We start from the raw sequence: 506,832 nt of genomic DNA, 5'->3' as shown, positions 1-506,832 counted from the left end.
CTGGTTTTGAAAATGTTATTTACACATGCTGTTCTACCTTCAACACGCAATGGAACCCTGCAACATAATTTCTAGCACCTCTGATGTATCATTATTTATCTCAGAGTCTTTGGATATATTCCATCAGATACTGGTACTTTGTCCTTAAACTAAACTTTTTGAACACTTTCCAAAACTGATTTACTGTTTATCACCCCCAATATTGTTTCTTGTAAACACTGAATCAAAGTACTTTTAATCTCATCATCAATTTCCGTAAATTCATGATTTATTCATTGACATTTATTTCCAATCACAATGTTATATTATTGTTAATATGGTTCCTGATCTCATCATATGCAAACTTGGCTTGACTTCCTGAAGCACTTCCCACTCCAAGGCCAAATTCCCTATCACTACAGGATTTTTCATGACTCTACTTTCATCCTTAGCTCATACAATAATTTATTTAGATAGCACCTTTAGCATAGTGAAACACAGAACAGTACAGGCCCTTCGGCCCTTGATGTTGTGCCGATCTTTTATCCTACTCTAAGATCAAACTAACCTATATACCCTTCATTTTGCTATCATCCATGTGCCTATCCAAGAGTTGCTTAAATGTCCCTCATGTATCTGACTCTACTACCACTGCTGGCAGTGCATTCCATGCACCCACCAGTGTCTGTGTAAAGAAACTACCTCTGATATATCCCCAAACCTTCCTCCAATCACTTTAAAATTACATCCCCTTGTGATTGCCATTTCCACCCTGGGGAAAGGTCTTTAGCTATCCACTCTATCTATGCCTCATTATCTTGTACGCCTTTCTCATGTCACCTCTCATCCTTCCTAGCTACAATGAGAAAAGCTTCAGCTCCCGCAACCTTACTTCATAAGACATGCCCTCCAATCCAGGCAGCATCCTGGTAAATCTCCTCTGCACCCTCTCTGAAGCTTTCATATTCTTGCTATAATAAGGCAAACAGAACTGAACACAATATTCCAAGTGTGGAATAACGAGGGCTTTATAGAACTGCAGCATAACCTTGTAGCTCTTAAACTAAATTCCCCTGCTAATGAAAGCCAACACATCATACGCCTTCTTAACAATGCTATCAACTTGGCAGCAACCGTTATAACATGGCAGTGAACCCCTCTGTTAATTAAACCAACAACCAGAACAGCTTGCCTCATAATATGTTCAAATATGAGTGACAGAAAATTCCCAAATTGCACAATTTAAAGAAAATAACATCAATTTTTTAACTCTAAAAGTGAACATTAAACAACTATTCACAACTCTTAAGCCCCCCCTTCTCCTAATTGCTTATTACCTGCCTCTAACTCTATAGCAATATGCTGTTCCAATAAGACACTTATTAAAATTACATCAACTTATTTCCAAAACACACAGCCGCTATCACCTTCTTTGACTTCACCCACCAGTCTTCCGGCTGCTGAATTCCCTGGATCATCTTTTTTTGTTTTACTGTGAGTATGTTTTATATGAAAAGATACCTTTGATAAAGAGTGTTTCCTAATTTCTTGGATCTATCTCTATGACAGTTGCACTCTCTCCAATTTTCAAAATGTCCGCATTTTTGTATCCCCAGCATCGGGCCATCTCATTAGTTTGACTTTGGCAAAGCAATAAATTCAAACTCGATTGGCTTTTAATATCCTGAGCATAATTTAAAATGACTCATTAAATTCAAATTGTTATCAAAACAGCAATCAAAACTCAGGTATCCATTTCACAGCCAAATGTCACATATTTTCAATTTTCCAGTACACTCAGACAGCTGTCTAGTCATATACTCAGGTGTTTATAAGCTCTCAGTTCAGAACAGCATTCACTCTCTCTTAAAGGTACAGTACATGCTTTCAACTTCATAACATCTCACTCCTTAGAAAAAAAATGAAGCCATCTTTCCATTATGATGGTTAATTTTTTTCTTAATTCTTAATCCCATTACAATGAAACACACAGGTCATTAATCTTAGTTATATTTTCATATTCATTTCTGCACACATATACATAACATTGGAAACTGTCCAATCTTATCCAGAATTTTTCCTTTAAATCCACCATAATGCATCTGTTATCACATTTTAATGACCCGCAACATGTACAATTTGTAAAGTTAAAGTCTGTAACATAAGATTCCAATGAAATAGTCTCGTATTTTTGTATTTAAATCTTTCCAAGACTGTAAGAGGATTGTGGTCAGTGTACACAACTGTCTCCAACATTGTTTGTAACATAAACATTAAAATGTTGTAAGACTAGTACTGAACTCAATATAGAGAAACCTCAATTATCCGAACAACATGGGCGGGGAGTATTTTGTTGGATAATGGAATGTTCAGATGATTGAATGCCAGATAACACAGTTTAGCCAAGCATCGGGACCGTACGATCTTGCTGGATAATCCGAAATTCGGATAATCGAATACCAGATAGTCATGGTTCCTCTGTAATTCTTTGTCGATGATAGAGTATTTTCGCTGGTGGTTGTTGAGTTTCTTTGAAAAGTAGCCAATTGGCAGCTCATTTCCATCATCATCTTCCTGTAGCAGTACAGCTCCAACTCCTATATCGCTAGCATCGATTGCAGCTTTGAAGTGTTTCAATTAATTTGGTGTAGCTAAAACTGGCTTGATAGTTAATACTGCTATTAAGTTCTCAAATGCCTCCTGGCATTGTTCTCTCCACCAAAATCTTGTGTTCTTCTTTAGTAAATCTATTAGTGGTGCCACTACACTGCTGAGGTTTGGAACAAACTTCTGATAGAATCTGTTTAGTCCCAAAAATCAAAGCACCTCTTTCTTCGAGGATGGTTGTGGAAGATCCTCAATGGCCTTCATTGTCACATTCCTTGGGGGTCACGATGGCTCAGTAGTTAGCATTGCTGCCTCACGGCACTAGGGTACCAGGTTTGATTCCAACCTTGGCCAACTGTCTGTGTGGAGTCTGCATGTTCTCCCCGTGTCTGCATGGGTTTCCTCCAGGTGCTTCGGTTTCCTCCCACATTCCAAAGATGTGCAGGTCAGGTGAATCGGCCATACTAAATTGCTGAATGTTAGGTGCCTTAGTCAGAGGGAAATGGGTCTAGGTGGGTTATTCTTCGAAGGGTCGGTGTGGACTTGTTGGGCCAAAGGGCCTGTTTCCACATTGCAGAGAATCAAGTCTAATCAACCTTCCATGACCGATGTTATGTCCCAAGAATGTCACCTCTGCCTTAGTGAATTCTGTTTTCTTTAAGTTTATTACCAGTTTTGCTTCTTGTGACTGTACAAAGAGCTCTGCCAGCTGTACCATGTGATTTTTCCTTGACTCACTAAAGATCACTACATCATCCAGATAAACTGCACAATTTATTAATCTGCCACAACTCTGTTCACGAGCTTTTGGAATGCGGCTGGTGTGCTCTTCATTCCAAAGGACATCACTTTGAATTGATATAGCCCATTTGGGGTAACAAACGCAGAAACTTCTTTCATTTTCTCTGACAAAGGTACCTGCCAATAACCACGCAGTAAGTCCAACTTTGTGATGTAATTGGCTAAAACAACTTTCTCTATACAGTCCTCCAATTTTGATATTAGATAGGAGTCTGATTTTGTTACGACGTTGACCTTCCAATAGTCCACACAAAATCATTGAGCCCCATCAGGTTTGGGAACTAACATGATCAGCAAACTCCACTCATCCTGACTCGGTTTGATGATATCTTTGTTGAGCATCGCATCCACTTCCCTTCTGGACCTTTGTGGCTTTGAGAGGATTAAGTCACGCACAATAGCATTTCTCCCCATCTTATCCCTGCATATATCCTCACTCTGTTGCAACAAACCTTTCAACTGGATTATTTGCTCCTAAAACAGATAGTTCACTAACTTATCGCATGCCTCAAGGACTTCCTCATTATTTAACTTATTTTGAGGCACATCAAACTCAACAACATCTAGCTTTGATTCCTTACTTGTGGAGTAGTAACTAACACCTGTTTTTCCAGTTCCCTGTCTCTATTATAGTAAGTTTTGAACATTTTCACGTGACATACCTTATACGGTTTTGTCTATCCAGCATCTTTACCATATAGTTTACCTGACTCAACTTTTTCTCAATTTGCTAGGGATCACTAAACCTGAATTTGAAGGGGTCATCTACCTCTGGTAATAATACTAATATGTCACCCCAACTGGAAAACGTCCAAATTTTAGAGTTTTTAATCTGCCACCTGTTCTTCTGTATTAACTCAAAGGGTGTAAATCGAGCCAATTTGTTTGGGACATCTCTAATGGCAAACAATATGAATGGGATACCTTTATCCCAATCATTTGGATAATCTTGACAGTACATTCTTAACATGGTCTTCAGGGTCTGATGCCATCTTTCCAAAACATCCCAGAATTCAGGATGGTACGCTCTTGATTTAAAGTGCTATATGTCTAATCTATCCATGACTTCCTTAAACAGCCTAGCAGTAAAATTAGATCCTTGGTCTGAGAATCTCTCTGGGTAGTCCATACAGGGTAAAGAAAGACACGAATTCCTTCACTAGCCTTTTTGCCTTAATTCTCCATGATGGAATTGCCTCCGTAAATCTGGTAGACATATCCATTATGGTTAGCAAGCACAGGTTCCCACTTTTAGTTTTTGGGAGGAGACCTACACATTCAATCATAAACTGAGTGAAAGGTTCTTCAAATGCAGGAATTGGCAACAAAGATGCTGGTTTTATTACTGCCTGTGGCTTATCTACCATTTGGCACATATGACATGTACCTCAAAATTTAACCACATCCTTGTGCAATCCTGGCCAATAGAAGTGCTTTGATACCTTAGTCTAAGTCTTCCTCAGACCTCAATGACCTCCTACTGGCAACTCATGTGCTACCTGTAACACTTCTTGTCTGTATGCTACCGGCAACACAATCTGGTGCACTTCCACCCATTTCTCCTCTGCACTAACCTGCCATGGCCTCTATTTTCATCTTAGTATTCTATCTTTAAGATAATAGTCATCAGGAACACACTTTGATTCATTTTCTGAGTAATATATATCCTTTATTATCTTGTCTTCCTGTTGTAAGTCCATTAGCCTTTCAGGACTAAACACTTCTGCCTGAACCTATGCCTGTTCAGGTTTTTCCTGCACCATTACATCAAACAGGGTGTCAGCTAACTGAACCTCAACTCCTTTGTCTTTCTCTTTACCCTTTGCTTCTTGCTGTAACTTATGACAGTGGGATCTTGTTACTACACAGTCTGGAAAAAATCCACAGTATTTTTCTTTTAACTCCTCAGTTCCCTGGTCTTCCTTTGGCTTCTCCACAACAAGGCGTGTCACTCTCACCTTGAATCCTGCTAAATTGTTCCTAAGAACAAATTGAGTTCTGTGAATCACTCTCTGTTACTTCCCCAAAGTTGACTTGGCTCTCCAACCTGATCTTACATAGGGGAACGCTGAAGTTCTGTCCATCTATTCCACAAATTAGCACTCTCTTTGCTAACATGTCAGAAAGAGTGCAAATACGTTCATCTCTTACTATTAGAGACTGATTAGTTCCCATATCTCTCAAAATTGTAAAATCTTTCCCTTCTCCCTTGTTCTTCCTGAGTAAACTTTACCCACAGAGATGAAGTCTTTATAGAGATCAGGCACTAACTCAACACCCAGCCCCTGCCTAGGCTGTGTACTCTCCTGCAGCTCCCTGACTTTTCTTGGGGTTTCCTTTACTATTTTCATGAATTCCACTGGTTTAGTCTCTCTTCCACATCTTTTCCCAAAGTGCCTTTCTTCAACAACCAACACTGTGATTTTGTGCGTCCTACCTTAGCACGGTGAAAACATCTGAGGCCTTTCACCTCCTTTTCACCCTCAAGGGCTTCTTCTTTCACCTGTGGAAATTTTTTACCAATGTGCTCTATTCTTTGTAGTGTAGGATCTCCCCTTCTCCCAATTTCCACCCCTCACAAGATGAAATTCCTGCTGAAAGCTAAATTTTGCCTTATGCTCCATAAATATTCATCTGCCATCTCTGCCGCTCTTCCCACTTCTTGAACTTTCTGTTCATCTGTATGAATTCTTATCATCTCTGGAAATAAATTTTTAAACTCCTCCAGCAGAATAATCTCTCTTAGAGCCTCATGGGTCTTATCTATTTTTAAGGCTTGCACCCATCCATCAAAATTACTATGTTTAATTCTTGCGAACTCAACATTCTTGCGAACTGACCTGGTTCCTTCTTTATGTTCCTGAACCACTGTATGTGTGCTTCTAGTACCAATAAACATTCAAAATAGCCTGTTTAACATCTGCATAATCTCTTGACCCCCCATCTGACAGCGCTGCAAATACATCACTACCTCTGCCTACCAGCTTAATCTAAACTAGCATTACCCACAAGCTCTCTGGGCACTCCATCTGTCTAGTCAGCATTTAAAATTAAATAAAGAAGGCTTTGACATCTTTCTCATCAAAATGTGGTAAATATTTTAACATATTTGTATACATCACTATCTTCTCTCTTCATCTCTAGCCTGTCAACTTGACTTTCCTGATTAATTCGCAACTTCTGAAGTTCAAATTCTGTCTTCCTTCTTGCTCAGCTAAGAACCTCCTCTCCCTTTCTTTTTCCTCTTTCTCTTTCTTCTCTCTCTCTTTCTCTTTCTTCTTGCTCAGCTAATAACCTTCTATCCATTTCTTTTTCCTCTCTCCCTCTTTCTTTTTCTCCTCTCTCTCTCTCTCTCTCTTTTCTCTAACGTGGCTCTTCTTTCCCTTTCTTTATTTTCTAACTCCATTTGCCTCAATTGTAATTTAAATTTTCCTAACTCTGCTGCATGGTTTCTCTGACACACCAAAGTGCTTGACTAACTTCATTACAATTTCAGCTTTCCTTTTGCCCCTGGTTAAACCCAATTCCAACCTATTTGCTAATTCTAAAAGTGCATCCTTCCTCTGTCTTTCTTGGCAAATTTGGGAATCAGCTTCAAACCCCAGAACCTCTTTAGCAATCTTAAGAACCAGTTCTCTCACTTTTGAATTAACCAACAACAAGTAACCGAAATTGAACAAATATTTTCACCTGTGCTTTATTTAAAGATGTAGGACACTGACCGGCAATTGTTTAAATCTGCTGGGATCTTTCATACCCCAAATCTGTTCACATCTGTCCAAATCTCAGACTGGATCTATCTTAACCTGTCCAAATCTATCCAAATCCCAGATAAGCCCCCAAACAGCTATCACATGGTGGTGAACCCCTCTGCTATTAAACCAACCACCCAGAAAAGCTCACCTTGCCTCATCATCTGATAAAATACGAGTGATTGACAACTCCCAAATTCCACTGTTTAAATAAAATAACATTTTTTTTTACTCTAAACGTGAATATTAAACAACTATTCACAATTCTAAGTCTCCCTTTCTCTTAACTGCTTATGACCTGCTTCTAACTGTATAGCAATAAGACACTTATTAAAATTACATCAACTTAATTTCAAAACCATACGGCTGCTGTTGTCTTCTGTGACTGCACTCTTCCCGCTGCTGAATTTCCCTGGGTCGTCTTCTTTACTTTTACTACGACTATGTTTCATATGAAAAGATACCTTTGATAGAGAGTGTTTCCTAATTTTGTTGATTTATCTCGATGACAGCTGCTCTCCCTCCAATTTTCAAATGTTTGCATTTTTGTATCCCCAACATCAGATCGTCTCATTGGTTCAACGTTGACAAAGCAATAAATTCAAACTCGATTGGGTTTTAGTCTCCTGGTGCATAATTTAACCTGATTGGTTAAATTCGAATTGTTGTCAAAACTGCACGCAAAACTCAGGTATCCATTTCACAGCCAAATGTCTCATATTTTCAATTTTCCAGTACACTCTAGGACAGCCATCTAGTCACATACACAGGTGCTGGTCAGCTCTCAGTTCTTTCTTAAAGATATAGTATACATCCTCAACTTCATAACACAACTTTGGGGGATCTATGGATGTGTACCCCAAGGTCCTTCTGTTCCTCCACAGTGTCAAGAATCCTGCTTTTAACCCTGTAATCTGCATTCAAATTCAACCATCCATAATGAATTACTTCACGTTTTTCCAAGTTGAACTTCACCTGCCACTTCTCAGCTCAGCTCTGCATCCTGTCAATGTCCTGTTGTAACCTACAGCAACCCTCCAGACTATCCACAACTCCACCAGCCTTCGTGTCATTGGCAAACTTATTAACCCATCATTCCACTTCCTCATCCAAGTCATTTATAAAAATACAAAGAGCAGAAGTTCCAGAACTGATCGCAAAACTGGTTATCGAGCTCCATGCTAAATATTTTCCATTTACGACCACCCTTTGTCTCCTACAGCCATCCAATTCTGTATCCAGCCAACCAACTTTCCCTCTATCCCATGCCTCCTTACTTTCTGAACGAGGCCACCATGGGGAACTTCATCAAATGCTTTGCTAAAATACATTTACACCACATCCACTACTCTACTTTCAACAATATGTTTTGTCACATCCTCAAAGAATTCAATAAAGTTTGTGAGGAATGAGCTGCCTGTCACAAAGTCATGCTGACTATCTCTAATCAAACTATGCTTTTCCAAATTATCATAAATCCTGTCTCTCCAATAATTTGCCCACAACCAACATAAAACTGACTGGTCTATAGTTTCCAGGGTAAGTCTTATTCTGTTTCTTGAACAAGGGAATAACATTTGCCACTGTCCAATCATCTGGTACTACTCCAATGGACAGTGAGGATGCAAAGATCATTGCCAAAGGTGCAGCAATCTCCTCCCTTGCTTCCTGTAGTAACCTTGGGTATATTCCATTTGGCCCAGGGGTTTTATCTATCCTCATGTTTTTCAAAATTTCCAGCATATCCTCCTTCTTAGCATCAACCTGTTCAAGCATATCAGCCTGTTTCACGTTGTCCTCACCACTAACAAGGTCCCTCTCACTAGTGAATATGAAAGCAAAGTATTCATTAAAGACCTCCCCATCTGCTCTGACTCCAGGCACGTTCCCTCCACTATCACTGAATTGGCCCGACCCTCACTCTGGCCATCTCCTTGTTCCTCACGTAAGTGTAGAATGCCTTGGGGTTTTCTTTAATCCTACCCACCAAGGCTTTTTCATGCCCCCTTCTAGCTCTCCTAAGTTAATTCTTCTGTTCCTTCCTGTCTACCTTGTAACTTTCTAGAGCCATAATTGATTCAATCTTCCTCAGCCTGAAGTAAGCTTCCTTCTTCCTCTTGACTAGATGTTCTACGTCTCTTGTCATCTAAGGTTTCTTCACCCTACCTTCCTTTCCTTGCCTCAGAGGGACAAACCTATCTAGCACTCGCAGCAAGTGCTTCCTAAACAACCTCCACATTTCTCTTGTGCATTTCCTTGACAACATTTGTTCCCAGTTTATGCTGCACAGTTCCTGCCTAATAGCATTGTAATTCCCCCACCCACAATTAAATACTGTCTACTACTATCCTCTCCATGAAAATAGTAAAGGTCAGGGAATTGTGATAACTATCACCAAAATGCACTCCCACTGAGAGATCTGACACGTGACCTGGTTCGTTGCCAAACACCAAATTCAATATGGCGTCCCCTTTAGTCGGCCTATCAACATATTGAGTCAGGAATCCTTCCTGGACACACCTGACAAAATCTGCTCCATCCAAACTATTTACACTAAGGAGGTTCCAATCAATATTAGGGAAGTTGAAGTTACCCATGACACCTGTTACTCCTGCACCTTTCCAAAATTGGCCTCCCAATCTGCTCTTCCATGTCTCTATTGCTATTGGCAGCGGGGGGGGGGGGGGGGGGGGGGGCAGGGGGGTTGTATATAGAAAACTCCTAATAAAGTGGCTGCTCTTTTCTAAACCTTCCAAGACACTAGCTTCTGGGCAAGTATTGATCAGCAATCCTGCTAGTTTAGTCAGCTCTGCCTACGTCCCATTAACTAAAAGAAGCAATTAAGGTTTTGAATCTGATATGAATCTTCTTTGGCCTTGGCAGAATCCAAACTGAACATTGGTGAGCAGGGTTACTGCTGTGTAAGTGCAACTTGATAGCAGTATCAATCACACCTTATTTTGTTGATGATTGGAGGTAGATTAACATGGCAGAGATTGGTCTGATCAGATTTGACCTCCTCTTGCAGAACGGACATACCTGCTTAACTTTCTGGGTTATTGGGTAGATATGAATTTTATAGCTTTACTGTAACAGTTTGGCTAGGGGAATGGCTAGTTCTACCTACCCTAACCCTGTGGCATCTCTCACATCTCAGTCTACCCCCATTTTACAATGTACCATTCTCAGAACAACTCATCACTCAGTGGATATCTCCGAAACACTGGCATCCCTGGCATCTGCTTCATTTTCAAGAGATTGCTGTGCACCTTACCAAAGATTGGTAATCAGTATTGCCTCTCCTGGCAGTGTATTGGCATAGCAGCCAGGCAGCTGTGTTGCTTTCACTTTGGCTGACACTACCTTGTACATGCAACCCCATTCTCTCACCCTAGTCATCGTTTAACAACAAGGCCATGCAGTTTACCTGTTCTTACTTTAATTCCATTAAAACACCCTCTCCGAGTCCCTGTTACTGTTTCCTCATTCCCAGTGGTCACCCACATGTTGCTCAGTTTTTTTTATTGACAGGGAACAATAATGAAACAACTCAGACCACAGTTCACACCCAAGAGAACGGAACACGGCCATTTTGACCTTGACAATTCATGACAGTCTGCTAAACCCAGCTCACATCAACTGGAAGCAGGTGTCAGTTGGGACTTTTCTGCTTGTAGTGCCTGATACACCTGAAGTCTGTCACCCACAGGTAGAGCTCGCCTCAACTCAGTGTCCCCATCCTCCTCTTCAGATGCCTGTTGCCATTTCTCTCAGTTTCTTGGCATCAATCACATGTTCTAATTGTGCAAATCACAGCATGCCAGGATGGTGTGGCACAGTCTGTCCAGACTAAACTGGAGGACCCCTCTGAGACCATTGAGACCTATGGAATCACATGTTGTCCATTCCATCATGGTCATGGTCACAGCATGCCAGATGGTTTTCTAACTGTGAAGGTGGAATGTGTGGTGTTCACCCAACAGCATTATCATGGACAGATGCATTTGCCTGAAATTCCATTCCATTCGAGTCAATAGAAAAGAATCCCAGGTGGGTGTATAAACCTTCTAATTTTAATAAACTGCATGTCCGATTGGAAGAGCACAATGAGTGGAGGCCTGCAGGAATCATGCTGAGGCCGCAATCTTTTACAATTGACGTTAATTATTTAGATGATAGGAATTAAGCTAAATTCGCAGAGGACACCAAGATGGTTAGAAAAGTATAAACCAAGTATTATTTAAATGGAGAAAGCTTGAAGAATTCTAAGGTGCAGGTGGCTTTAGGTGTTTTAGTAAATGAGTCACAAAAGCTTAGTACATAGATACAGCACATAATCAAGAAGGTTAATGGGGTGAAATATTTATTAAGAAATGAAGGTAAATTTAAGAATGTTGTACGAGGCTTTTTGGAGACACCACATCTCAAATATTGCAATTTTGGTTTCCTTATTTTTTGAAACTACAGATACATTATATTGGGAGCAGGACACATACCCAGTCACCACTCATTTAGTTCCCCTATCACCATCATCATCTGTATGACTGAATGGGCATTGCAGATACCCTGGAATATCTGTATATAACCCCAAGAGGTCTGTAGATCACACTTGAGAATTACTGTGCTACGTTTGATTTTAAAAAAAGCACTTTGAATGGTACATACAAGACTGTCTCCCTCTCAGCCAATTCAGGAATATAGGTTAGTTAGAGATCCCGAGTGAGAGTATCAACGTCCAGTTTTTATGTTACACTAACATCTGTGCTGTTTTTGATAATCTAAGGAGGAAAGGAAAGTTCATTTAGATTTTTTTTAGATTACTAACAGTGTGGAAACAGGCCCTTCGGCCCAACAAGTCCACACCGATCCGCCGAAGCGCAACCCACCCAGACCCATTCCCCTACATTTACCCCTTCACCCAACATTATGAGCAATTTAGTAAGGCCAATTCACCTAACCTGCACATTTTTTTGGACTGTGGGAGGAAACCGGAGCACCTGGAGGAAACCTATGCAGACACGGGGAGAATGTACAAACTCCACACAGAGAATCGCCTGGGGCGGGATTTGAATCCGGGTCTCTAGCGCTGGGAGGCAGTAGTGCTAACCACTGTGCCACCGTGCCGCATTTAGTAAATGTAAAGCCATTATTTATAATAATGATTTTTCCTTTCAAAGTTTGATTAAACTGATTAGTCATTTATGGCCTGAACTACTGGCAGCTCAGGAGACTTGCTTTGAAGCTAGCAAGACTGAGATTATTATCATCATGTGAGCCTTACATGTCATATTTTACCATCCCAGTAGATGGCACTGTTGCAGAGTCTATTGTCTTGTGCATCCTTCAAAGTAAAGATGGCCATGTTTGTCTGGGTGTTTGGTAAAGTTTCAGTTGGTACATAGGTGATGGAAAAGGCCAATCCGCAACCAGAAGGTTCTACTACAACTAAGAGGTGATTAAGTCTTTTCTGCTACAGCATTTCCCATGTTTAGATTTTCTCTCAGCCTTGGATGAGTTTGTATTTGTAGGAAACCAAACCATTTTTTATTTGTTTATGCCAGGTGCAGGGATCCTCGGCATGCTTCTGCCTGGACTCCTAAAGTTCCAAAGTGACGTGTATTTTTGTAATACTTCCATTAATTACAATGAAAGTGTGCTCCAGACTTGAGCTCTCCGAGGTAAGTTTGTTTTAATAAGTAAGTGGCAGGCATTCTGTTTACATGGCCAGCCAAACTCAGTCTCAATATGAATGCTTAATGTGTGTGAAAATGTTTCAGTACTTGGAGTTACTGCACTTGGATGGTTGCGGCCAGTTTACTATTGACAATTATCAATACTACAGGAAAATGAGCAGCAGCTTCTTATTTTTTATTCTTTCACAGAGAAGTGGAACTTCTCCTACCAGTATTTATTGCCATCTGTAAATGTCCAGAGGGTAGTTAAGAGTCAACCACATTGTTGTGGGTCTGCAATTACATGTAGGCCAGACCAGATAAGGACAGCAGATTTCTTTCCCTAAAGTTCATTAGGGAACCAGATAGGATCCCTCCTCTCCCAGTGCCTGACAATTGACGCAGGTTTCATGGCCATTTGTAAGACTCTTAGTTCTTGACTAAGAGACTAACTCTAATTTAATCCAAATTACCCAATTTGTTGTGGCAGGTCTCTGGATTAATAGCCTCGCGAGTAAGACCACTAGGCCATTGCCTTTCCATTGCCTCATGTTTCACTTGAAATACTGACTTGTCTGCTACCATGATGAAGAAAAGAGAACTAGTTCAAAAGTGACAAATAAAATCTTGTATAAGCATATTTGTAAAAAGAGGATAAACATTTTATTCAATGTACAAAGTTTTCTTTATTTTTTCTGTGGGAGGGTTGTTTGGATGGCTGGTTTGCGATGCAGAGCGACACCAGTAGTGTAGGTTTGATTGCTGCACTGACTGAGGTTAACATGGAAAACTCTCCTTCTCAATCTCTCCCCTCACCTGAAGCATTGGGACCCATAAGTTAAACCACCACCAGGCATCTTGCTCTAATGAGTGGGCTGCCAGTGGGTTATGGCGACTTTAGCTTTTATGGATTCATAGAAATCAAAGAATTTTATGGTACAGAAGGAGGCCATTCAACCCATCCGAATTCACTCCTATGTTCCATGGAGTAAAGGTAAAAGTAGATTAAGAAGTGGCTTTATTGAGATGTTCAAATTTATTAATAATTTTGAAAGGGTATGGTATGCTAGAAGTTGAGAGTGTGTTGCTGGAAAAGCACAGCAGGTCAGGCAACATCCGAGGAGCAGGAAAATTGGCGTTCTGGGCTGATGAAGAGTCCTAATGAAGAGCTCCGGCCTGAAACGTTTATTCTCCTGCTCCTTGGATGCTGCCTGACCTGCTGTGCTTTTCCAGTACCACCCTCTCAACTCTGATCTCCAGCATCTGCAGATCTCACTATATCCTATGGTATGCTGGAAGGCTGCTATGTAAAAATGAGAGAGTGGGATTACATCAAAAATGTGATTAGTGAACCAGCTGGATTTTTCCAATAATTGACAACAATTTCATTAGACTTAGATTTTTATTGAATTAACATTCCACTATTTGCCATGGCAAAATTCAAACTTGGGTCCCTAGATTAATACCACTATCACAGGGCAGCTAGACTCAATCATATTTGCTATGGGTCTGAACTTACAGATAGGCTTCTAAGAACATGGTATTTTCATGGCATCAATACTAATTCTGGATGTTTCACCAATCTGTTGAACCTTGTTTCATTAATTAATTGAATTTATATTCTATGGTCTGTACATGGATAAGATTTGAACCCACTACTAGCCTGAGCTTCTGGAGTATTTGGGCCAGTCACAATACCACTACACCAGATTACTGGAACACAGACAGTGGATGCTGGTCAATGGTGGTTTCTGGCAGCTGAAGTTTGGAGGGGCCTGGCTACAAGCTGTAGCGCCTCTGGGGCAGCCAAGTTTTTATCCAATTCTCCTTTTAGAAAGTTACTACAAAATCTGCTTCCATCCTTTCAGGTAATACACTCAGCTCACTCATCAGCAACTTGCAGTAAAATTCAAATGTGATTGCTTGCAAATATCGCTCAGTGTTTTGCAACGCATCCATGATCATAACAATATAAGAAATGCTTAAAATTGGCTAGAACTGACATGCAATATTTTGATAAGCTTGACCTCAAAAGCTACAGCTCTGCCTCTCTCCCTGCCTTTCCCTTTTTCCATCTCTTTCTGTCTCTCTCTTTCTCTCTCTCTTTCTCTGTGCCTGTTTCTCCTAATACTGATGGCAATAAGTAGGCACCATGTGTTCTTCACTATATTTCCAGTTGCGACCATGCCTGATTACATCACCTGGGCTGGTTCATTCATTTTAAATGGAAAACCCTAGTAGGACAGCTGGACTAAATTTCACTGTTGTATTAGCTGCGGGGGTTGCCTCACACCCGCCTGGTCATATCTGAATGAACACAGAACCAGTAAGTCGAAATTTCTGGTCTTGTGTGTTTATAGCATTTAGCCAACTAAGCAGCTGGAACAAATAGCCAATACAGGGAAAGATAATTAACTACTGAAAAACAGTTTGGCAACTGATAAGAAACAAAGAGGTACCATGCAGAAGCATATGGACACTTTTGAAAAAGGTGGTGTGCTTCCCATTTTAGAAATCTCGTGTGTTCTGAATAGCTGAACAAGAAGAGCTTTCAATTTTGATGGTGAATATAGAACTGAGTTGTCAAATTTCAAGACCATATAACAATAAAGTGTGATATTGTGAAATTTTTGTAAGCCATCGAATTTGAAGCTTAATGCAAATTGCTGTTGGATGCATTGTGTGAATAGCAGCAGCACAGAGTGTGACTGATTTGTTGAAAGCAACATGATATTGTTAAGCAGCTCCATGTTTAACAATATTAAAAATTTGATATATCCTCAGTTATGAGTTTCTGTTAAGCTCTGAAATTTGAATATGAACAATCCAGATTCTGGTTCCAGGATTATTGTATTTGAAATCATCTCTTTGTGATAGCATCTTTGCTTGGTTGAAATTTTAGGCAGTGTGTGGAAATTAATGTACCATTAAATACAATTCCTGTGTCTGCTAGTTTAATAAAGGTGTTAATCTGTTTAAAGGAAACAGGTCAATGTTTTGCTAAGACAAGTAGACAAAAGAAGGTACTGCAAGTTAGCTACTAACATTGAACATGTAAGTGCTCTATTATATTGCTTCTCAAGGGCAATTAGGGATATGCACCAAATGCTAACCTTGTTGGCAAAGCCTACATTTTATGAAAGAATAATTGAAAAGTTACAGCGCGATTGCTTCACCTTTTAAGCTGCAGAGTCTATATTTGATTTTTCTGAGCTATCAGCTTATAGATGCTATGAGTCCTAGTAAGGTAAGACAAAATTCAACAACTTGAGGCTGTATCAGCCTGATCCCAGTAGTGATGAGCAATTTGGCACAGACTGCGAGGCAGTTGCCAACTGTAATTGAAAAGTCCATAAGATTGTTAATGGAGGAATTGGAAAATATTATATTGCTACAAGAGAGTGTGTTCCATTATGATTGGCAGATAGGCATCTTGTTGGGTTTACCTTGGAAAATGTTTAATTTTAATACTTGGTAACAATTCCAAACACCAGCAAATTGACATCTATCATTTAGCAAATCTTTTACAACAATGAAGGTAGAAAAAATGTGACAAATCTAAAACTTCTATTGAGCAATGTAGGAAGATGCATACTCAGGAAATTTGATATGCGAAATAAGATGGATTATAATGAGTCAGCATCATAACTGTATCCGTTGATGTTATGGAAATTTTGCGGCATTGAGCTTTGGGTTCAAGTCCCATCCCAGAACATTACAAAACTGTTACAGTATGGAAGGAGGTTATCAGCTGTTGTTTGTTGGTGTTGGCTCTCCAAATAAACAGTTAATTAATGCCATTTTCCTGCCTTCTCCCTGCAACACTGCACATTGTTTCTTTTCAAATAACCTGTCAATTCATTTTGAATGCTTCAATTGAACCTACCTCCCCATAGTCTCTGGCAGTACATTTCAGACCCTAACCATTCATTGTGTAAAAGGCATTTCCTCCTTTTGTTTTGCTTCTTTCTCTAATTAGTTTGAATCTGTGCTCTCTTATTCTTGATCCCTACCCAGGCTGGAACATTTTCTTCTCCATTAATTCTGTTATTTTGAATACTTATGGCAATTATGTTGCAATTAGGCAAGATTTAGGATGCATAGGATGGGGGAGGAAACTGCAGGGGATCGGTACAATTAAAATGTGGAGCTTGTTCAAGGAACAGTTACTGCATGTCATTGGTAAATATGTACCTGTCAGGCAGGGAGGAAGTGGTTGTGCGAGGGATCCGTGGTTTAGTAAAGAATTTGAATCTGTTGTCAAGAGGAAGAAGGAGGCTTAGGGTAAAAATAAGACATGAAGGCTTAGTTAGGGTGCTTGAGTGTTACAAGTTGGCTAGAAAGGACTGAAAGGGAGAGCTGAGAAGAGCCAGGAGGGAACATGAAAAGTCGTAGGCGGATAAGGTCAAGTAAAACACTAAAGCTTTCTATAGGTATGTCAGGAATTAAAGAATGACTAGAGTAAGAGTAGGGCCTGTCAAGGACAGTTGTGGGAAGTGTGAGTGGAGTCCGAAGAGATAGGAGAGGCACAAAAAGAATATTTTTCATCAATATTCACACAGGAAAAAGACAATATTGTTGAGGAAAATACTGAGATACAGGCTATTAGACTAGACAGGATAAACGTTCATAAGGAGGAGGTGTTAGCAATTCTGGAAAGTGTGAAAATAGATGTCCCCTGTGCCGGATGGGATTTATCCTAGGATTCTCTGGGAAGCTATGGAGGAGATTGAAGAGCTTTTGGCTTTGGTCTTTATGTCTTCATTGTCTACAGGAAAAGTGCCAGAAGACTGGAGGATAATAAATGTTGTCCCCTTGTTCAAGAAGAGGAGTAAAGACAACCCTGGTAACTATATACCAATGAGCCTTACTTCGGTTGTGGGTAAAGTGTTGGAAAATGTTATAAGAGATTTATGATCATCTAGAAAGGAATAATTTGATTAGGGATAGTCAACACGGTTTTGTGAAGGTAGGTCGTGTCTTAAAAACCTTATTGAGTTCTATGAGAAGGTGACCAAACAGGTGGATGAGGGTAAAGTGTATATGGATTTCAGTAAGGCCCTAAGATAGGCTATTGCAGAAAATACAGAGATTGAGGGAGATATAACGGTTTGCGATTGAGGGTGATATAACGGTGTGGATCAGAAATTGGCTAGCTGAAAGAAGGGTGGTGACTGATGGGAAATGATCATCCTGGAGTTCAGTTACTAGTGGTGTACCGCAAGAATCTGTTTTGGGGCCACTGGATAAATGACCTGGATGAGGGCATAGAAGGATGGGTTAGTAAATTTGTGGATGAAACTAAAATCAGTGGAGTTATGGACAGTTGAAAGGATGTTGCAGGTTACAGAGGAGCATAGATAAGCTGCAGAGCTGGGCTGAGAGTTGGTAAATGGAGTTTAATGTAGAAAAGTGTGAGGTGATTCACTTTGGAAGGAATAATAGGAATACAGAGTACTGGGCTAATGGTAACATTCTCGGTAGTGTGGATGAGTAGAGAGATCTCTGTGTCCATGTACATAGATCCCTGAAAGTTGCTACCCAGATTGATAGGGTTGTTAAGAAGGCATATGGTGTGTTAGCTTTTATTTGTAGGCAGATTGAGTTTCGGAGTCATGAGGTCATGTTGCAGCTATACAAAACTCTGGTGCGGTCGCACTTGGAGTATTGCGTACAGTCCTGGTCGTTACATTACATGAAGGATGTGGAAGCATTAGAAAGGGTGCAGAGGATATTTATCAGGATGTTACCTGGTAAGGGAGAAGGTATTGTGAGGAAAGGCTGTTTTCGTTAGAGAGAAGAAGGTTAAGAGGTGACTTAGTAGAGACATACAAGACAGCACAGGATTAGATAGAGTGGACAGTGAGAGCCTTTTTCCTCAGATGGCGATGGCTAGCATGAGGGGACATAGCTTTAAATTGAGGGGTGATAGATATAGGACAAATCTTAGACATAGGTTCTTTACTCAGAGATTAGTAAGGCCGTGGAATGTCCTGCCTGCAACAGTAGTAGACTCGCCAACTTTAAGGGCATTTAAATGGACATTGGATAAGTATATGGACGAGAATGGAATAGTGTAAGTTAGATGGGCTTCAGATTGGTTCCACAGTTCGGTGCAACATTGAAGGCCAAAGGGCTTCTACTGCACTGTAATGTTCTATGTTTAATGTCCTTCTATCAGATCTCCTTTCGGCTTAATTTTCTCCAAGGAAAGCAAACTTAACTTCTACAATCTATCTTCATAACTGAAATGTCTTATCCTTGGAACCATTCCTGTAAAACTCTTTTGCACCCTCTCCAATGCCATGACACCACCGCACCCCCCCCCCGACCCCATAAAGTGAGGCACCCAGAACTGGATCCAATTCTCCAACTGAGGTCAAACTAGTATCTGATAGAAAGTCATAATCCTACCTTTGGTCTTATTTTCTATGTGCCTATTATTAAAGCCCAGCATACAGAATGCTTTATTACGTAATCTCTTCACCTGTTCTGCCACCTTCAATAGCATGTGCACATATCCGACCAGCTCCCTCGGCTATTACATACCTGATTTTTATCCTTTGTCTCCTTTTGAAGTTCGTCACTATACTCCCCTCAGAGTTTAGAGTACTTCCAACTTTTGTATCATCTGCAAAGTTTAAAATAATGCCTGTGATCTAAGGTGTAGATCATTAATAAATTTCAGGAGAAACAAAGGCCCCAACACCAACTCCTGGGCAACTCCATGACAAAGCTTCCCACAGCTTGAAAAACCTGCATGAACTATTATTCTTTATTTTCTGGCACTTCGCCAATTTTGGGTCCATGTTGATACTATTGATACTCAAATACGCTCATAGTTCCGTATGAAATGTCTTCTGGAAGCCCACACAACATCTCAAATCCATGATGCGTCACTGTGGCTGAGTTTGTGCGTTCAGAGACAGAATATGTGAACAACATCATCAACTCTCTCGAATACCATTTCAAAAAAAGTTAACTACTACAGGTGTACTGTGTTCAACTCTGGTCTTCCTGCTGTAGGGAAGGTGTTGTGAAACTTGAAAGGGTTCAGAAAAGATTTACAAGGACATTGCCAGGGTTGGAGTGTTGGAGCTATAGGACAAGGCTGAATAGGTCGGGGCTAGTTTCCCTGGAACATCAGAGGTTATGGGGTGACCTTATTGAAATAAATACCATCATAAGGGCCATGGATAGAGTGGACAGCCAAGAGTATTCTTTTCCCCAGAGTTGAGGAGTCCAAAATTAGAGGGCATAGATTTAAAGTAAGAAGGGAAAGATTTAAAAGGGACCTAAGGGGCAACTTTTTCACGCAGAGGGTGATACATGTATGGAATGAACTGCCAGAGGAAGTGGTGGAAGCTAGTATAATTACAAATTTTAAAAGACATCTGGATGGGTATATGAATAGGAATGGTTTAGAGGAATATGGGCCAAATGCTGGTAAATGGGACTAAGTTAATTTAGGATATTTTGATTAGCCCGCATTTATTCATGTGAAACATAATTATTCTGAACTTGGCCCATTAAGTCGGCTCCAGCCACCTATTCAAATTTCTTGTATGTCTTGACATTACAAGTGCACATCTAAATACTTCCTAAATGTTACGAAGGTTTCTGCATTGAAAGTTTAACATTAATTGAAATATGAAGGTTATATGCATAAGCAGAAGTGGGATCATTAATTAAAATTTAATTTTGAAAAATTAGTTAATTAAAACACAATTAGGATGGCAGAGTTGGTGATAAACAGCTGTATTATGTGAGGACTGTTGGACCCACATCCATGGTCAGTCTTGGCGGCTTGACATATTCTGTCTCTGAACACACAACCTCAGCCACAGTGACGCATCATGGAGAGAGATGTCAACTGGACATTTTGTTCCAGTAAATAGTCACATTTCTAGTCTTTTAAGTTGGACTGTCCTCAGTTTCATCAGTGCATGACTATGAGTGAGGCAGATATGGCGATCGCAATGGTGGGAGAATCAGCCTTTACTTTTGGTTGAAGTCTGCGCAGTGGTCTGACTGAGTGCAGAGATTGTTGGTTTGATAAGCAAATTGACTTCTGCACCATACTGCAGGGGGAGACACTCAAGATGGAGGAGTAAGTAGAAATATAGTAGCAATAGGGAGAATATAGGCATATAGACAAAGTTCTCTATAGCTGAGACTGAATGTCCAGAAGGCTATGTTTCCTGCTTGGTGCCAGAGTTCAGGACATCTGCTTAGGGATGGACAGGTACTTGCAGTGGAAAGGGGAGTGAGCATCCAGTTGTCATGGTCCATGTGTGCTAACAAGATAACAACATGGGTGGACCAAGAAAGAGATTTTGCTTGGTGATTGTGAGCAGCTATGGAGTTAAGTTAAAATTTAAAACAAAAAACTAATAATCTCTGAATTACTACCTGAGCCACCAGTGAATTGGTTTAGGGTAAATAAAATTAGAAAGTTAAAAGCGTAACTCAAAGATTGGTGTGGGAGAAATAGCTTTTGATTCATGGAGCACTTACACCTGTACTGGAAAAGTCGAAACTCTACAGTTGCAATGGTCAGAAAGCAGGAAACTATAGCCCAGTAAGTGTAATGTCTACATTGGGAAAATGCTAGAATTCATTATTAAGAAGCCAGTAACAGGATATTTAGAAAATGATTATAAGATCAGGCACAGTCAACAGGGTTTTGTGAAAGGGAAATTGTGTTTAGCTAATTAGGGTTCCTTGAGGAAGTAACAAGCAAAGTCAATAAAGAGCAACCATATGAAGTAAGAATTTGAATTTCTAAAATGCATTTGACAGGCCATCAGATCAAAGGATACAATGAAAGAGCTCAAGTTGTAAAGGGTAACGTGTTAGCATAAATAGAAGATTAGTTAATATGGAGCAGAGAATAGGAATAAGTGGGGTATTGTTTGGGTTGGAAACCTGTTACTGATGGAATGCCACAGGAATCAGTACTGGGGCCTCAAATGTGTACAATGCCTTGGATGAAGGGATCATGTGTATGAAAGTTACATTTGCTGATGACACAAAAGTAGGTATGAAAGTAAATTGTCAAGAAGGCATAAAAAGTTTACAGAGGGATTTAGATAGATTAAGCAAGTAAAGAGAAAATTATCATATGGAGTGCAACTTGGGAAAATGTAAACCTGTCCACTTTGGCAAGATGAGTATAAAAGCAGTATATTATTTGAATGGAGAGGGACTATAGAACTCTACAGTACAGAGGGACCTGCATATTCTTATACATGAACATGACAAGAGATTTATATTCAAATTCAGCAGTGCTGAAGACAGCAAATGGAATGTTTACATTTATTGTAAGAGGAAGTAAGCATAAAAGTAGTGTTGTTACAGCTGTACAGGGCTTAAGCGGCACTGTATCTGGAGTACTGCATACAATTTTGTTTTACTTACTTAAAAAGGGTCTAACTGATGCAGGTTAGAGAGATTCACTTAATTGATTACAGGGATGACAGGGTTAGTTTATGAGTAAAGGTTGAGGAGGTTGAGATTGGAGTGCAGAAGAATGAGAGATGATCTTATTGAAACTCATAAGGTTTAAGGGAACTTGGCAGGTTGGATACTGGGAGGATATTATGTTTGTGGGCTAGATAGGGGACTCTAGAACAAGAGACACAGTTTAAGAATCAGGGGTCTTCCATTTAAGAACAAAGTAATCCTACAGTATGGAAGCAGACCCCAGAAAACCTCCACTTCCCATTGCTAACCCATCTAATATGCACACCCTGCACACTATGGGCAATATAGCCTGGCCAATCCACCTGACCTGTGCATCTTTGGACTGTGGGAGGAAACCAGAGCAAGCCCACACAGTCACAAGGAGAATGTACAAACTCACAACAGACAGTCACCCAAGGCTAAAATTGAACTCAGGTCCCTGGCACTGTGAGGCAGCAGTGCTAACCACGGACAGACTGTGCTAAAAAAGATTGTTAGAAGGAGAAACTTTTTTTTATCTTAAGACAATTGCCAATCTGTGTAATTCAATTCCCAGAACACAGCGGAAGCAGTGTTATTGAATGTAATCAAGGCTGAGTAAGATAGATTTTTAATCGACAAGAAAGTTAAGGTTTATGTGTACAGACAGAAAGTAGAATTGAGACACTATCAGGTTAGCAGTGATCTTCCAACAGCAGAACAGGTTTGAGAGGCCGAATGTCTATACCTGCTCCTAATTCTTGTGTTGAACTAAAATGCTTAAGGTTTTTGAATGTTTGCAAGACTTTGATGAAGAACAGACTTCATGAGGGGCAAATAACATGTTTTGTTCATAGGCATTACTATCCTGGGCTTTTAAAAAAAAATTTAAAGCGATTTAAATTGCTTTTCTGTTTCAAAAGTGTTCAAATACATGCTGGTGTTTTTCATACCTGAACATTTTAAAGCAGTGACGTAAGTTTTTTTAGATTCCCTACAGTGCAGAAACAGGCCCTTCAGCCCAACAAGTCCTCACCAACCCTCCGAAGAGTAACTCACCCAGACCCATTCACCTACTCCCTACTAATGCACCTATCACTATTGGCAATTTAGCATGACCAATTCGCCTAACCTGCACATCTTTGGTTCGTGGGAGGAAACCCATGCAGACACAGGGAGAATGTGCAAACTCTACACAGACAGTCGCACAAGGCTGGAATTGAACCCAGGTCCCTGGCGCTGCAAGGCAACAGTGCTAACCACTATGCTGCCCCTGCTTTAATGTTCAGCTTTATATAACCAGACAATTTATCACAAACTTTTCACTTAGATGACCAGCAGATAACATTCAGACAGGGATGGTTGTTGTCTCTGAAGTAAACACTACTAGATCATGACACTGTCATATAACAGGATTCTTCCAAAATCTGCAATGTCATCTGCTACATCACATGATATACAGCACACAGCACACATCATACAGATGATGGGCACAACATTTGAAAAAATCAATACCTTAACACTGGAAAGAAGCATTGGCTGGACAGATTAGGACTTTTCAGGCAAAGAAGGCAGCAATCAAGACTCTTCATATTAATCATACTGCTGACATATGCAGCAAGAATTCACACTATATTAATTTGTTAGTTTGTTATCTGATTGCAACCAAAAGTCACTGTTCATTGTCAAAGTTCATTCATTATCAAGTAAACACCATTACACTTTCTTCAAGCTTACTGTTCCAAACATGTTGTCTGAACTTAACAGTAGAAATTTAACAGTATAGGAAGGATTTGTTGTTCTAATTTTGACATCTCCATCAAAATAAATATGATGTGTGCGTAAAAGAAAAATGCTTCCTTTTGTTGTTTCTTTTGCCAATCATTTTAAATCTGTTAGCTCTGGTTCTGGATCTTTCTAAGGAAAACAGTTTCTCCCTATCTACTCTGTCCAGATCCAAACTGATTTTGAACACCTCTACAACATCTCTTAATCTTTTCTTTCTAAAGAGAGTGGCACAGCTTCTCAAATTTATCCACATATCTGAAGTTCCTCATCCCTGGAAACATTCTTGTGAATCTTTGCTGCATCCTCTCTAATATCTTCACATCCTTCCTGAACTGGACACAATATTCCAGTTGAGGCCAAACCAGTATTTATACAGCACAATTTTCTTGCTTTTATACTTTATGCCCTGATTTGTAAAGCCGGAGTTTTATTAACTGCCTTCCATCCTGTCCTGCCACCTTCAATCATATGTGTACATACACCTACAGGTCCCTCTGTTCTTACACACAATATGAAATTCTACCATTTATTTTATATTGTCTCTCCTTGGTCTACCTACCAAAATGAATCACTTTACACTTCATTGCATTAAATTCCATCTGTCACCTGTTTGTCTATTCCACAACCTGTGTCCTGTTCCAGCCTAAAATATTTGAAGAGACATACAGTACTTTACTTTCAAGTTGAACAAAGTTAAATTGCTCAATTTATGGGAGGGACTTTACCTTCTATTCCAACCCACACAAGTGCCACACAAGAATTGACGTGTTCTTTGTTCTGTTGATTTGCTTGGACTGGGTGTTAGCCTGCAGAATTGGGAATATAACAATATCGGATCACGTGGCAGTATATTTAGATGTTAAGACCAAAGATAGTGGAGTTGGACTCAGCAATGATGCACGGATCCATTTGTTTTGAAGGATGACAACTTTGTACAGTATATCACAAAAGGAGTTCAGGGTTTTTTGGGACATCAATCGGGGTATGGCCAGTACTCCGTCAGTGCTCTGGGAGACCACCAAAGCGTTCTTAAGGGATGTGATTATTTCAAACTTGGCAATGAGAAGGAAATGGAGAGGGGAAAGCAGCAACGGATGCTTGAGGCCCAGTTGAAGGCAGCTGAATTACACCGTCCGTGGTTAAATTGTAGTGGGTCATGGCTTTCCAGGCTACTCTTGACTCAGTGCTCACGCAAGTGGTGAAGAGAGGGATCTCCTTTGGAAAGCAAAGGCTGTTTGAATATGGGGATAAACCAGGTAGATACCTGGCTCACCTGGCTAGGAAGAAAAATGCCCCATAGTCCATTGTATCTGTCAGGGAGAGAGTGGCAATGTTACTCGTGAACTGAGGAAGATCAATGCCAGATTTCGGGAGTTCTATACCAGTTGGAGGGATATGGGGATGGAAGTCCAGGAATGGAATCCTTTTTGGAAAACTTGGATCTCCCTGATATAAATGCAGATCAAGCCTCCCTTTTAAATGCACCCCTAGGAGGTGCAGGAGGTGGTAAGGCTCCAAGGTGGTAAGGCACCCGGTCCAGACAGATTCCCAAGTGAATTTTACAAACAGTTTGTACACATGTTGGTTGAACCGCTGCTGGGGATGTGTAATCAATCATACAGCTATGACTGTCTTCCACCCTCCCTGAGGGAGACTAATATCTCCCTCATTGTAAAAAAGTGAAAGACCCTGAAGATTGCACATTGTATAGGTCCATCTTGTTGCTGAAGATGGATTCTAAAATCTTATCAAAGGTGTTGGCTTTGAGACTGGAGAAGGTGTTGCCTGTTATTATAAAAGAGGATCAGACAGATTTTATCAAGGGCCGCGGCTCCTCTAATAATATCAGGCAGGTATTGAATATGGGGTAAATATGTCAACAGAGGGCGATTCCAGGTTTAGTGGTCTCCCTAAATGCGGAGAAGGCTTTTGATCATGTGGAATGGCCATATCTCTTTGCTATTTTAGATCATTCCGGTCTAGGAGGATCCTTCTTCAGGTGGGTGGCAGTGTTATATAAAGACCCTAAGGCAGTGGTTATTACAAATGCGGTTAAATCAAGTAATTTTGATGTGGAGAGGGGTTACCGACAGGGATGTCCCTTTGTCGCCGCTACTGTCCACATTGGGTACTTGAACCACTGGCAGAGGGTATTCAAAAAGACCCTGAAATAAGGGCACCAAAGGTGGGAGTTAGAGAACACAAAATCACTCTCTATGCAGATGATATCCTTCGGTTTCTAGCTAACCCAGAAAAGTCCATACGCTGGTTAATACAAACAATTATTCGGTAGCTTTTTGGGATATAGGATAAATTTCACAAAATTGGAAGTGATGCCCATTGTGTGTGTGTGGGTGTGTGTGTGTGTGTGTGTGTGGGTGGGTTGGTGGGGTGGGGAGAAGTTTTGTTGGTGGAGGGCGGAATGGAATTTCGCTTTAGATGGTCACAGAAAGGTTTTCTCTATCTAAGATTTTTTATTACTCCTCGCTTTCAGCAGTTATACGGAGCTAACTTTGTACAGCGGTTTAAGAGGATAAAGCAGGATTTGCAGTGATGGGAGGGACTGCCCATATCATGACTTGGCTGTATAGCCTTGATTAAGGTGAATATTCTCTCTCAGTTTCCTACCTCCTATGAGGATGCTCCCGTTTATTACCCAAACGTGTGCTGTGGAGGTTTGCGGGATGGCTTAGATCATTTAGTTGGTGCGGTAGGTGCCTCTTAATTAAATGTACCAAGTCAAGTTGCAGCTTCCACAGGATATGGGTGGGGTGGATCTCCCAGATCTGAAGAAATATCAAATAGACGCTCTGCTGTCATATGTAGGCGAATGGGTGTACAATGATTCGAAATTGATATGGAGGCCTGGCAGGCAAAGTGACCCCTCATAAACCTGCTGTTCATGGATAAGATGAGAGCGGTAATTGAGCACTGTGTAAGTCCGATTATTATAAATACATTAAAAGCATGGAGGATAATGTGGCAGGGTGAGGGCAATTCACTCGAGACTTCACCGTTTACCCCACTGGGGGGAGTTCCAGGATTCAAGCTGGTGTCAATGGACTCCGGCTTTAGAGCATGAGAAGGAAAAGGAATCTCCTGTCTGGGAGATCTGTTTGAGGGAGAGGTCTTGATGTCTTTTAGCCAATTAGGTCAGAAATACGGGATCCCTAATAGGGACCTTTTCCAATATTTCCAAGTTAGGGATTATTTACAGAAGAAAACCACGCTCTTAACCCAGCCCTACAAGTCGGATATAGAACGTGGAGTGCTCTGATCTGGGGGCGCTCTCTCAGTTAGTACCATGTATCATCTGCAAAGAGGGAATGCCTGGGGGGATATGGAGAGACTCCATGAGATTTGGAGTCAGGAGTTCGGGAAAGAAATCTCGTCAGAAAAGTGGGAGGATATATGGGGAATGTAAAGAAGATGCAATAGGGCACAAGCGATGCATTTGAAGAACCTCCATAGGGCCCATATGACACCAGAGAGACTAGCAAAGTTTAAAAAAGGATCTTCCCCAAAATGCACCCAATGTAAAAACAGTATTGGCACCCTTACACATTGCCTCTGGTCCTGTCACAAGATCTGTGGATATTTGGGGGCCATACTGAATGAACTGGAGGAGATCTTGGGAATGGAAGTTTGGGGGATCCAGTGTCTCTCTTCTTCAAATTATTGGATCTTCCTTCTTTGGATGAGCATGGGAGGAGATTATTCAACATTCTGATGCACTGTGCGAGGAAGAATATCCCAATGAATTGGATATCAGAAAAGTTGCCAGGTCTTGTTGAGTGGTGCAGATTTGGGATGGAGCACGTCCCTCAAGATTATCTGACAAGTGTGGTGCGCCACAGAACAGAGAAACTTGATCAGACATGGCGGCCCTTTTTAAATTATAGAGACATGGATTTGTCGACGATATTGATAAGGGCTCTTGTATAGCCATGAGGGAAATATATGGCAGTCCGTGTCGGAGGCCTAGTAAATACGGATATAATCACTTTTGCCCCCATGGATGGCAGCCTTAATGGAAGTGCAGCAAGTGGAGTAATATAATATAGTACGATAATTTAGGTAGATTGTAATTTAATTTAATTTATCTTATTTAATTTTAGTTTGTGCTAGTTTGGATTTAGTAAATAAGAGTCGACTACAATCTGGAGAATAGAAGGCACTTTATTGTTAACGTTATTGTAATAAAACATAATAGTGCAATATTATTCCTACTTTTCTGTACTTCTGTACTTTTATAACTGTTTTTCTTTTTATCTTTTGATTTGTATTTTTTGTACACGTAAAAAGAAAATTTCTCAACTTGGGAAACGATCGGAGGTTTAACTGGATAATTTGAGATGTTGGATTGGTTCTCTTTGCTGTCAGTAATGAAGGCCCCTTTCCAATGTGAAGTGCACTACGTACATCATATATTTTAGGAAGCAGGTCCTTTCAGAGGGATAAGTAAAAGTAAAATACTGCATATGCTTGAGATTTGAATTTTTAAAAAAACAGAGAATGCTTGAGAAACTTAGCAGATCTGGCAGCATCAATGGAGAGAGAAACAGAGTTAACGTTTTGAGTCCAAAGACTCCAATAAGAGTCATTGATCTCGAAACATTAACTGTTTTCCTCTCTCTACAGTTGACACCAAACATGCTGAGATATCACAGCACTTTCTACTTCCCTTTCAGAAGGAGGATCTTCTGGGCATACTGGGTGCTGTGCTGAGCAAAGTCTCAAAGTAGCCAGGAAACATCATCAGTCACCATTCCAAAGGCTTCTGCCAGACACAGGAGGAACAAGTAGAACTCTTACTCACTCACTGTCCCCTAAAGGTACTCAGAAAATGAGCACATAAGAGATTTTTAAAAAAGATTATTTCAGCATCTTCAATTTCTTCATCCCCTTCTGGATTTTCCATTTGAGGTTCAACTTTGTCACCAGAAACAAAAATCAGATTCAGAGATTTGAAAATAAACTCTTTATTTTAATGATACTTCATAAACTAGAATAGCACACATCACTTAACGATAAAAAGGACAAACTTTACTGCCAGATTTTAAAAAAACATTTATTCTTTTGAGAATCACCTAATGCTTTGATGAAAGAGAAAGGATGAATTTTAGATTTATCCATTGGTTGCTGAAATCAGCAATGCAGGTGCAGTTGTGCACAAGTTCCACAGCAGTTACAATTAATTGTTGGAGAGTGGTTCAGATTTCTAATTAGTGCTTTAAGTGGTTGAAGCCTCCCACTGAGAGCATGAAGTCAGAAAATTGAATAAAACAAATCAAGCTTAAAGACAAAGGGAGGGTGACCAAAGCCAGAGTTTTCTAAATCATAAAAGCTTTACAGAGTAGGATGAACAGAAATGAGGAGACATTTCTTTAGCCAGAGAGTGGTGGGCCTGTGGAATTCATTGCCGCAGAGTGCAGTGGAGGCTGGGACGCTAAATGTCTTCAAGGCAGAAATTGATAAATTCTTGATGTCACAAGGAATTAAGGGCTACGGGGAGAATGCGGGTAAGTGGAGTTGAAATGCCCAAAGGCCATGATTGAATGGCGGAGTGGACTCGATGGGCCGAATGGCCTTACTTCCGCTCCTATGTCTTATGGTCTTATGGTCTTAAAAGAAACAGGTTTTCGGCAAATGTTAAGTTGATATAGAAAGGAGAATCAAACAGAATATGGAGAGTACAGAGAAGAAGTATAAAAGAGAGGCAGAGATAATAGAATCTCTATAGTGTGGAAGCAGACCATTCAGTCCATCGAGTCCACACTGACCCTCCAAAGAATATCCCACCCAGACCCACCACATCTGTGTAACCCTGCGTTTCCCTTGCTCATCCACCTAGCCTACACATCCCTGGATATTATGGCAAATTAGGAGACAGTGAGGTCTGCAGAAGTTGCAGATCAGGGTTGAGAGTGTGTTGCTGGAAAAGCACAGCAGGTCAGGGAGCATTCGAGGAGCAGGAAAGTCAACATTTCAGGCTGGATCCTTTCATCAGGAATGAGGCTGATGACCATCTTCCGGAGTCACACCGGCACCGCTCCCCACCTCTTCCTCCACTACATTGATGACTGCATCGGCGCCACCTCATGCTCCCACGAGGAGGTCTAACAGTTCATCAACTTCACTAGCACATTCCACCCTGATCTTAAATTCACCTGGACCATCTCTGACATGTCCCTTCCCTTCCTAGACCAATCGATCTCCATCCATGAGGACCGACTCAACACTGACATTTTTTACAAACCCACCGGCTCCCACAGCTACTTGGATTACACCTCTTCCCACCCTACCTCCTGCAAAAATGCTATCCCATATTCCCAATTCCTCTGTCTCTGCTACATGTGCTCCCAGGAGGACCAGTTCCACCACAGAACACACCAGATGGCCTCCTCCTTTAAAGAACAAAATTTCCTTTCCCATGTGGTTGAAGATGCCCTCCAATGCATCTCATCCACGTCCTGCACCTCCGCCCTCGAACACCACCCCTCCAACCACAACAAGGACAGAAACCCCCTGGTCCTCACCTTCCACCCCACCAAACTTTGCATAAATCGCATCATCCACCAACGTTTCCGCCACCTACAAATGGACCCCACCACCAGGAATATATTTCCCAACCCACTCTTATCCGCTTTCTGTGAAGACTGTTCCCTCTGCGACTACCTGGTCAGGTCCCGCCCCCTAACAACCCACCCTCCCCTCCTGCCACTTTCCCCTTCTACCGCAGGAATTGCAAAACCTGCACCCACACCTCCCCTCTTACCTCCCTCCAAGGCCCCAAAGGAGCCTTCCACATTATTCAAAGTTTCACCTGCACTTCCACTCTTGTCATTTATTGTATCTGTTGCTCCCAATGCAGTCTCCTCCACATTGGGGAGACTGGAAGCCTTCTCACAGTGTGCATTAGAGAGCATCTCCAGGACACCCGCACCAATCAACCCCACCGCCCTGTGGCCGAACATTTCAACTTGCCCTCCCACTCTGCCAAGAACATGCAGGTCCTGGGCCTCCTCCATCGCCATTCCCTTACCACCCTACGCCTGGAGGAAGAACACTTTATCTTCCGCCTTGGGACCCTTCAACCCCAGGACATCAATGCGGACTTCACCAGTTTCCTCATTTCCCCTCCGCCCACCTTACCCCAGTTCCAACCCTCCAGCTCCGCACCGACCTCATGACCTGTCACACCTGTCAATCTTCCTTCCCATCCATCTGCTCTACCCTCCTCTCCGGCCTATCACCTTTACCCCCACCTCCATCCACATATTGCACTCTCAGCTACCTTCTTGCCAGCCCTAAGCCCCCTCCCATTTATCTTTCCACCCGTGACGCTCCCAGCCACATTCCTGATGAAGGACTCCGGTCCGAAACGTTGATTTGCCTGCTCCTCGGAAGGTAACTGACTTTCTGTGCTTTTCAAGCAACACACTCTATTATCGCAAATTAGTATGGCCAATCCAACTAAGCTGCACATCTTTGGACTGTGGGTGGAAACCAGAGCACCCAGAGGAAACTATGCAGACACGGGGAGAATGTGCAAGTTCCACAAAGTCACACAAGGCTGAAATTAAACCTAGGTCCCTGGTGCTGTGAGGCAGCAGTGCTACTAAGCTACCAACACTCTGACAGATTGTTTGCTAACATAAGAATCCATGTATGTCTATTAAAGGTGTATTAGTAGGAAATGGGTTGTTGGAGAAACTGTTTGGCTGATCAAAAACCAAAACATGGATATCTGTTGTGGAAGTAGGAAACATGGCTGAGATACTATTGAGTACTTTACATCAATATTTTACCATGGAAGAGGACTTTTCTAAAACCATGATAAAAGAAGAGGGTATCAGGATATTGGATGAAATAAAAAATAAAGAAGGATAGTGGAAAGGTAAATTGCACTTAAGGTAATGAATCACTTGAGTTTACAGGAGATGCATCCATGGTCACTGAAAGGGAAATGACAGTGGTTGCGGCTGCAATTTTCCAATCTCATATAACCAAAAGATGATTTAAGTTGTGGATTCAGCGATTGTCTGGATAGAGACACCCTGGAATGACACACTTGATGAGTTGACAAGTAGGGGTGGACTCAAACTAAACTGTAATCTCCAGATAGCTATCTCAGACTGTGAACACGATGGAAGAAAAGACAGTGGTCTGGGTAAGGAACTTGTTTTCTATCTTTAAGAATAAATAAGAATAGCAGTTAAAAGGTAGCCCAACCCTGATCTGTGTGTGCAAGTGGGCGAAGGTGTGCTAGTGAACTGAGTTGCCTGTGTGTGCCAATGGGATGAGATACACGTGAAATAGCCTGGGTTTGAGTGTGAGTATGCTGTGAAGGGCAAGTTAGAGAATCAATCATCCATGCATTGAAGGGAAAGGACTCTTTCACTCTGAATGCTGTCAACCACTGTCAAGAGAATACAGGGCAAAAAAATTTCAAATTACCTGTAAAGTCAAAAATCTAAAAATTGACTGCCTAACAGTCAATGTTCCACTAACTACTCTTCATGAATAATCCAGAAACTGAACTGTATTCTTTTAATGTTAATAATACTTGGACTTATTTCATTTTGTTAATTTGTGCATTTGTTTGTTGCATTTTATTTCTCATGTTTAATAACGAATAAAGTCATTCACTGGTTAACTCAAGAAAGTCTGGTTTAATTGGCTTCTTTTAAAACACAAATTCGTTTGGTCTGGGAGAAAAACATCCACAAGGGAGGGATTAAAAACAAATCAACCTGGGTCAATAATGCAGGGAAGCCATTCATCCCTCCTCAACCGAGTGTTTAACAATTCCAGGTATCCATAATAACTCTGAGAACCTCACCTCGGATCTGGTTTTTAAAGTATTAAGCAGTGATTAAAGTGCAAGTAGACTTCAGGAAGATGTAGAAAGGCCGGTTGAATGGACAGTCAAATGGCAAATGTAACCCTAGGTAGAAAAGTGAGAGATAATACATTTTGACAGGAAGGCTGTGCAAGTACAACATCAGGTAAATGGTACAATTTCGAGCAGGTGCAAGAACATTGACATCTGGGGTGTCTGTGTATAAACCGTTGAAGCTGATAAGCAAAACCATTTAGAAAACACATGGTATCCTGGGCTAATTAAATAGAGGCAGAGTGTAAAATCCAAGGAATAAAATCAGAAATTACTGGAAAAACTCAGCAGGTCTGGCAGCATACTGAGTTTGCAGCAATTTCTGATTTTATTTCTTTTTTCCAGCATCTGTAGTTCTTTGTTTTTTTTTGTAAAATCCAAGAAATTATTCTGAACCTAGGAGAAAGCGAAGACTGCAGATGCTGGAGATCAGAATCAAGAGTGTGGTACTGGAAAAGCACAGCAGGTCAGGCTGTATCCGAGGAGCAGGAGAATCAACATTTCAGGCATAAGCCCTTCATCAAGAATTATTCTGAACCTGTCTAAATCCTTAGTTCGCTCCCAGGTGCAGTGTTACGGCCAAATCGGAGCACCTCACTTTAGGAAGGATCTGATAGTGTTGGGAAGGATACAGAAGAGATTGACTAGATTTATTCCAGGGATGAGGGAGCACATTTATGTGGATAAATTGGAGAACATAAGGTTGTCCTCCTTGGAATAGAGAAAAATAGGAGAGAACTGATAGAGTGTTTGACATTGGGAAGAATTCAGACAGAATTTTTTTTAATTGAATCTCAGGTTGCAGATTTCATTGACAAGATCAACGTTTATTGCCTATTCATAATTGCCCTTCTATTAAACATTGTAGCACTTTGGCATTATGAATAGGTACAACTGAATACCTTTCTTAGTTATTTCAGAAGCCAGTTAAGAGTCAATTATATTTTTAATCGATCTGGAGTCACATAGGCCAGATTAGGCAAGGACAACAGATTTCCTTTCTTAAGGAGATGAATGAGCCAGATGGAATTTTCAAATTATTCAGTAATTTTAAAGTCAATATTACTGATATAGTCATACATGTAAGTAATGTTTAATACATATATTTAATGACAGATTTATTTAACAGACTGCATTTAAGTTCCCCAGCTACATGATGAGATTTGAACTTGTGTCTCTGAATCATTAGTGCAAGCCTCTGGATTACTCACCTATTTAATAATCTGGCATGTATTTAAAGTACAATGCTAAAATTACCTGGACAACTGTTAGTTTGAATTTTGCCTCTTAAAATTTTACACACTTTTCACTTCCTTGTTTTAGAGTAGAACAATGTTTGAAATAATGTTGCCTGTTCCTCACGATTATTGTTGTGTAAAAGATGGTACTGCTTATATTTTAAATGTACCAGTACATAACAATTACTCATCTTAGAATTACTGAATGCTAATATTGAATCCCTACTAGAGAAGGTGCAAAACTTGACTTACTCTTGGGAAATGAAGCAGGGCAGGTAACTGAGGTGTCAGTGGGGGAACACTTTGGGACTAGCGACCATAATTATATTAGATTTTAAAAAATGATGAAAAAGGATAGACCAGATCTAAAAGTTGAAGTTCTAAATTGGAGAAAGGCCAATTTTGATGGCATTAGGCAATAACTTTTGAAAGTTGATTGGGGGCAGATGTTTGCAGGTAAAGGGACGGCTGGAAAATGGGAAGCCTTCAGAAATGAGATAACGAGAATCCGGAGAAAGTATATTCCTGTCAGGGTAAAAGGGAAAGTTGGTAGGTGTAGGGAATGCTGGATGACTAAAGAAATTGAGGATTTGGTTAAGAAAAAGAAGGAAGCATATGTAAGGTGTAGACCGAGTGAATCTTTAGAAGAGTACAAAGGAAGTAGGAGTATACTTAAGAGGGAAATCAGGAGGACAAAAAGGGAAGATAAAATAGCTCTGGCAAATAGAATTAAGGAGAATCCAAAGAGTTTTTACAAATACGTTAAGGACAAAAGGGTAACTAGTGAGAGAATAGGGCCCCTCAAAGATCAGCAAGGCGGCCTTTGTGAGGAGCTGCAGAAAATGGGGGTGATACTAAATGAGTATTTTGAATCAGTATTTACTGTGAAAAAGGATATGGAAGATATAGACTGGAGGGAAATAGATGGTGACATCTTGCAAAATGTCCATGTTACAGAGGAGGAAGTGCTGGATGTCTTGAAATGCATAAAAGTGGATAACTCCCCAGGACCTGATCAGGTGTACCCTAGAACTCTGTGGGAAGCTAGAGAAGTGATTGCTGGGCCTCTTGCTGAGATATTTGTATCATCGATACTCACAGCTGAGGTGCCGGAAGACTGGAGGTTGGCTAACATGGTGCCACTGTTTAAGAACGGTGGTAAGGACAAGCCAGGGAACTATAGACCAGTGAGCTTGTTGGTGGTGGGCAAATTGTTGGAGGGAATCCTGAGGGACAGGATGTACATGTATTTGGAAAGGCAAGGACTGATTAGGGATAGTCAACATAGCTTTGTGCTTGGGAAATCATGTCTCACAAACTTGATTGAGGTTTTTGAAAAAGTAACAAAGAAGATTGATGAGGGCAGAGCGGTAGATGTGATTTATATGGACTTCAGTAAGATGTTCGACAAGGTTCCCCATGGGAGACTGATTAGCAAGGTTAGATCTCAGAGAATACAGAGAGAACTAGCCAATTGGATACAGAACTGGCTCAAAGGTAGAAGACAGAGGGTGGTGGTGGAGGGTTGTTTTTCAGACTGGAGGCCTGTGACCAGTGGAGTGCCACAAGGATCGGTGCTGGGTCCTCTAGTTTTTGTCATTTACATAAATTATTTGGAGCATAAGAGGTACAATTAGTAAGTTTGCAGATGACACCAAAATTGGAGGTGTAGTCGACAGCGAAGAGGGTTACCACAGATTACAACAGGATCTTGACCAGATCGGTCAATGGGCTGAGGAGTGGCAGATGGAGTTTAACTCGGATAAATGTGAGATGCTGCATTTTGGGAAAGTAAATCTTAGCAGGATTTATACATTTACTGGTAAGGTCCTGGGGAGTGTTGCTGAACAAAGAGACCTTGGAGTGCAAGTTCATAGCTCATTGAAAGTGGAGTCACAGGTAGATAGGATAGTGAAGAAGGCGTTTTGTATGCTTTCCTTTATTGGTCAGAGTATTGAGTACAGGAGTTGGGAAGTCATGTTGTGGCTGTACAGGACATTGCTTAGGCCACTATTGGAACATTGCATGCAATTCTGTTCTCCTTACTATTGGAAAGATGTTGTGAAACTTGAAAGGGTTCAGAAGAGATTTACAAGGATGTTGCCAGGCTTGGAGGATCTGCCACTTCTCAGCCCATTGGCCCATCTGGTCAAGATCGTGTTGTAATCTGTGGTAACCCTCTTTGCTTGTTGTTGATGACCACTCCCAGGATCTTGACACTCTCCACTCATTCCATCTCTGTGCTGTTAATGTGTAGGATGAGTGCACCATTTTTCCAGGTCTTCCACCCCCTGTTTGTAGTCTGTTTCGTTACCATCTGAGATTCGACTGACTATAGTGGTGTCATCAGCGAACTTGATCCCTGTCTGTCTCCCTCTCCACCCTGGAGGCACCCTGCCTTCATTCCTGATGAAGGCTTTTGCCTGAAACGTCAATTTTCCTGCTCCTCGGATGCTGCCTGACCTGCTGTGCTTTTCCAGCATCACTTTAATCTAGACTGTGATTTCCAGCATCTGTAGTCCTCACATTTGCCTGTCTGCTTGACCTGCCTACATGCTTACCACCTTGCGGAAAAAAACCCTGGTGGACCAAGTTCAGCAAGCGTGTTAAAGAGAGTGTCCTGTGAATGAATATAAATAGTTACGCATAAGATTGACCATCTAAAAATGGTCAGTGTAATTCTTCAATGAGTATCTCTTTTTACCAGCTTTTTAAAAATGTTTTCTTACCTGAAAAAAAGATCATGAGTACCTTTAACATAAGTGATCCTAAGCCTTCCAAAAAGGATGCTGTGACAAGGTGTAATATTACAAAGCTGAATACAGAATTTTGCAAGTCTGTGTCTTGTAGTCATAAAATCCTACATCATGGAAACAGACCCTTTGGCCCAAAGGGGTCCATGCCAACCAAAATGTCTGTCCACGTTAACCCCATTTCCCTGCACTTGGCCTTCTAATCCTTTCCTATCCATGTATTTGTCAAAATGCCTTTTAAATGTTGTTAATATACCCACTTCAATCACTTCCGTTGGCAGCTCCTGGTCCTGCCACGCAGTTTTATTCCCTCATCTTCCGTCTACTTCCTTTAATTAATTTCCTAAATCTTTTTTGCCTCATCTTCAAACCACCATCTTGTTCCACCTTCCCAGGCCAACCCATGTCTCAGCCTGTCACTTTTTATCTTAATGTGAACTGAAACTTATTGCACCTTCTAACTGAAGATTAATATTTACCATTCCGTAATGTGATGAAATTCCAGTCCAAAAACCAACACTTTTGCCTCTGTCCTTCCCAAACCCCCTTAAGATCCGTCCATTCAAACTGTACCCTCCGACATCTTTAAATATGTGTCCCCATTCCCCAACTTTCAAGATACTTCGAAATGTTGCTTTTTTTTTTGAGGAACATCGTCAAATTAGGTTACTTTGTTAAACGTGCTGTAAAACTGTGTTACATTATATCGACGCTGCTTCGCGGTAACTTCAAAAGAAAATAACTGATATTGTATCCGTTGTAAAATAATGGAGTATACAACAATACCAGGGTTTGATGTTATGATTTTAAAAAAGGACATTGCCCAACTCGTACTGACCAAATGCGCATTTAACTTAACTATTGCGAATATGCTTTTCTGAACAATGGCTGTGCCTGGTAACTTTGGCCAACCGACAAATGCTGATTGATCCTGTACCGTTTCTAGCAGCTGTTGTTGCTGCTGGCAGATTGCAGGATGTTTGTTTTTGAATTCAAAATAACCAAACAGGCAACTGGGTTTTCGCCCTGACGGTTTTGATTGGACCTACACATACAATTGCTTCCCCCGGGCACTGCATTGTAGGTTTAAATAATACTGCCCAAAGCATTTAGGGAGTGTTTTCTTTCGAACGCGGTGCTGAGCCCCCTCCACTCCAAGGCAAACACATTGCAGCAATTTCAACCAAACCCCAGCGCCCACTGATACTGACAAGCGGGGGAGCCAGTCACTGAAGCGATCCTCCTGCAGCGAACCTGGCGCCTGGACCCTCCTCCCCCCCTAATCGATTGTCCTGGGACCAATAGAAATTAGAGTCACGGGGCGTGTGGGCGGGGCTGTCGCTCGGTCTCCGCCACACAGCGACCAGGAGGGGTTGCGGGGGGCAGGGCATGACTGGCATCTCATTATCATCTGATTAGCAAGGTGTTTAGAAATTGAACTGGCGCTTGGCTGTGAGTTGAAACTTGCACCAGGGTTTGCAGTGTTCTGTTTCGAAGTGTGTTTCACTTCCCCCTCCCCACCCCCTGCAAGTCGCCTCGATCCACCCTTTTGCAATCATGCCTCCCAAAAGGACGGTAGGTTTGGGCAGCCGGGTTAATTTCGCTATTTTTTTTTGGTCCTGGTAACTCAGCGTATGCTGTATCCTGTTTGGAAATAGAAAATATGTCGCACGATTCTATGTACTGTAATTTTTTTTTTAAAATGCCTTTGTGAAAAGAGTTTTTTAATTTAGGAAATGTTTTTATTCTCACAAGAAAGGCAAAATAGCTAAGCTGAAAGTGTAACGCGGTAATTACTACACGATTTCCAGTTATTTGGTGTCCTTGTACCCTCCATGATGGTTGCAACAAATGGACCTTTCTTCACTTCTGTATAGAAATGTACCCGTTTTCGATGCTTTGGGGTGGCTGTAATTTTTTTTAATATGTGTATGCAATCAAAATCTAAAGGGACATAGATTTGTGTGGATGCTTCAAGTGTATATGAAGTGCAGATTTTTAAAATATAGATGTTTCTCCTCTTCGAAGGCCAAAGCCATATTTGAAACTAATCTTCGCCTGTGGGGTTTTAGTGGAGCCCGTATGTACCTGTCACTCATTCAGTCCCTACTGCCTGTGCGTGCTCGCCCCCTGCCCATCTGCGTGCTCGTCACTTCGGGCACGTGCACGAGGTGAGCCGGGATGGGCATGAGTGTTAAAGCAAGTGGACGAGGTGTGAGAGGTGATCGTGGAGGCTGGCAAAGGAGTAAACATGAAAGACAGTGATGAAGTTTAAAATAATTCAGTCATTTTGGGGAGCTATTTAAAGGAGAGACGGTGCTTAAAGTGTTTAAAAAAGAGACGGGGGATCTAATGGAGAAGTGGATGTAAGTGGGCTTTGGGAAAGTGGTGAAGGAGGGATAGGTTAAGGAGGTAAACTAACTGGGATAGAGTGGTTGTTAGACAGGCTTGTCAACTTGGAGGGTGGGCTCTTTGCCACAGAGTGCTTTGGGAACTGAGACTTTGTATATTCAAGGCTGAGAGACCAGTAAATAAATGTTAGGGGCAAAATGTAGGGAAGTTTAGGTTAAGAATGTTAAAAATCACACCACCTGATTATAATCCAACTAGTTTATTTGGAAGCACTAGCCTTTGGAGCGCTGCTCCTTCACAACCTCCTGACGAAGGAGCAGTGGTCCAACATCTAGTGCTTCTAAATAAACCTGTTGGACTATAACCTGGTGTTGTATGATTTTTAACTTTGTACACCCAGTCGAACACCAGCATTTCCAAATCAAGAGATAAAGAACGTCAGCCATAAATCTACTGAGTGGCACAGCATAGAATCCCTACAGGCAGAAGTGGGTACCGCAGATGCTGGAGATTAGAGTCAAGATTAGAGTGGTGCTGGAAAAGCACAGCAGGTCAGGCAGCCTCCGAGGAGCAGGAAAATCGACATTTCGGGCAAAAGCCCTTCATCAGCAATATTCGATTTTCCTGCTGCTCGTATGCTGCCTGACCTGCTGTGCTTTTCCAGCACCACTCTAATCATAGAATCCCTGCAGTGAATGTAGAGGCCATTTGGCCCATCAAGTCTGCCTTGAACCTCCAAAGAGGATCCCAACGAGATCCATCTTATCCCTGTAATTACCATGACTAAACCGTCTAGCCTGCACATCCCTAGACTATGGAACAGTTTAACATGATAAATTCACCTAACCTGCACATCTTTGGACTGTGGGAGGAAATCTGTGTAGACACAGGGAGGATGTGTAGACTTCACACAGTTATCCAAGGTTAGAACCAAACCTCTGATTAGGATTAAACCTCGGCACAACATCGTGGGCCAAAGGGCCTGTTCTGTGCTGTACTTCATGTTCTGTGTAAATTTAAGTCCCTAGTGCTGTGAGGTGCTAACCACAAAGCTGCCATACTGCCCTTGCAGGCTTATTCCTGTTTCCATTTCTTTCGTGTAATAAATATGAAATGGAGTAACTAGAAAGTAGTGGTAAATATTGCATGAGGGAAAGACTAAGAGAAAGCATTAAAGTGAATTCTCAACTGGAATGGGAGACAGTTGAGGATTCATGAAACAGAATTCATCCAAAATAAAAGCATAAATTGCTGAAGAAACTCAGCTAGTCTAGCAGCATGTATAGATAGAAAATAGTTGAGGTTTTGAATCTGGAGACCCTTCTTAAGAACTGTTCTGAAAAATTTCTTCTCTCTCCTGAAAGGGTGACCCTTAATTTAAAATCGTAACGCTTAGTTTTAGACTTGGATAAGGCCTCCTATGTCATCTAAGGGAAAATTTATTTTAATGAAAAACAAACTGTAGCATTCATCTTAAAACCAGCAAGTGAGAGCTAAATCTATAGCTTTTGAAAAAGGAGTGTACTGCAGCTCAGTTACGTGGCATGGTATTGAGGTCCACTGTGTGATCAAATATAGTGGTATCATCTCTACCTATTGCAAATCTGAGGTTTTTTGTGTATGAACAATACATCTTTGTAGTTTAAATTGGATGTAGTTTTCTTTTAGAATAAAAATATCGAAATGGCAAAGAAAATCTGTCATCAGTTTGTGTAAACTGTTTCAAACAATCATGAGCCAGACAGAGCAGAAAGAAACATGCCCAGCAACCTAAAACACGAGTAATTTACCTCATGCAGTTAGTCAGGTTTCAGATTATTAATGTTTGCAATATTGTTCTTTCAGGCACCAAGTGAGGGTGAGCAAAAGCATGAAGCAAAAGTGGTTAAACAGGTGCGAATTCTTGGGTTTTCCTTTCAGTATCTAGCTTTCAATGAAATAATCACAGTTGGTTCTTTTTTCACATATTTACTTGTTATATGACCCCTATGGCCCTCCAAAAAATATGAAATGTCAGTAGTGCTTATTTTGTTAACCTTTTATCAAATGTATTTTAAAAACAAAAATGTCCATCTTTTGCAGCTCAGAAGATCCAGTAGATTGGAAAAAGTAAGTAGATTTACAATCCAACTTTGTATATAAATGAGAGGATAATTCCTGAGGCTTATTTCAGTACCAATACAGGTAGCTATCACAAATATGTTTTGTCTCCATTTACTGGCACATCATTCCTCATTTAGCTATCTGATCATGCCTCAATTCTCATGTTTCTTATAATAGCCTCTAGAATTGCTGGGAATGGAGGGTTGAGATATAAAAATATACTGAAGGACTCACATTTTTTTCACTGGGGTATAGGAAGTTGAGATTTATAAAATCATGAGGGGCATGTTTTTAAGCTGAATGGAGAAAGATTTAAAAGGGACATGAAAGCTACTTGTTTACATGGAGTGGTTCATATGTAGGATGAGCTCAGAGAAAGTGGTGGACGCACATATTGTTATAATGTTTAAGAGACATTTCGATGAGTACATTAACAAAGGTTTGGAGGCTTTGGGGCTAAGGGCAAGCAAGTGGCACTAATTTACTTTGGGAACGTTTTCAGTGTGGACTTGTTGGACTGAGTGGTCTGTCTCCATGCTCAGTGACTTTAAATGTACTGTTTTCCAACATCTGCAGGCTAACTTTACCCATGAAGCTGCCTGGTTTTAATTTTGAGAACATTGTTTTGACTATCTTAGTTAAAAGACTAATTTAATATAAAAGCATAGAAAATAAGAGTTGGAGTAGGCCATTTTAGCCTTTTGATCCTCCTCCACCAATTGTTATGATCATTTTAAGTGATCATCCAAATCCATAACCTGTTCTTATGTCCCCTACGTGCTTTGATCCCTTCAGCCCCAAGTGCTATATCTAAATCCTTCTTGAAATCATAAAGGTTTGGCCTTGACTGCTGTCTGTAGTAGCGAATTACACAGGCTCCCCACTCTCTCTGGATTAAAAGTTTTTTTTTCTTTGTCAGTTCTAAATGGTCTACCCCTCAACCAGTCAAATCTATCCTCCTGTTTGTTCTGCTATCCTAGCAGTCAGTCTGTCTGGTAAACCTTAATTGTGCTCCCTCTATAACATAAACATCCTTCCTCCGATAAGGCAACCAAACTGCACATAACATTCTAGGCATGGCCTCACTAAGGCCCTATATAACTTCAGGAAGACGTTCCTGCTCTGTATTTGAATCGTCTTGCTCTGAAGGTTGATGTATGTTTGCTGCCTTGACCTACGTGTTTCAATAAAAACCAAACGGATTGCAGATGGTGTAAATGGGAAACAAAAACACAAGTTGTTGGGAAAGCTCAGCAAACCTGGCAGCATCTGTGAAGAGTTAACATTTCTGGTCTGTGATCCTTTTTGTTGCTTACCTTCAGGTGACTTAGTTTACAAGGGCATCCAGGTTTTATCTGCTGAATCACTGACTGGATATGTAATTTTTAAATGTTCTACTGCCTGGAACATTGTTGCATTTGTAGAAAATAAAACCAGTCTTTGGGTGTTTAGATATATACGTTGAGGGGGTTTAACATAAACATATTGAAGGAAAGAAAACCTTAGTCTGTCTGTCACTCTGGCTCTGGTGCTCCCTGTCTGAACTGTTCTCAAGTTCTGAGTTGAGCACTCACTGGAAGGAGAAGTGTGTGAACCTACACTACTGTCTCCAGAAATAGAATTCAACCAGACAATGATTCAAACAAATCCTAGTGTTAACATCTTGTGGGGGCAAATGAACTTTGTCTGCAGACCAGCATTTGGACAGTCTGAATTAATTTGGTTTCTTTCTTCTGAATGTAACTAATCCTTTGCTGAAGTACTTTTGTAATAGTGTGCAGGGTTTTGTTTGTTTCTGCAGGCTTGGCTAAGTGAATTTTACGTGTTATTTACCAGGAATGGTACTTGGACATAGTTGCATATTTTAAAAGCTTTTGTTCTTAATATTAAGCTTTCTGGAAAATAAATATAATAGTTCCCTTTGTTAACTAAAGAAATCTGCTGATATATTACCAGCAATGAGCAATAGAATCTAATATTGACAATATCACCTTCCTTTAAATTTAAACGTTGTGGCCAGTGGAGGGGTGGGTCCACAAAGGAGTTAGATTACCCCTCCTACTGGGTTATAACAGCACGTTGATGGTGAGCTACTTCATCTAGCACCAGTATTTTTGGCTAACATTAGAAGCAACACTTCAATTTATTTTTTATCACGTGCCTGCTGGTAGGTGAGAATCTGTAGTGTGTTCCTGGAAAATGATCTACCTGCGGGTTATTGCTTGCAAATCACAGTTGTGGCGTCCTGGTGTTTTCATGGATTGACTTTCAGTTTGAGGATCGCTTTTATGCATGGTTGCAAGTTTCTGCCATGTGTCTTTGTGCTTTAGGCAGTCTCATTATTGAGCCACAGACCTTTAGGCATGTGAGACACGGTATCCTATATGGTAGTGGGATCCAGAGAGCAGAATATGCTTCCTGTTCAGTCTGTATCTTGATCATTTTTAAAATATCGTGACTCGACTCCTGAACCAGGTGTTCACCATTTTTAATGAGCAGGCTCCTCCAGTCATTATTTTAATTGCTGTTTCAAGGAGAGCTTCAGAGTATCTGAGACATTTGCCTGGCTCTCTTATGGACAATTGGCCACTTAGGAGTTAAGAAAACAACAGGAGTTAAAAGGGAGAGATGGATTTTGGCCACTTGGATATAATCCGTTGTCCATTCTAATTGACTTTGCATGAGTGTTGGCTGAATATGTGAGGCTAATTTCAAGAAGGACAATAACATTTAGTTACTTGATAGACTAAAATTGTGTGTTAGTGCAATACCACATATGCAGCCTGTACATCTCAGTGACTAGCAGATTGTATCAAACAGAGTGTACCTTCACTACGCAATGGGCAGCAAATGGACTGAATGTTCAATTAACCCCTGCTTGCAAAACATTTAACGTAAAGCTGAATTTTACATGAAATTGACGATGTGTCAAAGTTGGCAACTTGGACGGAGGGTTCCTCTCCATGAGGACTAATGTTTTTAAAAAAAAATTTAGCTATCTTTCTGCATTCATCTGAATACCTATTCACTGCACCCCGATGGTCCCTGACCTGTCCTGTTCTCCCATTCAGTGGAGGTGGTAATACTCAGCGCTGCTGAAACATCCAGGATTCTTGATGCCATAGCCATAATTAAAACGCTGTTACCTACTTGATCACCTGTGTGTCAGTCTGGAGCTGCTGTGCACAGTTTGCCATTTGTCCCAGGCAAATGGGGGAACATTGACATCTCACTTTGTGCCCATGGACCTGGAGATCATGATGGTTGGGGTGCTGCAGAGGAACACTATCCTTTCTCTCTCCAGTGTCGATGGAGAGTGAATGGTACCAGAACCTGCAAGCCTGGTCCGAGGTTGGTGTTACTGTGGAGAAGTGTGCAACGGTAAAGGATGAGGTGGCTTGGTCTTCCACCTTCATCCTGCCTGCCACCTTAACCCTGGGAAGTTCAAACCTAAGAGGGTGCACCTACCTCTCGGCAGCACATACCCAGCATGTGTGGGCTGGCGCTTGCTGGCACTTTAGTCGTCATCACTGATGAAGGGCTTTTGCCTGAAATGTCAATTTTTCTGCTCCTGACACTGCCTGACCTGCTGTGCTTTTCCAGCACCACACTCTTGGCACTTGCTGGCTGCCTAACAGTATCCAAGCTGCTGGACTAATATCCGAAACAGCTCTTGACATACTGTGCTGGGAACTCCTGACTGAAAGGTGTCCCCCTTTAATAAAATTAATAACTGCATATGTTGAAGTTCTGAAACAAAAACAGATTGCTGGAGAAACTCAGCAGGTCTGGCAGCATCTGTGGAGAGAAAGCAGAGTTAGACTCTCTTGATCCTTCAAAACTGAACTCTTTCAAGACTCCATGTTAACTCTGCTTTCTGTCCACAGATGCTGCCAGACCTGCTGAGTTTTTCCAACTATGTTTCACCTCTCGTGATCACGCCCTCTTTCTCTCCCGCTCTCTTGCTCGCAGGGCTACTTCTCTTGGACTTGGACTTGGAGACACGCAGTGTGTTCTGTATTTATAGATACTGTGCAACTGAAAGATTGATGTACAACAACATGTCCACCTGCTTGACTGATCATTGGTGACAGCCATTACAAGCTGCCTGCTTCCTCTCTGCAAGCTGAGGCAAGACATGAAAGTACCTATAAGCTTTGGCTGAAGGGCCAAAATGCACAAAGACAAGGCAAGAATGCTGGGCGGGTCAAAATGATAAATTGAGGGAGAGTGTTATGGGAGCAGATGAGGAGCTCCAAGCTGCACATCCATGAGATACACACCTGTCCCTACATTCCATTGAAAGATGTTTGTGTGCTTTAAAGTGCAGCCCTGTACATAAACAAAGTTCTATGTGCCTTGATTATCAAATGCATGTTGCTGTATGTAGTTTGCAAAAAGCTGGTTCATAGTAGATCTCCTCATCAATGGTGGTCATGGGAAGGGCTTAACGTACTCCAAAGTTGCTCCTTCAACATATGGAGGTAGAATATTTGGCTGACAGAGTTGTGGGTTGTGATAAGTTGTTGTTTAAATAAAATATTTTGGCAAGTTGAGTTTCTTGTGGGCAACCACACTCCAGACATTGATTTGTGGATTTAAATAGAATGCAATGAGGTAATTTTATCGAGCGATTTCTCCACATCCATTTTCTTGTACATTTTGAAAGACAACTGTCAATCATTTTTATTTGTAACTGATTTGATTGTCTGCTTTGTTGTTCTCTTTTGTGTTTTGCCCTTCGTTCCCGTTGCTGACAATTTTGTGTTTTCCCACCCAAAAATCTTGTGCCGCAGTTCACTTGATATTTGAATAATGCATTAAAGTGGACAACTGTATCTCTGTATCCATGTCCACTTTGTTTTCTGCAACCCCTTCCCCCATCCACTTTGCAAAGCCCTCTGCAACTGTCCTGGAAAAAATGATAATATCTCTTTATTGTTCCTGGTTATATTTATAAATTGCCAAATTCTGTTAGCTTTTCTGGGTTGCTTCAGTCTATCTACACAACTTTTTTAAAGGAATCATGTTGCTCAAGCTTGAGTGCTCTCAGCTCATCTCTTTTTTTTTCAACATTTTGTCATTCACATACAAATCATTTCCTATTTTAACTAATTTTCTATGTATCATTCCAAATTTTGTCCTGTTACTTGTCTAGTAGGTTTGCTTTTAGTAATATGACTGTCCAATTCCAGCAACTAGGATAAAACAAATGTGGTGATAAAGGCTTAACCTTTTTTTGAGTCCTGTCCAATTGAGTGAATAAAATCATTTTAGCGGTTTACTTGAAAACTGCTGTTTTAACATAGATGATCAAACAACTTTTTGTTTTAGATTATATTAGATTATCTACAGTATGGAAGCAGGTCATTTGGCCCAACAAGCCCATACCACCCCTCCGAAATGTAACCCACCCAGACCCATTCCCCTACCCTATACTTACCTCCTGACTAATGCACCTAACACCATGGGCAATTTAGCATGACTAATTCACCTGACCTGCACATCTTTGGATTGTGGGAGGAAACTGGAGCACCCGGAGGAAACCCACATAGACACAGCGAGAATGTGCAAACTCCACACAGACAATTGCCCAAGGTGGGAATGGAACACTGGTCTCTGGTGCTGTGACGCAGAAGTGCTAACCACTGAGCCACTGTGCTGCGCCAAACTTTTTATTTCAGCACCAACTTCTCTTTAATCACCGCTTGGAGCAAAAACTACAGGTAGAATCTTAATTCACGATAAACATAGACATGTGCAGATATAAAATATTTACAACATAATTTCTACCATTTCCATTGAAAAATCTGACCAACTACTTCTGGAGCAAATACTTTATTTGCAAACCCTATTTAAATTAACGACGTATCTGTACAATGTCAGTATAAACATAAAGTACGGATAGTCACAGAATTCCAAATACATACCAACACCAGATTCCTTTTTGTCACGCCTGGGCGCAAACAGGTCAGATAGAAAACAAATAACTGTACTTAATGGATTATGGCGTCCTAAAGATGTACAGCATAGAAGCAGACCCTTCGGTCCAAGGATTTGAGCTATAGGGAGAGGTTGAATAGGCTGGGGCTGTTTTCCCTAGAATGTTGGAGGCTGAGGGGGTGACCTTATAGAGGTTTATAAAATCACGAGGGGCATGGATCGTAAAAATAGACAAAGTCTTTTCCCTGGGCTGGGGGAGTCCAGAACTTGATGAGTAGAGCTCTTTTGGTAAAGTGACAGCCCAACTTTAAACATTCATCCTAAATTTACTGAAGTGTATCAAGCTATTAAATGTATGTTTTTGGTTTACATTAAAAATTATTCAACTTCTGTTGCAGGTCGCAGCTGCGGCGGCGGCTGCTGCTGCTGCTAAAGAAGAGTCCAAACCACAAAAACGTGCCAGGGTAAGAATCTATATTATTCTGTAATTTTATGTAAGGCTTATTTCAGCCAAGGAGGATGTTACACAGGATGATTCTGTCATTACCTTCAATCTCCTTTTTAAACATGCTTTCCAACACAGCCTGTTGGATGATGGGCCAAGATTGAAAATCCACCTGTTTTGTAAGCCTAACTTCCCAACTATGATGAACATATCCAACGTGTATTGGCTTTAAAATTTCACCTTTTTTCTGGTTTGTATGATCAAGAGCCACTCACTGGAAGTGCATTTATCTCCAAAACCCCAAAGGAACTGTCAATGCTAGATATTTGGCATTATGATTTGCCTCTTATTCTGAGTGCCTTATGAAGGCGTACCTCTACAAATGTACCCTAATAACAACAGAATTGTTGAGATTTGTAACTTTGTGCATACTTCACCAGTATTTCTTGAAATAGTTGCTCTGTACAAAAATTATTTTTATGAACAGTGTAGTATTTCTATGACATTTTAATTAAAATGGAGTCTTTCAGGAACATTGATCATTCTCCTTTCTAAAGCTTTCACCAAAACCCAAGAAACAGCCCAAAGGGAAGGAAAAGAAAATAACCAAGGAAGAGGTTGCACCTGCTCAAAATGGTGAAACAAAACCTGATGAGGTACGACTTGAATCTGATGTGTGCTTAAAGCCAAGCACGTATATTTTTTAAAAAATTATTTTAGAGCAAACTGTTTTGACTAATCTAATTTTTTTCTTTCAATGAGGTAGCTGAGAAGGTTGATGCACTTCATCATGCTCAATGGACTTTTAGTCATTTTAGTCAAGTGCCATATAAGAGGCTTGTCAGCAAATTTGAAACCCAGGGAATAAAAGGCACTGGCAACATGACTACAAACACTGGTTCTGTGGTAGAGAATGCAGTGGTGGTGAACAGTTTGCATACGACCTCCAGCCCAATAAACAATGGGATTTTCCCAGGGGTCAGTATTAGGACTGCTGCTTTTCTTGACCCAAGCTTGGTTGTATTGCATAGTTTCGGACTTTCCAGAGGAGCCAAAACATGAAAGTGTTGTGAACTGTGAGGAGAATAGTAATAGTCATAGATTTTTGAAGTCTGCCACTTCTCTGTCCATTCCTAGGCAATGATTCACTTTGGTACAAAGAATGTGGCAAGGTGAGAATAATATGCACAATTCTAAAAAGGGTGCAGGTGCAGAGGAGCATGGGAATATATAGAATTATTGGAAGTGACAGGTGGGTTGAGAATTGAGTTAATCTGGCCTACAGAATCTTTGGACTTTATAAGAAGGCACAATGTGTACAAAAGTGAGGTTATGGTGTATCTACATAAATAAACACCAGCTCCATTTCAACTAGTGTTGTCCAATTTCTGGCATCACACAAGGATGTAAAAATATTGGAGGGAGTGCAGGTAAGACTTAAGTATAATTCTGAAGGCTATCCTTGTCATAGATGAATTAACAAGGCAGGGAACTCTTCTCCTTGGTAAATATTATCAGGAGATTTGACAGTTCAAATTTGTGAATCTGGATAGTAAAAATAACAAAACACCTGTTCCTAGTAGCAGAAAGGTTGAGAACCAGAGAACAGTAATTTGAGGTGGAAAGTGGAAGAACCAGCAGTGACATGAAAAACATGTTAATTCAGTTAATGGTTAGAATCTGGAAAGTGCTCCTGAATACGTAGTGATTGAATGCTTGATTCAGTTTTGAAAATAAGTTTCATGATTATCTGAAGCAAGAAGAGCTGTGGGGTTCTGAGGGAAGGATGGAAGAGTAGTCTCTTGAATTGCTCAGGTGCTACCAAAGGATTGTGAATCACTATTTCATGAAACTTGCATTGATTTGATTTGTCCGTTTTTATTTTGCTAACACTTATTTCAGATCCGGGTCTCTCGCCCCTCTGTTAATGTCACTTCGGCTAGAGATACCCCAACCCACTCAGTGTCTGTGAAGGGCCAGGTTGAGACTGTGGCAGTTAAGGGTATGATAATGTGTATGGTGTATATGCTGTGGTTGACATTTTTTTAAAATATGATTTTCCTTCAGGCTGGTTAGAGTGTTGAGTGCAGTGAAATACTCTGGATGCTGAAAATCTGAAATGAAAACCATACTGGAGAAATTCAGCAGATCTGCAGCTCCTCAATAATGAGAGCAAGAGTTTTTATTTTGTTTTAAGTTCAATATGACTGAAGAATGAAATGGAAATTTGGGGGTGGGGGGGCAACATTTAAACTGTTGGAAAAAGTCTGGAGCAAAGTAGAACGGAAAAGGGGGGCCAAGGGAAATTACAGATGTCACAGGACAAAAGGGGAAGATAATGATTTCGAGATGGGGCAAGAGGTCTGGAGTAGGTGTTCATAGCAGATTAAAGGTCAGCTCTGAAAACAAAACAAAGAAAATCAAACACTTTGGCAGAGTGAAACAAAATGAAGAGCAGAGTTTGTAATTTAAAGTTGTTGAACTGCCATGTTGAGTCAAAAGGGCCTAAAGAGAAAATGAGGTGTGAAATGGTTCATCCAGTTTACATTGGGCTTCACTGAAACATTGCAGCAAACCTAAGACAGAAATGTGAACTCGAGTATAAGCAGACTGAGTTGTACTCTGCTATTAGCACCTATTCTGGATCTCTTTGTTTGCTAAAACCGTGACCTTTCCCTTCTGTTCAGCACTGTATTTGGGTTTGCCTTCAATAGAATGGTTTCTATCTTGTTTATTAATCGTTACCAATCACTTTGCTTTTTGTTCTGTGATGCTACTGATCTCTCCTCTTGCTTGCCTCTGATCTTTCCCTTGCCTTCTGTTTTAGTTGCTCCTCACATTTTCCTAGAGTATGAACTCATCAATTTTCCATATCTTGACAAAGTTACTGGACCTGAAATGTTAACTTTGTCTTCTCTCAGCAGTTGCTGCCAGATCTGCTGAGTTTCTGCCACATTTAGTTTTTATTTGGGTGTGGTATTTCTACTATTTTCATGTGAAGTAATTAATGGGTGTGTGCCTGGATGTACATTATAACAATTCTGTATTGAATGAGGAACATCATCATGAAGATAGAAGGACAATGAGCTAGTATTGCAGCTAGAAACTCAACTCATCTGATTTTCTTTTGTCTCTTTGGAATGGATGCTTTAATTTATAACATTATAGGTAATGCTGAAAGATCCAAGTGACTTGTATGTTGCATGCCACTACTAAAGCTAAATTGTTAGTATCTATATTTCTAGTATTTGTGTATACTAACCTGTCAGTTCAACTGCTTAAGTTCCTGCTTCAGGCTATTCATTTAAAGCAATTTTAGAACCTGAGCAAATATAAAATTTATCAAATCAATTCAATTTGGTGAGGGTGGGGGGGGGGTCAGGTTTGGTGAAGTCAGAAGGTCCCATTGTTTGCAATAACCACCCAGTGTCTGTCTGAACAATTGTGGATGGCCTCACTATGCCTGTGCACTGTAGTTAGTGTAGAATAATGTGATCTAATGTATGCATCTTTTTTTGACTGGATTATGAATTTTTGAAAATTTTAGTAAACTTTCTTCAACAGATTTTTGGACTGGTAAGTTATCCATGACGTATGGGACAATAAACACGTGACTGTATGAGTATGCAGTTGTTCTGTGGAGTAGGAATTTTTAAATGCTATTGCATTAATTGCCCAAATCAAGCTGATTATATGGTTTATTATGAAAGAGGTGGCCTGTGCATGTCTGGCACTTGCTGATGGCTTTTAAGAATCAGTAAGTGTCACTCAATATATTGCATTTAAAGCTGAATAGCAATCTTGATTGGCAATTGACAGCAAAAATATATTCAGACTTTCTATCACTGTTGAATTTTTACCATGTGATTGTCTACTTTAATTCTTTGTTACCAGGAACAGAAAACTGAATCTGCAAGCGATCAGAATGACGACTGAAGGATCTACCATTGTCTTCGGTTGATTTTTATGTAACACTTGTAGAATTGAAAATATTTTTATCAAGTTATTTTGTAAATGCAAATATTTTTAGGGTTAGTACATTTTTGTGTGTTTGAAAGACATTGATAAAATCGAAACACCCTTTAAGCAATTGGGATATTTGTAACCTTTTATTGTGCAAAAAAATCAATTTTACAATTGGAAAGATTTTACATTGGTTTTCTTTTGACTAACTTGGATATGTGTTCCATGGGCTTTTAATTTAGAAATGATGCCTTTAGTACTTTAAGGTAATTGAAATATATAATCACAAACTTAGTTTCACTTTTGAATGTTTGTCGTAAAGCAATAAATCGTGAAATGTTCTAAGAGTTGATGGATGAGTGATGATGTGATCACCTGCTTGGTTTGTGAAATCTGTTTTGTAATAATAAATGGGGGTTTTTCCGCATTTATTACAGAATGTCTTGTCTATTTTAACAAAAGTTTTTGTCTGGATACCTTTTTATTTCTTTTCACCTTCAAAAGCTAACTTCACCTGCAAATATAAGGCAATGAATATATACTTTCTATTCAGGTACTTAATTGGTAATTATACATTCTCCTCAAGACAAGTTTACAACTTAAATATTTTGGTGGGCTTCTCATGAGTAAATCATTCATATCTACAGATGTGTATGTTCAGTCAATCAATTGTCAATCTAATACTACCAAAAAGAAGTTTTGTCAGCCATCCCAGTAATCAAAGTAGAAATCTAATTACGACAGCATTGAAATAATTGATGTAACTAGACTTTACTGCAAGCTAGGCTGAGAAGGAGTTTGCAAACTCTGATCATGTCACCGCATAGGATCAGTTCATTCCAAAAGGGAAAAAAGATCCTAGGAAGAGGCATGGGTGGCCATGGCTGAGAGCAGTTTAAGAAACAACATTTAAAGTTGAAAGACGAAAAAGTATAACATAGCAAAGATAAGTGGGAAAATGGAGGACTGGGAAGATTTTAAAGAACAACAGAGGATTACTAAGAAGGAAATACGCAGAGAAAAAATGAGGTATGAAGGTAAACTGGGCAAAAATAGAGGAGGATAACAAAAGCTTTTTTAGGTATGTGAAAGGCAAAAAAAAATGGTTAAGACTAAAACTGGGCCCTTGAAGACAAACAGGGGAATATATTACGGGGAACAAAGAAATGGCAGAAGAATTGAATTGGTACTTCAGATCTGTGTTCACTGGGGAAGACACTAGCAATCTCCCTGAGGTAACAGTGGCTGAAGGACCTGAACTGAAGGGAATTTATATTTGCCAGGAATTGGTGTTGGAGAGACTGTTAGGTCTGAAGGTCGATAAGTCTCCGGGACCTGATGGCCTGCATCCCAGGGTACTGAAGGAGGTGGCTCGGGAAATCGTGGATGCGCTGGTGATTATTTTCCAGAGTTTGATAGATTCGGGATCAGTTCCTGTGGATTGGAGGGTGGCTAATGTTGTACCACTCTTTAAGAAAGGTGGGAGAGAGAAAGCAAGAAACTATAGACCAGTTAGTCTGACCTCAGTGATGGGAAAGATGCTGGAGTCTATTATAAAAGATGAAATTACGACACATCTGGATAGTAGTAACAGGATAGGTCAGAGTCTGCATGGATTTATGAAGGGGAGATCATGCTTGATTAATCTTCTGGAATTTTTGAGGATGTAACTCTGAAGATAGACGAGGGAGATCCAGTAGATGTAGTGTATCTGGACTCGCAAAGCTTTTGATAAAGTCCCACACAGGAGGTTAGTGAGCAAAATTAGGGTGCATGGTATTGGGGGCAAAGTACTAAGTTGGTTGGCTGACAGGAAACAAAGTAGTGATAAATGGCTCCATTTTGGAATGGTAGGCAGTGATTAGTGGGGTACCGCAGGGAGCAGTGCTGGGACCGCAGCTTTTTACAATATATTTTAATGATATAGAAGATGGTATTAGTAATAACATTAGCAAATTTGCTGATGATACTAAGCTGGGTGGTAGGGTGAAATGTGAGGAGGATGTTAGGAGATTACAGGGTGACCTGGACAGGTTAGGTGAGTGGTCAGATGCAGTTTAATGTGGATAAATGTATGGTTATCCATTTTGGTGGCAAGAACAGGAAGGCAGATTACTACCTAAATGGAATCAATTTAGGTCAAGGGGCAGTGCAGAGAGATCTGGGTGTTCTTGTACACCAATCAATGAAGGTAAGCATGCAGGTACAGCAGGTAGTGAAGAAGGCTAATAGCATGCTGACCTTCATAACAAGAGGGATTGAGTATAGAAGCAAAAAGCTTCTTCTGAAGCTGTACAGGGCCCTGGTGAGACCACACCTGGAGTATTGTGTGCAGTTCTGGTCTCCAAATTTGAGAAAAGACATTCTGGCTATTGAGGGAGTGCAGCGTAGGTTCACGAGGTCAATGCCTGGAATGGCGGGACTACCTTACACTGAAAGACTGGAGCGACTGGGCTTGTATACCCTTGAGTTGAGAAGACTGAGGGGATCTGATTGAGACATATAAGACTATTAAAGGACTGGACACTCTGGAGGCAGAAAACATGTTTCTGCTGATGGGTGAGTGCCAAACCAGAGGACACAGCTTAAAAATACAGGGTAGACCATTTAGGGCAGAGATGAGGAGAAACTTCTTCACCCAGAGGGTGGTGGCTGTGTGGAATGCTCTGCCCTAGAGGGCAGTGGAGGCCCAGTCTCTGGATTCATTTAAGAAAGTTGGATAGAGCTCTCAAGGATCGTGGAATCAAGTGTTATGGAGATAAGGCAGGAACAGGATACTGATTAAGGATGATCAGCCATGATCATATTGAATGGTGGTGCAGGCTCAAAGGGCAGAATGGCCTACTCCTGCACCTATTGTCTTTGTCTATTTTAACCAATTAAACACCAGAGCAGTAATATTACTGTCCAGGAATAATACTTCAAATCTATATCCAATTAACAACAAAATGTGGATGTTATATAGCCAGAAAAATTTATGAATATAGATCTTCACATTAGAATATCTATTGTTTTTGCTGAATGGAACAGCATAGGATCAGTTCATTCCAAAATGTTCTCAATCACGCCATTAGAATTTAAGCCAATCCTGATCAGTCAAGGTGAGCAGAATGTGTTGTTGCTAAGTGTTCGGAGGTGGACATAGCAACACATATGACTTGTTGCTTTCTAATGGATTTTAAGAAGCCGGACTGTCATTTTACTTCTGATTGTATTTTAGACAAAGTTGGGGTTACTTGTGCTTCATCGTGCCTTAATGTTGGGGCATTACTAGCAAGTACATAGATCCATGTCTAGATATAATTAGAGTTGGGTCGTAACTAGTGGCACCTGAATTAAGTGGTAAGTAGATGCAGTATTTTAGTATTATTGATAACTCTTTTTCATTATTTACTGTGGAGAAAGGCATGGAAGCTACGGGACTTGGGGAAGTAAATAGTGATGTCTGGAAAAGAGTTCATCTCGCAAAAGAGGAGGTGCTGAAGTTCTTGAAATGCATAAAGGTAGATAAATCCCCAGGACCTGATCAGGTATGTCTCAAAACTCTGTGGGAAATGAGGGAACAGATCTCCATGCGTCTTGCTGAGATATTTGAATCATTTGAGAGCTTCAGGTGAGTTGCAGGAAGACTGTAGCGTGGCTAATGTAGATCCATTATTTAAGAAAGGCTGGAAGGAAAAGCCAGGGAACTGTAGACAGATGAGCCTAATGTCATGGTTAGTAAGTTAGCTGAGATTGAGAGATAGGATTTACATGCGTTTGAAAAGGCAAGGACTGACTAGGGATAGTCAACATGGCTTGTGTATGGGAAATCTTGTCTCACAAACTTGATTGAGTTTTTTTGAGGTGACACAGAAGACTGAAGGCAGATCAGTAGACCTTGTTTAAATGGACTTCAGCAATGTGACAAGATTCACTGCATGGTAGACTGGTTCATACAGTTAGATCACATGGGATCCCCAGGGAAACTAGCCACTTGGATGCAAAATTGGCTTGAAGGTGTGATACAGTGTGGTGGTGGAGAGTTGTTTTTTGTACTGGAGGTCTGTAATCAGCTGTGTACCACATGGATCATTGCTGGGTCCACTGCATTTGGTCATTTACATGGATGATTTGGATGTGAATACAGGAGGCATGGTTAATAAGTTTGTAAATGTCACCAAAATAGATAATATAATGGACAAGTGAAGAATGTTATCTGAGATTACAGAGAGATCTTGATCAGATGGGCCACTGGGCTGAGGAGTCACAGATGGAGTTTAATTTAGATAAGTGTGAGGTGCTGTATTTTGGTACAGCTAACCTGGGTAGGACTTGTAGTTAATGGTAGAGCCCTATTGTGTATTGCCAAACAAAGGGGCCTGAGTACAGGTGCATTATTCCTTGAAAGTGGAATCATGGGTAGATGGCAATGAAGTAGACCTGATTGTCTTCATTGGTTAGAGCCTTTGAGTACAGGAGTTGGAATGTCATATTACAGCTATACAGGACATTGGTTAGGCCACTTTTAAATACTGCATATAAATCTGGTCACCTTTCTATAGGAAAATGTTGTTAAACTTGAGAGGGTGCAGAAAAGATTTCAAATGACGTTGCCAGGACTAGAGGGTTTGAGCCAAAGGGAGATGCTGAATAGGCTGGAGCGTCAGAGGCTGCGGGGTGACCTCGTAGAGGTCTATAAAATCTTGAACATGGATAGGGTGAATAGCCATGGTATTTTTCCTAAGGGGGTTGGGGTGCAGGCATGGTGGTGAGTCCAAAACTAGAGGTTGTAGGTTTAGGACGAGAGGGGAAAGCTTTAAAAGGGACTGGAAGGGTAACATTTTCACACAGGATGGTGTGTGTATGGAACAAACTGCCAAACAAAGTTGTGGAGGCTGGTACAACTATAGCATTTAAAAGTCATCTGGATGGGTATATGAATTGGAAGGGTTTAGAGGATATGGGACTAGGTCAGATTGGGATGTTTGGCGTGGACGAGTTCAACCAAAGAATCTGCTTCCATGCTGTATAACTCTACAAGGGGCAAGGCTCATCTAGTAATTTGCGAGGTTAGACTTGTGCCTTTTTTTTCCTTTTTGTGATAAGAATGTGTATCAATGCACAAAATCAATTTCCAATGTGAACTGGACTGGAATTGCTTAGCAACGAGGATAATGACCTAGTTCACGTCCACTGGTTGAAATGGGGCTTCTTGCACCTAACCATAATATATGAAAGGTGAACATGATGAAATCTTGTGCCAAGGTCAGATAACCAAGCAATGGAGGACCAGACAAAAGCAAATTACTGCAAGGAAAAAACTGGTAATCTGAGGTTAAAAACAGAAAATCCTGGAGATATTCAGCAGACTTGGTGTCATGCAAAGGCTGACTTCCAAGATTCTGCTGGACCTGCTGACAGACTGATGATGTGTTTGTAAACTTTGTTGACTGTTTGCTAAGTTTCTTTCTATTTGGATGTAATGCTTTTGTTTTCAAGCAAGTTTTGTTTTTACCTTTTTTAATGGACTGTGTAAGTATTCAAATTGAGTAGGAGCAAAATTCAGTAGTTTACATTTATTCAGTACCTGCTATTCTGTGCCTGTGGAAGCTAAAGTGACTTCTGAAATTCACCCTAACAATCAATCTGCTCTCAATCTAAGGAAATGTTCCAACCGGAACAGCACCCCCGCCCCACCCCGTGGGGTGATGACAAGGGACGGGAAGGATGCCATCACTAGACAGACACCCATTCGCCTCTTCTCCATTATCAGCATCTGCAGGACTGTCCCTCCAGACCACTCCCTATACTTCCTTGCATTTTCATGGAATCTTCCCATGTAATCACATAGAAGAGACTTGCCTGTTTACTTCCTCTATCCTCATTATCCAAGGCCCCAGACACGCTTTACAGCCATTTTACCTGTGCTTCACTTAATCTAGTCGACTGTATTCACTGCTCACAATGTGGTCTGCTCGATGTTGGGGAGACAAAATGCAGACTGGGTGACCAGTTCACAGAACACCTCTGCGCTGCCCCTAAAAATGACCCTAAACTTACAATTGTCTTGTCACTTTAATATATCACTGTTCCCATGTCAACATTTCCACTCCAGGCTACCTGCAGTGTTACTTCTTCCACCAAGGTACCTTAAAGCCCTGAGGGATCAACACTTGAGTTTAACAATTTTAGAGGGTGAAAATGTTTGTTCCCCACCCCAGGCCCTGTTCTGTATGGATTGCTCCCAAAATGATAATTTTTTATTTCCCCAAAAGCTGGCAGATCTCCCAAGTTTCTTCACCACTTTCTTTCAGATCTCCAGTTTCCACAGTAGTTTGTTTTATATAACCAAATACATTCTTTTTTCTAGTGGCTTATACCCATAATTAAAACCTTCTGTCTTACATTTTCTGGTAATATGTTTCTCTAATTTAAATTGAGATCCTAGCTAAGCAAACTAATAGCCACCAGCTCAGTGACAGTAGGCAGCAGTTGAACCAATTGCCTCCCAAAAAATGTGATTGAGTGAAAGTTATTCATGTAATTTCTTAGCTAATTTAAAATCTGGATTTGCTGACCTACCAATTAAATGTGTCTTGACACTATTGGTACAAAGTTTGACAATGCCAATAAAATGGTTCTCTTGATCTGGATTTAGGTTTGCTTGCTGAGCTAGAAGGTTCATTTTCAGACATTTCATCATCATACTAGGTAACATCATCAGTGAGCCTCCAGTGAAGCACTGGCAGTATGACCTGCTTTTTATTTATGTGTTTCGGTTTCCTAAAGTTGGTGATGTCATTTCCTGTTCTTTTTCCTCAGGAGGTGGTAAGTGGGATCCAAATCAATATGCTTGTTGATAGAGTTCCGGTTGGAACTCCATGCTCCTAGGAATTCTTGCGTATGTCTCTGTTTGGCTTGTCCTAGGATGGATGTGGTGTCCTTCCTCATCACACCACAAACCCACCAACACACTAAAACAGCAGCTAATAATGAACTTGAAAGACCCTATTCAGCCAACAAGCAAAACTAATGTCATTCAGAAAATACCTTACAAGAACTGTAACAAACACTACATTGGACAAACAGGCAGAAAACTAGCCACCAGAATACATGAACATCAACTCGCCACAAAAAGACACGATCCTCTGTCACTAGTATGTTTACATCCATCTTAGGACAAGCCAAACAGAGACACGTGCAAGAATTCCTCGAAGCATGGCATTCCAACCAGAACTCTGATCAACAAGCAGATTGACTTGGCTCCCATTTATCACCCCCATGAGGAAAAAGAACAGGAAGTGACATCACCACAGGAAATGACATCACCAACCCAAAGAAACCTAAACACCAATAAAAAGCAGGCCATACCACCAGTGCTTCACTGGAGACTTACTGATGATGCTACCTAGTATGGTGACGAAATGTCTGAAAACGAACCTTCCAGCTCAGTGAGCAAACCTACATCCATAACCTCCACCTGAGCTACAAATCTTTTAAACCCCGGTTCTCTTGATCTTTGTCACATACCAAACACCTCTAGTCGATATATAACCCCCCACCCCCCCCCCCCCCCCCCCATGATATTGGGTCAACCTGATTCAGTCTCCAGTTTCAAGCCATTTGTAATCATATCCTGATGAGACACTGGTGATGTTGATGTGAGGTGAGTTTTCCATAGCTGCCTTGTGGAGCATCAAGGCAATTTTGAGATGAAAATGCTGATCTATTATTCTCTTATCAAATTCTTAAATGTACAGTGGAAATTTAGGAAAAATTACTAAATTAGTTGTTTTACTCATAATCAATAGTGATTTTTGAGAATCACAGCTGGAGATCTAGGATTAAAAATAGAATGTTGACGTCTACACAAGAAGGAATTTCTGGGGACTATATTTACAGCATAGGATGAGGGGCATATGTCATAGCTGAGCTAATAAATTTTCACCTCCAGTCACAGTTCACAATTATTCCCATTGTCTCAGCAATCCGGGCTGCTACATTATTCTAATATTGATCACTCTGAGTAAAGATAGTGTCTTCCTGTTTCCTTATTGAAAATACATTTTATAATATTTGGTTTATTTTCTCGGTTAGTTTCAATTAAGATTCAAATTAATCGCAACACCTAGATGAGATTCTCTTCACATCCTTAAAAACCATGATTCTCTAGATTAACGAAGAACCACACATCAACATTGAAATGAGAGTACTTGCTGATGTTCAGAGTCTCACTGGTAGTGGTTTAACAATATTCTGCAAGTTCTTTCCATCGTTTTTCTGTATGTACAATATTAACAATGCATTAAAATGTAATTGGGCAAAACTCTTACAATATTAGATCTCTGTGGGAAATCATAGGCGAAATGTGCTGCAACTATTCCCCAGAAAACTGATGCATTGACAACTTGTCATCGAGTGCACAGAGGTGAAAGATCAGGCCAGATAGAGAGTTTGCAGGAACATACAGTCCATTCATTATACCAATTGTACCAATCAACCAAAACTGACAGAATACAACCTGCTGATTTCAGAAAACGAAAGATCAGCATTAGCTGCAATACAATTGTCAGGTACAAGTTTCATGTGATGCATGACATGCAAAAATAAGCGTGGAATTTATTTTGGAGAATACAGCTCTGGTATGGTGTTAAAGGGGAATATTATTCCTGAAATTATATTTGATTTGTTTATCTGCTTTGATTTTGTAGATTTGTATTCAACTCTCAATCCTTAGCCTTACGCTCACTTCAGGGTATAGTTTTAATAACCTGCTAATGTTGCACTGTGATCAGCCACTTGAGCTGTACCAGTTAAAAGGTTTTGATTTTCCCTTTCACTCTTCTTGGTCCACACAGTTTAAGTTATGAATATTAGTCTTTTATCAAAACAAACTCAAAACCCAACTGGAGGTTCTTAACTCACTGAGACTCCTGTTTGCTGGAATCACTTATGTGATTTTTAACAGCACTAACAAACGAATATGGAAGTAACTTAATTCGGCAAATTAAATTATCCTAATGCTGGTAATCGTCATAAAGGTCCATGTTATTAAATGCAAATCCTATCAGATTGAATGGATCAGTTGGAAAGACAGTTAGAGGCAATGAGGAATTTACAAGAGCAAGGGATGTGATGGATGGCCGTTATAGGAAGGAGGATACAGTCACAGAGATGGGTTAACTCCAGGAAAGGTAAGAGAAGTAGGCAGTTAGTGCAGGAATCTTCTGTGGCTATCCCCATTTCAAACAAGTCTGCTGTTTTGGAAAATGCAGGGGGTGATGGATTCTCAGGGGAATGTAGCACGAACAGCCAAGCTTGTGGTATTGAGATTGCAATGAGGAGTAAGTCGGGTTCCAAGAGATCAATTGTGTTAGGTGACTCTTTAGTCCGAAGTACAGACAGATGTTTCTGTGGCCAGCAGTGAAAAAGCAGAATGGTATCTTGCTTTTCCCTGGTGCCAGGATCAAGGATGTCTCAGAGACAATGCAGAATGTTCACAAGGGGGAGAGGGGCCAGCAAGAGGTCATTGTCAACATTGGAACCAATGACATAGGAAGGGAAAAGGTTGAAATTCTGAAGGGAGATTACAGAGAGGCCGAAATTTAAAAAGTAGGTCCTCGAGAGTAGTAATATCTGGATTACTCCCGATGCTATGAATTAGTGAGGGCAGGAATAGGAGGATAGAACACATGAATGCATGGCTGAGGAGTTGTGTAAGGGAGAAGGATTCACATTTTTGGATCATTGGAATCTCTTTTGGGGTAGAAGTGACCTGTACCAGGAGGATGGATTGCACCTAAATTAGAAGGGAGCTAATGTACTTGCAAGGAGATTTGCTAGAGATACTCGAGAGGATTTAAACTGGTACGGTTGGGGTAGGGGTGGGTGGGGAGAGAGATGGGTGGGACCCAGGGAGATAGTGAGGAAAGAGATCACTCTGAGACGGGTACAGTTGAGAACAAAGGCAAGTCAAACAGTCAGGGCAGGCAGGGACAAGGTAGGACTAATAAATTAAACTGCATTTATTTCGATGCAAGAGGCCTAACAGGGAAGGCAGATGAATTCAGGGCATGGTTAGGAACATGGGACTGGGATATCATAGCAATTACAGAAACATGGCTCAGGATGGACAGGACTGGCAGCTTAATGTTCAAGGATACAAATGCTACAGGAAACACAGAAAGAGAGGCAAGAGAGGAGGGGGCGTATTTCTGGGAATATCCTCCCTGAGCACATTACAGCTGTGCTCAGGGAGGATATTCCCAGAAATACATCCAGGGAAGTTATTTGGATGGAACTGAGAAATAAGAAAGGGATGATCATCTTATTGGGATTATACTATAGACCCCCTAATCTCAGAGGGAAATTAAGAAATAAATTTGTAAGGAGATCTCAGTTATCTGTAAGAATGATAGGGAATTTATGGTAGGGGATTTTAACTTTCCAAACATAGACTGGGACTGCCATAGTGTTAAGGATTTAGATGGAGATGTTAAGTGTGTGCAATACAATTTTCTGATCCAGTATGTGGATGTATGTACTAGAGAGGTGTCGGTGGGGGAGCACTTTGGGGCCAGCAACCATAATTCTACTAGTTTTAAGATAGTGATGCAAAAGGATCGACTAGATCTAACAGTTGAAGTTCTAAATTGGAGAAAGGCCAATTTTGACGGTATTAGGCAAGAACTTTCCAAAGCAGATTGAGGGCGATATTTGCAGGTAAAGGGACGACTGGAAAATGGGAAGCCTTCAGAAATGAGGTAATGAGGTTCCAGAGAAAGTACATTCCTGTTAGGGTGAAAGGAAAGTTTGGTCAGTGTAGAGAATACTGGATGACTAAAGAAGAAACCTGCACAGTCACTGGCTTTGCTGTTTGAATTCATGTATCTCTGTATATTGGAGTGCATCTGGGAAAATTAGTGAACAGTGAAATTCACAACTGATCTTGGAGGAACTGTTGGGTGAAGTTCCCAGCACAAAATCAGATAAGTTACTCGTAGTTTTAAGTGTGGCCTACAGAGAATCTGCAGTAGTGAGTAGAGTGGGTTCTTTGTTGATTATATGTTTTTGGAGATATGTCTCTTGACTAAACTTAAAATATAAGCCATGACTATTAATTTAACCTGGGGGAGTGTTTGTAGAGGAATAAGATGGTGTTATTTTCTGGGCCTGTAGATTGTGAAGGAGCAAAAATGGCCTTTATTAGAGTGATATGTACTTCTTGTCAGATGTGGGAGTTTAAAGAGAGTTTAAGGGTTACTGTGGATTATATCTGACATAAATGCTGTTGGCTGCGAATCTTATCAGATCGAATAGATCATTTGGAGAGACAGTTAGAAGCAATGAGGATTTTGCAACAGCAACAGTATGTGATGGATGGCAGATATAGGAAGGGGGAATGTCTCAGATACAGTCACATAGATGGGTTAACTCCAGAAAAGGTAAGAGAGGTAGGCAGCTAGTGCAGGAGTCTTTTGTGGATATACCCATTTCAAACAGGTATGCTGTTTTGGAAAATGTAGGGGGTGATGGATTCTCAGGGAAATGTAGCACGAACAGCCAGGTTTCTGCTATGGAGACTGGCTGTAATGCAACAAGGGTTATGTCGGGTTCAAAGAGATCAATTATGTTAGGGGATTCTCTAGTCCGAAGTCCAGACAGATATTTCTGTGGCCAGCAGCTCTTCAGAGGGTTGGTGTGAACTTAATGGGCTGAATGGCCTTCTTCTTGTAAACTCCACACAGACAATTATCCGAGGCGGAAATCAAACCTAGGTGAAGCAGCAGTGCTAACCACAGCCATCATGCTGCCCAATCCTGTCTCATCCTGTTGGAATTTTATAGGTTTACACAGGAATGCAGGTGAGAGATTGCACTTGGTTCGACAAGACTGAATTCATGAGTTAAAATGAGGCAGATTTTTTATCTGCTTGCCCCACATAACAACTGCCCCAAACTTATCAGAATTTCCGTGAGGCAAATGACATCCAAGTTGATGATGGTAAACCCTACTATGGTCTTGGACTTCCAAAGAGCATTTGATAGCATTTCATATCAACATTACAAACTAAACTTACATCTGTGAAGAAATGCGGAGAAAATGTTGGTGTTATTGCTAAATATTTAAAGAATAGAAAACAGTGGATATTCTAATTCCAGAAGTGTAGTTGGTGAAAAACATTGGATAATCTTTACACATAATTTTATATTTATTTATGAACCCAAAGAGCACAGTTATAGTCTATGTCTGTTTGTATGGTCTCAAGTGAATCCCCAGAAAATGTCCAACAACTGCATACAATGAAAAGCAATTAATGTACATGTAACTGTGGATCCCAACACTTAAAATTGGAAGATTTACCAATGTCCCAAGATTTAGCTTTTAATTTGCAGCAACGATGGAGTCCAAAACCCATTGCAAACCAGTGTAATTTGTGATTATGTCACATTGAGTGGGAAGTAGAATCAAATAAGGTCGCCGAGAAATTAGAATATACACTATACTAATTGTGAGTGGACTGGACAATTGTAAAAGTATATAAGATATTAATTGGTATGCAGAGTTTATTCCAGATAACCATTCAAAACTGAATAGTTGGAGTGGGATAAGGGCAACATCAATCCAAGTGAATAAAAGGTAGTGTTAGAAGTGATATTTTGTACACAACAGAGTAGATCAGCAGGTGGACTGCCCTTTTAAACAGAGTGATGGAGTAAAATCTCTAGAATAAGAAATAAAAGCCTACAACATTAGGTTGCTGGGATTCATTCGCTCAGTTGGCTAGATGGTTCAAGTAGGGTGCAGAATAATATTAACAATGTGGCTGAGGTAAGTCTCAAAGCCTGTCTCCCTGCTTTGGCTCATACTGATGGTTTGGCATGAGCCAGGGTTAGCGTTGTCAGACAATGAGGATGTTACAGAGAGAGGGTGTGTTGTCAATGCAGATGGTCTGCAAATCCCATTTGTGTTCTACTGATCATCTGGTCCAACTTTAGTGATTGTTTGTTTTGGAATGCCTGCCCTATTCTGATTGATTCTAAATAGAATTTTGTGCATTTTTTCATCTCTTCTATGAAATGAATCTCAGAGAACAGATGTTCAAAATGTTAAATTTCTTTATAGTTTCGTGACAAAGATTTAATTGGGCAGCACGGTGGCTCAGTAGTTAGCACTGCTGTCTCACAGCGCCAGATGACCCAGGTTCAATTCCCGCCTCAGGGGAGTTTGCACATTCTCCCTGGGTCTGTGTGGGCTTCCTCCGGTGCTCCGGCTTCCTCCCACAGTCCAAAAATGTGCAGGTTAGGTGAATTGGCCATGCTAAATTGCCTGTAGTGTTAGGTGAAGGGGTAAATGTAGGGGAATGGGTCTGGGGGGTTGTGTTTCAGCAGGTCGGTGTGGACTTGTTGGGCCGAACAGCCTATTTCCATATTGTAAGTAATCTAATCTAATCTAATCGTATTTATGAGCTTGTGCACGAATATCAAGATCTCCGAGATGCACTGAATATTAGACTATCAGGAGGGTCAGAATATGGAACTATAAAATAACTTATAAAATAATTTCCAAATGCACCAAAGTAAAGACCTAATCAAATCTTTTGTTATAAAGCTTCTTATAAAGTTACAAAGTTGTATTATTAAATTCAACACAAGTTAAAAATATGCAAACTTATCTTTTAAAATGAAATATTCAATTTTTAAATTAAAAATTCCAATTACATTAAACTCCTTTATATATTTATATTTCATTATGTATCAATCGTCTGTTAGCAATGGTCAAATTATAACTATGTATAAATATATATGTGTCACCCATTGCACTTGTCTTTCTGTAAAAGTTGTGCCTCACAATGCTGGATTAATGATTGTTTTCAGAGCAAAAAGCTGCTCACAATTTATTTTTAAAACATTGTTTCCAAAGGATAAATGTAATTCAATGTCATGTTCTCACAAAACTACTAAAACGAACAAACATGATCTGCCTTTTTAATACTTGTCACTTAAGAGGAGGAGGAAATGGAGGCAAATCAATTATATTACTTATGTGATTGAATATTTCTCAAAAAAAAAATCCTGGCAACCTATTGAAGAAGAATCTCAGATCAGCCAATTCTCATGATTTGGAAAGTGGGCAAAGAAATGCAGATGGAATACAATGTGAAAAGTCTTATGTTTTATACTCAGTAAGGAAGAGTAGAGGCATAGACAATTTTCAAAATGGGAAAGTGCTTAAAAATATGAAGCACAATGTAATTTAGGAGTCCTAGTTCAGGATTTCCTTAAGGTTAGCATGCAGCTTCAGTTGACTGTAGGAAGGCAAATGCAATGTCAGCATTCATTTCAAGATGGCTGTAATACAGGAGAAGGGACATACTGCTGAGGCTGTATAAGGCTCTGGTCAGATCGCATTTGGAATATTGTGAGCAGTTTTGGGCCCTATATCTAAAGAAGGATGTGCTGACATTGGAGGGGGTCCAGAGGAAGTTTTACAAGAATGATTCTGGGAATGAAGGTCTTGTTATATGAGGAGTGGTGAAGGACTCTGGGTCTATACTCAATGGAGTTTAGAAGGATGAGGGATGATCTCATTGAGACTTAGAGACTATTGAGAGGCCGAGATAGAGTGGATGAGGAGATGATGTTTCCACTAGTAGGAGAGACTACAACCCAAGGGTGCAGCCTCAGAGTGGAGCAGTCAGCCTTTGGAACTGAGGTAACATGAAATTCTTCAAACAGAAGGTAATGAATCTGTGGAACTCATTGCTGCAGAGGGCTGTGTAAGCCAAGTCATTGAGTGTCTTTAAGACAACGATAGATAGGTTCTTGATTGATAAGAGGATCAAGGGTTATGGATAGTAGGCAAGAGAAAGGGGTTGAGAAACATATCAGTCATGATTGAATGGTGAATCAGACTCGATGGGCCAAATAGCCTCCTATATCCTATGGACTTTGAAATAGCCATAATTACACTATACTGCTACATATTGGTTTAGATTTACATTGGAATGAAAATGCATGATTGTAATGTGATATAACACTTGATCACAAACCAATACAATAAAGATCTTTAGATGTCTTATTGCTGTTGTATAACTTTGTCAAAGTGACATAAAGGGGTTAATACTCAATACTGTGCAGCTCCACCCACTGATGTATAGATGACATTCTCTGTAGTCTTACTTGTACAACTAACAACTGTGTAAATGAAGAAATATTTATATGCTCTATCTTGCTATATAGTCAACCAGTTAGATGTTAATGTATCTTTACAACTATTTGATAAACAAGTCATTGTTACTTAAGCATGTGCTTCTTCTGCCAAACGCCATTGCAGTTAATCCTTTGCCACTTTTTATGAATCAGACCTTACATTATTACTAGCAGAGAGCCTACCAAAACTGGCTCAGGCACATCTTACAATATGGCAGCAAAGTGATGTGAACCGCTTTCACATTGAAGATATCATCAAGAGCGCAACCCAAAGAGATGGGAGAGGACAAATTTTGACTAAAAAAACTGAGAGCCTCTTTAAGAATTTCAACAAGGAGCACAGATTCAGATTCAGTCAAGGAATGGGAGCAACAGAAAGTGTTCTTCCAGTGGAGGCAACAGGCACGCCCCCCACCCCCCACCCTCACCCTACTGTATTTTTGAGTGCAAGAGTTGCCTGCCTCTGTTTGGCTGGTGGCTCTCACTGGGCAGAACTTACACCAACAGCAAGTGTGCCATGTGGAAGTTTACAGTGGGTGAGAGATACTGGATCTGGCAGGGAGTGATGTCATGGCCCAGAGAAGGGAAATGGGGCATTGAATCTTGAAGTAGGGAAGGGAGGGTTGGTGTCAGGTTATGTTCTGGCGAGATGAAGTTGAAGATTTAATTTAATAGTTACTGAAGACTCTTGCTTCATGATTAACAATTTACTTAATGGCAGTAAAGGCATTTAAATGATCTAATTTTAATGGATATTTCAGAGGGTTCCAAGTGTTGGGGATTGCTCAGTGGAAACATCAATTTCCCAAAAATTCCTTTGGAGTCTGCTGCAATGGGAATTTTGCACGATCCCTGTGTGCAACTCCCACCTAGGCTGAAAAAACAACTATTTGGCCATCAGAAAATCCAGGCCATCAGACCCAAGTTTGCTCATTGTAAAGGCAGCACTGTGGTTAGCACTGATGCTTCACAGCTCCAGGGACCTAGGTCCAATTTCACTCTTGGGTGACTGTGTGGAGTTTGCACATTCTCCCTGTGTCTGCATGGGTTTCCTCAGGATGTTGTGGTTTCCTCCTACTATCCAAAGATGTGTAGGTTAGGTGGATTGGCTAGGCTAAAGTGCTCTGTCGTGTCCAGGGATTTGCAGGCTAGATGGATTAGTCATGATTTAATGTTGGGTTACAGAGATAAGGTGGGATGCTCTTTGGAGCGTCACCATGAATTTGATGGGCTGAATGGTCACTTTCTGCACTGTAGGGACTGTATAGTGTGAAACTAGATTGGAGTGTAAGCTATGAGCAAGCACAGAGGCTGCAAAGAATAAAGACAAGTTCATTTAGTAGACAGCAAGGTGGCTATGTGTGTGATGATTCTTGTTGGTAATGAAAATAGAAAAGCAGAATATTTTTTAAAAGGCATGAAACTTTAAATGTTATGTGCAGTGCAGATTTGATGGGCGGAATGTTTGCTCCTTTAACGTATGATCTTCATGTTCAGAGAGACTTGGCTGCACTTGTATATGCAGCATAGCAAGTTAGCCTGCAGGAACAGCAAAGAATTCAGAAAGCAAATTATGTGCTGACAGTTACACAAGGAAACTGGATTTTTCAAGCAGGGAAATCTTGCTGTAGAGGACTTTGGTGAAACTGCATCTGAAATATGGACACAGTTTTGATCTCTATGCTTAAGGAAGGATACAATATCCTTGAAGATAGCAAAACACTGCAGATGCTGGAGTTCTCCAGTAAAATTAGAGTGTGCTGCAGAAACTCAGCAGAACTGGCTGTAACTGTGGTGAAAGAATCAAAGTTAATGTTCAAGTCCACTATTACTCTTCTTTGAAAACACAGAGGTTGTTTCCCACAGCTGGCAATGCAGGGAACAGCCTCTGAAGCTCAGTTAGGACTGAAATGAAGAGAAATTTCTTCTCTTAAGAGGGTCATGAACCCTTGGAATTTTCTCTTCCAAAAAGCTGTGGGTGGTCCATCAAACAATATATTCAAGGCTGGAAAGACGTTCAGGGAATCAAGGGATATGAGAGTTGACCATAAACTGCAACTAAAGGAGAAGCTTAACCACAACTACATTATGTGACAAAGAAGTCTCAAGCAGCCACGTGGTCTGCACCTGATATTTCTTAATATTACAGCAATGGTACTGAAAACTTATGCTTCAGAACTTGCCATTCGCCTAGCCAAGCTGTGCCAACACAGCTACAATGCTGGAATCTACCTGGCAGCACTGAAAATTGCCCAGCTATGTCCCACAAAAAGCAAGATAAATCTAACTAGGCCAATTACCACCTTATTAGACTATCCCGAACATCTGTAAAGTGATGGAAATTGTCATAAACAGTGCTATTGACCGGTGCCAACTCGCAAATAACCTGCTCAGTGATGCCTAGTTTGGCTTCTATTGTGACCGCTCAGCTGCTGATCTCATTACAGCCTTGGCTCAAATGTGAAGAAAATAGCTGAACTCAAGTCCAATATTACTCTACGTTGGAATTTTGCAATACTGAGGTTCTTTCCCACAGCTAGGGGATCCAGAGAACAGCTGAAAAATAAGTTGTTCATGGAGGATGAGAGGACATTTCTTCACTCAAGTAGTGAATCTTTGGAATTCTCTTTCCCAGAGGGTTGTGAATGGTTCATTATTGAATGTATTCAAGGTTGGTTAGACGACTGAGGTGAAAAAGTCTGCCCTTAGCATCAAAGCCACATTTGTGGCATCAAGGAGCCCTAAAAAAACTGATATCAATGGGAATTGAAGGGAAAATTCTCCAATAGTTGGAGTCATTTTTGGAAGAAAAGAAGATGGTTTAGTTGTGGAAGTCAGTCATCTCAGCTCAGCTCTCTTGAAAGAATTCCACTTGATTAGCACCATATCCACAAATATTCACTCTCTCCATCGTCAACACATAGTAACAGCAGTGTGTACCATCGACAAGATGCATTGCAGACATTTACTAAGGCTCCCCAGTTAGCACCCTTGAAACCCATTGCCAGTACTATCCAGAGAACAAAGGCAGCAAAAACATGGGAACAGAAGCATCTATGATTTTCCTTCCAAACCACTCACCATCCTGACTTTGAAGGATATTGCTGTTCCAATAGTGTCGCTGGGTCAAAATCCTGTCATCCCACAATCCCACAATGGTATTATGAGCATAGCTATGCCAAATGGACTGCAGTGTTACCAGACAATTCCTCACCACCACCTTCTCAAGGGCAATTAAAGGTGGCCAATAAATGTTGGACCACCCAGTGATGCTCTCATTGCCTGAATGAATGCTGCTAATAAAAATCAAAGATCATGTACTATCTTTTGCTTGTGAGCAGATGGAGAAGTGATGGTCTTATAGGTGGAAACAAAAATAGATTTTGAGATCCAGTTAACAAGGTGATTGCTAGTCACACCCATTTTGAGTGAGAGCAATGGCCAACTAAATCAGGCGCAGCTCTCTTTTGGTAAGGTTGGTATAATGAGGCAAAAATGATCACCCATATAACATGAAAAGACGATTCAGCCTATCAGTTCACTCTAGATTCCAGTTTAGCATTTTTACCAGCAGAGCAAAAGTAGTAAAATAAATTCTCCCCTGAACCCAAAGATTATTTTGCAAAGTTCCCTAATACCTCTCTTTATAAATACACACCCTATTAATCACCAATGACTATTTGTTCATTTATGACATTTTCACAATCCCAACAGCACTGAGAGAATGTAACTGTATATATAGATATATATGTATATATTGCGTATGTTCTATATTTTCTCATGTATTTGAACTTTTAATTCCCTTTGATACTGATATATACCAAACTCAGCTTTTAAAGGAGATAATTGATGTAACACAAAATACTTTCACTGGCAGAAGTAACAGCTGCAGCAGTAGAAACAACCGTCAGTCAGTCTGGACCAGACTGGGGAAAATGTAGCAACAAGCGGCTTTTCTTTAAAAGTTTAGAACCGCCAGAACCAGGGAAGTTAATTCAGAAAAGCTTTTGAGGACAAGGATCTCACTAAAGGCAAAAGAGGAAAATCTGAATCATACCAGGAAAAATCCAACGACATTGGACTAGGTTCAGTCCTGTAAAACAAAGGATAAAATACTTACTTTTATGGCAGAATTCTAGGTCGAGAAGCAAAATAATGAAAAATTCATTAATAATGTTAATTCAAAAATAATGAAAAGTTTATTATTTTTATTAAAAGCATGCAATTCTTCATTGTGAAAATTACAATTATTATGTGTCAAAAAGTTCTTTGCAAATAGGATCATTCTTTAAGAAATTCTTTAAACTGGCAATATAATCAATAGAATAGAGCTAAAATGTCAAAGGCAGAGGAAGATTTCATCAAAAAATTGTTTTGAAACTGAAACATTTTCATTTTACAATCAAAAATTCTTAAAAGGGAGAAGACTTCCATTATCATTTTCTTCAGATAGAAAGGAGACAGATCAATTGGGGAGCAAGCAGAAATGGTTTGCATCATCCATATAGTTGCAGAAGAAGAGATATGCACTGAGGAGAGAGGTAAAGGAGTGCCAATCCTCTATTTTAGTTCTTTACATCAACATCTTAAATTGATGAAGGCATTGCAATTTAAGGGTCTTTACAGTCTTTGCTTGATTAAAATTAATTTTAAACCATTTGCTGGAGCAATACAATACTGAGATTTGAAACAAGGTTTATGATTGAAAACACGGAGAAAAAAATTCAATGAAGGTTTGAAGATCAAAACTACAAAACTGTCCAAAATTACAATTAATAATTTAAAGCTTTATTGAGTGAACTAATCTGCTTCATCACTAGTTAAAATTCAATTACAATCTCAAAAGCAATTTTAGCAATTGAACTGAAACCAAAGTTCAAACTTCAAGAAAATCTTCAAGAAGATACAGCAGAATTTAAATAATTTTCAAAAAGCTTTCAGTATTTAAAGTGAGCATTTTTAAGTAAAGCAATAGAGAAAGTTAGCACACCTCGAAATTCAAGATTACAGATACTTCAGTCAGAGAACTAAATTGGTCAGGGGATATAGAATTCTTTCAGGTCTACGTACCAAATCACAAGAAAAGCAGGTTATATTTATTCAGTGGGACAGTTAACAGATCATGTTATTCACCAAGAAGAGGCTAAAGAAGATACAGATCTCTTTTGATGACGTTTAAGGTGCATTTGGTAACTATTTTCTATTAAGAACCAATTGTATTACAGAAAAGAGGAAGATTAGAGAAAAGAATACAATTTCCAGGTGACTACAGTTTCAAGGTGACGGTAGACAGCCTAACAACAGCTGATGAAGACTTTGCTGGTGAAGTTGATGTGTATAACAGAGCCACAGTAACACAGTGGCCAAGAACATAGAGCAGACGCAATAAAATCAGGCAGGAGCAAAAAATGTGAGATAGAATGTCTCAACATTTGTCGATATTGTGTTGAAGGTTGACACAAAAGCAAATCCAATGGACTGACTGTAAAGACTTACTTCAAACATCAACAGCATTTCACTGACAGACTGATCATTCTACCTTCTGTCAGAGCTGTTGGGACATATGTGTATCACCAAATGCTTAGCCAAAGGTTGGCTTCTATTTGGTAATTAAGGATCTCAAAAAAGCTAAGATCTCACAGCTGATCACTGAAGATAGTGATTAATTACTTCCCCACTAGACCCTGAGAGCAAGTTGGAACTGATGTACTTATGCTTGATGGATGTTGTTATTGCACTCCAGTTAGTTCAAACGATGGACTGAGGTTAAAATAATTACATAACACTGGTGTACTTGATGGAGACCTACACAAATTATTCACTACCCGTGGGTTTCCCAGAGCAGCAAAGATCATGTCTTGTCCGTATATCAAGGGAACTGTTCGCAGAAATCGATTGTGTCCCTGAGTCTAATCTAGCTGGAGTACCCTCTGAATTGACAATGTCTGTGCTGGTGGAAAATGCAGGGAACATCTTACTGGTGCTTCCTCAGCTTATTCTCTGTGGTGATGGTGGTCATGAGGTGTCTTGTGTTGGACCGACTCCTGTGTGCCACTAGTGCCTATAAAAGAGAAGAGAAAGAATTAGTTGATAAATAGTTAATACAGATCAAAGTGTCTGCCTTTGTGCACATGAACAAAAACAGAGTGCAATGTTGTTTAATAGCATCCTGGGACACTCCTATCTCCCCATCATTATAGGAATGGTGCTAGTTTTCTCTGGAAAACTTTATTGATCACTCCTCATAGCAGATGAGGATCTCAATATCTGGCTGGCCATAGCTGGTTTTGGTTCTCTTTGTGTGGTTGTGCGATTGCTTTTCCTGCAATGAGATAAAAGGAAAGATAAAAGGAATATGATGGCACTGTGCATAGGAGTACATTGTGAGCATGAATAACCAGGTCAGATGGTGAGCACTTCCTAGAAAGTGAATGGGAAATACAGTTCCCAGGAAGGATTAATACTTCGAGAGTTGGATTTGTCAGTGTGCCCCGCATTGCATATCATATAGTCAAGGGCTGCAGGCTTTCACCCTTAATGAGATGCCTAGGTAGTGGCAGAGTGAGGCTGAATGATGTCCCTGTGAGTGTGAGGTAGCAGAGTAAAGCTGGTGCCATTTACCAGTGCAGATTGCAGCAGGCCATTCATTTCTTACAGCACAGCAGCTGGGTGCACCAGTGAGGGCTATTGGTACTGACCATCAAAGATGACCTCGCAGCAGGCTAGATGGATTTGATAGGATAGCCTTCTGGTTCCATTCCTGGTAAGAGGATCTCCTTCTTTTCCTATAAGGAGGCATTGCCAAATCACAGGTGAACTTCTGTTCCTTGGGCAATCTCTTCAGTTGCTTGGTGGTACTTGCCACAGGGTCATTGGAAGCTTCTGCCTTGTAGCAGATAGAATAGTGTCCAGCTAGTCTTTGAATATGCACAAGAAGCTGTGCCACTGGAAGGTGCAGGAATACTCTGCTCACTCACCTCCAGAAATAATGACCTTTAACATGATCAGTGCCATATTTAAGTTCCAAGATGGAATATCCTAGCCAGTGAGACTGAGCACAGACCTGATTCTTTCCTTCAGAGGGTAGTAAGTAATTTATTTGAGAAAGGCATAAAAGAAGTAAAATGACAAATAGTATTGGGACATGTCTGTGATCTCTGAATTTAAAACTAGAATTTAAAGCCATATGAGAATTCATTGGTTCCTCTATTTATAACTCCTGATTCCTATATTATTCAGACAGTGTCAGCTTTGGTTCAGTAGGTGGCTCTCTCAACTCTGAATCAGACAGTTGTAGATTCAAGCCCTGATCCAAGACTTCAATGCAAAAGCCACCGGGGTATAGCACTACTGGAGCTGCTGCCTTTAGAATGTCTTTAGAACCAAGGTCCCCTTCACCCTCTCAAGTGGATAGAGATGGAGAAAATAGTGGCGGAGTGGGTCATTCAGTGCTATGAACCTGCTCAACCATTCAATTTGATCATAGTTGACCATCCAATTCAGTATCCTGGACCCAATTTCTCCCCATCCCTTTAGCCCTAACAGTTATACCTAGGTCCTCTTGAAAACATTCTTGAAACTAGTTTTGGTCTTGATTGCTTTCTGTTGTAGCAAATTCTATAGGGTCCCCACTCTCTGGGTGAAGAAATTTCTCATCTCAGTCCTAAATGGCCCAGCCCAAATCCTTAGAATGTATCCACTGGTTCTGCATGAAATTTCCCATTTTTAAAAAAAAAATTCATTACTTCACAGAGTAACATTTAAGTCTGTGTTTTAAAAAAAAATTGAACTAGCTGCTCTTCAAGGAAAATTGGTCACACAGTTGTCATTGAAAAAGTGCATTAAAACCGAACTGGCAAGTTTGTGGAAAGTGACTGCAAACAATTTGTTTCAAATATATGTGTTCTTGCTTGATCTGGGTGCGTTCTTCTGCTATGAAGACTCAGGACAGCAACTTGTTGCTTCATTCCAAGTGAATATTTATGTCTACCACAGTGAGGACCGTTATATTCATTTGGACACTGCCTCTCTGCCTCCTATGGTCAGGATTAACAAAAGAGAAAAGTATCTTATTTTGGGTGAGTCACTGTCCATAAGTCAACTTAAAGAAGAGAGAGGAGCACAGCTTATTGTTCTTTTCCAATTTGAGGGGACATTGAGTGAAGTAAGTGGAAGTTGTGAATTTTTCCATTCACTTGTGGGACATGGACATTGCTGGCTGGTCAGCATTGATTACCTGTTCTTAGTTGCCCCCTTGAAAGTGGTGGTGAGCTGCCTTCTTGAACCGCTGCAGTTCATGTGCTTTAGGTAGCCGTACAATGCCCTCAGGCAGGGAATTCTAAGATTTTGACTTAGCAATGATAGAACGGCAATATATTTCCAAGTCAGGATGGTGAGTGGCTTTGAGAGGAACTTGCAGATGGTGGTATTCCCGTGTGTCAGTTGCCCTTGTCCTTCCAGATGAAAATGGCTGTGGGTTTGGAAGGTGCTGTTGTATGATCTCTGGTGAATTTCTGCTGCACATCTTGTAGATAATACACACTGCTGATACTGAGCATTGTTGGTCTCTCAATATTCATTTGCTATTTGTGCAATAAACAAATGAATGATTTAGAATTGGGTCCAGCACCTGAAGTTTCAGTCCACCTTCTGGAACATTGCAGAAACCCCAAAGACACAGGTAAAATACATTGGAAGAAGTCTTAATGGGGCATGAATGATATGGGCTAAGATAAGAAATGTGGCAGAATCTGAAAAGTTCGGTGAGACTTGTCTCAATGTCATTGCATCTTTTAACTAAGTTCCAGGTGTTGAAGAGAGATTCTTACCAGGCACCAGTGTGTTGTCAATTAAGGGGAATTCTAACTTGTTCATAACCTTATTAAAACATAGGACATAGAAAAGTACAGCATAGAACAGGCCTTTTGGCCCATGATGTTGTGCCAAGATTTAATCCTAATGTAAAATATAGTAACAACCTACGCACCCCTAAACTCACTGCTATCCATGTGCATGTCCAGCTTAAATTTCCCCAATGACTGCTTCCACCATCACAGCTGGCAACGCATTCCATGCATTCATAACTCTCTATATAAAGAACCTCTGACATCTCCTTTATACCTCCCTCCTAATATCTTCAAACTATGACTTCTCATACCAGTCAATCCCACCGCCCTGTGGCCCAATATTTCAACTCCCCCCCTCCCACTCTGCCGAAGACATGCAGGTCCTGGGCCTCCTCCACCGCCGCTCCCTCACCATTCGACGCCTGGAGGAAGAACGCCTCATCTTCTGCCTCGGAACACTTCAACCCCGGGGCATCAATGTGGACTTCACCAGTTTCCTCATTTCCCCTTCCTCCACCTCACCCCAGTTCCAACCTTCCAGCTCAGCACTGTCTCACCTGCCTATCTTCCTTTCCACCTATCCACTCCACCCTCCTCTCTAACCTATCACCTTCATCCCCACCCCAATTCACCCATTGTACTCTTTGCTACCTTCCCCCACCCTCCTCTTTGACCTATCACCTTCATCCCCACCCCCATTCACCCATCGTACTCTTTACTACTTTCCCACACCCTCTCTCTGACCTATCACCTCCATCCCCATCCCCATTCACCTATTATACTCTATGCTACTCTATCCCCAACCCCATCCCCCTCTGATTTATCTCTCCACTCTGCAGTCACCCTGCCAAATTCCTGATGAAGGGCTTTTGCCCGAAACGTCAATTTTCCTGCTCCTCGGATGCTGCCTGACCTGCTGTGCTTTTCCAGCACCACTCTAATCTAGACTCTTGTTCCCAGCATCTACAGTCCTTGTTTTTACACGTAATATTGTTGTTTTAGCTCACCTTTTTGCACCTTGCCCCTCAGCCAAAGATACCAGTCTCATGGTACTGCTGTCTTGCTTGCCATTGAACACAGATATGAAGCCAAGAGGCTTGCCATGATTGTCTCGAGAGATAACCTTTGCTCCAGGGCTCTTGGGACAGCATTAAGAGCAACCTCTGATACCAAACAAGGGGCTTGGACACCAGAGATTGGGATGGGGAGCATTTACAGTTTTGCAACCTGTAAGTAGCATAATACCACAGGGATCAGTGCTGAGGTCACTTTTATTTGCAACATACACTGATGATTTGGGTGAGGAAAATTAATGTACTGTAGCCAAGCCAATAATAGGTGGTAAGGTAATGGTGAGGAAGACACAAAGAGTCTGCAGAGAGATATAAATAGGTTAAGTGAGTGGTCAAAAATATTGACAGATGGAATATAATGTCAGAAAATATGTGGTTTAGCAGTTTTGTAGGAAGAATAGAGGAGTTAAATATTATTTAAATGGATAAAGATTGCGAAAGCTACAGAAAAAGGATTTGGAGAGCTCATGTATGAATCACAAAAAGCTAGCATGCAAATTCAATGTGTAAAAGGGAAGGTAAATGGAATGTTGGATTTAATTTCAAGGGAAATATAGAATAAAAGCAGGTACGTTTTGCTAAAACTATGCAAGGCACCAGTCAGACCACAGCTGCAATACTGTGAACAATTTGGGCTCCTTTAAAAGACTAGAGAAGGTTCACAGCCGAAACTCAACATGGAGGACAATCTAAAAAGAGGTTGAGCAATTTGAGTCTGTACTCATTGGAATTTAGAAGAATGAGACGAAACTTTATCGAATCATATCAGTAGGACTTTTAGTGAACTTGTCAGGGTAGATGTGGAGAGATTCTTTCTTCCTATGGGAGAGGCTAGGATCAGAGGGCATAATCTCAGAATAAAGGATCTCACATTTAAGACAAAAATGAAGAGGAATTATTTTACTCATAGGGTTGTGAATCAGTGAAGTTCTTTATTGCAGAGGGCAGTCAAAGTTGGGTTGTAAATATATTCTAAGTTTATATAGATGGATTTTTAATCAGTAAAGGATATCAATAGTAATACAGATAAGGAAGGAAGGTGGAGTTGAAGATTATCAGATCAGCCATGATTTCATTGAAAGACAGAGGAGACTTGATGGGCTGAATGGCCTACTGCTGCTCCTCTGTCTCATGGTCTTAAAAGAAGACTGACTCGAGAGACAGTCATTCAAGTGGTGAGTATCGCAGATGCCTGGAAGCAACACAGATGTTTCACAGGAGATCCGAAGAATCTTGTTTATTGCCAAGGTACATGTGAGAAGCAAGTACAGCAAGTGGGAGAGAAACCAGACACTAATAGTCATTGTCAGAACTGTACAGTATCATTTGTTTACAGATAACACTACAGAGTCATTGTCAATTTCAGAGGAATGTTACAGAGTCATTGTCAGTTTCAGCAGCTATGCAGAAGTCCATTGCTGAAGTAATTGGTCATGATCATTCTTCCTGAGAAGGAAGATCGTTTTCTATTACTGCAAATCTACGATATTAACACATGTATACAAGCAGTCTCAGGTAGTTAACATTTCTATTGAAGGTGGTGGCTGGACTCAGACACTTCAGTGGATATAGACTTTACTGATGAGTATTCTCTTCCCCCACCTGCCTTAAACTAATTGTCTATGTTCTGTGCCTATTGTGCTGGTATTCTGTTGGCCTCAGGCAGTATCTATGTATGCTTTGCTGTACTTTTCCATGTAATGGCTCAGCGGCCATCTTGTGTGCTAAGTGACCAACTTATGGCTCATTGGGCATCTTTTATCTGTGTGCCCCATGTCAGCATGCCCCGTGTCAACTCCCACTTCGCAATCATACAACAACCAGTCAAAGGACAACGGGGAGGTTTCATGCGATTCCCTACATTCATGGTGGAACTCAAACAGAAGACAGAATTCATCAAGATGAGTTATGTTACTGCTGGCCTGAGACAGTGGACAACAAATCAACAGTAGGCTCAATCAGGAGCAGGAGAATGAGCAAGTGTGTGTCCATACCATTTGACAACATTGAATAAAAGGATGGCCAGATTAAAGGTTTATTAGTTGGCAATGAACACGTTTGAGCGCTGATGGTATTTCACAATTGGAGATGTCTTACTGTTGTATGATGGAAGACTGGCTTTGCTTCAGCAAAATGGATATGGTCTTACAAATTCCATGGAATCTACCACTTAGATGGGATTACTAATGTCCATTGATATAGGACATGGTCAAGAAGCTTTTTCCTGCTTTAAAATCCATTATTCTGTCAAGAAGGAAGTGCCTATAATGAAAATGCAGCATCCGGCCAAAAGGAAGAGATAGAGAAATCTGTAGGAACGAAATTACTTATTTCAAGAGGATATCTGTCCTCCAGACAGGGAATTTAAGTGACTAAAGGACCTCACATTATCAGGAACAGAATAAATGTCAACAGTCTCCAATCCACTGATTTTCCAAATCTGAAGAGGATATATTTTGGGAGAATAGTGAAACCAGCAGACCACTACAAATGCTGGAGGAAAGATCACAGAAGCGCTTCACAGGAGGGTCCCAACAATGAGGATGTCACCTAGACAGCGGACGAAACGTCTGCAACACAAATTCCCAGCTCAGCGAACAGAACCACAACGAGAATAAATTTGTTTCCTCCGTGGAGATCCATTGCCAACAGAACATCAATCATGTAAAGAGTTTTAATGCTGCAGTTGGGAAATACCAGGTACTGAATATAAAGAGTTGAATGAGAAATCAGGATACTTTCTGATCCAGCCCTTCAACTTAACTCAGTGTACTCGGTCCCCGAACATTCCAGATCTTGATAATAAATAAATAGATAAACATTGAAGCCAATCACAATATGCTTTATTACAAAGCTGTCTGTTTCAGTGTCTTTTTTTACTGCTGTTTTCCCAATCTGACTGCAGAAAGATTAGATAAATGCAATGATGAGCCTATTACTTTGGTCATTTTGCCACAAATTATTTGGAAAACAGAATAAGGGCTTTGGGGTAAGAAGAAGCATTTTACTTTGCCTTTTCAGAGTCAAGGTGGAGGCCCTATAACAGGGGGACTTGGAATGTAATTCTGTGTGTAATAAACAATTTTTACTTGGCAGATGTTTGGTTGCAGAATAGAAAACTAGCAACCCTGCTGGCATTACCTCAAAGTGAAGCAAGCTGCTGCTTTAATTATTGGGGAAATTATAGACCAAGTGTTCAGATTATTCTATTTCAGGCCCAAATGGGAACCCATCAAAAAGTGAAATAAATGCAAGGCCAAAAGTATCCAAGCCAAGTATTTAGAATTATGGACTCAGTAAAAACTAACATTATTTGGTAAGAGGAACAGGAGGGCTAGTCATTAAAAAGAGTGAAATGAAGGTGAGTGGTACTGCCACTATGTGTGGCACTGATGGTATTATCTGCTGACTGAGGGGATTAGTGAGACCCTCAGTGTTTCCTTTTGGGAAGATTTGCTGAACCAGACACCAAGTGTGAAATAGTATTGTCACCATTTGCCTTTCCCCAGGAATTGAGACCCCAGGGGTTGATATCCTACCTAATGCGATCTGCTAGCTATTCACAGACTAAATGCGTTTCAGTAGCATCAGTAGGAAGGTTGGAGGCTAGAAGAAGAGAAGAACATGGGAATGATAGGAAGAGCAGGGGGAGGAGGTGGACAACACAACATGGTGGCAGCTGTGGTGATTTGATGTATAGAATTGAAGATTTTGCAGAACCTATCACACTGAACCCCTCCATGTGCAACAGAAATTACAGTGGGTGGAAGTTTAGAGACCTGACATCAGCAAAATGTTCAGTAATGTAGAAGCTTCTGTGTGAGTGAGTGATTTTGCAACAATGCAGGAGTCCAATATGCTGCAGATCTGCGTGGTCAAGACATTATTTCACCAGGCAGCCCTTGAGCCCTATTAAAACAAATTGGGGGAGTGTACGACTGAGCTTAGCTGCTGTAGTAACTTGTGCAGGAACAATTGTTAGAGGGCCAACTCCACGATGTATAGCATTGGACAGGACTTAGCTAATTGGAGCAACGACTTCTCATTTGGTGTATCAGGAGTGTACAAACATTCACAACAATGCCAGCCAAATGAGCCTGTCCTGTGATAGCCTCCAAAACAAAAACTGAAATTGCTGGAGCAATGGGGCACAGGTCCCTGCTGGCTTCATTTGTGGTAGGTGCCCCAACTCTAGTTCCTCGAGAACCGTGTTAGGGAACTGGAGCTGAAGCTGGACGAACTTTGGATTATTTGGGAGGTGGAGAGGGTTTTTGAGAGGAGTTAGAGGGAGGTAGTTACTCCACAGCCACGTGAAGAAGGTAGATGGGTTACCGTCAGTGGATGGAAAGCAAACCGGCAGGGAGTGCAGGAATCCCCTGTTGTGGTTTCCCTAAGTATACCGTTTTGGATACTGTTGGGGGGATGGCTTACCGGGGTAGGCAATGGGGCACAGGTCTCTGGCGCAGAGTGTGTCCCTGTTGCTCAGAGGGTAAGGGGGAAGAGGAGCAGAACTTAGTTAGGGAACGGATACGAGGTTTTGTGGGAATGAGAGAGACTCACGATTGGTGTGTTGCCTTCCAGGTGCCAAAGTTTGTGATGTCTCTGATCGTGTTTTCGGGATCCTTGAGGGGGGAGGGGGAGCAGCACATAGACACCAACGACATAGGTAGGAAGAAAGGTGGGGATCTAAGGCAGAAATTCAGGAAGCTAGGGTGGAAGCTTAGAGCTAGAACAAACAGAGTTGTTATCTCTGGTTTGTTGAGGAAGTGAGGACTGCAGATGCTGGAGATCAGAGCTGAAAATGTGTTGCTGGAAAAGCGCAGCAGGTCAGGCAGCATCCAAGGAGCAGGAGAATCAACGTTTCAGGCATCAGTAATTCCTGAAGAAGGGCTGATGCCCGAAATGTCGATTCTCCTGTTCCTTGGATGCTGCCTGACCTGCTGCGCTTTTCCAGCAACACATTTTCAGCTCTGGTTTGTTGCCCATGCCATGTGCTAGAAAAGCAAGAAACAGGAAGAGAGTGGAGCTGAACATGTGACTGCAGGGATGGTGCAGGAAGGAAGGTTTTGGATTCTTGGATAATTGGGACTCTTTCTGGGAAAGGGGGACCTCTACAAACAGGATGGTCTTCACCTGAACCAGAGGGGTACCGATATCCTGCGGGGGAAATTTGCTAATGCTCTTCGGGGGGTGCGGTTTAAACTAATGCAGCAGGGGGATGGGAACCTGAGTTTAGTTGCAGCGTACAGGAGGTTGAGGATAGTGAGGTTAAGGATAGGTTTATAAGGTTGTGAGAGGGCACCGGAAATCAGGGTGTTGATTTGAAATGTGTGTACTTCAATGCCAACAGCATCCGGAATAAATGGGTGAACTTGCAGCATGGGTTGGTATCTGGATTTCAATGTTGTGGCCATTTCGGAGACATAGCTAGAGGAGGGACAGAAATGGTTGTTGCAGATTCTGGGATTTAGGTGTTTCAGCAAGAACACAGATGATGATAAAAGTTTGGACTGGGGGAGTGTGGCATTGTTAATCAAGGGTAGTATTACAGCAACTGAGAGAATGTTTGAGGACTCACCAACTGAGGTAGAAACAAGAAAAGAGAGGTCACCCTGTTGGGAGTTTTCTATAGGCCTCTGAATTGTTCCATGGATGTAGAGGAAAGGATAGCAAAGATGATTCAAGAGTAACAGGGTAGTTGTTATTGGGGCTTTAAATTCTCCAATATTGACTGGGAATGCTATAGTTCAAGTCATTTAGATGGGTCAGTTTTTGTTCAATGTGTGCAGGAGGGTTTTCTGACACATTATGTAGACAGGCCAACAAAGGGCGATACCACATTGGATTTGGTACTGGGGAATGAACCCAGCCAGGTGTTAAGTGTGGAGGTAGTTGAGCACTTTGGTGTTGGTGACCATAATTTGGCTATGTTTACAATAGCAGTGGGCAGGGGTAGATATATATCAGGGAAAGAGGTATAACCGGGGGAAGGGCAATTATGATGCGATTAGGCAAGATTTAGGATGCATAGGCTGGGGAAGGAAACTGCAGGGGATGGACACTCTTGAAATGTGCAGCTCATTCAAGGAACAGCTATTTGGAGTCCTTGATAAGTACATACCTATCAGGCAGGGAGTTAGTTGTCGAGAGAGGGAGCCATGATTTACTAAAGAAGCTGAAGCTCTTGTAAAGAGGAAGAAGGAGGCTTATGGGAAGATGAGGAGTGAAGGCTCAGTTAAAAGTTATAAGTTGGCCAGAAAAGATCTAAAGAGAGGGTGAAGAAGAGCCAGGAGTGGTCATGACAAGTTATGCTGGATATAGGTTTGCTCGCTGAGCTGGAAGGTTCATTTTCAGATGTTTCATCATTATAATAGGTAACATCTTGAGTGAGCCTCTGAATGAAGCATTGGTGGTGTAGCCCACTTTCTATTTATATATTTGGGTTTCCTTGGGTTGGTGATGTCATGTCATGTGGTGACGCCATTTCCTATAGTGATATCATTTCCTGTTCTTTTTCTCAGGGGGTGGTAAGTGGGATCCAAATCAATGTGTTTGTTAATAGAGTTCCGGTTGGAATGACATGCTTCTGGAATTCTTGTGCATGTCTCTGGTTGGCTTGTGCTAGGATGGATGTGTTGTCCCAGTCAAAGTAGTGTCCTTCCTCATCTGTATGTAAGGATATTAGTGAGAGTGGGTCATGTCTTTTTGTGGCTAGTTGATGTTCATGTATCCTGGTGGCTAGTTTTAACAAAGAACAAAGAACAAAGAAAATTTACAGCCCAGGAACAGGCTCCTTGGCCCTCCAAGCCTGAGCCGATCTTTGAGCCTGGATGATCCTCAGTGGTCTGGGGTGCAGGCTTCAAACCTGTAGCTGTCGAGCGACAGAGTAGTTCAATTCCACCTTTCGGATGAATTCAGTTATACAGGTGTAACTAATCGCTCTTGTAGACAATTAGCGAGCACATTTAACTTGCTGTTTTTGTGGGCGGCACGGTGGCACAGTGGTTAGCACTGCTGCCTCACAGTGCCAGAGACCCGGATTCAATTCCTGTCTCAGGCAACTGTCTGTGGAGTTTGCACATTCTCCCCGTGTCTGCATGGGTTTCCTCCAGGTGCTCTGGATTCCTCCCACAGTCCAAAAAAAATGTGCAGGTTAGGTGAATTGGCCATGCGAAATTGACCGTAGTGTTAGATGAAGGGTAACTGTAGGGGAATGGATCTGGATGGGTTGTTCTTCGGAGGGTCGGTGTGGACTTGTTGGGCCGAATGGCCTATTTCCACACTGTAAATAATCTAAAAAATGTACTGTCTAAACCTAGCATCTGTAGCCCTCTACTTATGCATTTATCCAGATGCATCTGAAATGAATCTACAGGGTAAAAACAATGATTGCAGATGCTGAAAACCAAATACTGGATTAGTGGTGCTGGAAGAGCACAGCAGTTCAGGCAGCATCCAACGAGTAGCGAAATCGACGTTTCGGGCAAAAGCCCTTCATCATGAATCTACAGTACCTGCCTCTACCACCTCTGCTGGCAACGCGTTCCAAACACCAAACACTGACCACCCTCTGTGTGAAGTACTTGCCGTGTGTATCCCCCTTAAACTTTCCCCCTCTCACTTTGAAAGCGTGACCTCTTGTTATTGAATCCTTCACCCTGGGAAAAAAGCTTGTCTCTATCCACCCTGTCTATACCCTTCATGATTTTATAAACCTCAATCAGGTCCCCCCTCAATCTCCTTTTTTCTAATGAAAATAAACCTAACCTACTCAACCTCTCTTCATAGCTAGCACCTTCCATATTAGGCAACATCCTCGTAAACGTCCTCTGCACCCTCTCCAAAGCATCCACATCCTTTTGGTAATGTGGCGCCCAGAACTGTACACAGTATTCTAAATGCTGCCGAACCAACGTCTTGTACAATTTTAATATGGCTTGCCAGCTCTTATACTCAATACCCCGTCCAATGAAGGCAAGCATACGATATGCCTTCTTGACCACTCTATCCACCTGTGCAGCAACCTTCAGGGTACAATGGACCTGCGCTCCCAGATCTCTCTGCCCATCAACTTTTCCCAAGGCTTTTCCATTCATTGTATAATTCGCTCGAGAATTAGTCTTGCCTAAATGCATCACCTCACATTTGTCTGGATTGAAAACCATCTGCCACTTTTCTGCCCAACTCTCCAGTCTATCTATATCCTCCTGTGTTCTCTGACAGTCCCTTATGCTTTTTGCTAAAGTCCGTGTATATGACATCAACAGCCCTTCCTTCATCTATCAACTTGGTCACTTTCTCGAAGAACTCTATTAAGTTGGTAAGGCACAAAACCATGTTGCCTATCACTGATAAGCCCATTCTTTTCTAAATATAAATAGATCTTGTCCCTCAATACCTTCTCCAGCAACTTTCCCACCACCGACGTTAGGCTCACTGGTCTGTAGTTACTCGGAATATCCCTACTACCCTTCTTGTACAGGGGGACAACATGAGCAACCCTCCATTCGTCCGGCACCTCACCTGTGTTTAAGAATGCCACAAAGACATCTGTCAGGGCCCCAGCTATTTCCTCTTTCGCCTCCCTCAGCAACCTGGGATAGATCCCATCCGGTCCTGGGGATTTGTCCACCTTAATAACCTCTAGCCTACCCAACACCTCTACCCTACTTATGTCAACGTGATCCAGGCTAATTAAACTTCTATCTCTAATCTCAACATTCTTCATGTTCCTCTCCTTAGTGAACACTGATGCAAAGTAATCATTCAGAATTTCACCCATTCTCTCAGGTTCGGCACACAGCCTTCCTTCTTTATCCTTTAGTGGACTAATCCTTTCTCTAGTTACCCACTTGCTTCTTATATAAGGATAAAATGCTTTGGGATTCTCTTTCTGCCTGTTTGCCCAATGTAGTGTTTGTTACAGTTCTTGCAAGGTATTTTGTAAATGACATTAGTTTTGCTTGTTGTCTGTATAGAGTCTAGCAAGTTCATTAGCTGCTGTTCCAGTGTGTTGGTGGGTTTGTGGGCTACCATGATGCAAAGGGGTCTGAGTAGTCTGGCAGTCATTTCTGAGATGTCTTTGATGTAGGAGAGAGTGGCTAGGGTTTCCCGATGTGTTTTGTCTGCTTAATTGGATTCGTTGCTGAGAAATCGGCAGACTGTGTTCATTTGTTTCCCATTCTTTTTAAATACACCGTATACGTGACTTTCCTCTACTCTGTGTAGTTCCTTTGTGCTGCAGTGTGTGGTGGCTCATTAAAATAATGTTCTAATGCAGCTTCGTTTGTGGATGTTGGGATGATTGTTTCTGTAGTTCAATATTTGGTTCGATGTGTTGTTTTCCTGTAGGTGCTGGTTTGAAGTTCCCCATTGCCATTCCCCATTCCCCATTCCCCATTCCCGTAATGGTCCCAAAGTTTGGGTTGGATGGTTAGCAGAGCTGTTTGTTCGAGTCTCTGCATTACTGCCTCTGCTAAGAACCCTGATATCGGAGATCCCCTGGGTGTTCCGTTGGTTTGTCTGTAGGTTTTGTTGTTGAAGGTGAAGTGGGTGGTAAGGCATAGATCCACTAGCTTGACGATATTGTCCTTGTTGATGAAGTTGGTGGTGTCTGGTGTATGTAATTTTGGTTCTTCTAATAGAGTAGTCAATGTTTCCTTGGCCAGATTGATGTTGATGGATGTGAACAGGGCTGTACGTCAAAGGAGACCATTATTTCATCCTCTTCTATCTTGGTATCTTTGATGGTCTTCAGGAATTCTTGGGTGGAGTGGATGGAGTGGCGTGAGTCTTCTACTAAATGTTTTAGTCTTTTAGTCCGATATCAGGGTTCTTAGAAGAGGCAGTAATGCAGAAGCTCGAACAAACAGCTCTACCAACCATCCAACCCAAGCTTTGGGTCCGCTACGTGGATGTCACCTTTGTCTTCACTAAATGAAACAAATTAGAGGAAACCTTCAAGACCATCAATAATACCCTTACTGGCATAAACTTCACTAAAGAGGAGGAAAACAACAACAAACTGCCATTCCTAGATGTTGCAGTAGAGCAAACAGCCAATGGGGAACTCTAAACCAGCGTCTGCAGGAAAAAAACACATATGGACCAAATATTGAACTATGGAAGCAATCATCCCAACATCCACAAATGAAAATGCATTAGAACATTATTTCAATGAGCCACCACACACTGCAGTACAGAGGAACTACACAGAGCAGAGGAATATCACCTAGACAGTATACTCAAAAAGAATGGGTACTGAATGAACACAGTCTGCTGATCTCTTAGCAACAAACCCAATTAAGCAGACAAAACACATCGGGAAACCCTAGCCACTCTCCCCTACATCAAAGACATCTCAGAAATGACTGCCAGACTACTCAGACCCCTTGACATCATTACAGCTCACAAACCCACCAACACACTGAAACAGCAGCTAATGAACTTGCAAGACTCTATACAGACAACAAGCAAAACTAATGTCATTTACAAAATACCTTCCAAAACTGTAACAAACACTACATTGGACAAACAAGCAAAAACTAGCCACCAGGATACATGAACATCAACTAGCCACAAAATGACATGACCCACTCTCACTAGCATCCTTACATATGGATGAGGAAGGACACCATTTTCACTGGGACAATACATCCATCCTAGGACAAGCCAAACAGAGAGATGCATGAGAATTCCTAGAAGCCTGGCAAACCAACCAGAACTTTATCAACAAACACATTCATTTAGCACCCCCTGAGAAAAAGAACAGGAAATAATATCACAATAGGAAATGGCGTCACCACATGAAATGACCGTCACCGACCCAATGAAACCCAAACATATAAATAGAAAGTGGGCTACACCACCTGTGCTTCATCCGGAGGCTCACTGAAGATGTTACCCAGTATGATGACAAAATGACTGAAAACAAATCTTCCAGCTCAGCAAGCAAACTTACATTCAGAACCTCAACCTGAACTACAAAACATCTCATAACATAAGAAGTTGTTGGCGGATAGGATCAATGAAAATACTAAGGCCTTCTACAGGTATATCAGGAATAAGAGAATGACTAGAGTAAGATTAGAGCCAATCAAAGATAGGAGTGCAAGGTTATGTGTGGAATCTGAGGACATAGGGAAAGCGCTTATTGAATACTTTTTGTCAGTATTCACATTGGAAAAGGGCAATGTTAGTGAGAATATGGAGATACAGGCTACAAGATTAGATGGGATTAAGGTTCACAAAGATGAGGTTTTAGCAATTTTGGAAGATCTGAAAATAGATAAAACCATGGGCCGGATGGGATTTATCCTCAGATTCGCTGGGAAGCCATGGAGGAGATTGCAGAGCCTTTGGCTTCGATCTTTATGTCATCATTGCTAACAGGAGTAGTGCCAGAAGACTGAAGGATAGCAAATGTTGTTTTCTTTTTTAAGAAGGGGAGTCGGGACAAACCTGGTAATTATAGGCCAGTGAGCCTTACTTCAGTTATGCGTAAGGTTTTGGAAATGTTAATAAGAGATAGGATTTATAATCATCTGGAAAGGAATAATTTGATTAGGGATAGTCAACACGGTTTTGTGAAGGGTAGGTCATGCGTCACTAATCTTATTGAGTTTTTAAAGAAGGTGACAAAACAGGCGGATGAAGGTAAAGCAGTTGATGTAGTGTATATAGACTTCAGTAAGGTGTTTGATAAGGTTGTACATGGTAGGCTGTTGCACAAAATGCGGAGGCATGGGATTGAAGGTGATTTAGCAGTTTGGATCAGAAAAAAGACAGAGGATGGTGGTTGATGGGAAATGTTCATCCTGGAGCTCAGTTACTTGTGGTGAAATGCAAGGTTCTGTTTTGGGGTCACGGCTGTTTGTCATTTTTATAAATGATCTGGATGTGGGTGTCGAAGGATGGGTTAGTAAATTTGCGGATGACGCCAAGGTAGGCAGAGTTGTGGATAATGCCGAAGGATGTTGTGAGTTACAGATGGTCGTAGATAAGATGCAGAGCTGGGCTGAAAGTGGTAAATGGAGTTTAATGCCAAAACGTGTGAGTGATTCACTTCGAAAGAAGTAACAGGAATGCAGAGTACTGGGCTAATGGTAAAATTCTTGGTAGAGTAGATGAGTAGAGAGATCTCGGTGTCCTGGTTCATAAATCACTGAAAGTTGCCACCCAGATTGATAGGATTGTTAAGAAGGCATATGGTCTGGTAGCTTTTATTAGAAGAGGGATTGAGTTTCGCAGCCACGAGGTCATGCTGCAGCTGCACAAAACTCTGGTGTGGCCGCACTTGGAGTATTGAGTACAGATCTGGTCACTGCATTACAGGAAGGATGTGGAAGCTTTGGAAAGGGTTCAGTGAAGATTTACTAGGATGTTGCCTGGTATGGAGGGCAAGTCTTATGAGGAAAGGCTGAAGGACTTGAGACTGTTTTCATTAGAGAGAAGAAGGTTCAGAGGTGACTTAATTGAGACATATAACATGATGATAAGATTAGATAGGGTGGACAGTGAGAGCCTTTTTCCTTGGATGGTGATAGCTAGCACAAGGGGACATAGTTTTAAATTGAGGGGTGATAGATATAGGACAGACATCAGAGGTAGTTTCTTTATTCAGGGAATAGTAGGGACATGGAACACACAGCTTGCAACAGTAGCAGACTTGCCAACGTTAAGGACATTTAAATGGGCATTGGATATATATATATATATATATATGGATAATAATGCAACGGTGTAGGTTAGATGGACATCAGATTATTTTCACAGGTTGGCGCAACATCGAGGGCCAAAGGGCCTGAACTGCGCTGTAATGTTCTATGTTCTATAACTCAGCAGGTCTGAATTGAATTGAATTTATTTATTGTCACATGTACCGAGGCACAGTGAAAAGCTTTGTCTTGAGAGCAATACAGGCAGACCACAGGGTTAAGTAGCACAGGTAAGCAAATAATAGGTAAGCAGCAAAAACAAAAACTCAGGTACAGGCAAATGTTAAGAGTTTGTGGGTCCATTCAGTACTCTAACAACAGTAGGGTAGAAACTGTTGCGAAACCGGCTGGTGCGTGTGTTCAGGCTTCTGTACCTTCTCCCCGATGGTAGAGGTTGTAGAAAAGCATTACCAGGGTGGGATGGATCTTTGAGAATGCTAGCCGCCTTTCCTTGACAATGGGCCTGGTAGATGGAATCTATCGATGGGAAGTTGGCCTTTGTGATTGTCCAGGCCGAGTTCACCACTCTCTGTAACCATCTCTGATCTTGAATGGTACAGTTGCCATACCAAGTGGTGATAGATCCAGACAGAATGATCTCGATGGTGCACTTATAAAAGTTGACAAGGGTATTTGCCGTCATGCCAAATTTCCTCAGCTGCCTGAGGAAGAAGAGACATTGTTAGGCCTTTGCAACCAGTGCGTCTACATGAAGAGTCCAAGAAAGCTTGTTATGGATGACCACTCCCAAGTCTGGCAGTGAGGAAAGAGAAAAACAAAGTTAACATTTCAAGTCCAGTATGACTCTTATTCTAAATGGGCAGCCTCTAGAATCCTGAAGAAAATTGAAAACAAAGCTCTTACTGCCATTCAATCATTTTTGTAGGTGTCGGAGTGTGTCGGACCGGGACGTAGCTTTTGTGGGTAGAGCCTAAGTAACGATAATAGCAACAGTGTCATTAATCCTAATTTGAACAGTAGGGCATGGCCATTGATATAAATGAAATTTAGGAGCAGAATTCTATCCTGATGACTTGTGGAACCCTGAATGTTTGTTCTTACAAATGCTGGTAGGATGTTTACAATATTTGCAGATCTGAGTTAGAAGGTGGCAGACCTTGAATTGTTCAGCCAATGGATAGAACACTGTTTTTTTGGACCTGGCTATCTCTAACACAAACAAATAACCATCACAGGGAAAATAACCATTGGAAGCCTAGATCTCCACAAACTGAACCAATCATAACTGTCAAAAAATGATTTGACAGACCTAAACAAAATATAGTCTGCACTGGAAGACCAGTTAAGTATTAGATTTCAATTATGTATCCACCCTTTCCAACTGGTTTTCTCAGACGATATTCAAATGAAATGATAGGTCAATTAATGTGCCATTGTGAAGGTAAGAGACATAACTATATTTGCTATGTAGGCCCAGATTTCAAATACACCTGCTGATGGAAAACACTTCGCATTTACTGGACACTCTAGACTATGCAGGTGTCTCTGACTGAGCCATCTATTGGTTAGCAGTACTGGATGATGCTTTCTCAGAGCTTGTGCATTATCTAAAGCAGTGCAGTTTGCCAAACAGGCAGAACTGTGCAATAAAAACAGACCTTTATCTGAGAAGCCAGAGAATTTTCTTGGGGCCAGACCATTAACTCTGACTGAATCCAGTTTGTTAAGAGAGTTAACTAGCCAATGTGACAGCAACCACAGTGGGAAGTTAAGTACTGCTTCTGCCACTGCTTCTCTCTGCATTGTGCTAGGGAACTTCCATATCAGCACCAGCCCTGTTCAGTCAGCAAGGCCACATGTCAACACATAGATGATTTTCAGATGGTTAAGGGATTGAGTGTTTAGTGGCATGGTGTAAAGACATCAATATTTCCACCAACATCAGCAAAACAAAGGAGCTGGTGGATTTCAGGAAGTAGGGTGGAGGGCACACCCCTGTCTGCATCAATAGTCCTGAAATGGAGATGGTGGATTGCGTCAAGTTCTTGTGAGTGATAATTACCAACAATCTGTCCTGGTCCATCCACTTCGATGCAACGGTCAAGAAAGAGAACAGCAACATCTCTATTTCCTCAGGAGGCTAGAGAAATTCAGCATATTCACAAAGACTCTTACCAATTTTTATAGATGCACCACAGAAAGCATCCTAACTGGATGCATCACAGAGTGTTACGGCAACTGCTTTTCCAAGACAGCAAGGGACTATAGAGAGGCTGGAACATAGCGCAGTCCACTATACAAACCAGCCTTCCATCCATAGAAGGGCTGATACCCAAAACGTCGATTCTCCTGTTCCTTGGATGCTGCCTGACCTGCTGCGCTTTTCCAGCAACACATTTTCAGCTCTGATCTCCAGCATCTGCAGTCCTCACTTTCTCTTCCATCCATTGACTCCATCTATACTTCCAGCTGCCTCAGGAAAACAACCAACATAATCAAAAGACCCCCTTCCACCCCAGTTATCCTCTCTCCATCCTCTTCTGTCAGGTAGAAGATATACAAGTTTGAATACACATATGAACAGATTCAAGAACAGCTTCTTCCCCACTGTTATCAGACTTGACTGGACAGCTCAAATGTTAATGTTGATCTCCCTTTCTCTGCACCTTCTCTGCAGCTGTAACACTGTGTTCTACAGTCTGTTCTGCTTTCCTTATGTGTTTTGTATAGTGCAATCTGTCTATGTAGCACACAAAAGGACACTTTTCACTGTATTTTGTACGTGACAGCAATAAATCAAATCAAATCAATCTGCACTACAGAAGTTTAAGAATAGACTCTCGTCTACACCTGACCAAAAAGTGGCACGAAGGGCCAAGAGACATTCTTCTTGGGTGATGTGGTAATCGCACAAAATGATTTCTGGCCTGCAGAGCTCATGGCTAATAACAAGAAGATTAATGTTAAACTAGATATAAGAGCAAATGTTTCCAGATTTAACACCATGGTTGAAGGGTCAATTTCTCTAACTATATTTACTTTAACTCAAGGCAACGTAGGAATCACAAGGCCAGATTCAAGCTATCTTGCACTACAGTGGAAAGGGATTATTGAGACCCTGTTATATAATTCGCAATTGACATTGTTCTTTACTAAGCTGGGCTACATGCATACCTTTGAACATTCCAGCTGCAGCAGTGATTGAAGTTCACTCAGTATCCAGTAAATCATTGATGACAAACCAGCCCTAGATCCACAGAAGGATATTACAGATCTTTCACCTGCCTGTGAGGTGCAGTTAGATATAGGAATGGGGTGTGCCAAGGATGATGTTAACCAACCTCACAGAGATATTCCAAACCATAAATTACTCTTTCAAGAAACCATACAGGAGAATTATACTGCTGCAGAGACAAACAATCTATTGGATGAAGATGTCCTGGATCTTGCTGCACCCTTTCATTCTGGTGCTAATGACAGTGAAGTCTCTGCTACCTTTTTTGAGAGTCATGCTCTGGAGAGAAAGTGATAACTTTATCATCCCATTCCACTGAGTCCACTAATAACATACAGTAACCATTATAAGCAGCTAATGAAAAGCCATCCAGGCAAAAAAGAGACTTTTAACTCCAAATGGGATCAAGCCAATGTTTCACATTTGAGGCCATTAATCTATAAAAAAAAACCAAGTAAAGTCTGCAACTAAGTCCCATTAGAAAGCCATGCCAGAGCTTATGGGTTTTTCTCGATAGCATATAAAGACCAAATCTAACAGCGGAGGATTGTCTGAGAAAAGTTTTAAAATGAGCAGCAACTGAAGTTTGAACATGTCAGAATTCAACAAGAGCCAGAGAAGTCTAACTACTGAAAAGAAACTGCTGTATTGAATGCTAGACTATTAGTGGTTACATTGCACAAACTTCAGCCACACTCACCGTTTCCATCACTACTGCTGTCAAGAAAAAGACTGATGCTGAGGTTAATCTCTGCAGTGAGTCTGAGTGGCACAGTGGCTCAGTGGTTAGCACTGCTGCCTCAGCGCCAGAGACCCAGGTTCGATTTCCAGCCTCTCTATGTGGAGTTTGCACATTCTCCCCGTGTCTGTGTGGGTTTTCTCCAGGTACTCTGGTTTCCTCCCACAGTCCAGAGATGTGCAGGACAGGTGAATTGGCCATGCTAAATTGCCCATAGCACTAGTCAGAGGGAAATGGGTCTGGGTGGGTTACTCATCGCAGGGTCAGTGTGGAACTTGTTGGGCCAAAGGGCCTGTTTCCACACTGTAGGAAATCTGGTCTAGACCAGGGTATGACACAGTAAGAGCCTATTGATCCTACTATAGAATTATACTTTGTTGATGATAATGCTCTTCTACTTTCTAATGAAGTTCTCAACGTCTGTGCTACAGTGGCCTCACGATGAAACAAGTGTGAAGATAAGACACCATCTACAGAATGAGAAAGCCCTTCCTGTTGTCTGCCAGATTCGTGCATGGAACGGTGTAATGGCCTGACACCTCAGAACATTTTTAACCAGGTAGCCCAGACCATAACTTTGCTATTTAGATTAGATTACTTACAGTGTGGAAACAGGCCATTCGGCCCAACAAGTCCACACCGCCCCGCCGAAGCGCAACCCACCCATACCCCTACATCTACCCCTTACCTAACACTACAGGCAATTTAGCATGGCCAATTCACCTGACCTGCACATCTTTGGACTGTGGGAGGAAACCGGAGCATCTGGAGGAAACCCACACAGACACGGGGAGAACGTGCAAACTCCACACAGTCAGTCACCTGAGGCGGGAATTGAACCCAGGTCTCTGGCGCTGTGAGGCAGCAGTGCTAACCACTGTGCCACCGTGCCGCCTATTTATTTTAGCTAAGTGTATAGTGGATATTCCCAGAATAAATTAGCTGGTGCGACTGCCAAGTTTTAAGCAAACAAAATTTATTTACAAAGTTACAGAATGAATTACAAAGAACAGAAAACCGAATACCAGATAGCTTATCCTATACAAACCCAAATTAATGACTCTGTTCCAAAAATACTTGCAACAGTCCCAATACACACATCCCTTAGCACAAACAGTAAAAATGAAACAAACTAGAGGTTATAAGCTTGAAGTTAGAGAGAGAGGTCAGCAGCCCATTTCACACATCCCCTGCTGCAACTGAGCTGACTAAAGTTCTGAACTGAATCAAAACAGATTCTAATCTAAACGAAGGTTAGCTACACAGCTAGCTGGCCGGTCCCCTTTGATTATACCTTTTTTTAAAGACATGAAAGCTTTTGGTCTGAAGTACTATCTGTTAGGGAGTAAACAAAGGGCCCCAATAATACTTTCAAACCCAGCCCAGTAAGTGACCCTGGCCACTTACCCCCTGTCTGGGGAAAAAAACTCAAGGGCATAGTAACCTTGTAAAAAGAACAGTATTGTGACCACAGAATACAAAGGTTGGAGGACATGAGAGAGAGAATTTCACTTTGAATGTCTTTCTTTTCAAGAGGCTGTTATTGTTCAAGTCCCATACTGACCATTCTTGAATTAGTTTGTTCTTGATTGCTGTCTTCATGAGCATCGCAGACCAGGAGCGAGCTGTTGTGAGAAGCAACCTTCACACTTCACCAATGTGCTTATTGTATATGGGTCTGAAAGGTTTCATACCATTACAGTGTCATATACGCCATCAGAGAATCACAGAATTGTCACAGTGCATAAGGAGCCCATTTAGCTCATCATGTTGGCACTGACTCTCTGAGCATTTTAACAGTGCCATCTCCTGCAATCCATGAACATTGTTTCTGTTTAAATAATCATGTAATAACCTCTTGAATGCCTCATATGATGTCATATGTCATGGAAGAGCATCATAGGATCTCAAAGGGATGAGACATAATGTCAGGTCCTCATGTGAGTGAATAGAACCAGTTCTTGGAGAATGTGGCTCGACAGCCAAAAGAGCAAATGGAGAGATTCAGTGCCAGTTTGTCCTGCCCTGACACCAACACTCACTCCTTAATCATCACCTCCCTGCTCTGTCGGGCCCCATCCTTCTCACTCCCAACACTGAACTGCAATACCTAGACCATGATGGCTGGGAACCACCATCAATACATTCACCAAGGAAGAATGGGCCTCAGATTAAACATCTGGGTAATCCAAGATGGAGGAGGGGAAAAATTTCTGGCTGTAATAGCTGCGCTTTTTTTGAGGTATTTTAGGTGATGGAGATGATTTCCTCGAATTGCAGGAGCAGCAATTACTGTTTCTTATGCTGTTGCACTGTTTTGGAACTTTGGAAAATAAAAGTTAAAACAACAGCAGATTTAAAAGGGAGAAGAACAGACAAAGGAAGCACATGGTGAGGTCAGTGTAGGAGAGAGAGAGAGAACCTGCACAGTTACTGCCTTTGCTGTTTGAATTTGTGTATCGCTGGACATTGGAGTGCATCTGGGAAAATTATCAAACAGTAAAATTCACAACTGATCGTGGAGGAACTGTTTGGGTGAAGTTCACTGCACAGAATCAGATAAGTTAATCATTGATTTAAGTGTGGCCTACAGAGAATCTGCAGTAGTGAGTAGAGTAGGTTCTTTCTTGATTATATGTTTTTGGAGATATGTCTCTTGATTCAACTTAAAATATAAGCCATATCATTAATTGAACCTGGGGCAATGTTTGTAGAGGAATAAGACGGGGACTGTAGATTGTGAAGGAGCAAAAATGGCCTTTGATAGAGGGATATGTACTTCTTGTCAGATGTGGGAGTTTAAAGAGAGTTTAAGGGTTACTGCAGATTATATCTGCCATAAATGATGCTGGCTGCGAATCTTATCAGATCGAATGGATCGGTTGGAGAGACAGTTAGAAGCAATGAGGAATTTGCAACAACAACAGTATGTGATGGATGGCAGTTATAGGAAGGGGGGAAAGTCTGAGATACTGTCACATAGGTGGGTTAACTCCAGGAAAGGTAAGAGAGGTAGGCAGCTAGTGCAGGAGTCTTTTGTGGATATACCCATTTCAAACAGGTATGCTGTTTTGGAAAATGTAGGGGGTGATGGATTCTCAGGGGAACATAGCACAAACAGCCAAGTTTCTGGTATAGAGACTGGCTCCAATGCAACAGGGATATGTTGGGTTCCAAGAGATCAATTGTGTTAGGGGATTCTCTAGTCCGAGGTACAGACAGACGTTTCTGTGGCCAGCAGGGATAAAGCAGAATGGTGTGTTGCTTCCCTGGTGCCAGGATCAAGGACGTCTTAGAGAGGGTGTAGAATGTTTTCATGGGGGAGAGGGGCCAGCAAGAGGTCATTGTTCACAATGGAACAAATGACATAGGAAGGGAAAAGGTTGAGATTCTGAAGGGAGATTGCAGAGAGTTAGGCAGAAATTTAAAAAGGAGGTCCTGGAGAGTAGTAACATCTGGGTCGCTCCCAGTCTTTCAAGCTAGTGAGGACAGCAATAGGAGAATAGAGCAGATGAATGCATGGCTGAGGGGCTGGTGTATGGGGGAAGGATTCACATTTTTGGATCACTGGAAACTCTTTTGGGGTAGAAGGGATGTGTACAAGAAGGATGGACTGCACCTAAATTGGAAGGGGACTAATATACTGGCAGCGAGATTTGCTAGAGCTGCTTGGGAGGATTTAAACTAGTAAGGTGGAACCCAGGGAGATAGTGAGGAAAGAGATCAAGCTGAGACTGATACAATTGAGAACAGAAGTGAGTCAAACAGTCAGGGCAGGCAGGGACAAGGTAGGATTTATAAATTAAACTGCATTTATTTCAATGCAAGGGGCCTAACAGGGAAGGCAGATGAACTCAGAGCATGGTTAAGAACATGGGACTGTGATATCATAGCAATTACAGAAACATGGCTCAGGGATGGGCAGGACTGGCAGCTTAATGTTTCAGGATACAAATGCTATAGAAAGGATAGAAAGGGAGGCAAGAGAGGATGGGGAGTGGCATCTTTGATTAGGGATAGCATTACAGCTGTACTGAGGGAGGATACTCCCGAAATACATCCAGGGAAGTTATTTGGGTGGAACTGAGAAATAAGAAAGGGATGATAACCTTGTTGCAATTGTATTATAGACCCCCTAGTAGTCAGTGGGAAATTGAGAAACAAACTTGTAAGGAGATCTCAGCTATCTGTAAAAAAAATACAGTGGTTATGGTAGGGAATTTTACCTTTCCAAACATAGACTGGGGCTGCTATCGTGTTAAGGGTTTAGGTGGAGAAGAACTTGTTAAATGTGTACAAGACAATTTTCTGATTCAGTATGTGGATGTACCTATTGGGCTACCGATCCTACTATAGAATTATACTTTGTTGATGATAATGCTCTTCTACTTTCTGATGAAGTTCTCAACGTCTGTGCTACAGTGGCCTCATGATGAAACAAGTGTGGAGATAAGACACCATCTACAGAATGAGAAAACCCTTCCTGTTGTCTGCCAGATTCATGCATGGGACAGTGTAATGGACGAGGCCAGACACCTCCAAACATTTTTAACCAGGTAGCCCAGATTTGTACCTATTGATGGTGAAATTGAATAATGACTTCAATGCTCCAGTGCAGTCTTCAGATGCCTGAGGAACAGAGTGTTCGAAGTTGGAAACCTCCAACACAGTACTGCACTCATGGTTTTCACAGCAGGTATGTCCCCACCCTCTTGTATGCATCAAAAACATGAAGCATGGATAGCAGATGCCTCAAATCCCTGGTGAGTTATTGTTAGCATTGCCTTTGCAAATTCCTGCAATTTGTTTTATTCACTGTTGGGATGTGGGCATTGCAGGCTGGTCAGCATTTCATTGCCTGTCCCTATTAGCCCTTGAGAAGGCAATCGTTTGTGTTGAACGTGAGTCGAAAAGATCTGAAAGGATTAATATCTTAGTGAGTGCAACAAGAACACTAACTGTGACAACATCTTGAGCCTTGAGGTGATGTAAAGTAGGATTTTTTGAGTGTCAGACTTTAGGCTAGGCTGTTCCAATAGCCTTTGCCATCATGTAGAGTTTGTTTTTTATCAACTGCAAATAGTTGTGGATCAAGGTGCAACTGCGTCCTGTATTCTTTATAAGATTCTTCTCGCTAATGCTAATGGTGGCTACTCTCTCACACACCACATAAGCCCTAAAAGAATTGACAACTTGAAGCTTTAGATTGCAGCACCTGCAACAACTTGCAACAAGTGAAGTTTCCTTATCACACTTATATTCACTGACCTATACTGGCACCTGGTTAAGCAATTCGATAATTTGAAAATTCTCACTCATGTTATGAAATGCATCCATGGCTTCAACCCACTGTATGCCTGCATTCTCCTCCAGCCCAACACCCCTCCTGTTTTTCTGACCTTTTGAGCGTTCCCAGGCAGCATGGGGTTCAATGATTAGCACTGCTGTCTCACAATGCTGGGGACCCAGGTTTGATTCCAGTCTTGGGTGACGGTCTGTGTGGAGTTTGCACATTCTCCCTGTGTCTGCGTGGGTTTCATCCCACAATACAAAAGATGTGCAGGAAGGCTGAATTGGCCATGCCAAACTGCCCAAAATATTCAAGGATGTGTAGGTTAGGCTCATTAGTCAGGGCAAATATAGGGTAGGGGACTGGGTCTGGGTGGGTTACTCTATGGAAGGTCAGTTTGGACTTGTCGAGCCTTTCAGTCTGTTTTTACACCGTAGGGATTCTAATTCCCAGCTTTGAATTGGTCCTGCCTTTATCTACCTAGGGCCTAAGATTTGGAATGCTCTCTTTGCACTTATCCTATGGAAACATTAGCTTTCTCCCTCTCTATGGATGCTGCCTGGCCTGCTGTGATTTTCACATATGACAGTATATTGATTCCCAGGTATTACTGGCTTCTCACGTGAGACAGACTTAATATTTCATATTTGTTTTTATTTCACCTCTGTGAATAAACACTTGGGATATTTTATTCCACTAAAGGTGCAATATAAACATAAGTTGTTCTTCTTATTATTAATGGCAACTGTCTCCTTTCCTGATAATGACCGTCTCACCCCTCCTGGTAGTCATACTCTCTGCCTGCCTGATAATACATTTTCTGCTCTGCTGAAGACATCCAAATATAGCTTCATTTTTGTGCTATAACCAAAGTAGGAATAATACATCTTTGCTCTTACATAAGAAGACTCACAAATAACACGATTTTAAGGCACCATTAGAATAACAGATATTCCCCCTTAAATGTCTGTAATTATTTTAAAAATATAACAAGTTATACCTGCGATTGCTAAGGAATTTAACTTGTCTTATTTGGGTTTGTTATGGATCTCTTCTGCACCACTTGGAATGATGCTGCATTCCTGCAATGAGTGTTTAAAATCAATTTTTAATCGTTTACAGACGTTTTTACTTTGCCTGCAGGTTTTTCTCGTTGTTGCTATGGCTTTGTTTTTGTTGCTATGTGACCTCAGCAACAGGGGAAGCATATATTGCCCCCAATGGTAATTTAATTAATTACAGCAACTCGAATGGTTCTAATGGGCAGGAAGTTCATTCGGATGCTTCAAGAAGATCTTCTGAATAAAGGAATAGTTGATTTTACAGATTTTAGCAGCTATTTGTAATAAATGCTTCTTTCAGAATGACTGTTAATATTACTGAGACTACATTGCAAATGATGGGTAAAAGTATCTCTTTATGAAAACGTCTGCTAAAACTTTTAAAAACTTTTCTTGCAAACTCAACTTTTAATATCCACCTGCCTGGTTTTACATTTATAATGGATTTTAAATTTCTTTCTATCTCAAATATAACATTTCAGATTTTATCGTTATGTAAAATCAGTCCGAATCACTTAATGGCCGTTGTAAAGTGTTCCCAGTTTGTTAGCAGTATCCTGAATGGTGAGGCACTAACTGCCTCTCTGTGTGAATCGAGGGTTACACTTTTAACTACTGTTCAGTAAAATCAGAAGTCTAATCGCAGGGGGCGATGTGTTAAATTGAGCTTTGCAAGAGCTGAGCAATCCCCTGTGTAACCCAATTTGCTTACCAATGTGGTCTATATCCAAAAGCGAAAACCAAATTAAACATTTTACTTTTCAATTTGTTCACATCTTACAATGAAATGACCTTGTGTAACAAAAGATATTGAAAGTTAACTCTGGAAAACTTCAATAATCTTTTCCTGCTTAACGTGCTGTCTTCTGATGAGGGTGATATAATCTGCCATGTGGACAATGCAACTAGACTTGTTTTCTCTGTTTTTTGTAGTGACTTAGATTTGGGAATATAATGAACAATTTCACTATTTGCAACTGAAATGAAACTTGGAAGTGTGGTAGAGCAGTGTGAACAATAGTAATAGACTGCAAGACAGATTGGTGGAATATGCAGACAAATTATATGTAATCCCATGCAGCAATGTTTGACAAATACAGGTTGATGGTGAGGTGTTATTGTCATTGGACTAGTCTTCCAGGAGTCCAAACTACCACTCTGCAGATGTGGATTCAAATCTGGCCATAGCAGCTGGGGGAATTTAAATTAAATGAATAAATTTGGAATGATTAAGTTGCATATTTTTAAGGTGAGAGGAGAAAATTTTAAAAAGGACATGAGGGACAACTGTTTTACACAGAGAGTGGTTCATGTGTGGAACGAACATCCAGAGGAAGTGGTGGATGCGGGTACAGTTACAACATTTAAAAGATGTCTCGATAAGTACATGAATAAGAAATGTTGGGAGGGATATGGGCCAAATGCAGGCAGGTGGGACCAGTTTAGTTTGGGATTATGGTCAGCTTGGACCAAAGGGTCTGCTTCCATGTTATATGACTCCATGACTCTTTAAGATAAGTTCCGTAATTGCGGCATTAAACTAACACTGATTGCCAGGACAAAAAATGCTTCCCTAATGCCCTTTAGGGGAGGGAATCTGTCATCCTTACTTGGTCTGTCCCTTCATATGACTCCAAACTCACAGTGTCTCAGAAGTCATTAAGTTCAAAAGCAATTTGGGCTGCACAACAAATGCTGGTCTAGGCAGCAGTGGCCCAACCCCATGAAAGAAGAATATAACAGCGTGGCAATACCATCCTAAATACACGATTTAAAGAGGATACAGAAAGAGAGAGATCTGAGATGTTTGTGTTCAAATCTTTGAAGATAACAAGACCGACTAATAAAATGATGAATAGACTATGTGGAATCTTGGGTTCTGTAAATGGATCTGTAGTGCACAAAAATCAGGATGTTATGCTAAACTTTTATAGCACTTTTATAACTTTTATAGAAATTGTATTGCCCAATTTTCACACTACACTTTAATGGGGATATGAAGGTTTTGCGGAGATACAGTGGAGATGTACTAGAATCATCCCTAGATGAGGAATTACATTTCCACAGGCAGAGCAGAGAAAACTTTTTATAGAGCAATGATACACTATTCAAACATTTAATGTTAACTATCTCTCACCCTTATACAAGGCATTCCTCTCAAAGTGGAGAAATGGGGACTGCAGATGCTGGAGATCAGAGTCGAGAGTGTGGTGCTGGAAAAGCACTCAGGTCAGGCAGATTCGGAGGAGCAGGAGGATCGACGTTTCTGGCATAAGCCCTTCCACACTCTCGATTCCTCTCAAAGTCACACACCATCCTGACTTAGAATTATATTGTGGTTCCATCACTCTGACTGGGTCAAAATCCTTGAACTCCCTCTGTAGCAGCAGCACTGTAAATGTAACCTCCATGACATGGGCAGAAACAGTGCAGGAAGGCAGCTCACTCCCAAATTCTCAGGGGCAATTAAGGATGGCGAATAATTATTGCTTTCCCAATGAAGACCATATTTCTTGAACACCAATACGTTCCACATAATTGAAACCAAAAGAACTGTGGATGCTATAAATAAGAAACAAAAACAGAAATTGCTGGAAAAGCTCCACAGGTCTGACAGCATCTGTGGAGAGAAACCAGAATTAACGTTTTGAGTCAAAAGACCCATCCTCTCAGAACAGCTCTGACCTACTGTTATGAAAAATAATGCAAAGCTGTAAAATGTGACTAGTAAGAGTGCTCAATACATCGTGTTAAAACTCACACAACACCACGTTATAGTCCAACAGGTTTATTTGGAAGCACTAACTTTCAGAGCACTGCTCCTTCATCAGTGGTTGTGGAGTATAAGATCGTAGGACACAGAACTTATAGCAAAGGTTTACAGTGTGATGTTATTGAAATTACATGTTGAAAAATACCTGGATTGTTTGTTAAGTCTCTCTTAAGAGGATCCAATGCTTTTTTTCCTTCTGAAAGTCACAAATTCTAGTGCAGCAGCTCATAGTGATTTTTATGGAGCCAGGAAGACAAATCTCCAAGGGCTGTCATTATGTCATTATGAATGCTTGGCTGAATTTCAAAATCCACAATTATCCCAGCAGAGCTTCTGGTTTACAGTTTATTTGATAATTTAAACAGACTTTTTTTGCTGTGGGTTCTGAAATTATATGTCTGTTTCCAAAAGACCTTGAAATTCAAAAGTGTTAAATGAGAGGTTTATTTCACTATCAAATTAGGGTGGGAGCTGTACTAATTTTTTTTTGCACTTCTAAAAGTAAGTGGCTATGGAAGTGTCATGGCGTGCATGAGGGATGGATGGAGGTCCTGAATTGATGAGTTGGAATGGAGGTACCATGGAGTTGGTATGGGAGTGAAGGGTTGTGGGCTAAATAATCTAATAATCTTTAACACAGCTGAGATGGGCTTTCCACATCGACCCTCTGAAGAACATCCTACCCAGACCTACCCTTACGTTTCCCAAGTCCAATCCACCTAACCTGCACATCTTTGGACTTTGGGGGTAATGTGGAGCACCCGGAAGAAACCCATGTGGACACGGGGAGAATGTGCAAATTTCCACACGGGCAGTCGCCTGAGACTGGAATTGAACCTAGGTTCCTGGTGCTGTGAGGCAGCAGTGCTAACCACTGAACCACCAAGACGCCCCATTGCAAGTGACCTACTTTGGTATCAAAAATCTGCTCTTAAACCTGTGGACAATGGTGAATGTGATGTGTGGCAGCATGTTTCCCATAGCACTGATGGCAAAATTAGATTAGATTAGATTAGATTAGATTCGATTAGATTACTTACATTTATATAGCATCATTCATGACCTTAGAACATCCAAAGCACTTTATAGATAATTAAGTACTCCTGTGAAGTGTCACCGTAGTTGGAATGTAGGAATTTAGCAAATAATTTCCAAATAGCAAGACAGAAATGAGGTAATGACCCCAAATAACCTTAGAATGTTGATTGAGGCTAAATGTTGGTCAATCAACCAATGAGAGCTCCTTTGCTCTTTTTCAAAGTTGTTCTGTGCAATCTCTTACGTTTACCTGGGAAGACAGTTGGAGCTTCAGTGTAATGTCCAATTCAAAAGACAGCCCCTCTGACACTGCAACACTTGCTCAATACTGTACTCAGAATACCGAATTCAATCAAGGTCCCTGGGGTACTTGAACCATGGCCATGGCACTGTCACATTACCATGTAGACCCCCTTCTGTATGAATCTTATGATGAGCTCCGTCATCAGGGTCTGGCATTGCACTCAAATTGCCAGAGCAAAGAAGGCCATTGAACCTTTTACAGCACTGGAACCAATTCGTAGGGATTATACTTCAACTGCTGATCATAATGCAGGAAAAGTTGCAGCCAATTTATACATAGCAAGCTCCTACAAAATGCAATGTGGTAATGACCATAATATGTTTCAGTGATGTTGGTTGACAAATAAGTATGTTTTCTTTTTCTTTTAAATTATGCTTTGGGATCTTTTACATCTACCTGAGAGGCAGGTAGATTTTTGGTCATATTTGATTTAACTTCTCACTCAAAAGATGCTTCTTCCAGCAGTGCAGTGTTCACTCAGTACTGCAGTGACAACCTTGGGTTTATGCTAGAGTTTCTGGAATGTGAATTAAACCTTCTGACTCCGAGGCGAGCACACTCAGAGGCTACCAGAGAACCACAACTGATTTTTGTCTTGTTTTGTCCCCTGAGGGGAAACAGTTTCTCCCTGCCCTCCATATGAAATATTTCAATCATCTTAAAAATCTCGAATCACATTCTCTATTCTGCGAAGTACTCATTTAAGAGAATTTGCAACCTGTTTTTATAACTATTAAATCAACTTCTTAACAAAAGGTCTGAAACGTTAACTCCGTTTCTATTTTTACAGGAGCTGCCTCACCTGCTGAGTACTCTAAAGTATTTGCTGTTTTTTATATTATTGGGTGACTTCAATCAACGCAACATAAAGTGGGAAAACCCAGGTGGTTTTGGGGCAATGTTATTAAATGTACTGCATGACTGCCTAATGAATCCATGCATAAGGAAAGATACTCATAAATCATTCAGACAAAGAACACAAGATGGAAGTTGTAGCATTATCAAGGGACAGTGACTACAGCGGTTTAACATAATCTGAGACATAATTACATCAAAGAGGAGGAGCCAGCTTTATAAACTCAAGGGGGTTGAATTCAAAGTGATGAGAGGAGAGTTGAAATAAGTAGATTAAAGGACAGTCTTTGTTAAGATTTCAGAAGTCAGCAAATAAAGAACAGTTTAAAGAATTATATTGGACATGGAGGATAAGTATATTCTAGAGGTCTTTTGCGCTTGGTCAGAACTTCAGAAAAGGGAATCACATATTTTGCTCATAGCTTCTCTCTTTTGTCATTTGATGTTGAATCTTTAATCATTTAGTAATCTTTTTGTAATTCATAAATTCATTACTCAAAAATAGTGCAATAAATAGACTTTCCCTCATTTTATACTGTGAAATAAAACATTTCTTTGTTTTGAAGCATTTCAGTGATCTTTAAGCTTTTTTTAAAAATTACATCAGAAATAGGAGGATAATTCTGAAACATTTAGAAATGTTTCAACTTTAATTTACGGAATTTAAGAAAAATTTGTGAAAGTGGGAATAAGAAAATAGCAAGTAAAAATCTTCATCAACACAATAAATCTCTCAAAGATAGAACTTCATAATCAATTATTGTCTCATAATTAAACCATTATTGCAATCTTTATAGGATTTATCAAAAAAGATTCAAAATTTAATGCAACTGAAGTAATTGAACAATTTAAAACACTGAAAAGTAAATTCAGTCACACTTCAAGAAATGATAGAATTCCTGCAAAAGCTTTAAAGTGAATCATTTAAGTAAGAGAAATAACACAATGACAATATAGAAAGGTATTGTATCTCCAAGCAGATCTAAGATCATAGAATCTTCAGATGGGAAATTACATTGGACTGTCTGAAAAAATGACTGCTTCAGATTATGCAAGAAATGCAGAAAAGAACAAGTCAATACGTGTTTATAACCCGTAGGCCCAGTTGCAGATTATGTTTGAAATTACAAAGTGTAAGAGAAGAGCCAAATTTGTTTTGAGAGCACTTTAAGAGCATTTGACAATCATTATAAATCATCTATAAATTGGAAAATGGAGAGAGCAAGTTTTAGCAGAATTAGATAGCTTCCAGAATCTTTTGACAACCTTTTTAATGATCTTTACACATTGTTAGCAGTTTGCGAAAATGCTGATTTACAAACATGACAAATTTGAAATAGAATTGTTATTTCTGTTGTTGTAGTTTCCGTGACATTTCTTTCGGATATGTTGCGATTAAAAAAGCTATTGGTTAGAACTATCCAGGTTGTGGTAGATGCTGGAATTTGAAAATTGCACAAAAGAACGATGGAAATGGAAAGTTAGCCATGTTCATGAAGCTTATCAGATTTCATCAATTTCCTCAGGTACCAAAGCATTAAAACATTACATGATAAACCAAAAGAAAATGTCTTAAATTCTTTTTTTTTGCTAGATATTGTTGTTTTATATGATGTTTAAAAAAGAAACAGAAGCAATATCCAGCTTCATTACATTCATGTGACCTTAGTGAGACATTTCCAGCAAACATGCAAGTCAAAAACAACAGTTGAAATGTTCAATTAGTTGTGCTAACATGCACAAAGGGGTTAACACCTTATAGAACGTATCTGTGGAAGAAAACATAGAATGCCAACACTTACCTTCATTTGAATGCATATCTTTATATGATGAAATGTCACCTTTGGAAGATACAAATCAATCTTTCTTATGTGACTCATCTGGCCAAGACATTGCAAACATCTTACAGGATAAGGGTTACCCAACTACCTTTCAACTTGATACTGGGGTGAGTGCTGCTAGTTTATCAGAGAAAAAAAAAATCCTTGGCTGAGGAGAAGGAAATTACAACATTCCTAAAGAGAACTGTATGGTACAGGCAGACCACTGAAGAACAAGCAAATGCTGAGAATAGTCTTAAAATACAGATAACAATACTAACTAGAACAAGTGTACCTCATTATCTCTCACTTCTGAGTAGTAAAGCATGTTCCATACTTAAAATCTGATCATATGTTAAATGCCAGTGATTAATGTACTCAACTCAGAGTGAGGAACATTTCAGAGATCTCATAAAATTATTTGCTGAACCAAAGAGAAAATATGTGCTACCTGAGATTAATATGTTGGTGCCTGGCAACTCTTCATGACTTGAAAAAAACTCCACATATTCCACAGGCTGGGATGAATTATTCACTTGTTTCCCAACCACAACTGAATCTTCAAAATCTGACCATCAGGCACTTTTGACGCAACAACCACTAGGATCTAGTAGTAGACTTTTGATTCAGTTAATTCAGCTGTTTCAAACCAGCAGCATCGAAGCTGCACAATCAGCTTCATTGTCTATGATTGAACCTGATAAAATTATTATATTAACCAAAGGAATATGGGAAAATATAGAAAGATCTTGTAAATATACACCATGATAGCATCAAAAGCAGAGAGTATTTCTTTCAAAAACACATATATTTCCTCTGATATGAATTGAGGAAAATAAAGATGCTCAAAGGAGACAAATGTTCAACAGCAACATCAATGCCAGAGTGCATCCTCCACAAAGTTCAGGAAATCAAAGATCTGTCAAGGTTCCTGTGTGACCATGAGCCACACCTGAGTATTTCATCTTCAAGCTACAGACTTTCAATTCAATTTATTAATCATTTATAAATCAGAGACTTGGAGAGGAGATGGGGTAGTAATAAAGCTAATTAGAGCAAAATATTGCAGATGCTAGACATTGAAATAAAAAGAGAAACTCAATAGGTCTGGCAGCATCTCGGCAAACAGCAACAGATTTTAAATTTTATCACATTTTAAAACTGATATAAATACACTTCAGAATCCTGAGAAATAATTGTCTGAACAAATTTGTACTTGGTGGTGTGCATTTTGAGATATAAGACAGTTAGTACCTGAAAAGGTTAACTAAGCTAAGAAGATAAACTTTGTCAATCAGAATAAAAAGGATTGTTCTTCAGAAGAGCTAACTATTGTCTTATCCATTTCTGGTTCTCTGCTTGTTACCCATATTGTGTGAAAATGTTTTAATAGTTGTACTATATATTCACTCTTCAGTTGAGCCTGATATCTCATGAGAGATAATTATGAGCCTTAGATATTATGTAACAAGCAATTACATAATGTGCAATAAAATTATTTATTATTTAGCTTGTTTTCAGCTTAAGATGTGCCTGGGCATCCTCTCCCACATGATACTGGTCATTTAGAATAATAATAGCAAGTAGGATTATTGGCAGTAAATCTACACAAGATTATATTTGACAATATAAGATAGAACATAGAACATGGAAGAATACAGCGCAGTACAGGCCCTTCGGCCCTCGATGTTGCGCCGATCAAAGCCCACCTAACCTACACTAACCCACTATCCTCCATATACCTATCCAATGCCTGCTTAAATACCCATAAAGAGGGAGAGTCCACTACTGCTACTGGCAGGGCATTCCATGAACTTACGACTCGCTGAGTGAAGAACCTACCCCTAACATCAGTCCTATATCTACCCCCCCCCCTTAATTTAAAGCTATGCCCCCTTGTAATAGCTGACTCCATACGTGGAAAAAGGTTCTCACTGTCAACCCTATCTAACCCCCTAATCATCTTGTACACCTCTATCAAATCACCCCTAAACCTTCTTTTCTCCAAAGAAAACAACCCCAAGTGCCTCAGCCTTTCCTCATAGGATCTTCCTACCATACCAGGCAACATCCTGGTAAACTTCCTCTGCACCCGTTCCAGTGCCTCCACATCCTTCCTATAGTATGGCGACCAAAACTGCACACAATATTCCAGATGCGGCCGCACCAGAGTCTTATACAACTGCAGCATGACCTCAGGACTCTGGAACTCAATTCCTCTACCAATAAAAGCCAGTACGCCATATGCCTTCTTCACTGCACTATTTACCTGGGTGGCAACTTTCAGAGATCTGTGTACATGGACACCAAGATCCCTCTGCTCATTGACACTACCAAGTAGCCTACCATTAGCCCAGTAATCCATCTCCTTATTACTCCTACCAAAGTGAATGACTTCACACTTAGCTACATTGAACTCCATTTGCCACCTTTCTGCCCAGCTCTGCAGCTTCTCTATATCCCGCTGTAACCTGCCATATCCTTCCTCACTGTCTACAACTCCTCCGACTTTCGTATCATCCGCAAACTTGCTCACCCAACCTTCTAACCCTTCCTCCAGGTCATTTATAAAAATGACAAACAGCAATGGTCCCAAAACAGATCCTTGCGGAACACCGCTAGTGACGGCACTCCAAGATGAACCTTTGCCATCAACTACTACCCTCTGTCTTCTTCCAGAGAGCCAATTCCTAATCCAAACCTCCAACTCACCCTCAATGCCATATCTCTGTATTTTCTGCAGTAGCCTACCATGGGGGACCTTATCAAACGCCTTACTAAAATCCATATATACCACATCTACCGCTTTCCCCTCATCTACCTCCTTCGTCACCTTCTCAAAGAATTCAATAAGGTTTGTGAGGCACGACCTGCCCTTCACAAAACCATGCTGACTATCCTTGATCACATCATTCTTATCCAGATGTGCATAAATCCTATCCCTTACAATTCTCTCTAAGACTTTGCCCACAACAGAAGTGAGACTCACTGGCCTATAGTTACTAGGATTATCCCTACTCCCCTTCTTGAACAAGGGAACCACGTTTGCTAGCCTCCAGTCCTCTGGCACTACTCCTGTCGACAAAGAGGACACAAAAATCAAGGCCAATGGCTCTGCAATCTCCTCCCTTGCTTCCCAGAGAATCCTAGGATAAATGCCATCAGGCCCAGGGGACTTATCTATTTTCACCCTTGCCAGAATTTCCAACACCTCTTTTCTACATATCTCAAAGCCATCCATTCTACTTATTCATGCCTCAGTATTCATATCGACAACAATGTCCTGTTCCTGAGTGAATACTGACGAAAAGTATTCATTCAGCGCCTCCCCAATCTCTTCAGCCTCCACATGCAACTTCCCATTACTATCCTTGATTGGACCTATTCCTTCCCTAGTCATTCTTTTATTCCTAACATACCTATAGAAAGCCTTAGGGTTTTCCCTAATCCTACCAACTAAGGACCTTTCATGTCCCCTCCTTGCTGCTCTTAGCTCTCTCTTCAGGTCCTTCCGGGCTACCTTATAACTCTCAATCGCTCCTATTGAACCTTCACGCCTCATCTTTACAAAGGCCGCCCTCTTCCATTTAACAAGGGATTCCAACTCCTTATTAAACCACGGCTCCCTCACACGACCCTTTCCTCCCTGCCTGATAGGTACGTACTTATCAAGGACACTCAATAGTTGCTCCTTGAACAAGTTCCACATATCAATTACGCTCTTGCCTTGGAATCTACTTTTCCAATCCACACATCCTAAGTCATGCCTCAACGCATCATAATTTCCCTGCCCCCAGCTATAACTCTTGCCCTGTAGTACACACTTATTCCTCTCCATCACTAGACTAAAAATCACCGAATTGTGGTCACTGTCCCCAAAGTGCTCACCTACCTCTAGTTCTAATACCTGGCCTGGTTCGTTACGCAGAACCAAATCCAGTATGGCCTCACCTCTTGTTGGCTTATCTACATATTGTGTCAGGAAACTCTCCTGCACACATTGCACAAACACTGACCCATCTAACGAACTTGAGCTATAGCTTTCCCAATCAATATCAGGAAAGTTAAAGTCTCCCATAACAATCACCCTATTACTGTCACTCTTCTCCTGAATCATCTTCGCAATCCTTTCTTCAACGATTCTAGGACTATTAGGAGGCCTGTAAAAGACTCCTAACGGGGTGACCTCACCTCTCCTATTCCTAACCTCAACCCAAACTACCTCAGATGGCAAATCTTCATCCATCTTCTTTTCCACCGCTGTAATACTATCTTTGACAAGCAAAGCCACACCCCCCCCCCTTTTACCCCCACCTCTGACCCTACTAAAACATTTAAACCCTGGAACCTGCAACAGCCAATCCTGTCCCTGATCTAGCCATGTCTCCGTAATAGCCACAACATCGAAGTCCCAGGTACCAACCCACGCTGCGAGTTCACCTACCTTATTTCGTATACTTCTGGCATTAAAGTATACACACTTCAAGCCACTCTTCTGTTTACAGGCACCCTCCTTTAAGATTGATGCCATATTCCTAACCTCCCTACACTCCAGGTCCTGCACCCTAAAGCTACAGTCTGGGTTCCCATGCCCCTGCAGAGTTAGTTTAAACCCCCCCCAAGAGCACTAGCAAACCTCCCTCCAAGGATACTGGTGCCCCTCAGGTTCAGGTGCAGACCATCCTGTCTATAGAGGTCCCACCTTCCCCAGAAAGAACCCCAGTTATCCAAGTACCGAAATCCCTCCCTCCTGCACCATCCCTGTAGCCACGCATTTAACTGTTCTCTCTCCCTATTCCTCTATTGGTGACAGTAGTAAGGATTTTGCTGATTGTAAAGATGACATCCTTTTATTCTTAGGAATTGGCAAATGGGAAAATAACTATTTTAAAAATGAAGAATTGCAAAAAGGATTGCTGCACTTTCTAATAGCCAGTTACCTGATTCTCATTGTAGGTACTGTTTACAATGCTGTTTGTTCAAGCAGTAGGGGAGGTCACTGCAGATGAGCTAGAAATAGTGGTGAACAATGGGAGATTCAGCCTGCAACACATTGATGTGTAACGGTAACCAGTTATTGATGCCTGCAAACAACAATATGAGGTAGCTGGAATGTTTATAGAACATGGCAGCGCAGTACAAGCCCTTCTGCCCTCGATGTTGTGTCATCCTATAAAACCAATCCGAAGTCCATCTAACCTACACTATTCTGTTTTTATCCATATGCCTATCCAATGACCATTGAACTGCCCTTAAACTTGGCAAGTCTACTACAGTTAGAGGCAGTCTGTTCCATGCCCCTAATACATTCTGAGTAAAGAAACTACCTCTGAAATCTGACCTATATTTATCACCCCTCAATTTCAAGCTATGTCCCCTTGTGCTAGCCATCACCATCTGAGGAAAAAGGCTCTCACTGTCCACCCTGTCTAACCCTCTGATTATCTTATTTGTCTCAATTAAGTCACCTCTCAAACTTCTCTCTAACAAAAACAGCCTCAAGTCCCTCAGTCTTTCTTCATAGGACCTTCCTTCCATACCATGCAACATCCTAGTAAATCTCTTCTGAACCCTTTCCAATGCTTCCAACTCTGTCCTGTAATGAAGTGACCAGAACTGTAAGCAATACTCCAAATACGGCAACACCAGAGTTTTGTATAGCTGCAGCATGATCTCATGCTTCTGAAACTCAATCCCTCTTCTAATAAAAGCTAACACACCATATGCCTTCTTAACAACCCTATCAACCTGGGTGGCAACTTTCAGGGGTCTATGCACATGGACACCGAGATCTCTCTGCTCATCTACACTACCAAGAATCTTACCATTAGCCCAGTACTCTGCATTCCTGTTCCTTCTTCCAAAGTGAATCACCTCACATTTTTGTGAGGTGATTCACTTGGATGAGGGGGTAGAAGGATGGTTTAGTAAATTTGCAGATGACAGTAAGGTTGGTAGAGTTATGGATAATGCCGAAGGATGTTGTAGGTTACAGAGGAATGTAGATAAGTTGCAGAGGTGGCAAATGGAGTTTAATGCGGAAAAATGACAAACAGCAGTGGACCCAAACAGACTGTTGTGGTACACCACTACTAACTGAACTTGAGGATGAACATTTCCCATCAACCACTTCCCTTTATCTTCTTTCTGCGAATGACTTCTCATGTCCCCTCCTGGCTCTTCTTAGTTCTCTCTTTAGGTCTTTCCTGGCTTACTTGTAACTCTCAAGCGCCCAAACTGACCTTCACATCTCATCCTAACATAAGCCTTCTTCTTCCTCTGGACAAGAGATTCAACTTCCTTAATAAACCATGGCTCTCGCACTCGACAGCTTCTGCCCTGCCTGACAGGTACATACTTAACAAGGACACACAGTAGTTGTTCCTTGAATAAGCCCCACATTTCAGCTGCGCCCATCCCCTGCTGTTTCTTCCCCATCATATGCATCCTAAATCTTACCTAATCGCATCATAATTGTCTTTCCCCCAGCTATAACTCTTGCCCTGCGGTATGTACATGTCTCTTTCCATCGCTAAAGTAAACATAACCGAATTGTGGTCACTATCATCAAAGTGCTCACCTACCTCCAAATCTTACACCTGGCCTGGTTCATTTCCCAGTATCAAATCCAATGTGGCCTCACTCCTTTTTGGCCTGTCTACCTACTGTGTCAGGAAACTCCATCTGCACATATTGGACAAAAACTGACCAATCTAAAGTACTGGAACTATTGTATTCCCAGTCAATATTTGGAAAGTTAAAGCCCCTATAACAACTACACTGTCACTCTCGCTCTTACTGAAAATCATCTTTGTTATCCTTTCCTCTACATTTCTGGAACTATTTGCAGGCGTATAGAAAATTCCCAACATGGTGACCTCTGCTTTCCTGTTTCTAACCTCAGCCCATTCTACTTCAGCAGACAAATCTTCAAACATTCTTTCTGCAACAGTAATACTTTCCTTGACTAACAATGCCACACCACCTCTCTTTTACCACCTTCTCTGTTCTTACTGAAACATTTAAATCCCAGAATCTGCAACAACCATTCTGTCCCTGCTCTACCTGTGTCTCCAAAATGCCCACAACATCAAAGTCCCAGGTACCAACCCTTGCTGCAAGTTCACCCACCTTATTTCAAATGCTCCTGGTGTTGAAGTAGACACACTTCAAACTAACATCTTGCTTGCTGGTGCCCTCTTGCGACCTTGAAACCTTATTTCTGACCTCACTGCTCTCAACCTCCTGTATAGTCAAACTACTATTTAGGTTTCCATCCTGCTACTGAATTAATGTAAACCCACCCGAAGAGCATTAGCAAATGTCCCTCCCAGGATATTGGTACCCCTCTGGTTCAGGTGAATAACATTCTGTTTATAGAGGTCCCACCAACCACAGAAAGAGCCCCAGTTGTCCAGGATTATCCAATCCACAATTATGGATGTGGTGTTTAGACAGAAGCCATTAGAGCTCTGGAAAGAACAGGAATTGCCCTTTTCTTTGCAGTAAAAAAAATCTCAAACCTGAAGAAAAGCCTGTTTGTTTCCCCTCAACAATTGCTGTGAGCTCTGGGGTTTAACCAGTAACTCAGAGATTTTTAGAAGCATGAACCAGTTGCACTGTGCCTCCTGCAAGCAAGTATTACCTGGAGAAGGAAAATCAAGGAGTAACAAGTCCTGACAATCAAAAAGATCCTCTCATGCAATTCTGTGGATGGGGACCATTGAACTACCTTCCTTGTCTATTTCTCTGCCCCATAACACTCATTTTCTTTTTTGTGGTTGTCTTCAGGTGCGTGTAAGGAGAGTTTGATCAAGTGGGCTTTAACTAGTAGAGTTTTAATTGGTAGAGTGATATGTCAATATTCATAATTATTTATCCATATTTAGAATCTATTTATTGGTAATAAATAGCAATCCTCACTGAGTACAGAAATCTGGTCTGTGCCTTCTGTCAACTTGACTCTAATTGATAGCTAAACTGGGAAATTTTGCATGCTTTTAGTCATAGAGTCATAGAGATGTACAGCATGAAAACAGACCCTTCAGTTCAACCCGTCCATGCCAACCAGATATCCCAACTCAATCTGGTCTCACCTGCCAGCATCCTGCCCATATCCCTCCAAACCCTTCCTATTCATATACCCATCCAAATGCCTCTTAAAATTTGCAATTGTGCCAGCCTCCACCACTTCTTCTGGCAGCTCATTCCATACACGTACCACCATCTGCGTGAAAAAGTTATCCCTTAGGTCCCTTTTATATCTTTCCCCTCTCACCCTAAACCTATGCCCTCTCATTCTGGACTCCCCGACCCCAGGGAGAAGACTTTGTCTATTTATCCTATCCGTGCCCCTCATAATTTTGTAAACCTCTATAAGGTCACCCCTCAACCTCCAACACTCCAGGGAAAACAGCCCCAGCCTGTTCAGCCTCTCCCCATAGCTCAAATCCTCCAACCCTGGCAACATCCTTTAAATCTTTTCAGAACCCTTTCAAGTTTCACAACATCTTTCCGATACGAAGGAGAACAGAATTGCATGTGATATTCCAATCCTGTATCCTGTACCCAATATCCTGGACAGCCGCAACATGACCTCCCAACTCCTGTACTCAATACTCTGATCAATAAAAGAAAGCATATCAAACGCCTTCTTCACTATCCTATCTACCCTGTGACTCCACTTTCAAGGAGCTATGAACCTGTACTCCAAGGTCTCTTTGTTCAGCAACACTCCCTCGGACCTTCCCATTAAGTGTATAAGTCCTGCTAAGATTTGCTTTCCCAAAATGCAGCTCCTCACATTTATTTGAATTAAACTCCATCTGCCACTTCTCAGCCCATTGACCCATCTGGTCAGGACCCTGTTGTAATCTGAGGTAACCTTCTTCGCTGTCCACTACACCTCCAATTTTGGTGTCACCTGCAAACTTACTAACTGGACCTCTTATGCTCGCATCCAAATCATTTATGTAGATGACAAAAAGTAGTGGACTCAGCACCGAAGCTTGTGGCACTCCACTGGTCACAGGCCTCCAGTCTGGAAAACAACTCTCCAGCACCACCCTCTGTCTTCTACCTTTGAGCTAGTTCTGTATCCAAATGGCTAGTTCTCACTGTATTCCGTGAGATCCAAACTGGCCAACCAGTCTCCCACGGGGAACCTTGTCGAACGCCTTACTGAAGTCAATTTAGATCACATTACCGCTCTGCCCTCATCAATCCTCTTCGTTACTTCTTCAAAAAACTCAAGCAAGTTTGTGAGACATGATTTCCCATGCACAAAGCCATGTTGACTATCCCTAATCAGTCCTTGCCTTTCCAAATACATGTACATCCTGTCCCTCAGGATTCCCTCCAACAACTTGTCCATCATCGACGTCAGGCTCACTGGTCTATAGTTCCCTGGCTTGTCCTTACTACCCTTCTTAAAGAGTGGCACCACGTTAGCCAATCTCCAATCTTCCGGCACCTCACCTGTGACTATCGATGATACAAGTATCTCAGCAAGAGACCCAGCAATCACTTCTCTGGCTTCCCACAGAGTTCTAGGGTACACCTGATCAGGTCCTGGGGATTTATCCACCTTTACCCATTTCAAGACATCCAGCACTTCTTCCTCTGTAATATGGACATTTTGCAAGGTGTCACCATTTATTTTGCTACTTTCTATATCTTGCATATCCATTTCCACAGTAAATACTGATGCAAAATACTCATTTAGTATCTCCCCCATTTTCTGCGGCTCCACACAAAGGCCGCTTTGCTGATCTTTGAGGGGCCTTATTCTCTCCCTAGTTACCCTTTTGTCCTTAATGTATTTGTAAAAACCCTTTGGACCTCCTTATTTCTATTTGCCAAAGCTATTTCATGTCCCCTTTTTCATCTCCTGATTTTCCTCTTGAGTATACTCCCATTGCCTTTATACTCTTCTAAGGATTCACTCGATCTATCCTGTCTATACCTGACATATGCTTCCTTCTTTTTCTTAATCAAACCCTCAATTTCTTTCATCATCCAGCATTCCCTATACCTACCATCCTTCCCTTTCACCCTGACAGGAATATACTTTCTCTGGATTCTTGTTATCTCATTTCTGAAGGCTTCCCATTTTCCAGCCGTCCCTTTACCTGCGAACATCTGCCCCCAATCAGTTTTTTAAAGTTCTTGCCTAATACCTTCAAAATTGGCCTTTCTCCAATTTAGAACTTCAACTTTTAGATCTGGTCTATCCTTTTTCATCATCATTTTAAATCTAATAGAATTATGGTTGCTGGCCCATATAAAATCATTTTATAAAATCATTAATTATAGTATGAATCTGGGAATAGCAAGGCTGCATTTCAGTGTGCTCGCCCAGCTATAAGTGCATCACAATTTTTTTTAAATTTAGGAGAGCAAGTAAATTATGATCTTCTGTCAAATATAAGCACTCATTTTTACCAAACATTCCACAAATTAACCCAATTACCATCAAAGCCCTCTCTTCATCTGATTATCTTCCTGAAAATTTACTGAGATAAGACTCTAGCTCGTACTTGCATTTCACAGATCAAGTTGTTGAGATGATGCAATTTGAAATTGTCAAGTAACATCATATCACAGGTGTAGAATGTCACAAACTATTACTTTCATTTGGTTGCAGGCATGTTTTTCACAAAACTTTGCTTCCTTTACTACGTCTGTGAATTTTTAATGTTTCCTTTTAACTCCTAACTGAATTGTCATGCATTTTTGTATTCTCCAATTCTGTTTCAGGCATCTGGGAGGTTTTTCTTTGCTGAACCAGGTACATAAGACCAGGTACGTTAGCTTGGATGATGGGAATCATGTCCACTAGCTGGAGAATCCACCTGCAGCTGATAGGTGCCGCATTGATGTATTTTCTATTATAGAGCCTCTTGTCCAAACCTGGAATCTCGGCATCACAGCCACAACCTTTCTGCCCTATTACATTGCTATTAATGTAAGACTAATGTAAGCCTTTTTTACTAAATTACATTCGCTTTGTAAATATTTCACATTACTTCAGTTTTACTTTATTCACATGCATCATTGTTATTTGCTGAGACTGGCTGAGAGAGCACAATGTACTCACACATCTCATGGTTGACTGTTCAAGTTAGTGTTCACACATTGTAGGAATGGTTGAACTTGCTGGTTCAGTGAGTCTCCCTTCTGTCCATAATAAACAACATTGTCAAAGATCACTCTCAGTGAAAGCTAATTGAAACACTGTAGCCGAACCCAAAACCATGTAGGGACTCTGCCAATCAACACCCTGAAATAGTTCTGACACGCCTTTTAGGCTCCTCATTTCCTTGACTGATCAATCCCACTTAACCACTGTCTCAGGCCCTTTCCACTTCATTCCCTCGTGCCTCCCAAAGCACCTCTGACCTCCTTTAGATATCTCTTCCAATCCTCCACCCTACACCAAAAGCCCCTCAACATTGACTCACCCTTGCCAGTTTCAAGCCTTCACACAAGAATCCATTCTCCAATAGCCCTCTTAGATCCGTAGAAATCAGCGTGAAACCAATGATCTGCACAAAGCCAACCGGATTGGGCACCGTCATTAAACTATTGTGAACAGAGTGATACAAGAATCTTGTACTTTACCTTGAAGGTCAAACATAATTAATAAAGGTTTTATACTAGTGAGTATTCCTGGCTTGCAAGAGCATTACCCACTACGCACCCTGACACAAACAGGCTGCTGACTTCATTTCTGCATCTCAACCCACCCTCACAACAAACTCAACATTCACAGCCCACTGTATTAAGTCAACCTTCATGCCACACAACCAACCACGCAGACTCCATAAATTCAATGTGAAGACTCTCCTGTGATTAAGGGGGCTCAGTCATCATGTTTCCCATCATGATGTGCTGCATCAATCCAATCTTGATGGGCCAAAGGTTCTTTTCTGCGCTGTATGAATCTATGAATCAGTTTTTTTTCCAGAATATGTGTGGAAGGGGATTGAGATCAATGCCTTTAATACAAAGTTCCCAGTAAAATTATGACTCAGTCAGGCTCTATTTATTATTATTTCCGCAGCAAAGTCAGAAGAGTTTCAACACTGTCCTATTTAACAGGCATTTGCTTTCCATATGCAAATAAAGCTCTTTGAATTCAATAGCCTGCTGCCACTAGATGAAGCAAAAATAGTAATCAGTGAATAAAAAGATCTGCCTAGCGTGTTGCAGCTACAGTCATTGTCATAGAACATACTTTCCAAAGATAAAGAGAAGTAAATATTTTTACATTTGACAAATACATTAATCACACTACAGTTTGAGTTACACTTGAGATAGAAAGATCTGGCCTTCATCTGGCTAAATCGTATTGTAAAAATGGAAAACATAGCAGTGAAGTGAAACCTTAGAAAAAGCCTGTCACGTTGACACAGTGTCATCAGTTAGAAATGTATTTGACTCTGTAGGTCTCTCATCAAGCAATTGCTCAGAGAAGTGACATACACAAGAATTACAAATGAAAGCAAACTTACAGAACCAGTGAAGGTAGCTTAGGATGATCGGTTGACATCACATCCACAAGCATTCACTCCAGTCACCACTGATACACAGCAGCAGCAATGTATATGATCTACCAGATTCACTGCAGAAATTCCCTCAAGATCCTTAGCAGCATCTTCTAAACCTACCACCACTTTCATTCAGAAAGGAATACATGGGAACACCACCAAGCCTGTAAGTTCTGCTCCAAACCACTCACTGTCCTGACTTGGAAATATATCACTGTTACTTCACTGTTGCTGGGTCAAATCCTGGAATTCCCTCCCTCATGACATTGTGAGTCAATCTACAGCAAGTGGACTGCAACAGTTCAAGAAAGCAGCTCACCACCACCGTCTCGAGGGCAACTAGATTTGGGCAATGAATGCTGCCCCAGCCAACAACACCCAATAAAAAAGAATAAAAAATAGATGGTGAGCAGGAGGTTGCAAGAGCAAGAGGGCTTGAGAAGAATAAAGAAATAAAGATAGAAATAAGATAGAGGCAGACAGGCAAGCAGAAAATTCTGGAATTAAGTTTTACACTCTATTAATGGATTTTGAAAGTCAAAGGCTTCAGATCAAACATTTAATTGATCTGTCCCTAGTGAAAATGATTGCCCATTGAAATGAGCACACAAGATTGTTGAAAATAATCTGCAATGTGCAGAGTTTGCAGTGTTAAAAATGAAATGGCTCTGTGCTTCTAGAACTATTATTGAACAACAGCACACAATGCAATGAGTGATTTGTTGAATAAAACAATGATTCAGACAATAATGTTTTGGTATAGACTCAGTGGATTGAATGGCCCCTTCTTCTGAAGTAATTACTCGATGCTCTATCCAAGAAACTTCAAAGGGTGGAAACTTAAAGGAGTTTGAGCAACATTGGTGATGGCGAGATTTATGGCTGGATCGGACAAGAGGTCCATTGAGTCCTATCCCAACATCAGGAACATCTTGCTCCACCTTTTCTGCTTTTGTTGAACAGCGTGATGAGTTTCTTGCTATGATGGCAAGGTCTGGTGTTGTGGCTTCCACTGCTAGTCCTGGGGGAACAGAAAGCTCCTCATCTGCACCATCCCATCCAGCAGGACTTCCAATACCCTGCCCGCAAAGCCATGTGTCAATTTACCCCTATCCAGGGCAAATGTCAAGAACTGTGCAGTACCAGAAAGATAGCACTCGTCTGGGTGCACAACAGCTTTTTAAAGAGGGTGCTGGCATAGTGGATGTTAGTCTTCTAGCAGAAAGCTGACAAGTAACAGCACATGGTAAAATGGGGATAGAATTGGATGTCAGGCACACAATAGTTAGGTACTTAATGAGGTGATTTCATGAGATACAGCAAGAAATCTCACTGTGCCTCACTGTGAGAGTTCCTCTGGCAAAACTCAATGCAATATGCGCTTAGCCAAAAACTATCTGATGTAGCTCTAAGTTATAGATTTACCATTTGATTGAATTATACAGGTTCAGAAATCTCAGTCAAAGACGCATTTCCTAGTTTTACAATTCCTATGAAAGGTTACACCAAAATGTTGGCAGTAATGTTATAAGTTGAAAACACCATCTACATTTCTATATCTTCTCATGTTTGAAGATTTCTCACCACTCCCTTTAGGGCAATTGGGGTAATTCTGTGATCCAGTATTGAAGCAGAATTGAAACAAATGGTCTCTGTTTCAGTTTCCAGTGTGTCTTAAAGGTAGAAAGAAAGAATTCTTATTGCTAAATAGGAGACACTTTTTGAGATCAATAGCACTACTTTGTCAGAATATAACATTGACAATTACAAGAAACAAACCTGTGATTATGCAGCTTTTTCTAATTCTTGTTTATGGAACAGTCAACAACTGGGCCAGCATTTATTATTCATTATTCTTGTGAAGAAGATGGTGAGTTATCTTCTTGAACTGCTGCAGTCTATGATTGGTAGGTACACCTAAAGTGATTTTAGGAAGGCAGGTCCAGCATTTTGATGCAGTAACAATGAAGCAGTCGTGGTATAGTCCTAAGTCAGGGTGCTGTGTGATTTGGAGGGAATCTTGCAGGTTTCCATACTGCTGTCACTGGACTAGGTGATAGAGGTTTCGAGTTTGGTAGATGCTGTCATAGGAATCTTGGTGTTCCTTTTAGATGATACACACTGCTGTTATGTTGGTGATTGTAAAGGGAGTAAACATTACAGCTTGTGGATGGGATGCGAGTCAAGTGGGTGGCCTCACCTTGGATGGTGCTGAGATTGTTCAGTGTTGTTGGAGGTTCAAAGAGCAAAGTGGACCATTAATGAGGCTTCTCGGATTCCAGTTTCCATCCGTTGTAGCTCATACTATCCAAATTGATCAGTACGTTTTACATTTGATTTTGTCCACAAGGGCAGTTTAAGGAAAGATGGCCTTTGGAAAAAAAAAGAGCATCTCCTCACCTTCCAAAATTAAATATATATTTCTAAATGTTTGACAATTCAGGTTACAAAGAACCAGGCTCCAATTTCTCAAATAGAACATGGTGATTATTTTTTCTGATACATAGCTAAGAGCCATTTTCCAAGCACAAGGTTCAGAGGAAAGAAGCTGAGATTTGCTTTGCTGTGTTTTTACCATTTGAACTCACACTGGCATTTCTAGAGCTTTTGTGAAAGAACAGGGCTGAAATAGTTGCTGTTGCTTTCATTTCTTGTCAAGGTCATGGATAAAGTTAATGGCTTATTTATTGCCCCTGTTAAATTAAACTATATTTCAGATGGTTTGCTCTTTGGATGTCTGAAACACATTCAAAGGAATTAAATGGCAAAATATTTCTTGTGAAATTACAAAAAAATCACATCCATAATTTCTTGACTTCTGGCTTGATCAACCCTTTTTTCCTATTCTATTAGCTCAATTAGCTGTGAATAAATAAAGCTTGCACCTATGTTTGCCCTGGTCTGAAAATGATCAATCTTATTTGAACTTGGTAGTCAACCAGACACAAGTCTGGTCACCACTTGGATGGGAGATGCTTGCAAACACCAGTAGGTTCAGTAAACAGGTAGGGTTTTGTGGTGCTGTGATAGTATCTCCAATTCCAGTTCAGATGTTCTCTATTCAAGTCTCACCCCAGGACGTGATGGCCACAGAGGGTGTATCATAACAAGTCTGAACAGGCTGATCAAAAAGAAACTCTATCTATCACATAAAAACTAAATTATTCACTAATTGTTGTGGGTTGCTAAAGATAACACTACAACCAGAGCCAAAATCTGAACACAGAATTTAGTCCTGATTTAAAAATGCAGAAAACTTTCAGTGATGAGTGATCCAGTGAAAAAAAAGGATGAAATTAAGAGTCGCCATTTTTATCAAAAGAGCTCGAGATCTCCCTCTGTAGGTTCTGTCTTTGTTGTTCACTGCCTATGTGATGCAAGAATAAACATAAAGATAAAATAAACTATTACAATGGACCTAATTTTAATAATTATTCTTTAAATGTCATTAATATTCTATAGGTATTTTCACTTCCAAAGATGATTTAAAAATTAACTTGCAGATTTTAATGCCCTAACTAGAACACCTTGTGATTTTTAAGCTTATGTTTTGAATTGAATTGAATTTATTGTCATGTGTACCAAGGTACAGTGAGAAGCATTGTCTTGTGAGCAATACAGGCAGATCACAGAGTTAAGTAGCATAGACAAGTAAATAATAGGTAAACAGTGGCAAAAACAAAACCACAGGTACCAGCGAATGTTCTTAAGCCCATTCAGTATTCGAACAACAATAGGGTAGAGACTGTTCTGAAACTGGCTGGTGCATGTATTCAGCTTCTGTACCTTCTCCCCGATGTTAGAGGTTGTAGAAAAACATTGCCATGGTGGGATGCACCTTTGAGAATGTTGGTGGCCTTTCCTTGACAGCGGGCCTGGAAAGTGGATTCTACAGATGGGAGGTTGGTCTTTGTGATTGTCTGAGCTGTGTTCACCACTCTCTGTAACCATCTCCGATCTTGAATGGTACAGTTGCCATACCAGGTAGAGATACATCCAGACAGAATGCTCTCAATGGCGCACCTATAAAAGTTGGCAAGGGTATTCGCCGTCATGCCAAATTTCCTCAGCTGCCTGAGGCAGAAGAGATGTGTTGGGCCTTTGTAACCAGTGCATCTACATGAAGAGTCCAAGAAAGCTTGTTGTGGATGACCACTCCCAGGGGTCGGGTATGTTTTGGCACTGCCCTTTTGGCGCTGATCATTTGGCCCCACCGTTTTGGCTCTAAACTGTTTTGCTGCTCATTACTTGGGTGCTGAGCTGTTTTGGCGTCAATTCAGAATAAAAAAAAAGTCTTGTTTGGTTAAAGAAGAGAGAATGACTAACGACCCGATGTAATTTTCTCAACTAGCAAGAGTTGATAGTCAAAGCTGTAATGACCCGCTGTAGATTCAAATCTCGTTCAAAGTTTGGGAGAAGATTTGTAGCTCGGGTGCTCGTTGTTGTGGTTCTGTTTGCCGAGCTGGGAATTTGTCTTGCAAACGTTTTGTCCCCTGTCTAGGTGACATCCTCAGTGCTAGGGAGCCTCCTGTGAAGGCTTCTGTGCTGTTTCCTCTGGCCACTATAAATGCCGGAGGAAACATCACAGAAGCGCTTCACAGGAGGCTCCCAAGCACTGAGGATGTCACCTAGACAGGGGACGAAACGTTTGCAAGACAAATTCCCAGCTCAGCGAACAGAACCACAACATTCAAATCTTGTTTTGTAATAATTTTTTTCATTTAACAATTGTTAATAGTCATCTACTGCCTTGATGATACTTAAGCCCTTCTGTCTTCATATTGGAAAGCTGTAATACAATTTTCTTTCACGATGGTTATCTATATGTATTGGCATCATTCCGACTCCCAGGATCTTGACACTCTCCACTCATTCCACCTCTGTGCTGTTAATGTGTAGGGGGGCATAAATAACATCCCACCGAAAGTCAATAATGAGTTCCTCGGTTTTGCCGGCATTGAGAGCTAGGTTGTTCTCAGTGCACCATTTTTCCAGGTCTTCCACCTCCCTTCTGTAGTCTGTTTTGTTGCCATCTGAGATTCGACCGACTATGGTGATGTCATTAGCGAACTTGTAAATGGCATTAGTCTGGTATTTGGCGACAGTCATGGGTATACAGTGAGTACATTAGGGGGCTCCATTGTTGAGTATTGGTGAGGATGAAATATTGTCCCCAGTCTTCACTGATTGTGGCCTGTGGGTCAGGAAACTGAGGATCCAGTTGCAGAGAGTGTGTCTTAGTCCGAGATCACTAAGTTTAGTAATCAGTCTCGAGGGGATAATAGTATTGAAGGCTGAACTGTTGTCAATGAGTAGGATTCTTACATAGCTCTTCTTGGTGTCAAGGTGTTCTAGGGAGGAGTGAAGGGCAAGTGATATGGCATCTTACATGGATCTGTTGGTCCGATAGGCAAATTGGAGTGGGTCAAGAGTAGTAGGGAGGCTGCAATTGATTAATGCCATGACCAGCCTTTCAAAGCACTTCATGACCACCAAAGTTAGGGCCACTGGGTGGTAGTCATTGAGACATGCTGCATGAGCCTTCTTTGGCACAGGGATGATATTATCCCTCTTGAAACAGGCAGGGACAGTGCATTCCAACCACCATCCATTGCTGCTTACAATGAAACAGCTTTCATAAACTTCGGTTGCATATTGGAAGAGTTCAGTTTGAAGTTGCAAAAGCTCCACCCAACCAGATATCACACATCACACATTGTGGAGCAGTGAACTTTAAGGTTTAAAACAAATCACCCCAACACAAACCACCAGTGACTGGTACCCAAAAATCAATATGATAAATGTGAGCGATAGCAACCTGTATTCCTTAAATCTTCCTACATTAAAAAGAACATTGACACTTTTACTAGTGAGATGCATTTAGTTTCTTTAAACAATGATTTTTAGAATTATTAAGCTTATCCTTGACCAAGATTAGAGTAGGAGAAAGTGAGGACTGCAGATGTTGGAGATCAGAGCTTAAAAATGTGTTGCTGGAAAAGCGCAGCAGGTCAGGCAGCATCAAAGGAGCAGGAGAATCGACGTTTCGGGCATAAGCCCTTGGAGGAGGCCAAGGACCTGCATGTCCTTGGTGGAGTGGGAGGGGGAGTTAAAGTGTTCAGCCACGGAGCAGTTGGGTTGGTTGGTGCGGGTGTCCCAGAGGTGTTCTCTGAAACATTCCACAAGTAGGTGGCCTGTCTCCCCAATGTATAGGAGGCCACATTGGATACAGTAAGTGATATGTGTGGAGGTGCAAGTGAATTTCTGAAGGGTATGGAAGGATCCCTTGGGGCCTTGAAGGGAAGTGAGGGGGGAGGTGTGGGCACATGCTTTGCATTTCTTGCGGTTGCAGGGGAAGGTGCCGGGAGTGGAGGTTGGGTTGGTGGGGGGTGTGGATCTGACGAGGGAGTCACGGAGGGAGTGGTCTTTCCGGAATGCTGATAGGAGTGGGGAGGGAAATATATCCTTAATGGTGGGGTCTGTTTGGAGATGGCGGAAATGACGAAGGATGATACGATGTATCTGGAGGTTGATGGGGTGGTAGGTGAGGACCAATGGGGTTCTGTCCTGGTGGCAATTGGAGGGGTGAGTTCAAGGGTAGAGGAGCAGTAAGTGGAGGAGATGCGGTGGAGAGCATTGTCAACCACGTCTGAGGGGAAATTGCGGTCTTTGAAGAAGGAGGCCATCTGGGTTGTTCAGTATTGGAATTGGTCCTCCTGGAAGCAGATGCGGCGAAGGCGAAGGAATTGGGAGTATGGGATGGCGTTTTTACAGGGGGCAGGGTGGGAGGAGGTGTTATCTAGGTAGCTGTGGGATTCAGTCAGTTTATAGTAAACGTCCGTGTTGAATCGGTTGTCCGAGATAGAAATGGAGAGGTCTAGGAAGGGGAGGGAGGAGTCTGAGACAGTCCAGCTAAATTTGAGGTTGGGGTGGAAGGTGTTAGTAAAGTGGATGAACTGTTCAACCTCCTCATGGGAGCACGAGGTAGCGCCGATACAGTCATCGATGTAGCGGAGGAAAAGGTGGGGGGTGGTGCCAGTGTAGCTGCAGAAGATGGACTGTCCCACATATCCAATGAAGAGGCAGGCATAGCTGGGGACCATGTGGGTGCCCATGGCTACTCCTTTGGTTTGGAGGAAGTGGGAGGATTGGAAAGGGAAGTTGTTCAGAGTGAGGACCAGTTCAGTCAGTCGAAGGAGGGTGTCAGTGGAAGGGTACTGGTTGGTACGGCAGGAAAGGAAGAAGCAGAGGGCTTTGAGGCCTTCATGATGGGGAATGGAGGTGTATAGGGACTGGATGTCCATGGTGAAGATAAGGCGTTGGGGGCCAGGGATGCGAAAATCATGGAGGAGATGGAGGGCGTGGTTGGTGTCCACTACCACCTGATCAAGGAGTGTCGCTCCTAAAGCTAGTGTGCTTCCAATTAAACCTGTTGGACTATAACCTGGTGTTATGTGATATTTAACTTTGTACACCCTAGTCCAACACTGGCATCTCCAAATCATAGCCATTTAAAAGTTGAGAGAACAGGACCTGGCAAGAAATTTTTTTTCAGCGATCCATGCTTGGTGTGCAGTCCAACATAATTAATTTTGCAGGCTTTGAGCCTGAATGCTATTGAACTAGCTTCAAGAGGACACAAGCAATTATGTGATGGTCTTCCCATTGAATTGAGAGAATATTATGGTGGCATTGCTGACGGAATTTCTCAAGTGCTCATATATTCTCAATTGATAAACAGGCCAGGTCTCACTGTAGAACAGGAGTGTGGTGAAGACAAATGCTCAGCGCACATGAGGAGTTTTATTGTCTTGTGGAGGTTTTTGTTGTCAAACACTCACTGTTGTAGTCAGCAGAGGCTGATGCAACTAATCCAGTATTGAATCACTTCATCAATGGCAACTTTTGAGAAAGTTGGCTTTCAAGGTATGTTCAGTGTTTAATATTTTACAGAGTCTCCTTTAACACATATGTGAGGTGGAATATTTAGCTAACCAGGTCTGGGTCAACATATGAATTCTAGTTTGGCAACTCTAAATATAGAGTTGCCTGATGAAGGGCTTTTGCCTGAAACATTGATTTTTCTGCTCCTCAGATGCTGCCTGACCTGCTGTGCTTTTCTAGCACCACTCTAATCTTGACTCTGCACTTGCAGTCCTTCCTTTTGCCTAACTCTAAGGATAGGCCAAGTCTCATGCATGCAGAGTTGACATTGAGAGTGGCGCGTGAAACTGGATCAGAATGAGCAATAGTACTGTATTAATATGCATAGTGCAGGTGATGTATGTCTATGCTGGATTGTGAGGAAGTTTCTCGGATATTCAAGTCTCTGAAGAAACCATACAGCCTCACAATTTACAGAGCTAAATACTTCAGTCAGGTTGATGACTGCAGTAAAACATTAGCTCTTGACATATTCCTCAGATATACCTGGTAATGAAGACAATGCCAGAGGTTTGTCTGAAAGTGTCACTGGCAAGATTTCCTCAGCAACAAGAGATAGTCAATTCAGAGGAATGTTTTGTCAGAATTTTCGCTGCTCTGGAAAACCAAGGAATAATTTGATAGTTTCCACAGCATGATTTATACCACTTCTTGAATATGTTACAATTATCACATTCCTAGAGTAAAGGAGGGACATGCACTGTCTTGTCAAATCTGCAGGATGAGTGCACAGAGATTTCATGGGAACAAAAGCCAAACAATTTTCTAAACGTCAGCTTTAATAGCAGAAGGACCACAGGATTTTTAAAATTATTCATCCATTTGATTATTTCTTGCAGTTCTACTATTGATGGAGGTTCAATGGATTTGACCAAATGGTAGTGGGGGACGATAGCCTGGAAAATAGAATTCCCACTATGAATTGATGATTGAAAAATCGTTGGATGAATCCCAAAGAGGTTTAGCAGCTATTTGGGAAGGCAAACGAACTGTTAGTCTTTATTTCAAAGGGAATGGAGTATGGCAACAGGGAACTGTTGCTAAAACTGTACAATGGACTAATTAGACCACAGCTGAAATATCATGGATGATTTTGGGTCCTTATCTCAGGAAAGATATTGAGGGCAATCCAGAGAAAGTTCATGAGGCTGATCCCAGGTAAGAAGGGACTGTTTTATGAGAAGCAGTTGAATTGGTTGGGCTACTACTCATGGGGTCTGAAAAGAATGAGAACAGATCTTACTGAAACATAAGAGATTTTTCAGAGGCATGACAGGGTAGATGCAGAGAGGTTGTTTCATCTTGTCTAGTGTCAAAGGGCATAATCTCACAGAAAGAGGTCACCCTTTTAAGACAGAAATTAGGAAGAATTTCTCCTCTCAGAGGGCAGTGAAGCTGTGGAACTCTATACCACAGAGGCTGTTACGGCCGAGTCATTAAGTATATTCAAGGCTGAGATAGACAGATTTTAATCAGTCGGGGAAATCAAGGGTTTTTAAAATCTATTTGTGGGATGAGGGCATCGCTGGCTGGGACAGCATTTAGTGCCCAAAGGGCAGTTAAGAGTCAATCAGATTGTTGTGGGTCTGGAGTCACGTGTAGGCCAGACCAGGTAAGGACTTGCTCCCTCTAAGGGACATAAGTGAATCAAATGGGTTTTTCCAACAACTGACAATGGATTTATGGTCATCATTAGACTCTTAATCCCAGATTTTTATTGAATTCAAATTCCACCATCTGCCATGGCGAGATTCAAACCCAGGTCAAACATTACCTGGGTCTCTGGATAAACATTCAAGCGACAATACCACTAGGTCATCACCTCCCCTAAGGGAATAAAGCAGGAAAGTGAAGTTGAGGGTTATCACATCAGCCATGATTTCATTGAATAGCAGGTTGAGTAGGTAGGCAGCATTTATTAAAGATAACAATGCCATTTGTCAATTCCAGGAAGAATATTTCCATAAGGTTATAATGCCATCAGATGTAGGAGGAGAGGTAGGCCATTTAGCCCATCAAGTCAGCCAGTCTAGATGCAGCTATCAACTCGGAAGGTGAATTTACTCAGAAGCAGAGGACAGGAACATAATATGTACGAATAGGCCTGTTCCACCATTAAATGAGATAATGGATGATGTAGAGCCTAACTCCAACCATCTGTCTTGGTCCCATATTTTGTGATCCAGGAAAAATAAAGAGTGTCCTGAGAGACAGTTGTAAGTTCCTGATGCCTTAGAAGACTAATGCCACTCTTCTAGATGAGAGTGAGACAAATAGTTTACAAGATTTGTGTAAAGATTTGTAGCTCAGGTGGTGGTTGCAGTTGTTGTGGGTATGTTCGCCAAGCTGGGAAGTTGGTTTGCAGACGTTTCGTCCCTGTCTAGGTGACATGCTGTACTGTGTCAGTTGGAATTTATTTAATCTTGCTCCCGCTGCTTCCTGTTGCCAGTTCCGACAATTATAGCTGATAAGAACGATATGGCATATATTTCAGAAGTATTGCTAATTGCAAAAATATAATCTTTAACTCGCTCAATGCCTTTCACTTGTTAGTTATGTAAGTGTCTATTTGTACATTAATCTTACCAATCTCAGACATTGATCTTAACAATAAACTTATAATCAGCAAGCAGTAAATCCTGAAATGCTGTAACCTACCTGAACTGTCTCTGTAATCTCTGATAACTTCAACAATTAGCTCTGTTCATTTTTAATTCTCCATTCTAACTATGATTATAAGGTTAATAATAACAAATTACTTCATGAATTTGTTGATAATTGATAAGAGATAGTTATCTATTTTATTTATTAGCTTGCACAGATTGTGATGGGAGTTCAGCACTGTAAATGTTGATACAATTTGAACTCTACATCCATCAGTTCAGAGCCAAATTTAGGCATAATTAATCCTTAGGCCTAAAGGGAATGGTAAACCCAGACATCTCTTGATGAGGAATTAAAATGAAGGATTAAGCATGTGTCTGTTTCCTTTGATGAATATTCTTGTCAGGTTATTGATCTTAATGTTCTTCAAGGTGCTATCAAACAAAAAAATATGCTGATTGTGGAAAATTATTATTTAAAATTAGTGTCCAGTGAGAGAGCTGAGAAACATAGAAATACCCAACAAACTGATGATCCTGCAGGATTAGGAGGCATTGTCTTTTGGATTCATAAGGACTTACTTGAAAACATTTGCTGTAGGATGAGGACAGGAATGGAAAAGAATATGCAGTTGCAATGTGCTTAGTGAACAATATAGAAATTTAGAAAGTCCCTTGATCTCCCTGAATGTGTAGCATTAATAGTTGAGAAGGAAGGTATAAGTGAGAAATGTGCTGTATTTCCATGGTTCTTGAATAAATACCAGTAGCTACAAAGCAATCCTTTTGGAGACAACTCTCATTCTGTTCTGTTCTCTCCTGGTTTCCATGCAACATCCCCCACCATACCTTACCTAAAATGAGGATCTCCAAAGAAGAAAGAGTCAAAGTCAAGTGCATTTTGAATTCTGTCATGTAAGGACTCATTCCTTTCTATTTGTGAAAGTATAAAATTTTCAGGAAATTTGCACCATTTTTTATTAATCAGCAACATTTAGTTTTGATGCCATTTTAAAAATAACAACACCTCAAAATCTAATGCTCTGAAGTATTCACCAAAAACCCAGCAACAAAAACTTGCATTAATGAAGCCATTTAGTATAGGAAGATATCACAAGGCATTTCACAGAAGCATTAGCAAACAAATAACAGCAAAGAAAAATCAGGACAAAATTAACAGTCAAATGTGACAAGTCAACAAATGTGTGAGAGCCGACATAGAGTTCCTCAGGATAAAGTTAAAAATCACACAACACCAGGTTATAGTTCAACAGGTTTGTTTGGAAGCACTAGATTTTGGAGCACTGCTCCTTCATCAGGTGGTTGTGATGAGCCACCTGATGAAGGAGCAGCGCTCCAAAGGCTCGTGCTTCCAAGTAAACCTGTTGGACAATAACCTGGTGTTGTGTGATTTTTCACTTTGTACACCCCACTCCAATACACAGCACCTCCAAATCATTCCTAAGGATAATTTTATTTTGCCTTATTTGCTGGAGATTTTTGAAGAAGCAACAGAGGGTTAATGAGGGCATTTAACATAGTGCTGTATAACAAACTTGTGAGGAAAGTTAGATCTCATGCAATAAAAGAAACAGTAGAAACACGGGCAAAATCTAATAGCAGCCTGAACGACATGGGCTATTGCCCACAAATGAGGCAAGAGATCTGGCAAGGCCTGTTTCCATATTGGAAGCAACTCATTGCATCTTTTAATTTCAAACTCAAGTCGTATTAAATTGCAATCATTTCATTGTCCATTTGCAATGCATACAGAATGAATGTGCTTAGGGTTCAAATGCTAAACTCAGGGCAATTTGCATCAAGTCATTGATGATTACATTGGGATCCCAGTGAAACTGAAGTTAATGGCATTGACTTACAAAGAATTAAGTGGTGGCTGAAACTGTCACAAAACTTATGAAACTTCCAAGACTACTGTGGGAGGCAGAGATTGTCATTTCACTATGTGTCACGTAATTATTACCAATGACTCTACGGAATGCAATGAAAGGTTGATTGATTGATGCAGGTCTGGGATGGCAAGAGGGTCAGAGTGCAGAAGGCCCTTTCTTTTCGATGTTTCGTGTTGGTCACTCAGTTGGCACAGCACCTTCACCAAATTGGTGGGCATGCTCAGGCTGACGGTGAATGCATGATGCAGATATAATGCTCATTATTGGGTGCTGTGTATCACACTGATTGGAGGAGAGTATGCAGCCCTCATATGCAGGGAATGCCACCATTGACTGCTCTGAGGGCTAAGAATCAGTTCTGCTCCTTACCTTCCCTATCTAGGTGATTATCCCCTCAGAGTGATGTACTCAGCTGCTGCTGGAATGTTGGTCACTGTGACCGCCTTCCTAAGAAATCAAAAGGGGCTGCAGGAGGACCAGAGCCAACAGCAAGCCCAGGGACAGCGGCAGACCTCCACAGAGTCTGAGGAAAACCAGTTCAGGCCAAGGCCCTTCAGAATAGGAGGTCCTCAGGAGGCCCAGGGGTTTTTGCCCCAGTTCCATTTCACGGGGATGAGTGAGGCACAGTGTCAATGCACATATCTTGGACACTGACGGAACTGTGTCAGATAATAAAATGGGATCTGAGGGCCGTAGGGGTGGGAAGCCATCCTCTCCTAATAGTTGTGAAGATTGTAGCAACTTTGAACTTTTGTGCTACTGATTCCTTCCATGGAGTGACAGTGATCTTTCTGAGATCTCTCAGTTGTGCACCCACAAATGCATTAGGACAGTGGCCAGCTGTGGAAGATCACACTGGTTCATCTTGATCCCCCAGGGTGTTATTAACTTTTGACACGTGGCGCTGAGAGAACTGTATCTCATCACTGTGGAATTCACCAACAGAAAGGGGTTCCATTCCACTAATATACTGGTAATTTCCATTCAACACTACCATTTCCTGAAGATGCATGCTCACTAACCTGGCAGCTGCCAAGACTTCTATGTCCTGGAGCACCCTCTTGTATCTGCTGCATTTGAGAGTCTAGATGCATTACAAGGCTGGTTACTGTGTGGCAAGGGTTCTCCACTGCAAACATAGCTCCTGACACTGTGGCAGTACCCCACGACCAATGCAGAGTGCAGATACAATACTATTCAAACTTCAATCAGAGCTGTGATGGAGCACAGTATAGGGCCATGGAATTTACAGTTCCACTGCTTTGACTGGCCTGCGGGAGGGAATCCCTTCAGTATAATCAGGACTGAATATACTGCATCGACCTGGCATTCAGTGTTCTGCATGATTGGAGCTAGCAATGAGACGATGTGCGGAATGCTGAGAGACTGGGAAAATGGGAGCAGACTTCCAGGAAGGAGAATGAGGACAATGGAGAGGAGAAAACTCTCTTTCTGCATGACAGAGCTCAGCTGCATCAGGTACTACAAGCTTGACAGGACCTGATTGATACCCATTCCCAGTAGATGAGAGCTAGGCACAGCTCACCATCATAGATTGTAAAATAGTTATTGGTTATGATTCCAGCAGTTGATTTACATTGTAGGGTGAACTGCACTCTGCTCATTTTGATCATGTGTAATTTTGCTGACTGTCAACAAAAACTCATCTTTGGAATGGTCTGATTGCTTGTGATATTTGTGGTTTTTCCCTAATGGACAATGACAAGGTGCAAGTCTACAGTGAGCATTGGGAAAAGATGCACAGTGACTTAAAAACTGTCAACTAAGGATGAAGCTAAGAACAAGTAAACGGTGTTGCCTTGTGCTTAAACAGTACCAAAGAGAATGGTTTTGCCTGTGTGAGGGAATGTTAGCCATGCTGCCTCTGTGCCATAAGCAGCGTGGTTTTGTGGTTGCTGGGCCATTACTTTGGAGGTGAAGGGCAATGTAGGATTGCTAACCGAGAACGGCCTTTTAAAGATGGTGCAGGCACCAGGGATGTCAGCTGTTGGCTGATATCCAGTGAATGGCAAGTTGTCGTGGGCACACTGTGTGGTACGATGGGGCTAGAATCGAATGAGAAGGGCACAATAGGAACAGTGTAGGTAGTTTATGAGTTTGTAAGATACAGTAAAAGATTTTGCTCTGTCTTATGGAGAGAAACTCTCTGAGAAACTTAAAGAAACCAACATTAAGTCAAACAGAAGTAAGATACAGTCAACGGATAAGTGACAGGAAACAGAGGGCTGTCTTTTATGGATGTTTTTACACTTCAGGAAGATATATTCTACAGTTCGCCATGAGTCAGTGTTGGGACCCTTGCTTTCCTGACATATATTTAGTGACCTAGACTTTCGTCACTAATACACAATTACAAAATTTGCAGATGATGTGAAACTAGAAAGCATTATGAACTGTGAGAAAGATAGTGCAGAACTTCAAAAGGACTTGGACAAGTTGGTAGAATGGGTGCACAAGTGGCAGGTGAGGTTCTCTGTAGAGAAGTGTGAGGTAGAAACAATACAGAGAAACATAATCAAATATAGGGTCGTACATTAATGGTGTGCAGGACCAGAGTTACCTGGGGAGGCAGGAATGTTTTCTTGAATTTTAAATAAAACAATCAATGAGGTGACATGTAAGATTAGAGTGCATGAAATTATTCGGAATATAAAAGCATAAATTGATAATTAATTCAGAAAACGGATAGCAAAATCAATGGGTTACTTTTGGGACTGCAGGATAAAAACTGAGGAGTGTCTCAAGAATCAGTGCTAAGGCTTCAGATACTAAACAATCCATATCAATAACCTGGATAAGGAGATTGGAGAAATGCATCCAGATTTGCTGATGATGCAATCTGAGCCAGTTAAGTTAATTCTGGGCACTTCATCAAGAGACTGAAAAAAGGCATAAATTGTTTAAGTGATTGGGCAAGATTTGCAGATAGATTAAAATGACTTTTTTCATTTTCAAAGGAAGAATGGGAAATCAGAACACATTTTAAATAGTAAGAGATTAGTAACCTTTGGTAGTCAGCAGGAGCTAAGTGTTCTTGTATGTGAAACACAGAATGTTAACATGCAGTTGCAGCTAGCTATTAGGGTGGCAAAATAAATGTTTGACTTCACTATGAGTATAAGAATAAAGAAATCTTGTTGTATCTGTATAGAATTTTGATGAGCGCCCAAGTGCAGTATACTTTTGGTAACTTTACAGAAGGAAGGGCATACATACCTGAGGACAATGATTTAAAGATTGATGAGATTGATTCCTGGAAGGATAGTATAGTTCAATGAGGGGGAATTGAGTGGTATGCACCTCTGGGCTTTAGAAGAATGGGAGGTGATGTAAGTGAAAAATGAAAAATTTTACACATCTTGGTGGAATAGATATCAAGGCTGTTTCCCCTAGAACTAAGGCTCATAGTCTCAGAATATGGAGTCAGCCGTGAAGGACTGAGATCAGCAGACAGTTCTTAATCCAGAGGGTTTTGAATCTCTGCATCTCTGCGCTCAGATGGCTGTGGATTCAAAGTCAATGAATATGTTTGAGACTGATCTTATAGATGATTGAGTGAATAAAGGGATATAGGGATGGTGGTAAAAAATGGAATTGATATAGAATTTCAGCCATGATCTTGCTGGATGGCAGCACAGCCTGGAAACCCCATACACTCTACTCCTTCCACTATTTCTAATGTTCTGATGGAGGGAGAGAAGTTAAAGGCAAAAATTATCAGAACTTTAGGCCAGACAGTTGAAAGCATCTCCACCAATGATACAGTAATTAAAGACAGGGATATGCAAAGAGGGATACAAATATTACAGATAGTTCTAATATTGAAGGAGCTTACAAAGATTGGTTACCAGGAAAAAGAGAGAAGTTAATATTAGGGACCGAGACAATGGTCCCTGATATCTGACAAACATTGTGACAAATCAGAGATGATGGAGCGATCAAGAGAAAATTGGTGAGAAAGTACAGCTGGGTATCTTCAAAGTACATGTGAATTCTGGCGCGATCTTGGTTGAGATTGCAGAGATGCAGCTTAGAGATGAGAAGTAGGAGGGAGCTGAGAGTTGATTCTAAGCAGTATCCCGCAATAACAGTGTGAATGCTAGAAGAAAAGGGCTTGTAGGTGATTCTATCATCTACAACTGAGAAGAAAAATGTGGAACCAGATGATGAGTGACTTTGATATTAGGCAGTTTAGTACTGAAGTTGAAGAGAAAACTGATTAGTGGATGGCCAGTGGGATTCTGGGAAACATGAATACAGACTTGGGAGGTTTCAGAACTGAGAAGAGGAAAGGGGAGGTGGACACAGAAAGGTAATTTACAGGACAATGGCAGAGGGTATTAACAGTGGACATTTTGAGGAGAAGGGTGATGATGGAAGATTTCAAGAAGAGGGGGAAAGAACCTGAGCAGAAGGAACTGTTAGCACTATTAGCTAGGAAGGAAAGTTGAGTAGTCAGGAAATCATTCTGATAGTTCCACTGAGGTCTGAAGCCTTATCATATTAAATCTCAATTTCACAACATGATCTACTATCAGAAGAGATATTTGTTCCAATCATATCCTGAAACCTCCCAGCAATCACAATCATACGTCTTCATTATGTTGAAATTTAATTGAGTAAGAGTAGTAGTATTTAGTATGACTTTTTTGTCTACTCTACTAAAGAAATTAATTAAGCTGTGAAAATAATATGCAGAAAAGTTCTTTTGAAATGTATAAATGCATTCATCATATATTATGTCAGAGCAAGATTTCAATGGAACATGTCAGCAAAATCTATTATATAATTTATGCTGTATGTCATATATACAATTATCATATCTGTCAGCAATTTTTTGTGATGGCAATGACATGAAATGGCACTGTAAAAGGCATGGATAATGTTTAGTGTTCCCTCATGGTGCTAGGTAATTTGGCCAGAGAAAATGAAATTAGTCTGGCAAATGAAATATTTGCTATCTTCTTTATACGTTAATCAAGTGTTACTTGTGATATTTGGTGTAGACTGTTATTTGAAGTATCCAGCAATGTATGAACTCAGAGCCAATATCACGGACATCTTTCTGGATTAGGTGGAGAGTGGAGAAGAACTTTGTTCCAAAACACTGCTTCCAGCTTCTCCATTAAACTGCCATTTGGGACATGCATTCAGTGATCTTTGGTGCTTTTTGACCCTGGGCAATTACCTGGATGAGTGGAGTTCCAACAACAATTGAGAAACTCAACATGCTGCAGCAAAAAGCAGCCATTTGACAGGCAGCCTATTCACCACTTCAAACATTCACTCTTTCCACCTTGGACAGCAAAGTGTACCACTTGCAACATGATTACAGTTGATCCCAAAGAGACTTTCCCCACTTTGTTACAATTCCCACCAGACTACCTTAAATCAGTCTACTTCCAGGTGGTGGAGGGCTGGATTGCCACCTTTTGGTTACTGACCTGCCCCTTTGGTTGGTTGCAAAGATCCCTGCCCTAGTATGGAACGTTTCCTACAGACACAAATCAACCCATGTTTTAAAAGGAACCAATAAAATCAGACTTCCCTAAAATAACAAAAAGTGTAAGTTTGTTAGTTAATAAACTTGAGAAGAAATAGCAATGCATAACAGATACACACGGATTGGAAGTAAGAGGTGACCCCAAGAAGATACAATTTATTTTCAAAAGTCTGGATTGTTTGTGGAGATGGACAGGTGAATGTTGAGGATGTTACCAGTCCCACTGATGTTAGCAATTCAACAGTTCATTTCAAGATCTTGGCTTCATAAGTTGATTAAAACTTTTTGTCCTGATTCCTTTGGTGGTTGCTGACTGACAGCACTCAGAGTGAGAGAGTCTTCATTCTTTAGTTGCTGGGGATAGTATTTAAATGGATGTTCTCAAAGCTGTGACCCCCACATCTTTCTGATCTAACCTACTATGAGGTCAGGCTACTAACAGAAAAAGACCAGGGTTGAAGCTCACTTTTAACCCCTGTCCCCGAGCATTCTTGAAAGTAGTAAAATGTAAATATGCTTCCGTCCAGGCGCCTGTTTCTTTATTGAACCATCATTTCACAGTCATAAATACTTCCAGGAGTTGATCATTCAGTTTGTGGTGCGCTTTATTCATTTGAAGCTTCTTTGACACCTATTCAATGGTAACATTTAGAGTCTCTTTCCCTCTCCAGGCAAAGATAGAAGCTATATCTGCAGTCAACCTTTGACTGTATCTTTTAAAAAAAAACACATATTGTAATCAAAGCTCGATATATCCATCGGTAATTTGGGGATATGTTCTGTGGTCTTAACAAGATGCACAGAAACTCAGCTGGGTTCCTTCGGCAACACCTTCCAAAGATATGGCTGCTACCATCTCGAAAGACAAGGGCAGAAATTGCATGCTAACACCACCACCTGCAAATTCAACTCCAAGGTCTATGCCATCCTGACATGGAAACATATCACCATCTCTTCACTGTTGCTGGGTCAAAATACTGGAACTCTCTTCCTACTGGTGCAATGGGTGTACCTATGTCACAGGAACTGCAGCAATTCAAAAAAGTGGCTCATCAGCAACTTCTCCAGGGCAATTAGGAATAAACAGTCAATGCTGGCCTTCAGGCACCTAAATGTATTTTAATTTCTTTCATAGCACTGAGCTGGACAACTGGATTATAGTTAACAAAGGTACTTAAAAAGTTAGCAACATATCTTTGTGCTGTTTAATCACTTTAGATGTATGGTTGTTCCATGGAGCTATCTGTTGCATTTTTTGCAGCGATTAGTTAAAAAAAAACTTTTTAAGAGCACTGAAGAGAGACCTTTTGGCTCTCCACATTAAAATATCATGATGCAGGAAATAAGGTTAAGGTGTATAGGAAGTGTTCATCAAATGGATGCGTTTTAATTTCGATAACGTTTTTGGGGGGTTAGGTACAATATTATGTTAGTGTAATGTGAATAAAGACCAGCAGATGGAGTGGTGAGTAACAGTAAATAGATAATAATTTGAGGCTGAGGTTATAATCGCAGAATTTTCCTGATCTAGTTGGATACTAGCAATTGTCATAAGAATTGGAAATAAAGTTTTGTTCTGTACACCTGTTGTGTCTGAGTACCCTAAGCTAACTAAACTATCTAATAGAGGCAATATCGTTATTGTTACCTGTAAGTTAATATTAATTTGGTTCTTTGTTTTTGCTAAAAGTGGAATCGTTAAATTAGAGAAAACAGGGAAAAACTGACCAGAGGTCAAGCAGAAGCAAGTTTGGAAATGACAAATGCATGGAATTTCTGAAGGATTTTTTTTTTGGGTTTCCACTTTAACTTTGAATGTGAATTTGCAAAACATAAGTTTTCCCTGTTCGACTGGGGTTTTGCTGGAGGGGAATTCCCAATTCTGATTGGACATTTTCTTGGAGGTTTGATCACATGATTTCCCATGCACAAGAATGCGCAGGCCACACTGCTGCCCAGTGGATCACCCAGCATGCCCAATCTACAGCCTTCAACAACTTCCTTTACCAATTGTTCATTGAAAAGACTCTGCATCACCTGAATGGATGATTCCTCACTTTCCATCTTCTAATCAACAATCCAATACAAATACACAAAAACAGCAAACAAAAGTGTTCAAGAAAATAATGTTCCCTTCCCAACACTAACCCCCACACCCACCTACCTACCGCTCCCCTCCCCCCCACCCCAGACTAGTGTTTCATTCCTGGAGAGTGCAGGGAAATTCTCAACATTTTAACAAAAGTTATGTATTGACAATCTGAAACAGTTACATTGACAATTGGCTAAAGTTTCAACAGAAATTCTACTCCAGGGTCTAAAAGTAAGAGACTTTATAAGCCTGGAGACATTATTCCTTCTTACAGAAAAGGGAAGACTAATTTCAAAAAGCCAGCAAAAGAGCCACAATGGAGTAAATGATTCAAAATCTGTCACGCTCATAGATTTGATGAGTGAGATAAAAATGTTGCCCTTTTTGCAACTGTCCAAGATCATTGGGGTATGAAATAGAATGAGTCTGTTTCAGAAAACAGATCACAGACATGAAATACACAATTTTTGAGAAGTTAAATTTTGTTATAGGAATAAAAGTACCAAATCACTGAAGATTTTCTTGCCAATTTTTGCTCCTTGGTGAAAAGATTGCATCGTGTACTATGTTTCATAAAGTATGTGATCATATTGCAGTGGGTCTATAAGAGTGATAGATTACAGTCACTCTTCAAGTTAACTCATGTTCAAGCAATGATCCAACAAGACAGAGCAATGCTTTGGGGCAGCAAGTCAGTAGCCAGGTGGTTGCCAGTAAATAATGTAATTACTAACTAGTTAAAAAATGATAGAAACAACAATATGTTAAAAAGCAACAATTATGATATTTTATATAGAAAATAGGTAATAATATCTGAGAAAGGGACATAGAGTGGATGTGGCTGGCTCCTGCTATATAGAAGATATTTATATCAAGTTAAAAAAAATCACAATTATTGAAAAGAACTCCTTCAGGAGGCATCAATGAGAAAAAAAAACTCATGGCACTTCAGATGAATGGATAAAGAGAAAGTGAGAAAATCATGGATTGTAAAATTAGTCAGTATTATAAATCCATCTACTTTCAATTCTATTGGAATCAGCTATTCTTTCCAATAGTAGATGCATTTATAAGATAATTTAAGTGAAAGCAGTTTAGATGAAACAATATACTTCCTGATGACTGTAAACAGCATGGAGCAATAGTTGTAGGCTTAGGCAAACAAAAAGAATAAAAGCTTCAGAACAGGCTGTGTCAAATCCAGAAGTGATAGGAGAAATAATGGTACATAAAGGCACCTTACCTAAGTGATTCCAAACTTAGTGTGCACTGAGAGTTTGGACAATGTGTCACAATACTTTGAGGGATCTGAAAATGTAAAGAATGAGTCCCACATTGCAGATGGTTAAATAAACATGAAAACGCTGAAATACTCAGCAGGCCAGGCAGCATCTGTGGAGAGAAACAGTGATAACATTTCAGGTAAAGGTGACTTTTTACAATGTTTTCCAGCATCCCTCTGTTTTGGTAGGGGTAATAAGAACACAGAAAACAGGTGCAGGAGTAGGCTATTTGACCTCTCAAGGCTGTCCTGCCATTCAATAAAATCTGCCTTAGGCCTCAACTCCTCTTTTCTGCAAGTTCGGCACAGTCATCAACTTCCTGATGTTTTAAAAGTCTATTGATCTCCTATTTGAATATTTTCAATGATTTAGCCTCCACAACTCTCTTGGGTAGAGAATCCCAGGCATTTGCTCCCCTCTGAGAGGAGAAGTTCCCTTTCCATCTCAGTTTTAAATAAGAGTCCCCTTATTCTGTAAATGTGTGCCATTGTTTGAGTTTTCTCCAATAGTGGAAATATCCTCTCAACATCTAACTTCTGAGTGTCAAAAAAGGATTATAAACTATCCTGAGATTGCAGAGGACAAACCAAACCTCGTTGAGCCTCTGGACGTTGCTACTTTTCCAGAGCATCCATCATGAATGCAACTGACTGTGTGAAGTTCCACAAGTAAATTGGGTTTGCAATCTTACAAATGTTACTAAATATCCACACAGTCATTGGAAAAAGGAACAGGAACATAAATCACAATAAGTAGAAAACTATCTCTCATATACTTTTGTTGGAATCTTACAGGGGCCTGAACGACATGGCCTATGATGCGAAATATGGCAGAATTGTGTGAGAAATTCAGTGGGGCCTATCTTAATGCTGAGAACAATTTGCTGCATTTTTTTACTGAGTTCCGGGCGTCTAGGCAAGATTCTTGCAAGACAGCAGTGAGTCATCTATTGAGTAGAATTTCTGCTTGTTAACGACCTTATTAATTGCAGGTTTCGCCACATTGATATGCAACTCTCTATTTTACCATACTCGAGAAAACTAGACACCGAGAGTTTTTAATGTGGAAGCCAGAGCAGGCACCTGGCAACTTCAGATCACCACTGACTGCAAACAGTCTCCATGTTGGTCAGCATGAAACAGCGCCTTGAGGACCAGCCACATGGGTCACACATCCATCGATATTGGTATCTAACATTTGTCAACATCTAGGTTGGCACATCTCCAATCCAATAACAGTCTGTACTTCAATGCTGTACATTGGGGTGCACCAGCAGCTACCATTATTAATGTTGCAGCAAGAACACTGCGCGTTGAGCGTTACTCAACACATGGAGTAGATAAGGCTGCATCTCCAAGCTTTTCCCTTGCTTTCCTACAGCTCACTTATGCTGAACCTACCTGGATGACTACAGCTTCTCTGCCTTGCATTGCCTTGTCTTTTCAGTGTCTTGCTTCTCAGCCAGAGGTACCAGACTGAGAGCACTGCTGTAGCATCACCTCATTGATCCTTTCCACCCTTTTGTAGACTGTTTTCCTCCTGAAGAGAGAGAGAGAGAGAGGCAGGTATTAAGGGAGATGGAAGTGGGTGGCACAGCAGGTGGGAAGGTCTCCCAAATGAGTGAATAGGCAGCGCAAAGGGTATGAAGGGTGAGTGGTGTCAGGGGTTGGAGTGTGTGACAGTGAGTGAGGCAAGATGTTGCACGCAATATAAAGAGTGGTAGAGCATGAGTCTTGGTGGGAGGTTTGTGCATCTGCAGAGATAGAGAGAGTGTGAGGCGTTGGAGAGAAGATAGTAGTGCAGATGCTCATGGTAGCCCCAGACCAGGCTGGTCTGCTGTTGTGGCCTCCTCTGTTGGTCCTGGGGAAGGGGAAGGGGATGTCCCATCCACTGAAACTTCCACGTATTCTTATTTTCAAGGCAAGGTGTAAATTTTCTCTTCTCTGCCATGACTGGGGCAAATGTCAGGAACTGGGCAGGGCAGCTGTGGATTGACAGTGCTTCTTCACATCCAATGGCCTTTTAAGAATGATGCCAATACCTAGGATGCCAGATCATTCTGAAATATCCTGACAATTGCAAACTTTTCTGGGTACGACGAAAGGTAGAATGAGGTGAGAATCAGATGAGAGCGGTGCCACAGGATTGGGGTAGGTAGTTAATGAGGTGGGTTTGAAAGTGCATGTTGAGAAAGGTTGCTAGGTCTCATGGTGAAAATTGTACCATGAAACTGGATGAACTGTGCACTTAGCTAAATAAAATATGATTCAGTCCCATATTAGAGGCTCACCCAACTTGTATGAAGGAGCCCACACCCAGGTGATCTAAACACTGCGGAAGTACTGCAACAAGAAGCTGTAATATCTCAGCAGTTGTAATCCCACATGACCCTGCAGATACATAACCTTCATATTCTAAATCAAACAGAACCCAGAGACCTCCACCCAGCAGGCAGACTGCAGCAAAGAAGACCAAAGAAGTTCAGGTCTGTTGAGGACAAGGGAAGATGAAATTACTTATTTGATCTGTTGGAAAATATTTATCTCTCTCTACTACATTGGCCTTCGACCTGATGTTTTGGAAGATTTAACATTCATTTGATTACTGATTCAGGAGAATGTACAAACAGCAATTAAAAATTTCCTTTTATTTGTTAATGACAGAAAATATCCAATAACTGCAAATATTTCTTACAAAAGAGAAAGCTTTAGATCTCACTTTATGCGTGTGTATGAAAGAATGTTAAATGCCTGTGAAGATATATAATGTGACCGTATAATCTGTTTGGGGCTTCTATGCACTTGCACTAATTACATTTATTTGAAGAAGTGATTAATGTAGTGGACATTGAAATATCTAGGAATGCTATTTTTATGGACTTACATAAGGTATTCAGTAAAGGCCATAAGTGACCGTTTGCTAAAGTTGATGCTCGCAGAATTGAAGGCAAATTATTGACCAGATTAGGAGGTTGCCTGAGTAATAGGTGGGACTTTGGTAATTGGCAGCATTTGACTAGTGGTTGCTCATATGATTTGTGTGCACTCATGCCAAGCCCACTGTCACATAAACCAAGAGGTCAGTATAAAGATTATGAGTTGCTATTTTTTTCTTACATAGCGAATATCCATTGATATCATTGGTTTATAAATAATATTATTTGCCAATTTAACTACTGTCAGGTTATACAAAACAACACTAGGCCAACAATTATAAAAGCAGGCTGAGAAGGGGCCCTTTTGTGGCACAGTGGTAGTGCCCATATCTCTAGACCAAGAGGCCCAGGTTCAAGTCTTATCTGTGCCAGAGGTGTGTAATAACATCTCTGAATAGGTTGATAAATTAAAAAAAATTAAAAGTAGTCTAGAATGTGGCACTAAAAAACCCTCACCTTATTGCACCCTTTCCATTTCACTTTCTTCCTACTTCCGTTTCAAATGATTAACATTCCCAAAAGAAAATAAGTGGAGTTTTGTGATTTTAGTCCTCAGTCTTAGTCACTGAAGAATGATCTTTGTACAATGAATCCCGAAGTTAACAATGCTCAAGTTTCAGTTCTTGCTTCTTCTATCAGCGGATTTAGTTGTTTCTTGGACTTGCTTTTTGATTTTACTTCTGGGGTAAAGTAGCACATTTTATGATGTAAACACAGCAATTCAAGTTACAGACGTGACTCCCCTGTTGTGAGAACTGCAAAGGTACCAAATATAAAACACACTGTTTGAAATGGAGTCTTAGTGAAAGCACCAAGGCTCAGGACAGTCTAGGTCTATGGTGCTGCTGGGTTTCCAGCCCTTGGAACACTTAGAGTCATAGAGGTGTACAGCATAGAAACAAGACTCTTTGGTCCAATTCGTCCATGCTGACCAGATATCCTAATCTAATCTCATCCCACCTACCAGCACCTGGCTGATATCCCTCCAAACCCTTCCTATTCATACACTCATTCAGGTGCCTTTTAAATGTTGCAATTGTTCCAGCCTCCATCACTTCCTCTGGCAGCTCATTCCATACACGTACCACCGTCTGAGTGAAAAAGTTGCCCCTTAGGTCTCTTTTATATCTTTCTCCTCTCACCCTAAACCTCTGCCCTCTAGATTTGGACTCTCCCACCCCAGGGAAAAGACTTTGTTTATCCTATCCATGCCCCTCATGATTTTATAAACCTCTATAAGGTCACCCCTCAGCCTCCCACACTCCAGGGAAAACAGCCCCAGCCTATTCAACCTCACCCTATAGCTCAAATCCTCCAACCCTGGCAATATCCTTTTAAATCTTTTCTGAACTCTTTCAAGTTTCACAACATCTTTCCGATAGGAAGGAGACCAGAATTGCACATAATATTCTAACAGTTTTAGATTAAGATGCTGAAAATGGAGATCATATGTTATATATCATCATACTAACAGAAACCCTGTATGCAAGTAAAAATAACACTGACATTACCATTCTGCAGTATTTAATCATCTGGATACAAAAATAATTATTTTCCTGTGTTTAGACGGATACTTTTGTAGGAAAGTCATATTCAGTAGTTTATCATTTTAAATTGTTAATGTGGTGTGTGCTTCATCATAAAATAATAATTATACATTGACCCACAAAATCTGTTCTATTAGGTATGGTTTTATTTAATATGAATCTAACATGTGCTGTCATACTATGCATATGTTCATGCTAGAGGTAGTTGTAAAAAGAGTTTTAAACAATTTAGTATTTATAAAATGCAGCATACAATTCGTGTGTAATTCTTCTTTAGCAATAGCATGATAGTTGCCCCTTTAAAGGTGGTGCACATTAGTTTGTAGGATACGATGGAGGCAATATTAAAAAGCAGGTAGATACTAAGCAACCTGCTTTGACTCAGCTCCTCAAGCAAATGCCAGAGCTCATAAAAGAGATAACACTGAAGAATGCAAATTAGGTAGCAGTTGGCTTGTTTTAATTTAGATTCTAACACAGTTTAATAATATAGAGATTATGCTTGACTCTGCCAAAGAGATCAAGGTTTTAACTAGGGGTAACAGGTTTAATACATTCCCTGAAAAGTCACTGAGTAATGCTTGGGCCTACAGTGACTACATCCCATTGCTGGTCATAGCTAGGAGCGATAAAAGCCAACCCTAAATATCCTAATATTAACCACAATAAAAACTGAAAGAACTGTGGATGCTGTAAATCAGAAACGAGATCAGAAGTTGCTCAAAAAGCTCAGCAGATCTGGCAGCATCTGTGAAGAGACATCAGAGTTAACGTTTTGGCTCAAGAGTTCTGAGGGTAACTTGTCCCGAAACATCAACTCTTCTCTTCACAGATGCTGCCAGAACTGCTGAGCTTTTCCAGCAACTCCTGTTTTGATTTCTGATACTAAACACGTCTGACAGAGTCTCACTTGACAGACCTGGTGTACACTTGCAACCTATTGCTAAACACTAACTCGGTGCCAGAAACTAAATTTCTGGCTGTAACAGCTGCTCCTTTTTTTTTGAGGTATTTTATGTGCTGGAGGTGATTTCCTTGAATTGTAGGAGCAGCAATTACTGTTTCTTATGTTGTTGCATTGTTTTGGAACTTTTGAAAAAAAAGTCAAAACAACAGCTGTTTTAAAAGGTAGAAGAACAGACAAAGGAAGCACATGGTGAGGACAGTGCAGGAGAGGGAGAGAGAGAGAGAGAGAACCTGCACAGTTACTGTCTTTGATGTTTGAATTCGTGTATCGCTGGACATCGGCGTGCATCTGGGAAAATTATTAAACAGTGAAATTCACAACTGATCTTGGAGGAACTGTTTGGGTGAAGTTCACAGCACAGAATCAGATAAGTTAATCGTTGATTTAAGTGTGGCCTACAGAGAATCTGCAGTAGTGAGTAGAGTGGGTTCTTTCTTGATTGTATGTTTTTGGAGATATGTCTCTTGACTAAACTTAAAATATAAGCCACAACTATTAATTTAACCTGGGGCAGTGTTTGTAGAGGAATAAGACGGTGTTATTTTCTGGGTCTGTAGATTGTGAAGGAGCAAAAATGGCCTTTAATAGAGTGATATGTACTTCTTGTTGGATGTGGGAGTTTAAAGAGAGTTTAAGGGTTACTGCGGATTATATCTGCCATAAATGCTGCTGTCTGCGAATCTTATCAGATCGAATGGATCAGTTGGAGAGACAATTAGAAGCAATGAGGATTTTGCAACAGCAACAATATGTGATGGATGGCAGATATAGGAAGGGGGAATGTCTCAGATACAGTCACATAGATGGGTTAACTCCAGGAAAGGTAAGAGAGGTAGGCAGCTAGTGCAGGAGTCTTTTGTGGATATACCCATTTCAAACAAGTATGCTGTTTTGGAAAATGTAGGGGGTGATGGATTCTCAGGGGAATATAGCTCAAACAGCCAAGTTTCTGGTATGGAGACTGGCTCTAATGCAACAAGGGGTACGTCAGGTTCCAAGAGATCAATAGTGTTAGGGGATTCTCTAGTATGAAATACACACAGACATTTCTGTGGCCAGCAGCAATAAAGCAGAATGGTGTGTTGCTTCCCTGGTGCCAGGATCAAGGATGTCTCAGAGAGGGTGCAAAATTTTCTCACGGGGGAAAGGGGCCAGCAAGAGGTCATTGTCCACATTGGAACTAACGACATAGGAAGGGAAAAGGTTGAGATTCTGAAGGGAGATTGCAGAGAGTTAGGCAGGAATTTAAAAAGGAGGTCCTGGAAAGTAGTAATATCTGGATTACTCTTGGTGCTATGAGCTAGTGAGGGCAGGAATAGGAGAATAGAGCAGATGAATGCATGGCTGAGGAGCTGGTGTATGGGAGAAGGATTCACATTTTTGGATCATTGGAATCTCTTTTGGGGTAGAAGTGACCTGTACAAGAAGAACACATTGCGCTTAAATTGGAAGAGGACTAATATACTGGTAGGAAGATTTGCTAGAGCTGCTCGGGAGGATTTAAACTAGTAAGGTGGAGGGGTGGGACCCAGGGAGATAGTGAGGAAAGAGATCAATCTGAGACTGGTACAGTTGAGAACAGAAGTGAGTCAAACAGTCAGGGCAGGCAGAGACAAGGTAGGACTAATAAATTAAGCTGCATTTATTTCAATGCAAGGGGCCTAACAGGGAAGGCAGATGAACTCAGGGCATGGTTAGGAACATGGGACTGGAATATCATAGCAATTACAGAAACATGGCTCAGGGATGGGCAGGACTGGCAGCTTAATGTTCAAGGATACAAATGTTACAGGAAGGATAGAAAGGGAGGCAAGAGAGGATGGGGAGTGGCATCTTTGATTAGGGATAGCGTTACAGCTGTACTGAGGGAGGATACTCCCGAAATACATCCAGGGAAGTTATTTGGGTGGGACTGAGAAATAAGAAAGGGATGATAACCTTATTGAGATTGTATTACAGATCCCCTAATAGTCAGAGGGAAATTGAGAAACAAACTTGTAAGGAAATCTCAGCTATCTGTAAGAAAAATAGGATGGTTATGGTAGGGGATTTTAACTTTCCACACATAGCCTGGGACACCATAGTGTTAAGAGTTTAGATGGAGAGGAATTTGTTAAGTGTGTATAAGACAATTTTCTGATTTAGTATGTGGATGTACCTACTAGAGAAGGTGCAAAACTTGACCTACTCTTTAGAAATAAGGCAGGGCAGGTGACTGAGGTGTCAGTGGGGGAGCACTTTGGGGCCAGCGACCATAAGACATAGGAGTGGAAGTAAGGCCATTTGGCCCATCGAGTCCACTCCGCCATTCAATCATGGCTGATGCGCATTTCAGCTCCACTTACCAGCGTTCTCCCCGTAGCCCTTAATTCCTCTAGACAACAAGAATCTATCAATCTCGGCCTTGAAGACATTTAGCGTCCCGGCTTCCAGTGCACTTCGTGGCAATGAATTCCACAGGCCCACCACTCTCTGGCTGAAGAAATGTCTCCGCATTTCTGTTCTGAAATGACCCCTCTAATTCTAAGGCTGTGTCCACGAGTCCTAGTCTCCTCGTCTAATGGAAACAATTTCCTAGCATCCACCCTTTCCAAGCCATGTATTATTTTGTACGTCTCTATTAAGTCTCCCCTTAATCTTCTAAACTCCAATGAATACAATCCCAGTATCCTCAGCCGTTCCTCATATGCTAGACCTGTCATTCCAGGGATCATCCGTGTGAATCTCCGCTGGACACGTTCCAGTGCCAGTATGTCCTTCCTGAGGTGTGGGGACCAAAACTGGACACAGTACTCCAAATGGGGCCTAACCAGAGCTTTATAAAGTCTTAGTAGTACATCTCTAATTTTATATTCCAACCCTCTTGAGATAAGAGACAACATTGCATTCGCTTTCTTAATCACAGACTCAACCTGCATGTTTACCTTTAGAGAATCCTCGACTAGCACTCCCAAATCCCTTTGTGCTTTGGCTTTATTAATTTTCTCACCATTTAGAAAGTAGTCCATGCTTTTATTCTTTTTGCCAAAGTGCAAGACCTCGCACTTGCTCACGTTAGATTTAAAATAATGATGGAAAAGGATAGACCAGATCTAAAAGTTGATGTTCTAAATTGGAGAAAGGCTAATTGTGACGGTATTAGGCAAGAACTTTCAAAAGCTGATTCGGGGGCAGATGCTCACAGGTAAAGTGACGGCTGGAAAATGGGAAGCCTTCAGAAATGAGATAATGAGAATCCAGAGAAAGTATATTCCTGTTAGGGTGAAAGGAAAGGCTGGTAGGTATAGGGAATGCTGGATGACTAAAGAAATTGAAGGTTTGGTTAAAAAAAAGGAAGCATATGTCAGGTATAGACAGGATAGATCGAGTGAATCCTTAGAAGAGTAGAAAGGAAGTAGGAGTATACTTAAGAGGGAAATCAGGAGGGCAAAAAGGGGACATGAAATAACTTTGGCAAATAGAGTAAAGGAGAATCCAAAGGGGTTTTACAAACACATTAAGGACAAAAAGGTAACTCGGGAGAGAATAGGGCCTCTCAATGATCAGCAAGGCCGCCTTTGTGTGGAGCCGCAGAAAATGGGGGAGATACTAAATGAGTATTTTTCATTAGCTTTTACTGTGGAAAGAGATATGGAAGATATAGACTGTAGGGAAATAGATGGTGACATCTTGCAAAATGTCCATATTACAGAGGAGGAAGTGCTGGATGTCTTGAAATGCATAAAAGTGGATAAATCCCTATGACTTGATTAGGTGTACCCTGGAACTCTGTGTGAAGCTAGAGAAGTGATTGCTGGGCCTCTTGCTGAGATATTTGTTTCATCAATAGTCACATGTGAGGTGCTGGAAAACTGGAGGTTGGCTAATGTGGTGCCACTGTTTAAGAAGGGTGAGAAGGACAAGCCAGGGAACTATAGACCAGTGAGCCTGACGTCGATGATGGACAAGTTGTTGGAGGGAATCCTGAGGGACAGGATGTACATGAATTTGGAAAGGCAAGGACTGATTCGAGATAGTCAACATGGTTTTGTGCGTGGGAAATCATGTCTCACAAACTTGATTGAGTTTTTTGAGGAAGTAACAAAGAGGATTGATGAGGATAGATGTGATCTATATGGACTTTCGTAAGGCATTCGACAAGTTTTCCCATGGGAGATCGATTAGCAAGGTTAGATTTCACGGAATACAGGGAGAACTAGCCAATTGGATACAGAACTGGCTCAAAGGGAGAAGACAGAGGGTGGTGGTGGAGGGTTGTTTTTCAGACTGGAGGCCTGTGACCAGTGGAGTGCCACAAGAATTGGTGCTGGGTCCTCTAGTTTTTGTCATTTACAGAAATGATTTGGATGCGAGCATAAGAGGTACAGTTAGTAAGTTTGCAGATGACATCAAGGTTGGAGGTGTAGTGGACAGCAAAGAGGGTTACCTCAGATTATAACAGGATCTTGACCAGATGGGCCAATGGGCTGAGAAGTGGCAGATGAAGTTTAATTCAGATAAATGTGAGGTGCTGCATTTTGGGAAAGCAAATCTTGGCAGGACTTATACACTTAATTGTAAGGTCCAAGGGAGTGTTGCTGAACAAAGAGACGTTGGAGTGCAGGTTCATAGCTCTTTGAAAGTGGAGTCACAGGTCGATAGGATTGTGAAGAAGGCATTTGGCATGCTTTCCTTTATTGGCTAGAGTATTGAGTACAGGAGTTGGGCGGTCATGTTGTAGCTGTACAGGATATTGGTTAGGCCACTGTTGGAATATTGTGTGCAATTCTGGTCTCCTTCCTATTGGAAAGATGTTGTGAAACTTGAAAGGGTTCAGAAAGATTTACAAGAATGCTGCCAGGGTTGGAGGATTTGAGCTATAGGGAGAGGCTAAATAGGCTGGGGCTGTTTTCCCTGGAGCATTGGAGGTTGAGGGGTGACCTTTTAGAGGTTTACAAAATTATGAGGGGCATGGATAGGGTAAATAAGCAAGCCTTTTCCCTGGCGTCGGGAAGTCCAGAACTAGAGGGCATAAGTTTAGAGTGAGAGGGGAAAAATATAAAAGAGACCTATGGGGCAACGTTTTCACACAGAGGTTGGTACATGTATAGAATGAGCTGCCAGGGGAAGTTGTGGAGGTTGGTAAAATTGCAACATTTAACAGGCATTTGGATGCGTATATGAATAGGAAGGGTTTAGAGTGATATGGGCCGGGTCTGGCAGGTGGGACTAGATTGGGTTGGGATATCTGGTCGACATGGATGGGTTGGACCATTGGGTCTGTTTCCATGCTGTACATCTCTGTGACTATGAACTACTTCGGACTTTATTTTTGTCAGCCTAGGAAAGCAGTGAGATGGAAGCTCTCAAATCTCTGTGAAAAGTCCAGAGATTTCAGAGTCATCTTGTAAGATCTTGAATGAAGCTTAACTTTAAAGTAACATCCCTTGTGATAACTTGTGACAGTTGGCTAGTGTTCGAGCAAAAATTATTCATTGGATTTATTAACAACATTAGCTACATATTAGTGCTTTCTAATGAAACAAAGATAGTGAACTCTGATTATCATTTTATTCATGGCATGTGAATATTTCTGCCAAGGCCTGCATTTGTTGCTCTTCCCAAATTGACTTTGAGAAAGTGAACCACTTTCTTGAACTGTTGCAATTCATTATGTATAACATTTGCACCACACAAGTGACAGCAGTGAGAATCTAACCATCACCTCTCGACATTTCAAGGCATTACCACTGCTGAATCTTCCACTGTCTAGTGGGTTAACATTTTCTAAAGTTTGAACTGGATTAGCCATATTAATATTGTAGCTACAAAAGCATATTAAAAATTAGGAATCCTGCAGTAAGAAGCTCACTTCATGACTTCCCAAAGCCTGTCCACTATCTACAAGTTACAAGTCAGGCGTGTGATTGAGTATACTTGTCTGGATGAGTGCAGTTCTAACACTATTCAAGAATTTTGATACCATCAGGACCGCTTGATTGGCATCACATCCACAAACCTCCACTCCCTTCACCACCAGTGCTCAGTAGCAGCAATGCATACCATCTACAAGATGCACTGCAAAAAATTCAGCAAGGGCCCTTAAACAGCAACTCCTAAACCCATAACCATTGCCATCTAGAAGGACAAGGGCAGAGGATACACAGAAACACTACAATCTTCAAGTTCCTGCCCAAGCTATTCACCATCCAGACTTGGAAATATATTGGTGTTCTAAAGTGTTCTGTAAGCAAATGAGCGAGGTAGTATGAGGATCCTGAAGAGCTGGTAATTATTGGACACTGATGTCTATGGCAGAGGGGTGAATGCCTATGGATTGCTGTCATGTGATGAGAAACAAGGGGGCTCTTCGCAGCTACTGGCGAGCTGGTCAGATATTCACTCTGACTTCCATGTCAAGATATCATAGCATCTAGTTTGCTTCGGGCAGCTGGGAGGGTGGTAAGCTGCATATTAATGAGGTGAGATGCATAGTTACGAAGTTATTAAGAAGCAATTCTAATCAGGCAACTCACCACACCCCAGAGAGAATCTCGCCCAGACTCTTGGAATTTATTTAAAAGATTCAGTGAGTTGCTCCTGACTTTGAGATGGGCCTCGTCGGACATTTCAAACAGTCCTGCCACATTACCTGCCATAGCCCACATTGTTCAACCCCCTTTAAGATTCTGCCCAATGATTCTTAAAGGTAAACGTCTTACTCAAATCAAGTAAAACAGCAAAACAAGATGCAACTTTCCAAGAACTGGAGGAGCTGGTGATGAAACAATGGCCTGAAAGCAGCATGGACACTCCTGTTACTATGCAACACTATTGGGCAGACGACAGAGATGACATGATTACCCAAAATGGTATCTTATGCAAAGGAAATTATCCAAAAGCAGGTGAGGAAAGGAATTGCTGTGGCACACTCATGCAAGCCATAAAGGAATTGAATCTAGTCTGATGCAGGCAAAAGAAATGCTCCACTCGCTAAACATGATGAATGAAATTGGGAATACATAAACACACAAAGAAAAATACAAATTAGGACCTGAAATAAGTCATTTGGCCTTTCAAACCTGTACCTCCATTCAGTCAGATCATGGTTCAACTCCACATAAACTTCATCCTCTTGCTTAGCAGGAATTTGAACCTCTGACTTCAAATGATTCAAAGATTCTGCCTCTGCTGCCTGGGAGAGAATTTCAAAGACTTGCAAACCTCAGAGAGAAAGGAAACTATTATCTTTGCTTTAAACAGGCAACTCTATATTGTTTAATCAATGATTCCTTAGCTTAACTTTACATGCTTTCTTTAAAAAGCTGACCAATACTGTGCACAATGCTTCAGATATCGTCTCACCAGTATCCTGTAAAAATGAAACATGAGTTTCTTAATTTTGTACTCAGTTCCCCTCACAATAAATTATATGAGTATACTGGCTTTCCTAATTACTAGCTGTATCTGCATACTAATATTTTGTGGTTCATATCTTTCCCATCTATCTTTGCCTGATCTGCAAATTTGGCAACCATACCTTTTGTTCGATCATCTAACATATTTATAACAAATGTAAATGGTTGAACAATCTCTGTTTAATCTATTTGTTGCATCTTGCCAATCTGAAAAAGACCTACCTCTGCCTACTCTTTACTTCCTATTAGCCAGCCAATCTTCCAGCATGCCAATATTCTACCCTTGCTATAATGACAGTCTATGTGCTAACTTTTTTCCCATTTACTTAACCTACTGATATCTTCCTGTAAACTGTTTGAATCTCTCTCACAATTCACCTTGCTACCTATTTTTGTGCTGTCTGCAAATTTGGCTGCAGTACATTCGCTTCCTTCCTCCAAGTCATTATTACACGAATTAGAAATGGAAAAATAAGGAGAAAGGAGATTAATTGAACTTGATGGCTTCAGTACCTCCATTCAGTCAGGAATTTGAATCATTGATTAACAATGGTTTATAAGAATTCCCCTGTGACAGTAGTTTTCTGCTTTCTCCATTCCCCTCTTTTGAATAAAGTTATATTAGCTACTTTCCAGTGTGACTGCCCCAAATTAAGAGAGGTTTGGAAAATTAAAATTAATGCATCAACTATCTCACTTCTTTTAAGACCCCAGAGTAAAGTTCATCAGGCTGCAAGCATATGTCATTCTGCAATTCCAGAACGTCACTCAGTACCACTTCTCTGGTGGTTGTGATTTTCCAGAATTCCTCCTTCCCTTCCATTTCCTGATTTGCCACTGCTTCTAAGATATGACTTATTCATCAAGTGAAGCCATCAAGTTCAATTAATCTCCTTTCTCCTTATTTTTCCATTTCTAATTCGTGTAAGAATGACTTGGAGGAAGGAAGCGAATGTACTGCAGCCAAATTTGCAGACAGCACAAAAATAGGTAGCAAGGTGAATTGTGAGAGAGATTCAAACAGTTTACAGGAAGATATCAGTAGGTTAAGTAAATGGGAAAAAAGTTAGCACATAGACTGTCATTAGGGAAAATATGAAATTGTTCATTTTGGAAGGGAGAGAAAAAGAATATCAATTAAATGGAGACAAAATTGCAACACAAAGGCAATTGGGGGGATCTTTTGCATCAAATACAGAAACCTAGCACACAGCTGCAGCAGGTAATCAGGAAGGCTAATTGAATATTGGCCCTTATTTCAAGGGCTATTGGAGTGTAAGAGTAGAGATGTCTTACTGGAATTGCACAAGGTACTGATGAGATTACATCTGGAGTACTACAAGCAGTTTTGGTCCCTTATTTAAGGAAAGATATTATTCATTGGAGGCAGTTCAGAGAAGGCTCACTAGGATGATCCAGGGTATGGAGGGATTGTCTTGTGAGCAAAGGCTAAATGGGTTGGACTGCACTCATTGGAATTTAGAAAAATGAGAGGTGACCTCATTGAAATATATAAAATCCTTAAGGTGCTTAACTGGGTAACTGCTGAGAGATGTTTTCCCTTATGGAAGTGTCTAGAATTACAGGGCATCATCTTAGAATTAAGGGGTGCCAATTTAAGAATGAGATGAGGAGGAATTTCCTCTCTCTCACAGGATTGAAACACCTTGCCATAGAGAAATGTTTGGGTAGGTTCCGTATGTATAGTTAAGGTTGAGGCAGATCCTTGATTAGTAGGGGAATTATGGATACGGGGAAGGGTCAGGAAAGTGAATTTGAGGAATGTTGGATCAGCCATGATCCTTTTGATTGGTGGAGCAGACTCAAAGGGCCAAGTGGTCCACTTTCTGATTTGATTTCTAATGGTCTTATCATCTTAATTCTCCAGTCTCTGTGGGACCAGCACTCACTTCATTAATTTTTGCTTTCTAAAACATTTTTGTATGTTTATATTTCCGACTGGCTTTATCTTGAATATTAATTCTTCCGTACTTATTAATTTTTCGCATTCTTTGCTATTTTTCCATGTGCTGTCTAGTCTTCTCACCTGCCAGTTATCTTTGCATAATTGTATGCATTCTCTTTAGTTTTGACATTATCTTTGACATTTCTAGTTAATCACGGATGGTGAATCCATCCCTTGGAATTTATATTACTCTTTCGAATGCACTTATTTCCTGTATTCTGAAATATTCCCTGAAATATCTGCTACTACTATTGATTTATCCTTTAAGCTAATTTACCAATTTGCTTAAGCCAGCTCTGTTTTCATGCCCTTAAGTTTAAAATACTATTTTTAGACCTATTCTTCTCTCCTTCAACTCTACATAAACTTCAATCATTATGAACACTGCTGCTTAGGAATGCCTTCACTGAAGTTGTTATTAATCCTCTCTCATTGGTCAACTTTAGGTGTGGTATAGCCATGCTTTAGTTCTAAGAAACTGTCCTGAAAACCTTCTATGAATTCTTCATTAGACTATATTTGTCTATCTGACTTTTCCAGTCTAAAAACTAAAATTCTCCATAGTCACTGCTGTATCCTCTGAGAAGATCCTATTGTGTATTCTTTGATATCCCATCCTAATATGTGACTATTGTTACATGGTTTGCATACCACTCACACAAGTTACTCTTTTCTAACCAAATTGTTCCCACATCCTGGATTCCCGAACTTATGCCATCCTTTCCTATTGTGCTCACATCGTCTTCAATCAACAGAAATACTGCTCCACCTTTTTGTCCTACTTGGATGCCATATACCCTTCAATGTTTGGTTCCAATCTCATCTTGCAATCTGAAAGCAACCCCAAGGTCATTCTGCAGCCATGTTTCTTTCATTGTTATTATAGCATACTTGTTTATCTTAATTACTATTATCATTTCATTGCAAAGAATCAGGTGCACAGTCATACTGTGATAGATATAGGACAGATGTCAGAGATAGTTTCCCTACTCAGAGAGTAGTAAGGGTATAGAATGCTTTGCCTGCAACGGTAATAGATTCGCCAACTTTAAGTACATTTAAGTCGTCATTGGACAAGCATATGGACGTACATGGAATAATGTAGGTTAGATGGGCTTCAGATTGGTATGACAGGTCGGCGCAACATCGAGGGCCGAAGGGCCTGTACTGCGCAGTAATGTTCTATGTTCTATACGTATTGTCTTTTATTACTTCTGTAATCTCTGTTCTCTTCTGCTGAGTCACTGTAAGATCTGTACGCTTGTCCCTTCCTGTTTATAATTTTGCACATTTATACCTTCTTCTCCTGCTTTGTCTCTATAATTCAATTTTCCACCTATTCTCAAATTTGGTCCTTTGTCCCCACTATTTAACTCAAAACTCTCTCTACTTCCCTCAACTAGCAGCTCATAAGAACACCGAACCTAATATGGTTTGGGTGTAGACTGCCCCAACGGTTCAGGCCCCACTTTTCGCCTTATGAATTAGAATCTATTTCTTCCACACCAGCCTTTAAACCATCTCTCTAATCTGATTTGCCTGTAACTGTTTGCACATGGCTTCAATAATAATCCTAGGGCCTCATACTGACTGTCAGAACTCCTTTTATTGTCCTGCTTATATTGTTAGTACCTCTATGGGCCATGACTACTGGATCCTTCAGTTTCTACTCCAAGTTCTTCTTCAGCCCTGAGCTAATGTCCCAAACTCTGGCACTGGGTAGGCAACCAAATCATCTGGTCTCTCTTTCTTTGCTGCAGAGACAGTATCAATTCCCCTTACTACACCTCCCCTACAACAACTATATTCCTTTTTGCTACTTCTGCAACAGCCTCCTACACCATGCTGTCACAGGTCACCTGCCCATCCAACTTGCAGACCTTGCTTTCCTCTACGCATGTTGAGACTTCCTCAAGTCTGTTTGACAATTGACAAGATTTGGACTCCTCCACTACAATCTATTAGGTCTCTATTCCTGTTATACTCCTGGTCACATCCTCCTGTCTGTCCCTGCTGATGCAAACAGATAACCCCATACTAAGAGATGTGATCAACTATCTAGGAATTTCTCCCTCTTTCTTATGTTGTGCAATGTCGACATTTCAATTTCCAGGTCAGTAATCCTGGTCTAGTATTCCTCTAACTGCTGACAACTTCTGGAAATTTCTTTGTCCTGGATCACCTTTGCATGCTAAAACTCTCACATTCTACAGCTGCAATGTATCATCTTCTTTGCCCTTATCATTTATGCTATTTAATTAATTTACTTTTATTACTTTTGTAATTAACTGGGAAGAATTCCAAAATATAATAGAGTTTATTGGGCTTATTAAATGCTGTTACCATCTACAAGTGAAGTTATCTTAATTATGCAGATATGAGGTTATTTTAATTATTTTCTGTTTTATTTATTTCCTTACTTTACAAATTACTTATTTTATTTTTAATGTTTTTTTAAATAGAACTACCTTATGTCTGATGTCCCAAGCTACTTACTAACCCATTCTCCCTTGTACCCAGTATTTACCAGCTAATCAATATATTCGTTTGCTGTAATGTCTTCTCATTTTTGCACTCAGTTTCTTCAACACCTAGCATGTATTTATGATGCTCCCAACTGCCTCTGTGCCACTTATAGCTAGAAAAGGCCAAACCACAATTCCCAGAGTATATTTCTGCTGCTCCTGACCACTGCTACACTATCATAAAGGAAACATTGCCCTCCTGGGGCTCTTCTCTTGCCTGCTCCCTTTGGGGCTGCTGATTCTTGTCTCTTGTAGATGGGATGCTTCTTCACATCAGTTAGCACAGTGCTTGTAATAAATACTCAGCTAAACTAGCTAAAGAGCCACTTAAAACATATGATATCACAGACAGACCAGGGATGATTTCTCACAGGAACTATTTATGTTGTCACCGTTGACTCGATCAGCTGAAGTCAGTGACTGCCAGTGAGTTTGGAGTAAACTCAGTTGTCATGGCATAACACACTTAGTGATGAGTGACAATGGCCCACAGTTCATGAGCCAAGTGTTCATTGCTTCACAGAAAATTAGGAAATTCAACACAATACTTCATCCCTACACTAACTCCAATCATATCTAAAGGCTGAGGTCAGACAGTGAAAATTCCCAAGTGATTATAAAGAAATTGAATAGGTTCAGCATAAACATGTACAAGGCAACCCTTGAGTGGAAGGATTGTACTGAAGACATAAAAAGAAGGTCAGGCAGTTCAAATGCATTTTTCTTCATTCAGGGGATGTGGGATTCACTGGCTAGGTCAGTATTTATTCATTTATTAGTTCAGTAATGCTGAATTACTTTAGAGAAAGTGATAGTGAGCTATCTTCTTGAATCACTGCAGTTCATTTGGTGTAGGGTCATCCACATTGCTGTTAGGGAGGGAGTTCCAAAGTATTAATCCAGTGACACATACAAAGTTACAAGTTCTCCTCCAAGTCAGGATGGTGAATGGCTTGGAGGGGAATTTGTAAGTGGTGGCTTTCCCAACTATCTGTTGTTCTTGTCCTCCTAGATGGAAGTGAATGGAATTTCTGCAGTGCCTCTAGTTGACAAACTGCTATTACTGAGTGTCAGTGGCAGATGGACTGAAACCTGTTGTTATTCTTTTCAATCTGCTTTGTCCTGGATGGTGTCAAACTTCTTGAGTGCTGTTGGGGCATAACCTATCCAGATAAGTAGGGTGTATTCCATCACATTCCCAATTTGTGCCTTATAGATGGTGGACAGACTTTGGGGAATTAGGCAGTCCAGTAAGTTGCTGCAGGATTCATAGTGTCTGAACTCTCGTGTAGACACTACTTGTATGATTAGTCCAGTTCAGTCTCTGGGCAAAGTTAACCTGCAGGATATTGATAGTTGGCAATTCTGCAATGGTATGCCATTGTATGTCAATGGGCAATGGTTAGAATTACCCTTATTGGAGATCATCATTGCTTGGCCCTCATGAGGCAAGGGGTGGGGAATGTCAATTGTCACTTTTCAGTCCAAGCTCGGATAGTGTTCAGGTCTTGTTGCATTTGAGCACGAACTTCTTCAATGTCCGAGGAGTTGTGAATTGTGGTGAACTTTGTGCTATCTTCAGTGAACATCCCCACTTCTGACCTTAAGGCGGAAAAAACAGGAAAGCTCATGGTCGAAGCAACTGAATTTGTTTGACTCTAAACTATTCTTCCACTAATGAGAAACTACTGAAGCCAGAAGTAGTAAAAGTGAGGAGTTACAATATCAATGTGATACATCATTAAGTCGAGTTTCACTTTATCAAGTCATTGCCAGAGCTGAGCATTGATTTTTTTGATTTTGATTTTAGATTGTCACATCTACTCAAGTACAAAAGTACAGGAGTACAGTGAAAAGTGTATAACATATAATGTCACCACACAAAGCACCATCTTAGTTACAAGTATCTAGGTACAGTAATCTTAAGAACCAGGTAGAAAGAAGAACAAATTTAAAAGTTAAACATTGCAGTAATTATAGAGTACTGTAAAATATTTGAAATAAGATTAAAAATTAAACATTGCAGAGTTTCTTAGTTTTAAATAGAAAATAAAGAAATAAAGCATTGAAGAGCCAGTCAAAGTGCAAACATTCAATGCTTGGAGCATGCATTGAGCAGTTGTCATCTCCATTGCATGTGGTGAAAGTAATTGGCCAGATATTTTGCTACATCTGCAAACATCTACAGAACCAGTAAAGAAGCTGTTCATTCACTGAGGGCAGCTGAAGAGGAAGGTATGATCTCACCGCTGACTCAAGAGTACAAAATGACCATTAGATCCAGAGCACAGCAGTTCAGGCAGCATCCAAGGAGCTTCGAAATCGACGTTTTGGGCAAAAGCCCTTCATCAGGAATAAAGGCAGTGAGCCTGAAGCGTGGAGAGATAAGCTAGAGGAGGGTGGGGGAGGGGATGAAGGTGATGGGTCAGGGAGGAGAGGGTGGAGTGGATAGGTGGAAAAGGAGATAGGCAGGTAGGACAAGTCTGGACAAGTCATGGGGACAGTGCTGAGCTGGAAGTTTAGAACTAGGGTGAGGTGGGGGAAGGGGAAATGAGGAAACTGTTCAAGTCCACATTGATGCCCTGGGGTTGAAGTGTTCCGAGGCGGAAGATGAGGCATTCTTCCTCCAGGCGTCTGGTGGTGAGGGAGCAGCGGTGAAGGAGGCCCAGGACCTCCATGTCCTCGGCAGAGTGGGAGGGGGAGTTGAAATGTTGGGCCACGGGGCAGTGTGGTTGATTGGTGCGGGTGTCCCGGAGATGTTCCCTAAAGCGCTCTGCAAGGAGGCGCCCAGTCTCCCCAAAGTATTGGAGACCGCATCGGGAGCAACAGATACAATAAATGATATTAGTGGATGAGCAAGTAAAACTTTGATGGATGTGGAAGGCTCCTTTAGGGCCTTGGATAGAGGTGAGGGAGGAGGTGTAGGCGCAGGTTTTATAGTTCCTGCGGTGGCAGGGGAAAGTGCCAGGATGGGAGCGTGGGTTGTAGGGGGGTGTGGACCTGACCAGGTAGTCACGGAGGGAACGGTCTTTGCGGAAGGCGGGAAGGGGTGGGGAAGGAAATATACCCCTGGTGGTGGGGTCTGTTTGGAGGTGGCGGAAATGTCGGCGGATGATTTGGTTTATGCGAAGGTTGGTAGGGTGGAAGGTGAGCACCAGGGGTGTTCTGTCCTTGTTACAGTTGGAGGGGTGGGGTCTGAGGGCGGAGGTGCGGGATGTAGACGAGATGCGTTGGAGGGCATCTTTAACCACGTGGGAAGGGAAATTGCTGTCTCTAAAGAAGGAGGCCATCTGGTGTTCCCAACCCTCCAACCGTAACAAGGACAGAACACCCCTGGTGCTCACCTTCTGCCCTACCAACCTTCGCATAAACCAAATCATCCGCCGACATTTCCGCCACCTCCAAACAGACCCCACCACCAGGGATATATTTCCCTCCCCACCCCTTTCCACCTTCCGCAAAGACCGTTCCCTCCGTGATTACCTGGTCAGGTCCACACCCCCCTACAATCCAACCTCCCATCCTGGCACTTTCCCCTGCCACCGCAGGAACTGTAAAACCTGCGCCCACACCTCCTCCCTCACCTCTATCCAAGGCCCTAAAGGAGCCTTCCACATCCATCAAAGTTTTACTTGCACATCCACTAATATCATTTATTGTATCCGTTGCTCCCAATGCGGTCTCCTCTACATTGGGGAGACTGGGTGCCTCCTAGCAGAGCGCTTTAGGGAACATCTCCGGGACACACGCACCAATCAACCACACCGCCCCGTGATCCAACATTTCAATTCCCCCTCCACTCTGCCGAGGACATGGAGGTCCTGGGCCTCCTTCACCGCTGCTACCTCACCACCAGACGCCTGGAGGAAGAACGCCTCATCTTCCACCTCGGAACACTTCAACCCCAGGGCATCAATGTGGACTTCAACAGTTTCCTCATTTCCCCTTCCCCCACCTCATCCTAGTTCTAAACTTCCAGCTCAGCACTGTCCCCATGACTTGTCTGGACTTGTCCTACCTGCCTATCTCCTTTTCCACCTATCCATTCCACCCTCTCCTCCCTGACCTATCACTTTCATCCCCTCTCCCACTCACCTATTGTACTCTATGCTACTTTCTCCCCACCCCCACCCTCCTCTAGCTTATCTCTCCACACTTCAGGCTCACTGCCTTTATTCCTGATGAAGGGCTTTTGCCCGAAACGTCGATTTCGAAGCTCCTTGGATGCTGCCTGAACTGCTGTGCTCTTCCAGCACTACTAATCCAGAATCTGGTTTCCAGCATCTGCAGTCATTGTTTTTACATCATTAGATCCAGAGATTCACCATTCCCCTTCAAGGGTCAAATCCATTAATCACGTACTTTCACAGTAAAGATTGTTCTGCTATAACATGACAGTTGAGTCCCTCAGCAACCTCGTGCTATAGAAAATCATGTTATGGAAAGCCGCTATGGAAAATCGCATTGTAGACGATTGCTAAAGAAAAGCCTTATGGCTGTTCAGTCGAAAGTTTGCATTATCCAAACAGCATTCTTAATTCGTCAATCACATTATAGTCAATTTGTGTAAACAAAACACACATTATACCAGAACAACCTGTACTGGTTCAAGTAATCCATAATCATAGCATCTTGCATGTGAATTATATTCAGTGTCCAATCATGGAGCATACAGGATTCCGGTCAAACGACTATCTCATTGGCTGTTACAGGTTGGAAGAGAAGTAATCACATGCATTCTTAAAGTGTCACCTGAAGACCATAATGCACAAAGTGAATCCAAGATCCTCCTAGAACATACATGGAAAATGCTGGAGAAACTCAGCAGGTCTGGCAATGTCTGTAGAGAGAGAGAAACAGAGTTAATCTGAATACATGTAGTATTTGTAACAAGATAAACAATTTGACAGTATGAAAAGAAATAGATGGATATGACTGGACAGCATGGGGATCTGGTTGTAGGGTGACCAGCACTGGGAACTCAACATTCAAGGGTTATGATGTTCTTGAAGAATGGGCAACTAGATAAAAGGAGGTGGGGTGCTTTTGTAAACAATGATGTGTCAGAGAAGTGTTGAGGAGTGATATAGTTGCAATAAATCATGATGTGGAATTAGCTGCGTAGAAATAAAGAATAGCAAGGGAAAGAAGTCACGGGTGGGTTTTGTCTATCAGCTGTGATAGAGTTGCCTAATGGTAGGACAACATATTAAATGATAAATAGTGGAGGCGTCTAATAAAGGGCACTGTAATGGTCATAGGTCATCAGGACAAATCAGATGGGTAAGGATAACATGGAAGACAAATTTACAGAGTGTATCAGGAATGTTTTTCTTAGAGTAGTATGTTACACAACTAACCTAGGACCATTTCTTTGATGTAGGAATGTGTATTGCTGTAAGATTCATAAGAGATCTCATGGTTAACTATCTTCAGTGGGATGGAATGGGGTGGTAGAGATCACAACATGGTAGAATTTCAAATTCAGGTTTATTTAAAATCACAAGCATTCAGAGCATTGCTCCTTCGTCGGGTGAAATGAGAGAGAAGCACACAGGCACAGAATTTGTAGGCAGAGAGATTAAAAAAATCATACAAGTGGTGTGAGTGGAGTGTCAACAGGCCAAATAATTGGTCTCTGTAGATGATCAAGAGTGTCAGACAGTGTGAGTAAAGTGTCAACAGCTAAATAACAAGCGAAAGGATGACCTATAATCCAATTAAATGAGGCAGAGAGATTATGACAAAATAAGGTGGTGCTGGAGACAAACCAAATCACTGGAATAACATGATAGATATAAGAGTCACATGCTGAGATTCTAACCAAAGTAATAAGTAATCCAAAACTGTACACCTAAGGTAGAGATCAAAGTGATGGTATCAAAACAGGACAGTAAGGAACATTTTACAGATACAGAACAGTATGGTGGGCTAACATGTAGTGTGACATGATCCCATAATCATGGTTGAGGCCGTCTTCATGGATACGGAATTTGGCTATCAGTTTTTGCTTGGCGATTCTGTGTGTGTATCTTGAAGGTCACCTTGAAGGATGCTTAAATAAAGATTGAAGGCTGAATGTCCTTGACTGCTGAAGTGTTCTCTGACTGGGAGAGAACAATCCTGTCTGGTGATTGCTGCATGGTGTCCATTCATCTGTTGTCATAGCATATGCATGGAGACAGTGAGGTCCATTCCTGATTAAGGGCTCTGACCCAAAATGTCAATTTTTCTGCTTCTCCGATGCTGCCTGATGTGCTGTTTTTTCCAGCAACACACTCTCAACATAGCATATGCAGGGTCTAGCCAATATAGCAGGCCTTGGGGCATCGTTGCCTGCAAGCGTATGAGATAGACAAAATTGTCTGAGTCACCTGAGTATCTGCTGCGTACATGGTGGGTGGTGTTCATTAATCTGGCATGTCTTGCAGTGGTTGCCATGGCAGGGTTATGTGGTGCTGTGGTCAATGTTCTCCTGAAGGCTGGGTAGTTTGCTGCCAAAAGATGGTCTGTTTAAGGTTTGGCGGTTGTTTGAAGGTGAGAATTGCAGGCGTACGGATGGTCTTGGCAAGATGCTTGATGTCATCGGTGACATGTTGAAGGCTGCGAAGAACATGGTGTAGTCTCTCCCCTCTGTGCAAGTACTAGATGATGAAGGGTACTCTATCAGTCGTATCCTGTGTCTATCTTCTGAAGAGGTTGATGCTGTTTTCTGTTGTTGCATGTGGTGATCGATGAGTTGAACACCATATCCTGTACTTATGAGGGCGTCCTTCAAAATCTTTAGGTGTCCATCATGTTTTCCTTATCTGAGCAGATCTTGTGTATGTGCCATAGGGGATTGCTTCTTTAACATGTTTAGGATGGAAGCGAGAGAAGTGCATCCTCATGAGGTTATCCATCGGCCTGCTATTAAAGTATGGTGCTGAGGTGTCCATGCTTGATTGAAATGCATGTGGTCAAGAATGAGATTGATAATGAAGAGTAGTCCATGATAAAACTGATGGCGGGATGAAACTTGTTGATATTGCTATGTAATCACTTCAGTGATTCCTTGTCATGAGTCCAAAGGAAGAAAAGGTCATCGATGTATCTGGTGTATAGCATTGGTTAGAGATCCTATGCAGCAAAGTAGTCTTGCTGGAATTTGTGCATGAAAATGTAGGCATACTAGGTTGTGAATTTTGTCTCCATGGCTGTTTTATGTGGCTGGATGAAAATGTAGGCATATTAAGTTGTGAATTTGGTCTCCATGTCTGTTTTATGTGTCTGGATGAAGAACTAGTTGTTGAGGGTAAAGACATTATGGTCAGGGTGAAGCAGATGAATTGTAGAATGGTGCCTGGAGATTGGCAGTTGTTGGCATTGAGTACTGAGGCAGTTGCAGTGATATTGTTGTTGTGGCAGATGCTGGTATAGAATGCCAAAACGTCTATTGTGTCAAAGAATGATCCTGTTTAGACTGGTCCATGGGGACAGGGTTTCTGTAAGGAAGCTTGTGATTTCAAATAAACCTGTTGGGCTATAACCTGGTGCTATCTGACTTCTGACCTTGTCCACACCAGTCCAACACTGACATCTCTACAACAAGTTCAGTTTGAGGGAAGGAAATAATGTCTCAGACCAGTGCCCTCAGCAGCTTAAATGAGGGCACTTACAGAGATATGACAAAAGAGTTTCTTGAACTCAAATAGACTAAGTGGGAGGTCAATTGAGAATTGACTGACATTTAAACAGCTCTTTAATTACACTGAGCAGAAAATTACCAGGTCAAAAAGAAGGAATTGATAAGAAGGATGAATGATTTATAGTTATCAAAAGCGATCAAAGAGAACATCCAATCAAAAACTAAGGCATACAAAGTGACAAAAGCTAGTGGTAAGCCAGAGTGTTGGGAAGCAGCATATGGAAAGCAGCAACTGATAACTGAAATGCTAATAAAAAATAGAATGAACTTGATAAGAAAAGTATATTAACAAGACATATGGAACCAAATGGCATCAGTTTCTATTGGAATATTAAAAAAGCATCTAAAGTAAATGTGGGCCCCTTGGAGGATATGACTGGGGAATTGGTAACTGTGGACAGTGAAATGACAAATAATTTAAACAAATATTTTTCATTGGTCTTCATGTGAATGATGCTATAAACATCCCAAAGATGTCAGATGAACAAGGTGCTGATGGGAGGAAATGTCTTGTAAGGATCTCTAACAAGAGGACAAAGTATTTGGCAAATGAATGGGACTAAAAGTATAGAGGCCACCTGGATCTGAAGGGCTTGCATCCAAGGGTTTGAAAGGAAGTGGCTGCAGAGATAATGGAGGCATTGGTTAAAATATTCTAGAACTCACTGGATTCTGGAAGGTTTCCAGTGAATTGGAAAACTACTAATGTGATGCCCTTGTTCAAGAAGGTTGATAGACACAAAGCAGTAAACTATAAGTCAATTAGCCCAACATGTTGATAATAGTTTATTCTTCCCTTGGAACTTCTTTCTCTGGAGCGTCCGAGGCTGAGGGGTGACCTTATATAGCTTTATAAAATCATGGGGACATAGATAAGGTGTATTGCCACGGTCTTTCTCCAAGGGTAGGAGAGCTCAAACTTAGAGGGCATAGATTCAAGGTGAGAGGGGAAAGGTTTAAAGGGACCTGAGTGGCAACTTATCCACAAAGAGGGTGGTGCCTGTATGGAAGTGGTACAATTACAACATTTAAAAAAACATTTAGATGGGTAGATGAACAGGAAATGTTTAGAGGGATATGGACCAAATGCAGGCAAATGGTACTAGTTGAGTTTGGGATAGCTGGTTGGTATGGACAAATTGGGCTAAAGGATCTGATTCCGTGCAGTGTGACTCCATGACTCTGGGACCAAAACAAACAATCCCAGAGCATCAATCATTTACTACCTATATTAATGATTTGGAGGAGAGGGGTACAGTGTAATGTATCCAAACTTACTGATGATACAGTAGGGTAGGAGAACATGGTATGATGAGCACATGAAAAATCTGCAAAGGGGATAGATAGATTGAGAGAGTGGGCAGATGGAAGTATAATATAGGCAATTATGGGGTCATGCACCTTGGTAGGAAGAATCAAAAGGTAGGCTACTATTTAAACCGAGAGAAACTTCAGAAAAAAGTGCAGCAAAGAGCTTTCTAGATGTTCTTGTACACAAAACATAAAATGTTTGGATGCAGCTTGCAGCAAGTCCTTCTGCACATAAATGGAATTTTGGCCTTTATTGCTAAGAGGTTGCAATTTAAGAATAGGGAATCTTGTTACAACTTGTTCAGGTTGATGTTGGAGAATGACGTGCAACAATTCAGAGCCAGAAAACTCAATTGGCAGGGATCTGGCTTCAATGGAACCAGAACAGAGCTGAGCAGGATTGATTGGAATAAAATGTGGGCAGGGAGATCAGCAACTGAACAATGGACCACTTTTAAACAACAGACGGTTCAGGTATAGTCAAGGGTCATTATTTCCATTGGAAAAAGGTAAGACAAACAAATCCAGATTTCTCTGGATGACAAAGCAAGTATAAGTTAACATTGGAAAGAAGAGGCTGCTTATGATAGGTGTAAGGCATTATAATTGAGAATCAATAGGAATGCAGAAGGTTTAGCAGGGAAGTGAAAAAGCAAAAATGAAAAGCCAAGAGGATTTATGAGAAAAGACTAGCAGCTGACATAAAGGGGAATCCCCATATCTTCTATATGCATATACACAGTAAGAGTCTGGTTAAAGGAGGAGTCAGGTCAATCACAGACCACAAAGGGGATTTATAGATAGAAGGCATTTGATGGTTGAGATGTTAATACTTTGCATCTGTCTTTACAAAAAGAGGAAGATTCTGTCCAGGCCATGATGACAGAGGAGGCAACTCTGTCACTCGAAGGGTTTGAGTTAAAAAAGACAAAGTCTTAGATAGATTGTTGGATCTTAAATTTGAAGGGCACTGGGAACAGATGAGATTCATCCACAATTCTTGAAGGAAGTGAGGGTAGAAACACCAGAGTCAGTCAACCCTGGACTTCAGGTAGGGACCAGAAGACTGAGAATTGCCAACACAATGGCCTTGTTTTAAAAAGATTGTACAGAAAGTAAAGACCAGTTAGTTTAACTTGGGTGGTGGAAAAACTTCTGGAAACCATTATTTGGGATAGATTCAATAGTCACATGGGAAAAATGGGTTAATTAAGAAGTGTCAGTATGGATTTAAAAAGGGGAAATTGTATTTAACTAACTTGCTGGAATTATTTTGAAGATGTAAGGGTGATTTTTTTTTAATGTGGTAAATATGTATTTCCAGAAAGCATTTGATGCTGGTAACAGACTTGTAAGGAAAGTTATAGATCATGGTATAAAAGGGACAATGGCAACATGGATATAAAATTGGCTGAGTGTTAGAAAACAGAGAGCAATAGGCAATGAATACTTTTTTGGGTCATAAGAAGGTTTGTAATAAAATTTCCCAGGGATCCATAGTGGCATCCTTGATTTTCCTGATATATATTATGATTTGGATCTTGGTGTACGGACTAAGTTTCCAAGTTTGGAAATTACACTAATTTGGAAGAATTGCAATCTGTGATGTCAGTGTGGAACTCCAAAAGGACATTGAAAAGTTGGTGAACTTGGCAGGTAGGCAGATGACATTCAATGCAGAGAAGTGTGAGGTGGTGTGATGACAGAAGAACATTGAAAACAAAATACAATAGAGGGTACAATTCTAAAGTGGGTACAGGGGCAGGAGAACCTGGATTTAGGTGCACAGATCATTGAAAGTGGCCAGGCAGGAGAAGAGATTAGTTAATAAGCCATACAGTGTTCTCAGCTTTATTAAAAGGGACATAGATACAAGAGTAAGGAGGAGATGTTGAATCCGTACAAGACACTTGTTAGAACGTAGGTGGAGTATTGTTTACAGTTGTGGGTGCCACGTTATAGAAAAACATGTGAATGCATTAAAGACAGTGCAGGTGTAATTTACGAGAATAGTTCCAGTTACAAGAAACTTCATTTATGGGGAATGATCAAAGAAGTTGGGACTGTTCTCCTTGGAGGGAAAAGGGCTGAGGGGAAATTTGAAGTTTTCAAAATTATGAGCAGATAGGACAGAGTAGTGCAAACAAAGCAAGGATAGTCTGGGATTTTTTTTTTAATCACACAATGAGTTGTTAGAGTATAAGACATATTGCATAAAAGTATGGAAGGAGAAGAATCAATTGAAGCATTCAAGAGGGCATTAGATGGATAGAAATTGTGTGCGGAGGAAATAGCAGGAGACTGGGGTTAGATAATAGAGCTGATGCAGGCACAATGGTCCAAATAGCTTCTTTCTGCATCATAACAATGCTGTGACTTTGTGAACTGTACAGGGTATAGATGAGGCCACAGCTGGAGTACTGTGTTTAGTTTGTGTTCCTGTGTTTAAGAAATGTCATCCTGGCATTGGGAGCTATTCAAAAGAGATTTGCTAGTTAGATTCATTATATGAAGGGATGAATGGCTAAACAGTTCCCATTTTCAGGATCACTTGGTGGGGGCAGGGGAGGAATGATGGCCTAACAGTATTGGATGGTAACTTGCGGATCAGATCTGAGCTCTGCAGTCTTTCCACATCCAGTCATGAATGGTGATGGACAATTAAGCAACTGGTGGGGGGGCCTGATGGCACAGTCGTCAGCACTGCTCTCTTACAGCGCCAGGGACCTGGGTTCGGTTCCAGCCTTGGGTAATGGCTGTGTGGAGTCTGCACATTTTCCCTGTGTCTGTGTGCATTTTCTTCTTGTGCTCCACTTTTCTCCCACAGTCCAAAGGTGTGCAGGTTAGGTGGATTGACCATGCTAAGTCACCCCCACAGCATCCAGGAATGTGCAGGCTAGGAGGATAAGATACATTAAAAATGGGGATAGAATGGGGGTTATGTCCATGTTTGATGCTTTATTGGATAGTCAGTGCAACTTTGATGGGCCAAATGGCCTCTATCCGCACTGTAGAGATTCTATGAACTTACTGGAGGAGACTGCACAAATATCTGCATCCTCAATGATGGAAGAGCCCAGCACATCAGTGCAAAAGATAAGGCTGAATCATTCAGTGCAATCTTTGGCCAGAAGTACCAAGTGAATAATCCATCTCAGCCTCCTCCAGTGGGCCTCAGCGTGACAAATATTAGTTACAAATACAGCCAATCTGTTTCACTCCACATGCTGTCGAGAAATGGTTGGAGGCAGTGGATACCCTCACAACATTCCAGCAATAGTACTGAAGACTTGTGCATCAGGACTTGCCACACACCTAACCAAACTGTTCTAGTACAGCTACCACACTGTCACCTACCTGACAACGTGGAAAATTGCCCAGGTATATCCTGTACATAAAAAGAAAAACAAACTCAACCTGGCCAATTGTCGTCCCATCAGTCTACTCTGGATCATCAGTAAAGAAATTGATGATGTCATCAACAGTGCGGTCAAGCAGCTCCTGCTTAGCAATGACCTGCTCAGTGATGCCCAGCTGGGTTCCACAAAGGCCACACAGCTCCTGACCTCATTACAGCCTTGTTTCACATTAGACTAAGCAGCTGAATTCCAGAGGTGAGGTGAAAGTGACAGCCCTTGACATCAAGGCTATTTGACCGATTGTGGCATCAGAGAACCCGAACAAAACTGGCATTAATGGAAATCAGACAGCAAACTCTCCGCTGGTTGGAGTTGTACCTGGCACATAAGAAAATGGCTGTGATTGTTGGAGGTCAGTCATCTCATCTCTAGGATATTTCTGTAGGAGTTCCTCTGGGTAGTGTCCTAGGTCCAATCATCTTCAGCTGCTTCATTAATAACCTTTCTTCCATCATAAGATCAGAAGTGGGGATGTCACCCAATGATTGCACAATGTTCAGCACCATTCGCAATTCCTCAGATACTGAAGCAGTCCATGTTCAGATGCAATAGGATCTGGACAATATCCAGGCTTGTGCTGCCAACTGTCAAGTAATACTCATTCCACATAAATGCCAGACAGTGACCATTTCCAATTGAGACACTGCCCCTTGATATTCAATGGCGTTACCATCATTGAATCCCCCCATGATCAACATCGAAGGGGTTACCAGTGAGCAGAAATTAAAATGGTCTCACCACATAATACAGCAGCTACAATAGCAGATCATAGGCTGTCAATACTGTAGCAAGTAACTCACCTCCTGACTCCCAAAACTTGTCCACAATCTACAAGGCCAATGTCAGGAGTATGATGGAGTACTCCTTATTTTCCTGGATAGATGCAGTTCCAACAACACTCGAGAAGCTAAACACCATCCAGGACAAAGAGGCTCACTTGATAGCACATCCACAAGCATCCACTGCCTCCACCACTGATTCTCAGTAGCTGCAGTGTGCACTACCTACAAGATGCACTGCAGAAATGCACCAAAGATTCTTAGAAAGCATATTCAAAATCCATGACCAATTCCATCTAGAAGGACTAGGGCAGCAGATACCTGGGAAGACCACTATCTGCAAGTCCCCCTCCAAGTCATTCATATCACTGTTCCTTCACTGTCGCTAGGTTAAAATCCTGGAATTCCCTACTGAAGTGCATTGTAGGTCAACTACAGAGCGTGGACTGCAGCAGTTCAAAAAGGCATCTCGTTGCCACCTGCTCAGGGGCAATTAGGGATGTCAGAGGTGCCCATGTCCCGTTAGTGAATTTAAAAAAAACTTGCAAAACAATTAATCCAAAAACCAAGGCAATATTCTGGGGACCCATGTTTGAATCTCGCATCGTAGATGGTAGAATGCGAATTCAATAAAAATCTGGAATGATGACCATAAAACCATTGTAAATTATCTGAAAAAGCTCTTTTGGGAAGGAAACTGCCATCCTTACTTGGTCTGGTCTACATGTGACTCCAGACCCATAGCAACATGGTTGACTCTCAACTGCCCTCTGGTCAATAAATACTGGCTTGACCAGCAACATCCACATCCCATGAATGGATAACAGAAAATTTAGAAGAATGAGGGGTAAAAGCATTGAAATATACAAGATTCTGAGGGCACTTCACTAGGAAGGCATTCCCACTAATGGGGGAAGCTCAAACAAGGGGACATCCTTACAAAATAAGGTTCTATACTAAACCATTATATTGTTTAGTTTGTATATTCCTCACACAGATTCACTGGAAGTGTGACTGATAGATCTCGCCACAGCCGGAGTCATCACCTCTGTTGCAACAGTAATGCAGCAAAGGTGCAGAGGAATAGAGCTGGTACAGATATGTTAATAAGCCCAGCAGCAACCTCCAGCAGCTGCCGAACAGTCTCCTCTTGAAGAGGTCACAGCCGGTGCTCTCCTCAGGATACAGAGGAGGTACAGGAGGCCCAGGGTTTATTGGCCTTGATGCCATGTCCTCCAGATGAGTGAGGCACAGTATCACCACAGACTGAGGATATCCAAAGACACCATTGCAGAAGTGTGCCAACTGCTGCTGCAGGATCTGCGACCTGAAAGAGTGTATGGCCATCCCAGTCCAGTGGCTGTCTAGGTGACAGCTGGCTGCATCCAAGGATCCAATGCAATTGAAACAAATGCAAATTGTGCCTGATAATATAATTTTAGTTCATTTCTCCAGGATGAGATCAATGCTGCAGCCTGGCCAGTAAGTAGGGTTTTCCTGAGGTGTAGACTGTAGACAGTACATATATTGCACTGAGACTACTATATCGTAGCACACTTGCAGAAAAATATTCTATTCCATCAATGTAGATGTGATCTGTGATCAATGGTACCAAAACTTAGAAGTCTGCACCAAGTAGCCTGGGAGTTGCAGTGATGCCGATATCCTTGAGAATTCTCATGTTCCTCTTTGCTCCAAGGGCTGGTTGCCATACAAGGTTGGTTACTGAGACCATGGTTAATTATTCCATGCAACCTGAGTGTAGATTTGCAATGCAGCCTGTTCTTAGCCAAAGCCACCACAGATCAGAGAATAAGCTTCTTGAAAATTAGGTTCTGTGCTTGATTGGTCTAGATGGTTGGGGTCCTTGTAATACACTCCAAACTGAGTGTGTCACATGATCACAGCATGCTATGCTATGTACAACTGAAGCAGGCAAAGTAGGGCCATGATGAATGCTGAAGAACTGGGAGAGTGACTGAGGAGGAAGACAAGGACATTGAGCAGGAGAAACATTATCTGTTGTGTGAAAGAGCACTGCAGCATCAGACGCATGCCAGACAGGATGTAATGGACAGCTACTTCCAAATGACTGCAAATTTATTGTTATTTCACAGGAAAGCAGTCTGTTCCTAGAGGCAAAAGCAAATTTTTTCTTCCCTTCTATTTTGCTGAAGAGAGGTGAATATTTTCAACTATTCAAATACTTTCCAGCGTGTGTTGCTCCAACATTGAACATTGTGAAGATGTTAGGCCACTCTGGGCATTCGGAAAAGAGAAGCACTCCTTAAGACAGGGATGACGCTAGGGACAGGGTAACATGCGCAACTTGGTTCTTGAAGAGCAATGTACTTACAAACATGCACTTGTAAATCTTCCTGAGAATCTGGAATCAGTGGGATAAGAAGTCTAGCAGCCTTCCATGGGTGGTCAAGGTCAGTGATTGCACTTTCACATGACATCTCCTCCCCATAACATCACCAGCCTCCCAATGCAGCACTCCCCAGCACGCAGGGCTCATGCTGAACACCCAACCACTCCAACTCATCTTCACAATATACATAAGGCTGCCAGTCTTACATAATCTCTCATTGCCAGCTAATACCTTCGGTTATTCAGAACAGCAGCCACATCACCCTAACATCCTGGCATACTTTGAGACAATTTTCAAAAACTGTTCAGATTAGGCACAATTTGAAAGTTGTAGTCCTGGAGATCATTTTAGGATTACGATTCTCTGAAACAGTCTGAGATCTTCAAGATGCTTTCGAAAGGGGTTTATAAAATCATGAGTGGCAGGGATAGGCTTAATAGCCAAGATCTTTTTCCCAGGCTAGAGGAAGCCAAAACTAGAGGGCATAGGTTTTACACAAGAGGAGAACAATTTAAAAGGGAACTGAGGGGCAACATTTTTATGCAGAAGGTAGTGCTTGCATGGAATAAACTGCCAAAGATGGTGGTGGAGATGGATACAATAATGGCATTTAAGTAGGCCAAATGGGACTAGATCAGTTTAGGAGATCTGGTTGGCATGGATGAGTCGGACTGAAGGATCTGTCTTCATGCTGTAAAACTCTATGATTCTAAGTTGATGATGAAACCTGCTTACAATCAATTAATTGTTTATTAACCTTCTCCAGGAAACAATTAGGGCTGCAGAGTGATCAAATGTATTTCTTGCATTTATTTCATTGAATCTTAAGAGTGTAATTTTTGCCAGAATATGCACATTATCTTTGGTTTCCTTTATTCTGAAGATTGCATTCCCTGTGACCATCTGATAAGCTGCCTGTTCTCTTTGTCAAGACAATACCACCAGACCCCAGCACTGCCGGCACCTGCCTTTGTCACGGGCACGCAGTCCTGAAGGTGTCCAGCATCAGTAATTGGGTGCTGAGCTCACCTCATCTCCAATTGGGAAATTTACTTTTAAAAGTATTGTCACATGAGTAACGCAGTTGAGGCATGAGAGACAGTATCTATCTGGACTCTGACACTGGTTTGAAAATCTGGCCCTTTGTAACTGAAAAAGATCCAAAGAGTTGCCTTACCTACAATCATGGTGTCAGTCTTTAATTAAGCACGTTTGTCCTTAAATATATAATGCAGTTGCCGTCTACACGTTAGTGTGGCACCCTGGCATTGCATTAGAATGAGACAGGGATAAAGCAGAAGGCTAGAACAAGGGACCAAAAAGGAAGATAAATATCAGAAGGAAATGAAGTTAGTGAATAAGAAATAAGATGAAAGATCAAAGTAGGAGCAAAGATTCAGTGAAGATCAATGGCAGTTAAATGGATTATCCCTTAATGGTCTATACTGAAGATGAAATTTTATGCAAAAATGATTTGAGTACAATTCAAGACAAATAAATTTGATAAGATAAAATATAGTAAGGTTTGAAGTGGATATGGATCTCAGCTGAAAACATGGAAAGGTCTAGAATCAAAACTGCGTGCAGCAACATAAGAAAATGCTCAAGGCTTAAAACCAATCATGACTTCTTTCTTGTTCAGAAATCAATGGCTTACTGTGGCTTTACAGAACTGTCTGCTTTTATTTCAGTTTTCCATTATTCAGAGTTTTTCATTTCTCCCTTAATTACTTTAAATATTGTAGTGGAAACCAATATAAAGACATTATATATACTGACAAATTAGTGGCAGAGAAATTCAATTTACATAGTAAGGATTGTAAATACTCCTGTGTAATTATACTTCTAGCACAACTGTTGTAAGACAAGTTTCTCGTGTCTTACACAAAATGTAATTAGTTAATTGGTTAATATTATAATTAATGAACTAAGATTATAATTACTGAATTAATTTGGTAACTTCATACCTGAGTAACCTTATATTTGGCATTAATTTCATCAATCCAAAATATGTAGAATAATTTATTGAGATCTCTGCCTGAAGACAGGTCCATGATGCCTATTTGCCAATCAGTGGCAGTGCTGTGATTTTTTTCCATTATCATCAGGGTGAGGGTGTAATCCCTGAATCTGCCTGAACTAAAAAGGCTTTTGAACCCAGTGATATTGATGTCAACCTGATTCACATGCTAGCCATCTAAGCTCATGATCCCCCGTAATATAACTACATTGCTGTGCTTACGAAACAATTTTAACCAGGAGAATGGAAAAAAAATACGACAAAGTGCTTGAACTGGAATAGTTTTGTGAGTAAAGCAGGAGGGCTATTGCTTGGTTCTGTGGACTTTTATTCGCTAAATGAAACAGAGGAGACGGTAATGTTAAAAAGGAAACCCAAAAGTCTTTTAAAAATAAGTCTGCAGTCAAAGAAAATATTGAAAGATTATGCATCCAATAGGCCATTTTCTTGTGGCAGGAAGGGCACAACTGAGGTACAATGAGTACTTGTATATGTCTCCGTTAAAGAATAAGTTGATGATGTCAAGGAGGATGCAGTACAAAAACTGGATTGAATACAAGTAAACAAGGTGAAGGCATTACAGAGGTTTACATTGTTGAAAGTGGACATCTTGAGTTAGAAAGGGCTGCATTCTAGATGGTTGACAAAAGATGGAAATTACGGACTACAATCTTTTAATTCTCTTTTGATAGATGGTGCCTAAGGACTAGGAAGATTGCAAATATCACATACTGTTCAAAAATGAAGAGCAAAATAATCCCAAAAATTACAGGCCAGTCAGCCCAAGGTCACACATGATGAAACCTTTCAAGACAATAATTGTAAACAAAAATAATTCTAACTTCAAGCAATATGGTTTAATAAATGATAACCATTTTTAAACCATATTTGTTATTGTGAAATCATGTTTTCATAATTTTATCAACTTTTTAAAAATCCTTTGAAAGATTTAGTGAAAAAGGTTAATGCAAGTAATGCAATTAATAATGTATACACAGGCTTTCGAAAATGTTGCAGGCTTAAAAACAAAATTTAAATCCTTGGGTATAAAGTTACAGTAGCAATCCAGATATAAAAACAGAAATTGCTGTTAAAATTCAACAGCTCCGGCAGCATCTTTGGACACAAAGCAATTAACATTCCGAGTCCAGTGACCCTTCAGAACTGATGAAGAACATACATGGCTCAGAACTGAAGAAGGGTCACTAGATCCAAAATGATAACCCTGTTTGTCTCCACAGATGCTGTTAGAACTGCTGAGTTTTTCCAGCAATTTCTTTTTTGTTGTTTCTGATTTTTAGCATCCAGTGTGCTTTGGTTTTTTTGGGTTCAGATATAAGACTAAGTGACAGAATGACAGTCATGAATATTTTAAGGTGGCTAGTAGAAGGATTAGAGGAGATATGAGAAAGAAAAATGTTTAAACTCACTGCCCAGCTCGATGGCTGAAGTGGAATGAATCCCTTATTTCTGTTAGAAGGAAAGTGGATCTGCACCTGAAGCACTCTAGCCTGAAAACTCCAGACCAAGTGTTGGTAAATGGGATTAGAATGGGCAGCTGTTTTATTCAGCTTGTGACAGATGGTCTGGATTACCTCTTCCAGTGTTGTAACTTTTCTATGATTCTAATTTTTCAATTTTTTCCAATTCTAGACTTATTGTATGTTGCTGTCCCTCAGAGTTTGGCATTAGATATTTTATATTTAATTTTGCTCCTTTATATACAAATATTTGGAATCGTTTGGGGCATAGTTCCAGAGTTTTCAGATTAGATTACTCACAGTGTGGAAACAGGCCATTCGGCCCAACAAGTCCACACCGACACTCCTAAGAGCAACCCACCCAGACCCATTCCCCTACATTTACCCCTTCACCTAACACTATGGGCAATTTAGCATGGACTGTGGGAGGAAACCCACGCAGAAACAGGGAGAATGTGCAAACTCCACACAGACAGTTGGCTGAGGTGGGAATTGAACCCAGGTCTCTGGCGCTGTGAGACAGCAGTGCTAACCACTGTACCACCATGCCATCCAAATGATACATGAAAGTCTCCTATATGGTGACCAGTGTGGAGGGCAGAAAAATAGACAGATGGCGAAATGACAGACATTGTGGATGAAGTGCAAAGAACTGTGAACTGATGCCTTTTGGTAGGAAGAATGAAGAAAACCAATATAACCCTTTTTATTACAATTTTAAAGAGTGCAGGAACAGAGAAACCTGGCTTTGTAGGTGACAAGTTGGTGCACGTTGGAGTACAAGCATGTTGGAACAAAAAAGTCACTTTGTGCAGTGTCATTCCATGATATTTTTTACTGGCAGTATTTTTTCCAAGAATTCAACTGTTGATTTTCATCTGATGAATTTATAGTAACATTGTCAGCCTTCAGGATAGATGTAATCATTCATTAGTCTGGAACTATCTGCCACATGTGTAAATTTCAACTAAATCAAAACTGAATGAGAGAATTCAGACTGTGACTAAGTGGTAGAATGAATTAGTATCTTTTCCATTTACACGTGGAATTTGAATGTAGTCCAACCTGGTCACCAGAAGATTGCTGAAGCATGGAAAGATTTATCACAGAGAAGAGCTGAAATAAAGATAATCTTTTAATGAGATATGTATGCATATTTGATGCAGAAAAGGATAGCGGGAGAATGTTTCTAGCAAAAATGGACTTGGTGGCCTCATTTTGTGATGTAAACTTCTGTGGTTCTATGAAATGAATAATTCCCTTCTTGCTGGCCCACATAAAATGAGTTTAGTAACTCAATGAGTTCCATGTGAGCAAAAGTCCAAAGCACAAAGCTAGCACTTAATGGAAATTTTTTATCTTCAATAATTATTGAAAGCAGCAATGGTGCTTTATCCAAACTGAAAAACCTATTTATAGTACATTTAATTTGCAAATTAGATTGAACAAGACAGCAACTTTCCTCTCTTGTGAGCAATAAAGGGCAATTAATGCATTTTTTTTATTGTCAGTAGAAGTGTTCTTTATTTTAAACTGTAGTGTATGGACACTAATGAACTGACAATTAGAACAGAGTTTTCTACTTTTGCAAATTTTGGTAGTTCACTGAAGGGTCCAAATGTGCTGCAGCCTATATTCACATCCCCTGTGATTATTCCATACATGTAAGAAGAGGCAGAATATTTTTTCTCTATTTTTTCTTTCATTGAAAGTGACAGTTTAACTGCAAAGTCCGCATCTATTGCCTTATCTCTAATTTCCCGTAAGGTGTTGATGAGTCACCCTCTTGATTCACTGCAATCCATTTGTTAGGAAGTGAGTTCCAGTTTGTTTGACCTAGTGGAGCAAGCCAGAATAGTATGTGACTGGGAGAACTTGCAGGTGATTATGTAGCTCCCACATGTCTGCGGGACTACCACATGGACATTCCTGATGATGGGCTAATGCTCAAAATGTCGATTCTCCTGCTCCTCAGATGCTGCCTGACCTGCTGTGTTTTTCCAGCACGACACCTTTCAACTCGGATCTCCAGCATCTACAGTCCTCAGTTTCTCCCATAGATCTGCTTCCCTAATTCTTTCTGGTGATAGAAATGGTTTTGGAAGGTGCTGATAAATTGTGATAACGAATGTTGTAAAATGCTACAAACAATAGCTGCATTGCACCAATGGTTAATGTTTACAATAGCATCCTTAGCATCAGTGGATGGGTGCTAATTAAGTGAGCTGCTTTATCCTTGGGTGTACAGGTAGGATGAGGTGGAGAGTGTGGAAATGCCAACACTTTTCTGACGTGTGCCTTGTAGGTGATGATGTAAAGTGAGGAGTCATGAGTTGACTTACCTGCTGGAAAATCCACAGCCTATTTATAGCCATGGGATTTAAGTGGTTGGTCTGGTTTGACTGTGGAGGGGATATGGTTAGATTCTCTCCTTTAGCTGGTGGCCATCTCCTGACAAATGTGTGGTTTGAATGCTACTTATAGGGAAGGCAATGGCCCAGTGGTATTATCACTAGACTATCAATCCAGAATCCCATGTATTGTGCTGGCACCCAGGTTAAAATCCCACAATGGCAGATGGTTGGCTTTGAATTCAAGAAAAAAATCTGGGATCGAGAGTTTAATGATGACCATGAGATAGTTAGCAATTATTGGAAAAATCCATCTGGGAAAAGGCTTCAGAAATCTGAAGCACACAGGGACTTGGGAGGCTTGGTTAAAGATTCTCTGCAGTGTCAGTTGTCAGGAGGAAAACAAATGTAATATTAGCATTCATTTCAAGAGGACTAGAATACAAGAACAGAAATATACTGCTGAAGCTGAATAAGGCTTCATTCAGACCACGTTTGGAATATTGTGAGAGTTTTGTGCTCTTATCGAAGGAACAATGTGCTGGCATTGGAGGGGTCTAGAGCAAGTTTACAAGAATGATCCCAGGGATGAAGGGCTTGTCATATGAAGAGTTGTTGAAAACTCTAGGTCTGTAGTCCAAGGAGTTAAGAAGGATTTGGGTGGGGTGGGGGGAAGCTCATTGAAACTTCAAATACTGAGAGGCCTGGATAAAGTGGACAAAATGTTTCCACTAGTAGGAGAGACAAGGACCCAAGGGCCCTGCTTCAGAGTAAACGGATGACCGTATAGAACTGAGATGAGGGGTATTTCTTTAGCCAGAGGGTGGTTAATCAGTGGAATTTATTGCAAAGAAGGCTGTGGAGGCCAAGTCATTGAGTGCATTTAAAACAGAGATATCCAGGTTCTTGGTTAATAATAGGACAAATGGTTATGGGGGGAAAGTAGCAGAATGGGTTTGAGAAAAACATCAGCCATGATTGAATGGCAGTACACCTCAACAGGCTTTTGGACTAATTCTGTCCTGTAGGTAAGGAAATCAACCATCCTTACCCACTCTGGCCTACATATGACTTCCAGGCCCACAGCAATATGGTTGACTTAACTACCTTCTGACAATTAGGGCTGGGCTATAAATACTGGCCTAGCCAGCAACGTCCATGTCCTGTGAACAAATTAAAGAGAAAATTACCACTTATCAGCCCAGCCTGAATATCGTCCACGTCTTGCTGAATACCGATACAGACTGCTTCTTTATCCTAGGAGGGGCAAGTCAAATTGAACACTGTAATCATCAACTGCTTGACAGCACACTTGATGTCACCTCCCTTCAGTCCACTGAGGATCAAGAGCAAACCATGTATATTTATTAACCAGACTGGAGTTAAGCAACCATCTGGGGATAAGACATAGCTGGGCAGGTTTCCCCATTGCCAGGTAGTGTCAGTTTGTACCTGTACTGAAACAGCATGGCAAGATATGTGGCTAGTTCAGGAGCTGGGACGTTGTCGGATTCATAACCTTTCCCACGTCCACCATACTCACCTATTCTTGATATCACACAGATTAAGTCAACTTGGTTGAAGGTTGGTATCTGTGATGTGGAGTCCTTGGGAGGAAGTCAAGATGGATTGTCTATCGTGGAAGACAGTTGCAAATATTACATTCTTGTGCTTTGCACTCATGTTGAGTTGTACAATCAATGAGGATGGGAATGGATATGGAAAGACTATAGGGCTTTAATCTGATGCATTGGTTGTGTGATTGCTTGGCTCTTTCTTGATACACATGTACACTTGTGTTGCAGCTTCAACATGTTGAAGTCTCATTTGTGATGTGCCTGGCAGGTTGTCATTCAATCCTTAACAAGCCAAGTTGGTGGCCCTGTTTAACAACATTTGTAGAAAGAGGATAAGCTGGGCGAAGAGGCGAGATCTTTTAATCAACCTGCTTGTCGATGACATTATCCATCTTTGGAGAAGGTAGTGTCCCTACCTGGGCCTGAGGTAGGGACACTACCACTGCATCGAAAGAATCCTTGGGTCATGAGGCTGCAAATTGCAATAACATTAAATTCTACTGCTCATGATTGATGAGGCAATGTGGACAATGTCCTTTTTGAGCTGTTAATTCTGTTGTGAACCTCTCCATTTTAGTACAGCAGCCGTAACACAAAACAGGATGAGGTTGTCCTCAGACTGATCTTGTTTCTAGAAAATCTATGTGGTGGTTAGATCTAAGGATATATCACAGACACACATACGTGTGATAGGTAAACTGCTGAGGATGAATTAAGGTATGTTTTTCCATTACATCGGTTCTTTCACCCTCCATTTCAGGCCTAGGTGAAACATGGTTGATAAATCCTTTAGAAATTAGTTCGCTACTGAGTAGTGGTGCTACTACTCAGATCTACCACCTAGAGTGCATTCAGTGCGCTCATTATCAACAGTGCAACTTCATTGGTGGTTAATAGGAATCATCTTGTGGGAGCAGCATGAATGATGGTGATTAGCACGAGCAGATATTTTTAATGCATAAGGGGAGCGGGTCTTGATAAATAAGGAAGTGGAAGATTATCAGGGTGACAGGAATGGGGAGTAATCAGATCAGTCACAATCTTATTGAACAGCTGAATAGTCTACACCTGTTTCTAACTTAAATGTTTTTAGGAATGATCTGGTGAATATGACTATGTCTGGCTGTTGCCTGAATGGCTGCAGGACCAATCCTTGGTCTTCCAATTTTGGCAAAAGCCCATAAATGTTTGTTTAAAGGATTTTGCAGAATTGATTGGACAGAATGTATACCAAGTAGGCAGATTGATGTGCATAGTCTGTCAAGTTTTATTCTATTTAAACTTTTTCAGAACATTATGATACAACTGGGACCATTTCAGCATGCATTTGAGAGTTAACGTCACTCTGGGTCTAAAGTCACAAGTACACCAGACTATGTAAGGATGGCAGATTTCTTTCCTTAAATGACATTAGTGAACCAAGCAGAAATTATAGTCATGTTCTGCTTTTCCATTTGACACTCACATATTCTCGCACAATTACTGGCAAATCGACTAAAATGTGCAATGTATTATATATTTGCACAAGTGTGGGATATTACAAGTGGACTACAGTTAATTATGTACATTTGAAGTATTTTCAATGATGTGGAGGAACAGGGTAAGCTCACAACAAGATCCCACAAACAACAGTGATAATGCCTGGATAATGTTTTTTTATGATTCTGATTGGGGGAAGAAATATTGTCCAGACCACCAGAGACAATTAATTGACTTGTGATGCACCACCATAATTAAAGTGCCAGGGAAAGTTTAGGACTCTCAGTTTAACATTTAATTTGATGACTGCATCTCAGTTAGTGCAGTACTTACTTTGTAGTGTATGGGCATGTTACCTTTGATTTTTGTGTTCAAAGAGACCTTCAAGTGCAGGTTCATAGTTCCTTGAAAGTGGAGTCGACAGCATAGTGGAGAAAGCATTTGGTACGTTTGCCTTTATTGGTCAATGCATTAAGTATAGGAGTTGGGAAGTCATGTTGTGGCTGTACAGGACATTGGTTAGGCCACTTTTGGAATACTGCATGCAATTCTGGTCTCCCTGCTCTAGGAAGGATGTTGTGAAACCTGAAAGGATTCAGAGAAGATTTACAAGCATGTTGCCAGGATTGGAGGGCTTGAGCTAAAGGGAGAAGCTAAGGCTATTTTCTCTACTGCATCAGAGGTTTATTAGAAGTTTGTAAACCTTATAGAAGTTTGTAAAACCATGAGGGGAAAGGATTAGGTGAACAGCCAAGGTCTTTTTCCCCCAGCGGGGAGTGAGGCCAGAACTAGAGGGTTTGGGTTTCAGGTGAGAGGGGAAAGATTTTAAAGCAACATCTTTTTCACTCAGTGTGATGCGTGTATGGAATAAACTGCCAGAGAAGTGGTAGCAGCTGGCAAAATTACAACATTTAATATCGTCATCTGGATGGGGATGTGTCCCAAATGCTGGCAAACTGGACGAGATTAATTCAGGATGTCTGGTCAGCATGGACAGTTGGACCGAAGGGTCAGTTTCTATGCTGTACAGCTCTATGACTCAAAAGGCTAATTCTACCTCACCATAATCTTTTTGTTGATGTCACTAAGTTAACATAATATTTCCAAGTAATGAATACTATATGTAATGGTAGTTCACTGCATTTTACATTTTTGTTAGAGAGTTCTCATCAGACTGTACCCTTATGAAGAGCCATCTATCTTTGTGACAATGCTGATCCTTTAACAATGTTATGTTGCAGTGGTTTTTTTCAGAAGGGTCATTATTGCAGAGTTCCCGAGAAGTCTGAGTCTGGAAGATTTCAGAGCCCATTTAATTATAGCTAACAGATCCTGCCTCAGGAAAAAGACTTTCAGGTTTTAAAAAAAATTGTACAATGAAAGGAGAGTGGCTAGTTCTCCCAGCTCAGCTTTTCTCTGGTTTAGTTGGAGCAGTCTGGCTATTCACTGAAAGCAGTTAGTCATTTGTTGGATCCAAAGAGGCAGATCCATGCTGATCCCATCTCTCTCTCTCTCTGAAATCTCTTCTGAAAGACCATGTGTTTGATTTTACCTTTTGTGCCAAGGGGTGTTTATGGGGATGGTACAAGTATTTGGAACAGCATCATTAAGTTGGGATAGTCTATTGGCTTGTCGGATAAGTTGTTATTCTGTATTCTGTTCTCTTTTGTTTGTGTTTCTTTCGGTAATCTTGCAAATAAGTTCTGTTTTGTTTAAGACTAAGTGGTTGGACCAGCTGCATCATGCCTGGAATATCCATAACACCTTGCAGAGAAAAAAAATACAATCAAAAGACAACCTTCTTACCATGGCACCTAGCATAAATAAACATTGTCCATTGTTTGCTCCGGGTTTTATAAGTTCTGGGAGTCTGTATTTGTTTTAAGGTATTCATGCGATGGGGCATTGCTGGCCAGGTCAGTATTTATTGCCCATCCCTAATTCCCCAGTTTCCTTCCCTAACACTCTCTCGTGACTCCTGTCATGCCTGAAGATTCCCATGCAAGATCCACGAGTGGCCACAGAACCGGCAGTTTGTGCGGTCATTATTGGCACTTGGTGGGAGGAACTGGTGCAATTGCACTACCTTGGGCCTTTCATTGTTCCTTTTGTAAGGTGCAATGATTGAAAAGATAGGCAACGATAATTCTGCCACAAAGTGGTGATTTTGTTTTGGTTTGTAAAAATAGCAGCACTCATTGCCTGGACTGGAGAGTTTCCAGCTTTGAAGAGAAACTTGACAGATAGGGGTTATTTTCCGACATGACTAAAAGAAGGAGTGGGGGGAATCTTGATGTGCAAAATTATGAGAGGCATAGATAGGAATAAATGTTTACCCATAGTAGAGGGATCAATAACTAGGGGCATACATTTAAGGCAAATGGTTTACAGGGAATGTAAGGAAGAACTTCTACATGCGGAGGGTGGTGAGTATCCAGGATTCACTGTCTGAAAGGATGCCAGACATTCAAAGTTAGGCATAGCAAAAGGTTTACTGGCACAAGTCACACTGTTCATAAGGTTTCAACATTTTGAAGCACAGTAAACTAATGAGAAATATAAATTACTGCCATAGTTTATGCTTGTTATGAGGAGGACCATTGTGTTGCAGGTGGTGGGCAAGAAATAATTTTACATTAATTTAGTCAAAAAATATTATTAATGGATTTTACTTAAAATGAGTTCTGAATGTTGAGATTATTTAACTTAACCATTTACTCAGTTGCTTGTTGATACTAGAGACAGGTAATACACTGGTGCAATAGTGCACTGTGCCTCTGAATAGCAGAAGATTTCCAACGTAATCTCTAGATCTCAGGTTGATCTCCTGGTTGATCCTTACCTGGAAACACCAGGTGATAGCTGAGGCAGCTGGGGGTAAATTTTGTGTACACAGACTGTTTTTTGCTGTATTATACAAAATTAACAGATTTAAATTGACAAGGGCAAGGCAATGGATGCTAAGGGTAACTTTCAACTTTGGCAGAGATAAAAAGCTGGCTGCCCTGCATCAGCTGCATGCACAATTTTCCCATTTCACTCTGCCCCCATGAAGTTAAAAGTTATCCCCGATGGCTGTCTGGATGTTGGAAAGGCATTTGACACTATCTTAAACCTTATATGGTAACCTGCTTTCTACGTCTGTGAACTAAATGGAAATGTATTAAAACCAGATCAGCCATGATCTTATTGAATGGTGAAGCAGGCTCCAAGGGCCAAGTGAGTTATTCTTGTTCTTTGTTTGTATTAAAATGTACTGGCGAATGTTAATCGGTACAGCTACAGACTGACAGTGTATTGATAGGTAGTTTGTTGATTGCTACTTACCAGTGGAGGGTCACAGGTTTTCTACTAGAATTTCAAAACTTTGTAAAGTAGTTCCTCCTGTGGATGTGAGAGATCTTTAATAACTTGTGTGAAAGTGACATAGTGATTCAGTCAGTACTGATTTCCCAGCAGACAAGCAGCTAACTAAATGAAGCACTGGTTTCCCTGGTTAATTCAAATAAAATCAAACTCATTTCAAAGGTCAATATGTTTACCCATTGAGTATCTAAGCCATACAATGACGAAAGTTGTCAGTTTGATGTCTAGTTTGTATTAAGTTAGCTGAACTTGGGCATGTAACAATTTTAAATTCCATCTGCATCCTGGATTAGATGGTCCTTAAAATCTTGCTGATGGGGGCCACAATTTGAAGTGTGGGCTGGCGTTGTAAAGTTTCTTTGCAAGTTAGATTACGACTTGGGACTGTTTTGACAACTTTGCTACTTCAAAATATAATCCTAATCCAACTCCATACTCTCTCATACGGTTTATTTTTGCACACAGTGATTATTGAAATTTGGGATGAATTTGTGAATAGGTAGTGGAAGCAGATTCAACAGCTCAATGCAAAAGAAAATTGGATAAATATTTAAAGGAATAACTTACAAAACTTGAAGGGAATAGCAGGAGTCTGGAATCAATTGAAGAGATCTACAAAGAGTGTGTACAGACCCAATAGGCGAAATGTCCTCCTAGTGTACTATATTGTCATATGTTTGCATTTCTGAGTGGTATTACTCGTGGAGGGCACATCTAAATATTCACAAACTAAAACAGATCATTTTAGTCAGATTAAAAATTTGTTTTTACAAGGTTCTTTCCATGTAATGGAAGATTCGTGACAAGATGGTGCAGCCTACTGAAGCTGCAATACTGTTTTTCAAAATTTTGAAATGGCAAATCACAGCAGAATAGAAAATAAAAATAGATGACAAATAAATGCTTCTTTTTAAAGCCAGTGTTTTTTTTAAAAAACAGAACAGCTGCTGTGGACTTCATTTTAAAGATTAAATGCACTTAAAACGAAGGTTATTTAACTTGCTCATTATGTTAAAAAAAGTGCACAAACCAACGCAACTAACAGACGTATCCAACAGACTCAATCTTCTGAATGTTTGCCTATGATCCTTAAATGGAAGCCATATGTTGAAGATGACAATGGGAGCTGGGTATAGAGTGCATGACTATGAAAACCTCTGATACATGAGAAAATCCAGTGTGTCAAATATTGAGATGATTTCATAAGATTTGGTCAGATCCATTTGAATTTCTCACATAAATCTCTTGTAATATATTCCACTGCAAACCTTGTGCGTAACATGCAAGACAGTTGGATATGCAAGTTACATATGCAAATGTGCAGAAGTGTGTGTGAAATTTATTCACGACAGTTTGTATTGTGGCCGAAAGAAGGCAATAGTAAAGTTAATGTTTGTAAACCATTATGAGGAACAGATGTTAGAGGATTAAAGACATGCAGGTGATGACGACATTTCACATGTTCCATAAAGACAGAAGCAGATGCTTTCCAATGTGCCTTGCCTGTACAATTAGAGGGTATCACCTCCAGGTATTTGCAATCAGAAACTAGTCAGGACACTTACAGGTTTTCAGAACCAGTTAGCCAAAACCACTTCATTTTGTAAGAAAATAATGTTGTTAAACAGAAACAGTAGCGATGGTAAAACAGTTTTACTGGTCATATTGCCATGTATGTTCAGTGAAGTATCTTCATCTAAAGTATTTCTGAAAATAACAAAGCATTTTCTGCCTTGAAACACTGAACTGTAGGAATGTGGAGTGCTCTACATTTTCCATATACCAACTTCTTTGCAATTTATGTGCACTGATATATTTGTGAGGATGATTTTTAAATCAAATGCAGGCTGCAGCATAACTCAAAGATATCAAACCTTTTGGAACAATAGATTATACCCCATAAAAAAGTATAACATCAGGGGATATATGCTGAACCTATACAAAGCTCTGGTTAAGGCTATAATTGCAGTATTGCATCCAGTTATAGTCACCACTCTTTAGGACAGAAGGATGAGAGAATCCTTGAAAGGGTGCAAAGAAACTTAAGAGTCAGAGAGATGTACAGTATGGAAGCAGACCCTTCAGTCCAACTCATCCATGCCGACTAGATATCCTAACCTAATCTAACCCCATTTGCCAGCGCTTGGCCCATATCCCTCTAAACCCTTCCTAATCATCCAGATGCCTTTTAAATGCTGCAATTGTATCAGCTTCCACAACTTCCTCTGACAGCTCTTTCCATACATGTACCACCCTGTGTGTGAAGAAGTTGCCCCTTAGGTCCCTTTTATACTTCCCATAGAGTGATTCCAAAGATTGAGGATCTTAGCAACAATGTCAGGTTGAAGAAGCTGGAGTTTTCTCCTTGGAATAGAAAAGCTTGTGAGATTTGACAGAGGTCTACAAGATTTTAGATCAAGATATACAAAGAAAAATTGCTTCCAATAGCTGATGGTATGGTGGCTATTTAAGAATTGGGAAAGAAACTACAGGGAAATGCAAGGAAGGACTACCGCTAAGGAGCAAGCAGTAATGTACTAGAACCATGAGGATGGTGGAAATGCAGATGATGGAGTATATTTTCCTACATTTGTGGGAAACACATCAACTGGGCTATGGGAATAGAATAGTTGAATAGGAGTGATTGAAGGAATGATAGGCGAGCTATCATAGACTTAATGGACTAAATAGCCAGTGTGTCATTATGACTTGTGTTGCAATTAATTAATGGATTAGATATATTAATGTTATAAGTATCACGTTCAATAATACAATCACTGCTACTAGATTTACCAAGAGAGCATTTACATTTCTTAGAAAAATATTTCTCTCTCAATAATTTTGATATGTGTTTCTGAAAGGGAGATCTAGGCTTGCTTCCCGTTCAGATTTACCACCAACTTTCTTGTGAATAAGGAAATCTTCTGAATGTTTGCCCATGATCCTTAAATGGAAGCCATATGTTGAAGATGACAATGGGAGCTGGGTATAGAGTACATGACTATGAAAACCTCTGATACATGAGAAAATCCAGTGTGTCAAATATTGAGATGATTTCATAAGATTTGGTCAGATCCATTTGAATTTCTCACATAAATCTCTTCAATATTCCTGAGAGATATTGGAAGTGCACAAATTCAGATAATTGATTTTTAAACATGTGAAGTTTCAAGTTAAAACCCATGCCTAGCTAAGCAGCTGACATGATTTGTATGTTCCCATACAGCATCATCTTAAAAAAGTTCAAGTTATTTGAAAGATCGATTAGGAATACAATCAGCTCGTCATGAATTAGTGCAGAATTCAGACACACCTGCCTTTCCCATCAATAACATGTTCACCTTTCATGGAATGAAATATTCCAAGGTAGATCACATGAACATTATAAAGCAAACTAGGACAAGTACTCGAGCTAAGTACTAAAAGACTAAATGCTTGGATAAAGATGTAAGCTTTAAGAAGGGTATTAAATGAGGGAACTGATATTGAGAGGTCTAAACAGGATATTCTTAAGCTTGGGGCTAGGCAATTGAAGGCAGGACACCTAATGGTGAAACAATTAAAATGGAGGATGTACAAAAGACCAGAATTAGAGGAGCACAGATTTCTTACAGCATTGTAGGGCTTCTGGAGACTAGAGATATAGAATGAAGTTATGAAGGGATTTGGAAACAAGAATGAGAATTTTAAAATTGTGTAGCTTCACTGGGGGTCTATGTAGATCACTGAGCAGTATGAGGATCCAGGTGAACATGTCTGGATGCATGTTAAAAGATGAGCACAAGGCTCTGAATAACGACATTAATGGAACTTAAAGGGTGAGAGATCACTCCAGTATTTTTTGGACTAGTGTAGTCTCAAGATAACAAAAGCATGGGTGAGGGTTTTAGCAGCAGAAGACCTGAGACTGGGAGTAATTATGAAATGGAAATGGACAGGCATAGTTTTAACAGATAGTCAGAAGCTCACTCACAGGTCAAACATAATACCAAGGCAATAAACTGACTGTCAGATGTCTTAATCTCTGACTGTTGCCAGTGAAAGGAATGGAGTCAGTAGTTACGGGATTATGGGTTTGGAGAGGAAACTGAAACAATAGCTTCCAAATTCCCAATACTTACAGTGCAGCACAACACTGGAAACTTCTTCGTATTGAAGTACTTATCCAATTCTGTTTTGAAACTTATTAAAGCATCTGCTTCCAGCATTTTTTCAGGCAGTGCACTCCAATTCAAACAATTTGCTGTGTTAAAAAAAATCTTGCATTTCTGGATGTATCCATGAGCATTTCGTTCTGTTGTTCGAAAAACCTAAAATTTAAAATTGTGCTACATTGCATCGGCATATAATATTGAAGAAAAATAGGTTATATTGTGCATTACGCTTATCCAGAAGATTAGGTTTTCAAACTGGCAATGAAGACTGTTGTGTGAATATAGCTAGCAGCTTGGATTCGCACATCAGTGACCAAATGCTGGATGGCCCTTCCACCCCCTACAGCTTCTTGATGCATAATGCAATGATGTCTCATCAGCTGGTAAATATGCAAAAGGAAAGTGACAATGCTGACTTAAATGTGTTTTTACATGTATGCGGAAATATACACCAGTCAGCTTAATACAGGCAACTGAAAAAAAAATTTAAATTCCTAAAGGAAAAAACAGAAAATCATCCAGAAACTAGAGCTAAACTAAAAATATACCAACAGAAATCAGCATGGATTTTTAAAAAAATCCTGGCTTGACCAACCTCACTGAATTTTTTCAAGATGTTACAGAATGAAGGGTACATAAAATTTATCGCACTTTCCAAATGATGTTTAGAGGTGCCACGTCATAAGACATGTATTAAGGTCAGGGAGCAATTAACACATGCCAGTTGGCTAGAAGTGAGAAAGGAGACAGACACTAAGAGTGAAGGGTAGATATTCAAAGCAGTAGGAGATGGAAAGTGGGGTCCTCACACAAACATCGGCCAGGTTCACTGTAGTTCAACTCTTATAAACAATTTGGAATCAACACTGATGATTTCTAAATATATGAATAGTCAATACCGAGATACACTGAAACAAAAAACAAGATATTAATAAACTTGCAGAATGGACATATATTTGGCAAATAAATCTGAACATAAATGCGTTATTAAGTTTTGCTATGAAAAATATGGGCATCACATTTATTTAGAAAGAAAGAACCGAAATGGGATAGAGAAACAAAGAGATCAAAGGTACCAGTACACAAATCACTGGTAGTATTTAAGGTTAATAAGCCCATAAAAGAGGTTGACCTAGCAATTGGGTTCATGTTTAGTGAGATAGAACTTCAAAATAAATATATTGGCCAGCACGGTGGCACAGTGGTTAGCACTGCTGCCTAACAGTGCCAGAGACCTGGGTTCAATTCCCGCCTCAGGCGACTGACTGTGTGGAGTTTGCACGTTCTCCCAGTGTCTGCGTGGGTTTCCTCTGGGTGCTCTGGTTTCCTCCCACAGTCCAAAGATGTGCAGGTCAGGTGAATTGGCCATCCTAAATTGCCTGTAGTGTAGGTAAGGGGTAGATGTAGGGGTATGGGTGGGTTGTGCTTCGGCGGGGCGGTGTGGACTTGTTGGGCCGAAGGGCCTGTTTCCACACTGTAAGTAATCTAATCCAATCTAATCTAATATTGTGCTGAACTTGTATCAAAATTGGGGTAGACCACACTTTGGAGGATTGTGCTCAGTTCTAGGCACATATTATTAAAAGGATAGAAGGGCATTGGAGATGAGGAAAAAAAGTGATTCATGTGAATGATACCAGACTGTAGGTTATATATATTAGAAACTAATAGACACATTGGTTTTCAAGAGAAAAGGAACTCAAAGGCTGAGAAGTGACTGAACTGAACTTTAAAACTATGAAAGATTTCAAGAGAGTAGATGGAGTTTTTACTTGAGGCTATCAATATCTAAACCAAAGAGGGAATTGAGAAGAAACTTATTAGCATAGAGCGGTACGTACATAAGTAGTAAATGCAAATTATGCAATGAGTAGCTAGTAAGCACAAGAAGGAGAAGGGAATAAATGGTTCTGCTAATCTCTCCATGTAACTAGCATTATTCTAATGAATTTTCTCTATAACCTCACCAAGGCCGTGAGGATCTTCGAATTTTTCCTCTGCAAAAAGAAAATACAGTTGAGGCCTAAGATGTGCTTTACAAAGGTTTAGAATAACTTTCTTATTTATGTATTCTAGGTACTGGCTTACAAAGCCAAGTATGCATAAGAACTAGAAATAAGAATAGAAGTGAGAATTTTGGCTTCGGGAGTGACAATAATATTGTGGATGACGTAATGTGGCCTTATTTCCATTTAGTTGCCTGATCCCCTAAGATCTTTAATCCCTGGTCAATCAAAACTCCTTCAAGTTTGGCCTTGAATGTTTGCAATGGCACAGCCTTCATGCTCAAATGGGGGAGAAGGCTCTAAATACGAAATACTCTCACACCGAAGCCATTTCACATCTTCAATCTTAAGTAGGAGACACCTTTTTGAAACCACCACATAGTTCTAGATGCAGGATGGATGTCCCTGATGACCAGGGAGTCCAGAATCAGGCAGGGATCATAGTCAACACTACAGCAGTAGACTATTTAGTTGATGAGAAATTTTTTTACCCAGAGTGGGGTGTCTGTAAACTTCTGTTGCAGAAAGCAACGTAACGTTTTGAAGTCGTAGTTAGGTAGGGCTAAAGTATCAAAGGGTATGGGGGAGAAGGTGGGAAAACTCCTGAGTGACATGATCATATTGAATAGTGGGACAGGTTCAAAGGGGCAAATGGCCTACTCCCTTCTCCGGTCTTATTATCGGTTGCTATCACTTGTTTGCTCATACGATGTGAACATCGCTGGCTAATCTTATCACAGCATTTATTTCCCATTAAGAGTCAATCACATTGCTGTAGTTCTGGAGTCACACATAGGCCAGTCTAGGCAAGGATGGGAAGATTTCTCTCTCTAAAAGACACTGGTGAATCAGAAGAGGTTTTATGACAATTAACAGTGTTCACACAGTTGCTTTTCAGCTAGGTTTTCATTCCAGATTTTTATTAAAATTCAAATTTCATCATCTGGAGTGGCAGATTTGAACCCATGTCCCCATAACATTATCCTGAGAGTCTAGATGACTAGCCTATTGACATTACCACTATGCTGCTGCCTCTTCATTACTGCCTATCAACCCCAAGAAAAACAAATAACCATCAAACACAGGTATCAAGCTTAAGAAAAAGAGTGTATCTAGTACAGACAGGAGGTCATGAATGCGTAGTTTAAAACAAAAGTTGTTAGAGTACTTGAGATATTAGACTTAACCTGAGGGCATGGTTATTTAACGAGATGTCGTATATTCTCAGCAGCGGCAAACTATCCCACAACTTCCCCAGTGATCCACCAACCATCAATGAGCTTAAGCATGGCATCCAAGAGATACAAACCAACAAGGTTTGCATGCCAGACAGTAAACCTACTCAGGAATATTATGTTAGCAGCTACTAGCTCATCTGTTGACTCAATCAGCTCAGCCTCAGTGTCTGGAATGAAAAGAAATGTGCCCAGAGATTTGAAGATGTGACTATTTCTCCAAACTACAAGGGGGGATAACTCTGATGTTGGAATGACAGAGGATACAGGAACACAGCCTGCAGGAAAGTTGTTCCTTGACTCCATAGATATGGCAGAGACATTTGATTTTTTAAATTGTGAAATTTGATCGATTGCTGACCTTCTTTTGTTGAAGTCTGTCATAATCTTGCGAATCCTGTTTGACAATATGACCACCGAGGTCATGAGTGGAGGATCTGAAACTGATACTTTTCACATCCCAGAATGGGTCAAACAAACTTGACCACTTCCTGAGCATCATCATTAAGCTCATCTGAGATAGCCTACCACCAACTGTCAGCATCCAATATTGTCTGGTCAGGAAACCCTTTAATCTTGGCTGCTTCTGGGCAAAAACCATAGTCATCATCACAGACATCCATGATTTTCAGTTTGTAGGTGACTGCTATGTGAGGATTTGTTGCTTTAGGACATGCAAAGGATGCTGACATTTGTAGAACCTCATACGTAAGGTTTGGCCTGTTGTTAAACATTGACAATACCGAAGTCCTTCACCAATATTCCCTGGGAGAGTTGAGCATCCCTCGCACTATCTACATAAAGAGGTGGCTCTGGAGAACGTGCAACATTTCCCATTTCTCAGTGGCCACTCTCCAAAGGACCACTATCGATGAAGAAGTCCAGCATTGAGGGAACTATGCCAGAATTGTCTTCTTCAAGTAGACAAAATGGGTCACGGTCATACAGCATGAAAACAAGCTGCGTCTTTGATACCAGGGACTCCTGGAAGTCAAGAAAAGGTCCTGGTATATAAGCCTGTTGTGTTGACAACCCTGCTCTTCTGAGTGAAACCTAGACCATCCACCAATATCACTTGAGGATGCTTAAAGCCAAGTTGAATCCTAGGGATTAAATGGTAAGACCATGGGTTCAGTGTGACCATTCTTCACGAAGATATGTCTACCAGTATCAATTTCTTGTTCATGAAGAACCAACTCCAAAGGAGGTCACTGTGTCCAAATGCCCCAAAAAATTCTTCTGTTGGCAGGTTTTCTTCTCCAGGTTCTCCAATGACCAACACTCAAAGGGCAGCCAAAGGAAAATAAAACATGAAGATACATTCAAAGGCCATTTAAAGCACAGAGGCATTGACATCACTAACTGGGAGGAGAAAGCTGCTGAGTGCTCAACATGGCACCTCCAGATCTTTCAAGATTCAAGCTACTCTGAGGTTCAGTGACTCAGCCCATAAACCAGAATGGTGGTAACATGGGAAAAGGAAGCCAGTCTTGGGCTACGACTTCCATTTACCTACGCAACTTGATATTCTGCATAAAAAGTAATAGCAATCCAAAATTGGGCTGCTCAGTCATTTGAAGATTCATCCAGCCGGTCAAATGTTATCCTCTATTTTGAGCAACCTTCAATAATGAATAATAGATTCTATCATTTTCTAATGAGAGGAATTAGGATAACTGGGTTATACTCTCCTTTTTGTCAGCCTGGAGGCGTCACATTTACAGCTTTCCAATCTGCTGTGACCTCTCCAGAATTTAGAGGTTTTTGAAATTTTACAAGCCAAGCATCTACTCCTTTAAACACCCTCTAATCAGGTCATCAGATTGAGGGAACTTATCAGCCTTTAACCTCATTAAGTATTCCTACTTCTTTTTACCTCTGGTGATAGCTGTGAATTTATCAAGAGATAAAAAGAATGGATTTTTAAAATGTTTCTCAAATCGTTCTGACACCTTAAGAAATGTGCACATGCATACCATTCAAATATGAGTTCCTGTATCCGCTTTAAGGTTGTAGCGGCTTGAACCATTTCATGCTGTGTTAAATATCATTTGTTAAGTTTCAACCTATTTCACAATTTCAATGCCCATCTTAAATCTGTTTCTTTCTTCCTCACTATCTATCACTGTTCTAAGTTCTGTGTCACCTATAAAATTTGAAATTTTTCCCTAATAAGCCGAGCTTCGATAGGTAATGTAGATTAAAAAGAGCAGCTGTCAAAATATCAACCCCTAGGTGACACTAGTACATACTTCTCTCCAGATTGCAAAAAGAAATCAGTAATTCTCTTCCATCTGTCCCATAGACAATGTTATCCCTATGCAGCCACTGTCACTTAATTTCAAGTTTCAATTTTGGTCAGAAGTTTATGATGTTGTACGTTATAAATCCCCTTTGAAGGTTCACATGCACAAGTGTCATCCTCACTATTCTTATCAACCCTTCATGTTCATTCATCAAATCATGGAACTAAGTCAGTCAAACACTGTGTGTCATTATTAAATATGTGCTATTAATTCATTGATTTTAAGTAGCAATAAATCATACACTGGATTATTTCATTGTCCAACACAAGGCTAATGGCCTATTGTTACCAGGTTTACCACTCTCCTTGTTTTAGAATAATGTTTAAAATTTGCAATCACCTTCACTCCCATAACTAAGGAGGAATATAAGATTATCAATAATTTCTACACTTACTATTGACAGGAATCTAGAGACATCCCATTTATACAAGGTGACCTTTTCTCTTTTGAGTACAGTTAACCCTTTCAGTACTTTGGTTTAATTTTATTTAACACAGCATGAAATGGTTCAAGCTGCTACAACCTTAATGGGGATACAGGAACAGATATTTGAATGGTATGCATGTGCACACTTGTTAAGGTGTCAGAACGATTTGAGAAACATTTTAACATCTTTGCTACCACTGTATTTGCTTTTACTTTGACGGAATGTTCTGAGGAGATCCTTCAGCCTTGGGAATTATCTGTCATCTGATGAGATTAGGATTCATTTGTGACCTAACTCCACGTATCAGGGTTTTCTGCACAATATTTAATATCTTTGTTCCATAAAGGTCTATCAATCTTAATTTTGGAATCGATTTAGCATCCATTGGTATCTGTGAAAGAACTCTAACCTTCTACCACACTTTTGCCTAATTGCTTCCTGTGATATCTTGAAAACTTAATTCAAACTGCCCTTGACTTTTTAAATTCCATGATATCCAATCTGTGTAAGTTTGACTTTTGTATATTAGGTTTCATTATGGTAAATCTACGCTGCATTCTTTGATGGCCAACATATTCTTCCTAAGCTACCAAGAACTTATCACAGCACTAGATATGGCTTAACAAGAGCTGGGTATAGCTGAAATGTGACTTCCGCCCTCTATTAGAGTCCTCTAGATATTTATACCAGTATCATTAGTCTAATTATTTTCTGCACCTTTTAATGCTATTTTAATGGTTTAGAACACAGTCTTTGGAGTTCTACTGCTTTTAGCCTTTCACTCATTAGAAAGTACCTTGTTCTAGCATTTGTATGTCCAGTGGATTGAAATCCTACACTGAAACTAATTGGCAGTTTTGCCCAATCGCTTAGTCTGTCAATGTCTGTCAAATGCAATATTTTCAAAGACAATGCTTACAAAGTCACCTCTAAGTGGGAGCAGAAAACTTAGATATGTAGCTTACTATCCCAATTTGTGAATAAATATACCAAGTCGTTGAGGATCCAACACAGGTCATAGTCACACACTGCCAATTAGACTACCTGCCCATTATCTGTGTCTCCTACACATTTCCTAAACTGGTCAATTAATTTGTCTTTGATTCCATAACCTTCATCATTATGAAAACAGCCTCTTATGTAGGACTTTACCAATTGTTTTCTTGACGTCTATATGAATTACCTCAATAACTCATTTCCTTGCCTGCTATTTTAATTCCAACAAACAGAGAATCCTGGAATTCTGAAGTCATTCTGCTGTCAGATCTGCTGAGTTTCTCCGGCATTCTCTACATTTGTTTTAGATTTCCAACATCCCCATGCAACTTCAGTTGCCTCTTTAAAAAGTTCAAATCAAATTTGTCAAACATGAGGCAATGTTGATTTTACTTGGATTTAATGAAAGTTCAGATGTTCAGACAACCTATTCTGAAATACTGACTCTATTAATTCTCTGAAATCAGATGTTCGACTATCTGGTCTACAATTTACTGATTTTTCTCTCTCACCTTTGCATTTTCCCACACTGAAGCGGAAAGTACTCACCCAAGCTGTTTATCTGAAGATCTCAATTCTACCTAACCAGTTATTATCTCTCTTTACAATACCTTTATTTAGTATTTATACACTTAGCATTTGAGCTCCTTCAATATCACTTGATAATCTATTCTCATGCAACCATTTATGCCTAATATTATTTTTCACTTATAAGATGCAGCTTCCGTATTCACGTTGGTTCTCCACTCTATTAAGACCTAACATTTATCACATGCTTCCTCCTGCTTTTCTATGTTAATTGCGAAATCTTTAGTAATCCAGAAAATGCTAATTTTGGAAGCTCTTCCTTCCTCCCTATCAGTAATCAGTCAGGTATGCTTTAAAATCATTAAATTTGATAGCACCTCTATCACACTCAAACATTCACTCCCTCCACAACCACTGCACCAGTAGCAGTGTGCACAATTGTGAATAGCAAACTGTAACTAGCTGGGGCCATGAGGACTGAACCTTGTGGCAATCCACTGGTTGCATCTCATCAACCAGATAAAGATCCATTTAATTCAACACTCTGCTTTCTGTTGGCTAGCCAACCCACCTTCCAAGCTAATAAATTTCCTCCAACCCTATGTGATCTTAAATTGTGCATTAACCTTTGTGTAGCACCTTAGCAAATGTCTTCTCGAAAGACATATATGCTACACCTACAGGATGCCCATTATTCATGCTGCTTGCTACATTTTCAAAAAAAAATAGAAATTAGTAAAATGTGATTTACTCTTCATAAAACCATGCTGACTCTGATGCTATTTTGACTTTTCAAATGCTCTATTATTGTCTTAATAATGGATTCTAACAATTTCCCAATGGCATGTTGAACTAGCTGGTCTGTAGTTTACTACTTTGTGTCTCTCCGTTTTTGAATAATATTTTTGAATATTACTTCTTGAATCCCCTGGAACGTCGCTCACATCCAGGGAAGTTTGGAGTATTGTGACCAATGGATCTACTATCTCCAATGTTACTTCCTTTAAGATCCTAGGATGTCAGCCAATCAAGTTGGTCAGACATGACCTACTGTTAAACTTCCCTACAGGTTGAAATGCACAAACTCGCGAAGGCATCATGAATGGCATCTCTGAAAGCCTCGGCTCTCTATCATTTAGTAGAAGGGTAGAGGATGTATGGCAACAGAAGCACCCACTTGCTGCCTTCAAAGTTATACATCACTTAGATTTTCAAAACAGAAATATTCCTTCATTACTAGCCAGATCAAAATCCTGGAACTTCCGATCTACTGCCACAGGAGCACTCTGGTTTTAGAAACACCTTCTCAAAGACATTTAGGGATAGACAATAAAAGCACTTGGCTTGCCAACATTGTCCACACCTCATAAATCAAAACATTTTTGATTTCGATTTGCCTTGACAAATTACTTTTCAGTGTACTGAAATTCTTTTTCAATTTACTTCAACTGAATATGTTTGAATCCAAAAAAGTGAAAATGCTGGAAAATCTCAGCAAGTCTTGCAGCATCTGTAAGGAGAGAAAAGAGCTGATGTTTCCAGTCTAACTGACCCTTTGTCAAAGCTGTTTGAATGATTTTTTTTTACCATAACAACTCTAAACCTACTAATACTCTGACCACTGTGACCCACATGCTGCCAGACTGAAGCATAACTCATTAGTCACCATGCATTCCCTAGAATTAGATCCAGAACTGCTTTCCTTCCTCATTGGATGAAAATAATGATCAAGGAAATATTCTTGTGCACATTTCATGAACTCTGTCCCCTTTGCGCTCTTTACACTTAACAGTTTATGTTACAAATATTTAAGGTCCACATGATCACTACTCTAAAGTTTGAGTCACTGACCTTTCTCAAAAGTGATGTGCAGCTGAGCAATGTTCACACTACTGATCGCTTTATCCACAGCCACCCAAAATCATACCAAAGTGGACCTTTCCAAAGTCTACCATGATGTTCACCAAAAGAATTGAACTGCACTCATCACTGCACCAAGTTGTCTGAAAAGGCATTATTTGGAAAAAGCATTATTTTGTCTCCAGAATAATCTGTAGCATGGTCTCCTTGTACTGTACATGGAAGCACAATCACAGGAGACCATATCATGCTGCAATCAAGGCCAGTGCAACACAACTAGCAAACCCGTGTCTAACAAGTACTACTTGCGCACTGAATAAAACCACAGCGGGTGTCAATTATTTAACGTGCTCACTTTCTGACAGCAATTTCCCTCCATAACACTGCATTTCACTTTGTGCTATGTCTTTGTGTGGACACACTGTACTACTTTTCCACTCCACTGAGATGGTAATATGCAAGTCAAAGATCCGCACATTCTACAATATGCATAAACTTATCCATTTATCTCCAAATGGAATAGCAAAAAAAAGTTAGTAATACAGAAACACATTTCTTTTTGGCAGTTCTGAGCCCTTTTTAGTAATGAAACCAGTTAAACTTTACTTTAGGACTAGGAGCAGTAGGAGGCAATTCAGCCCCTCGAGCCTGCTCTATCATTTAAATGGCTGATCTCATCTCAGCCTCAATTCCACATTTCAGCTCATTCTCTATAACTCTTCAAAGAACGATTTATTAAAAACTGTCTGAGTAAATTTGAGGACGAGATAATTCCAGCATTCACTTCCTTCTGAGGTAGTAAGTTCCATGTTAGTGACCCTTTGTGAGAAGTGATTTCTCCTCATTTGTGTGCTTTAAATCTGTTTTCCCTTATCCTAAAAGTATGACTCCTCAGTTTAGATTGTCCCACATAAGAAACATCCTTTCTACATCTACTTTGTCAATCACTTTTAGAATCTTACATATCAATTACATCTTTTCTCATTCTTTTAAACTCCAGAGTATAAACCTAAACTGTTCAACCTCCCTTCATAAGATAATCCAGTCATCTCTGGAATCAAATCTAGAGAACTTCTTAAGAGCTGCCTCCAACACAACTGCATTCCTTCTCATGCAACGGTTCCAAACTTGTACACAATGTTCTAATTGCAGACTCATTACTGCCTTATACAGTTGCAGCAACATCTCCCTACTTTTATACTCTATTGTTTTAGTTCTAAATGCCAAAAATCCATTTGTCTTCCTTATCACCTGTGGCATCTGCATAGTAGATTTCTGTGATTCATACATGAGGACACCCAGATGCCCTGCACTGAAACACTCTGAAGTTTCTCTCCATTTAGATAACAAGCTGTATCTGACCAAAATAGATAATCTCTCACTTATCCACATTAAATTTCATCGCCAAATATTGGCCTATTCACCTAACCTATTTATACCCATTTGTTAACAACTTATTTCTTCATAGCAACTTACTTTCCCACCTAATTCAGTGTTATCTGAAAATATGGCTATGTATTTTCTATCCCCACATCCAAGTCATTAATATAGATTGTGAATAGCTGGGGCCACGAAAAATGAACCCTATGGCATCCTACTAGTTGCATTTATCTCAACTCTGCTTTCTGTTGGTTAGCCAATCCACCTTCTAAGTTAGTAAGATCACATAGGGTTAGAAGTAATTTAACTTGTGCACTAACCTTTGTATAGGACCTCATCAAATGCTTTGTCGATATATGCTACACCTACAGGATTCCCATTATCCACATTGTTTGTTACATTGTCAAAGAACTCTAGCAAATTAGTAAAACATGATTTACTCTTCATAAAACCATGCAGACTGGGATGGATGGTATTTTGACTTTCCAAATGCTCTATTATTTTCTTAATAATGGATTCGAACAATTTCCCAACGACATGTTAAACTAACTGATCTACAGTTTCTTACATTCTGAGTTTCTCTGTTTTTGAATAATATTTTTGAATATTAGCACTTCCAGAATCCCCGGAACCTATTCTACACCCAGGGAAGTTTGGAGTATTGTCACAATCTCTACTGCCACTTCCTTTAAGGCCTTAGGATGTCAGCCACTCAAGTTGGTCATACTTGACCTTCCCCATTTACAAAACCATGCTGACTGTTCTTGATTAATCCCGGTCTCTCCGAATACAATTAATTTTGTCCCACCACTGAGGTTAGACAGATTGACCTATTGTTTTCTGGTTTATTCCTAGCTCCCTCCTGGGATAATGGAACCAGTTCTGGCACCTCTTGTGTGTCCAGAAAGGAACTGAAAATTATTGCTAATGTGCCATAGAAATATTGCAGGTTTGTCAAAGCTCATTTATGATTCCTGGCCTTTGTCTTACTTTAGGTTATTTTTCAATTATACAGTAACTTAAACATGATGGAAAATATACATTTGATATCTTACATAAACGGTAATCATTAAAACAAGATTCAACTGAAGTTAGTCAACGCTGAAATTTTCAGCATTGGCTGTGCTGTATCCTGAAAATTATCACATCATTTATTGAGTTTTAAGGATGTTCATTTCTAACTTTAAAATGTCAAACATTAATTGGTTTTATGTCAGCTGACTCCACTTCCAAATGCAGGATGGTGACTATGTAGCAAGAGCAACTTTAAGACATTGAGCAAAGCTGGGGTCTTTTTGGCAGGGATGCTGCTTGTACCTTCCTCAAAGGAATTCAACATCCCCAGAACCATGTCTGGCCCTGCATAGCTTTTCTGAGCAAAGCCACAGGTTCAGCAAGTACAACAAACAGAAAAACCTGGTCTGTTCATAAACATCTCTTGTCCATAAATGAATCAACTTGAATTTAGCTACCAACTCCACCATGCCACTGCATTCACGCAAAAATAGCAAATCCAAATGGAAAAAAAAAGCTATTCAAATTGGCGAAAACAAAACACAAACATAAATGTGGATGCTGAAAATTTGAAACAAAGACAGACATTTCTGGAGAAAGCCAGCAAGTCTTGCAACATCTGTGGAGAGAAAGCAGAGTCTGACAAAGAGTCAGTAGAACCAAGGTGTAAACTCTGCTTTCTCTCCACATATGCTCCCAGACCTGTTGGGTTTCTCCAGCAATTAACAATTACATTCAAATTGCAGTCTCATTTAGCACTGTCCAAAGCCAACTGAGGAAGGCTCAGCAAATTAGAACAAGAGTCTATTTAATCTGTGGCATCGTATGAATGAACTGGTTTGTTTGAAAAGCCCATGGGTTCGGAACACAACATTGCAAGCATAAGCTAATCCTTTAATTATCAAACTCTTTGATAATTCGCTCAATGTGAAAAAATCACAAAAGATCAAGGTCCATTTTTAGTCTATACTAAATTAATCAATCTCAGCCAAGACAATGATGAGGCTGCATTTAGCTCCAGCGTCCTTGGCTGAAGGAGAAGATGCAAGAAACAGCTGCAGTTCCCACTTCTGACTGCTATCCAACAACAACTGTTGGAAATCAAACATATGTGGATGCCAAATGACAATAAGATTGGGCTCAGTTGTAGTGCCCTGTACTGTTAAAAAAAAAGTCAATAACCACCCTTCCCCCAGGATGATACATAAAGGAGGCATAATTCAGTAAGAGACCAGAGCATCAGTGCTGCCACTGCACTGTCATTCACTGGAAAACTAATCAACTGATTTGTAGTTATATGGGTTAGGGACTTACCTCATTTCACAAGTAGGAGTTCTCATCTCACAATGTTATATTCCAACTTTCTTACCTCAATTGAAGTAATTGATCTGGGAGTTTTATGGTGGGTCACTGGCAACATCACAGAGGGGCACAGCACTCTATTTGATGAATGATGAGTTGACAGAGGCTGATCCATTCCTCTTCAATGATCATGTGAAACTGTGTGTCTTTCCACTGTGATGACTGAAGAACAGCAACATTGGTGACAACAATCAGGTGTAAAATACAAAACAAACAAATCACACTTTCTGCTTTAGCAGGATAGTTGATTATTTACAGTGGATTAAAGATTTTTTTTGTTGGAGTGAATTTGGAATTTATAGAAACACATATGGTTCATTAGTGCGTTGCTCTCTGTACTCAAGTTCGGGGAAGAAATCCCTCTCTGCTCAGGGTTGCTGTTGCAAGAATAAGATTACTGTGCAGAATTGGCAATGCAAACCTTCATCAGCCCAGTTTGGGCGTCAACGCTAAGTTTTTTTTTGGAATTTCAATCTTCTAACAGAAATGTAACATTGGAACTTCAGCAGGACATTCAGGTTTTCACAATGCAGTCACATTTAAGATGCAAATGAGTGGTAAACAATTTTAAGATTTTTAATATGCATATTAAAAAATTCATTTTTCTATATAGGAACTAAGATTTAGAAATACAAAGCAAGAGAAATTGTCAGATTAGCTTCCAATTTGTATATCAAAAATAATATTCCCTTTGTAGATTCACTTTAATGAACTGTACTGATTCAATTGACCCTTTTCCAACTAATGTCATTTAGTTACATAGAACAAACTATAACATAATATTTGTGCACCATACATTAAAGAAAAAAATACATTTGTAATCAAGGCTTTTTTTCCATGGACTACAATGGAGGGCAAATTTTGCACTGACAGAAACAACCCACATCAATTTTACTTTGAGGGACATGACACTCTCGATCAGCTCATGTCAAATGTGTTCTATATGTAACATTATTGACACGACAATGAAAGCAACAATTTAAAAGCCGATTGTTGCCTTCTAAATAAACGGATGTAAAAAGAATCAAACACTGGTAAATGGAACGTAAATTATGTAGTGCACATGCACACAACCAACAAATGTATAAATTTTAAAATAGCTTTGCATATTTAAAACCTGATTAATCCTTTTAGTAATCCTAAGAAAATAGTTGCTTCCATAGCAATGATCAGCTTCGATAGACACTTTCCTTAGGAATTAAAGCAAATCAAAAATTAAAAGATTAATACATTACATGTTTATTATAATTTTTAAAAATAAGGAATGACACTTATTTTGATTTATCAGGTTTACTTGCTAAGCTAAACACAAACAGATGACGTTTATGACAAATCTAAATTAAAAAATACATTTCGTAGTATGAAATCAGAAAACAAATAGCATTTTATTACAATTTCAAATTAATAATCAGATAACTTACACTAATGTTTTCAAGTATGTTAGATGATGATAAATATGAAATTCACACACTATCCTCACAGTTCTTTCGCGAAACAGCAAAGGTTACAACACAAGAACTGATGGCAGATGAAACCTTCCACACAGTGCTTCGCAAAATCAACATTAAAATTAAAAACGAACACACATGTCTGTTCCCAAATTTTGAAGCAGATTAAGAAAATTAAAAAGCAGGACTGGCAAAATAAGTGTTGTTAAAGCTGTCTTGTCTCCCCGCAACGTTTTTCACCATTTGCAGCGACGGAAACGACCAAGATTCGCCCTCTCGCACCGATCAAGATAAGATTGACTGTATAAATAGGTCGCTCCAGTTACCGGCAACCTTGTGAAGGCACAGCTCGAACCGAAGGAATGCTTTTTGTGACCAAAGCCCCTGACTTCCGAGAAAAAAAAAGCAGAGAGAGAAGAGGGGGGCGGGGGTGGGGGGAAAGAAAAACAAGCATGCTCTGGTGGGTTCTTTCTTTTTCTCTCTCTCTTCCCCCCTTCCTCTTTTTTTCTCTCCTCTACTGTCTCCTCCTCCAGACCTTCTTCTTTCGGTTTCGAACAAGACTGCTCGAAGGGGGAGGTTTCTGCCCTCTTGTTAATTTTGCTGTTTTGGAGGAGGGGGGGGGGGGGGTGGAAGAGACATTGTATTTCAAAGGCGGTGGAGGGTGGACGCCTTGAGAAGCGAGAGGGGCTGGGTTGGGTCCCGGAGCGCGCGCGGTATCCCTCTGCCTCGCTCGCTACATTTCCTTCCCCTGCCCTCGCTACATTGTAGCTGCGCTCATTCCTGTAACTGTGCGTAATGTCAGCTCACCCTCACCCCCCTCCTCCTCCCGAACCCAAACCATGCGTCAGATCCATCCGCTTCACAAAAAAAAAGCGACAACCACCGCCACACACAAAAAAAATCGAAAACCCTAAAGCTTCACCTCCCTGCGCTGACACGCGTTGCCACCGATCTCACGCAAGATTTCACGCCCGCCTTTCATTTTATTTTCTTGCATTTGCAAATGTGGGTGTTGGATTTTGTCTCTCTCTCTGCTCTCTCTCTCTGTGTGTATGTGCTTGTTGTCGGGCGGGGGACTCTGTTTTTGGTGCGGAAGGAGTCGCTCTGCTGGAGGAGTCGGTTCCTCTCTATGTGGGTGAATGGAGGAGAGTCTTCCTGGAGAGTAAACACTCACGCACAGAACTAGCTGATTACATCGGATCTCTCACCGTTTAACACTAAAAAATCACCCCCAAACATGCCTGCTGATACTAAACAAATCTATGAGTTGGAATCTGGTGAGTAAGCACATGAAGCAGAAAGGATTATGTGGGTTATTTTTAAATTTACAGCCACCATCAGGCATCTGATGACTGAACACTGTCTTATTATTTTAATAGAATTGTACTTCCTAATAGCCAGATTTTTGGCATCGGGACCCTGTCAGAAGGCGACCGAGGTGAGTAAATCTACCTTTTGGGGTTTAATACTGTCTTGTGGCTGATTTTCATGTACAATAAACGGGTTTTCTGTGCTCTTTCAGGTCCTGATACGCGAAGTGGAGGAGAAGCAGGTAGGCTGCATTCAGTTCGCATTCTAACTCTGCAGAGGACTTTTGATTCTAATTTCAAACTATCGCCTTTTGATATTTTAAGGAAAGATGCGTGGCGAGGATTTTGGGAGGATTTGGGGGATTGTAACCATGTTTTATTTTTTCCAGCTGCTGCCGAAACGAATAGACTGGAAGGGCAAGGAGCATCCCAGGACCTACGAAAATTTGGTGAGAGATTCATATCACTGAGAAAACTTTTAGAGAGGAAAAATTGAATCTCCCGCAAAAATTTTACTAGGAAAACCGGATTAGCCCCCACAAAATCGCGCTTTAGGAAGAAAAAAGAATAGTCAGTAGTGAGTGGCAGATGATTAGGAATGTATTAGAAGATTTGGATTAAAATTCTGATTATCAGAAAAAATATGTAGTTTTAAGTATAGTGGAAATAAAGATACGTCATGATTATTGTGCAGGAGCAGGGCTGCCTGAGTGACTCGAGCGCTCAGTGTGGTGAGAAAGCAGCAGTGTGCAGGGAGGCGCTTTGACTTGCGCTCTCTCTCTCTCTCTCTATATATATTCCTAGCACTAATGCAGCTTGGCAACGCTGATTGGTCTGAAAGCTTCTCTAGTTCATTTACAGATCTGCACATAAACACACACGGAAAATCAAAACAACATCAGATTTTACAGAAATTAGTTTTTTTTTGTAGCAGCGAGTTTGTTCCATCCAGAAAAAGGCAGTCTCAGGGATATGTTTTTGTTTTTAAAAGAATGATCACATAGTTAAAGTAACTTTAAAAAAAAGATGAACTAGAGTTTCGGTTGATGGGAAATTTTCCAGTTTCGTTGAAAATAAAACAAAACAAACATGATTAAGAATACATACCTGACATTGTATGAAATGCTGTTAGATCAGCAATAGGATGCATAATTTTGTGAATTATACTTTACAATAATTGTCGTAAGTATTGCTGTGGCATGGATGAAGTTCAGTAATTTTAAGAATATGTTTAGATATATAAACCAGTTTTTTCAATATGAATATAAAAAAAATTGCAAGTTTATACTTCAGAATTCTGAACCATAAAATACCATACCAGAAACTGAGCTGTGCAAAACAATTCACCATAGTTTTCAAATATTCTTTTATTCATAAGTGGTATAAAATTGAAAACGTTGTACTTGTGTAATTGATTGGGGTGTGGATTTGGGTGGGAGAGGGAGGAAAGAACATGCATATCTGAAAACAAATCTCAGTGGCATAGCATTTTTAACTTAAAAATACATATTTGTTTTGCACACGAATACCCTTTTCAAATAATGGATAAATAATTTAATTAAGGCTAAAATTGAGATTATTTTAAGTTTTTGTTTTGCCAGATTTTTCAGGACATTGCTAAGTTAGTCATATATCTGTTGCAACAAGACTATGGGCATCTGCCAAAAGAGCAGTGCACTTATAATCCAACTTTTGTGAAGTTCAGTGCCTATTTCTTTTAGCATAAATTCTGTGCAATTGTTTATCAAGGTACTGGCCAAATCACTGAAAATGTTGCAGATTCTTTTCTTAAGACGAGACAAAATTGTATGTTGAAAAATGTAATCTTTGATGTGTGGCCTCACTATACAAGGCTTGAAGTCTACCTGAAGACAATTCTGTTTATTCAGAATTGGGAAGTCATGTTCAGGTTGTACAGGACATTGAGGCTTCTTCTGAAATACTATGTCCAGTTCTGGTTATCAGTTGGAGGAGGATAATATAAAGTTGGAGAGGGTTCAGAAGAGATGTTTTTGGGTATGGAAGGTTTGAGTTATAAAGAAAGGCTGGATAGACTGTGACATTTTTCACTGGAGCATAGTCCATTGAGAGGTGATCTGATTGAAGTTCATAAAATAATGAGAGGTTTAGATAGAGTTAATGGTTGTCTTTTTTCCTAGGATGGGTGATTTCAAGACTATGGGGCACATTGTCAAGGTGAGAGGAGAGAGATTTATACAAGACATAAGAGGCAAATGTTTTATACAGAGGGTGTTTGCAAGTGGAATGAATTTCCTTAAAAAATGGTGGATGTGGGTACGATTACACTGTTTAAAAGACATTTGGATAGATACATGAAAAGGAAAGGTTGGGAGGGAAATGGGCCAGGAGCAGGCAGGTGGGTCTAGTTTAGTTTGGAATTATAAAGTGATTGGATTGAGGTCTATTGTATGATGATATTCCTTTTATAAAAAATTTGGCAGGTATTTTTTATGAATATATACAATTCTTTGGTATATTTTCCCCATTGCTAAATTTGGATTGGAAGTGAAATAATCCTCTTGAGAATGTTACTTTTGATAAAAATAGAACTTCGCCCTTCTCAACTCAGCCCCTTTCCAAAACAGCCAGTCAGAACTTTGTAGTGAAATGGATATTAGTTAGCTAAACTTTGTGTGCATATGTATCTACACCGGTTGCCTCTTACAGGTACAATCATAGATGTTTCTCTGATGTAAATTCGAAGAAAACCAAATAAATGTCTGTTAAAAATCAGCATGAAATTTTGTAGTATTTTTGAAACATAAATAAATGTGATTAGTACAGTGTTCAAATTTATACTGAACACTGTAATGCTTTGGGCATTCGTCCCATTTTGCTTTTTTATTCAGGAAGTGTTTCCTGGTGCACATGCTCAACAAAATGAGATCTCTGTACTCTGTAAACTGATGATTTCAGAAGGGGCTTGCATTCTGGATGTCAGTTTCTTGCAGTGACAAATCATCCCCTTCAGTGGTTGCTGGTAGATAATTTGCAGGATGCTAAATGCTTAAATCTTCTTATTTCAGAAAATATTCTTTATCCAATTTTTGAATTTATTCAGTCTTTACAATAATGCATTCAACCATTTTTTTCAATAAAACTTTGACAAATTAAGCTACTGTAGAAGCATTGCTGGTATTTTCTGTGGCCAAAAGCAGATTTGAAATCAAATTTGATTATAGGCTTTTTAAGGAAGTTTGTTGAAAGTTTGTAACACAATATTGCAGGGTTGCAGGGACAGAGTAGGGGTTGATAGGGGTGCGATGCTATTTCGAATGGTCGCTGTGTACTTCATGGGCCGAATGCCCTCTTCCACACTAGGGATTCTATGATTCAAACATTTCTGTCAGATCAAACACTTGTAAACTTCAAACCCCTATATTCCTTTCCCTAAGTGGGAAAGTACACAAACATTCCCTGACCAATCTAAATATAAGATTCTTTAACTTTACAGACGTTTGTAGGGATTAAGTCATATGAGTCAACAATTTATTGACAATCTAATGTTAAAAGAATATATGCAGTCCTACAGACAATGGAAAAACATGAAATGTTACATTTTTCTAATTGATCAACATTTTCAAATGTGCAATATTTTGCAATCATTCATATTTTTTAGTAATAAAATGCATAATAAAATAGGAGGGGAAAGTGAGGACTGCAGATGCTGGAGATCAGAGCTGAAAATGTGTTGCTGGAAAAGCGCAGCAGGTCAGGCAGCATCCAAGGAACAGGAGAATCGACGTTTCGGGCATGAGCCCTTCTTCAGGAATCTGACGCCCTTCCTGAAGAAGGGCTCATGCCCGAAACGTCGATTCTCCTGCTCCTTGGATGCTGCCTGACCTGCTGCGCTTTTCCAGCAACACATTTTCAGCGGTGCATAATAAAATAGCAAAGCATGTTGTTTAAAAAAATTCTCCGAATGCCTTCTGTCTACATTTGTTTTGGAGGAGAGGGTAGTTAGGTTTATGGAGATTTTTGTGGATACCAGCAACATTGTTTCTTGACTGAACCTTCAGGAAATTACTGAATTGTTTGAAAATACTTTTCATTTGGCCATATTTCCATCTATTTTTAAATAACTTTACAGCAGTCTATACACACTGAAGAAACATTACTTTGATACTACTTTTAAAAATGTCTGCATCATCTTGTTCCACTTTCTCAATTTTAAGGCAAATTCCTGGGTTTCTGTTTTGCGTATCATAATCTTGTACACCATCATGGGAATGCATCTTTGGAACAACCTTCTAAGGATAAAGCAAAGCCTAAATTTCTTTTAATCCTTTTTCATTGCTCATTATTCTTGGGAGAGACTAACAAAAGTGCTTAGTATTTCCAGCTGGAGCTCAACTATGAATACTTCTGAATGGTGAAACTTCTGCCTATTTGTTTTATTGTGACATAATGCTACCATCTGAACTCACTAATAGATATGTGATATGTAATCAAATGTGAACTACGGAGAGTTAACTTGTGCTATGGCATAAATAACTGAATTTCAAATCTGTTTTGGACAGTTTTTGTGTCCTTTTTAAATTTAAAACGTGACTGAAGGATTGTGCATTCTTTTTAACTTGAAGTCTACCTCTAATTTGCTCCAGGTTGGTGCAAAATCTGCAGGATTAAATTTTACCGTCATAGCACATACCCCTTTTTACTTGCTTTTGATTGCGTAACTGAAGAATGCTTTTCGTTAATTTTGAGCCAATACATATTTGAGCTTCATATTGGAGCATTGCTTGAGAATTTACAGTTGTTAATGGTCTGTATTTTTGGGAGTCTCCTTTCTTTTAGAACTAATTTCATAAAATGCATGAGATCACATTTTAAGTGATTTTGTGCTTTAGAAATCAAAATTTGAATTTTCTTCAGTTATCACAAAATGGAACTATGATTTTAATTTTAACAAAAATACTACACGCATGCATGTTATGTATTCTCCAGTAGAAGCCTATTATTTATGGCATGAGTGAATAGATTAACTAACAAGTGCTTATTAAGTGTGATAAAACCATTCGTGGAAGTTGCATCTCTACAATTACACATCCTTGCTTGCAACATATATAAGTAGATTTTTTTTTTGAAAAGACAAACAACATACTTAAAAATGTAGTATTAATGTGCAAATGCAGTTTGTTGGGGACTTTAACTGGCATGTTTTTTGCAAGATATCAGAGATGTGCTAAAACAGCTAAGTTACAAGACCTTTTTGCCTTAGGCCAAGTATTAATATAAAATGATGCATCACAAAAATCATAAAATAACCTTCTTCTTCTCATGGCTAATTAAAGTGTTTTAATGGTGAATTTCTCAGAATATATTTTTAAATCTGCACAGCAGATATAAGAACACAAGTGATGCAGAGTAAGTAAGTTTTAAAATTGTATAAATTTCAGACAGAATAAGCTACATGGGTATCTATTTAAATCTACTTACTCTATGTCCTTTTCATTTTTTTTGTCCGTTCAGTACAGTAATTGCAAGTATGGTGCATATTGCTATCTTTTGTATGGAAATAATTCTTAATTTATCTCCACTTTCATATTTTCAATACAAAGTGCTAAGATGGTACCTTCTTCAGACATATTTGGTGAACTTGGAGATGGGAAGGGCATTTAGTTAGACCAGGCAATGTAGTTTTGGATGGGAGTACCCATCATCAATTTCTGTGACGCTGTGCCTGGAGATCTCGGGGAAACACGTTTTCTGCTCCTGGGATGTTGGTCCAAAGGTCGGCCCAATGGTTGTCTTGCTACAGTGGTTTTCTGAGCCTTCTTGAAAAAGAGGCATTGCGGATGTCTTATCAGCTTTTCAGTCAGCAGGCAAAACCCCCATTGCCTCATCAAGATTCCTCTCCTAACTTCTACCGCCTGCTAATGACGTATGGAAATCATTTTCCAGTATTTATTTTCTCAAATTTAAAATAATATCCTCCTATAGTTTTTTAAAAAAAACTTGTCATTGATTACAATCTTAGTGTCCCATGTGCTTGTGTCTTTTCAATTTTTCTATTATCGTAGCAAGTCTGTATTCCAATAGCAGAAAATATTATTTAACTGTTTGTAATTGTTCTGTACTTTTGCATCAATGTTGCTTGGAAAAAACGTTTGGTTTTTTTTAGAAAAGCAATTTTGAAATGTTTACATTTTGGGGTAGTGCAGAGCTATTTTCTTTGCTTGTTGTAATGAACATCTTATTCGTCTGTTATAAATTCGCTTGACAGCAAATTCATTAGGCAGCAAAATAAGCTATCAAATAAACATGGTTTGTGACATAAACATTCATAATGACCTCTCTCAAAAAAAAATCTGTACAAATTTTACCTTTTGATTTTGTTGGCCTTTGCTGGGTTACAGTATTGAGACTGTTGGCCCAAGTTAAGTGACCATTTTTCCCTTTGTGGGTCCTGGAGAACAGTAGATACTGTGGAGGCCCTGCAGCTGTTCTGGTGCAAGTCAAAATGAACTTGGTGGTTCTAAAAGGGTTATTCAATTTTGAGTGTCTGTAGTAATTGACTCTATTGTCCCATCAGGTTGTTGAGAGTAGGAAGGTGGTATGGGACAGCATTGTACATTTGATATTCTTTATTCTGGGCCATATCCTATGGTAAGCATGCCAAAAATTGAAGTGCTGACTTTATAACTTGGTGCTGTTCCTGCTCCACCTGTCACCAACATCATCAAACATAAAATTAGGATTCTGTCCCAATACAACTGGGATGACAGTGAGCCTGCATGATCCGTTTAAGGTATGAGGCAGAGATGGCCAAATCAGCCCTTTATCGTAAATTACCTGTGGTTTTGATATTCCTTTTGTAGGGCTAGGTGGAACTCAAATGAAATCTGGATTGTACCACTTCTGCCATATTTGCATCCTCCTCCCTTTTCTAAGTCTGAACTGCAATTTTAGTTCTGCACGGGAGTGACCAACTTTCCATCTTGCTCCTCACCCAATCAGCAAGACGTTTGCAGATTTCTGATGTTGTGCAGATGAGGTCGACCTCTCCATCTGACTTGGGCCTCTACCAGAGGATATTGACAAATTCTGTTGCCTGGCTGATGACCATCAACATGAAATTGGCCCATTTCAGTTGTGCACAGAACAGAAATAATTTGTAGAGCATTCTGTATGGCTGTTTATCAGGTTTTGCTTACTGGCTATTATAATTTTATAGTCTTGGATCAATTTTTTAATTTTTACTAACAGTTTAGGTTTTTTTTGTTCCTGCAAAGAAATATGTAGTTGCTTCAAACCAGAAGGAGAATAGCCCCATAAAGCATTATTATTATTATTATTGTAGAAGCTCTTAACAACGTTTGCTCAAGCAGCCAAACAAAAATTTTTGTTCTCTATTTTGAAGACTTCTGCCTATTACAGTTATAAACCATGTACATGTGGATGTATAGATTAATAGACTTGTCACAACTGTTCATTTTCCAAATTGTCATTTTTCTTTCTCCAGTCGGCTCGCTTCATAATTCCATTTTGTCTTGGTTCTATTTCTTTTTCTTTTTTTTAATCTCCAAGAACCTTGACCTTAAATTCTCTGTATCTCCTCCATGCCATCTTCTTCATGTATTTACTGTCCTCTTTCGAAGAATCTTTGTTGTTAGCGATTGGGTGTTGGCATAAGCCAAATCCACTTTCTGTGATCAATATTTAACATATGCGGTGAATCACCTTGTGACATAAGCTTCCTATTTGTATTGAAGAATTTGCTGTGTATTAAAGAAAATCACTTCAGGAGTGCTTTAAAAGACTGTGATGTCTTTGATTTAAGCTTTTAAAATTTGTAATATGTAGATTGTTTCGGTAAATGAAGTATTTTAATTGATCATTTGTTAGGGATATTGGGACCTTTGTTATAGTTAGCCTGCATTGATGCCATTCAGAGATTATTTTGCTTCACTGTCATTGCTTGTCAATGTGTGATGCCAAAGGACTCTGCCTTCAATGTATCCTGAGGTGATCCTAATCTACAGTTTATCCAATAAAGTAAATTCAGTTGATTCTTCTGGATTTCAGTCGAATAAAAATCATTTTTTTTCTTTCCCATAATGCATTAATCCTGACGTATCACAAGTAGAAACTTAGACAACTAACGGGCAGAAAGTGACCATTTTATCCATCATATCAATGCTAAGAGAAAAATGTATTTGGCCTAATCCCACTTTCCAGCTGTCAGTCTATAGTCTTGGAGGTTACTGCAATGCAGAAACATATATCCAGGTGTATTTTAAATGTGACTTGGTTTCTGCCTCTAACTTTGACAGTAAATTCAAGATACCCACCATTCTCTGGTTGAAAAGGTTTCTCAATTCTCTGTTGAATCTTTTAGCCAGCTAATTTAAATCTGTGCCACTGGTGATTGACTGCTCTGCAAAGGAAAAAATAGGTTTTTCCTATCTACCTAGTCGAGGATCTTCATAATTATGTACACATCTCAGTTAAATCTTTCTTGGCTTCCTCTGGTTCAAAGAAAAGAACCTTAAACTTATCAAATCTTTTTCAGAGCTAAAATTCTCTGATCCTGGCAACATCCTAGTAAATTGTATTTATAACATCGCTAAAGCAATCAGATCCTTTCTGTAATGTAGTAACCAATACTGTAGCTGTGATCTGATGAAATACTGTATACAGTTTTAGCATAACCACCTTATCCTGTGCTTAGCCAGTAAATAAAAACATACTGTATGTCATCTTGGCCACTATAACTGCCTGTTTTACCTTTGGGGATTTGAGGATTTGTATTCCAAGACTCCTCTGTTCCTCCATGCTTCTCACTATTCCACTGTTTAATGCTTATTTTCTTGCCTTGTTTGCATTTCTCTGCATTGGTGCACACTGTCAGGATTGATTTTCAATTCAGCATTTTTATGCCCAACTGATCAGTTCATTTGTCTTTAATTTACAGCTTTCTTCTTCAACACCAAGTTTTGTATCCAAAATGTATTCTAAGCCGAGGAACAATGAAAATAAGATTTAATATTACGATCTCCAGAAATGCTTTGGTATTCAGATTTTTTTGGATGTTGTTTTTCATGTGATCTCTGTCGTAGTGCCCTAAACTTTATTTAAAGGATTGATGAAGGCCATAACTGTGTTCTCAAGTACTTGTGTATAACTAGATATATTATACAGCATTGTGTGTCAGCTGGAGATATTACTTGGGTACATGCCCTAAATAAGGAGGAGCAGGGAAAGAAATGTATTATATAATGTATGCATACATGAACATATGACTCAGTACCTGGTAAGATGAAGGTATGTTGTCTTTATTTTTTATAATGAAAAATCGTTGAAAAGAAAAAAAGTGAACAGATTTTTTAAAATAAAGAGCAAAGGTCTAGATTTCATGGTCACAATGAAATGACTGTACTTGCTGCTGACCTCAAAGAAAATAGTCTGCAAAGATATACCGATGTTAGTCGTCATAAATGTTTTCATTCCTGACACCGATTTGAATCTGGTAGAATGATTTACTTGCCTTGTAATAGCCGAGGCTTGGAATACGAGAGTGAGAAAACAATGTTGATGCTGGTTGGGCTGGAGGGTCTGAGCAATGAGGAAAGATTGGCTAGGCTGGGTTTCTTTTCTTTGAAGCAGCAAAGGTTTAGAGAGGATCTGCTAGTGGTGTATAGATGACAAAGGACTTGGATAGGAAGGCACGTTCTCCATGAGTATACGGGTCAATAACCAGGGACATAGATTTAAGTTAAGAGGCACAAGGCTAAGTGGAGAATTGAGGATAGATTATTTTCACTTGGTGGATGGTGGGAACCTGGAACTCACTGTCTGAAAGGGTGTTTGTTTCAGAACCCCTTGTAGCATTTAAACTGTATTCGGGCAATACTTGAATTGCCATAGCCTCACAGGCCAAAAGCTGGAAAATAGGATTTGTGTAATCACATCTCTGATGCGATGGCCCTAATGGCTTCTTTCTGAGCTGTAAACATCTATTAATCAGGGAATCTCCAGGTGTACAGACCAAATCAGGAAATAAAATAGATTGATTAGTGTTCAGTTTACTGTCATTGTACAAAGAGCAAAAGTAAATGATGATTGGGACTTAAAATTGGGATTAAAGCAAAAATGGAATTGTGTATTTTATTAATTATGTAGTTTTGATCAGAATTCAAAAATTTGATATTCAACAAATAATAAAATCACATTTTAAGACCCTTGAAATTTTCAGAAATAGTCTGAACATGGAGTAACAATTCAGCTTTACCTCATTCATCAAGATCGTTTTTTAAGTGTTTTTTAAGAATTGAGATTCTAAGCGTTAAAGGGCAAGATCTTGACAATTCAATGAACCTTTTTACTGTAGGCTGTGCGGATTTCAATAGCATACCCTGTGAAGAAATGTGGAATCATTGATAACTACTTCTGATTTTTGTTATTAACTGTGCCTATCTGTGTTCCAGAATCACCATTACGTTAAGAGGAATGATAATGGTGAACATTGACAGTTTAACCATTATTACTGCGGCAAAAGTCGTCTTTTAAAGTGCATGAAGCCTAGTATCTAATAACTTCTCATGGTTATTTCTGACAACAACTTTTCTTTCTCCTTTTTTAAAAAGGTGAAGACTCATAGACACGTAGCTCCAGATCATCTGCTTCAAATATGTCAGCGACTTGGACCTCTCTTAGAAAAAGAGACTCCACAGAGCGTTCCAGGGGTTCATTCGTTACTGGGAGCTGGAAGACAGTCTATGCTTAGAACAAACAAAAGTATGAACAGTTCAGGAGCAAAGCAATATTATGCATCTTTCATGGTGATTTCTTTTGTAGTGATTCTGGATTTCTGTTCATATTTGAAACAAAAACAGGTTGTAAGCATGTGGTATGGAAAGGATCAGCACTTGCAGCATTGCATCGAGGAAGACCCCCTGAGCCACCAATCAATTATGGCAGCCCACCTAATATAGGTATGCTTTTTTACATTTATGTTGCGTTCAGTTTGCATTTTTCATTGAGTTATCTGAGGGCTGGCAATACTGGTGCAATTGCGTAGCCTTCAAGTTTTTCCATTATTAGGTGTCATATGGTGAAGTGTATGGTTTACCTATTTTCCTGAAAGTATATATTTGAATGTCGAATTGAGCTATCTGACTGAAAAAAACATCATTACTTTTGTATTAAAGTGATGGAGTAACAGGTAGTGTCAATGAGGTGTCAGTTTATTAGTATTTCATGCTGAAATATAAGAAGGTTTGTGTTGTCAGTTAGTACCCAGTTAAAATTGGGTAACAACTGTCCACATTGCATTGTGAACTTGAGAATTGGAATTCTGGCTCTTGAGGACATTAAGACACTCTCTGTCTATTAATGGGACAAGGCAATAAGATAAGGTTTGCAAAGTCTCTGAATATAAATAATAGGAATGAACAGTCATTGCATGGCAGCATGCATGAAACTGAAATTTAATACAAACTGGTACGCTTTTAATTTCTAGAGATTGTGTCAAGAAATTTAGTACACACTTTGGGATTATGTCAATTTTAATGTTGATTAGTGGAATAAATTATAGAACAAGATAATTAATTTAACTATAAGCAGTGAACAGTGAATTTTGTTGAATAAACTTGGTGAAAATAAAGGTTGGAAACTGCTTAGTGATAATGGTCAATGATCAGAAAAGTTGAACAAGTCAAACTAGTTGGAAGATTTAGAAATCAAGCTCCACTCCATTACTTTAAACTTATCACCCAAACTGTTGTTTGAATGTGGTAAAGAGCATGGCATTATCAGCAGTGTAGCCCCTCAGGTGAGATGTTAAACACCAGTCCTGTTTGCCTGTTCCACCAGATAGTAGATATCCCATGATACTCTCGCGAAGTGCAGGTATATCCCCAGGGTCTTTTTGCATCACCTTTCACTCAACCAAAGCCATTAAAAACAGGTTAACTAGTTATTCACCTTGTTGCTGTTTATAGAAATTTGTGTAAAGTGTGGTTGAAGTATTTCTTTTTCTATCTCAAAGTAATTCTTTGAAACATACAAGCAATGTTTTTGAGAAACACAAGTAGGTATATCACTTTTTGTAAAATGTTTGAACTTGCTAAAAAGTTGCAGTTGTGGTGTATCAAATTTAAATTTCTGTAATTTAGTTAAGGTAGAGCAGAAGTAAGTTTGTGCTGATCCAAGTTTGTTTTATGATTTTAACTGCAAAGAACAGCACCAAAGGTTAGCAACCAGGTGACAGAAGCAGAAGAGGTTTGTCTGTAATTGAACATGGCCTAAAGTATTGATGAAGATTAACTACAAGCATAGTGGTGTTAATGGTGCTTCAAGTTGAATGGCTATGTCTGTACATTGTCAGGGGCAGTAAATACTTGGGGAACATTACAAACCAGCCATGTGAGAGAGACAGGTTTCAAAAATGTTTCAGAAAAAAAAATTAAACAATATATTGATATCAAGATTAAGTGCCCGAGTAAAGAAGCAAAATATAGAAGATGAAACAAAAGAATTGGTTCATGCAGTCATCCTGAACCTGCAGTGGCATCACCCCAATAAGTCTGAGTGTCTTTTAAAATGATGGGAAATTACATCTATAATTGTTAATAGGTTGTGTAAAGTCAAAGATTGGAGGAATCATGTTGACTGTGTGAACTCCTTCTTTCCACCTGCCTTCCCCTTCCACACACCCTATTAAAAGAAAAGACCAAATATTTACCAAAGTTGGTCATAAAATTGCTCAAAATTAGTTTCATAGGAAAATTTCTGAGGTTATATGCATATGATAAAGCCCCTGTTTTCACTTTCTTTGTTCCTTGCTTGGGTGAATGAGCTATCAAACTAAAGCAGTCATAATTGTTTTGTAGATAATTATCATAGACTTTGATATTTGCATAGACTAAAACTTCTGCTACAGCTTGATCAGTGATTTCAACAAAGAAGTGTTTCACCAGTTTTGCTGTTTGTGCACAGCATCTCTCAAAGTGTTTATTTTGCTAAAAATCATTATTAGTTTAACTTTTAGTAAACCACTGCCTTTTCCAATTTGTTGAATTTTAAGGAGATTTCTTCTTCCTCTTTCTTAGTGCAGTGACAAGTAACGATCAGGGCATCAGTTGTTCTGGATTAGTCTAAGTGGTAGAGTAGCAGGAAATTATATATTATTGTTTTTGGTGGGGAGGTCTCCGCCATAGTAATGTTTCAGCCAGGCTTGTGGTGCACCGGGTCCCAGGATGCTTTGAATGGCATGAAAAGTGTCTTGAAGCTTGTACATGATATTATGTGGCAGGTATACATGTGTTAAGTTCAGGTCTGCCATGAACTAGAGTTTAAACATTTGAGGGCATGTAGGAATGACATGTATGTACCAATAAAAGTTGCTCAACAATGATAGTGACAAAGGGATTCTAGTTATCTGTGTACTGAATGGTTGTTGAGATAAAACCATTTGGAAAAAATACCGCTAAAAACATTTTAAGGCTTTACAGACATAAATAGCCATAGAATAATTGGTCAATAAATAACCATGAATTTGAATACAGCATTGGTTCAACCACAGTTAGGTTACTGTCCCGCAATTTGGATGCCATTCAAAGAACGTCATAGAGATGTACAGCATGGAAACAGACCCTTCGGTCCAACCCGTCCATGCTGATCAGATATCCCAACCCAATCTTGTCCCACCTGCCAGCACCCAGCCCATATCCCTCCAAACCCTTCCTATTCATATACCCATCCAGATGCCTTTTAAATGTTGCAATTGTACCGTACAGATCACTAAATTGCTGGATAACTTTGATTCATCAGAATGATGTGAGAAGTAGGAAGTTAATTCTGCAAAGAGATGTGACACATTGGGACCGCAATTCATCCACTGTTACCCACATCCAAAGAACGAATAAATAAAAGTTTTCTTCAGAAACTGCTGGAGCAGAAAAAGTTAATAGAGGGCTGGGATGCAAAGGAGTGGATGTCATGTAATAGTTGTGAGAACTCTGGTTAGATCCTGTTGAGAGATCACATTCATTTCTTGGCACTTAATCTCTGGAAGGATTAAATTCACTTGAATGGGATGCTACACAGATTCATCAAAATGAAAGTAGTTTTAAAAGGGTTAAATTATGGGGAAAGGTGGCCAAGACTAGGCGGCCATTCCCTTGGCCACAGTGAACTAATGGGTGATCTAAATTAGTAGTTCAAGATGATTAAATGACTTAATATGGTAGAGAAATGTTAATTACTCAAGAACTTTAATGGGGGGAGCAATTTTCAGCTGGTGTGTTCAGTGGATGTCAGGAGATATTTCATCGCAGAAAAGGTTGTATGAAACCAGAAATCTTGAAGTATTGCTCTACTTCTCTGCTGAAGAGCTTGGGTTAGGGACCTATCTGTGCCAAAACTGTGTCGGATACATCTGAATTTGACTTTGAATAGTGCATATCTGACAATTTATTTTTCAATCAGCAGCCATTCTGTAACAAAATGGCTGGTGGTGAACAATATAAAAGGCATAAGATGTAGAGGTGCCTTTGCCATATGGAGGGACTAGAGAAGCAGGAAACAAGCAGGAAACTTGTTTGGAATACTGTTTGGAATAAGGGAGACTTAATACATGTTCAGAGTTTTAGTTAGGTTGGTAACTGGAGAACACATAATTACGGTAATTGACAAAATCATAGAAGAGATGGGTGCAGATGCAGTGATAACTTTTAAAAACAAAATTAGATATACGTGCAAAAGAAAGATACCAAATAAACAAACACGAGGCTCATTTTTGGAGGCGGGCAATTCAAAAGCAAGACCTTATGTTCAACATCAGTGGAATCTAGTTTGGACCGCAGTTCTGGCCTCCATATGACAGAAAAGGGTATAGAAACACTACAGAAAATCTGAAAAGAATTGATGAGAATTATTACAAAACTGAAATTTTAACTGTTGGGAAACACTGAGTAGCCTTGAGCTCTTCTCTCTAAAAGAATACAAGACCTAGAGATGATCCGATTGAGGCCTTTAAAATGATGAAATTGAACATACGTAATTTTCTGCATGCCATATGAAGTTCAGTCAGATGACAGAATTGTCCTGTTGTCGATGAGAGGAGATGGTTGAAATAATCCACAGGGTTGATCTCTTTTGAAAACAGACAAAAATGTTGTGGGAATTATTTAAAGATTGAAAGGGGGTGATCAGAAGCAAACTAAGAAGAGAATAGTAGGTAATTATTCGAAAATTACTATTGACTAGAAGGTCAAGAATGTTGGCAGTATCCTGGGGAGCTTGCCCTATTCGTATTATTTTGAAATTAGGTACAAGGATCTGTAAATTCCAGAGCTGAAATGGCTCCAATTGTTGCTGAAAATGCTTTACTTTAGGAATGGCAGCATGAGAGAGAGAGTCAGACAGACCAAAAATGGTGATGCTGATGTAAAACATAGATAGCGAATATAGGATATTTTAAAAATATGCACATTCAACAGTGTTATTTGAATAGAATTTGCAGATTTTCTTAAATGTATTTTCATTTAGTGAAGTTAAGACCTTCAGCTTTATAGATAGAAGTGAAGCAGTAGGATAACTAGTTGGGTGGAAACCATCACCAGCTTAATTTATAGAACAATTTGTAGGTTTGAGACACTTGTTTTCAAAATCATTTGTGGTATTTGTAGTAACAATCAGATGACATACACAGTATTTAAACTTGTGTATGTTATTGTTTTCAATGTTTTGGACTAGTTGTGAATATTTTGTAGTTTTAATGAACTTTATGGAATATATCTGCAGATTTTGGTAGTTTGAGTGTAAATTAGAAGCTAAAAAAAATCTACCTTTGCTAAATTGGTAGTGGTGGGAGTAAATTATTTAAAGACGTGTCAATCCCCAGAATGATAACAAATGTTTATTTGGTGAGCAGTTGTGGAACAATGATACAGAATGCTGTGGTCAGGCAGATGATCATTTAGACTCTGCAGCTTTTTTAATAAAGGCACACTATGTATTATTTCTTTTAGTATTCCATGTCACTGGAAATAAAATTAACAATGCGATTATGACTAAAATATCGTGAATAACCAACATTTAACAAAGTGGACTTCCACCATACAAGTGTTTGTGAAAATTAGCCATGTGGAATACACCATGTTGGGTGCTCGTCAGTTTTGACATGCATGTCCATATTTCCCTGAAAGTGGCAACACCATAGATAAGATGCTAAAGAAGGCATATGGCATGCTTGCTATCATTGATCGGGGCATTGAGTATAAAAGTTGTTAAGCCATGTTATAGCTATGTAAAACTTTAGTTAGGCCACATTTGGAGTATTTCATGCAGTTCTGGTCACCACACTATAGAAAAGATGAGAAGGCTTTGGAGAGAGTGCAAAAGAAATTTGCCTGGATGTTGCCTGGATCGGAGTGCATTAGCTATAAGGAGAGGGTGGACAAACTTAGATTGTTTCATGAAAGTGTTGGAGGCAGAGGGGTGACCTGATAGAACTATATAATGTCATGAGAGACACTGATATGGTGGATAGTCAGAGTCTTTTTCCCAGCGTGCAAATGTCAAACACTAGGGGTAGTCTTAAGTTGAGAGAAGGAAATTTTAAAGGGGATGTGTGAAGTATGTCTTTCAAGCAGAGAGTAGGAGGTGGTAGAAGCAAGTATGATAGCAGTGTTTAAGAGGCATTTCGATCAATATGTGATCAACAAGGGAATAGAAGGATATGGACCATGTGCAGGCAGATGGGATTAGTTTAGAATAGCATCTTGGTAGGCAGAACAGAGATGGTGGGCTGAAATGGTTGTTTTTGTGTTGTGCTGTACTGTGTTTTCTTGTTTTCAATGTATGATTGTTAGCATCTTTTTCTAAACTTGCTTGGTTTTGCCTTGACTATGTTAAAGTATGTGAAGCATATGCTGTAGGTTTCTCCATGCGGTTTTCCATTTCTGAGAACTCCTAACTGAGCACATTCAAAAACCAAGGTTCGAAATGGCATCTCCAGTCCAGTCATTTCTGCACTTCTTCAAATGCTTTATGACACATCACAGACAACTCCCAAAATGTTCCAACTTTGATCATCTGATGCAGTGGAGTGAGCATGTTTGCTAGGACAGGAGTGAACTTAGATAAGTTCAAAATCACGTGAACCCTTTCTGCATTGGATGGATAATTTTGCTATCTAATTGGTGACACATGCCTGCTACATCTGATGCCATGAAGCTTTTTTGCTTTGATGTTATTGATCCAATCTAGGATTTTGTTCAACCTCACAATGTACTCTTTCTCTGATTTACTGCAAATTAAAATGCCATCTATGAAACAGTACACTCCTTGCATCCACTGTACCTGATCCACGCTGCTCAGAAGCATCACACATCCCAATGGTAGCCGTTCAGAATGATTAAAGCCCTTTGTGTGAATGAATGGTAAACAATTCCTTGCTCTTCTTAGTCCGTTTTAATTGCAAGTATGCATTTGAGAAATCTATCTGACTGAAAACCTTTCCATTGGTTAAATTAGAAAAAAAAATCTATTCCAAAAGATTGAGGGTAAGTATAACTTACTAATTGTGTGTGGTCTCCACAAATGCAAGTGGACAAATTGCCTGTTTTTTTTCAAATCTATTTATCTTTCTTCCAGCTTTTAATTGTGCATGAGGTGCTGGTCTCATTTCTATAAAACACTGACTGTATCTTAACCTTTATCTTATCTTTGTCATGCTTAATTTTATCATTTGGTCCTCCTTGCTCTGAGGCCATCATTTGCTCTCTTAACGCATCCTCAATGACTAGTGTACTCTTAGTGATCTCTACTGTGGCTTGGAACTCATTGAAATCCATGGACTTTTCCTTCCAATTCTGGAAAATAACTCCCTTGCAATTTGCAACTCTGTCTTTCTGCCACCTTGCATGACTGTGGCTTCAACACAAACCTCCTTTCATGTTAGCTTATTACCTTCATCCACAAGTTCAGCCTGGATTTCATTGTCCTTTGGGTCTCCCATGAACGTGGCTGTAAGGTTAATTTCTAACTCATATAACCTAGAGAGTTTGTTAAATTTGATAATGTAATCTGCAATCGCCTCACTTTGCAACTACTTCCTTTTGACAGAACACGACTTTTGGTGTAATTTAAATCTCAGTTGTGCCACGATGTGAGTCCAGATTCTCATTAACTTCAGCATATTAGGGTCATTGGGCAACACTGTTTTAACACCATCTCAGAAGCATCTGGTTCCATCTTGGTGAGGAAAATATTATTGCATCAGTGAAAGCTCCTTGTTTTTGCTTTCTGCCAAATTTGCAGCCTTCATTTCATCAGTCCTCTTAGGATTGAATTTTTCCCTAATGCCCAAAAGTGCATCATTGCCTTTTTTTATTTGACAAAGCAATTGAAAGTGATGTGCATTTTCAGAAACCTTTCAAATTGCTGAGATTTCTTCAAAGTTGCTGTTAGGAGTTCCGAAAATGTGATAGAATGGTCATCAGTACATAATTGCTCAAATGAAATGCCAAAGAAAGGTTCATCGTATTTTCGTTGCCATCTTTGTTCCATTGAGGAAGAACTGTGTGGATTCACTGGAGAGCAGCCATTGTTGAATTAATTTTCACTTCTGAGAGTGTGGTGCTGGAAAAGCACAGCAGGCCAAGCGGCATCTAAGGAGCAGGAGAATCGACATTTCAGGCATAAGCCCTTCATCAGGAATACATTCTCCTGTGCCTCGAATGTTGCCTGACTTGCTGTGTTTTTCCAGCACCACGCTCTTGACTCTGATCTCCAGCATCTGCAGTCCTCACTTTCTCGTAATTTTCACTTTCCCAACAAACTGGGCAGCAGAGAGCGATGTAACAAAATGGTCAGTTTTTTAAATATGCTACATTTGGGAAATTCCAAACTTCACTGTTTGCAGTCGTATTGGTTCCAAGATAATGATTAAATGGTGAAATGGGTCATTGTACTCAAGATGTCTATTTCAGAGAAGATGAGTGGTTAACAGGATGTTGTTACCCCTTATCCTGCTGATACACTAGAGGGCACTAGGATACAATTATGGCAGCATGCCGGTATGATTGTTAATATTGAATTTGAGTCTTTCTGGGGAATAAATAAGATGCATTTTGTCATTTTTTTTGTCTTACACTCATCAGGACATTTCAAAAGAATATCAATATGAAAAGAAAACAATCATTTTTTATACTGTATGAGAAAAGTGTGCTGCTTGGTAGAGGTGTCTCCAGAGGCTTTGACAAAATATATAACTTTTCAGCAGTCTTCAAGTATGTGTTTTCTTTGCTGATGTTGTGCTTAGGTCATTTTAAACCCCTGCATTGTCAACCACTGCTTGCAATAGGCATACCTGCATTTCTGTCATACTGTCTAGTGTGCAGATCATGACTCGATATATTTCTGTATTTTTGATTGTGGACTGAAATCTGAATGTTTTAAAAATGAAGGATGGTGGAAAGGACTGCTGCACTGTTTAAAAGCAAGTTACCTGAAACCATTGTATGTGTTATTTACTTTGCTTTCTGTTCAAGCAGTAGAGAAAGCCTAGTTGCGGGTGAACTGGAGCCAACGGGTGCATACAAATGGTGGTTTGGCCAGCAACAGGTATCTGACTAGTTTTTGGACTTGTTTTCAAGGACAGAGCCCTTCTGTCTGTCAGCAACAATGCATTTGGCACCCAGGTAGCTCAACAGCTTGCAAGTGGGAATGATTTGATCAGAAGCCATTGGACCTGTGGAAAGGAGGGAGCTGTTCTTCCTCAAACCTGAAGAAAGCCAGTTTATTTCCTCTTATTAATTGTTATAGGTTGCGTCTCATATAACCACGTCAGAGATGTGTGTGATTCAGACCCTTGTGTCTCCCGTAAGCAAGCGAAAGTACCGGGAAGAGGAAGATCAAGGAGCAACAGGTCCTGACAAACCAAAAGGGTTATCTCCGCAACTCTGTAGAGAAATTATTCAATTGCCTTTCCAGTCTTTTCCTCCATATTTGACATTTTTTGTGTCTGAGTGCAAGTAGAGCAGAATTTATAAATAGGTTAGAGTTTTACCTAGCAGGGTTATATGTTGAAAATTCATAACTGTTTTCCTGTAGTTAGAATCTTGTGGTCAATCTTAAGTACAGACACCCGGTCTGTGTTTTCTGTCACCCTGAATACTTTTAATAAATCTTTAACTTCTGCAACACCTCTGGGAATAATGGAGCATGATTTTCAGCATGCTACCCCAGTGAGGTGTAACACTTGGAGGATTGCAGCGTTCCTTCAGAGAGGAAGGGAACGTTTGGACATTCATTCTGAGCTTCATCCTCAGTGCAGAAACGATGTACAAGAATGGTTCCAGGAATGCAAAACTTCAAAACATGAGAATTAATTGCACAAGTTAAGACTGTTCTCCTTGGAGAGAAGAGACTGACAGGAGATTTGATAGACATTTACAAAATCATGAGCAGGCTGAATAGTGTAGGTAGGGAGAAACTTTTCCTGCCTAGACAAAGAATAATAGGCCATAGATTTAAAGCAATGTGCAAATGAAGCAAGAGTGTGTGAGAATTAACTTTCTTACACAGTAAGTAGTTAGGGTCTGTAATGTTCTTCCTGGAAATATGGTGGAGGCAGCTTCAAGTGAGGTGTTCACAAGGGTTTTGGATGATGATTTTAATAAAAATAGTGTCCTAGAATATGGGGAAAAGGCAGGAGATTATCATTGGGTAATAGACCATTGCAGACAGGATTGGATGAATAGCCTCCCTCTGTACTGTAACAATTTTATAGTTTAGTGACAGTCACATGCTTTACTCCCAACTTTTATTTAGATCCACTCTGGCAGGGAGTCAAAGTTGTTTGCTTGTCTACCTTCAGTATTGAAACTCACTCTCTCTCTCTCTCTCTAAAGGAGGGAAGTGGAGACCATCTTTAAACAAATTTGTCAACCAGACCAAATAGATTAATATGGGAGAAAGTGAGGACCGCAGATGCTGGATATAAAAGTCGAAGAGTGTGGTGCTGGAAAAGTACAGCCGGTCAGGCAGCATCTGAGGAGCAAGATAAGCTCTTCATCAGGAATGAGGGGGTGGCCCAATGGGCTGAGAGATAATTGGGAGGGGGTGGGGCTGGAGGGAAGGTAGCTGGGAATGCAATAGGTAGATGAAGTTGGGGAGAGGTGAGTGGAGTGGATAGATGGGAAGGAAGATGGACAGATAGGACGGGTCAAGAGGGTGTTGCTGACCTGGCAGATTGGATCTGGGATAAGGTAGGGAGAGAGGAAATTAGGAAACTGGTGAAATCCACATTGTTCCCAAGTGGTTGGAGGGAGTAGAGTCTGACCAAAGTTCTTGAAGACCAGGGAAGATTCTGTGTTATTAAGGTAATTTAGTATTGAGTATTAATTTGAACCATATTTTAAGGGTTTCAATTTAATGTAAATGGCATTTCAATTTTCCTTTTAAGTGCTTTTCCTAACTAACCTGTCCAGAAATGATTTACATACCTCTGGAATAGGTAGGACTTGAACCTGGGTCTCCCAATGCAGCAGTAGGGACACTACCACTGTGCCACAAAAGGTCCTTCAATTTTCCTTTTTATTTTTGTAGCTAAAGAGAATGCACTGGGGAACAGTTGATTTTTAAAAATTAACCTATTCTTCTAATCAACCAGTTTAGAGACATTATTATACACTCTAGCAGGTGGGACTTGCCCCAGGCCCCTCTGTCTAGAGGTAGGGACACTACCACTACGCCACAAGAACCCTAACAGTTAACTACTTTTATTTTCCTAGTGGGCCTCCTGGTCCAGGGGTAGGGACACTACCATGCTGCCACAGGCAGGTCCGAGGCAAATGTTTTGTTTGGTTTTGAATCAGAGTCCATTCTTTTGTTGAGTGAATATAATAACCACTACAGTTCAGAAGCAGGAGTGGTTGGTTTTGAAAATAAAAAGAAAATTAACCATATTTTTCTCAAAGCAATCTGCTCAGGGGTGCTATTAAACACCTCTGGGACCTCAAGCCAGGCCTCTCTATCCAGGAGTAGTGATCATTTTAATGTGAACTACTTTTAACTTCATTGTTGGGGGGTAACATAAAGAGAACAGAAGCTTTGAATATAGTCATAGTTATACAGCATGGAAACAAACCCTTTTGTCCAACTAGTCCAGGCTGACTGAGTTCCCAAACTAAACCACTCCCACCTGCCTGCACTTGGCCCTTTTCCCCTCAAAATCTTTTCTATTAATTTACTTATCTAAGTTACTTTTAAATGGTATAATTATACCTGCATCCACCGCTTTCCCTGGCAGTTCATCTCCTATGCAAACTACCCTCTGTGTAAAAAGTTGTCCCTGATCTCCTTGTTAAGTCTTTTTCCTCTCACCTTAAAAATATGCCCAGTAGTTTTGACCTTCCCACCCAAGGGGGAAAATACCCTTGTTATTCACCTTACCTATGCCCCTCCTGATTGTATAAACCTCAATAAGGTCACGTTTTAGCCTCCTACACATTTAGTAATTTCCTTTGCTCGTAAGGAATGTTAGTGCTGCAGAATGGAATGTTGGGGGGCACGGTGGCACAGTGGTTAGCACTGCTGCCTCACAGCACCAGAGGCCTGGGTTCAATTCCCGCCTCAGGCAACTGATTGTGTGGAGTTTGCACGTTCTCCCAGTGTCTGCGTGGGTTTCTTTCCACAGTCCAAAAATGTGCAGGTTAGGTGAATTGGCCATGCTAAATTGCCCGTTGTGTTAGGTGCAGGGATAAATGTAGGGGGAATGATGGGTGTGCTTCGGCGGGTCGGTGTGGACTTGTTGGGCCAAAGGGCCTGTTTCCACGCTGTGAGTAATCTAATCATTTTAAGCACCTAATACTTTTTGCCTTCAGGTCAGAGGATGAATAGCAAATGCAGAGTACAGTTCTCTGTGCCTATCAGGGTTCTGTAGTTTCTGACTTCGGAGCAGCACCCTCTGCAGAACTAGTCTGACATTCGCATTTTGAATAGCTGCTGTCCTGATGCTTGCTTCAAATGAAATGTTGATTTAGTAGCAACACTGTGCCGTGACCTGGTATTTCCATATCTCTCCAGCTACCTCAGATCCCTGACCTTCAGGGATAACTGTGTTCCTAGGTAACTATAGTAACCTGTTCATTGCCCGTCTCCCTTTTCGAATATGAGTGTTGCATTGGCAGTTTTCCAATTCCTTCGTACTTCTTCAGACTTTAAGAATTCTTCAAAGATTTGCGTTCACTATCTCTGTAGCAATGTCCTTTTCTCCAATTTCCTATGTTCCTGAATCCATGGCGAACGCCACTCGATATTTCACTCCAGTCTGAAGATCATTCACCTGTTTCGACTGCTTTCTTTATATTGCAAAGTTTGACACTGCTTCTTTATTTCCCCAGGCTTCAATCTTGCATGTGATCCTGATAGGTGGTATTTTATCAAATTCATTTTAAAGTCTATGCAGGCAACCTGAACTGCACTGCTTTCATCAATCCTTCTGTTACTTCATCAACTTAGACATGATTTCATTTTGACCAATCCATGCAAGTTACAACTTATTAAAACATATTTTTCCATGAGTTTAATTTTGACTCGTATCAGCGTTTCTGTAATTTCCCTCATCATTGACGTTAGGTCTGTAGTAGTTGAGTTCATCCATCATCTTTGTTCTGTCTAGGGGTACAAATTATTGCATTGCTCCAGCACCCTGCATCACAGCCTTATCTGAGGAGTATTCCAAGATTGTGACTAAAGCCTTCACTGTTCCCTCTCTTAATTTCCTTAGCAACAAAGAAGGATTAGGTGAATTTTCTGTCTTGTTCTCTCAGTCTTTTAAGTACCTCCTTTCTTTGTCTATTTTTAATCTGTTTAATTTTTCTACCTCATCATTCATGGTGACATTGGCAGAATTCTCCTGTTCTGTGAAGACAGATTTAAAGTGTTTATTTAGTACCTCAGCCATCCACTCTGTCTCCACAATAACGTTTCCCTTTTGGTACCTAATCAATTTACCATGCCTTCATAAAAGATGATAGAAATCCTTTTTATGTTACCTGCTAATATATGCCTGCTTTTTCCTCCTTAGTTTTTCCTAATTTCTCCATTGTACTTTTCATAAAGCAAAGAACATAGAAAAGTACAGCACAGAACAGGCCCTTCGGCTCACGATGTTGTGCCGAGGATTATTCCTAATCTAAAATAAAATAACCTAACCTATGCATCCCTCAATTCACAGCTGTCCATGTGCATATCAAGTAGTTGCTTAAATGTCCCTAATTACTCTGCTTCCACCACCACAGCTGGTAACACATTCCATGCATTCATAATTCTTGCTAAAGAACATACCTCTGACGTCTCCTCTATACCTTCCTCCTAATATCTTAAAACTATGACCCCTCATGCCAGTCAGTCCTGCCCTGGGGAAAAGTCTCTGGCCATTGACTATCCATGTCTCTCTTTACCTTGTATACCTCAATGAGGTCACCTCTCTCTTCCTCCTCCTGAACAGAGAGAAAAGTCTGCGTTTAGTCAACGTCTCTTCGTAAGACAAGCCCTTCAGTCCAGGCAGCATCCTGGTAAAATTGGTATACTAAATTTTGTTTGATATGATATATGAACCTGACTCTTTTCTTCCTGTTTCTTTTTAAATATCTCTGGATGTTTAGAGGGCAGGGGTCATGTTGATGATAGTAGTGAGGTTGGAGTGTGACAGCAGAGGCGAAGAGTTATGTAGGGAACCAAGCACCTGTATTCCTTCAACTTTTTAACATAATAGTGATGTCTCTTCTTAAACTGGCAAGTATGTCCCTCCCCAAAAAAAACTTGCTTCTGTATGGAAAAATGAATCTCCTGTGCAGATAGCACAACAGGGCAGGTTCAGTTTCAGGGAACCCCTAGAATTGAGAAGGATGGGGTGCGATCACATGGGTGTCTGCTCCTTGATACTTGGGACTTTTCAGATGAATTTGGTAATATTGGGCAACGTGTGGCATTCATGCTATGGCACTTATTTCCTTTGCAAAGCTGTCCTTGCCTCACTTCAACTGCTGAGTTTCTCGAAGTCTGTCCACTCCAAAGCCTTCAAAGCAGTTGCGTCAAAAATAAAATACTTAAAGTAAAATCCTGCCTTTTTGAAAGAGATCGGTTGCCATTCCTTAGTCTGTCTCTGTAAAGCCCAAGAAGTAAGCAGGTTTAAAATTCAAACATCTGGCCTGAAGCCAACTCCATGAAAATTATTGCAATTTTTTGGTCATCCAGAAAGTGTTGCCACTTCTTTTCCCTTGTGTGAATTTTATTCAACTTTTACATAATCAATTTATTTTTATTCAGTTCTCATTTGCCTGATTTCTTTGATCCCAATTTCCCTTTAAATTAGTATTCTTACAGTTGAGTAGTTATACTTCTAATTGTTCCTGTGATTTTCTGTACCCATTTTAAACCACATGATATTGTGATCACTCTTTCCAAAATGTTCCTGCACTTACACATGCTCCATTTGCCCACTTCATTCTCTAGAACTGCTAAATCCACTGCTGTTCCTTCCTCTCTAGGCTGGAAAAATGCTTACCAAAAAAAACTTATAGTATGGATATTGGAAATATTTCCCCCTCCTTACAAACCACTTCCAACACTTACCTTAACATTTTTATTTTCCCATCAAGATAATTAACATTCCTTTCTAGTTCTTGTATGTACCCTCGTCGATACTAGCATTTTACTTCCACCCACTCGTCCATGTGGAATCTCAATTTGGTATCTCATCTGAAAGATCTGTTATGATTCCAGCTAATCCCAGCAACACTTGACAAGAGTGAAACCTGGCCGGATAGATAATAAGTGTAATCTTTGCAGTTGGTTGCCATGGTAATTAGTCACTGAAACAAGTTTGTGAAAGGCTGCAAATGTTCTTTAGTATAAGAACACAGGTTTGTTATATAGATGAGGGAAAAAACATCAAGCCATATATGAGACAAATTAACATTATCAGCAAAACCCAAAGTTTCCACCTATCTTAGAATAGTATCATTACAGGTACTTTAATTCCAGAAAAATACAACTTCTGTCTCTTTAAATTCTCAGTTAACTGGCTCTTTCTGGTTCTATTTGAACTGATGATACAGTTTTTATAACCTCTTTCCAGGTATGCTGGCTTTATCCTCTTTCAGTTCTAACAACTCGAACTTCTTTATCAAGTCTCTCAGCCTGGAGAGTTCACAGACTACAACATTATGTTAGGGTCTCTGTTCTTCTACAAACCTAACCCTTCTGAACTGGAATCAAAAATGAAACTAATGGTTCCAAATTTGTTTTGTCTATCATAACTTCAGCAGTATGTCATTCCATCCGGATGGAAGTTTGCTCGCTGAGCTGGTAGGTTTGTTTTCAGATGTTTTGTCACTATACTAGTTAGCATCATCAATGAGCCTCCAGTGAAACACTGGTGTTATGGCCTGCTATCTATTTATGGATTTAGTTTACCTTGGATTGGTGATGTCATTTCCGGTGTTGGTGTTATTTCCGGTTCTTTTTCTCAAAGGGTGATAGATCAGCTACACATCTTCTCCTCAACTCGATAATGCCATTCCATTGATTAACATTATAAGTTTCCTGTTAGGCACTTGATTGAATTGCATAACTTTTGAGTCGCAGTTCCAAATGGCTTCATGACCTTTTTTTTTAAAAAAAATGCCTTCAGAGATCTGAAGCCAAACTTGATCTGCATCTATTTTAAATTCTAAAAATCATAATACAGTACAAACACTTACCAAATGCACGCCATCTAACAATGCTGCCCTCCCATTAGTATTGTACTGAAGTGCTACATTTGATTATGGAGTCAGTTTCCCATTCTATCAGTATGTTTGCAATAATTCTTTTGAAGGAACTAATTGGCCCATTATTTGCTTTTGATGGATGCCTTTTTCACAAACACATTATTTTATGTGGTGAAACTTCATTCTACTATATAGACTTTCTGGGCGCTTATTTAATTTTAAAACTGAGTTTTTGTTTTCAAATAATTTATTCTCGATTCAAAAGCAAATAAACAAAATTAAATGAAATCAATGCTCTTGATCATTCACTTTTCCTTTTAATGAATCAAAAAACTTGGAACTCCTGTTCCAATTTTGCTGTGTACACCTATACCAGATAGACTACAACAGCTCAAGAAGACAGCTCACCCGACCCTTCTCAAAAACAATTAGGGATTGGTAATAAGTAGTGGCCTTATCAGTACTGCTGACATTCCACAAAAGAATAAATCCACCTTCAACATCACCACCCCCACCAAAAAATTATTATTTCTGTGCTCAGCTCTCAACTTGAAACCCTAAGTACCAGAATTGCTCTTGTTGATTTTTGATATTGTTCCAATTATTTGTCTACAGTTTCATAAACTAAATGTGGCTATACCACTCCAACTCTATTTGCTGGCTAACCCTCCAAATAGGTATTTCTACAGTGTTGTAGAATAGGCAATTTTGAACTTTTGACCCAGTATAGATTAAGGATGTGACCTCGATGTAATAGTGCATTGGCTATGCTGCTGCTCTTGTCCTTGGGGATGTTGGGGGTGCAACCCTGGAAAATGCTGTCTACATAATATGATAATATGAACTGCTGCCCCTGTATTGGAGGAGGAGGAGGAGAGTGCAAGCCTATTGGTAGGAGTGGTGATAAAGGAAATTTTTTTAGTCTTTCATGAGTATTATTAGAAAGTCTACATTTGTTTCTTAGTCCTGACTGCCCTTGAGAATGTGATAGTGAGCTACATTACTTACCATGTAATGTAGTTATAGCCATAATACCATTGGGAAGGAGATTCTAGGTTTTTGACTCAGTAGTAGTGAAAAGGCTGGGATATAGTTGACTGTCGCGTGCCCATAAATAGAAAGAAATGATACTTAGATATTATGTTGCCCTGATGGACATGCACCTGGCACAGTACTTATTCATTTTGTCAAAGAACCTTCAGGAAGTTTACAGGAATCCTGTGTTGTCTTGGTAATGTCACTTAGTAATCCACATGTCCTGGTGAATAGTCCAGGGGAACCACTTCAAAACTCTCAACAGCAGGTGGTGGAATTTAAATTCAATTAATCTGGAATTGAAATCAGTTCTCAGCATGATAATCATTAAAGTTAGGTTTTATTAAAATCAATATCTGGTTCACAATCAACATCTGCAGAAGGAAATCTGCCTTCCTTACTTGGTTTGGTCAGGGCACACAGCAATGTGGTTGACCCACTGCCCTCTAAAATGGCTAGCAGTCAGTTCAAGGGACAATTAAGGATTGACAACAAATGCAAGCATTGTGGCGATTCCCAGGTCCAATAAAAAAAATAAGTTTAAAAAAAATTCCACTCCATTCTTCCTCTCCCCACTTTTCTACCTTTGTTAATAGACTTTCAAAATAGGACCTTTTCTTATGAATTTGATCAAAATATATTCCACTGTATTCAGATCCACATTGAAGTTCATTTGCTTAATTCTTCTGAGTCTCAGGATTAATGTGCAATGTTGATGGTTTGCAAATGTCCACAAGTTGTATTATTTTGAGAATAGCAGATATGTTTGGTAGAGAGAGGACAAATTGTGGGGATTGGTGGGGCATGTGAAATTGACAACTCTTTTTAACTCATGGTTGCAGTTCTTTTTAACTATATTTTAGTGGAATTCAAGGATTTGTACAGCTTCATAGTGATCACAAATTCCACAAATGGAAACCAGGACACCCAAAATGTATGATGCAGAATTGATACATGATTTAAATAAAAATTACATGTAAACAGATAAATAAGTAAAAAGAGTTAATGATGTGGTGTGTTGTTAGCTAGGTCAGTATCTATTGCCTATTTCAAATTGCCCACTGGGGCAGTTAAAGGTTCAACCACATTGCTGTGGTACTGGAGTCACAGGTAGCCAGACCAGGTGAGGACATTATGAACCAGTTGGTTTTCACAATGGTCGCCACTGGTTACATGGCTTCAATTTACAAGACAAAAACCGCCTATAGTAGGAAAACTGCACTTTCTTTATTAATAAGCATGGTTGAAATATTAAGTGAGCTTTTCAAAGTGCAGATATATATTATACAGGGAAGAAACTGAATGAAATTGACATTTCTAATACTTACATAAAACCATGTCATTAAATACATATATAGAATACACAGCTGTTAGACAGCTGCAATCAGCAAATTCTGTAATTCAGTATGTTCTTCCATATATAATTTATTTATAATTCGGCACTTTCTTTTTTTCTAACTGAACTTTTCCTCTTAACTTGTCCCTCTCTCCCTCATTTCCTCTATACTGTAAAATCCCTATTATCAAGATCCCAAGCACCTGGAATTTTCCTTTTAATCTCAGACACTGGTTACATGAGAAATCTGGATGATGAAGTCTTGACTTATTAATAATTGGAAGGGAATGATGGATTAGATGCCTTGATTAAAGCTAGTGCAAGATTTACCTTATTGATAAAGGCAGAATCACTTATCGTGGCCAGGTATTTATGACTGGTTTTGCTTACTCATTTTTAAAATGCACATGCATCTTGGAGCAGTGGTGAGTTGTGTTCTCCCAGCTGCCACTAATATTTCTCATAATCGGCAGATCCGGATAACTGGCATTCCCATTCCCTGTGCATGCTGGATACCAGTCAGATTACTGTTGTAAAGAATTCTACCAAGGCTAGTAACTCTTGTTCTTCATAGATGGCACGGTGGCACAGTGGTTAGCACTGCTGCCTCACAGTGCCAGAGAGCCAGGTTCAATTCCCGCCTCAGACAACTATCTGTGTGGAGTTTGCACATTCTCCCCGTGTCTGCGTGGGATTCCTCCCACAGTCAAAAAATGTGCAGGTTAGGTGAATTGGCCATGGTGGAAGGTGGAAGGGTAAATGTAGGGGGATTGGTCTGGGTGGGTTGCTATTTGGAGGGTCGGTGTGGATTTATTGGGCTGAGGGGCCTGTTTCCACACTGAAAGTAATCTAATCTAAAAAATTTGCATGTTACTCAAAATTAATTCAGGTCAACTGCCATGGTAGTTGTTAGTTAAACTGATGAAGTTATGAGTCCATGTCAATCATTGTTTTCATTAACATTTTTAATTTACTGAATTGTACAATGTTAGTTTCCATAATGATGTGCAATACATAAAGTCATAGAGATGTACAGCATGGATACAGACCCTTTGGTCTAGCTCGTCCATGCCGACCAGATATCCCAACCTAATCTAGTCCCACCTGCCAGCACTTAACCCATATTCCTCCAAATCCTTCCTATTCATATACCCATCCAAATGCCTTTTAAATATTGCAATTGTACCAGCCTCCACCACTTCCTCTGGAAGCTTATTCCAGACATGTACTACCCTCCGTGTGAAAAAGTTGCCCCTTAGGGCCCTTTTTTTATCTTTCCCTCTCACCTTAAATCTATGCCCTCTAGTTCTGGGCTCTCCCACCTTGGGGAAAAGACTTTGTCTGTTTATCCTATCCATGCCCCTATGATTTGATTAACCTCTGAGGTCATTCCTTAGCCTCCAACGGTCCAGGGAAAACAGCCCCAGCCTATTCAGCCTCTCCCTACAGCTCATGGCTGACATCATAGAATAGAATCCCTACAGTGTTGAAGCTGGCCATTTAGCCAATCAAGTCCACACCGATCCTCTGAAGACCATCCAACCTGGACCCACCCCTTACCCTATCCCTGTAACCCTGCATTTCCCATGACTAGTCCAGGGAAAACAGCCCCAGCCTATTCAGCCTCTTCCTACAGCTCAAGTCCTCCAACCCTGGCAACATGCTTGCAAATCTTTTCTGAACCCTTTCAAATTTCGTGACACCTTTCCGATAGGAAGGAGACCAGAATTGCACCAATATTGTAAAAGTGGCTTAACTAATGTTCTGTACAACTGCAACATGACCTCCCAACTCTTGTACTCAGTACTCTGACCAATAAAGGAATGCATGCCAAACACCTCCTTCACTATCCTATTTACCTGCAACTCCACTTTCAAGGAGCTATGAACCTGCACTCCAAGGTCTGTTTGTTCAGCAACACTCTCTAGGTCCTTACCATAAAGTGTATAAGTCCTGCTAAGATTTGCTTTTCCAAAATGCAGCACCTCATGTTTATCTAAACTCCATCTGCCACTCCTCAGCCCATTGGCCCATCTGATCAAGATTCGTTGTAATCTGAGGTAATCCTCTTTGCTGTCCACTACACCTCCAATTTTGGTATCATCTGCATCTGTCCTCCAATGAAATGATTGTTATTGCAGTGCTGTAGGATTTTTGTAAACTGAAGAGTGGACATTGATCTCTGCCTGACTCTTTGTTGAAATTTGAAAAAAAAATTTAATTTTGATGTTGTTGAAGAGACCACATGAGGAACTGTGTTCTAACCTCAGTGGTGTAAGGTTTGTTTTATGGTAGTAACTTCAAGATCAATTTAAAACACATCGCATTTCTTTTAGTAAGCAGTGCAATGGTTCTTTAGTTTTTGGAGTGTAAACTTTTTCTTCTACGTCATATGCTTAATTGGAGCCATTATAAATGTATAAGAATTTGTTGTGGTAATTGTGGTGTTTTTCTGCTCCACAACATGCACTATTTTTAAAGAAAATTTCTCCTGTCATTTGCAGAATATAAATGTGCTTTTTCTGATTTGCAGTGGATACTATTCGGGCTCGGCAACTTACGGGGAGTTTTCGACTCAGTCAACTTGTTCCAACCGCTGTGTATCTACATATGAAGATGCACAAACGAATACTGGGGCACCTATCATCTGTTTACTGTGTTACGTTTGATCGAACAGGGAGGAGAATATTTACTGTGAGTTTCTATTAGCTTTCCCTTTGAAAAGTTTGATGTATTTTTCTCCTCTATTACAAAGTTGAATATTGTTTTTGAAGTTTTTTAAAATGGCACCAAGGTTAGTTTCCCTTTAAAATAACAACATGCTGTACAGCATCCTTCCCCATAGGTCGGTTACAGGCTGTAATGCCAAGAGATGTTTCTCATAATTCTCTATCACAATAATTCAATTTATTGTTGAGATTCTTAGTGAGTGTCCTGTAACTTTACAGGTTTCAAATTTTGTCAAAATCAAGTATTTACTGATTTAAGTATTTTGGGGGAGGAAGAATATGAAAAATTCTCATGGCTGACATCATAGAATGGAATCTCTACAGTGTTGAAGCTGGCCATTCAGCCTATCAAGTCCACACCGATCCTCTGAAGACCATCCAACCTGGATCCACCCCTTACTCTATCCCTGTTACTCTGCATTTCCCATGACTAGTCCACCTAGCCTGTACACCCTTGACACTGTGTAGGCAATTTAGCATGGCCATTCCACCTAAACTGCACATCTTTGGACTGTGGGAAGAAGCTAGCTCATCAGGTGGAAACCCATGCAGACATGGGGAGAATGTGCAAACTCTACATAGACAGTCACCTGAGAGTGGAATTGAACCTGTGTCCCTAGTGTTGTGAGGCAGCAGCGCTAACTACTGAGCACCAAGCCACCCCATCACCTGAGTTTCATGGAATCAATGTGGTTACAACATTTTAGAAGGCCATTTAGCCTCCTGAGTTGAAAGTGTGGTACTGGAAAAGCACAGCAGGTCAGACAGCATCCAACGAGCAGGAGAATCGACGCTTAGGAATTCCTGATGAAGGGCGTCTGCCTGAAATGTCGATTCTCCTGCTCCTCTGATGTTGCCTGACCTGTGCTTTTCCAGCACCACACTCTCAACTTTGATCTCCAGCATCTGCAGTTCTCATTTTTTTTTTTCTCTCCCATTTGGCCTCCTGAGTTTGGTCTAACTCTTTGATGGTGGCAAAGCTGAAGTCATCCTTTTCTGCTTCCTGTAACACTCCCATCTCTAACTTGATTACAACTCCCAGCTGTCAACTCAGCTTAAGACATTTATTGAAACTGCTTTATTTGACCCCTAAAATTCTATCTCCCGTTGCCCCTTACATTTCCCCTTTGGTTATGAAGTACTAAACCTCGCTTTTATCACTTTGAAAATATATATTTATTCAACAATCTCTTTTCTCGTCTCTTTTTCCATCCTCCTTAAACTAGATTAACTAAGTTAGAGTCCATATTCTCAATCGCATTTGGGGTTGCAGACACATCATTTCCTATCACCTGCTGTCTCTTTGAGCTCCAACAGAATTGACTTTTAATGTCTTTCTTTTCAATCAGCACAGTGCATCAAATTCCTTCAAGGTCTTACTCTTTCCTGCAACTTGTGTAATTCTCAAAGCATCTTCCACTTTGTGAAATTCAACCACTGCCCAGCCATCAGTAAACCCTTTAGCTGCTACTCCACATCTCCTAGAACTTCACTTTTCAGTCACTTTCAAAATGTCTTTTCCGTTGTGATGCCATGTGCCCCTAAACCGCTTTCTTCCCTTCTTGCTTGGCATCCTTTACCCTGTAAAGTGTTCTAAGACCTGACTATACTTGTGGTTTGCTGTAGCGATACTTTTTTTTAGAAATGACAGCTGTGCCCCATGATGCACCTCTTTGAAAAACTTAAATACAGATAATTTGATGTTGTAAAGAAATTAGATTACAGAAAGTAAGAGCATTAGTATGCATCCTTAATCAGATAACAGCAAAGCACCATTTTGTTCTTTTTGATTTAAAAATACATGTTACTGGTTATGACTGCCCTTAGTTGTCACTTTGTATGCATGTAAAGCATATTATTTCTGAAATACCCATGAGGATTTAGAATTGAGTCAGTCTATGTTAATGCCTTCAGATACATTGCTTGTACAGTTCTAAATAAAGTTTTTGGTTGTTTGTTGGAGTTTTACTTTTCCTTCCTCCTTCTATGCTGGGAGGATTTTGCAGTGCTTCTTTTACTTTAGCAAATTATTGCCAAAATAAATTACAGATGCAATAGAAAAATATTCATTTTTTAGTAATAGTCATTTCTACATACATTTTGACAGGCTTACTGGAAAAGAAATTTCATTGAGAATAGAATTTACTTTAGGTTAGGCTCCTTCTGGTGAAAATATACAATTATTGACCTGTTTTAACCAAAGAAAGACTTCTGTTTCTCAGAAATGATTCTATAATAATCCATACATAATAAGTAATCTATTACTTAAATAAGTCTCTGAAGAGTTTTATGAACTTGTAAGCATAAGGTAGACAAGTGTTTGAAAAGGAGCATAAAAGGATTAGACTGGAATGTACATAAAGATGGCACAGGTCCAGTTGATTGAATAACTACAACAAATTGAGCAAAAGGTTATTAATGCTGATTTAGATCAAAATTTTTAAACTATTTCATATATTTTGCAAGTTAAATAATTTTACTGTCCCCATCTGAAGAAGAATGGACTTAGTAGAACTAGAAGGGAGCACAAAAAAGCTTTAGCGGATAGGATGAAGGAAAACCCTAAGGCATTCTACATTTACGTGAGGCCAGAGTGAGGATAAGGCCAATCAGGGATAATGGAGGGAACTTGTGCCTGGAGTCCGAGGAGTTAGGGAAGGTCCTTAATGAATACGTTGCTTTCGTATTCTCTACTGAGAGGGACCTTGATGTTTGTGAGGATAGCGTGAAACAGGCTGATATGCTTGAAAAGGTTGATGTTAAGAAGGAGGATGTGCTGAAAGTTTTGAAAAGCATAAGGAAAGATAAGTCCCATAGCCAAGACTGGATGCACCCAGGGTTACTATGAGAAGTGAGGGAAGAGATTGCTGCACCTTTGGCAATGATCTTTGCGCCCTCACTGTCTACTGGAGTAGTACCAAATAATTGGAAGGTGGCAAATGTTATTCCCTTGTTCAAGAAAGGGAATAGGGATAATCCTGGGAATTAATGACCAGTTAGTCTTGCGTCTGTAGTGGGCAAATTATTGGAGAGGATTCTGAGAGACAGAATTTGATTACTTGGAAAACCATAGTTTGATTAGAGATAGTCAGCGTAGGTTTGTGAGGGGCAGGTCATGCCTCACAAGCCTTATTGAATTCTTTGAGAATGTGACAAAGGTAGAACAGTGGATGTGGTGTACATTGATTTTAGTAAGCTTTTGATAAGGTTCCCCATGGTAGGCTCATTCAGAAAGTAAGGAGGCATGGGATAGAGGAATATTTGGCTGTCTGGATACAGAATTGGCTGGCCCATAGAAGACAGGGTGGTAATAAATGGAAAGTATTCAGGCTGGAGTTTGAAGACCAGTGGTGTTCTGCAGGGATCTGTTCTGGGGCCTCTGCTGTTTGTGATTTTTATAAATGACTTGGATGAGGAAGTGGAAGGGTGGGTGAGTAAATTTGCTGTTGACACAAAGGTTGGTGGAATTGTGGGTAGTGTGGAGGGCTGTAGTGGGTTGCAATGGAACATTGACAAGGTACAGAATCTGGCTAATAAGTGGCAGATGATGTTGAACCTGGAAAAGTGTGATGTGATTCATTTTGGAAGGTTGAATTTGAAATCCGAATACTGGGTTAAAAGCAGGATTCTTGGCAGTGTGGAGAAACAGAGTGATTTTCGGGTCCATATCCATAGATCCCTCAAAGTTGCCACCCAAGTTGATAGGGTTGTTAAGAAGGCGTATGGTTTGTTGGCTTTCATTAGCAGGGGGATTGAACTTAAGAGCTGCAAGATTATGCTGTAGTTCTGTAGAGCCCTGGTTAGATCACACTTGGAATATTGTGTTCAGTTCTGGTCGCCTCACCATAGAAAGAATGTGGAAGCTTTAGAGAGGGTGCAGAGGAGATTTACCAGGATGCTGTCTGGACTGGAGGGCATGTCATATGAAGAAAGGTTGGGGTAGCTAGAGCTTTTCTCATTTTCTCAAGAAGTGACTTGATAGAGGTGTACAAGATGATGAGAGGCATAGATAGATAGAGTGAATAGTCAGGGACCTTTTCCCATGGCGGAAATGGCTGTCATGAGGGAACATAATTTAAAGGTGATTGGAGGAAGGTTTGGGGGAGATGTCAAAGGTTGGTTCTTTACACAGAGAGGTGGGTGTGTGGAATGCACTGCCAACACTGGTAGTAGATACATTAGGGACATTTAAACGACTTGGATAGGCACATTCATGATAGTAAAATGAAGGATATGTAGATTAGTTTGATCTTAGTAGGATAAATGTCAGTACAACATCGAGGGCCGAAAGGCCTGTATTGTGCTGTACTGTTCTATGTTCTGTGATCGATGTTCTATTAACCCAAATGTGTATTATAGAGCAAACCATATAAACTAAATTTCTGCAAAATTGTACACTTGTGCTGTGTAATATATTTATTTCAGAAAAAAATTCAAATGCTCCTATCAAACATGCAGCAAAAAATTGGTTTGTTTTGAATACAAGTTTGTAGGGTTCAGTTGCTTCTCTTGATTAGCTTTCTGACCAACATCTGGTCTGGAAAGACAGCGAAGTAGTGACAAGATATATTGTTTTGCTGCTTCTATTATGGGAACAGTATTTTGCTAGTAGGTAATGTTCTTTAGCTTTATTGAAAATGAAAGAACCTAAAGATAGAAAAGCTGCACAGATTCTCAATATATTATCAGTTTTGGCTTCATTTTATTTCTTAATTTTGCTTGAATTAAAAATGACATGCTGCTGAGAGAGAGAAAGTGATATAAATCTAGACATGTTGCTATTTTTCATCTTTTTCTGAACACAACTCAAAATCAACAAGAGCTACAACAAAATGTAGGATCTCATTTGTCACTTGCTTTTCATGAAAACAAATACTTCTTCAAATAAAAGTATCTAATTATTCTGCTGTTCTGGACTCCACATAAGTACTTTTCTGCATATGGCTGCAAAATAGATAATTCCATCAAACTTGCATTGAAACTTGTAGTATGCTGTTTATAGGTAATTAGTACAGTTCACAATGTACCGAGGCATCTTTTTCATTAGAGAAAAACAATTGGTTATATATATATAGTGTGAGGAGTACCATGCTGCAAACCCGGGGGAAGTTGAGGTGGGCCTCCATGAACTAGCATTGCCAATGTGTGGTTTGAACCTGCACCTTTGACATAATTCTGAATCACACATAGCCATTTAGTCAACTGAGTTAATCAACATCCAGTGTTCTTCATGACGAATTTATTATGTTGAGAAATTATGATTGCATGAAATGTTTACGAAGATGTGACAAATTAGGATATATTGCTATGTTTATGGGCTAATGGAAACTTGATATTTACTTTGGATCTATGGGAAAAATATTATCTAGCTTGAAGGTGAAATTGCAGAAGTCTCAGAAGGCTGTGCAATTTATTAGCAAATAACACGAACTGCCCAGGAGATTGTGTAATCAAGCTATATCATCCTAACCACACCTTTAGATTTTATTCAGTCTGTAAAACATGTAAGGTTTTCTTGACAAAAGCCTTGACATTTCGCTGCTATGCTTTTTAAAAAAAAGATTTTCACAGGACTTGAATTTAGCATTTGCTCACTAGGAGACTAATAGTGCTCCTAAGTGTTTAGATAGTCAGCTAGATTAATGCTCCAGACTGTCAGATGGAATATTATAGTGAAGGGCAAACTTTGGATTTGTCATTACAGCCACAGGTGACATACTACTTGAAGGTCAGTTGTTTGCTAGTAGAACTGTTCTCATTAGCTGCTGTATATGGGGGTACTACACAGCTTTTATGTCATAATGAAGGAGAAGGAGAATTTACTACATGCAAATTTGCTGAGTTTTTCTTTCAAACCCTTATTTTTATGGGAACCTTTGTAACCATTTGTTCAAACAATCCTCACAGGGGGTGGCTAGCATAGCTTTAAATGGAAAGCTGGGAGGAATTGTTGAAGTAGGATTGGCCATTGCCCAAATGGGATTTATCTTTTATTCCCTTTTTCACTGCCTTCATAGAATCCCTATAGTGTGGAAACAGACTGTTCGTCCCATCAACTCCACACTGACGATCCTCCGAAGAGTAACCTAACCAGACCCATTTCCCCTACCCACATTTACCCCTGACTATTGCATCTAACCTACACATCCCCAAACTATATGGATATTTAGCATGGCTAATTCAACTAACCTGCACATCTTTGAACTGAGGAAACCGGAGCACCCAGAGGAAACCTGCGCAGACACTGGGAGAATGTGCAAACTCCACACAGACAGTTGCCCAAAGCCGGAATTGAACATGGAGTCCCTGGCGCTGTGAGGCATCAGTGCTAACCACTGAGTCACCATGCTGCCCTTGATTTAAATGCTCAGCTGCAGGCAATCATTCTCAAGCTAACTTTATTTACATTTTCTCAACAATAGAGCAATATAGCAAAGTGCTTAGGTCTTGCAATGTACTTGCTCCTGACTTGAAAAATGGCTTAGACAATAAAATGTACAATGATACATGTATCTGCGTTCCAGAATACAATATGATAAAGCCAACATCAAAAATACATGAAAACTTAACAGATTGGTTTGTGTACTTGGTTTTTATTGCAGATACAACTGAAAGATATATTGGGGAATCTGGATTATCCAAATGAGATGGGCAGGCACTTTCGTTCCGATAATTGATTATTCGGTTAATTGATTCAATGCCTCTCCTCTGAGGCTCAGAGTTTCTCTCTCTCTCTCTCTCTCTCTCTCTCTCTCTCTCTCTCTCTCTCTCTCTCTCTCTCTCTCTCTCTCTCTCTCTCTGTCTCAGGGTTTGTTTCTCTCTCTCTCTCTCTCTCTCTCTCTCTCTCTCTCTCTCTCTCTCTCTCTCTCTCTGTCTCTGTCTCTGTCTCTGTCTCAGGGTTTGTTTCTGAGCAGACACACATTTGTGTGTAAGGGACCTGAAGTATTGCTGAAGTCTCCTGCACCCTGACTCCATCTGACACCCCCAACCCAGCCCCCATCTGACACCTCCCAAGCCTGCCCCGCTCCCCCATCCGACAATGCCCCCAATCCTGCCCTCATTTGACACCGTCCGCCATCTGATTTTTCCCCCCCCCACCAACCCTGTCCCTGTCCGACCCCCACCCCACTCGGAACCCTCTCAAACCCACCCCCGTCTGAAGGGCTTTTGCCCGAAACGTCAATTTCGAAGCTCCTTGGATGCTGCCTGAACTGCTGTGCTCTACCACCACCACTAATCCAGAAACCCCTTCCAACCCTGTCCACTCTGCCTCCGCTGGCACCCCACCCCCCGGCCGGCTCCACCAATCCATCCCCCACCCGCCTCCAACCCTGCCACCGGTCTGCCCACCCCCGTCTGCCCTGACCCACAGTCGGCCCTGCACCGCCCCACCACTGCACCATGGCAGCCAGACTGGACACCAACAGTAAGACTGGTGCTGCCTTTTGGGGATGAGTCCCCAAATAACATGCACAGGCAGGCGCACATGCACGCAGCCACACAGTGTTTTACTGCAATGTTTTGACAAGTTCCACCTTTTCCCTGTATGGAGCAATGTTGGGGAGATGACCTGCGGAAGTGGGTTGCGGTTTAGGGTATACCCCTGTGTAGAACTCAGGGAAAGTGTGGGTAGAGAGAGAGGGCGGGCAGTCAGTCATTTGGAGGCGGTGCCGAGGCTCCCATCGATGTCCAGGACTGTTCTTGGCAACATTTCAGTAAACTGAGTTCGTTTTTAATCACTGTAAACAAAAGGCATGATCAGTGTTGGCAACACCTGTTTGATGTAATCTTAGCGTCGGGACCTTAAAATCTCCTTCACGCAATCTGGTATACGGATAATTGATATTCAGATAATCAAGGTTCCTCTGTACATGGTCAATACAGCTAGAGAACAAATGAACAAGAAGCAGGGGAGGTTTCATTCACTCCTCAATCTTACTTCACCATTTAATGAGATAATAGCTGATTACATAAGCATAGTTACAAAAAAGCTTTCCTTAACACCAGTGTATATTTAAAACAAATATCATCATTTAACTATACATAATGAAAAGAGCAACTTCTTTCTCCTTGCATACTTGCAATGAAACTAATTTTTTTTCCCCTTCTGTGTTGCTGCTTCCAATTCCATTAGCTTGACTATATCCTCTCAATATCTCTGACTTTATCATGCCTGAATGTTGACTTTGATCAACTCCACTTAATGCTTGGGACTGTGACATTATTTGATTTGTCTTAGACAAAGATCCTGGCTAATTTTTCTCTATACTCTCTGTGATACCTGCGAACTTTAGGCTTTTCTGGCTTTCATCTTGGCTTGTTGGGGGAATCTGGAATATAGGTGGGCTCTTGTGTTCTCCTTTTACCTGATATCCGCTGTCAAGCAAACAATCAACCTGACCCCTACTGAATCTGTCCCCAGTCTTCCCTTCACATGTAAATACACTTTGTCTCTGTACAACATCACTAAATACCTAGTTTTCCTCAGCTTGGCATAACGGCTGACATTCATTGGGCCTGTTTTCCTCTTTCTTTGGTATCAGTGTCAGTTTTAAGCAAACTAAACATTGTCCTTTTTCGAACAGTACTGCTAAAGTGAGCAACCTGTTGCAGTCTGTGTAAGAAGTTGGCAACACTTTTTGAACTTCCCAATTGAAAAGTTCCTACTCCATACCAGGGTCCTTCTATGATAACAGCACCTTTAATGTTACATCAAACGCCGTCCTTGAAATTGCAACCCCTGTGGGCTGGCATCCAACACCTTTTATACTGCACCATTAAAAAGCTGTTGGCAATGGTATCCTGGAATTGGGTTCAATTGCCATGGTTCTTGTCAGTCAGATTCTATTCTAACACACTCTGAATATCCAGTCCTACAAATTGGGTCCAGACCTCTTCTGAGTTCATCGATTTCACTCTGTGTGGAGGTACCACAAATTGGCTTCAGCACTTTTTAGATGAAAATGTAAGATCAGTCAGGGTTCTTGCTTTTGTTCTGCTGACACCCTCTGCTGGAGGTGCAGTTGCATGGGCATGCTGCTTGTGATTGAGTCACCTGCTGATAAATTTGCACATGAGGAATGAACTTGAGTGAGTGCTAAAGAAGTTATCCATAAAACATGGGAGAGGATACGGGAGTGAGCAGCTTGGTGACGGGAAAAAAAAGGGTTTTAGGGTAATCATCACTAGGGTGACTCAGACGATGTATATAATTTGTAATGAAGTTCTGCATTTAATATTTGTGTAGGATGCAGATAATTTTCTTATAAACAAGCACTGACATTTTCTGGCTACATAATCTGCTCTAATTTACATCGTCAAAGGAGTAGAGTGCAGTTGTGTATTGTGTGAATATGTACTTTATGCAAAAATATTCAGATTTGGTGAGTGCTTGTTATAGTTTTAAATGACAGGGTGTTATATGAATGTATTGTGAGGGCTAAATCTATGCAAACATCTTGAATGTCTTTTTTTTTGTGTGTTCGTGTTTTTTCTAAAGAATACAAAAGTTGATTGTGGCTCTTTACCAGTTAGTTATTTCTAGTCAGTGATGAGTAGAATATAATATTGGATGACCCAAATGCTCGTCAGGAATCTGACTTGTAGGTTATCCTGCATTCTGTGTTTCCTGTATGCTATGTCCAGCTATAAATCAGCGTGATCAAAATTTAACTTCTTAAATAAAAAGAATATAAACAGTTTTTGTTTACTAATTTATGTGATGTGGGCAGCACTGGACAGGTCAGTATTCAATGCTCATCTCTAATTGCGCCCCCCCCACCCCACCCCACCCCACCCCACCCCACCCCAAACTGAGTGTCTTGCTTGGACTATTTTAGATAGCAGTTAAGAAGTTACCACAATGCCTGATCCTGATGCCACATTTACTTCCCTCAAAGTTTTTATGACAATCATCAGTGGTTATGTAGATTTTAATTCTATATTTTTATTTAGATTCAAACTTCACCATCTGCCATGGTGGGATGTGAATCTATGTCCCCAAGCCATCAGCTTGGCGTTCTGGTTTGCTAGACCAGTGACATGACCATGATGCCACCCACTCCCACATTAATAATGTCATACTGCAATTACCAAGAGAGAAACTGTAATCCAAAATGCAAGTTGCTGAAGGTGGATATTAAAATTATAACTGAATTCTACTCCTCATTTCCATACTAGGGACCTCAGTGACATTGGTGGTAGTAATTTATTTTACTTCCCACTGTATTTGCTTGGAATCTTTCACACATCATAGCTTTAAGTATCTCTGCTTACGCATGGAGAAGTAGCTAGCTGACTCACAATAACATGCTAATGCTTTCACTCTCTCTGAAGCATTTTGCGACTTTTAATGAAACCATGTCCAATGTGTAGGGAACAATAAAGTGCCATATTGAATGATATAGCACTGTAAGAGGCCATTTATATTTTGCGTATCCTAGTTCTGTGAAAGGGTTATCATATTGATCCTACTACCTTGCTTTTTTGGCATACCTTGTAAGTTTTTCCGTTCTGAGTACAGTATTTATTCAGTTCCCTTTTGAAAGTTAATATTGAAGCTGCTCCTGACACCAGTTGTGTTTTCCAAATTATAACAACTTGCTGCGCAATTCTCTTTTTTTTTAAACTCTTGTCACCTCCTGGTTCTTTTGTCAGTCATCTTAATTCTGCACCCTGTAGTTACTGACCCACCTGTCACTAGAAGATTTCAAATTGCTGAAGGTTTGTCATTACACTTTTGAGTATAGCAAAGGACAGCTTTGAAGAACATTATGAAATTACAGTCAGATGGGTGATCAAATAGTCTGTTGTACATCTGCCAGAGTTTAACTTTTCAACTGGAATTATGTATTTTTCCAGTCACATTTGCTTACCCTCCATATCAATATTGTTCTGTAAAATAAAAATATTCCTCTTGAATGTTATAGACATTGCCATGACAGCTATTTGTGATAAAGTAGTCCGTGTTATATGAACTATCTATTTAACCTTTGCTATTTGCCTATTTATTGTTCAACAGTATTAGTTCTTCTCCCCTTATTTATCAATTTACTAATTTGAAAACTACCGGTTACTGTCCTCAATAACATAATTTTGAAAACATCTCCATTCTCCAGTGAAGTTTTGTTTCAAGAAAAAGTCCAACATTTTTCATTGCTAGTCTTCATAACTAGAAGTCCTTATTCCAGGAATCAATTTTGTGACTCATCCCTAATTATTCCGTGGTTTTTGAACCCATGCCATATTATGTACAGAAATGTATTTTGAATTTAAATGGACTTGAGCAACATGGGTTGAATAGACAAAGTAAAGAATAGCAGTAAATATATATATATATATATATATTGGACATGGATAAGGATATTTACAGGAATCTGCTGCACATGTCAGTAATATTATTTTGCATTTTTACAAATAATTTGGACATAAAAACAAGAAACATAGACAAGTTATGGCATAGAAATACATTGCAGCACATCATGTTTGTGCTGACTAAATAAACTAGCCAATTATTCTAATCCTACTTTTCAGCTTTATGTGCATTTTCAGGTTTCTTTTAAATTACATTGGCTGAAGGCTTCTACCTCACCACCAAACTGGGGAATGAATTCTAGACATCCACTGTCCTCTAAACGTTTTTCCTCATGCATTTTCCTCATGAGGAAAAGGTTTTTCCTCATGCCTCCTTTAGTTCCTTTGCAATGAACCTTAAATCTGTGCCTCTGGTAATTGACATTGCTGCTAGGGGAAACAGATTTTCCCTGTCTACTCTCTCACCGTGCTTTTTTTATTTGCATACCATGATTAGATCACCTCTCTGCCTCCTCTGTTCGAAAGAAAACAATCCTAGCCTATTCTATCTTTCTTCAAAGCTTCATTCTCAAGTCCTGGCAAAATTATTTTAAATCCTCTTTGTACCCTTTCTAATGTGGTGACCAGGGTAGTGTACATGGCTCCACCTGGGGCCAACTAATGTCTTCTACTGTTCCGGCATCACATCCCTGCTTCTGTATTCAGTACCTTGCCCAATTAAGTAAAGCATCGCATATGCCTTCTTTATCATCTAAGTGGTTGTCCTGCTACTTTAAGAGACCTGTGCCCTTACACACTAGCAGCTGCATTTCCTGTTTATTGAGTATTCCTTTCCTTTATCCCTCCCCAAGTACACAACCTTTCACTTAATCCAATCATTGGTATAATTCTGCAGTCAGTAACCATCTCTTTACTGTTGCCAAGCTGTTTAATGTTCGTGCCATCTGCAAAATTCTGAAATCGTTCTTCCCACCTTTAAGTCTAATTTACTAATATATACCACAAACAACAAAAGGCCCAACACTGAACTCTGTAGAACACCATTGAAAACTGCTTTCCATTTGCGAAAATATCTGTCCACAAATTCCCAATTTTGGATTCTACTTACCACATTCTCCTTGCATGGACTTTAATTTTTCATGTGGCACCTTGTCAAATACCCTAATAAAATCCATGCAGATAACTTGTATCCACTGGACTCTGCTCATCACTCCTTAATTCTTCCTAAAAAGATAAACTATTTTGGTAAAACATTCATTCCCTTAACAAAACCAATCTGACTTTTCCTGCGGGATGGGTTTGGGAATTTATCTGTGACTTTCTAATTGACAGTTAATTGTCTATCAACATTGATTCTAGTTATTTACCCAACACTGAGGTCATTCTGACTGACCCATAATTATTTGGCCTATCTCTTTTATCCTTTTTGAATAATGGGGGTCAGTTAGCTCAATTGGCTGGTTGGTTGGTTTGTAATGGAGAGTAATTGCAATAGCATAGGTTTAGTTTCTGAGGTTGTCAAGAAGGTACTGCTTTCTCAACCTTACCCCTTGCCTGAGGCATGGTGACCTCCAGGTCAAGTTTATCACCAGTCGTATGTCTCATGCTCACTCTCTTTCTCTCTCTCTCTCTGTCTCTCTCTCTCTCTCTCTCTCTCTCTCTCTCTCTCTCTCTCTCTCTCTCTCTCTCTCTCTCTCTCTCTCTCTCTCTCTCTCTCTCACACACACTGTCTCTCTCTCACACACACTGTCTCTCTCTCACACACTGTCTCTCTCACACCGTCTCTCTCTTTTCTCTCACTGTTTCTCTCGCTTGCTCTCTAGTGCGCTTGCACCCACTCGCTCTCGTTTCATTTTGCTCCCTCTTGCCCTCTCCCTGAGATTAGCCCTGTGGTCCTCTAGGACTATGGCAACTTTACCTTTTTTGCACCACTTGAAGAGAGCTAGAGACTAACACTTGCAAGGTGCATGTTTAAATGAGGTAGAGGAACAAAGGGATGCCCAGATTGCTGTCAGCATGGAGTTTTATGTCCGTTACCAAACATGGCTTGATAATGTCACCAGTGATCAAGCTGACTGAGTCTTAAAGTAGAGCTTAATATTGGTCACAGTTTCAATGTAATTCAGCTGAAAGAAGAGAAAAGAACATCCAGAAAGTCCAAATATAATAGCATGGATTTCAAAATGGACACTCTTCCTTCATTATCTTTATGGAATTCTTTTGAAGAGATTCTGGAGAGAGAATGTAACATTAATGCAGTACATTTACTTGTCTGTAGACTTTTGGTTGGGGGTCCTGTAATACATGAGTGAATATGGTCATAGATCGGTAAATTTGGTGAGAGAATGTGAATGGGGGACAAATGGCAGAATGGATTGCTAACTGGTTTTAAGACTGAAAGCAGGAATTGAGAGTAAAGGGTATACAAAAAGGTTTGAAACTCTTTTCCACAAAAGTCAGTATTGGGCATGGTGTTTTCCACAATTTAAGTTCATAACTTGGACTTTGGAATCAAAAATAATGTCTAGATTTGTAGCTTATTTTAACATTGGGTGTTCGAGTGGATGAACAGACTGAAGTCAGTATTGGGGAGGATTTCAACAAATAAATAGAGGACAATAATGAACATGCAGAATAGGCAAACAATTGACAAATGAAGCTGAACAACAGATAAATGTGAATAATGGATTTTGATAGGAAAATGAGAAAATCACTCGTTTCGGAAAGTGCAAGTCTAAATGAGGTAGAGGAACAAAGGGATCTCTGAGTACACAAAGACCAGTCATTTAAAATTGTGCTGCAGGTCAACAAGGTCACTTTTAAGAACACAAACAAACCCAACATTAGGTGTGTTTTCTGGCGAAATAGAATTAAAATGTAGGGAAATTATACTAAACCTGTATTAAATCTTTATTCAATCACACTCAATCATATGTGATTAGAGGATTATTATAATTATCATCATTATTGGAAGGATATTGAGCTGCTGGAGAGGGTGGAGAGAACATTTAGTAGAATTATACCAGAAGTGCATGGGAATACACTTGAGGCAAAAATTGACAGGCTAAGCTGCTGCTTCTCTAGAAAAGAGAAGGTTGAGAGGTGACCATCTTTAAAATTTGAAAGTTTTGAGTAGAGTGGATACAGGTAAAATATTTCCGGTGTGGGAAGAGCATAAGTAAAAGTCATCAATGTAAATGGGATGGTCACAAAAAACCTCCAAATGACAACTCAGTAGCAACTTCTTTACCCAAAAAGTGGCAAGAATGTGGAACTTGCTATCACAAGGTGGCTGACACAATAGTATTGGTGCATTTGAAGGGAAGCAAGGCAAATGAATGAGGGAGAAGGGATTAGAATCTTGCAATGATTGCTGTGGAAAACTGGGTGGAAGATCTGGTGGAGCATAAACTCCAGCATTGTTGACTGAGGCTAATTTTTTTTTATATATAATGTGTAACTACCAGATTAGACCTATGGCAGAAGGAGAGAGAATAACTATCAATGATGGTAGTCAGTGGAGTCATTGACCAAGTCTGATTTTGCATTAAGGATACCACCAACTGTGTTGTGGTTCACTATTGTATTGAGAAAGACTCTGAACTGAGGCAGCACCTCAAAACTGGTTCATAATACATCAACAACAGGAGAATTGCAACCCACTGCAATCTTTAACCTGGTCATTATAATTTTCACTTCTTCCATCACTATCAAATCAGATGACTGACTCTGATTCAATAAGGATTAGAGACATATGCTAGAGGTGGCACTAGATGTACTTGAAAATGAAATCCTGACCAATATTACATGCATTCTGAAAAATAGAAGCAACATGCTATTAACAAAGCAAATGTGTCCCACAGTGAACAGATCAGACCAAAGCTCAGTAATCCTGAAGCATCCAGTTGTAAGTTACATTGGACAGTTGAGCTATCTGGGTAGAGAGAGCTCCAAGATCTTTCCCATTCTCAACAATGATGTAGCCCAGCATGAGTGCAAAAGGAAGATTAATAAACAGTGAGTAATAGAGCAGCTCCAAGACTGAGTGTCCTGCAATGTGTGACTCATCTCCTGGACATATCACTATTCCATCACTTCTGTTGGTTCACTGTATTGGAAACTGAGTTTACTTCATAAGATGCAGCTGCTCAAGAAGGAAGCCCATCACCAGCTCGGGGTTTATAAATACTTACTTTGCCAGCAACACCAGATACCAAGAATAATGTTTAGAAAAAAGTAGTGGTTTTGTCCTTGATTTTTTAGTGTTCATATTGGAAAAAACGTGGAGTCAATAAAACCTGTTCTGTGTAATTCAACAGTAGCAGTAATGGAAGCAAACAATGGTTAAGCATTTGCAAATTAAACCAGAAATAATGCTGAGACGGTATAAGCTTATAAAAACAGTTTTTTAATTGTTTCAGCTGATTCTTACTGAATTGTGAAATCAATCGTTGAGTGGTATCTTCATAATTTGTTCAAAATGATAGGGTGGCATCATGGCTCAGTGGTTAGCACTGCTGCCTCACAGTGCCAGGAACACTGGTTCTATTCAGCCTCAGGTGACTGTGTGGAATTTGCACATTCTCCCTGCGTCTGCGTGCGTTTCATCTGGGTGCTCTGGTTTCCTCCCACAGCCCAGAGATGTGTTGGTTAGGTGGATTGGCTATATTGTGGGCGGCACGGTGGCACAGTGGTTAGCACTGCTGCCTCACAGCGCCAGAGACCCGGGTTCAATTCCCGCCTCAGGCGACTCTCTGTGTGGAGTTTGCACATTCTCTCCGTGTCTGCGTGGGTTTCCTCCGGGTGCTCCGGTTTCCTCCCACACTCCAAAGATGTGCTGGTCAGGTGAATTGGCCATACTAAATTGCCCGTAGTGTTAGGTAAGGGGTGGATGTAGGGGTATGGGTGGGTTGCGCTTCGGCGGGGCGGTGTGTACTTGTTGGGCCGAAGGGCCTGTTTCCACACTGTAAGTAATCTAATCTAATCTAATCTAAACTGCCCTTAGTGTCCAGGAATATTCAGGCTAGGTGAATCAGCCACGAGAAATGCAGGATTACAGAGATAGGGTACAGGAATGGGTCTCATGTCCTCTCTGGTGGACTTGATGGGTCAAATGGCCTGCTTCCACTGTAGGGACTCTATGATAAATGGAGCAAAATCGTGAAAAATGAAATGAATGTTTCTCTCACTCTATTCTACACTTGTAACTAGAATACATATTGCAAGTTTCTATCGGTAGTCTATAGTGAATGCAGAACTCAAATGGTGCAATGATTATGTCCTCTCCTATGAGTCAGAAGACCAGAGCTCCACTCCCACCTGCTTCAGCAGTTTGTCATAACAGGTTTGGACAGGTTGATTAAAAAATTTTTTAGAATGCATCTGGCCTTTGCCACAATATGGTGTAGAATGTTAGAGAGCTGAAAATATTTAGTTTGAAGTTCTGGAAACAAATACAAAAACAAGATTGGTAATGGAGTGGACAGTGAGGAAGATTATCTCAGAGTACAATGGGACCTTGATCGGGTTGGCCAATGGGCTGAGGGGTGGCAGGTGGAATTTAGTTTAGATAAATGTGATGTGCTGCATTTTGGTAAGGCAAACTAGGGGCAAGGCTTACACTGTTATTGGTAGGGCTTTGGGCAGTGTGGTCAAACAAAGTGATGTAGGAGTGCAGGTGCATAGTTAGTGCAGGTCAGTGAAGAAGGCACTTCGCCTGTTTATCTTCATTGGTTTGTGCAGTTATGGTAGTTGTGCATTTATTATGTTGCGGCTGTATAAGTCATAGGTTAGGCCAATTTTAGAATACAGAAGAACATCCATATCTGCGGATTCAATTTTCATAGTTTGTTATCTGGGGTTTACCGCAGACTGAAAATATTACATGGAACATTCCTGAAATAATTCCAGGGGCTTCCAGGGAGGTAAAGTTCCCATTTAGATGATGGGGTTTGCTACTATCTGTGGTTTTGGGTGGGTCTTGGAATGTATCACCTGTGTACAATTCTGGTCTCTCTGCTATAGGAAAGATGTTAAACTTGAAAGGGTTCACAAAAGGTTTACAAGGTTGTTGTAGGATTGGGGGATTTTTGAATTCTAGGGAGAGGTTGAATGCGCTGGGGATTTTTTCCCTGGAGCATCAGAGACTAAGGGATGACCAATTAGTGGTTCATAAAGTTGTGAGGGGCATATAAGAGGGATCTGTAGGGGAACTTTTACGTGCACAGTGTGCCAGAGGAGGTGGTGGAACTGAGTACAATGACAAGATTTAAAAGGCATCTGGATGGGTGTATGAATAAAGGAATAGGGCCCAAATGGTGGCAAATGAGAATAGGTCAGGTTAGGATATCTGGTTAGTGCAGATGAGTTTAACCGAAGGGTCTGTTTTTTTGCTGTCTAACACTGACTGTACGTACTTTAAATTGTGTCGTGACCTTTGTCCAGTCAACTTTGCTGATCATTGATATTGTGCTTAGAAAATGGGATCAAAATAAATTGGAAACTTCATATACAATGGTACATTGGGCATGTGGTGTGATAACAACAGATGTTGAATAATAGAAGCTTAACAGTTGTGTCAGAATATAGAGACTTGGGGCTGTTTATGTGTTAGTCTTTGAAGGTATCAGGACAGGTTAATAGAGCATTTAAAACATATGGAACCTAGGGCTTTACAGATAGAAGCAAAATCTACAAAAGCCACACAGTTGGGCAAAACCTGGCTAAAGTGAGTCCAGCCCCACCTAGAATATTGTGAGCAATTATGGGAAATATGTTTTATAAAAAGTCTTAATGACAGCCTTGGAAAGGGCACTGAAGAGATTTACTGGAATAGTTCCAAGCCTGAGGACTAATGGACATGTGGATAGCCTGGAGATGCTGATGTTGCTCTCGGGTAAGAGGAGATTTGGTCGAGGTGTGAAAAGTCATGACTTGTTCAGATACAGTAAATAAATACAATAAATAAAGAAAAACTTTCTCAGAGATGACTGACTGGCAGAAGAACTGCATGTGACGTAAGGAAATGCAATTTTACTCCATGCATGGTTCAGATTTACATTGGACAGCTTCTATTTGTTGAATCTGTTTGCTCCCACCCTATCAGGCTATACAAAGAAAATAAGTGAACATCTGCAGAAGGGCAAAATAAACCAATAGTCATATAGGGAAAGGGCTCATCTTAGGCAAGGGAGGAAATGTCAGTGCCCGACCCAATTTGTTTAAATTGTCTCTGGCCACAGCAGAGGTGAGAGAAGGCCTGGGGGAAAGCTAATGTGGCTCAACTCGAACAAGAAGGGTGACAGACATAGACCATAGACTGTTGAGCCTCGCATCAGTGGCTGGGAAACTATTGGAGAAAATAATGAAAAAGAAAGTTAATCTCCATTTAGAGGCCTGAAGATTGATCATAGATAGCATAGTTTTCTAGGAGGGAGACCATGACTAATGAATTTGAATTTTTTAAGGTGGTGACCAGGTGTGTGGGTGAGGGTAGGGCAGTTGACAAAGTTTATATGGATTGTAGCAAGGCCTTTGGCAAAGTCCAACATGGAAACGGATAAAGAAAGAAAATGTTCATGGGATCCAGATTAATTTGGCATGTTGGATCCAAACTTAGCTTAGTGGCAGGAGACAGAGGGTGGTGGTAGATGTTTGTTTGTGTGACTGAAGGTCCGTGTTCAGTGGCATTCCATAGAATCGCTGCTGGGTCCTTTTATTGTTTGTCATGTTCATAAATTTATAAATGAGAATGTGTGGGGAAGAGCATGATGATAAGTAAGTTTGCTGATTACAAAGTGTGGTTGGGCGGTTGACAGTGAGGAGGATGCTCTTAGTTACAGCAGAACATTAATGGATTAGTCAGATGGGCAAATGGTGGCAGGTGGAATTTAATGCTGATGAAGAAGAGGTGATGCACTTTGGATGAAGGAACAAGACCAGGAAGTAATCAGTGATGGCAGGATACGAGGAAGCTCAGAGGAACAGAGGGATCTTGGGGTGATCTACAGATCCCTGAAGGTGGCAGGACATGTTAATAGTGTATTAAGAAGGCATACAGGCTGCTTGCCTTTATCTGTTGAGGCATAAATTATAAGGCGAGGGAGGTTTTGTTGGAGCTGTACAAATCTTAGGTTAGGCCACACATGGAGTAGTGTGTGGAGTTTTGGTCACCATGCTGTAGGAAAACTGTGATTGCACTGGTGGGGTTCACAAGGAGATTCGCCAGGATGTTGCCTGGGATGGAGTGGTTTGGCTAGGTAGAGAAGCTGGATAAGCTTGGGTTATTTTCTTTGGAGGAATGAAGACCTAGGGAATGTATCCTGATAGAGGTGTATAAAAGTATGAGGGGCATTGACAGGGTGAATAGAAAGCAGCTGTACAACTAAGGAGTCTGTAACAAGTGTGCATAATTTTAAGATGAAAAGCAGGAGGTTTAGAAAGGATTGCCAGAAAATCTTTTCATGCAGATGGTAGTGGTTGTCTGAAATGCATTGCCTGGGAGGTTAGTTGAGACAAATAACACACAATCTTTAAAAAGTACTTTGAATACTAGAATAAAGGTCACTGGACTTGGAACGTTCTTTGTTTTCTCTCCACAGATGCTGCTAGACCTCCTGAGTTTCTCCAACTATTTTTTTTTTGCCATAGTTTGGATCTCTAGCACGTGCAGTTTTTTTTTCTTTTCACTGATGAGGATGGGGTTTTGTGGAGCTTCCTGGGAAGTTGTTAAATTGGTGACTGCTATTCGCAACCCAGTGTGGCAAGCCTGCTGAATTTAGATCTGATCTGTTGGTCATGGAATTGCCTTGCCCCATCTATCACTTGCTGCTTACGCTGTTTGGTACGTAAGTGGTTCAGTGATGCAGCTTATTTCCTAACCCTGGCAGCATCTGTCAGCTTTGAGGCTCCATTTGTTTGACACTCTGTTGTAGAAAATGCATGGATTGCTTAGTCATTTACATCAAGGGGAGGCAATTAAGTACCTCAGAACCATCAGTTTTTGGATTTATCTGCAAAGATAATTGGAATTATCCACTATTTTTGCTGCATTTGTTTTCTGATTTCTTATGTGCAAGTTCTGAACATGTCAGTTTGATGGATCCGGTATAGAGCAATTATGTTAAGGTTTTCTTTTAACGAAAGGAGCACACATTATTTATCTCAGGGATTAGTGAGAGTGAGTCAATATTCTGACTTTTTTCCTGTTTTCAAGGTTCTGAATGAGAGGCATAGTAATTGGATGAGTGTAGATTGGACTTTTTGTATGATATCCGAGGGGCAGGAACATCAACGTTTTGGGCAAAAGCCCTTCATCAGGAAGGGCTGATGAAGGGCTTATGCCTGAAATGTGGATTTTCCTGTTCCTCTGATGCTGCCTGACCTGCTGTGTCTTTCCAGCACCACACTCTCGACTCTGATCTCCTCCAGCTTCTGCAGTCCTCACTTTCGCCTGTTTGTATGATATGCCAGTGGTGATATTTGAGTAGTTGAGTTAATTTTTCTGACATTTCAAAACAAAAGGTGAGAAATTCCTGTGATTATGCTAAATTGGATTTTAATAATTTTAGGGTGAGATGGTGGCATTGTGCTAATGTCACTGGACCGGAATCGGGAAGTCCAGGCTAATGTTTTAGGGACAAACATTCAAATCTCTTCTTGGCTGCTAGTGAAGTTTGAATTTGATTAATAAACCTGGAAACCATCTGATTTGCTCTTGTGCTTAAGGGAAAGAAATGTACCATCCTTATCTGCCTTCTTGTGCCTTCAGACCCACAGTATTGTGGTTGACTTTTCACTGCCCTCTGGGCAATTAGAAATGGGCGATAAATGCTGGCCTAGCAAGTGATGCTGACATCTAATGAATGAAAAACCTAAAGCTAGTAACCATGATAACTATCATCAATTATGTAAAAAATCCAGGTAGTTCACTAATGTCTTTGAAGGAGGGGAATCTGCTCTCTTTACTTGGTCTGATCCACATGTGACTCCAGACCGACTGTGATGTGGTTGACTTTTAAGTGCTCTCTGAAAATGGTCCAGCAAACCCTTCAGTTCTTGGACAGTTAGGGATGTGAAGAAAAACTGAGCCATTCACATGTCACAAAAGAATAAAGGAAGTAATACCAAGGATCTGTGAAAGCTTTGTGGATTGAGTGATTCTGGTGGTGTCTTTGATTACCTAATTGTCTGCTGGATTTATATGCACCAGTCTTAGTTTACAGTAACAGTTATCATCCTGAGGGAAAGTGAATTCAAACAAAATTATTTTAAAACTCAAGTTGCTGTTTCCCTCCTATTTTTCTAAGCATAAATATACTTGCTGTAGAATTACATCCTGGAACTTTTCAAAGAGGTGATAGAACATAGAACAGTACAGGCCCTTCGTCCCTCAATGTGCTGGCCTTTTAAACTAATGTGATCAAGTATGTGGGTGAGTGTATGGCAGTTGACATAGTTTACATTGTAGTCAAGGTTGGAGTAGCGCTGGAAAAGCACAGCAGGTCAGGCAGCATCCAAGGAGCAGGAAAATTGATGTTTCCGGCCAAAGCCCTTCATCAGGATTCAGGATTTCTGATGAAGGGCTTTGACCTGAAACATTGATTTTCCTGCTCCTTGGATATTGTATGACCTGCTGTGCTTTTCCAGCACTACTCTAATCTTGGCTGTAATCTCCAGTGTCTGCAGTACCCACTTTCACATAGTTTACATTGTAGCAAGGCCTTTGCTACAATGTCTTTGCTATGTGGCCTTTGCTACGTGGGAATCTGATAAAGAAAGAAAACATTCATGGGATCCAGATTAATTTGGCAAGTTGGATCTAAAATTAGCTTGGTGGCAGGAGACAGAGGGCAGTGGTAGATGGCTATTTGTGTGACTGAGGGCCAGTGTCCAGTGGCGTTCCATAGGAATGACTGCTGGGTCCCTTTAGTGTTTGTGATACTCATAAGTGTTATGGATGAGAACATGTGTGGGGAAGGGCGTGATGATAAGTAAGTTTGCTGATTACACAGTGTAGTTGGGTGCTTGACAGTGAGGAGGATGCTCTTAAGTTACAGCAGGACATTAATGGATTAGTCAGGGCAAATGGTGGAATTTAATACTGATGATAAAGAGGTGATGCACTTTGGATGGAGGAACAAGACAAGAGAGTAATCGATGATGGCAGGATATGAGGAAACTCGGAGGAACAGAGGGATCTTGGGGTGATCTCCAGATCCCTGAAGGTGGCAGGACAGGTTAATACTAAGAAGACATACAGGATGCTTGCCTTTATAATGTGAGGCATAGATTATAAGAGGAGGGAGGTTATGTTGGAGCTGCACAAAACTTAGGTTAGGCCACAGTTAGGTTAGTGTGTGGAGTTTGGTCATTATGCTTTAGGAAGGATGTGATTGCACTGGTGGGGTTCAAAAGGAGATTCGTCAGGATGTTGCCTGGGATGGAGTGGTTTGGCTAGGAAGAGAAGCTGGATAAGCTTGGGTTGTTTTCTTTGGAGGAATGAAGATTTAGGGAGTGTATCCTGATTGAAATGTGTAAGAGTATGAGGGGCATTGACAGGGTGAACAGAAAACAGCTGTACAACTAAGGAGTCTGTAACAATTTTAAGATTATACAAATGAGCTAGCAGAATATATAATGTGTAAGTTAGCTGGTTTGTTCCTGTTGATTATGTTTGATTGGAATTTGAGGAGAGGTCTTAAAGAGTAATATCTAAAGTTGGTATCCTGTGGAATGTGGCCTGTTTGCCAATCCTCCTGGAATTGTTGGGAGTCTACTGGTGTTGGCTTCAGTATTTCAGTGGCCAAAGAAAGATTCTGGGAGATCTTTGCTCAATAATTCTAACATGTCACTCCCACCAAGAAGGGGAAAAAAGACTACCAATCCTGTTCTAATGAAGCATTAACAAGTGGTGACATCTCATCCAGTGCAATGTCGTCTAATTAGGCTGGGATTGCAGAACAGCTAGGTTCCTGTGGAGATTCTCTGTGGGGCAAACAACGTTATTCTCCTCTCTGGGAGGAGCTAAATGGAGAGAGTGAGTGGTTTTGAGCTAGTGTGACCCGACAAGGTGAGATGCATGCAGTGAAATTTCAGGAAGCAGCGCCGTGTTGACTGAGTGTTAAGGTTACATCCGTGCTTCTGACCTCCTCTGGAGCCTCAGCATATACTGTTGAAGGCAGTATCTGCTGATTCCAGGCACCCCTGTCGATTGCGCATATGCAAGCCTGCAGGATGTGCATGGAACTGCATGTATCATTGAAGTGTGCCTCAATTCTGAAAAGTTTGGGAACCACTGTTCTAAAGCCCATAGTTGGTGATTGAAATCAGCAGTTTGGAGTTGTTGGTAAACTCCAAAGTTCATCTTCCATCGTGATGCATGGGGAGGGAAAGAGACTTCTAATATGACAATAGCATTTTACTGTGGAAAATTTTACATGTTTCCAAAGACTAAACAACTTCTAATAATTAGCTTATCAATGGCTGGAATCTCTGCTGTTGTGAAGGCTTTCATATTCAATAATCATTGTGGGCTTGAGTTTGGAAGGTTATGGGCATGTGGATTTTTTAAATTTGAAAAATGTCAATGAATTTTTAGCAAGACATTTCTTGGAAGTTGCATGTTTTGTAATAACTGCCTGTTTAATACAGGACCCTCCCCCCTCCTCCCCGCCCCCCGCAACCCCGAACGGCCCTCTGAGCCTTTTTTTTTGCTTTAGAGAACTAAGACTTATAGTGAAAAGTATTTTTTTTCTTCTAAGGTGAATCCCTGCAGAGAAAAATCTATTTTTCCTCTTTCACTTGTTTATGAGAGTGTCTGTGAGTAGTGTAGGTTTATTTAGAGGGTAAGCATTTATATTTTCTTATTACAAAAAGGTGTGTTAAACAATTTCAGAATGTCATTGAATAAATTTTTTGTTCACAACACGCCAAAAAATTGAGTTTACTGAAGAAATCTGGTTGATGGATTTTTTAATTAAAATTTAATTTAGAGAAAACATAAAATTGTACAATGTTAGGAACTGTTGTGACGAATGGACAATGGACAGTTGGGGCTATAGAGAGAGTTCAGACATACACTGTTTTTAAAAAAAGGTGCTTTGGGTTCATTTTTCTTTGTTCTTAAAATCTACTGAAACCTGTTGATCCCAAATTTAGTATTATGTTGCACTGTTACTTTATATTGCCATCAGTTGATAGTAGGTATTGTGAGAAGAAAAAAGTATTCTATTTTAATGATATTATTCTGTTTAGTGTTACAACGAATGTGACAACAATATGTTTTTACCTAACTGTTTTTTGTATCCTGGTTCACGTTTTTGTCATTTTTGTCTAACTTGCTTACAAATGAGAAAATTGCTGTTTCTGCTTCAGTATTAGCTTTTTTAATGTCGCCCAAATTCATCAAAAGTCACAGGATATTTATGAAAAGTGGATGTGCCTCACTGATTGTGTGAAGGATGCTCTTCTGGAAGTTTGACAAAATGTATTATGAGAGCAGGGTAGAAGGGTAGACCATACCCCCTTGCATTTAGGTTGTATTATCAACAGAGTGAGAGTACTTGATGCTAACACTTATAAAATCATAAATTCCCCAAAGTGCAGAAAAAGGTCATTCAGCCCATTAAGTCTGCATTAACCCTTCAGAGAGCATTCTAGTCAACCCCCCTACTCGATCTCTGTAAACCCGTATTTACCATGGCTAATCCACCTAACTTATGCATCATTGGACTATGGGAGGAAATCTGAGCACCTGGTGTAATCCATGCAGAGTCTAGAGTATGGTGCTGGAAAAGTATAGCAGGTCAGGCAGCATCTGAGGAGCAGGGGAATCGATGTATCGGGCAAGATTCTCCTGCTCCTCAGACGCTGCCTGACCTGCTGTACATTTCCAGCACCACACTCGCAACTCTGATCTCCAGCATCTGCAGTCTGCACTTTCTCCTAGTAATCCATGCAGACACAGGGAGAATGTATAAGCTGCATTCAGACAATGCTCAAAGCGGGAATTGAACCCAAGTCCCTGGCACTGTGAGGCAGCAACGCTAACCACTTAGCCACTGTGCCACCCTTAAAGCGTTGAATGGAATCCTATTAATTTTCTGGTCCCTGGATCCGTAACCATAACAAGCACAAAAATACTCTCACCATCTAAATAACATCAATCTTAAATAAAATAAAAAAATTGTATTAATTTTGTATGTTAAATGCTGCAAGTCAACATTTTGATTCCAAATGTTCATTTAATTACGTCGCTAGATAGGTGAGTGGAATAAAAATCAGTTAAAATATTTTAAACATCTAAATGCCAGAAGCAAAATAAGAAATTAAAATCATACATATTTGCTGGTTGGAAAATGTCAACTTTTTCCGTTAGGTAGAAAACTCTGCTTAATTATAGGTGAGCTTTCTTGCCTTGTGGCTTTTAAAACCAACCATTTAAAATGGGCACCAGTGTTTTTGAAATTTGTTCAGAAATGACATTCACTAATCACTTTGCTTTTTAATTTTGTGTATGTGCATCTGTGTTTTTACCTGTGGTCATTATGATTTTATTAGATTAGATTAGATTCCCTACAGTGTGGAAAAAGGCCCTTTGGCCCAACAAGTCCACACCGACTCTCAGAGGAGCAACCCACCCAGACCTATTTCCCTCTGGCTAATATACCTAACACTGTGGGCAATTTATCATGGCCAATTCACCTGACCTACACATCTTTGGATTGTGGGAGGACATGGGGAGAATGTGCAAACTCCACACATACAGTCGCCCAAGGCTGAAATTGAACCTGGGACCCTGGTGCTGTGAGGCAGCAGTGTGAGCCACTGTGCCACCCCAAAACTGTCACAATAAATGAAAAAATAGAGAAAAAGTGTTCTGCCTCTGCTTACATGTATGTTTCACAAATTAAAAGATTATGTTAGAGAAACTGATTAATATTTTTCACAGTTAGGTTTCAGTAAAAAACAATGCAAAGATTATGACACTGGTAATTACTAAGTAAATGACTATTGAAGTTGCTGTTGAATGCAGTAGATATAGCAACTCCTGTTAGTTTTACATTATGTTACTATTGTCTGTGATGACATAGCTACGTAAGCCAGAGAGTCACTAAACCATGAGCATGCCACTATTATTATAATTTTAATCTAATTCGGCCAATTAACTCTCAATCAACAACAAATTAATAGGTGTTCATATAGCAATGTGTAAGTTGGCACCAGCTCAACAGTGACTTGATACTAGTTTGGATTCTACCAATGCTGCCTTGGTCCAAACACAAATGGAACAGGACAATTAATTTTCCTGAAGATCTAAAAAAAAATTTCTCCACAGAGACCTCTCCAAGCAGTTCAAAGCAACTGCAAAAGCATGCTATAGCAAAGCAAGCAGTTATTACCAGTCATGTGATTTACAGGAAATCTTTTTTTTAAGAAAAAGGCCAATATCCACAATGAACTTCTAATGACCTCTTGCAAAGAAGCAACTCGAGATGTTTCTACTAAATAAGTTCCTTTTCTGTAATCCTTCAAACACCAATTCTGCCAAGCAATATGAATTATAAAGCATTTTTTAAGCAACAGTTTGAACAGTATGGCTACAGGAGCAGGTCAGAGGCTGAGAATTCTGCAGCAAATAACATAATTTCAGAATCCCCAAAGCCTGTACATCATGTACAACGTACAATTTGAAATGTGATGAAATAATCTGTGGTTGCCTGGATGATTGCAGCTTTGGACGTGAAGAACTTAGGAAAAAGCAGTCAATTTGATTGGCACTGATCTACCACCTTAAATGTTCACTGCCTCCACCACCGACACGCAATGGCAACATGTATAAAATGTACAAGATGTACAGCATCAATTTACCAAGGCTCTTTCAGCAGCATGATTCAATTTGTGACCTCCACAACCCAGAAGGGCTAGGATAGCAGACACCTAGTAGGAACACCCGCACCTGCAAGTTCCCCTTCAATTCACACACCATCCTGAGTGGGAAATTAGATGGCTGTTCTTTCACTGTCACTGTATCAACGTTCTGCAGCTACCTCCCTAACTGCGCTGTGGGTGTACTTCCAACACATAGATTGCAAGAGTTCAAGGCAGTCATTCACTACCTCCTTCCTAGGGGGAATTATAGATGGACATTAAATAGTGGCCTTGGCAATGATGCACATAACTCATGGATGAATTTAAAATAAAGAAAAGCCCCGTTTTCATTCTTGCCCCATTTTCATTCCTGCCCCATAATTGTTGCCTCACCCTGACCCTAGTAAGGATAACAAAATGAATTATTATTTCAGATTTGCAGATAATCTGTTACCAGGGTGAGGCAATGCATTCAGCTGATGATGCAGAATGGCCTAAGCTGTGGACTTTACAATATCTAGGATAATCAGCTGTGGGGTGGACTGGTCCACCTATTTTGTTTTAGCTATCCAAGTCTGAGACCATGTTTTCCACAACCGTAGGGAAAACAAAAAGCTGTAGTGTGAATAATTTAATTTCAGTGAGGGTTGAGCCTGATGTTCACACACGAATGTTCAAAGCAAGAATGAAAGGCACCATTCTGATTGGACACTACCTGACCATCTAATATATATTGTATTTGATATTCATAACAACAATTGAAAAAACATTTTCTGTCATTTGACAGGAGCATACTCATTTGACCAATATACACAGACTTCTTTCTATAAATATTCAACTGTTATAGATTAACTACGGTATGTTTCAAGTATTTTAAGTGATGCTGATTTCAGGTTACTTTTCAATTGATTGTTTTAAATCAGTAGACCATTTTGGGATTGAAGGGCAGAATGGGAAAAGATAATTTTGTCCAATGTCATCTCACCCCTCAAAAGGTTTTAGCATTGCCTATGTCACCATCTGACTTTTTCCAGCCCTACTTATTGTACTTGATGTGTTCTACAGTACACATGTACAACTGTGAAAGATACGATTACAAACAAATTTTTGAACAGTTAAATGCTTGGAAATCAAATAACGCATGCAGTTGTTGGCACACTTTATGAGCAGACTGCGCTATCAGTGCAGGACCTCAGTTTCAATTGGGCCCAGACATGGAATGAAAGCATCTCAATTTAATTAGTTGTATTGGTTAATGGCAGTGCTAACCCAGCCATTAGTGTGTGGAGGCCCACAGTGGTCAACTGTCAATAATATGACTTAGCTGTACAGCACGAACATTCTTGAACAAAAATACACATTTTGCCAAAGCTCTTCAGCTTGCCCTTCTGCCACTTGCTAACTAATCATTACACATCCTCTCATTCCGTATAATTGTTTTGGTTTTGCAGTGGTATTTGTTGTGAATTGTCCTGGTGAGTGCAAGAAGAAAAGCTTCAACAAACATTTTTTTTTCACCTTCTGTCCTACCAAATAACTACACATTCACAATATTATTCAGCATTTAGGAAACCTGTGCAATAGAAGGGGCTGTTTGCGATTGTGGTTTGTAAAGGAAGCTGTTGAAGTTGAGAAGTTTTTTTCTGCTTTGGTTGTACATGTTAAAAGTGCTTTGTGAAAACAGGTTGTTGTAGTATTATTACCTGATATTCTTTATTTCAATTTCCCTCAAAGACATACAAAGGAATTGATTGCATGAGTTATGTAGAATCATAGAGATATATGGCATGGAAACAGACCCTTTGGTCCAACTCATCCATGCTGACCAGAGGTTGTCAATTAATCTAGTCCCAATTTCCAATATTTGGCCCATATCTCCCTAAATCCTTCCTATCAATGTGTCCATCCAGATTCCTTTTAAATGTTATAATTGTACCAGCCTCCACCACTTCCTCTGGCAGTTCATTCCATACATGCACTAGCCTCTGCGTGAAAAAGTTGCCCTTCCGGTCCCTTTTATATCTTTTCCCTCTCACCTTGAACCTATACCATCTAGTTTTGGACTCCACTACCCTGGGAAAAAGACCTTGGCTGTTCACCCTACCCATACCACTCATGCTGTATTGTATCTGTTCAATTCAACAAGGTATCTGACAGCCGTTCATTGGCTCCTTTCTCAAGGCAGATCCCTCCCCATACCAGAGTCAATTTGCCTGGTTTAAAAGTTAAATTAAAATTTGCCTGGTCGTTACTGTCAATCATCACTTATTGCAGTTCACTGTACCAATACCACTACCACAGTTCACTTGCCAAATAATCAGTACTCTTCTCTCATGAAATATAAATATTGTTTTTCCCCTTGAATTGATATTGTAAATTGTCCTTCAGAGTGCAAGTCAAAAAGCTGCAACAAACTGTGTATTGTTTCAGATGTGCTTCATTGGGTTTAATTGGCGAAGTAGACTTCTCCAGTATTTTATCCTTCCCCTTGAAAAGAAATGAAATTATAAAAGAGTGAAAGCTGTCTCGAGTGATTACTATGAACATCTGAAAAAAAGTAAAGAAAGCCCCTTTCAAGTTGTCAATGCAACTATGGTATTGTAGTTATCCAATCCATTATTATGACTTTTTTTATGGAAGGAGATGGAAAGAAACAGTCAATTCTGCAGAACTTTGGTAAACTCCTTTTTGATTTCCTAAGGAAAGTCAAGAAACTTCCCAGACTGTTATAGTCCATGACTCAGAATAATTACATCTATCGAGAAATTCACTCTCCTGTTTGGGTTATATTGTCTTCTCTCAGAAGCTTAATGTGTTGCTGGAAAAACACAGCAGGTCAGGCAGTATCAAAGGAACAGGAGAATCAACATTTCGGGCATAAGCCCTTCTTCAGCAATGAGGAGGGTGTGCCAAGCAGGCTAAGATAAAAGGTAGGGAGGAGGGACTTGGGGGAGGGGCGTTGGGAATACGTTAGGTGGAAGGTTAACGTGAGGGTGATACGCCAGAGAGGGGTTGGGGGCGGAGAGGTCGAGAAGAAGATTGCAGGTCAAGGAGGTGGTGCTGAGTCTGAGGGTTGGGACTGAGAAAAGGTGGGGGGAGGGGAAATGAGAAAGCTGGAGAAATCTGCATTCGTCCCTTGTGGTTGGAGGGTTCCTAGGCAGAAGATGAGGCGCTCTTCCTCCAGGCGTCATGTTGCCATGCTCTGGCGATGGAGGAGGCCAAGAACCTGCACGTCCTTGGCGGAGTGGGAGGGGGAGTTAAAGTGTTTAGCCATGGGGCGGTTGGGTTGGTTGGTGCAGGTGTCCCAGAGGTGTTCTCTGAAACGTTCCACAAGTAGGCGGTCTGTCTCCCCAATGTATAGGAGGCCACATCGGGTGCAGCGGATGCAGTAAATGATGTGTGTGAAGGTGCAGGTGAATTTGTGATGGATATGGAAGGATCCCTTGGGGCCTTGGAGGGAAGTGAGGGGGGAGGTGTGGGCGCAAGTTTTGCATTTCTTGTGGTTGCAGGGGAAGGTAGCGGGAGTGGAGGTTGGGTTAGTGGGGGGGGGGGGGGGTGTGGATCTGATGAGGGAGTCGTGGAGGGAGTGGTCTTTCCGGAACGCTGATAGGGGTGGGGAGGGAAATATATCCCTGGTGGTGGGGTCTGTTTGGAGGTGGCGGAAATGACGAAGGATGATACGATGTATCTGGAGGTTGGCGGGGTGGTAGGTGAGGACCAATGGGGTTCTGTCCTGGTGGCGATTGGAGGGGTGGGGTTCAAGGGTGGAAGAGTGGGAAGTGGAGGAGTTGCGGTGGAGAGCATCGTCAACCATGTCTGAGGGGAAATTGCGGTCTTTGAAGAAGGAGGCCATCTGAGTTGTTCGGTATTGGAATTGGTCCTGCTGGGAGCAGATGAGGTGAAGGCGAAGGAATTGGGAATATGGGATGGCGTTTTTACAGGGGGCAGGGTGGGAGGAGGTGATCTCACTTTTTCTCAGAAGCTTGCCAAGTTCCCTTTTAAAGGATTGTAACAGGCTCATATTCATCCCTGGCAGTATGTTTACAGCGGTGATGGCTCTCTTGTGGAAAGAAGCACTTCTTGACATCTGGCTAATTCCTGTCATGAATTTTATAGGGATGACCTCTCACCCTGATATCCTAGTCTGAACTACGAAAACAATCTACCTGAATTGTTCCGACTATTAATTTCAAAGGATCTCTTATGTTTATTTAAGGTAAATCAGTTATTACCTGATCTTATAATAAAGAATTGAATTCATCATTCACTGCACCCTCCAAGGAACCTAAATCTTTAGCCTTTGAAATAGAAGCAGTTTGCATGTTGTCTTGCAAATTTGAAGCCACAATCTTCTATATTGCCAGCTGACAAAACAAGTGTTTGGGTACCATTTCCTGCTAACATATGTTCATTAATCATTTTTCAGTTTTTTCATTCAGTTGTTTTGCTTGTTCTTTTGAAGGAAGCATTAAGCAGTTGCTAATAGATAAGACTAAAAAAGTAAGACTGAGCAAGATACTCAGCTGACATAGGGTGATGGGGGCAGCACAGTGGATTAACTTGTGCCGATTACGATATCCTTCATCATACATTCATGCACACTCTACATAGCAGAAGTAATGGACAGAAGTGAAAACCTTAGCTGATTTCCCCCCCCCCCCCCCTCACCCCAGCCGTTTTCTAAGTCCAAGTTTATAAAACACTTTGTTTTACTTATTGCTTTAATGTTATTAATGACACTGTCTGCTAACTGATGTATGAATCATCTAACAAATTTTAGTTCATCTGAACAGATTAGTTAGAAATGTCTTGAGCAGTTATGTTTATTAAAATTGGTTTGATAGATAGATATGCCATCAGATTTCTTCCAGGCTGGCTACGAGGCCTATTATGAAGCTGAGACTCATTTTAAATTCTGTACCGAAATACATTTTTTTCTAAAACTTAGGTTACTGAGCATTGTATAAATAGAAGTGATTTCCATTGCTTCCAAGATTTATTATGCAAATCTCATGACATGCTTTGCAATTTTGATGGCTGTACTGAAAAAAATCCAAGACCGCCATTATTGTCGAACACAAGATAATCTTCACAGTTCTGCAAATCAATCTGCGCACAACTAGCATATAGATAAAATAGGAAGCAGACAATTAAAAAGATGGCATGATGAATTGTCAGGCTTATATATCACATAATTTATAGACAACAGGTGACAGCAATAAATAAGAGGCATTTAACTTAATGTATGTTAATCTTTAAACTCTTGGGAGGAATATCAAATACTTTCGGCATGGCAATGCTTTTGTTCAACGGATGGTATCGTACTTATTATTTAGGCTTGATTTGATAATGTGCCTTGAGGGTTGTGATTCCTTCCTTTTTCATTGTTCCTCATACATGAAGATAAAATCAAGTGTAGGCATGAAAACAGGCAATTCAAAAACAATAAACGATCTGCATTTATGCAGCAATTTTCACAGAGAAAAGCATGACGAGGTGTTTCAACTTTCAATTATAAAGTGCCTTTAATATAGAAGACATCAAAGTTGCTTCCCAGAGGCATAACATTGTAAAAATCAGCAGAAATATGAGAAGACTAGATTACTTAGTGTGGAAACAGGCACTTCGGCCCAACAAGTCTACACTGACCTGCCGAAACACAACCCACCTAGACCCATTCCCCTACATTTACCCCTTCACCTAATACTACGGGCAATTTAGCATGGCCAATTCACCTAACCTGCACATTTTTTTTTGGACTGTGGGAGGAAACTGGAGCACCCGGAGGAAACCCATGCAGACACTGGGAGAATGTGCAAACTCCACACTAGAGGCAGGAATTGAACTCTGGTCTCTGGCACTGTGAGGCAGCAGTGCTAACCACTGTGCCACCGTGTAACCCAGATATATTAAAAGGTACTTGGTCAAATTGATGTTTTTTTTATATAGATATTTTTATTCGAAATTTAACATTTTTACAAGTTTACAAAAATAAACAAAACTCTCAAATACAAACATTGATATACAATTAAATCAAATATACAATAGCCAAAATTTAACAAAAGAAAAAAAAATACCAAAAAAGAAGAAAAACAAAACTCAACTTTCTACTAATCTAACCTACAACTAACCAGAGTGTATATTTAAGTCTCTTACATGCTCGGAATGTGTTAACATCAAATGTAATAAAACCCGTATTCGTGCGGGATTCCTCTCCTAAGGGGCCCCGGACCAGCCAGGTTTGTAATTTCAATTAAATAAAAGCCCTTGTTAGGATAGCTGAAATATCTGTATTTATGTAATTCAAGAAGGGCTGTCATATTTTATAGAATAATTCTGTCTTTCGGTGCACCATATTTGTAAGGAAGTCAAGGGGAATACATTCCATAATTAATCTGTACCAGTTTGAAAGTCCAGGGGGGCCCTCAGCCACCCAGTTCACCAAAATATTTTTCCTTGCACAGGAAGAGAGAATAGAAAATAGTCTCTTCCCATACATGTCTAGGGAGGGAAAGTTCGAAAAGCCCAAAAGGAGAGATACAGGGTCCACTTTAATTTCTGTTCCTAAAATTTCTGTCAGGGTACATGCTACTTTAGTCCAAAATCTACGGATCTTATGACAGATCCATAAGCAATGTACAAGAGTGCTCACCTCGATTTTGCATTTGGGACACATTGGAGATGTTCCTGCCTTAAATTTTGCCAATCGAACTGGTGCTATATGGGCCCTATGAAGTATCTTCAGCTGGATAGCCTGGGTTCTGTTACAGATAGTAATTCTTCTAGCATTTTCCAAAATATCATTCCATGTTTTTATAGAGATTTCTAGTCCCAAATCCTGATCCCATGTTTTAAGCAGTTTGTCCATATCTCCCGATACTTCATCATGTAGTAAATGATAAATAGTGCTGACAGAAGATACCCCCTCTGGTTGTAGGACATTACATTCTCTATCTGATTTATAAAGACTATCTAATAATGTAGTATACTTCTGTATATAATCTCGAATTTGGAAGTATCGAAAGAGGTCTCCATTAGGTAATCCAAATTTCTGACGCAGCTGTTCAAAAGACATCAGGGCCCCATCTTTAAATAGGTCCCCTAAACATGAGATATCCCTGGATCTCCAGAGTTTAAAAGTGGCATCTGTAAACCCCGGTTGGAATCTCCATGCTCCCACTATCGGTACATAGGGAGATGTTTTATGTGAATTATCCTCATTTTGCCGCATTATATTCCAAGCCTTAATTGTGTTTAGGGTTTTTACAGTGATCTGTAATTATTTTCCTCTTGTCTGAAAATAAGAGGTTAATAAGTGGGTATTTCACTTGAGAGGCCTCGATGTCCAATCAGATTGATTGTGGATCAGACAAGACCCAATCAGCTATGTAACTTAATAGGGAGCTTAACTGATATTTCCTAAAATCTGGGAAGTCCAGTCCTCCCCTTGTCTGTGGAAGCTGTAGCTTCTTCAGCTCAGTGAGGGGCCGTCTATGATTCCAGATAAAGGAACCCCAGCCAGCCATATAATTTACGTAGAGCCATCCTCGGCAGCATCACCGGAAGCATTCTCATAGGATATAGGAGATGGGGCAGAACATTCATTTTAATTAGTGCTATTCTACCCAACCAGGAAATTGGAAGGTCTCCCCATCGCTGGAGGTCCTGCCTTATCCTTTCCAGTAAATGCACAAAATTAGCCTTATACAATGACCAAATACTGGAGTAATAAAAATACCTAAATATAAGAAGCCCTCCAGGGACCAACGAAAGGGAAAAAGGGATCCGTCACTAGGGGTGTCATAGCAAGGCCACCCATTGGCATAGCCTCCGATTTTGAAAAATTAATTTTATAGCCTGAGAATGCACTAAATGTATCAATAACTTGGATTAGGCGAGGTACGGACATCAGAGGATTACTGAGGAATAGAAGAACATCATCTGCATAAAGGGTAATTTTATGTTTACCTGTACCAATCCACGGGGCCGTTATATTAGGATCAGCTCGTACAGCTTCTGCTAGTGGTTCAATTATTAGCGTAAATAACAATGGTGAGAGAGGACATCCCTGACGGCAGCCCCTACCCACACTGAAGCTATCCGAACCTAATCCTTTGGTAACCACAACTGCTTTGGGATCACTAAACAATGTTGAGACCCATTTGGTAAACACCTGTCCAACGCCAAACCTTTCCAATGTGTAAAACAAATATGACCATTCAACCCTATCAAATGCTTTTTCCGCGTCTAATGAAACTACTACTCCTGGTATCTTTCCTTGATGACAGGCTTGAATCATATTCAAAACCCTTCTAATATTATTGGATGATCTACGGCCCTTAATAAACCCCGTCTGATCCACCTTTATAAAATGTGGCAGTACCCTTTCTAGTCTCAGTGCTAACGTTTTAGAAAGGATTTTAAAGTCTACATTTAGCAAGGATATTGGTCTATATGACGTACAATCTTCTGGATCCTTTCCTTTTTTAAGGATAAGAGAGATATTTGCCTCTTTCAGCGAAGGCGGGAGACAGCTCTGACTATATGCATAGTTATACATGTCCATAAGTGGACCAGCCAATATTTCTGTAAATTCTTTATAAAATTCAGCTTGAAAACCATCTGGGCCTGGTGCCTTACCGCTCTGAAGTTGCCTAATTGCATTAAGTATTTCTTGGACTGTTGGAGGAGCATTTAGGACCAATACCTGTTCCGGAGTTAGGCCCGGAAAGGTCAGCTTTTTAAAAAATGACTGCATCCTCCTAGTCCTATCTTCACAATCCTGCGATTTATATAACTCAGAATAAAATTCTCTAAAGATCATGAGTCAAAGTACCCATACTTTCCTTGATAGACGTAATAGTCTGAGGGGCCTTTTTTTTCTCTGCAAGAAATGCTAAGTATCTACCCGGTTTGTCGCCATATTCATATAACCTTTGTTTTGCAAATAATATTTCCCCCTCAGCCGTTTGAGTAAGCGTAGTGTTTAGAGCTGTCCTAAGAGCCGAAATCCTTTGCAATTTAATAATAGAAGGTCAATCAGCATATGCTGTTTCAGCTGCTTTTAAGCGAGCTTCGAGCAGACGCGGTTGTTCTCCCTTCAAGTTTTTCTGGGTCACTGAGTAGGAGATGATCAAACCTCGCGTGTAAGCTTTGATGGTCTCCCACATCATTGATGGGTTGCTAGCCGTACCTGAATTAATTTCTAAAAAAGTTTTAAATTCTTGAGAGAAGTACTTTACAAATTTACTATCTTTCATTAGGAAGGGGTCCATACGCCAATGCCGAGGGGATGTCCCATTGTTCCTCGCCTTAGTTTCCATATATACAGCAGCGTGGTCGGAAATTGCTATACTACCTATTTTACAGGATGATATGGAATTTAAAAAAAATCGAGGGGGCAAAAAACATATCAATTCTGGTATGGCATTTATGTGGATTGGAATAAAAAGAAAAATCTCTGCCCTGTGGATGAAGACATCTCCATACATCTACTAATCCTAATTCTTTGTTCAGATCCACCAATTGTCTAGATCTGGGAGATACTCCTACAGTACTCTTGGGAATCCTATCTATCCGGATCCATAATACAATTAAAGTCTCCCCCTATAATTGTATGACGGGCACCAAAAGCCATCAATTTTGAAAAAGCTTCCGTTATAAATTTAAAGGGGTGTGCCGGGGGGGCTGTACAAATTTAAAATCCCATATTCCTCTCCATTTATGAGGGCTTTGATCAAAATATATCATCCAGATTCGTCTTTTATCTGATTTAGGATTTTGAAAGGGAAATTCTTCCAAACAAGAATAACAACTCCCCTGCTTTTTGAGCTAAAAGAAGAAAAAAAGACCTGATCAAATCCACCCTGTTGTAATTTCAAGTGTTCTTTATCCGACAGGTGTGTCTCCTGTAGGAGAGCTATATCAACTCTTTCTTTCTTAAGATTTGATAATATTTTCTTCCTTTTGACTGGAGAATTATTCACCTTGACATTCTAGGTGCACCACTTAACCGACTGATCAACCATAATCATCTGGGCAAATTCGAGACCCCTCGGGAGGGGAAACCCTATCTAGAACATCCCGAGCATAGAGCATATAAAATTTACAAAAATAAAGGCTCTCTAATACACTCACACCAGTATAATAAAAACTATTTCTAAATAAAAAAAATATAAAACGTATCTAAGTGGAGATTTTCCCCCTTGTTCCCAGGGGGTGTCACTTCCTCTCCAAAAGTCCATCATATCCTCTCCCAATCCTTGACCCAGGCGCTCCTCAATAAAATGAGGAGAATTCAGATATAATACAAAGCTAGAGTTAACAGTGAGCACCCTACCCCCGCCCACACCAACACCTGGATATATTTGGTAATGTTAATACCATATATAAATATATAACTATAAAATTACAACCTCAACAAATAATAATTAAATATAATCATACAAAATAACAAGGGAGAAACAACCCCGCTCCTAAAGACAGAGGTAAAATAGAATAAGGTAACCACCTCCCGCCACCAACATTAACCAAATCCCCCAGCTTATATACATATATACATATACATACATACCCACATATATATACATAAAATAATAAAAGAAAACAACCCCAAGGTGGGGGGGGGAGAAAATCAAATCCCTCTCCCCACTCCCCATGATAATATGAAACAGTAAGGTAAGAAAAAAAGGGGGGTATAGAGACCAAAGTGGGGGGAAAGGCAAACCAACATCTATTATCTCTTACAGTTTATCTAAGAGAGTCCAAGAATTGTGGGCGGCACGGTGGCACAGTGGTTAGCACTGCTGCCTCACAGCGCCTGAGACCCGGGTTCAATTCCCGCCTCAGGCGACTCACTGTGTGGAGTTTGCACGTTCTCCCCGTGTCTGCGTGGGTTTCCTCCGGGTGCTCCGGAGATGTGCAAGCCAGGTGAATTGGCCATGCTAAATTGCCCATAGTGTTAGGTAAGGGGTAAATGTAGATGTAGGGGTATGGGTGGGTTACGCTTCGGCGGGGCGGTGTGGACTTGTTGGGCCGAAGGGCCTGTTTCCACACTGTAAGTAATCTAATCTAATCTAATTACTTAGCCTTTTCTGGTGATCCGAAGTTATACACAGATCCTTCATGGTTAAAGCGTAGCGTCGCTGGGTAGCGTAAGGAGTACTGAATATTTAAGTCCCTTAAGCGCTTCTTTGCCTCATCGAATGCCTTCCTCTTTCGAACCAGAGCTGGGGAAAAGTCCTGGAATAACATGATCTTGGATCCTTTATAGATCATAGCTTGGAGGTATTTTCCAAGATTTCTAGAAGCTGCTAGGAGTATCTGCCTCTCCCTATAGCTCTGCAGCTGGAACAGGACCGGGCGTGGGCGCTGGTTCAAGCCAGGCCCGCGTATTGCGATCCGGTAGGCCCATTCTACCCTTACCTGGCCTGATCCAACTTCCATATTTAAAAGCTGTGGCAGCCACTGCTCCAGCAATGCTGTAAGCTGGCCTTCCTCTTCCCGTTCGGGAAGGCCAAGCAAACGAATATTTTTCCGACGACCTCGATAATCGAGGTCGTCAATGTAATTCTCTAAGGTCCGGACTCTCTGTTCAAGAGTCTGGACCTGATCCACGGCCGATTGCGCTGTAGTTTCGGAGGTCACGGCCTTTAACTCCGTCCCTTCGACTTGGCGCTCGATTTCCTGGATGTCTTGGTTGTGCTTTTGCAGCGCGGCTGAGAGTGAGTCCCATCGATTTCGGGACTCCTCGATAAAAGCGTCGATCTTCGCGTCCAGTTTGGAGATCATCTCCACAAGGCTTGTTACTGTAGGTAAGTCTCCCGGGCGGCTGTGGACGCCTCTGCTGCAGCTGAAGAGGGAGAGGGTGGAGGAGGGGGTCCTGCTTGCTGAGCGCTGCGGGCTCCCTTCCCTTTGGTCATTTTTACTAAATATTAGACTATTTAAATGTAATACTAAGCAACTAATTAAATTTAACAGCTATTATGAATGATTTGGTGAGTGTGGTGGGGGTGGGTGACCTACTTTACCCAAGTCTTGGGAAGAGCACTATAGACTCAGACTTGCTGGGTCGTCGCCATCTTGGATCCCCCCAAATTGATGTTTTAAAGTGACCCTCAAATGAATAGGAAAGGGAGGTTTTAGGGATGGAATTCTGAAGTGAAAGTCCAAATTGCTGAAGACACATGGTTGGATTTTTGCTGAGTCAGGAGGACTATCTTTAAAAATGGTGGACTGGACCGAGATGTAAATGCTCTGTTCTGACAGACCCAATTCTTGCTGGTGCAGGTAAAAGGGTGGGATGTGAATCATGCAGCTGAACTGTTTAGATTGACAAGTCGAATGGTGTAAGTGCGAAAAGAGTTGATCAATTAGGTTTGCACTAAATGGTGAACAAGTGTGAAGTGCAAAGACTTTTGGATTTTTGACTTAAAAAAAAATTGGGAATTGACTGTAACACAAGGTCATCTATTACTCTAGTATATACAATAGGTCTCTCAATCTTGCTTCATATAAATAAAAATATAACAAAAGTAAGTTAATTATGTATCATTTAAGGTTCAAAGGATAAGTTGAGGTCGGTATCAGATTAGCTGGACACTATATATTTATCTGGTGAATGCAATTGTATGGTGTATATGTGTGTATACATGTATATTGGGGCTTAATTTTGGATAAATGCTGACTTTATTTTAATATAAATATTATCTGTTCTTAATTTAATTTGAGTTATGTAATGGCTTGAATAGATGATGTTCAAATAGCTCCTCTGCTGCCATTTAAATTTGGTTTAGATTACTAAATAATTTGACTTGTTTTTCAAGTAAGTATGTACTTTGATTTAATAGAAATAGACTATAGTATACTTGTGGTTTCTTAAATAGTTCAATACGTAAGTGAAGGAAAATTTAATGTGGACTAAGTTGATGTTGTATCTGATAGCTTAGTAAAATATATGGTGGATTTTCAAAGTTGCAAAAATAATTGGTTTTGTCATGTTGGCTGTGAGTATTGTGATCATTTTAATCAATTAATCCAGACATGTTTGTGACAGCATGGCTATTGTTCAGAATGCCATTTTTACCATGCTCATGAAGGTTAATCATCTTTCTTAACATTCAATTATGTGTAGGGCTGAGAAAGTTTTAGTTTAAAAAACACACACACCTTATGTGAATCTCAATTTACTGGGAACAGTGCACTTGGAGAAAAGAGACTGAGGTCTGGTGAATTGGGTGCTTAAATTTGAATTGAACGATTTACTCATCTGGAGGATGCAACTGTAATTGGACTGATGGGATACATAGCAGTTACAACGCAGAAATTAGCTATGTGAGTATGGAAATACTGACCGCAAAGAAGTAGCCTAATTTTTTTGAAGGATTTTGAAGTCCAGGTGAATGGGCAAAGGTCGCAGTGCACAACTACACCAAAGATTGAAAAAAACAAGACCAGATAGAGGACCAGAGAAGTTAGTGATTGGCAGTAACTGTAGCTTTAGCCAATGATGCCCATATTCTGTAAACAAATACCCAAAATATTTTTAATAACTCCTTGTTGCATCCTGTTGACAGTTGCTTGATTTATCGTTATCACCTCTTTGTCTGGAAATCATTAGCACATCTTCCCCCTCCTGCCGCTGGCTTTCCGACTTTCAAAACAGCTTCTCAGAAACAATTCTGTTTGAAAGTACTTTTTCCACTATCACCGTCCTCGAATCGTGTCAAAACACTTTCATTATCCTTTTGCTTCCTCTTACTAATGTTTCTCCTTTTAATATGTGGTCTCTGCTTCTCTGTGAAACACTAAAATATGTCCTTGAACAAGAGGAGCTCTAAGGAAAGCTAAATTATTTAAACTCTTGCTTATCTCAGTAAAATCAGAGGCTTTAAAACAATAGATATATAACAAGCACAATCACAATTTATCTGATCTTATCATAACTTGCAACCCTGGGATTCCTAAATCCACAGTATTCCTGAATCACTTGATAAGTTGTCTACATCCTGTGCATTTTGAATTTGGTGCAGTCAGGCCTATTAATGTTAAAAGAATCACATAATTTTGCACTTGGAGGTTACTATTACAGCTACATTATAAGTAGGCCATGTGTTACTGATAAAAGTCTATTTCATATTTAATGTAAAGATGTGTTCTCAGATTTTACATTTCCAAGTAGATAAGGTTAGTGCAGAAAGTGTGTGTAGGGGAAGTGGTAGCGAGTCGTAATTTCATTAGAGAAGTAATCCAGAACTCTAGCTTAATGTTCCAGGGACATGGATTTGAATCCCATTATGATAGACAGTTATATTTAAATTTGATGAAAGAGTCGTAATAAAAAGCTGACCTAATAGTGACCATGTAACCAACCACTGGCCATTACTGTAGAAACCCATCTGGTTCACACATATCTTTCAGGGAAGAAACCTCTCAGCTGACATAGAGACCCGCAAGCCGACTATTCTTAGTTGCCCTCTGGACAATTAGGATTGAGCAATAAATAATGTCTGTGAATGAATTTTAAGATGATTTTGAGACAACTTGTTTGCTCATTTCAACAATAAGGATATCACTTTGTACTGAAAATTAAATTATTTGATTCATTTTTTGATGAAAGGAGCTTGTACCTCCAGGGTAATAGCTGATGTAGCCCATGTAATATATTGCTTTTATCACAGGAATGATAAATAAAATTACTGCACATTTTTATGGATTTTTGACATTTTTTTGTGATATTATATTGGAAAATTTGTTAAATTTTCTCTTGTTTGAAAATGGCCATTGCATTTTACCAGATGACAATCATCAGTCAACAGTAAACTCAATCTGTATTATCTGGTCCCTTTAATATGATTTAATATATTTAACATTTTTCAGTTCATAGGATTGTTATAAAACCAAATTTGACACTCAGCTACGAAATTGGATATTGGGATAGATGGTCAAAAATGTTGATTCTAAGGTGAATTTAAAAACAAAGATTGAGAGATAGTTAGGTTTAGGAAGGAACTTTCAGAAATTAGGGTCCATATAGCTGGAGGAAAAGTTATCAATCAAATTGGGACTCTCTGGAAGCCAATTGATGTGCAGAAAGCTTAGGTGATGGTGGGGCTAGTGAAAAGTCCAGAGATCGGGAAAGATGAGACCATGGAAGGATTTTAAAATGATGTGAATTTTAACGATATTATTAAACATAATGTATGTCTATGCAAAGCACAAATGTATGAAGTCTTATCATTGGAAACCTAGTAAATAAGTCTGTCTGATAAAGCAGCTTTTATTAGCAGGGATCATCGAGCTAAACATTAACATTCTTCCAAACTTGATATGCAGGGATCTGATGATTGTCTGGTGAAGATCTGGACAACCGATGATGGCAGACTACTGGCAACTTTGCGAGGACATTCTGCTGAAATCTCAGACATGGCAGTAAACTATGAAAATACTATGATTGCTGCAGGCAGCTGTGATAAAATCATCCGGGTTTGGTGCCTTCGGACATGTGCACCCTTGGCTGTTCTGCAGGGCCACACTGCATCCATCACATCTGTGCAGGTAAAAGTAAATCATCAATAATACAATGGATAACCACAGCTAACTTGTGCAATTAATCTGTTCGGTTATTGTAATTAAAACTTTTTTTGATGCAATAAGGGAAGGTCATGCCTTACAAATTTGATTGAAATCTCTGAGGAAGTGACAAGGAGGATCAATGAGGTTCATGCAGTGCGTGTTGTCTACGTGGATTTTAGTAAGTCAGTTGATAAGATCCTGTGTGGCAGACTGGTCAAAAAAATAATACTAATGCAATACAGTCGAAGAGTGTTGTGCTGGAAGAGCACAGCTGGTCAGGCGGCATCGAGGACTAGGAGAATCAATCCACGCATAAGGCCTTGGATCCAAAATTAGCTTAGAAACAAGAAGTAAGGGTAATGGTTGATGGCTGCCCTTCTGAGTGGAAAGCTGTTTTGAGTGGTGTTCTGCAGCGCTCGATGTTAGGAACCCTGTTGTTCATTTTATTAATTAATGATTTGGACTTGAATGTGTGGGACACAATTGGGAAGTCTGCAGTTTACACAAAAATTGGCCATGTTGAGCATAGCTGTAAGCTCGAAAATGATACACATTTTGCAGATACCCCAAAGTATAGCTGTAAGCTCCAAAATGCATTGGTGGGGTGGGCAAAAAAGTAGCATATGGAGTTCAACTTTGATATGTGTGAGGTAATGCATTTAGGGAGGTCAAATAATAAAAGGGGGCATACTGAGATGGCTCGATGAAGTGAGAGATTTTGGGATGCAAGTACACAGGTCCCTAAAGGTAGCAGTGCAGGTAGATATGGTTGTGGAGAAGGCATATGGGATGTTGTCCTTCATTAGCAGAGATATAGAATACAAAAGTAAGGATATTATGATGAAACTGTATAAAACAAAATGGGACTACAACTGGAATATTGTGTGCAGTTCTGATCGCCACATTTCAGGATTGAAATAATTACTCTGGAGAGAGTGCAGAGAAGATTTACTCGAATATGGCTCAGTGGTTAGCACTGTTGCCTCACAGCACTAGGGACCCGGGTTCCATTCCCACCTCGGGCAACTGTCTGTGTGGAGTTTGCACATTCTTCCCGTGTCTACGTGGGTTTCCTCCGGGTGCTCCGGTTTCCTCCCACAGTCCAAAGATATGCAGGCCAGGTGAATTGGCCATGCTAAATTGCCAGTAGTGTTAGGTGAATTAGTCAGGAGTGAATGTAGGGGAATGGGTCTGGGTGGGTTGCTCTTCAAAGGGTCGGTGTGGACTTGTTGGACCGAAGGGCCTGTTTCCACACTGTAGGGAATCTAATAAAAAAACCTAATAATAAAATATTGCCAGGACTGAAGAATTGTAACTCTGAGAAGAGACTGGAGAGGTTGCGGTTGTTTTCCTTGGTACGGAAATGGGATAACATAATTGAGGTATACAAAATTGTAAGGGGTAGAAATAGAGTAGACAAGAGGAACCTGTTACCTTTGGCAGAGAGTTCAAAAACTAGGAGTCATTAGATTCAAGCTGAGTGGCAGAAGGATTAGAGGGGGTGTGAAGAGAAATCTTCTTACGTAGAGAGTGATAGCTGTCTGGAATTCACTGCCTGTGGGTGGACGAGGCCGAGTCCCTAAACTGTTCTCAAAAAAGAAGTACCTGAATCTGCACCTTAAATGCTGTAAGCTGCAGGGCTTTGGACCGTGTGCAGGACGTTGGGATTAAAGAGTGCATCTGGGTGTCTTTGGGTCAGCATTGACAAGACAGACAGAATGGCCCTTCTGTGCAGTGTCATATAGTTGTTGATATAACTGCAAATTGGCAGTAAGGTAATAAGTATAAAAAGCAGGAAGTAATGCTGAGAGAGGGGGAAGTAGAGTGATGACAAGGCAGGGAAAAGGACATGACAGTGAAGAGATCCAGGTGAGTTTAAGAATAGGAAATTTAAAAAGAACGTCTTAGGAAGAGGTTGAGAAGTGGTTACTGGAATGTACAACCTAAGCGAGAGGAAATAGGATGGGAATAAGAGACAAAAAGAGAAAGCATAGGGGAAAACTGTGGCAACAGAGAGGTGGTGTAAATCGAACAAAGGATGGAAAACCAAAGTGAGGAGGTACAGAGTGGGAATTGGATATGGAAAGGAAAGACTGACAGGGCAGGGGATGGGTTGAGGTTGGGCTCAAGAAACCTTGAGAGAAGGGAGCATTGTGGGAATAGCAAGAGGAAGTCTTGATCCATTTGAAAACCAAGTTAAGGGTCAAGTCAGATGCTATTCAGTGCATTCCATCAAACATTCCACTCAGGAGCTCATTATTTTTACCAAATATTGCTCAGGGCTTTCCATAACTTTTCCTTTATTTTTCAGGTTATCAATTTTTAATTAGTTCCGATTCTGTGCTTTTGTACACAAGTATGAGTTGGAGCTGAAGTAGACCATTTGGCCCCTTGAGTCTGTTTCATCATTTAATAAGATCATTATTGGTTTGCTTGTAACCTCAAATCCATGTTTCTCCCTGGCCCTGAAAACTTTTACAACCTCTTGCTCTCCAATAATCTATCTACCTCTGCCTTAAAAATATTCAAAGAATCTACTTCTATCACCTTTGGAATAAGAGTTCAAAAACTCATGACCATCTGAATGCAAACAAATACTCTCATCATTGTCTTAACTGGGTAGCCCCCGTATTTTGAAACCGTGATCCAAGTTCTAGATTCTCCCACAAGAGTAAAAATCCTTTCCACATCCATTTTTGTCAAGACCCCTCAGGATCTGATATGTTTCAACCAAATCACTCCTCATTCTTATAAACTCCAGTGGCTATAAGCATAGCCTGCCCAGTCATTCCTCATAAGTCAACCAGTCCATTTCAAATATTAATCTTACAAGTGTCTTTGAACAATACACACTTTGAATTTATTTACGGCCCTACTTAAATAAGGAAATTAATACTGTACACGGTGCTCAAAATGTGGTCTAGCTAATGCCCTGTATAACTGAAGCGTAACCTTCCTATTTTTTATTCATCAATAAACTGTAACATTCTATTAGCTTTCCTCATTACTTGGCTGTACCTGTATATTAACCTTTTGTGAAGGACACCCAGATCTGTCTGTATCTCTGAGCTCTGCATTCTCTTGTCATGTTATATACTTGTTTTATTCTTCCCGCCAAAATGGACAATTTCACTGTTACCCACATTATGTTCCATTTGACAGATCTTTTCCCACTCACTTAACTATCTATCTCTTTTTTTTGTAGCATCCTCACCCCTACTTCTAAGCTTACTTCTTTCCCTAACTTTCTGTCAACAGCAAATATAGTAACCCAATCCCTTAGGTTCCTTCATCCAAGTTATTGATATAAATTATGAAAATGTGAGGCCCCAAAACTGATTCCAATTGTTACCTTTGCCAGCCAAAAAACACAACTCATTTATGCCAGTTAGCTAGCAAATCTTTCATCCATGTAAAAATGTTACCACCTACAGTATGAGCTTTAATTTTCTGGGGTCAGGTGGGAGTGATTAAAGTACATGGAGACAATGCCCAGAGAGAGAGAGCAAAAGGGACAGGCAAACGAGGAGACTGATGTTTAGTCAAGAGAGAGATAAATGCTGGGTCAGTTGCTAACAAGAAGTGTAAATTATTAAAAATTGTTATACTCTATTTGCCTACTCCCCACCCACTAAAATCTACCATCAACACAAATACCATCCTTTCCCTGCTATTTTTAGTTCTGGAGAAGGATCACTGCACTTGAAATGTTAACTCTGTTTTTCTCTCTACAGATGTTGCCAGACCTGCTCAGTTTGTCCAGCACTTTCTGCTTTTGTTTTGAGTACCCTACATGCCTCCTTAACAATTAACTTGTCCTGATACTTTCAAGGATTGTGGGCATGCACACTGAGTCTCTGATTTTGATTCTGATCCTCAGCACTTCCTAAGGGATGCTACCATTCATCACACATTCTTTTGCGTTATTAGTCCTCCCAGGATGCACTGCCTCACATTTTTCAGCATCAAATTTCATTTGCCATTGTTCTATTCAACTGATTGGGGCCCATCTATAGAATCCTTTTGTGTCACTTGTGAAATTGCTGATTAAAACTTTCATGCTCATATTTAGATCATTCATGTAATTACAAACAGCAAAAAGACTCAGTACTAAATCCTGTGGTATGCCAGTGAATGCTTTCAGTCATAGAAAAACCTTTGGCCATCACCCACTGCCTCCTGCTAGTTTTGTCTCCAATTTGCCAATTTGCTCTGGATCTTAGGAGTCTTATCAATTTGACAGTCTCCCATGTGAAACCCTGACAGAAGCCTTATTGAAGTTTATGTAGACGACATCCACTGAACTATTCTTATCCATACATCTAGTCACCTCTTCAAAAGAAAATTCAATCAAACTGTCGGGCATAATTTCACTCTGACAAAGCAATGCTGACTATCCTTGATTAATCCTAGCCCCTTGTAAGTAGAGATTAATTCTGAATTTCAGATTGTTTTCCAGCAGATTCCCTACCAACGTTGTTAAACTCTTTGGTTTCCACATCTTATCCCCACCACACTACTTGAATAATGATACCACATCAGCTATCCTTCAGTCCTGTCACAGTTTTCCGGTGTCCAGAGAGAATTTGAAAATTAACGTTAGGTTCTCTGCAATCTCCTCTTTTGCCTTCCACTACAGCCTAGGATACCTCTCATCTGGGCCTGGGAACTTATCCAATTTTACTCCCATTAAACCAACTAATATCTCGTCCTTTTCGTTTATAATTTGTTCAAGCAAGAGGAATGTCAATTATCTGAATATCAGTTATCCAAAGGAGATCTCTAGGTCCCGACAGAGACATTACATCAAAGAGCTGTTTCCAACACTGATTGCGCCTTTTGTTTACAATGATTAAAAATGAACTCAGCTTACTGAAATGCTGCTGAAAACAGTTCTGGACATCAATGGGAGCCCAGGTATCATCTCCAAATGACTGACCTCCTGACCTCTCTCTCCCCCGACACTTTCCGGGGAATTCTACACAGGCATGTATCCTCACCCCCTACCCCCTTCCCCGATAATCTCTCCAACGTTGTCCTGTACAGGGCAAACGTGGAACCTGTCAAAAAGATGCAGTAATATGTATATATGCATACTACTTGGAGGAACCCCCCCCCACCAAAAAAGGCAGCAGCTGTAGTCTTGTTGTTGGTGTCCAGTCTGGCTGTCCCTGGCGGGGGAGCAGGAGTGGACAGGGGTGGGGCTGCGGACGGGGGTTGGATGCTGGGTTGGAGGGGGGGAGAATGGGGACAGACTAGTGACAGCGTTGGACGGGTTGGGGGCAGGTGTGGTTGGGAGGCGGGGTTGGGGGCCTGACATGGGGGAGCAGGATGGGATTGGATGGAGGGGCGGTGTTGGACGGGGTAAGGGGGTGGATGGGGGGAGGGTAGGCAGAGGCTCGCACGCGGTGTGCTGCTGCTGCCTCCTCCTGAATGGGGTGCGGACTTAACAGAAAACTCCGAGCCCCAGAGGAAAGGCATTGAGTCAATTGATCGAATAATCAGTTATCCGAGTGAAATAGTGCCTGCCCATCTCGTTCGCATAATCGAGGCTCCTCTGTATATCACAGTCCCCTTCCCTGAATTCAAGATGTAATGTGGTTTCTTCTCTATAAAATCGTGCAACAAACAATCAGGTATCCAGAATAAATATTTTCCACATTTTTGAAGTCAATCATACGTTATGTGTACTTGTGTCTGGAATATAGTAGACATGAAAATTGGCCCCATGTTTCTAATTCTTAGAATACTTAAACATAATGGATACCAATTTATGGTTCTTACAAATATTTGCCCGGAGAGCAATATATTAGGGTATCAAATACAGGCTTACATATTTACCTCAATAGAATCTGGATCCGAAATAAGAGTTTTACACAGAAAACAAAGGTATAGAGTCATAGAGACGTACAGCACGGAAACAGACCCTTTGGTCCAACCCGTCCATGCCGACCAGATATCCCAACCCAATCTAGTCCCACCTGTCAGCACCCGGCCCATATCTCTCCAAACCTTTCCTATTCATATACCCACCCAAATGCCTTTTAAATGTTGCAATTGTACCAGCCTCTACCACTTCCTCTGGCAGCTCATTCCATACATGTACCACCGTCTGAGTGAAAAAGTTGCCCCTTAGGTCTCTTTTATATCTTTCCCCTCTCACCCTAAACCTATGCCCTCTCATTCTAGACTCCCCGACCCAAGGGAAAAAGACTTTGTCTATTTATCCTATCCATGCCCCTTGTAGTTTTGTAAACCTCTATAAGGTCACCCCTCAGCCTCCAACACTCCAGGGAAAACAGCCCCAGCCTGTTCAGCCTCTCCCTATAGCTCAAATCCTCCAACCCTGGCAACATCCTTGTAAATTTTTTCTGAACCCTTTCAAGTTTCACAACATCTTTCCGATAGGAAGGAGAGCAGAATTGCACGCAATATTCCAATAGTGGCCTAACCAATGTCCTATACAGCTGCAACATGATCTCTCAACTCCTGTACTCAATACTCTGACCGATAAGGGAAAGCATACCAAACGCCTTCTTCACTATCCTATCTACCTGCAACTCCACTTTCAAGGAGCTATGAACCTGCACTCCAAGGTCTCTTTGTTCAGCAACATTCCCTAGGACCTTACCATTAAGTGTATAAGACCTGCTAAGATTTGCTTTCCCAAAATCGAAATTAAACTCCATCTGCCACTCCTCAGCCCATTGACTCATCTGATCAAGATCCTGTTGAAATCTGAGGTAACCCTCTTCGCTGTCCACTACACCTCCAATTTTGGTGTCATCTGCAAACTTACTAACTATACCTCTTATGCTCACATCCAAATCATTTGTCTTATTGTAATTTGTTCAGATAAGTTGTGGGCATTTGTTAGCACTGTTAAAAGGCTAATTTCAATGATGAATATTGGTACATGATCAGAATACATAATTTCTAACAACAAGTTTTGTGAATTAATCTTTACATTGTAAAAATTAGTGAATATTTTTGCTTGCCTGGTTAAAGGCTACTAACTGCTATGGAATGTTTGCCTAGCAGCATTTTTGACTGATGACAGCAAATTCTGCAAGAGCTGTTTGACATTAATGGGAAAACTGCAAATGTTTCGACAAAGTGCATTTCTTTTAGCAGATATAATAAAAATGTTAATGTGCATTCTGTGTTCCTACTGATAGAAAAAAAAATGAAACTGAAGGTCATAGAATTCCTAGATTTCAATGTATTTGAAACAGTAACAAGCGTTCTTACTCATTCAATTTGATTATAATGTTTACTGTTTGCAGAAAAGGAATGTATTTTCTGAGTTAAGAGCATTTTGTTCCACTTTGTTAGTGTGCCTTCCTTGTAGATTGTTGAGACAAATTTTACCCACGCAATAAATAACTCTGTAATTCTATGAATGTGAAATCAAATATTTTTAGTAATCTCAATTACTTTCTGATTGATTTGATTCAACTGTTATTGATTCTGCCATCTAAAAGTTGATACCAGAACACTAAGTTGACAAGCTATAAACATTTTAAAAATAAATTTAGTCCTGACTGAAATTTTAAATAAATCAAAGCACATTGCAAGTGCTGAAATTCTGAAATGAAAAGGAAAGTGTTCTGGGGCCATCTGTGAGCAAGAGACAGAGTCAGTCACTCTGAGCTTACATAGAGGGTGATGGAAAAAGTCTGGAAATCCCGGGGATATGGGAATGCTGCCAAATTCAACAGCAAGATCTCATCACCATTTTGTTCCCCTTAGAGCCGCTTGAAAGGCTGCCCAGCTGGGAAATCCAGCTGCAGACATCCTCTGCTGGGAATCACTGGGGATATGTTGACTGGCAACTGAGAGGGAGCGAAATAGCAAAGAATAAGGAAAGCATTTGTTGGTCTAGCAATTGGAAGAAAGGGAGCAAAATATGGAGGGTTGAGATGGAAATGGAGGTGGACTGGCAATGGTTCAGGCAGGAGGTTTGAGATCATAAGTTCGGGGGCAGTCAACCAATTGTAGCCACAAGGATGTGTTTGCACAAAGGGGCAGTATTGTTGGCATGTTGGTGTGATGGTGGTGGTCAGGAGAGCACTGCTGTTCCTCCAGACTCTTCCCCCCCCCCCACCCCCCACAAAGGAGTGCTGTAAATAGCATTTTATTTGACATCAAACTGCAGAAGTTGCCTGAGCACTGGGAAACAGCCGCAAATGTAGATTTAAATCAGATTTCCAGTGTCCTGTAGGAACCTGATTTAAAACTTGTAATGAAGTATCTTGTCTCTCCAAGATGGGACAAATGCATGCCATGCAACTAGCAAGAATGCTGGTTTTATTGTGCAATTTTTAATCTTTAATATGGCTGCGTCCTACCCATCAATCATCTCGAGGTTGAAGCTGACTCAAGAAATTCGGTATGCTTCTGCAAAGGTGTTAAGTGAGGCTTGAAGATTCTCTTCCAAGAGAGCAGAGTTGACATTGTCATCAGCATCCTGGAGTTCGTCAAGCGAGGTCAAAGGAAATGTTTGAGACTCCCTGAAGTCTTCTGTCAAGAAATGCCGCATAGATGTTAAGGTGTAAGAGACTCTCAGTCAGAAGAAACTGACGTGGAGAAAGAAACTGTTTGAAGGGACGCAATTCTTGAACACCCGTTGGCAAGACAAAATACTGAAAAGGAACTAGAGAAAGGAATGTCCGTGATTCAAAGGCCATTGGTTGATTCTTTATTCCAGAAACACCTGCCAAATATGTGGTCAGAGTTAGAGCTCAAGGATTGAACTCATCAGTCACACAAGGTCCATAGAACTCATGACAAGTGACATGGAATGGTGGACAATCATATTCCTTCGCGAGTGATTACTGATGATAACAATGATGACCAGTCATGGGATAGAATAGGATTAATGTAGATCCCAGATTTTCTAATTCATGACTAATTATAATACATGTTCTGCTATAAATGCTGGATGTTTTCTTTAAAACAGGCTGCTTTTTAAACACAATGCTGTTACCCTATTGCTGTTAATATTGAATGTTTAAAGCATATTTTAGTGCTACAGAGGACTTGGGAGAAGGAAGCACACTTGGAGTCATTTTAAAACTGTACAGAACTAATTTTTTGTATTCACAAGGATTTTATATGCCAGAATGCCAAGGTGATAGCGAGGGAAGAGATAGGACTATACGAGGATAAAGGAGGGAACTTGTGCTTGGAGGCAGAGAATGTAAGTGAGATCCTAAATCTGACTTTGCTTCGGTATTCACCGAGGAGAAGGATATGGAGGATAGTGTGATTAGTGTGGAACATCTTGAGATCAATAAAGAAGTAATGTTGTGTCTGTTGAAGAGCATTAATGTGGCTAAGTCCCAGGGCCCAATGGCATCTATTCCAGGTTATTAAGAGAGGCAAGAGAGGAGATTGCTGGATCCTTGACTAAGATCATTGTGTCCTCATGATTAGAGCGGCTCTGGAGGATTGGTGAGTCACTAATGTTCCTCTGTTCAAGAAGGGAAATGAGGATAATCCAGAAAGCTATAGACCGGTGAGTCTCACATTGGTGATAGGGAAGCTGTTTGAGAGAATTCTTGGGGATAGGGTTTATACACATTTAAAAATCTGGCCTAATTGGGGACAGCCAGTAAGGCTTTATGTGGGACAGGTCATGTCTTTCTTGATTGAATTTTTTGAGGAGGTGACTAAGACTGAGGGTAGAGCAGTGGATATTTCTGCAGGGATTTTAATATGGCTTTTGATTAGGTCCCTCATGATAGGCTCAAAAAGAAACGTAAGATGCATGGGATCCACAGTAACTTGGTTGCTTGGATTCAGAACTGGCTTGCCTATTGAAGGCAGAGGGTAGTGGTTAAAAGGTGTGTTTTTCAGGCTGTAGGTCCTGCACACATTCATATTAGGACCTCTGCTGTTTGTGATTTATATGAATGACTTGGATGAAAATGGGTAGTTTAGTAAGTTTGCAGATGACACAAAGATTGGTGGAATGTGATAGTGTAGCAGGTTGTCAAAGGATACAGCAGGATATAGAACAGTTGCACATATGGGTGGAGAAATGGCAGATGGCGTACGTATCAGAGTACGTATGCACTTTAGGAAATCAAATGTTAAGGAAAAGTATACATTTAAAGGCAGGACCTGAACAGCATTGATGTACATAGGGATCATGGGGTTCAAGTCCATAGCTCCCCGAATGTGGCCCCACAAATCGATAGGGTGGTAAAGAATGCTTGCAGACTTTCCTTTATTGGTTGGGGAATTGAGTATAAAAGTCAGGATGTCAAGTTACAGCTTTATAAGACTTTGGTTCGGCCACGCTTAAGAGTGTTGCGTTCTGTTCTGGTTACCACACGACTGGCAGGATGTGAAGGCTTTCGAGAGGGTGCAGAAGAGGTTTACTAGAATGATGCGGGTATGAGCTGTAAGGAGAGCCTAGAAAAAACTTGGGTTGTTTTTCTGGAGCGGCAGAGGCTGAAGGAACACTTGATAGAAGTCTATAAAATTATGAGAAGCATAGATAGGGTTGACAGTCATAATCTCTGAAATGTCTAAGACAACGGGGCATGCATTTAAGGTGAGAGGGCAAAGTTCAAAGGTGGTGTGAGGGACAAGTTTTCTTTACACAGAGTGGTAGGAGTCTGGAACACGCTACATGGGTTAGTGGTGGAGGCTGATAAGATAGTGGCGTTTAAAGGACTTTTAGTTAAGCACATGGATATATGAGGAATGGAGGGATATGGACCAAAGGCAGGCAGAAAGGATTAGTTTCATTTGGTGTCATGTTTGACACAACTTTGTGAGCTCTAGGGCCTATGCCTGTGCTGTACTGTTCTAGGTTGTCTGTTTTGTTTTATTTTGGCACTTAAATTGAGTATTTAATTAATCTTATGTATGTCTAAATGCACAGTAAAACTGTGAATGCCTCATTAAATAAGTAATGGATATTTCACTTGCTCCAGGTATTATTAGATTTTAAAATTAATAAATATTAATAGAATGATACAGTAAGGAAGGAAGAGATTTGGTCCCCTCATGCTGTTCTACATTTTCTCAGAGTCAGACAATTCCCTTTCAAATGTTACTATTGAATCTGTTTCCACCACTCAGCAAGTTCATTCTAGATTACAGCAAATGGCTGCATTAAAAACAGAACCATCTTAGAAAAGGATCAGAGGCAACAGTCTGAAATCTGCTATTTAATTCAAAGCAGTGTCTGTAAGATTTTTCTAGTCGTGGGAGAGACTAGAACTTGAGGTCACAGCATCAAGAATGAAGGGCCAAATGTTTAGAACTAAGATGAGGAGGAATTTCTTCAGCCAGAGGGTGTTTAATCTGTGGAACTCATTGCTCCAGATGGCTGTGGAGGCCAAGTCATTGAGTGCATTTAAGACAGAGATAGGTTATTGATTGCTAAGGTATCCAGGAAGAGAGCAGGAGACTGGCTTGAGAAACATCAGCCATGATTGAATAGCAGAGCAGATTTGATGGGCTGAATGGATCAATTCTATTCCTACATTTTAAGGTCTTCTGGAAAAAGACAACATAACTATTCTTAACTGCTGTTGGAAATGATTACTAATGTTTCAGTGCCTGGCAATGGTTCCTCCTAAATATTCTTGTATTTATTATTTATGGACAAGCTTTGGGTATTTCAGAGGTGAGCCACCTGATGCAGGATGCCAAGTCTCGGACTTGCTTTCATAGCCACAGTATTTCTATTGTTAGTCCAGATCGGTTTCTGGTTAATGGCAATCCTCGGTTGTTGATAGTAGTAACTTCAGTAATGGTAATGCCATTCAATGTGATGTGGTGATGGTTAGATTTTCTCTTGTTAGACCTGGTCATTGCTTGGCACTCTATTCTGGATAACCATTTATGCACCTGTGAGAAGCTGAGACATAAGTGAGTAGCATATTTATAGATGTGGTTTTCTCACAACTTAAAATGCATGGAGTGTGCGAATGTGTGACCACCAGGCAGTCAAAAAGAGACAGAGTTAGTATAGGAGTTCTCTGATGACATCCCGTTCTTCAAGTTGTATTTCGTTTTGAATAATGATGTAATTGACACTACCAAATCCAGCCTGGCATTTCTTAATGGATGAAGATTTTAGAACGTTGTATTCACTGATTGCAGACTCCTTCATGGTGGGTCAGACCTATCCAGGTCCAGCTGATAACATTCCTTGGACTTGTGGTCGTCAGGATATTTATAGAGTCCATGACATCCCACAGCCCAAAAGTTCCACTTTACTGAGCTGTGCTACCATGTTTTAACATCCCTCAAATTAATTTTATTCTGCTTTGGAATACTTCTACTACTGTATTGTGTTGGCCCTCACCTCCCCTTATCTGGATGTTTCTTGGTATCACAAATATGCGAATAGTGATGTTTCCATGTATCTACTTTCCTTATCCTTTGAGGTGGTTTGGAAGGTGCTGTCAGAGGAACTTGGTGAGTTGCAGCAGTGCACCTCAGATGGAACACACTGCAGCCACTGTGTTTCACTGGTGAAGAGAGTAAATGTACAGGTGGTGGATGTGGTGCCAGTCAAGTCTTGCTTTGTCCAGGATGGTGACAAGCTTCTTGTGTTTAGTTGGAACAGCACTCACCCAGGCAAATGGGAGTATTCCATCACACTGGTGACGTGCCTTATAGATGTTAAACAGGCACGGGAGATGGAAGTGTGTTACTTACCATTAAATTTCTAGCCTCTGATCTGCTCTTGTAACCACAGTATTTATATGCTGGTCTAGCTCTGTTTCAGGTCAAAGGTAACCCCAGAATGCTGATATTAGGAGATTCAAAGGTGGCAATGCCTTTGATTGTCAGGGGCTGATGGTTAGATTCTCACTTTTTGTACATGATCATTGCTTGGCATTTTTGGGGCTCGAATGTTCCTTGCCACATATTAGCCCAAACTTCAGTATCTGAGGAGTCATGAATTTGTGAAGACTGTTCAGTCTTCAGTGAACATCTCATTTCTGACCTCTGTTGGAGATCATTAGGGAAGAACTGAAAGATGGTTTAGCCTGAGGACCTCCTGCAGTGGTGTCATAGAGTTGAGATGGTTGACTTCCAACAGCCACAAACATTGCTGTTTGTGCTAGGTGTGACTACAAGTAGTGAAGTTTCCACAGTGCAGCCTAGCTTTGCTGAGGGTTCTTGGTATCCTACTGCCACATGTTGCCTTAATGTCAAGGGCAGTCACTCTCACCTCACCTCAGTTCAACACTTGGCCTTGCTTGAACCAAGGCTATAATGAGATTTAGTAGCCGAGTGATAGAAACTGAGTGTCAGTGAGAAGGTTATTTTGTTGCAGGTGCCATTTGATAGCACATTGATAACCCCTTCCATGACTTTGCCAATGTTTAAGAGTGGATTCATTGGGTGGGAATTGTCGAAGTTGGACCTGGCGGAGTTTTCTTTTAAAATACTTCCGAACTTAATACTGGGCCATTTGTGGTGTTCCACTGTAATCTTCACAAGTAATTTGGACTGTCCTTAACTCTCAATTCAGTGTAGTGTAAAATGATTTATTTATTCACACCATCGCTGGTCACAACACTTCCTCCCTGCATCTCCAATCATTAGTTGTATTATTAGTCAGAATATTGTAAACTGTAAGTGCCTGAAAATGACTGCCGCTGAATCATTGTTGGGCAGCTAGTCAGAAACTGAGCTGCCTTATTAGCTGGTCCACATAATTACCTGTAGCTACCAGATGTTTCTGTTGATGTTCAGAACATATTTTGACAATAGAATGTGCTCTAGTATGTTACCCAGTACTAACATTTTAATGTTGTTAATTTTCAGTTTTCACCAATGTGCACTGGATCTTTGAGGTTCCTGTCTTCCACAGGGGCAGATGGTACAGTTTGCTTCTGGCAGTGGGATGCTGGCATGTACAAATTTAGGTAAGTTAATGAGCTATACTTTTAAGGCAAATTATGTTATGTGCTTGATTGTTGTTAAATATTTTGGAATTTAATTTATTCAGTGTCTTGAGTTCTGCCAAACTTAATGAAATTGATTTCATGCATTATTTTAAAGTTGTTCTTGTTGTTATAATTATTGAATTATTCTAATGTGAATTGAGCAATTTCATTTAAAAAAAACACAGGATGCCTTTTCATTTGAGAAATTCAATTTCAATGTTCTTCACTTGTTCAGGGAATGTGCGTGTCATTGGTAAGTTCAGACTTTTATTGACAATGCTTAACTACCCCTTGGGAAGGTACTGATGAGCTGACCTTTTGAAAACAGGTTTGGCCGAACTGGTCCTCACCCTTAACAATTTCTCCTTTGAATCCTCCCACTTCCTCCAGACCAAAGGGATAGCCATGGGCACATGTATGGGTCCCAGCTATGCCTGTCTCTTTGTTGGCTACGTAGAGCAGTTGATCTTCCGTAATTACACCAGGACCACTCCCCACCTCTTCCTCCGCTACATTGATGACTGCATTGGCGCCACCTCGTGCTCCGGTGAGGAGGTTGAGCAATTCATCAACTTCACCAATACATTCCACCCTGACCTTAAATTTACCTGGACCATCTCTGACACCTCCTTCCCCTTCCTGGACCTCTCCATCTCCATTAATGACGACCGACTTGACACTGACATTTTTTACAAACCCACCGACTCCCACAGCTACCTGGATTACACCTCTTCCCACCCTACTTCTTGCAAAAGTGCCATCCCGTATTCCCAATTCCTCCGCCTCCGCTGGATCTGCTCCCAGGAGGACCAGTTCCACCATAGAACACACCAGATGGCCTCCTTCTTTAGAGACCGCAATTTCCCTTCCCACATGGTTAAAGATGTCCTAAATGCATCTCATCTACATCCCGCACCTCCGCCCTCAGACCCCGCCCCTCCAACCGTAACAAGGACAGAATGCCCCTGGTGCTCACCTTCCACCCTACCAACCTTCGCATAAACCAAATCATCCGCCGACATTTCCGCCACCTCCAAACAGACCCCACCACCAGGAATATATTTCCCTCCCCACTCCTTTCCGAATTCCGCAAAGACCGTTCCCTCCGTGACTACCTGATCAGGTCCACGCCCCCCTACAACCCACCCTCCCATCTTGGCATTTTCCCCTGCCACCGCAGGAACTGTAAAACCTGCTCCCACACTTCCTCCCTCACCTCTATCCAAGGCCCTAAAGGAGCCTTCGACATCCATCAGAGTTTTACTTGCACATCCACTAATATCATTTATTGTATTGTTGCTCCCGATACGGTCTCCTCTACATTGGGGAGACTGGGTGCCTCCTAGCAGAGCACTTTAGGGAACATCTCCACAACACCCGCACCAATCAACCACACTGCCCCGTGGTCCAACATTTCAACTCCCCCTCCCACTCTGCCGAGGACATGGAGGTCCTGGGCCTCCTTCACCGCCGCTCCCTCACCACCAGACGCCTGGAGGAAGAACGCTTCATCTTCCGCCTCGGAACACTTCAACCCCAGGGCATCAATGTGGACTTCAACAGTTTCCTCATTTCCCCTTCCCCACCTCACCCTAGTTCCAAACTTCCAGCTCAGCACTGTCCCCATGACTTGTCCTACCTGCCTATCTCCTTTACCACCTATCCACTCCACCCTCTCCTCCTTGACCTATCACCTTCATCCCCTCCCCCACTCACCTATTGTACTGTATGCTACTTTCTCCCCACACCCACCCTCCTCTAGCTTATCTCTCCACGCTTCAGGCTCACTGCCTTTATTCCTGATGAAGGGCTTTTGCCTGAAACGTCGATTTCAAAGCTCCTTGGATGCTGCCTGAACTGCTGTGCTCTTCCAGCACCACTAATCCAGAATCTGGTTTCCAGCATCTGCAGTCATTGTTTTTACCCTATTTCATAGCACAATTAAGAGGTAACCACATTGCTGTAGGTCTGGAGTCAAGTTAAGAATGGCAGATTTTCCTTCCCTTAAAGGACATTAATGAATCAGAGAATTTTACAACAATCAGATAATATTTTATTTCAGATTTTAGTTCGTCAGTGATATGCTGCAATTTGAAATTTTAATCTTTGAACCAGTAGTGAAGGCTTTTTGGAGTGTTATCCAGGGTCGGAATTATTATGCTACTATACCTCTTTCCTTTAAAAAAAACTAGTGGGACTGGTGGGCAGCAATTAATATCCCTTTGAATGGATTTGTAGTCTACTTTAGAAGTGGCTGAGCTGAGGAAATCACATATATTGGGTAATTTGCAATAAAATTCAAAAATAAAGTCAAAGGACTGTTGAATGAGTATTATTTTATTCTGTTAAAGAGGGAATACTTTGAACAAAAGTACATCCTGTCCTTATTCATAAAGAGGAAAAACACAATTTGATTTCCTTTCTGAGGGTGATAATTATGCAAATGTTTGTTTATTTGGTTACCTTTTTTTATAAAGGACTACGCATTCACACAGGGGTACAAATTAGCAGCTCTTCATCATGTTCTTGTCATTTTTTCAAGCTGCTTGAATGCACTATTTCTCCCAAAGAATGGATGTACATGTAAATGGAAATTGTAAATGTAAGAGTCTCAGAGTGGTGCTTCCAAAAAGAAAATGAATGAGAAATGCCTACCTTCCACCGCAAGTACGTCCCATAGTACAAATTCAAAGGCAGCTGAGTGAGATTCCAACTCTGATATAGAGCTTTTGTTCTCATGAATGGTGTGTCATCATTCTAATTCTGTTGTTTGCTGATATTCTTGTCCCGTTATATTCTCACAATGACACTGATAATACTTCACAAATGGAAGTTAATGGTATGAAATATTAATGTTAAAGTGGTTAGTGGTATAGGGATAAATTTCAAGTAGACTCATGAATTTCTGATTAAATTTGAGTTAAAATATTGCAAATCAGTCAAAAAGATATCTCAAGTCTGCACATTTTGTAAAGACCAAAATGATGAGCATCTGCACTTGGAGAGAAAGTTTTGTTGTGGACCAGGCCCAGACCCCTTCAAAACATTTCAAGAAGGTAGCCCAGACCCTAACTTTGCTAGTTGTTTCAACTAGGAATATCGCGGATATTCCAGGAGGGATGCAGCTGGTCAAACCACTTAGTTTGAAACAAAATAGAATTTATTTACAAGATTACTGAATGAAACACAAACAAAAGAGAACGGAATACAAAATAACTTAACCTATCCGAAAACCCAACAGATTATCCCAACGTAATGATGCTGTTCCAAATACCTGTAACAATCCCCATAATCCCCCTTGGCACAAGAGGTAAAATCAAAGATGGGGTCTTATAGGAGAGATGTCACAGAGAGAGGTGGCAGCATGGAACACCCTCTTCTATGTAGCTGTCTCTTGAATCAGCAGCATCAAAACTGCCTGACTGCTTTCTGTGAACAGCCAGAATTTGCCAAAACCAGAGAAAAGCTGAACTGGGAGAACTGGCCACACCCTTTGCGTTGTACAAGTAGTTTTTATAAAAACTTGAAAGCCTTTTCCTGAGGCAGTATCTGTTAGCAAAAATCAAATTGGCCCTAAATCCCATCCAAAGCCAGACTTTTCTGAATTGTTGCTTTCACAACCTCTCTGGAAAAAGAAAGTCAAGGATAGCATAACCTTGTTAAATGAGCAGGAAAGGAAAGCATTTCCATTCTCAACCAAGTCAATTCCCAAGTCTCTAAGGTATCTTTATTTGAATTAAAGTATCCTTGAGTAGTTTCCTAAGGTTTACATCTCAGAAGGATGCTGCTTAGTTCACTATATCTGTGCTGCTCTTGCTACAACCATCTAAATGAATCTAACCTCCCCTTCTTTTTCCCATGCTTAACCTGTTCATTACAATTGTCCAACTGTTTAAAAAAAAATTTTTCTTTCACACTTAATAAATTTAAAAACCTTAATTTAATCTCTGCTTGGCCTTCTCTGTACCAGTAGAAATAATTTAGTTTTAAAATTTTTGTCATAGTTTCTTATCCTTGAAGAGTGTACTTTTCTGATTTTAATGTCCCTTCTGCAATAGGGTGGCCAAACCTGCACACAGTAGTACAACTGTGACTAATGTTTGGGGGAAAAAATTCTAATCTTGATGCTTACGTATATCCTACTTTTTGTAAAACCAATTCAATGTTCCTCTTTTACATTGCATTTATTTTGAAGGCTTTTATTGGCTTGAACCTCCAAGTCTCTGTTCCTCCTCACCCTTTAGTGTCATTTTGCTTGAGTATATTCTCTATGGTTTCATGCCTCATTTCACACTTCTTTAAATGGAAGCTGCTGCCATTCCAGCATCCTGTCCCTTTGTTCCTGAAGGCATCCAGTCCACCTTACTGCTTGCACTACGTATATGTCATTACTTTCCAACAAGAGTGACTTTAATCATCTCCCCATGACATTCTACATACATGCAATACGTATGTGAAAATATGAATTGGGAACAAGACAAGATTATTCTAGCCTGTAGGAATGGTGGCTTTGAGCCTTCTTGAAAAATTGCAGTCTTTGGGAATTAGCTACATCCACAGTGCTGCTGGAAGTGAATCCAGGATTTTGACTCAGTGAGAGTGAAGGAACAGTGATATTGTTACAAGTTAGGATGATGAGTGGCTTGGAGGTGAGCAATCTCTAGCTTCCTTTGCCCTTCAAAGGAACATGGCTAATTTGATTGTGGTCTCAGGTCTACATTCCTGACATTCATGATAACTTTTGCTCCCTTGATAGTTGAGAATCTATGTGCATTTGTCTGAAATGTATTCTATGACCCTGCCTCCACTATTGTTTAAGAGAGAGATTTCCAATGTCTTGTGATCTTTTGAGAGGAAAAATCCTTCTCATCTCCATCTTAAATGGGAGAATAAAATCAATAATTTAAAGTAATGTTAAATATAAATGGCATTACCATTGCTAAATCTTTGCTGTCAAAACACTGGAGGTTACCTTTGATCAGAGACTGAACTGGATGAACCATACAAGTACTGTGGCTACAAGAACAGGCTGGAAATGCTGTGGTGAGTAACTCACTCCCTAAAGTCTGACAACCATGTATAGTGCATAAGAGAAGACTGTGCTGAAATACCCCTCCACTTGGCTGGTTAAATGAAGCTTCAACAACATTTGACACGATCCAGGACAGTGCAGCTTGCTTGATTGGTACCTCATGCACCACCTTCAACATTCTCTCCTTTCACCACCAATGCATAGTGTCAGCAGTGTGTACCGTCTGTGGGATGCAACGCAACAACTCGCTAAGGTTCCTTCAACAGCTGCTTCCAAAACCATGACCTGCACCATTTAGAAGGGCAAAGGCAGGAGATGCCATCACCTGCAAGCTCACCTCCAAGCCACTCATCATCCTAACTTGTAACAATATCACTGTTCCTTTACTGTCACTGGGTCAAAATCCTGGACTCGCTTCCAGCAGCACTGTGGGTGTACCTAACTCTCAAAGACTGCAATTGTTCAAAAGGGCTCAAAGCCACCATTCCTAATTCATGAATACAGACCAGGTTAGAAGTTTTCCAAGTTTGTCAAAGACCTATGAAATGAGAGTTTGGCTGGTTTGAAATTTTTAATATCCACTGGTGGGTTCTGAGACTGTCAACATAGATAAAATCTATTTGAAGAGAGTTAGTCACTATACTAATTAATCAACATCTAAGTTTGTACAACAAGCATTGCTGTAATGTATTGAAATTATGGTAGACACTTAGTTCAACATTAGTTTCTACAACATTAGTTTATAAACACTAACATTATAAGTATAGTAAAAATACTTAAGATATGGGTGTAATTTGACACATTGCAATATCTCATCAGTAGTTAAGATGTTATAGATTTTAATGAGTTTATGGTTCAACATTGCATGTGATTTGGATGTTCCTGAATTACCTGCTGCATTCCTTCTGCCTGTGCAACCGATCTCAGTTTCAAAATACATCATTTGCTTTCTCAAACTGTGATAATATGCCACAATCCTAATAGTCATCCTTGTGGATTTATTCTTCATCTGATGACGTTAGTTCAGTTTACCAGTAAACACATATTGCTTGAATACTGAAATTTACGATTCAACTCTTAAAACTCTACATGTTTTCCCTTTCTGGCCTGAATTGATTCTCCAGACCATTTTGAGACTTCTTTGACTGTATTTTCTGGCACTCCTTTTGAATATTTGATTTGGTTGATTTCTGTTTTGTCTAAAGTATTCTCTGGCCTAATTGGCTGTTTGGGGCTGACTGCCTTTGTCTAACTTGGCACTGAGAGAGGTTTATTGAACAACCTACAGTATTCTAAATGTCACTGAAAACTCACATTTTTGTTTGAATTTTACAGTCCAATTAAGAAAGTTTGGTTAGTTATCTCTGCCCCATCAAATATGACAGTCAGTTTTGATGGACAAATATATTAGAAATTATGGATGGTCAATTTTCACATGTTTAATTGAGACAGATTATTTGATCTTTAGTTAGAGAGTTTTGAGAAGATTTGTTGCTCAGGTTGAGGTTCTGAATGTAGGTTTGCTCGAGGCTGGAAGGTTCATTTTCTGACGTTTCATCACCATACTAGGTAACACCTTCAGTGAGCCTCCGGACGAAGCACTGCTAGTGTTTCCTGCTTTCTATTTATATGTATGGATTTCCATGGGTTGGTGATGTAATTTCCTATAATGATGTCATTTCCTGTTCTTTTTCTCGAGGGTGGTAAATGGGAACCAAGTTTGTTGATAGAGTTCTGGTTGGAATGCCATGCTTCTAGGTTTTAATTTTTAAATTTATCTGTTACAAAAATCCAAGCCTTTAAAGCCATACCTGCTAATAAGCTGATGAGATGCCTAAAGAAATTGATCTTTTTATTAATTACCTGTTCAAACCGCTGTTGACCATGTTTATAATCTTTGCAAAGAGAATAGAGGCACCCATCTATTTGTTGATTTACATTTGAATGCCTCTGAATGTTTGCTTACGCATGGAGCTGACTATCCAAATTCCAATGTTACTGTCTTTTTCAGAATTTCATAATGTGAGTCAGTGTCCCAAAGATCTGTTATGTTTTAGGAAAGCACTGCTACAACAGTATACAGTTTGCATAAATTTGATTAATTTGTCAACTAAATACTTGCTATTTTTCCTTGGGTTATTCAATATGACATTGAATTAACTGCCTCCTGCTCTAAATCATTAAATGTGCTTAGTTAGCTCAGTGCATCATTGCTGTGATGTGAAGCAAATTAATGTAATGATGCAAAGAGAGTGATTCATGGACCTAGCTCTTTATCAATTGTGTAGCTGTCGAATGGGTATCAATCCTAGTGCAGGGACCATGCTGCCATTTGTCTTTGCTTCTGTTGTAAATCAATTTAGAGTATGATTTCCAAACAGACTGTGTGTTCTTCTGTGTTTATACACATGTGTCTGTGTGTGTGTGTGTGTGTGTGTGTGTGTGTGTGTGTGTGTGTACTGTCTGACATTTAAAGTTGTGTTTCCATTTGCTCATTTACTCTGCAAATTAGTGTCACCTATTAGTAAAGCAACGAAGTTTGTTGTACAATATAATAATATTATAGTCATCATAGTCTTACTTGACAATAGGCTGCTCTCTCATTAGAGATCATAAGACTATAAGACAGCAGCAGAAATTAGGCCATTCAGCTCATTCAATCTGCTCCGCCATTCAATTATAGCTGATAATTTTCTCAACCCCATTTTCCTGCTTCCTCCTGTAACTTTTGATCCTTTTGGCAATCAAGACCTTATCTATCTCTGTTTTAAACACACTCAATGACCTGGCCCTCTCAACCTTCTGTGGCAATGAATTCCAGAGATTCACCACTCTCTGGTGAAAGAAGTTTCTCCTTTTCTCCGTTCTAAAGTGTCTTCCCTTTACTCTCAGGCTGTACCCTCGCGTCAGAGTCTCTTCTGCCAATGGAAACGTCTTCCCAACATCCACTCTGTCCAGGCCATTCATAATTCTATAAGTTTGAATTAGATCCCCCTCATCCTTCTAAACCCCATTGAGGAAACTGAGTCCTCAAACGTTCCTCAAATGTTGAGTCTTTTGTTCCTGGGATCATTCTCATAAACCTGCTCTGGACCCGCTCTAGGGCCAGTATATCCTTCCTGAGGTATGGTGCCCAAAATTGCTCACAATACTCTATATGTGGTCTGACCAGAACCTTTTAAAGCCTCAGAAGTACATCCCTGCTTTTATATTCCAGTCCTCTCGAGACAAATGACAACATTGTATTTGCCTTCCTAACTATTGACTCAACCTGCAAGTTAACCTTAAGACAAACCTGGACTAGGACTCCCAAGTCCCTTTGCACTTCAGATTTCTGAATTTTCTCCCATTTTAATAAATAGTCCATGCCCCTATTGTTCCAAACAAAGTGCATGACTTAACACTTTCCCACATTGTATACCTCTACTGTACCAATATTGCCACTTCTTTGTGCACTTCCTCCCCTGTCTAAATCTTTCTGCATCCTCCATACCTCCTCAATACTGTCTGCCCCTCCACCTATTTTTGTATCATTTGCAAACGAAGCCATAATGCTCTCAGTGCCTTCATCTAGATTGTTAATGTATCAAGTGGTAATTTGTGGTCCCAACACTCACCCTTGTCGAACACCACTAGTCTTTTGCTTACATCCTGAGAAGGACCTTTTATCCCCACTCTCTGCTTTTTGCCATACAGCCAATCTTTTATCCATGCTAGAACTTTGCCTCGGACACTGTGGTCCCTTATCTTACTCAGCAGTCTCCAGTGTGGCACCTTATCAAAGGCCTTCTGGAAGTCCAGATAGATAACATCCATTGACTCTCCATGGTCTAACATTCTCATTACCTCCTCAAAATATTCTATTCAGGCCTAGCCTCCCCTTGATGAACCCATGCTGACTTTGTCCAATTTTGCCATGCAATTCCAAGTATTCAGAAATCTGCCTGACTCAGGGTCACCCCACACCTGAGGGGTGAGGTTGAGAAGAAATGGTAACCTGGAAATTGAACCCACAATGTTGACATTACTCTGCATTGCTAACCAGACAGGATGCGAGCGTAAGAGGTACAGTTAGTAAGTTTGCAGATGACACCAAAATTGGAGGTGTAGTGGACAGCGAAGAGGGTTACCTCAGATTACAACAGGATCTTGATCAGATGAGTCAATGGGCTGAGGAGTGGCAGATGGAGTTTAATTTCGATTTTGGGAAAGCAAATCTTAGCAGGTCTTATACACTTAATGGTAAGGTCCTAGGGAATGTTGCTGAACAAAGAGACCTTGGAGTGCAGGTTCATAGCTCCTTGAAAGTGGAGTTGCAGGTAGATAGGATAGTGAAGAAGGCGTTTGGTATGCTTTCCCTTATCGGTCAGAGTATTGAGTACAGGAGTTTAGAGGTCATGTTGCAGCTGTATAGGACATTGGTTAGGCCACTATTGGAATATTGCATGCAATTCTGCTCTCCTTCCTATCGGAAAGATGTTGTGAAACTTGAAAGGGTTCAGAAAAAATTTACAAGGATGTTGCCAGGGTTGGAGGATTTGAGCTATAGGGAGAGGCTGAACAGGCTGGGGCTGTTTTCCCTGGAGCGTCGGAGAATGAGGGGTGACCTTATAGAGGTTTACAAAATTATGAGGGGCATGAATAGGGTAAATAGACAAAGTCTTTTCTCTGGTGTCGGGGAGTCCAGAACTAGAGGGCATAGGTTTAGGGTGAGAGGGGAAAGATATAAAAGAGACCTAAGGGGCAACGTTTTCACGCAGAGGGTGGTATGTGTATGGAAGGAGCTGCTAGAGGTTGTGGTGGAGGCTGGTACAATTGCAACATTTAAGAGGCATTTGGATGGGTATATGAATAGGAAGGGTTTGGAGGGATATGGGCTGGGTGCTGGCAGGTGGGACTAGATTGGGTTGGGATATCTGGTCGGCACGGACAGGTTGGACCAAAGGGTGTGTTTCCATGCTGTACATCTCTCTGACTCTATAACAAAGTTCTCAAAATTATCTACAGTCCGCTTTGATAATAACGCAATAATTCTGTTCCTGTGCGATCCCGCATTACAAGGATATGGTATAATAGCAGCACAATTTAAACCAATGGGACCAGAATCACATTATAGCCAATACAGGTAACGAAAGTTCATGTTCTACAGATAATGGTTTGAATTCTTCAATTGAGTTATAGACAATTTACATTGAAGAAATGCACATTATAGCGGAACAGATTTGTATTACAATGTTAACAAACAGCAGAACATTGTCTAATAACTCCAGTATCATCTCGTTAACAACTAAAAGGACTTTCATATGTGGAGAAGCAGTTTCTCAATCCATACTTGACAGGGAGTGCTTTGCCTAAAGTAACATCCATCATTAAACAACTTGCCATTTAGTGTTGTTTTCCTGTTGAAAAATGATCTCACGGACTAGGTTCTGCTCATACTGTAATCCGAGAGGATGAAGGGTTTTTGCCCGAAATATCAATTCTCTTGCTTGTTGGATGCTGCCTAACTTGCTGTGCTTTTCCAGCACCACTCAACTCTGTAGTATCTGTAGTCCTCACTTTCGCCTAATACTGTGTTCGTATTGTTGGATGTTAGAACATTGATCTAACATTTTAATCAGAATTCCTTTGAGTTGGAGGTGGTAAAAATGTACTTGTTCAGTCGATTAATTTACATAAAATATTTGTTTTGGGAGTACATCAGACAATATTCGTCGATTGTTCAAACCTACAAGAATTGCGGTCCTGTATTGTTACAGTATGTGATAGATAAGTGTTCTGTTTGTTCTTCTACAATTGCTTTATGGGCAATACATAAAATTCTCTTGCTTCCAAATGGGCAGTTTCTTTTTATATTGTATTTTCAAGCATTTAATTTCATATCTATATTTTATCAAGACATTTTTAAGGACTGTATATCAAACTTATTTTTTTCTTTCAGGTATTGTACTACCAGACTGTTCTGACATTAGCTTCAAAGTGCTACTTCATTAGCCTATTAATTAATATAGTCTTAGTGATTAATTTTTTATAAATTTGTCATTGACTGACATGAGAATTCTTTTGAAAACCAATGTTAGTTATTGTTCCCATTGCCAAATTTCACTTTGAATAATATTAAACATCAGGTTGAGGAAGAGGGTAGTGCTTTTCAAAGTAAATGGAAAATGTGTTACTTATTAGAGTTATGTATTAGGTAAGTTGGTAAGAACGCAATTATTCTAAATTTTTATTAATGTTTTTAATACAGCCATCGGCCAATTAAATTTACTGAGCGACCAAGGCCAGGGGTTCAAATGATCTGTTCTTCTTTCAGTGCTGGTAAGTGCCACCATTCTCGGGCTGAAGAAGTTTCTCCTCATTTCCATTCTAAAGGGTTTTCCTTTTACTCTAAATCCTCAGATCCTAATCTCATAATTAAAAAAAAAACCTTAATTAAAAAAAAATACATGTTTTAATAGTGTTCTGACTCTAGATAATTTAAGCTGTTTTGGTAACTTTTTTCTAGAAACTATAGAATGGTGCTTGGTTTCAGGTGAATGGTTCAGTCGTTTAATTTTTATTTTGTTGCTGAAGATAATGCAATTAGTTTTATGGAATATTCAGAGATGAGGAGTTGTGAATTTTGAATCTGAGATAGATAACCTTTGATCAAGCAAAAAGCACTAAGGGAAATGGGCCACGGGCAGGTATGTGGAATTAGGACATTGATTAGCCATGATCTCATTGGATGGTGGAACAGACTTGAGGTACAGAGTGGCTACCTGTGTTCTTATGTTCCGATGAACCTCTAAATGTTTCATTTTGTTGAAGGTACTACATAAATACATGTTGTTACAGTGTTTTTGTTATTTCTTCCCCTTTTGGTTTTTAAAATGTATTGATTTGTGGGACGTGGACAATTCCTGGCTGGGCCAGCATTTATTGTCCGTCCCTCGTTACAGAGTCACAGAGCTGTACAGCATGGAAACACACCCTTTGGTCCAACTCATTCATAGATATCCTAATTTAATCTAGGCCAATTTGCCAGCATTTGGCCCATATCCCTCTTAAACTCTTCCTATTCATATACCTATCCAGATGCCTTTTAAATGTTGTAATTGTACCAACCTCCACCTCTTTCTCTGGCAGCTCATTCCAAGCACTTACCACCATCTGCAAGACAAAGTCGTCCCTTGGGTCCCTTTTAAATCTTTCCCCTCTCACCTTAAACCTATGCTCTCTAGTTTTGAACTCTCTCACCCTGGGCAAAAGACCTTGGCTATACACTGTATCCATGCCCCTTGTGATTTTATAAACCTCTACAATGTCACCCCTCAGCTCCAGGGAAAGTAGCCTCAGCCTAATCAGCCTCTTCCTTGTGTTGCCCTTGAGAAGGTGGTAGTGAGCTGCCTTCTTGAACTGCTGCAGTCTCCCATCTATTGGTTGACTGACCATGCCATTAGGGAGGGAATTCCAGGATATTGACCCAGTGCCTGCGAAGGAACGGCAATATGTTTCCAAGTCAATTTTGGGAGTAGCGTGGAAGGGAATTTGAAGGTGATGGTGTTCCCATATATCAGATGCCCTTGTCCTTCTAGTTAGAAGTGGTCATGGATTGGAAGGTGCTCACTGAGGATGTTTGGTGAATTTCTGCACTCCATCTTGTAGATAGTACACACTGCTGCTACTGAGCATCATTGGTGGAGGGAGTGGATGCTTTGTCCTGGATGGTGTCAAGCTTCTTTAGTATTGTTGGAGATGTGCTCATCCAGGCAAGTGGGGAACTTCCATCACACTCTTGACTTGTGCCTTGTCGATGGTGGACAGGCTTTGGGGAGTCAGGCGGTGAATTACACGTCTCAGTCTTCCTCGCCACTGACTTTCTCTTGTAACCACTGTGTTTATGTGGTGAGTCCAGTTGAGTTTCTGGTCACCGCCAGGATGTTGATGGGGATTCAGTGATGGCAACACCATTGAATGTTAAAGGGCCATGGTTACATTGTCTCTTATTTGTGATGCTCTTAGCTTGGCATTTGTATGGCGTGAATGTTATTTGCCACATCAAGCTAAGCCTGAATATTGTCCCCATCTTGTTGTATTTGAATTTGGACTGCTTCAGTATCTGAGGAATCATGAATAGTGCTGAATATGGTGCAATCATTGGTGAACATCCCCACTTCTGACCTTATGATGGAGGGAAGGTCATTGATGAAGCAGCTGAAGATGGTTGGATTAGGACACTACCCTGAGGAACCCCTGCAGAGATGACCTGGAGCTGAGATGACTGACCTCCCAACAACCATGACCATCTTCCTATGTGTCAGGTATATCTCCAAACAACAGAGAGTTTGTCCCTTGATTCCCATTGATTCCAGCTTTGCAAGGGCTCCTTGATGCCAAACTCAGTCGAATTCAGCCTTGATGCCAAGGGCTGTCACTCTCACCCCACCCCTGGAATTTAGCTCTTTTTTTCCATGTTTGAACCAAGGCTGTAAAGAGGTCAGGAGCTGAGTGGCCCTGACTGAATCCAAACTGGGCATCACTGAACAGGTTATTGCTGAGCAGGTGCAGCTTGATGGCACTGTTGATGACACCATCCATCACTTTACTGATGGTCAAGAGTAGATTGATGGGGCAGCAGTTGGCTGGGTTGGATTTGTCTTGCTTTTTATGTCCAGAACATTTCTGGGCAATTTTCCACATTGTCGGATAGATGCCAGTGTTATAACTGTACTGGAAGAGCTTGGCTAAGGGAGCAGCAGATTCTGGACCACAAGTCTTCAGTGCTATTGCCGAATGTTGTCAGGGCCCATTGCCTTTGCAGTATCCAGTGTCTTCAAACATTTCTTGATATCATGCAGAGTGAATTGAATTAGCTGAACTCTGGCGTCTGTAATGCTGGAACCACTGGAGGTGGTTGAGGTGGATCATCCACTTGGCACTTCTGGATGAAGGTTGCTGTGGAAGTCACAGCCTTATCTTTTGCACGTGTTCTGGGCTCACCTCCAGAAAAATGTGCTGTTGCATCTATGGACCAATTTCTACTTCGGTCATTTGCATATTGAACACTATTAATGAGTTGACAGTAGTTAATTTTTTGAGGCTGTTAATGTCTTCTGTATAGAAGATGGAAAACACCTGCTGTGCAGAGTTATATGTTATTCACTGACAGTTTTTTGTGTTTTTTTTAAGAGCAAACGTCTATCAGGACCAGTAGGTGACATCTGCTTTGGTTTTGCTAAAACCATTTCTTTTGTTCTTATTTTTAATATGGTTACAAAGAACTTGGATGGAAATTGGCTGTTGTGTTGTGATCCCAGCAGATGGTAAAACTGGACAAGTCTGATCCCAGAATGAAACCTGTCTTGATAGACTCTTAAGTTTTACTTTTTGCAATTTGGTTACTATATTCACAGGAGGCTACCAATGTACTTTTAGTAAAAGACATTATCAATTACATTAGGAAAAAAAGTCCCAAACTGTTTTACACTATTGATGAACTAATTGAAATGTTGTCGTTAACAAATATCAGAAATAAACATTCAATCCTTTTATCCTCAACAACAATCTCACATGTACTCAAACCTCAGTGAAGGGTCCCCCCCTTTCTATATTTAAATTCTTTTTAGTGGCTGCACTTGGTTTCTTTTAATATTTGTGCATTCACCTGATGGTGTAGCAAATTTCTCACCACAAGTCCTTTAAATGAACTGACAGTATGGCTAAATTTATTTTTAATGTGGACTCCCACATTACTTCCACAGCCGTCGGTTCCTCAAGCTTTATCTTGCTAACAGTAAACCAGTCATGGTAGCTCTTCAGCTCTCATTGTTTGGACACTGCTCAGTTAATAGCACTTTTTCTACTATAGACCTGTCTTCTCTGACAGAAACCTAAACTCTATTTACCTTCTGGGTGGTTCTTTCTTTCTGAAAAGAATCTCTATATCCCTGTCTTTTCCTGTCACAGGACACCTCATTACGAGGCAACAAAACTGATCAATTTTTAAAATCTCTTTTGCCTTTTTCTCTCAAGTACTGAACTGCTTATTGTTGGATAGAGAATTCCAAATTCTCACCTCCCTCTAAGTGAAGAAACTTGGGGGCTCATATCGGTCTTGAGCGGCCTGTACCTGAGACCATATTTCTGATTCTACTGTCCAGCTAGGGAAATATCTTATCCATATCTACCCTTTCACATCCTAATCAGAATTGTGCAAATTTCATTGAAATCACCTCCCATTCCTCAAAACTTCTAATGCAGGCCTAGTTTCTTCTGTCTCTTCATAAGATAATCCTGCCATCACAAGGATTAATCTGGTAAACTTTTATTGCGAGTTTATTCTTCCTTAGATATGAAGATTAAAGCTGTACACAATATTTCAGGCACAGTATCACCAATGATCCATACAATTGCACCAAATCTTCTTTGCTTTAAATCCCATTGCATTGAAGGACAGAATACCATTTATTTTTCCAATTGCTTGCTGCATTTGCATGATCATTTTTAGTTTCTCTGTTTCTCATTTGATATGCTTAATTTTTCTGGTTTTTTTTCCTTTACATTTCATCAACAAACTGAGAGGAAGTTTGGGGAAGATTCAAGAAAACTTTTAAACGGACTTTGAACTGTTAGTTGAAGGAGTGAGGGATTTGGCAAAGATGGTGGGTAACATTAAGTCAGTCAAATGGGTCACACTTTGGTCCCGTTTCCTATTCTATACCTTGGCAGAATTTCCATGGTAGAGTCAGAAATCAGGAGTTTGGGGATTTTCTGAAGTCGCACTTCTTCTTCCTGACCTGATAGTGCTTTCCCATGCTATTTTGCCAGTGGAGAAGTGAGCATGAACTGGAGTCAAGACTTCTGACTCGAGCAGTAGGCCCAGGTTGGAAACAGAGGCAGGCTGATGACAAGGCACAGGATGTGGAAAGGCCTGCTTCTGCCAGTGAGTCATGGTCTCAGTTCTGGAGATGGCTGTGAGGGCCCTTAACCCTCCTTTCATCTGATCTCACCCTGCTAACCCCTCCCAACCTTCTATTATTATTCTTCTATAATAATAATGCCCCATACTAATATGGAAAAGTCTTTAAGAAATTCATAAATCTGTCAAATCTAAATATGTTACTTCAATATGTGTTTAAAACAAAAATAGTAATTCTGTTGGCAAGTCATAAATCTGTCAGTACGACTAAGTTCACAATCGACTTGACAACTGTGTCAAGCAGGATCTGTTAGTTGGTTTCAAATTTGGCCAGGGTTTCCAAAGTGAATTTTAGTAAGGAGTTCCAAAGCTCCAAAGCTGAATTCAGTAAATCCCTGAAATCAGCCGAAAGCTCAGACATCTGTCAAAACTTTAAAACAACTAAACAATGGCTGAGCTTATCATGAAGGAAAATATTAAAGCAGTTCACCAAATCAAATCTAAACTTCGCCGTTTTGCAATACAAAATAGTTTTTTTTTCTGTTGATAATAAACTCTTATGTATCTGAAGGCCTTTTCACAATTTTTTACAAGATAATAGTTAAAGTACCTAGTCTGAACAAAACCCTACTATCAATTGCTATTTAAAACATATATACTTATGACTTGCTTTGAAACATATATACTTATGACTTGTTGTGAAGTTCATAACTCCATTTGAACATATGCTTGTAGTCCTGAATGGCTAACCTCAACACAGCTGGCAATGTTGAGACACCTGGATGTGGGGTTACAAACTACCCACTTATACCGAACCAATCAAAATTACCACGATTGAAATAGAGGCTAGACTCCAGTTCATGCTCACTTCTCCACTGGCAAAATATGCTACCTCCCATTTTTAAAGACCATGTCATGAGGTTTGCTCAGCCCTGGTCTCCTTTCTTTACTCTGTCCTCTCTCATTATGGTTCAACTGTCCCCAGTCTTTATCCGGTCTTTTTGTTTCCTCGTCTCCCCTACACTCTCCAGCTCTTCTTTCAAACAATCACCTTTTACATCATTTATTAAGATCATACCACATCTAATAATGTGAACTCCTGGCTTGTGCAGTAAACTTTTATTTTCTTCTATTCTACATACCTTTTTTCCCTATTTTGACTTTATTTGGTGGTACTCTTAGTTTGTACTTCTTGTCCAGTTAGTTAATATTACCCCCATCACAAACCTGCTCTGTTGTTCCTTCTCATTATTTTTCAAAATTGTTCCTCAAGTTAAGCCCTGTGCCCCCCCAAGTTTACATCAATCTGGATCATACAGGTAGACAACCCTTTATCCAAAATCCTGAAATCTGAAAAGCTCCAAAGTCCAGAGGTTTTATTTTTGTGAAGTTTTTTTTCTCATTAACAAAGTTGTTTGGTGCACAAACAGTGAATCCAAATCCACACCCACTCGATGTGTGTCACTCAGATGTGACGTGGGGGTCGTGGCCCAGCGCTGGCAGGCCTCAATTCTGTTTCAGGGCTGGTTTTACTGTGAGTCTGCTCCTCCGGTAAGAATTTTAAAAATTTCACCATCAAACTGTCACTTATTTTGAAAGTCGAAAAATTCTGAATTCTGAAAACCAGCTGGTCCCGAGCATTTCGGATAAAGGATTGTGCGCTTGTACTAATTATTTGATGTGCCAGTACCCTAGTACTGGCACAGTTGTGAAAGCCATCCCAATGTTATAGCATACTATTTTTTCCCCCTGTTTCAGTCATTGTGACATGCATTCAAGTCTCTAATCTTATCTATCCTGTGCCAGTTTTCTCAGTTAGTAATTCAGATTTATTACCTTATTGGTTCAGCTCTGTAATTTAGTTGCTAGTTATTTGCTGTACTTTGTATGCAAATCTTTTGTGCACAAATATGCCCAGATCCCATTGTTCAGTATTATGCAATAGATGGAATGTATTTGGATATCCAGAAGCATTCAATAAGATGCCATATAAACAGTTACGATACAAAATAAAACTGCATGGTATTGGACTTGACATATTAGCACAGATAGGTGATTGGCTAATTAACAAGAAACATGAAGGCATGATAAATGAATTATTTGTCAACCTATAGGGGAGTGCCATAGGGATCAATTCTGGGGCCTCAATTGTGTAAAATCTCTATTTATAACATTGAGTAAGTTACTTTACTCAGAGAGTAGTAGGGGCTTGGAATGGCCTGCCTGCAACAGTAGTAGACTCGATGATATTGAAGATATTTAAATGAGCAGTAGACATGCATATGGATAATAATGGAACGGTGTAGGTTAGGTGGGCATCTTTCGCAGGTTGGTACAACATCGCGGGCCGAAGGGCCTGTAGCGCGGTGTAACGGTCTATATTCTATGTTTATGTTCTATGTTCTAGTTGTTCATTCCCCTCTGTAGGCTCTTCTTTAGTCCATCCTATGTTTTCAATACTCACGTGAATCACATCAAATAGCTTTCAAAATGCACACTTTTGGCTGCAGGGAACAGGATCTATCTAAAGAATTACATTCTTTAAACTCTGCACATCATAATGACTCCTTGCGTCACAATGCCATGGTCAGCTTGTTCATTCTCCTTGTTCTCGTCCATATAAGTGGCGAGATCCTTGAACCTTATGACAGTTGCAGGACTGAGGCTTCCCCCATTCCAGTCTTCTGAGTTGCCATTCCTGCTTCACTTGTAGCTACACCTTTCTGTACCTGACAAAATCTGAAGTACCTAGCTTAAGATGTGTGGCGTAAAGTGTCCAGGTAACCTTTTCCCCTGTGTGACACGTGGCAGTGTCTGAAGCTTTGATTCTGTTTCACCAACTCTGAGCTGAGGTTCCTTGAGCTGCAGACACTTTGGGTTGTGGCTGTCATGGATCGCACTGGTGTCCATCAATTACCACATGCTAAAGTTTAAAGACACTACCTGTTCTGCCATCTTTATGTTTTATTATTTTAACCTAAGTTTCTAATCAACCTGTTCAGAGATGTTATTACATACCTCTGGAGCAGATGGGACTTGAAGTCAGGCCTCCCATCCAGGAGTAGGGACACTACCACTGTGCCACAAGAAGGTCTTCCTATCAGCTTTATTGTGTTTAATGTAAAAATTAGGCTTCCAGTTTAGAAGTATCAATCAATTGTTTTCCAGGGTCATTCAAAGTAGTTCAATAAGCTAAGCTATAAATGGAATGCAGTGCTTACATTCCTTTCCATAGCAGATTAAGATTCTGTCCATGTTGTATCCAGAGGGACTAAATCATAAAAAAAAATCACCAATCTAATTAAAACTTTGAACGCTCTTCAGCTTTTGGAGGTTGAAATAGATGTTATAAAAGGCAATACCCCTTTCTCCTACTGCACTTAATTCCCACCTGCACCAAATTCCCAAATTAACACTGAGGTCTTGTCACACTCTGTACAGGCAAAACCTACTTTAATGGATGATTCTCATCCAACTTGGAACTGCTAACTCAGGTTCCTGCTGTAGTGATTAACACCTATTCAATTTTAGCTCAGCGACAAATAACTGCCAGGCAGTTTTGTTAACTATATTGCCAGATAGATTCTCAACTGCACCAAATTCAAAAATAGCATTCATACCTCAGAATCCTTGGGCTTTGTCACAACTTGTGCTACCACGTTCGCCTAATCACTTTCTCATCATACCCTTGCCTGCCCTATTCTTTATTTTGTAACATTTCTCTGCTGCCTTTGCTTCTCTTTCCCACGTTTCTCAGCTGATTTTTTAAAATCATTTTCTTTGCTGTTCTTTCTCTCCCCTTACTCATTCCCTACATCCTTGCTCCTACCCTCCCTTCCAGGTTGATGTAAAACCCCAGTTCTAGTACGAATTGGGAAAAGTAGCAATTTTGATTAAGTGCTAATTTAAAAAGTTCTCCACTGATAATTAACCTCTGAATGAATTAAACTCAATCTTATAAAATTGAAATTCCAGGGTCAGAGAACAGTGATTATCACATGGTTGTTTTTGGAGATAAAGACAATCATGTCCATCCTTTAGGACATTTGGTAGGGTTCTGCAAGGTATGCAGGTGACTCTTAAAAGTTGAACTGAGGACTGGAGCATTGTGCTGCAAACAGGATAGGATCTCACAGATGGTTGAGCTTCTGACTAAAGATTTTCTCTTTGTCTTGGGTCTGCCTAGGATCTTCATTTATTTTAGGTCACACCCTTTTTTCCTTTGATGGTCCCAGTTGCAGTGAATTTGGTCAAACAACTCCAGAATCTGGCTTACTACCACAACTCATGAACAGTGCCTTCACACTGTACTTGTAACTTACCTTGTCTCTAATTTTTCCTGCTGCTGCATAGACCTTTGAGGTCCATGTGGGCCAACACCTTCTGGAACTGGAAGTGAATACTTCCACCTGTTGATCAGTGTGCGTATAACCTCCATGCAAATGCTTCGAGAGAATATTGCTTGTGATGCTTTCTTTTGATTGCCATCAAAGCATATTCCAGATCCAACCTGTCCATAGCGGAGTGTAGTTAGTAAACAAAAATGTTCGGAATTCTGGCTGCATAACCAGCCAGCTCAGTTGTGATTGTCTCAGTATGATGTTGATGCTTGGCAAGCCAGCTTGAGTGAGCACCTCAGTATCTCTATGTTGTTACTTGTTACATTGTTAAAAATTCTCTTTTGTTGATTATACCAGCTCTAAAATTTTCTGACACATTTATTGGGGACTTGGTGTGCAACTGCAACAACTTCATGCCATGGTAATGATTACAACATGAAGCACAATTGCAGGACATATGAAGGAGTAGATATTTCTGATGATAAATGCCTGATTTTTCACATTTGACTGCACAGATGTCAGAGGTTGTCAGAGTTTCTCCAATATGTCAGTGATACTGTTGGTCTCACCCTCATTATCTCCATGAAATTCAGACTGGGAAGTGACCTCTTCTTCGTAAATTGTGTCATAATTTAAAATTACATTGTGTGAAAGAAAGGGGAGATAAAAGGGATATTTAAACTAGTCTTGTAAAACTGATTAGGATGCTTTTCTGATTCTGAGACTAAAAGTCACACTGAGAGCTTATTCCTGTGTGATCATTACTCTCTATCCTTGTGAGAAAGATCACAGTTAAATAAGTCATCTTCAAAATATTAGTCAGATGTCTATAATGTATGCCTACATGAGTCTGTCTCTTTCATTACAGGTGGAATGTTTTTGGCAACGGGGAGCACAGATCATATTATAAGAGTTTACTACTTTGGGTCAGGGCAACCTGAGAAGATTTCAGAGTTGGAATTTCATACTGTAAGAGTCTTTATTTTATAGGAATGTTAGATGAAATCCCACGTTGAAAAGGAAATGAATGGCATGAACATGAAATAATATAATGAAATATACTTGTAAGAAATGATAAATGTTAAAATCACTTTTATTAAATATGATCAAAGTATCTTTCAGCTGAGGAGATGAATTTTGGATTATGTTTGCTCTTTGGAAAAGCTGTCCGATTTAGTCCCTCACTATGCCCTTATTTTTCATAACCCACTTCATTAGCCATCATCAAGTACAGGTGAATGTTTTGTGAAATCGCCCATGGAATCCCTTTCCACCAAAGCTTCAGATGGTATTAACAACCAATTTTGTGAAAACTTTATTCCTAATTTCCTGACTTTTTGTCATTATTTTGAATGTATGATATTCGGTTACCTCCTTACTTCCTGGAGGAAACCATACAATTAGTAAGAAAGTATCGAATCCCCTAACAGATTTGAATACATATATTAAGTCTTTACTCCAAGGAGAATTCCAGTTTCTCCAATCACCACATAACTTAAGCCTTTCATCCACGGGAAACCTTCTCTAATCTTCTGTGTATGCTTCCTAAAATAAGGAATTGTACACAACACTTGAAGTGAGGCTAATCTGTGATTTGTAAAGAGTGACTTGTTGTTTTTATTTGTTCAGAGCTGCTGCATACAAATCCAACTAAATACCTCATGAGCTTTCTTAAGTGCTTTATCAATTTATCCTATGACCTTCTAAGATCTGTGAATGTGCACCCATGGATCTCTCTTACAGTATCCTCATATCAGCGCCATTAGGAATAGACTGTCTCTCTCTGTTTCTTCCAAAGTGCATCACTTCACATTATTGACTTTAAATTGTATTTACCCCATGTGACTGCTTATTTCATCTGCCTGTTTTTGATCTCCTAAAACCTGACACTGTCCAAGTCACCACTTACAATGCTTTCAAGTTTTCTATCACATATTTTAATATTATGCTCCTTGTACCCAAGTCCAATTCATTTATATTTTACTGGTAAAACATTAATCCTAGTACCAATCCATCATATAATCAATAATCTGTTACACATATGAGACTTGCTGTGTGCTTACTATTCAGTTTCAAATTAATTCCGAGCTCCTATATTAATGCAGAAAACAGTATGAAAACTGTCAGTATCTGCAGCACCAGTTTCACCTGGTGCCATTGGGCTGTTAAAGGAAGTGTGGATAGAAAAAGACTAGGCTGCTTGTTCTCATCTCAGGCCTGGGGCCAAAGGTAACCATCCAATAAAGCCAAGTTTAACATGTGACAATATAATATTTGAAATATTTAATTCTAATATAGTTTATACCTCAATGTAACTGATGATTCATACGAAATTCCTTTAATTGTCAGTCTTTTAGCTAGGATACCGTAGAGTTTCATGGGGTTATGCTCGACACACCAAATGTTATTGATGTGCTAAAGCAGGACTACCATTCAGCCCTGATTCTGAAGAAATCAATGTCTTTTTTCAATTTCTTGCTGCCACCAATTTGGCGAGCAAGTGACTTGTTGGTGGATTATACCCCTCCTTGAAAACGTCCGTTTTTAATCTTTGAAGAACATAGTGACAGTAGTAGACCAGGCTACCTGTCAAGCCTGCCCATCTGTTTTCCCTCTCCCTGTTTTAAGTGGCTATAGGCCAACTATACCTCTTATTATATGTCTTTGGATTCTCAATGTACTTTACCCCTCACTTCCATGAGTTTGAACTCTAATTAAAGTCTTTTCTCTCTTCCCTTATTCCCTCCCTATTTCTTATCCTTCTATTCCTTCTCATCACTATACCCAATGCCCCTCCTTACTCTTTCCTCTTTTTCTCTCTTCCCCACCAACCCTGTCACCGTCATTACAAGTCACTACACTGGTCTGTGCCAGTAATCTAATCTAGCACAGTATTTCATATGAAAACAAAGCTAAGGATTTACTGATTAAAAATATTGAAGTAAACTGCTAGCACATTACTCCCAGATGTTGAATTTGGGGAAGCCGGGTGCCCACTGGTCAGTGGGGTTTGCTCCCAGTTTGAGAGTGATGTACGTGGGAATAATGCACTTTATTAGATAGAATTTCAAAAACAAACATGAGAATTAATTACTTGGACATGAAAATACTTGAGGGAGGTATGCAACAAAGACTCCGAACTGAACCATCTCCATTTTGGGGGTAGGCTGCAGAGTCTTCTTCATTCTTTAATTGCTTTAATTGTGAGTGTGGGAAATGCCTGTGCTGCAGGCGAGTGCTGTGGGCATATAGAAGCTTTGAGCTCAACCTTTTGGTAGACTGGAATCAGTTTGCATCACTTGGAACTGGACAGCTCATTACTGTTAACTTTGCAAAGAGCAATCCTAATGAGGGTCCAACACAATCATGACAAGGAATGATGACAGAAGATCAGTTTTGAATATTGGAAGATCCATGCAAAAGTTTGCCTATCTAGAAAATGGAGCATCTGAGATACATACTGATTTATATTATGGGTTTTTAATAAAGAAAGAGACCAGTATGATGATTGCCACCTCACTTTTGTTCCTGTTTATATTTTTTGTTAGGACAAAGTCGACAGTATTCAGTTCTCCAACATGAGTGACAGGTAAGAGTTAAACTTGCCACTTCCTATGCTTCCTGATATGCTGAACTTGATGCCCTTATACTTCAGACTTCTGAAAATGTAAATTGTTAGAATTATAAGATGTTACTACAGAACACAAAACTGAACTGTCAGCCATCAAGTAAGAATTTTTCCTCATATAATCATATATTTATAGAGCACAAAAGAGAGCCACTTGGCCCATCATGACTGCCTGCTCTTTGCTAGAGTAACACAAATCTACTGTCACTACTTCAACACTTTTTGAGCATTTGCTCCTCTGCACTCTCAGAACCCTGATCATTTTTTAAAAAGTGATTTAATTTCTACCTGGAAGATTTCATGGATAGTTTGAAACATTCAGGTCATCATGATGTCACTGGACTAGTATTCCAGGGGCCTAGAGTGATGCTGTGAGGAAGGGTCACTGGACTTAAAACATTAACTCTGATTTCTCTTAACAGATGTTGCCAGACCTGCTGAGCTTTTCCAGCAATTTCTGTTTTTGCTTCTGTTTTACAGCATCCGCAGTCCTTTCAGTTTTATTTCACGCTCTGAGGGCATAGTTTCAAATCCTGGATGGCAGTTTAAATTCAGTTAATAATTCTGGAATTGAAGATTGGTCTCTGTAATATTGAGCATGGAGCTATAATTGATTTCATCTGATTCATAAATGCCCTCTGGGAGGGGAATCTGCCATCCTTTCTAGTCTGGCTTACATGTGAGTCCAGATCAGTGGTTGACTCTTAATTGCCCAAGAAGTGGTTTAGAACTCACTCAGTTCACAGGCAGTTAGGATTAGGCATTAAATGGTGTCCTTGCTGAAGATACCCAACACCTAAAAAATAATTTTTTAATAAAGCACTTATTACTCACCCTCTGTGTAAATATTTTTGACCTCCTTTATTACAATATTAAAATGTTATGGATAGGTTGAAACCCTATCCTTGTTTAAGGTTTTTTGAAGTGTTTCTATTCCATGTTTGAATTAAGGTTACATTCTCTTTCCTACCACTAATGTTATGATAACTATTCTATAGTTCCTTAGGTTTATGATATTTTCTGTTTTAGATTAGATTAGATTAGATTCCCTACAGTGTGGAAACAGGCTCTTTGGCCCAACCAGTCCACACCAACCCTCTAAAGAGTAACCCACCCAGACCCATTTCCCCTCTGACTAATGCACCTAACACTATTTAGCATGGCCAATTCACCTGACTTGCACATCATTGGACTGTGGATGCATCCGGAGGAAACCCACACAGACACGGGGAGAATGTGCAAACTCCACACAGACAGTTGCCCAAGGCTGGAATCAAACCTGGGACCCTGGTGCTGTGAGGCAGCAGTGCTAACCACTGAGCCACTGTGCAAATATACAAATAACGTTAGCTATATTTTCTATATTTTTCATATGTCACCTCCCTAAACAATTAGTAAAGTCACCATAGTCCTGCCAGACTATAGGGCTGATCTCTCATTAGAGAGATAACCGGTGGCAGTATATGTAAATTACATGTGAAGTCTTGACTCTATTGGTAGGTTTGTTAGTGGAAGTCGAGATGGGACCGCAAGGATCTGGCAGTTTCGACGGCAAGAGTGGAAGAGCATTTTACTGGATATGGCTGTTAAACCAGCTGGGTGAGTAACTAGCTCTATCTGCACACTGACTTAGCTCTGTATTGAGAAGAATTATTGCTGTGACATCCTGGACATTAGTCCAGAAATATGCTGTTTTGCAAATTATGCAGGCAAACTGTAAAAATGGTTTCTTTAACATATTTCATGAAAAACCAGCACTGAAAAGGTTTCCAGATCAGGCTTTTGGCTTGAATGTGTGAGAAGCTGCTGATGTAGAAGGTTCTGAGTACATATTATTTGAAATTAGTAGTCAGTGATATGATTGGAGTCAAACAGCATGTGAGAAATAGCAAGAATGTAGATGTATCTCAACAGTAACAATTTTTTTTTTGGTACTGACCTAATTGGCTATCAATCCATATGATTGACTGCATCAGGAGTCATTTGATCTTATGTGATCTGATGCTACTTCACAATTATTGCTATTGTTATCCAATAGAATCCAATTGAATGTTTTTTTTGTAGCTGATCAATAACAGATTCTGAAAGAACAGACCTGTTTTGTCCATTGTATTCACTAACAAAAGTGAAGCCATGACTTGATCTCAAATCTTCGTATCACTGCAATTGCATTGAACAAATCCAGTTTCATTTGTTTTAACTTGATTATGAATACTAAAATTTCAATAATTAAAAAAAAACAAATTTTCAAATCTTAAATGGTAGAGTATTTTACATTAACTGACAATACTTGGCAGCAATTGGTGCCAAACATAGTATTACGTCCGTGTTTGTTTGTGTCTGTCTCTAATGAGAGAACAGTGCTGTGGTCCACTGGGATAGTGCAACCTTACTATATTTACTCTAGTTATTGTTCATTGCTAAGGTCAACTGGTCAGTCTAGTATCTCATTATTTTAGAGCCGATGTCAGTCTGTAACACACCTTAGCATCTTTCTCAGAGTTTGAATGGAACAGGGACATTATCTAGATATGTTTAGACCAAATTTGTGTAGTGCTGAAGTATGGTGTCTTCAGTGTAACCATCTCATACTGTCAGCCCATCTTTAGTTTTATGCTGTCTACTGTTACTACAAAATAGACAGCCTTCTTTGGACCCCCTCCAATGCCAGCACAACTTTCCTTACTCCTTGCTACCTTCCCCCACCCTCCTCTCTGACCTATCACCTCTATCCCCACCTCCAGTCACCTATTATACTCTTTGCTAACTTCTCCCCAACCCCACCCCCCCCATTTATCTCTCCACCCTGGAGGCTTCCTGCCTCTATTCTTGACGAAGGGCTTTTGCCCGAAACACTGATTTTGCTGCTCCTTGGATGCTGCCTGACCTGCTGTGCTTTTCCAGCACCATACTGATCTAAACACATGGGGCCCAAATCTGCTTACAGTATTCCACATGCAGTCTGACTGGAACCTGATACATGCTCAGCAGTATATTTCTGCTCTTGCATTTTAGCCCTCTTGAAATGAATGCTAACATTGCATTTTTCTTCCTAACTGTCAACTGAACTTGCAAGTTAACCCTAAGAGAATCCTGAACAAGTATCTTTGTGCTAAAAGTGCATAATCTCACATTTTCCCACATTGTATTTTATCTTGTACTTCTTTGCCCACTCTCCCAGCCTGGCCACGTCTTTTGCAGCCTCCTTGCTTCCTCAGCATTACCTGTCCCTCCACCTATCTTTATACCATCCACAACTAAGCAGTAATGTTCCCAGTTCCTTTATCCACATTGTAAATATACAATGTGAATAATTGTGATCCCAATACAGACTCTTGTGGAACTCCACTACTCACTAGTTGCCATTCTGAAAAAGACCCCTTTATCCCTCCTTTCCGTCTTCTGCCAGTTATCTCTGTCCATGCCATTACTTTGCCCCTAACACTATGGGCTGTCATTTAGCAACGATCTTTGTGGGTCCTTGTGAAGGACCTTCTGGAAATTCAAATAGATCATGTCCACTGGCTCTCCTTTGTCCAACTTGCTTGCTACCACCTCAAAGAGCTCTGATTGATTTGTCAGTCATGACCTCCCCCTGATGAACTTAGTCCTATTTTAACCATCCACTTCCATGCAATCTTATCCTTAATAATGGACACTAAAATCTTACCAACAACCAGGGTGAAGCTAACTGGCCCATTGTTTAGTCTTCTGCTTCCCTTCCTTCTAATACAGGGGTGTTACATTAACCATTTTTCAGTCCTTCTGGGAACCTCCCTGTCTCCAGTGATTCCTGAAGATCATGTTCAATGCCTCTACAGTCTCCTTCAGAGCTCTGGGGTGTAGCCTATCTGGTCTGGGCAATTATCCATCTTCAGATCATTCAATTTCCCGAGTATCTTCTCCTTAATGATGGCCATGACACTTACCTCTGCTTCCTGACTCTCTTGAATTCTGGTTTGTTGCTGGTGTTTTTCACTATAAAAACTGATGCAAAGTGCTTATTCAGTTCTTTTTTTTGTCCCCCTTTACTACTTCTCCACCCTAATTTTCCTGTGGTCCAATATCCTCTATTTTAGCTTTTAGATATCTAAAAAAAAGCTCTTGTAATCTTCTTTTATATTACTGGCTAGCTTATTCTCATATTTCATTTTTTCCCCTACTGTTGCTTTTATAGTTATCCTCTGCTGGTTTTTAAAAGCTTTCTAATCCTCTGGCTTCCCAATAATCTTCACCACATTGTATGTTTTCACTTTTGCTTGTTTGCTGTCCCTGACTTCCCTTGTTAGCCATGGTTGCCTCGTCCTCCCCTTGATATTCCTTTTCTTCCTTGGGATGAATTTCTTTGTGTGTCTCCTGAATTAATGCCAGAAACTCCTGCCACTGCTGCTTCACCATCTTCCCCACTAAGTTCCCCTTCCAATCAACAGTGACCAGCTCCTCCCTTCTATCTTTGTAGTTACCTCTACTTAATGCAATACTGTTGCATGTGATTTCAGCTTCTTCCCCTCAAACTGCAGGGTGAATTCTATTATAGAACATAGAACAATACAGCACAGAACAGGCCCTTCGGCCCACGATGTTGTGCCGAACTTCTATCCTAGATTAAGCACCCATCCATGTACCTATCCAAATGCCGCTTAAAGGTCGCCAATGAATCTGACTCTACCACTCCCACGGGCAGCGCATTCCATGCCCCCACCACTCTCTGGGTAAAGAACCCACCCCTGACATCTCCCCTATACCTTCCACCCTTCACCTTAAATTTATGTCCCCTTGTAACACTGTTGTACCCGGGGAAAAAGTTTCTGACTGTCTACTCTATCTATTCCTCTGATCATCTTATAAACCTCTATCAAGTCACCCCTCATCCTTCGCCGTTCCAACGAGAAAAGGCCGAGAACTCTCAACCTATCCTCGTACGACCTACTCTCCATTCCAGGCAACATCCTGGTAAATCTTCTCTGCACCCTCTCCAAAGCTTCCACATCTTTCCTAAAGTGAGGCGACCAGAACTGCACACAGTACTCCAAATGTGGCCTAACCAAAGTCCTGTACAGCTGCAACATCACCTCACGACTCTTGAATTCAATCCCTCTGCTAATGAACGATAATACTCCATAGGCCTTCTTACAAACTCTATCCACCTGAGTGGCAACCTTCAAAGATCTATGTACATAGACCCCAAGATCCCTCTGTTCCTCCACCTGACCAAGAACCCTACCATTAACCCTGTATTCCGCATTCTTATTTGTTCTTCCAAAATGGACAACCTCACACTTGGCAGGGTTGAACTCCATCTGCCACTCCTCAGCCCAGCTCTGCATCATATCTAAGTCCCTCTGCAGCCGACAACAGCCCTCCTCACTGTCCACAACTCCACCTATCTTTGTATCATCTGCAATTATATTAATGTCACTGACCCCCTAGGGGTACCTTCGCTTTAGCATCTTAATCAATGCTGCCTTGTAACACATCACAAAATCCACTATTCCCTTGTGGGCTGTACCACCGGCTGCTCTGAAAAACCATCTTGTCGACATTCCATTTTTTGAGATCCACTACCAAACTGATTTTCGCTGCACGTTGAAGTTCGCCATGACTATATTAATACTGTGGTTCCTTTCTTGCATGCCTTTTCTGTCTTCTGATTTACTTTCTTCCCCACATCCATGACAATGGATGAATGGGCACCGTACAACAATCAACAGACAGGAGGGTTCCCTCCCAGTTGAGGAACACTTCAGTGGTCCAGGACATTCAGCCTCCGACCTTCGGGTGACCATCCTCCAAGGTGGACTTCGGGACAGGCAGCAGAGGAAAGTGGCCGAGCAGAGGCTGATAGCTAAGTTTGGTACCCATAGGGAGGGCCTCAACCGGGACCTTGGGTTCATGTCACATTACAGGTGATCACCATTGCACTACACGCACAGAAATTCCTACGCACACACACACTCACATACACACGGACACAGGTGCACACAGACACCCACACACACCCTTATAGACACACGCGTTCCCACACTCACACATGCACCCCCGCACAGACTTGAGACACTCTGCACTCACTACACACACACACACACACATACACACACACGCGCACGCGCACACACACTTCCTCACACTCACAACCCCCACCCCTGACAGACACACACACACAGACAGACAAAGACCCACATGCACACATATATTTTGTGGGGTGAATTTGTACTTGCAGAGTTATATTGTACTTTGCTCAAAAACTGCATGAATTCATGTAAAACTCTGTTATCTCACTTTTTAGATTGGAATCAATCTAAACATCATGGCATAGACAGAGAACACAGGGGGCTAACACCTTCAACCTATTGTCTAGCTATTACCATTGTTAACAGCTAACCCGAGAATGCAACTTTAAAAAAAAGGGTTTTGTGATTTACACACGAAAGAAGTGAAACTATCACTGTATTCTAACAGATGAAAGGCTTAACAGACAATCAATTTTTCAATGTATAATTTCAGTTACATCACACTGTAAATTTTTGCTATAAATTCTATGTTACGATCGAGCCCTCCACTATCACCTGATGAAGGAGCGTTGCTCCGAAAGCTCGTGTGCTTCCAATTAAACCTGTTGGATTCTAACCTGGTGTTGTGTGATTTTTAACTTTGTACACCCCAGTCCAACACCGGAATCTCCAAATCATTATAAATTCTCATTCTTGTCTTCAAACTCCACTGGATCTTTTCCTTTCCCCATCTCTGTAACCTCCATAACCTTCAAAGCTTTTGTGGTATCAGTGTTCTTTCGTTTCTATTCTCCTGCACTTTCCCTGATGTTAATTGCCAACCATTGGTAACAATGCTTTCAGCCTTGATCCTAAGCTGTGAAAATCCTTCTCTTAAACCATTCCACCCTGTACCACGCTCTGTCAGTCTTCATGATGCTTCATAACAATTACTTCTTTTGGATTAGTATTTCTGACTGTGAACCAGTAACAAATTTCGACAGCACTCCTGCAGAGTACTTGGGAATGTTTTGATGTGTCAAAGGTCTGTACAAATGACAAGTTCAGTGAAAAGTGAGGAGGACTTGCTGAGAGCAGCATCAAGCATAAGTAAAAATGAGATGTCAACCTGATGCAGCTACAACAGTACAACTTGTCAACCTGATGCAGCTACAACTTGCATTCCAAGTAGCATATGCAACAGGTAATAAACCAAGCTAAATGATCCTAGAACTAACAGATCAGATCCAAGTCTTACAGGCCTGCCACATCCAGTCATGATACTGGTCTCCTATGTCAAAAAAACTTTGTTGCCAGCAGCCCCTTACTCATGCTAAGATGATGTCACGTAAGATAAAGAATGAGCTGAGATTTGATGTTAATGTCCAGTATGAAGCTAGAAACTTACGGGTCTGAATGTCAACATAAGATAGCCTCAAATATAGATTTGGGCTTCTTCGGGCATCCAGTCATGAATGGTGGTGGACAATTTAACAACAAACAGGAGGAAAGTGTTCCTTGTCCTCATTCTCAGTTATGGGGAAGCCCAACAAGTCAGTGCTAAAGAGGAGGCCGAAGCATTGCAAGCACCTTCAGCCAGAAGTGGTGAGAGGGTGATCCATCTCAGCTAACTCCTGAAGTTAGCTGACTCAGCTAACTTCTCCAGCATCACAGATGCCAACCTTCAGCCAATTTGACCGACTTCACATGATATCAAGAAGGCTGCATTTAAGGCCAATGCCACCAGTAGGTGGAGCACCTTGTGCACTTGTTCAGAATTACAAATGTGATGGAGCAGTAGTTGCCAATAATAGCAATTTCAAGCTTTGGAATCTGGTTGCTTGGATTTGTCAGCATTTCCACTATTATATTTTTCTACGCCCAGGATGATAGAAAGATGACTTAATGAAACTTAACTCTTTCTTGTCCAACAATATCTCTTAACCTCTGCATAGAATGTTAATTTTCCTCTTTCTGTGAAGGTGGACACGGGTGCAGGGGCAGGTGGTGGTGGTTATTTTGTGACCACAAAGTGAATTTATATTTTAGGCTGATTTATTTGACATTCAGCCCTGTGAATTCCAATTTCATGTTGAACATTAACTTAGAACCTCAGCTAATTCTTGATTTGTTTTTAATGACATTATTTGAGCATGCATGGGGAATGCTGGCAACTGAAATTTCTGTCGTGCGTGTGGCCTTCTCTTGCGCAAACAGAACTCAATGGCCATCTTTAATATTGCCATGCATTGGGAATAATTCTGGCAATGGTAGTAAGATTTGTGCTTTAGAACTATCCAAAGTGCCAGCTGAACTCTTCCTGTACAGCTACAAGGCTGAACTGAAGCTGAAAATGTGGAAAATTGTCTAGGTATGTCCAGTTCAGGAAAAGCAGGACAAGTCAAACCTGGCCAGTTACCAACTAATCAGTCTACTTTTAGTCCTCAGCATTAAAATGGGTGGCCTTCAACAGTGGTTTCAAATGGTATTTACAAATGAATAACACTGCCTAACGTTCAGTTTGTGTTCAACAAGGCCGTCTCAGCTCCTCATTACAATCTTGGTCCAAGCATAAACAAAAGAGCTGAACTCAAGGGAGCAACTGTGGGTAACTGTCTGGGACATCAAGGCAGCATCTGACTGCATGGGAGCAAGCAGCCTTATGAAAACTGGAGAAAAGTTAAATTATTAAATCCAATTAATAAATTTAGTTGTGTCTTTTATACAAATAGTGATACACTGTTAGTGTGATAAATTGTAAGTATTAAAAAAACAAATTAATGGATTGTTAAAGATGATATTGTAAATGAATATCAAGTACTTCTCACTACTCTTCTAAATTATTGTGCCCTAAACTTTTATTGCATTCTGAGGATAGATTTAGCGTGCTTGCTGCGGCTAGGACATAGATCAGAAATGTGTATCTGTTATGCATATTAACTTAGAAATTAGAGGAAGATGACTAAATTATTCTTATGGAAGTGTCAAGTATTAAAGTCTAGATTAAATTAATTGTAATGACAGTAGACAGCTGTTTTTCTCCCTGCTGAATCAGAAGATCTGCAGTTAGATACTACTTTAATTTCAATTTATTGGGAGTGATAAAGTTTAGTAAGATGTTGTTTGTGCATTCAGAATATGTTTGAAAGATGCAACACATTTAACAATTCACAAGAATATCACCATATCTCAGTTGGCAGTGATCTTGCCATTGAATTAATAAGTTATAGATTTGAGTTCCATGTTGGGGGTTTAATCACATGAACAAACCTGATATTCCAATGAAATATTGAGAGAATCTAGCATTATTAAGTGGTGCTTTCCTTTGGTCTTGTGATTCACAAACATTTGCATAACTTGAAGAAAAAGAAATGTCTTTTGATCTGATATGCTGACACTGTCAAGTATAGATAAATAAGTTGTTTATCACTGTTACTTATAACCTTTTGCTAACACTCAATGAAGCTTGCAGAGTTTTATCAAATGCAGGGCACTTTGGAGATATTTGTGAGGGATATGATGAGGTCCTTTATCAATGCAAACATTTTTAAGTTTGAAAAGGTTTACTTTATTTGAACGAATTTTATTGACCTACATCATTTTTGTGCTTAAAGATATAATCCACAAGGATTAGAAGATAAAGTGAACAAACTTAAAGTAACCATGGTGGCATGGGATCGTCACGACAACACTGTTATTACAGCAGTCAATAACCTTACATTGAAGGTTTGGAATTCTTGCACTGGTCAGCTCATACATGTCCTAATGGTAAGAAGCTGAATCCTTAATTTTGAGTAATCTATTCCAGGACATTGCAAAAATTTTTCACTTTGTAACAAAAAATGAAGAATGCCATTTTAAAATTTATATATGTGGGTTTCACTGACTGGACCGGCATGTATTGGCCATTCCTAATTGCCCATGGGGCAGTTAAGAGTCAGCAATGTTGCTGTGCAGGCTAGACAAGGTAATGGTGACAGATGTCCTTCCCTAAAGGATATTTGAGAAGCAGGTGGGTTTTTCCGACAATTAAAAATGGTTTCATGGGCATCGTTAGATCCTTAATTCCAGATTTTTATTCAAATTCCTATGTCTGCCAAGGTAGGATTTGAGCCCAGGTCCCCAGAGTATTACTGGGGGTCTTGTTATTAGTAGTCCAACGATAATGCCACAGGGCCGTCATCTCTCTATGACATGGAATAAAGTCACTTATTGTGTAGAGGAAGCTTTTTTTTTCGAAAAACGAAGTTTTCTCCACCTTTCTACCACTCTCTCCTCAGGTTTTGTCTCATCCTCTACTATCTCTAGTATTCTGTTACTCTTCATATTTGTGAGCAGAGTTTATCACCGCTGGCTGTGTGATCATGAGAAGTGTCACAGCCTAGTTCAATTCTGACCGAGGCTACATCTTGCAGCAAAAACACTGGCTCTTCCCTTTTTCTGCATTTGGATCACTGACCACCAGTCTTCTCCCTGGTTGCTGCATATTTTTATTCACTAATGGTGTTATGACAAGGGATCAAATTTAGAGTCTAGTTCAGTAGTACGCCATGCATTTAAGAAAGAATCCGTTTTTTTAAAAACTGGAAGTCTTCAACAAGAGTAGCTTTCCTAATTTATCCATTTTTAGAAATTTTATTTTGCAACTTATATTTGTTCATGGCTTGATGTTTGATGGGCAGACTCAACGAACAGATCGTATCATTAAGTCTGGAAAGTGAGTTTGAATGGAAGAACTTCAGTATCTTCACCATATGGATACAAAGTAACTCCATAATTTTATTTGTGACTGATTTCTTTTAAAAAGCCAGTGTAATGACCATCATTATTTGTATTACTGATTTACTGATGATTAATCATTCACCATTGTTGTTGCAGGGACATGAAGATGAAGTGTTTGTACTTGAGCCACATCCCTTTGATCCCAGGGTCCTCTTTTCTGCAGGGCATGATGGCAATGTAATAGTTTGGGACATAGTGAGGGGCGTGAAAATCCGATCGTATTTCAACATGGTACGCATATTTACGTTTTCTTAAGTGAACAGATGTAATTTGCGTATGAATTTAACATACTTTCCATGATAATTATTATTATTGTTTGTTACAATTATTTATCTTCAGGTGATAGAGATGTCAGTTCCTTTAAGTATCCCAGTGGTTTGATACTTTGTCATTTTTCTTGGAGGATTACGCAAATTAATTTTAGGTATCTCTTTTTGCACATGGTGAAGATTTTTAAATATGTTAACTTACAAAAACATCTATTACAATTCACCTGTAGAGAGGCATCAGGAAAAGGATGTAATACAGTGTTTTTTTTTTGTTTTTGCAGTCACTAAATGTAAGATTCGGTTTACAAGTGACTACATATTATTTACATAGCACTAAATAAGCAAGAATTTAAAAATAATTTAAAAATAATTATTCTCCAAGCTTTGTTTGGAGGTTATGGCTTGTGAGTGCATAAAGAGTGAGGGCTGCAGACACTAATGTTGTACAAGGACATAACCAAGGAGCATGACCTGTTTTTCTCACATGTTAGTCACATGATCTGTGAACAACACCAGTTGAGTACTTTTCTTGCAGAGAACAATCTGGATCTCTGACCCAATGTCATGTACCCCCTTACCCCATGGCCCCAAGAGCTCAAGAATTATGGTTGTTTATTATTTAATTTTAGAGAGTGCTTGCCATTAGATTTTGTGAGGGTTTCTTTAAAGGAAAACTGAAATATATTTTCTTTAACTTCATGTGATATTTTCAGCCATACCGTAAGGTTACAAATGTATAAGGCTTTAGACACCTCTCCTGACTTACTTTACTGAAGTAACAGTTAAGAAAAAAATCATTGTTGTGACAGAAGTATTTAAGTATATTGAGACATTGGTTAGCAGTGAAAATTGTTAAGAGTATTCCATTCAGATTGAAGGAGAACACAATTGAAATTGTTTCCCTACTCATTGCGATTGAGTCATAACATGCCAACTGATGAGATAAGGCAATGGTGTAGCTGTGCTGCACTTGGTTCGAAATAATTTAAAAGCACTTGAAATTTGCTTGTTGAATATGATGATTTCCGATTCAACTTTGGGAGAAACACCGTTTATTTATACAAATGATTTGGATAAAGGGACCACAGCTATGGTACAGTGCCTAAATTTGCAGATGACAAGGATAAGTAGGAAATTGAGAGGTGACGAGGTCATAAGGAGCCTATAGCAGGATATAGATAGGTTAGATATGTATGCAGAGATCTGGCAAATGGATTATCATGTGTGAAATTGTCAATCTTGACAGCACAAAAAAACAGCAGTGATTGCTGACAGTGACAGTAGGTGACTATGCATGCACAGTCATTGGGCAGTGCACAGTTCCAAGCTAGGATGTAATGTGCAAATGCATTACTGCACATGCGCAGGGGAGCAGCATAATTTTGCAGTGAGTGTCAGGGGTGGATAGAGAGATGCCAGACGCAGGTGTGCCTGGTGAGAAATCCCTGGAATGTAAAGAGAATTTACAGAGAGCCCAGGAACCACGGATGGGGTCGCCAGGAGGCCCTCTCTGTCTCGTCTCCTGTCTGCATTTCCCCTAGCTCCTGGGCCACAGATTTGTCACCTCCCCCCATCCCAGTTCTGTCCCAGATCCTGACCTCACACCCTTTCCTCCCTGAGTCCTCCCGATCTGCACCTCCCAATATCTGAGCCCTCACCAATCCCGATGTCTCTCCTGCCCCCACACCTGATCTCCTCTTTCCTTCCCACCTTCTCCACCACCCCTACCCCCCCACCTCACCCCATCCACTTCCCAGGTCCTCCTAATCTGCCCCACCACCCCTTCCTACCCCAGTTCTCACACAGATCTCAATCTGCACACCTGCATCCCTAAGTCCTGCTTCTCTTTCCCCCGATCTCCTCCTCTTAATCTGCGCATGTGCGATTTAAAGCGGCTTATAGTGTGCATGTGTCAGTGTTAGGAAACACAGCCAAAAAAGAATTATATTACTAAATGGTGAAAGATTGCAGAGTTCTGTGATGTGGCGAGATTTGAGTGTCCTAATACTTGAACTAGCAAGTAATGCAAGGGAAATTGAATGCATGAGTAGGGAGGTTATGTTTTAGTTCTGCAGGGCATTGGTGAGACCACATTTGAAGTGGTGTGCACAGTATTGGTTACGAAACTTACTAAGAAGTGTTAATGCATTGTAATCAGTTCTACTAATAACTAGAATGAGCAGATTCCCTTATGAGGAAAGGTTGGGCCTGTATCCTCTCAGTTCTTGATGATCGAAGGGATGAAAGGTTATCAGGGGTCTCCGTGAATATAGAGTTGAGATTAAAGACAGATCAGCCGTGATCTTATTGAATGGAAAAGCAGGCTCAAACGGCTGAGTGGCCTCCTCTTGTTCTTTCATTTTGTTTTACGTGTATCATGTGTTCCTCCAACCCCAACACTGGAATGGAACCTCTGTTACTGTACAGTTTTTGAATACCTTGGGGAACCTATAATTTCGAAAGAGCCTCAGCCTTAGTTTAATTAGGCGCAATAATGAATCGCCAAGTCACTGTTTAGGTACCAAGTTCAAATCCTGGTAACATTACTGAAAATATACAGTACTCACTAGATCAGGCTATAAAATCATAGCTAAAGCTTAGTCTGAAACCTCAACCAACAAAAAACTAGTTGTCATCTCCAGACTCCTCACCATAATTCTTTATTGTCCAGTTTCTCAGTCTCCGTCCTTTTTAAATTACAGTTAGTGTAAATATCTGCTGCTTTTATCCTCTAACACACTTAATCCTGCTTCTCCATTGTTAATATATTCATGGACCCATAGCAGCATGTAATGTCGCAAATTGTAAACCCTTCAAGGCCAATCCGTATTGACTGTTGTAATGACCTATAGTTCAGTGATTTTCCTCACCCTCCCACCCCCCCAACTCAAAATTTACCGTTGCCTTCTTCATCAACCTTCTTATGTATTTCTTTGCCTCAGTACTGCCTCCCCTAAATCCACCTCTGGTGACTCTTTATATGCCTGCATGAGTTCTATGTTCTGGAGTTCCCTCTTGAAACCCTCTTCTAAATGCTTCTACTTGAAACATATCCTCAAAACCAAACTTCCTCTTAATATCTATGCAGTATTTTAGAATGTGGTTATTTATTCAATCAAGTTGTTGGTGCATGTGGTCACTGCTTTATTCTTCTCTGTTTACATTATTTGTTCTCTGGAGCTGGACAACAGTAGAAACACTACACTTATTCTGTAGTTTGCCTTCTTGTTGAATTAATTACTTCAGCAGTTGTGGCAATGCTGCTTCCATAATGATGATAGGCAGGGAGTTCAAGGCCAAATACCCAGCAGTCATGAAGGAACCATTGTATGTACATGAGGGAAGTTGGAAGTGACTGCATCCCCACAATCTTGCTGTCCTTGTCATTTTTGCTGGTGGATATGGCAAGGGAAAAAGGTGTGATAGTGATTTACGACAGTGGTTTCTTAAGGCTGTGTGCCAGAGGGTGCTATTGATGGATGAAATTGATAGTCTGGCAGCAGGGTGCTGACCAAAATAAAATGTTCTGTCCTGGAAAATGTCTGTGTTTTATTCTAGATAACTTCCCATCTTTCCTATTAAAACTGAACTTCCGGGTGGAGTTTTCAGGTAACAGTAATCAAGATCACATGAATTAGTATGAGGATCCTTGACAATTGGAATTAAAGTATTTGATTTTATTTTTGTAATCGGATAAGTTGAAACCTGCTTTTATTTTCTTTTTAAGATCTCCCTCACTATTAATTTGGGAGAAAAAAGGTAAAGCTGTATGCAAATAGGTTCTTGCAAGGCTAATTATGAATAAAAATAGTGGCTCAGATTAATTTTATTAGTCTGTAATCTCCTGAATGGTCCAATCTCTGCATACTTGGCACTACAAATGACTGCTGCTTCCAGTGTCTATGTAGCACTTAAAACTGCCATCTTCTTCCTTATCTGAAATAATCGCTGAAAAATGTAAATGTACATACTGCTGTCAGCACATTTACTTGGGATTTGTGAGAACTTTATTTCTATTTAAAGCTACTCAAGTCATGTGGGGATGATGAGTGTAATTCATGCAGCTGAAATACTCTATGCTATGTTCTGGTTGTTCTCAACGGGTAGCCTTGGGCAGGAGTTCTGTAATTGTTCTATCCTTTAGCCTAAACAATAAAAATGCTTGAATTTCTTTTAAGCATCAAGAACTGAGAATAGTCTCTCTTCCATTACTACTGATTTTTTTTTTCATCTTCGGTTGCTAATTTTTAAATTGTTGTTTAATTTCTGTGGTGTGTGTGGTTACAGAATGATTTTCCTCCCTGTGGAATGTAATGGAGATGTTTAATTCTAATTTTGAAGATCCTTCAGTGATGGATATACAATTCTGCGTGTATGTGGTACCAATAGTAAAGTTAAACATTATGTCCTTTGATAATCATTCAATTTAGACTAAACAATTTGTTAGAAAGCCTAATGTTTGTTACATGATGTATGCAACTGATATACCTGTGCACTATTTTTACATACTATCTTTGCACTTATCTTTCAGATTGAAGGTCAGGGACACGGAGCAGTGTTTGACTGTAAATGCTCCCCTGATGGGCAGCATTTTGCATGTACTGACTCCCATGGGCATCTTCTTATCTTTGGCTTTGGTTCAAGCAGTAAATATGACAAGGTATGAATTAGAAACAAAAATTTTTTATATTTGTTCTGTAAAAATTTTCACATTGTTTTAGTTTAATTCAAATTATACTATTATTTGACTTCACTGAAATGTTTAATTCCCCTTTGCTGCTAGTTTGGAATGCAGGCATGACACTGGAGATCAGAAGAGTATGGTACAAGGTTATCCAGACTTGTGCTTCCTTTACAGTCTGTTTTTCCATAAAGAGTTTTTAAGTTTGTTTTTCTGAAGAAGGGCTCATGCCCGAAATGTCGATTCTCCTGCTCCTTGGATGCTGCATGACCTGCTGTGCTTTTCCAGCAACACATTTTCAGCTCTTTAAAACTTTTGTCTTGTACTTATTGGAACATTTCATAAGAACACCAACTTAAGGGAAAAACCAACATTTATATTGTGTGAGAGGAGATTGCTAATTGGTTGGCAAACTGACTTTGATTGGGTAGAGGTATTGCAATGGAAAATGCAACAGTTAATTGTTTGATAATTAATTAGCATATAATTTTAAATCAGGCAGGTTGGTTCTCATTGATCAAGCATTGCCCTGAGAAGTTAACTGGCAAGTGACCTATTTTCTTGAGTCTTAAATTTTGCGTAGTGTGTGATTATGTTCTTTCTGTTGGAAAATGGCAAGATCCTGTATGTTAAAATATATAACTTACAGTGCATGCAAGTGCTCCACATAGCAAGCTCAATTGACAATCCTGAATTGGTTCCCAGCACAATTCTGTGGACAGTCAGGATTATCCAGCAAATATCTAGTTTTGGAATTGTAACTACTAGGCAAAAGTGAGTACTACAGATGCTGGTGATCAGAGTCAAGATTATAGTGGTGCTCGAAAAGCACAGCAGGTCATGCAGCATTCGAGGAGCAGGAAAATCGACGTTTCGGGCAAAAGCCCTTCTTCAGGACTCCTGATGAAGGACTTTTGCCCAAATCGTCAGTTTTCCTGCTCCTCGGATGCTGCCTGACCTGTACTTTTCCAGCAACACAATCTCTGGGCTCTGTTTCCACCTGTCCACTTGTCTCTAAACCTCACGCCCCCCACTCCCAAAAAAAACTTCAGCTTCAGAATGAGTACCGTTTTTTCCTATCTACTAACAGATCTGATGAAGAGTCACCAGACTTAAAATGTTAACTCTGCTTTCTTCCCATGCTGTAAAATTGACTTTATAAACAACCTCATAAATAGGTTGAATGGAATCATTTGCTCGCCCTGCGAAGAAGCTGAAATAGAGCATTTCAAAGCTAACTTATGGGATAGTGGCTAGCCTGATCACCTTGGCTACCTTGCTGTATAATGATGGTGCTTAAGGTGTAATTTTTGGTCCTGAAAAGTGCTGCAGATTACCCTTGAAGGAGAGGTATCTCAAATGTTTGACCAGAAGGTGATACTACTGGTTTAATGCTGTACTGTGCAGCAGCAACAACAGTAGTGTTTACCACTGACAAGATCCTGCTGCTGTCAAGATAAATGACTAATGTGGTAAATGAATTTCAGTGCAGTGTGATGCCAGGTACGTAAGCCATACGTTCCAAAGACTGGCAGATCATATCAGACAGCATATCCGTTCAGCTATTCACAGCAAGTAAAGTAGTGACCAGACCAAACTAGACCATGAATGCAAAACTTGTAAAAATGTTGGATGTTATTCTGCAATTGGATATCATTCCTGGCAAACCCTGAATGTTTGAAGAATTATGTTGACAACAATTAAGGATTGTTCCTTGGGCTTATAACATGGTGCATGTTAGGATACTGGAAGCTACATATATTAATACTTATTCACAAACAAATAAAACATGGATCACAGAATGCTCCTGCTTCAGTTTAACAGGTGACAGCCATTCACTGGTTCATCTCTCCAGACAACGTTTTGACTAACCAGTGTCAACTTGCCTGGTTTAAAATTCAAACAAATTCTGGCCATGAGCTATAAAACACCATTAACTGTTTTATTTGCCAATGCACTACTTCTATCAGAATCCAGTTGGAACCAGTCAGCATTTTTCTCACATAGTGTGAAGGTTAAGGTTTTCTCCTTAATTTGCTATTATTCTGAATTGTCTTGTGAATTAATTAATGCAAGATTCAAAGCTTTGAAAAATAGCTTTATTACTGTAAAACCCAAGTACTGTTCTGTACTACTGAATGATTATCTTATTGAATTATTTGATTTTCAACACAAATGAGGAATGAAGCACTTTGCTTTTTTCTTTCAGTTGATTGATTATAATTAAAATTTTTAGCCTTTAATTGTTTCCCTGAGACCATTAAGAGTTAGCCATGTAATCTAAAATTAGAGACAAAGGATGGGCGGCATGGGTGGCACGGTGGTTAGCACTGCTGTATCACACCGCCAGAGATCCGGGTTCAATTCCTGCCTCAGGTGACTGACTGTGTGGAGTTTGCACATTCTCCCTGTGCCTGCGTGGGTTTCGTCCGGGTGCTCCGGTTTCCTCCCACAGACCAAAAATGTGCAGGTTAGGTGAATTGGCCATGCTAAATTGCCCGTAGTGTTAGGTGAAGGGGTAAATATAGGGGAATGGGTCTGGGTGGGTTGCGCTTCGGCGGGTCGATGTGGACTTGTTGGGCCGAAGGGCCTGTTTCCACACTGTAAGTAATCTAATCTAATCTAGTAATCTAATCTAAAACAGCAGGAATCCTTCCTCAAAGAACATTGTACTTTTACCAAAATCGAGCTCATTTTATCGTGTTTGCCCACATTGCAGGATTTATTGAATTAGTTTTACAACTTGTCACGGTGATCATGTACCATAGTCAGCATCTGAAAGAAATATGTAAGAAGAGTGCTAGGAATCTTAATTCAGAACTTTTAACTGAAGAATTAATGGCCCATAGAGATGTTATAAGACCATTTAACTTCAGACGATGTATACAGGATATGGATTCAATACAGCGGAAACTCATTCTTAGATGGAGATTCTCAGAAATACGTTTTGTCATGCTTATACGTGGAACTAACTTCCACCAGAATTGATGTTAATTCACTGCCACAGGTAGTTAAGTCCGGTGCTTATCTGACAGGCCATTGAGTTGAAGATGGCAAAGATAGATCTTGCCCAAATTGATCAAATAGTATGGAACATTTCTAGTATGTTGTTTATTATCTGGCATGGAGGGAGGATGTTTGTTTTGTAATTATTCTGATATAAAGAACCATCCTTGAGAATTTTGGATAGTGCTACCTGGAGGTGTGGCTATACTTTGGAATTTGAATTTGATGGCATTTTCCTATTCTGCCTTTTCTTGCAGTTTCATGTGTTCTCATATTTGTAAAAAGCTGTTAATTAATTTAGAATTGTCATGGTAAATCTTAGTTTACTTTTGTTCAATTTCTTCCTAGTTAAACAAACTAGGCCTGTAAATTTTAGATATGACAGTCCAGTAGATACTTGACTGTTTAAGAAAAAGTCTTTTCAGGCTTTTATTAGTACAGTCACAAATAAACACCAACTTTAAAATTTTCCAGACATGAAGGAAAGCACTTCTTGGCTTTTATTGGTTTAAACTTCCAGTGCACAGTAGATTAATGGAAACTACCACATAACAAGCAGCTTGTTATAAAATGTAATTTACTATGAAACACAGAGGATGTGGACTGGTGATGAACTATTTTTTTCGAGACTGACAACATCTTTGAAATCTCATAGGAGCTGCCCACAGAAAGCCAGCAGTGGCTCCCTTGTTTTATTTCGTTGTGTGTTAGCTGTTGGGGATCTCCAGCACCCAGTAACTGTGATTTCATTAATGTATATGCTCAAATACAAGAATCAATTCTTTGATATGTTCAACCTTTGCATCTTTGTGCCTATAGTTTCTCATTGTCTTGTTCATGGCATTGCTGCTGCCAGTCAGCATTGGCTTATCAACCAATCAGCACTCTTTTCTTCACCAGAATAAATTGTTGTGATTGTTGGAATTTTGCATTCTTCCTTTGTTTTGGTGAGTGCAACATTACAACTTCAGCAACATGTGTCTCTTTTCAGCAGTAAATGGTTTCTTCCAATTGGTCATTTTACATAGTTTCTTGTGGAAGGAACTCCAAAATAAGTACTATACTAATATATGAATTAGGAGCAGGAATAAAGTATTCAGCCGCTTGAACTTCCTCTGTCACTCAGAAGGATCATGAGTAGACAAGCAGGAGGCTGGAAGAACACAACAAGTCAGACAGCATTAGGAGGTGGAAAAGTTGACATTTCTTCTTCAGGAAGAGTTATACCCGAAACGTCAATTTCTCCACCTTTGATGCTGCCTGGCTTGCTGTATTCTTCCAGTCTTCTGCTTGTCTACTTTGGATTCCAGCATCTGCAGTTTTATTTTTGTCTCTAACTCAGTAAGAACAAGGCTAATACAATTGTAACCTCAAATGCGAAATTCCTTCTTTACCTATTTCAATCAAGTATTTTAATAAATCTACAAATTTTTCAAAGCTTTAAACAAATAAATTCCAGCCTGTTCTGAAATTCCCCAATGCAGATTTCTGATCAGATGTTCTTCCATACGGATTATCGACCTTTAATTCGAGATGCCAACAACTATGTCCTGGATGAGCAGACGCAACAGGCACCGCATCTTATGCCGCCTCCATTCCTCGTGGATGTAGATGGTAATCCTCATCCACCAAAATACCAACGGCTGGTACCTGGTCGGGAGAACTGTAATGATGACCAACTCATCCCCCAGATGGGCGTGTCTGCCACAGGTAATATGAAATTTCAGCCCAAGGTTTTGAGACTGATCCAGGATTAGGGCCTGCTATGATACAATCTGAAACAGATGATGGTTCTCCTGAACTTTGATAATATTTTCTTAAAATTATATATGCTGTCATCAAAAACACTAAAGTGCAGGTGGGTTACCTATTACTTTAGTTTGCTACTCTTCTGTACAATAGATTAAGTTTTTCATTGCTCAATTGGTGTTGATGATGCTTCTAAACACTACTTTGGAAGATATCAAGAAGGCAGCACACCATCACCTTCTCAAGGGCAAGTAGGGATGGGCACCCATGAGTCAATTTCACTAACTTCTAAGCATCAATGTCTTGACAAAACCTCAGATTTACGTTGTGCTGAATGAAGTATATTATCATATACTTAAACAAAACAAATACATGATTGGGACATATCATAATCTATGTTGTGCATTTTAGATGTATGGACATCATTGACCAGGGCACGATAAATGTGTAGAATGCAATATTTATAATATATATGTGTAGCAATCCGTGTCAAGTTTTCCTTTTGTCAACTATACAATATCTGTATTACATTGAATTTTATTAGATTAGACTAGTTTCCCTACAGTATGGAAACAGGCCATTTGGCCCAACAAGTCAACACTGACCCTCCAAAGAGTAACCCACCCTGACTCATTTCCCTGCTCTATATTTACCCCTGACTAATGCACCTAACACGATGGCAATTTAACCTGACCAATTCACCTGACCTGCACATCTTTGGATTGTGGGAGGAAACTGGAGCACCTGGAGGAAACCCATACAGATGTGGGGAGAATGTGCAAACTCCACACAGATAGTTGCCCGAGACGGGAATTGAACCAGTGTCCCTTGCGTTGTGAGGCAGCAGTGCTAACCACTGAGCCATCGTGCTGCCCAATTTTGTTGTCCTTTGTTTAAGACTTTGTCTTTAGTAATATATTTGGGCCAGTAGAGACTCTGTTAACTTACCAGTATTGGAAAATATAACACCTTTTAATCATCAGGTGTGACAATGATTGTTTATTAGTTCTTTATATTAACAATTAAATTGCGTATTTTTGCTTACTCTTCATATTTTCTGTTTGCCACTATCTCTTAAGGATTGAACCAGGTTCTGAGTCAGCAAGCAAACCACGAAATCAGTCCTTTAGACAACATAATCCAACGTCTACAACAGGAACAAGACCAGAGACTGACTGCAGGTTCCAACAACACCCTGAATAGAGGGAGAATAGGTATGACAATTTAATAACTGATCAATAAATGTATTGTTATAGTTTATTTTACAAATTAAAAAGCAGAAAACTAAGTGAAGGACAGTTTTGGCTCAGGCCATTCATCCATCTGCCCTTGAAGAAAGAAGCTGTCACTTCAGAAGACGCCTGTATGATTTTATTGGCTCTTGTGTCATTAGATACCAAGATTCCTTTCTGAACTAAGCATGAACTCTTGGATTTTGTAAGAAATGGTTGTCTATCTCAATACTGCAACAGTAAACTTCAACAGCAGTTTAATATCTCCTTTCTGGTGTACTTCACAGAATCACAGAATTGTTATGCTGTAGAAGAAGGCTATTTGGTCCATCATGTCTGCATTAGCACTTTGAGCATTTCAATGTAGTGCTAATCTCTTACCTTTTTCCCATAACCCTGTGTGTTATTTTTATTTAAATAATCATCTAATGCCCTCTTGAATGCCTCAATTGAACCTGCCTCCACCATACTTCCATGCAGTACATTCCCTATTCTAACTACTCACTTGGTGAAAAAGTTTTTTCTCACCTATCATTTGCTACTTTTGCAAAACATTGTAAAACTGTACCCACTAGTTTGTGATTTTTTAATGAGAGCAACGGTTTCTCCCAATCCACACTATCAAGACTCTTTATGATTTTGATAACTTGTATCAAATTTCCCAGTCCCAGTTTTTACAATCTATCCTCGGAACTTGTCTGATATTTGGAATCATTTTCATAAACATTTTCTGCACTTTCTCTAGTTCATTCCCATCCTCCAATAATGTGGCATTCAAAACTGTACTGAATAATCCTGCTGAATTATCAACTTAGGTCCTGTTTAAGTTCATCCTCCCGGTTCTTGTACTCTGTGCCCATATTAATCAAGCCTTGAATACAGTGTGCTTTATTAACAGCTCCTTCTTCTTGTCTTGCCACTTTTAATTATTTATGTATCTATATACCCAGTCTCTCTGTTCCTACATATCTTTTAATCGTACCTTTCACTTTATCATGTCTTTCCATGTTCTTTGTACCAAAGAGCACCGCATCACACATCACACAATGCATTGAACTTCATCTGCTCACTTCTTCAACTTGTAAACTTTCTTTTAAATTGACCTACTCACAGTTTGCTATTTTCCCATGTTTTTGCTTCCAAAAGTAAAACTGTTTGAAGTGTGTTTCTGCTAGCTTAATTACATTTTAAATTTTTGGTGTAGTGATGTACATGAGAAAATGTTTTAATTTATTGACACCAGGCTCTCAAAGTTCTACCTCTGAGATACATTCACCTCCAAACGTCGGATTGCGACGCAGTGGACAAATTGAAGGTGTGCGGCAGATGCACAGTAATGCACCAAGAAGTGAAATTGCCACTGAACGGGACCTTGTGGCCTGGAGTCGAAGGGTGGTAGTCCCAGAACTATCTCAAGGTGTAGCCAGGTGGGAATGCATACTGCTTAGAAGAAAACCTCATTGGCCTTATTTAAAGAGTTCACTCTTTTGAATATAAGTATTAATCATTTTGTGTAGCCTTTTGGAATTTTCTATCCTACTGACAGTATGGTTTGTGAAGGACATACTGGCCATTAGCAGTTACATGTAGACATATGAATAAGGGGCAGCACTGGGCAATCATGGCTGATCTGATTATGGCTTCAATTGCTGTACGGTGGCACAATGGTGAGCACTACTGCCTTACAGCGCCAGGGACCTCTGTTCGATTCTAGCCTTAGGTGACTGTCTTCACGGAACTTGCATATTCTCCCATATTGCATAGGTTTCCTCTCCACGTCCTTGTTTCCTCTCACAGTCCAAAGGTATGCAGGTTAGGTAGATTGACCATGCTCATTATCCCATAGTGTCCAGGGATGTGCAGGCTAGTTGGATTAGATATGGTTAATGTGGGTTAGGTGGATGGGTCTAGGATGCTCTTTGGAGGGTCGGTGCAGGTTCAATGGGCCAGATGGTCTCTTTTGCCCTGTAGAGATTCTACGATGCTAATTCTATTTTCCTGTCTATCCTCTCTACTCTTTGTCTCCCTTGCTAATCAAGACTCTTTCTAATTTAGCCTTAAAAGTATTCTTTGACCCTACCTCGAACCCGGGAAAAAAGAAATCTCTCTTAAATGGTAGATCATGTTATTGTTATTGTGCTTTCCCTGGTTCTATTCTTTCCAGTAAGGGGAATAATTTTTTCAACATCCATCTGACAAATCCCAGTGTTTGTTGTAAAGTGTATCTTAAATATTATTAACCTCGGTTTTACAGTGTAAGATTTTAAAGTTTGAAGTGGAAATATAGGGTGGTAAGCAGCATTGGCAATTTTTTGCAATTCAGACTCTCACAGGACAGATTTAAATCTGGCTTCATTTCATGTTCCTTTGCAAAGTTCTTCTACTCCGAAATCGCAATTCATAGTTTTCAGTATCCTGTGAACGTATTGTATCTTGGAGCAAGATTTGCATAACTAAAGATTTTTAATGACAAATTTGCGGAAGATTTGTCCTAAAGATACTGCCCATTAAACTTACAAGACCATTTTTATTTAATAATCGTTGAATTGTCAGGCATTTTCATTTTATTTCAAGGCTAAATTGTCATTTAAATTTTGAAGAAAGCAATTGCGTCATAATGCTGGCTGCTACCAAGATATCAACCTCAGTATCATGACTGTATAAAGAATTTTGTTTTTTCCCCCTTGGAAACTAGATTTTTTGGTCTTTAAAGTGTTGCTGAATTCAACAGTGATGTGCATTTACACAAGGATATTTAATACTGCAAAGATGCAGGCACCTGATTAATGTAAGGCATCAGGTTTTTGGTTTGTTTTGAACTTGATTAACTTACTGCTTTATGATGTGACTGGACAAACTAACGTCCTCTCTTTAGTTCACTTCATGCATTAGCCACATGGTGGATGTATGAGAATGCTTCTAAGTTCTCTTTTTCTCTAATATTGCAGTAAACAGGAGGACTGTAGAACAGCCAAAGGAGAAGAAGAGGTAAACATTTTTAAATGTGAGAAGAAAAAGAAGTCAGCAATTCAGGTTCAGCGAGAAAACAAGGTAACAACTTAATCCGCTGCCTTCAGCAATTAACATGGCCTGAGAGAAATGAGGCGCTTGTTTTAAAAGTCATCTGACCCTTTGATAGATATGATATTGTTTATCTTTAACAGCACTTTTTACTACAGACAGCCTATGTACTGTAATAGTATAACTGACTACAGGAAAGTTAGTTTTCTAGAATTTTTTTAAGTATTACATGTTTTGAATCTTGCATATTTCTGTGCATTTCTCAAGTTATACATTCTCAAATACTGCTACCGTTTATGAATATTTCTGTTTGGCAATGCACCATGACAGTAATTGTGCCCCTTTTTTTTATACTTACAGAATATTTAACAACCATGTTCAAAAAGTTTTATACTGCTTGCTCCGTTGCCATCCAAGATGGTCTCGAGTTGAGTGTTGATTTCTGATTTATAAGGGGAAATTAACTCAGTCCTTTTGGAATAATCATGCAATTTCTGCACCTAATGCATGAAGGTCCATTGATTTAAAGTTAATTTAAGTTTGCACAGGCACACTGCAAATAAGGATTTGATGGTCCAGTCTAGTTCATTGACATTTGAATTATTTATTATTAGAGCTTTGCAGAGACTGTTTCCACATACATAATGAAAAAGACTTTGTGAGAATGTGAAACTAAAAAGGGAACTTTGGACCAAAAGGGTTAACAGTAAAATACACACTTTATTTCTTCTGCACTACAACAAGCCTCAGTTAAGAGGTCAGTCACTTTTCTAGCACCTTGATAATTTTGCACTTGAGCTGACCACTGGGAGGTGGAAAAAGGATGCCTGAATAAATCATCATTTGTTATTCTTTCTTACATGGTAAAACACTTACTTATCCATCTCTGTTTCTAATTAACACTGTTGAAGTTGCAGCTGCAAATTTTGCTGATGCTTTCTTTATTATTATGTCTGTGAAGTTGTCTGGTCACTTGTTAATACTTAACCAGCAAGTATTCTGGTGTCAAAAGGAGACTGAATGAATTCCAACATTCAATATGGGTAGAAACGTTAATTCTGTAATACAAGAAAGTGACTGTTATCAGAATTTCTGAAAATATGTACACACAATATTGTGTACCTAATTCAAATTTGAAGCTATGGGGTGAACAGAAATCATGCGGGGGAATTTTCCTTGCTGTAGTGAAAGAAATACGAGCTTGGTGTCAAATTAGTGTGACAATGACAACATCAGATTCTTGGCATTGCGAAAACTTTTCCTCTGAGCCTTAAATAGAGACCTCCTTGAGTAGCGACTATCCATTTCCATTCCCTTGTATTTCATTAAAGATCCAATTCACCCTATTTATATCCCACATCCAATTCTCCTCTCCTTTACTGAGAAACCAGTGCAAATTCCTTGCAGATATAACAGTGCAGGTATTTGGTGGCTGCAGATGGATGCACGCCTGCCCTGACTATCATCTTACAGCTTTTTTTGCGTAGTGCTCTTGCATGGTTCATGGCTACCATCCTCCTTGGCCCTTCATCCATGCAATTCAACATCAGCAAGTTACAAGCCTCACCATATCATCATGCCTGCTGTCAGACCAACTCAGACACCACGACGACACTTGACTTTGGAGCTGACAAACAGCTACAGCTTGAATGCCTCTGCCTGGCTGCTTTCCCAGTAGAAACAGTCACATATTTCATATATGCTGGACAGTTCGGCTTCTATCCAATGGTGTTTACTAAAGTAAGAGGTGACTTGATTGAAACATACAAAATCCTGACAGCCTTGATGCAGATTGGATGTGAAAAAACTGTTTGCTGTGGTGGAAGATTCTAGAGTCATAGAGTCATAGAGATGTCTAGCTCAGAAACAGACACTTCGGTCCAACTCATTCATGCTGACCAGCTATCCCAACCCAATCTAGTCCCACCTGCTAGCACCCAGCCCATATCCCTTCACACCCTTCCTATTCATATCCCCTTCCAGATGCCTTTTACATGTTGCAATCCACCACTTCCTCTGGCAGTACATTCCATACATGTACCACCCTCTGTGTGAAAACGTTGCCCCTTAGATCTCTTTTATATCTTTCTCCTCTCACCCTAAACATATGCCCTATAGTTCTGGACTCCCCCCACCCCAGGGAAGAGATTTTGTCTATTTATCCTATCCATGTCCCTCATGATTTTATAAACCTCTATAAAGTCACCCCTCAGCGTCCGATGCTCCAGGGAACTTTCTTCAAAAGTTGCTAGAGGCAGAATCATTTTAGATTTTATTTAAGGAATGCAACGTTATCAGGAGTAATGAGGAATATGGAGTTGAGGCTAAGTCAGATCAACCATGATATTATTGAGTGGCAGAACAGACTGAATGGACAGAATGTGCATATTCTTACTGTATATTTGTATGTAAGCTTGGAGTTGCTGTCCTTGGCAGTATCTGTCTTTGCTTTGTCATTTTGACAGGGAGGTTACCCATGCTTTTGCAAATACACCTTTGGCAAGTTTTATCACTAAACCAGCTGATTGTGAATTTTTTTTTAACTGAACCTCCTAATTGCTTTGAATGGCCCTTCCAAGTGCCACTGTTTACCAGCACACCATCAAAGTATTTAATACAGTTTAGAACACTGTTTTGTGCTTGATTCATTGGGCCCTGGAAAGTTGTTGGGGTATTTTTAGCCTGAGTGGCATTATTCTGTATCAGAGAAATCTGGTGTGACAAAGGATGGTCATCTCTTTAGCTCAGGCTTTTAAAGGTGCTTTCCAGTATCCCTTTAATATGTCAATTTTAATAAGAAGTATGACACTGATAACTCTGTAAATAAATGAGGAATTATGTAGGACTCTACCTTTGTTACTGCATTGAACTTTCAGTGGTGTGTGCAGAATCTGGTTGAACCATGAGGCTTCAAAGCTAGCACGACTGGGGATCTCCAGCTATTTTGGCTCCATTTATTGACGTGGTTTTCAAACATGCTCCATTTCTGCTTTTCTTTGAAAATGATGCTGTTTTATAGCATAGGAGGGATTTCTCTTACATCTGCATCATGAATGACTAAATTTGTACACCCTGATATATCCCTACAAACTCCTTGAAATTTTGTTGGGTCTGCTCGCTCTTCTGCATGAAAGTATTAAAGCATGGTGTCTAACATCCATAATAGTACAGGGTTGACTAATTCTATGATAGCAGGTTCAATTTGAGAATTATCTCGTCCTCTCTCTGCCTCATTCTCCATTGTCCTTACTACTTGGCACTCCTATACTTGCTTATTCTCTTCCCAGTGATCATATTACATCATCGTACTGATATGATGTAACAGGTCCTTTTTTTTTCAGCAATCTGCCTGTCAGTAAAATAATTTACTTTACCAAGCTTTTTGATTATTCTTGCTTTCTGTGTTTGATTGTGTAAAGGCAGTAATACTCAGAAGTCATGCCATGGTTGAAATGCTAGAGTTCTGGTGTGCCTGACTGCCCATACCTTTATGAAACTAAAACAGAAATTGCTCGAGAAACCCAGCAAGTCTAGCAGTATCAGTGAACAGAAAGCAGAGTTCATATTTCAAGTCCAGTGACCCTTAATCAGAACTTATCTTCATGATGTTTTATGAAGCTCTAAGGTGTTCCTTAACCACATTGTAGGTGCCTTTGAGCTGCTCCCGAAATGCAGATTTAATATCCTTCCATTGTAAAAATATTTCTGATTCACTTCAGAAGACTTATGGGCGGCATGGTGGCACAGTGGTTAACACTGCTGCCTCACAGCGCCAGAGACCCGGATTCAATTCCCACCTCAGGTGACTGACTGTGTGGAGTTTGCACGTTCTCCCCGTGTTTGCGTGGGTTTCCTCTGGGTGCTCCGGTTTCCTCCCACAGTCCAAAGATGTGCAGGTAAGGTGAATTGGCCATGCTAAATTGTCCGTAGTGTTAGGTAAGGGGTAAATGTAGGGGTATGGGTGGGTTGCGCTTCGGTGGGTTGGTGTGGACTTGTTGGGCCGAAGGGCCTGTTTCCACACTGTAATCTAAATCTAAATCTAATCCAACCTGTTCTGTCCATAAACTAATTCAAAAAGGATTGAAGCTTCTAGATTCATGAGGTGAATCTTGGGTGACAAATTGAAGAAATTCCAACCCTTTGTCTCAATCATGAAAATGTCCAGACAGTATGCCCAGATCATTGCTTTGAAAGTTTAGTGTTACAGTTCTAATGTTCCTGATGTCGTTGTTTGGTATGCCAGAGGCTTTAAATATTGTACACACAGACTGTTCATGACTTGCTGAACAATTGTTAGACATAAGTGTTGAACCTTGATCCATCTTGGTTTCCACTTGTAATTTGTATGGAGTGAAGAGCTGAGCTAACTTCTTGATCACTACCTTTGTAGAAATTGTCCCCAAAGGAATGACCTTTGGGAGCTGATGAGTCATATCCATGATCGTAAGGACATACTGATGTCCTGCTTTTGATTTTGGGTAAAGATCTCACACAGTCTATTAAGACCCTCCTAAATGGCTCCTCAAAAACTAGGAGTTAAAGATTGATTGCAGTTTATGGTTTTCCAACAATTTATTCGTGAAGACAGGTGTTACACCACATTCCTGTGAAGACCCAACCAGTAAATCTAATGACATACGAATGTTCAAGTCTTTCAAATTACATCTGTTCTGCTATAGGAAATTCAAGGGCAATCCTCCATATTTCTAGATGATATTTGGGCAGTACCACTATCTGGTGAACCACTGTCCAGTCTTCATCCACATGTCTGTATGTAGGCCTCCACTTCCTCATCAGAAGCCCATTTTTAATACAGTAACATTTTGCAACTGCCTTTGCTTCAGCTTTAGTTTGAGTCAATTGTGATACATTTCTTAACTCTGATTGTCTTGCTCAACTGGACAAGACTAATTGATAATAATCCTATGAGTATTTGAATTCCCAAAAAAGGTTACTGATAACCAATTATCTGCCAAATGCTAATTTAACTTTTGATGATAGACTTTGTTTAGTCATTGCTCATGTGATGACATATGAAGAAAAGATACTCGGAAACTTTTCCTGTAACTGCTTTGTCACTTGACCTCACGTAACTCCTCTGTGACTACTGGAGAAGCCATTATTTTTGCTCTAGCCAAATCATTCCCCAAGAGTTGATGAATTCTGTCTAGAGGCAAGCTGTGGACCATCATGTTATGACGGGGACAGACAGCCAAATCAAGGACAGAGCCTTCCTACCTCTGTGTTCGCAACACCACAAAATTTAAAACCTTCGTATGCACTTAAAAACTGACTCCATTGGTTCCTTACCAGACTCTTTGAATAACCAATCCCAGACTTTGTGAATAATCAATACTAGACTCCAGATTTATAGTGTAAAAAAAAATTAAAAATACAGTAGTTTTAGCAGAGCAAAGTTAAATAACAAGGTAATCGAATGAATATGTGTGGTTTAAATTCAGTCTTCCTTGATCCTAGGCCCCCCTCTCTCTCTCTCTCTCTCAAAAGCAGATAAACATAATTAGGGAATAAAAAGGGAAAGAGTAACAAGATGTAAACAAAATGTAAACAAGTTAACTGGCAATTCACGTAAGCAGACTCCACAATTGTAATATCGCTGTCAGACAAGAACGTAGGATTATATCTTGCTTGGTTTCTGACTCCACCAATGCATTTAAATATCTTCCAGTAGGGTCCGAAGAATATCAATTTAATTCTTATAACCGAGATTCTATTCTCAGAACATTCATTAAGTTGATAATGGGAGCACAATCAGGGATCAATCGCACTTCCTTCCTCTAGCTTTTCTAGGTACAATCCTTTTGACCTAACCACAGTCCAAAAACCAGTTCAAACTCTGACCTCATTTTTTTTTAACGACTGGCTGTCTTCCTATGAGGACCCACTTAACATTCAGCATCTGCAATTTATTTGAGCAGAAGCCTTTCCGGAGTAAATGTGTCTGTGGAGCATTTGAACCATGAAATAATATATAATTAATTTTCAAATCTGACTTCATCTGTTTTCTTAAAAAAAAAGCTGCTGCTCACAGTCCACAGGTCACCTTCAGTTCTCAGCTCACAGTTCACAGCTCCAAAACAAAATGTAAAAAAATTAAAAATCAGTGAGGGTTCTAACAACAGCAACAGTCACTGTCCTAGACATTAGGTCACATTGTAGGTATGCCTTCCCACCAATATTATTTACTAAATTTTGGCATTCATTTTGCTTTCTGGTAGAAATGTCATGTCTTTCCCAGCAGTTTGAGAGGCTCCTGTATCGCATAGCATAAGTACAGTTTTACATGCTTTGCTTGAGAAATAAGGAGTTATGTTTCCTTTTCACAAATATTCTCTGTAACTCTTCAGTATTTTGTTTACCTCCATCATGTTCACAACAGTGTTTATAATCAACATCATTTAGGACAACAATTTGGTCTGGTGTACAATCAGTCAGGGCTTCTTTCTTTACAGTGACCTGGTGGACCCCAATAACTCCCATGGGTTTACTCTGGAACTGTCAGCAGTCTGCGTGAAGGTGTTCCACCTTCTGATAGTGGAATTAGGCCTTTGTTTGTCACTTCTACCCTCGGCACCTTCCTTTTCAGCTTGAAAAGAAGAGAAGCTGAAGCACTCATAGCTCTCATAGAATTTCATGGAATCCTGACAGTGTGAAAGTAAGCCTTTTGGCCCATTGAGTCCACCCTGACCCTCTGAAGTGTGTCCCACCCAAACCTAGTGCGTTTCCCATATCTCTGAGCATGGGCAATCTATTATAGCCAGTCCATCTAATCTTCACATCTTTGGACTGTGGGAGGAAACTGGAGCACCCGGAGGAAACTCACGTAGGCACCCCTTCACATCCTTGGCTACTTGCCTTCCTGTCATCCTCTCATTTACTATCATTTTTGGGTTTCAGGGGACTGTGGAAAATATGTTTAGATCTGTGAACACATTTGTAATTAAAAGCCATGTCAGATGCCTATCTTTCTGTTGAAACCTTCTGGTTCTCTGTATGTTCTTACTAATGGGCAGAGTAACTCTTCTAATTATTACAAGAGAATTATTTCCCTCAGTGCATCACACATAGTCTTCACCTTGAATACCAACATGCAGCAGTCAAAGCTATTTTGTTTTATCCTCTCAACCTCAATATAAATCTGCCCAGGTGCATCTCGATGTTCGGAAATTTCTGTCTCTCAACTTCAGGGTGTAAACTGAATGAACAAGAAATAGCTTTTTTTTGCCACCTTATCTCTGGAGAAGTACCTCACAAGGCAAGGCCTAAACCTCATTAACTCTGTCCATCAACTTGCTTTCCATGACCTGCGTCTAGTTTTCTGTTAGCCACCTTTCCAAGATGGTGGCGCTGGCACGGTAAGTAGTATTAGAACTCCTAACCCTGCATGCTTCAGGCCTCTCTTCTGACGTCGTGGAAACTGGAGCAATATCAGACGATCTTGGCAGCAGCAGTGGCAGTGCCCAGATTGATGACTGCCTGGCTTTGGTAGACCTGGAGCCTGGTCTCAGGAACTCTGAGCTTGGCGCCCGGAACCAGGCTGTGTTTTTGGTGCAGTGTAAGGTTGAGTTCAGCGAGGCTTGGCGCAATCTGCTTGAAGGATTGTAATGCCGAGCATTTCATTTTATTTTATTTTTCTAATTTATTCTGAAGATTTTGTACCTAGGGAAGTTGTATCTAAGACGGCGTGAAGGACTGTAATACTGAACTTTTTATTTCTTTATTTTTCTGATTTGTTCTTGAAATCCTGTACCTAGCTACCTTTGTCCCTAAGAAGGTGCTGTTAGTGGCGACTTTGTAAACTTTTTCTCTGTACTCACGCGAGTACATGTGATAACAAACTTAGTTCTAATTCTTTTCTCCTTCCATTTTTTCCTAAAAGAAATCAAAATGCCTTTTTGTCCCCTTTGCCAAACTTCACAGAAGGAATTGAACAAGTTTAAGCTTCTCCCTATTGGGCCTTGGGTTAAACCTCATCGGAAGATTCCTTGGTGTCTGAGGCATCATTCTTTTTCTGTTCCAGCTTTCTAAGCTGATGTTTCTTTTTTTCACTCATTTTCTCTCTCCTGCTTCACTTCTTTTTCCTTTTCTCATTCCCTTGACAATTCCACTTCTGGCCTTGTAAACTTTTCTTCTTTTCCCTCACTTTCAAACACAGGTTTTCTTATTTCTCTTCCGTATTCAGATCTTTTTTCAGTTTATTTTCTTGTTCAAGCTGCTCCATGTGCAACTTAAATCCAGGTAATTTGTTTGATTCAACCAACTGGATTACCTCGTCTTTCTTCCAATTTCAAATGGGAGAAAGTGAGGACTGCAGATGCTGGAGATCAAAGTTGAAAAGTGTGGCGTTGGAAAAGCACAGCAGGTCGGGCAGCATCCGATGAGCTGGAGTGTTGATGTTTCGGGCAGAAACCCACATTCCTGATGAAGGTCTTATGCCTGCAACATCGATTCTCCTGCTCCTCGGATGCTGCCTGACCGGCTGTGCTTTTCCAGCGCCACACTTTTCAATTCCAATTTCAAATGGTGTGCTATTATCCCAATTATGTCTGTTTTCTAGCCTCTGCTTTTACTTTTACCTTCAACCTATCCACCAATTCTAATAAACTAGGATAATTTATTTTTTGTAAGTCGCTTGGAACTAAATCTTCCAGAAGTATTTATTATCATCAAGGCCATTTTCATTTTTAAAAATGCTCTAGAAACCTGATGTCTTTCCTTTTTAGCCATTTCCAATTATTATTATTACCACACTTCCAATTGGAATCTGTCAGTATGCGATATCGTGCTCCAAGCTTCTAATTTTATGTTCTGATCAAGGTGGGAAGGAGTATGCTCTCTCTCGTCCCCCTACCCTACACAGGTCACAGCATAAATGTAATTGTTTTATCCAGTTCCTGATATGGCCAATTGTATGTTTTCTCTATGTTACACTTTGAACAATCACATCCATTAGCCAGCTTTATTTAATAAGTACAAAATTATTCATTAATTGCAGAACAAATCTTACTCGGCGATATGCAAAACTGCCTCTTATACACACTGAAAGTAGAAGTATTTACCTCTTTAAACAATCAAAAAAATACCTACCACATAAAAGAAAACAAATGGATTTTTCTCTGCAGAAATTCACTTTGTGGAAACAATACTTTTGGCCAATAACACTTAGTAAAACATTTATAAGGTATGGAAAATCCAGACAGTTGTTGGCCTGGCTCACACAGACAAGTCACTAGACGCATACAGTTGCCTGATTCTCGGCAAATCCTATTTGAAGCCATAATATCAACAGGTACCCTTAAAGAAGACAATCTGGTATCGCACTGAACTCTGACAATGATGTTTCAGAAAGGCAGGAAGGTCAGCTGAACAATCTTTTCCTCGATAGGTTTTTTGTCCAACTGAAAGTCAAACAATTTAATTACATGTAAGATACGGTTCAAACCAAACCCAACTCTTTGCCAGTCATAAAGCACAAGCAGGTGACCTCTAGTAAACAAGACCAGCAATTAGCTGAAACTGTCGTTTCCAAGAAATGCCTTGTTTAAAGAAAAATTCCAATGTCCAAAGTCACCTTTTTTAATGAAAAGCTGGGAATTCAGAGAATTTAAAATGAGCCTAGTTTTCCATAACCCTTTAAAAAGACATTATAATTATCTAGACCGGCTGCATCATGCAACATTTGCAATAAAAGTAAAAAATTATAGTTTGTCTGACTTTTAACATTACATCAGCAACATTTTGCATTTTTATTGTTCTCAACAATCGCTGGAAGATTTTTGAGTTCACTTTAGTGAGATAATATGTGCCACAACCTGTTCAGTCTTTGCTGACTTATTGTATATCCTAATTCTGATATCGTACTTGGAAATCTATGTTGCACCTTCAGTAATTCTTCCATTACCTTCATCTAATATGAGAACCAGATTTGTGCATGGTGGTATCAGTGTGAGTCAATCAAATTTCCATACAAGTTGTGTGTAAGAACTTTAAGGATGTTCCTGGGGATTGTTACTATTAAATATTTGAAAATAAAATCTCAGTGCCATACAACTGCAGAGGTGCAGAAAAAGGCTGTTCATCCGGTTGGGTCTGTGCTGGCTTTCTGAAAGTGCACACCTCAGTTAATTTCCTCTTAAGTGCCCTCTCTCCCCTACCCGCCCCCAAAAAATGCCTTGTATATTCTTCCTTTTCAGATAATAATGAGTTCCTCTTGATTCCCCGATTGAATTTCCCACCAATACTTCTCAGGCTGTGCGTTCCAGAACCTATTCATAGCTCGTTCAAAAAAAGCATTTTCTCATGACATCATTACTTTGCCAGTTATCTTAATTCTGAGGCCTCTGGTTCTTGACCTTACCAGTGCAGTTTCTCTCTCTTTACTCTTTTCTGGGCCCATCATGATTTTGCGCATCACGATCAGATCTCTTCACCTTCTCTCCTCCAAGGCAAACTGTCCCATCTTTGCTGATTTATCTATGTGTCTGAAGTTCCTCATTCGTGGAGCCATGCTTGTGATTTTTTTTCTGAACCCTGTCTAATGCCTTCACATCCTTCATAAGGTGTGATTCCCAGAATAGGATGCAATACTCCATTTGAGGTTGAGCTAGTGTTTTATACAAGTTTAAGGTCCCTTTTTTTGTACTCTGTGCCATATTACATAAAGTGCAGGATATTGGACGCTTTATTAAATGTTCTGTCAACTAATCCTGTACTTTTCAATGATTCATGCACATATTAACCTGGTCCCTCTGCTCTGCCATCACCTTTAAAGTTTTACCTTTTACTTTATAATGCATCATCTAATTCTTTCAAGAAAATGAATTGCTTCACATTTCTCTGCATTGTTTCATTTGCCACTTGATTGTCCATTCCACCAACATTTACATGTCCCTTTGAAGCTCTGCACTGTCTTCATCACGGTTCACAATACTTCGAAGTTTTGTATTATCTGCAATTTTCAAATTTTTATATTGTACAGTAAAGTCGAGGGTCATTAATTGATAGCGGGGAGAACCGGGCTCCTAATTCTGAGTCCTGGAGAACTCCACCGTGAACTATCCTTCAGTGATTCTCCACAGATACCAACTAGATAAATAAGTAAAGCACTGGTAACTAAATGAACTGAGCCTAATCAATTTTTGAATTGGCAGTTTTCAAGATCTTTTCAAACTGTAGCTTTGAAAACAGTAACACCATCTAGCTCTACGTTAGATTTCTGAACTTAATTACCACTGTCACATGGAAGCATCTTCTAGGTGAGTGGTTGAACACACAAAAATATTGCCATTCCTGAATTTCCCTGGTTTGATCCACATTCCAACATATTCTCTTATTATACACCAATTAAAGCCTGTGCCTTCTTTTAAAAGCATGGGTCCAATTTTCACATGGAACCATTTGGAGCCACAAGCAGAATATTAGCAATACAGGCCAGATATATTTTGCATGACACCATTTGACCCAGGAACAGAGGTGTTAAGCAGATTGCTGTGTTGACTATGTATCTATGGTAAACGTCAGTTTGAAAATTTCTACCAGTGCTTTTTTTTTTGAAAAAGGCAAAGTTGGAGTGGGCGAGGTACAGGAGCAACAGCTGATCCTCTGTCTGATTTGTTCTGAAAGCCACTTTCCCTTATATTTACTCACGTTATATAAATGTTTTAGGCTTATTATTTCCTCTTATTAGAAAATGTATTTTTACGATGGAAGCTATCTACCACATTAGAAATCTGAATCTATCCTCACCTCATGAGAACTGCAACTTTGTTCAGAGTCTAGTTGGAGGTAGAAATGATGATATTAAGTTAATCTGCAGCAATACATCACCATAAAATAGAGGAGCAGAATTAGGCCATTCGACACATCTGCTCCACCACTTGATCATGGTTAAGATGATTCTGAACCTCCTCCCCATAATCCTTAATACTCTTACTAACCAATCTATCTGTCTTAAATTCACTCAATTTCTTGGCCTCCACAGCCTTCTGTGGCAATGATTTTAATAGGTTAACCAGTCTGGCTGATGAAGTTCTTCCTCATCTCCTTTTGAAGAATTGTCCCTTCACTCTGAGGGAATGCCCTCAGGTTCTAGTCTCTCCTACTAGTGGAAATATCCTCTCCTTGTTCGCTCTATTTATCCCCCTCTGAAACAAAAGCAGAAATCCCTGGAAGAACTCAGCAGGACTGGCAGCATCTGTGGAGAGAAATCAAAGTTAATGTTTTGGGTCCAGTGACCATTCTTCAGAGCTAATTTTAGCTGGGAGAAGGTTGGTGTATATATACTGATAGTGAGGAAGAGGGGAGGAGTAAGGATGGTTAGAGAAAGAGAGTTTCCATCGCTTCCTCTGTCCTCACTATCAAAGGGACGAAATACACCTTTCAGGTGAAGCAGTGATTACCGGCACTTCACTCAATCTTGTCTACTGTATCTGCTGTCCACAATGTGGTCTGCTGTACATGAGGGAGACGAAACGCAGACTAAGTGATTGCTTTGCAGGACACCTACGTCTGTGTGCAAAAATGACCCTGAGTTTCCTGTTGCCTGCAACTTCAACACACCATGTGTTCTCTCGCCAACATCTCTGACTTTGGCTTGCTGCATTGCTCCACTGAAACTCAGTGCCAGTTGGAAGAACAGCACCTCATTTTCCACTTGGGAACTGTGCAACCTTCTGGACTCAGTGTCAAGTTCAACAATTTTAGGGCCTTTTCCCATGTCCTTATCCCAACCCCCTACACACCAGGCCTTGTCATCACATTGTCAGCCACTAATGATCCCCATTTGCAGCTATTCATTCTCCAGGCAGACATTTACCCTTTCCTTTGTCTGCGCAACTGTTTTTCTCTCTTTCTGGGGTCCATCCCCAACTATTGTTTACTCCACCCCCTCTTACCACTCCACCTTCATCATGTATATATAATATATATCTAACCTTTTCCAAGCTAAAATAAGTTCTGAAGAAGGGTCACTGGAGCTGAAACCTAAATTCTGTTTTCTTTCCACCGATACTGCCAGACCTGTTGAGTTTTTCCAGCAGTTTCTGTTTTGATTTCTGATTTCCAGCATCCACAATTCCTTGTTTCTTTTCCTCTCAGTATTCTGTAAGTTTCAATGATGTATCCTTCATCCTTCTGAACTCCATCGAGTACAGACCCAGGGTCCTCAACTAATCATATCACACTTTTTTTTAACTGTATATATAATCTAAACTTATGAAACAGTTATTCAATTAGTATTGAAAAAGGAATAGAAAAATGTCAGTATGATTTTTTTCTTGCATTTTGTTTGAAAAACATCTTAGAATCGATTCTGTTCTAATATTATGCTTTGGCTACGTTTTGTTTTCTAGGTGCATTCCTATGAACGTTTGCAAGAAAGTGGAGAAGGGAAGAAACAGAGTCGCCAGAATATACACAATTACTGCACACGATCGGCAATGGATGATGGGAATAGAAGTTTACCACAGAATGTTGATTACAACAGCTCTTCAGAGGTGAGTTTTACAAAGAACATAAAGTATCTTATTCTATAACTGGGTTTGGACTTACATTTTAATCAATCTCTATCTCTGTAATATGGTTTACTGCAAATGTATAACATCTAAAAATGTAAACATATATTTTGTACAGACATATGTATGTATATAAGATATTATTTGCATCTCAAAGCACTTTGCATAATGAAGTGCATTGACTGTTACTTTGTTCAGCTTAAGGTATTTTCTTTGCGTACCCTCCGCAATGAATTTTGGGCACTTTTTGCTGAATTCTTATTCCATTGTTTTCGCATCTGTCCTAGCTGCACAGACCCTCCCATCCATCTTTATTTGGCCCCTCCCTTCTGACCTTTTGCCTGCACTTGATTTTTTCATTAAAAACTGATGTGACATTGGATGTCTTACTTTTCTCTGCTTCCCTCACCGATTCTGACCTGTCACCCTATGAACTTGATGCACTCTGTTCTCTCATAACCAACCCTGACTTAGTTAATAATCCTCCTAATAAGGATAGTGTTATTGTCATCTGCTGTGCTGATCCTTACTTTGCAGGTGCTGAGCATTAAGCCTGACACACTTTCTCCCCTCTCCCCGGGTCATGATCCCACCACTGAATGTCAAGCTGTTATTTACAGGACTATTACTGATCTCTTCTCCTCTGGAGACCTCCACTCCACAGTTTCCCACCTCATAGTCCCCCAACCAAGCACAGCCCATGTCCGCCTCCTTCCCAATATCTACAAACAGCACTATCCTAGCTGACCCGTTATTTCAACCTATGTATTCCCCTCTAAACTTAGTTCTTACTGTGCTGGCTCTGTTTTTCACCCTTGTTCAGTTGCTTCCCTCCTGGACCTGCTACAATGTTCCGGTGAAGATTGATGCAAGCTTGAGCACCAATGGCATCCCAGTTTTTGCTTGGGCATCTTACAGTCCCCAGACTTCAACTGCAACTTCAGAGCCCAACCTCATGAAGTCAGTCCTCCATTTTACTTGCATTCAACACACCCCCACCCATCCCATCTCCTTTCATGAGCTCGCCTTGCATATCATAAACTGTAGAATCCCTACAGTGTGGAAACAGGCCCTTCAGCCCAACAAGTCCATACTGACCCTCCAAAACTATCCCACCAAAACACATTCGCTTTGCTTGTGACCAAGAAAACTCATTTTCATCCTTGCAGACTTTTATTTTACATATTTCTTTCATACAAACTAGCAACCCCATTGTTCTTTGCGCTGGGCCTCCACACCACTCGTTCCCCTTTTGCTCCACCTTTTCCGATGATAAATGTATAAAAACATTTTACGATCCCTTTCAGATTTGAAAAAGAGTCATACTGGACTCCTATACATTAATTTTGTCTCTCTCCACAGATGCTGCCAGACCTGCTGAGTTTCTCCAGCATTTTCTGTTTATTTCAGATTTCCATCATTTAGTACTTTGTTTTTATTCTGTTTTTCTTTGAATCTTCTCGATAACCAGCAAATGTCCGACTATTACATTTGCTGTACGCTCAGATGTTTTCCTCCCTATTGTAATTATTGAACTGACTTGTGCCAGCTTTTAGATCTGACTATAATCAATACTTTGTAAATTTAATATTTGGTTTTATATTGTCAAAAGCTAGATTTTTATGGTAGGGGTCTTATCTATTATATCTGTTGCTGCATTGAAGTTATTTTTAGCCAGGCATCTCATTGACGTCTTTTCAATTGAGCTGAATTCCTTACCAAAGGGAAATATTGGAGTAAAATGTTGTTATATTTTATCCCTGTTATTTGGACATGGGTCATAGAGTTGTGCAGTTTGGAAACAAACCGTTTGGTCCAACTCATATAGATATCCTAAATTAATCTAGTCCCTTTTGCCATCATTTGGTTCACATAACTTTGAAATATTTTGCATTATGAAGCATGACCAAGTCTTTGTATGTTCAAGCCTTTGCTAAAATTCGTTAGTATCATTTTGAACTATGCCTCCAACCTTCACTTTTTGTTCAAATGGTTAAACTGTCTTTGGAGGCAGGTCAGGCACTGGCACCTCTCACAGTTGGTAAAGTTGAGACAGGTTCCTAGGGACATAACAGTACTTGCCTTCTGACAAATCTAATGAAGAGAATGGGTGGAGAATCTTTGCAAAGTAAAAATTGAATTGTATTGAAAATTTATTAAATAAAGACTTGTGGCTTTTGTATAATAATGAACTTTTTAAAAAAAAAGTGGTTTTAAAGCTGTACTAGGGGTTACCAACCTCTGTTTTTGAGTATATTATTTTGGCTCCCTCCCGCATCCTAGAACTGCGATGTGTTCTACTGCGTGTGAGAGGGGCGAGAAGACACAGAGAGGAGAGGTAAGTACCTCCTCTTGCTGTTATAACTAGGATGTTTTGGAAAAAAAAAAGTATGTTTTGACTTTATTTTGTGTATGGGCAATCATAAGAGTCCCATCGCACAACAATTTCTGAACTTGTGTGTGACCATTTATGACTTCAAATGCCAACACTTTAACGATTTTATCATTAATACATTGCATCTGACTCGTCTTTGTATTTCTAAAATGCATGTCATTACTGACAGCACTAGGAATACATATTGTGTGAAAATCCTTCAATTATAGAAATATATGTCTTCAGTAAATTTGATTTTAATTTTTAGGAGGCGGAAGTCTGTGCTGTCAATGGTGTGACATCAGAAGAGGATGGGGATGCCTGGCACAATGAAAGCAGCAGCTCTAGGCAAGTCATGTTTTAAATGATTTTCTTTTTTAATTCTTAATGATAAAAAAATGTGTTTACTCGTATTTTCTGCTTGTTGTGATGCAGAGAGTTCCAGAATCAAGGCCTGTACCAAATTCACAAGAATTTGTGGGTTTAATAAATTTTTGTTCAAATATATAAAGTAGGCAAACTTAGCAGAAAGGTGGGAAGAAGAGTGGCTCGTTTGCTGTGAAATATGCAGATCGGTTTCAAGCCGTGGCAGTACCTGACTTGTCACTGTTAAAAAACAGGACTTGTGCTAAGGAGCCATCCTGAAACAAAACTTAACAGATACCCAACCTCAGCTGCCAGGCAATACGGCACAGTTCATACTCAGTCATCACTGAGAATGTAAAAACATCTCTCCTAATGCTTTTCAGTTAGTCCATTTCATTGTTTTTTGTATTGGTTCTCTTCCCCTTTATATTACTTTGTATTTTTCCACATTATTGTTGGCTAGAGAATAAGTGGGAGGTGAGCTTGTTTGCCTAGATGTCTGGAGAATGATGCCAACAGCAGAGGTTCAACCTCAGTATTGTCTGTTTAATTGCCTCACCTGCTCTTCGCATCAAGTAGTGCCTCTCAAATTATATTATACATTATGTTACCAATTGGCTTTTCCTAATGGGAAAAGATGCTTATGGCCCTTTGTGGATTACAATATGTTACCAGTAATAAATAAGAGCCTCCAGATTAATTGGGAATTGTAATTTGTGACCGGGTCAATTAATAAGATTAAACAAGGCTATGAATGTTGCTCCCAAGACATTTTGCTCGGTCACTAGGTGTGAATTTTAGGTACGAATGATGTTGTATACTCTATGAAACAAAAAATATCTTTGTTTTATTAAATGCAAACACTTTGTCTGCAATGTGCATATAATGTCGTTTCATGGAAGGTTAGGATAATGACATTAGGAGTATTCGTATTTCAAGTTATAAAAGATGTTCATGTAAAACTGGCACCCATACTATTGGAAAGGTAGGGACTAGCAATTATTTAGTGCCTTATATGACATCAGGTCATCCAGGAGTATTTTACTTTGGTCATCTGACTTTCTACTGATTTGTGCTTCCTGACCTTCCCATTCCCGAAACCTCCATATACCTTCTTGCTGGCCACATCCTTTTCCAAACCGTTGTGCAAGGTTTGGAAGATGAATGGCAAGAGGCAGGAGGCCACCTACATAGTAACAATATTATTGAGTTTCAGAGTGGGCGATAACATTAAACAGCCAATACAGTATGTCCTCACTTTAAGTTACTTAATTTTAATTTTGATTTAACCTTGTGTTTTTAATCGGCCCAGTATCTGCATTTAGCTTCATGGATTTGCAGCTTTAGCATTGTTTCATATCCTGTGTTGATATGTACCAGTTGATACCATGTTGGAATAGCCTCAAGCAGAAAGAGTCAGCAGAAGGGCAGCAATAACTGAGAGAGTCAGGAAGTGGAACAGGTTGCTCCAAAATGGAATCAATTGGGACGTAGCAACAAGGATATTGTAGCAACAACATTTAGCCTCGTGGATTTGCAGGCTTAATACAAATGCTGGGCCCATTAAAAACACAAGGTTAAATCAAAACAACTTAAAATGAAGTAACTTAAAGTGAGGATGTACTGTTGCTTACTGTTATCGCTAAAAGTTGTAACCACACCCATAATGCATGTGCACCTGTCAAACTTTCTAAATTAGCTGTCTATGAAAAGTGAATGATAACAAGATTATGATTTGCTAAAAGGTTTGCTTGTAATACCCCAATCTAAATTATTGTGAGTTGGAACATTTGGGCTGCTGTATTTGCTTCTCTGGAGGAGACTGTGTATAAATTATTAAGTAGTCTGGAGGAAATATCTATTGAGTAATGTGTGAAATGAAAAAACAGAAAATGTTCGAAGCATGTAGCACATCATTCAGTGTGTCAGAAGACAGAACCAGAGTTAGCGTTTCAGATCAATGGCCTTTTCATTTATTTTAGTTCTCTGTTTCTAGTGATTATTCAAGTGACTATTCCGACTGGACTGCTGATGCTGGAATTAACCTTCAGCCGCCAAAAAAATCTTCAAGGCAGCAAGCAAAGAAAGCTGTTAGCAGTTCGGAAGATGAAGGGGAAAAAGAAAAAGGGAAAGAAAAAGAAATAAAGAAAGAAAGGAAAAAACATAAAGAAGACAAAGATGGCACTGCAACTCCAAAGATAAGGAGGAAACCAAGGGAGAAAAGAATAAAGGTGATGGCTTACTTGGAAAACTTTTCTTAGTCCCTTCAGTAGAACAAAGTAGAACTGGTGAGGAATTAGTTCATGAGGGAATGTCAGTTCAAAATTATTTATGATTACTGGTGCAGTACAGAGATCATTTGTAAATGATTTCACTAAACAAGTTTAATGGATAGAAAATGTTGTTATTTTCCAGAGACCACCCGCTGGTGTCATACCGAAGCAAGGGGAGACTCTGGAAGAGTGGCTTCCACCAGTGTGGATTACTGACACTATGCCCAGGCGTTGTCCTTTTGTACCACAAATGGGTGATGAGGTATTATAATTTTCTATTTCTACTGTCATGATAATGGCTTACCTTTTCTTCAACATGGGATGCATTTGTCCTGGTTGGTTTCGTTAACCTTACTATCATGGTGATGGAAGATTCTTCCAGTTTTCTTAATCTTCCTCATCTTTGCATTTTTTAATGTTCATTTGTTGTGCTTTGTTCTGAGAAGTTAATATTTGGTGGTTGATCATAATCAGGCAAATGCCCTGTTGATGATGTAATATCTGAAAGTATTGTACTTTTTTCCCCTTTTGCCATTGTTCTTCTATAATCTGCCAGCACACAAGCCCCTATTGGGAATCGGCTGGTCTTACTCTAGACCAGTGATGGCTGATAGAAAATGTGCAACTTCTTGATGTCAAACTAAAATGTTTATGTTGATTTGATTTTAAAAAATGCATGGTCAGATTAAGAAATCTACACCATATTTAAATATCATCAAGTGGGGCTATGCCTCACAATGGTAATGGTGAGTGAGTGTATAAAAGAAAGTATGACATTAAAAAATTGCTGGAAATACTCAATAGCTCAGGCCACCTCAGGTTGAGCTGACCTGAAGTTTTGTTGGAGCATATTTCCGCTTTTATCTAATTCTGATTACTAATGTCCTCAGTAATTTGATTTTGTATTGTTGTAGTCCTGCAAACAAATTTCCATTTTCTTCCCTTTTCTTTCTAGCATGGAAATCCATCTGGGGATGGCTTATGCCAGTGTTTCTTCTGAACTATATTGATTACATGGGATAAACAATTTAGGTTCCCTTTGCTTACCTAAGATAGGTGTACTACTGTTAGCCAGCAGTACAGCAAATCATGCCAAGGAATTTGCTTCATTAAATTCATCACTATTATGCGGATATTACAAATCTTTTCACTGTCAATTCTGGGAGAGAACTGTGCACATGTACACTTACTTATAGAGGGACACCATTATTGCCACTTTTAAATCTGAAAAATATTGGTGTTTCATGTAAAATTCAAATTCAAGACTTTTTTTGTATGCACTGCAGTGCTTGTCCAATTAGATTTCACCAGTGAAACTGTCATTTTTATTGTAGATGTTCATTGGGCTTTCAGGATTTCAGGTTAAATTCTGTCACAATTAAGAAACATTTGAAAAATAGGAAGCAACAGTACCAGAGAAATTATTTCAGTATAGGGAAAGGACTGAAAAGAATGCATCAGAATATGACACAAATATAAGTCACCTGGAATCAGAATTAATGCAAAAAGCTAAAATTTGGACATGTATCAAACTAAGAGCAGTTGTGGAATTAGAGAACTTAATTTAGAAATTGATGTTGGACCAGATAGGAAGTTTTCACGATAATGGCAGATGAAACTTAATTCAGAGAAATGTAAAGAACTGCAATAAGAATGAAAAAAAAAGTTGCCACTTACTTGGAGTGAGTCTGAAATAGCTGAAGGTGAACCTGAAAGAGATCTAAGAATCAATAGCCAGATGAACAGTATTTAACATAACTGGCATTTTGAACAACTTGAGCTAAGTTATGAATGGGGTCAAAATTATAATTGACTGTGAAGTAGGTGTGTGGTCCAGAATGAATTCTACATTAACCACTGGATATTACTATTCTAGGCTTGTCTCTGTACAAATTATTCTTTTGCAAGATTTTTGTTTTGAAAATCAAAAGTACTTTTCCTGTCTAAGTTTGCTTTAAACCCATTTATGTACCTGGTTTTCGAGGAATTATGATTCTGCAATTTGTAATCATCTCTATAGACTGATACAAGAAATAACTTTTTTATCAGAAGTCTCCAATTTTTTCTGTGCTTAGGCCTCATAAGCACAAGGCTACTGAGGTTTTGGTAGAAGTTGGAGTGTTCCCCTGCCCAATTGGGAATATCCATTGCCTGCTACAAGTTGGAGGTACTTAATCACTGATTACCTGAGCCACACGTTCTTGCTTATAACTTACTTTCCAATACAGACAAAGTAGTTTCATGGTGCCATGAGAAAAATGCCGTCTGCTTTTGATGTCTGAATACTATATATGAAAAATGTTTTTCAATGAAATAAGAGAGTACATCAGGTATTACTATTATTTGAGGGTAGTGAATATAGCCCAATGAAAATAGGCAGAAGAATTTATTAGCTATTGTATAAAATGATTTACAGCTTGATAAACCTACTTCTCAATGGTTTCAAGAACAGTTCAATCAGATGGTATGTTGCCCTTTATCGCAGGAGGATCTGAGTTCAGAAGTATGGGTATCTTACTGAAGTTGTACATGGCCCTTGGTGAGACCACACCTGGAGTATTGTGTGCACGTTTGGCATCCCTATGGAAGAAAGGATGTATTTGCCACAGAAGGGGTGCAGTAAAGGTTCATGAGGCTGATACAGGGAATAACAGGACTGTCATGTGAGGAGAGATTGGTTTGACTGGGTCTGTATTTTCCAGAATGAGAAGAAATTTGATTGAAACTTGTAAAGTTCTAATGGGGCTGGACAGATAGATTGCAGGGAGGATGATTTCCTGTGTTGAGCCAAGAACCAGCGGAGACAGTTTCAGGATACAGGGTAGACCATTTTTGATTTGATTTTGTCACATGTACTGAAATACAGTGAAAAGTTTTGTTTTGCTTTCTAACCAGACAAATCATACCTTACATAAGTCCATCAGGGTAATAGAACAGAATGCAGAATATAGTGTTACAGCTACAGAGAAGGTGCAGATAAAGATCAACTCGAAGAGATGAGGGGTCCAACAGCAGGGAAGAAGCTGTTCTTACATCTGTTGGTACATGTGTTCAAACTTTTGTATCTTCTGCCCAATGGAAGAGGGTGGAAGAGAGTATAAGCAGGTAAGAGGGGTCTTTGATTATGATGGCTGCCTTCCTGAGGCAGCGAGAAATGTAGATGGAGTCCGTGGAAGGAAGGCTGGTTTTGGTGATGGATGGACAGAAATGAGGAAATATTTCTTTACTCTGAGGGTAGCGAAGTTGTGGAATTCTCTACCACAGAAGGCCGTGGAAGTCAACTCACTTGAATGTATTCACTAAAGAGATGGATAATGTTTCGGACTTCAACGGTATCATGAAGTATGAGAGAAAAGATTGTGGCATTGAGGTAGAGGATCAACCATGATCACATTGAATAACAGAGCAGATTCAGAAGGCTGAATGGCCTACACTGCTCCTAGTTCTTGTATTTCTTTAAGAAATGAAGGAGCTTGATTAAAAGTTAAATGTTAATAGTGCGGATCACAAATGTCCTGAACTTGGTACTGTCTAAGCGGTATTGTTCAGAAAGGCAGTGAGGATAAAACAGACGAAAGAACTGTGGATATGGAAATCTGAGTTTTTCTGTTTCTCTCTCCACAGACACTGCCAGATCTGCTGAATTTCTCCAACAATGTCTGTTTTTGTTTCCGATTTTTAGCAATCACAGTTCTTATATTATTTTATCCTTATGGTCTTTGGTGTTGCTTGATCTGTTATTGCACATCTTATCTGAGAAACTGTTGCATTTCTCAGTCCTAATACCTGTCATCTTGAGGAACACATAACTTCACCCCCAACTTAAAAAAATGTGGGAGGTCCTAACTGTGCTCACCTTTCTATTATATTGATTCCAATATTCAAATGAATTATTTAATGCTCATAAGTATGTGAATTATGCATGTGTGATTGTCTCTAGTTTGATTTGTACTATATGTGAAAGCAGAATTTTTTTTCTGGTGAATATAGATTTTTTTTATCATCCTGTCTATGTATTTGTGCTAAAGATAGCATTGTTTTCTCATATCTAATTTCTGTATATGTAGGCTTTAGAATAGAGATAAATTCACTTAATAATGGTGTTTGTAATATTGCATATCTCACCTGACAAATTGAGACATTTTCATTGACCATGGTTGACTTGTTATTCATTGGCCCAGGAATTTTTCATTACTGTTTGCACTAAATCATTATTTTGTAAGATAATGTGATTCATTTATACTTGTGTTCTTCTGGGAATAGCAAGCTTGCTACAATATTTTTATGTTTGAATTCTAGGTTTACTATTTTCGACAGGGTCACGAAGCCTATGTTGAAATGGCTAAGAAGTTAAAACTTTTTCGCATAAATGCTAAAAAGCAAGCGTGGCACAAGATGGATTTACGGGTAAAGTATTGTCAGAGTTTGTCTAAGGAAAGTTGCGTTTTAATTTTAGTTCTAGTCAACAGGTAACATTGATTAAAACACTAGTTTTCCTGAGAATCTTGAAGAGCGGGATTCTTTTGTGAAGTATCTTCTGTTGGTCATTGGGAGTATTAGTTCACTGTCTTGGCTGAACATACTCAATGGTAGATTACATCAGGGCTCCGTCAAGGCTGTGCTTTAACTGTTGAGTCTGGCAGAATGTCTGATGGTTTATTGTATCTTGAGTTTTAGCCTCATTCTTCCTGTGTCCCACGCACTACACAATGATTGGAGGTACTTGGCCTCCCCTAAACTTGCAGTGACTTATTTTGTTGTATCTACAATTCATTCCTTTCCACCAATATTCTTTGTTTTATGAATAATGTACTGGACAGAACAAGGGATAACGTTCAGGAAAATCCACTTTTGAATATTAATGTTCGTGAGACAGTTAAACCGATGACTCATGTGACACAGAAGTAACTGGGAGCTAATATTGAGCAGAATCTTGAATTTTCTGCAGAATAGGAAATTCATTGTACCAAAATCTCTACAATTTTGTATCCATCTCTGTCTCTCTCCTCCTTTTGGGGAATGGGCTAATGCTACATCAGTTATGTTGTTTGAAAACAATATAGAGAATGGCTTGGCACGGTCTGTTCTGAGTATTTCTTAACAAATAATTCTTATGTTTATTTCTCCAGATAATGTGCCCAATTTCTGAGCTCCCTACACTTACCCCCTCTCACAGCTAACAGGTCTCAAACCTGACGTGTACTTTGCAGAGGGTGAGGGTTGGAGAATGTGCGTGCCATATTGAGCAAACAAACACCTTACCTCTTTGGATTGCTTATTGGATATGATTTGGAGACTTCTTAAACTGGAAATGGTCTTTGTCTAACCAGATTGCAAACCAACACAAAGAAAGTTGCACTGTTTTGCATTTTCATTTTACTTGAAAGCTCTTAGAAGATGCAATAACTAAAACACAGAAATGTGCCACTGGTTTGAGGTTCCCAGCTGATGGTGATACTGGACCAGTCACATCCCATAATTTGTTTGCAGGCGCTTTGTCACCATGTTAGCTAACATCATCAGTGTTTTTGCAAGGTTTGTGACATCACCACAAACCCCAGGAACCCCACCCAGGACAAACATATAAATAGAAAGCAGGAGACAACAGCTTCACTTCACTTGGAGGTCGCCACTGATGATGTTACCTAGCCAGGTAATGAAACGTCTGGATATCAAACCTACAGCTCAGCGAGCAAACCTACACCCTAATCATCAGTGTGCTTTCAGTGAAGCGTTGGTGTTCTGTTGGTGTTGCTGTTTATGTGTCCTGGTTGAGATGGGACCACCATTTCCAGTTTTGTTTCTTAGTGGTTGGTAGATGGAATCTAACTCTACATGTTTGTTAATGGAGTTCCTGGTTGAGTGCAAGGCAACCAGGAATTCCCATGCATGTCTCTGTTTGGCTTGACTTGGATGCATACGTTGTTCCAGTCGAATTGGAGTCCTCCTTTGTCCGTGTGAATGGTCAGAAGTGATAGTTGATCATGTCTCTTGGTGGCTACTTGGGGTTCGTGTACCCTCATGGCTAGTTTTCTTCTGCTTTGCCCGACATAATGTTTGTGGCACTATTTACATGGTATTTTGTATATAATGTTGGTTCTGTTGGTTGTGGGTGTGGGATCCTTTATACTTGACAGTAGTTGTCCCAACTACACTAAGACAATGTGTCCATCCTAGGACAAGCCAAACAGAGACATGCATGGGAATTCTTGGAGGCCTGGCACTCAACCCGGAACTCCATGAACAAACATGTAGACATGATGAGGAAGTGCCAGTGTTGAATGAAGGAGCAGCGCTCCAAAAGCTAGTGCTTCCATATAAACCTGTTGGACTATAACCTGGTGTTGTGTGATGTCAAACATTTAGAGATAGACTCCATATGCCAATCACTAAGAAACAGAACTGGAAATGGTGACCTCACCTGAACAAGCCAGGATGCATAATAGTAAGCGGGACAGAACACCAACGCTTCACTGGAGGAGCAGTGATGGTGTTAGCTAGAGTGGTGATGGAACGTTTGCAAACAAACTTACCAACTCAACAAGCAAGTCAACAACTTCGTTCACAAACTGAGCTACAAATCTTCTTAAGAACTTAAAGTCCCTGGCTTGTTAGACCATAAACTTATTTTTTTCTCTCTATGTTTGCCATGGAAGTCAATCACATTCTCACAAAAGGCTGCCAATGTACTTTTAACAAAAGAACATGAAAGTTTACTGCACGAAAAAATTCATATTACACTGCACAAGAACTATCTGAAAAGGTCTTACTCCAAAAATCAGAAAGAAAGATTCAACCCACTTCAGATGGAAACAAGGAGAAATTCTCCTCTCAGAAAGTAAGGAATCTGTGGAATTCCTTACCACAGCAGCTTGTCAAGATCGGGCCATAACATTTATTCAATGAGATGGACAGATTTTTAACCAGGGAATTGAGGCACATGAGTTAATGGGAGGAAAATGACGCTGAGAATTATCAGATCAGCAATGAACTCGTTGAATGGTAGAGTAAACTCAATGGACCAAATGGTCTATTTCTGCTTCTGCTCCTACAGCTGATGGTCTAATCCTTTTCCCCCAACAACTACCTTAGAGGTACTCAAATCTTAGTTGAAGGGTCCTTGTTCAGTTGCCAGCACTGTAATCAGCTTCCTTCTTAGCAGCCTTCTTGTTCATTGACTGAGTGCAGATCTCTTCAATTAATGACACTTCCTGACACTCTCTTTTTTTAAAAAAAAGGTGTTTACTGGGGATCTCACTTACTGCTTAACATGTGTTCCTTATCCTACAAGACTCTAGAAGGCATACACTTAGTTTCCACTCCAATTCTTCGACAGCCTTCTGTTTCTGATTTTCTTATAAGTAACTCAATTTTTTTATTACTTAGTACTGACTCACTGCCTAAAAGGCATATAAAAAATATTTGGATGACCACATGAAATGCCATTGCATCAAGACTGCTGGCCAAGTGGTGGAAAACTCCATTTGAATCGATATGTTTGATGACCTTCCCAGACTCAATGGGCCAAAGACCTTCTTTCTCTGATGAAAATACTTTGACGCTGAGTTCTTGGGTTACTAATAACAGGATCTTTTTTCTGATGGAACCAGTTACTGCTTGAATTAATTTATTTTTGAACCCCTCCTCCTACCTCTCTCAAAGTTGTAAAACGCATGGTAAACCCAACCTTAGCAATTATCTCCGGATTGGGAAATACCATGCTTGTCATTTATCTGATAATTACATGATTTCCTGGAAATGCAGACTTTAGCTCACTATTCAAAATGACTTTCTGACCTGTAAAAGAAAAGATCAGATCATCATAAAAGTGAGAACTAAAATCAATTTTGCTCAACTTTAAAACCCAAGTTTCCAAACAGTAACATATTTAGAGTCTTTACCATACTGGGTTGGTCTTGAAATTATTTTGTATAAAGGCCTAAATACCTTAACTTTTCTGTAACACTTGGAGGAAAGATTTTGCTAAAAGTTTGAAAGTTCAATATTAAATATGTTTTGTACTTCTGGCAGGAACAAGAGCTGGTGAAAATAGTTGGGATCAAGTATGAAGTGGGACCCCCATCTCTGTGCTGCCTCAAACTGGCTTTTATCGATACAGACACAGGCAAACTGACAGGAGGTTCATTCTCTATGAAGTAAGAGCGGTCTTTCACAGAAAGTAGGAATTAAATCATGATAAATTGAATTGCCACCTGCCTGCAGGAAGAATGTGTGATTTCTCTATCAGGAGATCACTGATGGGGACCCATAGCGATGGTACTTACCAGCAGATAAATACTGAGGAAGGAAGGGTGATTGTGCTTGCAAGGTGAACGTTATTAGGTGAGAGAGAGCAAAGATATATCCTTGTGTCAGCAAGACCATACCTAGTCTGAAATGAAACAAAAGAGAACAAATATTTAACTGAGATTTCTGGACTCTTTCTGAGCCAGTTCCCTTCTCACTGTTGGTGTACATTGGCTTGATGTAATTATGCATGACTGCTGTAATCAGCAACTAAAGTCATGCCAGGGTTGAAATTTGTATCTTAGGTGCATGACATTTATATTAATCAGGCCCTTGCTTGCATTTAAAGGATACTGTGGCTTTGCCAAATATTACAAGAGTTAAATTGCAATGAACAGAAGTACATCAAGAAGGCAGTCCAAACTACTTATCCCATTCTGGCCAGCTAATCATGACTAAACTCAGACAGGATGAGTATACTTAATGTCAACTGGACCAATTTTTCAAACAATGCCATGTCCCGTCTTGATGGTCAGAAACAAGTGGCAATATGTAAGTTTAAAAGGTAGTCTCTACTTTTAGTAATTAGTTTGGAACAAGTTTAAGATTATTATTTTAATTTTTTACAGGTGGAGTAGAATTGACTTTGAGGTTAAATGAGAATAGAATTGAGAGATGTGAAAGGAACTTTCAATCCATTGTCACAGCTTGGACCTGATTGTAAAATTTAAGATGTATCTCAGCATGCCTCAGTGCTGCACATAGTTCACTGTATCCAAGATGTCGTCAGTCATTACTCCGTTACGAATAAACAAGATTAGATTATTTCTGCTTCTGAACTCTATAATTTCCAAATAGCTCATTATATATGGCTATTGATCAATATGTTTTAAGTTCTACAATATTATTCGGCTAATCCTTCTTTGTTTTCGCACTGAGTTGTCATGCCATCTTAGAAAGAGAGTTAGTGTTCACTGTACGTTGTTTCAAAGAATGTAAATTGGTATTTTAAGTATTTGTTTTTATTCTACTTTAGGTACCATGATATGCCAGATGTTATTGATTTTCTAGTGCTACGACAGCAGTTTGATGAGACAAAATCTCGACAGTGGAAGATTGGTATGTATGTAAAGACAAATCAAATGAATATTATTTGTTTTTGATGGTTCAAATTGGCATTAGTTACAAATTCCAATGCTCATTATCCTGCAATGACTATCCTAATAAGATTAGATGTTAACTCTGGTTAATAGACAATGCTTGTAAAATTGTGATTGACTTTTGTAATTTGAAGAAATAAGGTTTATAATTAAAATATATGTACTCTATATCAGTGTTACAAAACAAAGCCTGGAGTATTAATAATTGGGCCAGTTGTAAACTGTGGCCCTAAAGTACCTATTAGTTAATCACTTAAGGGCTTATATTGGAGATGTTACCTTTCTCATATCCATAGACTTATCACCCAGTGCTTAATTGCTGAGATGGCATGAAGGGACTGAGTACCTCTTGGGACCAACTCATTCAATTATTTTCCTTCCTTATCACCTCCAGTGAAGGGAAATGCCCATCCTTGTACTTTAATAAAATGTGTGCTCAGGGACTCCTACAGTTTGACATAAAATTATACAAGTTTATGTAGGACATTATAGAATTAATAAGAGCAGTCAAATCGTGTAAAATTATTCTATTGTAAGAGGAATAAAACTTCTTATGGGGAATTACAGGAATATTCTTTACTTGGTGCATTAGTTTATTAAACTGTAGTTCAGTTTAAAATTGCATTGTATTTATTTTAGTTTGGTTGACATGGAGCGACTTTAATTCCACTATGAATATCAGTGTCCTTTTGACTTATTACACTTTAGGAGATCGATTTCGGTCAGTGATTGATGATGCATGGTGGTTTGGGACTATTGAGAGCCAGGAGCCCCTACAACCAGAATATCCTGATAGTCTATTCCAGTGCTACAATGTCTGGTAAGGTTATCTCTGATTGTATGTATAGTTAAGAATAACTTAACTGACTTAAATAGTGTAGTCACAATGTTACGTAAATGTGAGAGGGTTATTTGACATCTACTTCTCTTCCTTCCCTTGGAACTGAACCTCTGTACCAGATCTAACCACATCCTGAATAATTCCAAAGCTTTTTCCTTCACCAGTTTAGCCACATTACATTCCAAGAATTGATTACTACTGATATACAGGTTGGTAACAAACTGCATAAGTTTGCAAACTGCACAAAGAGAAATTGTAAAATTTTCCACAAGTAATATCATTCGAATGTGAAAAACTTAGTTATCTGCTTTGAAGCTGAACCAACTATTCATTTCGGGTGAGAGCTAAGTAACTGAAGATTTCCACCATCTGCATTTACCAGAATGATAACTGGGACAGAAATGGAAAAATGCAAAGGTGCAGTTGCACTGATGATCAGTGCTCTGGTTTGCCAGTAATCCCCTTAGTAGAGTTTTTTTTCCAGAAGCAGTAATAGGACAGAGGGCTATCTCCAAACATGAGTAATGGGAGATAATTAAGATATTAACAAATCAACTGCACCTCCTACTGACCACAGCACCAGGAAAGGTGTCACAGCAGTGGAGCTAAGCAACAACATTCCAGGCCTTTCTAGCTGGTTACAGCTCTGTTGGCACAAACTGCCCTCTGGAGGAGTTTTCCCATTGATGATGGTGGTCTGGGTGTTTAAAATTGAGAAGTTTTAAAAGTGCTGAGGAGGCATCTCCGAACAGATGTGGCCTCTCTCTCTGATCTGAAATGGCTGGCAACAGCTCCTTCTGAGTTGGAGGGCCTCCTGTTGGTTATCTGGCTTTGGAAATCTGCCCATAACTTAAACTGGGCAGCAAGAATTTCTTCTGTGTCACGTATGTAGAATTGAAATAGAAATCATGCAAAGAAATGCATGTGGCTGATATACTGAGTGGAGCCCATTTGTGAGAAAACAATAAAAGCCTGCTAGAGAACATGCTGGAAAATAATATGATCACATGTCAACTTCCTGTCTCAGAAGAGAAATTGGAAAAATTCAATAGAACAAGAGTTGCAAATAGTAAAGGAAGAGGTGCTTAGGGAATGGCCAGAAACTAGAATAAAAATTTCAAAGATGACCCAGCACTAATAGACACTTGGAGAGGATCTGATCTATTCAGAGGGGTTAGTTTTGCAAGAACTCAAAACTAGTCATTTCACTGAAAATGAGAAAGGAAATGCTTGATAGGATTTCATGAGACTCACCTAAGAATCAAGTGCAAAAACAAGCAAGGGATATTCTTTTCTGGCCAGGCATGGCTAAACAGATTGAAGACTTTGTAGCAAGGTGTTCAGTATGCAGCTTTTCCAAGAACAACAAAGCACCAGATCCTCTCATTTGTCATCAAGTGCCTAAATGAGTTTTGCCAAAGGTTGAAGTTTATCTGTTCCATTACAACAGTGGAGAGTATCTTTTGTTCCTGAATTACTTTTCATAATATCCCGAAATCTCCAAGTTGAGAGAAACTACAAACAAATCTTTATAGCAATGAAGTTGCATCTTTGTAAGGAGTGGGATTCTTGATAAAGGGACAAGATAGCACAATTTGCCAGCTCAGGAGTTCTGAAACTTTGTAAGCAGCTGGGAAATTAAAGCATTCACCATCAAGTCCTGGGTTTCCACAGTAAAATGGTCAAGTTGAAGACAGCCACTCAGACTATAGAGAATCTGCTGAGAAAAGTACAGGAAGGCCAGGGTGTTCCCATAGGTGGCTCTGTTTGAGTTCCAAAACACACCTTTGGACATGGTTGGATTGTCACTTTCTCAATTACTCACGGGTCAGAGACTGAAACCAAAACTGCCAGGTTCTGAAAAGTAGTTAAAGCCTGCACTGTAGTGAATTATCCAGGAAGTGTTCAAGAGGAGACAAGTCAAGTGCAAGCAGTATTTTGCCAAAAACAGACCAGAAATTTGTCTGTTATTGGCAGAAAGAGGCAGTGTCCTAATCAGACAAGACAAAAAATGCCAACTTGCAGTCATGCTAGAAACACTTGACATGCCAAGACCATACATAATACAAACACCAGATGTTAAACTGTTCAGAAGAAACTGGAAACATCTTCTGAAGACTAACTAAATATCCTTTCCAAAGTCATTTTCACTGTCAATGAGGACTTGACAATATCCAAGGAGTGAGAACAGGAGCAGGTTGTAGTGGGGAAAAGGTCACCGGTGTCATCACCTGAAAGACAGAGTGAACCAAGACCAAGAGAAACGTGTAAAGGACAAGTCGGAACTTTAGGATATGGAAGGCCAGTCAGGACTCCTAAATGAAGGCTGGAAGGTTTCTCAAGCCGAAGATAAAGTAGAAACTTTAAAAGCCAATGAAATATACATTGCCACGCACCATCCTGATCAAGCAGCACGGTGGCTCAGTGGTTAGCGCTGCTGCCTCAGTGCCAGGAACCCAGATTCAATTCCAGCCTCGGGTAACTGTGTGGATATTGCACATTCTCCCCACATCTGTGGGTTTCCTCTGGGTGCTGCAGTTTCCTCCCACAATCCAAAGATGTGCTGGTCAGGTGAATTGGCCATGCTAAATGGCCTGTAGTGTTAGGTGCATTAGTCAGTGGTAAACATAGGTAGGAGAATGGGTCTGGGTGGGTTACTCTTCGGAGGGTCGGTATGGACTTGTTGGGCCGAAGGGCCTGTTTCCATACTGTAAGAAATCTAATCTAATCTAATCTGCTTTGGAAGTACATCAACATTCCTTTGCTGTTCGTTGGTCAAAATCTTGGAATTCCCTCCCGACCAGCTTCATGGATATACCTACAGCACATGATCTGCAGTGGTTTAAGAAGGCAGCTCACAAACACCTTCTCAAGGGCAACTAGGGGTGGTAATAATAATACTGGCCCAGCCAGCAGTGTCCACATCCCAGGAGTGAATAATAAAAATAGAGTGCAGTACTTGAAGTCAGATATAGGGGGTACAATTATATTACTGTGCTGGAGGTGTAACATAACTAACCCTGCACGAGGACAAACAGTAAAAGGTTTGCCTAAACAACAGGCCTTAGTGTGTACATGTTAGAGAACATGTTTTGAGAAAATCAATGAGTGACAGCTCTCTACACGTGTCTGGATGCGACCCCCATTTGACTTTGTCACAGACCAAAACCCTCCATCCTGCCTCTGCATTTCAAAGGTTAAAGTTATGAAGAGTTCTCTCTCAGTGCTGTCTCCCTGGAGTTTCTAAAAACTTGATTGAAGTTTTCAAGAAGTTAAAAGGATTTCAGGAGTGTGAGAACCTTAATTTCCACTTTCTGGGGAGTCCTGAACAAGGGGGAGCAATCCAGAAGTTACCACCAGACCTCTTGGGAGTGAAATTAGTAAACACTTGAATGTACAAAAGGTGGTGGGAGTTTGGAATTCACTACTCAAATAGGGAAAGTTTTTAAAAAGCTATGTTAACTTCTGTTAAGCAAACATATTGATAGCAAAGGTGTGTACAGAGTTAAGTCACATTTCAACCATATATGCAAAATGCCTGGCTGCTTTTATTAAGGTGATGATTAGAAAAACAGTTATACATAGCTTGCAACAATATGTTAGGTTTTATGTAACTGATAATAGGATAGTATTGGAAAAATATTAATGCCATTGCCTACTATATTTTTGTATGAATGTTAGCACCCTTTAATTATGAAATTGAAATGTTATTACCGTATTCAAAGGATTGACTAAGGAAGTGAAAATGAATTGGATAAAAATAGTCAGTGGAACATAAATTGTTGTATAACATGTTCTGAATATCTACTCACATAACATGTTGGCAGTGAATACAACAGGGCAGTTCAGCAGTTAAACTCTGATCATTCCAATCATGAAGTTGCCTTTTTTGTGTTTATTATGTGTTGATGGATGAATTTGTGACAAATCTTCTTTGATTGTAGGTGAAGTGTTTGACATTGAAGGCACTGTTTGTCTTCAGATTTTTCTATGATCAATCTGCAAATGCAGTGTTTGGCCAGGATAGGTTATTGGGAGAGTACCTTTGCTATCATCTTTAAGACCATTCAACATTGGTCAACTATGTAACAAAGGAAGAATTTTGTCCACATGACTTGTTTGTAAGTGTGTGGAGTAACCTCTATGAATTCTTTTCAAGTGTATTTCATAATATCATCTGAGTATGTGCAAGTTGATCTTGATGTAAATTTTAAACAGGACAGAAGATTCATGTTGAGGGAGATTACTATCTTGGTTAAGCTGAATTGTTTTAATGTAACTGATTGCTGTTGGCTTTTGCTGTAAATCACCACCATGACTGTTTCATTTCTGCTCCTCAGCAACCTGGTTAACTGAGCAGATCGTATATCAGCTCAACCCCACCACCGGAAGAGTCTTTACTTTGGCTGTGCAAGACCAAAGTAAATTTGACAATAAAACTTTATCATGTGTATTTATGAGGTTTGAACATTAAGTGATCCATTAGTTGTCAGAATGTTGTTTGAATGTTTACTTGGTTGCTGATTTAATGTGTCTAGCGTGTTAGAATGGAAGGTACCTAATGTATCTATTTTCTATTGTATATTAAATATGACCAGCACTACTCCAAGGCACAGGTCCATATTCCTTATACAAAAATAATTTCTAAAATACCCAAATTTCTGGGGAGGGCATTGATGATTATACAGAGTTAAGTCACATATGAAACATGTCATTGAAAGGCAGAACAAGCTCGAGGAGCTAACTGGCTACTCTTTTTTCCTACGGTACTACATTCCTAGTGATTACAATGAAGTATACAATTTAAGAGCCATCTATTTCTGGTTTGATTTGCAACTATTCATACAGTCTTTAGAGGCTTATGTTTTGCCTTTCTACTTCTAGCTGGGACAATGGAGATACTGAAAAGATGAGCCCTTGGGATATGGAAGTGATTCCACATGATGGTATGTACAGGCAAAATTGTGCATTCACTGAAAAATATTTTTGCTTTAACTACAGCTTACAGTTTGTCAAATCTTAGCTATGTCCATAATAGAGATCACTGATAAATTAAATCAGTGGTAAGATGCTACTAGCATAATCATTCATGATGGAATTGTGTGTGATCATCTGTGTTTCTGTGTTTTTATTCTCTTTCGTGTGTTGCTGTTTTGTGCCTGGGCAGCCGTTCTGTTTTCAGGATTCCAAAATATATAGCGATGGCCAGGTCTTTTATATGAAATGAAGCTTAGGTAGAACCACTGACTATCTTCCCTACCTTGTACAGTGTTTTGTATATGTCATAGTTGTTATGTATTTTTGGGTTTTTATAGTCAGCATTCATTCATGGCATATGGGTGTCATTGACTCGCCAGCATTTATTGTTTGTCCCTAGTTGCCCTTGAAAAGGTGGTGATGAGCTGCCTACTTGAACTGTTACAGTTCACCTGGTGTGGGTTGACTCACAGTAACCCTTAGGGAGGGAATTCCAGGATTTTGACCCAGTGACAATAAAGGAACGGCTCTATATTTCCAAGTCAGGATGGTGAGTGGCTTGGAAGGGAACTTGCAGGCTCCTTCATTTCTGCAGTGCATTTGTAGATTGTACACAATGCTGCCACAGAGCATCAGTGGTGGGGGAATGGATGTGGGGGTCAAGCAAGCAGGCTGCTTTGTCCTGGATGGTGGCACGCTTCTTGAGTGTTGTTGGAGCTGTATCCATCCAGAAAAGTGGGAAATATTGCATCACACTCCTGACTTGTGCCTTGTAGATGATGGACAGACTTTGTGGAGTCAGGAGGTGAGTTACTCACCACAGTATTCCAAGCCTCTTGACCTGTTCTTGTAGGCACTGTGTTTATGTGGCGATCCAGATTATTTTGTGGTCAAGGGTCAACCCCAAGAATATTGATTGTGGGGGATTCAGTGATGGCAACACCATTGAATGTCAAGGGCAGTGGATCAGTTATTTCTTACTGATGGTCACAGCCTGGCATTTGTACAACACGAGCGTTACTTGACCCTTGGTAGTTTCTGTTCAATTCTTTTCCAAAATTGTTTATTATAACAGGAGGTAAAATAATTACTCTGTGTAAGGCTTCACTGATATATCCTAACCCAAGAATGAAGCCTTAAGTCATAACATTTATTTTGCAATGCAATCTATAAATGTATAACCAGTAGATCTTTAGTAGCAGTGCACATGACAAGTTGGAATATATGGCCTTTCTCAGTCATCCAAGATTTTCATGCTGCAGTTTCTTTGCCTGTCTCCTGTTACTTCTTCCTTTTTCCTTATTGCCTATCTCATTAAATTTATTATGTTTTTCATCCCTGATCTTTTCCACGTTGCTGTCTGCATTTTCTTTGTGCTTATTATTTGGAAAAGGCATTGATAACTACTGTCTATAATTTGGATTGGTGTTGTGGGCAAAATCTAGTTGCCTGGCTCCTTCTGCCATTCTCCACCTCCTGTGGTGCTGTAATCATTTAGTCCCATTGTGCCTCTTTACTGTTTTGCCTTCCTACTGTGCTAATCCATAGTTTGACAAAGCTGTAAAAGGTGCAAACAAAAGGACTTTTTCGAGAGGAACAGAACTGAAATATAAACAGATTCTAATAAAAATGGTTGATGATACCTTCCTTATACTGTATTGAGGATTTTGTGCACAGTTCTGCTGTCCGTATTATCAAAAAAAAGGAGCATTGGCAAAAAAAAATTACAAGGATAACACAAGAAATACAGTTATCATGAAAGTCTGAGAAGGCTAGGGCTCTTTCATTTAGAAAGTGGACGATTGAGATAATTAAAAAATTATGAGGAAGTTTCATTTTTGTCATTCACTCTTGTCTGTCCAGCTACTCATAGCCAACTTTTTTTAAAAGAAAGAGAAATTTAAACTTTATCTGAATTGGGTTTGGCTAGCGTTAACGTTCCATTAATAAGACAATGTCATCATATTATTTCCTTTGGATTAACTGTGCTTATTGTGTTTCAGCTGTTTTCCCCACTGAACCTGGATCAAGTGTTCCCTTGACTGCTGCTGAGCATAAGATACAGCTGTACAAATCTCAGGAAGGAGAATGGGGCTGCAGAAAGAGAGATGAAGAATGTGATAGAATTTATAATGGGATCTGTCAGCTCATAACTCTTGGTATGTCCTTACCCAAGAAAAACTGAAGTAACTAAATTAAAGTCAAACGTGCAGTTGGACAAGAAGCTTTGACTAAACTGTTAGATGTCCTTTTGAATTAAGTTCACATTATCCTCCTAATCCCACTCTCCATGTACCAGGTGTCTGAGTGGTACTAGCAAGATCCCGCTCAAGTGATTCAATACCTTTTTCTTTACCAGTCTTCTAATCGTGCCTCCGTAACTAATTAATGAACATTTGACATTGACTTGAGGTGATTGAGATCTCTAATTCACCGTCAGAAATCAAATATATGTTGTGATTCCTGGCTCAACTCTGAAGAACAATACCTGAAGCATTCAGAATTTTGTTTCTTTATGAAAATTATTTTTCAACTACCAAACAAGGTGACTAAAATGATTAATTTCTACAATTTACCATATATACTTAGATAAAGGCTAACCCCTAAAAGTTCTTGCCACATTCCTTTATGTTAACATCATTTTTGACATTTCTGATATCTCTTTTGTTTTCTTTGCTGGGCCTCTTACTGAGATATTGTAACATCGATAGTTACAGGTGAGATACTGGAACACTGGAGGTTGGTTAAGAAAGGTGTTTAAGAAAGGTGGGTAAGGTCAAGCCAGGGAATTATGGACCAGTGAGCCTGACGTCAGTGGTGGGAAAGTTGTTGGAGGGAATCCTGAGGGACAGGATGTACATTTATTTGGAAAGGCAAGAACTGATTTGTGATAGTCAACATGGCTTTGTGCTTGGGAAATCATGTCTCACAAAACTTGATTGAGTTTTTTGAAGAAGTAACAAAGAGGATTGATGAGGGCAGAGCGGTAGGTGTAATCTATATGGACTTCAGTAAGGCGTTCGATAAGGCTCCCCATGGGAGACTGGTTAGCAAGGTTAGAGCTGCACATTCCTGATCTAATTGTAGTAAATCTTCCTTGTCTCCTCTCCACAGGTATCATAATTTTTCAAGTTATAAATTCCTTGAACTTTTACAATCTCATTTCAGATATTGCTGCTCCATTTGTGGCACCTGTGGATCTCCAGGCTTATCCTTTATATTGTACAGTAGTGGCTTATCCTACAGACCTCAACACAATCAAAGAGAGGGTAGAGAATAGGTTTTACAGGTGAGTCGACGCAGTATTTTACTTGAGAGCAGGAATAAAAGTCCAGTGCTAATCAACATCTGATGTTACAAAGTTAATGAGCTGGTGATATACTTCTTTCAGAGGAAGGACAATATTGTAATAAAAAAACTTTTTATGGATTTGCAGTAGCATAACCACATGGGCAACAATGTTTATAAACTAGAGCATGGAATAACGGGTCAAAAGCTCACCCTCTGTTTCTCAAACATTACCTCATTTTAGTAACAGGATGTTGCTCTGGGTTGTCCTTAAGCTGCTTTTAGACAGTTGAAAGAAAAACGTTGTTAAAGGTTGAATTCTTTTGCATTGACTCAGCTTTGTTTTCCCACTCGGGGCAATGATTAACAGATTTGTGAGATTAAAATGTACCTAAAAGTGACCTTGGCAGTGGGCAGGAAATGCCCATATCTAAGTAATTCATCCACCTTTGCTAAAGGGGAAAAGCTGTTGTGGGAAGGACCTTTGAATTTTGTGGGCTGTGATCAGTATTATAGAGAGAAGAATAGAATTACACTTGTTCAAAATATTCTCTCAATTTTTACCTTTGGTAAAATGAACAAATTTTCTGGCAGTGTTTACTATCAATTATAATTCACTAAATGTCATCCTTCAGAAAAAAACATGGGTGTAAGCTATAACTGAGTGGTGGCATTCTGGCCTCCAACCAGAAGCTTGTAAGTTAAAATCTGAAACAATATTTAAGCATAAAATCTGGGTTGATACTCTAATCTGTTTCATATTATTTTTCAATATGTATTGAAGATATAATGTTGCATCTGATGTGGACAATTTGCAGCACTGTCTAAATAATGGATGCAGTAATATATACTGTTAAATTTTGCAAATTCATGCACCTGTCATGAAGCTGTGCATTTCTGGTAGTGAACATTGAGAATTTAGATGAAGATATTAATGTGATTTTCTATCAACTTTATATTACACATAATACAATACAACAGAAATTTAGAAAAAAATGGCACTTATTCTCATTCAATGCATTCCTTAAATGAATGGATATATTCAGTGAATTATATTAGCGAGTTTTGAGAAGATTTGTAGCTCAGGTTGAGGTACTGGATGTAGATTTGCTCACTGAGCTGGAGGGTTCATTTTCAGACATTTTGTCACCATACTAGCTAACAACTTCAGTGAGCCTCCGGATGAAGCACTGGTGGTGTGGCCCGCTTTCTGTTTGTGTTTGGGTTTCCTTGGGTTGGCGATGTCATATCCTGTTCTTTTTCTCAGGTGGTGGTAAATGGGATCCAGGTCAATGTGTTTGTTGATAAAATTCCAGTTGGAATGCTATGCTTCTAGGAATTCTTATGCGTGTCTCTGTTTGGCTTATCCTAGGATAGATATGTTGTCCCAGTCGAAGTGATGTCCTTCTTCATCCGTATGTAAGGACATTAGTGAGAGTAAGTCATGTCTTTATGAGGGTAGTTGATGTTCATGTACTCTAGTAGCTAGTTTCTGCTTGTTTGTCCAGTGTAGTGTTTGTTACAGTTCTTGCAAGGTATTTTGTAAATAGTATTAGTTTTGCCTGTTGTCTATATAGGGTCTTTCAAGTTCATTAGTTGCTGTTTTAGTGTGTTGGTTTGTTTTTGGGCTATCATGATGCCAAGGAGTCTGAGTAGTCTGGCAGTCATTTCCAAGATGCCTTTGATGCAGGGGAGAATGGCTAGGGTTTCTGGATGCATTTTATCTGCTTGTTTGGATTTGTTGCTGAGAAATCGGTGAACTGTGTTCGTTGGGTACCCATTCTCTTTGACTGCACTGTATAGGTGATTTTCCTCTGCTCTGCATAGTTCCTCTGTGCTACTGTGTGTGGTGGCTCATTGAAATAATGTTCTAATGCAGCTTCGTTTGTAGATGTTGGGTTGGTTGCTTCTGCAGTTCAATATTTGGTCCGTATGTGTTGTTTTCCTGTAGACGCTGGTTTGGAGTTCCCCATTGACTGTTCACTCTACTGCGACATCTAGAAATGGCAGTTTGTTGTTGTTTTCCTCCTCTTTAGTGAATGTTTTGCCAGTAAGGGTATTTTTGAAGGTTTCTAACTTGTTTTGTTTAGTGATGACAAAGATGTCATCCATGTAATGGTCCCAAAGTTTGAGTTGGTTGATTGGCAGAGCTGTTCATTCAAGTCTCTGCATTACTGCCTCTGCTAAGAACCCTGATATCAGAGATCCCATGGGTGTTCTGTTGGTTTGTCTGTAGGTTTTCTTGTTGAAGGTGACGTGGATGGTAAGGCATAGGTCCACTAGCTTGATGATACTGTCCTTGCTGATAAAGTTGGTGGTGTTTGGTATATGTGTCTTTGGTTCTTCTAATAGTGTAGTCAGTGTATCCTTGGCCAGGTTGATGTTGACAGATGTGGACAGGGTCATTATTTCAAAGGAAACCATTATTTCTTCCTCATCTATCCTGGTGTCTTTGATGGCCTTCAGGAACTGTAACAAACACTACGTTAGACAAACAGGCAGAAAACAAGCCACCAGAACACATGAACATGACCCACTCTTACTGCTATCCTTACATACGGATGAGGAAGGACACCACTTTGACTGGGACAAGACATCTGTCCTAGGACAAGCCAAACAGAGCCACACATGAGAATTCCTAGATGCATGGCATTCTAACCGGAACTCGATCAACAAACACATTGACTTGGATCCCATTTACTACAACCTGAGAAAAAGAACAGGAAATGACATCATCATAGGAAATAGTGTCACTAACACAAGGAAACCCAAACATATAAATAGAAAGCGGGCTACACCACCAGTGCTTCATCCAGAGGCTCACTGAAGATGTTACCTAGTATGGTGACGAAATGTCTGAAAACGAACCTTTCAGCTCAGCAAGCAAACCTACATCCAGTGAATGATCTCAGTTAATTATTTGTCAAAAGCCGATAGAAACTTATTGCTGTTCTCATTTGGATGGATGTCATGCTGTTTATGCAGTGGTAGGATATGTATTCTGTCACATATTCCACCCATACATTGCTGGTATCATTCAGTAATTGTTGTGCGAGCTATATATGGTTAAGTAAAGTGAAGTTTTTTTTTCAGACGCATGTCATCCTTGATGTGGGAGGTACGATATATTGAACACAATGCACGGACTTTCAATGAACCTGGAAGCCCTATAGTTAGATCGGCCAAATTAGTCATCGATATTCTCCTCCAGTTCGTTAAGTAAGTTTTTCTTTCTTTCAAACAGAATTAAGTTGTCCTTCCCTTTATTCCATCAACGCTGTGATTCAAAACATGACTTTGATTCTCTATTTGATTATATGAATTTCACATCCTAAGTAAGAAAATGTACTGAAGGTTTTTTTAAACAAAATTCAAGAATGGCTACTGGGTTTTGCTGCTGAATGGTGGTTCAAGTTCACATGTGATAAAGCTTCAAATAACAGTAATAAAACATGAACTTACCTTGTTCCAATCCATTTCCAAAAAGGCTGGAGAGTTTTGGACCATGCATGGAATATGTCATATCACAGGTTATGCATGCACTGTCCAAGTTTTGTTTTACAGATGAAGGACCTAGCCGTTTAAAGGGAACTGTGCACCTTTTTGGTGAGAATGGCATGATATGGCAGTATAAAAGAGAGCTTCTGCCACGGAGATGAGAGACCACCTGGAGAGGAAGAGGCTGCTCTTAGTAGATTCCAGGCATTGAGGGTACAGAGAAGCCCTTGGAGCCCTCAGTTGAAGTGAAGAGTCAGGGCCGAGACTGAGGAAAAGCTGAGCAAGCATTTAGTGCAGCTGAGGGGCAGAAGCTGTGTCTTTGTGCTTGAATAGAACAGAACAGCAACTTATTGTCACATGTAATTTTACAAAAAAATACAGTGAAAAGTTTTAAAAGTCGTCATACTGCGACATCTCAATTAATGACAGAAGCCATAAATAAGAAGGAAAGCTAAGCTGAGACTATCATGCAAGGCCAGGCCAAGACTGCCCTGCCACACTGAGATGAGACTTTCATGCTGGGGTGCCAGAATATTGGGAAGCCGCTAAAGAAGACTGCGAAGCCAGGACAAGACCGCTGTGCCAGGAGACTGCCACACTGAGGAACGGCCCTGCCATTCCAGCCCATTGACTGCCACCTCAGTGCTGGGCCTGCCGCTCGCCATTGAGGCATAGTAACCCTTTCATGCAATGGTGTTCTGTGCTCAGACTGGCTAAAGAGCTAAAATTGTGCCAATTAATCCATGCTGAAGTGTAACCTTGGGATGTTGGGGAATGCAGGCTTGAATGAACAGATTGAACCATCGCCACTGTCAAAAGTATCGTCCAAGTCAGAATGGCTTTTGGTGGATGTTCAGAAGTTGGATCTTTGGACATAAAGATATAAACATTTGAAATCCCTCAGGAGAATGACAGAGTCTTAACAAGACTTTTCTTGACTCTGTGATTACTGATGTCAGAGTGGGTTGCTGACAAATCTGTGGGATCTGTCTTGGTCACATCTGGCATTTAATGTACACATTGGTCTGAATAGAATGCCTGTGAAGCAGTATTTCCTTGGTGTTAATTCAGCACGTTTGGGTATAAGATTGACATTGTAGATTGTCTACTTGTTCGACTTTGCATAACAAACTACTTTATTTTGATAAATATTTTCATTGTAATTACCAGGGTTCTGCATTATAATAAAATCTTGTGGGCCTGGTTTTCGGCGAGATCAGTTGGGTGGGATACTCTTCGGAGGGTCAGTGTGGATTTGTAGGGCTGAATGGCCCGTTTCCATGCTGTAGAGATTCTATGAAGACCAACTTCATGTATGTTAATTCCTTCAAAAAAAAGCTGACTGGAAGTTATCTAGTGTCAGTATTTTAGTAGAAAATTATATCTCCTTTTTGTGCATCATTATATTAAAGTACAAATATTATATTAAATATTTAATTCTAATTCTAATAATTAAATACAAATAGGATAAAACAAATCCAACCTGTTAATCAAGCTTGTACTCTTCAATAAAGTGATGTAGTGCTGTAATATTATTAGGGTACTTATGAAATCTTAAGGTTTATTTGGAAATTATATATCATCATTGGTGCTATAAACAATTATAAACTGTCTATTCCTTGCTATTTATTATTCCCTTTCTTGTAGTAACTATGAACTGCTGGTAGTTCTTTGGTTGATGGAAAGATCTTGTGAACATATCCTGAGATTCAACCATTTAATTCATTTACTTTTGCTACAGGTGGTAGCATTCTCTGCTCTTGAGTTCAAAAAATTTAAGTCTCTCTCCAGTTAGCAAGTTTTTCAGCTCAGCGAGCAAACCTACATCCAGGCCCTCTTTCTCCAGTACTTTAACCCAAAAAGCAAGTGTCATATTGTCAGAGGTGCTTCTTCCAGATGACACGTCTGGTGATTCAGATGGTTGTAAAAGAGTCAATGATCTTATTTTGAGAGACAGCAGGAGACTTACCACTGGTGCCCTAGCCAATATTATTCCCTCAAAAGGCATTTCCAAAAATAAGCATATTCTCTTGTCACTACCATGTTGCTGTTTTTGGCAGCTTACTATGTGCAAATTGGCTTGCACATTTTGTACATCACAATAGTGACTACACTTCAAAAGTATTTCATTAGCTGTAAATTGCATTGGGATATCTGGAATTCATGAAAAGTGTGACATTGTCTTTTGTACATTTTTCTTTTTATTGTTGCAGAGACCAGAATTCTACTGACATCCTTCCATTCTACAATAACTTGAAGAAGAAAATGATGTCAGATGAGGTAAAATAAGATTGAGAAATTGAACAGAGAGTGATGTTACAAGGCTAAAATGTGACAAAGTAGATTCTTTAATTATGTCTAAAAATTTAAGTTCAACAGTTGCATAGTGCATTAGACACCAGATTGCTACGATGTCCATTCAGGCTAGGAGTGCTTAGCTGATCTCATCAAGGGCAGTAATTGGGATGTATAATTGACCTCAGCGTCTCTGGTTCCACAGGAGAAAACAAATTTGTCAGCATTCCTGTTGATGGTTGCTGTCTAGTTGCTTTCTTCTATGAAGTGCAAATGTTTGCCTTTTATGCAAGGATAAGACCAGAGTTTGATATGTCAGGACCACATAAACGAATGGGCAATTGAATTCTGGAACACTTGGCAGTGCTAATGGAACTGAAGAGATGACCTTCTAATCTCTATTGTATTATTGTTGCAGATGTTACATGCCAAGATATTGAATGCATTATTAGAATTCCATATAATGGGCATATTTTAATTGGGTCATTGGGAACAGATTGGGAAGTGGAAGAGGTTTGTAAAATTAAATAAGAAGGTTGTGTGTGGAGTGCCCAGCACTTAGTGTGTCTGGTGGAGAATGCCCAGACAAGATCAAGCCCAGTATTAGTTAAACTCAAAGGCCTTTACATCTGCAGAGATAAATATGGATTATTGATGAGACTGATCAATTTGCTGTGAATTCCTTTGAATTTTATTCTTGAATAAAGCCCTATTTCTTTATTCAGCAATATGTCTGAACTTAAAGGTAACCTTTAAGAGATTTTTAGAGTACTTAAAACAATTCTTGAAACTTAAATAAGTCTATGATGCAGTCAAATGTACAGACATTAATTAGGAGCAGAGATTGGCCATTTGGCCCTTCAAGCCTCCATCCCCTATTGAATAGAGGAGTTATATTTTGTTACTTTGCAGTCTGATCGAACATTAGCGGAACCTGTTTTTTAAAAAAATCATTCATGGGCTGTGGGCAGTCTCTAGCTGGGCCAACATTTATTGCCCATTCTAATTGCCCAGAGTGGGGTTGAGGGTCAACCATATTACTGTGGTTCTGGAGTCACATGTAGGCAAGACCATAATCAACAATGGATTCATGGTAATCATTAGACTCTTAACTCCAGATTCTTTTCATTGAATTCAAATTCCACCATTTGGCGTGGCGAGATTTGAACCCAAATACCCAGAACTTTAGCTGAGTTTCTGGATTAATAGTCTTGTGATAATACCACTAGGCCATTGTCTCCCCACAAATTAATTTTGGAAAACCAAAACATCTGCTACCTCAACGCCTGCTCTTTTAAAACTCCAGGATGAAGTCAATCAGCATATGGGAACTTGTCACATTGTAGCATTCAATAATATCCAGATTGTATCATTAGTACGTTCTTTCTAATTGTAATGTTTGTGTTACATTGTTCTGTTCTGGTTATAAGGATGATGAGGCAGAGAACTCTGATGTTCCAGGAACCTCCACCAGGAATAAGAAGGTAATCTGATCTTAGTCCTGTGTATCAGAAGCTGCAGCATGTGTGCATGTAAGCCTGCGTCAGCTAGGGTAATGCATTTAATTTACTTTTAGTTCCTTTTTGGGATGGAGAAAAAAAAAAGAGCATTAATTATAAAATACTTGAACAAAATGTCAAAATATTGCTTTTTAAAGAAGCAGTCAATCTGCTACTTGGGAAACTAGCCTGTATTTTAGCTGTGATGCATTTTAAACTGTCATTTGCTTCAGTGAAGTGAACATTCTTTATTTATCTCCAAATTTCTTGCATTCATTATTTTTCAGCATGGTACAATATGGGTCATGTATGAAAGTAGGCTTTCTTTGAAATTACAAGACATTCATGCTCCAACATGTTATCCGTGGAGTACCTGAACATGAGTTCACGCCTGTAATGTTCATATCTGTTCCTAGTTATGCTACCTGGAGTAGATGTTTCATGGAAGATAGCTTTCCACAGGGACAGATAATGTCTCTGAAAGAGGATGAACATATGTACAAAAGCAAATTACTGCTGGAAATCTAAAATACATGCTGGAAATAATCAGCAACTCGAACAGCATCTGTGGAGGGGAGTTAATATTTCAGATCTCAAGGAGGTTTAATGAAAGGTGACAGATCTGAAAAGTTGGACCGGATGGTACTGGTGATCTAAAGGGGAGAAAGCAGACAGTGGGCATCAAAACAAAAAAGCAGCATCTTCACCAGTGGCCCACTTGCCACTGGTTTAACTCATGAGTGGGGATGGGGTGGAGGGGCCGAATGTGAGATCTGGTGTGCAGTCTGCCTGATCAATGGCCATTTAAAGGCCTCATCCTGCCACCTTTCAGATTTGATGGGAGGCAATGTACAGCCTGTGAAGTTAGAACCTGTAGGCTGTGTCATGCCCTCTTCCTGGTTCTTCCGTGTCATTTGAAGGCCCCTGTCCCGCACAGTTTTCCCTCCCATCATCCACTATCCACCATGCATCTCATTTGTGTTGCCAGAGTCTGCCAGCCCAGACCCAGCATGAGGTCACACTAGTAAGTGGAGGACAAGTACATCACTGCCTGCCTTTTTGATTTTGGTAATAGGTACTGTTCCTGGTGGCACTGCCAGTACAGTCTTTTATAAGGATAGATTGAGGAATATGGGACTGTTCTCCTTGGAGATAAAATAGCTGAGAGGGGATTTGACAGAGGTTTACAAAATCATGAGCGGGTTCGGTCGAGTAGATCAGGAGAAGCTGTTCCAGTTCATAAAAGGAACAAGATTGAGAGTGCATAGATTGAAAGTAATGTGCAAGAGAAGCATGGGTGATGTGAGGAAAAAGTGTTTTCAGCTAGCAAGTAGTTAGGATATGGAAATATGGTGGAGGCAGGTTTCATTCAGACATTTCGAGCATTGATGGTTATTTAGATAGAAATTAGGTGAAGGGAACTGGGGAAAAGACAGGAGATTGGCAGTAGGGAGTAGAATTGTGCAGCGTGATGTGGCATCCTCCTGCAATGTAACAATTCTGTGATTCTCTGACTGTAGAACTGCAGGCCTCTGATTGGATGGCAGCTCTGTGAAGTGAGACCTCCATCTGGGGAGGAGCGAATGTTGCCTCTTGGCAATTGACTCAAGATTTAAAGAGGGGTGAAGCTGGAGTGCAAGGAGCCTGAGCTCAGCATGTAATCCAGCCTGCTAATTCTGTTTTACTCTGCACCAATGCTACCTGACCTGCTGAGAATTTCCTGTATTTTGTTTCATCTTATTTTGCCTCGACAAATATCTTGCATTTGTTGTGGAGGCATAAACTTTTAATTCTTGTATTTTGGGGAGTCCAGGAATACCAGCCGAGGAGGACGCAGCGTAATCGTGTCCAGTCACATGATATTAATGCCTGGAAGGTGCGCTGTAGAGAACTGCTGCATCTAATCTTTCAGTGTGAAGATTCGGAGCCTTTCCGTCGGCCGGTGGATTTATTCCAGTATCCCGTACGTAAATACTTGCTGTAACATAGTTACTTATGTGCTATTTACATTATTGAATGTTTTTAAAGTAACTTGAGGCATATTAACAGTGTTTTGATAATGAATACAAAGGGAAGTTTTGGTCGCAGCAAGGTGCTTCGTAATTCTGGGAGTGCAGACTTTAGAAATAGTTGAGGGGACCTTGTCCCTGTTTTGCTATATAGCATTTTTAATACTTTGCTTTTTTACTTCATCTAACTCCTGTTGAAATAAGACATATACCAGATTTTTATACATTACTATCTCCTTCCCCAACAGGGAGCTCTCCCTTCCATAACATGCACATGTCACCCTTTATATGGCCTGAGTTTTAAAAGTTGACACATCTTTGGAGTTTCCAGTGCTGTTTGGAAAGTGCTAGGCTTGGTTGGGGGCAGGGCTATTCAGATTCAGAATTTAGCTAACTTGCATCTGCAAGATTCAGATCTGGGAACTGCACAATTTATTGCCCTATAGTCACCTGTTGTTTGTCTCCTGCACTCCTCCGTCCATTTTGGGTCCCCACCCACCGCCTGAAGCATTCACTGCCTGAATAATTAATGCACAATGGTAACAATGTGTACCATCTACAAGATGCACACAAGAAGTCACCACATGTTCTTCAGGGAGTATCCCCCAAGCTACTGAGATCTACCATCTGGAAGAACAAGAGCAGCAGTCAGATGGATGCACTACATGGGAAATCCCCTCCAAAACACAGAACAGATTGCTTTTGGAATATAGTCATGATTGCTTCATTGTCATAGAAACCATGGGAGAAGCTCATCACATCCATTTGATGTCACTTGGCAAAATCCTGGGCCTCGCTACCTATTTATGATTGAAAAGATTAGATCATCTCCTGAAGGGAAATTAGGGATGAACAATAAATGATGGTCTTGCTAGCAACACTATAGCTCATGATTGATTGAAAAGAGAAATCAAAAGGCTCATAGCAAATTTTAATTGTTGTTTTTGAGAAACAGAAATTTGCAGGATTGTGAATAATCAGGCAGGTATAGTCAGGGTTGCATATTTCAAAATATTGCATGAACTGCTAAACGGCAGACATTAAATCAAACTCTGTTTACTGAAAACAATTTAAATCAAAAATCCAGTTGAGACTCCAGTATTGATCTGTGTTGAAACCGTATTATTATTTGTACATTGTTCAGTATTTTAAACCATTTTTCAGGGGCATTTGGTTCATGTCCACCCCAAAATTTTGCAAGTTAGCAAACCTTCCAACCCAAAAGGTCTAGCTGATGAAATATAGCATTAAATCACCATCTTTGACCAGTTGTGAGAGAAAATTTTGTGCAACCATATATGGAAGTTTTGCAAGAGTGTGGAAAGTAACCTCACCTATGCATGGAAGTTCTTGTGGTTTGTTGGCTGAGGTTTTATGTCATGATTTGGAGATGCCGGTGTTGGACTGGGGTGTACAAAGTTAAAAATCACACAACACCAGGTTATAGTCCAACAGGTTTAATTGAAAGCACACTATCTTCCGGAGCGACGCTCCTTCATCAGGTGGTAGTCAGGTTTTATGCAGTTGGGAAAAACCTATCCTGGAGTAAATTCACTGTGACCAAGTGACAGGATCTGACCAAGGAATTCAGACAAGCTGGTATCAAATTGCAAAGACCATGCAATAGAATTTTCATCACTGAAAGGAAAAGATAAAATAAATTACTGTCCCACCTGAAATATTAATCCATCTTTTTGGATATTAATTTATCTGTTGCCTACGACACTTGCTATTTTTGTTTCTGATTTCCAATGTTTTGTACTTTTTTCTTAACCGCCTTTTGAAAAGAAGTCACTGCCGTATGCAGTGAGGATTGCATACCTTGATTAAGAGTGTAAAAGCGAAATATGTCCAAAGTTGGAATTTCAAAACAAAAACAAGTGCTGGAAGTACTCAATAATCTGATACCATCTGTGTACAGAAATAGTTTTAATGCTTCAGGTTGTTTGAAAGGTCATCTCAACCTGGAAACATCACCTTTTTCTCTCCACAGTTGCTGCCTGACCTGCTGAGTATTTTCTGCATTTTCTATATCCATTTATTTCATACTTTTTTTTTACACATGTTCACAGTTACCATTGTGAGGCATGGACTAACAACTGAAAGCACATTTGGGGATTCTGCTTATCAGCTGCTGTAACCTTAGCAGAAATTTAGTGTAATTGACAGCAAAGAAAGAGACCATTCAGTACGACGAGTCCGTGCCAGCCCTCTGTTAAGCAGTCCAGTCAGTATGCATTTCCCCTTCAGGACACCTGTAACCCTGCAAGTTTATTTCCATCAAGTGCTTGTGCAGTTTCATTTATGTTTCTGTAAATCAGTTTGAAAATTGGTGAGGAAATTAATCGGAAGCAAGGGAAATAATCATCTTGGTCCGTTGGATCACTTTCACATTCTTCACCTTTACCTTCATTTCTCATATTAGCAATCTTATTTTTGTAAACACCTTTTCTTTCAGGATTATAGAGATATCATAGATACACCGATGGATTTTGGAACAGTTCAGGAGACACTGGAAGCTGGAAATTATGAGACGCCATTGGAATTGCGTAAGGATGTGCGCCTTATTTTTAGCAATTCCAAGTCTTACACTCCCAGCAAAAAATCAAGGGTAAGTTAAATCAAGTTGAAATGTCACATTGGCAAACCTAAATGTCAAAAAAAAAGTCAGAGTGCATCTTTGATCAATACTTAAGAAATTAGTGTGTGCTCTCCATTGTTGGCCTTTAGTAATGAATAAAACACAAAAGTACATATACTTTTGAGGACATTGCTACACCCAAAGTCCAAATATTTCTGTTTCTGTTCTTTATAAACCAACAAAAATATAATGGTGTAAAATACTCACTCATTCTCTCCCATTCTCTCTCTCTCTCTCTCTCTCTCTCTCTCTCTCTCTCTCTCTCTCTGTCACCCCCACAACCCAACCATTTCTCTGGATATATATCTTGCTTATTGATGTGGGCAAAAGGCAAAGAATTAGCAATAAAATGATAAGTTCTTTGGGGTCCAGAAAAATAGCCAAATGACTTCACCGATTCCTCTGGACCGAGTGGAACGAGCATTACAACTCACTTCCCCACCCTGACTGTTGCAAAACTTCTTGAGACAAAAGAAGTCACCATTCTCAGTAGGAATGTGCACATTACTACATAGGAACTCTTGGAAATTGTCTTTTTGTTGGTCCTTTAACTGTTAAATGTAAAGTTTCCATAGTCTTGTGGGCTGCTTGCTCATTAGAGAGACTACTGATGGTGAGTTTAACCTGAGGGTCACCACACCTCAGGTGAGGGGCAAGATTGAGAAGATGGGAACTTCACGATGATCTCAGCTGGTGTGGGAATTGAACCCATGCTGTTGGCATCACTGTGCATCACATACCAGCCATCCAGTCAGCTGAACTAACTGGCTCTCATACCTTGAATTGTAAAGCAATGCTGATTGACCTGACATTTTAAGGTGTAACATCAGGTCACAGGTTGTATTTGCACTGAAGTGGAAAGAACAACATGCGTTTAGATTGTAATTTAATGACATGAAGTTTTGCCAAATGTTTCTCAGCCAAGGCAGTACATTTTAATTTTTAGAATGCAATCTTGTTATAATGTAAGCAAGCAGAATGATCATATTATGTGCTGCAACATTCAAAATAAATGAAATAATTGACTTGATAATCTGTGACGTAAGATTAAGTCTTAAATATTGGATAGTGCACTGGGAGAATTTGCTGTTCTTTGAATAGTGCAAAAATAAATGTTTATGAAGGAGTTGTAGAATTCAGCAGAGTTACATAAATTGATGATAATGTGATGTGACTAGAGCTGGTTAGTACATGCCTCTGCTGAGTTTGTTTCCAGATGGTTAATACACCAAGTTCCTGTTCGTACCCAAACTCAACACCATGTGGCTGGGTGCTGAAATCGACAAACTGCTGACAATATGTAAATAAGTAATTAAAGGTTAGTAACACCACTGTTATCCTGCCCATGCTGTAAATCTGTCAGCAAAGGGCCTAAATTGACATTTTTGTATTTAAAGCAGAAAGAAGGAAAGGGGATGCATTTGGCTAAATCAGGGACACTCCTGAGAACATTGTACCCCTATACTCAGCTATTATACAGAACCCATCCCCTAAACTCCCATTTAGCTCCCCTCCTCTCTCTCTTTGAGATGTTAAAGGCCCTTTGATTGCCTCACACTGGAATTAATCAGACCTCCTATGTGAGGCTATGTGCAGTCCCAACAATGCCAATTACGGAACTCCGGGATTGCAGGATTTGGCTCCAGGGATGGGATGACTTCATTGTGAGGGGCAGAAGTCCCACCATCTATCAATGTAGCCTACCCATAGCATGTTATTACTGCGGGGCAAGCCTCTCCCAGACCTGTCAGCTGACCATTGATTCTTCTGAATGGGGCGATAAATTCAACAGAGCGAGAATTGTCACCCCTTGTTTGAGAAGCATTGTTGTCATGCAGCAGTGTAATTAATAAATCCCTGAAGTAATGTAATGGACTGGCACGAATTGAGCTTATTACGAGAAAATTGCTTGTTAATTAGACAATGAAATGGGCGTGTATATTACATTAATTCAGTCTTATAATTAAGTGTTTATTCTCACCAGATCTATAGCATGAGTTTACGGTTATCAGCATTATTTGAAGAACACATGAGCTCCATTATTTCTGATTACAAGGCAGCAGTTCGATTCTATTCAAGAAAGAAGGCTTCCAGCCAAAGGCGGAAACGAAGGAGAAGTAGCTCTCCCTCAAGCAGTGCAGCATCAAGGTATGTTCATACAGGAAAGTTAAAGAACGGCTCATAAATTACAGTAGCAATCTCTTGCATGCATTATCCATGCTGTATTCGGGACATTGTACATGAAAGTAGTTTTGCTTTGAGGATACAGATCAGATATTAGTTTGTTTTCTTCTGGATACAAACTGTACATTAAAACCAAAATTTTGTCCTAGAGGACACTTCGAACAAAAGCATGTGTCCACAAATTGATGATCTGTTAACCTTATCTAACCCTATTCTAGTGTCAAATGTATTAACAAATTGTTCTTGCTAATGCATATTACAGAAAATTTAGTGAAACTTTTAAAGTATTTAAATCATTTTCATGATTTGGGGAAGATTTTCTTAATGCTGTCCTAGTTAATCAAAGATGGCAGTTTAAAGTTCTGTGGAATGGAAAAAAAAGCATTTTGTATGACATAAAAATATTTACCAATACCTCATTGTAAGATTTTGTTTTACCATTCCCGGGATGTGGCCATCACTGGCTGGGCCAGCCTTTACTGCACATTCTCAATTGCCTTTTAATAAAGTGGTGGTGAGCTGCCTTCTTAAACCGTTGCAATCATTGGGGGGTCAGGACACCAGCAATGCTAGGAAGAGAGTTCCAGGATTTTGACCCGAAACATAACAAGGGGATGAAAATACAGTTCCAAATGAGAATGGTGAGTGACTTGAAGGTAGTGATGTGCTCATGTATCTGCTACCTTTCCCCTTCTCGGTATTACACTTTGTGGGTTTGGAAGGTGCTATCGAAGGAACCTTGGTGAATTGTTGCAGTCCATCTTGTAGGTGTTAGACATTACTGCCGGTATGTGTTGGTGACAAAGGGAGAGAATGTTGAAGATCTTAGATGAGATGTAAATGAGGTTAACAAGTGGTTAATCATGGGTGGTGTTGTACTACTTGAGTGTTTTTGGTGCTGTACTGATTGAAGGAGATGAAAGGTATTCCATCAGACTCTTGGTTTATGCCTTGTAGATAGTGAAAAGGCTTTGAGAAGTCAGGAGGTGAGTTAATCTAAGCAAGACTCCTAAACTTTGACTTATTTTTGTTGCTACAACATTTACAAGATTAGTCTAGTTCATTTTATAGTCAGTGGTAAAACCCCTGTGATTCTAATAGAGTGGGAAATAGTATTGCTCGTGAATATCAAGGGGAGATAGCTAGACTCTGTCTTGTTGGTCATTTCCCGGCCTGTGTGAATGTTACTGTGCACTTTGCAGCCTAAAACTGAATGGTGACTAAGTTCCCTGCATTTCCACAGGGGCTGTTGCAAATTGATAAGTTCTAAAACCAGAACACACACAGTTGTGAAAAAAATTGTTCATCTTCCTCACGTCTGAATTTATTTTAATAGAGCTTCAGCAGGAATACAGAAAAGGTTTCTTTAAACATGTTACTAAAGGAATTGAATTTACTGAGGGTCAGTAACCAGAAGACACAGATTTAAGATTAATTGGCAAAAGAACTAGAGCTGAGGATTATTTATTTTGGGGTGTTGCATTATGTGGAATGTATAACCTGAAAAGATGGAGAGAGGAAAATTACATAGTGACTTTCATTGGATACATGAAACTATGAATTTGAGGGCTTTGGGAAATGAACAAAGATGAGAAAATAAATTGGATAGTTCTTTTGCAGAAGCACAATGGTTGAATGTGCTATAAGTTCCTGTGATTCTGTTGGTAGATGCATTATTTGGAGTTGTAACGCAACATATTCATTTGTCATTTTGTCATTTACATAAATGATTTGGATGTGAGCATAAGAAGTACAGTTAATAAATTTGCAGATGACACCGAAATTGGAGGTGTAGTGGACAGCGAAGAGGGTTACCTCAGATTACAACAGGGTCTTGACCAGATGGGCCAATGGGCTGAGAAGTGGCAGATGGAGTTTAATTCAGATAAATGCGAGGTGCTGCATTTTGGGAAAGCAAATCTTAGCAGGACTTATATACTTAATGGGAAGGTCCTAGGGAATGTTACTGAACAAAAAGACCTTGGAGTGCAGGTTCATAGCTCCTTGAAAGGAGTCGCAGGTAGATAGGATAGTGAAGAAGGCGTTTGTATGCTTTCCTTTATTGGTCAGAGTATTGAGTACAGGAGTTGGGAGGTCATGTTGCGGCTGCACAGGACATTGGTTAGGCCACTGTTGGAATATTGCGTGCAATTCTGGTCTCCTTCCTATCGGAAAGATGTTGTGAAACTTAAAAGGGTTCAGAAAAGATTTATAAAGATGTTGCCAGGGTTGGAGGATTTGAGCTATAGGAAGAGGCTGAACAGGTTGGGGCTGTTTTCCCTGGAGCGTCAGAGACTGAGAGGTTTATAAAATTATGTGGGGCGTGGATAGGGTAAATAGGCAAAGTCTTTTCCCTGGTGTCAGGGAGTCTAGAACTAGAGGACATAGATTTAGAGTGAGAGGGGAAAGATATAAAAGAAACCTAAGGGGCAGCTTTATCACACAGAAAGTGGTACTTGTATGGAATGAGCTGCCAGAGGATGTGGTGGAGGCTGGTACAATTGCAACATTTAAGAGGCATTTGGATGAGTATATGAATAGGAAGGGTTAGTGGGCCAGGTGCTGGCAGGTGGGGCTAGATTGGATTGGGATATCTGGTCGGCATGGACGAGTTGGACCCTGGTCTGTTTCCATGCTGTACATCTCTATGACTCTATATTCATTCTGGTGATTTTGAATCACCGAAGATTGACAAACAAGGAGCACTTCCTAAATACAAAGACACAGTTTAGGAATAATTACTCTTGAGAGTTAGCATTTGATCATTCTTTGATTCATTGCTCTCAAACAAACAATGATGCGAATTTGAATTAGTTGCTGCCTGTCTTTTATTTAGCTGATGGTCATAACAAGAGTTAAGAGGGTAATATGGTTTTAATTGCCTCTTTTCTTGAGGAATTTTGAAAAAGAAGAAGATGTCAAAGAAAATGTGAAGTTTTCAACAATGGATAAACGCTGACCATCTGTGTTTTAATTGCAGCCCTGAAAGAAAACGAAAGTTTTTAAAACCCCAAGCCAAGATAGAGGAGTCAATTTCTTCACCCTTATCTACGCCTGTCAGATCAACAAGTATGAAAGCATCTGTTGTTCAGGCCAATGGCAAGGCAAGTGAATCTGCTACTATTGTCCGGACTAGAAGAACAAGGCTACGACTGGGGATTACCTCTGAGACAGAAGCATCATCTTCATTGGCGGCAGTGGCAGCTGTTTCAAAGTCTTCTGTTGCAGCATCTCTAGGATCTTCAAGTAAGAGATGGATTTTGTTGTTTGTGCTTATTTTGAGGCTGATAGTAGAATTTCCAGTGCCAGCAACTTGCTAAATAAAATCTGAAAAGCTATTGAAATATAGGCTAATGGTTAAATGGACTGTTGCTATCGGTAGCAGCTGCACTCACTCTCAATTCCCAGGTTTCCCACAATATAATGACCAGATAACAGTGGGAAAACAGAGCGGCAGAGTGGATCAGTTGTTAGTCCTGCTGCCTCAGAGCGCTATGGATCCGGGATGGATTCCCCTTGGGCAACCGTATGTGGAGTTTGCAAATTCTCCCATAACTGCATAGATTTCCTCCAGTGCTCCTGTTTCCTCCCACAATCCAAAGATATGCAGGTTAGGTGGATTGGCCATGCTAAATTGTCCATAGTGTCCGGAGATGTGTGGGATAGATAGATTAGCCATGGGAAATGCAGGTTGACAGAAATAGTGTAGGGAGAGTGGGTCTGGGTGGGGTGCTCTTCTGAGGGTCAGTGTGGACTTGATAGACTGAATGGTATACTTCCACACTGTAGGGATTCAATGATTCTATAATAAGATCAAGTGTAACTTGAGAAAGAAATACATTTAAACAAAATACGAAAATTCTTCTCTGTATCTGATATTAGAACAGTGTAATTTATTTTACTTTATGAACACTGAAGGAATTTTATAGATTTTTTAATAGGATGTGAGATTAGTAAATGGGTTCATTGCCCTTTGTAGTCAAATTCTCAATATTTGCTTCTGGAATATGTAGCTATGTTTTGAGCACTTAGCTTTGTGAGGGCAGCTAATAATTGACAAACATTTTATTTGCAGATATTTTTGTCACGTCTCCATTTTTTTTTGTTACTACATTTTCAGCTAAACTGGAAGGCACTTCAGTGCTCATATCATTTTCACGCCTTAGCACACACTCAGTAGCTTTATCATCATTTTCTCCTCAGCCACATACTCAGACTGAACCGGATTGTTGCAACCATGGCAACACCCAAGCAGAACTTCTGTCCTCATACCTTCTTTTATAGAAGGGATTCACCTTCAGAAAATCTGAAGCTCTAACAGACTTCATGGAAACTGAGACTCAGTTGCTCCAGTCCATTTCTGGATGCTGTACTGTTGAAACAATTTGTAAATTTGAGCTCATGTGCATACATCTGTTGTCCTGCATAAGTGCTGCTTGCCTATTACCACTGTCCTCAATGACATAACTTAATTTTAGTACATCAGATATAAGATTTGAAATCTTGTTTATCACCTCTATGTACCCACCACTCCTACTCCTCCAGGCTGCACAACATAGGAGTCAAAAAGTGTGGCACTGGAAAAGCACAGCAGGTCAGGCAGCATCTGAGGTGCAGGAGAATCGGGCGTAAGCCCTTCATCAGGAATGTGGGGTGGGAAGAAGGGGACTGAGAGATAAATGGGGGGGCTGGGGGGGATTGGTATGTTGGAAGGTGCTAGGTAATTGCCGGTGGGGGAGGGTGATAGGTCAGAGCGGAGGGTTGAGTGGATAGGTGGAAGGAAAGTGGACAGATAGGACAGTTGAAGCTACCTTCTTCCCTGCTAACCCCCCTGCCCCCCACCCCCAGCCTCCTATTTATCTCTCAGCCCCTTCTCCCTTCCCACTTTCATGATGAAGGGCTTATGCCCAAAATGTCAACTCTCTTGCCCTTCAGTTGTTGCCTGACCTGTTGTGCTTTGTCAGCGCCACACTTTTCGAATTTGGTCTCCAGCATCGCCAGTCCTCACTTTCTGCTAGTCATTGCAGCATAGGAACAGAAGTAGGCCACTCAGCCCAGTTTACCTTTGACATTACTCCTCCATCTGCAGACTTTTTGGTGTCTTCTCTGCACGCACCACAAGTCTGCTATCTCTGTCTCAAGCGGTGGATGGGCAACTATGCTTTATCTTTAATGGAAAATTCTTTTGAATCATGTCCCTGAATCATTTCAATCCTTCACCTCCTTGATACCGCTCATTTATGAAATTGTAGCATGGTAGCAGCAGTGTCACAGGAATAATAATCCCCAGACTCATTCCTCAGAGACTGAAATTCAGATTCCATTCTGACATCTGCTGGATTAAATTCAATTATTGAAAATGAATTTTTAAAACGAGCATGAATAATGGTGAATGTGAAATTACAGATTTGTTGTAAAACTCCACCTGGTTCATTGATATGAAGAAGCACCGAACGTATCAAGAGCATAGAAAACAATCTTAGTAGATGTTTCAATGTTGCATGAAGAAGAGCAACTTGAAGAGCATGATGAATAACGAAGCTAGTTGACTCCTGAAGTTCACATCTGCATGACCAAGTCGGTAACAGCTGGTGATGGAATCCACTAGGGGAAAGGGTCTACTTGATCTCATCCTGACCAGTCTACCTGTTGCAGTGCACCTGTCCATGGCATTATTGTGCAGACCAAATCCTGTCATACATTGTGACCATAATACCAGGAGAGATTAAGATCAGGTCTATCAGCACAAAACTAAATATCTGTGAGGCACTGTGCACCAATAGCAACAGCAAAATTTTATTCATGCAAAAGCTGTAACCTCATGGCCTAGCAGTTCTCACTGTACCAGTGCCATCAGGCCAGATCAGTGAGGAATACAGGAAGCCATGCCAGGAGCAGCACTGAGCGTACCTCAAAATGAGACACGTGAACTTAGTGAAGCTACAGTATGGAACTAAATGCATACAAAACAGCAGAAGTATCATGCTAAAGACTTGAGTTTAGCCATTCCTCAACTTGTGGAACTTCTCAACACTTTGCATTTCCTGCCCTCTCCAATTGTAAGTAATGATGGAGAATTAGATAACTAGATGTAGGACAGCACTTGATTGCAGAACACTGAGCTGAAACATTTGTAACCAATTCAGCCACATGTGTTGAGGTGAATAGTCCATTTTGGTCTCTTCCTGAGATCTGCATCGAATGCCAGTCTTCAATCAATTTGATTTACTCCAATAACATCAATTAGCAGTAATATCAAGAAACACCTGAAAGTACTGGATATGGTAAAAGTGCTGAGCCACGGTAACACTTAGTTATGGTGCTGGAAACCTGTGTTCAAGAACTGGCCATGTCCGTAGCCAAGTTGTTCCAGAATAGCTTAATATTGACACTGAAAAATTGCCCACAGTTTGTCCTGTTTATTAAATCAGGATGAATTCATTTAGGCTGATTAAGATGTTAATGGCCAATTCAGTCATCAGCAAAGTAATAAAAGGTATCATTGACAGTGCTATTGAATAACACTTACTCATCGATGCATGTCCTCACTGATGCTCAGTTTGGTTTCCAGCAGGGCCACTTGGGATACTTGTTGTTATAGCCTTGGTATCTAACATAAATGGGGTCCAAGCTAGAACTAAGTTAGTGAAAATCAGAGAAACTGTCCAGTCGCTGAGGTAAGACTTTGAAAATAGGAAAATGGTTATAAATGCCAATCGTCTCATCCTCTGAACACTGCAACAGAACTCCTTGAGGTAGTGTCTCAACTATTTACAGCCACTTCATTAATGGTCTTTCTACATCATAAGGTGAGAAATGGGGATATTCATCGATGATGTTCAGTACATTCATAACTCCCCAGCTACTGACCTGGACAGTATTCAGCCTTATGCTATTAATTGTCAAGGATAATTTGTGCCATGCAAGTGCCAAGGATCACCACCGCCAATAAGAGAGAATCTGACCATCTCCCTTGATATTCAGTGGCATTATCATCACTGAATTTCCCACCATTAACAACCTGGAGGATCCCACCAGTAACTTAGAGAACCAGACATGTAAGTACTGTAGCTTTTCATGCAGGTCCAAAGCTAGAAATTCTGAAGTGAACAATACGCCTCCTGACTCCCTAAAGTGTCTCTGCCATCTTCAAGGCTCTCCATTTGTCTAGATAAATACAGTTCCAACAGCACTCAAAATCAACTCCATCCAGGATAAAGGAGTCTGCTTGATTGGCACTCACTCTACCATCATACACAGTCACTCTGTCCATCACAAGTCCAGCAGTGTTTCCTATCTAAAAGATGCACAACAGCAACTCACCATGCTTAACTCTGTAGCACCTTCTAACACTGCAATCTCTTGTACCTAGAAGGACAAGCGCAGCAAACAATTGGGAAGACTCCACACCTGTTAGCTTTCCTTCCAGCCATAAACCATCCTGAATTGGAGCTTCCATTGCTGTATTTACTCTGGTAAAAACCTGCAAACCTCCTAACCATCAGTTGAACTACAGTGGCTCTAGAAGATCGTTCATCCAATTTTCCCAAGGACAAATATAGCTGACAACAAATGCTAGTCATCTCAGCAGTGTTCCATGTATGTTTGTTTTACCAATTTTATGGATTCTTGGAATGTGGAAAGCTCAGTTATTAATTTCTGCTTGAATTACTGACATGAAGCAATTCAATGCAATTCAAATGTTTACAAAGGACGTTAAGAATCAGTCATGTTTGTGTGAAACTAAAATCATCGTAGGCCAGATAAAGTAAAGGTTTTAGCTATCCTTTCCTGATGGAACAGTGAAATGATTGGACCTTACCAATAATACCCCAGAGCTTCATTGTCAGTTTTACTGATGTTCCCCCCAGTTTTTGAATCTCCATATTTGTTTTAACTGAATTCCAATTCTCAAACTCTCATGCTGGGATTTGAATTCCAAATCACTAGGTTACAGCCCATGTTCTCCACCAGCTCATCCCTCCACTTTAATACAAAAGCAAACCACTGCACATGTTGGAAATCTGAAATAGAACCAAAATATGGTGGAGAAACTCAGCAGATCGAGTAGTGTTGGGGAAGAGAGTAAGCATAGTTAATGAATCAATGAAGAGAGAAGTCTCATCTAAGTTGAGGAGATCAAACACCGAGTTGGTAACTGCTTTGTAGAACACATTGATTCAGTTTCCTTCATCTTCCAGATGCTTGCCGTTTTAATACACTACCCTGCTCTCATGCTGACATTTCCCTCCAATGCAAGCTGGAAGAACATCGCCTCATTTTCTATCTATGCATCTTACAGCCTTCAGGACTCTGCACTGGGTTCAGCAGCTCCACGTCATGAACTCTGGCCTTCATCTTTCCCCTGGTTCACAACTGACTTGTATTCTGCTATGAACACCTGCACTGGGCCTATCTCTAACCTTTCCCCTTGCTTTCTGTTCTCTGATACCTGTGATCTCTATTCTTCCATTTGTTCCTGTGCCTCCCCTGACTGTTTCTTCTGTTTCGCATGTTCTTCCCCACCTTTTCTCACAGTATAAATCTCATCACTTTTCAGCATTTCCCATTTACAAGGATGTTGCCAGGGCTGGAGGATCTGAGTTACAGGGAGAGGCTGAACAGGCTGGGGTTGTTTTCCCTGGAGCATCAGAGGCTGAGGGGTGACCTTATAGAAGTTTACAAAATTATGAGGGGTATGGATAGGATAAATAGACAAAGTCTTTTCCCTGGGGTCGGGGAGTCCAGAACTAGAGGGCATAAGTTTAGGGTGAGAGGGGAAAGATATAAAAGAGACCTAAGGGGCAGCTTTTTCACGCAGAGGGTGGTACGTGTATGGAATGAGCTGCCAGAGGATGTGGTGGAGGCTGGTACAATTGCAACATTTAAGAAGCATTTGGATGGGTATATGAATAGGAAGGGTTTGGAGGGATATGAGCCGGGTGCTGGCAGGTGGGACTAGATTGGGTTGGGATATCTGGTCGGCATGGACGAGTTGGACCGAAGGGTTTGTTTCCATGCTGTACATCTCTATGACTCTAAGTCATATTGTACTTCACTTCTCCAGAAGAGTCTCACTGCAATGAGATAAGAACTGCTTTTCTCTCCACAGAAGCTGCCAGACCTTCTGAGTTTCTCCAACACTTTGTTTTCATCTTCTTTCTGTTATTATTGATAGCACCCGCTGCTGAGCGGGAATTGAAATTGCTTGACTCCAATTGGAACTCCAGAGTCCATTTGATTGTCTGGGTTTTGAATCCTTTGTTATGAGAAGACAAATTTGACTTATTTTTAAGGAATTGAACACTCTTGTCATTTGATTGGACCCAGATTAAGTATTTTATTTATCGGAAACTCATTAATAATTTATAACTATGTAATAGTTGCTCTGACTACTTAGTTCTATCTGTTGCTATTTGTGGGGAAGTAAGTGCCTTATAAGAAATATTAAATGCAATTACTCTATTAGGAAAAGGGAAAACATAGTGGGGTCAATTGTTGAGCTACCAAAACAAATGCAGGATTAAAATACATGATTAATCCATACCTGTTTGACGTAATGCAGGCAGCACGCAACTTTATGCTGCATGGTCATTTGAAGTTTTTCTTTTTGCAGCCAGTGATGTACCTGCTGTTTTAAGGCTGCAAGCATCAGTTGGAAACTCACTATCATCCTTAAAGCGCTTCTTAAATCTAGCCAACACTAGTTGAAACGAGATTGCACCTCCTAAGGACGGAAGTGCATTGTAGTTGGAACATGTGCTGCCATATCAAAAGCAAATCTTACCCAAGTCGCAGCAAAAAAGTATAACGTGGAAGACTGTGTTTAAAGGTTTTGAGTACAGTACAACTCCTCTTCTGCTCTGACAGTGTCAGACCTGCTGACTTTCTTCAGCATCCTCTCTGCCGGTATCAGATTTCCAGCATCCACAGTATTTTTCTTTGATAGGTTTGATGTGATGACTCAAATGCAGTTGCCATAGCGGACAGCTGCAGAGTGAAAGCATCATGACTGTTACCAGGATACCTAACCTTTGTGATCTGCTTGATTCTCTGCCTACGGTCAGGTACCAGATAGACATTGAGAGAGTGGAATCCTTTTCACTTCTGGGATAGGACAGTGTTGGCAGGTGGTACCCAAAAAAAAATGTGTGTGCAGACACTGGCATAGGGAAAGCTGGAATTTTCCAATTTCTTATCTTTGAAAGAAGAAGATGAATGTAGTTAGTTCTCTTCAGTCGAAAGATTTAGTGACCTCCCTTTCACAAAAGCAGATGACAAGATGTTGCAAATATCTCCCACCCCAGCCTGGAAGGAGACAGGTGCATAATATAGCTAGTTACCTGCTCAACAAATGGCAATATAATGTTTTTAACGTAATGTTTCTGGTTCTTGGCTACACTAATTCTACTGAGCATAGTCAACCTGTGGAGGAGACTAGGATTCTACTGTATCTGCACCAGCTCCCTTAAGTCTTAATAAAAATGACTGACCAAATGTAGTTGTACCTATTGTTTTCATGCATTCAATCAGTGCCTCTCTACTAAGGTATAAGCTATATCATGAATCACCAGATAGGCCCAAAACAAAGTAAAGTCAAAGAGGATTTGTGACACAAATTATGTGAACTAGCCATACATAGTAGAGCAGTGCCACAAGGTACCAGATGTGGTCTACTTGGAACATGCCATGTACAATTCTTGTTCTCATGTAGTTTTGGCTGCAGCAGGTGTCACATTTAATTGAGGATGTTGCAATTGAAGCTCAGGCATTTCTCACATTCTTCTTCACTGTGGTTTAGGCAGGGAACTGCTTCCTGAACGCACTGAGAAAATGATCTACTGCTGTAAATCTTTCTTCTGCATCTTTTTGTCCCACAGTCAGCTTGCTGTCTGTGGCTATTGTCATTCTCCAAATAATGCTGCATTCGAAGGGCACTGCTTACTGATATGCAATTTGGGAGTGAGTGGTTTGTGTCGAAGCCTTGAAGTTCGCAAAGCTTCTTCAGCATCTGCTATGTCTCTCACTGTTGGTTTTTGATGCTTAGGATAACTGTAGCAAGAGCCAAATGTTTGTCGAACTGTAGCAACAGTTAGCACACAACCAGCAAACAATCTGAAATTAATTTTTGATTTCCTTAAATAGTACTGAAGGTTGGGTGACCCTCTTGTTGCTGAATGTGTACTTCATTTTGCTAATTTAAGAAAAAGAAACAGCTACAGTGTTGAGCTCAATATATCAGTTCTGTTGTTAAATTAGCTGCATGCTCTGCAAGCTGACCGCGGGGCAAAAAGATGCAGAAGAAAGATTTACAGCAGTAGATCGTTTTCTCAGTGCGTTCAGGAAGCAGTTCCCTGTCTAAACCACAGTGAAGAAGAATGTGAGAAATGCCTGAGCTTCAATTGCAATCTGAAAGCCCTCACCAATATGGCATCTAGCACAATTTGCACATCTATTGTAGACATTTTGGAACTCTAAGGAAATTTGTAGTGCACAACACTAGGCAGCAACAAGCCAGATTTCCCACCCATTACATATTTAAAATCTTTTTCTAATATTTGTTTTAGCAGATTATAATGCTAAGCCATCGAAAGCTCAGAGCAACCTCTGTTATCCTAAACTATCTGAATCAAAATACAGTACCCAGACTTCATTGACAGATGAGGAACCTGAGAAAAGGAAGTTTACACGTAGAAATAAATCAACACCATACAAACAACCAAAAGGCAAGTATCCTTAAACAGTCAAATGCCTAATTGATTATTTTGATGGATGTATCTTAGTAGCAGCAACCTGATTATGTGTAGACCTTGTGTAGACCTGTTTGCATCTTTATTCAGTACGAATGTAGCATTACCAACTTTTTTTAGAAGTGTAGGAAAGGGAGTTTTATATTAAAGTCTGCAAAGAAAATGTTATTGTGTTAATATATTTTGCTAACTTCATAAATATAATTGAGAAGATTTTTATTTCCAGTAAAATTATCAAACTGCTGCATAAGAAGAGGATGTGGTGGCATGCTAGTAATGTCATTGGACCAGTACTCAGCAAATGCGCTGAGTACCTGGATTCAAATCCCACTAGGATAGCTGGTGGAATTTCATTTTAATCATTAAATCTGGAATATAAGATAATTGAAATGTTAATGACCATGGCAGCTAATTGATTGAACTCATCTGGTTTAGTCATGCCCTTCAGGGTGGGAAATTTGCCATCCTCATCAGGTCTGGCATACATGTGACTCCAGACCCATATGGTTGACTAAACAGCTGTCTGGAAGAGCCTAGCAAGTTACTCAATGCAAGGGACAATTCAGGATGGCAACCAATATTTGCCTCACTAGTGATACCTTACATTTCTTTCAAAGAATAAAGGGAGAGAAAAATGCTTATAACTTCCCCAGAAATAGTGGTGAGAGGACATTTTCCCATTAGGTTTGCAGTGTCAATACCAGAGAACAGCCTGTCGCAAGTTCACATGTTTACAATATTGCTAACTGAGAACTATTCCTGTCAGATTTCCAATGCTTCTAATGCATAGCAACCAGATGACATCTTGCTGTTGTGATCACAGTGTTGCTAATGCATGCCAACAGGAACAAATCCATAGCTGTGTTTGTAACTTTGCAGACACAATAAACAGAAGAAGCTGTTCCTTTAGATCATAAACTAATTATGTTCTGTATATCAATTGTTTACTAAACTTTGCTTTGCTGATTCCCTTTGCAGTAACAGCATTAGATTTACATCAGGCCTTTAATGAAAAACAAAATTCCACAAACTTCATAACAGAATTAGGTAGAGTAATACAAGATTTTAAATTAGTAATGTAAAAGACTTTATGTTGGAATTTTCGGAGGTTAGAGCAAAAGCTCCTGTTAACTCTGCTCTGATTGAATAAACAGAGAGAAGGTAGGAGAAACAAATGGTCAGGTAAAGAAATCAAAAATTTGCAAGTGTCACTGTAACTCTAGAGCAATATAGGAGAATTTGAAGATTATGGTAAGGATTTTAAATTTAATAGGTTATAAAATATGGAACTTGTGTAAGTCAGTAACTAAAGAGGTGATCGAGATTTGTGTAGAATTTGATATAGGTGGCTAAGTTTTTGTAAATTTTTAATTTATGACAGTAGGAGTTTGGAAGTCAACAAGAACAATATTAAACTTCTGAATCTGTTGTCACTTACATTGTGCCTATAGTATTCACATTGTACCAATTCACAATGGAGTTAGATAGGGGAATAGCTTTAATCTGTGGAGGGAGAAATTGGCAATAGTGACTAACAACTTTCAGAAAAATGTATTTTGAATACGTTTCTAAAAGATGGGGAGAGAAACACAGTGGTTAAAGGCTTGTGGTAAGAGTTGCCATGTTAGAATCCCATTTGTTTCATAGTTTCAATTAAATTGAATAATTAATGAAAGATAATAAATTTAAGAGAAAGTATTCAGCTGTGCCTAAATATGAAAGAATCGACAAACCTATACTTTTGACCCAAACCTAACTTGTATGTGACTAAGTAAAAACGTTGTCTTAAAATCTAAGTATATCAAATTCAATAGACTTATTCAGTATATGTTGTTAGCATTCCCTATTCCCTTCATATACATGTGTTTTCTCAGCATATTTATTTTCCTTCTAATATACAGGTGACATCAAAGCTGAATCTTCAACACAGAAGACCCCACAAATAAATGGACACAGTGTGTGCATCTCTGAATCTGTGGTCAAGAGAGGTCCTGGTAGGAAACCGCAGGAGGTAAAAAGTCTTAAAGGACCTGGTAAGAAAAGAGGTAGGAAAAGTAAAAAAGAGCTACTTGATATTGAACAACAAAATGCAATGAAGAAAGCAGAAGTTAAAAAAGACATATCCAATGAGAATGGTGAAGAAGCTACCTCAGAAAGCAGCTTTAGTTCAGAGATCCACACAAAAAGAAAATCTTTGCAGAAGAAACCAAGAGGCAGGAAACCCAAAGGAAAGAGTCTAAAAGCTAAATCCAAATTGATAGCTGCTGCTAAACGGAAAATGCAGACAAGAAGCAACAGTAGGAAGCATGAGGAGCCTGTGGAGCCCATTGAGCCCATAGAGCCAGTGGAAGATGATGAAAGGACTGAAGAAGCCGTGGGCTGTAAATCAGTCATGAAAACAAGGAATCAAGGTAGACGGACAACGTGCTACAATGAGGAGGATTCAGAAGAGGAGCAAAGGCAGCTACTGTTTGAAGATTCCTCTTTAACTTTTGGAACATCCAGTAGGGGCAGGCTGCGGAAACTGACTGAAAAAGCAAAGGCTAACCTGATTGGTTGGTAAACAACTATAGCGTTTTGTCTAATCAATGAAGTTTCTTGTTTTTAACAAGAACGTGTAAGGGAATATTGCACTTGAGGTCACTGCATTGTCACTTGCAGATTGATGAAAGACATGATTTGAGATTTTTTTCAGAAGGCAGAATAAGCAAGGGCTGCATTGTTTAAAAATCATTTAATCTCTTGATTAATATTCACTTGTTACTATCTGTTACATTATAATCCAGAATTGTTGATATTTTGCTAGCACTAATTCATGTAGAATTTTGACAGTACGAAGTACATTTTCACCTACTTCCATCTTCTGTTTTCTGAAGAACAGCAGATTCTGGTTTTGCTTTGGAATTGAAGGCAAACTTGAGGGTGGGCTCAGTTGGTATTTACCATTTCTTAAAAAGTAACAATTATTGACAATTAGTTGGCATTAAACTGGACAAATTCCTCAATTTGAAAAATGCCTTTTAAATGTTTCATTTCTTTTAATTTATGTTCAGAGATATTTTAGGTATTCCATTCTGTTTTTAAACTTGTATCACCAAGAATTTATAAAAGTAATCTAAAATAATAAATTCAAAATGTGAATCATGTTTCAGCACCCCTGAAAACACATTTAATATTTCAGTTAAGGATTTGCAGCTCTCAAACCTCTTCATTGATGGTCATTAAGTTCAGAAATTTATGATGGTCAGTATATTTTAAATTGTTCCGTCAATTCCTTTGTGTTGAGATAGAATCATATAAGTAGCATTATTTACTTCCTTTACAAAATTTAACATATACATGCTGTCCTGGCTCACATCTTTTAAGGAAAAGGTTACATTGGTGTTGTTTATCATTGATTGATTTGCACATCAGCAAATATATCACATTCTTCAATAAGCATATTTAAGTTGAAATCCTAAATGCCAACCAAGGATGATAAGATTTAACTTTCACTTTTACTTTGAATCCCAAAGCACCTGCCATTAAAATTTTCTGATTGCAGGTCTTTTACAGTTTTTGATGTTTCATACACTCATTTACAACCAGCAAATTTTTGCAAATGCTTGCACTACCAATTATGTATAATTGACTATAATACAATTAAGCAGGTATGATTTATTTTTATCACAAAAATTACATTTCGATAGTTACTTTGTCATGTATTTTGGATTGTACTTGCTGTCCCCACTTCTCCTCCAGAAGCTAACAATCAGTCCTTGCTTATTTGTCAGCCATAATGTACTGCAGAGAATCTACAGATGACTTCAAGTGCATTGGGCACCTGCAATTCAAGCTTTCCAAAGAATTGCACAAATACCCTGTCATTTTCCCACTATTATGAAGCAATTAGAAGCTGCTTCTCCCATTTGTTGAATGTAGAGACAAACAAAAAAGACTGCATTGCACTGGAACTAAGTGGTTGTCTCTTGCTTGTCTTACACAATCAGGAAAGAAATGTTGCCGAAGAAGAAAAGGAGTCTGATTTTAGTTATGTTTTTCACTTACGTACACACACACACGCGCACATGCATACACACACACACACACATATACACACACACACACCCATACAAAAAAAAATTGTATATTGTAAGTAGAAAAATATTTTAAGATATAGTACAGGGATGGGGTTGAGATGTGCCATCTATTCAAATGGCTTTATAGCACACTCACATATAAACGCTTTATAAAGGGTTTATGAAAACATGCCCAGCTCCTTTATTAACTGGGAAAAGTTATGAGATTTTAGAATTACCAAGCATGTGAATTGTGCTGAAATTTCCAGACTTCTTCAGTTTGTGAGAATTTCCCCCACCCTTTCAATGATGCAGGATTTCATGGGAACTTACTTGGCACTGGTACGCAATTAATAAACGTCATGGTTTAAAAGATCCCATTGTATATGAATATTAGCTCAATTATGCTTACTGGGCTTTCTAGGGAGAAACATCCATTCCATGCAGTAATCTGTTCTGGAGCTTGCACCCTATTTTCTGATTTTAAAGGAAAGTTTTTTTTTGTAATCAGTAACTAAGTGGTCAAATTACTTTTTATTGGATGCTTGCAAATAGTACATTACTACACAGTGTCGTTTTTGTGCACTTTCTGCCTATGTCTGTTATGCTACATTGAGTCAGTATCTTCCCTCAAAAGGAATAGCATTTGGTGATTGTGCCTTGAATATATTTTTTTTCTATTTTCTTGTTAATGGTTAGGGCTGGGACAAAGATTATTACACTCCGGAGGTTTTCTATCTTTTGACACAACCTACTTATATGTAAATAACAAACAAAACTGTGTTTTTAAAGGTGAGAGCACAGAAATCACTTTTGAAAGTGATGAAATGCCATGCACTGCATGCAGTAAATGTATACATGATTGCTGATCATTTTTCTTCCAAACTGCCAAATGTAAACAGTACATTCTGAAGCAGAATATTTCTTTGAGACTCTTCAGAATTTTGTCCCAGTTCTGATTTCCCCTTGGCAAAGTAAGGGTGATGTCTGATTTGACTGTAATCGTCTCACTGAAGTGAGCTTGATTTCTTTTGCTGTTCATTTTTCTGAAGTAATGTGATAGTTTTTATTTCTTGGTTTACCATTTTTATTTGATTGGATTTTTAAAACAATTAGTTGTTTTTATACAAGCATCACCCTCCTACCTGTTATTTTTGTATGAACTGTTGTTAAGAAAACATTTTTGCAATTCATCATTTACAAATAATGCAGATATGTAGAGGAGCATCATACTCATCAAGATACCAGTGTGTTATATCCAGTCAAGTTGGAAACTGTAGCTATGATATGTACTCGTGCATCATTCTGGCTTTTGTTTAAGTATTTGCCTCTGTTAAAAAAAAATCAATAGCCAGTGAACCAAGAAATAATTGTCATTTTCTGTACAAGTTTAATGTGACCTTGTTTTCATTCCTACTGGTCCTTAACAGTAATGTGCCCACAAACTAAATTAAGGTGTCTCTTTCCCTTTTGTAATTCTTTGTCAAACATGATGTAAATAAATAATGGATTCTTGTGAGTGGGTTTTGAGGCCATATCCTAATTTCAGGGATTCTGATAAGAATTAAATCTGAACTGTTCGTGAATGTCATCAGAACCCCTAGATTAGGTTAACATTTGAATTCACTCACTGATATGTTTGTCCTATAATGTATACTGTGTTTGGAATTTAACTTGCGTTATTGCTGTTTTGTGAAAATTTGTGGGATTCTAACGGTCTTAAGAGCATTTTGGAACATCAGTGCGTCACCAAAATGGTACTTATTTTGAGAAATATTTATTCCCTTGAGACACCATTATTGTGGGTTTATTAAAAATAATTTGCAGTGGGATACAGGGAAACTCCATACACCGTATATATTATATATATTTCCTTTATACTGTTCATATCTGCAGAACAGCGTTTTGCCATTTCCCTTAGGATCCTTATTCCGATCCTATTTTTAAAATAAAACTTAATTCAAGAAAATTATTTCATGAGAATTTGATCTTTGTCTTTATTAAGTTTTGAACATTCATGATTTATTTGTACATGAACATGCAACTAAGCTATCTTAGTTGTATTGTCTTCTTTCGGCCTTGGCGGGACAGAAAGGAGTAAAAGATTTAAGTTTATTAACATGTTAGTTTATGTATTTTGCTCACATTAATAAAGAAAATGAGGAAGATATATGTAAACATTCCGCAAAACACCTATTTTCAAGAAAAATGTAAAGTGTTGATTTTGCTTAAGGTGAAATTCCTTTCTTTTTACAACTATGATATTATTTAGAAATCTATTCTAAAATTTATCCCCTATGCTAATGGGCCACAATAATTTGTCAAAAGTGTACAACTTGCATGCTAGATTTAATAATAGCTAATGGGCAGTATTTGTAACTTAAACTAAACCTTTCCTTTCTCCCTCCCCTCCCCACCACCACTTGACTTTTAATGGAGAGTCTGAAACATTCTCCATTGTATAGTATAATGTCATGTACACCGTTGGTTAACTTTTCCTCAAAATACAAATTGTGAGTTAAATTATAGAAGTACAGTTATGATTGTATTTTTTTATATTTCACATACTTGAATTTTATAGGTTAGTTTATACAGCTTAAGAATACAAACTTGTCGAAAACAGATCACAGATCAGCCATGATCTCATTTATTGGTGGAATAGGCTTGAGGGCTGAATGACTTTCTACTACTCCTGTGTTCCTGTTTGTCAACATTTTATTTTTGATACTATTAACTAAGATAACAATTGAAACTAATTTCTCCTTCGCACTTTCTTGTCTTTTGAATGTTTTGTGACACCTGTTTTAATTCATGATGTGATTCTCCTATAATTTTAACCATCTGATCATAAATTTATACCCCAAGTTTTGTAACTTTTTGTAATGTTGACCCAAGATAAACCATAATGTGTGATGGTGTATGAGTGCTCCTGCTAGCACCTGACTGAAGCTACAGTCACTGTTTGACATGATGTTGACCTTCTCCAGATGATGTCATCATTCTCCATCCCTACCTAAGTCACCTGTACATCTTTAATGGCTTGCATTGATGACATTCTTGAGAGTGGTTGTAGACAAATAAAGAGCTTTTTTGGGGGACCTGCTGAGGGACATCCACTACCAGCTCTTGTGCCAATTCATTTGAGGGCCAGGATTGCATACTGTCTGCCCATTTATGGCTCATGAATTGCTAGTTCATGTTTGACAGTGCAAAAATTAGTAATTTTGAGAAGAACAATAAGCATTTTGTAAAACTCAAATGGCATTGGAGTTGTTAACTAAAGTTTAAAGACATTTTGTTGGAATAGATCTGAGCACTTAATTATAGATTCTTGCGTTGTTCAGTTACACCTTGCTTTTTCTTCTGTTATTTGAATAAATCTAGGTAATATCATGAATTTTATAAATGACTTTAGACTATTAAAATCTTTCTTTTACACCTCACCAGATATAATTGGATGATTTGCAAGATAGTTACTAGTAACATTTCAAGTTTTTATGACAGCAACTACTGTAACTGTTTCATTACAAACAAAACCCATATCTTAAATATTCATTGTTGGTGAACAACATTGCAGTACTGTATACGGGTGACATTTGGGCATTATTCATCCAATTTTTGGCATTATTTATTAATGCATATAGTTGTGTGTAATTTGTTTTAAAAATATGTAAAATGCAGTTATGGCTTAGCTGGACTCTAAACCAAATTGGTCACCAACTATCAAAGAGAAGGTTGCATTAACTCCACTGTTTCTCTGACAACTGTTCCTGCAAGTTTCATGACTGAGTTATTTTTCTCTCCCCATAATTACCAAGGCCACCTGTTCACAGATTTCTCCCAGTGGCAAATGAGAAATCTATTGAGAGGACTTGATTACACCAGGGTTTTTTTTACATTTTTATGAGGTTGGATATTTGTGGCAGAGTAGTAGTGTTTCTGCCACTAGAGCAGAGGATCAGAGTTCAAGTCCTAACTTTGCCTGAACGATGTCACAACATGTGTGAACAGGTTGATTGAAAATACTTGTAGCGTATTATCCACTTTTCTAATTTTCACTCGTACTGCAGTGTCACAATCTGAGAATACAGGCAACAATATCAAACATGAAGGTTGTGTGCCCAGTTTGTAATGTATACATTTATGACCAGAAAAGGCATTGATAGAATTTTACAGGTGATCAACATCAGTGATGCTTTAAAGGCAACCCAAAAAAATGTTCCACAGTGATTCTTTGCTTTGTTGCCAGAAACACTGCTGTTTGAAAGTGGAGAGTAGAAATCTTAAATAGCATCTCCTTTTAATTATCACTTGGATAGGTTTATAATCAGAATATTGCTTCATTTGGATTTTAACTTATCATAATTGTCTTTTGCCTTGCAGAATTTTCATTTCCAATTATAACTACCTTGTTTTCAGCTGTATTCCTTTTGCATCTTCCAAGGAATGGAAATTTCATTTCACGTTCCAATGATGTACTTGGATTTGAAGCAGAAAAACAATAGATCTTGAGGCTTAAGAAAACCTATCCTGCTGTATCTCAGGTATTATGTACATGCCAACATTTACTCCAAGAGCCACATTTAATGGCTGTTTCAGATAAAAGCAGTCTTGGTAAAAGAACATAGATAACAGGCAAGGAGGCCAGGCACCCTCTGAACTTATCTATTCAGTTCTATCCCTTCCAAAGTGAGGCTTCTAGAGGATGAGCTTTAGAGATTCTGTAATATGGTTCACACAGTCAAGGTCATTGTTGTAATAAACTGTCACGCCACTGCATCCTTCTGAGGGGCTTGGCTAGCTCCATTGGCTGGATAGCTGGTTTATAAAGCAAAGCGATGCCAACAGTGTGGATTAAATTCCCATGCTGTTCTCAGTTTACCATGAAGGGCCCACCTGTAGCATGGTGACCCTCAGGTTAAACTCACCACCAGTTGTCTCTCTCTAATGAGAGAACAGTCCGAGAGTCCTCTGGGACTATGATAACTTTACCTTTCACCACCAGTGAATAAATTTCAAATTAGCCAAATCACAGGCCTTGTACTGCAAATGAATCTATAGAGGTCTTGTTTTCAAAGTGCGATACATTTCTCATTTTATCTTTAGAATAGCAACACCAGTTCAACAATGCATAGGATTTGGAGCACTTTTGGAAAGTTTGAAGAGGATAGAACATTTTACATAGCACCACTGTATTGTTCAGACTGTTAATCCTAACTGCCAGTTTCACACAGAGCAGGTGTACAGCTGTCCTTTGGAAACATTTGTTCTGGAGCAAACAGAACAATCTTGCTTGTAATTGTGTTTTGCAGCAGTATGTGCACTTTAATAAAAATAGAGCAGACAGGAAGAGGTCAGCAGCTCAGAAATATCTGAGGAGAGAAGCTAGGTTTAATTTTCAGATTATTCATTAGAACCCATTTCCAATGTTTGCAGTCGTTGTTGTTTGCTTTTCTCTCTCTCCACAGATGCTGTGTGGCCAGTTGAGTGCCTCAGTATAACAAATAACACGACGAAGTGAGGAGTCTCAAAGCTGATTATCACATTCTCCTTTTGGGTGTTTTGGTGAGGTCTCTGCAATGTGACCTGCAATGAAAGGTATGGGTGTCAACTTACTTAGATTTCACGTGCAATATTTTATACATGTTTGTTTTTAAATAGAGGGTGGTCGTGAGAAAAAACTGAGGAGGATTCCGGTAGAAGTCAGCTTGGTCACCACAACTGAGAAGGGGATTACAGAGGACCTGATGCTCAACAGGAGAAAGAGCATCAAACAGAGGGCAGTGGTGAGGAGTGACTGTGGGAGATTCTGGGAGAGTGTTGCCTTCCTACTAGCAGCATATATAATCTCTAATGGGAACAGCCAATTTCAAGAGGGGATGTGAGGTCAAAGTGCTAATTTTGAGGTTAAAGTGCAAGCTTTGTTGAGCATTGGGCTTCACTGTTGAGATGTGGCAAGGTAAGGTCTTTAAATCCAGTAATTATAGAGGGATAGTAACAGCAGTTAGTGGAGTGTTGTGCTCCTTGTGTGAGATGTTGAAGATTAGGGAGTAATCACATATCCATGACAACTATGTCTGCAGGAAGTGTACCCACCTACAGCTCCTCTTAGACCACATGGATCAGTTGGACTCACTGAGGAGCATACAGAAGGCAGAGGATGTGATAGATAGGAGTTTCAGGGATGTGGTCACACCAAAGATTAAGCTAGATAGATGGGTGACCAGGAGTGGTATGCAGGAATCCCCTGAGGTTGTTGCCCTCTCAAACAAGTATACTGTTTTAGATAGTGACAGGTGGAATATCCTCTCAGGGGAAAGCATCAGCAGCAGCCGGATCAGTGACACCATGACTGGCACTGTTGTAAAGCAGGGAGAGTCGAAGTGTAGGTGAGTGATAGGGGACTCTGTAATCAGGAGCATAGACAGGCGGTTCTGTGGCTTGAGCGAGACTCCAGGATGGAGTGTTGTTCTCTTGCCCCAGGATCAAGGATCTTAGCGTGTGCACAGGATACAGGAGGGTGAACAGTCAGAGGTCATGGTCCATATTGTTACTAACAACATAAGCAGAAAGAGAGATGGGATCCTGCAAAGGGAGTTTAAGGAGTCACGTAGAAATTTGGAAAGCAGGACCCTGAAGGTTGTAATCCTGGGAATACTCCCTGGGCCATGTGCTGTTGTGGCCATAAAGGGGAAGATAATACCGTTGAATGTGTGGTTAAAGGGCGTCAGAAATCTGGATCATTAGGATCCCTTTCAGGGAAGGAGGGCCCTGTACAGGAAGGACAGGTAGCCTTGCTTGTTCTTCCTCTTAGATTTAGTTGAGTTAACTTCCACCTTCTCCTCAATCCCTCCACAAGCAGAGCAGTAGGTCAGCATGTGAAGGGATTGAGGAGAAGGTGGAAGTTAACTCAAATAAATCTAATAGGAAGAATAAGCAAGGCCTGGTTAATGGATATAGTGGGTCTGGTGGTCTGAAGTGTAATTATTTTAATGCAAAGAGTATAACAGGTAACACAGATGAGCTTAGAGCCTGGATTAGTTTATGGAACTACAATGTTGTAGCCATTACAGAAACTTGGTTGAGAGAAGGGCAAGACTGGCAGCTCAGTGATCCAGGATTTAGATGTTTCAGGCATGATAAAGAGGGATGTAAAAGGGGTGGGGGAAGTTGCGTTATTGGTTAAGGACAATGTTACAGTTGCAGTCCAGTGAGGCCATATAGGTAGAATGCAAGAATAAGACAGGTACAATCACCATGGTTGGATTAGACTATAGACTTTGTAAGAGCCAGTGGGAGATAGTTCCTCTATCATGGAAAGATGTAAAAACAGCAGAGTTGTTGTAGTGAGTGATTTTTAACTTCCCCGAAATGACATGGACTCTTGTCAGTGCCGGGGCTTGGATGGTTCAGAATTTGTTTGGTGCACCCAGGAGGATTTTTTGAAATAATGTATAGATAGTCCAATAGGGAAGGGGCCGTACAAGATCTTGTACTGGGGAATGAGTCTGGCCAGGTGAACACAGTTTCAGTGGGGGAGCATTTTAGGAACAGTGATCATAATTCAATAAGTTTTAAGATAGCTACAGATAAGGATAAGACTGAATTTAAGTCTAAATTTGGGAAAGGCTAATTACAGCGTGGATAAGAGTTGAGCTGGAAAAAGCACCAAGGTAAAAACAATGACTGCAGATGCTGAAAATCAAATACTGGATTAGTGGTGCTGGAAGAGCACAGCAGTTCAGGCAGCATCCAACGAGCAGCGAAATCAATGTTTCGGGCAAAAGCCCTTCATCAGGAATAAAGGCAGTGAGCCTGAAGCATGGAGAGATAAGCTAGAGGAGGATGGGGGTGGGGAGAGAGTAGCATAGAGTACAATGGGTGAGTGGGGGAGAAGATGAAGGTGATAGGTCAAGGAGGAGAGGGTGGAGTGGATAGGTGGAAAAGAAGATAGGCAGGTCGGACAAGTCAAGGAGACAGTAACTGAGCTTCAGAGCAGAGGAAATGACCTGGGAGTTGCAGTGGGAGAGGGACTCCCTGAGATTCTTGTAGAGAGAGGAGGAAAATTTCTTCAAGGCAGGCATCCTTGCAAGAGGATTAAAAGCACAGCCAGTCAAGCAGGATCAAAGAAGAGGAACTGATGTTTCAGGCTGGAATCATCCTGATGAAAAGTTCCGACCTGAAATGTCAACTCCCTTTCTTCTCTGATGCTGCTTGACCTGCTGTGCTTTTTCCAGCTCAACTCTTTATCAACTTGACTCTCCAACATCTGCAGTTCTCACTTTCTCCAAAGGCTAATTACAACAGTATTAGGCAGGAACTGGAGAAATTAAATTGCAGGCAGCTGTTTGAGAGTGAAATCATGTAGACATTTGGGAATCTTTTAAAGGCCAGTTGATAAGAGTTCAGGACTAGGATAAAGAGAAGGATGACATCATTCAGAAACCCTGGATGTCAAGAAATATTGAAACTTTAGTCAAAAAGTGAAAGGAAGCATATGTAAAATTTAGGAAACTAAATTTGATAAGGCTCCTGAGGAATGTTAAGGAAGCAGGAAAGAACTTGTACAAGGAATTAAGAGGGCTATAAGGGACCATAAAATGTCTTCGGCAAGTACGATATTGGAGAATCTCAGGGCATTTTTTTGGAAATATTAGGAGCAGAAAGTAGCTAAGGAAAGGCTAAGTCTCCTCAAGGTGAAAGGATGGAATCTATAGAAGGACACAAAAGAAGTGGGTGTGTACTTCAGATTGGAATTCTGCCACCTATCTGCCCGCTCCATCAACCTATCAATGTTATTTTGGAGTTCGACACTGTCCTCACAGTTTAGAAACCTTTTGAGAGTCCCCTGCATAGTACGATCTAGATTATTAATATATATCAGGAAAAAATGTCCAAAACTGACTCCTGGGGAGCTCTGCTACAAACCTTCCTCTAGCCAAACAATATCCATTGACCATTATGCTTTGTTTCCTATCACTCAACCAATTTGTATCCACATTGTTACTGTCTCTTTTTTAACAATGGCCTATAATTTACCCTCACAAGTCTGTCATGTGAAACTGTATCAGTGTTTTCTTGAAAGTCATGTATACCCTAATCAATCCTTTCAGTTATCTTTTCAAAAAAGCTCCAGTAAATTAGCTAAACATGATTTTCTCTTTAGAAATCCATGCTGACTCTTCCTAAGCAACCTATCTTTTTCCGTGTGATTACTAATTCTATTAACCAATTAGGGAGGATTGATGGGAATGACATCCATTCTGTCTACTTGATTGAAAATAACCACAGCTTGTGTCAGAAAGGCTAACCAACACTTGGGTTTTTCAGCTTACAAAACATATGAATGAGAAAGAGGCCAGGGAAGGTTGTTCTGCAGATATCTCGCCTATTGTGGAGGATTTGAGAACAGTACAGTGAGGTGAACTCTCTCAAGAAACAGAAAAAGAGGATAAAGTCTTCAACTAAGTAAACATTGTTGGATGTGGCCGCAAGCACTAGGACTGTTCGCTCCAACCTGGAGACAATGCACCTCAGATTGGATGAAAAGTCCCTAACTCTGACCTGCTCGAACTGTACTCTACAGCATTCCTCAGGATAACACAACTCGCTGCGATACCCAACCTTTGCTACCAAGGCACCTCCTCAAATTGCAACATGGCTCACTCTAACACTCAGTAAAATGTCGTCTTATACCTGCAGTTCAGTCACTCCCATAAATAGTATTTATCCTCTTCTGCATACAAGCCATAATGAGCATTAAAAAATGTCCATATTATTCAAGAAAAATTAGTTGGCAAGTGCCAGAGAGCTGGTCATGGATGGGAAGATGTGGCCAGTGATGGGCACCCTGGTTTGCCAGTGGTAAATAACATGTGCCTATTTTATGCACTTTGATCAGTTTTGTTTCAGGAAGCTGCAGATCTCGAAACCAACCTGCCACGACAGCCTGACTGAGCATCCTGAGGCACTTGTGCACTGATTTATTGATATTTTCTACATGTTGACTTGAATACAAGTGGGTCTCACCTTATTCCATGTTGTTTATCCCATACTTCCTCTGTGGCATGTGGATGAGAAAATGGGATTAATATTGTTCCTGCTGAAGCTGTTGATGGTGGCATGGCCTCTGGACAATTTGCATCGAAGGGTCTGTTTCCGTGCTGTATGACTCTATAACTGAGCAACCCTCTGAAATGATAAGCCACTCCAGCATATTCTAGAAGGCAGCTCATTAGCAACTCCTCAACAACATATAGGAGCAGAGAAGCAGAGCAGGTCAGGCAGCATCCGAGGAGCAGGAAAATCAACATTCAGGCAAGAGCCCTTCCCGAAACATCAATTTTCCTGCTCCTTGGATGCTGCCTGACCTGCTGTGCTTTATCACTCTAATCTTGACTCTGATCTCCAGCATCTGCAGTCCTCACTTCGCCTAACATTTAGGAGTAGATAATAACAACTCAATGTGAGCAACATCCTGACAATAATGAACATAAAATTGTAGAAATGTCATTATGCGGGATACCACTCATCCTGATAATGTTCCAAGTCTTCTTCTGGACTCAATATTAACTCTGTTTTCTCTCAGCAGATTATACCAGAACTGCTGAGTTTTTACAGCCGTTTGTTTTTGTTCAGTTTTCTGGCATTCACAGTTCTTCCGTTTTATTCCACCTATCCTGATATTGGCTAGGTATGAACAATAACTCTACTTCCTTGTTCTTTTTCTAAGTTATTTAGCATATCCCCATACACTCAATTCTCTAAAAATGTTATATTTAACTTACCTTTAATGGGATGTCTAATATATTACTTATACAAATGGTTCTTCACATTTAAAATGTTTTTTACAGCAATCCCGGTGATGTTAATGTTGTGGCTTATTAGAAATGATATTTGTTTTCTCAGTTTGTCCATAACTTAAACAATTCTTCATAGGATTCTGCAACTGGTTATACTAGTTATACCACTCGATGAGTAATCTAGAGGCATGTGCTGAAAATCTGGAGATGAGTTCAAATAACACATTGGTAGCTGAGAAATTCAAATTGGAGCTAAAGGAAACAAACCTGAAATAAAAATCTAGACGTGATAACTGTGATCATGAAGTACAACATTGTCACAAAAAGACCATGCAGCAATTGAAAATTCTTATTTAAATCTTATGAAGACTAACCCTGGAAGAAAGTCAATGTGTAAACACACATAAAAGTTAAGTATACACACTTTAGTAAAAACTGAAGGAATTGCGGATGCTAAATCACAAACAAAAACAGAAATTACTGGAAGAGCTCCAGTCCTCTTGAGCATTTCCAGCAATTTCTGTTTTGTTTCTGATGCACAATTTAGTGTTTGGCCAGTTGGAGTGTGGATTGACACCAGTAGGCTGCGCCTGACCGGCCGAACCTGTAGGATATAATCCTGCGTCTTTCTGAACAACACGCCAGAAGCAGCGCTGTGTGGTTTCTGTGGCTGGATGTGTGGGATTGGAGACGTGGCGCCGAGTGGAACAGCTGCTGAACGAGTCGTGGGCCGAAGTTATTGGATGAGAAAGCCCAGGCGGCAAGGTCGCCACCTGCAGCCGGCGGGCAATATGCCGGGGTCGCTGCACCGTGGCCGTTAGAGGCAACGCCGAATCCCAGGGACACACGCGCACACAACAGCACCAGTTTACATACGGCAGTAGTTTTCGGTTCCTGATTAAACACTCGGCAGCGGGCAGTGCTCATCGCGGGGTAGAACTGTTCACCTGTCTTTGGCAGCGCGGCTGATGATTGCGTTCATAGCAAGTTTTACGAAAAGTGCGACAAAGGCTGGACTGACCTTTTGCAAAATTCACAAAATAAAACACTTCTAGTGCTGGGTAAGTTGGGCCCATTTAATACTTTTTAAGCTGTAGGTCCGAAGTATCAGTGCTCTGGTTACTTGCTTTCGATGTTTTTAAAAATCAGCCGAGATGTTATTGCACAGCTCTGGAGCGGCTGCGACTTTAATCTCCTGGTCCAGCGGAAGGAGCATTACCGCCGTGCCACAGGAACCCAAGTGGCTTGCTTTAAACTTAGCTGACTGATGGAAAGGAGTTCACAACATGTTTGCTGGCTGAAAGTTTGTATTATACGCCACTAAAAGCTTCACATCCCATTTCTTATATTTATTTTGGTTTCTGTGATTTGGGACTCCAGAAATTCGGAAACCAGATCCAAATTCCTGACTACTTTGAATTTTTACAATATTGGGTGTACTGCTTTTAAAATCAGAAGTTCTAACCTTAGTTGCTCATAGTTATAACTCGGCAACTCACACCAGTTCACATCCCGGAGATAAACGCCATCCTGTATTGTACACGTTGCTTTAAGTGCTCCCATTAGCGCTGTATTCACCTTATTTTCACCATTAAACACTTGTGACTTGAAAGAACCTTTCTCCGATTGGAGAGCGCGGTTGTTTGCTGATATTACCTGGAGGAGAAAGTGAGGACTGCAGATTCCTGAAGAAGGGCTCATGCCCGAAACGTCGATTCTCCTGCTCCTTGGATGCTGCCTGAACTGCTGGGCTTTTCCAGCAGCACATTTTCAGTGCTGATATTACCTGACATGAAAAGACTTCCCCAAGTCACTAGAAGGTACAACTTCACGTCCGTTGCTGCTGCATCCTGATTAATGTTTGGGAACAATTCTGCTTCCTCCAGTACCAACTCTCAAGATTTGAAGGGTCATATAATTCAAGGAACATGCGATTGCGAGTATGTAACTCGACCTCTTTAGGCCATTTGAACGTAATATTTGAAAAAGGAAGGTTTTCACCGCACACCTGCTCCTCCGCTCCACGAATACAATTCCCCATAAGTGTTTTTTTTCTGACAGTACTTTGGATCTTCACTAGGCAGGTGGACAGTAAGGAACTGGTCTTAGTAACAAAACCATTGTATGGACACGTATCAAACTTACACGAGGTAACAGTGTAAGATTGGGGAGTGGTTCATTTCTTGATAAGACTTCTTCAGTTCCATGAGAACAAATCCTTGCTGTTCATTAGAAGAGGGAGATAAACCACATCCTCAATTTAATATTTGACCATACTGTTATGGGGTCACATTCAAAAGTTCACAGTTCCCTCTGCAATTGATGATGGTATGCTTATTGTAGCTTATATTTTACGGTGAATAATAGCAAAAAGCTCTAACAGTCACCACAATCGTGTCATTTTGAATAGCTTAAAAAGGAAACCAAAAGAACTGTGGATGCTGTGAATTAGAAAAACAGAAATTGCTAGAAAAGCTCAGCAGGTCTGGCGTGCATCTATGCAGAGTTAATGTTTCAGGTCCAGTGACCCATAGAACATTACAGCACAGTACAGGCCCAGCAGCCCTTGATATTGCATCGACCTGTGAAACCAATCTGTAACCCATCTAATCTACAGTATTGCATTCTCATCCATATGGCTATCTAATGACCATTTAAATGCCCTTAAAGTTGGCGAGTCTACTGTTGCAGGCAGGGCATTCCACATCCTGAACTGCAGCTACTACTGTCTGAGTACCCTCCCTCAGAACAGCTGTCTGGGCTGCATGTACTGTGTTGCCTAAAATAATTGGGGACTTTTAAAAATGAGGAACGGAAAGTTATCACATATTGATTTCTAAAATTGCAGAACTATTTCAAATTATGAAGAGAGGACAGAACTGACAGCAGTCACAATTCAAACTAGTTTTTAATGTTTGCTCTCCAGAGTGCAACAAACATTTCTACCCACCTACTCTCAATAGCTCTCATTATGTACAATATTTGAATTGATTATTCACAACTTTGTACTCTTTGTGTAGCCAAATGAAGTGTGACTTTTAATCTCTTGTGAAAATTATCTTCCTAAACAACCTGTTTAGAGGCATTCCGGAACAGATAGGAATCGACCCCAGGCCTCCTGGTTCAGAGGTAGGGACACTCATATTTCCAACCCTTTGTTCTTGCATATTGTCCCACTGTCTCCATTCAAAGTACAGTTGCCATTTTAGTTCTTCTATCACCATTAATTTACTGACATTGAAATGCATGTGGTTTTTACTTGCTATTTCAACTATGTTATTACTGTACTTGTTGTTTGTATCATTTCTGCAAATTATTTACACTTCCTGTTTTTCTGTGTAAATACCTAATAAATATTCTTTGACTATAATATGAAAATCAGAGTTTCTGCGAGCCCCAAATACAAATCAGCATCCACAGTAAACACAGACTTCCAAACATACATTCAGATGGCACTCCATTAGCAACTTGAGCTCCTTTAATAAAGTACTCTTAATCCCAAATCCTAATTTTAACTCAGGACAATGAGAGACCTGTGAAATTTCAACATATGAGCCTCTTTTAAATAGGTTAGGTTAAATACATGTCAAAATTATTGAAGTACAGTGAAGCATTTTCTTTTGATGTCCAGAGAACATGAAAGGCACTGAAAAATATAAGAGACTGTCTTCTTCCTTTATTAAAATTCTAAATTTTATACGGTAAAGTTCAGAAACTTTAGTGTCAGTTGGTTAATGCATATCATGTAGTTCTGAGACGTAAGATCAAGAAGACATCAATATTTAAAACAAAAACAGAAATTACTGGAGAAACTAATAGATCTAGCAGCATCTGTGGAGAGAAATTAGAGTTAGCATTTCAAATCCATTGACACTTAATCAGTATTTGGTAGTCTTGAGTTAGGCATGTTTATTTACACTGGAGCAATTGTGGAAAAAGTACAGTTATGCTTGGTATCCCTGAGATGGGACGGCATTGGTGTAAGGGTGGAAAGTGACAAACATGGCTTTTGCTTCTAAGTGGTGAAAAGCTTTTAGAGTTGAAGGTTGATGTGAACTACATTGAGCTCCAAGATCTTCCTTTTTATGTAAGGATGCCACATAAATGCAAATTATTGCTGTTTATCTGTAATGTCTTTTATAGTTCAATAATATTCATTATCTAGTTTGCTTATGTAGGGCTGCCAACATCCTAGAAATGTATCCTATTGCACTCATGAAAAAAGAAAACTGACATTGGGCATGTGCTGTGGAACAAAGCTATTTGTGGTGTTGATGCTAAGATACTATTAATTTGTTTTCAGTGACTAGTGCCCACAATCATATCAATCACTCTGTTACTTACAATTAGAAGTACTCCGACATTGAGAGTATTAAAATTTACAGATTGTGAGTTACATAGGGAAGGAGTAAAATCATAACACATTTTATCAATGTACTATGCTGCATGTTTAATAAAAGATCCTGTATTTTGTTATATTTTCACAAAACATGTTTTAGCCTTTTGATTAGTAAAATATCTGAGAAATATGATGTTCAAACAAAATGAATATCAGATTGGATATAAAACCAGTTGGGGGCTCAATGCCATATACTTTGTGTTTGTATCTATTCCATTGCTTAAAGTAGTGTCTTGGCTTGAAACTTTTAGTATCCTGTACATAATATGAATTTCAAAGGAGTTCCATAGTTTTAATACTCATTTACTTTTAGTTGTCTGCAGTCTAAGCTTCAAGTCCTCCTAGTGAAAGGAGAGAGTGGTGAACACTGGGATGCCTCAACTAACAGCAGCTGCTGCTTTGCAAATTGGTTTATTAATATCTGCACTTCCTGCACAGTATATTTTATCTCGTTGGTCTGGCAGTGATTCTACCCAGCGCATCCGGGCATCAAGAAGGTACTGATGCATGTTCTCTTTCTTAACATCTGTTCATGTTTGTAACAATGTGCTACTTCTGTGAAAGGGAACTCTTCACTTTGCAGAGCTAGTGTCAACATCAAACACTCCCAAGTCAGGCACTGCAAAAGGGGAAGGCATTATGCCAACTTTCTGTGGCTGTGTTGATCCTCAGGATAAACAACAGTCAAATTTTATAGCTTGCAAACTGTGCTTTTAGTTGAAATGTATGCTGATAGGTGTTGTCAGCATTATTCACTGCTGCAATGTTCGATGTTTAGATTTAATTAATTTTAAATGATTGGTCTGCCCAATTTACGTAAGTAAAACAAAATGCGGTGTACTATATTGTTGGTTTGTGTGTGGATATTCTGAAGGTTCCTGGTTATATCCTGATGCAACAATTTATGTTGTTAAAAACTCTTTTACTCTGAAATATACCAACACTAACTTTTCAACTGCCTTTAGTCTAGAAAACGTGATGAAGTATCTCAATTTCATTCCATTTGAAAGATGTAATTCTAGTGAGCCAGAATAGTGCATCTTTGTGGAGGACCAGAGTAATTCTGACATCAGTTTCTGGAGCTACTTGTACATGAAGTCATAAGTTGCTGCCAGAGTTACTCTCTAAAGATATGTTATAAGCTGCTTGTTATTAATATCATAAAATCTGGGCCATTGTGCTCAACTGTGAGCACACCCTTCAGGAACATAAGAAAAGAGTAGGCCATTCAGCCCTTGAGCCTGTTTCACCATTCAGTGAGATCATGGTTAATCTCTGGCCTAACTCCATGTACCTTCTTTTGGTGCATATCTGTTAATATCTTTGTTTAACAAACATTTATCTATCTCATTTTAAAAATTACAACTGATCCAGCATCCACTGCCATATGGGGAAGACTTTCAAACATCTGTCTAGGTGGTACTCCCCACTGACAAACAAGTGAATAGTCTGTTGACAGTTCAGCATAAAGCGAACGCTGAAAGCTGGTACTCTGAGGAAAAAATCTCAACCAATACATCAGATGAGACCTAATGAGTGTTATATAAGTTTGTGGAATAAATCCCCAGTTTTTGTATACAATTCTTCTATGAATAATGCCAGCATGCCATTTTTTACTAGCCTTTCCAAACCTGTCCTACAACTTTCAAAGATCTGTGTGCACATCTATGGTCTCTATATCGGCAACCCTTTAAAATTATTTCATTTAGTACACCTTACCTGAAATCATTTTGTCTCTGGATTTTTCCATACTGGTCAAATGACGGGAAATGTCATCAGGATCCTGTGAAATTTCCAATGGCTAATTTTCCTGATCCCTCAGAGATCTCTCTGGCATAATGCCATGCTGACTATCCCTAATTTGTCCATTCCTTTCCAAATGCAAGTAAATCCTATCCCTATGATTCTTCTCCATATTTTCCCTACCACTGATGTAAGGCTCATAAACCTGTTTATTTCTAAACAAAGGAACAACGTTGGCAATTCTCCAGTCCCATGGGACCACACTTCTGGCTAAAGAGGACTCAAAGGTCTGTGCCAAGGTCCCAGCAATCTCCTCTCTTACCGTCTTCAGTATCCTGCGATAGATCTCATCAAGCCCTAAGGACTTAGCTGTGTCAATATTTTCAAGACATCCAACACCACCTCCTTCTTAATATTGACATGCCCAAGAATATCAACATACCCCTCCCTAATCTTACCATCTTCCATCTCCTTCTCCTTGATGAATACCATTGCAAAGCACGTATTAAAGACCTCACTCACTTCCTCAGGCTCCACACATAAACTCGCTGCTCTGACCTTGAGTGGACCTAGCCTATCCCTGCAACAACTGACCCACCACCGATGTCAGACTCACAGGTTTACAGGTCCCTTGCTTCTCCTTAGAGCCTTTCTTAAATAAAGGAACACCAATAACCAGCCTCCAGTCCTCTAGCACCTCACCCGTGGTTACAGATGATACAAACATTTCTTATAGGGACCCCACAATTTCCTTCCCACAACATCCTTGGATACACAATATCAGGTCATGGAAATGTATCCACTTTTATGTTTTCTAAGACATCCAACACTTCATCTTTTGTAATGTGAATTATTTTCAAAACATTAATATTTATTTCCTTGAGTTCTCTCATCTCCATTTATTTCTCCACAGTAAAAACTGACATAAAATATTCGTTGAATATCTCTGCCATCTCCTGAGGTTCAACACAAAGGTGACCTGTTTGATCTTTAAAGGGGCCCTACTCTTTCTTTAGTTGCCCTTTGCTCTTAATGTACTTGTGGAATCTCTTTGGATTATCCTTAACTTTATCTGCTATCTTATTATCCCCTCCTTGCCTTTTGAATTCCCTCTTAAGAATGCCCCTACACTCTATACTCTTCAAGAGATTCTATATCTAATAAAAAAATCATTTCTTTTATTCTTGACTAGAATCTCAATGTCTTTATTCATCCATTGTTCCCTAATCTTACCAGTCTTACCTTTCACTTTAACAGGATCATAATGCCTCTGAACTCTTGTTATCATACTTTGAAATCTTCCCACTTGTCAGTTATTCCTTTACCTGTGAATCAACTTTTGAGAGTTCTTGTGTCATACCATTAAAATTTCCCTCACTCCAATTAAAATCTTTCACTTTTATGGAAAGCTTATCTTTTCCCATTACTAATTTTGAACTAATAGAATTATGATCACTAGTCCCACTATTAACACTTCAGTCACTTGTCCTGCCTTATTTCCCAAAAGAAGGTCAAGGTTTGTTGCTTCTCTATCAGGAACATTTACATATTAATATGTAATTCATTTACAAGATTACCAAATGAAACATGAACAAAAGAGAACAGAATAACTTAACCTATCCAAAAACCCAACAGATCATCCCAACTTAATGATGCTTCCAATTCTTGCAACAATCCCCATAAATACCCCTTGGCTCAAAAGATAAAATTTTCTTGGACACATTTAACATTCTTTATCATTCCAAACATTTAACACTATCGCAGTCCCAGTCAAATGTTTGGAAAATTTAAAATCTCCTATTATTACAACCCTATTATTCTTACATATCTCTGAGATCTCTCTACATATTTGCACCTCCATTTCCCTCAGACTGTTGGGCAGGCCTATAGTGTAATCCCAAAGTGATCATCCTTTTCTTATTTCTAATTTCAACCCATATATTTTCACTGGACAATTTTTCAGAAATATCTCCTAATTACAATAGTAATGCTTTCCTTAATCAAAAATGCCACTCCCTGTCTGATCTTGCCTCCCTTTCTACCTTTCCCATTGTATCTAAAACCTGGAACATTGAACTGCCAATCCTCTCCTTCCCTCAGCCAGGTTTCTGTAATAGTGATGATGTCCCAGTCCCATATTCCCATACATGTCCTGAGTTCGTCAGCCTTACTTGTAAGCCTCCAAGTAAACGCGGTTTAATTCTTCAGAGTTACCTCGTTCTCTGACTTACTTTTGTCTGTCTTTTCTAATTAACTAATGATGGCCATGAAATTATTGTCAAGTGTCATTTAAACGATCTGGTTCATTATTGGCCTTCAGAGAAGGAAACTGCTGTCTTTACCTGATCTGGCCCATGAGTGACTCCAGACCCACAGCAATGTGGTTGACTTCTAACTGCCCTCAAAAAAAAATGAAACTAGACCAGACAGGCTTGCATTGACCTACGCCTCTGAGATTTACAACAGCAAAACCTAACCTGTAAAGTCCTCCTTAGTGGGGTCTAGTGCCACAATTGGGAGAGTTGTCTCACAAACTGGTCAAGCAACAGCCTGACATAGTCATACTTACGGAATAATACCTTCCAAACGATGTCCCAGATATCACCATCACCATCCTTGGATATGCCCTGTCCCACCAGCAGGACAAACCCAGTTGAAATGGCAGCACAGTGGTATATGGTTGGGGGCAAGTTTTCACAGGAAAGCTCAACATTGACTCCAGATCCCAAAATCAAATCATGTATTCATCCCTCCCTTCCCATCCAGTTGAGGAATCAGTATTCCTTCATGTTGAATACCATCAAGCCAGGGGATTCAGTGAAGAGTGCAGGAGATCATGCAAGGAACAGCATCAGGCTTAGCTAAAAGTGAAGTGTCAACCCAGTGAAGTTACAACCCAGAACTACATGCGTATCAAACAGCAGAAGCAGCAAGTGATAGAAGGGCTAAGCAATTTCACAATCAGTGAATCAGGCCTAAGGTCTTTCCAGTCATGAATGGTGATGCACAATAGGTGGATTGGCCGTGATAAATTGCCGATTGTATCCAAGGATGTGCAAGTTCGGTATGCATTAATATGCATAATGCAGGATTACAGGGATAGGGTAGGGGGAGTGGGTCTGGGTGGGCTCTCTTCAGAGGCCGAATGGCCTGCTTCCACACTAAGGATTCTATGGTTCTATGATAACTCACTGGAGGAGGAGGCTCCACAAATCTCCCCAACCCCAATGATGAGGATGGCCAGCACTTCAATGCATACAACAAGGTGGAAGCATCTGCAACAATCTCCAGCCAGAGTGCCAAGTTGATCAATCTCAGCCTCTTCCAGGGGTCCCAAGCAGCACAATAGCCAGTTTTCAACCAATTTGATTAACTTCATGTGATAGCAAGAAACCGTTGGAAGGCGGTGGAAGCTTCAAAAGCTGTCAATCTCAACAATATTCTGCAGTAGTACTGAAGACTTGTGCTTCAGAATCTGCTATGCTCCTTTGCCAAGCTGTTCTAGTCCAGCTGCAGTACTGGCATCTACCTAACCATGTGCAAAATTGTCCAGGCATGTCCTGTACACTAAAAGCAGGACAAATCCAACCCAGCCAATTACTATGCCTTTCAGCCAATTCCTAATCTTCTATAAAATCCTGGCGGAGATTATCGACAGAGCTATCCAGCAGAACTACCGAGTTTGAAGTCCGCTATTGTCACTCAGCTCCTGACCTCATTACTGCCTCGGTTCAAGTACAGAAAAAGAGCTGAGCTCCAGAGGGAACATGACCACCCTTGACATCAAGGCCGAATTTGATTTGAGTGTGACATAAAGGAGCCCTACCAGTCTGAAGTCAATGGGAATCAGAGGGTGACCACTACTAGTTGAATTGTACCTGGCACGAAGCACAATGGTTGTGGTTGTTGGAGGTCAGACATCTCAACTACAGGACTTCGCTGCAGGAATTTCTCAGGGTAGAGTCCTAGGCCCTACTGTTTCCAGCTGCTCCATCAATGACCTTCTCTCCATTATAGTGTCAAAAGTGGGGATATTCGTTGATGATTGCATAACATTCAGCATCATTAATGACTCCTCAGTTACTGAAGCAGTCAGTGCCTAAATGCAGTAAGATCTGGATATCAAGCAGGTTTGGGCTGCCAAGTGGCATGTAAATGATTTTCAATTTTGTCTGATATAAAGGAGATATGGACGTCATGGGTCAAATGTCCTTGTCTTGCAGTGTAACAATTCAGTGAGATAACTGTATTAATGGTGTGCAGTAGATGTGTGCAATTAAATATCTTGGCTTGCTTTATGGAATTCTTATTGTTCTGTTTCAGTCAGCACCATTTCTTAGTTAACAGCACTGGAATGCTAACTTGCAGCTGTGGTAAGTGGCCTGAAATTTTTTTTTTCCTTGTGGTGGGTGCACTCCTCACCCTGGTCCCTTCAGGGCATAGGTGAGATTTGATGCATTATGTTACAATGGAGCCTAGTGATTTAAAAGAAAACAGTGGTTACACAATATTACTGAGCATGCCTTATCTTTACAAAATTAAGTGAGTTTCATATATTCAGACCTGATCACTTCTTTTATTTACAGGAGAATTGGAGGGTATGATGTGGCTGCCTGGATGTGGCCCCAGTCAGATAACCATGATCTTACTTGAATGGTGGACTAGTGTCAAAGAGCTAAATGGACCACACTGCTCTTTTTTTTTCTGACCTTTGTCTATATTTCCCTCTTTCTTTCTCCTACACCCAAATATATTGAATCTTTTGAATTCCATTCTAAACAGGTTAATCAATAGCTGGAACCGATTCAAAAACTCATATTTAAATGTACAAGCATGGAAGGACTGGCTAAAAGAATGGAGTTTAAAAGCAAGGTAAGATGTTGCATAATCCAACTAGCATTGGCCCTTAAGTATTATTATTGACAATATCTGCAGATAATCCAGAGATCATGATTGAGTCAGAATGCCTTTCACCTAAAATATGGGAAAATCAAACCTATCACCTTCAGTCCTTGTAAAAAAAACTGTCCCTCCCTGCTCTTATTTGCTATTACAGAGACTTACAGTCTTGGCATTCTGCCAGATCTGAGCCAAATAATCCCAGCTCCTTGAGAACCTTGCTTGCGTACCAGGCAGAAATTCAGAACAGTCTGACCAAAGGTTTGAAGAACTTGAATTTACCTTTTGTGCTGTTTCCCTGCTAGCAGATTTATTCTGGGATTGATTGCACTTAGAATACACATAGCTGGTTACTTCTATTCCACAATATCTCCTACATCTATCATGCAGCTATTAACATACCTTTATTACTTTCAGACTGAGTTATTTCACTGATCACATATCCCCAGTCCATCCCTAGATTCCATACATATGTGCCTGGACTTCAATGTATCCTTCCCAGCACCAATTCCTCCATTTGGGCCCACTCTTCAACAGCTTGGATTCTAGTTTAAAGAGAGTTTACGGGTTACTGTGGATTATATGTGCAATAAATGCTGTTGGTTGCAAATCCTATCAGATGGGATGGATAGATTGGAGAGACAATTAGAGGCAATGAGGAACTTGCAACAGCAACGGTTTGTGATGGATGGCAGTTATAGGAAGGGGGGAAGTCTCAGATACAGTCACATAGATGGGTGAATGCTAGGAAAGGTAAGAGAGGTAGGCAGGTAGGGCAGGAGTCTTCTGTGGCTATCCCTGTTAGAAACAAGTACACTGTTTGGAAAATGTAGGGGGTGATAGATTCTCAAGGGAACGCAGCGCGAACAGTCAAGTTTCTGGTATTGACACTGGCACTAATGCAACGAGGGGTACGTCAGGTTCCAAGAGATCAATTGTGTTAGGGGATTCTCTAGTCCGAGGTACAGACAGATGTTTCTGTGGCCAGCAGCGAAAAATCAGAATGGTGTGTTGCTTCCCTGGTGCCAGGATCAAGGATGTCTCAGAGTGTGTAGAATGTTCTCAAGAGGGAGATAGGCCAGGAAAAGGTCATTGTCCACATTGGGACCAACGACATAGGAAGGGAAAAAGTTGAGATTCTGAAGGGAGATAACAGAGAGTTAAGCAGGAATTTAAAAAGGAGATCCTCGAGAGTAGTAATATCTGGATTACTCTTGGTGCTACGAGCTAGTGAGGGCAGGAATAGGAGGACGTAGCAGATGAATGCATGGCTGAGGAGCTGGTGTATGGGAGAAGGATTCACATTTTTGGATCATTGGAATCTCTTTTGGGGTAGAAGTGACCTGTACAAGAAGGACAGATTGCACCTAAATTGGAAGGAAACGAATATACTGGCAGAGAGATTTGCTAGAGCTGCTCAGGAGGATTTAAACTAATAAGGTGGGGAGAGGGGGTGGTGGAACCCAGGGAGATAGTGAGGAAAGAGATCAATCTGAGACTGATACAGTTGAGAACAGAAGCAAGTCAAACAGTCAGGGCAGGCAGGGACAAGGTAGGACTAATAAATTAAACTGCAATTATTTCAATGCAAGGGGCTTAACAGGGAAGGCAGCTGAACTCAGGGCATGGTTAGGAACATGGGACTGGGATATCATAGCAATTACAGAAACATGGCTCAGGGGTGGACAGGACTGGCAGCTTAATGTTCCAGTATACAAATGCTATAGGAAAGATAGAAAGAGAGGCAAGTGAGGGGGGGGTGGCATTTTTGATAAGGGATAGCATTACAGCTGTACTGAAGGAGGATATTCCTGGAAATACATCCAGGGAAGTTATTTGGGTGGAACTGAGAAATAAGAAAGGGATAGTGACAGTGGGGTCTGTGGGGGGCGTGTCAGCAGAATGCAGGTGAGTGGCGCTGGTGGGGGCGGAAGTGGTGGTGATCATCTATATGGACTTCAGTAAAGCGTTCAACAAGGTTCCCCATGGGAGACTGGTTAGCAAGCTTAGATCTCACGGAATACAGGGAGAACTAGCCATTTGGATACAGAATTGGCTTGAAGGTAGAAGACAGAGGGTGGAAGGTTTGCTTTTCAGACTGGAGGTCTGTGACCAGTGGAATGCCACAAGGATAGGTTGCTAGGTACACTACTTTTCATCATTTATATAAATGATTTGGATGTGAACATTAGGAGGTATAGTTAGTAAGTTTGCAGATGACACCAATACTAGAGGTGTAGTGGACAGCAAAGAAGGTTACTTAAGAGTACAATGGGTTCTTGATCAGCTGGGCCAATAGGCTGAGGAGTGGCAGATGGAGTTAAATTTTGATAAATACGAGGTGCTGCATTTTGGAGTACAGGCTGTTTTTCAGAATGGATGCCTGTGACTAGTGGAGTGCCACAAGGATCGGTGTTGGGTCCTCTACTTTTCGTCCTTTATATAAATGATTTGGATAGTGGACAGCGAAGTAGGTTACCTCAGATTACAACAGGATCTTGATAGATGGGCCAATGGGCTGAGAAGTGGCAGATGGAGTTTAATTTAGATAAATGTGAGGTGCTGCATTTTGGGAAAACAAATCTTAGCAGGACTTATACACTTAATGGTAAGATCCTAGGGAGTGTTGCTGAACAAAGAGACCTTGGAGTGCAGGTTCATAGGCGTTTGGTATGCTTTCTTTTATTGGTCAGAGTATTGAGTACAGGAGTTGGGAGGTCATGTTGCGGCTCTACAGGACATTGGTTAGGCCACTGTTGGAATATTGCATGCAATTGTAGTCTCCTTCCTATTGGAAAGATGTTGTGAGGGGTGACCTTATAGTGGTTTACAAAATCATGCGAAGCATGGATAGGATAAATAGACAAAGTCTTTTCCCTGGGGTGGGGGTGTCCAGAACTAGATGGCATAGGTTTAGGGTGAGAGGGAAAAGATGTAAAAGAGACCTACGGGGTAACATTTTCACACAGAGGGTGGTACATGTATGGAATGAGCTGCCAGAGGAAGTGGTGGAGGCTGGTACAATTGCAACATTTAAAGGGCATTTGGATGGGTATATGAATAGGAAGGGTTTGGAGGGATATGGGCCGGGTGCTGGCAGGTGGGACTAGATTGGGTTGGGATATCTGGTTGTGGGGGCCTACAGGTTAAGGCCTCCCATGTACATGGAGCCAATGCAGCATTAAAGTGCAGAAGTATCCTGTAAGAGATGTGCCATAAAAGTTCTTCGATGCTGCCACATGTCAGATGCTGATCTTGGTTCTGATGGCTAGTCCCTGAGATGTTTCATATGGAGATCCTTTGGAGCAAGGGCAAACTGAAGTTGCCAGGTATCCACTTTGACTTTCATGTCAAAAATTTTCAGTGTCTAGCTTGCTGGCATGTTTGGTAAATTAGGAAGCTGAATATTAATCAGGCGAATCATGTTCAACCAGTTACAATCTCCCTGAATTGGCAACTCACTGTTACCTTGAATGAAACTTATTATACAACTTGGCAAATACATAAGAAATGCAGAGAGCTGCTCCTGACAGCAAGATAGACCTTTCCCAACTTCTCATCTGCTTCTGCCAGAAATCTTGCATAGCCCACGTTACTCAAGCCTCTATAAGATTTCACCCAGAGTTAATGTTTTGAATTGAAAGATACTTCTTAAGATTTTGAAGCAGAGTCTTTAAGCTCAAAATAGTAGCTCTGTTTTTCTTTCTACAGATACTGCCAGACAATTTGAGTTTCTCCAGCATATTCTGATTTTATTTCAGATTTTCAGCATCTGCAGTATTTTGCTTCTGCTGGTTTGTATAGAGTATGAAACCTGTTTTCAGTGGTCATAAAGTACATAACAGCTGGTTTACTGTTCAAGAGGACAAGCAAATTGAACCACTTATTATTGCAAAGCTACTTGCGTAATGTTTATCAATTACATATTGCTTGCCAGATTCACCTTCTAATTTTACTCATAAATTAACTCACCTGCAATCTCTGACTAAAGAGAGGTTACTTCTGATACAGAGTTAAATACCTGTCAAGAGAAAAGAATGAACATGCACAGAAAGTTGGTGGGGGAGAGGAGTGGTCAAAGCTCTTGTGTCTTTTTACCTTGTGAGTTAGAGAAAATTAAGTTTTACTTGTTTATGCATTTAGAATCCCTACAATGTGGAAGCAGGCCATTTGGCCCATTGAGTCCACACCAACCCTCCAAAGAGCATCCCACCCCACTACCCTCTTCCTAGAACCCTGCATTTTCCATGGTTAATCCACCCAGCCTGCACATCCCTGGACACTATGAGCAATTTAGCATGGCCAGTCCACCTAATCTGGGACTGTGGGAGGAACCTGGAGCACCAGGAGGAAACCTACACAGACACTGGGAGAATGTGCAAACGTCACACAGATAGTTGCCCAAGGGTGAAATCAAACCCAGGTCCCTGGCACTGTGAGGCAGCAGTGCCAAATACTGAGCCACCATGCAACCTCTGAAGTTTGTATAGTTATAAGAATATGGTTTTGTTAATTTCCTTGACAAGGCCTTTGCTCTGATCTTCTACAGGTCTACCCAGCATGAAGATCCTCCTGGAGAGTCCCCAGCTATGGAGGTCTTTCTATTGAATGAGAATGATGGATACTTTGCAGGTACCTTGGGAACAGTAGGGACCTCTTGGAGTACCAAACATACATCATTTATTAATCACTTTTTCTAAAACAAAAATGCAGCCCCTCTTGAATTTAATAATTTGTTTCTGTGTTCTCCACCTATTTATCACTTTGTATGAAAGAACTAAAACTGTTCACTCTTATGGTTGAAATTTTGGGGCTATGACAACAGGTTACATAAAGAACTTGGCTTATATTGAACTTTATGTCCCAAGTTTTCTTAGATTCTCCTTGCTAATCTCTGTTATCAGTTGTGTTGCCCTTCTGTGTCTTCTTTCTGAAGCTTGAGTGTAGGATGGTGATCACTGTGACATCTAGACACTGTAAGAACCTAGTTTGCAGATTAGTTTGGGGTTGTGCTATCTCAGTGTTGGTCCGTGATCAGCTTTGTGGGGTTTCGGGAAACATTGGTTTTAGCTGAATACAATAGTTTTCACTCTTAAGAAGAAATGTCTGTCTTATTTGGATGAAAGAATCAACTTTTAAAATTGAACAGAGTAAAAATGAGTTTTCATAATATTTTATGAATGAAACTCATCTCAAGTTGATAGGAAATTCCACTTGAATGCATTACCTGCTGCAGCATGTCGCTATTTCTGCCTGGTAATCTGCTATCATAGTACGTCATGCTGTCCTGTTTCTCGCCATCCTCACTCAATCTCCAAAAATTACATGCAGTAGAAGAATTTAAAACAATGATTTGAAATTGAATCCTTTTCATGAATGATATTCTTACTGTGAGAATTCTTCAAAGGCTCCAAATTAAATCTCAGTGCACCTTTCATAAAACTGCTGTTCTCTACTCGTTTTCTTAGACTCACCTGAGCCTCGCTCCCCAAGGCCACTCTCTGTTAAATACAGAGTAGGACAAGTCTTCAAACACAGGCAGGATGGGTACATTGGTGTGATTGTCGGCTGGGATGAGAAAGCAAGAGCTCCGGAAGAATGGCTTAATCAAAGATATCCTTCAGATGTGGAGGTTAGAGAGTGGTGCACAAAGGAAAAGCTTTGTTCAATGTGCTGACAGCTGTTGAGAGATCTGTTCACATTCTGTTTATTTTTCATTGCTAAGACAATACAAGTTAACAGCAAAAAACTGTCCACAAGAAAGTTTAAAAAAGTAACTTTCTAGTTTAAATTTACATGTAAAAATCTCTGAATTATCTCTTGAAAGTTGAGTTTGATCTAACGAGTTATTGATAGCTACCACACTTGTAGGCTGAAATATTATGTTTCCCAGAGGTGAAGGAGTAGCTGGGGAAAAGGTTGGTGCCATGGTCATGGTGCTGTGCCTGTTGCACATCCTACTCTGCCTGCCCCCGTGTGTGTTTATACTAGGAGTAGGGGATGTGGCCCATTCAGTTGTGAGCCAGTTGAGTAACCTATCGCTCTTACACATCCAGTTTTGTGCCACTATTGGATTGTACACGTGGTGGAGCAGCTTGGAACCAAGCATTCTCTACCTACTACTCAGGCCACACTTATTCTGTACCATGAGAAGCCAGGCTGACCTTTCAGTTCAGATTCCATCATCATGTCTTCTGTGAGGCTGCCAGCTGACTCCCCCCCACCCCCCCCCCCCCCCCCCGCAGCAATGGGTACTCTTCCCTGTTACACTGCTGGGAGGTGTCAGCCAGTCGTTATCTGGCAGCTCCCAGGGATGGGGTTCCCTCTTGAGCAGGGACAGAAGGCCTCTCTCAGCAGCCGTCATTTATCAATGACCTCTCTGTCTCTCTGTCTGAGTTGCAGAGACCCATCCCTCCTATAATAGTGCAACCCATGATGTTAAAAACAGATAAAAAGTACAATTCTGACAGTGCGTTATGTCAGAATTTAGGAATTTTTTCAGAGTAAAGTAACTAATCCCAGACAAGTAGCCCAGATGTCAAATTTGTTTTTATTTTTTGGTGAGTGAAGCTAATTGCTTAAGGGATAAACTTTATTTTGGTTTCCCTGTTTCACTTTGGAACTGGCCATTAAGGGCCATGTGAACAAATTCTGATAATGTTTTGCTACAATATTTTTAATCTTGCAAGTAGAGATGCTTTATTTTCATTTGCGTACACACATATAAACACTTGTCACTATATCTTTGTAGATTTTGAAAAATATTCCCCATTATAAGGTTCTGATTCATACAAATGATGGAAGAAATGCAGAAACAGCCTATGTTTCAGAGTTGGATATGGTCATATTAACTGGTGTGCAGGTAAGCGTTTGAGTGTGAAGATGAGGATAGGTCTGAGAGTGGGGAGCTGTGTAAAAGCTCAGGTGAAAAGGACTGAAATTCCATTATGTTTTGCAATGCAATTACAGCCTACTTCAGAACACCACTTAGACATCCCTGAGTTACTGCGAAGTTCTATCTAGAATCCATCTCAACATATTTAATTGTGTATTTGATCATGTTTGAGACACTATTTTAATGTTTCAGATTGGACTGGATAAATTGGCTCAAACAATTGTGATTTAAGTCTTTGATTAAATATCCCAGTTCCTATATTGAAGATAGTTTACAAAGATATATTCTTGTATGCATCTCGGATAGTAATGCAGGTTTCAGTAAAGGAGATTGGAAAACAAGGGTCAAACATCTGAGCGCGAAGTAATGCTCATTTGTTGTTGCATAGCAAAGAGAACAATATAAACCATTTGTGAAGTGTGTAATTTGATATAGTTTTGATACCAGTTTGGAGGAGTTTGACCTTGTTAAAGTACAAGGGAATGGAACCAAGCTGAAATGGAAACAGGCAAGCTTTGTTACATCATTAGAAATGATTGGGCATCTGTGAAGGCCATTTGAATTGGACGTTACCTTGTCAGTTTTCTCCCGAAGCTGGTGATGGACTGTATCACCTGGTAAAGGAAAATGTCAGCCAAGATTCTTGTCTTTGATTATTGGTACATGCATACCATACCTATAGAAGCTGGGCATAGGCAGGTTCCAAGTGTCCAAGGAATAATATAGACTGACACCCACTGACGTGTTTGTCAGTGAAGATGGACTGTATCACTTTTTTTCTAACTTCATCCTTTCCCTGGAAACATTGAGCTTATTTTCTGGGATGTAGTCCCACAGGACCTCTCTCAACAATTTGTTAGTATCACAGGAGCTTTGATGGAATGTGATTGTGACAGTCCATGAGGCATCACAGCTGAGACCCAATTCTGCCTTCATCCAACACCTACCTACACAAAGGAGCAAGTGGAGAGTAATTGAGAGTGAATGCTATGGCAGATTGTTGCTCTCGTACCCAAGAAATGTTCAGATTGGCTGTAAATCCTCTACACCTTGCTAGCCCGAGCTTTTAGATTTGTTAACCACACTATATTTGGTGACCAAATGCTGATCAATTTTGCACTTTGTTATTTTTAGGTGTACCACCCACTGTTAGTATATTATTTCAGCATGTTTGATGGAGAACAGTACATAATGATGCCATGGCTGATGCAAATCTATCCCCATGACTGAACGGTGATTAATTGCCAAATGATGCAAGAAATGTGTTTTGCATCGTAAGAATTTTTTTGAAACCTTTAAATTGATGAAGGCCTCTCAATGTATAATGTAGTTAAAATATAATGCTAAAACTCTTTAATGAAAATGTAAAAAATATTGTTATTATCTACTCAGATTTATTGATATTTCTGGTTGAAATACGAAATAACTAGTAGATGATTCAGGGGTTATTCTATAAAAATCAGATGTATATTTTCTACATATTTTTGAGAATTATTTTTTGAGAAAACTATGCAATTTATTTTTTCCTTGAACAATGGCAAAATGTATCACAGGTTTCTCACCTGTACACTTTCTTTTTCTCAAATTTTGATCATTCACTGACCTTCTAGTAGCTTATAGAGAAAAAAATCAAAGGCATAAGATATTGTTTACCTCTCCAGTAGTAATTTATACCCTGTCCTTTCTGTCCCTATAGCAACAAGACTATGCTGTTGCTAAGTAAAAGTTGAAATTTCAATTTTTCTGTGAGTTAGAATTGATCTTTGACTTTAGGCTGTAATACACTGAAAACTATAGGGTAGCTATCTCGGCTTGTCTTGTCTCCTTGAAATATAGCTCTGGAGTTTCTTTTATTTCAAAATACCAGTTCACAAGCTTTTTCATTGTGCAAGGTTTAACAACAGAATGATTCATGCGTGACTCAGATCTGAGAGAGTTGAGTTCAAGTAGGAGTGCTTTAGAAATATTTCCTGGTAAAGGAAAACGTCAGCCAAGATTCTTGTCTTTGATTATTGGTACATGCATACCTATAGAAGCTGGGCATGGACAGGTTCCAAGTGTCCAAGGAATAATATAGACTGATACCCACTGACGTGTTTGTCAGTGAAGATGGGCCATATTGGTAAGGTTTAGTAAAATTAATGGCAGGTAGTGGTGGAAAGACTGAAGCTGTTCTGTTCACATCTCCAGAGACCAGATTTATCCCTCCTTGATTTCATCTACTAATTTGCTTGCTCCACCTGACTAACCCAAGTGACAGGCTGCAAACCCCACCTCATGAGTATTTCCACCTCAGTAATATAGTCAGCTGTATCCATACTTGACTGCTACTGTTACTAAACATCACACACCTTCTTCAGTTTCAGGCCTTTCCTTCCCAATACACCCCACAGAGCTATCCTGAGGTCCATCTGTTAAAGCTCCAAGTCAACTTAAACCTTACTCGCATCAGTTCTATCCTACCCTGTCCTTGTCAACTCTCAGTGGCTCCCCTTTCCCAGTTTGATTATTTCATAGAAGCCGAAAAAGAAATCCAAAAGCAGGAAAATCTCTAAATCCACTGGACCTAAAACTAAATATTCCCAGTTTCATGCTGCATAAATATTTATAAAATTGTTGCAGTTAAAACCAACTATATATGAACCTTCAAGCAACATACTGCAGGTGCAAGAGATTGGAAATAAAAACTGGAAGTTCTGTAGAAATGTAGCATCTCTGGCAAGTGAAGCACTAAGAGAATATCCTACAAGGTGAAGGAGGGCAGTGGAGAATTGAGACTGTTCATCTGTTGTTGGGAAAATGTTTGTATGTTGTAAAAGATGTAGCAGTACAGCATGTTGAAATACATAATATGATCAAGCAGAGGCAGCATGACTTCATGATGGAGAAATCATGCTAAATAAATTTATTAGAGGTTTTGAGGAGGTAACAAGCAGCACTGATGAAGGGGAATGAATAGATGTAATATATTCGGATTTCTAAAATGCATTCATTAAGGTACCACATATGAGACTACTTAATAATCTCATTTTTAAACTTGACCTTATTATCCTTAATTCTTTAAAATCTCAAATGCATTATTAAAGTTTAATAAACTCATCTGTTAGAGCCTTTCTGTTAGAGTCATACAGCATTGCAATGCCTCTTACAAAACAGGTCCTTTGGATTATCATATCTGCACTGGTCATCAAGCACACTACTCTTGTCCCATTTCTCAGAACTTGACTTGTAGTCCTGTTTGCTCTGGCTTTTCAAATAATTCACTTAAACTTTCTTCAATGTTGCAATGACACCTCTCTGACCCTTTCAGACAGTGAGTTGCAGAATTTTGAGTGAAAAAATGTTTTCCCTAAATCCCCTATAAACCTCTTGCCATAAGCTTTCTCTGAGCCTTCTTTTCAACAGTATAAACAATCCCCATGTCTTCAACCTCTCTGTTGATCAGAGGTCCTAGGCTAGGTATCTTGCTATTTCCTGTTTAGCATTCCTTTCGATTTCAAGATATTGTTTCTCTAATATGGTTGCCAGAACTGTACGCTATTCCAGATGTATCTGTGCCAATAACTATAAATTCATTGTCATCCTAGCTTTTGAGCTCTTATTTTGTCTATACATCTTTATTGCTTTACATATTGATATTCTGTGATATTAGCTTCATCATGTAGGCATTACCTATTCTTCAATTCCTTCCACTAACATCTGTCCTGAATGATAGTGGAATCCAAATCTCCTCAGTGCGAGACAAAACTGGAGCATATGTAACCCTCTTCAACCAGCAGTACCAAGTGGCTACTGCACTTCGGTCTCCTCCTGAGGTCTCCATCACAAGGTTCAGGCAGTTGGTTTCACTCCACATGATACAAAAGAATGACTGAAGGCACTAGATGCTTCAGTCTTTGGCCCTGAAAACAGCCTGGCTGTAGTACTGAAGACGTGTGCTTGAGGTCTAGCTACACCCTGGTCAATCTGGTTCTGGTAGACCTACAACAGTGGTAATGTAGAAAATTTCCTAGGTATGTCCTTGTCTTCAGAAGTAGGCTAAATCAAATCTGGTTAATTATTATCCCATCAGTTTATTCTCCCCTATCAGCAAGGGGATGGCAAGTGTCATTGACAATGCTGTCACACATTATCAGCTCAGCTGTAATCTCTTCAATCATGTTTGAGTTCTGCCAGGGCCGTTTGGCTCCAGACCTTATTACAGCTTTGATCCAACTGTGGACAAAAGAGCTTGAACTCAAGAGGTGAGTGTCTGCGTATGATATCAGCATTGAACAAGGTGGCAATGAGTAACCCGAGCAAGACTGAACTCGGGGAAAACTCTGCACTGGAAAATAGCTCAGTGGAAGATGGCTATAGTTGTTGGAGGTCAATCATCTCAATCCCATGACCTTATTGCAGGAGTTCCTCAAGATAGTGTCCAAGGCTCAACCATCCACACTTGTTTGTGAATATCCCCTCCCACTGCCCCAAAAAATCAAAATTGGGACTGCTGCTGCTGACGATAGCACAGTGTTTCGCAACATTCACCACTCCTCAGACACTGAAGTAATCCATCTTGGTATAAATGTCATACTATTTCTGTCACATAATTGTCATTTTAAAAAGTTGGACAAGCTGTGTGTAGATTACTGTAGCCATATGCATTGTTTGAGAACATTTTGTTCCCACCTTCAATTCCTATGAATAAAATAAATATCAAAACCATCTATTAAGTGTGATTTATTTTGGATATTCAGTGAATTTGTGTAAGATTAGATGGTTAAATATTTTATGATAGAAGAATATTTTACAAATCATACTGTGTCGAAACAGGCCCTTCAGCCCATCGTGCCTATGCTGTCAACAAACATACAACCTCACTAATCCCATTTACCTGCACATAGTCCATAGTCTGTTATACCCTGGCATTTAAAGTGGTCATGCAAGTGCTTGTTTAATGTGAGAGTACCTGCCTCCATCATCATCTCAAGCAACACATTCCATATTTCTACCACCCACTGGGCGAAAATGTTTCTTCTCCGATCTCCTCTAAACTATTTACTCCCCACCTTAAATATATGCCCTCTGGGGGATCCAAGATGGTGGCGATCTAGAAAGATCACATTGCAGAGCTCTGCACCACATCGCAAGCGGGATGAAGTCCTAGCCCGCCCTACCTGGACCACTGCGATATCCTGGGACACTGGAAAGATCATGGAGTCTCAGGAAACTGTCAGACAGCAACTTAACTCGTTTTTGCCATCCAGGGATGCCACAGAAGGGTGGAGGTATGTCTGAGGCCAGGCCTGCGGCCCAGTCTGCAGGATCCTCGGCAGCTCGCAAAATCTCGTGAGATGTTGGGGAAGCAGATAGAGGAGAAGCTGGTCCCAATCTCTATAATGCTGCAGAAGCATGAACAGTAGTTGGGAGACCTGGGAAAAAGGACGGATGAGGTAGAGCACAGAGTTCCATGGTTGGAAGCTCCAAGGATAGGATCCAGGCCTTGGAGATGCAGGTCTGTAATTTGCTTGGCCAGGTTGATGACCTCAAGGACAGGGGCAGGAGAAAAAAATATTAGGATCGTCGGTCTGCCGGAGGGTAAGAAAGGTGAGCGACCAGTGGAATTTATTGAGGACTAGTTGCCGAAATTCCTTAGCTTGGAGGCTGGAATGAGAGTCGTGAAGATTGAGAGGGCTCACTGGGTCTCGACACAGAGGTCAGGTCTGAACCAACATCCTCGCCCTGTCTTGGTGCAGTTTCATCACTGCAAAGACAAGGAGAGAATTGGAAGCTTCCAGAATCCAGGGAAAGGATCTGAAGGCCCTACTTTACGAGGGCTCTAAGATCATGTTCTCCCAAGCTTTCTCAGTGGTGGTGTTCCGGAAAAGAAAGTCCAGTGATTACATCAAGGGAAGACTGAGGGAGCTCGGGCCCCAGTTCTCTCTGAGGTATCCGATGGTGCATCTTAGATGGATCTGTACATCTCTTTGACACATTGGAGAAGGCAAGAGACTTTGTGGACAAATTAACTTAATCTGAACAATTTAGTTTGTACAAATAGTAGTGTTGTTTGGGTATGTCTCTGTTTTCTTTCTAAAAAAAGAGGAAGTCTGATCATTGCTTTCCTTTATTTTACTGGTAATAATCTGGTCTAAACTATGTTCGGGGGAGGTTTAGATGTGTACTTTCAGTTTCTAAGTTTTACCAAAGGATGGGTGGGGTACTTACTCTTTTTTTCAAAATGTCTTTATTCACATTGCTATTCCATGGTGTATTTTCGTTCTTTTCTGCTTGTGTTTACGGTGTGGCTCTAGCTAGGATGACGGAAAATGGTTGGGATGGCTAGATGGAGAAAGTGAGGTCTGCAGATGCTGGAGATCAGAGCTGAAAATATGTTGCTGGAAAAGCGCAGCAGGTCAGGCAGCATCCAAGGAGCAGGCAAATCGACGTTTCGGGCATGAGCCCTTCTTCAGGAATCCTGACCTGCTGCGCTTTTCCAGCAACACATTATCAGCTGGGATGGCTAGATGCCTACTAACAGGCAGTTTATGCCCGGTTCAGGTATTTAAATGCCCGGGCTGCAGTATTGGCAACGGGATGGGAAATTGGGTTCCCAGATGTGTAGATGCCCCCTTTGGGCAGCAGGTGAGTTCCCCTATTCTGCGCCATTTTTTGTTTTTTGTTGTATATAGTCTTTGATAGCTTTGTATATTTGTTAACTGTAGTGGTTTTAGCTTATGCAGTTTTTATGTTCGATGGATCTTGTGACACTAAGGCTCGGCAATTTGTAATTCAAGTTCCTCTTCTCTGGAATCTAAATGTTACTGCGGAAAGTTATGGCGAATGACTTGATTAAGTGGTGTATCTGGAACATCAAGTGGAGTCACTCAGCAATTAAAAGGAAGAACATACTCGCGAGTATTAGAAAGGAAAAAATGGATATTGCTTTATTACAGGAGACACATTTGGATGATAAGGAGCATTTGAAACTACAGAATAGCTTTGATCAGGTTTACTTTTCATGTTTTAATACCAGAAGCAGGGGAGTTATTATATTGGTTTGGAGGAATATCCCATTTAAGTTACCAGAGTGTGTTAAAGATGGGAGATTTGTAATCCTCAAAGCCCTGATAAATGGAGAAAAAATAGTGTTTTAAATGTTTATTGCCCTCCGCCCCATCCCCTCAAATTTCTGGTAGATGTGTTCTCTAAATTGATCAGTCTTGAGGCCCAGCAACAAGGGAAATTTTAATTGTCTCATGGATCCCATGGTAGACAGGTTGCCCAAAGGCCCTCCCCCATACTCTCTGTACAAACTAAACAATTAGTGGATCTGTGTGTGAAGTTAGGGTTGGTGGACGTCTGGAGGTGTCTCCACCCTACAGGTAGGGATTTTACATTTTTTTTCCAATCCACACAGATGTCACACCACGTTTGATTTTTTTTTTCCTCTGACCTCCATGGCAATCCTGGACCTGGTGGCCTGTACGATTGGTAATATTACCATCTCCAAACATGCTCCAATGTACCTGTTGGTTAAGATTAAGGACGCTATAGTGGGGCCAAGGCACTGGCGAATAGATCCCTTTTATCTTAAGGATAAAAAGTTTGTACAGTACTTGTCTAAGGAATTTCAGGCGTTCCTAGACATTAACTCAGTCTAGATTATTAGATTATTTCCTTTGGGAAACTGCCAAAGCATATGCCGGGGGTTAGTTATCTCCTACTCTGCCAGTAGGAAGCGGCAGCGTCTCCTTGAAGCACGGTTGAAGGCAGCTGAGAAGGTTTACTTTGACAGGCCGTCATTGGTCAAGCTACAGAGGATTATGGCGCTGCGGTCTGCATTGAATTCTGTGCTCATGCAGACAGCAAAGAAGGAGCTTACTTTTGCAAAAGAAGAGTTCTATGAGCATGGTAACAAACCGGGCAAGTACCTAGCATATCTCGCCAGATAAGTGTAACCCTCAAGCCATTACATCAATTAGGGAAGGGGCTGGGAACCTAACATGTGATTCCAAAAAGAGTAATGTGGCATTCCAGAGATTTTACTCTGAATTATACCAGTCTGAGGGTTGTGAGGAGGGTAGACCAAGATGGAGTCCTTTTTCAGGGATCTGGAGCTCCTGGGTGTGACCGCTGAACAAGAGAGTCTTTTCTCTGCCCCCTTATCAGAGCAAGAGGTGCAGGAGGCTGTGAAGCAGCTTCAGAGTGAAAAGGTGCCCGGTCCTGGTGGACTTCCCAGCGAATTCTATAAGGGATTTATAAACACATTGTCAGGGCCAATGCTCAATATATTCAAAGACTCATTGGGTAAAGGTTCTATTCAGTGACCCTCTTGATGTGGTCATCACCAACGGGGTATGATCAAGAATTTTAACATTTTTAGGGGCAGCTGGCAGAAGTGGGGTCAAAATGACATCAGATTTCGTTGTACGTGGACAATGTCCTCATTTTTTTGTCAAATTCAGCAGTTTCAGTTGGATACAATGCATCAATTCATTTGGCACATTTTTGGGGTATAAGATTAATTTTGCAAAATCAGAGGCTGTGCCTGTGGGTGGTCTTATGAAGGTGCTAGGTCTTGAGGGTGAATCTGTATTCCCATTTAAGTGGTCACGGGGGGTTTTGTGTATTTGGGCATATTCATCACTCCCGTTCTGGATCAGTTATTCAAAGCTAATTTTGTTCAATTATTCGACAAAATCAAATAAGACCTTCAAAGATGGGAAGCGTTTCAAAGATGGTTAGGTCGGATAGCGCTTGTTAAGACGAGTATTCTCCCCTGTTTGTTGTACCCTCTACAGATGCTCCCCATGATTTTCGATAAGCAAACGTTCAGAAAACTGAACAACTCTTTTATTTGGCATCGTAAGCAGCCACTTATTAAATTAGCTAAACTGCAATTGCCTCACAAATTTTGTAGGCGGGGGGGGGGGAGGGGGAGGGAGGGGGGTGCAGTGGGGAATGGGTCTCCCAGACATGAAAAATTATCAACTGTTGTCTTATGTGAGTGATTGGGCTTGTGGGGAACCCTCTTTCAATGTGGTTAGATATTGAAACCTCTCAGGAGAAATGCCCCCTTACTAGCTTGCTGTTTTTGGACAAAATGAGGACAGTTAAGGAATATTGCCATAGCCCAATAGTCATCAATACTATTAAAGCATGGAGGGCAATTTGGCAGAGGGAAGGCAATATTGGCAAAACATCTTCCCTTACACCTGTCGTGGGTATGCTGGGTTTTCAACCAGGGATGATGGATTCAGGATTCAAATATTGGTCAGCTAGGGGTGTGTTTTGCATGGGTGATATATTTGAGGGAGACACAATGATGACTTGATCAGTTAGTGCGGAAATAGAACTATCTATCATGGACCTCTTTCATTTTTTTCAAGTTGGGGATTTTATTCAGAACAAGACTACACTTTTGACTGATCCTTCCAAATCCGACATAGAGAGGAGGGTGCTCGGTGCTAAGAATACACTTTCTGTCAGCACTTTATATCATCAATTGGGGGGCACCCCCTCAGATGAGTTTGATTGACAGTGTAGGGTGTGGAAGAGGGCTAGGCATTGAAGATATGGGAAGATATTTGGTAAAACGCAAAAAAGATATCAATTTGCAATAGGACCCATGATTTACAGTTGAAGATTCTCCACAGGGTCCACTTGCCTCTGGATTGTTTGTCAAAATTTAAATTAGGAGTATCTTAAACATGCCCCAAGTGCAAGGTTGGTACGGGCACTCTTACCCATTGTCTCAGGTTCTGTGGTAGACTTCAAACATACCGGAGCGCAATGGAGGGGCTTTTGGGTATAAGGATGGAGAGGGACCCAATTTCTCTTCTTGACCTGCCCAGTGTGTTCGCTGTAGATGTGCATAAGAAAAAAGCGTTTCAACATCCTCATTTTCTGCACAAGAAAGAATTTCTTGTTAAGTTTGGTCTCTGAAAAACCCCTGGGCCTGTTGGATTGGCAGAAGATTGTTATGGAGCATATCACTTGGATTTTCTCACAAGTATGGTATACCCCAAAACTGAGAATTTCTATAAGACATTGCAACCCTTTTTGGACTTGCTGGACAAAATTTGTTTGCCACACTAATAAAGGCTTTATATTGCCATAACAATTGTGCTTTGAGTCCAATATCAAGAGAGGGGGAACTGCAAACGTATGAATAGGTGAAAATGAATGCTGTCAATATTTGAGAGTTGGTGTTTTCTTTTGCTGAACTGTCTTATTATTTATTAGTTTGTTGTTGGTTATTACTTATTTAGTTAAGTAGTTGGGTTTTTAAAATATATTTTTATATTTATACATTTGTACATGAGGACGGTTTGGGTTTTAAAATTTTTTGTGTACTTTCTTTGTATTGTTTTGATTTTATATAATATTAAAAAATCTATTATTCAATAAAAATATGTTTTTAAAAAAATGCCCTCTGGTCTTAGACATGTCTGCCATGGGAAAAATATTCTCAGAATGTACTCTTGTCTATTGCCTCTCATGATTGTATATACTTATATTAGACACCTCCCCTCCCCTTAGCTCGAAGGAAAACAAATAATTCCACTCCCACTGACATCAAACTAACTGCTCTGTAGTTACTTGGCCTATCCCTGCTGCCCTCCTTGAACAAAGGAACTACATTAACTATCCTCCAGTCATCTGGCACTTTACCTGTGGCCAAGAAAGTATTAAGTGCCTCCATCAGGGCCCCAACAATTTTCTCCCTTGCTCCCTGTAGCTGTATTTATCAGGCCCTGGGGAGTTTTGCATCTTTATGCCCACTAAAACATTAATATCTCTTCCTTATTAATCTTAACATGTTCTAGCAACTTGTTATTCCAACTGAAATCCCCAGCTGCAGTGCTTTTCACAGCTGTGATTACTGATGTGTTATGGACCAGACCTAACCCCCTCAAAATGTATCAAGGAGATAGCCTAGACCCTAACTTGTTATTTTGTTTAAAGGCAAATGTAAGGTGCTGTGTTCCAGATATGATTCAATTGATCCACTTCTTGGCTTTAAGCAATACATATTTTATTTTAACACAGTTAAAATACAGACAAAAAAATTACAAAACTTTAATTCTATTGCTTAATTCTGTACCTAATACTTTAAATAATATATTATTTTGCTACTAATCATAAACTGTTCCAATGTAGCAACATCCTAAAAACAAACCCTTGGCAGAGGCAAATTTGGCAAAACAGATTTTCCTCCTGTGCTACCTCCTCTACAGGAAAGGAACACTGAAAGAAACAATCTAACAGCAGAGAGAGAGCTCAAACTACTTGCTGCAGGAGAAAGAGAGCTGAATCTATCAGCTTCAACAGCCAATTCCAAAAATCCTAACTGAAAGCCAAATTAAAACCCTGGGTTTATATGAGTGTGATTCTACACCCACAGATGCTCCTTTTGTCTAGTTTTTAAACAGCATTGAGATATCAAATTAAAAAACAAAACTGCGGATACTGTAAATCAGAAAGAAAAATAGAAATAGCTGGAAAGACTGAGCAGGTTGGGCAGCATCTGTGGAGAGAAATCAGCATTAACATTTTGGGTCAAGTGACTCTTCCTCAGAACTGATGACAATGCAGAAGATAGGGTGGGGTGAGGGGTTAAGGGGTACAGAGGAACCTCAATTATCCAAATGACACGGGCAGGGAGTATTTGTTCGGATAATCGAATGTCGGATAATGTAGTTTAGTCAAGCATCGGCACCTTACGATCTTGTTTGGATAATCCAAGATATGGATAAGCGAATGCCAGATAATCGAGGTTCCTCTGTAAACGATAGGGGGGAATGGAGCCCAAAGAGAGAGAAGAGCAGTTAGACAAAGGAGTGGATAACGATCTGGCTGGGAGAGTGAATAGCTGCTAATGGAGACTGTTAGCGGCTAACTGCAGGTGGTGCATCATGCTATGTGATGATAAGGCCTCATCTGACCCATCTCCCGCACCTCAGCCCTCAACCCCTCTCTTTATTCCCGCCACAATGATAGGGTCCCTCCTTGTCCTTACTATAGCTGAGTGGCCACTTTGAGAAGGAAGCTTTGTGGTTGGAGTGCCACTGGAGGTTTAAGTATAGGCTTAAGTGAACACCAGGCTTTGGTGAGGAGGGTGAGCAGGAGTGACGTAAGGCAGTTGGAGAAGGAACAACCAACTGCAGCTGCTGAAGACACCAGTGTAACGGAGAAGTAGAAGAAAGTTTAACCATGAAGTCACAGGCAGCAGGTGAGTGAGTGACTGGTGAGTAGTTCTTTTTCTCTCTTTTCTCTTTGCTTTGCTACTATTGTTAACTTAAGGATTGAGTCATGGTAGGAGATGTGCCAAGCAGGCTAAGATAAAAGGGAAGAGGGACTTGGGGGACGGGCGTTGGGAATGCGATAGGTGGAAGGTGAGGGTGATAGGCCGAAGAGAGGGTGGGGGCGGAGAGGTCGGGAAGACCACTCCCTCCGCGACTCCCTCGTCAGGTCCACACCCCCCACCAACCCAACCTCCACTCCTGGCACCTTCCCCTGCAACTGCAAAAAATGCAAAACTTGCGCCCACACCTCCCCCCTCACTTCCCTCCAAGGCCCCAAGGGATTCTTCCATATCCATCACAAATTCACCTGCAACTCCACACACATCATTTACTGCATCCACTGCACCCGATGTGGCCTCCTGTATATTGGGGAGACAGGCCGCCTACTTGTGGAACGTTTCAGAGAACACCTCTGGGATACCTGCACCAACCAACCCAACTACCCCATGGCTCAACACTTCAACTCCCCCTCCCACTCCACCAAGGACATGCAGGTCCTTGGCCTCCTCCATCGCCAGACCATGGCAACACGATGCCTGGAGGAAGAGCGCCTCATCTTCCACCTAGGAACCCTCCAACCACAAGGGATGAATACAGATTTCTCCAGTTTCCTCATTTCCCCTCCCCCCACCTTATCTCAGTCCCAACCCTCGGACTCAGCACCACCTTTTTGATCTGCAATCTTCTTCCCGACCTCTCCGCCCCCACCCCCTCTCTGGCCTATCACCCTCACCTTAACCTCCTTCTACCTATCGCATTCCCAACGCCCCTGCCCCAAGTTCCTCCTCCCTACCTTTTATCTTAGCCTGCTTGGCACACCCTCCTCATTCCTGAAGAAGGGCTTATGATCGAAATGTCAATTCTCCTGCTCCTTGGATGCTGCGCTTTTCCAGCAACACATTTTTAAGCTCTGATCTCCAGCATCTGCAGTCCTCACTTTCTCATGGTAGGAGATCCCAGATTTGTGTTCTGCTCCTCCTGTGCGATGTGGGAATTCAGGGACCACTCCGATGTCCCTGCCTCGTTCACATGCAGTAAGTGTAACCAGCTGCAGCTCCTGTCTGACCACTTCACCTCTTTGCAGCTGTGGCTGGATTCACAAAATCGTGGATAACACGTCCAGTAAGTTAGTAACACTGCAGATAGAAGTTATTGAGGAAGATAGGAAATGCGTGACCAATTTGACAGAGGAAGAGTAGGGAGTTAGTGAAGGGGTCCCCTGTGGTCATCTCCCTTCAAAACAGGTGAACCGTTTTGGGTACTATGATGGAAGATGTCTCACAAGGGAAGGTAGCAGCAGCCAGGTTTGTGGCACTATGGCTGGCTCTGCTGCACAGGAGGGCAGAAAGATAATGGCAGAGCTATAGTGATAGGGGATTCAATTCTAAGGGGAATAGATAGTTTCTGCAGCCACAAACGAGAGTCCAGAATTATATGTTGCCTCCCTGTTGCAAGGCTCAAGGATATCTCTTGGGCAGTTGCCGGACATTCTGATTGGAGTGGGAAGGAGCTGCACAGCCAACAGTTGTGCATATAGGCACCAACAATATTGGTAAAGACAACGGAATGAAGTCCTACAAGCTGAACTTAGGGAGTCAGGAGTTAAAATATACAGCAGGATCTCAAAGATAGTAATCTCAAGGTTGCTACCAGTGCCATGTGCTGGCTAGAGTAGAAATACCAGGATAGCTGTGATGTATACATGGCTTGAAGGATAGTGCAAGAGGGAGGTACTCAAATTCCTGGGACTTTGGAATTGATTCTCGGGTAGGTGGGGCCAGTACAAACCGGATGGTCTACACCTGGGCAGGACTAGAACCAATGTCCTAGGGGGAATGTTTGCTTGTGCTATTGGGGAGTGTTTAAGTTAATACGGCAGGGAGATGGGAACCAATACAGGAAGTCAGAGGGAAGTAAAGTGGGGACAAACAAAGGACAGTAAGGGGAAAAGGGAAAGTGGAAGGCAGAGAAACCAAAGACAAAAATCAAAAAGGGTCACATTTCACAATGATTCCAAAAAGGTAATAAATGTAAAAAAAAAGCCTGAGGGCTCTGTCTCATACCAAGGAGCATTTGTAATAAGGTGGATAAATTAACTGCACAACGTTATTAATGGATATGATGTAATTGGGACCACAGAGACATGGCTCCAGGGTGACTAAGGTTAGGAACTCAACATCAAGGGATATTCAATTTTTAGGAAAGGCAGAGAGAAGGGAAAGGGAGGTGGGGTACCTTTGCTGGTTAAGGGGAGTGTTAACACAATAGTAAGGGAGGACATTAGCCTGGATGATGTGGTATCTGTATGGGTGGAGCTGCGGAACACCAGAGGGAAAAAGACGTTAAGACCATCACAAGCAGTGGTTGTGATGTTAGGGAATGTGTCACAAACAGGAAATTAGAAATACATGCAGTAAGGGAACAGCAGTTTATTATGGGTGACTTCAATCTACATATTTATCAGATTAACCAAACTAGTAGCAATGCAGTAGAGGAGGATTTCTTGTAATGTGTGAGGAATGGTTTCCTTAACCAGTATTTCAAGGAAGCAACTAGAGAGCAAGCCATCCTAGTCTGGGTATTGTGTAACGAGGGAGAATCAATTAGCAACATTGTGGTGCAAGATCCTTTGAGGAAGAGTGACCATAATATGGTAAAATTCTTCATTAAGGTGGAGAGTGACACAATTAAATCTGAAACTGGGGTCCTTAAGTTAAAGAAAGCTAACTTTGATGGGATGAGGCATGTATTGGTAGGATAAACTGGACAAGGATACTTAAGGGATAGACAGTTGCAGACATTTAAAGAATACATGGAAGAACTTTAATAATTGTACATCTCTATCTGGCTTAAGAGTAGAACAGGGAAAGTGCCTCAACAATGGCTAACAAGGGAAATCAAGAACAGTGCTAAAGCCAAACAGGAGGCGTATAAATTAGCCAGAGAAAGCAGCAAACCTGAGGACTGGGAAAAATTTAAAATTCAGCAGAGGATGACAAAGGGTTTAATGCAAAAAGGGAATATAGAATATGAAAGTAAGCTCGTGGAAAACATAAAAACAGACTGCAAAAGCTTCTTTAGATATTTGAAGAGAAAACGACTGATGACAAATTTTCCTGCTCCTGGGATGCTGCCTGACATGCTGTGCTTTTCCAGCACCACACTCTTGACTCTAATCTTCAGCATCTTGAATACTCACTTTTGCCAGGTGAAGATAAATGTAGATCCTTCGCAGTTAGAATCAGGTGAATTCATAATGGACATCAAAGTGATGGCAGACCAGTTGAACAAATACTTTGGATCTATCTTCACTACAAGGACACAAATAGCCTTTCAGAAATGCTAGGGGAAAGAGGGTCAAACATGAAGAGGAACTGAAGGAAATTCTTATTAGTAAGTTAAAAATCAAACACCAGGTTATAGTCCAACAGGTTTAATTGGAAGCACTAGCTTTCAGAGCGCTGCTTCATCAGATGGTTGATGACCACCTGATGAAGCAGCAGCGCTCCAAAAGCTAGTGCTTTCAATTAAACCTGTTAGACTATAACCTGGTGTTGTGTGATTTTCAACTTTGTACATCCCAGTCCAACACCGGCATCTCCAAATCTTATTAGTAAGGACATGGTGTTGGGGAAATTAATGGGATTAAAACCCTATAGTCCCCAAATCCAGAGTACTTCAGGAAGTGGCCCTAGAAATAGCGGATGCATTAGTGATCATTTTCCAACATTCTGTAGAATCTGGAAAGTTCCAATGGACTGGAGGGTAACCAATATAACCATGCTTCCAAAAAGTAGGGAGAGAGAAAATGGGGAATTACAGTTGGGTTAATTATGCCGGTTAGCCTGACATCAACAGTGTGGAGAATGGTGGAATCAATCATTAAGGATGATCTAATAACTGAGCATTTGGAAAGCGGTGACTGAATTGGTCCTAGTCAGCCTGGATTCACTAAAGGGAAATTATGCTTGACAGATCATCTGGAATTTATTGAGAACGTGACCAGGAGACAATGGTGAATCAATAAATGTTGTGCATCTAAACTTCCAAAAGGCTTTTGACAAGGATCCACACAAGAGATTATTAAGGAAAATTAGAGCTCATGGTGTTGGAGGTAATGTATTGACATGGATAGAGAACTGGTTGGCAGACAGGAAGCAGAGAGTTGGAATAAATGAGTCCTTTTCAGAGTGGCAGGCAGTGACAGATAGGGTGCTGCAGGGTTCTGTGCTTGGACCCCAACTGTTCATCATATACATTAACGTTTTGGACAAAGGAATTGAATGCACTATGTCCACATTTGCAGATGACACTAAGCTGAGTGGCAGTGTGTGCTGTGAGGAGGATGCTAGAAGGCTGCAGGTGATTCAGACAGACTGGGTGAGTGGGCAAATACTTGGCAAATGCAATATAATGTGGATAAATGTGAGGTTATCTGCTTTGGTCACAAAAACAGGAAGGCAGATTATTATCTGAATGGTGACAGTTTAGGAAAAGGTGAGGTGCAGTGAGACCTGGGTGTCACGGTGGAACAGTTGCTGAAGGTTGGCATGCAGATACAGCAAGTGGTGAGGAAAGCTAATGGCATGCTGTCCTTCACAGCGAGAGGATTTGGGTATCAGAGTAAAGATATCTTTCTGCAGTTATACAGGGTGGTGGTGAGGTCACACCTTGAATACGATGTGCAGTTTTGCTCTTCTAGTCTGACAAAGGACATTCTTTCTACTGAGGGTGTCCAGTGAAGGTTCACCAGATGGATTCCAGGGAGGGCAGGTCTGACGATATGAGAAAGGACTGGATCAACTGGAATTTTGAAGAATGAGGAGGGATCTCATAGAAAACATATAAAATCCTGATGGGACAGAACAGGCCAAATGTGAGCATAATGTTTCTAATTTTGGGGAAGTCCAGAACAAGGGGTCACAGTCTACGAATAAGGGGTAAGCTATTCAGGACTGAGATAAAGAAGAATTTCTTCATTCTGAGAGTTGTAAGCCAATTGAATTCACTTACGCAGGAAGCTGTTGGGGCCAGTTCATTAGATATATTCAAAAGGGGCGGGATATGGCCCTTGCAGCTAAAGGGAACAAGGGGTATGGGGAGAAAGTGGGAATGGGGTACTGAGATTGCATCATCAGCCATGATCATATTGAATGGTTATGCAGGCTTATAGGGCCGAATGGCCTACTACACCTATTTTCTATGTTTCTTATCTAGCATCCCACTAGCATCCACATCCAAAGGATCATTAGCCATCATTTCCGCCACCTCTAGTGAGATGCCACTACCAGACACATATTCCCCTCCCCTCCCTTGTCAGCCTTCTGCAGGGACCGTTCCCTCTGGGACACTGTGGCCCACTCTTCTTTCACTCCCAACATCCACCCCTCCTCCACACAACCCGCACAGCCTCACGGCACCTTTCACTACAACCGCAGAAGGTGTAACCCTTGCCCATTTACTTCCTCGCTCCTCAGTATCCAAGGACCCAAACACACCTTTCAGGTGAAGCAGCACTTTGCATAATCCAGTCTATTGTATTTGCTGCTCACACTCAGATCTCCTCGACACTGGGGAAACAAAGTCGGCAATCACACGATACCAGGCTATAATCCAATAGTTTATTTGAGATCACAAGCTTTCAGAGCATGACAGGTGAAGAGGCACAGAGAACACAGAATTTATGGGCAGAGAGATCAAAAGATCATACAAATGGTTGTGTGCAGAATGTTGAATAGTAAGTCTCTGCAGGTGACCAAGAGTGTTAAATGGTGTGAGTAAAGCGTCAATGCCTGAGTAACAACCAAAGGGGTGACCTACAATCCGATTAAAGGAGGCCGAGAAATAATGACAAAAAATTAAATATAAAGTGGTGTTAGAGACAAACCAAATGACTGGAATAACATGGAACACAAAACAGAAGCTGATGTAAAAGGCCAGCAGGTCTGTCAACATCTGGGAAGGAAAACCAGAGGATGGGTCACCGGAGCCGAAATGTTGACTCTGATTTTTTTTTCCCAGAGGCCACCAGACCCGCTGAGCTCCCCCCCGCCCCCCCCCCAGCAACCCCTGCCCTGATTTACAGCATCCACAGTTCTTTTGGTTTTCATTTGATTGGAATAACATGATAGGTGTAAAACTCACACGCCAAAGGTCTAACCAAAGTAATAAGTAATCTAAAACTGTACAAATTAATTTAGCTAGAGAGATCGTAACAATTTATCAAGCTGATGATATAAAACAAGACAGCAAGGAAGATTTTACAGATACAGAATAGTATGGTGGGGTTACAGGTAGCACGACATGAACAAAATCACAGTTGAGGCCGTCTGCATGGATACGGAACTCAGCTATCACCTTCTGCTCGGCAATTCTACCTTATTGTGTATCATGGGCTCTAGGTGTCACTGATTGGACTAACATTTATTACCCAGAGGACAGTTAGGAGTCAATTACATAGCTGTCGGCCAGATCAGGTAAGGATGGTAGATTTCTTCCCTAAAGAAAATAAGCAAATGGGTTTTACTTGACAATTGACAATAGTTCATGATCATCATTAAACTCTTATTTCCAGATTATTATTGAATTCAAATTTCAGTAACTGCCATAGCAGAATTTGAATCCAAGTCCCCAAAACATTACCTGGGTCTCTGGATAAATAGTCCAGCGATAATACTCTTAGGCCATTGCCTACCCCTGTCTACCAGAATGACTCCAGAAATTGTAATTCCTACCAAGAGATATCCAAGAAACACAATAAATAGTGTATCTTCATTCCCTCCCCCCACAACAACTCTATGTAACTAATCCCATCCCTCTACTTTAATATGGAAAATGTCAGGGGGGAGTAATGTTTCACCTCATGACACTGTTCAGAGAGTGTCCAGGAATTGCAAGCTCCTTTAAACATGAATTGCTTGAGAAATATGATATAAACATCTTACCTGGAATAATCTAACTTTCATAATTCCATTGGCAGTCTCCTCTTATTGTACATTGGTTGCAACGTAACGACAGTATTTTCCAAAAGCCATTATTAACATTTAGTGACCTTAATTCTCTTTATTTATTTCCTCCTTTATGCTTTGAATACAGTTAAATCTAGGACCTAGATAGAACAATCTGTGTGCTCTGGTTTTATAATAGAATGGTATTCGCAGTATAGCAACTATTGTTATGATTCTAGCTGATAGTACTACTGGACAAGTCAGATCCCAAAATGAAAGAATATCTGATCAATTTTTTTTTAAAGTTAACAGGATGGTCATTCATTGATACATGGTCCTATGATGCTGAAGAATTTCTTCACCCACAGAAATTTATGACACAAAAGAAATAGAAAAATCAAACTATCTAAATGTAAAACACAGCCTGAAAGATATTGTAACAGAAAGTCTCATCCTGTTATCCAACACTATCCATCACAGAGACTCACGTCCACAGAGATTATGCTGCTAGATCAAATCTTTCAGTTCAACTTCATTGGTTAGTCTAGTTCTTTCCTGTGAATATGAATTCATTTTTACCTGAATACTCAAAACTGGAAGCAGATTTCTAACCAGTCCTGGTTTGAAAGTTTCACAAACTCTACTTTTACTTTGAGATAACTGTGCCTTTCCTGCACTGACCTATACTCCTTTCTGGGAGAGAAACTGTTTACTTGTGACTTCAATCAGCTCTCTGAAATAATTTCAAAGCTTTCAACCTGTAGGTTTCCAAAGCTCCGATCAATCCTTGATTATCATAAACCAGGGAATTCCAGGATTTTAACCTTGAGACAGTTAAGGAACAGTGATACATTTCCAAATCGGAATGGTGAGTGACTTGGAGGGGAACCTGCAGGTGGTGATACCTTGTCCTTCTAGATGGAAGTAGTCATGGGTTTGGAAGGCTAACACCTTTGGTGACTTTCAGCAGTGTGTCTTGAAGATAGTCCATGCTGTGACTGAGCATCGGTGGTGGATGACTGAACGTTTGTGGATGTGGTGATTTGTCCTGGACGGTGTCAAGCTTCTTGAGTGTTGTGGGAACTGCAGTCATTCAGGAAAGTGGGCAGTTTTCTGTCAGACCCCTGACTTGTGTCTTGTAGATGATGGACAGCCTTTGGAGAGTTATGAAGCAAGTTAGTCACTACAGTATTCCTAGCCTCTGAACTGCTCTTGCAGCCACTAGGTCAATCTGGTGAGTCCAGTTCAATTTTTAGTCAATGGCAATCCCAGGATGTTGACAGTGGATTCAATGATGGTAACAGCATTAAATGGCAAGGAGTGGTGGTTAGATTATCTCTTACTGGAGATGGGCATTGCCTCGCATTTGTGACTTGTGAATGTTGGTTGCCACGTTTCAGCCCAAGCCTTGATACTGTCCAGATCTTGCTGCATTTGAACATGACTGTACAAAATATCAACTTGTTAACTTGTTATGATCTCTCTACCTTAATTAGTTTGTCCAGTTTTGGATTGCTTCTTACTTTGGATAGACTCTCAGCATGTGACACATACCTATCATGTTATTCCAGCCATTTGGTTTGTCTCCAGCACCACGTTATTTTTAATTTTTTGTAATTATCTATCTATCTTAATTCGTCAGATTATAGGCAAACCCTTTACTTGGTATTCGGCCGTTGACACTTTACTCACACTGTCTGACAGATTCGATCACCTACAGAGACTTATTATTCTGCCTGTTGACACTCCACTCACACCATTTGTATGATCTTTTGACCTCTTTGCCTATAAATTGTGTGCCTGTGTGCTTTTCTTCACGTCACATGATGAAGGAGGAGCGTTCCAAAAGCTTGTGATTTCAAATAAATCTGTTGGACTATAACCTGGTGTCATGTGACTTCTGACCTTGTCCACCCCAGTCCAACATTGGCACGGTGGCACAGTGGTTAGCACTGCTGTCTCACAGCGCCAGAGACCTGGGTTCAATTCCCGCCTCAGGCGACTGTCTGTGTGGAGTTTGCACATTCTCCCCGTGTCTGCGTGGGTTTCCTCCGGGTGCTCCGGTTTCCTCCCACACTCCAATGATGTGCAGGTCAGGTGAATTGGCCATGCTAAATTGCCCATAGTGTTAGGTAAGGGGTAGATGTAGATGTAGGGGTATGGGTGGGTTACGCTTCGGCGGGGCGGTGTGGACTTGTTGGGCCGAAGGGCCTGTTTCCACACTGTAAATAATCTAATCTAATCTCCACATCATTTCTCTTTTGAGTTTTGGTATTAAAGCTCGCACCTAATTATCAACAGATTGGAAAAGTACTGTCCCCACTATTAGAGTATAGTATACAGTTTTCTTTACTGTAGTTACAGAAAGCTGTTCTAACATGTTGAAAACCATTCAGAGGAGTTATACTAAACAAATTCCTGGAATAAGTAGATTGCCTTATGGAAAAAAGAAATCCTGCTCAGTCTGTATCCTCTTGAGTTTAGAGGAGTCAGAGATGACTTAAATGTTATGATCCTGAGGGGACTTGACTGGATGAATGTGGAAAGGATATTTCCCCTTGTGCGAGTCTAGAATTAGGGGTCATAGTTTGAAAATAAGGGTTCAGAGATGAGGAAACATTTGTTCTCAGAGGATTGTAAGACTTTGGAATTCCCTTTCTTAAAAGGCAATAGATGCAGAATCTTTAATTATTTTTAATGCAGAGGCAGAGATATTTTTGATTAACAAGGATCTGAAAGATTATTGGGGTATGCAGAAATGTAGAGTTGAGGTTAAAAGCAGATCAGCGATTATCAAATGGAATAGCAACGAGTTTTTCTGGCTTCAAAGGAAGCCATTTGGTTTATTAACTCTAAAAATAGAGATTTTACATGATACAGAAACATCATCATAAAGAAAATTCTCACGCTGACTTTAAGCAAGTTTCAAAATAGTCACATCCACCTCTATAAGCATTAACTGTTTCTTTCTCTGCAGATGTTGTCAGACTTGCTGAGTTGTTCCAGCACTTCCTGTTTTTATTTCCAGCATCCGCAGAATATTGCCTTATTTGTCTCAATCAATGTTGCGAGAAATCTGTCAGTCATTCCTTAAAGCTAAAGGTGTAACCTCTTTAAGAAACTTTAAATTGCTTCATTCTTTCTCAAATTGGGATTGTAGCCATGCTGGTCTCTGGAAGATGAAGTCAGCAAAGGGGCAGTGTTCACAGTATCAGCAGGAGCTGGAGCTTCTCAGTTTGAAATGTGTGCTCTCGACCAGTGCCTGCACCTTCTTGGGATAGTTATGAGTCATAGAGCTGTACAGCACCTAAACAGACCCTTCAGTACAACTTGTCTACACCGACCAGATATCCTAAATTCATCTAGTCCCATTTTCCAGCATTTGGCCCATATCCCTCTTAAACTCTTCCTATTCATGTACCCATCCAGATGCATTTTAAATGTGGGCAATGAATGCTAGACAGCCACCAATGCCCAATCCCACAAAAATGAATTACAAAAAAAGTCAACATTTTCTATATTAAAAAATGTTGCTTATACAACCTTTCTGCTTCCTTGTGCTCCTACAAATGCACACCATTAACCATTTTATTAATTTTCAGCACAATAAGGAATGTTGTGATGTCATATTTCGATTGTGTGAAGTTCCAGAATGGTGCAGTATAATTCCAATATGAGATATTCATTACATGCAGGGAGTTGCTAAAACTATTACAAATTTCTCCTGTTAACTACTATTCAAAACAAATTGGTTTAATTCACTAATTTGCATTAAGTGTATCTACATGTTCTTTCTCTCTGCAGTTATGTCTCATGAACTTGATTGAGATTTTAAAGAAGTAACAAAGGTGAGGGCAGAGCGGTGAATGTGATCTGTATGGTCTTCAGTAAGGCATTAAACAAGGTTTCCCATAGGAGACTGGTGAGCAAGGTTAGATCTCATGGAATACAGGGAGAACGAGCTCGAAGGTAGAAGACAGAGGGTGGTGGTGAAGGGTTGGTTTTCAGACTGGAGGTCTGTGACCAGTGGAATGCCACAAGGACAGTTGCTAGGTACACTACTTTTCATCATTTATATAAATGATCTAGGTGTGAACATTACGAGGTATAGTTAGTAAGTTTGCAGATAATACCAATATTAGAGGTGTAGTAGACAGCAAAGAACATTACCTCAGAGTACAATGGGTTCTTGATCAGATGGGCCAATTGGCTGAGGAGTGGCAGATGGAGTTTAATTTTGATAAATACAGTGCAGGTTCATAGATCCTTGAAAGTAGAGTTGCAGGTAGATAGGATAGTGAAGAAGGTGTTTGGTATGCTTTCCTTTGTTGGTGAGAGCGTTGACAAGTTGGGAGGTCACGTTGGAGCTGTACAGACATTGGTTAGGCTACTGTTGAAATATTGCGTGCAATTCTGGTCTCCTTCCTATCATAAGGATGTTGTGAAACTTGAAAGGGTTCAGAAAAGATTTACAAGGATGTTGCCCGGGTTGGAGGATTTGAGAAATAGGGAGAAGCTGGAAAGGCTGGAACTGTTTTGCCTGGAGCGTCGGAGGCTGAGGGGTGACCTTTGTAGAGGTTTATAAAATCATGAGGGGTATGGATAGGATAAATAGGCAAATTCTTTTCTTGGTGTGGGGGAATACAGAACTAGAGGGCATAGGTTTAGGGTGAGAGGGGAAAGATATAAAAGAGACCGAAGGTGCAACCTTTTCACACAGAGAGTGGTAAGTGTATGGAATGAGCTGCCAGAGGAAGTAGTGGAGGCTGGTACAATTGCAGCATTTAAAAGGAATCAGAATAGGAAGGGTTAAGGGGATATGGGCCAATTGCTGAAAAATGGGACTAGATTAGGTTGGGATATCTGGTCGGCATGGACAAGTTGGACCGAAGGGTCTGTTTCTGTGCAGTACATTTCTATGACTCTAAATTCTGTAATTGTACTAGCCTCCACCACTTCCTCTGGCAGCTCATTCCATACACGCACGACCCTTTGCAGGGAAATGTTGCCCTTTAGGTCTCTTTTAAAATCTTTCTGCTCTCACAGTAAACTTTTGCCTGCTAGTTTTGGACTCCGCTACCTTGGGGAAAAGGCGGCACGGTGGCACAGTGGTTAGCACTGCTGCCTCACAGCGCCAGAGACCTGGGTTCAATTCCTGCCTCAGGCGATTGACTGTGTGGAGTCTGCATATTCTCCCCGTGTCTGCGTGGGTTTCCTCCGGGTGCTCCGGTTTCCTCCCACAGTCCAAAGATGTGCAGGTCAGGTGAATTGGCCATGCTAAATTGCCCGTAGTGTTAGGTGAAGGGGTAAATATAGGGGAATGGGTCTGTCGTGTTAGTGTACAGAGTATTTTGGTGCAAACTTTCCCGTTCGTGTTTGCAGAGATGGTTGTGGGCATCATTTGTCATTTCTCGTAGCATCTTGCAGCCGTTCTGTTATGCTCTTCTGGCTTGGGGAGTGTTGAGAGGTGGTTTATATTTGACACATCGTGGTAATACATGTTTCCTGAGGCATTCGTGTAGGAAGGACAGTTGTTGGCGCATGGCGCTCAGTCGGATAGCGTTGGTTTTCCATCTTTGGGCTAATTTGAGTGTATTGTACCCATAGGCATTTGTGAAGTTGGAGAAGGTTTGTAGGTCAGGTTGAGGATCAGGTTGTAAATTTGTTTGCTGAGCTGGTAGAATTTTTCTCAGACATTTTGTCACCATGCTAGGTAACATTATCAGTGAGGCTCCAATGAAGCGCTTGTGTTCTGTCCTGCTTGCTATTTATCTGTCTTGGTCTGTTGTGGTGAGTTATATCACTTCTGGTTCTTTTTCTAAGAGGCTGGTAAATGGGGTCCAAGTCGATATGTTTGTTAATGGAGTTCCACTTTGAATGCCAGGTCTCCAGGAATTCCTGTGTGCGTCTTTGTTTAGCCTGTCCCAAGATGGATGTATTGTCCCAGACAAACTGGTGTCCCTCTTCGTCCATGTGTATCGATACTAGTGATGACCAGCAGAACGAATGTCATATACAAAATACCCTGCAAGGACTGCAACAAGCATTACATTGGAAACTAGCCACCAAACAACATGGCCGACTATCACTAGTATGAGTACAAGAACTGAAGAGTCACCAGACTCAAAACATTAACTCACCTTTTCTTCCCACAGATGCTGTCAGACCTGTTGAGTTTCACCAGCAATATTTGTTTTTGTTCCTCTCTTTTTAACACTCTTACATCAAAGATAAATATTTTCATTTCTTTTAAGCACAAAGCCATCGTGCTTCAATTAAAACTTAGTTGACGAGCAAAATTAAGGAACCCAAAGAAAGAAGGATTTTATTACTTCCTATTCCAAAAGAAAATAATAAATTTGTCACATCAAAAATATGCAACACAGGTAATACACTTATGGGGGCAGGCGTTGTCAACACAGATATAAAGGTAAAGGCAATTGTATCTTAAGAGTCCTTGAGTTGTGAGAATGACCTGAGTTCAAACTGTTTAGCTATTTTATTTCTTCAGTGGTGGTGTAGTTTGTAGATTCTGATTTCTCAGTGAATGGTTGTTATTCTGAAACCAAACAAGAAGTGCTAAGTTGTTTTTTTCACTGGGCACTGAAGTTGAGGGAAAGAGACATTCTACTCCAGTTCTTGCTTAGACATCCATTTTTCCTTGTCTCTGCTATACAACTCTGAAGCAAATGTTAGTGAAAGTCCAATTGTGTATTCTGAGCCTGTTTTGCTGAGTGAAACACTGCAACCACCTTTGATCTTAAAGTATAACTTCCTGAGAGATGTGGATCAATATGCAGAGTTGACCTTCAGTGCCCTTTTATAATGATGTTAATTTTGGTTCAGTGATCTTTAATTACTGAAAGTTTCATGATCTTGGCTTAATTTAGTCATTTTTAGTCAGTATTCGTTAGCTTAAAAAAAACCGAAAGAACTAAATGTTGGAAATCAGAAACAAAAAACAAAAATTGCTGGAAGAACTCAGGTCTATTCCTCCCACTGTTTATTCCTCCCCCTCCCTTTTCCTAGCTACCATCAGTTCCAAAGAAGGGTCACTGGGCCCAACACATTAACTCTGATTTCTCTCCACAGATGCTGCCAGACCAGCTGGGTTTTTCCAGCAATTTTTGCTTTTGTTTGTTTTAAAACCATTTTGGTCCTTGAAAGGTTTCAAAAATTAAAATTAAAATTAAATGATGGCAGTTTAATGTCTCTAAGCCATTTTTATCGAGTTGGTACAGATACATTGTGTTGAACGGCATCTTTCTATACTGCAAAATTCGATTATTTTATTTTTATGAAATGTGGACATTGGACAGTGGTTATATTAGCTTTTTATTGAATCCAATTCTACCACAGTGGGATTTTAACATGTTCTTATAACATTAGCCCGTGATTTGTAATGATTAATTATCTTCTTAGGAATAAGCACCCAAGATGGCGACAGAGAAGAGCTCCTGAGCTCAGGGCTCGTCCGCTCTTCTATTTTGTTTCTTTTTAGTTTTCTTTCTGTTTTTCTTTTACTTACCTATTGCGTTATTTACTGTGAAGCGTTCTGACAACATTGGCAGAGGTGAGTTATCCCGGCGCGGAGTCACAGAGGAGTTCAAGCCCTAAGGCAACATCAGTGAGGTAGGCCCAGTGGTGAAAGATGGTGCCTGAGGAACTGTTAGGCTGCCCCCACCACCCTGCATTGGACTCACCAACATAGGAGTTACCATTCTTTAGACGTCATCTCTTTGCCAATGGGCCCTGACATTTGTTTATATACATAAAGAAAATATAATGGGGCGACGGGAAGAGACAAATACTTCCATTATGTGAAAAGCTATAAAAGATAATATTTTATTGAATGTAGGAGCAGTATGACAAGGTTGTTTTAATATGAGTTATTAATAAAAGCACCAGTCTGTGTACATAATTTAAAATTTGATTGCAAGCCATGCAGCAACTTGTGAAGTGGTTGGGTTTAATGATAGCACATTTCCAAATAACTGCAGTCTGCTCCCACCTACTTCATATTTTCCATATGACCCAGAATTAAAACGATCCCAAATTGACTGGTCTGAGATATTAATTCCAAAATAAAAATAATACATGTGCATTTAATAAATAATTTTGTCAGTTCCATTAAGCCTGCAAAATTGACTTAAATGAACAGCAAATATCTACAAGATAATTTCCTCACCTTTATTCAGAGTTGTTTCATTTCATAATTTGGAAACATTTTGATCCAAATATAAAACCAGTTGTTCACTAAGGTGGATCTTGCTTCTTGCTCTCTTCAAAAGCATCGAAAATCAATTACTGATTTTAGCGCAACACAAAGACTGAATTCTCGTTCAGGCAAAAGGTTTTTACAACAGAAAGGCTAGGAAAGGTTGAATTAGTCAGATTATAAGACAGCCATGGAATAATTTATTATCTAGTTATTTTAGTTACAGAATTTCAAGCTCACTTTTTCATGAATTTTTTACGGAAATTAAACAGCTGTGTGTGAAGCATTGTGTAGAATATGTAATTGAGACACATTCCTTCAGAAAAAAAAAATCAGCTCTTTCACTGGATATTTAGACATTGAACTACAGCCAAAGAACTGGTTATTGTTCCTCTCAAGGGAAATGGTCTGCTTTGCTGAGCAAAAAATGGGCATCTTGAACAACTGCTTTAATTACTGTTAATTAATGCATAAATCATTGCCTCTGTGAGCAATAGCAAAGACTGGATTTTAGAAAGTGCTTTTCTGAATTCTCACTATTAGCCCAGTTGATAATGCAACCATCTGGTGTTACACATCATTATACAGATCAGGTCCTATGTCAGACTTGACTCTAGATTTTTCAGTTTGAATTACACAAGCTCCCAGTTGTAATATCAGCAGGAGATCCTTCAAGACGCACTGACAAAAGTGACATATGTGGGTCTACCTAACAGCCACTTGCAGTTGGGAGCAAATGCATTGCAGTATTTTGCAAGTGAAATCATCTTACATATTTTAATCCATATTAGTGCCGAGTGCTAGGGAGACCAAAACGTGTTTCTCTTGTTTTACTGTGCATAATGCAGCAGCAGTAGTAAACCCTGCAGCACATTTTTACAAGAAATGTTCAACCAATTGGAGGAAAAGATCTTTTGAATATCTCTAGTACCTCTGCCACAGGCTGTATAGGCTACACATTATGGGGAAAATGACCTGGAAAATGACCTTGGAAAATTGCTACAATTAAAGTTTCACGGTTAATTCGTGGCTCATCAAAGCAGTGCCAGGGATTTCAACCCATTGAAAACTGATTCTTTAGTTTAATTATCTAACCTGTAGCAACAACTGACATTAATGACTCCAGAATGAGAAAATGAATCAGTCTTGCTGAGTATCTGTTGATACAAACACAAAGATCCACAAATACGTATAGAAATAAGAACAGAAGGAAGCTTGGGTTTCTGTACCCCAAATTGTGGGAAGGCTGGTTATCCAATTATCAATCAAGATCTGCATACATGCTTGAAGGTTAGCAATCCAGACAATGTAAGTGAGCTTGTGCAAAAAGAAGCATGCAAGTCACAGGTTTTTAATAACCAAGTACTTGGTATGGAGAAACAAATTGCAAAGCAGGGGTCCATGTGTAAATAATGGGTACTTGAGCAACTGTGGTAGATTACAACAAACAGATGAAACTAAATAAATATGAAATAATAGCTAAATACTGCAGAAGCTGGGAATCTGAATTTTTTTTAAAAACTGCTCAAGAAACTCAGCAGTATCTGTGGAGGGAGAAAGAGGTACGAGGGACTCAATGTTACCTTTGTTTCTCTCTCCACTGATGGTGCCAGACCTGCTGAGGTCTCTGTTTTTATTTAAACTAAGTATTAACATTTGCAAGTTTGTAAAAAATCTATGTCTTTTAAGACAAAGTTTTTTTTTGCAAAATAAAATTGTTTTATTAAGAAATCTTCTAACTTTCCCATTCTGACTAAACATACTCTGTCATGTCAAAAAACATGTATTGGTTCACAACATTGAATCAAAGAAACATGTCATTTTAACACACTAGAATTTGAATATTTACAGAAATTGTTAGGAACTACAGTGCTTTCCTAGGAATGTTTTGGGAACTGGGGGAAGACGAGTCAAGTTTTCTCAATTATATAGCCAGGTTCCGACTATAACTCTGAGAAATGCCAGTGAAAGGGCTTGGATATAGTTAAGGATGTGGTATGATAGACCCATCATAAGTCAAGATTACAAACCTGGCCCTTAAGTGGCAGAATTTCCATCCATTCCCTGACGTTTAATGACAATTGTGGAAGTGGGGCGTAGGCCTCCCTAAATCAAAAGTTCCTGTGGAGGAATTTAACATAGCTGGAGGCCAAAACAGCCAATGAGTTGAGGTAACCCACCTTCCAAAGGACACCTGGGCCTGATGGTAGGAGGTTCTTGGGTGACAGAAATAATTTAAAAAAAATAAATTTAACCACTGGTTCCCCTGTAGCACTTACCCAGGACTAACGAGTGGAAGGGCATACCATGTCTCCATGATAGGTGGCTGTTCAACACACACCTGTGTCAATCTCTTGCAAGTTCTACTGTGTTCATTGACAGGCATAATACTGCTGCAGTTAACCAAGAGAATTACATCCTGCATTACTTTGGATCCGTAATACCAACAAGCTCAACAACATGAAAAGACATGCTGTATCAATAATAGTTTCCTTCTTCATTTTGTATCAACATAGTAATGAAGATCAAGAGATCAAATGACAGGGAAATGGCTGACAAGGATCGGATGATACTGACTGTTGCACAAAAATAACAAATGCCTCATAGCTGCATCAATGAATAAAAAAGTCAATAACTTTTTGTTCTTAGACATTTTTTGCCACAAGTTGACAGATATTCCATGATATTTTGGTTACTGGTGATGTGATGAATAAGAAGTTGCAGGTTTTGTTTTGCACAAGACTGATGGATCCATTGTATCCACACTAAGGAACATGTCAAAAATTAGCACCATTACGGATCTTGAGTTTGCTTTCCAAAATCTGCATTAGCACACAGTTGAAACATTCTTTTGCCTTTTCTGAAAATTCAGCTGGTTTCCTTATTTAAAAGCTTTAATTTGTAAATTCAAAAGGGTCTTAGTCAATTATTTCTTTTGACATTATCTTTTGATTTAAGTTCAAAAGTCACATAGACTTTTGAACAAACAGTCACAGATGCATTGCTAATTTGCTGCTGTATAGTCAATGGTCTTGTATTGTCTGGTGCTTGTGCTTCAGAGGTTAACCCTTCAGTTTCTTTAATTTCCTCTTCTCGAACAATCAAAGGTCTGCCGAGAGTCTGGCCAAGCAGTCGGCATACTTCAAATGCTTTACGTCGAGAATTCGCAACTGCTCGAAGACATGCCTGCCGTCTATAGAAAATAAAAAGGAACTTGGATAATATTTTGTTTTACTCTACACTTTTTAGTTAAAAAAAATATTGCAGCAGATGCTAAGGCCTTGGATTTTAACCACCCTACAGCGCAAGGCAAGAAGGAAATTATAATGGAGCGAGGGGTTTACGCAATCGTAAAATGAGCCATTTTACATTTTGGATGGTAAGAAGACCTGCACATGTGGGTTGTCTTCAAACATGTGGTACACTATGATATCATCAAGGCTCAGTATGTAACCTAAGGCCTGAATAGGATAACAACGGAGTCTCTTTTGGGTGAAACTTGTCTGAAACATTAGTCAGGGCCAGAAGAACGTGAATGCTCTACTCAGCTCGATGAGGAAAGCTTGGACATTTCCTACCCTGGACTTCCCTTCCTGGAGCACTTGTATTGGGACCATCCTCACAAGTTTCAGCAGTAACCACTTGATGCTGATTTCTTGTGTCTCATCCCAGAAGAGCATTGATTTTGCTGAGAAATATAAGTGAAGCAAAGGAGCTAAATTTCTGTTACTCAGTCCACCCAATTCATCAAGTAGTTGCAGTAGAAATTAAGCCCTGTATTTCTTTATAGGAAGTACAACCAAAATTTCACTGACGTTGTGGTGGGAGATTGGCTATTTCTCTGAAGAATTAGTGTAACTGGCCACAGATTAATCAATCAATTTCTGGAGTTCAAATTTCTGGCTGAATAAATTCTTCAACTATCTGATAACTTCACATGCTATTACAATTTGTAAAATAAACTTTTACATGTTTCCACATTTTTGCATGCATAACTAAACATTTAAATATATTTTTTCCTCAAGCACAATTCAATCATCTCACCAAAAGATAGTTGGCACAATAATACAAAGCACTCCCTTTCCCACCACAAAAACTTAAGATAATTCCTACTGTTTGAGTCTGAAGACTATTTTGCTTCCTCCACCATATACTAGTTTAGATTACATTACAGTGTGGAAACAGGCCCTTCGGCCCAACAAGTCCACACCGACCCACCAAAGCGCAACCCACCCATAATGCCCTTCATTTACCCCTTACCTAACACTACGGGCAATTTAGTGTGGCCAATTCACCTGACCTGCACATCTTTGGACTGTGGGAGGAAACCGGAGCACCCGGAGGAAACCCACGCAACACGGGGAGAACGTGCAAACTCCACACAGTCGCCTGAGGCGGGAATTGAACCTGGGTCTCTGGCTCTGTGAAACAGCAGTGCTAACCACTGTGCCACCATGCCGCCCACTTTATGACTAGTTATGACCTTACAAGTCATTATTTTGTATACATTTCAAAGGGATGTTTGTGAACCTAGCAATGTGGTTGAATTGATTTTAAAAAAAAGGCACTTGGAATTTAGTGCCAATAAATTTCATGGCTTTATTTAGGGTGACAAGAGGCTGCAGAGATTTAACTGGTTTGTACTAAACCTGAAGCCATCTTAATTCCAAAAGAAATATCTTCATTGTCTACAATAAAATTAATGAAAATATCACACAAACAGAGTTTTTAAAAAATTCACAATGTGGACATTACATTAATTTGCTAATCAATCACTAGCAAGTTTTGAGAAGATGTGTAGCTTAGGTTGAGGTTCTGGATGTAGGTTTGCTCGCTAAGCTGGAAGGTTCATTTTCAGGCTTCATTCGGTGATTCACTGAAGATGTTACCTAGTTTGGTGACAAAATGTCTGAAAATGAACCTTGCAGCTCAGTGAACAAACCTACATCTAGAATCAATAACTATCTTTGATAAGATGCCAATGAACTTCCTTTTTCAATTGCTGCGTCCCTGAAGTGTAAATATATCCACAATGCAGCTTGTTGGGGTCAGATTCAGGGACAATAAAGCAATGGTGATATAATTCAAGCCAGAATGCTGTGTGGCTTTGATGAGAACTTGCAGAAGGTGGTGTTCCTGTGTACCTGCCGATCTTGTACTTCTAGGCAGCACAGATTGTGGGTTTGAAAGTTGCTACAATGCAAATTATACTGTACTTATGGTGCATTTGTGTTGGAGGAAGTGAATGCTTAAGGTGACGAATGGACTACCAGTCAAGGGGGTTTTGCCTTGGATGGTATCAAGCTTATGTAAGGTTGGCATTTACTTCCTATCCGAACTGCCCTTGAACTAAGTAGCTTGATAAGCCATTTCAGAGGGCAGTTACAAGTCAATCTCATTGCTGTGGGTTGAGAGTTACATGCAGGCCAGCCAGGTAAAGACAGCAGATTTTCTTCCTGAAAACGCATTCGTGAACCCACAGGCTTATACAACAATCAACAATAGCCTTGTAGCTGGTGGTCATGCTTTTGGAATAGAAAGTGAGTCCCTGTAGACTGCCAGCCTCTGAATTGGAAAAATTGTAAACTGTGAACAGTGTGAAACTCCAAAAGGACAGGTTGGTTGAATAGGCAGATAGGTGGCAAATGAGGTTAAGTGCAGAGAAGTGTGAGGTGACACAAATTAGTCAGAAGAACGTTGAAAGACAATATAAAGTGTGGAGTACAATTCGAAAGATGATGCAGGAGGGAGCTAGGTATATATATGCACAGATCTCTGAAGGTGGCAGTATAGGTAAAGAGAACAGTAAATAAAGCACAGTGTTGTTGCTTTATTAACAGGTACATACAGTCCAAGAATGAGGAGGTAATGATGAACTTGTACTTGTTAGATCTCAGTTGTGGGAGCCACGTTATAGGAAATATGTGAGTGTGTTGAGACAGTGTAGAAGTGATTTGCAAGAATAGTTCCAGGAACAAGAAACTTCAGTTCGGGGGATTGATTGAAGAAATTGGGACTGTTCTCCTTGGAGAGATGCAACTGGGAGAAGATATAGTGGAGATTTTCAAAATCATGAACAAGCTGGACAGAGTAGATAGACAGAACGGCCTCCTTCTCCACCGTAACAATTCAGTGATTCGGTGACCTGCTATTGTAGCCACGCGTATGTGTGACTGGTACAGTAAAGTTTCTTGTCAAGTGGTGACTGTCTGCCACATAATATTGATAGTAAGTGAACTGGCAATTGGCAATGCCTTAAATATCTAGGATAAGTGATTTTACTGCCTTCTGTTGAGATGTCATCACCCAGCACTTTTGTGGCATATTGCTACTGGGCACCTATCAGCCCAAGCCTGATTGTTGTCTAGATCTTGCTAACTGCAGCACAGCCTGCTTCTGTAGCTGTTCATCACCATTTGTAACTTTTTACTGTGCAATCGCATGAAATATCTCCACTTCTGATTTTATAATGGAGGCTGGTAATTGATGAAACAGTGAAGATGGTTGGGCTTAGAACAATGCCCTAAGAAACTTCTACAGCAATGTCCTGGGGCTTCAATTTTACTGATGCTCCTTGATGCCACACTCAGTCAAATGCCGCTTTGAATTCAAGGACAGTCACTCTGACTTAACCGCTGGAATTCAGCTCTTCTGAACATGTTAGGACCAAGGCTGAGTAGATATGATCGAATATAAACTGCGTATTGGTGATGTGTGGTCAACTGGAAAACAGTTTCAAGTCAACACTAAATTGATATTAATGGCAATGGTTGATTTTTATATTCAAGCATGAGAACTTAGTTTTCCTTTGAACTATTCCCCAAAACCATTGTTGATCTATTAGTTTAGCTAAAAAAAAGCTACCTGGATTTGGATGCAAGTGGTTGAACCTAAAGACCTTACATTTCACTCTACATTTACTTCTATGGTAGAAACATCTCTACTAATACAACTCTAAAGCAATCCAATGTATTGCAATATATTTTGAGTAACAGAAACATAAGACTCATTAACACACACATAAACAATCCATTCACTTCAGTAAGCCCAAGCTGCTTGGTTTGTAGCATGACACAGTTTGTCCAATATCTATATTCTTATCTCCAGAGCCCTGAAAGTTTATTTCCCTTAAGTACCCATCTGATTTTCTCCATCATTGCAGGTAGCAGGTTCCAGCTCAATGCCACCTGCTGCAATTAAGTGAACCTGCAATTAAGATCACAAAACTTGTGTTTTAAAACTAAGACTTAACTAGCTGTAAAATTATTCCATGTACAAGGAATTTCAGTTTACATGGGCATTAAAAAGGGTTAAAAAGTATGTTTTTAATATATTAGAAAAATGAATTATTCAGAGATTGAGTAAGCAGTACAATAGATAATCTACAATACTGATCTTAGAACAGGGCGTAAAAAGATCTTGACCTTGGCTAACAAAGACAAAGTAGTCCATTCTACCTGATATTTTCCACAGCTTCAGTTGTATGATAGAATTGAGGTGAACCAACAACAACAGAACTATCTAGTTTCTCCACCAGTAAGTTACAGCAATTCTCCATCTTGCCAAAGTCACTGAATATAACAGATACCTAGGAAGCAAAAAAAAGTATGTTTTAAATATTTCAAAATGGTATCAAAATCGCTGGCTTAACTAAATAAAACATAATGAAGTGAAAGATATTCAGTATTACGTACATACATGACACTTTTGTGCTTAGGTTGGCTGCTAATTATTTAACCAGAAATACTACTGTGAGCAATAAAAATAGTCCTAATAATATCCAAACAAGTTTGTTTTGAAGATTACAAACTTCCCGTATTACTGCTAGCTTAAGAATTAGATTTTGCAGGGTCTACAGGACTGTTTCTGCTGTTGTCTTTTCCAGTGTCGATGCCATGTGATCTGTCCAGTTCCATTTCTTTGAGACTTTGTAATAATTGGTACAACTTAGTGGCTTGCTAGGCCCATTTCAGGGGGCAATTGAGAGTCACTATCATTGCTGTGGATCTAGAGTCCCATATCGGCCAAACCAGCTGAGGATGGCAGATTTCCTTCCCTGAAGAACATTAGAGAACCATACGGTTTTCCTAACAATTGACAATGGTTTCATGGTCATCAGTACATTCTTGATTCCAGATTTTTTTCCTGAATATATAAATCTGTCTTTTTTTAATTGAATTCAAATTTGTGCTATGGCAGGATTCAAACCCAAATCCCTGGAACATTAGCTGATTTTCCTGCATTAATACTCTAGTGATACTACCACTTGGCCATCGCCTCCCCATGCAGCAGGCCAGAAAGTGGAGTTGAAGCTGAGATAATATCAGCCTTCATTGTATTACATGGCAGTGCAAGGTCAAGGTGCTGAACTGATACTCCCAATCATAGTTCTAATGAAAAGTAATTAGTTTGCTATTATGCATCCTTAGTACAACAACATTGGTAGAAGGCCAGTGTTAAATTATTTTTGTAGAAGGTCTCCCTTCCCTTGCTCTGCTTAGGCATTTGGCTGGATGGTCTGGAGTTGGCAGCCATTTCAACAGTAGATTGTTTTTGCTGCTTTTCTCTGTCCAAAGTCAGCATTCATAACTTTAATAAAGTTATCATAATAATCAGCTCATCAGAATAAAAGCTACAATTTCTGCAATTAAATGCAGATAAAGCATTCAAACAAACTTAGAAGAATATAAGAAGTAAGAGTAAATCCAGACTGCCACCATCACTCAATATGACTGTGCTGATCTCAAATCCACTTTCCTGTATGCTCCCCAAAACCTTTGATCCTCAATAATTAAAAGCTTTTATTATTTAAACAAGATCAACAATGAAACATTTTCAAGCATGTGGAGAATTTCAAATATTGAGAATACTTTTGAGTGAAGAAAAATTTCAGTGCCAAATGATCAGACCTTAATCCTAAAACTGTGCCATTTGTTAAGGTTCCCAACCAGGTAAATAATCTCAGAGTCTATACTGGTAGGCTATTTCAGAATTCTTATATTTTAATGACATTTCCTCTCTTATTTTTGAATTCTGGAGTCTATATGCTTAATTCACTCAGTTTTTCATCACAAGACAACCTCTTCATTCCAGGAACTAATCCAGTGAATCTTTATTGCACCAACTGCATGTTCACCCCTTAAATATGGAGGTTAAAACTGTCTACAGTACTCCGGATGTGGTCTCACCAAAGCCCCATACAATGGGAGAAAGACTCTTTGTTTTTATTCCAGTATATTTGCAAAAAAGGCTTTCATGCCTTTTATCTTTCCAATTCTGTCTTTTTATTATTCTTTCACAGAACACAGATATTGTTGGTTATACCAGTATTTATTGCCCATCTCCAATTGCTCAGAGAACAGTTAAAGAGTTGACCACTTTGCTGTGAACTGGGGTCACGTTTAGACAGACCAGGAAAAGATGGCAGAATTCCCTCCCTAAAGGACACTTTGAAAGCCAAACTGGTCAGCCAACAATCTACAATCTATAACTAAATAGTTGGCACTGGGCTAGCTTTTTGATCCACATTTTTAACTGAATTCAAGTTTCATTATCTGCCATGGTGTGATTCAACTCCCAAAATATGTCCTCAAAACTTTAGCGTGGGCTTCTGGGTTACTAATCCAGTAACATTACCTCAATGTCATTGCCGCCTTTGCTTGCTGTAGTTGTATGCTAAATGTTCTGAGATCCTTGCATAAGTACACCCTCATCCCTCTTAACAAAAACAATGATGAGTTTCATTTCTTTTCAAAATATATTCTGCTTGTATATTCTTAGAGCTAAACTAAATAAGTTATAATAATCATATTCCATTTGTCACCTTGTTGCCCATTTACTTGGCCATTCTGCACCTCTTTTAATATATGTCCTTCCTTCACTGCTTACATTCCTATCTATATTAGTACATTTCCAATATTACATTTGTGATTGGATTAAGTTATATTTTACAAATTATCTGTTCCTTTATAAAACCAAAAATTAATAGATTCAAGTTTTTCATTATAATCAAATGTAATAGGTTAATGCGAAGGACATAGTTTATACAACAAATAGAAGGCTCTTTTTTTTGCACATTTATTAAAAGTTTTAACTGAAACTGAATACTACCTCCGCTTCCATCTGATAGGCATTTTCAATTCGCCGAAAATCCTTAGTCACTATAATACCGTCCTCCTGGAACATTAACAGAAGATTTGAACACAAAATATTCAATGAAATGTCCAATATTCCACTATAACACTTAGAACAAACTAATTGCTCCAACAGGCAGGGACAATACTTTGTTTCAACCCACAATGAAGAGAATGTATTCTTCCAAAAAATCCTGATTCCTCTTAAGTGAAATTGACTGTGACGTGAACCCCTTATGGATAAATATGGATTCAAGGTCTTTCCAGATGTGTCCTTTTCCCAACTATGGGATACTACACGTGTGCAATCCTTCCCTTAGGGATAATACTGCAGCATGTTTTTTTTTAATCCTAGTGGTCTAGTGGGGCTGAACCTGAAGACGTTTTACATAGAGTCATAGAGATGTACAGCATGGAAACAGACCTTTCAGTCTAAACTCATCCATGCCAACCAGATATCCTAACCTAAATCCAGTCCTATTGCCAGAATTGGCCTGTATCCCTCTAAACCCTTCCTACTCATATACCCATCCAGATGCCTTTAAATGTTGCAATATTCCAAAAGTGGCCTAACCAATGTACTGTAGAGCCGCAACATGACCTCTTAACTCATATAACCAATTCTCTGACCAATAAAAGAAAGCATACCAAATGTCTTCTTTACTATCCTATCTACTTGCGACTCCACTTTCAAGGAACAATGAATCTGCACTCCAAGGTTTCTTTGTTCAGCAACACACTCCCCAGGACCTGACCATTAAGAGTACAAGTCCTGCTAAGATTTACTTGTCCAAAATGCAGCACCTTGCATTTATCTAAATTAAACTCCATCTGGCACTCCTCAGTCCATTGGCCCATCTGATCAAGATCCTGTCGTACTCTGAGGTAACCTTCTTTGCTGTCCACTACACCTCCAATTTTGGTATCATCTGCAAACTTACTAACTATACCTCCTATGTTCACATCCAAATCATTTATATAAATGATGAAAAGCAGTGGACCCAACACTGATCCTTGTGGCACACCACTGGTCACAGGCCTCCAGTCTGAAAAGCACCCTCCACCACTACCCTCTGTCATCTACCTTCGAGCCAGTTCTGTATCTTTTTAACCATACCTCAATTTCTGCAGTCATCCAGCTTTCCCTACACCTACCAGCCTTTCCTTTCATCCTAACAGGAATATACAGTCTCTGGACTCTCATTATCTCATTTCTGAGGCATTCCCATTTTCCAGCTGTCCCTTTACCTGCAAATATCTGCCCCAAACAGCTTTTGAAAGCTCTTGCCTAATACAGTCAAAATTAGCCTTCCTCCAATTTAGAACTTCAACTTTTAGATTTGCTCGATCCTTTTCCATTACTATTTTAAAACTAATAGAATTATAGTCGCTGGCCCCAAAGTCTCCCCCACTGACACCTCAGTCACCTGCCCTGCCTTATTTCCCAAGAGTAGGTCAAGTTTTGCACCATCTCTAGTAGATACATCAACATACTGAATCAGAAAATTTTCTTGTACAGAGTTAACAAATTCCTCTCCATCTAAACCCTTAACACTACAGCAGTCCCAGTCTATGTATGAAACGTTAAAATTCCCTACCATAACCACTCTACTATTCTTTATAGATAACTGAAATCTCCTTACAAATTTGGTTCTCAATTTCCCACTGACTATTAGGGGGTCTATAATACAATCCCAATAAAGTGATCACCCCTTTCTTATTTCTTAGTTCCACCCAAATAACGTGGTGGGATGGGGCAAGGAGGTAAGAGAGTACCATCAAAAGCAGTTAACAGATGGTCTCAGACCATGTCGAAGAACTCCACACACTTAATAAAAGGGTCGAGGGAAAGAGTTTTTAAAGACAGCTGGAAGTGATAGTCAGTTATGTTTGATATACTGTGACCCTGAACCCAGGAGTAACTTTGACACAGAATAGTAAGATTGCCAGTGTTTGATGTGACGGATAGCTAAGTTCTTCCAAAAAGTCATCAATCTGAAATTCCATACATACAAAGGAGGACACCACTTTGACTGGAACAACATACACATTCTATGACAAGCAAAACAAAGACACAGACGAGAATTCATAGAGGTCTGGCATTCTAACCAGAACTCCATTAATAAACACATTTAGACCCCATCTACCTTCCCTTGATAAAATAGAACCGTAAATGGCATCACCCACCTTAAGAAATCAAGATTTACAAATAGAGGTGGGACATACCACCAGCGATTCACCGGAGATTCTCACCTGATGTTACCTAGTATGGTGAGGAAGGTGGAAGAGAGGAGAGTCGATGTTTCAGTCAGGACCCTTCATCACTGCTGAAATATTGACTCTCTTGCTCCTCTGATGCTGCTTGATCTTATGTGCTTTTTCCAGCTCCACATTTTATCGACTCTGACCTTCCAGCATCTGCAGTCCTCATAATCTCCAAGATGCCTTTTAAATGTTGTAATTGTACCAGCCTCCACTTCCTCTGGCAGCTCATTCCATACACACACCACCCTCTGCATTAAAACGTTGCTCCTTAGGTCCTTTTTAAAATCTTTCCCCTCTCATCTTAAACCTATGCCCTCTGGTTTTGGACTCCCCCACCCCGGGGAAAAGATCTTGTCTATTTACCTTATCCATGCCCCTCATGATTTTATAACCCTCTATAAGGTCACCCCCTCAGCCTCTGATGCTCCAGGAAAAATAGCCCCAGTCTATTCAGCGCCTCCCTATAGCTCAAACCTGTCAACCCTGACAACTTCCTTGTAAATCTTTTCGGAAACCTTTCAAGTTTCACAACATCCTTCTGTAGCAGGGAGACCAGAATTGCACACAGTATTCCAATAGTGCCCTAACCAATGTTCTGTACAGCTTCCCAACTCCTATACTCAAGGCACTGACCAATAAAGGCAAGCATACCAAACACCAACTTCAGTTTCCTATGTGGCCTATTACTGCTCCTGTTTTCTTTCTAACTGTAATCTAAAACAAACAATTTGATCATTTTTCCATTCAGTGGAGGTAAATGGGTTACAAGAAAACTTAGTACTTGATAAAAGATTTAGCTATAGGAAGTGATCATCAGCACAAGCAACCTCAAATGAAAACTAATTCTTCTCCAGCAAACAGACTAAGATTATATAGAGTTGAAATGGAGATGATAGTAGCACTTGCATGGGAAACTGAAACCATAAATTCAAGTTACTAATTTAATAATTCTGCCGTTATTAATAAATCCAAAATGGAATTCAGGAGAAACCCTTTTATTCAGAGTAGTTAGAACATGAAACTCACTGTCATAGGGAAATAAAAAGCAGCAACATTGAAGGAGAACAGAAAACCAAAAAAAGGAGAGAGAGATAGGATATGGTTATCAGGTTTGAAGGAGAAGGGTTGGAGGAAGCTCATATGCAGCACCTACATAACATTGATCTATCAAAGCAAAATGCCCATTTCCAGGCTCAGTACTTCTATAACTCTCTTCATTCTATTCAAATCTCTATTTATTGGATTTGAGGAAGCAAAGATAGGAGGCAAAAGAAATCAGGAGATAGATTTTGTTTAATCATTTACTAGATGTGGGAGCTATTGACTAGACCTGTGTTTATTCCCTGTCTCTAAATGCAACAGAAAAGATGGTCGTAAGCTGCCTTCTTAAAGTCCCTGGGGTGTGGGAACATCCACTATGCTATTAGGAAGGGAGTTCCAGGATTTTAATCCAGCAATAATAATGGAACAGCAGTAAATACCAGTCAGGACGATGGGAGATTTGGAATGGAACTTGAATATTGTGATGTATCCATGTACTTGCTGCCATGTCCTTTTAGGTAATAGATGTAGTGTGTTTGGAACATGTGGTGAAAGGACCCTGGGTAAGTTAGTACAGTGCATCTTGTAGGTGGTACACATTATTACCATTGTGCATTGGAGGTGAAGGGAGTGAATGTTGAGGTAGTGGATGGGATGCCAGTCAGATAGGCTGCTTTGTCCTGGATGGTATCAAACTTCTTGAGCGTTTTTGGAGCAACTAACATCAAGTCAAGCATAGCATGTTCCATTACACCCCTGAGTGTGCCTTATAGAAGGTGGACAGGTGTTGGATACAGCAGGCGAATTGCTCATTGCATAATTCCTTGCACCTGAGCTGCACTTGTAGCCTCAGTATTTCTATGGGTGGTCTAATTTTGTTTTTGGTCAACATTAATCCCCAGATATTGACAATGGAGGATTTTTTTTGGTGGGGGGAGGTTGGGAGGGGTAAGGATGTCAATATTTTGTTTTTACAGTTGATTTTCCTACTACAGTATTCTACAGCTAATCAAGTTGAGCAAAGCTAATTCAGCACTAAGAGGGTTTCTGGCTGCCACCACCATTGTTCATATAGCTCAGTAACAGCATCTGAGGGTATTTCCCATTGGAGAACAAGTCCAGTTTCAAAATAAACAAGCACTTTACATACTTAAAGTTTACTTTGGATTGCTTTAATTAGCTAAAGGAGTGCAGTAAGCATTCACTATTGATTTTCTTTTAGCCACAGGAAGCCTTCATGAAAAGGTTAATCTATAAGGCTGTAGAGCACAAGTGAACATGCTGCATGGTAATGAAATCAGATGCTTATTGCCTCTGTGAAGTCAGCTCCAGCATTTCCTTTAAAAAAAACAATACTCTGTTATGGTGTCTTGTAATAATCAATTTATCTTTGGCCTCTCATTAACATCTTACCTCCTCAGGGACATTTTCCACTAACACAGGATCAGTTTATTATGTGCTGACAACACAGATGTATTCTCTACCATTTCCCTGCAATCACACATCTACTTTTGTGTCGTCAGAGTGCCCATTTGGTATTGCTGTAAAGTAGTCAAAATTGTCAACTCAAGTTATTGTGTACAGAACTGTAATAAACTTTGCTTCACTTGATAGACTTTATGCGACAATTCCAGAGCCTTGATTTCTAAGCTTTAACTCGGAAACACAATTCAAATTTCACTTCTTATCAATCAGTATGATTGTTTACTTCAAATTCTGTATTATCAAATTCTTACCTACTTCACACCCATTGGCAGAGCATTTTTTTTTGGATAGAAATGCTACAGATGTGTCTTATGTCTCCAAACTGGCCTAGTTTTTTCACCCTTCTCTTGATCACTTGAGTTTTGAATGGAATGCTGTGTCAATGCATCACAACACAAAAAAATCACAGTTTGTGTGGAACAGGCTGTGAATTGTTATAAATTTAAAGACGTGTACTTTACCTTTAAAAGAGAGTGAATGCTGTTCTGAACTGAGACATTACAAGCACCTGAGTATATGACTAGATGGCAGTTTCAGAGTGTACTGGAAAATTGAAACTGTGTAACATTTGGCTGTGAAATGGATACCTGAGTTTTGGTTCCTGTTTTGACAACAATTCAAATTTAACCAGTTTAAATTATGCCCCAGAATACTAAAACCCAATCGAGTTTGAATTTATCGTTTTGCCAACATCGAACCAATGAGACAATTCAATGTTGGGGACTTGAAAATGCAAACATTCTGAAAATTGCAAATGAAGCAACTGCCATTGAGAGAAACCCAAGAAATTAGGAAACACTCTCTATCAACAGTACCTTTTCATGTGAAACATGTTCGCAGTAAGGAGATCTTCAGCCGAAAGAAGAAAGACACCGAAGATGACAGTGGCTGTGTGGTTTTGAAATTAAGTTGATTTAATTTTAATAAGCATCTTATTGGAACAGCATCTTGTCATAGATTTGGAGGGAGGTAATAAGGAGTTAAGAGAAAGGAGGCCTTAGAGTTGTGAATAATTGTTATTTAATGTTCACTTTTAGAGTTAAAAAATAAATTAATATTGTTTCTTTAAACAATGGAATTTGGGAGTTCTGTCACTCATATTTTGACAGATTACGAGGCGATGTGAGCACCACACTCTTCCACAATGTTTTCCTTTCCACTATTTCTGTGTACTTCAAGACTAAATTTCTTTGATACTCTTAACGTCTCTACCCTCCGTAGACACTAATTTGTCCAAAATTCAACTGTCAATATCTTATCCACAATAAATGATTCATTATTTCACTAGTCTATTCTTAGTTACATTTAGGGTCTCCTGAAAGAAAGGATTCAAAATATTCATCATAAAATTCCTTCACAACACTTCAAGACTTCTACTGGAACCTATTAATCATTTGAGTCCTCCTACGCTCAGTCTTCTCCCTCTGGATTCAAACTTCACCATTAATGGGACTGTTTTCATCTAAAGTAATTGCATCTTTGGAATCTTATAGGAGAAAGTGAGGACTGCAGATCAGAGCTGAAAATGTGTTGCTGGAAAAGCACAGCAGGTCAGACAGCATCCAAGGAGTAGGAGAATCGACGTTTCGGGCATGAGCCCTTCTTCAGGAGATTCTCCTGCTCCTTGGATGCTGCCTGAACTGCTGCGCTTTTCCTGCAACACATTTTCATTTCTTTAGAATCTTACCCTAGGTTTCCAAGCCTCAACATTTCCCTGTCCAAATCAGAAAACCTTATTAAAAACCATCTATCTAAACCACGTTTATAATCAGCTCTTCAAACCATACTGTTGTGGCTCAGAAGCTATTCCTTTCACTCTCACCAATTCCATACTTTCATACACTTCTGGAGCAAGTGGGACTTGAACCTGGGCTCCTGGTCCGGGGTAAGGACACTACAGACAATGTTGCCACTGGTTACCTGGTCAGAATAGGCAAATGGCATTCATGCCAGTTTCTGAAAAGATTACAATGAGGTCACTGGATAAAAAGTCAATACAAAACATTACTTTTATTAGTCTGTTGGATGCAATCAATTCTTTCTAACATGAGATATTGGCTAGGATTTTCCAGCGACTGTCAAACACTAATACTACAGCTGCACCGCATCACTTGTGACATCTATCATTACCAAAAGTGACAGTGACGTATCCTTGATGCAAGTTCACTGCATTTTCAAGAGTTAGATGTTCACTGTGTCAGACTTAATGAAGTCACTATGAACAACACAGCCGACCTGTAACAAAGATGAATCGTGGAATAATGCAGCTCAGGAGGTGGCCATTCAGCCCAGAGTCTGCTACCAATCTTTCTAATATAATGAGGCTAGAACCTGTCAGTTTGGTCATGGTTACACCAATGCATAAAGTTGATACAGAGGTCACTCTCGGGCTGCTAATTTAATCCCATTGCAGCACAAACTCTGGAATGTGAATCTGAGCTCCTCTTCCAGACGCGAGAATTAATCAAAGAGGAGAGAAAAGAAAATACACATTTTAAAAATCCCTTTGACAGTATTCTAGCCTGTGGTGCGCCAAGCTCTGCCCGTGGTATCGGGAAAAAAAATCGAAAACAACTGCGGATGCTGTAAATCAAAAGCAAATATAAATTGCTGGAAAGGCTCAGCTGGTCTGGCAGCATCTGAGGAGAGAAAACAGAATTAACGTTTGGGGGTCCAGTGACTCTTCCTCCCAACTGAAAACACCGGACCCGAAACGCTACACAGATTTCTCTACACAGACTTGCTGAGCTTTTCCAGCACCTTCTGGTCTTGGCTTGTATCGGGAGCTGGGGGAAGGCTGCTCAGTTCCCGTCTGGCGGGTGTTGACAGATTCTGGATTAGTGGCGCTGGAAGAGCACAGCAGTTCAGGCAGCGTCCAAGTAGCTTCGAAATCAAGCTCCTCGGATGCTGCCTGAACTGCTGTGCTCTTCCAGCGCCACTAATCCAGAATCTGGTTTCCAGCATCTGCAGTCATTGTTTTTACCGGGTGTTGACAGACGCTGCCTCTCCTCCCCGACCTTACCCTCACGCCGTGTGCCCGGACACTCTGCACGATGTAGTCGAGCCGCCGAGTGACGCTGCTCTTGGCCGCCGCCGCCGCCTCCTTCCGGCTGGCCACCAGCATGCAGATTCGGGCCCGGTTCGGAGGCGCCGACACCTCGGCCGTGGCGCTGACCTGCACCTCCCGCTCCGCCGAAGGGGGAGGCACGGGAGACTTGGAGCCGCGGCGCTCGGGCCAGCAGCGTTTGCCGTTCTCTGCGTCCGACAGCAGCGAAGCAAAGACCTGGCCCGGAGTGATCGCCATGGTTACCGGGACGACGGGCAAAATGGCGGCTGAAAGGGGGGGGGGCGGGGGGAAAGAAGGTGAGCGGCGCCGCTGCTATGGCAACAACCCACCCTCAACTGCCCAGAGAGCGGAAGTGCGGCGCCGCTGCTATGGCAACAACCCACCCTCAACTGCCCAGAGAGCGGAAGTGCGGCGCCGCTGCTGCTGTGGCAACAATCACCCCCCCCCCCGCCTAGAGCCGCTGCTATGGCAACCGTACAGAACCCACCCACCCCCAAAAGGTCATGGGGAGGAAGCGCGGTGCCGCTGCTATGGCAGGAGAGGCGGGGGAGACCGAGGCACATGCGCAGAGGCAGAGCCGGCTGTGGTAGCCCGACAACGAAACAGCTGCAGAAGGCTCGCAAAGTGTGGCTATGGAGAAACACAGCAGGTCAGGCAGCATCTGAGGAGAAGGAGAATCGACGTTTCGGGCATCAGCCCTTCATCAGGAAAGGGGAGGGGGGTGGGTGGCAAGAGGGTCTGAAAGGTAAACAGGAGGGTGGGGCTGGGGCTGGGGCTGGGGCTGGGGGAAGGGGAAGGTGGCTGAGAAGGTCATAGGTAGATGAAGGTGGGGGAATTGATGGCGATTAATCGGAGCTGAGGGTGGAGGCAATAGGTGGGAAGGCAGATGGACAGGTAGGACAGTTCAAGAGGGCGGTGCCGAGTTGGAGGGATGGATCTGGGGTAGGGAGGTGGGAGACGAGGAATGTGGAAACTGGTGAAATCGACATTGATTCCATGTGGTAAAAACAATGACTGCAGATGCTGAAAATCAAATACTGGATTAGTGGTGCTGGAAGAGCACAGCAGTTCAGGCAGCATCCAACGAGCAGCGGTTGAAGGGTCCCAAGGTGGACGATGAGGCATTCTTCCTCCCGGTGTCGGGTGGCTAGCATTTATTTGGTGGTTGCAGGATGTCCTGGACTTGCATGTGGTTGGAGGAGTGGGAGGGTGAGTTGAAGTGGTCAGTCACATGGTGGTGGGATTGTTTGGTGCATGTGTCCCAGCTGAAGTTTGGGGGGCGAGCTCCAGTGGAGAATTAGAGAGACTTTTAAACAGTAATAAAGCAAACAACTGTGGATGCTGGAAATGTGAAACACACAAAAACATAAATCGCTGGAGAAAGCCAGCATGAGTGGTACCCTCTAAGCAGAGATGCTCGAAATGTTAACTCTTCTTTCTCTGTCCACAGATGCTGCCCAACCTGCTGAGCTTCTCCAGCGATTTCTGTTTTTGCATCTTTCAGATTTTCTTTTTTGCAAAAATAAAGTTTATTCATAAAATGTTCTTTATGTACATACACAATCACTGAAGCAGTTCGGTCCTGTACATTCTTTGCATATTTAGAACAAACAATCAGAGAGTCATAGAGATGTACAGCATGGAAATAGACCGTTCGGTCCATGCCGACCAGATATCCTAACCCAATCTAGTCCCACCAGCCAGCACCCGGCCCATATCCCTCCGAACCCTTCCTATTCATATACCCATCCAAATGCCTCTTAAATGTTGCAATTGTACCAGCCTCCACCTCCTCCTCTGACAGCTCATTCCATAAACATGTCACCCTCTGTGTGAAAAGTTGCCCCTTAGGTCTCTTTTATATCTTTCCCCTCTCCCCTAAACCTATGCCCTCTAGTTCTGGACTCCCCACCCCCAGGGAAAAGACTTTGCCTATTTACCCTATCCATACCCTTCATAATTTTGTAAACCACTGTAATGTCACCCCTCAGTCTCCGACGCTCCAGGGAAAATAGTCCCAGCCTGTTCAGCCTCTCCCTACAACTCAAATCCTCCAACCCTGGCAACATCCTTGTAAATTGTTTCTGAATCCTTTCAAGTTTCACAACATCTTTCTGATAGGAAGGAAATCAGAATTGCACACAATATTCCAACAGTGGCCTAACCAATGTCCTGTACAGCCACAACGTGACCTCCCAACTCCTGTACTCAATACTCTGACCAACAAAGGAAAGCATACAACGCTGCCTTCACTATCCTCTCTACCTGCGACTCCACGTTTAAGGAACTATGAACCTGCACTTTAAGGTCTCTTTGTTCAGCAATACTCCCTAGGACCTTATCATTAAGATTTGCTTTCCCAAAATGCAGCACCTTGCATTTATCTGAATTAAACTCCATCTGCCACTTCTCAGCCCATTGGCCTGTTTGGTCAAGATCCTGTTGTAATCTGAGGTAACCCTCTTCGCTGTCCACTACACCTCCAATTTTGGTGTCATCTGCAAACTTACTAATTGTACCTCTTATGCTCGCATCCAAATCATTTATGTAAATGACAAAAAGTAGAGGACCCAGCATCGAACCTTGTGGCACTCCACTGGTCACAGGCCTCTAGTCTGAAAAACAACCCTCCAGCACAACCCTCTGTCTTCTACCTTTGAGCCAGTTCTATATCCAATTGGTTCGTTCTCACTGTATTCCGTGAGATGGCCTTTAATAGACTGAAATGCACTTCTTGTCAGATGTGGGACCTTAAAGAGAGTTTAAGGGTTACTGCAGATTATATCTGCCATCAATGCTGCTGGCTGCGAATCTTATTAGATCGAATGGACCAATTGGAGAGACAGTTAGAAGCAATGAGGAATTTGCAACAGCAACAATATGTGATGGATGGCAGTTATAGGAAATGGGAAAATACTCAGATACAGTCACATAGATGGGTTAACTCCCAGAAAGGTAAGAGAGGTAGGCAGCTAGTGCAGGAGTCTTTTGTGGATATACCCATTTCAAACAGATATGCTGTACTGGAAAATGTATAGGGTGATGGATTCTCAGGGGAACAGCACAAACAGCCAAGTTTCTGGGATTGAGACCGGCTCTAATGCAACAAGGGGTACGTCGGGTTCCAAGCGATCAGTTGTGTTCAGGAATTCTATAGTCCGAGGTACAGACAGGCGTTTCTGTGGCCAGCTGCGAAAAAGCAGAATGGTGTGTTGCTTCTTTGGTGCCAGGATCAAGGATGTCTCATAGAGTGTGTAGAATGTTCTCACGGGGGAGTGGGGCCAGCAAGAGGTCATTGTCCACATTGGAACCAACGATAAAGGAAGGGAAAAGGTTGAGATTCTGAAGAGAGATTACGGAGAATTAGGCAGGAATTTAAAAAGGTCCTCCAGAGTAGTAACATCTGGATTACTCCTGGTGCTATGAGCTAGTGAGGGCAGGAATAGGAGGATAGAGCATATGAATGCATGGCTGAGGAGCTTGTGTATGGGAGAAAGATTCACATTTTGGATCATTGGAATCTCTTTTGGGGTAGAAGTGACCTGTGCAAGAAGGACGGATTGTACTTGAATTGGAGGGGGACTAATATACTGGCAGGGAGATTTTCTAGAGCTGCTCGGGAGGATTTAAACTAGTAAGGTGGGGCGGTGGGACCCAGGGAGATAGTGAGGAAAGAGATCAATCTGAGAGTGGTACAGTTGAGTACAGAAACAAGTCAAAACAGTCAGGGCAGGCAGGGACAATAAATTAACTGCATGTATTTCAACGCAAGGGGTCTAACAGGGAAGGCAGATGAACTCAGGGCATGGTTGGGAACATGGGACTGGAATATCATAGCAACTACAGAAGCATGGTTCAGGGATGGGCAAGACTGGCAGCTTAATGTTCCAGGATACAAATGCTACAGGAAGGGCAGAAAGGGAGGCAAGAGGGGAGGGGGAGTGGCATTTTTGATAAGGGATAGCATTACAGCTGTACTGAAGGAGGATATTCTGGAAATGCATCCAGGGAAGTTATTTGGGTGGAACTGAGAAATAAGAAAGGGATGATCACCTTATTGGGATTGTTTTATAGACCCCCTAATAGTTGGTCTTTCTCCAATTTAGACCTTTAACTTTTAGATCTGGTCTATCCTTGTGGTCTTGGGCAGAATAGTTACCTTACCACACTGTGATGCATCCTGGTAGAATGTTTTCTATGGTGTATATATAAAAATTGGTAAGACTCCTTGTAGACGTGGTGAATTTCTTTTGGCTTCTGAGGAAGTAGAGGCAATGGTGTGGTTTATTTACTGTAGCATCAAAGTGGATGGACCACAATAGATCATTGGTGATATTCCCGAGGAGCATCTTTTTCATGCAGAAGGTGGTGTGTTTATGGAACAAACTGCCAGAGACGTTAGTGGAGGCAAGTACAATTAGAATATTTAAAAGGCATCTGGATGGGTGTAAGAATAAGAAGGATTTAGAGGGATATGGGCAAATGCTGGCAAATGAGACCACATCAGTTTAGGATATCTGGTTAGCATGGATGTGTTGGACTGAAGGGTCTGTTTCCATGCTGTATAACTTTATGACTCTATTTACTCCTAGAATTTGAAGCTCTTGACCATCTCCACCTCAGCACCATTGACATAGATGGTGATGTGTCCTCCACTCTGCTTCCTGTTGTCAATGCCTGGCTACTTAATTTTGCTGCCACTGAAGGAAAGTGTATTGTTTTACACCATGCCACTAAGCTGTACTCTATCTTGTTTTTCAAGATTGGACGCAGTATGTTGGCGTCATCAGCAAATTTGCAAATGGAGTTAGAGCTGAATTTGGCCATATGGTCGTGAGTGTAGCAAGTATAGTCAGGGATGGAGTACACAGCCTTATGGGGCACCGGTGTTAAGGATTACTGTGGAAAAGGTGCTGCTGCCTATCATCACAGATTGTGGTCTGTGAGTCAGAAAGTCGAAGATCTAGTTGCGCTGGGGTTTTGGGGGGTGTAGGGGGGGCGGGGGTCTTTGAGTTTGGAGATGAGTTTTGTTGGAATTATTTTGTTGAAGGCCGAGCTAAAGTCCTTGTTATTCAGATGTTCCAGGGATGAGTGTAGGGCCAGGGACATGGTGTCTGCCGTGGACCTATTGTAATGGTAGACAAATTATAACAGATCAAGACAATCTGGAATTCTGGAATTAATGTATGGCATTACCAACCTCTCGAAGCAGTAGGTAATGATGTTTGTCAGAGCCATTGAGTGGTAGTCACTAAGGCACATTGTCTAATTTCTCTTTGGCACCAGGATGATGGTGGTCTTCTTGAAACACCCTCCTTCGACTGACTGAACTGGTCCTCACTCTTAATACACCTGCCTACTGAAACAGGTGGGAACCTGACATCCTAGTAAGGAGAGGTTAAAGATGTCTATGAATATTCCTGCTATGTTCAATACCTCTCCGAATAAAGGATAACATTGTATTAGCTTTCTTGATTCCATGCTGTGCTCACAAGTCAACTCTTTTTAACTTGTGCACTAGAATATCTCAATCCCTCTGTACCTTGCAATTCTGCAGTTGTTGTTTGTTTAAGTAATACTCTGCTTTTATCCTTCCCATAAGTCTGAATAACTTCATATTTTCCTACATGATGCTGCATCTTCCAGATTTAAGCCCATTCTCTTAATCTATGTCTATCTTCAAACATTTCTTCTTCATAACATATTTTCCTATTGATTATCATGTTGTCTGCAAAGTTAAGTATAATGTCTCCGCTCCCTTCATCTAAAACATTGAAATAAATTGTAAAACATTGAGGGACTAGCACAGATACCTGTAGAACTCTACAAATCATATGCTGCCAATCAGGCAAAGACCAATTTATTCACTTTTCTTTTAGAGAATTGGAAATTGATGTAAAGGAAAAGGTTGCAAAGCCATTAAGAAAGTGCAAGATGAAACTAATTGGATACATTCAGAGATTGAATTCTGTTATAGTGGTCTCTTCATGGCAGCACTTATTCTACATTCTACCCTGTAGTGTATATTCTTTAAGTAAAAAGGAAAATAAAGAGGTGAGGTGTAATCCTGATCTTGGAGTTTGAAGCACGCCTCAATTTTAATCACTGATTTGTGAAAAAAATTTTGTATTAGAAAGTACAAGTTCTAATCACATTTTTTAAATATGCAATGAGTGAAGACCTTAAGAGGAACGGTGGCACAGTGGTTAGCACTGCTGCCTCACAGCGCCAGAGACCCAGGTTCAATTCCTGCCTCGGGCAACTGTCTGTGTGGAGTTTGCACATTCTCCCCGTGTCTGCGTGGGTTTCCTGCAGGTGCTCCGGTTTCCTCCCTCAGTCCAAAGATGTGCAGGTTAGGTGAATTGGCCATGCTAAATTGCCTGTAGTGTTAGGTGAAGGGGTAAATATAGGGGAATGGGTCTGGGTGAGTTGCTTTTCGAAGGGCTAGTGTGGACTTGCTGGGCCGAATGGCCTGTTTCCACACTGTAAGTAATCTAACGTTTGAGCTATCGAGTCTGCAACACCAATGAATGAGATCACTGCTGATCTGATAATCCTCAACTCCAGTTTCCCCAACATTCCCAACACCATGGGCTCTTATGAAGTAACCTTAACAAATGCCTTTTGGAAATCCAAATGTATTCCATCCACCAGTTTCTTTTTACATAGCCTCAAAGAACTGTAAGGGATTTTTTCAGGCAAGCTACAATGACTATTTTATGAATGATAGCTCGAGACACATTTAATGTAAAAATACTTGCAACAGTATCTGTTAGATTATGTTATTACCTCAAAGTAAATTAAGAAGATAGCCAAGACTCCAACTTTTTCTTATTTTAAAGGCAAGTATAAGTTCCAGTAGGAAATCGATTGGTCAAACTACCGGGTTTGAAGCAAAAACACAATTTATTTTTACTCTATAGGTAAAATGCAATCAAAAGAATGAAGATTTGGAATAACAACTCTATTGCAAAACTTAACAGAATAACAGATGATTTAACTGATAAATAGCGACTGTTTCAACATGGTAACATCCCTTAAATGACTGAGGGAGCACTTTGGGGCCAGCAACCATAACTCTATGAGTTTTAAAATAGTGATGGAAAAGGATAGACCAGATCTAAAAGATGAAGTTCTCAATTGGAGGAAGGCCAATTTTAATGGTATTAGGTAAGAACTTTCAAAAGCTGATTGGGAGCAGATATTTGCAGGTAAAGGGACAGCTGGAAAATGGGAAGCCTTCAGAAATGAGATAACAAAAGTCCAGAGACAGTATATTCCTGTTAGGATGAAAGGAAAGGCCAGTAGGTGTAGGGAACGCTGGATGATGAAAGAAATTGAGGGTTTGGTTAAGAAAAAGAAGGAAGCATATGTCAGGTATAGACAAGAATAGACAAGAATGAGTCCTTATAAGTGTATAAAGGCAGTAAGAGTATACTTAAGAGGGAAATCAGGAGGCAAAAAAGGGGCATGAGATAGCTTTGGGAAATAGAGTTAAGGAGAATCCAAAAGGTCCTTACAAATAACATTAAGGACAAAAGGGTAACTAGGGAGAGTGTAGGGCCCCTCAAAGATCAGCAAGGCGGCCTTTGTGTGGAGCCACAGAAGTTGGGGGAGATACTAAATTAGTATTTTGCATCACTGTTGACTGTGGAGAAAGACATGGAAAATATAGAATGTAGGGAAAGAGATGGTGACATTTTGAAAAATGTCCATACAACAGAGGGGGAAGTGCTGGATGTCTTGAAATGCATAAAAGTGGATAGTTCCCCAGGACCTGATCAGGTGCACCCTAGAAATCTGTGTGAAGCTAGAGAAGTGATTGCTGGGCCTCTTGCTGAGAAATTTGTATCATCTATAGTCACAGGTGAGGTGCTGGAAGACTGGAGGTTGGTAACATGGTGCCACTTTAAAAAGGTGGTAAGGACAAGCCAGGGAACTATAGACCAGTGAGCCTGACGTTGGTGATGGGCAAGTTGTTGGAGGGAATCCTGAGGGACAGGATGTACATATATTTGGAAAGGCAAGGACTGATTAGGGATAGTCCAAATATGGCTTTGTGCATGGGAAATCATGTCTCACAAACTTGATTGAGATTTTTGAAGAAGTGACAAAGAGGATTGATGAGGGCAGAGTGATGGACATGATCTATATGGACTTCAGTAAAGCATTCAACAAGGTTCCCCATGGGAAACTGGTTAGCAAGATTAGATCTCATGGAATACAGGTTGAACTAGTCATTTGGATACATAACTGGCTCAAAGGTAGAAGACAGAAGAGCGTTGTTTTTCAGACTGGAGACCTGTGACCAGTGGAGTGCCACAAGGATCGGTGCTGGGTCCACTACCTTTTGTCATTTATATAAATGATTTGGATGTGAGCATAAGAGGTATGGTTAGTAAGTTTGCAGGTGACACCAAAATTGGAAAGGTAGTGAACAACGAAGAAGATTACCTCAGATTACAACAGGATCTTGATCAGATGAGCTAATGGGCTGAGGAGTGACAGATGAAGTTTAATTTAGATAAATGTGAGGTGCTGCATTTTGGGAAAGCAAATCTTAACCGGGCTTATACACTTAATGCTAAGGTCATAGGGAGTGTTGCTGAACAAAGAGACCTTGGAGTGCAGGTTCATAGCTCCTTGAAAGTGGAGTCTCAGGTAAATAAGACAGTGAAGAAAGCATTTTGTATGCTTTTCTTTATTGGTCAGAGTATTGAGTACAGGAGTTGGGAGGTCATGTTGCAGCTGGACAGGACATTGGTTAGGCCACTTTTGGGATATTGCATGCAATTCTGGTCTCCTTCCTATCGGAAGGATGTTGTGAAACTTGAAAGAGTTCAGAAAAGACTTACAAGGATGTTGCCAGAGTTGGAGGATTTGAGCTATAGGGAGAGGTTGAATAGCCTAGGCTGTTTTGCCTGGAGCGTCGGAGGCTGAGGGGTGACCTTTATAGAGGTTTATAAATTCATGAGTGGCATGGTTTGGTTAAATAGGCAAAGTCTCTTTCCTGGCGTCGGGGAGTCCAGAACTAGAGGGCATAGGTTTAGGGTGAGAGGGAAAGATATAAAAGAGACCTAAGGGGCAATCTTTTCACACAGAGGGTGGAATAAGCTGCTAAAGGAAGTGGTGGAGGCTGGTACAATTGCAACATTTAAAAGGCATCTGGATGGGTATATGAATAGGAAGGGTTTGGAGGGATATGTCGCGGGTGCTGGCAAGTGGGACTAGATTGGGTTGGGATATCGGGGGACATGGACAAGTTGGACAAAAGGGTCTGTTTGTACATCTCTATGACTATAAATACACCCTTGGTAAAGGCAGGGGTAAATTCAGTAAAGTAGATTGTCTCACATGCAATTCTCCAGTCCAGTAGGAAAGAGCATCAAGAGAAAACTCTGGGAGACAGAAAGAGAAAGAGAGAGAGAGCTCAAGCATGGATATCACTTACTTGCTCTTCCTAACTGTCCTGGATAGATCTTGATTTAACTTGATGCAAGTGTAGGAGGTAAGTTTGCAGGTGACACCAAAATTAGTGGTATACTGGACAGCAAAGAAGGTTACCTCAGAGTACAACAGGACCTTGATTAGATGGGCCAATGGGCCGAGGAGTAGCAGATGGAGTTTAATTTAGATAAATGTGAGATGCTGCATTTTAGAAAGGCAAATCAGGGCAGGTTGTATGCAGTTAATGGTAAGGTCCTGGGAGTGTTGCCAAACAAGGAGACCTTGGGGTGTAAGTTCATAATTCATTGAAAGTAGTGTTGCAGGTAGACAGAGTGGTGAAGAAGGCATTTGATACACTTGCCTTTATTGCTCAGTGAATTGAGTATGGGAGGCCAAATTGCTGTACAGGACATTGGTTAGGCCACTTTTTGAAAACTGCATTTAATTCCAGTCTCCCTGCTGTAGAAAAGGTATTGTGAACCTTGAAAGGGTTGAGAAAAGATATACCAGGCTGTTGCCAGGGTTGGAGGCTTTGAGCTATGAGGAGAGGCTGAATAGAGAGGAGCTGATTTCCCTGGAGAGTTGGAAGCTGAGGGATGACCTAATAAAGGTTTATAAAATCATGAGGGATATGGATAAGGTGAATAGCCAAAGTCTTTTTTCCTCCAGTACGGGAATCCAAACCGAGAGTGCAGAGGTTTAAGATGACGGGGAAAGATTTTTAAGGACATAAGTGGCAACTATTTCACATAGAGGATGAGTTGCCAGAGGAAGTGGTGGTACAATTCTAACATTTAAAAAGCCATCTGGACGGATATATGAATAGGAAAGGTTTAGAGGGATATGAGCCAAGTGCTGGCAAATGGGACTAGATTAGTTTAGGATATCTGGTCAGCATGGATGAGTTGGACCGAAAGTCTGTTTCCATTGTGTATATCTCTATGACTCAACCTTCTTAGAAGAATATTTACTTTTTTAAATGTTTTAATCATTCTGAAGCATTATTTTCCTCATAATGTCTCTAAGTCCATTTTTGAACCGACAAATACAACATCATTACAAAGCGGGATTAACTATATTTGGAGTGCTATTTTGTGTTTAGGCCTTGGGTGATATTGTTGAACAGAGAGACAGAGGGGTTCAGGTACACAGTTCCTTGAAAATTGTATCACAGGTAGACAAGGTGTTTCATGGGATGTTTAGAATGCTTGCCTTAATTGCTCAGACTGTCGAGTATAGGAGTTGGGATATTCATGATGAGGTTATACAGGTTGTTAGTGAGGTAACCTTTGAAGTAATGTGCCCAGTTCTGGTTGCCCTGCTACAGGAAGAATATTATTAAATTGATGAGGGTTCAGAAAAGATTTACCAGGATGTTGCTGGGTCTGGAGGGTTTGAGTTATAAGAATAGGCTGGACAGGTTAGGACTTCTTTCGGTACCAGTGGTATCTTCCCAGGCAATGAATCACGTTGGCATTGGCAGGAAATTTGGGATACTAGCATGAGATCAGCAGTGAGAGCTTCCTGGTATCAAGAGCAAAAAGTCCAATTTTCAAGCCAAGTGTTGAATGATGAGATGAGTTTCTTGCTGGTGAGCAGTGAGACATCCATTAATATGCACATTGTTATAACATCTCATCTCATTCTTATACATTTTCCCAATCTCCCACCCACTGCATGGAATTGAGATGCTGACAATTTCCACGTGAAAGTCAAGAGTGGTGACTCCAGCTCACTGCTTGCCGTTCCAGCTCTCCATCTGTCGTCAAACATCTGTGGGCGGCACGGTGGCACAGTGGTTAGCACCACTGCCTCACAGCGCCAGAGACAAGGGTTCAATTCCCGCCTCAGGCGACTGACTGTGTGGAGTTTGCACGTTCTCCCTGTGTCTGTGTGGGTTTCCTCTGGGTGCTCCGGTTTCCTCCCACAGTCCAAAAATGTGCAGGTCAGGTGAATTGGCCATGCTAAATTGCCCGTAGTGTTAGGTGAAGGGGTAAATGTAGGGGTATGGGTGGGTTGCGCCCTGACCGGGTCGGTGTGGGCTTTGGGCCGAAGGGCCTGTTTCCACACTGTAATCTAATCTAATCTAAGAAAAACTCTCAGGGCAGTCTCCATGGACAGTGACTAAATGTGCCTTGGGTTCACCAGAATCTCTAAATACTCATTGGCAAAGTGGGGTGCAAATTTCCCTCTATCTGGGCATGTGACAGGAATAATCGGGGTGACTGCGGAGTCTCAGCACTTGACGAAGTGCATGGCTGGGCTTTAAAGATGGCACAAGTGCCTGGAATTCCAGGAAGTCCCAGTAGAGGCCGGTGGTAAATGGGAGAATGTGATGAGTGGGGCACCATGGTGCTATGGCGCACAGGTAATGAGGCAACTTTGAGACAACAGTGTGAGAAAACGCTCTAGGTCTCGCGGAGCGAAACCTCCATGAAACTTGCCAAAAGAGACTTTTAATTCAGAATTAAGAGTTGTGTTGAATTAGGCAGTCATGTTTCTGATCAGTGCAAACTCACACTGCTGTAGTATCTGTCATGATTTGGAGATGCCGGTGTTGGACTGGGGTGTACAAAGTTAAAAATCACACCACATCAGGTTATAGTCCAACAGGTTTAATTGGAAGCACACTGGTGTTGTGTGATTTTTAACGTAGTATCTGTCAGTGGCCACAAGAGAGCACTAAAGCATTTCCAAAGTTTTCAGCAATTTCAGCAGATGAGCTGGAGCAAAAGCTTGGTGAAGCAGGTGAAAGCTATCAGAGTTAACATTTTCCTTTCATGTTTTAGTAGCATATTAAACAAAAACGTATTTAGCAAAATAACTGGAACAACTTGGCAATACCATAAAATTAATTTTAAAAAAATTCTTGAGAAGCTGTCAGCTTACAAATTAGAGGTGGGGTGGAATTTTTTTATTCCTTTTTCTTAAAATCTTGGCTATACCTGCTTCAGTTTGCATTTACATAGCGAATTTAAGGTAATAAAATACGTCAAACTGCTTGATTAGAGTACAGTCAGTCATAATGGATACTGAACCATACATTGACTGTACAATTGCTGTGCACATTTGACAGGTATTCAGGGAAGATTGGTGTGGTCCGTTCTGTCAAAGACGGGGGTTGAGGAGTGATAAAACCACAGTCACAGAGCATTTCATTTATGACTTTGACAAAGATTGTCTCAGTGTTGTGACAAGGCTTTAAAAACAATTGGAGAAGTTCAAAGATAAAGTTGAAGGAGAGATAACCAAGGATTTTTAAGAATTTGCATTGACAAAGGTCAGAGAGTCACAGAGGTGTACAGCATAGAAACAGACCCTTTGGTCCAATTCATTCATGCTGACCATCCCAAACCAAGCCAGTCACACCTGCCAGCACCTAGCCCATATCTCTCCAAACTCTTCCTATTCATATACCCATCCAGATGCCTTTTAAATTTTGCAATTGTACCAAACTCCACCACTTCCTCTGGCAGCTCTTCCATACACGTACCACCCTCTGTGTGAAATAGTTGCCCCTTAGGTCTCTTTTCCCCTCTCACCCTAAACCTATGCCCTCTAGTTCTGGACTCCCCACCCCAGGGAAAATACTTTATCTAATTATCCTATCCACATCCCTCATAATTTTATAAATCTCTATAAGGTCACCCCTCAGCCTCTGACACTCCAGGGAAAATAGCCCTAGCCTATTAAACCTCTCCTTATAGCTCAAATCCTCCAACCCTGGCAACATCCTTGTAAATCTTTTCTGAACCCTTTCAAGTTTCACAACATCTTTCCGATAGGAAGGAGACCAGAATTGCACCTAATATTCCAACAGTGGCCTAACCAATGTCCTGTACAGCTGCAACATGACCTCCCAACTCCTGTACTCAATACTCTGACCAATAAAGGAAAGCATTCCAAACCCCTTCTTCACTCTCCTATCTACCTGCGACTCCACTTTCAAGGAGCTATGAACCTGCACTCCAAGATCTCTTTGTTCAGCAACGCTCCCTAGGACCTTACCATTAAGTGTACAAGACCTGCTAAGATTTGCTTTCCCAAAATGCAGCACCTCACATTTATCTAAATTAAACTCTATCTGGCATACATCAGCCCATTGGCCCATCTGATCAAGATGCAGTTGTAATCTGAGGTAACCTTCTTCACTGTCCACTACATCTCCAATTCTGGTGTCATCTGCAAACTTACTAACTATACCTCTTAAGCTCACATCCAAATCATTTATATAAATGATGAAAAGTAATGGACCCAGCGCCGATCCTTGTGGCACTCCACTGGTCACAGGCCTCCAGTCTGAAAAACAATCCTCCACCACCACCCTCTGTCTTCTACCTTTATGACAGTTCTGTATCCAAATGGCGAGTGCTCTATATCTTCCATGAGATCTAACCTTGCTCACCAGTCTCCCATGGGGAACCTTGTTGAACGCCTTACTGAAGTCCATATAGATCATATTTACCACTCTGCCGTCATCAATCCTCTTTGTTACTTCTTCAAAAAACTCAACCAAGTTTGTGAGACATGATTTCCCACGCACAAAGCCATGTTGACTATCCCTAATTAGTCCTTGCCTTTCCAAATACATGTACATCCTGTCCCTCAGGATTCCCTCCAACAACGTGCCCACCAGAAATCAAGGGCAGTTTTTTAAAAATATTAAAAATAGAAGATTTTGAAAGGAAGTGGACAGTACCTGAGGAGAGAGAGCTTTTTGTAATATATCAGGCAATATTGTGTCCCAGATCAAACTAGAGCTTAGGAGAATTTTAGTTTAATCAAGGAAAAAAATTGGAGGCATATGGTAGATGCACCTGAAAAGATGATCCGGATCTTTATATTTCCATAAACCTCACTCTGATAATAGTGGGGGAGAGGGGGGAGGATGCAGATGGGCAATGTTTAAGGAAACAAACACAGAGAGTGCTGAAAAGGCTCAGCAGGTCTGGCTTGGAGAGAGAAACAGAGTACCCATTTGACGGTTTTTAACAGATAATATGTTCTGAAGACGAATCAGGCCAGTGTATATGTTTGTTTAAGATTTCTAACATCCACAGTATTTTGATTTCATTCAGATTGTCGAATTATATGTAAATGATTGGTGATGGAGTAAAGAAGCCAGCAGGAAGAAAGTGAGGACTGCAGATGCTGGAGTCAAAGAATGTGGTGCTGGAAAATCACAGCTAGTTAGGCAGCGTCTGAGGAGCAGGCAAGTCAACATTTCAAGCATAATCTCTTCATCAGGATTGTGGGGTGGGGCCCAAAGGGGTTGAGAGATAAATGGGTGGGTGCTGGGGCTGGAGGGGAAGGTAACTGGCAAGGTGATAGTTAGGTGAAGGTGATAGGCCGGAGAGGAGGATGGAGTGGCTCGATGGGAAGGAAGATGGACAGGTGGAACAGTTCAAAAGGACAGTGCCGAGTTGCAAGGTTGGATCTGGGATAAGGTGGGGAAAGGGGAAATAAGGAAACTGGTGAAATCCACATTGGTTGGAGGCTCCCAAGAAACGGATACAAGATCATCAGCCTGGCCTTGCAATATGTTACATACATATACACTCAGGATCCTGTTTTGTCTAGGCAAAAGGAATTTGTATATACTTTGCTTCTTTTTATGAGTCATGGGTCATAGAAGCAGCCAAATGCTGCCGTGTCCCCATGGCAACAACCTGACCAATCAGATTCTACCTGCCTCATTGAAGAATTAAGATTGACAATTCACTGTTCTTGCTGCAGCGCCAAACCACTAATGGCCTAACCAAGCAGCTATCTCTTCTTATTCTGTATAACATGATGATTTTGTTTTCCAGTTTGTTTCATGCAGCCTAGTTGTAATAAGTCATGGTCAAAAACTTCAGCTTCTAGTCTTCCTTTAGCAATGTTGAAGTGTGCTTTTGGGTATTTTGTAATCTCACTGATAGGCACCAATATCAGCTGGTCTAATACCTGGTAGTCAATGTAGCAGAATAGTTGTCAATGGTGAAAATATAATCAGTCCCTGCAAAACTGAAGGGATCAACTCCATGTTATCTGGGATGTTGCTTACCATACTTTTTAGCTTACTTAACTTAGTATCCATTGCAAGGACTGGCTGATGTGATCTTTAATCTAATTTGTTCACATTTGGCCATTAGAGCACTTTTCTTTCCTTCATCAGTCTGGACCTAATTTCTGTTGGCTTGCATGGATGTGATTCAGCATCTCTTTTCTAATCTTCTAAAAGATAATTACTCTATGTCCTTTGCACCAGATGCTTTCTTGAGCTGACATTTCATCTCTCTGTGTCTCTTATAGCAACATGCCTTCAGGATGTTCTTTCACTATTACTTCCTGAAGCATTAACAGAGTTACATCTTGTTGTTGAGCTTACTTGATTTGAGAAAAATGCTTGTCTTTCAGATGCAACATCTCTGTTGGAAATACTGACTGCTTGTTGTATCTGGAAGATATCACACACTCTCTTAGCATCAGCATGTCGGCAATACACATCTAACCCCCTTTGCTCATATTTCACATCAAAATGATATCTCTACAAACTAAGTAACATTCTTTGCAGACACTGAAGCAGATAGAAGTTTGACGAAGGTGCTTTGAAATGGCATATGATCTGGCTCCACTGTCACTTTGTCTTTGTCACTCTGAGGTATTGATTAAATTGCTCACAGCTGAAAATGTGTTGCTGGAAAAGTGCAGCAGGTCAGGCAGCATCCAAGGAACAGGAGAATCGACGTTTCGGGCATAAGCCCTTCTTCAGGAATCACACAACCAAAGATAGTAACCAGGTATTCTTTCTCTATCTGAGCACAGTGTCATTAAATTTGCACTTACTTCCTAGACGCAACTGCAACTGGTTGTTCTTTCTATGTAAAGGTTGCTCCATGTCAAGTCTCACTGGCATCACACTGTAAGTTTATTTTGTCATTGACATTAAGATACCTCAGCAAATGCATTGTTATCACTGTTAAAAATCAAACAACACTAGGTTTAATAGGTCCAATAGGTTTAATTGGAAGTACACTAGCTTTCGGAGCATCGCTCCTTCATCAGGTGGGGGGGTAGTGGCATGATTGTTATCACTAGTTGTTTGTTTCCAGTGAAAGCACTTCTTGTCTTGTGTTCTAATATGGTAAAAACAATGACTGCAGATGCTGGAAACGAGATTCTGGATTAGTGGTGCTGAAAGAGCACAGCAGTTCAGGCAGAATCCAAGGAAGCTCTTTGGATGCTGCCTGAACTGCTGTGCTCTTCCAGCATCACTAATCCAGAATTGTGTTCTAATACCACTACACACTGTTAGTAGTGAGCTTGCTTAAAGAGGCGAAAGAGAGGATTGCAGATGCTGGAGATTAGAGTCGAGATTAGAGTGCTGCTGGAAATGCACAGCAGGTCAGGCAGTATCCGCGGAGCAGGAAAATTGATGTTTCGGGCAGGAGCCCTTCATCAGGAAGGGCTGATGAAGGGCTCCTGCTCGAAACATCGATTTTCCTGCTCCTTGCATACTGCCTGACCTGCTGTGCATTTCCAGCACCACTCTAATCTTGACAGCTTGCTTAAAGAATTCACTCTCTGATGATTAATTAGGAAATATGTTTCGAGATAGTTCACAAATTCAATAAGCTGATATATAGCTTTTGCATCCATTGGTTGCCTACATCTCAGTTACTACGTTCAGAATCTGTGCAAAGTCATTTTGCTCTCAGTACGTGACCGATGTATTTGACTTTGGTTATTTTCAATTCCATGTTTTTTTGGTTCAGCTTTGCATTCATCTGGCAAGCTGTCTCTAGCAGTCACATCAGATTCTTATTGAATCAATCATTGATACAATGACCACCTTTGTTGTGTCGCCACATCCATAGACAGGCAGGTCTACTCTGGAAAAATCTGTCAGTATCTTGTGGCTTCTTATCTTGTTTGCGCTGATATATTTCTGGAGATTTTGAACAGCATGTACATTCATCTGCATTTCCTGAATGCGTCAAGAATGGATTGTGGCTTTCATCAACTTCTCTTGCCAGTTACCATCCCTCACATTCGGGGTAATGAAGATCTTTGCCTTGGCAGGTCATGCAAAATTTCTTCAATGATTGGCATCGGATAGTGAGATATCTTTAAAGCTTTATTAGGTTTGTCCATTGCCACCGTGCTGCTAATCCAATCTGTGGGAGTTGTCGCGTCCTTGCTTATTCTCTAATATTCCAGGTTTTCTATTTTGCTTCAAAAAGAGAGATTGCTGAAAAACTCAGCAGATTTGGCAGCATCTGTGGAGAGAAATCAAAGTTAAAGTTTTAAGTTGGGTGACTCTTTCTCAGAACTGTTCTGAGGAAGGGTCACTCGACCTGAAAAAAATAAGTCTGATTTCTCTTCACAGATGCTGCCAGACCTGCTGAGCTTTTTCAGCAATTTCTGGTTTCATTTCTGATTTTCAGCATCTGCAGTTCTTTATTTTCTATTTTGCTTTCTGGCTGGACTGGAGAGCAGCTGAAAAAGTCCTTGATAGATGCTGCTCGGTCTCACACTCTCATTCACTTTGAGATGGCATCCACCAGGAATGTATTCAAGACCTGTAAAAATCATTTGTAATCTTCTAGGATCTGTTTGATAGTCAATGGCTCAGTGGACTATAAAAACAGTAATCCATCTGATATACTTAATGTCCAAGGTTTAAACTTGCTTCAACTGAGATGAGTGATATTTGTTTAACATGTGCAATGTGGAACTGCACATCTTAATTTATTCCGTTGCATTGGGCTCTCAACCTAAATTGTCCACCTGACGTGAGTATCATTCTATCATATAGTTTTAACCTTACTTTTGAAGACTTAATTTTTGGGTCAATATTGCAACATTTTGCAGAGGTCTGTGAAATCCATGATGTCGCATTAGACACCAGTGTCTCTCTGACACTTCAAGTTCCAATGATGTTCCTCTTCTACAGTTATCATTTTTACATTCCCAAGCCATTTATCATTTATAGATCTGACAGTGCCAAACTGTTATATAATATAAAGTCATTCATCAGAATCATGTGCTGATATCTCTCCAGTAGTTATGTTTATAGGCTTGCATTGCACATTTCTAGATAAACATCTGTGTAAAGCAAGTGATTTGGTTTCTTTCAGTGAGCCAACAGTTTGCACTATGCTGGACATGCTTTTGTATAATGTCCTCCGCAGTATTTACATCCTGAACCTTTAGTCTTGATTTTTTTTTAACTTTTCTAGAAATATTTGTTTTTTTTAAATTCTGTTCTCATTCAGCCTGGAATATCTCTCAGCACAATGCAAAACCTTGCCTGTTTCCTCATTTGTACACTGTATTTGATTAGAGCTGCAAAATGTGTTGCTGGAAAAGCACAGCAGGTCAGGCAGCATCCAAGGAGCAGAAGAATCGACGTTTCGGGCATAAGCCCTTCTTCAGGACTTATGCCTGAAACGTTGATTCTCCTTCTCCTTGGATGCTGCCTGACCTGCTGCGCTTTTCCAGCAACATATTTTTCAGCTCTGATCTCCAGCATCTGCAGTCCTCACTTTCGCCTATTGTATTTGATTACACAGGAACCTCAATTGTCCGAACGAGATGGGCGGGCACTATTTTGTTTGGATAATTGATTATTCGGTTAATTGATTTCCTCTGGGGCTCGAAGTTTTCTGTGAAGTCTGCTCCCTGTTCAGATGACAAGGCAGCAGCACCCTGCATGCAAGTCCCGGCCCCTGCCCCCCCACCAACCCTGTCTTCATCACACCCCGCCCCCAGTCCCCGCCCACCAACAATTCCATCCGCTCCCACCCACCGTCCAACCCCCATCTGCACCCCCCCACCCCCCGCTGGGGCAGCTGGACTGAACACCAACAATCAGACTATTACTGCCTTGGTGGGGTAAGTCTCCAAATAGCACACGTATGCACACATACACACGCATGCAACTTTTTGTTGCAACATTTTGACAAGTTCCCACTCTACCCTGTTCAGGACAATGTTGGAGAGATTGTCTGGGGAAGGGGTGGGTTCAGAGTACACCCCTGTGTAGAACTCCAGGAAAAGCGTGTGAAAAGGGAGAGAGAGAGGGCAGGAGGTCAGTAATTTGGAGACAGTGGCTGGACTGTCCAGGACTGTCCTCAGCAGCCTTTCAATGAGCTGAGTTCATTTTTTATCGTTGCACCTGTAAACCAAAGACGCGATCAGGGTTGAAACAGTTCGTTGATGTAATGTTTCTATCAGGACCTCGGGATCTCCTTTGGATAATCTGATATTCGGATAATTGATATTCCGATAATCGAGGTTCCTCTGTATAGACAACCTTAGAACTTCTGGGCATGTTAGTAACTTTCTCATCTCTGAGCAGGATATGCTCTCATGGCAGGATCACTTAGGCCTAAGACAATCATGTCTGTGAAGAGATAATCTCTCAGTTATCCAAACTCTCAGGATTCAGTTATACATATCAGTGTGATTACCTACTGATCCAATATCGTCACCTCCTCTTGAGCTGTGATGTTGAGCAAATGCTGTTTATAAGTAGTGTCCATCTGGGATTCAAAGTGTGATTTCAAAGACTGAAATATTTCTCTTACTTGGCTTTTCTGCTCCTCAGTGATATCTTGGCTATAATCCAATTTGTAGCACTAACGGCAGAGTTAGATCTTTTATATACTCAGGTTTTGAAATTAATTCTCAGAGTCTTTTATAATTTTTCCACAAATTCCATTTCTGTCTCCTATTTCATTTCACTACCACAGCAACAGGTGAGGGAAAATGTATGTCCATTTTGACGTCTTGGGGAGACAATAGCCTAGTGGTATTATTACTAGAGAATAATGCAGCGATTCAGGTAATGTTCTGGGGGCCTGCATTCGAATCTCATATGGTGGAAAATATAAAAAATATGGAATTAAGGATGTAATGATGACCTAATTTCAATTGTCAAAAAAGCCCATCTGGTTCACTAAAGGTCCTTTAGTAAAGAAAATTGCCATCCTTTCCTGGCTGGCCTACGTGTGACTCCAGACCCACAACAATGTGGTTAACAATTTGCAACAGGCAATAAATGCTGGCCTAGTCTGTGACACCTACGTCCCGTGAATGAATTTTTAAAAACTCAACCAGTAAGGAGCTGCCTGTTTTGCACTTCTAAATGTTCATGCATTTTCAGGTACACCGTTTTATGAATCTTGTTAAAAGTCATGTTTCAACAGAGACATCATCAACAGTACTTTATAATCTTAACCACCATTTGTGCTGGGAAATCTAGACTTTTTTTTGTGTAGAGACTAAATCATATTGAGACTTTACAATTAACAAATAGAAGGGATTACCTATCTCATCATTTCTTATGTGATGTGGTAATTGATTTCATTATCAATTCCCCCAACAGAGCGATAATGTGACACAACCTCCACTAACCACCTCATGCAGTTTATCATTATATTGCCAGTCTCAGGAACAAATCTGGTCTCTAATAATGATTACAATGAATCTGTGTTCATTGCATGTGCCAGCAAATAATGGTTAAGGTCTCTAACTCTGGGGAAAAAAGAAGTCTCTAAACAGCTAACCTAAGTCAATGCTTCTATAACGGATACTTCTTACTGTTCAGACATGGTTACACATCAGAACATCTTAGTGACTGAACATCTATACTTGGTCTACTTAAACTTATTTTTCATGTGATCTTTAAACTCAAAAGGCATAAGGTTCTGAATCAAGCTATTAGTTCATGTTTATTCTAATTCCTGGAAACGAAAAGCAATTGTTAACTGAAAAGCAACTCACTATTCACTGTTTTCTAAACATATTGTGGAGAAGTTCTGCTGACTCTTCCACTCACCATAATTTTGACAGAACTCCCAAACTTGAGTTAATGGCATAAATGCTGCTTGGTACTGCTTGTCTGTCATTTCCACAAGTCTACTGCTGAAGTAGCAGAAAATGAGCAGAGTCTCTTAAAATTCACACTTGGTATGTTTAACTTTGAAAATCTATTTATCAAACATATGTTAACTTGTATGTGCATTCATTTCTTTCATGGATTTGAAAAGATAAAGCAATATGACTTTTAAACAAAAATTTTCATCTATCTTCTATCTTAGGCACTAAAATAACTGAAGCTTTTTGTCTTAATTTTATGTTCTTTTAACTTAAGGTAACTACTGCAGAATGTAAATTTCACATGTGAAAAGATGAATTTGCAAACCTTACTATTTGACTTCTCTTGTCAAACCATATTGATCACAATAACTTCTCATATTTTCTATCATCTTGTAGCATTTTGTAACAATATATTTGTTTTCCATTAGTCGAGCTGTTGAGGCAAATGCTGCTTCAGAATTAGTTTGGTTACAATTCATTCATGGGGTGAGAACTTTGCTGATGAACCAGCATTTATTGTCCCTTCTGAACTGTCCTTGAAAAGCCAGCAAACTGCCTTCTTGAACTGCTGTAGTCCATGTGTTTTGTAGGCCATCCGCGGTGCCATCAGAAGGGAGTTCCAGGATTTAGACCAACAGGAAAAGAGTGGTGAAATATGTCCAGGCCAGACTTGGAGGGGAACTTGATCATGATGGTGCTCCCATGCGTTTTCTGTCTTTGTTCTTTTAGATAGTAAAGTTTATCAGTTTTGAAGGTGCTGTCAAAGAAGCCTTAATTAGTTGTTGTTGTCCATTTTGTGGAAGGTACACACTGCTGCCATTGTGCACCAGTGTACAACGAGTGACTGCTTAATGTGCTAAAGATTGCTCTGTTAAATCATGCAAGTTATATCTGAAAATTTGCTGAACTTCATCAAATCAATTGTTGATGTTTCCGAATGAATTGGCGAAATCATGGCAAAGAGGATTTTCTGTAAATGGATACAGTTTCCATGATGTGAATCTACTCCTTTTAAAACAGCTTTCATTGCCTGGGTTTTCTCAAGTGGGAACATACCTTAAACAAAGTATTCTGATTTTCCTTCCCATTCCTTTCCTATCTCTTTAATATTTCATTTGGTGTGGAAGTAAATCCAGATCCATGTGGAAGAGTGTATCTCAAGATAACCAAAAAGCTATGAGCTGCAGGAAGTTATGGAATCATTTTGACTATCACTGCATTGCACTTCACGAAATAGAATCCCAAATAGTTATACCATAGATTTTCACATCCGTTGAGAAAGTGGACATCACCAATTGACAGAACAACAAAGTTTCCACTCACAGAAATGCTCAAATTCTCTGAACGCTTATGGAATAGCGTGTACATTTGTAGCCCATTTGGAAATCTTTTTGTTCATAATTCTTT

General features: G+C 40.3%; 4 protein-coding genes, 1 long non-coding RNA gene and 1 other non-coding gene across 11 annotated transcripts; 4 read left to right on the top strand and 2 right to left on the bottom strand.

Annotated features, from left to right (window-relative positions):
* The first annotated feature begins 38,332 nt into the window (after positions 1-38,332).
* Positions 38,333-52,166, top strand: hmgn3 (high mobility group nucleosomal binding domain 3). 2 transcript variants are annotated; one of them, XM_072553349.1, is made up of 7 exons: positions 38,333-38,508; positions 41,131-41,178; positions 41,368-41,394; positions 47,730-47,795; positions 48,334-48,432; positions 49,679-49,778; positions 51,671-52,166. In XM_072553349.1, exons 1-7 carry the CDS (start codon positions 38,491-38,493, stop codon positions 51,682-51,684), a joined length of 372 nt encoding a protein of 123 aa, XP_072409450.1. In that variant the 5' UTR covers positions 38,333-38,490; the 3' UTR covers positions 51,685-52,166. The 2 variants fall into 2 exon arrangements, with proteins under 2 accessions (XP_072409450.1, XP_072409454.1); XM_072553353.1 differs by lacking the exon at positions 49,679-49,778.
* A 19,056-nt stretch (positions 52,167-71,222) lies between these two features.
* LOC140458722 (uncharacterized) lies at positions 71,223-205,255 on the bottom strand. The gene is made up of 3 exons (XR_011953629.1): positions 204,425-205,255; positions 203,011-203,165; positions 71,223-72,994 (listed from the first exon to the last, which is right to left on the bottom strand). It is a non-coding gene; the product is annotated as an uncharacterized lncRNA (long non-coding RNA).
* On the top strand, positions 83,677-83,763 carry trnastop-uca (transfer RNA opal suppressor (anticodon UCA)). The gene has a single exon. It is a non-coding gene; the product is annotated as a tRNA-Sec (tRNA).
* An 87-nt stretch (positions 205,256-205,342) lies between the features above and the next one.
* On the top strand, positions 205,343-411,895 carry phip (pleckstrin homology domain interacting protein). 2 transcript variants are annotated; one of them, XM_072553357.1, is made up of 40 exons: positions 205,343-205,728; positions 205,831-205,889; positions 205,974-206,003; positions 206,151-206,210; positions 216,372-216,522; positions 216,621-216,719; positions 237,419-237,579; positions 280,131-280,352; positions 294,177-294,277; positions 305,581-305,651; positions 315,442-315,542; positions 318,122-318,162; positions 319,702-319,800; positions 327,806-327,959; positions 329,070-329,204; positions 333,774-333,902; positions 338,414-338,639; positions 339,758-339,892; positions 341,154-341,337; positions 342,859-342,961; positions 356,302-356,445; positions 359,106-359,185; positions 361,200-361,434; positions 361,619-361,738; positions 365,776-365,883; positions 369,508-369,632; positions 370,760-370,842; positions 371,592-371,703; positions 376,609-376,670; positions 378,705-378,860; positions 379,870-379,990; positions 383,083-383,208; positions 385,701-385,767; positions 387,213-387,266; positions 389,095-389,244; positions 391,749-391,901; positions 393,916-394,079; positions 397,096-397,361; positions 405,686-405,841; positions 407,767-411,895. In XM_072553357.1, exons 1-40 carry the CDS (start codon positions 205,689-205,691, stop codon positions 408,426-408,428), a joined length of 5,445 nt encoding a protein of 1,814 aa, XP_072409458.1. In that variant the 5' UTR covers positions 205,343-205,688; the 3' UTR covers positions 408,429-411,895. The 2 variants fall into 2 exon arrangements, with proteins under 2 accessions (XP_072409458.1, XP_072409455.1); XM_072553354.1 differs by having other exon boundaries at positions 405,683-405,841.
* Positions 411,896-421,236: 9,341 nt separating this feature from the next.
* LOC140458691 (uncharacterized) lies at positions 421,237-443,368 on the top strand. Of its 4 annotated transcripts, none has more exons than XM_072553364.1 (8): positions 421,237-421,786; positions 423,806-423,854; positions 425,438-425,621; positions 431,650-431,739; positions 436,316-436,398; positions 437,235-437,398; positions 438,518-438,628; positions 439,796-443,368. In XM_072553364.1, the coding sequence occupies exons 3-8, from the start codon at positions 425,497-425,499 to the stop codon at positions 439,889-439,891; spliced, it is 669 nt and encodes a 222-aa protein (XP_072409465.1). In that variant the 5' UTR covers positions 421,237-421,786; positions 423,806-423,854; positions 425,438-425,496; the 3' UTR covers positions 439,892-443,368. The 4 variants fall into 4 exon arrangements, with proteins under 4 accessions (XP_072409465.1, XP_072409472.1, XP_072409478.1 ...); XM_072553377.1 differs by lacking the exon at positions 421,237-421,786 and adding an exon at positions 421,798-422,545; XM_072553366.1 differs by lacking the exon at positions 421,237-421,786 and adding an exon at positions 421,798-422,665.
* Positions 443,369-466,070: 22,702 nt separating this feature from the next.
* Positions 466,071-484,465, bottom strand: irak1bp1 (interleukin-1 receptor-associated kinase 1 binding protein 1). Its single transcript, XM_072553362.1, has 4 exons — positions 484,066-484,465; positions 476,230-476,295; positions 473,577-473,707; positions 466,071-469,312 (listed from the first exon to the last, which is right to left on the bottom strand). Exons 1-4 carry the CDS (start codon positions 484,345-484,347, stop codon positions 469,042-469,044), a joined length of 750 nt encoding a protein of 249 aa, XP_072409463.1. The 5' UTR covers positions 484,348-484,465; the 3' UTR covers positions 466,071-469,041.
* Positions 484,466-506,832: the final 22,367 nt, after the last annotated feature.

Source organism: Chiloscyllium punctatum, chromosome 3 (genome assembly GCF_047496795.1).
Source record: "Chiloscyllium punctatum isolate Juve2018m chromosome 3, sChiPun1.3, whole genome shotgun sequence".
NCBI lineage: Eukaryota > Metazoa > Chordata > Chondrichthyes > Orectolobiformes > Hemiscylliidae > Chiloscyllium > Chiloscyllium punctatum.
This window is presented reverse-complemented; position numbering and strand designations above follow the sequence as displayed.

What these genes read in the sequence shown, in the direction of transcription:
- hmgn3 (XM_072553349.1), top strand. An exon ending in GATCCAGTAGATTGGAAAAA is followed by an intron (nt 41,395 to 47,729) that starts GTAAGTAGATTT and finishes CTTCTGTTGCAG; the next exon opens with GTCGCAGCTGCGGCGGCGGC. An exon ending in GTGAAACAAAACCTGATGAG is followed by an intron (nt 48,433 to 49,678) that starts GTACGACTTGAA and finishes CACTTATTTCAG; the next exon opens with ATCCGGGTCTCTCGCCCCTC.
- phip (XM_072553354.1), top strand. Translation starts at nt 205,689, where the DNA reads ATGCCTGCTGATACTAAACAAATCTATGAGTTGGAATCTG. An exon ending in ATTCTCCTCCAGTTCGTTAA is followed by an intron (nt 383,209 to 385,700) that starts GTAAGTTTTTCT and finishes TTATTGTTGCAG; the next exon opens with AGACCAGAATTCTACTGACA. An exon ending in AGCATCTCTAGGATCTTCAA is followed by an intron (nt 397,362 to 405,682) that starts GTAAGAGATGGA and finishes TATTTGTTTTAG; the next exon opens with CAGATTATAATGCTAAGCCA.
- LOC140458691 (XM_072553371.1), top strand. Translation starts at nt 425,497, where the DNA reads ATGCCTCAACTAACAGCAGCTGCTGCTTTGCAAATTGGTTTATTAATA. An exon ending in GAATGGAGTTTAAAAGCAAG is followed by an intron (nt 431,740 to 436,315) that starts GTAAGATGTTGC and finishes GATCTTCTACAG; the next exon opens with GTCTACCCAGCATGAAGATC. An exon ending in TCATATTAACTGGTGTGCAG is followed by an intron (nt 438,629 to 439,795) that starts GTAAGCGTTTGA and finishes TGTTATTTTTAG; the next exon opens with GTGTACCACCCACTGTTAGT.
- irak1bp1 (XM_072553362.1), bottom strand. Translation starts at nt 484,347, where the DNA reads ATGGCGATCACTCCGGGCCAGGTCTTTGCTTCGCTGCTGTCGGACGCA. An exon ending in CCTATCAGATGGAAGCGGAG is followed by an intron (nt 473,708 to 476,229) that starts GTAGTATTCAGT and finishes TTTGCTTCCTAG; the next exon opens with GTATCTGTTATATTCAGTGA. An exon ending in GAAGCTGTGGAAAATATCAG is followed by an intron (nt 469,313 to 473,576) that starts GTAGAATGGACT and finishes TATTTTCTATAG; the next exon opens with ACGGCAGGCATGTCTTCGAG.